General features: G+C 56.7%; 43 protein-coding genes, 11 long non-coding RNA genes, 12 other non-coding genes and 1 pseudogene across 96 annotated transcripts; 34 read left to right on the top strand and 33 right to left on the bottom strand.

The window, feature by feature from the left end:
• Positions 1–2,202: 2,202 nt before the first annotated feature.
• On the top strand, positions 2,203–44,988 carry MLLT6 (MLLT6, PHD finger containing). Of its 2 annotated transcripts, none has more exons than XM_064636858.1 (20): positions 2,203–2,374; positions 7,477–7,556; positions 11,953–12,007; positions 13,835–13,944; positions 14,456–14,559; positions 16,468–16,561; positions 18,143–18,247; positions 25,829–25,930; positions 30,860–31,034; positions 31,817–32,404; positions 33,684–33,868; positions 34,454–34,571; positions 39,462–39,528; positions 39,922–40,064; positions 40,326–40,514; positions 40,657–40,745; positions 41,127–41,485; positions 41,624–41,732; positions 43,370–43,729; positions 44,786–44,988. In XM_064636858.1, the coding sequence occupies exons 1-20, from the start codon at positions 2,266–2,268 to the stop codon at positions 44,828–44,830; spliced, it is 3,186 nt and encodes a 1,061-aa protein (XP_064492928.1). In that variant the 5' UTR covers positions 2,203–2,265; the 3' UTR covers positions 44,831–44,988. The 2 variants fall into 2 exon arrangements, with proteins under 2 accessions (XP_064492928.1, XP_064492926.1); XM_064636856.1 differs by having other exon boundaries at positions 2,204–2,374; positions 18,140–18,247.
• Positions 44,989–50,028: 5,040 nt separating this feature from the next.
• CISD3 (CDGSH iron sulfur domain 3) lies at positions 50,029–53,158 on the top strand. The gene is made up of 2 exons (XM_064636879.1): positions 50,029–50,365; positions 50,937–53,158. Exons 1-2 carry the CDS (start codon positions 50,183–50,185, stop codon positions 51,114–51,116), a joined length of 363 nt encoding a protein of 120 aa, XP_064492949.1. The 5' UTR covers positions 50,029–50,182; the 3' UTR covers positions 51,117–53,158.
• Positions 51,850–63,889, bottom strand: PCGF2 (polycomb group ring finger 2). Of its 2 annotated transcripts, none has more exons than XM_064636873.1 (10): positions 63,805–63,889; positions 60,233–60,372; positions 59,882–59,978; positions 57,429–57,484; positions 56,950–57,000; positions 56,765–56,873; positions 56,253–56,301; positions 55,999–56,097; positions 55,018–55,098; positions 51,850–54,044 (listed from the first exon to the last, which is right to left on the bottom strand). In XM_064636873.1, the coding sequence occupies exons 2-10, from the start codon at positions 60,342–60,344 to the stop codon at positions 53,727–53,729; spliced, it is 972 nt and encodes a 323-aa protein (XP_064492943.1). In that variant the 5' UTR covers positions 60,345–60,372; positions 63,805–63,889; the 3' UTR covers positions 51,850–53,726. The 2 variants fall into 2 exon arrangements, with proteins under 2 accessions (XP_064492943.1, XP_064492944.1); XM_064636874.1 differs by lacking the exon at positions 63,805–63,889 and adding an exon at positions 62,992–63,342.
• Positions 63,890–66,072: 2,183 nt separating this feature from the next.
• Positions 66,073–66,146, top strand: TRNAN-GUU (transfer RNA asparagine (anticodon GUU)). Its single transcript has one exon. It is a non-coding gene; the product is annotated as a tRNA-Asn (tRNA).
• A 1,827-nt stretch (positions 66,147–67,973) lies between these two features.
• PSMB3 (proteasome 20S subunit beta 3) lies at positions 67,974–70,754 on the top strand. Its single transcript, XM_064636877.1, has 6 exons — positions 67,974–68,179; positions 68,340–68,524; positions 68,906–69,013; positions 69,560–69,737; positions 69,981–70,075; positions 70,635–70,754. The coding sequence occupies exons 1-6, from the start codon at positions 68,177–68,179 to the stop codon at positions 70,681–70,683; spliced, it is 618 nt and encodes a 205-aa protein (XP_064492947.1). The 5' UTR covers positions 67,974–68,176; the 3' UTR covers positions 70,684–70,754.
• Positions 70,755–71,346: 592 nt separating this feature from the next.
• PIP4K2B (phosphatidylinositol-5-phosphate 4-kinase type 2 beta) lies at positions 71,347–93,868 on the bottom strand. Of its 2 annotated transcripts, XR_010425315.1 has the most exons (11): positions 93,674–93,868; positions 85,280–85,377; positions 83,948–84,044; positions 81,233–81,385; positions 80,286–80,432; positions 79,858–79,896; positions 77,968–78,081; positions 77,427–77,685; positions 77,072–77,175; positions 76,029–76,208; positions 71,347–75,604 (listed from the first exon to the last, which is right to left on the bottom strand). XR_010425315.1 is itself a non-coding variant. In XM_064636871.1 (10 exons), the coding sequence occupies exons 1-10, from the start codon at positions 93,851–93,853 to the stop codon at positions 76,128–76,130; spliced, it is 1,272 nt and encodes a 423-aa protein (XP_064492941.1). In that variant the 5' UTR covers positions 93,854–93,868; the 3' UTR covers positions 71,347–76,127. The 2 variants fall into 2 exon arrangements, 1 of the variants encoding a protein (XP_064492941.1); XM_064636871.1 differs by having other exon boundaries at positions 71,347–76,208.
• An 830-nt stretch (positions 93,869–94,698) lies between these two features.
• On the bottom strand, positions 94,699–101,904 carry CWC25 (CWC25 spliceosome associated protein homolog). Its single transcript, XM_064636872.1, has 10 exons — positions 101,799–101,904; positions 101,038–101,210; positions 100,161–100,397; positions 99,216–99,285; positions 98,838–98,965; positions 98,547–98,616; positions 97,708–97,892; positions 97,059–97,145; positions 96,297–96,458; positions 94,699–95,523 (listed from the first exon to the last, which is right to left on the bottom strand). The coding sequence occupies exons 1-10, from the start codon at positions 101,814–101,816 to the stop codon at positions 95,409–95,411; spliced, it is 1,245 nt and encodes a 414-aa protein (XP_064492942.1). The 5' UTR covers positions 101,817–101,904; the 3' UTR covers positions 94,699–95,408.
• On the top strand, positions 101,900–105,870 carry LOC135403153 (uncharacterized). The gene is made up of 3 exons (XR_010425316.1): positions 101,900–102,142; positions 103,023–103,171; positions 103,407–105,870. It is a non-coding gene; the product is annotated as an uncharacterized LOC135403153 (long non-coding RNA).
• Positions 103,245–103,316, bottom strand: TRNAC-GCA (transfer RNA cysteine (anticodon GCA)). The gene has a single exon. It is a non-coding gene; the product is annotated as a tRNA-Cys (tRNA).
• Positions 103,719–103,790, bottom strand: TRNAC-GCA (transfer RNA cysteine (anticodon GCA)). Its single transcript has one exon. It is a non-coding gene; the product is annotated as a tRNA-Cys (tRNA).
• Positions 104,201–104,272, bottom strand: TRNAC-GCA (transfer RNA cysteine (anticodon GCA)). The gene has a single exon. It is a non-coding gene; the product is annotated as a tRNA-Cys (tRNA).
• TRNAC-GCA (transfer RNA cysteine (anticodon GCA)) lies at positions 104,671–104,742 on the bottom strand. The gene has a single exon. It is a non-coding gene; the product is annotated as a tRNA-Cys (tRNA).
• On the bottom strand, positions 105,122–105,193 carry TRNAC-GCA (transfer RNA cysteine (anticodon GCA)). The gene has a single exon. It is a non-coding gene; the product is annotated as a tRNA-Cys (tRNA).
• On the bottom strand, positions 105,461–105,532 carry TRNAC-GCA (transfer RNA cysteine (anticodon GCA)). Its single transcript has one exon. It is a non-coding gene; the product is annotated as a tRNA-Cys (tRNA).
• Positions 105,871–107,733: 1,863 nt separating the features above from the next.
• RPL23 (ribosomal protein L23) lies at positions 107,734–110,364 on the bottom strand. Its single transcript, XM_064636878.1, has 5 exons — positions 110,266–110,364; positions 109,949–110,032; positions 109,184–109,312; positions 108,188–108,301; positions 107,734–107,867 (listed from the first exon to the last, which is right to left on the bottom strand). The coding sequence occupies exons 1-5, from the start codon at positions 110,276–110,278 to the stop codon at positions 107,785–107,787; spliced, it is 423 nt and encodes a 140-aa protein (XP_064492948.1). The 5' UTR covers positions 110,279–110,364; the 3' UTR covers positions 107,734–107,784.
• LOC135403190 (small nucleolar RNA SNORA21) lies at positions 108,987–109,117 on the bottom strand. The gene has a single exon (XR_010425326.1). It is a non-coding gene; the product is annotated as a small nucleolar RNA SNORA21 (small nucleolar RNA).
• A 1,188-nt stretch (positions 110,365–111,552) lies between the features above and the next one.
• On the bottom strand, positions 111,553–111,624 carry TRNAC-GCA (transfer RNA cysteine (anticodon GCA)). Its single transcript has one exon. It is a non-coding gene; the product is annotated as a tRNA-Cys (tRNA).
• A 210-nt stretch (positions 111,625–111,834) lies between these two features.
• On the bottom strand, positions 111,835–111,906 carry TRNAC-GCA (transfer RNA cysteine (anticodon GCA)). Its single transcript has one exon. It is a non-coding gene; the product is annotated as a tRNA-Cys (tRNA).
• A 315-nt stretch (positions 111,907–112,221) lies between these two features.
• LASP1 (LIM and SH3 protein 1) lies at positions 112,222–145,150 on the top strand. The gene is made up of 7 exons (XM_064636876.1): positions 112,222–112,389; positions 117,222–117,316; positions 130,726–130,810; positions 138,172–138,279; positions 141,217–141,373; positions 141,462–141,553; positions 142,517–145,150. The coding sequence occupies exons 1-7, from the start codon at positions 112,321–112,323 to the stop codon at positions 142,688–142,690; spliced, it is 780 nt and encodes a 259-aa protein (XP_064492946.1). The 5' UTR covers positions 112,222–112,320; the 3' UTR covers positions 142,691–145,150.
• Positions 145,151–150,231: 5,081 nt separating this feature from the next.
• Positions 150,232–162,704, bottom strand: FBXO47 (F-box protein 47). Of its 10 annotated transcripts, none has more exons than XM_064636861.1 (12): positions 162,618–162,704; positions 160,419–160,762; positions 158,550–158,753; positions 157,695–157,865; positions 155,783–155,859; positions 155,003–155,080; positions 154,210–154,318; positions 153,378–153,554; positions 152,429–152,575; positions 151,825–151,967; positions 151,337–151,496; positions 150,232–150,629 (listed from the first exon to the last, which is right to left on the bottom strand). In XM_064636861.1, exons 3-12 carry the CDS (start codon positions 158,725–158,727, stop codon positions 150,511–150,513), a joined length of 1,359 nt encoding a protein of 452 aa, XP_064492931.1. In that variant the 5' UTR covers positions 158,728–158,753; positions 160,419–160,762; positions 162,618–162,704; the 3' UTR covers positions 150,232–150,510. The 10 variants fall into 10 exon arrangements, with proteins under 10 accessions (XP_064492931.1, XP_064492935.1, XP_064492932.1 ...); XM_064636865.1 differs by having other exon boundaries at positions 160,419–160,542; positions 162,618–162,702; XM_064636862.1 differs by having other exon boundaries at positions 162,594–162,666.
• Positions 162,662–169,878, top strand: LOC135403155 (uncharacterized). 3 transcript variants are annotated; one of them, XR_010425319.1, is made up of 5 exons: positions 162,662–163,036; positions 163,139–163,297; positions 166,558–166,730; positions 168,839–168,971; positions 169,642–169,878. It is a non-coding gene; the product is annotated as an uncharacterized LOC135403155 (long non-coding RNA). The 3 variants fall into 3 exon arrangements; XR_010425320.1 differs by having other exon boundaries at positions 162,678–163,036; positions 166,640–166,730; XR_010425318.1 differs by lacking the exon at positions 166,558–166,730 and having other exon boundaries at positions 162,698–163,036.
• On the bottom strand, positions 168,920–169,648 carry LOC135403154 (uncharacterized). Its single transcript, XR_010425317.1, has 2 exons — positions 169,572–169,648; positions 168,920–169,445 (listed from the first exon to the last, which is right to left on the bottom strand). It is a non-coding gene; the product is annotated as an uncharacterized LOC135403154 (long non-coding RNA).
• Positions 169,879–171,808: 1,930 nt separating the features above from the next.
• On the bottom strand, positions 171,809–191,159 carry PLXDC1 (plexin domain containing 1). Its single transcript, XM_064636899.1, has 14 exons — positions 190,997–191,159; positions 189,470–189,609; positions 186,836–186,979; positions 186,518–186,587; positions 186,055–186,177; positions 185,593–185,711; positions 185,270–185,369; positions 183,687–183,782; positions 181,893–181,974; positions 179,661–179,718; positions 178,460–178,595; positions 175,419–175,454; positions 174,581–174,735; positions 171,809–172,530 (listed from the first exon to the last, which is right to left on the bottom strand). The coding sequence occupies exons 1-14, from the start codon at positions 191,049–191,051 to the stop codon at positions 172,411–172,413; spliced, it is 1,434 nt and encodes a 477-aa protein (XP_064492969.1). The 5' UTR covers positions 191,052–191,159; the 3' UTR covers positions 171,809–172,410.
• A 1,142-nt stretch (positions 191,160–192,301) lies between these two features.
• On the bottom strand, positions 192,302–192,373 carry TRNAC-GCA (transfer RNA cysteine (anticodon GCA)). Its single transcript has one exon. It is a non-coding gene; the product is annotated as a tRNA-Cys (tRNA).
• A 2,045-nt stretch (positions 192,374–194,418) lies between these two features.
• On the top strand, positions 194,419–197,153 carry LOC135403189 (dickkopf-related protein 3-like). The gene is made up of 4 exons (XM_064636937.1): positions 194,419–194,681; positions 195,839–196,016; positions 196,192–196,387; positions 196,551–197,153. The coding sequence occupies exons 1-4, from the start codon at positions 194,529–194,531 to the stop codon at positions 196,603–196,605; spliced, it is 582 nt and encodes a 193-aa protein (XP_064493007.1). The 5' UTR covers positions 194,419–194,528; the 3' UTR covers positions 196,606–197,153.
• Positions 195,378–195,467, top strand: TRNAI-UAU (transfer RNA isoleucine (anticodon UAU)). Its single transcript is given in 2 exon segments — positions 195,378–195,415; positions 195,432–195,467. It is a non-coding gene; the product is annotated as a tRNA-Ile (tRNA).
• On the bottom strand, positions 197,036–208,933 carry CACNB1 (calcium voltage-gated channel auxiliary subunit beta 1). The gene is made up of 14 exons (XM_064636926.1): positions 208,610–208,933; positions 207,245–207,331; positions 205,811–205,930; positions 205,247–205,369; positions 205,010–205,146; positions 204,836–204,912; positions 203,043–203,062; positions 202,794–202,874; positions 202,630–202,688; positions 201,891–202,000; positions 201,099–201,250; positions 200,879–200,974; positions 199,944–200,129; positions 197,036–198,806 (listed from the first exon to the last, which is right to left on the bottom strand). The coding sequence occupies exons 1-14, from the start codon at positions 208,694–208,696 to the stop codon at positions 198,486–198,488; spliced, it is 1,656 nt and encodes a 551-aa protein (XP_064492996.1). The 5' UTR covers positions 208,697–208,933; the 3' UTR covers positions 197,036–198,485.
• A 3,016-nt stretch (positions 208,934–211,949) lies between these two features.
• Positions 211,950–215,331, top strand: RPL19 (ribosomal protein L19). Its single transcript, XM_064636933.1, has 6 exons — positions 211,950–212,055; positions 212,457–212,563; positions 213,120–213,242; positions 213,912–214,032; positions 214,552–214,662; positions 215,143–215,331. The coding sequence occupies exons 1-6, from the start codon at positions 211,979–211,981 to the stop codon at positions 215,264–215,266; spliced, it is 663 nt and encodes a 220-aa protein (XP_064493003.1). The 5' UTR covers positions 211,950–211,978; the 3' UTR covers positions 215,267–215,331.
• A 912-nt stretch (positions 215,332–216,243) lies between these two features.
• On the top strand, positions 216,244–220,144 carry LOC135403187 (transcription factor CP2-like protein 1). The gene is made up of 15 exons (XM_064636934.1): positions 216,244–216,465; positions 216,559–216,710; positions 216,795–216,865; positions 217,340–217,445; positions 217,513–217,619; positions 217,708–217,860; positions 218,070–218,180; positions 218,267–218,364; positions 218,435–218,489; positions 218,573–218,666; positions 218,742–218,832; positions 218,922–218,998; positions 219,524–219,669; positions 219,755–219,806; positions 219,884–220,144. Exons 1-15 carry the CDS (start codon positions 216,383–216,385, stop codon positions 219,919–219,921), a joined length of 1,434 nt encoding a protein of 477 aa, XP_064493004.1. The 5' UTR covers positions 216,244–216,382; the 3' UTR covers positions 219,922–220,144.
• Positions 220,145–221,541: 1,397 nt separating this feature from the next.
• Positions 221,542–256,777, bottom strand: FBXL20 (F-box and leucine rich repeat protein 20). 5 transcript variants are annotated; one of them, XM_064636930.1, is made up of 15 exons: positions 256,632–256,777; positions 241,176–241,237; positions 237,038–237,092; positions 235,226–235,300; positions 233,491–233,585; positions 231,236–231,304; positions 230,803–230,898; positions 230,425–230,551; positions 230,142–230,216; positions 228,839–228,969; positions 227,492–227,552; positions 226,769–226,813; positions 225,702–225,758; positions 224,668–224,880; positions 221,542–223,960 (listed from the first exon to the last, which is right to left on the bottom strand). In XM_064636930.1, the coding sequence occupies exons 1-15, from the start codon at positions 256,650–256,652 to the stop codon at positions 223,853–223,855; spliced, it is 1,290 nt and encodes a 429-aa protein (XP_064493000.1). In that variant the 5' UTR covers positions 256,653–256,777; the 3' UTR covers positions 221,542–223,852. The 5 variants fall into 5 exon arrangements, with proteins under 5 accessions (XP_064493000.1, XP_064492999.1, XP_064493001.1 ...); XM_064636929.1 differs by lacking the exon at positions 256,632–256,777 and adding an exon at positions 254,834–255,061; XM_064636931.1 differs by lacking the exon at positions 256,632–256,777 and adding an exon at positions 252,670–252,798.
• Positions 256,778–256,989: 212 nt separating this feature from the next.
• MED1 (mediator complex subunit 1) lies at positions 256,990–271,307 on the bottom strand. 2 transcript variants are annotated; one of them, XM_064636921.1, is made up of 17 exons: positions 271,112–271,307; positions 270,386–270,492; positions 269,554–269,632; positions 268,940–268,994; positions 268,678–268,810; positions 267,924–267,952; positions 267,487–267,558; positions 267,242–267,316; positions 266,828–266,901; positions 266,512–266,601; positions 265,655–265,766; positions 265,275–265,399; positions 264,954–265,072; positions 263,942–264,143; positions 263,683–263,778; positions 263,474–263,579; positions 256,990–262,720 (listed from the first exon to the last, which is right to left on the bottom strand). In XM_064636921.1, the coding sequence occupies exons 1-17, from the start codon at positions 271,137–271,139 to the stop codon at positions 259,474–259,476; spliced, it is 4,749 nt and encodes a 1,582-aa protein (XP_064492991.1). In that variant the 5' UTR covers positions 271,140–271,307; the 3' UTR covers positions 256,990–259,473. The 2 variants fall into 2 exon arrangements, with proteins under 2 accessions (XP_064492991.1, XP_064492992.1); XM_064636922.1 differs by lacking the exon at positions 271,112–271,307 and adding an exon at positions 270,996–271,071.
• Positions 271,308–271,802: 495 nt separating this feature from the next.
• On the top strand, positions 271,803–299,089 carry CDK12 (cyclin dependent kinase 12). Of its 3 annotated transcripts, none has more exons than XM_064636924.1 (14): positions 271,803–273,265; positions 278,457–279,338; positions 282,593–282,769; positions 283,724–283,863; positions 284,440–284,610; positions 285,393–285,582; positions 286,065–286,121; positions 286,598–286,699; positions 288,094–288,171; positions 288,897–289,013; positions 289,687–289,818; positions 290,749–290,963; positions 293,088–293,531; positions 295,748–299,089. In XM_064636924.1, exons 1-14 carry the CDS (start codon positions 272,238–272,240, stop codon positions 296,401–296,403), a joined length of 4,389 nt encoding a protein of 1,462 aa, XP_064492994.1. In that variant the 5' UTR covers positions 271,803–272,237; the 3' UTR covers positions 296,404–299,089. The 3 variants fall into 3 exon arrangements, with proteins under 3 accessions (XP_064492994.1, XP_064492993.1, XP_064492995.1); XM_064636923.1 differs by having other exon boundaries at positions 295,721–299,089; XM_064636925.1 differs by lacking the exon at positions 295,748–299,089 and adding an exon at positions 294,232–294,733 and having other exon boundaries at positions 271,806–273,265.
• Positions 299,090–300,243: 1,154 nt separating this feature from the next.
• On the bottom strand, positions 300,244–308,751 carry LOC135403006 (uncharacterized). The gene is made up of 2 exons (XR_010425288.1): positions 308,554–308,751; positions 300,244–300,588 (listed from the first exon to the last, which is right to left on the bottom strand). It is a non-coding gene; the product is annotated as an uncharacterized LOC135403006 (long non-coding RNA).
• Positions 305,594–307,689, bottom strand: LOC135403005 (uncharacterized). Its single transcript, XM_064636614.1, has one exon. The coding sequence runs from the start codon at positions 307,530–307,532 to the stop codon at positions 305,877–305,879; it is 1,656 nt and encodes a 551-aa protein (XP_064492684.1). The 5' UTR covers positions 307,533–307,689; the 3' UTR covers positions 305,594–305,876.
• Positions 308,752–314,414: 5,663 nt separating the features above from the next.
• NEUROD2 (neuronal differentiation 2) lies at positions 314,415–318,683 on the bottom strand. The gene is made up of 2 exons (XM_064636196.1): positions 318,473–318,683; positions 314,415–317,359 (listed from the first exon to the last, which is right to left on the bottom strand). Exon 2 carries the CDS (start codon positions 317,352–317,354, stop codon positions 316,278–316,280), a length of 1,077 nt encoding a protein of 358 aa, XP_064492266.1. The 5' UTR covers positions 317,355–317,359; positions 318,473–318,683; the 3' UTR covers positions 314,415–316,277.
• Positions 318,684–319,783: 1,100 nt separating this feature from the next.
• Positions 319,784–324,751, top strand: LOC135402747 (uncharacterized). Its single transcript, XR_010425218.1, has 2 exons — positions 319,784–320,245; positions 324,247–324,751. It is a non-coding gene; the product is annotated as an uncharacterized LOC135402747 (long non-coding RNA).
• Positions 324,752–329,431: 4,680 nt separating this feature from the next.
• On the top strand, positions 329,432–334,235 carry PPP1R1B (protein phosphatase 1 regulatory inhibitor subunit 1B). The gene is made up of 8 exons (XM_064636935.1): positions 329,432–329,779; positions 330,769–330,829; positions 331,297–331,319; positions 331,863–331,938; positions 332,079–332,198; positions 332,868–332,933; positions 333,533–333,679; positions 333,761–334,235. The coding sequence occupies exons 1-8, from the start codon at positions 329,699–329,701 to the stop codon at positions 333,847–333,849; spliced, it is 663 nt and encodes a 220-aa protein (XP_064493005.1). The 5' UTR covers positions 329,432–329,698; the 3' UTR covers positions 333,850–334,235.
• An 818-nt stretch (positions 334,236–335,053) lies between these two features.
• On the top strand, positions 335,054–352,875 carry STARD3 (StAR related lipid transfer domain containing 3). 2 transcript variants are annotated; one of them, XM_064636824.1, is made up of 15 exons: positions 335,054–335,159; positions 338,906–339,161; positions 341,614–341,691; positions 341,896–341,973; positions 342,083–342,136; positions 342,237–342,354; positions 343,369–343,464; positions 344,617–344,672; positions 345,363–345,455; positions 346,632–346,694; positions 347,645–347,740; positions 348,229–348,308; positions 348,671–348,775; positions 349,898–349,991; positions 351,930–352,875. In XM_064636824.1, exons 2-15 carry the CDS (start codon positions 338,949–338,951, stop codon positions 352,032–352,034), a joined length of 1,329 nt encoding a protein of 442 aa, XP_064492894.1. In that variant the 5' UTR covers positions 335,054–335,159; positions 338,906–338,948; the 3' UTR covers positions 352,035–352,875. The 2 variants fall into 2 exon arrangements, with proteins under 2 accessions (XP_064492894.1, XP_064492895.1); XM_064636825.1 differs by lacking the exon at positions 335,054–335,159 and adding an exon at positions 336,056–336,075.
• Positions 352,876–353,672: 797 nt separating this feature from the next.
• On the top strand, positions 353,673–355,288 carry TCAP (titin-cap). The gene is made up of 2 exons (XM_064636826.1): positions 353,673–353,838; positions 354,613–355,288. Exons 1-2 carry the CDS (start codon positions 353,693–353,695, stop codon positions 354,866–354,868), a joined length of 402 nt encoding a protein of 133 aa, XP_064492896.1. The 5' UTR covers positions 353,673–353,692; the 3' UTR covers positions 354,869–355,288.
• Positions 355,289–355,437: 149 nt separating this feature from the next.
• PNMT (phenylethanolamine N-methyltransferase) lies at positions 355,438–358,781 on the top strand. Its single transcript, XM_064636644.1, has 3 exons — positions 355,438–356,665; positions 356,920–357,127; positions 358,241–358,781. The coding sequence occupies exons 1-3, from the start codon at positions 356,512–356,514 to the stop codon at positions 358,677–358,679; spliced, it is 801 nt and encodes a 266-aa protein (XP_064492714.1). The 5' UTR covers positions 355,438–356,511; the 3' UTR covers positions 358,680–358,781.
• A 597-nt stretch (positions 358,782–359,378) lies between these two features.
• On the bottom strand, positions 359,379–363,847 carry PGAP3 (post-GPI attachment to proteins phospholipase 3). The gene is made up of 8 exons (XM_064636732.1): positions 363,642–363,847; positions 362,812–362,909; positions 362,566–362,715; positions 361,816–361,878; positions 361,626–361,687; positions 361,033–361,169; positions 360,352–360,556; positions 359,379–359,948 (listed from the first exon to the last, which is right to left on the bottom strand). The coding sequence occupies exons 1-8, from the start codon at positions 363,823–363,825 to the stop codon at positions 359,885–359,887; spliced, it is 963 nt and encodes a 320-aa protein (XP_064492802.1). The 5' UTR covers positions 363,826–363,847; the 3' UTR covers positions 359,379–359,884.
• A 1,342-nt stretch (positions 363,848–365,189) lies between these two features.
• On the top strand, positions 365,190–375,374 carry ERBB2 (erb-b2 receptor tyrosine kinase 2). The gene is made up of 27 exons (XM_064636728.1): positions 365,190–365,392; positions 367,901–368,052; positions 368,144–368,330; positions 368,582–368,719; positions 368,817–368,885; positions 369,384–369,496; positions 369,573–369,714; positions 369,798–369,914; positions 370,161–370,287; positions 370,375–370,448; positions 370,529–370,619; positions 371,005–371,204; positions 371,314–371,446; positions 371,536–371,626; positions 371,715–371,875; positions 371,967–372,014; positions 372,115–372,253; positions 372,341–372,463; positions 372,542–372,640; positions 372,730–372,915; positions 372,994–373,149; positions 373,250–373,325; positions 373,411–373,557; positions 373,835–373,932; positions 374,019–374,189; positions 374,305–374,572; positions 374,669–375,374. The coding sequence occupies exons 1-27, from the start codon at positions 365,317–365,319 to the stop codon at positions 374,983–374,985; spliced, it is 3,699 nt and encodes a 1,232-aa protein (XP_064492798.1). The 5' UTR covers positions 365,190–365,316; the 3' UTR covers positions 374,986–375,374.
• Positions 375,375–375,687: 313 nt separating this feature from the next.
• MIEN1 (migration and invasion enhancer 1) lies at positions 375,688–378,035 on the bottom strand. The gene is made up of 4 exons (XM_064636733.1): positions 377,910–378,035; positions 377,297–377,394; positions 376,923–376,999; positions 375,688–376,592 (listed from the first exon to the last, which is right to left on the bottom strand). Exons 1-4 carry the CDS (start codon positions 377,996–377,998, stop codon positions 376,509–376,511), a joined length of 348 nt encoding a protein of 115 aa, XP_064492803.1. The 5' UTR covers positions 377,999–378,035; the 3' UTR covers positions 375,688–376,508.
• A 3,296-nt stretch (positions 378,036–381,331) lies between these two features.
• Positions 381,332–385,704, top strand: GRB7 (growth factor receptor bound protein 7). Of its 2 annotated transcripts, none has more exons than XM_064636729.1 (14): positions 381,332–381,658; positions 381,743–381,887; positions 382,315–382,471; positions 382,554–382,675; positions 382,761–382,835; positions 382,925–383,062; positions 383,136–383,246; positions 383,372–383,470; positions 383,855–383,935; positions 384,008–384,124; positions 384,207–384,267; positions 384,351–384,438; positions 384,773–384,866; positions 384,957–385,704. In XM_064636729.1, exons 1-14 carry the CDS (start codon positions 381,405–381,407, stop codon positions 385,101–385,103), a joined length of 1,689 nt encoding a protein of 562 aa, XP_064492799.1. In that variant the 5' UTR covers positions 381,332–381,404; the 3' UTR covers positions 385,104–385,704. The 2 variants fall into 2 exon arrangements, with proteins under 2 accessions (XP_064492799.1, XP_064492800.1); XM_064636730.1 differs by having other exon boundaries at positions 381,502–381,658; positions 382,758–382,835.
• Positions 385,705–385,992: 288 nt separating this feature from the next.
• On the top strand, positions 385,993–388,506 carry RDH8 (retinol dehydrogenase 8). Its single transcript, XM_064636731.1, has 6 exons — positions 385,993–386,112; positions 386,190–386,351; positions 386,873–387,052; positions 387,127–387,220; positions 387,305–387,488; positions 388,100–388,506. Exons 1-6 carry the CDS (start codon positions 385,995–385,997, stop codon positions 388,337–388,339), a joined length of 978 nt encoding a protein of 325 aa, XP_064492801.1. The 5' UTR covers positions 385,993–385,994; the 3' UTR covers positions 388,340–388,506.
• A 3,642-nt stretch (positions 388,507–392,148) lies between these two features.
• On the bottom strand, positions 392,149–427,768 carry IKZF3 (IKAROS family zinc finger 3). 5 transcript variants are annotated; one of them, XM_064636882.1, is made up of 11 exons: positions 427,511–427,768; positions 426,546–426,657; positions 425,448–425,559; positions 424,978–425,040; positions 419,619–419,672; positions 418,908–419,015; positions 405,633–405,893; positions 404,787–404,954; positions 403,132–403,248; positions 398,001–398,117; positions 392,149–394,661 (listed from the first exon to the last, which is right to left on the bottom strand). In XM_064636882.1, exons 5-11 carry the CDS (start codon positions 419,656–419,658, stop codon positions 393,964–393,966), a joined length of 1,509 nt encoding a protein of 502 aa, XP_064492952.1. In that variant the 5' UTR covers positions 419,659–419,672; positions 424,978–425,040; positions 425,448–425,559; positions 426,546–426,657; positions 427,511–427,768; the 3' UTR covers positions 392,149–393,963. The 5 variants fall into 5 exon arrangements, with proteins under 5 accessions (XP_064492952.1, XP_064492953.1, XP_064492951.1 ...); XM_064636883.1 differs by lacking the exon at positions 425,448–425,559; XM_064636881.1 differs by lacking the exons at positions 424,978–425,040; positions 425,448–425,559; positions 426,546–426,657; positions 427,511–427,768 and adding an exon at positions 424,204–424,224.
• Positions 427,769–427,856: 88 nt separating this feature from the next.
• Positions 427,857–434,365, top strand: ZPBP2 (zona pellucida binding protein 2). The gene is made up of 9 exons (XM_064636887.1): positions 427,857–427,981; positions 428,823–428,903; positions 429,387–429,512; positions 429,864–430,025; positions 430,579–430,797; positions 431,520–431,605; positions 432,170–432,347; positions 432,840–432,970; positions 433,450–434,365. Exons 1-8 carry the CDS (start codon positions 427,900–427,902, stop codon positions 432,938–432,940), a joined length of 1,035 nt encoding a protein of 344 aa, XP_064492957.1. The 5' UTR covers positions 427,857–427,899; the 3' UTR covers positions 432,941–432,970; positions 433,450–434,365.
• Positions 434,366–438,369: 4,004 nt separating this feature from the next.
• Positions 438,370–450,089, bottom strand: LRRC3C (leucine rich repeat containing 3C). Of its 2 annotated transcripts, none has more exons than XM_064636625.1 (2): positions 446,890–450,089; positions 438,370–440,996 (listed from the first exon to the last, which is right to left on the bottom strand). In XM_064636625.1, exon 2 carries the CDS (start codon positions 440,934–440,936, stop codon positions 440,142–440,144), a length of 795 nt encoding a protein of 264 aa, XP_064492695.1. In that variant the 5' UTR covers positions 440,937–440,996; positions 446,890–450,089; the 3' UTR covers positions 438,370–440,141. The 2 variants fall into 2 exon arrangements, with proteins under 2 accessions (XP_064492695.1, XP_064492696.1); XM_064636626.1 differs by lacking the exon at positions 446,890–450,089 and adding an exon at positions 442,736–442,809.
• LOC135402813 (basic salivary proline-rich protein 2-like) lies at positions 442,594–443,613 on the top strand. Its single transcript, XM_064636273.1, has one exon. It carries the CDS (start codon positions 442,594–442,596, stop codon positions 443,611–443,613), a length of 1,020 nt encoding a protein of 339 aa, XP_064492343.1.
• Positions 446,044–455,774, top strand: ORMDL3 (ORMDL sphingolipid biosynthesis regulator 3). Its single transcript, XM_064636627.1, has 4 exons — positions 446,044–446,164; positions 450,098–450,297; positions 451,468–451,619; positions 451,754–455,774. Exons 2-4 carry the CDS (start codon positions 450,124–450,126, stop codon positions 451,887–451,889), a joined length of 462 nt encoding a protein of 153 aa, XP_064492697.1. The 5' UTR covers positions 446,044–446,164; positions 450,098–450,123; the 3' UTR covers positions 451,890–455,774.
• A 7,306-nt stretch (positions 455,775–463,080) lies between these two features.
• LOC135403019 (uncharacterized) lies at positions 463,081–464,180 on the bottom strand. The gene is made up of 2 exons (XR_010425293.1): positions 464,052–464,180; positions 463,081–463,911 (listed from the first exon to the last, which is right to left on the bottom strand). It is a non-coding gene; the product is annotated as an uncharacterized LOC135403019 (long non-coding RNA).
• On the top strand, positions 463,716–467,867 carry LOC135403012 (gasdermin-A-like). Its single transcript, XM_064636621.1, has 9 exons — positions 463,716–463,935; positions 464,103–464,313; positions 464,578–464,743; positions 464,828–464,921; positions 465,345–465,383; positions 465,619–465,788; positions 465,977–466,127; positions 466,800–466,873; positions 467,010–467,867. The coding sequence occupies exons 1-9, from the start codon at positions 463,716–463,718 to the stop codon at positions 467,244–467,246; spliced, it is 1,362 nt and encodes a 453-aa protein (XP_064492691.1). The 3' UTR covers positions 467,247–467,867.
• Positions 467,868–467,879: 12 nt separating this feature from the next.
• Positions 467,880–470,662, bottom strand: LOC135403022 (uncharacterized). Its single transcript, XR_010425296.1, has 3 exons — positions 470,593–470,662; positions 468,053–468,137; positions 467,880–467,958 (listed from the first exon to the last, which is right to left on the bottom strand). It is a non-coding gene; the product is annotated as an uncharacterized LOC135403022 (long non-coding RNA).
• LOC135403010 (gasdermin-A2-like) lies at positions 470,136–486,965 on the top strand. Its single transcript, XM_064636619.1, has 9 exons — positions 470,136–470,476; positions 470,644–470,848; positions 471,113–471,278; positions 471,363–471,456; positions 484,498–484,536; positions 484,772–484,941; positions 485,131–485,281; positions 485,971–486,044; positions 486,181–486,965. Exons 1-9 carry the CDS (start codon positions 470,257–470,259, stop codon positions 486,496–486,498), a joined length of 1,437 nt encoding a protein of 478 aa, XP_064492689.1. The 5' UTR covers positions 470,136–470,256; the 3' UTR covers positions 486,499–486,965.
• On the top strand, positions 475,134–480,902 carry LOC135402780 (gasdermin-A-like). The gene is made up of 10 exons (XM_064636241.1): positions 475,134–475,247; positions 476,915–477,183; positions 477,381–477,570; positions 477,834–477,999; positions 478,084–478,177; positions 478,601–478,696; positions 478,880–479,049; positions 479,238–479,388; positions 480,061–480,134; positions 480,270–480,902. Exons 2-10 carry the CDS (start codon positions 476,964–476,966, stop codon positions 480,528–480,530), a joined length of 1,422 nt encoding a protein of 473 aa, XP_064492311.1. The 5' UTR covers positions 475,134–475,247; positions 476,915–476,963; the 3' UTR covers positions 480,531–480,902.
• A 30-nt stretch (positions 486,966–486,995) lies between the features above and the next one.
• LOC135403021 (uncharacterized) lies at positions 486,996–489,800 on the bottom strand. The gene is made up of 3 exons (XR_010425295.1): positions 489,731–489,800; positions 487,197–487,281; positions 486,996–487,098 (listed from the first exon to the last, which is right to left on the bottom strand). It is a non-coding gene; the product is annotated as an uncharacterized LOC135403021 (long non-coding RNA).
• LOC135403014 (gasdermin-A-like) lies at positions 487,804–493,557 on the top strand. The gene is made up of 11 exons (XM_064636623.1): positions 487,804–487,863; positions 487,940–488,066; positions 489,346–489,614; positions 489,782–489,986; positions 490,251–490,416; positions 490,501–490,594; positions 491,018–491,056; positions 491,292–491,461; positions 491,650–491,800; positions 492,477–492,550; positions 492,687–493,557. The coding sequence occupies exons 3-11, from the start codon at positions 489,395–489,397 to the stop codon at positions 492,921–492,923; spliced, it is 1,356 nt and encodes a 451-aa protein (XP_064492693.1). The 5' UTR covers positions 487,804–487,863; positions 487,940–488,066; positions 489,346–489,394; the 3' UTR covers positions 492,924–493,557.
• On the bottom strand, positions 493,553–499,956 carry LOC135403017 (uncharacterized). Of its 3 annotated transcripts, XR_010425290.1 has the most exons (5): positions 499,768–499,955; positions 499,351–499,637; positions 495,856–496,064; positions 493,767–493,851; positions 493,553–493,636 (listed from the first exon to the last, which is right to left on the bottom strand). It is a non-coding gene; the product is annotated as an uncharacterized LOC135403017 (long non-coding RNA). The 3 variants fall into 3 exon arrangements; XR_010425291.1 differs by lacking the exon at positions 493,553–493,636 and having other exon boundaries at positions 493,696–493,851; positions 499,758–499,956; XR_010425289.1 differs by lacking the exon at positions 493,553–493,636 and having other exon boundaries at positions 493,696–493,851.
• Positions 494,402–499,352, top strand: LOC135403013 (gasdermin-A-like). The gene is made up of 10 exons (XM_064636622.1): positions 494,402–494,608; positions 495,470–495,738; positions 495,907–496,117; positions 496,384–496,549; positions 496,634–496,727; positions 497,150–497,203; positions 497,447–497,604; positions 497,794–497,941; positions 498,505–498,578; positions 498,714–499,352. The coding sequence occupies exons 2-10, from the start codon at positions 495,519–495,521 to the stop codon at positions 498,948–498,950; spliced, it is 1,362 nt and encodes a 453-aa protein (XP_064492692.1). The 5' UTR covers positions 494,402–494,608; positions 495,470–495,518; the 3' UTR covers positions 498,951–499,352.
• A 1,341-nt stretch (positions 499,957–501,297) lies between the features above and the next one.
• Positions 501,298–505,481, top strand: LOC135403011 (gasdermin-A-like). Its single transcript, XM_064636620.1, has 9 exons — positions 501,298–501,517; positions 501,685–501,895; positions 502,159–502,324; positions 502,409–502,502; positions 502,925–502,963; positions 503,199–503,368; positions 503,557–503,707; positions 504,379–504,452; positions 504,589–505,481. The coding sequence occupies exons 1-9, from the start codon at positions 501,298–501,300 to the stop codon at positions 504,823–504,825; spliced, it is 1,362 nt and encodes a 453-aa protein (XP_064492690.1). The 3' UTR covers positions 504,826–505,481.
• On the bottom strand, positions 501,409–505,891 carry LOC135403020 (uncharacterized). Its single transcript, XR_010425294.1, has 3 exons — positions 505,648–505,891; positions 501,634–501,872; positions 501,409–501,493 (listed from the first exon to the last, which is right to left on the bottom strand). It is a non-coding gene; the product is annotated as an uncharacterized LOC135403020 (long non-coding RNA).
• A 1,363-nt stretch (positions 505,892–507,254) lies between these two features.
• On the top strand, positions 507,255–511,583 carry LOC135402812 (gasdermin-A-like; annotated as a pseudogene).
• A 2,004-nt stretch (positions 511,584–513,587) lies between these two features.
• LOC135403009 (gasdermin-A-like) lies at positions 513,588–517,612 on the top strand. The gene is made up of 9 exons (XM_064636618.1): positions 513,588–513,807; positions 513,984–514,194; positions 514,459–514,624; positions 514,709–514,808; positions 515,232–515,270; positions 515,506–515,675; positions 515,864–516,014; positions 516,578–516,651; positions 516,788–517,612. Exons 1-9 carry the CDS (start codon positions 513,588–513,590, stop codon positions 517,103–517,105), a joined length of 1,449 nt encoding a protein of 482 aa, XP_064492688.1. The 3' UTR covers positions 517,106–517,612.
• Positions 513,720–519,806, bottom strand: LOC135403018 (uncharacterized). Its single transcript, XR_010425292.1, has 4 exons — positions 519,700–519,806; positions 517,798–517,882; positions 513,933–514,141; positions 513,720–513,783 (listed from the first exon to the last, which is right to left on the bottom strand). It is a non-coding gene; the product is annotated as an uncharacterized LOC135403018 (long non-coding RNA).
• Positions 518,060–523,569, top strand: LOC135403008 (gasdermin-A-like). Its single transcript, XM_064636617.1, has 10 exons — positions 518,060–518,476; positions 519,314–519,582; positions 519,751–519,961; positions 520,225–520,390; positions 520,475–520,568; positions 520,992–521,096; positions 521,280–521,437; positions 521,626–521,776; positions 522,478–522,551; positions 522,689–523,569. Exons 2-10 carry the CDS (start codon positions 519,363–519,365, stop codon positions 522,974–522,976), a joined length of 1,467 nt encoding a protein of 488 aa, XP_064492687.1. The 5' UTR covers positions 518,060–518,476; positions 519,314–519,362; the 3' UTR covers positions 522,977–523,569.
• A 765-nt stretch (positions 523,570–524,334) lies between these two features.
• On the top strand, positions 524,335–528,986 carry PSMD3 (proteasome 26S subunit, non-ATPase 3). Its single transcript, XM_064636896.1, has 12 exons — positions 524,335–524,555; positions 525,285–525,475; positions 525,924–526,061; positions 526,242–526,378; positions 526,458–526,648; positions 526,819–526,922; positions 527,436–527,550; positions 527,754–527,873; positions 527,945–528,048; positions 528,160–528,315; positions 528,407–528,457; positions 528,538–528,986. Exons 1-12 carry the CDS (start codon positions 524,387–524,389, stop codon positions 528,613–528,615), a joined length of 1,554 nt encoding a protein of 517 aa, XP_064492966.1. The 5' UTR covers positions 524,335–524,386; the 3' UTR covers positions 528,616–528,986.
• Positions 528,987–531,293: 2,307 nt separating this feature from the next.
• Positions 531,294–532,945, top strand: CSF3 (colony stimulating factor 3). The gene is made up of 5 exons (XM_064636272.1): positions 531,294–531,309; positions 531,771–531,937; positions 532,200–532,307; positions 532,425–532,571; positions 532,775–532,945. Exons 1-5 carry the CDS (start codon positions 531,294–531,296, stop codon positions 532,943–532,945), a joined length of 609 nt encoding a protein of 202 aa, XP_064492342.1.
• Positions 532,946–535,427: the final 2,482 nt, after the last annotated feature.

The raw sequence follows: 535,427 nt of genomic DNA, 5'->3' as shown, positions 1-535,427 counted from the left end.
TCCTGCCTGGCCCAGCCTCTCCTCACCGCGGGGATTAGTTATGTAAATCGGGATTTAATCCCCCAAAGGCAAATTTGCAGTTCAAGTCCAAGTGTCTCCGTGGACCGTCAGGGCTGGGTGGATGTTCAGCACTTTGTCCCGGAGTTTAAGACAATTCCTAAACCACAAGGATCTCCTCCAGGTTACAAAGGCAACCAGCCAGATCTCTTCCCCCTCCCCACACCCCTTTTTTTTTTTATTTTTTTGCTTTTAAACAAGCTGGTAACACAATAGATAAAAGGCAAAAAAAGAGGGGGGAGAGGAGGGGAAACCCTCCCAGAAAAAAAGTGAGCTAAGGCTGAGTGAATTCCCAGCAATGTGGTGACCGTATTGTCCGCCCCTGTGGCTCTCAAAGGAGGGGGATAAAAGGAAGAACAGCGTCCCAGCAGGAGGGACTCGGGGAGCCGGCTGCCTTCCAGCCCCGGGATGTGACGCTTGAACAGGTGCCATCTAAAGGACGCTTAAACCGGTGATTGTGGGGCTGAGCGATGGGTTTCCTCTCCGAGGAGAGGGGGTTGTTTGAAAAGAAACTGTATTATGGGGCAGGCTGACCTTCCAAAGTCCACCTGTGGCAGGGGAGGCTGGGGTAGGAGGGGCTGGCCAGGCTAAAAGGGCTGACTCTGGGTTTGGTCTTGTTTAAACTGTTGTAAATCATAAAATCACAGAGCATCCCGAGTTGGAGGGGACCCACTAGAGCCATCAAAGTCCAGCTCCTGGCCCTGCAGAGGGTTAGGATTCCCAAGAACCCACGGGAACTGTTCCTGCTTTGGAATCTGAGCGCTCTCAGGCACGTGGGGTGGAGGGCAGAGGGAGCAGGGACGCTCCAGGGAATCTGTGTCCATCCCTCCTCAGCATCCGAGGTGCCAAGGGCTCATCCTCATCATCATGAGGATGGCAGCACCAGCAAAATTCCCCCCCTGCCGGGTCTTCCTCTGCCAGGAAGAGAAAGACATGAGGTGTGCACAGGAGGAGGACACTGGTGTGCACAGGAGGAGGACACTGGTGTGCACAGGAGGAGGACACTGGTGTGTACAGGAGGAGGACACTGGTGTGCACAAACCAGCAAACAATTGTTCCCTGCTACATTTCCCACCGTTTCTTTGCCCAGTCTGGCATCGGGCACTTCCTTTTTTTCCATGAGCACGGTGTGCTGGCTGGGGGAGGACACACAGGAGGGATGATGAGACCCCTGGGAGCTGCTCTGTGTGTTCTCAGGTAGATGATTTCAGGGAGAGCCTGAGCTGTAGGAACATGATTCACGGACTTTTGAGGCCTCTTTTCAAAGATTTGTCATTTTTGTGCTCCTTTTTTTGGGTTTCCCTCATTTCTCCATGAGTGTTCTGGATGACGTGTCCAAGACAAGGGTGATGCTGTGTGGACTTGGGAGGTGCAGGAGCAATCCCACACAGAGTTATTCCCTATATTTTAGGATGATTCCTTTTTACCGGTTTCCAGCTGATTTCTGACCCTCGTCCTGCTGGGGAAAAACCCCCTCCAAGGGGGGGACATTCCAAGATAACAAAACAGGTGCCAACGGGTTAAAAGCTCTTCCCGAAGGAGCTGGGGGAGCAGGACAGCCGGTGGCGCTCGCGGAGCCGCGATCCGTCAGCGCGGAATTGGCGAGATAATGGGATTTTGCGGAGCGGTCCCAGCTCATCCCTGCGGAGCGATCCACGTTCGCTCGGCTCGGGCGCGCATCCAGCGGTTTTGCACACACGGGTGTGCAAAGGGGGGGGGGGGTGGCGAATAAAAACACAAAACCCGCCGGCGGAAAGGAGGTGGAAAAAAAAAAAACAAACAACAAAACAATTAATGTCGCGCGGCCCCCCCTGGAAGCGACGCGCGGAGAGCAAACGCGCCCGCCCCAGCCGGAGTGCGATCCGTGAACCGCAAATTTTACCGGGGCGCGCGGGCGGCGCGGCCATGATTGAAGGCGGGGGGGGGGCCGTAAATGTCTGTGGTGGGGCCGCGGCGCGCCCGCCGCCCCCGCGACACCCCCCCCAGCCCCGGGACCCCCCTCGCCTGCACCCCCCCCACCCCGGGACCCCCCAGCCGGCCCCGGGCCGGGGGTCGCACCCCCCGAAAACCCCCCCCCGGCTCGGTGGAAGCAGGGAGGGGGCAGCGCGGAGGAGGAGGAGGAGGAGAAGAGGAGGAGGAGGGAGAACAGGAGGAGGAGGAGTGTGCGCGTAGAGGGAGGCGGGGGGGGAAGGAAACCCTCATGGAAGTATGAAGGAGATGGTGGGAGGCTGCTGTGTCTGTTCTGATGAGCGGGGCTGGGCGGAGAACCCGCTGGTGTACTGCGACGGGCACGGCTGCAATGTGGCGGTGCACCAAGGTAAGCGCCGGGCACCCACCCCATCCCCGCGCCCCCCAAAACCCACCGGGCACCGACACCCCCCTCCCCCTTCCCCCCAAAACACCGGGCACCCCGGGCAGGCCGGGGATGGAGGGGGGGCTGCGCGGGGGTGCGGGGGGGGGGGGGGCTTTGTTTTAAGCCCCATTGTTCCGAATAACGGTGTCGCCGCGGGGCCGGAGCCGCGCGGGAGCCGCGGGGGCAGCGCGGGGGGCTCGGGGGCAGCGGGGGAGCCCCCGAGGGGGGACACGCGCACCGCCGGGGTTTGGGGGGGTCGTTACCGGGCGGGGGGAGTTTCCCCGGGGCTCTTTCCCCCTGCCCGACCCCCCCCCCGGTGCCCCCGCGGAGGTTTTTTTTTGGGGGAGTGGGTGGGCAGCGCCGCAGATGTCCCCCCTCGGGTCCGGGGCCGTCGGGGGATGGCCCCGGGTAACCCCCGGGGGTGGCGGCGGGGCCCGGAGCTGCTCCTGCAAGGGCAGGGAGGGAGGGAGAGAGGAAGGCAGCCGTCCTCCTCCTCCTCCTCCTCGCAGCGCGACACGGGCTATTTTGCATTTTAAATGACTCCAGCACGCCCCTAACACACGGTATCGGGCCGGAAAGTTTGTCCTCGGGTGTCTGAACAAAAAAAATACGAATTAAAATAGGTATTTGCGTTCCGTTCCAAGCCGGCAGAAAGGCGCGGTGATTATCCTGCTTGGTTTGTTTGGAATAACACGAAGGTTTCTGGGCTCATCTGGCCTGTCTGTTTTCCCATCTATTATTATCCCATCCATCTACCAGCACATCTCCAGCCTCTTCCTGCACACTCTCCAGCCATTCCCGCTGCTCGCTCCTGGTTCTTCCGGCTGCCCGTGGGTCCTGCTCTGTCCCTGTCCCCGGGTCCTGCTCTGTCCCTGTCCCCGGGTCCTGCTCTGTCCCTGTCCCTGGGTCCTGCTCTGTCCCTGTCCCTGTGTCCTGCTCTGTCCCCGGGTCCTGCTCTGCCCCTTCCTTGGGTCCTGCTCTGTGCCTGTGTCCTGCTCTGTCCCTGTCCCTGTGTCCTGCTCTGTCCCCGGGTCCTGCTCTGCCCCTTCCTTGGATCCTGCTCTGTCCCTGTCCGTGGGTTCTGCTCTGCCCCTTCCCTGGATCCTTCTCTGTCCCTGGATCCTTCTCCGTCTCTGTCCCTCTCCCTGGGTCCTTCTCTGTCCCTTTTGTGGGTCCTGCTCTGTCCCTGTCCCTGGATCCTTCTCTGTCCCTGTCCCTGGATCCTTCTCTGTCCCTGTCCCTGTGTCCTGCTCTGCCCCTTCCCTGGACCCTTCTCTGTCCCTATCCCTGGATCCTTCTCTGTCCCTGTCCCTGTGTCCTGCTCTGTCCCTGTGTCCTGCTCTGTCCCCGGGTCCTGCTCTGCCCCTTCCCTGGATCCTTCTCTGTCCCTATGCCTGGACCCTTCTCTGTCCCTATCCCTGGATCCTTCCCTGTCCCTGGATCCTTCCCTGTCCCTGGATCCTTCTCTGTCCCTCTCCCTGGATCCTTCCCTGTCCCTGGATCCTTCCCTGTCCCTGGATCCTTCTCTGTCCCTCTCCCTGGATCCTTCCCTGTCCCTGGATCCTTCCCTGTCCCTGGATCCTTCTCTGTCCCTGTCCCTGGATCCTTCTCTGTCTCTGTCCCTGTCCCTGGATCCTTCTCTGTCCCTGTCCCTGGATCCTTCTCTGTCCCTCTCCCTGGATCCTTCTCTGTCCCTCTCCCTGGATCCTTCTCTGTCCCTTCCCTGGATCCTCCTCTGTCCCTCTCCCTGGATCCTTCTCTGTCCCTGTCCCTGGATCCTTCTCTGTCCCTGTCCCTGGGTCCTGCTCTTCCCTTCCCACTGTCAGTGCAGGGACCTTGGGCTTCCTTCTGCTCCCCCTGTTTTTGGTGTGTCCCTGCTCAGGGCTGCAGTCAGGAGTCACAACCAGGTGACTGAAGGGGAGGTAAACGAGGCAGTGAAGCTCACAGGGGGTTCTCTTCACCCAGAGGTGACTCTTGGGTGTCTGTTGTCATGGAATCCCAGGATGGTTTGGGCTGGGAGGGGCCTTAAAGCTCATCCAGTGCCATGGGCAGGGACACCTCCCACCAGCCCAGGTTGCTCCAAGCCCCATCCAACCTGGCCTTGGACACTTCCAGGGATCCAGGGACAGCCCCAGCTTCTCTGGGCAACCTGTGCCAGGGCCTCCCCACCCGTGAATTCCTTCCCAATATCTGCTCAAAATCTCCCCTCTTTCCATTAAAGTCCTGGGGGGCCTCCGAGTGACCCGGCAGGACAAGGGGCTCTCCAAAAGGACATTGATTTTCATTTTGCTGATGTAATTCTTCCCTTCTTCCCATAACTCATCAAACCCTGTGCTAGAGAACGGGTTTCTCTACCCCTCTTTTTTTTTTTGGAGAGGGAGATAAAGGGCTTTGGCATCCTTATGCCCATTCCCAAAAACATGAACACCTGTGTGTGCTGGCAGGAACAGTTCCCAAGGGTCAGGAACAGCTTCAAAGATGCAAGAACAGTTTCAAAGATGCAAGAACAGTTTCAGAGGGGCAGGAACAGTTTTAAATATCCAGAACAGTTCAGGGGAACGGGAAGAGTTGGAAATATCCAAGAGCAGTTCCCAAGGGTCAGGAACAGTTTCAAAGATGCAAGAACAGTTTCAGAGGGGCAGGAACAGTTTTAAATATCCAGAACAGTTTCAGGGGAGAGGGAAGAGTTGGAAATATCCAAGAACAGTTTTAGGGGAACGGGAAGAGTTGGAAATATCCAAGAAGAGTTTCAGAGGGGCAGGAATAGTCTCAGAGAGACTGTTTTGTGTAGCCAGTGCACAGTTTGTGCTGAGTTTGTGCGTGTAGGAAGCACAACAGTCTATTTAGGTCTGGTAAGAGTCTTTCAGGATGTAATAATTCATAAGAGTGGAGCAGCGTGTGATGGATGTTCTCAGCCCTCTTTCTGAGCCTGCTCAGCCCCTGGCAGTGGTGTGGTGTTTTTTTGGGAGGCTTTTATTTCTTAAATAGAAACAAACCACTGCAAGGAATCCTCTGGCTCGTGTGGTGTCATTCTGTGCCATCACACATGGGTTGGGTGTCTCTCTGTGCTGCCTGAATATCCACAAAAACCAGAGTTGCCTTTTGAAATGATTGTGCAGCTCAAGAAAGAACCCTGTAGGTTTTTTTTAAAAAAAAAACCCTGTAGCTACATATTAGGGCTTAGGTTCTTAAAGATATCAGCCCCGTTTCTGTGCTGGTGCTTAAAGGTCCTTCCAGGGAAAAAATTCAAGATGTGAAGATGGGAAATGGAGACTTGGATAAGGTAGTGAGAAACATTTTTAAATTGCATTTTCAACTCGTGTTCTGCATTTTCCTCCCCCCCTCCTTGTTTTCTTCCTCTCCGAAGCAGAATCTTTCCAGTTAAAAAAAAAAAAAAAAATTATAAAAAAGGCAGAACATGCAGAACATGAACCAAACCATCTGATGGGAAATGGAGGCTCTAACAGGACGGTTAAGAACACTTACAAATCGTATTTTTCAGCTCATGTTCTGCATTTTTTCCCCCTTGTTTTCTTCCTTGTTTTCTCCCCCCTTTGAAGCAGCGGGCACAGAAGCTCGTGCTGGCTCCAGCTGAGTGCTTGTTTTTTGGCCCTGAGCCACTGCTAAAGATGGACCCAAGCAGGCTCCTCTGGCAGGGCTTTCATGTCCTTTCCATCTCCCTGGGCCTTGGCAGCTCCTTCCATTTGACTCCAGGATTCCATTTGTTTTCCTCCCCCCGGGGCTGCTGTGGGATAATGGACTTTAGGGAGGTGGAGGGAACCTGCTGGGGCTGCCCCTGGGGCTCATCCCAGCACTGCCTCCAGCAGGGGAGTTGCAGATGCTTTGCCCAGCCCAGTTTCAAGTGTCTGGAAGGACTGGGATTCCCTTCCAACCACCAGCTTGGGCTTGAAGGAATAAGGAAGGGGTGATTTGTTCTTTGCTTGGAGGTGGAATAAAGGAGGGATAATTTGTTCCTCCCTCCCTGGGAGACTCCCTGAGAGGCACAGCTTCGATCCTTACGCTGCCTCTGTGGCTTTAAACCCACCTGTGTGGTGGCCAAAAGCCCTTTTAGGGTCAGAAACGCTTCTTTTGGGACTCACAACGACCATTCTTGGATGCTTGGAGGGGGAATATCACCAAGGAAGGTGGAAAGCCTTCAAGCAGCAGAGATGGGAGCTGGTTTTAAAGCTGCAGAGAGGGACCCTGAGGGCACCAGGAGTGATGTAGGAAGCCAGAGGGGCTGGATAAGGCTGGATAAACCCAGCAGTTCTGTTGGGATGTCACCTGGAGAGTTGTGTTCACACAGAACCTGTTCCCAGCAGGAGTTGTAGGAAACCTGAAGCTGGACTTGATGCTCCTTTTGGGTCCTTCCCAGCTCAGGTTATTCCATGATTCTGTGCATTCCCTGGTCCTGGAAGCTGCTGGAGGTGATGTGCAGGTGGAGGGTGTGCAGGGAAAATGGGAATTCTGGTTGGTGTCCCTCTGAATTCCCACTGGGATGATTCCCCTCGTGACTCTGAGATTTTTATCTTAGTCCTGATTGTGCTTTAGGTGCTTCCTGTCACCCGTGTCACCAGTTTAATGCTTGGATCACTGGAAATGGCACTTGAAAAGTTAAAAAGTAAAAAAATTACATTTGTGTTCACTGGGCCAGAGTTAAGCACAGCTCCTGATTCACTCCATTCCCACCTAGGCCAGATTTTCATGGGAGCTTTTCCTGCTGGACCGTGGGCTTATCTGAAAACTTGAATGAATGTGTCACTCTGGACCTCTTGGAAAAAGCTGAATGGAGCTGGAAACTGGAAATGGGAGTAAAATATGTGTTGCACACATAATTTTTGATTTTGTCACCTGTCTCTGAGCAGTGACAGCTCCCACAGACACGGAATCATGGGATGGTTTGGGTTGGAAGGGACCTCAAAGCTCGCCCAGTTCCACCATGAACAGGCCACCTTCCACTGGAGGAGGTTTCTCCAAGCCCTGCAAACTTTTATACACACCCAAGAAATGAAACAGTCGATTTAAAGATGGTCTAATGAAGTCTTTTTTTTACTTTTTTCCCCCAGCTTGTTATGGAATCGTCCAGGTCCCCACCGGCCCCTGGTTCTGTCGGAAATGTGAATCCCAGGAAAGAGCCGCCCGGGTGGTGAGTTCAGTCAAGCCTGGAGACCTCAATCTTCTAAAAAAAAAACCCTCGTGGCATTCTTCTCAAAGGGTTTTTTTTTTTCTGCTCAGCTCCTCGGGAAGTTTTGGGGAGGAGGGAAGTTGGCATCACCTGAGATCAGGTGCTGGCAGAGGGTGCTGGGTCGGCTTTCACACCTCACTCCCAGAACCGTGGGGTGGTTTGGGTTGGAGGGCACCTTAAAGCCCCTCCAGTGGGATCATCAGCAGGTGATGATCATCCCCCTGCAGCACAGAAAGTCTCCTGAGCTGTAAAACAGCAGAGAGAAAGACGACAGGAAGAGGGGCTGTTTCTGTCTCGGTGGCAGTTTGAGAGCAAAGAGCCCTTTTCCAAATGTTCCTCATTAATTCCGGCATTTCCCGGTGAGGCAGGAGGGTGGGAGCAATCAGGCCAGGCCTGGGCTGTGTGGCCAAGTTATTTGTGCAGTAAACAAGGCCGGGGGGTTTATGGCACAGCAGCTTCTCTGCCAGAGCTCCCCACGTGAGCCCTTATCAGATCCAGCGGCACCAACCAGCTGCTGAGGCTCTGGAACGGGGCACTCGTGCCAGGGATGCTGCTTTTCCTGCCCTAAATCAGGGCAGGGGTTGGCTTGGAGGGGACTTTCAAGCTCACCCAGAGGCAGGGATGCCACTCACTGCCCCAGGTTGCTCCGAGCCCCGTCCAAGCTGGCCTTGAACACTTCCAGGGCTGGGGCAGCCACAGCCACCAAAATCCGGGATAAATCCGGGAGAGCTTCTCCCCTTCCCTTCCTGGAAGGTGGGTTTGAGTTAAACTTTGGCTTCCCTTCAGCACAGTCAGCACAAGCAGGGTTTGCTGGTGGCAGTGCTGAGCTGGTTGAGCTGAGTTTGGGGTGCACACCTGGGAAGGGGATGGGGGTGACCTCGGGATCCCTCTCCGGATCCCTGGATCCGCCCGAGCCGGAGCTCCCAGCCCGCTCCAGCCCAGCTGGGCTCTGCCTGCTGCACTCCAAAAGTTTAATCTGGTTCACAGATGGGCGAAGAACTTGGCAGGGATGAGTGGATGGGGGAATTAGGGATCCACAGCCACGCTTCCCACACGGATTAACCCCTTCCTGGCTGCAGGCAGGGCCGGGCCCTCGGCCCTTTGCCCACTGTGAGCTGCTGCTTTTATGTGCTCTGCAGCAAAGATTAAATGTGTCTGTGAGTGCTTTTACATCCTGCAGGTACTTCCATGGCAGGAATTTGGGTCTCATGGGCCTCCTTGCCCCGTGCACAGGGAAGCTCTTCAGCTTTCCAGCTCGGTGTAAAGTCCTTGGACACACGAGTCCTCCTCACCTGTGCTCCTTGTGACTTCTTTTTTTCTCTCCCCATAACTTTATGCACCTCAAACTGCCTCCAAGGCATCAGGAAAACAACATCCCTGCGGGTGGCTCCTGATTTTAACCCCCCCTGGGTGGGTTAAATCTGTTGGGCAGCCCGTGGTGGGTGTCAGAGCTGCCCTTCAGCCCCGTGGTGTTCAGCCCTAAGAACTGAGCAGGGATAATCTTCCTCCCCGGGCAGGGCTGGGGGGGTGGTTTCCTATCTAAATCCCTCACCTTTTCAGCTCAGCACCAGCAGTCATAGCAACAGACAGGCAGATGGGGAAACACTTAAAAAGAACGGGGCTCTTTGATGTAGGAGTGAGGGGAATGACTCGGGTTGTGTGAGGTCTGTGAGTGGCTCTGCTGCTGGAAAAAGGAGCTCTGGGGCTGGGAAAGTTGGGGCTGTCCAGCCCTGGGAAGAGGAGGTTGTGTGGGGACCTCCCAGCACCTTCCAGTATCCAAAGGGAATCTGAACAGGGAGGTGTCTGAGGAAGCACCTGGAGAAGGAAACCAGGGAGGGACTTTGGTCAGGAACTGGAGTGACAGGACAAGGGGGAGTGGGATCAAACTGAAAGAGGGGAAATTTAGGTGAGATATATGGAAGAAACTCTTCCCTGGGAGGGTGGGGAGGCCCTGGCACAGGTTGCCCAGAGAAGCTGTGGCTGCCCCTGGATCCCTGGAAGTGTCCAAGGCCAGGTTGGATGAGGCTTGGAGCAACCTGGGCTGGTGGGAGGTGTCCCTGCCCATGGCAGGGGGTGGCCCTGGGTGGGCTTTAATGTCTCTCTCTGTGATTCTAAAACACATCTGGTTTGGGCTCTGTGCAGGGGGTGACCCTTCCCCTACCCTGGGGTTTCCCTGCTCCTCCCTACCTGGTTTCCTCCAGCTCTCCAAAGGCACCCTGGGCCTGCAGACACTGCCCTGAGGACTCTGAGGCAGAGACACTGCTCTTGGAGCACAAACCACACAAAACCAGCAGCAGGATGAGCTGATGTTTGTATTTCTTTCATAATGACTGTGTGGCCGACTCCTGTGAAAAACAACAGTGTTTTTCTTCGCACATCTGCCTTCATAGAAGGTTCTTAAGGCAGCTCTGGTCATAACAAATGCTAATTTCCTTGGCTAAATATTGATAGTTTTGCTTTCAGAATGAGATATGGAGGCAGGGAGGGTGTTGCAGTGCTTGGTGTGTGCTTTAAAACACAGTTTTGATTTCTGCACCGTTCATTTCCGTGTCTCATTCATATTCCCTTCAAAAGATGGGCTCCATCCCCTTTTTAGCCGCGGGAAGAGACCTCAGGAGCCCTAAACTTCCAGGCAGGGCTTTCACTTGGTAGATCCCAGACAAGCCCCGGGGGGATCAGGAGCTTTAAAACCTTCCCCGTCTCAACCTGCTTTAAATCAACCTTTAAATCAACCAACCCCCCCCCAGAGAGCTGCAATAAAACCCCCGTGCCCGTGCAGGTGGGGTAAGAGGCAGAGGTGCCCTAATCCCTGCTCCGGGTCCCTAAAGGATGCTGCGGGTGCCGGGAAGGGCTGCAAAGCCCAGCCCATCCACTTTGTAATCCAATCGCCTGGGAAGCCCCGGGAGCCGGGATGGCCGGAGGGCTCTCGTGTGAGGATCATGTGAAGGCTTTAGCTGTCGTTTCGAGGCAGGGCTATTAAAAGTCCTGTGTGGGGCCGATGGAGCTGTTAACCCCTCTTGTTACAATCAGAGCCGCGCTAATCGCGTGGTGGGAGAGCGGCTTTGATCTGAGGGCGGAGGGAGAGCGGAGGGGCCTTTTCAAGTGCAAATTTCTTATTACAGTGTCTCGGGTAACTCCCTTCTTGTTCTCTCTCGGCTCTGCCGGGCTTTCCATAGTAATTGGAGCCCGGACCTAACCAGAGGGAAACATCTCCTGTGGCCGTGTCTCTCCGACCTAAACTGCTGAGCTGCAGGGAAAGTGAGATGGATTTTGTCCCCTCCTCACTTATTTAACACTTGCACATCCCTGGAAGTGTCCAAGGCCAGGTTGGACAGGGCTTGGAGCATCCTGGGCTAGTGGAAGGTGTCCCTGCCCATGGCAGGGGGTGGGACTGGATGGGCTTTAAGGTCCCTTCCAGCCCAAACCACCCCACGATTCCATGACTCAGTAAACTGGTGGTTTTTGGCACATGGATCCCCTGCCCTGTCGCACTCACTGCACCAAAGCAACGACAGCAGAGAGCACCAGGTCCAACATCTCACTCTTGACACCAGACACCTCATTTCAAAACTTTCTGAGGAAGCACATTTTTCACAGAAAAGCAGTTTCTGTTTTGCTTTGGTGTTTCAGCAAGTCAGACCTTTCTGTCGGGGAAGGGAGAGGTTCAAACCCCCAGGTTTTTGGGCCTTTCTTGAAGTCAAAGAAGGCAGAAAGCACGTGGAGATTTTCCCTGAGTGATGCTGTGAGAAGACAGTGTCTGTTTTTGGAGGCAGCTCAGCCTGGGAGGAGCTCTCAGGGCTGGCAGTGTGTTCACCCAAGTGTGAAAAAACACCCCAAAATTACCCTCACGCCCTCCCCTCCACACCTCAGCCTTTTGGGGTTTTGGGGGGGGGGGTGTCACAGGGTACCCTCCCCCCAGTCCTTCAAAAATGCCATGATGGCCTCACCCACCTGTCATGGGACTGGAAAAAAACCACCACCAGAGAAAAGGAGAGGAGGAAGGAAGGAAAGAGGCAAAGATAGACGGTGGCTTCTTTTTATTTGCCTTCTGCTCTCTGAGTCACGACTTTCAGTTTTGCTCCCCGACCGCAGAGCCTCAAGCTCGTTCTAAAAAAGCCCCCGTGGAGTCAAGGTTCACTTTGGGCCTGGGCTGGGGCTTTAAATACCTCAGTCAGGGCGATATTGAGCTGTGTCAGGGCACCTCTTTGCACCCAAACCACGCTCAGCCCTTCTCCCTCTTCCCCTCTTGGAAAGCGGCCTCGTCGCTCCCGAGCGGGCTGGGAAGGAATCCTCTCTTTTCTGCCCCCCTCTGCCCCTCAGAGCTTGGGTTAATCTGTTGTTTCTGCTTCGTTTCAAGAGGTGTGAGCTGTGTCCCCACAAAGATGGAGCCCTGAAACGCACGGACAACGGGGGTGAGTAGCTGGGATGGCCCCGGGTGGAAAACCAGGGGAGGGAAGGCTGGAGGCTCCAGAGGGGTGAAACTCTGCCTTTTCCTTGTAAACTTCGCTTCCTGAAGCTTCTCCGTGGGGAGAAGACCTTTCCCTGGAAGGGGGGACCTGCCTGACCTCGGGCTGGCTCTGAAACACAGCCCTGAAATGTGTGATTTTGGGGGTTTGACCTCCCAGGAGTCGTTTCCCAATGGGTGGTGTGGGAGTTGTTGAGTTCTTTGCACAGTGATCCCCGAGTTCTCAGAGCCTCAGCACCGAGTCCCCATCCCAGGGTGCAGGAAAGGTGTTTTTCCCTGCAGGATTTCCCTGCTCATGGTTGGAGCTTCTCATCCTTAGGTACTGGGAAATCCTGTTCCAATGGTCAGAGCCTGTAGCTCTTGGTGCTCCTGACTGGGAATCAAACCTCATTGTTCCCAAAACCTTGTTTTTCAGGAAGGCCTCTGCACCTGCCTGCCATTTAAAGAGTGAAATTAGGCAAGGAGGTCTTTGTCCTGATAAATCCCATATTTGGAGACTGCTGAGTCCACAATATTTTGTGGAACCATCTTCTGGAGCTGGTTACAAATGCCAAGAGCCTTTAATGCAACACAAACATTGTGTTGGGGGATTGTTCTATAATATTTATAATAATGTAACATCTTCTTCCTGCTGTGTTATGACATGGTGTGGCCAGGTCTGTCACAGACAGGCCCAAGGGCTGTTACAGCCATGTCACTGTTCAGAGTTGTGCAGCCCAAGGACTGGCAGTGCTGGATGATCCCATAATCCTGGAGTTTGCTTCCCCCTGCCCAGGTGAATCCATCCTAAATCCTCCCAGTGCAGAACCCACACTGGTTTGGATCAGCCCCCCAAACACTCCTGCCCTTCAAACCCTCTCCTTCCTGCCCTGGCCAGGTGGAATTTCAACTTCCAAGTGTGATTTTGGTGGATTTAGATTCTGATCTAACCGGGCTTGCTGAAAAGCCACCTCCTCTCCCCGTTGATAAGAGCCCATAAAGGGAGCTTTGTTCCCAGGGGCACCTCCAACCTGTCCCTTCAGCACCAGTTACTGCCTGGATGCTTTCCCTGGGCTGGGTTTTGTCTGTCCAACCTGTCCCTTCAGCACCAGTTACTGCCTGGATGCTTTCCCTGGGCTGGGTTTTGTCTGTCCAACCTGTCCCTTCAGCATCAGTTACTGCCTGGATGCTTTCCCTGGGCTGGGTTTTGTCTGTCCAACCTGTCCCTTCAGCACCAGTTACTGCCTGGATGCTTTCCCTGGGCTGGGTTTTGTCTGTCCAACCTGTCCCTTCAGCACCAGTTACTGCCTGGATGCTTTCCCTGGGCTGGGTTTTGTCTGTCCAGCCTGTCCCTTCAGCATCATTTACTGCCTGGATGCTTTCCCTGGGCTGGGTTTTGTCTGTCCAACCTGTCCCTTCAGCATCAGTTACTGCCTGGATGCTTTCCCTGGGCTGGGTTTTGTCTGTCCAACCTGTCCCTTCAGCACCAGTTACTGCCTGGATGCTTTCCCTGGGCTGGGTTTTGGCCCTCCAGTCCTGAGGGGGTGCTTTTAAGAACCACCAGTGCTGCACTTGTCTTTTCCCCAAGAAATCTCTGCTTGCTCAGTTAATCTGCAGGTGGTATCTGTCTGTCAGGATCTGATTCCTAACCAAGTTCCAACAAGCACGTTTCAAATCCAACATCTCCCTTAGACCGGCTGCAATCCTACACTCCCTTTCCTCCTCTCCTGTTTGGGTTGGAGGCTCTTTTTGGGGTGCCCTGTGTGACCCTCTGGTGTCCCCTTTGCCCCCCCAGGCTGGGCCCACGTGGTGTGTGCCCTGTACATCCCAGAGGTGCAGTTTGCCAACGTGCTCACCATGGAGCCCATCGTCCTGCAGTACGTCCCCCACGACCGCTTCAACAAGGTGAGACCCTCCCTCCCCACCCTGGCTTTTTTGGGGGGCTCAGCTCGTCCCCCCACGGCTCCTGGCTGGGTTGGTTTAGTTCCCAGGAGCTCAGAGCCCTTTTGGAAACACCTGGCAAAGTGAATCCCTGTGTTTGCAGGTGACCTGTTGGTCCTCTGTGTCTCTCTTCCCCGAATCCCTGCGGCCCGAGGAGTCTCTTGGTGGAGCTGGGGGGTTGTGTGGTGGTTCCTCCACATTTTGATTGGACACAGTTGGGTTTTCTTGGGGGCAAAAAGAAGAGATTTTGTGTGTTTTACTGAGAAATAATGCAGAGCTCTCACAGCAGGGAGACAACCTGCCCTAGTGGAAGGTGTCCCTGCCCATGGCAGAGGACAGAGGTGACCCTGAAGGTCCCTCCTGACCCAAACCACGGTTCCATGAGATGTCTGGACGCAGAGTTATGAGTTCCTGGAGGCTTTGTCTCCTGTTAAACAGCACTTTTCCTATTTTTTTTTCCTTTTTTTTCCCCCAGACCTGCTACATCTGTGAGGAGCAGGGCAGGGAGAGCAAAGCTGCCTCTGGAGCCTGCATGGCCTGCAACCGGCACGGCTGCCGGCAGGCATTCCATGTCACCTGGTGAGTCCCCAAACATTCCATGTCACCTGGTGAGTCCCCAAACATTCCATGTCACCTGGTGAGTTCCCAAACATTCCATGTCACCTGGTGAGTCCCCTCAGGCATTCCATGTCACCTGGTGAGTCCCCAAACATTCCAGGTCACCTGGTGAGTCCCCAAACATTCCATGTCACCTGGTGAGTCCCCCCAAACATTCCATGTCACCTGGTGAGTCCCCAAACATTCCATGTCACCTGGTGAGTCCTCAGGCATTCCATGTCACCTGGTGAGTCCCCAAACATTCCATGTCACCTGGTGAGTCCTCAAACATTCCATGTCACCTGGTGAGTCCCCAAACATTCCATGTCACCTGGTGAGTTCCCAGCCCACATTCCATGTCACCTGGTGAGTTCCCAAGCATTCCATGTCACCTGGTGAGTCCCCCCAAACATTCCATGTCACCTGGTGAGTCCCCAAACATTCCATGTCACCTGGTGAGTCCCCAAACATTCCATGTCACCTGGTGAGTCCTCAAACATTCCATGTCACCTGGTGAGTCCCCAAACATTCCATGTCACCTGGTGAGTCCTCAAACATTCCATGTCACCTGGTGAGTCCCCAAACATTCCATGTCACCTGGTGAGTCCCCAAACATTCCATGTCACCTGGTGAGTTCCCAAACATTCCATGTCACCTGGTGAGTCCTCAGGCATTCCATGTCACCTGGTGAGTCCCCAAACATTCCATGTCACCTGGTGAGTTCCCAAACATTCCATGTCACCTGGTGAGTCCCCTCAAACATTCCATGTCACCTGGTGAGTCCCCAAACATTCCATGTCACCTGGTGAGTCCCCAGGCATTCCATGTCACCTGGTGAGTCCCCAAACATTCCATGTCACCTGGTGAGTCCCCAGCCCACATTCCATGTCACCTGGTGAGTTCCCAAACATTCCATGTCACCTGGTGAGTCCTCAGGCATTCCATGTCACCTGGTGAGTCCTCAGGCATTCCATGTCACCTGGTGAGTTCCCAAACATTCCATGTCACCTGGTGAGTCCTCAGGCATTCCATGTCACCTGGTGAGTTCCCAAACATTCCATGTCACCTGGTGAGTTCCCAAACATTCCATGTCACCTGGTGAGTCCCCAGGCATTCCATGTCACCTGGTGAGTCCCCAAACATTCCATGTCACCTGGTGAGTTCCCAGCCCACATTCCATGTCACCTGGTGAGTCCCCAAACATTCCATGTCACCTGGTGAGTCCCCTTGGGAACACCTCCTGCTTTGACTGCTCTGTCTGAGGCCACCCTCCCTGGGTGCTGTGGGGACTCAGGTTCCTCCCCTGGGGTCACTTTGGGCCAGAGGTTTCTCCTCCTTGCTCAGCTGGGGAGGGGAAGTTCTGAGGTTTCTCCAGGGAGCTTTCCCTGCTCAGAGCAAGGTTGGGGATTTCCCTCAGGCTCTGTGGGATCCAAGAAGGGAAGGGATGAGTCACGAGCCAGGAATGTTCCCTCCCCAGCAGAGCACGTGCAGGAGGATCCTGTCGTGTGATTTTAAAGATTTTAAAGGTGTGATTTGAAAGGTTGATACCCTCAAGTACCCTCAGAGCCTGAAAACAACATTCCCCATCAGCAGGACGGGGGGATTCCCTGCTTTACATGGATTCTTGGCTCCTGAGATGCCTTTGTTGGAATTATTACCCACCTCCCAGGCCTCCCCTCAGAAAAAAAACAAAACCTGCAAGAGAAACTGGGAGAAAAATATTGACAGTTTCAAAGATCTCTACATGAATTAGAACAGGCCCCACCCTGGCCAAGCAGAACAGGGAACTTCCAGCCCCTGCCCTGGGTATCCTGAATTATTCTTTGCCCTTTTTGGTGGTGTTGGCTGTCCCAGTTCTCTTTATCCTCCTGCTGACTGCCTGTGTTTCAGTGCACAGATGGCTGGGCTCCTGTGTGAAGAGGAAGTCCTAGAAGTCGACAATGTCAAATATTGTGGCTACTGCAAGTACCACTTCAATAAAATGGTGAGTTTTTCTTCCTCTCCGCGATGGAATTTCATTTTTTTTTTGTCACATAAAAGGCATTGGCTCCATCTTTTAGGTTGGGTCTGTGCTCAGAGCAGTGAGACATGCCAAGAAAACACAAGCAAGGCTGCAGCCAGCTTCCCCTTTCAGCCATTCACTCTGAGTTACTCCATAATTGAGATTAATTAGCAGTTTTGCCTTTCTGTAGCATCTTTAGAGGCGTTTTCCAAACTAGGGGTTGAATTATTTGAATTTTTCCCCTCAGTTTTGGCTTTCCTGACCTGCTCTGTGTCCCCAGGAAGCAGAGCAGCCAGGAGGTTTGATGCTCCAGGGCTTTGATGCTCCAGGGAATCAGAGGCATGGCTCAGGCACCCTCAGCATGAGGGCAACACAGAACAGCCAGAGCTTCTCCCTCAGGACAGAGCCAGCCCAGGAGGATGTGGAGTCACTCGGATTTTGAGGGATATTTAGGGCAGAGGATTTCTCCCATTAATTACAGCGTGAGAGGGAAGAGAGGAACCTTCTCCTGTTCTGCATGATGAGCAGACACCTTCTGTCCCCCCTCCAGCTGAAAGGAACCTTCCTCCTCTCCCTGCAGCTCCATCCCAGAGGCTCCTTTGCCACTGGCCTTTCCCACTTCCCTTCCTGCTTGTCAGCTCTGTCACATCCAGTGAGGGATGTCCCTCAAATCCACCTGGAGGGCACCTCTCCTGCCCCTGGGTACCCGTGTCTGGCCCCAGTGTGGCTCTGTGTCGGGTTTCCTGGTGGTCACACAGCCAGCAGGACCTGGGGGGGGTTCCTGGGGTTGGCAAACAGGGAGTCAGTCCTTCCTTCCCCAGGGATTCCTGGGCTTGGCAAACAGGGAGAGAGTCCTTCCTTCCCCAGGGATTCCTGGGGTTGGCAAACAGGGAGTGAGTCCTTCCTTCCCCAGGGATTCCTGGGGTTGGCAAACAGGGAGTCAGTCCTTCCTTCCCCAGGGATTCCTGGGGTTGGCAAACAGGGAGTCAGTCCTTCCTTCCCCAGGGATTCCTGGGGTTGGCAAACAGGGAGAGTCCTTCCTTCCCCAGGGATTCCTGGGGTTGGCAAACAGGGTCAGTCCTTCCTTCCCCAGGGATTCCTGGGGTTGGCAAACAGGGTCAGTCCTTCCTTCCCCAGGGATTCCTGGGGTTGGCAAACAGGGTCAGTCCTTCCTTCCCCAGGGATTCCTGGGGTTGGCAAACAGGGAGTGAGTCCTTCCTTCCCCAGGGATTCCAGCTCAGGACTGAGAGTTCAGGAATAACAACACTGCTGCTGCTACCACTGCCCTGGATAACAGGGTGGGTTCTTGGAAGCTGGGCCTTCCTTGGACAAGTGTCCTTGGGCCACCAGGAGCTGAGGATTGGGAGAGTTGGATCTCTGTGCTGTTTAGATCCGTGGAATCCCGGAGTCAGGAACCCGGCTGGGTTTGCCCCCGGCATGTGGGAGACAGACCATTTACTGTAACTTTGCTGATTGAAACAGTGAAACCTGGGCTCGATAACACTCTTTCCTCTCTCTTTTTTTCCCCCTCCACCTGCTGTCCTCGCCCACTTCCCTCAGAAGACCTCACGGCACTCTGGGAGCAGCTCCTTCATCGCCGGGAGGAGGAGTCGCTCCACGTCCCCCACCCAGGAGAAACACGTGTCCCACCACGACAGGCCAAAGAAGGTAAGATCCACGTGGGGTCTGCTGGTCCAGGGAGCCACAGCCACGAGGGGAACAAGGGGAAGAGTGGTTTGAAACACAGCAGCTCGAGAACCGGAGGTCATTGTCCTCAGATCCCCCAGTCTTAAGTTTTAAAGGACAAAAAAAATGCTGATTAGTGCCCAGCAGGTTAACTGCAGGCAAGAACAATAATTAGTGTAAACTAGGGAGTGTTTTGTTAGTCAGATTAACCAGCCACAGGGTTCTGGTCTACCTGTGAAAATTAAGTTTATCTCCATTAAACAATTATTCGGAGGAACACCGTGTGCCAGGTCTGACTGGGGTTTAACTCTGCTGGTTAAAGGTGTGCTCCTCAAAACTGCTGCAGGGTTACAGGGCACGTTAACAGCACACCAAGGTTCATAATTAACCAACTGGCTCACGTGACAAACGCTCATATTTCAAGGAAAAGCAGCAGGGAATGTGGAAGGCAGAGCCCCGGCAGGTTCTGACAAGGGGCTGTGCCAGAAGAGGCCAGAGGCTCCTGTGTGGTTGTTATTTATAACAACAAATAGCCCCAAAAGGCAGGACATGTGGGATGTTTTTTTGAGGGTTCAGGCTCTAAGGCAGGTGGCAGCAGAATAAAGGATCTTTCCTGCCCCTTGATGGGCACGAATTTTGCAATGTGAAAAACCCACCACACCGTGGATCTAACCCTCCCTCCCTTCAGCTCGAGGCCATTCCCTCTCGTCCTGTCACTCCATGCTGTTGTCCAGAGTTCCTTTAGCTGCTGGAAGGTGCTATAAGCTCTCCCCAGAGCTTTCTCTTTTACCAGACAACCTCTGGTTATGTTCCACTCCAGTCAAAAGCCACATTTCCCTTGCACAAACACAGCTGGTGATGTCCCTGCAAGTCCCAGCAGGAATCTTTTCATCCTGCCTCTTTGCTCCCTTTGGTTTGTTTTTGTCCTGTTGCACTGGGCATCCACAGCATGTAAATCATCTGGAGTGGGAGTGACAGTGACCCACATCCCAAAAGCAGCTCCCCAGCTCTCTGGTGGGTTCTGTGGTCTGGGCCTGATGGATCTCAGCCCAATCTCCAGAGGCCGAGGGCATCCAGGCTTTCCAAAGGCAGTGTGGCCATCACTTAATGTGACTGACACTGCCCAGCTGAGAGCCCATAAATCCTGTGGGCAGGAAAGACAGTTCTGCCTTTATTTACAGAGGTTATCCCACAACATCCAGCTTGAAAGGCTGCCCACCCCGGCCAGGAGGAGCTGGGAGAGCTGCCCAAGCCCTACCTGATGCTTGGGCAAACAAGGAAACCTCAATCCCAAAGAGTCAGGAAATATCCTGCCCACGAGGGCACGGGGAGTGTTTGCTCCTCTTGTGTGTTCAGCTGCTGGCAGAGGAGGAGGAGGGAGGGAGGGAGGGAGGAAGAGCATCTGTGCCAGGGTCAGGGAACGCTTGGCACAAGGTGCTGGGCTGTACTGGAACGTGCTATTTTTATCCAGGGAGGGAGGAGGGAGGGGGGAAAGGGCAGGATCAGGGTGATTGATGGGGGTTTGGAAGGCTCAGCTGGAATTATCACTGACAGAGCCAGGGCTGGGGCTGCTCCGGGGTTGCTGTGTTTGCACAGTCACGTGCCTGGCAGGTAGAGCGGGGGCTGCTCCCAGATTTGCTTGGAAAAGCAGGTCAGCGCCAGGGGGAGAGCGAAAACAGGAGGAATAGGGGGTTATTTATAGGCTCCCAGAGGCTCCTGCCACTATTGTTAGCTCTGGGTTCCTCCCAAAACGTGCGGGGACTCCGTCTGGTCTCGCTGCTGCCTCCCCGCTCCCCCTCCCGAGGCTTTGGAGGCAGCAGATCCCGTGGAGGCCCCTTCCAGGGCTGGGATTGCTTGGCACGAGTGCAAAACCAGCTCCTTCCACCCGGGGAGGGGGAGTGGGCACGGGCAGGGGCCGAGGGGGTGGGCAGGGTGAGGAAGGCGCTCGCAGCTTCCAGGGGGGTCCGGGGGGTTTGCAGGTCTGGGAGCAGTTTTTGGAGTGCAGGAAGGTCTGGGAGTGTGCAGGAGGAAGGTCTGGGAGTGTGGCAGTGTGGGGACAGACCTCTGGGAGGGTACCCAGAGCAGAGCCAGCCCTTCCCAGCCAGGCTGGGAGTACGTGACCAGCCGTGCATGATCTAATTGCACGTGTTCCCCTGGAACTGGGAGTGCTCCTGGAGCACAGCAGCTTTTCCTTGAGCCTGTCCAGCTGTGCAGCTGCCTGGGCACGTCCTGCTGGAGCTGGAGGCGATGCCAGGAGCCTGTCACTCCTGGGTGAGCAGAGCACAGTGGGTGCAGCCTCACCTGGGCTGCAGGTGCTTCGTTCGCTCAGACTTCACCGAGGAAAACTCGGAGTTAATGACTGAGGAGGGGCTCAGCAGTTGGGATTTGGGCTCCTAAGCCCTGCTGTAATTCCAGGGTTTGTGAAGAGTCTTGTTCTCAGCAGAACAAGGGACAATTGTGACATGGGACTGCACGTCAGCCTCACACCCCCCTCCTCTTGCAGCATTTCCCAAGCGTTTCCTTCTGTGCCGGCCTTAAAAATGGGAAAGCTGCAGCCTCTGGGTTTTCCTCAGGCCTTATTTTCTTTATTTCTTTGGGGCTGGTATTGCAGTGTGTGTGTGCTCTGTGGGAGCCTTTGCAGGATTGGTTTGTTTTAAAAAAAGAAGGACTTGAAAACAGAAGAGAAACAATAGCTAAATACCAGGGATGACGCACACGGGGCACGAATGGAGCACAGATGTTCTGTCACCTATTTTGTCTGCTTGAAAAAGTTGCCACAGGCCTTGAAAATGAAATTTGCCCCTCCAGGAGCAGGCAGGAGCACAGGCACTGCTGTGTTTTTTGGGCATGTCCCAATCCCAGTGTGTTTTTGGAGGGAGACACTTGTCTGGTGTTGTTCTTAGGGAACACCTGGAATCCCTAAGTAAAATCAATCAGCTTGTAATTGGGATAATGGAACACTGCAGGGAGATGAAAACTCCCTGTCCAGGAACACAGGAAGGAGGGAGGCACTTATGGAATCATGGAATGGTTTGGGTTGGAAGGGACCTTAAAGCCCACCCAGTGCCACCCCTGCCATGGGCAGGGACACCTCCCACTAGCCCAGGTTGCTCCAAACCCTGTCCAACCTGTCCTTGGGCACTTCCAGGGATCCAGGGGCAGCCACAGCTTCTCTGGGCAACCTGTGCTGAAATCTAACCCCAGTGGGTCTCCGAGGGGCTGGTGACAGAGGTCTGCCCTGGAATTCTGTGTCCACCCAGGCACAGAGGGCAAAGGGATGTTTTTCCCCAGTGGCTGCTTGCATGGGTTTGTTGGGAGCACACAGAGCCTGGGGAGGGCTGGCTGTGTGTCCTGCTGGAAAACTCTCACACACTTGGAGGGTGTTTTAAGGCAAAGCCACAAAGCCCTTGGCACGGCCCCGGGTACAGTGAGGTCACAGGGAGATCCCTCGTGTCCCTCTGTCCCGTGCTGCCTTCCTCCTCACTGCTGTTGCCGTGGCTGCAGCCGGGAGCCAGCCCTCCTCCTCCTCCTCCTCCTCCTCCTCCTCCTCCTCCTCCTCCTCCTCCTCCGGGTGTGGGAGTTCAGAGAGCCTGGGAAAGAGGGAGGGAGGGAGCAGAGCCCACTTGGCTCTTCCCAGCTCCCGGCTCTTCCCTCTCTCCTTCCCTCTGCCCAATCTCCTTTGAACGATCCAATTGCTGGTGTCCAGCAGATGAGAAGAGAAGGGGGGCTCTGGGAAGGGGAGCCGGAGGTGGAGGAGCTGCTCCCGGCCCCTTTTTGGCAGCGGGAGCTCCCGTTTGGTCCCTCCTGCTCCGGGGAGCTCCAAAGGGGGGTTTTGTGTCGCCGTCCCGCCCCCGATGCGGCCGCGCTCCCCCCGCCGCGGGGCTGCCCCGCTCCGTGCCCACATGCCAAGCCCCAGCTGCTCAATCCTGCACGGGGAGAGGTTGTTTTCCGTGAGGTTTGGTGCTGGGGGCAGGTTGCCGTTCCCTGCAGCCCGCAGCTCTTCCGCGGGGAACGCCGGGCGGCTGCAAGGTAGGGCTGGGCTGGCAAAGGTGGGATGGGGGTGGTGAGAGGTTTCCTCTTCTCTCCTTCCTCCTCCTCCTCCCCTGATTCCTCCTTCAGGCAGGCCTGGCTCTTGCCTGTGGTTTATGTTGAAGTTTCCTGGCACCTCTGTGCCAGGGAGACAAGGTGGGGACCAAAAGGGGACCCAAGTGCCGGTTCCCCCTCTCACCTTGCCCTCCCCTCTCGGCGGCTCCTGCAGGAAGCTTTTGGAGCTTTCTGGTTCCTGGAGGGAGAACCCACAGGTTTCAAAGCCCCTGGGCTGGGTGAGGGTCTGTCAGGTGTCCAGGAGGGATGAGCAGCCCAGCTCTCAGTGCCATGGCCATGACAGGCACCGTCACCTTCCCACCAGCGCCGTGGTCTGGGGGCAGCCCAACCCCACCCACGGGGTGACAGAATTGGCTGTCCTGCCTGTTTGAACACAGGCCACTGCATTTCTCCAGGAATACTGAAGAATTCACCGGATCCTGTTGCCTTTTGAGCACCCAGAGGTGTCAGAGATGAACTGGAGGGGGGCACACGAGCGTGCAAAGGCAGTGGGGCACCCAGGCTGGGCAAAGCTCAAGCCCAGAGAGCTCCTGGGTGCCCAGTCCTGTGGGTTCTGAGCAGAAATGGCAGGGAGAGCCTGGAGAGGACGTGTGTGGAAGGGGAGAGGTGCTTGGGAAGCCCGTGGAGGAGCAAGGTGTGTGTGGTGCTTCTGGTTCGGAGCAGCCCCCGGAGCAGAGCAGAGCAGAGCTTGGGCTCTGGGGGACAGATTTTCCCAAACAGTTTGAGTGCAGTTGCTCAGCACGTGCAGTCGAGGCCAGAGCTTCAAAAGGGCTCAATCCCCAACGTTTAGATCTTTTTTTTCTTTTTTTTTTTTTTTTTTAAAAACCTGATCATTTATCGGAGGGTCTGAACGGGAGCTGAGGCATCCCAGAAATCTGGGAGCTGAGGCATCCCAGAAATCTGGGAGCTGAGGCATCCCAGAAATCTGGTCCCTGTTGTGCAGGCAGGGTTCCTGCAGGACACAGACAGATGTACCCACCCCCATATAGAGCCAGCTCTGTGCTGGCAGCAAAGGGAGCTTTTCCAGGCCAGGATTTTGAAGCTGGAGGGTGTGAGTTTGGTGGTGAAATCGGGGGGGAAAAGGGGTTTATGCATCACTGTCGTGACAGGCAGGACATTCCTGCCTTCCCCCACACGTGTGTGGGTTCACTGTCCTCCCCCAGAGTGGTTTGGCTCTGCCTTGGCTCATCCTGCCCACGACATGTGGCATTAAATCACTCAGTGCCTCCTGCTCCCTCCTGTTGCAGCTTCCTCGTGGGAATCCCTTTGGGATTCAGGGGGCTGCAAACGAGAGGATGAGCTCTGTGGTGTTCAGAAAGTTTAAGGTCTGTGCAAGTTGCTTGGCAAGAGGTGCCCTGATGAGGTGTCTGGCTCCTGGTTTCCATTCCTGGCAGCACCTGGGAAAGGTGGTGAATGTGTGTCCACGTGATCCCTGACTTTCCCTCTGAATTTATGGATGGCTTTCTGTGAAATCCTCTCATCCTGCATGCCCTGTTTTCCCCATTTGTAAAATGAGATGGAGATATTAAAAACTATTACTGTGACAGGAACAGTGTGCACGTGGTCTGTGAGGAGCTGCTTAATGAGCTGGGCCACAGTTTTCCCATCTTCCTGTCCCAGAAAACCCAGGAGACTGGGAATTTATAGCACAAGAAGCCCCCAAGTATTTAAAACATTATGAGTTTTAGTAAAGATTTAATTTGAATTTGTCTTTCAGCAAGTTTAGTTGGCAGAAATCACATTTTCAAGCTTTCCTTCTTTCACTGCCAAGGCTGGAAATGTGTATTTAAAAAAGGAGGAGGGGGGGAGAAAATAGGGATTCTTATGAAATATTGTAGCTCTAGGAACAGAAGTTTTAACAGATATTCCAAATGCCAGGAGTTTTGTGATAAAATGATGGATATTGGCAGTGCTGTGAAGTTCTAGGCTGGGTTTGCCTCCCTTTTTTCACCAGTTCATCCCCGTGAAATCTTCCTTGGCATCGTGGCAGGATCATGGGCCTCCCTCCTGCTCAGAAATTCAGCCAGACCCACCCTGGGAGGTGCTGATTTCTGGAGCACTTTTGCTTCACTTCACACCTGCCTTCTCCAGCATCTTCCTCCTGCCCTGTCCCTCCTCCTGCCCCCTTTTTTCTGGTTTATTCTATTGATTCCTCAGCTAATTATTCCCCTCTCTCCTCTGCTCCCCCCAAAACACACAGTGCAGCTCAGATGTTTGCTGGAATTGCCTCTTTTCCCTGCCAGCATCCCAACTTTGGCATGTGCTGGCAGCTGCAGCCTCAGGGCTTTTCCTGCATGAGGGAGCAATCAGGAATCTTCCTGGAGAGCCAGGGAATTCTGATGTGGCTGTTCTGAACACACCTTCAGCCCAGGCTGGGCACTTCAGCCTCTAGGATGAACCACCCATGCCAGGGTAGTGTGTACAAAAATAGCATTTTTTTCCCCCCAGAAAAAGTCTGGGAGGTGGGAGGATGGATTTTTCCAAGCCCTGCATCTCGTGCAGGTGTTTATCCAGCAGCAGCTCTCCTGGTCCCCACACCAGTGACCCCACTGGGAAGTTTGGAACTGGGCACAGGAGTTCCTGCAGCTCCAGTGAAGAAAGTCTCTTTTTTCAGCTGGTATTTGTGGCGTGGAAAAGCTCCTGTGTCAGCTCAGTGTGGAGTGTGAAGATGAGGAAGGCAGGGAGGAAGCAGGAACGTGTGATGGAGCAAGTCCTGCCCATCCACCCTTCTCCACCACTCCCCAGGGGCATGGAGAGAAAACCAGGGGCAGGCAGGACTCTGCTTCTCCAGCCAGGGCTTTTTCCCTGGTTTGCAGTTTGAAGAATCCCACATTTCTGGCGTTTCAGGGAGAGGATAAAACGAGGATGAACAAACCAAACCCAGCAGTCTGTGTCGTGTCAGCGGGGCCAGACCCAGAGCAGCTGCTGGGAGGGAGGGGAGGGGGTCTCTGGGGGTCTCTGGGGTGGGCTCTGAGCTCCCCACCACCTGCTCTCTCTACCTGTGCACGTGCAGCACGTGCTGGGATCGAGGTCCTCCCGTTTTCTGGGCGGGGTGGATCTGGGAAACCCTGGAAAAGAGGCAAGAGAGGGAGGGCAAAGGGGCACAGGGTCCCTTTGGGGAAATGGCAAGAGCAAAGCTCAGGTTTCCAGAAATCAGCCAGAGCTTGTTAAGTCCTTCCCTATCATCTTACCATGAAGTGATTTGGGGCTTCTGTTGGTATTCTGCTCTCCAGATGTTGGCTGCAGCTGGGGCAGAGATAGTGGGGATGCTTCCAGCCAGAAGCTGGGATTGTGGGGGGAAGGGATCCCGGGCTCGTGTGGATGGGTGGAGAAGGAAAGAGGGATACGAATGTATGGTTGTAAATCCACCCCTACACCCCCTCCTTTCTTTTCCCTTACAACTGTTACTCTCAGCAGAGGGAAAGTTACCCTTCCAGTGCTCTCTGATTTCTTTTCCAGAGTCGGAAGGACAAAGAGAGACCTAAACAGAAGCACAAAAAGCGGCCGGAGTCTCCTCCCAGCAGCCTCCCCCCGGCCCCGGTGCCCGTCACCACCGACAAGGTACCACCCCTGGCACCCCTGGGATGGGAGTGTTTGGGGGGGGAGGATGGGGAGAACCACCCTGGCAGGGGCAGGGCAGGGCAGGGGAGCTCAGGAAGGGCTTTTGTCCGTTGGTGTTGGTTCCCGACCCCGTCACGTTCCCGCTCTCGACGCCCACCTTGGGAATTTTCCAGGCAGCTCTCCTGGTTTCTGTCAGCACTGACGACACAATCACGGAGTGAAACCCCCCAGGGATTGGGCTGGAAGTGCCAGCCTGGTTTGCAGCAGATGTGCAGACCTGAAGCTCTCACAGAATAGATGAGTACCCAAGGTTTGGCCTTTTCTGCTGCTCACGTTGTGAACAGCCCAGGCAGGTGGGGCAGCAAGGCAGGGCCTGGGGAGGGGTGTTACCCTTTGCTAGACTTACATTTTATATTTGTCCTGGTTTATTCTCCTAATTTCCCTTATTAGGGAAAAAAGGAGACAACCTCAGGAGCACACAAGCTCTTCCAAGTGCTTCCAAGAGGCAGCTTTTCCGTGGGAGCAGTGGGAGCTTGGGTTCTCAGCTCCTCCATTTCAGGAAAACTCAGACAGAGGGGCACAGTGTGGGGGCCTGTTCTGCTCCTGACGCGTAGAGAGAGTCCAGTTCCCTGCTGGGAAGGTGTCACCTGAGTGAGTTTGTCCTCTCCATGCCCGGGGGTGGCACAGTCAGGGTGTCAGGGTATCCCTGGGATTCCCTGCTGCTGACATGGGCTCACCCCCGGCTGTAAATCGGGACAGCCCTGGGATTTCTGTCACTCCTGACGGCCCCAAATCCTGGGGAGCAGCCCAGACACAGCAAGATGAAGGCCCTGCAGTTGTTCAGGGTCAGGGAACAAGTGGGGTCACTCCAGTCCTTGGACCTTTGGAGCTGAACTCGGGAGTGGGAATGGGAATTACTGCAGCTCCTTGGCAGGGCTCTTTGGTGTAAATGAGGAGGGCAAGGGCCAGGCTCCTGCTGGAACAAATAAACCTGTGCTTTTGGGGAAAGGGACACAAAGGAACGTCCCTTTGTGCACAGAAATGCTGCTTGGAAAGGCTTGGGTGTCCTTTCCGTGGCAGGACTGGCTGGTGGGCAGGAGAATTCCCAGGCTGGCAGTGTCTGGCTGTGTGGGAAGCACTGCAGGGACAGGCTGGGAGGTGAAAGCACAGGGGCTTGGGGTTAGGACTGGAGAGGATTTGTGTGAGGCCAAGGGGGGGATGTAGGTCAGAGCTGCCCTGGCAAGGCTGGGAGCAGCAGAAAGTTCCAGCAGAACAACCTCTGAGCTCTGCTCCTGCTTTCCCTGCTCCAGAGAGCCCCTGATTTCCCCGGGGGGGGTGAGGGCAGCTCAGCCCTGGCTGTTGGGAGCAGTGGATTCACCCGGTTAACGGAGCTGACAGGACCTGATGGCCTGAGAAGATTATTTTCAAGCTGAGCTGAAACCCAAAACCTGCCTCTTGGCCAGGGAGAGCAGTTGTCAGACAATCACCCACTGTCTCCTCCACAGTCCTGCCAGCCCTTTATAAACAGGGAGGGAAGGGTGTAATTCAGTTTTACAGGCAGCTTTCAACTCCCTGCAAGCTGAAATTGGGGAGATCCTGATTGCTGTGGCTGTGCTGGAGCTGACAAGGGTTTAGTGTTTCCCCAGGGATTTGTTATTAACCCTCAGAATGGAGAGTGTATTTTACTCTTTTGTGCATTTTTTTTTTTTTTTGTGCCTAGATCCCAAACTTTTGCTCAGACTCTGTTGCCAAAGGTGCTCACTCCAGATCGAATTTGATCCTAAATTTAAGAGCCTGTTACCACCCTGAACAGCCCCCTTGGAGGGGAGGGGGGTGTGTGTGAGGCTTTCTGGATTGTTCCACCAGTGCAACGTTGCACAGGAGAATAGAAAACCTTGAGGCACAGCAAGGTCCAGACTGACAGAGAGCAGGGTTAGGTGGGATATTGGGAAGAAATTCCTGCCTGTGAGGGTGGGGAGGCCCTGGCACAGGTTGCCCAGAGAAGCTGTGGCTGCCCCAGCCCTGGAAGTGTCCAAGGACAGGGCTTGGAGCAACCTGGGATGGTGGAAGGTGTCCCTGCCCATCCAACCCAACCCATCCCACGATTCTGTGGTGTTGTGGAAGAAGGTTGTGAGTGGCTCAGACACAGAGATGGTGCAGGTGGTGACAGGAATTCCTGCCCCTGACCCTGTGATCCAGCCTGGAAAGGCTGATCCTCCCAGCTGAGGGGCTGCTGCAGTTCCTCATCCACACCCTCCCTCCTTCCCCTCGCCAGCACTTTAATCCAGGGCAAAGCCTCTCCGTGTTTCCCACACATCCCCAGCCTCCCCCAGCCCTTCTGTGTTCCATCAGTGCCTCCCCGAGGAGCTGCTCCTGCCAATCCAGAGGCACAGGGATGCTCTGATTCCCCATAAATAGATTACCCAGGGAGGAGCTCGGGGGCTGCTCGGTGGCACAGGGTGGGGGGATGAGGGAGCAGGGACAGCCCCTGGGGACAGCAGGGATGGGGACAGTCCCTGGGGGATGGCAGGGATGGGGACAGTCCCTGGGGGATGGCAGGGATGGGGACAGCAGGGATGGGACAGCCCTTGGGGGACAGCAGGGATGGGGCAGGAGGTGTGTGCCCACCTCTGCTGGGCCCTCCAGGTGCCCCCATCCCACCTCTCCCAGTCAGAACCAGGAGTTTCCCCATCAGTCTGTCACCCCCCAGCCGGGGCAGCAGGTTTTTGGGGTGACGTTTTTCACGTGGCTGCTTTAAACAGACTTTTCCAAACGTGGCTCCTGCCTCCTCCTCTCACTTCCTCGGTGGTTCCCTGCATTTTTTCCTGCCCCCACACCCCTGTGCAGCACATGGAATGCTGGTGGTTCTGCACACACACAGATCACAGATTCCCACCCCCTGGAGAAAAGCTGATCCAGGGATTGAAGGCTCTGTTTGTGCTCAGGGATCCAGCCCTGAGCTGCAGAATCCCCTTCGTTAGGGGGCAGGACTGCAGCCCTCGTTACTGTAATTAATACTGGGGTGATGGCAGCAGCCCCCTCCCCTGCAGCCCAGGCTGTGTTGTGCTTGGCAGCCCACGTGTGTCTTCTGGAAGGTTCTGCAGCTCCACGGAGCTCGAGGCACAGGGAGGGGAAGGTTTGGTGTGGTTGCACTTTGTCCCGCAGTGGTTGGGCTCTTCCCCAAATTCAGGCTCTGCTGGGAAGGGCCCTTTGTGGGGAGGAGGGTTTGTGGTAGGACCCTGCAGACCCATTTGCTGTGACCTGCTTGGCAAACAATCTCTGGGATGGAGCTTGGCAGGAGGTGGGAAAATCCTGCCCCGAAGTGTCTGGGATCTCTCAGGGAGGTCTTTGGGGTCAGGTCAGCCCCACACCTCAGTGTGTCCACACCCCACCTTCAGCTCAGCCCCTCTTTACCCTCTTTTTTCTTTCCCTTAATTTTGCAATTAAGATTTATTTCCCAGCTCAGCTTTCCCCCTTCCCCCCTTGCATTCATCCCTCCCTTGCCCTCCCTGCGCTCCCTTCCTGACCCTCCGGGTTTGGAACAAGTCTCCTCGTGTGGTTTCCCCCCTCCTGCACCTTGTGCTGAGCTCCAAACCAGCGAATTTTGGGAAGGAGAACCATCCCATTCCCGTGACTCCAAGAGCAGCCTCAGGCCTTCCCACAGCCCCCAGACCCTGCTCCCCTTTCCCTTCCCCAGGCACATGTGGAAAGGCGGAAAGATTTTCATGCTCCCTCTGAGCTCATAAATCAAGGAGGTTTAATCTCCTACATCCAGGAGTCTGTGATGAGAAAATACAGATTCCCCCTCCTCCTCCTCCTCCTCCCCCCCCTCCCACCCCCCAATTTCCACCACTCCCTTCCTCCTGTCTTTCATATTCCCGGCACATCTGGTGCGTGTTATCCTGCCAGCTGTTGCATTGTGCAGAGTGATTAAACCATGTGGGAGGAACCAGAGGGATAGATTTTTATCTGGGCATTCATGAGTCTGCATTTACAAGCCCCTTTTTCCTCCAGCTCTCCCCAGGAAGAGGTCAGCTGGAGCCAGGGATGGCAGGAAGGGATTTGTGCTTCTCCGTTGCCTTCCCCGTAAGGAATGGGAAGGTGTTTTCACTGATGCCCAGGTGTTTTGGGCTGCAGCCATCACAGTAGAGCCATATTTATAATACTGATTGGTTGCAGTGACACGTAAAAGAAGTGATCTTTGAACACTTAGGCTTGGCTTGGAACTGATTTGAAGGGGAAGGTTTCATATCCCAGAGTGAGCACCCCAGGGAATCTGGTTTTCCGTCCGTCCCCCTCTCCCCCTGCTGAACTCCCACACTTCTCTCTCTCATCCCAAGCTCCTGGATTTCCCAGCATCTGGCCAGCCCCTTCATCCCCCTTGCTTCCCTGTCTCCTGCAGGCTTATCTGGGGTTTGGGGAGCATCTGTTGCTGCGTGGTCAGATGCTGCTCTGAGGGCGTCACCGGGGGAATAATTTACTGCCGGAGGTTTGGGAAGGCCTGGGCTGGCTCTGGGAAACTCCTGTGACAGCACAAGGATGAGCAAGTTCCCCCAGGTGGGATGACTGTGCTGAGAGCAGCACACCTGAGAGAGGAAGCTGAAATATGTGTTTGAATCCTGGCCAAATTCAGAGTTTACTCGGGCTGATGGGCGCGGGGAGTCTCCGCTGCCTGTGCCCTGATTGCAGTGCCCTCTTTAATTTCCTGCACTTCCACGGGATGAGGGTAATCCCTGGGGAGTATAAAGCCTGGTGCCACCAGGCAGCAAGAGAGGGAAATGTTGCCTTTCCCTCCTGAGTAACCTGACCTGGCCAGCCCTGTGTGGGCAGAGGGGGCAATTACTGCTCTGGGGGGAAATTGGGAAAACGAGCCCCCGCTGGGGCCACATCTGGCTCGAGTGAGTCCCCCCGTGTCTGTGCCTTGCCCAGGGCTCCACCAGCCACCATGAGGGGAGCAAGGAGACCTCAGAGGTCGGCAGGTCGGAGGTGAAAGGCAGGAAGTCCTCGAGCCATGGCAGCAGCCACAAGGGGAAGAAGACGGGAAGCGGGAAAAGCTCTGTTGGCTTCAGCTCGGCTTCATCCAGCGGGACCTTCCAGCCTGCAGGTGAGGGGGGAAGGAGGAGGGAGAGGAGAAGAAAGAGGGTGGGGATGAAGGAGAAGGAGGGGGAGAATGGTGGTGATGTTTTGTGCACAAAGAGACCTGTTCACCTGTTCAACCCTTGCCAGTGGCGACCTCTTTAACCCCGTGAAGGGAAAAGTCTGGTTGCTCCCAGCTCCGTGCACAGAGGGAAGAGGGGAGGCAGAGGAGTGCTCCAGCTCCCCTCCTGCACGGGCTCGTGAGGAAAACCAGCTCCAGATGTCGGAGTGGAGGGAGGAGGGAGGGGATTCTGTGCTCAGACAATCTGGGCAGCACCTGCCCTCTGCTCCGTAGGTGGTTCAGGCTGCAGTTGTGGTTGAGGAGCACAAGAGGAGAGCCCTGAGCCCACACCTGACAGCCAGGCTCCCCTGAGCCTTGAGGGAGAGCCCTGAGCCCACACCTGACAGCCAGGCTCCCCTGAGCCTTGAGGCAGAGCCCTGCAGGGCTCCCATCTGCTCCGACCTCGCTCGGTTCTTCTCGAGCTGTTGTCACGTCCCATCCCCTGGGATGCTCCTGGGGGATGCAGGGATGGGAGGGGGGATGCAGGGATGGGGGGAACAGACACTACAGGTGGGGATGAACCTGCTGCTGGTGCTTCCCAGGGAGCATCCAAGGGCTGTGGGGGGAGGTCACAGGGATGGCTCAGCTCGGGCACTTTACTGGGAGGAAGGACCTGTGCTGTGCCCCTGTGCTCCTGTGGCCTCGTGGGCTGAGTTCTGCCACCCCCTGCCTCCCCTGTGCCCCCCCAGGTACCTCCTGCAGCAGCTTGCAGTGCTCCCAGGACTTTGTGACCTTCCCCAAGCTCGAGCAGGACGACGAGAAGTACCGGAAACCTGTGTCTTCCTCGTCCTCCTCCCACTGCTCCCCGCTCTACGAGGGCCAGAAGGGCGACGTCTTCGAGCAGAAGGTGATTTTCTCCGGCTTTGGGTCCATCATGCGCTTCTCCACCTCGGCTGTGAGCCAGCAGAGAGCCCGGGACGCCTCCCCCGTGGACTACAAAGCCTCAAATCCCACCAGTGGCCCCTCGGTGGGGACCAGTGGGAGCAGCAGCAGCAGCAGCCACAAGCGGATGCCGTCGCTGAGCCTGGAGGAGGGAGAGGTGCTGAAGGAAAAGAAGCACAAGGGGAGCAAGAAGAACAAGCACGGGCCTGGCAGGCCAAAGGGGGGGAAAAGCAAAGAGATTTTGGGGGCCCAGCTGGCTGGGTCCACCTCCACATCCTCGTCACCCTTCTCCGGGGGCTCCCTCGTGAGCTCCAGCATCGGCAACTCCTCCCGCTCCTTCAGCCACACCGGGAACCTGCCCAGCCTCAGCATGGAGTCCCCGCTGCTGGGCTCAGGTATGCTCCCCCTGGGGCTCCAGGTGTGCACAGCTGCTTTTCCCAGCCTTTTCTCCTCACGTTTAGCTGCTGTCTGGACCTGCCTGCAGAGTCCAGTCCCCTGAATTCCGTAAACATCCACCTCTGGGCTCCCCCTGTTCCGTCCTGGCCCTTCAGCCTGGAATCTCCTCCGGGTCTGCTGGGGCTGGGGCTGGGGTGCAGGTCTGAGCTGGGGAGGGAGGATGCTCCAAACCCTTTTTGCTCAAGGGCTGCAAAGCCTCAGCCAGCCAGAGCTGAATTTCCAGCTCGATAAAGAGGGATATTCACAGGCCAAACCAGAACAACCACAGTCTGACCCCAAATTAGAGACTCTCCTCAGTGGTTCAAGTTTAACCCCTCTTTTAAAAGCAAAACCTCCCGTCCTGCTCTTACCACATCCACGTCCTTACAGCTGTTCCCAGCCTGAGCTGCCTTCCCCAGCCAGGCCAGGGTGAGGACAGGCAGGACAGGGGGCAGGAAGGGGTTAAGGCAGCAGCAGAGGAGGGGCTGAGGTTTGACACTGTTCTGGCAGCAGAACTTGTCATCGGTCTATTGTGGGTTGTTTGCAGATGCTCCAATTTAGGTCAGATTGCAGGGGGGGAGGTAGTTTTGTTGTGTTCCAGGAGCCCGGGGCCGTTTGTCTGGAGGGAAGGAGCTGCAGGAATCCAGGCAGCTTCCACAGCCCTAACCTTGGGCCAATTTTTTCTTTTTTTTTGCCTCTCCCTGGAACAAACAAAGGGATGTTTCAAAGAGGAGGAGGCTGCCAGGCCTCCGTGTTCCCCCTGTTCTTGCTCGTTGCCCTGTTCTGCTCGTTCTCTCCCATTCTTCTCTCGTGCAGAGCTCTTGGCAGGGCTCCCCCTGCTCTGGGCACTGCATTCCTGAGCCAGGGGAAGGCAGACGGGTCCCCTCCCTCGGCAGCAGCTCTCTCCTCTCTCCCTCTTCCCCGTTTTTGTCTCTGTGGGCACCGCAGAAGGGGGCAGGTGTGTGAACTCTTTGAGTCCATCCCACTTCTGCCACCGATTCGTGCCTTGGGTGAGTCTCCCAACGCTGTGCTTTGCCTGTTGGATTGCATCTGGATGCACTGGGGAAGGGGCAAGGCTGGAAAACTCGGAGATACACCTTTGGATAGAGGGGTTGTGGGCTGAGACCACCCTGGAATTGCACTGATGCCACTGAGCTCCAGCCCTGCTGAAAACCAGGCCCTGGAAGGGAGAGGAGGGAATCCCGTCTCTCTAACCCATCTCCCCCCTCCCCCTTGCAGGGATCTACACCAGTAACAAGGACCCCATTTCCCACGGGGGTGGGGTGCTCAGGGCTGTGTGCAGCACCCCCCTCTCCTCCAGCCTCCTGGCACACCAGGGCACCTCGTCCCTCCCGCAGCTCAACCGCTCCCCCTTCGCCAGCACCATCCCAGCCTCCTCCTCCTCCTCCGTGTCCACCACGCAGGTAAGGACAGCAGGACCTGCCCAGGGGCTGCTCTGGGAGAGGGTTGGGCAGAGCCAGGGCCACCTGTGGGCACGGGGGGAGCTGCTTTCCCCCGTGGGAGCAGCTGCTCTTCCTGCACTTTGGAGGTGTGGGGGTGTCACAGCCCGCACGACCTGTGTGGGTTTGGGAGGAATTGGAGCCTGAAAGGACAGGTGGTTCCCACTGACTGGGAACTTCCCACTGCTCTGGTAGCTGGGTCCTGCCAGCAGTGCCAGCCCTGCCTGCCCAGCAGCACAGGCACCCCGAGGGAGGGCTGGCAGGTCCTGGCTGGGTGGGCTGTGCCAGGACACGGAGCCTGGTTCTTGTCAGGAGCTCTCTGAGAGGTGTTTTACAGAGTTTTGCAGTGTTAACACGGCTCCTTCAGGCTCTGAGGCAGGGCTGGGAAGATCTCAGCTGTCTAGCGAGGCTGCCAGGGAGATATTTTTAACACCCTCTCAGGGTTGGAGTTGGGAAGAGATGGAATAACGAAGTTATTTTCCTCTTGTGCTTTCGAGAAGTCACTTCTCTGAGCCACATCTCCCCCCTCCCTGCTTGCTGTCCCTGCAGGTGTTCTCACTGGCAGGTTCAACATTCAGCCTCCCTTCCTCACATATCTTTGGAAGCCCCCTCACATCAGGGCTGTCCATCAACCCCCTCCTGAACCAGTCGGAAAGCAGCCGGGCAGGTACGTGAATCCCAAGGTATGTGAGCCCGGAATTCCCAGGGGGGGCTCCCTGGAAGAGTGGAGGCAACTCTGGTCGTCTCCAGCTGCCCTCCCTGCCTGCTCCCCCCCTCTGTGTGAGAGCCAGGGGCTGAGAGAGGGGCTCTCCCTGAGCAGGGGGTGCTTGTGTTCCCCTAAAACACATCTGGTGTGTCCCTGGCTGGTGTGTGTCTCCCTGGAAAAGTGTCAAGTCCTTTCCTGGACAATTTGTTGTCTTTTTTTCCCGCAGTGAAAGCCACGATGAGCTTTGCTTGCTCAAAATGCCTCGAAAGCTTTTCCTTGGGCTTTGTTTCCTTGGGCTTTGTTTCCTTGGGCTTCTCTTTCTCTCACGCTCCGAATTTTCATCTTCCTCTTCTGTTCCGAGTTACTTTCTTCCCTTCCCCTTTGGCTTTGTCCTGAATGCCACAAAACCCACTGGTTTTCCACTCCCAAACACCAACGTGCCAGCCCCGAATCACTTACAACTGCTCTTTTTTTTTTCCCACCGAGGCAAATTCATTTTCCTTGGAGAACTGCCTGGTTAACAAGCAGGAAAACTTGAAGCATCATAAGATTTCCCTACTTTCCTTCCCCCTCAGACAGAGCAGGGCTGATTTTTTTTTTTTTCTGGTTCGCACCAGTGGTTAAACAAAAGCACCCTCCTGATTTTCAGCTGTTTAGTTACTGGTGCAACAGCCTCCTGCTCCCCTAACCCAGAAATCTGGGAGCTCAGCTGTGCTGGATGCTGAATCCTGGGAGGTAAAAGCCTGTCTGGTGTCACGCTGAGTGACAAGCACTTGAAAACACAGCCCTCATTAGGGGTGGCTCAGAGTGCTCCAGATAATCCCACACCACTGTTCCCTCATTTGCCTTAACAAGGGGGCATGTGAAGCATGAATGGACACGTGTGTTTTTTCCTCCTGACCTGTGCAAGCCCCTGGAAGGTCCCTCTGTGTGTCCCTGGCAGTATTTTGTCTGTCTGTCCCTGAGCTGGGAGGGGACAGCACAGCTCAGCCCGTGGGAATCTGCAAGTTGGGAGTGATTCACCCACCTGGAATTAAGGGATGGAAAGAAGGGGGTGAAAGGAATTACCTTTCCCTCGACCCTGTGCTGTTGTTTTGGCAAGGTGCTGACAGGAGAGGGAAGGAATCACCTGTCAGGGATAATCCTGGAGTCCGGGTCCTGTTCCAGCCCCGGGGCTACTGATGAGTGAATCATGGAGGCAAAATCCAACATACAGAGTGCTCAAAGGAAAAAAACAGACCCCTGATCCTTAATTTCCTTTTCCAAGATTGCTTTTTTTTGTTGTTTGTTTGACAGGGATCTCAGAAGCTTCAGGATATTTTTTTTCCCCCCCAATTCCAGGCAGCCTTAAAGAACAGCTCCTGGGTTTTGTTTAAGGTCTGTCCATCACTATCTCCTGCTGGAATTGGTGGCCCAGAGGGCGTTAAGCCAAATTCACTTGTGTTTTTTTTTTTTCTCCGGGGGGGGGGGGATTAATTAACATGCATTAAACCTCCTGTGTGGGGGCCCTTTTCACTTAAAAGTGTGGTGATGCCTTTAATCCCAAATCGTTTAACAGGATGGTTGTGAAGTTCTCAGTAATCCCACCTTGTCTTTAATTCAGATTCCTGTTCCTGAGAGTGTCTGTGCAGACAGATCCCAGTGGAGACAGAGCTTTCACTGCAGCAATAGTTCAGCTTTTCCCCATTTCCATGTGCTGGAGGGAACTGGGGGAACAGAGGAGTTGTTTTCACTGCTGCAGGTTCAAACCACGCTGCCTTTGGCAGTACAGAGAGTCTGATTCTTATCTGAGCTACTGTCTAGTCCTTCCTCCCACGGTTTGTCCTGGTTCCTGCCGTGTTATGATGACAGACCAAACGTTTTTATCTCTTCTGGTTGTCTTCAAGCCTCTTTTCCATGCTGGCTGCCTCGGGAAGGGCTGTCTCTGGGTGATAACTCAGTCATCTCCTGTTCTGGACACATCAGGGTGGTGTTGGCCAGGAGATAATTGAATGTGGAGCCTGGTGCTGCTTCAGAAACCAGAATCATGTGTGTGCAGCCTCCCTGGGCTGCAGCAAACGACGTTACAGGGACGAGCAGGAAGTCAAACCTTCCCCGAATTTTTATTTGGTTGCAAGTTAAAATGGTTTGGGGGAAGCTGCACAGGGTGGGCTGGGGATGTTTGTATGGAATCATGGAGTGGTTTGGGTTGGAAGGGACCTTAAAGCTCATCCAGTGCCACCCCCTGCCATGGGCAGGGACACCTTCCACCAGCCCAGGTTGCTCCAAACCCCATCCAACCTGGCCTTGGACACTTCCAGGGATGGGGCAGCCACAGCTTCTCTGGGCAACCTGTGCCAGGGCCTCCCCACCCTTATATTAAAGAATTTCCTCCCAATATCCCATCTAAATCCCCCCTCCTTCAGCTTAAGGCCATTGCCCTTGTCCTGTCACTCCAGACCTGGATCCAAAGTCCCTCCCCAGCTCTCTTGGAGCCCCTTTAGGCACTGGAAGGTGCTCTCAGGTCTTATACTGGGAGACTCAGTGTCGAGTGGCAACTGCTGGTCACCTCCAGAAAGCCACAGCTCCTGCCCAGAGGGATGGCCCAGCTGTAATCAGTGTCCAGAGGGACATTCCCGTGGGGATGAAGGAGCGAGGATCCCACTCCTACCTGTCTGTGAGAGCTGCTGAGCAACAGCTGCGTTTGCTTGTTCCCAGCCGCAGCAAATCCCCCTCCCCGGGCATCCCCCTGTAAATCACAGCGTTCCCTGCAGGAGATTTCCGGGATTCTTGCACATGAGAAACTGTCTCGTGTTGTGTGAAGAAGAGGAGGGGCCCTGAGCCAGCTGGTGTGGGCTGTAGTCACAACATCTGACACTCCCAGAGCGAGGGGAGCGTGTGTTTATGGGCTGGCAGGCCCTGGGGATGGGAAGCAAATGGCAGATAAATGCAGTTCACTCCTGGATTACTCCTTGGATGGGAGAGATCCTGCATGTGTGCACAGTGGCTCTGTCCTCAGCTTCCTGGGGCAGAGGGGTGGCTGGGGGGGAGGATTCTGGATACTAAAGCATTTCCCCCCTCTTAACTGAGCACTGCCGAGGTCACAGCTCGAATCCTGGGGTCACTTCTGGGCCCCTCATGACAAGAAGGACATCGAGATGCTGGAGCGTGGCCAGGGAATGGCAGTGGAGCTGGGGAAGGGGCTGGAGCAGCAGGAGCAGCTGAGGGAGCTGGGGGGGCTCAGCCTGGAGAAAAGGAGGCTCAGGGGGGACCTTCTGGCTCTGCAACCCCCTGACAGGAGGGGGGAGCCGGGCAGGGTCGGGCTCTGCTCCCAGGGAACAAGGGACAGGAGGAGAGGGAACGGCCTCAGGCTGTGGCAGGGGAGGGGCAGGTTGGACAGGGAGGGGCAGGTTGGACATCAGAGGAAAATTTCATCATGGAAAGGTGGTCAGGCCCTGGCCCAGGCTGCCCAGGGCAGTGGTGGAGTCACCAGCCCTGGAAGTGCTCAGAAAACGTGTGGATGTGGCACTTGGGGACAGGGTTTGGTGGTGAACGTGTCAGTGCCGGGTTAATGTTTGGGCTCGATGACCTTGGAGGGCTTTTCCAACCTGAACGATTCCGTGAATCCGGTTAAGCTCCTTAGAAAGGAGCTGAGCACCTGGAAACTTTGGAGAACCCCAGCTGGGTTTCAGGAAAGGATCCTGGATCCTGGCTGATCTCGGAGGTCTTTTCCGACATAAACGACTCTGTCGTTCTATGAAGAATCACAGACTGATCCTCCAGGATTCCAGGGTCGATCCTGGAGGCGGGGGAGGGGGGTGGATCTGCAGTGGCACAGGGCAAAGCCGCGCAGGGCTGGGCACAGGATTTATCCACCCTCCATCCCCCAGCAGCTCCGGGAAAACCAGCTCAAGGAACGGTTTTCCAGCTCAAGAAAACCTCCTCCTCTCCCATCGCGGGGGCAGAGCGGGCCCGGGTGACCTCCCCGGGGTGACCCCCCCGTGCCGGGGGTGCCAGGCGGTGCCAGCGGCCCCTCCCCGGGGGAGGCGGGTCCGGCCCCGCGTTGCGCAGCGCGGGGCTGGCGCTGCCCGGGGCTGATCGGGGCTGATCGATCGGGGCCGCTCGGTGCGGTTCTGTCCGGGCTCGTTCGGGACTGATCGGTGCGGTTCTGCCCGGTGCTGCCTGGTCCTGCTCGGTGCTTCTCGGTGCTGCCCGGTGTCTCTCGGTGTCTCTCGGTCCTGCCAGTGTCTCTTGGTGCCGTTCGGTGTCTCTCCGTCGTGTCCGGTGTCTCGGTGCTGCCCGGTGTCTGTCGGTGCCGTTCAGTGTCTTTCGGTCGTGCCCAGTGTTTCGGTGCTGCCCGGTGTCTCTCGGTCCTGCCCGGTGTCTCGGCGTCTCCCGGTGTCTGTTGGTGCCTCCCGGTGTCTGTCGGTGTCTCTCGGTCCTGCCCGGTGTCTCGGCGTCTCCCGGTGTCTCTCGGTGTCTCTCGGTGCTACCCGATGTCTGTCGGTGTCTCTCGGTGCCGCTCGGTATCTGTCGGTGTCTCGGTGTCTCCCGGTGTCTCTCGGTCCTGCCCGGTCTCCCGGTGTCTGTCGGTGTCTCGGTGCTGCCCGGTGTCTGTCGGTGCCTCCCGGTGTCTGTCGGTGTCTCGGTGCTGCCCGGTGTCTGTCGGTGCCTCCCGGTGTCTGTCGGTGTCTCGGTGCTGCTCGGTGTCTGTCGGTGCTGCCCGGTGTCTGTCGGTGCTGCCCGGTGTCTGTCGGTGCCTCCCGGTGTCTGTCGGTGTGTCGGTGCTGCTCGGTGCTCCCATCTAGCGGGGACACCCCGGGCACCGCCCGCCGCTCAACACCGGCCCCTTCTGTCCCTCTCCCCGCGCAGAGCCGGACCTGGAGGATTGCAGCTTCGGCTGCCGAGGGACGTCGCCGCAGGAGAGTCTCTCTTCCATGTGAGTGTCCTTCAGGAGTCCTCCCCGCCCGCGGGAGCCCCGGGAAGCCGTGGGATGACACAGCAAGGAAAGGGAAAGAGGCTGGGGAGGAGGAGGCAGCTCCTTCCCTGCTCCTCGGGGCTGGGAAGGATGGGATGGGATATGATCGGATGGGATGCGATGCACTGGGATGGGATCGGATGGGATGGGAGGGGAGGGGATGGGGCTGCTTTGCTTTCCTAACACAAGCCAGGACTAACAGGAACGCGGGGCTCACCTGGAGTGGAGCAGAGGAGGCTGAGGCAGGGGAGGGGATGCAGCCACTCCCAGCATGAGGCACAGGAGCTGTGGGAGCAGGGAGTGGAGGAGGATGGAGCAGGGAAGCCTCTCTGACACCCCCCAACCCTCGCCCAGGTCCCCCATCAGCAGCCTGCCGACCCTGTTCGACCAGACCGTGTCCTGCAGCAGCAGTGGGCAACTGGAGAATGTTCCCCAGGCCACTCCCAACATCGAGCAGCTCCTGGAGAAGCAGGGCAACGGGGAAGCCGGAGTGAACAGTGAGTCACTGAGAGAGGAGAGGTCCTTGTGTGTGTTTGTGTGGGAGCCAGCTGGGATTTTGCCCACAGGCAGCGGAGCCGGGTGGGGGACAAAGCACCAGTGTGTGCCATGGGGGAGTAGCTGCCAGTGGGACTGGGGGTTGGGGCCAGTCTCCTCCCAGAGTGGGGTCTAACTGTGGATCCCGTGATCCCCTTCTCCTCTCTCCTCCATCCCCCTTCTCTCCCCTGCCCCCGTCCCCTGCCCCCTTCCTTCCCCTGCAGTTGTAGAAATGCTCAAGGCCCTGCACTCGCTGCAGAAGGAGAACCAGCGGCTGCAGGAGCAGATCATGACTCTGACGGCCAAGAAGGAGCGTTTGCAGCTCCTCAACGTCCAGCTCTCCGTCCCCTTCCCCGTGGTGACCAGCAGCAACGGCCCCGGCAGCCAGGCCCAGTACATCCTGCCTCCCAACGGTGAGGGGACAGGGGGACACCCCCCCTGTGCCCCGGGGTGGGCAGGGGGGTCACGGGAGGGGGGTCTGACCCGTTTACACGCTGTCCCTGGCTGTCAGGCTCCAGCCCTGACTCTGCATCCTCACTTCTTTCCCCCCTCCAGTCTGCAACAACGATTCCCTGAGCATCAGCAAGAGCCCCCCGTGCAAGAACAGCTTTGGGATTGAGAACTCCCTCTCCACTTCCTCTGAGGTAACACGGCCCCTGCACCCGCCAGGGAAGGGGCTCAGGGAGGGAGCAGTGCAGTCCCAGGACTCTGACTCGGTAGCCAGCTCCTAAAGCCTCGTAGCCCAGGCTCAGAATCAGGAATTCTTTCCCCGGCGTGCCCGTTCTTCATCTCAGTGCTGAGGTCTGAGTAGAGTGGCTGAGAGCGGGAGCGTGAGGTGAGAATGCTTCCAGGTTATCCTGGAGATCCAGCCAAAGCATGTCTGAGTTCTGGGACCCCTCTGACCTGCACTTGCACTCACAGCCCCCCCCTTCCCACCTCCAGCTCCCGCCCTCGGCGCCCTCGGAGCTGAGCCGACCTCTGGCAGCCGCCCCAGTCCGATGCTCTTGTGTCCGTTTCTCCCCCAGGACCCTCACTCAGGGTGTCCCAGCAGGAGCAGCTCCTCCCTGTCCTTCCACAGCACCCCTCCGCCCCTGCCCATGCTGCAGCAGAGTCCTGCCTCGCTACCCCTGCCCGGGGTGCAGCAGGTGAACGGCCTGGCCCGGGCGGCCGGCGGCGGGCTGGGGGGAGGCACCAGTGCCAGCCACAGCCTCTCCACGGTGCCCATGGTGGACGGCCTGATGGGGACCCTGGCAGGAGGCCAGCAGATGCCCATCAACGGGATCCTGGGGAACCTGAACGGAGCCCAGGCCGCCCAGCCCGCCAGCGCGCCGACGCAGGGGCCGGGCGGGCCCCCGGCCCTGCAGCTCTCCACCAGCCTGAGCAGGTGAGGACGGGGGGCTCGGGGGCACGGCCCTGCCCTCTCCAGCAGCAGTTTAGCTCCGGGAGGGAGGGAGGGACGAACCCTGTGCGTGCAGGAACCCAGAGGGGCCGCGCTGACGTTCCCTGCCCTGTTCCCTCGCAGCATTCCCAGCCTGAGTCCCCTGACGGAGCAGCAGCGGCACGTCCTGCACCAGCACGAGCAGCAGCTCCAGCAGCTCCAGCAGCTCCTGACTTCCCAGCCGCTTAATCCGGTGAGTGCTGAGCTGTCCAGCGGGAAAACCTCGCAGCAGAGGGCAAAACTTAGGGCTGCATCCTTCCCCCGAGTCCCCTGCCCACGGGGATGCCGAGCCGGGCGCCTTTTCCCGGCTCCCGGATGCTGTGGATGGACTGAGGGGCGAAGCTTTAGGCAGGAAGGTGCAGCACCTCCCCAGGAGGGGAGCTGGGGTTTGAACCGTTTTCTTTGTACGAAGGGAAAAAATTTAATCTGGGTTTCCCACGTCCTGAGGGGGGTGAGAAGGTGGGAACTTCTGAGCAGCCATAAAATCGGGGCAGGGGAGTAAAATGCGTCGAGCTCTTACCTCCTCCAGCCATCCTTGGGTGCAAATCGTGTCTGATCCTGCTGCTGGGGGGGCTGGGCTCTGGGCTCCCAGGTGTGCTGAGGCCCACGGGAGGTGAGGAGCACTCCTGAGGACACTGTTTGAGGTTAGAAGGAGGTAAACACCAAATTGCTCTAGTCCTGAGGCGGGTGAGCCGTGTCTGGGCACATTTACCCGGAGAACTGGAAATGCCAGCAGGACTCTGCAGGTGGCTGAGGATTTTGGGGTCAGGAAAAGGACCAGGCAGCTGCTCTGAGGCTCTTGGCTCTGTGCCTGCACCCTCGGGGGTCAAACAGCAGCCCTGTGGTGGGAAAGGCTGCGTGGAGAGGTGGCAGACCGGGTGTAAAACCACAATCAGTGCCATCAATGGAGCTGTGCTCTGCTCCTTTCTGTCTCCCTGGAACCTGGCCCGTTGCTCTGGATGGGTTTCTGGGTCAGGCTATTTATATCCCGGGAAAAGCAAGTTTCAGAGGGCCTGTCTGTGGAGCAGCTGATGTCACTGTGTCATCAGCTGCATCCCCGTGGGGGCACAGCAGTGTCAGCTCTCAGCCTGCTGCACTGGTCGATGGTTGCCATAGTGATTCCTGCAGTTTGCTGGATTTGAGAGCGTCCCTCTGGATGCAGGTGAGGTGTGACCCTCGTCCCCCACTCAGATCCTGGTCACCTGCACCCCCCCTGTGGGTCAGGGCTGAGCTGGGAATTGGGATGAGCCGGGGGAGGAAATTAGGAGCCAGTCTGGAAATTCAGGATAGTGAAGGCCACAGAATTAAAATCCCTGGGTTGATGGACTGGGAATTGCTGAGTGGATTTGTGTGCCTGCAGGTGTCTGGGTGAGGGTTCACTAATCCTGTGTGTCGGGAAACAGCGGGGTTGGAAAGGTCATAGGCACAGGCTGTTAATGAACACAAGGCAGACTGATCCTCTCTCTCCCTGTAGAGATGGGGTCAAGGGGACTTTCTCCCTGTCTCCAGTAGCATTGCCTGGGATGGAGTGTGTCATGGAATCACTGAGGTTGGAAAAGGCCTCCAAGATCGAGTCCAAACGTCAACCAAATCCCAACCGAATCCCACTTAACCATATCCTAGTGACACCTCTGCTTGCTTTTTGGACACTTCCAGGGATGGTCACTCCTCCACTTCCCTGGGCAGCCCTGTTCCAGTGCTTAACCCCTCTTCCAGCGAAGAAATTTTCCCTAATCCCCCCCCGAACCTCCCCTGGCACAGCTCAAGGTGCCACCTCCTCCCGAGCGCTCTGTCCCCGCCGTGACTCGTCTCCCTGCCCCTTGCCCGCAGGAGCAGCAGGCCCTGGTGTTCCAGATGATGCAGCAGATCCAGCAGAAGCGGGAGCTGCAGCGGCTGCAGATGAGCAGCTCGTCCCAGCTGTCCATGAGCTCCCTCCTGGCCGCCACCTCGGCCCCCGCCCTGATGACCTCGGCCCCCCAACCGCCCCCCAGCACCAGCTCCCTCCTGGCCTCCCTGTCCCCGCAGCAGCTCAACCCTGGCAATGCCCTCCTGGCCCCCCAGGCCACCCCACCGCTCAGCACTCCTGGGAACAGCCTCCTGGCCTCGGGAACGGGCCTCCCACCCGTCCTGACAGCACAGCCCAACCCCTTCCTCAACCTGCAGGCTGATGGCAACACCCCCAAAGGAACGGTGCGTATGCTGCTGGCACTCCCCTGACCCCCAGAGCCCTGGGCAGGCACACCTGTGCTCCAGGTTATTTGGGGGAGCCTGCAGGGAGCAGGGCTGGGATGCTCCTTGGCTTTGCTGCATCCCTGATCCCGCATCCAAGGGCTCCCAGGGGCCCTGGCAGGCCCAGGGGCTCCCAAGGGGTCCTTACCTGTGTGTGCAGACACAGGTGTCTGACCCACTGCAGCAGCCAGGCAAGGACAGGCTGTGGGTTTGGGTCCCTTCTCCCCAGGATTTGGATGGGATGAGGTGGCCCAGGCAGGAACAGGCTGTGGGTTTGGCTCCTTCTCCCCAGGATTTGGATGGGATGAGGTGCCCCAGGCAAGGACAGGCTGTGGGTTTGGCTCCCTCCTCCCCAGGATTTGGATGGATGAGGTGCCCCAGGCAAGGACAGGCTGTGGGTTTGGGTCCCTCCTCCCCAGGATTTGGATGGGATGAGGTGCCCCAGGCAGGGCCAGGCCGTGGGTTTGGCTCCCTTCTCCCCAGGATTTGGATGGGATGAGGTGCCCCAGGCAGGGACAGGCTGTGGGTTTGGCTCCTTCTCCCCAGGATTTGGATGGGATGAGGTGCCCCAGGCAGGGCTGGCCCCTTGTGAGGGAACATGAAGGTGGCTCCATGTTGACACCCAGGGGTTAGGAGGAGTCTTGCACCCCGGAGGAGAGGTGGAGAGGCTTCCAGCCTCTCTGTGAACAGCCCTGTGCCAGGACACCCGTGCCCAGGGGCTGGTGGGGCGACACTTCCACCTCCTCCATCCCTCCCCTCTACCTGTGCCTGTACCCGGGAGGTCCAGCCCTGGCTGGAGACATTTAGGAGCCACAGGCCAGGGCTGAGGGGCCAGTTGGGCCTGAACCAGGCAGAGGGAACCCTGGGGCTGCCGTGTCTCTTGGTTTTGGAGGAGCCTGAGAGGTGCCAGCGAGCAGGGCCGGGCGTGCAGCACATCAGGGCTCTCTGATTCCTGTCTCCTCTCATACCTGTCTCCTCTGCGTCTCTTTCTGTTTTGTGTTTTTTTTTTTTTTAAAGAACATGAATGAAAAGGGAGCTCCTCTTACCCAGGACAAGGGCTAAGCTCCCCCCCTGACCCCGAAAAAACCAGCAGCCAACTCCTCTGCCCAGGGGAACGTGGCTTTTCCACAGCCAACCTTGACACTGTTAGAGCAATGAGCACAAGGCTTCCGAGGAGCATTCCCTGAGCTGGGCCACGAGGAGCATTCCCTGCGCTGGGCCACGAGGAGCATTCCCTGCGCTGGGCCACGAGGAGCATTCCCTGTGCTGGGCCACGAGGAGCATTCCCTGTGCTGGGCCACGCCAAGAGGTGCTTTGGGGAAGACAGGACGTCTGTGGCCGAGCCCTGGTGTCGTGAGGAGTGAAGGTGGGGGGGGTTTCCCTGCCAACCCGCTCCGTGTGGAGATCCTGCCTATGTGTAACCCCCAGGATGAGCTTCCCGGGCATTCCTGGGGGTGGGAGCCCCCCCTGTGCCGAGCCTGAGGAAGCTGGCAGTGCCCACGGAGGCAGCACTGGATGGGACAGAACCTGGCAGTGCCCACGGAGGCAGCACTGGATGGGACAGCGCCGGGAAGGGGCGTGGTGGCCGTGCCCAGGTGGGGACGTTGGGAAGAATTCCTGGAGCTGGGATTTCTCACCCGCTGGGCTCTTCCCTGTGTAGCCCCAACAGCTCAGCTGGAGCCAAATCCAGCCTGGAAAGACACAAGTGGGAGTGATGGATGAGGAGTGGAGCTGGGGGCAGGGGGAAGGCCACCCGCTCCTTGGAAGGACATTGCCACTCCTGCCCTGCCAGCTGCTGTGGGGTCGGTGCTGCCCTCACCTGAAAAGCACATTCCTGCTCTGGGCTGCCTCTTCCCTTCCAGGATTCCCAGAGGAGAACAGTTCAGTGTGCAAAAGGGGCTGGAGCCGGGATTTATCCAACGCCAGAAGGTGCATTTGAGCCTGGAGGTGGATTCCTGGACCTGAGCTCGGAGATCAAAATGTGTTTGGGGAAGAGAGTCCCAAATCCCATCCCCGTTCTTCCCTACCCACCACAGATCATCCAGTCTGGCAAAAACCGTGTTCTTCCACTGGTCCTGGGCCCTTGGGAAAAGGGGATCTCCAAGGAATGGGACAGTGACCAGGATCCTGAGCCGGGACATCGGACCCTTCATCCTCCACCTTTTGACCTTAATTCTGTCTTGCAGCCCGGAACCTCAGCCAGGAATCGGCTTCCTCTGAGCTTGGATGGATGGAGGGATGGATGGAAGGATGGAGGGATGGATGGAGGGATGGATGGAGGGATGGAAGGATGGATGGATGGAGGGATGGATGGATGGAGGGATGGAAGGAGGGATGGATGGAGGGATGGATGGAGGGATGGAGGGATGGATGGATGGATGGATGGATGGATGGATGGATGGAAGGATGGATGGATGGATGGAGGGATGGATGGAGGGATGGATGGATGGATGGATGGAGGGAGGGATGGAGGGATGGATGGAGGGATGGAGGGATGGATGGAAGGATGGATGGATGGATGGATGGAGGGATGGATGGAAGGATGGGTGGATGGATGGATGGATGGATGGATGGATGGATGGATGGAGGGATGGATGGATGGATGGATGGAAGGATGGATGGATGGATGGATGGAAGGATGGGTGGATGGATGGATGGATGGATGGAAGGATGGATGGGTGGATAGATGGATGGATGGAAGGATGGATGGATGGATGGATGGATGGATGGAAGGATGGATGGAGGGATGGATGGATGGATGGAGGGATGGATGGATGGAGGGATGGATGGATGGAGGGATGGAAGGATGGATGGATGGATGGATGGGTGGATGGATGGATGGATGGAGGGATGGATGGATGGATGGAAGGATGGATGGAGGGATGGATGGATGGATGGAAGGATGGATGGACAGGTGGGGCAGCTCTGGGGAAGGGGAACCCCTACGTCAAACGTACCAATGCCCCTCCTTTTCCTCGTGCCCTGGGTAACTCCAGAGCTCCTGGGGGCAGGCAGGGACGGCTCCAGCTGGCAAAAAAAACTCCGAGGGTCTTAAAAACCAAGTTGTTGGACCTTAATGACATTTTTCAGCACATTCCCACTGCCTTTAAAACTAGTTTGCACTATTCAAATCTGTCAGCAGTGGGGCTGTGCTGATGTACTAGAAAAGCTTGTCCTAGGCAAAACTCATCTGCTAAATATCTTTCTTCCATTTTTATTTTATTTTATTTTTATTTTATTTTATGTTATTTTATTTGGTGGTTTGGAAGATTGTCACCATGATGGTCGAATTAAGGCTAAAAAAAAGGAGAGAGAGAAAACCTTTCTGCTCTCAGCCTGCAGTTCTGTGAACTGGGCAGAATGCTGCTGTCTGCCCAGAAATATATATATATATTATATATATATATATATATATAATTTTTTTATATATATATATAAAGAAAAGCTAATGTTTTAACAAGGTTAAGAAGCTATTGGGAAGGTGGAGATGGCAGCTAAAAGTGGAAAAAAAAGCAGGAAAAAAAAAAGCCTCCCTTCCTGGCAGGCTGGAGGCTCTCACTGGCACATCCCTGTCCCCAGACACCTCCCGAGGGCCAGGGTGAGCTGTGCCACCTCCCCCCACCTGCCACCTCCAAACTGGGACTGAGATCTTTCAGTCCAACCCAAGCATTTTGGCTCCCTGCCCCCCCCAAAATCGCTCTGGCACAATGGTGTCCTTGCACTTTTTAAGCTCCTTTTGATTTTTTTTCTCTTGTTTCCCCCCTCCCCCCCTCAGCTGTGTCGTTCCCCCAGAGGTGCCACCCAAAATCCCTGGCACAGGGACCCCCTGCTCAGTGCAGGAGCTGTTTTTTAAAGCTCCCCTGGCTCAGGTGAGCTGTAAAAACCTCAGGTCTCACCTGGCTGCCCCCTCCCACGTGAGGAATCTCAGCCTTGAAAGCAGCTGCTACAGAGAGCAAATATATTCAGCAAATTAGGGCTAAAATGCTACATTTCGGGGCTGCCCCCTCAGCCCTGAAGTGCCTGTTTTTGTGTGGTGGCTGCACACACACACAGAGCTGGGCCTGCCATCCCTCAGATCCTTGGGATTTGGGAGCAGACGTTCCTCAGCACTGGTTTGGGTGAGCAGGAGTGTCAGCCTGGGCTCTGCCACCTCCGTTTGCCCAAGGGGGAGGATTTTTATTTTATTTTTATTTTATTTTTATTTTATTTTTATTTTATTTTTATTTTATTTTATTACTCCGAGATCCCAAATTCCCGTTGCCATGTTGTTGCCCACGTGGTGCCCGTCACCTCCAGCCCAAGATAAAACCCCAGGGCCCTGAGGTCGTGCCCAGACTTGGTCAGATTCTTCCAAAATTCAGCCACATTCCACCCCCTGGAATCAGAAACGTGCCAGAACCAGGGAGAGAGGGATGGGAAGGAGGGAAGGCTGTTGGGATCAGCCCCTTGTGCAGCCAGTTGTGGGACAATGCACTGATCTCCCAAAACACCCAGAATCCCTGCTGGAATCCCCCCAAATTTGGGATTTATCCCACTGGGCAACAGCAGGAGACACACAGGGGGTCAGTGAGAGGCACTTATTGAGTGAGGAGGCTGAGAGGTGCTGGCTGGGGCTCTGCACCACTCCTGGGAGGATATTTGGGAACCCAGAGGTTGGAAATCAAGGAATTGGGTGGGTTTTTTTTAGGCAGGCTCACTGTTAAATCAGGGAGGGCTGAGCTGTGCAGCATCCCTGGCCCCCTGCTCAGTGGTGGCAGCAGTTGGAATATGATCCCCCCTGGATCTCCAGGGATTCCTGGGACAGGGTGGGATGAGGTGGGAGAAGGCGAGGGGGATAAGAGACATAAAGCACTTACACACATCTCTCCACCACCTTCCAAAGGCTCCCAATCCCTGGGAATTGTCACCTCAACCTGTCCCAGAGCCAAAAGTCAGATTGAGGGGAGAGGGGAGGGGAAAAGGGGGGCACTGCTGGAAGGTCGCCAGTTGTATCCCTGTGAAAAAAAAAAAAAGAAAAAAAAGAGGGAGAGAAGGAGAAAGGAAAAAGAAAAGCTAAAGATTATCTGTGTTTCAGTTGCACTGGGGTACGTTTCTTTACCCGTTTTGATGCTGATGTCTCATTTAGTATGTTGCATGTGTCTTTTTTTTTGGATTTGTTTTGGGGTTTTTTTAATTAAATAAAAGAGAAAAATGTGTATATTTTTGGCAATTTAAGGTAATGTAGCTAAGATATATTTTTTTCACGCTGCTTGACTGTTCTTTATTATAATAAATAATATTAATATTAATATCAAAGAGTTTTTAATGCAGAAAGGGGCAAATTTAAAGAAAATAGGGGCTGTGGGATGAATTCCCTGAAAGGTGATGGGTCCTGCTTTCCATAGGGAATGTGTGGCAGCATCGGGAGCAAGGGATGCTCTCGGGATGCAGGAGTGGGATCCCCGGGAGGGTTCACTTTGGGAATGAGAGGAGACCAGGGCGAGGGAGGAGCAATTGGTGGAAAGGTTTCCTCCCCAAAAAAACAGGGATAACCCACACTGAGGGCACAAAACCACTCGCTGACCTCACGAGCATCCAGCAGCTCCCCAGTCCTCCCCTCTCCCGAGGGTTTGTTCCTTGGAAGCACCAAAGCCAAGGGCTCCACGCCCCCCGTTCTCCCGGGGGAAGCTGAGGCACGGGGAGGGCTCGGGAACCGGGGATCCTGATCCTTCCCCGGGAAAGGGACCGGGATCAGGACCGGGGATCGGGACCGGGGATCGGGATCGGGGGCTGGGTTTGGGCACCGACACCGCGTAAAAGGATCGGGCACCGGGAGCGGGCACCGGGACCGCGCAGTGGGATCGGGCATCGTGACTGGGACCGGGAGCGGGAACCGGGAGCGGGAACCGGGATCAGCAGCGGAACCGGGATCGGGGCACCGGGATCGGGGAGTGGGATCAGACACTGGCACCGGGATCGGGGCACAGGGATCAGGGAGTGGGATCAGACACTGGCACCGGGATCGGGGCACCGGGACAGGAGCCGGGATCGGGTACCGGGACCGCGCAGCGGGAGGGACAGCGGGATTGGGCACCGGGAGCATCACCGGGAGCATCACCGGGAGCAGCACCGGGAGCATCACTGGGACCATCACTGGGACCAGCAGCAGCAGCATCACCTGCACCATCACCAGGACCATCACCGGGACCATCACCGGCAGCATCACCGGGACCATCACCGGCAGCAGCCGCGGATCCGCGCCCGGTGGAACGTTCCCGCACCGAGCCCGGCGCTCCCGCCGAGCCCGCCCGGCCCGAACCTTCCGGCGACGCGGGAGGAGGAGCCGCCGGGGGAGGTGACCGGGACCGGGGTGGGGTGAGCCCGGAAAGGGCACCGGGACCGGGGTGCGGTGAGCCCGGCAAGGTGACCGGCACCATGCTCCGGCTCGGCTCGGCCGCGCTCAGGGCTCTGCTGAGAGCGCTCCGGGGCCGGGCCCCCTTCTCCTCCCGCTCCGCGACCCCCCCGCAGCCCGCGATCGCCGCCAAGGAGCCCTTCCCGGTGGAGCTGAAGGCGGGCAAGAAGTACGCGTGGTGCTCGTGCGGGCACAGCAAGCGCCAGGTCGGGCCGGGGGCACCGGGGGGGCTCGGGGAAATCCGGAGGGTCCGGGTCATGGGGGGGCTCCGGAGGGTCCGGGTCATGGGGGGCTCCGGAGGGTCCGGGTCATGGGGGGCTCCGGAGGGTCTCGGTCATGGGAGGCTCCGGAGGGTCCGGGGGGCTCCGGGATGACGGCGGGCTCCGTGAGCGGGGGGGTCTGGAGGGGCCGGGGAGCTCCGGGGGGCTCCGGGCTATGGGGGGCTCCGGGGGGGCTCCGCGAGCTGGTGGTGGTCCAGGGACTCCAGGGGGGTCCGGGGGCTCTGCTCCCTCCACTTGGGATGTGCGGGGATGCCGATGGGGTCAGGGCAGGACTAACCCCACAGGGACCCCCCCCAGTCCCGGACTGGAGTTTTTTAGGGGGCACGAGGCGCTGTTCCCTCCCTGGCTTCTCCCGCCGCCCCCCCCAGTTCCCGAAGGATGCGCTGCCCGTGGGTGGGATGAGGGGGGTCGCGGCCCCCCCGTGTCTCACACACCCCGCGGGGAAGCAGCCGGGCGCCCCCAGACCCCCCTTTACCCCCTGCCCGTCTGCCCGCAGCCCTTCTGTGACGGCTCCCACGGGAAGGCGGCCCCGGGGATGTCCCCGCTGCGCTTCACCCCCCAGGAGGACGGGCCCGCCCGGCTCTGCGGCTGCAAACGCACCCAGAACCCCCCGTACTGCGACGGCACCCACAACGGGGAGGAGGTGCAGGGGGCCCCCCCGACCCCCCGGCCCTGACGTGGAGCCCACGGGAGCTCGGGAACACCGGGATGCACTCGGGACCACCGGGATGTGTGTCCCACTCGTGGGCACGGAGGGAGGGGGGAGATGCTGAGCCCCCACCCCGATTAAATCTGAATTACTGAGGAGCTGCAGCGAAGCAGCAGCAGCTGGGAAAGAAGGAATCCTGTGGACAGTGGGGTTTTTCAGGAGCGGTTTTGCGCTGCCAGAGCTGTGGGTGCCCGTCAGGATGCGGGATGGAGGGGCCTGTGGGGTTTGGGGTGGAGGGGCCTGTGGGGTTTGGGATGGAGGGACCTGTGGGGTTTGGGATGGAGGGACCCATGGGATTTCTTATGGAGGGACCTGTGTGATTTGGGATGGTCAGACCCATGGGGTTTGGGATGGAAGGACCCACAGGATTTGGGATGGAGGGACCTGTGTGATTTGGGATGGTCAGACCCGTGGGGTTTGGGATGGAGGGACCCACAGAATTTGGGATGGAGGGACACATGGGATGCAGGACAGAGGGACTTTTGGGATTGGGGATGGAGGGACCTGTGGAATTTGGGATGGAGTGGCTTGTGGGATGCAGGACAAAGAAACCTGTGTGATTTGGGACAGAGGGACCTGCAGGATGCAGGGCAGAGGGACCTGTGGGATTTGGGACAGAGAGACCTGTGGGATTTGGGACGGAAGGACCGGTGGGATTTGGGACGGAGGCACCAGGAGCTGCCCCTGTGCAGGCGGGAAGGACAGTCTGCAGCATTTATTACATTTACAAAGCTGTATCCATACAAATGTGTAACCAAGAACAATACCTGGACACCGGGCTATCTTACAGGACATTAAAACGCCGTACAGGATGCAAACACACAGAGCCATCGGGTTTGTACCACAGAGGGAAAACCAAGACCAGACCACCCCCTCCCCAGCCCCACACGAACCCCAGCCCGAGGCAGCCGCCTCCCACAGTCCAGCCTGGCCTATTTACAAGGAGAAAAGGGGGGTCAAAGTCGAGACAAACAGAGCCCCCCCAAAACCTGGAGCCCCCCGGCCCAGCCCCAGCCCAGGGAAGGGGACAAGAGACAAAAGTGGCCCCGTGGGGACCCTTCCCGGGGCCTCCCCAGCGCCTGGGGCTGTGCTATAGCCGAGTCCGTGCTGGGGGTGCAGCACTTCCCAAAAACAATAGTCCCAAATCAAGAGCTACAGTAACAACATCCCGTGTTTTCCCGAGCCTGGGAGTCGGGGCTGTCCCTACAATTCCACCTTCCTTTGGTTCTCACCGTGCCCTGGGGGCCGTCGGGCGCTGCAGGCACTTGCTATAATTGTTTTGTGTCCTTCATCCCCCTCCCCAGCAAGGACAGGAGAGGAACCCTTGGGATCTGCATCCCCCGGGGCTCGTGTGCTTTTTTTCTGTCCGTGTGGGAAGTTGGTCCCTCCCCTCGGGGCCGCTCCACTCCCGCCCTAAGCACGGCAGGACCTTCCCACACTCGCCCCTCACCGAAGCCTCCTGGCTAAAGGCACTGTAGTCTGCTTTTTTGTATTTTATTTTATTAAAAACCCAGTGTGAGGGCAGGAGGAGAGGGTGGGAAGGACGGTGGGGAGGGGGGGAGACCAAAAAATAAACGCTTTGAAATGAGTGCCCTGGGGGGTCCCCACACCCTCCTGGATTTGAAACCCCCAACCATTTGGATGCCCCCAAATTTCCTGGAGCTGTTGGCACCCCCAGGGAGGAGAAAATATCCCCAAAGGGTTGTCCTCCAACCCCCAGTGCCAGCAAGCTGCAAGCAGAGATAATTTTTAAGCTGGGAAATAAAACCCCAAAGAGAGAACTTACTGTGCAAGGAGGGGAAGTGTCTGTGCGAGGCTTTGCCTGCCCAGAGCCTGAAACACAGGGGGACTGTGTGTCCAGAGAACACAGGGGAAGCAAAGAAAGACCCAAACTCATGCGTGGCAAAGCTGGGGGTGGTGGGACACCTGGACCAGGGGGCAGCTGCGGGCACCAGGTGCGCCTGAAAACCCCCAAGTAAACACAAAAATGCAAAAAAATCCCCAAAAAACCCCCCAGCACAGCGAGGCTGAGGGGCAGTTTTTGGCTTCTGTGCTTGGCCCCTTACCTGTGCTTGGCCCTTACCTGTGCAGCCAGGAGTCCCCACTGAGTCCCCCGAGCGAGGAGAGAGGGAGGAGGAGGAGAGGGAAAACCGTTAGAGAGGAAACAGGGAATTGTGGCAGCACCTGCGTGGCTCCCAGCTCCGGCATGCAGCTCCCAGGAGGGGAAACCAAAGTCCACAAACCGAGAAATGACAAAAAAAAACCCCCAAAACCAACCAACAAACCAACCAACCAACCGCAAACAAACGAACCAACAAACAGAAAAAAAAAGAGAACATTTAAAAAATACCCACCCACATTCCTGTGTCTTGTTCTGCGTTTTTGTTTTTGTTTGTTTTTTTTTTTAAATTAATCTGCTCGGTCGATAGAAAATAAGTATGTATAATTATTTCTTTTTTTTTCTTTTTTTTTTTTTCTTCTCTCCCTATGTACAACATATATATTTATATAAGGTCTGTGTATAGAACAATCTACATAAGAAAAGCCGGGGCGGGGCAGTCCCTGCCGGGCGGGGTTTTAGGTCAAGGCCGAGCCCGCGCTGCCGTTCACAGTCGTTTTGCGGCACCGGGCGCCGGTGGGTGCCAGGGGGTGGCAGTTCGAGGTGCCGTTGAGGGTGGCGCCGGTGCCGGAGCTGGGCGAGCCGTGGGACGGGGTGCCCGGGCTGGGCAGGGAGGAGGAGGTGGCGGGCAGCGTGGCGGGGCTGTGAGCTTTGTCGCTGCCCGACTCGCACTCGGAGGCGCCGCTGGTGTTGGTGCCCTCGGAGGGGGCAGGGTGGGACAGCTTGAGCCGCTTGCAGGCGGGTTGGACGCGGTATTTCAGAGGCAAGGGGCCGTTCTGCGGGGAAGGAGGGGGGGGCAGAGGGGCACGGCTGGCACCCTGTGGTGCCCACAGTACCCCACGGTACCCCGCGGCACCCCATGGCATCCTATAGCAACCTATAGCACCCTGCAGTACCCCACCGTAACCCATGGTACCCTACAGCACTCCACAGCACCCCATGGCATCCTATAGCAACCTATAGCACCCCACGGTACCCCATGGCACCCCACAGCACCCTATAGCACCCCATGGCATCCTACAGCACCCTATAGCACCCCATGGCATCCTACAGCACCCTACAGCATCCCACGGTACCCCATGGCATCCTACAGCACCCTATAGCACCCTATAGCACCCCATGGCATCCTACAGCACCCTACAGCACCCCATAGCACCCCATGGCATCCTACAGCACCCTATAGCACCCTACAGCACCCCATGGCATCCTACAGCACCCTACAGCACCCTACAGCACCCCATGGCATCCTACAGCACCCTACAGCACCCTACAGCACCCCATGGCATCCTACAGCACCCTACAGCACCCTATAGCACCCCATGGCATCCTACAGCACCCTACAGCACCCCACGGCATCCTACAGCATCCCACCATAACCCATGGTACCCTACAGTACCCCACAGCACCCCATGGTACCCTATAGCACCCCATGGCACCCCACAGTACCAAACAGCAACCCAAAGCATCCCATGGCACCCCATGGTACCTCACAGCACCCACAGTACCCCATTGGACCCACAGCACCCCACAGCACCTCAGGGCACCCCATGGCACCCCACAGCACCACTCAGCATCCCATGGCACCCCATGGTACCCCACAGCAACCACAGTACCCCATTGGACCCACAGCACCCCACAGCACCCCACAGCACTCCCAGGCACTCCATGGCACCCCACAGCACCCCATGGCACCCCACAGCACCCCACAGCCCCCCATGGCAGCAGTGTGCCCACGGCAGCCCCGCTCACCCTCCTCCAGGGGTAGATGTAGGCGATGTCCATCAGGGTGTAATATTCCTTCAGGGGCTCATCCTCATACAGCACTTCCACCTGTCCAGGGGACACGGGGACACCGTCAGGGCCCCGGGGGGGGACAGAGGCACTGCCAACCCCACAGAGCCACCCGTGGGGGGTCAGGGGGTCGGGGTGGGGACAGAGGCACTGCCAACCCCGCAGAGCCACCCGTGGGGGGCCAGGGGGTCGGGGTGGGGACAGAGGCACTGCCAACCCCACAGAGCCACCCGTGGGGGGTCAGGGGGTCGCTGTCCCCGAGTGACTCCGACAGAGCCGGGGGCTCCCGGGGCTCCTGGTTCCATGGAACAGGCCTGAAAGGATGGATCCTGCCCCGGGGAAAGGATGGATCCAGCCCTGGGGAAAGGATGGATCCAACCACAGGGAAAGGATGGATCCAGCCCCAGGGAAAGGATGGATCCTGCCCCGGGGAAAGGATGGATCCAACCACAGGGAAAGGATGGATCCAACCACAGGGAAAGGGATGGATGCAGCCCCAGGGAAAGGATGGATCCTGCCCCAGGGAAAGGGATGGATCCAGCCCCAGGGAAAGGATGGATCCAACCACAGGGAAAGGATGGATCCAACCCCAGGGAAAGGATGGATCCTGCCCCAGGGAAAGGGATGGATCCAGCCCCAGGGAAAGGATGGATCCAACCACAGGGAAAGGATGGATCCAACCCCAGGGAAAGGATGGATCCTGCCCCAGGAAAAGGTTGGATGCAGCCCCAGGGACAGGCTGGCAGAGCAAAGCTGTCTGGGGGCAGCAGAACCCGGCACCTGCAGCCGGGGCTGCAACACGGGGAGGCCAAACCTGCCCCGGCCCCTCCGAGCCCACCAGGGCACAGTGAAATCCGGGCAATGAGCAGACCCCAGGCACCCCCCAGCACCCCCCAGGCACCCCCAGCACCCCCCAGGCACCCCCGGGGATCCCCTCACCTTGTACTTGCTGGGTACATCCATCTTGTTGCGGAGGAACTTGGCGAGGTGCATGACGGTCATGGCCGCGGGACAGCGCAGGAACCGCAGCCCGTTGCTCTGGGGCCGGGGGGAGACGTCGCTGAGGCCACCGGGCAGGTCGAGGAGGTGCCCTCGACCCTTTTGGGGTGCCCTCCTGTGCCCCCCCCGCACCCCAAAAGCCCCGGGGGCAGCCGGACACGGAGCTCCCCGTGTCGCAGTCCCACCACACTCACCTTCTCCTTCTCCAGGTCCCCGTTCTCGACGGTGCCTTTCTTCTCCTCTCTGGGGGGGAGGAAAGGAAACACAGGACAAAGTTTATGGAGGAATGAAGAGGTGGAGAGGAAGAAGAACCCCCCAGAAGGGCTGTCCATGGAGGAGACACCCAGTGACCTTCAGCCAGGCTGTGGCTTCACCCCCCCAACCACTTCCATGCCCATTTCCAATCCAGGCCCCTGCAACCACTGACTCCTCCCAAAACGCTGCTCCGGGTGCCAGTGGCATCCTCAGAGGCCACCACCAGCACCAGGAACACAGTAGCTCTCAGGAAAGAGCTTCCCTGCCTGCCTGGCATGGAAGGTGTCCCTGCCCATGGCAGGGGGGTGCAATGAGGGATCTTTAAGGTCCCCTCCACCCCAAACCATTCTGTGACTCCACGATCTCAGTGCCAGAGGGGGGAGAGAAGGTGGGAGTTTCTTCCCAAGCCCCAAACCCAGGCAGAGGTTTGGGAGGAGCCCAAAAGTGGTACCTGGAGCCCTCGTAGAACTCGATGGACAGGCTGACGATCTCGTCGTCCGTCAGGTTCCCCTTGTCCTGCTCGGACACCTCCCCTCGATCCTCGTTGGAGCCGTTGGGAACTGCGGGAGCAGAGGGAGGGAGGGGCTGAGCAGAGGGAGGGGAGGGACACGGCGGGGGTCGGGGGGAGACACTCACCCTCGGCCATGGGATACGCGGCGTAGAAATCGCGGCGCCTCTTCATCTCATCTGAGGGAGGAGGAGGAGGAGGGTGAGGGGGGAAAACACCTCTCCGAGGAGAGATGGGGGCAAAGAGTGGGGTGTGAGAGGAGCCCCCAGACTGCCCAGTGCCCCCCCCCGGGGAGCAGCGGCTTTAGCAGGATCAATCAACCCATAAACCCTCAGAGCCGCTGCTGTGACAAAGCCTTTCCGGCAGCTCAGCTGCTCCTCAGCCCCCCCACACCCGCAGACCCCACAATTTTCCCCCCCACAAGGACGGGGGGGCACTTGGAGAGCAAATCCAGGCTCCTGCTCCCAGCTTTGCATCCCGTGGGTCCCCTCAGGGCAGCCCCCGGAGCGTGGGATGAGCCCATCCCTGGCTGTGCACACACACATTGTTCCGCTGTCCCTGTTCCTGTCCCCCAAAAACCCCCAGTCCCCCCTGCCCGTGGCTGTACCTTTGAAAAGCCCCGGGACCAGTTTGTACACAATGTCCTGAAGGGTTTTGTCCGACCTGGGAGGGGGGAAATAGGAAAGGAGAGAGAAATCAGCGGGATTAGGGAGCAGTTTATTCCCAGGGTTACTGGAAGCTGCACCACGTGCTCCCTCCTTCCCCCATCTCCCTCCTGAAAAACGCCCATCCCAAAGCCCCAAATCCCCAGTTCCACATCCCAAAGCCCCAAATCCCCATCCCACAGCGATCCCACAACCCCCACCCTGACCACAAAGGGTTAACTCTGGGAAAAGAAAGAAAACCATCTCAAAAATCCCTGTAATTGCTGGGAATGATGACAGCAGGAGTCGGGGCCAGGAGCCGTTTCAGCAGTCAAAACAATCACAAAAAACACACACCGAGAATTTAAAAAAAAAAAAAATCAAATCTAAGATCAGCAAATGTTTCTGCAAGTTTATATTTGCATCCAATTTTATTTTTGGACTCCAAAGATTTATTTTGGAGCAGCAGCGCCAGGGCTCAGGCTTTGATTTCCCTCCGTGGGAAGGAAGGCAGGGCAGTGCCCACTGCCAGGGCTGTTCTATGGGAAAGTGGGTTCCCTAAAATGTGAATATCCCAAGGCAGGATCTCCCAAAGCACTTGAGGAACCAGGGAAGCTCCAGCCCCATCCTCAGGCGGGATTTTGCTGGAAGGCTGGAACCTGCAGGCGGGGGAACGTGGCACCATTTTAACACCTCAAAAGCAAAGCAGGAGCAGTGGGCCTGGTGAAAAGTCAATTATCCCCGCAATTATTTCCATTTCATAATAAGGCCTTTATTTGCAAGGCAAACAAACGACTGTGCCCCGAGTTATTTTTAGCCCAGCCACGTCTTTCATCCCGAATTCCTCGGTGACGTCACTCCTCTCACAAGGCCCCTGCTGTGACTTTATTTACAACAAATACCCCGAGAATTCACTTCATAACTCACAGCAAGCCGAGGTAACATCAGCCCTCAGCTGCTGAATTCCCAGCTCTGCCACCAGCCAGCCCCAACAAGCCCAGTGTGGTGGCACTGGGGTGGGCACGGGGGATGTGGCATCACACCCCGGTGTTGGCACCTGGTTTGGGAAGCAACGGGGCAGGGGTTTTCCTGTGGATCAGGCCCCCACGGGACCACCCCCCCCCTAAGTTCTCCCTGTGTTTTTCCCTACTCTGGGACCAAACAAAGTGTCCCCAGGGCACCCAGGGCCTGGGCACGTGGGCACGGCGCCGGTGGATCCGTCTGCATGTGCAGCCAGGGATGTGTTGGAGGAGCCGTGGGAGCCCGAGTGTAAATGTTTCATAGTGAACCAGAAAGGGAAAAAATGAAAAAAAATGAAAAAAAAAAAAAAAGAGGCAAAAAAAGTGTTACTACAGAAATGGATTTACAGGGAAGAGGCTAAAAAAACAAACCCAGGGGAAAGAAGGGCCCGGGTGATGCATCACAGCATCCCTGGTTTCTATGCCAACCACCTGCAATTCCACAACCCGGCCTGGATCTCCCCAGCTGGGGCTGTGACAGAGCCACAGGCACCTCACAGGGCCACTGTCACCTGTGCCCACCCTGGCACTGCCACCTCACACCATCACTGTCACCTGTGCCCACCCTGGCACTGCCACCTCACACCATCACTGTCACCTGTGCCCACCCTGGCACTGCCACCCCGGCACCCCCCGGGGCACCAACCCCACAGGGGACAGGGAAGGGAGGTGGAGAGCACAGGGGACTGTGGGGATGGATGGAGGGATGGATGGATGGATGGATGGTGGATGGATGGATGGATGAGGGAGGGATGGATGGATGGATGGATGGATGGATGGGTGGATGGATGGATGGATGGATGGATGGAAGGATGGATGGATGGATGGAAGGATGGATGGATGGATGGATGGGTGGATGGATGGATTGGTGGATGGATGGATGGATGGGTGGATGGATGGATGGATGGATGGATGGATGGATGGATGGATTGGTGGATGGATGGATGGATGGATGGATGGGTGGATGGATGGATGGATGGGTGGATGGGTGGATGGATGGGTGGATGGATGGGTGGATGGATGGATGGATGGGTGGATGGTGGGTGGATGGATGGATGGATGGTGGATGGATGGATGGTGGATGGGTGGGTGGATGGATGGATGGGTCTGGGATGGGTCTGGGTCAGGGCACCTGTCCCAGCCTCTTCCTGCTGCCACAGAGATGTCCCCAAGTCCTGTCCCCCCAATGCTGGTGTTTCCCACTGTCCCCATTCCCTTCCCACCCTGACAGCCCCCAAATCCCCGCTGGCACAGGGGTGGGATCGGGGCAGGGGGTCTGTGCTGTGAGGGGGGGCTGGGGCAGAGCCCCATTCCCCCCTCCAGGTGCTCAGGGCTGCACCCCAGAGCGGGCACAGGCTGCAGGGACACGGGGAGCCCCCCGAGCCCCCCGAGCTCACCTGATGCTGAGGAGGGGCCTGGTTTTGTGCACTTGGACATCACACATGGGGCAGTACTTGTTGGTCTCCAGGTAGCGAACGATGCAGGTTTTGCAGACTGTGGGGAGAGACTCGGTGTGAGCAGAGGGACGAGGGGGCAGAGCCTCTGTGCCAGCCTAGAGTGGCACCCCCAGGCCCCCACACCGGCTGGGGGACAGGACCCCTGCCCGCTGCAGCCCCCTCCACCACCCCACAGCCCCACACGGACGCAGGGCAGGTTTAGGCAGCACGGGAGGGGGTTGGTGTGGCACAACCAGCCTTTGGGGGGCTCAGGGCACCCCTGGGCACAGCGTGGGGGCCCGGGACACTCACAGGAGTGCAGACACTCCACGATGGTGGTGGCGTCGATGAAGTAGCCGCCGCACAGGGCGCACATCAGGTGGGGGTTCAGCTCGGTGATCTTTATCCTGGTGGTCCTGTGCATTTTGGAGCAGCACCACGGCGGGTCCTCCCTGCAGGGAAACCCCCCCTTAACGGCAGCTCTGTGCAAGGCTGGGACCTGCAGGGCTCACTTCGCCCTTCAGGGAGCAAATCCAGTGTCACCCTCAGCCCTGGGAGCACCGGGGCACCCTCAGCCCTGCACCCCTCCAGCCCTGGGGGTGCACAAGCAGCACCCAACACATCTCCCCCCGTGCAGCCCCTCCCTCCGAGCGCTGCCCAGCTCCCTCTGCCTCATGCTTGTGTCTCCCTGGGGTCCCCAAATGGGTCCCCAAGGTGCTGAGACACCTCTGAGTGGGGACAAATCCCCCCTGTCAGCCAGTCCCTCGCCCAGAGCTCCCATGTGTGCACACACAGACACACAGACAGACACACAGACACACAGACACACAGACACACAGACACACACAGACACACAGACACACACAGACACACAGGCACACAGACACACAGACACACAGACACACAGACACACAGACACACAGACACACAGACACGCACACACACAAAGTGTATTTTGGGTTTGGTCCATGGAAAAGGTGCTTCCAGCCACCATCCCACGGTTTCCATAGAAACCCCCCACCCCTGTTTTGGCCACCTGCCCCTGCCCAGAACCCCTGAGGGTGTGCCAGGCCAGGTGAGCCCAGGGGCACGGGCAGTGTCCCCCAGCAGGGGCTGAGGACACCGGGAATCGCTGCCTTCCCGCTCCAGCGCTTCCACGTTTACAATGGGAGACGGCGGAGCCCGAAATCGCTGCAGTTTTATTGTTTCCATGGCAACCCCGATACTTGGAGAGGAGCCAGAATATTATTACAACCATCCGAGGAGAGGGGGAGAGGGGAGAAGGATCCCTGGGATTGTGTAAATGAGCGTGGGCGCACCCACAGCCACCCCCGTGGGCACCCACCCCCCACCAAGAGGAGGCACACGTGTGTAACACAGGTACACACATGTGCACACATGTACACACATGCACACACACGTACACACCTGTATGCACATGTACACACCTGTACACACCTGTACACACATGCACACACACCTACACACCTGTACACACATGTACACATCTGTACACACATGTACACACCTGTACACACATGCACACACACGTACACACACCTACACACCTGTATGCACATGTACACACCTGTACACACCTGTACACACATGCACACACATGCACACACACATACACACCTGTATGCACATGTACACACCTGTACACACCTGTACACACATGCACACACATGCACACACACCTACACACCTGTACACACATGCACACATCTGTACACACATGTACACACCTGTACACACATGTACACATCTGTACACACCTGTACACACCTGTACACACATGTACACATCTGTACACACATGTACACACACGTACACACCTGTATGCACATGTACACACCTGTACACACATGTACACATCTGTACACACCTGTACACACCTGTACACACACGTACACACAGGCTACACTTACACACATGTATCCCCCCCTCCGACAGGTACACAGGTACACCTGCACCAGGGATGGGACACCACTGGGATTGGGATAGAGGTGCTGCAGGGATGGGGACACCACTGGGACTGGGATGGAGATGCTGCAGGGATGGAACACCATTGGGACTGGGATGAAGATGCTGCAGGGATGGAGATAACCACTGGGACTGGGATGGAGATGCTGCAGGGATGGGGACACCACTGGGATGCTGCAGGGATGGGACACCATTGGGACTGGGATGGAGATGCTGCAGGGATGGGACACCATCGGGATGGGGCCCTCGAGACACTCCTGTGACCAAGCCGAGCTCTGGGATCCCCTTCCAGAGGCAGGGGAGGGCCAGGGGCGCTGGTGGGTTTGGGAAGCCCCACTCCCCACCCCCTCAGGCTCAGCTCTCCCCCCTGGACAGCCCCCGGGTGTGTCCCTTGTTGCCCCCGGGCAGGTGCCCCCAAGTCCTCCACACCCCGCCAGTGATGTGGGGGACCACTGCCAGCCCCCTCCTCACATCTGGGGGTGCCCCAATCCCCTGTCCCCAGCCCCCCCCTGCCACGGGACCGGGCTGCCCACGCGGGGCCGCGGGACCCGCGGACGCATTTTGGGGGGGATTTTGCAGCTTTCGGCGCTCGCAGGCGCCAATGGCGGCCCCGGGGCTCGGCGGGAGGGGGGAGCCCGAGCCACCGGCGCAAACCGGTTCTAATAAACCCGGTGATAACCACGGCGATTTCCTGCCGCGGGGGCGAACAAAGCCCCGGCCCCCCCGCGCACCGGGACCCGCCGCAGCCCCCGGGGCCGCCCCGTCCCGCCGGCAGCGCCCGCACCCCCCGCCCCGCTCCCGAGCGGCTCCCGCGCCCCCGGCCCCGACCTCCGGGGTCTTTTGTCTCCGTGGGCGGTGGCGCGGCACGGTGCCCCCCCTCCCCTTCCCCAAACCCCCCTCCCGGCCACGGCACGCGTGGGGAAGGACGTTTCAAAGTCACCGGTAACTTAGACCCGAGCGGCCGCCCCCCCTCCCCGCGGGACCCTCCGGCGGCGGCGAGCGCGGGGGTCGGGAAATACACCGGGACGGCTCCCCCCCGGCACGGCCCGACCCCCCGCACGACCCCCGCGGGGCCCCCCACGCACCGCGGACACGACGAGACGGCCCCGGAGCGCGGCCCCCGCGCCCACCGACAGCGCCCGCCGGGACCCCCCGCCCGCTGCCGGCGGGATGCGGGACCCGCGCACCGGGGAGGCAAACACCGGGATGCGGGGATGGAAAGCCCCGCGGGGAGGGCACGGACACGCGTGTCCACACGCAGGGACACACACACACACACACACCAGGTCCCGGCGGTGGGACGTGTCCGCGGTGCGTGACACCCGGAGGGCAGGGACCCGCGACGGGCAGAGACCCGCGAGGGGCACGGGCAGGGGGTGGGCACCGACACGGGATGGACACGGGGTGGACACAGGGTGGACACGGGGTGGACACGGACACGCGTGACCCCGCGCTGTGCCCGGGGGGGGGGCGTTCACCGCCGGCAGCTCCCGCTGCGTTTCGGGGACACCAAACCCTCCCCCCCCCCGGGCTCGGGGCAGCCCCGGTGTCCCCGGGGCGTTCCCGGTGCCCCGCAGCCCCTTTGTGCTCGGGGCCGGCTGTGACAGCCCGGCCCGGCCCCTCCGCCCGCCCCGGGGGGGCTCCCGCCGCGCCCCCCCCGCTCCCCGCATCGCCCCGCGCGGGGCCCGGGGAAGGAGCGGGGCGGCCGCGGCCTCCCCCCGGGGCTGTCGGGGCTCCGCCGCCGCTGCCGGTGCCCCGGCGGAGGGGGGGTCCCGGTGCCCGGGCACAAAGGGGGGGAGCGGCCCGGTATCGGCCATCTTTGAGCGCGGGGCGAGGCGGGCGCGGGGGGGCCCCGCGGCGGGGCCGGGGGCGGGGGGGGCACCGGGCCCGGTCCGTACCTGGTGGCGGCGGCCCCGCGGCCGCCCCTCCGCTCCCGCCGCTCGTCGCGGCTCCGCTCGGTTCCGCGCTGCGGCCGCCGCGGCCCTTTTTTTATTTTTTTTTTTTTTTCCCTCTCGCTCCTTTTTTTTTTTTTTCCTCCCTTTTTTTTTTTTTTCCCTCCTTCCTCCTCCTTTTTTTTTTTATTTTTTTTTCTCCCTTCTTTTTTTTTTTTTTATTTTTTTCCCTCCTCCAGCTGCCGCCAGGCCCCGCCCGCCTCACGTGACCTCATTCCTTTGGGGGGTTGCGGAGGAGGGGAATGAGGGGCCGAGATTGGGGGGACCCCCCTCCCCAAAACCCCGCGTCCCCACCCCGCCCCGGTGGTCGCGGAGGGTCCCGCCGCTCCCTCCATGTTGTGCTCGGGGGGGAAATGAGAGCGCCCCAAAAACCGCTGGAATGGCCCCAAAATGCGAGTGGTGCCCGGCGGCAGCTCCGCTCCCCGTTAAAGGGTCCCTGTGTCCCCCCTTCTCCGCTCGGGTGATGCCTCGGGACCCCCCAGCCCCGGGGAATTCGGGGTCCCAAATAGGGCAATTCCCGCTCGGGAGGCGACGCGGGACATGCGGGATCTTCCCCGGGACTGTCGGTGCTCGGCAGGGAGGGGAAAGCAAAGGGAAAGGGGGGAAAAAGGAAGGGAAGAAAAATAGAGGGAATTTTGGGAAATGGAAAATGGGACGGAAAAAAAAAAAAGGAAAAAATATAGAGGGAAATTAGAGAAAGGAAGGGGGAAATGGAAAAGGGGAAGGAAAAAAGGGGGGAAACGGAAGAAAAATAGAGGGGAATTAGGGAATGGGAAAATGGAAAAGGAAGGAGGGAAAAAGAAAGGAAGAAAATAAAGGTAAATTAGAGAAAGGGGAAAATGGGAAAGGTGGGGAAAATTAGAGAAAGGGGAAAGGAAGGGAAAAAATACTGGGGAAAATTAGAGAAAGAGAAGGAAAAAATGAAAACGGGGAAGGAATGGAAGAAAAACAGGGGAATTAGAGAAAGAGAGGGAAAAAGGAAAAGGAAGGGAAAGAAGAAAAAAAAAGAATATGAGAAAAGGAAAGAAAAAAGGGGGTAAAAGTAAAGGACGTGGGAAAGGGGGGAAAGGCAGGAAAAGGGAAGGAGAGAGAATAAAAGAAAAAAAAAAAGGGAAAAGCGGGTAAGAACTAAAAGAGGGGGAAAGGGGCAGGGAGAGGAGCGGGCGGGGGTTGCCGCCCACGCGGCGGTACCGGTGGTACCGGTGGCACCGGTGGTACCGGTGTCACGCAGCGCCCACGCGCGTCCCCTCGGCCCCGCCCGGTGCCGGTGCCGGTGTCCCGGTGTCCTATTCCCGGTGCCCGGTATCCCGGTGCCTGTTGCCGGTGTCCCTGTGCCCAATGCGCCCGTTCCCAGCGCCAGTACCCGCACCGATGTCCCAGGGGCTCGGTGCCCCCTTTCCCGGTATCCCAGTTCCCGGTGCCCGCAGTCCCGGTATCCCGGTTCCCGGTGCCGGTGCCCTGCTTCCCACTATCCCCAGCCCCAGTTCCCCGCTTCCCGGTCCCCCCAGCCCCGGTGCCCCGGTTGCCAGTGTGGGTATCCCGATTCCCGGTACACCCAATCTCAGTATCCTGGTGCCTGAAGCCTCGGTATCCCAGCCCCGGTACCCCTATTCCCGGTTTCCCCGCCCCGGTATCCGGTTTCCCAGTACCCTCAGCCCCAGTACCCCTATTCCCAGTTTCCTCAGCCCCATTATCCCTGTTCCCAGTTTCCCCAGCCCCAGTACCCCTATTCCCGATTTCCCCAGCCCCGTTATCCCCGTTCCCGGTGCTTCCAGTCCCACTATCCCTATTCCCAATTTTCCCAGCCCCATTATCCCCGTTCCCGGTGCCTCCAGCCCCATTATCCCTATTCCCAATTTTCCCAGCCTCATTATCCCCGTTCCCGGTACCTCAGCCCCGTTATCCCCTTTCCCGGTGTTCCGGCCCCGGTACCCCTGTTCCCAGTTCCCCCATCCCCGATACCCCTATTCCCGGTTTCCCCATCCCCACTGCCCCTATTCCCGGTTCCCCCATCCCCGTTATCCCCGTTCCTGGTGTCCCGGCCCCGGTCCCCCTGTTCCCAGTTTCCCATCCCTGTTATCCCCGTTCCCGGTTTCCCCATCCCCGTTATCCCTATTCCCGGTGTCCCACCCCCGTTATCCCGGTTCCCGGTGTCCCGGCCCCGCTCTCTCGTCACCGGCCGAGTGCGGCGGGCGCGGCGGCGCTCGCAGCGCGGTCTCTGTGGCGCAATCGGTTAGCGCGTTCGGCTGTTAACCGAAAGGTTGGTGGTTCGAGCCCACCCAGGGACGGTGCCACCCTTTTACCTCCTTATTTTTTCCCCTCTCTCTTCTTTTCCCGGGATGGACTGAGCCAGGAGCAGGATGCGGCCCCGGTGCTGCCCGTGGGTTCCCGGCTCCCTCCGAGGCGCTGGATGAGAGTGAAGCAGCCCCTGCCGTGCACAAAATCGGCCCCTCTGCACCTCAGTGTCCCATAACGTGCAGGGACATTAAATCGGAGCAGAGGCTTAAAAGCCTCTTTCCATCCAGATTTTCCATGTTTCGCCTTAAAAATAAGCTGAAGTGGGTCAAAAATCTGCGTTTGCTGAGCTCCCCCCCCTTAAAAACTCTCGTAAAATCTATTTACGTTCCCTGCTTGCCCTGGTTTTATTTTCATAACAGAAATAACGATGTTTCTGGTTTAATTCAGGGCACAAAGCCATGCTGGGAAGATCCCTGTTATTCCCATCTGGCTCCGCTGCTCCGTCTCTCCCCAGTGCCCGGGATGTTCCCACCAGGCAGAATGTGGGCTCTGACTTCTGCCAGAAACATTTTACAGCGGAAAACATTTTAAAAATACACTTTAAAACGAACTTTAAAACAGCCACAGGCCGGGCTGTGCTTCCAGGACTTGGTCCCGGGATGGATGAACAGCCCCAGCCCGGGACAGAGGTTTCCATTGGAACCGGGGCTGTTTCCAAACACATGGATCTCTTTCCCTTTGGCACAACTTCACTCCCCAAAATGAAACATTTAATCCTGTTTCCTCCAGGACAGAGCCGGTGGGTGAGGAAGGGAATCCAATGCTCTGCAGAGAGAATTCCCCCCGGAATAAAGAACACTCTCCCAGCCTCGTGTCCTTCCCCTCCCCTGGATGATCCCTGACTCCACAGAGAGACTCTGGTGCTGGCCCTTTCCAAAGAGGTGTTTTCCCTCTGGGCAGCCCCGCTGGCCCTGCCCCAGAGGAAGAGTTTAGGGTTTGTCCCTGGCTCCCAAACGGTGGGGGTGCGAAGCCTGAAATCCAGCTGATATCCCGATATATCCAGCTGTGCCATGTTCTGACAGTGCCACATCCCTACCGGCTTATCCAGCTGTGCCATGGCCCTGTGAACCCGGAGCTGTGCCCCCCTGCTCCAGCTGTGCCACCATGGATCCAGCTGTTCCCCCTGCTCCAGCTGTGCCACCATGGATCCAGCTGTGCCACCATGGATCCAGCTGTTCCTCCATCACTCCAGCTGTTCCCCCATCACTCCAGCTGTTCCCCCTGATCCAGCTGTTCCCCCTGATCCAGCTGTTCCCCCTGATCCAGCTGTGCCACCATGGATCCAGCTGTGCCACCATGGATCCAGCTGTGCCCCCTTGATCCAGCTGTTCCCCTGATCCAGCTGTTCCCCCATCGCTCCAGCTGTGCCACTGTGGATCCAGCTGTGCCACTGTGGATCCAGCTGTGCCCCCTTGATCCAGCTGTGCCCCCCTGCTCCAGCTGTGGATCCAGCTGTTCCCCCATCGCTCCAGCTGTTCCCCCATCCAGCTGTTCCCCCTGATCCAGCTGTTCCCGATTCCGCTGCTCCCGATCCACGTTCCCCATCCCAGTGTTCCCGGTCCCTTCGTTCCCCCTCCCCCTGTTCCCGGTCCCTTCGTTCCCGTTCCCTCCGTTCCGGTCCCTCCATTCCCCCTTCCCATCATTCCCCTCTCGCTGTGACTCTTCACTTTTCCCCGCCCCTCCCTCCCGTTCCCCCTCAGCCAATCAGCTCCTCGCTTGTCCTCCCGTCCCGCCAATCGCGAGCGGCGCTTCGGCGCGAGGCCGCGGCGGCGGCCAATGGGGAGCGGCGGGGGGCGGGACCAACGGCGCGGCAGTACCCGAGGAGCGTCTGAGCCGGGCCTGAGCCGGATCTGAGGGGAGTCTGAGCCGGGCCTGAGCCGGATCTGAGGGGAGTCTGAGCCGGGCCTGAGCCGGGTCTGAGCGGGGTCTGAGCCGGGCCTGAGCCGGGCCTGAGCGGGATCTGAGCGGGGTCTGAGCGGGGTCTGAGCGAGCTCTGAGCGGGATCCGAGCTGCCGCAACCATGGTGAGGTCCGGGAGGTGCCCGCGGGTGCCCGGGGGAGGCAGGAGGGCGGGAGGCCGGGGGTCTCCCCCGAGTCGTTCCGTAGCCAAAGCCCACGAGGCCGAGCGGGGCCGGGCCCCGGGCCGGGGCGGCCCCGGCGGTACCGCTGAGCTCTCCCTTGCAGTCGATTATGTCCTATAACGGCGGGGCCGTCATGGCCATGAAGGGCAAGGGCTGCGTGGCCATCGCCGCCGACCGGCGCTTCGGGATCCAGGCGCAGACCGTCACCACCGACTTCCAGAAGATCTTCCCCATGGGAGAAAGGCTCTACATCGGGCTGGCAGGGCTGGCCACCGACGTGCAGACGGTGTAAGTGAGGCCCTCCCGGCCCCGTGTTCCCGTTTATTTGCAATAAATACCGAGGGGCAGCTTGTGCTGGGTGTAAGTATCTGTGTGTGTTCATAAGGAGGGGATAACGTACATAATTAATATAATGTAATGTAATGTAATGTAATATGTGCCAGCACTCCTGGTTTTGGTCTCCCTTCTGTGAGAGCTTTTTAAATAAATCCTGCATGTGATTTAAGGTCACATCACTACTAAAACTGAAGTTCAGACAGAAGAAGAGCTGTTTGTGCACCACCTGCCTCGGGTGCTGGTGTCTGTCAGCAGCAGAACAGCTCAGGCCTGGGTGAAGGGGAAAGGAAAACCAACCTGCCTTGCTTTAATCCCACTTCTCATCTCTTGCAGCGCCCAGAGGCTGAAGTTCAGGCTGAATCTCTACGAGCTGAAGGAGGGAAGGCAGATCAAGCCCCAGACTTTTATGAGCATGGTTTCCAACCTGCTCTACGAGAGACGGTAACTCCCAGGCAGATCCTCTGTCCCCTGTCAGGGAAGGCTGAGGTCCCTGGAGCTGGTTTTGGAGTTCCTGTGACAGCTGCTCGTGGTGTGGCCAGAGGAGGCTGGATAATTTAGTGATGCTTGTCCTGTTTGCCTTGCCAAAACCATTGCAGGGTGCTTCCAGTTTGCCCTGGAAGGTTCTCCCACCTAAAAGCAGCTGTGGGATGTTTTCCTTGTCTGGATATTTATGTGGGAGGTGGGATTGCATTGATGGGGAGACCTCAGGGCTGCCACGGCTTCCTCCCAAGGGGCAGCCCCAACCTCTGCTCTGTGAGCAGAGACAGCACCCAGGGAAGGGCTGGAGCTGTGTCAGGGAGGGCTAGGGTGGATCTCAGGGAAAGGTTCTTCCCCCAAAGGGTGGTTGGGCTGCCAGAGCTCCAGGAGCGTTTGGACAACGCTCTGAGGGACAGGCTGGGATTGGTGGGGTGTCCTGGGCAGGGCCAGGAGCTGGATGGATGGTCCTTGGGGGGTCCCTGCCGGCTCTGAGCCGTCTGTTCCCCCCAGGTTTGGCCCCTATTACACAGAGCCCGTGATTGCTGGGCTGGACCCCGTGACACACGAGCCCTTCATCTGCTCCCTGGACCTCATCGGCTGCCCCATGGTCACCGACGACTTCGTGGTCAGCGGCACCTGCTCCGAGCAGATGTACGGGATGTGCGAGTCCCTCTGGGAGCCAGACATGGTGAGCCAGGGCTGGGATCACCTGGGATTCATGGATTCACCCTCCTGGGTTCACTGGGCAGCCGGGACACGTGGGCTGCGTGGGAAGCTCCGTCCTGCGGCGCTTCCCGAAGGAGCTCGGGAGGGGAGGCCGTGGGTTAAACGGCCTGAGGGAAAAGTCTTGCAGGGTCTTGGATGAAAACTGGGGGTTTGGACCAAATCCCATGCAGCTTTTAGCCCAACTTCTGCTGCTTCTGTTCCCCAGGAGCCCGACCACCTCTTCGAGACGATCTCCCAGGCCATGCTGAACGCCGTGGACAGAGATGCCATATCTGGGATGGGGGTGGTGGTTCACATCATGTGAGTGCTGCTCCCTTCCCTGTGCAACAGGGGGAGAACTGAACAAGCTCTGCACCCAGTTCACTGCAGGGATTGGTTTCCAGGGTATCCCTAACCCTGCTCCCTTCCACCGGTGTCTTTAGAAATGCTTTGTTCCTTCTCAGTGTGTTTATTTGAGTGCCTGTTGCTTGAACTGCAGGAGAAGTGAAGCCTGGAGTCAGATTCTTGCTGCACAGGGATTCCCTGGCTGCATTCCCACTGGGATGTGGGAGAGCATGGTCCCTCACACACGGGTAGCAGTGGCCAAGAGGATGCTCTTTGCCTCAGCTGGGTGCAGTGTTAACTCCCAGCTCTGCAACTAAACTGGCTCCTGAAGCAGCTTATTTTCCTTCCCTGCAGCATTCCAAACCCGGGAGCTCCCCTGGGGGGGAGCAGGAGGGGGTTTGCTCAGTTGTCACAGCCACCTTGAGTTCAGGTGACCCAGCCTGCCTGTGCACCTGCAGCTTCCTAAGGGAGGGACAGGCTGCATGTGGGGACTAAACGTGGATTTATTAACAACCTTCTCTCTTTCCCCCTCTAGAGAGAAAGACAAGATCACCACGAGGACCCTGAAGGCTCGCATGGACTAGCCCAGCACAGCTGCTCCCGTGTCACACCCCTCCTGGGACTTTTTTAAAATAAACCTCTGGCTTGGAGTGAACTTGCCTTTGCTTGGTCTGAACACGAGGATCAAGTTCTCCTCCCCAAAGCCCTGAGGAGCAGCTCAGGTTTTAGGTGGGAGCAGAGTTTGCCTTTCCCTCTGAGCCACCTGCACTGATCCCCTCAGAGCACCTGGATGTGAAGGGCTGAGCTGCAGCTCGTGGAGTGGGACAAATCCATTTGTTCTGGGAGCCAGGACCTGGTAAAATCAGTTCTTACTGAAGCCCCCCCATTTTACAGGCACTGTAAAAAGGCTTCTCCAGTTGTGGTCCAAAGAATCATGGGATGGTTTGGGTTGGAAGGGACCTTAAAGCCCACCCAGTGCCACCCCCTGCCATGGGCAGGGACACCTTCCATGATCCCAGGTTGCTCCAAGCCCCATCCAACCTGGCCTTGGACACTTCCAGGGATCCGGGGGCAGCCCCAGCTTCTCTGGGCAACCTGTGCCAGGGCCTCCCCACCCTCCCAAGGAGGAATTCCTTCCCTCTGGCAGTTTAAAGCATCCCCCTGGTGCTGCCCCGTCTGGGACACCTCCCTGGCTGATGGCAGCTGAGCAGGACCCTGGCAAAGAGCACAGCAGGAAGGCACAGATGTACACAAAGTTTTAATTTTATTTTTCTCTGGTTGGAGACTCATCTTGTAACATGCATGCATTTCAAAACAGTAACAGTGTCTCAAACTGCTCCTAGCAAACAGACAAGCACAGAGGACTTAAAATTCCTATTTAAAAAACAGCAGTGAAAAAACCTAGAATGTTTTTTTTTTTTTTAGTTTTTTTTTTTTAGTTTTTAAACTTAATTTATTCACATTTGTTTTCTTTTCAGTTGCACTGATTAGCCCTGCCCAACCCTTGTGACCTGTGTGTAATCCACTCAACACGACTCCATCCAGCTGGTTTTTTTTTTTTGGGGGGGGGGGGAGGGTTGTGCAGCCAGAGAGCAGCACAACTTTTGGAGTGGTAAACACTGAAACCACCCCAAAATGACGACCAGCAGTTGGCTCTGAGCTTTTCCAAATCCAAAAGAGCAAGGAAAACAGGCAGTGGCTGATGGGGACAGTGAGAATGGCTCTGCAGAGGTGGGGGGGGAGTCCAGGGGTGCTGGGGCACGACCCGCGCTCTGACCTCGGCAAGGGTGGGAACACCCCGGGCTGGAAAACTTCCTGCAGCTCAGGGAGGCTTGGAAAAGACTGCATAGTAGTCACAGGACTGGGAGCATCCACCACCACGGCCCCCAACTACCACACACCCTCACTCCCCCCTCGGGGGGCTCAGATCCACTCCCCACCCGCTGCCCCCAGGGAAGGCAGCGCTCTGCAAAGCAGGGATTTCTCCCCCCCCCCCAAAAAAAAAGGAAGTAAGACTCAAGTGGTTTAGTTTTCTCGCTGATCATGCTAATCTGATTCCAAACCAGGATGCAGGAGCACAGCCTCCTTTTTTCAGGCATCCCCAGTCACCTCCTGCCCCCCCCCCCGGGAGTTCTCCCCGGGGATGAATTTCGTGATTTGTGGCTTTTCAGAATTAAACCCGGGTCAGGCAGAGAGAGCAGAGGGAAGGATCCCACTCTGCCACGAGGAGTGAACTCCTGCTGGTATTCCCACAGCAAATTCCAAACCCCCTTCCCAGCTCTGGCACCAAGGGTGGGGGCTCCTGGGACCCCTGGATCCCAGTGAAGGGTGACCCCACACGCTCCCCAGTGGGTTTTATTGCACTATTGGAGCAAAGCTGTGGCTCTGCCCTTCCCTCTCCCACTCCTGGTTACACTGGAGGAGCTGAACCGACAGGGAAGGTGGAAATTCAAACTTCAAAGCAGGTTTTAGTTGCTAAATTTTGACAGATCAGAAAGAGAGAGGGAGACCCTGTGGAGTGTGGATCCCGCAGCTCCCTGCCCAGCTCACCCTCCAGGCACTGCAGAGGTGCTGCACACACTGATTAAACTCCAGCTGACCAAACTGCACTGGTTTTGGGGTTTTTTTTTGTTGGAAAATCCTGCATTCTGATCCAAATCTGAGCAACCTGCCCACCTGCTGCAGGTCTGGCAGCCGAGGGGGGGGTCAGTCAAATGCACTTCAGTGTAAAGTGTTCTGCAGGGTACATGCTACAGACAGAAATATCTACATTCAGCAAACTAGAACTAAATCCACACCAGGAACAGACAACAAACTAGCACAAGCAGTTGTAAAACCAGAATTGAAAGGGCTGGGTTGTCCTTTTTTTTTTTTTTTTTTTTTTTTTAAATACTCGAGTTAAAAAAAAGTGACCTAAAACAAGATAAAAACAAAACAAAAAAAAACCAAAACAAAACCAAAACAACAACAGCAACAACAAAAAAAAAAAAAACAACAAACCAAACGAAAGAAAAAAGTCCCTTTTAAAAACAAATCAAATATTTGCAGCTTCACTTCTTATTCTGGTAATAAAAATACTGTCTAGAAACAAAAAAATTAGCATTTTTAACGTAATGCTACCTCTCAAAATGTAAACAATATACAAAATGCTTATGTTAAACAAAGTTACATACCTGGGTAATACATCATTAAGTGAGAAAATTGCATTTAATTACTTTAATACACACAATATGGCAACTTGACAGAAGTGGCAGAATTGGGGAAGTGCTAAAGTGAATAGAGTTTGTGGGGCTTCTCTGATCACTTGAGCCAGAAACAGCCAATTTAATCCTTGCAGGAGTTTGGAGTGGAATAAGAAAATACAGTTAACTGCTCTCCAGCCCTTTTTATCATGACTTCTGTAAAGACTGCCGCAGGAATTAACTGTATTTTAATTTTATTCCTGTTTAGGAAATCGGGTGAAGGAGATTTTTCCTCCCAGCTCCTTGATTTTCTTTGGGTTGTTTGTTTTGTGGGGGTCTGCAGTTCACCCACTCCCTTCTCTCTTCCCCCGCCCCCCCTTTTTTTTTTTTCCTCTTTTATATATATATATATTTTTAAACAGATGATTTAAAGATAAACAGTTCCAAAGATGGTTTCCCCCAAAAGGAGAAGGGCAAACTTACCAGGCCAAAGTTGCAGATATTCAATGCAGACTTTTTAAAAAACTGTCAGGAATAAAAAGTGATCGGTGTTTTAATTTCTAACTGGTAGTAAACTTAAGTGCTTATTGTTTAAGAGAGAAAGCAACCAATCTAATGCCCACAAAAGGAAGCTGATGGTGCCCTGAAGCCCTCCCTTTTTTTTTTAAATTTTTTTTTTAAAGGATTCTCAACAGCTGCACAATTTGGGTTGTGGCTTTTCCAGCGACACACCTTAAGACACGAGACCCTTTTTTCAGCCTCCCAGACAAGGGGTGTTCACACCCCCAGGACAGGGGAGGGACTCCAGGGGGGGGCACCAGGAATTTGTCCCCATGTCAAAGGGAATGACCAAAAAAAAAAATATTCATCCCCCCCTGTTACAAGCCCTAATTTTTGATTTCTTAAAGGACTCTATTTACAGTGCACTCTTGTTGGGTTTATAAATTTTTAGCCCCCCTCTTTTCTTTGTCCCATTTCCAAGCTGAGACCTGCGGGATTCACATCACGAAATGTGGGGATGGAACACGAAACTCCAAAAAAAAAAAAACCCCCAAAAAACCCCAAAACCCCAAGCCCACATTGAGAATCCAGCGTTAAAAGTCAGGGGGAATTAATTACCAGGATGTGATGAGCACCAAGTTATCTCTCGAAAGGACCAAAATTCCACACAGCAAAACTGTAGCACGTGTTACAGCACAGGACAGACATTCCAACCAAGCTTATTCCCGAAACAAAAGGCATATGTGAAAAAACAGTTCCAAGGCAGAGAAAAGCGACAAATGTTTCAAACTGCAAGAGGTTTTTTTTTTTTGTTCGAAAACGCTCAAATCCTGCTCGGAAAAAAAGGAAAATGAAACCCAAAAAAGAACCAAAAGGGGGGTCTCTGTAACTTGTGCAGCAGAGCTAACAAAACCCAAAGCGAGCCCGACAAGCTTGGCTGTGAAAAGGATTACAAGCATTCTGGAGACACAACAGGACGTTATTCAGTCACTCCAATCAGTTCCAAATCCTCGGGGGGGATGGAAAAATAATCTGGCGCAAAGTGTTCAAACGTTTCCACTCCTCCACTGTCGCTCTAGAGAGGGGTTTTTTGGAGCAGAGGGAGAGTAAAACCAACCACAGCTCAAGTCCTGAGTCCTCTTGAGCAGTGGAATTTGCTCCACAGTCACAGCTCCCAGCACTCCCCACTGGCAGCGAGTCCAGTTCCTTCGTGTGCAAGTCACATTGCCATTGGAAAAAAAAGAAACCAACTAAGCCAAGAACCTCTGTCAGGAAACAAATTCAAGTACCTGTTGCAGATGGGGTGGGTAAGGAAGACTGAACATTAGCTAGATTAACACTGGCAGGACTGTGATGGTCAGCTGTGGCCTAAGAGACACGGCAATTCCTGACCGAGGCGCGACAGGGAAACGTCCCAAGAGTCAAATGTTATCCCATATCTACAGGTACAAAATGCCTTTTCTTTTCTGGTTTTCTTTTAGGAAATCTTCAGAGCTGGCCAATTGAAAGCACAAGGGGTCCGAGCACATCATTAGCTGAGGTTGGTCAATGCCACTACTACTTCTCACACTTGGTGGGTTTTGTTTTAGGTTCTAGGAGTTACACCTTTTTTTTTAAGAGATCATCTTTGGTAGATGTTCCATTTCCCTCGTCCTTCTTGTAAATCAAGTGCAGTTACAAAAAAGTTTTTTTTTTTTTGTTACTTAAATTAACCAAAAAATATAAAGTGTCCCAGTCTGAATTTACCTAAAGTTCAGCGACTCCTCCTTATCAGAGTTATAGTTTCCGTCCTTGAAATGGTGAGCTATTTTCCTTCCAATTCCTACCAAGAGGGAAATAAAAGGGATTGTATGTCTTTCTGGTAAAGACAGTCCAATAAAATAAAAATAAAAAAAAAAAAAAGGAGTAGTTTGTGGAATCAGGCACTGCTTCACTCCCACTGAACATGATCTAGAGCCACCCCTTTATACAGTGCCACGTCACATCCCTCTGGGATCCTCTTGATCAGAGAGGAGAAAATGTCACTAGAAAGAGCAGTGCTGAAACAATGCACTTTGCTTGGTTTAAAAAGCCCTCAAATCTTAATGTCTGGGCACTTCTGTAACATAAAATCCCACTTTTCCTCCTGGGTCAAGTGGACTGTTGGAGGGTGCACCTAGAATGAGTTTTCTCTGAAGTCACGCAGTGCCACACACTCACCTGGCACACCCACACACACACCCCACACACACACCCCCCACACACACCCCACATGCTGCTACAGTGTCTGTTCGAGTGTCACAGGCTGCGTTCTCTGGGTGAAGGAGCCCCTCTGCTCTTCCTTCCTCGCTGAAGGCTGAAGACAACTATGCCAGGATATTGGAGATAAACTCGTTGAAGCGCTTCGAGTACTGCTCGGGGTTCACGGTGGAGATCTCTGCCCCGGCCTGCAAGGCAGAGACAGAGCAGTCAAACACCCTCCTCCAGGGGCCAGGAGGGATGGCAGGGAGGGATCATGGCAGCTCTGCTGGGAAAGACCCAGAACAGTGTGCAAGTTCTAGAGAGATCCCCAAGGAAACTGCTTTTAGCTCCAGCTGCGTCTTCAGACCACAGAGACAAAGCACTGCCTTTGTTTCCTCGTGGTTTACAGGAGATTTAGAAGGAGCATAAAGAAATCATAATGGCTGGAGCTGGGCCAGGGGAGGGTTAGGCTGGATATTAGGAAAATATCTTCTTTCCCCCGAGGGTGGTTGGCACTGACCAGGCTCCCCAGGGCAGTGGGCACGGCCCCAAGGCTGCCAGAGCTCCAGGAGTGTTTGGACAACGCTCTGAGGGACAGGGTGGGATTGCTGGGGTGTCCTGGGCAGGGCCATGATCCTGATGGGTCCCTTCCAACTCCTTCTATATAAACTCCACATGGTGGTGGTGGTGGGTTGATGGTTAGACTCGCCAACCTTAAAGCTCTTTTCCAACCTTAACGATTCCACAATTCCATGTCCTGCTATAACCTGGGCTTTTTTCAAGCCCTTCTGGGCAGCTCAGGATTGCTGCCAGTGAACAGGAGCAGCCCCCCTGCAGCCAGTGAATTCCTGCACCTCCCAAACTGGGATGTAAATACAAATCATCCCCAGCCAGCCAGAGGGAAAACCTTTGTGGGACAGTGACGAGGGGAGAGCTGCTCCTTCCTGTGCAGAATTTCCACACTGGGAGGAAAATCAGTGCCAGGAGACCCCCCCCCCACACACACAGAGGGCCATGCAGGCAGAGCAGAAGCCCCCCAAGGCCATGCCCCTGCCCCTGCCAGGCTTACCCCGTGTTTCACTGTTTTGGCAGCATGTGCAGCTTTCTTCTTCGCGTCGTAGGGCGTGAGGATGTCTATGATGGCCATGAAGTAAACTTCCTTCTTGGGGGCACCTGGCAAGGCAAGAGAGTCACTGGCACCCCCTGAGCAAAGCTCCCCTCCTCCACAGACACCCAGCAGAGCTGGCAGGGAGAGCAGAGCAGCTGGAGGCTGCAGGAGGGCAGGGAACACCAGCCCACCAGAAGCATCACTTCCACCCGTTCCAGCTCAGCACAGCGAAGGGGAGGGACAGTCCTGCCACTGCACCGAGCCCAGGGCACCTCCTGTGCCCACCACAGCTCCCCCACAGCCCCACAACACTCACTTTCGTGGCTTTTCATGGCGTAGACGTCGACGGAGGGGTCGAACTCGCCGGGCCCGAAGAAGCGGGGGTAGTTGAGGAGGTTTCCGGGGCTGTCCGGGGGGGTCCCGTAGGAGGAGATGGGGTTTCCCCCCAGCCCGTCGTTCTCACACTCCTCGTCCTCTGCCCGATCCTCCACCTCCATCTCCTCCTGCTCTGCCCGGTCCACGTCGTGGATCCCAACCAGCAAACTGTAATCCATGATCTTCAGCTGAGCTAGAAACTGGGGGAGAGAGAGGAGTGAGAACAGCAGCCACGTGGGACCAGAAACCCTCAGTCCTGCCCTGCCAGTGCCTCCCTAAGCAAGGGCTGTAGCGTGAGAGCTAAACCCTTTTCAGACTCCAGAGAATCTACACACGAGCTCCCAGGCCCACTGCCCTCAGCAGGAGCCTGACTGATCCAGGAGGGACTGGCTCTCCAGGCACTGCTGCACCCCTGGAGCCAGAGGCCCCAGTGAGGATCCAGCCATGGGAGGCAGAGGAAGAGCTGTCCCCCAGGAAACTACCTCCACGTCCCGCTTCAGCTTCTCAAGGAAGTTCTTTTTACTCTCTTCTCCAACATGCAGCTTCTGACCCTCATTCAAGAAGTCGTTGTCCTTGAACGTTGGGAGATCCTTGGCCTGCAACGAAAAGCCTGTGTCAAATTCTCCAGCCCTGGGGGAAGGGCTGGACCATGGATCCCTCAGAAATCAGAGAATCAGAGAATCAGCTGGGTTGGAAGGGACCTCAGAGATCAACAAGTCCAACCCTTGATCCAACCCTGCTGTGGTTCCCAGCCCATGGCACTGATGCCACATCCAGTCTCTTCTTAAAATCTCCAGGGATGGAGAATCCACCACTTCCCTGGGCAGCCCATTCCAATGTTTGAGTACTCTCTCTGGAAAGAGATTCTTTCTAATCTCCAACCTACCCCTCCCCTGGCACAGCTGCAGACCCAGCCCTCTTGTCTTGCTGATGGTTGCCTGGGAAAAGAGACCAACCCTCCCCTGGCTCCCCCCTCCTGTCAGGGAGTTGCAGAGAGTGAGGAGGTCTCCCCTGAGCCTCCTCTTCTCCAGGCTGAGCCCCCCCAGCTCCCTCAGCCTCTCCTCACAGCACTTGTGCTCCAGTCCCTTCCCCAGCCTCGTTGCTCTCCTCTGGACCTGCTCCAGCCCCTCCATGTCCTTCCTGAGCTGAGGGCCCAGAACTGGACACAGCACTCCAGGGGTGGCCTCACCAGCGCTGAGTCCAGGGGAATGTGTAGATTGAATGGACTCTGAGCTCTCTGGGGCTGCACCAGGGTCTTTTGGCTGTTTTTAAGGTGAAGTGGCTCATCCTGTCCACTAAAGATGAAAATGGCATCAGGCAGAGCACAACAATTATCAGTGAATGCAGAGAAACTCAAGGGAGACACAGAGCAACTGAGCTTTAAACACTGCTGGGAAGATGTGCTGCAGGCTGGGAGCTGGACAGCTGGGCTCCAGCCTGAGATGATCCAACCAGCTCCCAGAACTGAAAAGAAATTCATTCTGTTGGCTTCTGACTCAGGGGAAAGGGATGGAGGCTCAAAAAAAAAAAAAAGAGTAAAAAAAATCAAACCCACTGTTTTTTTGAGGAATCCACTCGCAGCAGGCCCTGAGGATTTCTCGGGGATGTGGAAGAACTTACAACTTCCTTGTGCAACTGGGAATTAAATGGTTTTGTTCTTACAGTGACACAGGAGTGTGTGAATGGTCTGAGACAAGCTGCATATGCAGAAATAGCCCCAGGCAGTAAGTTGGGGACACTTGGGCATGGTGACACCAGAGATTTCGGTGTAAAGGGTCATTCCCTGGCTTGTGCCAGAGATCCCATTTTAGGACAGGCTGGACTAAACCTGAAAATTCTACATTCCTGTGTAAAACATGCAGAACCACCAGAGTTACTGCTGAGATTTCCACAGGAATTTCAAGGCAGCATCACAGCTGAAGTTTTGCAGGGGCAGGATGCTCAGTCCTAAGTTCCCTGACTGGCACCAGAACCCAGACTTAGGACCATGCTGAGACATGGCAAGAGTTTGAGAGGAGCTGGGCTGGTTTATAAAAGCATCTATTGGAAAATCCAACTGCTGACCTGCCTCAGTTTGGCATTCAGGGAGTTCTAGGGAGAAATCCTTCCATAAAGACACCACTGCTCTAATGTGGGGTTTGGAACTGGTGGGATTGTCCCCCAGAAAGTTCCCCCCACTCCTGGCAGTGCCAGGGAAGCACCAGCACCTTCTCCCCCTGAGCAGTTACTGGGCACAGCCTGAAAGGTGGGACAGAAAGAGGGCCTGTTTTATATCCCCTGCTCAATAGCCCTTTGGAAAAGGGAAATCAGTTGGATCCCATCTGCTTCCGACCATCAGGAGGAAGGAAAGGCTGGCCAGGGTTGCTCCATACCTTCTCTTTATCACTTGCTTCCCTGGATACTGTTGAGCCCTGGTAAAAAAAAAAAAGATGAAGAAAATATCATTACCACACTGTGTGTCATATTCCCAACCAATTCACTGACAACATTTAATTTCTCCATGAAGAAAAAATCATGGAAGCATTTTTAAAATGAGTGCTCAACCCCCTTTCCACGATCTCCCTGGTTTAGTGTAGGTCACTTGGGATGGGGGAATGCACCAACATTTGAGCCCCAGGTGATGCTCCACCCAAAGCCCCCAAAACCTGATCCCTGGAGCAAAACCCAAAGCCCACAACCCTGCTGAGTGGGTGTTACAAAGCCCAGCTCCCAGCCCTCTGGAGGAGCTCCCAGCCCTCTGCAGGAGCTCCCAGCCCTCTGCAGGAGCTCCCAGCCCCATTGGAGCCCTCCAAAGCCTCACCTTCAGGTCATATTTCCTGTGCACAGTCAGCCTGTGGCTGAACACGTTCCTGGTGACCACCATGTAGGTCTCCACGCCGTCCACCGTGAGCCGGTACATGCCCAGGAACTGGGGCAGGAGGGTGTTCCCGTGGCACTCCACGATGAACTGCAGGACAGCAGGGGAGGGAAGGGGCAGAGAGGGACAGTTCTGTCACACAGACCCCACCTCTGACACCACACAAGCTCAGCAGGATGCTGAGAGTGACCCTCCAGTTCCAGCCCCTGACACCGATGGGAAAGGAAAGGAGGCCTGAAACGTCCCCCGGGGTCCCAAGAAAAGGAGTCAAGGCATGGTAAGAACCTTCCAGCCCTCAGCTGAGACAGGGCATCCCATTCCCTGAGCAACCTGATCCAAGGAGTGGCATCCCTGCCCGTGGCAGGGGGTTGGAACTGGATGATCTTTCGGGTCCCTTCCAAACAAACCCATTCTGGTACTCCCTGACTGTGTGTGTGCCCAGCCTGCTGTGACAGCCAGGTGTGCCCTGGCACTGCCCAACTTCTCATGGTTATCTCAGTGTACCTGACAGTAAAGAGCAGATGGGCTGGCACATAATGTGGACCAGGGCAGAACATTTCCAGCTGTCCCCCTTTGCCCCCCCTTCCCTGCTCCTCTCCAGTCCCTCTGGAAAGTCTAATGCAAAGGACTGAACTGGGAGCATGTTTACAGGTCTCAGGTACCAGCAATCCATAATTCATTGATGTCAGGAGCTGGGTGAGCTGTGAAGGGGCTCAGCAGCACGAGGAAACAGGCAGCTGGGCCACATCTGGCCCTCAGATCCCAAGGAACTCCGTTTTCTCCCACAAAACCTCTGCGGGAGCTCCGCCAGCTGCGAAGCCGAGCTCCGGCTCCCCGGCAGATCCCGGGGTGTTTGCAGCCCATCTCCCAGGGTTCCAGACTCACCGTACCTGGTGGTACTTCTTGAGGATGTTGTGCATCTCTGCCACGTCCTCGCTGGACACAGCCTTGATGACAAACCTCCTGTCGTAGGTGGTGAGGAAGCGGGCGCCGCAGCGGCCCTGGCTGTCGCTGTTCACGGGGGCACTGCGGGTCACCGAGTTCTGGGGGGGCAAGCACAGGGGCAGGGACTGGCAGGGGCTCTGCCACCTCCCTGGGGAAGGAAGGGCAGCCTTGGGAAGCCAGGTGGGACACGGGTGAGCGGGGCCAACTCCTGGAACAGACACTCCGGGTGTGTTCCGTCCCCGTGACCGTGTGCTGGGCACGCTTTTTAAAAACCTGGACGGTTTTAGGGCTCCCATCTGGGCCTTTTACCTGCTGACATGTTTTACTCCAACACCTGGCAGGTGTTTTTGAGGGCACTTTTTTTAGTAAAGACACAGAACACACAGAGCTCTTGGCATGTCCTCGTGGAAATGGAACAACAGTCGGGGTATCTCTGGGGTTTAAGGAAAGCCAGAACAAAACGACTGAAATGGCCTGTTGCCTTTCCCATGGCAAAGCAGCTTAAACTGGCCAAAGTGGGAATTCTTTGCAGGTCATCCTGCAGCCAAAAGCCACCCTCAGCCCCTGCTATTCTTGCCATGGGACGTAAAAGACAGGAGTATAAATAGCCTGGTTGTTCTTCCGACAACCAGCAGCATCTGTCTTCATATCCCTGTCTCCACCCTTAGCAACGAGACATTGCAGCTCCCCTTCAGACTTGCAGCACGACTGGAAAATCCCAGGAAAACTGCACAGCGAGGATCTGCCACGCTCCCCGAGCCACGACACGAGCTCTTTGCTCTGCTGCCTCTCCCCAGGCAGTGGGAGCCTCATCCCTCAGTCAGAGCCACTGCTCTTCACACCTGCCAAGCCCAGCAGGTCACCTGTCTCCTGCTGGTCCCCTCCATCACTTCCAAGCTCCACCTTCCATCTCCACCCTGCCCAGTCACCAGCGTTTGCTCAGGAGCCATTTTATCAACCAACAGCCTCCCAGCAGCATTTCCCTGCCACAGGTCCAAGCAGGGAGTGCAGAGCTGTGCTCTGAAGCACAGCAGTGCAAACACCTGGATAATTTAGCCAGATGTAGATCCAGCACCTCAGGGCTGGACAACGTGTTTCAGGATGGATTATTTTTTTAGGTGACAGTCACACTGCTCTCTCCTCTCCCCTGAGCTCTGGAGAGCTGGCAGCAGAGGGAGCCTGCTCAGCTGCAGGCACAGACAGAGCCTGCTGTGAAAAAGGGATTTACCGTGTCACGCTGCAAGTGAGCCGAGAGGTTTCCTTTCAGAATGAAGCATTTAAAGCTTCTAAAACTTTAATGAAGCGGGGGGGAAAAAACTCCACCGCTGCCAACGGCTTTAGAAAGCATCAGGAAAATAAAGGCAGAGGGAAAAATCCCCTTGTTTCTTGCTGACATTTGCAAGGGAGCCTGTGCTGCACAGTTTAATCAGGCCCTCACCTCAAAACCACAGAGCTTTTCTTCTGGAGCTGGGAAGCAGAAATCGTGACCACACAGAGCTTTACCAAACTCAGGGCCCTTCGGTTCCCTTCCTGTCCCTCCCACCTCTTCCACGCTTGGGGTGTTTAATATTTAGTGTTCTGGCTCCATTCCCACTCAAGCCATCACATTTTACCCACCTCAAACTTAGGTCGATTAATATTTTCTTTTTAAGAAGCCAAACTACCCCAGAGGTGGGAGGAACAATCCTTCAGGACAGCAGGGGAAGTGTGAACCATGAAGCAGGCACTGAGAAGCAACAGGAGCGTTGGGCACACTCGGGGAGGGTGTGACACAGACGGGTGTGACGGGGGCACACACACGGGACCAGAGGGAAGGGCTTTGGTGGGATCAGCAGGAACAGCCCTGCTCCCATCTCCTCTCCCCCCCAGGCAGTGCAGTGAAGAGCAGGAGGCTCAGAGCAGTCCCCCACGTGCCTCCCTGGCTGGTGGATCCCGGGGATATTCCAGCGGGTGCCCCGGGCCTGGCGCCGTGCCCGATCCGTCAGCGGCAGCGGGAGCCGAGGACACCGCTTGGATTCCCGGCCTGCCAAAGGCCACGCTGCCATCAAAGCCTCCCTCCCTCTGCACGGGCTGTCCCCTCCTTCCTGAGATCCCCAGGCAGCCTCCTGCTCATCCCCTGCTGTGAGTGGAAGGGTGGCCCTGCTGCAGCAGCAGCTGTGACATCTCTCTCTCTCTCTCTCTCTCTCTCCCCCTGGATTTAAGCCCCCAAAAAGTCTGTCCCCTCCAAGGCCTTAGGGGACGTGTCCCAGAGCAGCAGACACCCTGATGCACCCAACTCAACAACACACACACTTGTGTGTTGCTTTACAGATTCACCTGAATCTGTAAAGCAACACCAGACTCATTTTCCTTGCAGATGTTCCTCACTGGATCTTTGTTATCCTCCAGCTCCTGCTTTTCCACTGTGGCTCCTATTTCACGCCTAGGTTCAAACTCCCCAGAGCAGGGACCATCTTCTCCTTCTCCTCTTGCCCAGTGCTTGGCACAGCAAGCTCTCCTGCACTGCTGTGGGCCCTTGGGTTACGGTAAAACCACTCAAACCACGATTACAAACCCAGAGAAGCTGATGATAACAATGTTTGTGCCCTGGTTTCTCCAGCAGTTTGGTTATTCTGTCCTAGGGAAGGGTGTCAGGAGGGCAGGGAGGGCAGAGCTGGTACCTGGTAGTCCTGATCATCGATCCCAAATCTCTCCCGGAGGTTCCGGAACACCAGTGGACAATACTCCTTGAATTTAAAGCGACTTGGCAAGTTCTCCCTGGGGCAGAAAAGAGATTTGTGTGTAACAACCAAACCATCAGCTTGGTGAAATCAAACTCGATTTTTCTCCCGCTTCTCTGCCAACCCCCCAGGGATATCCCACCCCCTCCCACCTCCAAGGGTCCCCCTCTGCAGGTATTTCCCCTCACTAGGGATGTCTGGATGCCTGCAAAAGCCATCTCTCCAGGGGGATGGTTGCAGGATCCTGACTGACAGGCTGCCTGGGCGAGGATGCCTGTCCTGCAGAACAATCTCCTCTGTCACAAGCTCAGGATCATTTCTCTCTCTGCCCCTCGTGCTGTGCAGTCCCACAGCTGCCCCCTGCACGCTCTGTTACTGGGGAGGATGAAGAGCTGCAGGAGAAGGGGGGGGTGGGCTCTGATTTCAGATCCCATCAGATCACTCGTGTGTCAAAGGAAAGGTCAACGCGCCACAAACCCAGAGCACGGGGGAGAGGGGGGGAATCAGCTCCAGCCTGGCATGTTCCAGACTCAGCTTTGCTGCCAGGCTGCCCCCGAGCACAGGGCAGCAGGAACACACAGCATTCCCTGTCCCTGAGAGCTGCATCTGCTCCCTGCCCTGCCCTGATCCTGCCCAGAGAGGATGGTCCTGCTTGGACACGGTGGGAGATATTTTGGCAGCTCGCTGTCGGTGAGAATCCTCTGCACCAAAACGTGGGAAACTAAAATCCATGCAGGAGAAGAGGGAAGAGCAGATCCTGCACGTTGTAGGTGCCAGGGAAGACAAACTTTCCAATCACACTCCTACTCTCCAAAGCTGATCCCTGGGAAACTCAGTGAAAACAAAGGATTAATCAGGGAGTGCTGCAGCCCTGCACTCACACAGGCAAGGGTGGGGAACACGGCTCTGAGCACCAGCCACCACCAGGGCTCCAGAAAGGCTTCCAAAAACTGATCTTCTGGGAAAAGGAGATGGGAGTAACTCCACAGACACCCCATGGGCCAGGGGCACAGCACAGCCTGAGGGCTGTCAACAGTCTTATCCCTCAAAGGATAGAAACCAAGCCACACAAGAGCATCTCAGTGACAGGCTGACCCCTGCCACGTCCTGGTGAGGGGTCTGAAGAGGGCACAGGCTCAGGGCTTGTGTCCAGCCATGCCAGATCCTTTTGGAATTTTGGCTGGGAACAACTCAGAAGGCCTTCACCACCCCGGCTGCCCCAAAGCAAAGAGCTCTCATTAGGGACCAAGAGGTTGGGAAGCACCCACTTACTTGTTGAATAGATGATTGTCCACCTTAATCTTACTGTAGGCTTTGAAGTCATCGGGCATTAACATGACAGGGACGGGGACATTGCTGAGCTCGTTGATCTGAAAGAGAAGGGAAAAGGAGACTCAAACCTCTGTTGCACTGCCCTGCAGGGACTGTCAGTGGACTTACAGGGATGCCAAACACCCCAGAGGCTGGTTTGGGAGCACTGGAACCCATCAGACTGGAGCAACTGTGGTTAAAAGCCACAGCACCCTCTCATTCCATCACGTGCCGAGTCCTCACCTCCTTCCATCCTTTCACCTTCCACTGCCCATCCAAGACACAGCTGAGAACCCAGACAAACCTACAGACCGAGAAACAGCAGATTTTACGTTTTCACTAAGCCCCCTTTGCCTTTAATTAGGAAATGTTGCATCAGCCAGTTTCTTAACTAGTTCTCCCTGTTACAGATCACTGATGACCCAAGTCTTGGCTGTGGATGGACTCTGGGAGCTTTGGTGCAGCCCAGCACAGCTCCCCACGGATGCTGTTTCCATGCTTGCTGTCTCCTGTTGCTCTTATCCCACCTTCTCTGGAGGGATGAGTCACTCCACTAGATTGTTTTTGCTCCTTAGTCATGTGTGGCAGCCACAGGAACACAGGGAAGCAGAAGAATGAACGTTCAGCTACTATTGTACAGACAGGCTTGTGCTGCAGCAGCCAGCAGTGACAGCACTAATAATAATAATTAAAGAACAACAGAAATCCACCTCTGGGCTGTGTCTGGTTGCCCTGCCCCACACAAGCCCGTGCACTGACAAGGCTGTGCCAGAATTAAGAGCAGGTCAAGAGGCACCGTGTTTCTGAGGGCCCTGGTGTCATCCACTCCAGGGACTCCCCAGCACTCCCATCTCACTGAGCTGCTATAAACAGCCTGGATTTAGGAAGCGATTTCATTCCAACTCCGTTCCCATAACTACTGTGCCAAGCAGGTAATGCTGGAGAGAGAGGCAGACAACACTGGCAACAGCAGGGTTTGGCCACGAGTCAGGCCTGGGGTCTGTTCCCAACACCAAAATCTTCCGCAGGTCAAGTGACTTCCAGCCCGCTTGGAAAGCTGCTGGAAAACTTCCCTGCTGTCTGGGAACAGGGGCCAAGTCATCAGGCTGAGAGGGAAGGGACTCCAGCTCTGGGATTCCCCGTGCAACAGGACACACAGCACTGCCCAAACTGCTGCCACATCCCTGCCCGACCCCTCGAGGACCACGGGATCCGGAGACGTGCCGCGAGCCATTTCCATGAGGCCCCTGTTTATCACCCCCTCCTCCCCCATCACGAAAAACCAGACCAGATTTAACACACGTCAGACTGGAGAGAAAGACATATCCACAAAAAGAAGATGGCTATTTTCAGAGCCAGCCATCCCACACACCAGATATCAGCGGGAAGCAAACCGGCCACGGATCCGCTGGGAGCAGAAAAGGGGCTCTGCACAGCCCTGCCCTGTTCTTCCTTAGGGCAGCACTAAGCACTCCCATAAAACTCTGGGATGTATGGAAAACACTGCACAGGGGAATGAATAATGTCACCCCCTCCCAGCATCAGCAATCCCCCCGGAGCAGGGAGGGCAATGCCAAGGCTCAGTCCTGCACTGAGCTGCTCCCGGAGCCAGAGGCGAGGAACGGGAGGTTCCTCCAGGTGAGGAGGGATCTCCCAGCTCCCAGCCACTGCAGGGAGCTGCATCCCAGTCCCACGCAGCGACTTCCCCTCGGGGTGAGGAGAAAACAACTCATTCTGTACCAAGGCAGAGGCGCTGCCTCCAGCCACTAATTAGTGCTGTCTCCCAGGAGGGGAAGCCCGACGGGAGCAGCTCCTGCCACACGCCTGCTCCCAGCCCTCTTCCCGGCTGGGGAAGGCACAAACAAGCCGTTATCAGCTCCTTCCCGAGCGGAGGAAGGGTGCTGACGGCTGAGAGGGAACAGCGACTGTCTCCTCCCCGGCAGAGATTCCGACAAAAACGCTTCCCGCCGGCTCCGGGTGCCCTGGTTTCTGCCACGGCACAAACCTCAAAGCGAGCCTGGCACCTGTTGCCGCGCTGCTGACTGGCAGAAATGGTGCACAGGGATACCTTGTTTCCCTTCAGAGGTGCTCCCGCTCCTCCCGGGATACAACAGCCACAAAAATTCCCCCCCCACCAAACCGCAGAAGCTTTTCCTCCCTTCCAGCTGCGTAGGGATTTCTGGGGGCTTCGGGATTTCGGCTCCGGAGCAGACAGGGAGCAGGACAGGGTTTGTGCTGGGCACCAAAACCTGGATGAAGAGCTGGACTGGCCATTTCTGGTGCCAGCACTGGCCCTTTACTCCTGACACCAACCTGGAAGCAAACATGGGTTTGTTTAGTTTATTTTTGCTGTCGTGTTAGGTTTGTTTTTTTAAAAATTGTTTGTTTTTTAAACACTGTGTGCTGCCACAGTAACACCCATGCTTGACACTTCCCAAAGGGAGAGGAATGAGAAGCCCCCACACCCCACCCTGGAACGGGGACATCCCAAACCCTCCCTTCCCACAGCACAACCCTCAGCATCCAGTTCCCCTCCCTGAGGATTATCCAGCAGCAAGTGAACCACGAGGAGCCTAAAGGAGGGCCAGCACCCATCACCTCTCCGGAGGGATCCCTCTGCTCGGGCTTATCCCGGTGGAATCTGAGAGCAGCCTCCGGGAGCAACGTGACTAACGCCTGGCACATGTTTGCTCTCTCGCCTTCTCCCCGGGGAGGGGCGTGGAGAGCAGATTATATATAGCAGAGTGTGTGGCTCGGGGTATTTATGCTACACGAGGCAAGGTCACGGCAAGGAGCACAGCAGGGAGGGGCTCCGGGCAACCTCCGCTCCTGGCAAGTCTGTTCCCGAAAAAAGAGACAAGTCTCCTGGCTGGAGGAAGTTTGGCTGCCCCAGGATGTTTGGGGTGGGTACAGGGTGGGCAGTGAGGGCTCGGTTCTTTCTTGTGGAGGAGGCAGGTGCAGGGATCACATCACACCCCCGGGCTGTTTGGAGTGTCACCTCTGCAGGCACAGCTGTGTTCCCACACCCCTACAAAGGCTTCAGAGGTCCCCAAAGTGCAAAAAGAACGGGCAAGTTTGGAGCACAAAGCTCTTCAGCCCAGGGATCTGCCCCCACACCCAGCACAACGCCGGGTTTCTGTGAGGATTCCAGAGTTTTAGCCCTGATCTGCCCTTGGATCCACCTGAAAAACGAGCGCCTGGTTTTGCCCAGTCCTGTCATGCCCCGAGTTTTCCATCTCTAGAAGCACAGACCCCTGAGAGGGACCAGCCCAGGCTGAAGGCACCATTACAAGTGCATTTTGCCACCTGCACTTTGCAGCAAGACCTGAGGCCCCGGCCCTGCCCCTCCCAGGTCAGCTTTCCCAGCAGGAATGGCACATTCCCAGAGCCTCACAAAGGGCTCAGACACACCCCGGGCTCGGGGGCTCTCAGGGTTTAAAACCCAGACCCACTTTAGCCAAACCAACTGCCACCATGGAGCACTAAGACAGGGATGCTTTCCCGTTTGGTTCCACCAGATCCTGAGAACAAAGGAGCAATTCCCAAGGAATTCAGGCAGCCTCGTGTGCCCAGAGTCACTCCAGCAAGGAAAGGTGCAGATCAAAGGGACATAATCCCAGGGAAAGGCAGGCAGATGCCACCAAGGAGGGGAAACCTTCATCCCACCCTCCTCTTCAGCAGCCTGAGAGCAGCGAGCTCAGCCCTGCAGCTCCTCCAGCTCCCCCCAACTCCCTTCATCCTCAACCAGCACAATTCAGCTGTGCCTAAGCCACCCCTGGTCTCTCAAACACCTCCTCAAACACCTCCTCCCTCTCTCTCTCTCTCTCTCTTCAGCTTTTATTTCCTGGTCCCTGGAATTCCTGAGCCACACCAGTCAGGAGTTCAGGGTTGACAATTTGTGTTTGCCACCAAAAGCCAGCCCCCTTTTCCAACGAGAGGCACATCAATATTCCATGTCATTCAGGGACAGCTGCTGGGACGAACGGGCCAGGCGTAATTTTGTTTCAAAAACCTGACTGTAGCCTCAAAGTGGCAATTACCATTAGTAAATTGATGGGAAAATGCAATTTGTTTACTAACAAGATCCAGCTGATGGAGTGTGCAGAGCCTACTCTCCGGGATTCTTTAGGGCAGGAATTTGCCAGGGAAAATAAAGATACTTTGTTCCCCCCTCCAAGCCTTTCAAAGGCATCTCCAAGTACTTTGTGAGCATTAGTTAAACTTTATTATCCCTCTGGGGAAGGAGGTAAAAGACACATGGCAAAAATCACTTCAGCACGGAGACAAACCCACATCTGCAGCAGAACTTTGCTGCTGCTTAACACAGTAAAGGAACTGGGTGATGGTTTGAGGGAAAAAAGCCTGTTTTCCATGAATTAGAGCATGATTAATCAGTATCCATGCTAACAACCCCCCCTGCAACGCTAGGGAAAGCATGAATCTTGTAGTCAATAATTCCTGCCAGTGCTCTGGGGACACGGGAATGCTCTAAGAGAGGGGGAAAAAAAATCCAGCCCCTGGTGACAGCAAACCCACCCCTTCCCAAAGAAAGTGCTTGGAAGCCTGTGGAAAGGGGCCCTGGCTGTGTCACAGGCAGAGGAGTCAGTGCCACCTTCCTGTCACCCATCCTGTCAGCGCAGCTCCAGGGCCATGGAACCATCTCCCAGTCCAGGGGGGCAGAGCCATTGCTTCCCTTGGGCCTAAAAAAACCTGAGGAATGGGAAGGTTCAGTGACCCACCCATGGCCACACCAGCCAGTGGCAGAGCAGGGAAACGAGCCCCATTTTCCTGGCTGAACTAACCAGGAAAACCTTCCTTTCCCTCCGTGGCCAGCAAGGAAAAGGGCTCCTGGAATCCTGATTTAACTGGGATCACGTTCAGAGCCACGGCCTCGGTCATTACCAGGGCTGTCATGGCCATATGCTGCTCTCTCCAGAGGTCAATTAGAGCCAGGGCAGACAGTGGGGCTGGGAAGGACAGATCCAGGCTGTTCCCACTGTGCCAGGACCAATTTATGGGATTTGAGCATTTGATATGTGGCAGATGCTGCTCTGGCTACAATTAACATGGCAACACCAAGCCCAACGCTGCGGAGCAGGGAGGAGCGAGCTGCAAATCCCAGTTCTGCTGTTTCCCTGGAATACTAACGAGCTCTGCTCTGGCACCACTCCTAAAGGTCCTGGGAGATGGGCTGCTGCTCCAGCCAGGAATCTGGAGCCTCTGGAGCACAGGAGGCTGCCTCAGGCAAGGTCCACACGGCCAACAGATCTCCCCCTTTCCACAAAAATGGGATGTTTATGCCACCCCCTGTCCCTGCCAGCATCCAGAGCCACAGGGAGCCTTTCCAGCTGAACTGGCACCTTGAGGAGCATCATCACAGCCCGGCCAACTCGACTGTTCATTTATCCAACAGATCCAGGAGCCACTCCCCAAACTCCCTGGGATCCCAGTGCCTCCCATAACCAGCACCTCACCAGCGTTTCCATGGTTTCCAGAGCACCACCCAACACGGGGTTCACCCTGCTGGGTGGGAGATGGCTGCTCCCCTTCCAGAACCATGCCAGCCCTCCCATCCCGTGCACACAGACCCATCCAGGGCATGGATGGAGCAGCACACACACATCCAACCCCGGGGAGCTGCAGCTCCTCTCCCAGTGCCATGACGACGGCGAGCGAAGCTTCCCGGGAACCATCTCCACGTCTGCTGGGTTTAGTGTGCTACAGAACACTCAGAAGTCAAGGGGGAGCCTCTGTGGCTCCACTTCCCTCTCTCCCCTCCCCTCCCTGAATTTTTCTAGCCCAAAATGTACTTGTTTGACTAATACCACCCACGTTTGGCCCCACTAACACGGGCCACGGCCCCACCCTGATCCCGATCCAAACACTGGCCGGGGAGCACCAGGACAGCCAAGACCCAGCTCCTCATTCCAACACTCCAAACTGCTGTCCCAGAGACCAGTTGGTGTTCTTGGGGTGCTCCTGATCCTCTCCAGACCCAGCCCTGCCTGTGCTCACACCAGCTGCTCACGAGCCTGTTTAAAGGCAAGGCCGAGCCGCTGCCAGACTCGGATAATGGACCCACGGGAATTTCTCCAGTGGATTGCACAAAATGGTTGTTTGTTTGATTTGTCTGTGAAAAAGTTCATCTCAGAGGCAAGTCATTTTGACAGACTCTTGCTGGCACAGCCCCGGGGTTGTGCTGAGAGCTGTTTTCTCCTCCTCCCACTCCAAGGATCCCAAGGCAGAACTCCCGGGACACAGCCAAGAGACTCACCCACCCCTCCTTGTCCGGCTCTGCTCCGGGAGCCAAACGTCAAACAACCCCCCAGAAGACTCGTAACAAAGTTTAAAGGTATCCCTGAAATCATTTCCATGCAGTCCAAACCCATCTGAATTCCAATTCCCACATAACCAGGGCACCAGGATCATCTCCCAGACACAGCCCAGGATGAGCAGCTGCTCGTGGTGAGTCAGTGGAGCCACCTCAGCTCAGAGCTCTGTCACAGCAGCCCTTTTTGGGCACCCAAAGACTCACCCAAGCCCAGAGAACCGTGGCAGAGAGGTGGAGGGATTTACTGGGAAATCCTGGATGCCTGTCCAAGGGTGAGGAGGTCACAGCTGAACTTTTCTCACCCCCTTCCCAGCCCCTCAGGATACCAGTGGCTCCTTCTGGCAGCAATTTCTTCCTAATACACATCCCATATAATCTCATTACCAGCTTAGTGTCGCCTTGGTTCCTCCCTTTGCCCAAATATTTCACAGCCAAGTGCTCCCAAAGTTCCACTGTCCTGATCCAGGGCCTCAAATCCCTGCCAGGCTCTGACTACCCAGACAGCTACAACAAAAAAACCCACCCAAAACACAACCTCCCCCCCTCGAAAAAGGCTAATTTCCACCCAGCAACAACTGTCCCTAAGAGGCCAGGGATGGAACTCCAAAGAATCCCACCAATTTCCATTTCTTCAGGGCTTCTAATGGCACCACAGATCAAAGCCTGATTAAACTCATTATCCTGCTTCCTGGGCAAGGCTTTGAGCACTTGGAACATCCTTTGACTCCGTGCTGAACTACATTTGGAAGCTTTCACTCCAGCCAGGCAAGCCAGGAATGCAAGTCTGATCTTTTTTTGGTGTGTTATTTGTTTCTGAAAAAAAAAAAAAATTAAGCCCAAATCCCTTTCACTCTCTAGGAAACATCCACTAATCCACTGGAGAAATAGGTGTGTCTGAGCCCTAAAAGTGGATTAATTCAGGAAGGGATGAGGCTTCTGGATTCTCTGACCACCTAGAACAGCATCCAGCACCCACATCCAGCAATCAATCCTCCTCTCCAGCACGAATTTGTGCCTGACATCACAGAATATTCCAGAGAAAACATAAAGATGGTCTTAGGAATTGCCAAAGGAGGTGGATTAGAGCTGAGCCAGCACAGACATTCCCAAGGGACCCTCTCCCACCTCCCTCCTGAAACCAGCTCCCACAGGAACGGAGGCCAAGAGCACAGGCATGGCCTGAGTCCTGGAAGCTGAAGCCTGGAATCAAAAGGACACAAGGCTGGACAGATGGAGCCAAAAGGCCCTTTTTTGGGGATGGAGATAACACACACAATTACCCAAGTGAGGAGCAGGGGTGTCCCCTCCGGGCTGTGACATGAGGGGGTCCCTCACTGTGACAGCCACAGGGTGGGAAGGCAGGGGCTGGGACAGGGGAAAGGGCTGGGGGTGACAAATTATTGTCCTCAGGGTCCCCCCAGTGCCACAGAGGGGGGTGGGACAGGGCAACAGCACCCAAAACAGCATCGCCCCCCCTCCCCAGCCCTGGGAAAAGGGGTGGTGGGAAGAGGTGCTGGGAAAGGTGCCAGGGGTGGGTGTGTGGGGGCAAAGGGACGTGTCTGGGAGGGACCCCTGACCCCAAAGTGCCTGGGGAGGGGGATGCTCCGGGCAAGGAGCCCCAGGAGAAAGGGCACCACCGGGAACAGACCCCAGGGAGGGGCTGGATCAGGGATGGCACGGAAAGGGGGGGAAAGGCTGGGATTTAGGGGGAGAGAGGGTGTGGGGGGCAAAAGCTGCTGTGGGGAGGGAGGGGTGGGAAAAGGCCCAGGCTGAGGGGGAGAGGGGAAGGGTCTGAGCTGGGGGGGCTTGGGCACCTGCTGAGGGGCAGGGCCGGGTGTGAGGGGGACAAGGGGGATCGGGGAGATGGGGGGGGCGAAGGGGATAAGGGGCAAGGCCGGGTGTGAGGGGGCGAGGCCCCGTTCCCGGGGGTCAGTGCCGGGCCCGTTCCCGGCTCTGAGGGGGGAATGGGGGGAGTGTGTCTGTGTGTGTGTGCAGGGGGGGGTGCCCGCGCCGCCCGCTCTCACCGTGTGGTTCGCCCCCCACATGAGGACGCTGAGCAGCGGCTCCGAGGCCCGGAACAGCTTCACCTTCTGGCACACGAAGTGCTTCTTCTTGGTCTTGGTCTTGCTGGCGCTGAGGGCCGAGCCCAGCGCGGCCCCGCCGCCCCCCGCCGTCCCCGCGGCCCCCGCGCAGTTCGCGGCCATGGCGGACCCGACCGACCCCCTCCCCGCGCCCCCCTACCAGCGCCTCCGCATGGTTCCGCCCGGCCCGGCGCACACCCCCCCCGCGCCCCGGCCCGCAGTGGTACCGCCCGGCCGCGGCAGCCCCGGCCCGCTGAGCTCCCCCTGCGCCGTCCCCCCGCCCTCCCCCCCCCGCCGCCGCGGTGGTGCGGTCCTTGTGTGTCCTCCCTCCCCCCCCCCGCCCGCCCCCGCGGTTGGTTCGCTCCGCCGCGGCGGCAGAGCCCGCTCCGGCCCCGCGCTGAGGAGGCGCCAAGATGGCGGCGCGCGGAGGGGGCGGGCGGCGGGAGGTGCCATGGCCGCCCCCGCGGGCGGGAGGGGGGGACAAAGCCGCGGGTAATGGCGGCGAGGTGGCTGCGGATCGGCCCGCGGGTGGAACGCGGAGAACCGCGGCACGCGTTGGGCTGAGACGCGGGATAACGGAGAGCGACAACGGAAGGAAAGGGACGGAGATGGGGGGGGGAAAAGCATCCTTCCCTCCTCCTCTTCGCGGAGATGGTCTCGCCCAGCCGGTGTGAGGCGCCCGCCCAGGCCACGCCCCCGCTGCCAGCGGGCCAATCAGCGGCGAGGCGGCTGGAATTATGAATGGGCTGTTTCCCACGTCACGCGCCGCCGTTTAAAGGGCCAGAGCGCGGCCGGGGCCGCCCCGGGACCCCCCGGGACAGACCCCTCGTGGGGCCCACCCGCGACCCCTCCGGCACCGGGACGGTCCTGAGGGATGGATACACCCGAGAAGGGGCTCCCACAGCCTCCTACACCTTCCCCCCGCAGCGAATTCACCCCCCCACCCCACCCGAGAGCCACAAAGAAGCTTTAACAAATGACAGTGGAGTTTCTTAATTAAAAAGACAAAATAAATCTACACCGCTGTACATATACACATTACTTACAGTACAAAATCCCAGAGAAATGTCTGCTGTACCCAGCTACGCTCTGCTCATTTCCCTTCCCCTGGAAGCAGCTTCTTTTGGGTCAAATACCAGTGAAATCTGTGAGCAACCAAATAATGGCCACAGATACTCTGAGACTGGCCTAACATCACACCCTGCACACCTGAAATGGTGACAGGATGGACAGGGCTCGTGTGGTTTTATCAAATTCCACGAAATTAACTCACATGTCAATTGGTTCTGCTCTGATTTTTAAGGATTAATAAAAATAGCTGTTTAGCTCTGGCCTATAAAGAGCTCGGTAGTAGGAAGCAGTGACCACCTGGCACAATTTGGTAACAATATACAAAAGTGACACCAGCCAAGGTGGGGAGAGGGAAGGAAAAGCTCTGGTAGGACATTAAAAATGGAGCACAGAGGCTCACGAGTTCCCCAGCCAAGGTCCCACCCACTACAAAAGTATTCCCAGTGCCCCCAGTCCTGAGCACGCCCTGGGCTCAGCACAGAGATCCAGCACCTCTGGGAGCTGGGAAGTGTTCCTGGAGAGAGCAGTGAGGCTGTGCTGGAGGGCTCTCACCTCTGGGAACAAGAGTCCATTTAACTGCTGCACAGGAGCAGAGGGAGAACAAGCCTCATCTCTGCATAAAGTTCTTTTCCAAGGCAGCAGGAGTTCTCTGCAGGGAGTGGATGTTCCTCTTCACACGCTCCTCCAGGGTGGAGGTGGAGGCACTCTCCAGCTTTAAACGGCTGCAGGGAGTTGGAACAGAGGGGAAAAATCAGACTTTTTAAACTGGAAGAGAGGAGGTTTAGATTAGAGATTGGATACTGGGGAAAAATTCCTCCCTCTGAGGGTGGTGAGGGGCTGGAATGGAATTCCCAGAGAAGCTGTGGCTGCCCCTGGATCCCTGGAAGTGTCCAAGGCCAGGTTGGAGCAACCTGGAAGAGTGGAAGGTGTCCCTGCCAGTGGCACTGGATGGGCTTTAAGGTCCCTCCCAACCCAACCCAAACCATCTTGTGCTTCTGTGGTCTGCACTTAAGAACATGTTCTCCTCTGATTAATCTCTAGAGCCTGCAGAATAAAACTGCCATGGGATCTGTCTTGCACCCTCTGGAAGGTGTCACTCCAAATCCTTTTGCCTGCCATGGCTACAAGGGCTGAGTTACCACTAAGTGTGTTTAGGCACTTGCAGGCCTAAGAGTGTTTCAAGCACTTAAAACCAGAAAATTTCTAAATATCTGCATGTGAAACACCACCTGGAGATGGGTGGTTTTTTATTTCTACAGGTTGGCAAAACACAGCTGGTTGCTGTTTCCTGAGTCTGACTGTGTAGGCCATCCCAGAAATAAGCACCTTTTGGGCTAAGAGGAGAATTTGGGAACAGCAGATGTCACCAGTTCTACTGTAAAACACAGTGGAGATGGATCCTACACCATGATCTGCAGCATCCCAAAGCTTGAGGCCCTCACTCAGAAGCTGTGGTCTGGATTTCCCCCGAGTGAGAAGGAGGGAAAAGACTCACTGGAAGAACTTTCCATCCCTGGCGTCGAGTTTCTCCAGCTCCCGCTCCAGCTCCTCCTCCTTCCTGTGTTTCCTGAGGTTGTTTGCTCTCTCCTCTTCCCTCCACTTGGCATTTTCCATCATTTCCTGCCGTTTACGCTCCAGTTCCTCTGGAGAGAGTTTTCTGTTTGGGTAGAAACCACCACTGCTGTCAACAAAGAGCACACCGGGCCCCGTTCCCCTCGTTTTCCATCCCTTAAGACCATGGGACTGTTAAGGCTGGAAAAGACCTTTAAGGTCATCAAGTCCAACCACCAAAGATGACTTATAATGCTCCAAATTAGGGGTATTTAGCATGGTTTTCTCTCTGGTGGCCAACCAACAAAGCTTTTAAATATTCAGCCTCATACATCTAAATATTCAGCTTCACCACGGCCCAGCAAGAGCCTCTTTCCTCCCCCTTTTCAGCCTCCCTGTGTTTAACTGACCTGTAAGATGATGCTGTCGAGGTCCTTTTTGCCTGATGGCAGTGAAACAGAACCTCCTAATTAACAGCCCACGGGACAAAGACACCTCACATTCCTCCCTGCCTGGCAGGAGGGACCGGCGAGCACAGGGATGGGTTTTTGGGAAGGTGTCCAAGGTGTCACGTAACAGCCAAGCCCAGGAGCACCCACTGAGCCCTCGAGGACTCTGTGTCTGACTTTCTGGACACCTGATCTGCTCTGCTGTGGTTCAGACCTGGTTCACAGGCTGCACCCAGCTGGTTCTCAGCCTCCCTCACCTGGTGTAACCCGGGGGGTGCTGGCGCCGGTAGCTCTTTTTGGGGGAAGGGCTCCTGGCTCTCCCCTTCTCCTCCCGACTGCTGTGCCTGCAACCCAAAAAACGCCCCTGTTAGCACAGATCATCACATTTCTGAACATTCCCTGGCTTTATTAGCACATTCTGAAGCCAAGACATCCCCCACAGCTGCAGGGCTGTTACCTGTCCACCCTGCAAACAAATTCTAATGAATCTTAATTATACTTTTTATAAATTTACTTTTTTACTCAGTTCTAATTATTTCATCAGCAAACAGTGAATACTTGCTACCTGATTTTATATGAGTTTAAAAACCAAAATTCTACATCTTTTCTGTATCTATTCTAATTTATAAATTATGAATTCTAATTATAAATTATGAGTCTGAAGAGAACTGGTAGCCCAAATAAAGCAGAGTCACAAGCAATACCCAAAGGGTGTGATTAGAGAGGGTGTCCCAAATGAAGAGTGGGATTGTCCCCTCCAGCAGCTCCCTGGGTGCTCCTGGACAGCTCCTGCCCTTCCCACCTTTCCACCCAGCACTGAGCAACAATGTCAGGACACAAAAGTGGCAGGAGATGGAATTTTGATCCCAGGGAATTTCCCCCCCGAGCCAGGTCACCCCCACTCACTGTTTGCTGTGTTTGGAAGGAGATCCCGAGCCCCTGGAGCCGGATTGCTCCGAGTTCCTCCTGCTGGGATGTCTCTGGGGGGAGCGGGAGGAGCTCCTGGAGCGACCCCGGGGCCTGTGGGGAGCCCTGTCCTGGCCAGGCCCTGGGGAGCTGCGGGACCTGTGGCTCTGCTCTGAGTCTCTCACCTGCAATTCAGAAGGATCTTGGAGGAGAACAGTGGAAGGCCCCAGAGGAGACCTCAGGGAGGGGTGCACGTGTGGTTGGGGTTTATTTCTGTCCCTCCCCAGGTTCCTGTTCACCCCTTGCCTAAAAAAAATGTGTCTAAAAATGTTATTTCTGCCTGATGTTCAGAAGACTAAACAAGGCAGCCGAGCTGAGTGTTGGGAGAGACGAGGGAAGAAACTCCTCCCTGTGAGGGCGGGGAGGTGTTGGAATGGATTTCCCAGAGAAGCTGGGGCTGCCCCATCCCTGGAAGTGTCCAAGGCCAGGTTGGACAGGGCTTGGAGCTTGGGATAGTGGAAGGTGCCCCTGCCCTTGGCAGGGGGTTGGAATTAAATGATCTTTAAGGTCCTTTCCAACCCAAACCATCCCACGATTCCATGGGTAACACTCTGAGAAACTAAACAAACCTTAACTCAAATTCTCAGCAGACAAAAGTCCCACCAGGATCTGAATAATTTTAATTTCAAGGCTTAGATGGCTGCAAATTGAATCTAAAATTCATTAAATCGTGTTCCCCTCATAATCCTCTTCCACTTGGTGCAGCAGATTTGCAGCAAACTCCCAAAACTCTTTGGTTTTCCCTCACTCAGGGCACTGGGATTGGGACACACACATACCTGCAAACCATATCCTGGGACTTTGTAAGGAGCAGGTTTCCAGGAGGAATTGTCCATCCTCTTCTGAGACCTACAGAGAAAACAGAACAGTCCTTTTGGTGAAGATGAACTGCAAGAATATGGGGGTTTTTTTAACATTAAATTATTTTTTATGGCACCTTAACGATGCAAAACCAACGAAGTAACAACACAGGAACATTTAAGCCAATTAAAGACTCAAAGAGAGGACTTGAAAACCAAATAATTTAACGAGGGAACGAGGTATTCTTGCCACAAAACCTCAAAACTTACTTATTTTTGCTTCTCTCCTCCTCACTGCTGGAGCTGTCGCTGCTGGAGCTGCGCCGTCGGTGCTTCTTGTGCTTCTTCTTCTTCTCCTTCTTCTTCTTCTTCTCCTTTTTGTCCAAACTGTTCTGCAGCTGCAGAGCAAAACCCCATCTCCTTGTCAGTCATTATCACCATCCCCACCCCTCAGGGGGCTCAGAATCACAAGGGAAAATCAAAAGTTCTCTGGGGAAAAGCTCCTGGAACAAAACCCGAGGCACCCAACAGGGTCCTCTCTCAAAATTAAAGAGTTTTGGTCAGGAAAGAGCTCAGCAAAACTTGTGATTTCTGAGCCTCCCCCTGGGTCAGTGTGTTCTGTGCAAAGGAACCCTGAGAGGCACCTACCAAAGCTTTGATTTTCTTCATTTTCACGGGGTTGTTCAAAACTTCCCTCTTCTTCTCCTCCTCCCTCTTTCTAAAGCAGGAAAAATAAAAATATCAGTGTTTTCAAACACACAAAATATCACGTTTTCATGAGAAGTGCAAGCTCTAAGAACACATAAAGGATGAATCTGCCCTTTTCTCCTCCATTTAAGGTGCAAAAAGCAGGACAAACAAAGATTTGTTACCATCAACCTGCCTCAAATGCCAGTAAATGCCTGGTGCTTATTTTTAATACATTTGTATTTATATATTTCAATAAATGGGAAAATGTCTCTACACTGTTTATAGGGTAAAGACCTCTTTAAAAACATAAAGATATTTACAAAGTCAAAGACACAAAGTTAAAGAAAGATACAAATTTCAAGACATTTATAAAGTTAAAGACATTTATAAAGTTAAAGACATTTATAAAGACATTTATAAAGACATTTATAAAGACATTTATAAAGACATTTATAAAGTTAAAGACATTTATAAAGACATTTACAAACCAAATCAATTTAAAGATGTATAAAAATGTCTTTCCAGTGTTTAGAAGATAAATATATTTATAAAAATGTAAAGGCATTTATAAAAAATCTATGGGAGTTTATAAACTTGAAAGACATTTATAAAATCCCTAAATTTAAAGACACACACGAAAATGTCTTTTAAGATAAATATTAAGATAAATATGTTTTTAAGATAAATATGTCTTTTAAGATAAATGTTTATAAGATAAATACCTTCATAAAAATGTAAAGGCACTTATAAAAATTGACAGGCACGTCCAAAATTTTTGAATTTAAAGGCATTTCCAAGGTGTATGAATCCAAACACCCATATAAACGTGGCCCTGCAGTGTTTCTAAGCCCCACAGCCCAGCTCCCAGCCAGGACCCCCCTCCCTGGAGCTCCCTCCCAGCACCTGATCATGAACAGAGGGTCCTCCCGGATTTTGTTGGCCATGTCCAGCACGGAGTTGGCCCCAGACTTGGCAAAGATGGATCCTGGCAGCAGCCCAGTCTCACTGGAACACCCTGCCTCCTTGTCCTCGGCCTTCTCGAAGATGAACTTGTCCACAGGGCGCCCCATGAGATATTCCTCCCTGTTCACCATCCCCCCGGGGCCCTGGTACATCCACTCCAGCTTCTCTTCCCTTTTCCTGTTGGAAAAAAAAAAAAACAACCACCAATTTATTTTCCTCCTTGCAGTTCTGAAGGTAGAGTTTAAAGCTTAAAACGTAAGGTTTAAGGTGAATAGAAATGTTTTATTATTATTATTATTGTTATTGTTATTTCCCCAGCACAGAAAGGACATGGAGCTGCTGGAATGAGTCCAGAGGAGGCACCAAGATGATCAGAGGGAGGGAGCAGCTCCTATGAGGAAAGGCTGGGAGAAATGGGATTGTTCAGCCTGGAGAGGAGAAGGTTTAGGGATGACTTAACTGTGGCCTTTCAGTGCCTGGAGGAGCTTCAGGAAAGATGGAGAGGGAGTATTTACAAGGACTTGGAGTGGCAGGACAAGGGGGAAGGGATTCAAAGCGAAGCAAAGTTAGGTTTGGATGGGATATTGGGAAGGAATTCCCCCCTGAGAGGGTGGGGAGGTGGTGGAGTGGATTCTCCAGAGCAGCTGTGGCCGCCCCATCCCATCCCTGGGAGCGCCCAAGGCCAGGCTGGACGGGGCTTGCAGCAACCTGGGCTAGGGGAAGGTGTCCCTGCCCGTGGGGTGGGACTGGATGTGCTCCCAGGTCCCTCCCAGCCCCTCCCACTCATTCCCTGCTCCCCTGCTGCCCAGCCCCTGACCGCAGCGTGCCCATGTCCTCGGCGTAGCGCTGCATCTCCTCGCGCGCCCGCTCCTCCTGCAGCTCCCGCTGCAGCTCCTCGATCTTCCTCCTCTCGGCCTCATGCTTCTGCTCCGCCTTCCACACCTTCTCCACATTGCGCAGGGTCTGGGGGTGCCAGCTCTTCTTCAAGTTCTGGGGGCACGCGGGGACGGGGTTGGGATTGGCACCGAGGGCACAGGGGGATGGGCAGGGAGGCTGAGCCCAGGGAGCTCCAGGGCTGCCTTGGAGCCCCTCTCTGTTCCTCCACGACCCCTCTCAACCCCCATCTTAGTCCCCCATCAGACCCTTCTCAGCCCCCCTCTCCCTCAGACTCCTCTCAGCCCCCCCATGATCCCCCTTACACCCCTCGTCCTCCTCCAGCCCCTCATCCCGCCCCTCAGCCCCTCTGAGCCCCTTCACCCTCCCCCGGCCCCTCATCCCCCACTGGCCCCTCTCAACCCCCTCCAACTCCCCTCAGCTCCCCCTCCCAACCTCCTCAGCCTCTCCCCGATCCCCTCTCAGCCCCCCTCAACCCACTCTGGCCCCTCTAAGCGCCTCCTCCCTTCCCTCAGACCCCACTCAGCCCCCTCCGTTCTCCCTCAATCCCCCCCGACCGCTCTCACCCCCAACCCGCGACCCCCCTCAGCCCCGCCCGTTCCCCCCGTCCCTCTCAGACTCCCCCCATCCCCCGTAAGCCCTTCCCGTCCCCTCTCAGCCCGCTCTTCCCCCCCGGACCCTCACCAGGTCTCCCCCCCCCATCGCGGCCTCCGGGAGAGCGCGTCCCCCGCCGCTACCGGGACCGGAACTGCGTCATCACATCGCGCCGGCGTCCTCAGCGTCACTTCCGGCAGTCGGCAAGATGGCGGCGCTGGGACGGGCAGTGCGAGAGGAGGAGGGAAGGGAAGAACGGTTTGGGTTGGAAAGACCTTAAAGCCCATCCAGCCCCACTCCCAGGGACACCTTCCATAGCCCAGGTTGCTCCAGGCCCCGTCTAACCCGGCCTTGGGCACTTCCAGGGGATTAAGGCAAGATCCGTTTAAGTGAGGCTGGTAGGAGCAATCCCAGAGAAACGCCTGGGGATTAAAGTGAGTAATTCCAGTTGCACAGAAGCCACGGGACAGGTCTGGCAGGGAGCTGTAATTGCGTTAATGTGCAGACGGGAAGGTTTGTGCCTCCGGGTTCGGCAGGGCTTGGGATCTCCCGAGTCAGAGCCTGTGACCTCCTGGGTTAGAACCTGGGAATTCCCATCCCAGGGTGGGTTAGAACCGGGCCCGCCCTGTCCCTTCCCAGGTTAGAACCAGTGACCCCCAGTCTGGGTTAGAGCTGGGGACCCCTCTCCCAAGTTAGAATTAGAACCATTGACTCTCCCACTGTGCGTTAGAATCGGGGACGCCCATCCCAGCACAGATTAGAACTGGGGACCCCCACTCCCAGCCCAGTGACCCCCCCAGCCTGGGGTAGAGCTGCAGTCCCCTGTCCCCAGTTAGAGTCACAACCAGCCCGGCTTGGAACCAGTAACCTCCCAGTCTGCGTTGAACTGGGGACCCCCATCCCATCCCAGGTTAGAACTGGGGACCCCCCAGCCCCACTTAGAACCAGTGACTCCCCCCCTCTGTGTGGAACCGGTGCCCTCCCGGCCCAGCGCGGGTTCGAACCGGTGTCCCCGCTGTCCCCAACCCCCCGCGCTGCCCCTGCGCCACCTTTTCCCGCCTCGCCCCCTCCCGCCCCCCCCGGCCCCGCCCCGGGGGCGGCTCAGGGGCAGCGCCACCGCCCGCGGGACCCGGGGCCGCGGGTTCGAGCCCCGGGGGCACCCACACACCGACCTGTGTCATCCCAGCCTCGGCTGCCCCCGGGGAACGTCCCAGCACCGCTGGAAACGTGTCATCCACTGGTCAAATCAGGGGTAATTCACTGGTTAACCCGGGGGTAATTTACTGGTTAAATCAGGGGTAATTACTCCGACAGGAAGAACTGGAGCAGCAGCTGTGGAGCTGAGCCTGTGGAGTTGAGCTCTCCATGTCCTCCATGTGGACATGGAGAGCAGAGAGGAAAGGTCAAAACCTGCTCTCATGCTTGGCAAAACATCATCAAGTGATTCCCAAGGCCTCAGAGGGGTAAGGGGGTGTCTCTGTGGGCTGTGTGTGAGGAGGATGTGGGAGAAAAAAGAAGGGTGAGAAGGGACCAAAAAGGGGGCACCTGGAGTTGAACCAGGGACCTCTTGATCTGCAGTCAAATGCTCTACCACTGAGCTATACCCCCCTGACCCTGCACCTGCACAGGGGGATTTTAAAATGTTTATGGAGACAGACAAGTTTGGAGGGCCATGGTTTGCATTCCTTTACTCAACAGCCCCCTGTGCACCTTAAAGGACCTGCCACAGCCTGGACAGCCAGTTAAACAGCAGAAATTATGCCAAATATCATCAATTCTGTAAATGTGAGTACTACAGAGAATTAACAACAGACAGAAGTACAAACAAACTCAGCAGTTCCTCAGTGCACAACCCCTGCCCCTTCCCAACTGGGCCTCACTTCCTTCAATCCCAAAGCTCCCAACCAACATTCAGTGCACAGCACAAACTCCCACATCCAGCAAGAGCTCCCCACCTTCTTCCTGGGAAACATTTTGGCCAAAGGAAGAGAAAAAATGAAGGGAAAAGAGAGGGGGCACCTGGAGTTGAACCAGGGACCTCTTGATCTGCAGTCAAATGCTCTACCACTGAGCTATACCCCCCTGGGGCTGCACCTGAACAAAGGGATTTAAAAACATTTATGAAGAGAAACACATTTCTGTGTCCACTGCTTGGGCTCTTTTACTCAACAGCCCCCTGCACCCTGCCTGTCAAAGGCTGTACAGGGAGTTAAACAGGAGAAATGATGGGAAATATGGTCAGTTCTGGGAAATATTGTCAGTTTTGGTAAATATAGAGTTAGGAACAGAGAAAGGCACACACAAACAGTGAGTAGTTACTCACACAGGGCACAGCTCCTGGAGCTTCCCAGGAGTCAGGGCCTTGGAACCTTCAAAGATGGAGCTCAGAACCACATGGAGAGAACAGCACAAGCTGCCAGATTCAGGAAGGGGCTCTCCAGCTTCTTTCTGGGAAAGATTTTGGCAAAATAAAGGCTGAAGGAGAGGAAAAGAGGGGGCACCTGGAGTTGAACCAGGGACCTCTTGATCTGCAGTCAAATGCTCTACCACTGAGCTATACCCCCTTGGTGCAGAATGTGCACAGGGATATTTTAAAATGTTTATGGAGACAGACAAGTTTTGATATCTATGGTTTGTATTCCTTTATTTGACAGCCCCCTGTGCACCTTAAAGGACCTGCCACAGGCTCTACAGCCAGTTAAACAGAAGAAATGATGCCAAATATTATCAATTCTGCTAAATGGGAGTACTGCAGAGAATTAACAACAGACAAAACAAGCTCAGCAGTTCCTCAGTGCACAACCCCTGCCCCTTCCCAACAGGGCCTCATTTCCTTCAATCCCAAGGCTCCCAACCAACATTCAGTGCACAGCACAAACTCCCACATCCAACAAGAGCTCCCCACCTTCTCCCTGGGAAACATTTTGGCCAAAGGAAGAGAAAAAAATGAAGGGAAAAGAGAAGGGAGCACCTGGAGTTGAACCAGGGACCTCTTGATCTGCAGTCAAATGCTCTACCACTGAGCTATACCCCCCTTGGTGCAGGGTGTGCACAGGTAGATACAAAAAACATTTATTTGGAAAGAAACAAGTTTTTTCTGTCTGTGGGTCGGATTCTTTTTCTTGCAAGCTCCCTTTGTGTGCCTGCCAAAGGGAGTTAAATACCATAAATTGTGATAAATGTGATCACTGCAGAAAATGAAGAACAGAGGAAGGCCCAGACAGTGAGAAGTTGCTCACACAGGGCACAACCTCTGGAGTTTCCCCATAGTCAGAGCCACGATACCTTTGAAGCTGAAGCTCAGAACCAAGGTTGAGTGCACAGAACAAACTCCCAGATCCACCAAGAGCTCCCCAGCTTCCTCCTGGGAAAGATTTTGGCCAAAGGAAGAGAAAAAAATGAAGGGAAAAGAGAGGGGGCACCTGGAGTTGAACCAGGGACCTCTTGATCTGCAGTCAAATGCTCTACCACTGAGCTATACCCCCTGCTTCCAGCCAGCATTCCCAGCAGGAATCTCCCTGCTAATTGCCATCCCAGCAAAACTGCTAATTAATCCCAGGGCAGAAAAGCAGGTTCTCAAAGAAATACTCATCCCTCTCCTTGGGAACACTGTGCAGAGGCTCCTCTGCCCTGCTGGGGGTCACCTGCAGCCTGCAACCAGCACAAGAGCTCTGGGGGGGAAATGTGGGGATGGAGAGCTCCAAACCAAATCCTGGGGGATGAAAAGAAGGGGAAAAAAAAAATAAAAGGGGAGGGGGCACCCGGATTTGAACCGGGGACCTCTTGATCTGCAGTCAAATGCTCTGCCCCTGAGCTATACCCCCGTGAGGGAGGCAGGGCCAGGGAGGCTCCTTGTGGGCAGTGACACGGCCACATTCCAGGGCTGCTCCCACACCTCAGCCCTGCCACATTCCAGGGCTGCTCCCACACCTCAGCCCTGCCACATTCCAGGGCTGCTCCCACACCTCAGCCCTGCCACAGTCCAGGGCTGCTCCCACACCTCAGCCCTGCCACATTCCCAGGGCTGCTCCCACCCCTCAGCCCTGACACATCCCAGGGCTGCTCCCACACCTCAGCCCTGCCACAGTCCAGGGCTGCTCCCACACCTCAGCCCTGCCACATCCCAGGGCTGCTCCCACACCTCATCCCTGCCATGTTCCAGGGCTGCTCCCACGTTCCAGGGCTGCTCCCACATCCCAGGGCTGCTCCCACACCTCAGCCCTGCCAAGTCCCAGGGCTGCTCCCACATCCCGGGGCTGCTCCCACATCCCGGGGCTGCTCCCACATCCCGGGGCTGCTCCCACACCTCATCCCTGCCACATTCCAGGGCTGCTCCCACCCTGCTCCTCCTTCCACCCCAAACCCCAGCCTGGGGCTCTCACCACCCTCCCAGCCAGCCCTTGAGGGTCAAGCTAATGAATTCCCACTTAATTTCCTCTAAAACACAAGGAAAAATAATGTCCTTCCCCATAATACGTGGTGGCATTAAGAATGACAGGGCAACCCCCAATATATTGCCCAAGATCTTCCTAATTCAGATTTTTTTTTTTATTATCCTTGGAAACTGCACTTTTTTTACATTAGTTTCCTTTAACTTGTCCTGGTTTAAACCCAGCCAGCAGTCAAGCCCCATGCAGCTGCTCACTCACTCCCCCAACCAGCAGGATCCAGGACAGAATTGGAAGGGTAAAAAGCTGGAAAACTCATGGGTTGAAATATAGTTAGTTTTAGTTAAGCAGAGAAAGCAAAACAAGGAATTAATTCACTGCTTCCCACGGGCAGGCAGGACTTCAGCCACAAAAACATCCCCTCCCAAAAAAATTAAACCCAAAATGTTTTAATCCAAGAATCCAAGGCCATGGAAAGAAGAAAACCAGAAACGTGGCTGTTAAAGCATCAGGGGGGAACAAGTTTGTTCCTTAGGCTTGAGCAGGTCCCTGCATCTCCAGGGGGAGTGGCAAGGAACACTTTTTGGGCCACGGGATTTTGCAGGTTCGTGGTTAGGCCAGAGAGATGGTTAAAAAGAAAAAAAGAAAATCAAAAAATCAGTTAAAAAATTCCCAAACCAGTCAGTGCAAGGCCCTGTTGGTTTGTCCCATCATTCCCCTGGGTTTGTGCTTCCAAATCTGTGAGGCTTCACTCTGTTTCCCCACCCTCCCTGCACTGAAACCCCGGGAATGGCACCAGGAATTGCACAAAAACATCAGGAATCTCCAAGCAGAGGGAAAGAAAGGCACTGTGCTGAGGGAAAATGCCCTTAGTGCCAGGGCAGATGGAGGCAGGAATTGCAGCCAGACCTGGGAGCAGCCCCTGTTTCAGGGTGGGTTTTCCAGGGCACCAGGGCCCAAAACCAGGACAGTCACTGGTGAGCCCAGGGATGAGACATTTTCACCCAAACCACTCTTCCCTCTGCTCCAGAAACACCAGGAAAACCACAGCCTGTCTGTGGACATACCTCCCCACTCTGCTCCTGAAGCCTCTGGAGCTGATCCTGGAAGCTCAGCTCAGACCTTCCACGTGGAATTGGCATCGAGGGTTCAGCAGCTCCTGCTTCAGCCGCTCCCTCGGATGACAGGAGTGGCCTCCACGTGTCCTGAGGGACATTCCTCAGATCCCACTGCCCACCAGGACCTGCAGCTCATGGGGCAGCTGTTTCGGGCAGTATTTCTCCCCCACAGTATCTCTGAGTAGTTAAAATTATCCCTAAGCAGTTAAAATTGCCAATTCTGGAAGAAAATTCCAGAAACTCTACAGTTTTGAGAGCTCCTGCACAAAGGCAGGGCTCCCACAGACCCCTCCCAGCTCCTGTCTGTGCACACCCACTGGATCAATTCACTGCTGCTAAAATTTAAGCCATTCCAGGTGTTTTTCCAGCAGGGCAAGAACCTGCCCGAAAAACAGACTTAAGATATAAAAAGCCCCCAAATCCCGTTTTCCTGCTGAAACACACAAGGAGCTCCATAAAAATCCTTCCCAGCACCACCTCCCTTCTTCCAGCACCTTTGGCAAGAAACACAGCACGGAGTTGGGTACAAGGCCTTTTATTTGCTGCCTCTGCAGAGGCTCAGGGGGAGGCTCAGGCGATGCTCCCGGCGTTGGAGGCGATCCTGGGCCACAGATCCGCACATTCCTTGGCCACGGGGCCTGTGATTGCTGAGCCTGGAAAACAGGGATAACAGAGCATCAGTTCTGCCCTGGGAGGGGGGAATGGAATTCCCAGAGAAGCCGTGGCTGCCCCATCCCTGAAGTGTTCGAGGTTAGACAGGGAAGGAGTCCCTGGGGGTGGAAGGATGAGCTTTAAGGTCCCTTCCAACCCAAACCATTCTGGAATTCCACGATTAAAGGGCACAGATGGTCCAGGGCTGCATTTCCCACTCTCTGAGTGGAACCTGGGTCCTCTCCCTCAGGAAAGCTCGGCCCTGTGGCAATGCCCCCCTCCCCACATTCCCAGTGGGAACCCACACGATTCCAACCCTCACCTTTCATTTCTCCTTTGTTATTTACAATCACTCCTGCGTTGTCTTCGAAGTAGAGGAACACCCCGTCTTTCCTCCTGTAGGATTTCCGCTGCCGGATCACCACGGCCGGGTGCACTGGGAAGGGAAAGGAGCAGCTCAGGGTCACAGACCTTGGGATAAACACTCCAGGGGGATGTCCCTCAGGAGCTGCTCTGCTGCAGCATCAAACCCAAGGCACAAACTTGGGGTGTTCTTTAACTTTACATCTCACATTTGTGGTGTTCCACTAAGAAGAGGTTTGGTTTGTGGTCAACAGTCCCCTTAAAACTGAGCGTGTGACACTCAGAGCTGTGTCTACACCTGGATGATCCACTGTTTTCCCACCTTCCCACCTTTATTTCTAAATAAGCCATTAATTCACAAACAATATTCAGCAAAAACTCCTCTGGAGCGGGAGCAAACCTGTTCCCTGCCCATGGCAGGGGGTGGGACTGGATGGGCTTTGAGGTTCCTTCCCCCCCAAACCATTCCAGGATTCCATGATCCAACTTCACAGATCCATGCAAAATTGCTCCTCTTTTATAGATGGAGAAATGGACTCAGCAGAGGGTTTTGGGAAGGAATTCCTCCCTGTGAGGGTGGTGAGGGACTGGAATGGAACTCCCAGAGCAGCTGTGGCTGCCCCATCCCTGGAAGTGTCCAAGGCCAGGTTGAGCAACCTGGGCTAGTGGAAGATGTCCCTGCCCATGGCAGGGGTGGGAATGAACTGGATCATCTCCAAGGTTCCTTCCCACCCACCCTATTCCATGACCCCAAGCCCAGCTGTCCCACCACTGATTGAAATCAGCAGCACGAGCTGCCACTTCACCCAAAAGCGGCGCCTTTGCTCTGCCCTTCCACGACAACTCCCTGAGCCACGGCACAGACCCAACGAGTGCTTTTCAGAAGGGGGGGGGAGGAGGAGACACTCCGGGGCCTTTGTCCCCCGCTTTCCACGACAGGAACGGTGGGACTCACCCTTCTTCCTCAGCTCAGGCTTGCCCTTCTTCACCGTGGCCATCACCATGTCTCCCACGCCGGCCGCCGGCAGCCGGTTCAGCCGGCCCTTGATGCCCTTCACGGAGATGATGTACAGGTTCTTGGCCCCTGTGGAGAGCAGCACTCCCATTGTTCCAGAAAGGTGTTATCCCAGGACATCCAGCTTCACTGAAGGGACACCCACTGCTGTCTCCTCCCGCTGAGCCAAAGGCACAGCAAGGGCTTTTTGATGGAAAACCGGGCTTTGGGAATTCACTCAACACCTGGTCACCCTCTGCGTTACCCCGGGGGGCTCCTTCCTCCCCGATTTCAAGGGGATTCCTTCCCGCGGGGCTCCCCCAGTTCCAGGGGTGGTCCCTCGATTCCAGGGGGTGTCCTTCCCACCAGACTCTCCTGATTCCAGGGGGACTCCTTCCTGCAGGGCTCCCCCATTCCAGAGGGCTCCTTTTCCCGCTAGGTCCCCAGTGGGACTCCCCCGTCTCCACGAGGCTCATTCCCGAGGGTCTCTACCGGTTCCAGAGGGGCTCCTTCCTTCAGGGTCCCCCCGGTTCCAGGGAGTATGTCCCGGTTCTAGACGGGTTCCTTCCCACTGGCCCCCACCACAGTTCCAATGGGGTTCCCCCGGCTGGAGGGGGGCTCTTTCCTACTGGAACTGGCTCCCCCGGTTCCAGGGGGTCTCCCCGGCTCCCAGAGGTCCCTTTCCCGCTGCCGCCCCCTCGGTCCCAGCCCCAGCCCGCCGCTCACCCGTGTTGTCGGCGCAGTTGATCACAGCCCCCACCGGGAGACCCAGGGAGATGCGGAACTTGGCCCCGGACGAACCTCCGCGTCCTGCGGGTCGAGAAGAGCGTTAACCCGCGGGCAAGGCCCGATCAGGGCCCCGGGCAGCGGGGGCGGCCACACCGCCCGCGCCATCCGCGCCCAGCGCCTCTTGCCCGCGTCCCCTCTCCGCCGCAGCGGCCATGGGGACCCCGGAGCGGGCCGTCGGGACGCGGGAGGGCGCTGGCCGTGCCGGGATGGCGGCGGATGGAGCCGGATAGTGCCGGAGCCGGCCCGGGCCTCACCTCGCTTCGACATCTTGGCGCCGGAAGAGGCGGCACCAGTCACGTGACGCGCCCGCCCCGCCCCGGGGCTGAGGGAGGGGGGAACAGCGCCCCCTGCAGGCGGCGGGGAACGCCGCGCCCTCACACAACCCCGGCACCGGGAAAACCGGGATAAAACCGGGATAAAACAACCACGCCACAGAATCACAGTCAACCAGAGTAGAAAAGACCTCTGAGATGATCCAGTCCACCCTGTCACCCAATGAGGACTTGGCATTGACTGAACACGAGCCAGGGGTGCCCGGGTGGCCAAGGAGGCCAATGGATCCTGGCCTGGATCGGGAAGAGCGTGGCCCAGCAGGAGCAGGGAGGGGATTCTGCCCCTGTGCTGGGCACTGGTGAGGCCACACCTCGAGTGCTGTGCCCAGCTCTGAGCCCTCAATTCGGGAAGGACATGGAGGGGCTGGAGCACAAATCCTGTGAGGAGCAGCTGAGGGAGCTGGGGGGGCTCAGCCTGGAGAAAAGGAGGCTCAGGGGGGACCATCTCACTCTCTTACAACTCCCTGACAGGAGCAGGGAGCCAGGGAAGGATCAGGCTCTGCTCCCAGGGCACCAGCACTAGGACAAGAGGATCTTAAGTTCTGCCAGGAGAGGTTTAGGGTGGACATTGGGAAGAAGTTCTTCACAGAGAGAGTGACTGGGCACTGGAATGGGACACTGGGCATTGGAATGGGCTGCCCAGGGAGGTGGTGGGGTCACCAATCCCTGAGGGTGTTTAGGAAGAGCCTGGATGTGGCATCAGTGCCACGGTCTGGGTGATGAGGTGGGGTCACGGGTTGGACTGGGTGATCTCAAGGTCTTTTCCAACCTGGCTGATTCCATGATTCTGTGACCTCAAGGGATGGGTGACCCCACCACCTCCCTGGGCAGCCCATTCCAACGCCCGGTGTCCCATTCCAAAGCCTGATCGCTCTCTCTGTAAAGAAATTCTTCCTAAAATCCAACCTAAACCTCCCCTGGCGCAGCTTAAGCCTGCGTCCTCGTGTCCTATTGCCCGGGAGCAGAGCCTGATGCCCCCATGGCTCCCTGCTCCTGTTGTAGAGAGTTGTAGACAGTGAGAAGGTCCCCCCGAGCCTCCTTTTCTCCAGGCTGAGCCCCCCCAGCTCCCTCACGGACTTGTGCTCCCGACCCTTCTTTGCACCAGCACCTTAAATTAAAGAGCCCAGAACTGCACGCAGCGCTCGGGGCGCAATAATTCGGGGCGAGAACCGCCTGAAAAAGGGGAAAAATAATTAAAAACGGAAAACAAGGGGGCACCCGGATTTGAACCGGGGACCTCTTGATCTGCAGTCAAATGCTCTGCCACTGAGCTATACCCCCGCCTGCTCAAAATGGCCGCCGGGCGCTGCTTTCCCCTCACGTTCCACGCCCCGCGCGGCCTCCCCCCGTTCCACGCGCGGGCGCTCCGCCCGCGCGTGGAACGGGGGGAGGCCGCGCGGGGCGTGCGGGCTCGGGATCCTCCTGCCTCATCCCCCCCCCCCGGGAAATCCTCAAAAAAAATCGGGTGGTAAAATTAAAATTCGCAATTCCAGGGGGCACCCGGATTTGAACCGGGGACCTCTTGATCTGCAGTCAAATGCTCTACCACTGAGCTATACCCCCCTACGCTCCTCCCGTCCGCTAGGGGGTCCCTCTGCCCAGGGAAGGTGGGAAGTCCCCGGGTTCGAATCCCGCCTCGGCCCAAACATCGTTATTTCGCATTTTTCACCCCCTTTTTAGCCTTTTTTTTTTTTTTCCCGTGAATATTTAAGCTCGGCGGCGCCCGGCGCGTAAGAAGAGGGACGGTTCGCGTAAGAGGACGGGCCTGACGCGCGGGCGCCCCTCCCCCGCTCCCGGTCCCTCCCACTTCCCCCTCCTTTTTTTTTTTCCTCCCTCCACACCCCCCACCCCTTCCCGACTATTTAAAGTCGCGACATCGCGGGCGGCGGCTCAGAAAGAAGAAGAGGAGGAAGAAGGAGCAGCGGAGGAGGGTGGGAGCGAGTTTTTTTCCCTCCCCCTCCACGCGAGTTTTCAGCCATGAATCCCAATTGTGCGCGCTGCGGGAAGATCGTGTATCCCACGGAGAAGGTGAACTGCTTGGATAAGGTGAGTTTTGGGGGGGACAGGGGGTCGCACGTGGATGGATTCGGGAGGGTTTTTCCTATGGAGTTGCCTCTGGGTGGGATGGTTCCCTCCGCCCCAACCCCCATTCCCGGGGGGGTGTTTCCATAGGGTCGCATCCCTGTGGAATCTCGTTGTCCCGGGGGTCCCCACGCTCCTTCGAGGTCTCGGGGGGTTCCGGGGGGTGGCAATTCCTTGTGCTGCTCCAGGGGACGTGGTTCTCCGCCATCCCACATTCCCGGGGGGAATTCAACGCTGCCCCCTCTGGACTCCCTTTTCCAGGGATATTTCCACGCTGCCCCTTCAGGACCCCCTTTTCCAGGGAATATTTCTACAGTGCCTCTTCAGGACCCCCTTTTCCAGGGAATATTTCTACAGTGCCTCTTCAGGACCCCCTTTTCCAGGGAATATTTCTACAGTGCCTCTTCAGGACCCCCTTTTCCAGGGAATATTTCCACAGTGCCCCTTCAGGCCCCCCTTTTCCAGGGAATATTTCCACGCTGCCCCTTCAGGCCCCCCTTTTCCGGGGGTATTTCCACCGAGTCTTGGAGGTCACATCATTGTGGGACCCCATTGTCCCGGGGGGTCCCCCACGCTCTTTCCAGCCCTGGGGAGCACCAGGGAATGTGGTTCTTCCCCCCCCCCATCCTTTTCCCGGTGATATCCCCACGGGACCCCCGTTCCCGGCGGCGTTTCCACGCTGCCCACCCGAATCCCGGGGGGATCACGTCCCTCTGGGACCCCATTAATCCCGTGGGTCCCCCACACTCCTCCCAGCCCTGGGGGGCTGCTGGAGGTGGCACTTCTTGTGCTGGGCGACGTGGATGGAGCCCTTTTCCCAGGGTTCTCCAGTGGCATCCAGGACTTTCCCTTGTATATCAAATTGATATATTTACTGTAATATCTCTAATTAAAAGGCAGCACATCCCTGTGCCTGCGGAGGCCGAAGGAAAGCAACAGTTAATGCTTCCCTGGAGCTGGGAACATCATCTGGTTTCCATTATCCAGCTTTTTCCCCTTTTATTTTTTTTTTCCCCAAATCTTCCATCCCAATTGATACTTCCCTGTTCCAATCCCCGGGCTGCCTCCTTTAACATGGAGTATCCCTTTTTCTGGGTATTTTCCCATCAAAAGCCAAAGCTCTGGGCTGGAGGTGAGGAAGGTGGTGGTGGGTCTCCATTCCCTGTGCTGTTCCCAGGGGATTTACTTCCCAACTAACCCATCCTGGAGAGCTGAGCTGTTCTCCTCCTCCCCCTCCTCTCCCAGGCTTCTGGGACGACCAGTTTAGGGACTAAAAAAAGTAACTGGAAGAATGCTGGGCTCTCCAGCGACATTCCTGAGCTTTGCAGACCCTGGTGCTGACATTTTTAAGGGATGATGTTTCCTCCTGGGGCTGGGAATGGCTCGGAGCTGAACTGTCACCCCTGTGTCCTGGGTTTTGGGGGCAGTGAGTGGCTCAGCCTCCTGGAGCCTGGGCTGGCCTCCAGTAGCTGCAGGATGTTGGGATTGGGGATAATTGGAAGGGGGGTGGGGTTGTGGATCACTGGAAAGGGAAGGGGGTTATTGGGATTGTGGATATTCGGAAGGCAAGGGGGGATGATCCGTCACTTCCTCCTGCTCAGACACTGTCTGGGGTCTGTGCTCTGTCTGGGCTGGTGATTGTGTGTCCAGGAACACCCGGAGATGGTGGATTCCAGCTGTTGGGAAGCAGGCAGGAGCCTGCAGTCACCATCTTGTGCTTCTCGGGCTCTTTATCTGCTTCCTCTTCCTAAAAATCGTGGCACTCGTGGGCCAACACATCCCACCCAAACCGCTGCCCAGGGCTTCACCTCTCCTGGGGCTCCTGGCTGGGAGAACTGACCCACTTCCCAGAAAACCCTGGGATTGGCCGGGTGCTGCAGTGCCTCCCTCCCCGCTTTTCCTGCACCTGGAGCAAAGTCCAAAGGGCAGCCAGGGCGTGTTTGCAGAAGTTGTGAGGGGCTGCTGGGAGGGGAAAACGCGTCTGTGGTGCCTCTGCTGCGCTGCTGGGCTTGCTCTGCAACCCGGAAAGCCCCTTTCCCTCCTGGGATCCGTGGAAAACTCGCTGCTCTGTGGGGCTGCCAGGGAAGCAAAACCCACCTGCCCACAGCCCTGGTGCTGCCCCTCAGCTCTCAGCCCGTCCTGGGAGGGTTTGGGGCCGTGCTGCTGTCCCTGCCCCCACGGGAAGGTGCTGGGGAAGGTGCTGGGTGATGTCTCTGCTTCCGCAGGGGAAGTGACACCCCAGAGCTGCCCCGGGGCTGTGGCTGCTGAGCCCACGGAGGGCAGAGGAGTCACCCTGAGCTCTGCAGGGCCTAAAACCTCAGCCAGGTTGATCTGCAGCCCAGGGGGTCCCTCCTTGTGTTGTCCCCAAGCCCTGGAGCCTCCAGTGGTGCCTGTTCTGGGCGTGCAGTGATGCCTTGGCTTGCTCTGACCCAGGGGAGCTGTGGCTGCCCCATCCCTGGGAGTGTCCAAGGCCAGGTTGGACGGGGCTTGGAGCAACCTGGGCTGGTGGGAGGTGTCCCTGGGGGTGGAACTGGATTGTCTCCAAGGTCCCTTCCCACCCAAACCATCCCCTGGTTCTATAAATAGATCCCAACACCGTGGCCCTGAGCTCTGTCCCCAGACCTGCTCTGCTGGGAGGGGAGAAGTTGCCACTCCCAGAGCAGCCTTCCAGGGTGTCCAGGGTGTGCTTCCCATCCAGCCCACCCTGGTGGACCCGGGATCACCTCCAGACATGTACCTGGAATTGCCTCCAGGCCTTCAGAGCACTTCAGGCTGGGAATTGAAAAGGAATTGCAAAGCACAGGCGTTAATCCTCCTCTGAAAACCCACTTGAAGCCTGTCCTCTTTCTCTGCAGCCATGCTGGAGTGTTCCTGGAAGCCTAAATAACTCCTGTTCCCCTGTGTCCAGCCGTGTTCCAGCCCTCCTTTCAGTGCTGCCTTAGAGTCTGTGGGTCTGCCACCAAATCCATCACTGTGAGGCAGAGTTTGAGGGCAGCAAAGGTTTAAGGGTAGGGCAGATGGGCAGCTTGGGAAGAGCCCCAGGGCAGGAATGCCACTGCTGAGCAATTCCTAGTGGGAACTGAGGCAGGAATATCCTGGAATTGCTTGGCTGGGGGTAGACCCTGCCTGGGAGAATCATTCTGCCACGGTCAGGGGGCAGCTGGCTGTGCCAGACCCTCCTTGGCTCGTGGGAGCTGGGGGATTCCTGAAGGAAAAGGCTCTGGGATCACGTTGGCTGTCAGCTCATCCCTGTGGATTGACAGTGTTTTGTGCACAGCTATTGCTGGGAAGGGTTAATTACCCCCAGCAGAAAGGCTTTGACCCCCAACAACCCCAAAGAACTCGGGATTCGGCTGCTCTGTCTGTCCCTAAAGAGTTCCAAAGCTGGGATGGGGAGGGAAAGTCCCCCTGGCCAGGCTGTTTGGGAAGGGGGGGTGTGGAGCAAAGCCCCTCTGGCTGTGGGTGCTGGAGGAACTCGTGTAACCAGAGGGAAGGAACAAATATGTTGCTCAGAGCAACTGAAAGGAGGAAAATTGTCCTCCTGGGCTGAGTCACGTCTCCAGAGCCTGGCAGTGTTTGTGCTCGGGGTGTGGTGACACCAGGGCTTGGCTCCCTGCAGGAACAGGGCTTTGGGGTGGGGAAATGACTTCTCAAACGTCTGAGGGTGGAAATCACAGCCAGAACCCCCAGCTGGGTGCCCTGGGTTTGCTTTTTGAGTGCTCAGCGTGGGCCTGGCTCCCAGGTCTCCCTGTCATCTAATTGGTGGTTTGAGCTCCTAATTTGGGGGTTTTTTTGGCTGAGGTTTTTTTTTTTTTTCCCCTGATTTTGCAGGGTTTGGGTGCTGGAGCAGGGAGGGCAGCTTTAGGGCAGGACTGATTTTTTCCTGTGTGAGTAAAGGTGTTGCTCTGGGCTGTGCATTCCCCGTTTCCCTGCTCCAGCTCAGCCCCTGCCTGTGCAGGAGCTTCCTTTCCTGGGCTGGGCCCTGAGAATTTTTGACTCCAGACCCCTCAAATCCCGATGGAAACGCAGAGTCTGGGCACTGAGTGACTGGCAGGACACTGACCTTGGTGAATGACAAAATCAGAACCACTTTGGTTGGAAGGACCTCTAAGGTCGACCTTTAATTCCTTGGGAGCAGCTCTGAGCTGTTCTGATCGGGTTCCTTCCAGCCTGGAAACCCACTGGGGCCAACTCAGCACCAAGTGGAAATCTTTTATTGAGGAGCAGCCCTAAAAGGGTTTGACCACCTTCAAACAGCCCTTTAGGGTTTCCTGGGGGTCTCAGCCCGTGCTGTTGGACCACAGTCTGAATTCTGCCTTCAGCCTTGGATCTGTGTGAGCTCCCTGTGCCTGCTTCCCATGAGAACCTTTTCCTCCCTGCCCGTGTCTCCCTGGCTGCTGCAGCCTCACCTGACCTGCTCTTCTGGCTGGCACCTGGCAAAGCTCAGCAGAAAAACCCTAAAGCAGCAACTCTGGAGCCTCCAAACCGGGGCTGTTGCCTCTGGTGGAGTTGGAGCTTCCTCCATCCCGTGTTTGGCCGAGCCCATGGATTCCTGGAGCTGTGGAAGCTCGGATAGGATGCTCTGGGAGGCTCAGGGAGGTTCATTTTGCCCTCAGTCAGTCAGGATATCTCCCATCCCCCAGGTTTTTTGGGAGTCAGGGGTGGCACTGCTGATACCCCGGGAGCTGCTGGGTTGGGATTTTGTGATTCCAGCGGGACTTGGGCCTGCCTGGGGGGGGTCACTGGTGTTAATGGGGGGGTCACTGGTGTTAATGGTTGCCCTGTCTGTGTTTCAGTTCTGGCACAAAGCATGTTTCCACTGCGAGACCTGCAAGATGACCCTAAACATGAAGAACTACAAGGGCTACGAGAAGAAGCCGTATTGCAACGCGTGAGTCCCTGTCCTGGGGGGGCTGATCTGGGCTTTGCTGGACCCTCCTCCCTCTTAACCATCAGCCCCCACCCCGAAATGAGGGGTGGGGGGCACCCTGACCTGTCCTGGAACTCTTTTGGTGTTTGCTGGGAACGCAGGGAAAGCGCTGGATGAAGGGATCACACACCAGTTAATACTGGTTTTAAATCAGGGTCACACACCAGTTAATACTGGTTTTAAATCAGGGTCACACACCAGTTAATACTGGTTTTAAATCAGGGTCACACACCAGTTAATACTGGTTTTAAATCAGGGTCACACACCAGTTAATACTGGTACTAACCCAGGTTTTTCCAGGCCTAAATGCCAGCTGGTGGCTGCTCTCCAGGCCCAGTGTGGGTGGGCAATAGGGGAATAAAATTCCAATCCAGGCAGGCATTTCCCTGGAGCTGATCCCAACCTGTGCCCCCTTAAAAAAGGGGGAATCAAAAGGTGTTTTCTTCCCCCCCAGGTATCTGGGGGGAGGGGACAAGGGCCAGGGGGTCACCACAGCCTGTGCTCTGCTGGGCTGGGGGCCAGGGCAGTCACCTGGATTTACTGCTCCTCACCTGGGAGGGAAATAAATCTGGAAGGAAACAAAGCTTGAAGGCAAAATCCTTCTCTCCTGAGCAGGGAATGGAGGCAGGGCAGGGTAGAACGAGAGCAGCTGCCTGGTCCCTTTTTTGGTCCCTTTTTTGGTCTCTTTTTTGGTCCCTTTTTTGGTCCCTTTTTTGGTCCTTTCTATCAGTTTCTGAGCAGTGCCCCCCACTTTTGTTTTCTTACCAAGGAGGACCCTTTAATTCCTCACCCCTTTCTGGGCTGGGCCTGATGTGTCTCTTAATATCTCTGAAGCAGCTTTGGAATGTCATCTTTTGTAGCTGCTTCTTATCCATTGACAGTTCTTAGAAGGAAAATTAGATAATCTCCTCCTGGAATTAGCACTGGTCTGTTCACAGAGTGCTTAAAAACACTAATCCTGACAACATCCCTGCAGGATGGGTGTTGGAGCCATGGAATTCCAGGCTGGTTTGGGTTGAGAGGGGCCCTTAATGATCACCCAGTTCCACCCCCAGGGACACCTTCCACCAGACCAGGCTGCTCCAACCTGGCCTTGAACACTTCCAGGGATGGGGTATCCATGGAATAATCTGTGCCAGGGCCTCACCACCCTCACAGGGAAGGATTTACCCCTGATTATCCCAGCTAAACTTACTCTCCCTGTGTGTGGGACAGAGAAGTGGTGAGACCAGACCAAACCCTCCCGGTCCCGTGGCTTTTATGGGTGGTTGTTGCTGATGTTGCTGATGGTGACTGTGGCTTGTCCAAAGTCCACCACTCCTCCTGGACTGAGAGGAGACTTGGAGCATTCCAGCTGGGGCTGGGAATGGCTGTTTCCTGGGATCTCTCCCCCCTGAAGCACAGGGTGGTGATGGCGTGGGGAAGCAGCAAATGACTGTTAATTGGTTGTTTAGGGGGAACAGCTTTTGGGGTGAAACTGGGAACTTCTGGAGTCCCACAAGGGGGGGAAATGTGTGTCCTGAGGCAGGAGGAGCTGTTGGTTTTAGGGGATCTTTGGGCTGGGCAGGGATCTCAGCCCACCATGGGGGAGATGGAGACTGGCAGGGATGAGACCCCCGAGCTGTCCAGAGTGTCCTGATCCAAATCTTCCTTCCCTGGACCCCGGGAACCCTGCCCCCAGGACATGCCCATCCCGGGGCCTGGGGTCCTGTGCTTGTGCTCTCCCTGCAGGCTGCTGGAAGGGAAGTGGGATAATAATGGGAAATTCCTGACATTCCGAGGAGTCTGCGCAACCTCGACCCATCTCAGTTTCTCAGCCCCCTCTCTCAGGGCTCCCTTTGATGCTGCTGCTGCTTTAACCCCTTCACAGCCCCTGCCTGTCCTGCCCCTGCCCCCCAGGGCAGCTCTGGATGTTTGGAATTGTGCACAGAAACTTGAGTTGGATCCTTTGTTCTTCCCTCTGTGCCTGTCTTGGAGCAGAGGGAAGTGAGGAGCAGCTGGAAGCTGCTGGCACAGGAGGCTCTGCCAGCCCCAGTTCCAGGGGCTGGGGGGGAGTGAAGGGAAGCTCCAAGTTTGGATGTAGGGCTGGTTCCCTCTGGAGAGTGTCCTGGGGAATGAGAAACTCCAGGCAAGGTGAGAGTGCCTGGCAAAGGCCAGCCCAGGAGGAGCCCACCCTTCCCAAATGGAGTCGAGGGACAAAATCTTCTGTCCCCGGAGAAGGGGGTGGAAAAGCAACGTTTATCCTGGCAGGGAGAGAGGCTGCTTTTCTGAACATGCCTCAGCACAGGGTCTCCTCTGTTTGAGCCGTGGCCTCCTGCCAAATTCCTGAGTTTCTTTCTTCAAGAGAGCAGGAGGAAGAGGGCTGGGCTTCCTCCAGCTCTGACATTGCCCCAGCAATAAATCCCTGAGAAGCCTTTGGGGACAGGGGCTGGTTCCCTCTGCCCTCCCCGTGCCAGGGTGTGGGAATTGCCTGGTGGCAGCTGTGACTGTCTCCACCCTCCTCCCTGGGCTCCAGCTGGGCACTGGGGGGACTGGTTGCTCGCTGGGAGCAGCATCCAGGGCTGGGCTGGACTCTGTGAGCACTTTGAACTGGAACAGGAAGGGAAAATCCAGCTGAAGTCCGAGACTGGTTTAAATGAAAGGTGTGGGGAGAACCTGCATACAAGGGACAGGCAAGACCCGTGTTTGAGGGCCCAGCTGCTCCCAAATATACATTATATGTAGGTTTTAATATTTAGCTGGCTGTGCTGGGGGGGTGGCAGAGCTGTGCTGAGGCTGAGGGAGCGGGGAGGTCCCGGTGGAGGTGGTACCTGTGGCTCAGTGTGCAGCACAGATCCCGCCTGGAAAATCCTGTCTGGGAGTTCAAAGCTGAATATTCAGTCTGAGGAGGCTTCAGAGCCATCCCTGGGCAGTGATGCTGCTTGGAATGCTGAGGGAACACTGGGATGGGGGGAAGGAGCAGAATCCTGGGCAAGAGGCTCCTCCTCTGCCTCTCTTGGCTACAGGGGATCATCTGCTGCTCTCCCTTGAAGCCATCAAGACAAGAGCCAAGGCCAGGCTTTATCTCTGTGGGTTTGCCTGAATTCCTGCTGCTGAACAAGCAGTTCCCAGCTGGATGCATCCCTGTCCAAAGCCCTGGCTGGGCACACACATCGGGGTGGTGGATCAGAGGCTCTGCTGCTGCTCCCGGGGCTGGACTCTTTCTTTCCCTGGGTTTCTTTCCCTGCTGCTGCTGCAGAGGAGCTGCAGGAAGTTCCTGCCTGACTTGCAGCATTCCCAGGAGACCCAGCCTGGCCTGGCACATCCTCCTGTGGTGGGATGGTGCTGCCCACCCAGACCCCCTGCTCGGCTCCACCATCCCGGGCTGTCCCATCCCACCAACCCAGAGCCCCCCAGGACGTCTTGGTGCTGCTCCACCCCTAAAAACCCCTCACTAAAAACTGCATTTTTTTTTTTTTCCTCCTCGAAAAGGGGCTAAAGGTTGTGTGAGGCTGCCAGAAATATCCCCCGGGGGGGGGGGGTGTCGGCAGGTCCCCGCTCTCCATCTGCCGTGACTTCGGCTTTCCCTCCCGGAGCTGCTTTTTCCTGGTGGAGAAACCACACCCGGCACGGCCCCAAAACGTCCCGGGGGAGGGGGGGGCGGGGGATCGGGATGCGGGGCTGGAATTCCTCCCCTCTGAGTCAAGGAGAGCAGATCCCGCCCAGCTCACCTGGTGTTCCCCGGGCACGGCGGGAGCTGGGAAACCTTGAAAATCCCCGGGCATGACCCAAAAAAACCCTCCCTGGCGGATTCCTCGCCGTTAAAAATCGAGCGAGGGATCCGATGCCTCCGGGCTAATTCCCGGCTTGGAAAAAGTTAGTGAGCAGCTCTCCAAGGAGCCAAGTGATCGGCTCTTGGCATCGTTCCCTGCTCCATCTGGGAGCAGCTTTCCTCGCTAATAAAGTGATCCTCCAAAGGGGAGGGGGGGCAGGAAGGGAAAGAGGAACAACTGTGCTGCTGGGATGGAGTCCAGGTGTTTATCCCAGGCTTTATTTGTGCCCAGTTCCTGGATGGGAGGAGCTGCCTCTGTGCTGACTCTGCTTCTTCTGCACTTGGGGTGCAGGGAAGTTGCTGGAACCCCAGAATTCCTGGATTTTGGGGCTGTGGTGTTGTGGTGGGCTGATCCCGCTGCTCTGCTGCGTTTGGGGAAGGGCTCGCTGAGGAGGAGAGAGGATGTGGTGTGTGGGAAAGCACCTGAGTAATGCTGGGATTTGATGGCTGGAAGGCTGGGAACGTTGGTGAATCCTCTTTGGGGTGGAGCATCTGTTTCTGGAGGGCTTGGGAAGGGCTTAGTCCTGGGGCTGTCGGTGCTGCTGACACCGTTCCCCCTGGAAATCCCAACATTCCACAGGGCTCTCCACCCCATCCCTGGCTGTCACCTCTCCCTGGCTGGCTTCTCCTGCCAGGTGCTGGAATGAGATGAAAGCAGGGATTGCCCCAGTGAGCCCAAAGCAAAGCCTTTGTGGATGAAGCCTCTGGTGAGGTGGAAGGGGGGGAAATCCAGCGGGGATTCGTGCAGGGCTCTCCCCTCCCTCCCGGGCTCACCCTGCGCTGTGTTACTCCTTTCCAACAGCCCCAGGTGTTTTCCACACACCTGGAAGAAGTTTTCCAGCTGCTCCTGGGGTGAGGAAGAGGGGAATGTGTGCAAAGCTGAGGTGGGTTTCCCTCTCCCCGTGCCCTGAGAGCTCACAGTGCCCTCAGAGCCAGGAGCTGCCCGCTCTGACCTCGGCTCCAGATGGATGTTGACTTTCCTAAACTTGCTTATCCATGCCTGGAGCCAAAAAAACCTTGTGGAAAATCCCAAGCTCTGCCTGCTCTGTTCCCAGTGCTGGGAGGGCAGGACAGGGACTGCTCTGATTTGGGGGCTCAGGGATGGGAGGGGGAGCAGCCCTTTGCAGATGTGAGTCCTGAATTCCCACCCTGGCAATTCCTTCCTCCCCCATTCCCTTGAAACATTTCCATTATGGCTTGAAGCAGGTTTGTGGAAATAGGCTGGTTTTTTACTCAGGCAGCTGCTGGAAGAGGCTTTGGAGACGGGGATGGAATGGGATGGATCCTGCTGCACCCACGGAGAGCAAAACCCTGTTCCCACCGTGTCCTGTGCCAAAACAGCCACGTGGGAGCCTGTGGGGATGGGATTGGCTTCTCCTGCCTCCTCCAGCCCTGGCACCAGGACACTGGGTGGGCAGCAGGAGGGGTCTTTGAGAAATTCCATCCCACAAAGCTGTGCTGTGCTCTGAGTCAGGTTTTGAGGCGGGCTGGGAGCAGATGCTGGGAGCAGGCAGCAGCTGCACACGTGGAGGGCTGGACCAGCCATTTTGGCAGCTTTTCCCCCTGAAAATGCTGGGAGGAACCGGAGTCTTTTCCCTGAAAACACTGGGAGGAACTGGAGCCCTTCCCTGCAGCCCGTGGTGGGGTGTCTGCAGGCCTGACGTGGGGCTGCTCTCCTTGCTGACAGAAGGACAGTTTATTTTTTAAGCTCAGTCCCCGAGAACCAGCGACTCTTTGAAAGGCAGGATGTGAACTCTGGAGCCTCCTGGCAGAGCACAGCCAATTGCTTCCTTTGTTTAGCTCCCCTGTCCCACATCCCTGGCCCAGCTGCCCGGGTGGGTGACTGTCACCCCTCGGGATGGAGTGTTTGCATCCAGGGTTGAGGGATAAACCCGCCAAGAGCCCTTGGTTTAGAGCAGCCTGTGCTGGATATAAGCAACACTTGGAGCTCGAGAGGCCCTTCTAAACACTCAGTCATCCCACACGTGGTCCATGCAGTAAACTGGCCTTGCTGGAGGATCAGGGGGGGTTTGAGTTGTGCTGAAGCAGCAGAGTCTGGTCCTGTAGCTCCCAGACCCCATTAGTTGTCTCTGTAGAGCAGCTGGATGATGCCACGCTGCACCTAAAGGAGTTTTTGCCAGTGTTCCAGGAGAATTTAACCTCCTTTCCAGCTTGGGAGAAGCTCCAAAGGCAGAAGAAGCTCAAGTACTGCCACTTGGCTCCCGGAGATGGGAATTCTTAGGGGGAAACGCTGCTTTTGGGGCAGGACTGGGATGTGATGGGGTGCAAGTGCTCGGAGGTTCACGGTGATCTGGAAGTGGGATCGCTGGCAAACCCTTCCCACTGTTGCTGTGGGGCTGGGAAGGTGGGAGATGGGAATGATGGGGATGCTTCCCAGGCGTGGCGGCTTATGGATCACAGGGAAGGGGCTGTTCCCAGTCGGTGTGTGGGGAGGAGGGGCTGTGTTTGGGAGAGTCTCCCCCCTGATCCTCACCCTGGGAGGGGGGCAGGAATCTCTCGTGGCTCCCCAGATGGATCTCCCTGCTCCGTGGCTGCAGGATCCGCGGAGCAGACGGGGCCCTTCTCCTCCCGGGAGGCCCGAGCCGTTCACAGCCGGATAAACTTTCATCTGCCTCGGAATTGCCGAGCTCACCCGGCCCCTAATGCGGGAGCCAGACGGGATCTCTGGCCGGAGGAGACTCCGCTGACCTGATTTAGCAGCGCCACAAAAAAACCGCCTCGGCGGCTGCGGCGCCTCCGGCGCGGCCTCCTGGGGCCTCAGGGCCACACAGCTCCTCTTTCTGGGGCAGGATCTGGGGGGTTGAGGGTGGAAAGGGGCTGTTTGCTGGGAGGGGGTTGCAGACTGGAGGGGTCTGTGCTGAGCTGGGGAGGGGGAAGCTCAGGAGAGCGGGGGGTCCCTGCTGTCACTGTGCTCCTTCAGTGGCTGTTCTGTGGGAAATCATGGAATCATGGGATAGCCTGAGCTGGGAGGGACCCCCAAGGACCATCCAGCCCAACCTCTGGCCCTGCACAGACACCCCAACTATCCCACCCTGTCCCTGAGAGCGTTGTCCAAACCCTCCTGGAGCTCTGGCAGCCTTGGGGCCGTGCCCACTGCCCTGGGGAGCCTGGTCAGTGCCCACCACCCTCTGGGGGAAGAACCTTTCCCTGAAATCCACCCTAACCCTCCCTGACACAGCTCCAGCCCTCCCCTGGCTCCTGTCCCTGCTCACAGAGGTGATCAACGCCTGCCCTTCCACCTCCCCCTGAGAGAGCTCCAGACCCCTGAGGTCTCCTCTCACTCTCCCCCTCTCCAGGCTGGATCTGGAGGTGCTATTCCCAGGCTGTCTCTCCCGGTGGGTGCAGCCACCCGAGGTCCTGCAGAGCTGCAGATTCAGGGGGTGTTTTCCTGCCCCCCCTCCCCAAGCAGGGACATGCTGGGGGCACACAGAGCCCACCTCCATCACATGTCCCACTGCCCCACATCCCCCCGGGTCACTGGGATTAATGTGACAGTGGGGGGAGGGCTCCATGTGTTCTCTGGCTCTAATCAGGCAGGGGATGGCTGGATGTGGTGTCTGTGAGCAGACACCCCGAGGTGCCCGGGCCAATCCCCCCCGGCTGTCTGGCGGCTCTGCCTCCCAAGACACCGAGCTGTTCTCCATCTCTCCTTAAAATAATCCCTGTCTGGAGCAGCTGTGGGATGCTGGGGCTCCACGACACCCACCCTGGGGCTCTGCAGCCCCTCAGCTCCATCCCTTCCCACCCACAGCTCAGCTGCCACAGCGTCACCAAACCCGGTGTTCCCCAAAACCCACCGAAACCTGGATCCCATCCCGCCTCCCCCTCCTGCCTCCCCGTCCCCTCGGGCAGGGAAAACACCCCGGTGCTCCTGCCAGCTCGGGTCCTGCTGGAGCATCACCCCCCAAGCAGGAACCGGGGGGCCCCTCCCTCAGGCAGCACCCACGGGTGGCTTTTTTTTCCCCCCTGAATCCCGTTTATTCTTGGAAGTTTCCTGGTTTTGCCTGGAGAGCTCTTCCCCAGCAGCAGACTTTACACAAATGTCACAGCCCAGGCTGCGTGGGACTAATTATTTCCTCGCAGTTTGTCAGGAGGGGGGTGGGTTGAAGCAGCTTCCCCCCCCTTTATCTTCCTGGGCTGCTCATGCCTGGAGCCTGTGGAGTTTTCCTAAGGCTCTTTGGGGCTCCATCTTCCCTTAAGGTGCCTTTTGTTACCTGCAGCTTCCCGACCTGTTGCAGTAAATTGGGAATAAGTGAGTGTTTCTGCAGGAAAGGGGATGAAGGGCATTAGGGCAGGGGTGTTATAGGGGAGCACACCAACCCTGACCCCCTTCCTCCGTGGACTTTGAGCTCAGTGCTGGGACAGACACCCAAATTCCCGCTGCTCCCGCTTTGGGAAGCCTCTGGCTGGTGGGGATGCTGTTGTGGTGATTTTAGGGTGGCTTTGGTGTGTGCTGCTTGTGCTGCTTGGAGGTGGTTGAGCAACAACCCGCCCTCCCCCTCCTGCTTCCGCTGCCAGGACCTATTTCTGGTGATGCTGGGAGGGCTCTGAGGACCCCCCGGCTCTGCCCCTGCCTGGGTTTGGGTTGTGAGAAGGGGGGGAACCGGATCATGCTCCCCCCAAAGCACAGCCCCCGTTCCCACGCAGCCTCTCCTCCCCTCCCCTCCCAGGCAGTTCCCTCCCTGCCTCCTCATTAGGGTTTAATTTATTGCTGACTCTCCTGTGGCTGGTTCTCATGCAGAGGAGCTGGTTTGCCCCTCCCTGGTGCGTGGCAGGGATCGGGGGGGTGTCTGTTTGGACTGGCTGGGCAGGGGAACCCCCCCCCCTTCTCCCTTGGCCTTAAATTCCCTGAGGACTCAAACGCCTTCTCCTCCCGGGAGCCGGGGAGAAAAGCCGCGGGGAAAAGCGGTGCCCGATCCTGGGGGAAGATGCTGAATTTGTGCGGTTCCTCCCCCGCCTGGCGCAGACAGACAGATTCCTCCTGCCTCTTCCCCACGGGGGGCTCAAGGACTGGAGTCAAAGCTGCCTCCAATCCTTGGGAGATTTCCTCAGAATCCAACGGGAGCCTAATTCCAGCTTCATCCGCGGTGTCCGTCTGCCCTCCCTCTCCGGGCTGGGCCGGAGCAGGACGCGGCGCAGCCTTGCTGTCAGTCCGAATCAGGCTCTTGTTTGCCGGGTTATTTTTATTTTTCCCCCTCCTCCCGTGGCTTCCCGGTTTCCCTGAGCTCCACGGGGCTGGAGTCCTGCGTTCCCCAGCCCTCGCAGGGACTGGGGTTTCCCTCCTCCCCGCAGCCAGAGGTTGCTGCCGGAGGGGGGCTCGTCTCCTCCCAAGCGTTATTAGCATGCCCGGGGCATGGGATGCGGTTGCCATGGCAATGGGATGATTTCTGCTGGCAGCAGCGGTGATCCTGATCCGACGGGAGCTCCGGGCCGGGACTGGGGGCCGTGTGTTGCTCCTTGGATTTCCCGGGAGCTGTTAAAATGGGGAATGTCTGGAAAGGTTGCTGCAGAGCAGCAGGGAAAGAATCCTCTGGGTTTGTAAAGACCCCGGGGAGAGGTGATGGGGTGTCCTCACAGTGCTGGGGCAGAGCTCTGTCCCGCTTCCCATGGCTGGGCTGGGAATGGTCCGTTATCCCGTGCCTTCCCAACCTGCTCTGCACATGGAGAATTAGGGATCTGGGAGGGTACTTGAAGAATTAGGGATCTGGGAGGGTGTTTGGAGAATTAATTAGTGATCTGGGAGGGTGTTTGGTGTCTCACAGAGGCCCAGAATGGCTGGGGTTGGAAGGGACCTCAAAGGGACCCAGTTCCACCCCCTGCCACGGTCTGGGGACACCTTCCACGATCCAGGGACACTTTCCGTGTTCTGGGACACTCAGGGATTGAGTTGCTGGTGCTCAGAACGTGGCTTTGTTTGCTCTGACCTTGGTCTGAGTCAGGCTGGGACTTCCCAGCCACTCAGGGAAGGGCTCCAGGCTGGGAGCAGTGCTGGGGGCAGGAGGGGAGCCTGGTCTGTCCCCTCGTGCCCCCCCAGCCGAGGTACTGCTCTCAGTGGATTAGTGCTGCTGTTAATTAAGCCCTGGCTCTGCCAGCAGCTCCCTCAGGGCACCTGGACACGGAATCCTGGTGGGGTTTGCTCCTGGCTCTGCCCAGCAGGTACCACCATCCCATAGCCTGATCCTACGGAATCATTAAGGCTGGAAAAGCCCTCCGAGCTCACCCAGTCCAACCATGAACCAGCACTGCCCTGTCACCACTAAACCCTGTCCCCAGGTGCCACATCCACAGGTTTTCGAACACCTCCAGGGGTGGTGACTCCACCACTTCCCTGTTCCAGTGCCTGACCACCCCTTCCAAGAGGAACTTTTCCCTGATATCCAACCTAAACCTCCCCTGGTGCAGTGTCAGACCATTTCCCCTCATCCCCTGCACGGTGTCCTATGGCTCCTGGTGAGCTCAGGACCCTCACAGAAAATCACACTGTTGGAGTTTTAATGCAGGAATTTCTCTGCAGCAGCCACAGGCAGTGGCTCAGGGAAGTACCTGCCTTGACACTGGATCCCAGTGTGAATCCTGGAGGCACTGGGAAGGAGCCCGAGCACACAGTATTATACCCCCTCTAATCAGATTAAACAGAGATTAGGCTGAACCCTTCAAGCAGTTGGTGATCTGTTGTTTGGGTAAAACTGATTCTTGTCCTCCTCAGCCTTGCTGCTGGGCGTTTGAGGGGCGGGGAGGGTTCATTTGGGCTTCTTTGCTGTGGTTGTGGCTGCATCCTGCGAGTCCCCACGTGCTGGGGACAGAGGAGGGCTTGGGGGTCAAGGTCCGTCAGCAGAACGTTTCCCACCCTTCTGGCACCCTGGTATTGACTCCCAGGTCCCCAAAGCAGTGGGAGAGTCCAGCAGGACAAGCTGTGGAGCAGGGAGGTGTGTTTTTTGGGGAGCTGGTTGGGGTCTCACAGCCGAGCCCCGTCAGCTGCTCGTGGGCTGTCCCCAGATGGGCAGAACACTCCCCATCCCTTTGGCACCCTGGGATGGTGACAGTGGGACACTGGGAGTGCCCAGCGGGACAAGGTGTGGGATGAGGAGGTGGGGGTGTATTTTTGGGCTCCCCTGCAAGGCTGGGAGCGGGAGGGACCTGCAGTGAGGAGCTGAGCTGTCTTTTCCCCTTTGTGCAAACCACAGCTGCACTGGGTGGTTTCTGTGTGTGAGGTGGGTTCTCCTTCTGTCTCCAGCGAGGCTGAGGCAGCTATTTTTAATCTCGAGTTTCCTGCAGTGCTGCCTGGCCGAGGTATGTGCTGCTCTGGCAGGGCTGTGGTCGGGGATCTGCCGCTGTCCTGCCCCGCCAGCGCTGCCTCAGCTCCCTCATCCCCCAGCTCCCTCCTCCTGCCGGAGCACACAGCTCCCAGAGCAGAGCCCCAGGGCTTCCAAGAGCCACAGAGCCCCATTTCATGTGGGCTGGGGAGGGCTGGGAGCTGCAGGTGTCCCGGGCTTTGCTGCACAGCCCTCAGGGGACAACGTGGTTTGGGCTGCGGGGGCAGGAACGAGGGGGGATGGATGTAAAGGGACAGAGGGCAGGGTTAGATTGGGGGGTTGGGAAGGAATTCTTCCCTGTGAGGGTGAGGAGGGACTGGAATGCAATTCCCAGAGAAGCTGTGGCTGCCCCATCCCTGTCCAAGGCCAGGTTGGATGGGGCTTGGAGCAACCTGGTCTATGGAGGGTGTCCCCATGGCAGGGGGTGGAACCTTCCTCATCTTTAAGGTCCCTTCCAGCCCAAACCATTCTGGGATTCCCTGATGGAGATGTGGGAGCTGCACAGTTGGAGTTACAGCCCTGGGACAGGGATCAGGGTTGTGTCAGAGCCTTCAGATCCCCAAAAGCAAGTGAGGGCTCGCTGTCCTCTGCAAGGAGCTGCAGTTCTGCCCTGGGGCACTCAGCCCTGGTCACCTCTGAGAGCTGCTGCAGGGAGGGGACAAGGGGGTGGCCTGGCTTGGCAAGGGAATTCATCCAAGTCCCTGCATGGATTTGAAAGTGGAACAGCTCCCTGTGCTGCCCCAGTGCCACGTGTGCTCAGTGTGACCCGGGGCCGGGCTGGTGCCTCCCTTAGCCTCCTGCTCTCAGCAGGAACTTCCTGAAAGTCTCTGTGGAGGGGTTTGGAGGGAGCCCCGATGGTGAATCCTGCTTTGACACGTGTGGAAGAGAAATCTCTGCCCCTTCCCAAAGCAGTTCCCCCCTCCGTGCTCTCCGTGGGGTGTGTTGGGTTTCTCTGCCAGCCCAGGGGCACAGCGACTGTCTGCTCCAGGTCAGGTTCCCTCCCTGGGCTTTTCCTGGGAAGTGCTGTGCTCAGAGGGAGGGTTCTGCCTCCACAGCCAGGCTGGGAGTGTTGCTCTTGCAGGCTGTCCCCTCTGTCCAACGGGCAGAGCTCCGGACACGGCCCTGGGCAGGAGCATCCCCTGGGATGCAGGACAGGGCTGATCCCAGGGAAGGACCAGGCCCCGGGTGGTGAAGCTCCACACTGTTGGGACTGACTCAACCACTTCTTGGCAGCTGAGAGACCCCACAAATAACAGCCCCTGGGGGGTCTGGTTGGGCCCAGCTGAGTGTTGTCCCACTGTTATCCAGGGATTTGCCTCGTGCTCTTTTCCACGTCTCCTGGGGGTGGGAATGGCCACGAGAGGTTCATCCATCTGCTTGGAAAGGGCTGGGAGCAGCCTCCAGCTCGAGCACTGGATATTTGCTCTCTCCCAGGGCTCTCCCTGGGTTTCTCCCTGGGCTCCTCTCCCTGTTCCTGCCTGTTTTCCCAGGCAGGTTTTGCTGACGTGGTTCGGGATCAGGATCCTCTGCAGCACCAGGAAACCACAGCGTGAGGGTGGTGTGGCTGAAACTTCAGTCAGGGCAGCAACTAAACCCTCCCACCTCCCCCTGTGACCCTTCCCAGCTGAAACTGTGATGGGCCAAGTCACTGTGGACCAGAGTCAGCAGCTTTCCAGGGCTGGTGGCTCCCTGAGGGCTGGTTGAGGGATGCTGATGGTGTGTTAAGGCCTCTCCAGAAACCAGGCAGGAACAGACATGGAATGGATTTGTCCCTGGGGGGGAAAAAGGGCTCCTCTTGCCCTTTTTTTCTTTGATAAACCTGAAGTTAATATGTTGAGACTGGGAGAGAACCGAGTGGGAAGGCTGGGGAGGTGTCGGGCACGGGGAGAGATCCCACTGTCCGAAATCCCAGCTGAGAGTTCCCCACCATCCCAAATGGCAGCTGCCAGAGCCACGAGGGGATGTGTCCCCAGCTCTGGCTCCTCCACAGCGGGACCAAAGCACTGGAAGTGTTCAAACAAAACACATGGATGTGGCACCTGGGGAATGGTTGGACCCGACGGCCTTGGAGGGCTTTTCCAACCTTAATGGTTCCATAATTCCACGCTGTGGGACCTTGGGCCGTGTCGGAGCACCTGAGGTGATGGGGCTGGTGGTCCTGGGGTGGGAGGGAGAGGGCAGGGAGCAGGGGATCAGTGGGATTAATGATCTCCTTCCCTCCCCAGACACTACCCGAAGCAATCCTTCACCATGGTGGCAGACACCCCCGAGAACCTGCGCCTAAAGCAGCAGAGTGAGCTCCAGAGCCAGGTGAGCATTTCACAGCCAGGTGGGCCCTTCAGAGCTCCAGACTTTCATACTGTATGGAAAAAAAAAAAAACACAGTCTTTTTCCATTCTGTTTTTGTCTGGTAGTTCCATGTTTTGGAAGTTCTGTCTGTGTCTGGCTTTGGGAGGCTCCTGAATTAATGTCCCCAGTCACTCACCCAGTGGCAACGCTGTGTTTGTCACTTCTCTTTGTACCTTTGGAGTGCTGATCTCCTGCTCCCTCCTGCTGGAGCTGCATCCTTTTCCCTTCCAGGATAATTCACCAGCACAGGAGGACAACGGGGTTGACTCTGTTCTCCAGGGGCCTTAAGCCAGACCTTGGGATTTTGACCTGAGCTTGAGAGAGGGATTGGATATTTAACAGCAACGTGCAGAACTGTTCACCTCAACCTGGGGAAGAACTTCTTCCCACGGAGGTGGCAGAGGAATGTCATGGATGTCCCTCTCTGGAGACATCCCAAACCCACCCGGACACACTCCTGTGTCACCTGCCCTACCTGGGCAGGGGGGTTGGACTGGGTGGTCTCCAGAGGTCCCTTCCAACCCTGACAGCTCCGGGATAACTCTGGTTTGGGGTGCAGGTCCCTCCTCTCAGGTCTCACCCACCCCACCCGTGTTTGCTGCTCCCTTCGTTCCCGGCTGCTGGGACCTCCCAGAGGTGGGAATGTCCCTCTCCCAGCCCTTGCCTTTCCCCAGGTGCCATCCAGGTGAGGTGGCAGATCCTCCACCTGGACAGGCGCTGACTCTCCCGGGGGGGTATTTCAGGTAAACCCAAAATCTCGTAGGGCTTGAAAGCTCTGGCAGGCAGGAATAAACAGATGGAGGGATAAGGACTGGCACAGATAAGGATTTCTCTCTCTGGTGGGAAGAGCAGAGCCTGCTGGAGAGGGTGTTGTCCAGACGTGTCCTGTTTTATCCCCTGGAGGTGTCCCTGGATCAGCAGAGTCCCCAGCCCTGAGCAGGGTGTGGGCTGGGAGCTCCCAGTGACTGCTGGGGACTGTCCTTGGGTGGGCCACGGAGTGATCCCAGCTCTCCTTTTGCTCCAGAGCACTGAGAGCGGGACTGTGGGCGTCAGTTTTGCGGGAAAGCTGCTGGAAGGGCAGGGTTAGGGCTGGAATGGGCCTTTGGGTGGGTGACCCTGCCTGGGGGTCAGGGCAGCAGAGCTGGGGAAGGGGCTGGAGCAGCAGGAGCAGCTGAGGGAGCTGGGGGGGCTCAGCCTGGAAAAAAGGAGGCTCAGGGGGGACCTTCTGGCTCTGCAACCCCCTGACAGGAGGGGGGAGCCGGGGGGGGTCAGGCTCTGCTCCCAGGGAACAAGGGACAGGAGGAGAGGGAACGGCCTCAGGCTGTGCCAGGGGAGGGGCAGGTTGGATATTGGGGGAATTCCTTCACTGAAGGAATGGTCAAGCACTGGAAGAGGCTCCCCAGGATGGAATCACCATCCCTGCAGGTGTCCAAAAAAGCCTGTGGCTGTGGCACTTTGGGGCAGGGCTCAGTGGTGACACAGCAGCGCTGGGTTAATGGTTGGACTTGATCTCAGAGGGATTTTCCCACCTTAGTGATCCCAGGATTCTCTGGTGGGACTTTGCTCTGCTGAGGGGGCCGTGTTGGAGCATCTGAAGTGATGCCCTGAGCCCTTGTCACGAGCTGGGCTGTGACAGAAGTGCAGCCCTGTGCTCCCAGGGAAGCTGTGCCAGGAGAAAACACATCCAGAGGCAATTTGGGCTTGAGTCATCGATTCAGGAGAACACAGGATGTGGCAACTGCTCTGGGAGTCTCTTTAACTCCTTTTTTTACCTTTGAAAAGGGGCAGTAAGGCAGCCTGGGGTGCTGGCAGCAAGGCCTGGTGGCTCGGTGCTGTCCTGGGTGGGGGGAGCACAGCCCAGTGTTTTCCGCGGTGGTTTTGGGGTGAACGGTCATTTTTCTGGGATCAGCACACTGAAGGATGCCATGACCTTCCTCATTCTCTTCCCATCAGCCTGAGAGTGTCAGGAGCTGAGAAGCAGATTCCCTGGGAATGCATCCAGGAGGAGGGAGGAGCTCAGACCTCACCTGCAGCAGCCAGGGCTGGTCGTGCCCCTGGGGTTGTGAAACCTCGGCTCCTGTGAGGGCTCTTCCTCTCAGGGAGTTGCCCAACAGCTCTCCCTGCCTTGCCCGAGTGCAGCCTGGCTCAGGCTGAGAGCTGGAGCCCAGCCTGGGGCTGGGTTTGTGTCCGTGGAGTGGTGACAGGGACAAGGGGACACAATTTCCATGGTAACCAGCGAGATGCTGCTGCGCCGAGGAGGCTCCAGCGCCGGGGGCTCCGGGCTCTTCCTTAGCTGGTGGTTGTTAAAGGGCACCCAGGGGAGGGTCTGTGCTGTGCCTGGGCTCTCCTGAGCCTGGGTGGGACTTGCAGCTCCTCGGGGGGGTGGCTGGGACCAACCTGGCAGGGGGAGGGGGTGTCTTTTTTCCACCCTGCACCTCCAGTTGGTCAGCACAGCCCAAACCCCCACGGCACCCCGGGACAGGAGCAGCCATGCCCGGCCCCCGGGGGTCTCCTGGGCTTTGGGGGATGGAGCTGGGATAGCACAGGGCTGTAAGAGCCCTCTGCAGCCTTGGCTGCACGTCAGGAGAGGGGCTGAGGTGCAGGCAGGGTCTGCCAGGCACCAGCACCCACCTCCTCAGAGCTGGATTCACCCCAGGCTGAGCTGCAAAGTGGGATTTCCACGAGTGGAGGGGGGTGCTGGAGCTTTGGGTGTTGGCAGAGCCCCTGCAGAAGGGCTGGGGAGGGATGTAGGAGGGGAGGGATGCAGGAAAGGGGGGATGCAGGAGGCGGGTCGGTGGCAAAGCTGAACCAGGTGGAAGCTGCCAGGCTGGATCACTGGGAGCCCGGGGGAGGAGGGATCCTAAACACACTCCAGATAAGATCTTAATTCCTCTCTGCCTTTGTTCTGCCTACAAAGGGAGTCTCCCATTTTCCAAGCTCCAAACATTTGTGTTTCTTGCAGCGTTCCAGCTGGAACCCCTGCAGCTGCTCTGGGTTATTGACAGTCCCTTCACTAATTGCAGGAGCTGAGCAGAGCCCTGGGCATGGAATGGGTCACTCCAGCCCTGCCAGGGCAGGCAGGAGGCTTCAGAGTCCTGCAAATGAACTGGATGAACTGGGGCTGTTGGCTGAGACAGGGAAAGGCTCGTGGAAAAGGCTGGCTGGCTCTGCTGGCAGCCTGGCAGGAACCTCCTGCGCCAGTTTGCCACTTCCAGTGCCATCCAAAAAGCACATCCCAGCTCTGCCTGGGACAGGCAGGGTCTGCACATGCATCCAGGGGTAAAATTCCCTGTGGAGTAAGATCAGGGCTGTGTGAACTGTCACATCTTGCCTTCAGGCTTGTGTTTGTCAGCCAAACCCAGCCGTGGCCGAGCTGTTGGTCCTGTGTCCCTCTGGAGAATCCCTGGCTGGGCTTCCCTGCAGTGGGAAAAGGGGGTTTGCTGGGTCTGTGTCCTCTGCCAGGGGTTTCCAGCTGGGGGAGGGCAGTGAGAGGGATGCTCCCCAGAAGCTTTTCCCATTCCTCTGGAGCCAGGCTCCTGTGGGGCTGGAGAGTCGGGCTCCTCATGGACGACCCCGAGGGGGCTGATCCTACATTCCCTCCTCCAGAAACACCCCCCTGCTCTGCCCTGGGGTGGTTGGGAAAGGGGCTGGATCACGGGAGCATCGCTGGGAAAGGGGCTGTGGGTGCACAGGGATGGGGGAACAGGGACAGGGGGACAGGGACAGGGTGCTGGGCAGCTGCAGGGACAGGATATCAGGGATGGGGTGACAGGGATGGGGTGACAGGGAGGAGGTGCCCAGGGTGGGGTGCTGGGCAGCTGCAGGGATGGGACATCAGGGATGAGGTGACAGGGATGGGGTGTTGGGCACGTGCAGGGAGGGAGTGAGAGGAATGGGGTGACAGGGAGGAGGTGCCCAGGGTGGGGTGCTGGGCAGCTGCAGGGATGGGACATCAGGGATGAGGTGACAGGGATGGGGTGTTGGGCACGTGCAGGGAGGGAGTGACAGGAATGGGGTGACAGGGACAGGGTGCTGGGCACCTGCAGGGATGGGGTGACAGGAACAGGGTGCTGGGCAGCTGCAGGGACAGGATATAAGGGATGGGGTGACAGGGAGGGGATCCTGGGCAGCTGCAGGGATGGGGTGACAGGGATGGAATCCTGGGCACCTGCAGGGATGGGGTGACAAGGATGGGGTGCTGGACACATGCAGGGGCAGGATGGCAGGGCCAGGGTGCCCAGGGTGGGGTGCAGGGCGGGCTGCCAGGCCCCCACAGCAGTGTCCCAGCAGTGCCCCAGCAGTGCCCCAGCAGTGCCCCAGCAGTGCCCCAGCAGTGTCACGTCTCTCCGCTATTTGTGTCCCGCCGGGGAGGCGTCTCCCGTTCCGGTCACTGGAAGCTGCCGGCTGATTTGTCCTGTGTGGATAAACGTGTCCCCACAGTGACAGCTCCGGCGCCCGCGGGGCCGCTCCCGCAGCCCACGCGCGGCGGGCAAATTGCAGGTTCCCGGCCCCCGGGGCTCCTTTTCCGAGCCCCTCCGTGGGTGGGTTTGGGGCACAGCCCTTCCTGCCCCAGGGTGGAGGGGCCCGTGGGTGGGAAGCAGGTGCCTGGATCCCGTTCCTGCCGTGCTGGCACCTCCGGGAGCTCCGTTGTCACCTCGGTGTCGGTGACAGCGCGGACGTGGCGCAGGGAGGGTTGGATGTGCCTGGGGAGGGGTTGGATGTGCCCGAGCTGAAGGGCTGTGATGTGTGAAGGGCTGTTCTCCTGCTCCCTCTGGATAACACATGGATGCACATGTCATCATGAGTGCAGAGAGGGAACAGTTCCTCTGGGAAGATTCGTTGTGGATGCCATTTTATTCCTGTTCTGTGATGATCGTCACGGGGATGCAGCCAGGCATCCCCATCCTGCAGGGTTTTAGGGCTGAATCCCTGTATCCCAAAAACAGAGGGGGGAGTGGGATTTAGGAGGGTGAAAACACAGAACTGATCAGAGGAACTGCCTGGCAGTGGGATTGGCTCCTTGCTTGGTGATTCCTTATCTTTCCAGCCTGGATTTCTTACGGCTCATCAGCTCTGTGTGCGTGTGCAGGGGGTGGCTGTGGGATAAACCCTCTTCTTTTTGGGAAACAGAGACAAAACACAGCCCCTGTCCCTGGGCAAACTGGGGCTGGTGGTTCCAGAGCAGCTGCAGGGCTGAGTCACCCCCTCCTGACCCTGTCCCGGTGTGTCACAGGTTTTGTGTCACAGGTTTTGTGTCACAGGTTTTGTGTCACAGCTCAGTTAACCTTTAGTTCCTGGTTGTTCAAACCTCCCCAGCTGCTCTTTCCCTTCCCCCCCGGGGAAATTCGAGTTGTCCTTTACCCCGGACAGGTCAGAGGTTTTGTTCTTTCCCTCCTGCTGCTTCAAGCAGTGCGAGGTTTGTGCCCTGTGTTTGTGCTTTGGCATCCCGGGGGGGGGGGGTGGCAGTGCCCTGGGGTGGGTTCTGCAGGGCCATCCAGCTGTGGGTCATTAAGCTTTTGCTTTCTAATGACAAATCAGTGAGAAATGGGGCCTGACTCAGCTCATCCCATCTATCCAGGGGTTCTGTGGCCCTTGGTGGGGAAGGTGGAGGGGCTGGGAGATGCTCCCACAGCTTGATTCCTCCCGCTTCGCAGGGCGGGAAGAGGGAATGTTGTGTGTTGGAAAGTTCTGGGGTGTCTGTACCACTAATCCCGTCTGCCCATGGAGTCTGGCATCCCCCCAGCTCCAGGCAAAATCCAAACGGTGGGTGCTGTGCCCCCCAGGCCCCCCAAGGTCCTGGCAGGGCTGGATGGGGTGTGGGACACCCGGAGCTGGTCTGAGCCTGCAGCTTCTCTGCGACACAAAACCCACAGTGTCTCATTTTTTCCCTGGCAATCTCGTGTTTCCTGTGGCATTCTGGAGCAGAGAGGGGGCAGGACCTGCTCCATGGTCTGCCCTGGGCGCTCCAGCAGGGTTTGGATTCTGCTGGAGATGGGAGAGCCCGGGAGAGCCCGGCCGGCCACGGGGGTGTGTCTTGGCTCCTCCAAACGTTATAAAATCCTTGGCAGCCTTTCCTGAAAGGTGTTTCCGGGCCCAGCTGGACTGGGAGGCAGAGCTGGGAGGTCTGGAGGGGCAGGAGCACGTGAGGTCCTTGTCCATGGGGTGCCTGTGCCGGGTTCACGGGCTCGATCCCACCACGCATCCAGCTCTGCTTCCCGGATTTATCCCGGCGTGGGAGCAGTGTGGGGTCTGCAGAGTCCTTCCTCGTGGAGCCAGCCCAGCTCCAGGAGAGCTCCAGGAGGGCTGGGCATGGCTGTGTGTCCCTGCTGGTGGCGTGAGAGCCCCCGGTGACCTTTTCACTGCAGTGACAACGTGAGACCTGCAGAGCTCAGGGGGAGCTCCTGGGAGGTGAATCCCTGGGAAACAGGGCTCTGCATCCAGCCCCTTATGGCTCTTTCCTCCCCAGAAGGGGGGCCAGGTCCCCATGGGGGGTGGAGGGGGGCTCAGGGTGTCTCTCTGCACATCTGCTCCCCCCTGCTATGGAAATGGGGTGGGTTTGTGGCTGCTGGGCCCCGTTTCCTTCCCCCTTGGAGCTGTCACATCCCTGGTTGGGTTTCAGCCTCTGCAGAAGCTGCTTCTGCTTCTGGGTGACCTGGTGGGAGCAGAGTCCTGTGAGGAGCAGGGCCAGCAGCCCCCAGAGCTGAGGGCTGGGCAGCACATCTGGGCTGGGGCTCTCTGGGTAGAGCTGGGAATTCCAGCCTTAAAACTGTATTAAAAAGGAAAAAAAAAAAGCAAAGTAAAGCCACGGCTTTTGGGCTCCTGGCTGTGCTGGGAGGCAGTGCTGGTGTCAGGGACTGGCAGACAGACAGAAGGACAGCCTGTGCTTCACCAGCCTCCACCCTCCACACTCTGGTTTCATTCCAGGCCTTTTCCTTTGCAGAGGTGGCTGAACATCCCCTGGCTGGAATTGCCTCTGTGGGGCTGTGGGTCACTGGATCCCAAGGTCCAGCTGCTCCTGGCAGCCCACAGGGAACTGGGAGCAAACCCGAGTGACCCCAACCCCTGCTGAAAGGGGAACAAGCCCTGGGGGCTCAGGGGGAGTCGGTTTTGTGTTCCAGCTCTTGGAAAATCCCCGTTTTGCCATTCCTGGGTACCCTGGGGGGGATCTCCTGGGCGAGGCAAAGCCCCTGTGAGGTGCTGCTGCCTCTCCTGAAGCCCGTGGGTCACGGTGAGGGGCTGTGGGTGGATCCAGCTGCTGGATCCAGCCGTGCTCTCCACCCTTCCCCTCTGTTTGAACCCGGTTTTTCATTCTTTGTCCCCAGATTCGCTACAAGGAGGAGTTTGAGAAGAACAAGGGCAAAGGCTTCAGCGTGGTGGCCGACACCCCGGAGCTGCAGAGGATCAAAAAGACTCAGGATCAGATCAGCAACGTGAGTGGCTCCCCATCCCTGCTGTGCCCTTGCCGTGACCTTCCCGGGCCTGGGGGGGCTGGGGGGGCTCTGCTGTGCAGCCAGGAGGGGACCACACTGTGACAGCTGCTGAGGGACAGCCTGGCAGCCTGAAAGCCTGGCAGCTTTAGTTCTCCAGCCCGTTTTCCCGGGCATCCTGTGACCCTCCTGCGCCTCTCCCTGCTCCTCCGAGCTGCTGGATCCTGCAGCTGCATCCAGAGGGGTGTCCAAGATGCTCCAGGTTGACTGTGAAAAGCAGGAAGGGAGCAGCAGAACGTGGTGTTTTGGGGGGGGGGGGGAGCAGATGTGGCCCAGGGGCAGTTCCATCCCCCCCTGGTTGTCACCAGGACCCTCAGCATGGGCAGCACTTGGGATCCTGGAACACCCTGAGCTGGGAGGGACCCAAGGGATCATCCCTTCCAGCTCCTGGCCCTGCACAGGGCCCCGAGGGGGGCTCCGAGGGGGGCTCTGTCCCTCTCCTGCTCCCTCTGGCTTGTGTGGGGGGGGGGATGGCTGGGGGTGCTGGAGCATTGCCATGGTGATGGGGGAGGATGCACAGGCACAGTAAACAGGAGGATGCACAGGGGGATGCACAGGAGGATGCACAGGGGGATGGACGGGGGATGCACAGGGGGATGGACAGGGGGATGCACAGGGGGATGCACAGGGGGAGGCACAGGGGGATGCACAGGAGGATGCACAGGGGGATGGATGCACAGGGGGATGCACAGGGGGATGCACAGGAGGATGCACAGGAGGATGCACAGGAGGATGCACAGGAGGATGCACAGGGGGATGCACAGGAGGATGCACAGGGGGATGTAGAGGAGGATGCACAGGGGGATGCACAGGAGGATGGATGCACAGGGGGATGCACAAGGGGATGGACAGGGGGATGCACAGGGGGAGGCACAGGGGGATGTAGAGGAGGATGCACAGGGGGATGCACAGGAGGATGCACAGGGGGATGCACAGGGGGATGTACAGGGGGATGCACAGGAGGACACACGTCCAGCTGCAGCACCAGGAGCGGGGTGTGGCTGTCCCTGCCTCAAATCCCCCTGGGCTCCCTCTGTCCTCCCCCAGCAGAGCACAGGGAGACCATTAACCTTTGGCTGCTGGTGAAAGTCATGCCTGTTCCTCACCAAAGCTGTTGGGAAGCCCTGGGAAGGGAAAGGGCTGGATTCTCCCTGCCCACTCAGCCCTTTCCATGAGAAACCTCTCGGGGGGCTCCACGAGCTCGTGGTGTCTGAGCTCCTCTCCTGCCCCTGGCTCTGCACCCTGGGCTGCTCTGGCTTTTCCATCCATGAGAATCCCTGCCCTGGGGACAGAATCCCTCCGTGGGAGCTGCTGGGATGGCCAGGGAAGGGGTCTGGGCTCGCTGGAATGCAGGGAGAGGGGGGTCATTTAATGCCCCCTCACACACCCCCCCAAGAAGCCCCAGCAGGGCAGGAGGGGGATGTTTATTCCCTCTCCTTCTGCTCCCTTTTCCCAGTTCCTTGGCAAACGCTGCTCTCTCCTCAAGGAGTTGTGGGCTGTTGTTGACCCACCAAACCCCAGGACAGAGAGGCTGGGCAAGGCTTGGGAAAGGGACCTGGCTGGAAGGTTTTCCCTGGGGCAGCTTCTCCGTGGGCTCCGAGCTGGCAGGAGCCGAGCTCAGCTTCCCTGCCATGGAAGGGGCTGTGTTTGGGCAGAAGGAGTGGAGGTTTGGGGGCACTAAACCACCCAGCAGAGAGCTGGGCCCGGCCCTGGTCCCTCTGCTCAGCCCCCTCACCCTCTGCCAGCCACGGGCACAGTTGGCAGCAGCTTCCCCGGCGTCCCTGCCAGCCCGGGGTGGCCGTGACCCACTTACTGAAGGCACAGAGACAAACCCTGTCCCTGCAGGAGCCTGTCTGAGCCTCAGCACTGCCCTGCCAGGGCAGCAACAGGGGCAGGAAAGGGGGTCCCAGCACGGCCATGCCCCAAACTGCCCTCAGTGGAGGTGGGGAAACCCCCCTGGAAACGGAGCTGTGCCCGTCCTGGAGGCTCTCCCTGTTCCTGAGGCTGTTCCTGAGGCTGTTCCTGAGGCTGTCCCCAGCTTCCCCGGGGTCCCCACACCATCCAGAGGAGTGGGGTGCTCCCCTCCAGGCCTTTTTCCCCACCCCAGAAGGGTGGCTCTGCTCCAGGCTCCTGCTGTGGTGCCCTTCAGGAAATCACAGTTTAACCAGGAGATGAGCAGGCTCCAGGTGCTTCCCGGTGGGAATGCATTCATTAACACCAGGGGGGGGGAATTTTTACACTGGTGCCCCCGGGGCTGGGTTAACCCTTCCCTCCTGTGTCCCTGGCTGTGGGATGGGAGAGTTGCAGTTGGGGATTCCCAAAGGGGCTTTTGCTCCGTGTTCCTGTGGATTGGGAGCCTGGTCTTGCACCTCATCCTGAAAAATTTCCATATATCCCACCGGTAGGACACTGGAACCTCCTCCTTTCTGTGCCACAAACCTGAGCAAGTGTCCCTGTGCTCTGGGGGGGGAAGAAGCTCCCCTGGGACTGCCAGGGAGGGTGTGTGGGAGTGGCTGATGCTGAATCCTTGGTCTCAAAAAGGAATGAGCTGGGATGAGAAGAAGGCTCAAAGAATAATGGAATCATTCAGGCTGGAAAAACCCTCAAAGCTCATGGAGTCCAGCCATGAACCAGCACTGCCATGTCACCACTAAACCCTGTCCCCAAGCGCCACATCCACATGTTTTTAGCACTTCCAGGGCTGCTGACTCCTGTTCCAGTGCCTGCCCACCCTTCCCATGAAGAAATTTCCCCTGATATCTGATCTAAACCTCCCGTGGCCCAGTTTGAGGCCGTTTCCTCTCACCCTCATTGGGAGGAGCTGCTGCCAGGGCCAGCCTGGGTAAGCCCTGACCTCTCCCTCCCCTGCCACCCCTGCAGATCAAATACCACGAGGAGTTTGAGCGGAGCAGGATGGGCCCCAGCCCCAGCGAGGGCTCGGAGCCGGAGCGCAGGAATTCCCAGGAGAGCTCCGGTTACCGGAGACCCGCCGAGCAGCAGCACCAGCCGTCCCACCACGTCCAGCCCACCAACCCAGGTGAGGCCCGGGGCAGGGGGGCAGCCAGGGCTTTGTGAGGGGCTTTGCTGTGCCCCCCATGTCCCACTTCACACCCTTCCCCCCGCAGTGTACCAGCAGCAGCCGCCGTCCCAATCCTATGGATACAAGGAGCCGGCGGCTCCGGCCTCGACACAGCGCAGTGCCCCGTCTGCAGGGGGGGTGAGTACAGCCCAGAGCAGCCCCCCAGCACCAGCCCCCTGCTTCCCACCCCTGGGGGCGTTTGTTCTGAGTCACAGAGTCAGCTGGGTTGGAAAAGACCTCTGAGATCATCCAGTCCAGCCCGTGAGCCAACAGCACCCTGTCACCCAGACCATGGCACTGATGCTACATCCAGGCTCTGCTTAAACACCTCCAGGGACTGGTGACCCCACCACCTCCCTGGGCAGCCCATTCCAATGCCCAGTGTCCCATTCCAGTGCCCAGTCACTCTCTCTGTGAAGAACTTCTTCCCAATGTCCACCCTAAACCTCTCCTGGCAGAACTTAAGATCCTCTTGTCCTAGTGCTGGTGCCCTGGGAGCAGAGCCTGATCCCCCCCTGGGTCCCCCCTCCTGTCAGGGAGTTGTAGAGAGTGAGAAGGTCCCCCTGAGCCTCCTTTTCTCCAGGCTGAGCCCCCCCAGCTCCCTCAGCTGCTCCTCACAGGATTTGTGCTCCAGCCCCTCCATGTCCTTCCCGAACTGAGGGCCCAGAGCTGGGCACAGCACTCGAGGTGTGGCCTCACCAGTGCCCAGCACAGGGGCAGAATCCCCTCCCTGCTCCTGCTGGGCCACGCTCTTCCCGATCCAGGCCAGGATCCATTGGCCTCCTTGGCCACCCGGGCACCCCTGGCTCGTGTCCAGCTGCTGTCACCAGCACCCCCAGCTCCCTTTCTCTCCCCCCTGCAGGGGGGTTGTTGTGGCCAAAGCGCAGCCCCCGGCACTTGGCCTTGTTGAACCCCCCAGAGCTCTGCCTGCTGCCCACCCCTGCGCCGGGGGGAGCCCTTGGGAAGGGGCCGAGCACTTGGGTCTGCGCCAACATTCCCAGATAACCCCCGGGATCAGGATCGGGATCGGGCACACCCCTCGCCCCGGGGCAGGGCAGGGCACCAGAGCAGGGTCTGCCACCGCCCCCCGTGTCCCCACAGAAGCGTTTCCGCGCCGTCTACGACTACAACGCGGCGGACGAGGACGAGGTTTCCTTCCAGGACGGCGACACCATCATCAACGTGCAGCAGATCGACGACGGGTGGATGTACGGCACCGTGGAGCGCACGGGGGACACGGGCATGCTGCCCGCCAACTACGTGGAGGCCATCTGAGCCCTGGGGGGGGAGGAAAGGGGGTCCAGCCCAGCCCCCAGCCCGGGGCTGTCCCCCCCCGGTGTGTGTGTGTGAGCCCCTCTGCCCCAGCGCCCCTGCTCCGTGTGCTCCGGTGCCTCCGGACGGCCCGGCTCCCGTGTCCGTGTGTCCGCAGCCGCCTCCGGGTTCTCCCGCCCCTTCAGCTCCTCCCGTGGGGATGGAGGGACTGTGTGCAGGGGGGGCACGAGGGGCTGCAGCTCCCCTGCTCTCTGGGGCTCCCTCCTCTCCAGCCCCCCCGGGCGCTCCGGCCTTTCCCGGCCGGGGGGAGCAGCCGGAGTTGCTGCGATCCCAAAAAAGAGAGGGAGAGACCATGTTAGGACCAAATTCCCCCCACCCTGGCAGGGCTGGGCAGAGCTGCCCCTGCGGGTGAGCTGAGGGATGCTCATCCCCGGGGTGCCCCAGGGTGCCCTGGGCTGCAGGGATGGGCTGGAAGCCTCCTCCTGCCCCGGCTCTGGCCCATCCCACTGCTCCTCCCGGCCCCTCTGCGCAGTTCCCGTTCAATCTTTGCTCCCTTCAGTCCTCAAAACAGGAAAACATTCGCAGTTAGAATCTCAAACAAAGCCTTTGTCCTCGGGATCCCCAGAGGCTGCTCTGGGCAGCCCTGGGGGTGGCTCTGGGTGCTCCTGCCTTGGGCTCCAGCTGACCCATTCCACCTCCTTGATTTCCCCTGAGTGAAGGAGCAGCTTTGGGGTTGCTCCAGCTCCAGGGTTGGAGTTGGGCTGAGCCCCCCTGCAGCTCCAGCTCCCCCTGACTGGGGTCTGGGTGTCCCCTGGAAGCCTCTTCCTCGCAGCACTGGCTGCTCCCCAAATTCACCCCGAGCCTTCCTGCTTTTCTCTTGCTGCTGCCGCCGGGTTTTTGGGACCCTCCTGAGCCCCCCACCTGCTGGGAGGACGGTGTGGGGAGCCAGCAGGATCAGCCCCTATCCCTGTGCCTCCTCTGAGCCGGGTGTGAGGGATCCTCCCCCTCTGGCACCACGCTGGGACAGACCTGGGTGAGTGTCCCCCTCCAGCACCCTGCTCTGGAGTGACTGGGCACCCTGAGCCACCCAGCCATGGTGGCAGCTTTTGGGACCACCCCTGACTTGGAATCATGTCATGGACCAAAATCTCCGGGCACATCCCTGTCCCCTTCTCCTCTGGGCTCCCAAGGTGCCGGAGCAGGTCAGGGTCGGGATAACTGGAAGCCTGTGTGAGGAGGGAGGAGTGGGACACTCCTCTCCTGGGGCACAGGAGCAGGACGAGGGGACAGTGGTGTCCCCTTGCTGGGCTGCACCAGGACCCTTCCAGGGGGACAGCGCTGCCTTTGCTATTCCCAAAGGAAAAGAGGGAATACAGGGACCAAAGCAGTTGAGACATTCCCTGGCCCTGTTTGGGGCCGTGTCCCTGCCTCCTGCCTGCAGTCCCCTCCCTCAGAGCACAGGGGCTGCAGGGCTGGGATTGGGATGGTTGGGATGACTGGGATTGGGGGCTGCAGGGCTGGAGCGTGGATGGTGCTGGGATTGGGATGGTTGGGATGACTGGGATCAGCAAGGAGGGGGTCCCTGGCAGGGTGGAGGCCCCCTGGGAGGGCCTGAGCCAGGGAAAGGGACTCGTGGCTCCTTCCCCAGCTGGCTGCGATGGGATGTGGGTGTGCCAGGGATTTTTGGGCCCCCGGGAGGGGCTGTCCGGGATTTTGGTGCTAAAACAAGTGAGCACAAGAGCAGGGAGGGGGTGGCTGGGCAGGGGGGACCCACATCCCCCTGCCAATCCTCTTCTTAATCACGTTCTTGTCTGGGAATGGGGGGGGGGGGAGTATCAATGTGAATAAACCGTTTTTTAATGGACCAAATAACACAGGCAATTCCGTTTTGGGATACAGACCTTTTTTTAATGCTACCTTGAGACCATTGTCCCTAATCCTCCCCCCTGCCCTTCCCTGGCCCCTTCTCTCCCCCCCCCGCCGTGGGAAAACAAACCTCTTACTGCTTCATTTCTGCCTTTTTCTCTCAACTTATGCACTTTTTTGCCTTTTTTTCATAGCCGAAAAGCACCTAAACCTGTATTTAAAAAAAAAAATAAAAATAAATGAATAAATAAAATAGTAAAAAAAAAAAAAAAAAAAAAAGGAAAGAAAGAAAAGAAAGGAAAAAAAAAAATGAGAAAAGCTGAGTTGCTTCTCATCACGTGTAAAATAGCCCCTCGTCCATCCCCAGCTTCCCCGGTTGCGTCTCAGTGCTGAGCTTAGAACGTGTTTTCTTCGGGATCCGTCGCTTGATTGGGGTTTGTCCTCGTGTCCTCCTTCCCCGTGGGCTTGAGCACCCACCAGTAAAACGTGTGATTTGGCCTTTTTTTTTTTCTGTCCCAAACCATCGAGTGGAACAATCCAACCCCGTCCTCTTCCCGGTTTACTCGGATGAAAAAAAAAATAAAAGTATAATTTTTACCTGCTGATTGTGCTGCCTTTTGGCTGCGGTCGCTTTTCCTGCTTCCCTGGGGCACAAGGTGGGGATTTTGGGGACTTAGGGGAGGCTGCCAGATCTGGGTCATCGTCTGGCCTGGCTGCCCTGGGGGTGGGAAGCACTGGCATCCCTGGGGATCCACCTGGGATGCAGCTCCTTGGCTCGTCACTGCTGCCGCCTGGTTCCACGGAGCCCTGGGAATTCAGCCTCTCCAGGGGGGATTTTCAGCAGCTACAGTGTTTAGCAGTGAGGGAAAAAAAAAATCGGGAAGGTGTGTGGAGGAGGAGGAGGGTGTTATTTGGGAACAGCAGCAGCCAAAAATACAAGGGAAATAAAGCAGCTCCTCGTGTGTGGCCCCGAAGGCAGAGGATGGGGAGGCACTCCAGGAGCACCAGGCTGGAAGGTGAGTTTGGAGCAGTCCTGGTGTGCCTTTGCCATGGCCAATTTTCCTCCTTTCTCCATAGGATGGGCCCGTTCCCAGCTGCAAACGGGGGTCACCTCACGGCGAGCACCCCCGTGAACTGGGAAGTTCGGGAAGGAAGGAGCAGGGACTGAGCAACAACTCCCAGGCAGGGCTGACATCGGGCCCCCAGGGCTGAGCTGGGGCCGCCCGCCGGCGTTTATCCCTTTATTTCCCCGCTGGAAAGCGGCTCCATCAGCTCCGGCATCATCTCTCCATCCTGAGCGAGCCGGGCTGGGCTGGGAGGGGAGGGCGCAGCTGGATCCCAGAATCCCTGTCTGAGCCACCGCAGGGAGCCCGGCAGCCCCTTCCCAGCGCCTCCTCCCCGTCCCCGCGCCTCCTCCCTCACCATGCTGGACATTTTCATCCTGATGTTTTTCGCCATCATCGGCCTCGTGATCCTCTCCTACATCATTTACATGCTCTAGGGAGGCGCCGGGGGGGGGGGGAGATGCGGCTCAGCACCAGCCTGGCATCCAGGTGAGCTCCTTGTCCCAGTTCCTGGGGAGGAACGAGCTCGGGGAAGGGGGAGAGGGGTCGGGTTGGGGTTCATTCCGTTGCCTTCGGCTGCCCGGGCTGGAAGGAGGGCACGGGGAGGGGGGGATTTTATAAACCAGGCCACTCGTCCCCGGCCATTGTGCGGCCGCTGGTTTCTCCCTGCGGGATTCACCGGCCCCTTCCCACCTGGAAAAGCCGCTGGGAGCAGCGCGAGCTCGCGGGTTTTGTTCCCGAGAGGGAGAGGAGCGAAGCAGCGAGGAGGGATCCCGGCTGCGTCATCGCCGGGGAGGCAAAGGGGGGGTTCCCCGGCGCCAAGGGGGGGCTGGGGCTGCTCCCTGTGCTCCCACATCCCGCTGCCTCCCCCATCCCGGTGTCTCCCACAGCTCCAGGCCCAGCTCAGACCAGCCTGTCCTTTCTCTTCCGCAGCCTCTGCCCGGTCCGTGTCCCTCGGAGCCTTCTGGAAGGGCGTTAACCCCTGCGAGCCCAGCGCGGAGCACGGAGGGGCCGGGGGGGGGGGGAATGGGGAGGGGGCTGCGAGGAGACACCCCCCTGCCGGGATCTGGGTTGTCCCGGGGGGACAGGAAGGGTCCTGTCCCCCCCTTGGGATGAGCCTGTCTGAAGCTGGTCATCTGGGTTTCATTTCAGGAGAGCACTTCTATTTTTAATGAAAAATAAAGTGGGATGAAACGGAATAAAGAGGAATGGCACGGGAGAGGGGACGTGGCTGCTGGTGTGGAATGCTGGAAGGCACCCCCTGCATCCCCGGGGATGGGGGGCATGTGGCTCCCCGGGGCAAATCCAGCCTCTGTGGAGAGATCCACGAGCCCTGGGAATGGTGAGAGATTGGAAAACCGGGATGAGACACCTCCGTGTCCCCCAGCACGAGCAGCAGCCCCTGGGGAGGGGTCCCTGATCCAGTTGGGGGGGTCCCAACCAGGCTCTTCCCTGCCTGGATGGTGCCCAGGTGTCTGTGCCCACCCTCCCCCAGGTCCCTCTGTGGTTTTGGGGGAGCTCCTGGAGGTCCTGGTTAATCTCAGCGTAGAAAAAGGAACATTTTTAACACGATGGAAATTTCTGTGGGATGGAAAGAACATTTCAGGGCCTCGTTTCCCCCTTTTTTTTTGAGAGGCCTGGGGAGGTATTTGGGGGATTTTTCCTGTCCTTTGATGAAACCCTGCCTCAATCCCTGCCCTCACACAGCCACACACGTGCAATGAATCAAAGTTTCACCCTCCCAGAAGGCAAAGTTTTCTTATGCCTGCTGTCTCCCAGGGAGATATATATTTTTTAAGCCACAAACACCTGAAATATCCACAATGGGAAAAGCTACTCGTGTCCCTTTAGATGATCATGGAACCCCCACACAAGTGGGTGGGAGAGAACAGGACCCAGGGAGAGCAGGGGGCTGGAATCTGGTGTGACTTTAGGGAGACTGTGTTCCCAGAAAAAAAAACCAGGGATTTCAGAGCCTGGGAATGCTGGATGAGTACTTGACACTGCAATTTCCTGTCAGTGAAACTCCGGAGAGGAACCCAAAGCCGGGTGGTTTTGCTCCCGAAAAATCCCCCGTTGTTGCTCGGGGGCCACCCGGGGCGCTCCCTCCCCCCCCAGCCCCAAATACAGCCGGAAATCGGGAGCCTGGAATATTCCGGGAGGAATTTCTTCAGGCGTTAAGTCATGTTCTCAATAACCTCCCCCCTCCCGGGGCCGCGCCTGCTGCCAACATCTGCAGCGAGCAGAGGAGGAATGCGCGGAATGGGAGCTCAGCTGAGTGTGAAGGCAGGAACAACCCTTGTCTCTGACTCCGAGGGCTCCTCTCCCCTTACAAACCCTCCAGCAACGCGGAACGGGCCCTCCCCCCGCCCCACACCCGCCAGCTCCCGGCTGGAAGGTGCAGGGACCCGGCCCAGCAGCTGCGGGGTTGGGAAAGGGGCCGGGGCCGGGTTTGCAGAGGGACAAACGGCCCCAGCTCTGGGGCAGAGGGAGGTGCTGCTCCGGGGCTCGGGATGCAGCGAGGTCCGGCTTTTATCCACACCCCCCCCCCAGCAGCAGGTAAAATTTGGCAGCAGAAGGAAGAGCAGCGTTCTCTCAGTTCTCTCAGGGATCCCCGTCCCAGCCCCTCTGGTGCTGCCGAGGTTCCCCCCCGGGCCCCACTCGGGGAGAGCTGATCCAGGGGGATGCTGGAAAAGGAGGCTGCAAGGGGGGGGTGTCCTATTCCAAACTGGGAAACTTGGGGAAGTAAAACAGAACCCCAGGACAGGCTGAGTGGGAAGGGACCCACCAGGATCATCCAAGTCCTGCTCTCGACCCTGCAGGTCCCAAATATCAGTGGGAGGAGTTTGAGCTTCGATCCTTCGGGAGGGAGAGGGGACGTGGCTGCTGGTGTTGAATGCTGGAAGGCACCCCCTGCATCCCCGGGGATGGGGGGCACGTGGCTCCCTGGGGCAAATCCAGCCTCTGTGGAGAGATCCACGAGCCCTGGGAATGGTGAGAGATTGGAAAACCGGGATGAGACACCTGCGTGTTCCCCGGCACAAGCAGCAGCCCCCGGGGAGGGGCCCCTGATCCAGGTGAGGGGTGGTCCCAACCAGGCTCTTCCCTGCCCGGATGGTGCCTTTGGGAGGGAGAGCCGTTGTTTGACGGGAATGTTGCAAAACCCAACGCCAGACACTCTCCGGGCTCTTGTGCAGCCCCTAGCAATTAATAATGCCATCAATAATTCCCGGCGGGCAGCCGCAGCCAGCTGGCACGCCCGGAGGATCCGCTGCTCGTGCCGGCAGCGCTGGCATTTCATCCCTCCGCTGATCCCTCGGCTGCCAGGGAATCAAAGAGCTCCCTTTTCCCGTGTGGCTGCACTCGCACAAAGCCGGCCCTTGTGCCGGGCTGGAATTCACGGCCCCTTGTCCCCGACCCAGGGGCTGGCGGGGGGACGCGGCTCACGATGGGCCCGAGCTCTGCTCCATCCCGCTGCCTTCCATCTGCCGGGATTATTTATGGGGAGCGATTCCCGAGGATAAAGGGAGGCAGAGCCAAGGACCCGCAGGATTGAGCCCCGGCGGCTTCTTGGCTGCGTTTTCCCGCCGCTGTTCTCACTCCGGGTCTGTTTTCTCCTCGCGTTTCGGGCTCGTGGGGATCGGTCCGGACACGTTCGGTTCCTCCGAGCAGAAACGAGAGGCCGGAGTTTTTCTTTTCCCTCAGAAATCACGCGGAGCTGCAGCGCGTTCCCAAAAAATCACCTTCAGAGGGGAAAGGGGCGTTCCCAGGGTTTTCCGGCAGGGAAGGTTTCACCTCTGCCATCTGCCGGCACCTGCGAGGATCCCGCCTGGAATTGTGCACTCAACAAAGGCGGGAGAATTCCTAACAAACAACCAAAACTTCCAAGCGAATCATTCCGGCGGAATCAGGTGGGGGCAGCTGAGATAAATCGCTCCCTCTTCAGCTGTTCTGACGCTTCCAGAGCTGAACGCGGCTCCCCTTCCAGCCAAACCCTGGTCCCGAAGGGAGACTGAAACCTTCGGGAAGGGATTATCGGGGCGGAGAAAGCGGCTCTTTAATGACCTGAAGGAAACAGCCCCGTTGGAAACAGCCCCCGGACAGTAAGTGCTTTTTATTCCCATCACGTGCTTTTGTTTTGAAGGCAACAGAGCAGAAAATCCAACCCCTTTCTAAAGCAGGAAACATTTATACACTTAATGAACCAGTGACTTAATTTAATGTGCATTTAACGGGTGTCTTCAACTTGGCAAAGTCCTGTGGAGGCCAAAACACTTCAACAGTTGTTACCTGGGGCAAGGGGGAGGGATTTGAGAGTTCATTCTGCTTTATGAAAACCTGGCGGTTGAGGGGGAAAAAAAATGCCTTGCTTGGTCAAAGGACTTGAACTGCTTTCAGGAATCTGGCTGTGGCTGAGCATCCAAAGTCAGGGATAGTTCTGCCACAGAACCTCTGGGTCAGTGAGAGAGGCCCTGGCAAGCTGGAGAAATGTAGCTGTGCTCCTCTGACCCCATCCATCTCTTTCTCCTCGGGTTCCCGAGAGAAAACACATTTTAAAGAGCAACATGTTTTGGGTTCTGAACTAAGATAACATTCCTCAGTTGGTGTCTGAGAATGGAAACCATGTCATTTTTATTGTGTGTGCAGACATGCACAGTGGGAAAAGAATGAAGTTCGTGTTCCCAAGGGAGAGGCCTCAGGCTGCTTCCCTGGAGAAGCAGAGCTCAGGGAACCCCACGGTGGAGTCCCCAAAAGCTCCTGGAGCTCCTTCAGCTGGACTGACAGGGATGGTCCCAACTTCTGCCACTCCAGCTGGAATGGGAATCGAAGAAATAACTGGGCACTTCTTTGCAAATGTTCCAAACCAAACCCAGGAGCCAGAGTCTGCAGAGCTCAGGTGGTGTTGGGGCTGCTCCTCATGGCCAGGAACAGGATTTCCTTGTGGAAGTTTGCCTGGGCGTTCACCAGGTGGAACAAATTCAGGAAGGTGTTGTCCTCCTCATCGTGCCCCCCTGGCAGGGTAAAGGGAACCATGGAACATGGTCAGTGGAGCCAAACCAGTCAGTTAATCCCTCAGGGTGGGTGTCCCTTAGCAGAGTGAGGCAGCAGCTTCACCTCAGCTCTGTGCTGTGATTCATGATCCTGATGCCAGGACAGCTGGGAAGGGACACAGGAGACTCTCCCCAAAATTCCTTCCCCAGCCTGCCCAAAGGCAACAAGAACAACTGTGTGTTGGGACAAAAACCTGTCAGAGCTGAGCAGGAGGTTTGGGCACAGCCCAAGGGGACCTCAGGCCCAGGATGGGGTTTAAAACACTGTTGGTGGCACCACCCCTGGCACCAGGAATCCCTCAGCAGGAGAAACCTGTTAAAATGAAGGTTTCTGCCCAATTGTGGCACTTGATTGATTACTTGTGTTGCTCAGAGAAGCTGTGGCTGCCCCAGCCCTGGAAGTGTTCCAGGCCAGCTTGGAGCAACCTGGGCTAGTGGAAGGTGTCCCTCCCCATGGCAGGGGGTGGGACTGGAGGAGCTTTAAGGCCCTTCCAACCCAAACTGGTTGGGGATTCAATGCTTCTGTGGTTTTATGTCACCAAAACCCTTCAGGCTCTCCAGGATTACTCTGCCTGGTGAGGGAGGGAAGGGCAGAGAGTTCCTCCATGCCATGGTCAGCCCCAGCTCCTGATCCAAGAGCTGCTCCAGGCCCAGAGGGCGAGTCTTACCAGCCAGCACTGCCTGCAGCATGTCCATGAGCATGTGGGCAAAGGTGTTCTCCAGGCACTGCAGGAAGTTGTTTCTCTCCCAGGGAGTGCTGAAAACCCTGCAGACCTTCTGCATCATTTTCACCACCCAGTCCATGCAGTAAAGGTCCTTCTCACACACCTGAGGGACACGGGAAAGGTCAAATCTGAGCATTAAATGTTGATTCTGCAGCGGTTGTGCCACAGCCTGGAAAATTGGGGGGGTGTCAGGAGGGCACAGAGGTTGTTCTTCTGGGCATGAAGGGACCCCTCAGCCTTTTGCTGGTGGTATTTCCCCTCAAGGACGGGCTTGCCAGCTTCCAGGGATGTGCTGGACAAGGATCAGAAGGTGGGAGAGCACCCAGATTCTTGCTGGGCTTGCTCCTGGTGTGTGGGAGCAGAGGGGGAAACTTTTCAAGTCTGAGACAGCAAATTTGGGGGGTAGAGAGGCTCTGCTCAGCTGTACTCACCAAAGCCATGAAGACCATGAGCCTGGCCAGCTCCACAGCCCTGCCATTCACAGCCTTGCTGGCCATGAAGGTGAAGCAGATGTTGTTCCCACTGAGGAGGAGGAGCCGAGCGTTGTTCTCCATGAGCCATTCCTGGGGAACAACTTGGTGGTGGAAGAGAGAGAGAGGGGAGATTTTAGTCATCTTTGACCCAAAAGAGGAGCAGCAAAATCCCACAGGCAGTTCCTACCAGCTCCTCACTCTAATTGGTGATAAACTCCCCCCCAGCTGTCAGTGGAGCTGTTAACTGTGGCTTGGACAAACCCCGGGTTTTCAGCTTGGACAATTTTTCCTGAATGATTCGAGGCAAGGCTGGAGTTTTAAAGGTCTGTAGGGATTCTTAAATGATTTCCCCACAGGGAACAGGCAGCCTGAGTGTGACCCTGGGGTTCCCTCATCCCACCTCCTGCCTGCATTCCCGGGGTGAGGGCTTTTCCAGCCAGGCCAGAGCCACCACTGGGAGGGATTTCACAGCCTGTTTGCACCCAGGTGTCTGAAACACCCCCCGGGCTGGATTTGGAGGATACATAATCCTGTGGATTAATGACAGAGGCAAAAACCACACCTGACAGCTCATCCACGAGGCTGATAACATCATCTGCTGTCCACTCTCTGGCTTCTGTGTCATACAGCAGCTTAATTGCTTCAGCTAAACCCTTCAGACTGCTCTCATCTGTTGGTCCTTCTATCATTTTCTGCCACACCACGTGTCCTGAGGGAGACATTAATCACAACTGCCCCTAAGTGACATTTTTTTTTCCAACAAAGGGAGTTGCTGAACTGAGCAGGGGAATCCAGGCAACACAACTCAGGCTCTGTGACAGCCACCTTGTTGTCCCTCTGTCCCTTTTTAGCAGGGACAGTGGGAGTTGCAGCGTGAATCAGTTGTAAAGGGACCCAGGGTTAACAATTAAGGGAGGGAACACGTTTTCCCTCAGGGAAAGGGATGATGGTTTGAGGTGGGTTTGGGCTGCCTCTGCCCCAAGCAGGGGAGAAGAGGGGGACAGAGGTGTCATTTAATTCCTTCACTTGAATTTTAACTCAGAAATATATGTGTGTGTGTGTGTATGTATATATATATATATATATATAATTAATATATTTTATGTATGACAGTGATGTCTGGTTGAGCAGAACCTTTTTCCTTGGCAACACAATTGTTTCAATGGCTTCCCACTGCCAGAGGGAAGGGTTAGATGGGATATTGGGAAGAAATTCCTTCCCTGTGAGGGTGGGGAGGCCCTGGCACAGGTTGCCCAGAGAAGCTGTGGCTGCCCCATCCCTGGGAGTGTCCAAGGCCAGGTTGGAGCAACCTGGGATAGTGGAAGGTGTCCCTGGCCATGGCAGGGGGTGGGACTGGATGAGCTTTGAGGCCCCTTCCAACACAAACTATTCTTTGATTCTAATACACTTACATTTTATTCGCATAAAAAATTGGGTTTCAGCTGCATCCTGCAAGGGAATCTCCTTCTCAGGGCCCCAAACTCTGAACACTGAGCCCCCCAGCTCCTCACCATCCAGAGAGGACACGGGCCCAAAGATGATGTAGAGCAGCCGGGCCTGGTTCACGATGGGCCAGGGCTTCAAAATGCGGGTGAGCCAAAAGGCAAAGTCGCTCCTGTGGATCCAGTGGTTGAGCAGGACCCTCCTGCAGTACAGCCTGATCCTCAGCTCCAGCTTCCTGGCACTGCCTGGGGGAGAAGGGGGGGAGATGTGGCAAATCTGTGAAGCCTTGATCAATGCAAATGATCACTTTTTTAATAGGAAATCAAAGAGGGCAATAAATAGGGGCAGCAGGAGGAAGCTTGGCATGGCTGTGGTGGGTGAAGTGTTCCACAGAAATTCTCTGTTCTGTGCTGGGCAACGGGAGGGTTTCTGGAGAGGCCTGTGTGCCACCTCAGTGTTGGGGTTCAGAAATATTGAACCTCACTTTTTACTGCAGCATTTGATTCCCAAACTGGTTCCTTTCCCGTTGGTTTCACTGGTGGAGAGCGGGAAAGATTCGAATCCCTGCTTTTGCTGTCGATGTACAGACACACAACCTGTGCTTTGGGCTGGTGATGGAACAATTCAGGAAACCCCAAAGGCCTCTCAAGACAACTCTCCTCACTACAGGAGCACTTAGTTTTGGTTTTGGTGAAGAAAAAACTAGCTGTGCTCGTTGATGTGAAGGCCAAGAACCCACTTCAGGATGCCCTGAGAGCCAACAGAGGGTCAGGAACCGATTGGTGCCACAAGGCTGAGCTGAGCTAAACCCCTCTCAGTTCCAGGAATCAAGACCCATTTCCTGCTTTCCCTGTGCTGGCACATTTTGGTCCTTCAGGCCTCTTGGCTGCTCTGATTTACCTGCTCTGCTGCTGACAACTGTCTGCACTTTCCTGGCCAAACTGCTCAGCTCCCAGAGGAAGTTAAAGACCCGGTGGCACTCGAGTTCATCCCAGCCTGCTGTCAGGATCTGGAGGGGACAGAAGGAATGGGGTGAAAATAGTGGATTGAGCAGAGATTTAGATCCCAGTGCCAGTCCTCAGAGCAGAGAAACACAATCTGTGCTGCAGCTCCCCCTCCTCAGGTGCTGCACAGGTTGTGCTTCAGCCCAGTGACTCCCGGAATCAAAAGCTGCTCCAAGATTTTTGAACCTTGTGTGGGAATGTACACACAGGTATTTGCTCCAAAGACAAATGACCCCGCTCAAATAATCATCTGCTCTTCTTCAGATTTTAAATTTTAATATATATTTTTTTTTAAATTCATTTTAAGCTACCACAGGTGAACAGAACTGTTCTGGCCTGTGGTGTGTTGAGCCATTTCCTTCGAAACTAAAGCATCTCTGCTCCTGGATTGGGAATTCCTGCAATGAAATGCTGCCCTTCTCCCACGTCTCCTTAGACAATAAACTGCTAATCAAAATCCTGACTGGTTGGGACTGAAATCCAGGCCAAGGAATTCTCAAGAGTCAAATCAGCAGCTTTCACCACCAGAAAGGAAATTCAGAGAACTGTGTGAATAAATACCATCCCCCTACACCCCAAAACCAGCTTATGCTCTAAAAAATCTTGCAAAGCACAGATTGATTTAGAAAACTACCTTAATTTTCTTCTATGTTTGTGGTACTTGCCTTGTCTCCATAAGGATACTGTACCTGTAAAAACACCCCGTAGCACTTTAACCCCAGGCAGTGCAAAGGGCTGGCACAACCACTGAGCTTAAAACAGGAGACCTGCAAGTGCAAACACCAGGGATTTATCTTAACTGAATTTGTGACTGAAAATCCTCTGTGCTCCTCCTGTGCCTCAATACTGATCAGGGAGGTTCAGGAGGTTCCTTGTGGCAGAAGGAAACGAGTTATGGTTTAGCAACAAGCCAAAACTGTGCTCACAGGGGTGTGCAAAAGGTCTCTGGGAGGAGAAACCTCTGTTTTCAGGGGGTAAAATTTTTGTGAAGAGAATTCCCAGTGGTCCACAAACTGATGGAAAGGTGAGAACCACCGATGTTGGAATGTGAGGTGTGGGCAGAACAGCCTCGTGTGCAGCACACTGGCTTTTGCTGTTGTTGGTGTGAAGAGACTGATTTCAAACCAATACACTGATTTTTACATTAATACTGACCAGAGAGGTCCAGGAGATTCCTTGTGGTGGAAGGAAACGAGTTATGGTTTAGCAACAAGTCAAAACTGTGGTCACATGGGTGTGCAAAAGGCCTCTGGGAGGAGAAACCTTTGTTTTCAGGGAGTAAAATTCCCTGGCTTTTGCTGTTGTTAGCGCGAAGAGGCTGATTTCAAACCAACACACTGATTTTTGCAGGGGTGATAAACTCCAGCAAAGGGACTGCAAAATCCAGCAAGGGATTATCTTGCAGGGGTGGTGTTCTAAGGGCAAAGGAGAGTGAGAAACAGCAGTGGAGGGAAGGTGGAAGGACTTACTTCTGAGAGTACCTTGTGTACGTACTTCAGCCTGTCCCTGGTGGGCAGCAGCAACGTGCACCTCTTCAACAGCAGCCCTGGGACAGGGGGGGAAACAGGGGGTAAACTGTCACAGCAGCTTGTTTGTGGTGTTGTTTAAAGCCCCTGCTACTCCCAGTATTAAAACCACTGCACTGGGTTGGGAGTTACAGCTGCTCAAAGTGTTGGGAAGCAGCGTTGAGTTGTTGCCCCTCAGCCCCCAGGACCCTGTGGAACGCTGGATTTCCCCTCACAGCTCGGGAAGCTGAGCTTCCAAAGGTTGTTTTTCAGGAGAGCCACATGAAAAAAGCAAATATTCTGAGCTGTGTTGGTGTAGAACACTGCTAGGAGGGAAATCTGTTTTCCTGCCCAGGGTGTGTTTGGGATGGTGGAGCCTGGAGTGAGTTGTTGTGGGGAACAGCTGGTTGTGGAGCGGAATTTTTTCTGCACTCCTGGTGGAAACTGGGTGAACAGCTTCCACCAGGGTAAAAAATATATATATATTGGTTGTTAATTAGTCAAGGAATCCACAGAAAAGCATGTAGTTTTTTAGGGGGGGGAAGGATACTTTTCTCCTGAATTTTGCCTCCTGAAAATACACCATTTTTCCAAGGTTGGAAAGTGCTTCATGAATTTCCCGTGGTTCTGAGCTGGCCCCTTCCCTTCTTCAGAAGCAGTTCCTGCAGCACAGCCATCATTTATTCATCGGCCTCAGACGTGACCCAAAGCTCAGTCAAGTCGATTTTTTTCCCCTCCAAGGCCAGACTTTGGAGGGAATTCCCCAGGAGCAGCCGCTGGGATGACACAGCTGCACGTCAGGGTGTGAGGAGAAAACAGGCTCGAGCAAAAGGCACTTTTTTTTTTTTCCACTCCAGTTTTTCCTGCTGCAAAGCAAATATTGATTTTTGCACCTGACCTTAACAAAGCTGTTCCTGCTGGGACCCAGGTATGGCTGAGGATTTTATATTTTTAATATGTCAAGTTTCACTGCCAGAGCTGCTGCAGGGGTGGGTTCACACCTGCTTTTGAAGAAGGAGTTGCCATTTTGTGTGAGGTCACTACAAAGGCCAAACTAACTTTTTTTTTAAAAAAAATTATAAGTTTTCAGGCTTCCTTTTAAAAAGAAAGCCCTAAGATTGTTTTAAAAAGGCATTTTAAGATCCCCTGAAATCTCCATGGTTTGCTTGGAGGAGACTTCAGGTCTAAATGAGTTTAACAGCTTTCCTTTACCATGTATAATTTAACACCTTTAATGCCTTTGTTTAATGTCTTGAGTTCAAACCCTGTTTATAATTCTCCATCTAACCATGGCATCACTTGATTTCTCTGTCCAACACATTTCTGTATCAGACAGGGACCAGTAAATACGGATCAAATGCTGTTTTAATTTCATTTGCTCCTCTGACAGGACAGTGTGGAATGAATCAGGACCAGAGTGTTCTAAAAACCAGCAACAGTGTCACAAAGGGCAGCTGGTGCTGGTCCCTCCAGAATTAGGCTGTGGCTGCATTTCCCAGCCTGAGGAATGTGAGCTGCTCCAAAGGGATGCCCGGAGGAGGGGCTGAGCAGCCAAATTCCTTCGGCTGGCCGGGCCTGGGAGTCTCTTCCAGCGGCGGTGTCCAAACAAACTAAATCTGGAAACACCTCCAGCTGGGAGCTGCCCCTCTGCCGCCTCGCAGGGAGCCACAAACACACGGCAGGCAGGACAGACATCGGTTTTTTCCCGCAGCTAAGAGGCTTTGGAATGATTTCAGCAATCCCTCCCTCCAGCTCGTGGCGTTGCAGTGGGTTATTCGGCTCCGAGTTCAGAGGGAGCTGCACAAAAAGGGTTTGGGGGCCGCGTTTTATCGCTGCCTGAAGCAGAGGGAGGCTTTTCAGCGGGCTCTGCCCTCACCTAGGGATTTGTAGTGCTCCAGGATGGAGGCTCCCTCCCTCCTGCCGGGCAGCTCCAGGTTGTGGAAGTCCTGCAGGAGGAGCCGGCGGGTCCCTGCCGAGGTGGAGATGTAGTGAATCAGGTGCTGGCCGAGGCTTTTGGACACCATGCTCAGCGTGCTGATGTCCTTCACTGCAAAAGCAAAGCCCGGGACGCTCCTAAATCCTCAAATTCTGATCACGGGTCAAAAACTGCCCCCCCCCCTCTCCCCTTCAAAAACAAACCGAGGAGTGAGATGGATAACTAAAACACAAATTAATTGCTGTGGGTCTCCTCTGCCAGCAAGCTGTTGTAATTAGAGATGGAGACACCCAAGGAATATCTTTTTCTACACCTCGTGGGCAAAAGTCGCTTCAAATGCTTCATAATCGTAATTTAAATTTTGATTTATTTTTTTTTAAAAAGAAAGAATGACATGACAGCGTTTTGTTTTCAAAATGAAGGCTGAAACCTTATAATTCTTTTTTTTTTTTAAATAAGGTTTCAGCCTTCATTTTGAACACAAAACACCGAGATTGTTTTAAAAGGTGTTTTAAGACACCTCAGAACCTCCATGGGTTGCTTAGAGTGGGAGATGTTGGGTCTAAACAACTACAGCTTTTTCACAGGTTTTTTTCATAGGGAAAAGCTGAAAACTCAGAGAATGAGCCACATAAAATGACTTGAACCAGTTGAAAGCTAAAGGGTAAGCCACAAAAAAATGACTTTAACCAGCTAAAAGCTAGAATATTTAAAATAATAATGGCTTTATAAATGAAAAAAAAGCCATGGAAATTTTGAGATATTGGGGTCATACCCTTCTGATCAGGTTCTCACCTGAGAGATATTTCAGCACCATGTGGAAGATCTCTAAGGGCAGGGTTTGGAAGTGTCCCAGTGCTGACAGGGACTGGGAATCCGTGTCCAGGGTGTCCCAGCAGCCTCGGGAGCGGCGGCTCCGCCGGGGTTTGTGGCTGGGGATGGAATTGCAGCTGCTCCCTGCACTGCAGCTCATGGTCCTGCTGCTCCCATAAAGTTAACCTGGAGAGAGAAAAAAAAGATTAAAGTCTTATTTTTCAGAGGAGAAAACTACCCAAAAATCAGGCTGAGAGGAAATGACTCCGTTGGAGTGAAAATCTTGTGGGTGTGGAGGATAAATTGTTTGGATTTAGTGCAAGGGAAGCGACTTCATAAATGAGTTTTTTAGTGTGTAAATGATAAAATGTGTTCTAAGTGATCATTTGGTGTATTGAAAGGTATAAATAATTTTAAGGTCTGGGAGAATGGAGTATTCAGGGAGGAGGAGAAGATAAAAGCACAGGGACATATCGTGGAGTGGGACATGGAAAATGAGGAAAATGGTCCTAAAAAGGGAATTCCAGAGGAATTACACGTGATGGTACAAGCCACAGTAATTAACAACATTGTTTTAATTTGTTACACTAATTACTCAACAGGATGCTGAAGTTATAGGGCTGCTATTGAAATATCATGTTACTTGGTTCCTTTAAGGGATAATTACTTATATGTGTGCTTGTGTGTGACCACAAAAAAAAAAGACTGAAAGCAGCAAAGTGGTGCTTCAAACCTTTTTGTCCTGCAGCACTAAGCTGATACAGGGCCTAATTTAATGTAATGACTAAATGTGTGATAATAAAACTAAATTACACAGCATTGCTACGTGAAAAAACAAAAAATGCAGTGACTCAGCCTTTCCCAAAATCAGGAGGGGAAATGAAAATGAGCTTTAAACGATGGATAAATCGGATTATTTGATTTCCCTCCTGGGTTTTGGGTCTCTGGAACAGCTACACTTCCCACTGTCGGGCAACACTGGGAGCGAGGGACTCTCTGCCTCTGAAATTTTATTTTATAACTGAGATTTTTCACACTGTTCCTTGATTCCAGCAGCTGAGGCTTTTGGGGGAATTGCCAAGGAGTGCTGCAGCATAATTACACAGGAGCTGGCAGCAGGGGCTGGAACATCCCTGGAACCAGCCCAAAGCTGCAGGGCGACATCCCAGTCCCCCTGAGTGGGAAATTCTGGGGCAGAATAGACCTCATTGTTGGAGAGATTAAAAATTTACAAAATTACAGGCGACGAGCTCCAAACCACCCCTCCTGTTTATACAACAGACCCACGATATTCCAGGCAGGAAAAATTGCTACATCCACAATAGGAGCTCTGTTTGTGCTGGGAATGGGGCATTTTTATTAAAAGTGGGGCCGTGTGACTCCGGAGGGAGTTGGAATTGTGCATTTAAGGAAGTTTTACTTCGCTGGAAGCTGGTTTTGAATTTGGCTGAGGGGTATTTCACAAGGGCTCGGGGAGCAAACGGAGCTGCTGCTAAAATGAGTGTTTCTTTAGGATTTCACGAGAGAAAAATCGATTTAACACCTTTAAGAACGATTGAGAAACCGCTTGTGGGTAAAGTTATATGAAAAAAACGTTTATCTTCTGAAAGCAAAGAAAAAGTGAGGGATTTTATACACAGAAGGGTGGACTCAGGGTAATTTAAATTCCTTGAGTACAACATACAAAGCAGCTCATGTTTATAACAAGGCACCACTAAACTTGGCTAAATCTGGTGCATATTTCTCATCCGTGCTTTTAGAAATAAAGTTGCAATCCTATGATACTTTCTTTTCATCCCCCACTCTCCTTTCTGTGCTGTGGGGATTTATGGGATCTTTTTTTAAAAAAACTCTTACCTTGGGTCTGTGTTATGTGGAAGGAAACAATACTTTGCCACCAGTGAGGTTTTTTGGAAGTGTTTGTCCAATTCCAGCCTGTGTCTGTTCAATCTGATGGAAGTTAAACTGATTATCACTGTTTTAACGTAGAGCAGGGCTAGATAAAATTAATGTAAATCAAAATGGGTGCAAACAGCCAGTTTTAAAGCCTTTCCTGAAAGCTCCCACTCGCTTCCTCTCTTTGACTTGACGTGGTTTTCTTTATTTCTTAGGGAGTTCAGCCAGGGCTGGGCAATGGGCTGTGCATCTCCATCTGCTGCTGGGACACCGGTGTTTGGAGAACTGCTTAATCCACGCTGGAAATGGAGAGGCAAATGTTAAATATTTAACAAGCTCAACTCATAACATTAGCTAAGAAGGGTCATCCCATTTGCTGCTATAAACTAATTTGTTTACAGGGCAGAAAGCATCAACTTCCACCCCTGCTCCCCTTAAGCAGTCGCTAAACTCCTGCTAATGGATGCACTTTAGTGCTGATATTTCTCGGAGCCCTGTGTTAGCATTTGGCAAATATTTATTGCAGAAAGGGGTGTTTACTTTGGAGATTGCTTTGGGATGTTTCTGCTTCCCTTCCTCATCACTATGAGCATGAGCTCAGTCGCCTCCAATATTAAGCTCAGTTTTGATTTGGTTTTCCACGGTTTTCTCTTTGCCGTGTAAAAATAATAGAGAATAAAATAGAATAGAATAGAATAAAATAAAATAGAATAAAATAAAAATAAAATAGAATAGAATAAAATAAAATAATAAAATAAATAAAATAAAATAAAATAAAATAAATAAAATAAAATAAATAAAATAAAATAAAATAATAAAATAAAATAAAATAAAATAAAATAAAATAAAATAAATAAAATAAAATAAAATAAAATAAAATAAAATAAAATAAAATAATAACGACTTTAAAAGTGCAAGTTTAAGTGAGGGCTGACAGACCTCAGAGAACCGAGCACACCCATGGAATTACCTCAGTACTTGTTACCCCCCAAGCTACACTGAAAATTTACAAAAAACACACGGTTTTGTTTAGGATAAAGTCTCTGTGTCAGATTGGTGGTGAAAATCTGTTCCCCAAAGCACCTAAAATGTGAATAGAAAGCAGAGCTGAGGGGATTCTGGCCCTGCTGCTGGTGGTGGCTGGGTTGTGGTGTGAGGAGAAACACCAGAATCTGCTTCTTTTTCCCTCATTCCAGGCCGGATTTGCTCCCCAGGCCTCAATATTTTGTGGAAGGGGTAATATTTGGCCTTTTAGCTGCGTTTTTGGGTCAGATTGAGCCGGGGCTGTGACAGACCTTTAGGCCAAAGGATGGGCCAGGCTGTGCCCTCTGCCCACAGCCGGCCAAAATTCGGGGCCAGAGGGCTGAAATGGGGGACCTGCACCCCAAAACCTCCGTGGAGACACGGGAGGGGGTCTCGCAGCCGGTGGTACTCACGCAAAAACACTTTATCGGCCGTTTTTTACCTCAGGGAAACCCGCCCTCCACAAAGCCCCTCAGCCGGGCGGGCGCGGGGAGCTCTGAGGGGAACGCCGGGGGATGAGGGGGTGTGTGGGGAGCACCGAACCCCGTGTCCCCGTGGGGGGAAAAAAGAGCCCAGACCCCCATTTCTTAATTACTATCGTTAGTGAAAATCGAATTTTTAAAGCGTTATTTCAGTATCTGCTGGGGTTTAAAAGGGGGTCTGGGCGCAGCAGCGGCGGCAGGTGCGCACAGGCAGCGCAGCTGTGTTTGGGTACCTCACTCGGGAGCAGAAATGTTGGCAAACATTAGAAAAACCCAGCGTTTAAATTTCAGGACGTTGGTTGTCGGTTGGGCCGCAGGCACGTTGGAGGGGTGGAATCGCCACCAACAACAGCAGTGTGTCACTCCGGCAGTGTTTCCGCGGTGTTTTACTCCAGCGACGTTTCGTCAGTGTTATTATTAATAACTCCGCCCCGTTTTTACTCGAATTTAAGCGAATTTTGGGTCAGAACGACTTTCCCGCGCTTTCGCCCGCGGCGCGTTTCAGCGCGAGGGGGGGAGGGGGCGGAGCCCACGGGGTTTCCCGCCCTCGTTGTCTCCGCCCACCTCATGAATATTCAAATATGACCACGCCCCCTCCCGTAGCGTAAAGCGCGTCCCTCGTTACCAGGCGCCGCGTGGTCACGCCCACCTAATGAATAATTAATGAGGCGCTGGGAGCGCGGCTTTGGGGGGCGGCGGGATTTTGGGATGAGCTTTGGGATCCCTTCCAGAGCCTTCCGTGGTCCCGCGGCTCGGCCTGCGGAGCTGTTACAACGCCAAGTCGCGGCCTCTCGCGCGTTTCGCCCCGTGGAACGGTGTCGTTCCCTGTGGAATGGTGTCAACCCCCTTTGTGAGAGCTGCAAATCCCCAGCTCGCTACAGGCCGGTTTTAAAAATAACTGTTTCTCGTTATAAATTCTGCCCCCCCCCCGAAGTCGCTGGCTCTGAGTAACTATTTCTCTCGGGACAGCGACCGAACCTCCCGGGAGAGGTTTCCTCGCTGCTCCAAAGGCAGCTCCCATACGATGGCAGCAGAGGCCCGCAGCTGCTTTAAGGGAATTTTTGCCCGGTATTTTTATTTTTTTTTTTTCCCCCAGAAGACGCGTGTTTGTTTTGGTTTTGTTCCTGTTCTGATTTTTTTTTTTTTTTTATTTCTCTTTTTTTTTCTCAGGAACTCCATCAAAAGAAGAACTTTCCTCGGCAAAACCGAAGCAGAAAAAAACCTCAAAAAATCACCCTCATATGTAAGGATGTGGCATGGTCTGATTAATCACCAAGAGCTGGGTTGCCATGATGATGTAACCGTGACTGCAATATTTTGGCTGAAAAGGTAAATCAGGCAAATGTGCAAAAATCATGTGCTTTGGAGTTGAGCAGAATAAGCCAAGCAGAGCCTGCAGATGCCTCGTCCCTGTTTCTATTTCCACCCAGGACAGCAGGACCTGGCTGGATATCTCTCCAAGAAATAGCATCCTGCCTCCCTAAATCCTTCCCAAACGCTGCTGGGTGGAATCAGGGATCATTCTGTTCACCCCCCCCCCCCATCATTTTGCTGTTTGCACCTCTGTGTTGCACCACGAACAGAAAACAGATTCTCTCAGACCAGAAATAACCAGAAACAACCAGATCCCACTGGGGAAAAAAAAAAATATATAATTTGGGGGTGTATCTGGAGTATCCTGGGGCACCTTTTTGGAGCCTGAGAGTGGTTTAAGGACTTCCTGAGGCTGCATCCTGTGTTTAACAGGCAGAGCTGGACCTGCAGAAACACTGGAGTGATTGGGATAATTAATGGTAACGAGGGTGACACCGGGCTCGGGGATTTAATTGAGTCCAGGTAAAAGTATCACCCTGTGTTTGCTTTCAGTTGGCTGAGGGAGTCACTGATGGGGTTTATTTTTTCACCTGTAATCCAGTCAGTGTTTGTAAACTGGTTTGAGGTGACGGGATGAGGGGTAATAAGGGGAAAATTGAGTCGTCCCGAATTCCGTCCCAAATTCCCGGTGTTTCTGCTGGAGTGTTAACGGCTCATTCCCTGCATGGAGCAGCCCGGGAGGGTGGAAGGAGTGGGGTGGGACTTGGATGAGTTTTAAGGTCCCTTCCAGCCCAAACCACCCCGTGATTCCGTGAAGAAAAGCACCAAATGTGCTGGGAGTCAAAAGAAAACGAGGGAAAAATTGCCCCACTAGGACCAAAGAACAGCACCTAGCATGCTGTAAGCATGGGAAAATGGAAATAATAATAGTAATAATAATAATCTGCAGAAGAAAGACATAATTCCTCGAGTTTTGTGTCCCTTCACCTGCTGTCTTAGGCAGTAAAATTTCTTCTTCTTATCTCTTTAAATCAAATTTCCCCCCTTTTGCCAAATGTTTCCTCTCTCTCAAGTGTTATTAAGGAGCTGAGCTGCAGCCTTTCATTTTTTTTTCCTCTTGAAAAAAAGCAGTTTAAGGCTTGTTAGAAAATGATAAAAATATATGATTAATGGGATTGTTGACTCATCCAGCACAGGCTCTGCTGTGCCTGTGTGAGGATACACAGGGAATTAAGGCTCTGTTTCCTCTCATCCTGCCTAATGAATTCTCTGGATAAAAATCACCACGTCCTCCTTGGCTGGCATTTTTAAGGACTTCTGCCAGAGCAGGGCTGGTGGGTGGCAGAGGGATGAGAAGGGGCAGGGATGTGTGTATTCCCAGAATCCCAGCCCACAGGGGTTTGATCCTCTGAGGAGCTGATGAGAATTTGACACAAAGTCCCATCGTTTTATTGATGTTCTGCTGGTGGAGGAATTCCTCTGCAGCCGGAGGAATTAAAAAAAAAGTGGGGGAAAAGGGAAAAAAACCCCAGAGTTTCCAGATGGCCTCATTCCTCTCGGGATCATCGCTGGCTCTGTGGGGGCAGGAGTGGGTTTAATGTTGTTTTCTTGCCTCTCCCACCTCGTTTTGGACGGTGGTGGTGGCTGAGACAAACCAGCAGCGCTCTGTCCTTCCCCCCTGCCCCGCTTCCAAGGGTTTTAAAATGCTTGGAAGTGCATTAAAATGCTTGGAAGTGCATTAAAATGCTTGGAAGTGCATTAAATCCCGGAGCTGAGGGAAGGTGCCCTGGGGAGGGGGTGTGAGGCTTCCCCGGAACGCTGAGGCAGGAGGAGCTGAGGGACTCCTCCAAGGTCGTTTGGAAGATTCCAGAGGCAGAATCCCGAGTCCCAGCTCTTGCTTCCTGCCTTCAGGGGATGCTCCTAAACATTGGGATGGGGGGAATGCGAGAGTGAAAGAGGGAAGGCAGGGATGGGGTGGATGCAGAGGTGGAAGAAGGTGTGTCCTGGGTTTCTTGTTCATCCTTTACCTTCACGTCAAACTTGTTCCTCTGCAGTTGCCAAACCCTTCCTGAGGATCTGGCCTGGGTATTTTCCTGGCCTGCTCCTCCCATCTAAATATCCCATCTATTTTCCCTTATCTCCAGCTTTTCTCCATCTTCCCATCCTGCAGAAAAACAAGAGACCAGCCCCCCCCCCAAAAAAAAAAGCAGCTGATTGCTGAGGATTGCTGAGAATTCCTGAGCACCCCGTGAGCTCCCGTGGTCGGAGGAGGAGCCGAGGGAGCCTGGAGCTGGTGCTTTTCCCTTCTCCTGCTTTTTAAGATGCAAGGTTCAGCCCCAAACAGATGGGAGCCTGTCAGCACAACACAGGGATAATCACCAAAGAGCCATGGGAAGCTTGGGAAGCTGCTCTGCTTTGTCATCTGAGCAGTTCTGGGGGGCTGAGAACCCTGGGGGGGGGGCTGGTATCCCTTTGGAGGAACCCCAAGGAAAACCTTGGCTTGGTGGGGGCTGCAAATCCTCTCCAAAGCCACTTGTCCTGTCCAGGGAGGGAGAACGATCCAGCCTGGAAATCCCCTGGAAATGCGACAGCAAGGGATTCAATTAAATCTTAATTAACCTGACTGACGATCGCTTCGGGCTTCTGGTTGGGAATCACGGGATCAGGGAACTGCTAAAGTTGGGAAAGACCTTTGTGACCATCAGCTGAGCACCCCCAAAGTGTCCCAAAGTGCCACAGCCACAGGTTTTTTGGGCCCTTCCAGGGATGGGGGCTCCTCCCAACCCTTCCCAGGGAGGCAATCCCGTGTTCCTGATGCCAAATCTCATGGAATAGGCTGGTTTTTGAGGATCCAAACCCAAACTGGTGCCTCTGTTAGAGCTGTCAGACCCCTCCAGGCATCCCAATCCCAGAGCCTCATTTTTTTTATTTTTTTGGATTATCCCCACCTCCACCAGCTGGAAAACAGGGAAGGAAGGAGTTAAGAAACTCTCACCTCGGGGTCTGTTATTATTCCACGGGTCTGGAAAGTGGAGGAGTTAAAAAATCCCTCAGGAATCATGGAAATAACCCTCCAGGATGGCACCAGGGAGGTGCTTTCTGCAGCATGAAACCCACCATTATCCTTAAAAGAACAGCAAACCTGCTCTTTTCAAGTCCTCAAAAAAAGCAAATATAAAAGGCTTTTTTTTTTTTTCCCTTTTTTTCCCCCCCTCCCCACCTTTTATCCTGGAATTTTATCAGGGATGTGTTTTCTTTTTTTTTTTTTTTTGCAGGGGAAAAGGGGTTTTCTGTGTGTTCTGCTGGAGGTTTTGTCAGGGTTTTAAAAAAAGGTGACAAAATCAATTTTTATTCCAGTCGAGGAAGGGGGAACCAATGGAATTGGGCTCGGGAAAATTGCTGCCTGCCCTGACCTACTTGTTAAAAAGGAGAAAAAAAAAAATAAAAGGTAAGAAAAACAAGTGGAAAATGTTCACAATTGGCTTCTCAGGTTCTTCCTCAGCCCTTTTGTGAGGGGAAAATTGTGGGAGGAGATGGAGGTTGGTGCAGGATCCTCCCGTGGCAGCTGAATGAAGTGTGCAGGTGGTTCCTGCTCCCTTGGATCCAGCCTTTTTTTTTTTTGGGATTGTGCTGGTAATTATCCCCCGCCCTCTCATCTCTCACCTCTGCCTTTGGGGAGGGGGAAAAAAAAAAACAACACATCTTTTTGGGTGGATGAGGGGGTCAACACACAGGGAATTCCACCCCTTTCCCTGCCAGTATCTCCCAAAAATTCCTGATTTCTCCATGAGAAACAAACAAACAAAAAAACCCCTCAGCTTCTCCTTTCTAAGCGAGGCAATAAATCCATTTAACACCCGACCAGGGGAGGAACCAGGACCCAAATTCCTGCTCCCACTTTGTACCCAGAGCTTCCCAGCACTTGGAAAAACGCAGATCCAGAGCATCTATTTGAGGGGTTTTTTTTATTCCTCCACCCACGGGCCCTGCTGGAACAATCTGCTCCCTTCTTTGCTGTCACTGCCATTAATTATGGCTCAAAACGCTGCTTGGGACCCGAGGTTGCATTTGCAGAGCACAAATCCTTGTTTATTTGCATGGCTGAGGTATTTTTCCCCCTGTTTGTGGGCTGTTGTTTGGTTTGAGAACTGTTTGTTGGGAGCTATTTAATTTTTTTTCTTATGTGTGTATTATAAACTATTGCCTTATATATGTGTGTGTGGGTATAAATGGAACATATATCTATATATATATATTAAAAACCGGAATATATATATTAAAAATGGAATATATATATTAAAAATGGAATATATATATTAAAAAATGGAATTTATATAAAATGGAATTTATATAAAATGGAATATATATATATAATGGAATATATATATATAATGGAATATATATATAATGAAATATATATATATAATGGAATATATATATAATGAAATATATATATAATGGAATATATATATAATGAAATATATATATATAATGGAATATATATAATGGAATATATATAAATGGAATATAATATAATATATATATATAAATGGAATATACATATAAAAATGATCCCATTTTTATATATATATATAATATAATGGAATATATATATATAAATGAATATATATATATACTGGAATACATATATAAATGGAATATATAAATATATATGTGGAATATATATATATGTATAAATTGAGTATATGTAGAAATGGAATATATATAAATGTGGAAAATGGAATATATATGAAATGGACATTAAAAAATGGAACATATATAATAAACTGGAAAATAAAATTGAATAGGTATAAATGGAATATATATATATAAAAATGGAATATATATAAAAATGGAATATATATATAAATGGAATATATATTAAAATGGAATATATATATATATATAAAATGAAAAAAATATATAGTTTAATTATATATCTGCTAATACTCCACTCAGAGAAATGGAACAAGGCACCAGGACAGGAGAATTCTTTTATCATGATTAAATTAACTCCTGTTTGTATTGTGTTAACACAGTTTTTCCCAGCCTGGAAAAGGCTCCTGAGGAAGAGGGGGATGAACAGGCTGTGATGGGCTTGGGAAGGTGAAAGGGAAAAAATGGGAAGAAGTGGATATATTTTATATTTTCCTGATGGAAATAAATGGATACCTAAAGCAGCAAAGGAAGCCTGGGTGTGGAGGGGTCTCAGATAATGACTTTTAAAGTGCTTTCTGTATTTGAAATAATTGGGGGCTGGTGCAGAGATCAAACCTGAACACTGGGAGGAAGTGAAATGCTCCAAGGAAACTCCACTGGGCAAGATGAGAGGAAAAAAAAAAAGGAATCCTCCCAACAAGCCAAGCAGAATAAAGGAGAAGCAAATGATAGTCTTAATTCAGAGCTCAATTCCAGGAGCTGTGAGCCCTGGGAACTCCTCCTGCTAATGATGTGTCTGTGCTGAGACTGGGGGAAAAGTGCCTTAAAATAAAATAAATTAAAAAAAAATGGAAAAATAAAAAAAAAAAGAAGAAATCCCCATTTTTTTTTTTGTAGCATCAATTAAAAGACTCCGAGATGAAAAGAATTCCCACCCTGCTCCAGGGCTCCCGAGCACTAATCCTGCCAACCAAGCAGTCCAAAAGGAAGGAGGTTTTTATTTCATATCCAGACTCCTTATTCCATGCAGGTAAATCCATAGTAAATACATTGCAGTAAAAGACAGTTAAAGTGCCTTTAAAGTCCCTCAAAAAGAGTCCAAACTGTGCTGGAAATTCAAGTATGTGGAAAATAGGCCTTTAGTTATTAGGAGAATATTTTTTATTATTTTTTTTTTAAATGGTGGAGGGTGGAGGCGGGGGGTGTCAAGCCCCAGATTTTTGTGGGAGTGGAACCAAATCCCAGGTCTGGTGTCCTCCCAGCTGCTGAGAACAGTCCAAGGAGCAGAAAGGGATGGAATTGTCCCCCTGGGACAGGGACCTGCCCCAAGGACACGCTCAGCAGGGGCCAAAAACGAGGAGATTTTGGGGTTGCATCCCTTTTTTTTTACCCCTCTGAGCCCGGCTGGGGGTCCCCAACCCCTCTGTGGTGACACAACAGAAGGTCACAATACCCACAGACACCAAAAGGAGCCCGGAATCCACCGGGATCCAGAGGGAAAAACCTCAGGATGAGGGGCGAGAAAAGCAAAATCAAGCTGGTTCCACTGGAATCCAGAGGGAAAAACCTCAGGATGAGGGGCAAGAAAAGCAAAATCAAGCTGGTTCCACCGGAATCCAGAGGGAAAAACCTCGGGATGGGGGCGAGAAAAGCCAAATCAAGGTGGTTTTTTGGTGTCATCCCCACGTTCTTCGCTCCAGGAAGAGACTCCAAGGTCAACTCGGAGCCGGAGTTCAGGGACCAGGAAGGAGGGTTGGCCCTGATGGGTCTGACCTGGGGCATCCAAACTCTCCTCTTGGCAGCACTTGGGGGATGGAAAAGCCATTTTTCTCTTCCTTCCAGGCGCTGGCAACGTTCCCCATTTCCAGAGGTTTTTTTTTTACGGGCTTCTCTTCCGCTGCTGCGGGGAATATTCAGGACATCCTGGGGAATATTCAGGACATCCCGCTGCCCTGGAGGTGGAATTCCAGCACCCCCAGGGAAAAAGGCAGGGCAGAGCATTCCTGGTTTCCCTCCTCTGGATGCAGCATCCCCAGGAGATGCCAGTTGGGAGCCAAACCTTCAGCTCGGAGCCGACCGCGGGCAATAAATTTTCCATTTAGGAGCTCTCGGAGAGCTGATGGATTGGAGCTGTTAAAGCCCCAAAACCTGAGCAATTCCCCTGGAGAAGGAAAACCAAACACCTGGAGCACAGCTATGGTTTGGTTCTTTCCTTAAAGGAAAAAAAAAAAATCAAAATAATTTAAAAATAAAGAGCTTTTTTTCACCCCAGGCACTCAGGACTTGGCATCTCCCCGAAGTTCAGGTGTTCCACAGATCCCAGTTCAGCCATTCCTGGGTTATGGCACTTGGAAGGTGTTATTTTTCCACCTGAATCCTTCCTTAATCTTCATATTTCCTCCTGAATCCTCCCAGGATCCTTTTCTGTAGTGATTTATACAAATGCACACTACTTAGAAAGCCTGTTTTCCTCTAAATTCGCAGCATTTCAGAATTCTTGGATCCCTCCCAGCATTTCTAGGGCTTGCAGGGGAAGAGGAAGAACCAAAATCTTGCTGTTACCATTCCTGTTCAGAAAAACAGCAAAACCAAGGCCTAAAACTACTCCAATTAACAGTTTAAATGTAACTATTTGGAAAAACAAAACAAAAAAAAAGTTAAATCCAGAGAAAATTCTCTTTTGAAAGGAGATCAGATTTGGGGTAAAAACTGGGTGACAGAATCACTCTGAATTTTTTCCACTTTGGGGAAAGAAGGAGAAAAAATAAAAATAAAAAAATGATAATAATAAAAAAAATAAAATAAAAAAATAAAATAAAAAATAAAATAAAAAATAAAATTAAAAAAATAAAATAAAAATAAAACAAAAAACAACAACAACAAAAAAACCCACCAAAAAAAAAAACAACCAACAAATTTTTAGTTAAAAGCTTTATCTGGGAATTAAATTTATCTTGAAAATATCTAAAGAGAGACTGTCTGGGCCATAATAACATGGCTGAACCAGCCCCTGGGTCAGATCTGCACCAGACATGATTATCAGAATAAAGAGGAGCAGGAGAAAATTTAAAAAAAAAAAAGGGGGGGAGGGAAAAGCCCCCCAAAAAGAGGAGTGGGAAAGATACATCAACCAACACCTTTTTAGAGGAGGGGAAATAAAATTTTAACTGGGCCCGAGGTGTGGGTTCTCCCTTTCTTCACACCCCGTCTGTGGAGTTGGGCAGAGGAGGGGTTTTTTTGCAGGTTTAACCTCAAATTCCCAGGGTGCAGAGGGAGGAGAAAAACCCCAAGAGGTCCTGGTGGGGAAGCCCTTCCTTGGGGTCAGGTCCTGGAAGCCCCAGATCCACACCTGGGGCTGGTCACAGGCGAGGTAAAATAAAACAAAAATCAGGAAAAATAATTCCACTGACTCAAAAATATGATGTTGACAAGGTGATTTCTCATTTTCTGCACTGTCCAGGCACTCCTGATTTATCTGAAATGCCCATGGATGAGCTTGGATTTGCCCCAGGATTCAGCCTGTGTTTTCCAGTGCTCTCTCCCCATCCTCTCTTCCATCAGATCCACTCTGTTCCCACTGGATCGGTGCCCACGGGGACGTATTTTGAAGGAATCTCAGATTTTTTTTTCCCCTACTCTCCGTCTCCTTTAGGGGAAGGGTCATAATTAGCAATTTAGCAAACTAATTAGGTGCCAAAAAGCGCATCAAAGCCGTGGGCTCATGAAAATCCTGGAGGTGAATCCTCTGCAGGGTTTTTAGTCCTTAAAATAGTTCAGGTTCCCCTTTCTCCAGAGGAAGGTGTTGCTTTGGAGGCAGAGCTGGATCCAAGGTGGTGGAGGAGACCAGGACTTGAGGCTTCTGAGCCGTGAAGGCAAAATTAAATGTCAATTAAAGAAGGCAAAGGGGAGAAAGGGACAGAGCTGGGGGGTGAGGGGATGGGAGAGGAGCCCTGCAGAGCCAACCTGACCCCTCCTGGGCCACCACAACATCTGATCCCGCTTCCCAACTACTCCACGAGAGGGGAGAGGCACCAACACGACATTCCTGAGCATTCCAGAGCCACTGTGCCCCAAAAAGCTTCTCTTCGCTCCCCAAGAACCTGCTGCTCGAGGCACCCCCAGAACGAGATTTCCCCCCCCCATTTCTGCTGCTCTGGTGGAGGAGGGAAGAGGGAAAAAACAAATAAACAAACAAAAAGCCCAAAAAACCCCTCACCAAGGTCAAAAGTTGGCTGCACTTTGCCCCCCACCACACCCAGGGGGTGCCCAGGAGGATCCAGGCACATCCAGCCTCCTCCTTGAAAAAAAAAAAAAAAAAGAAATCTCCATTTCTTGGCTCCTTTTTTTTTCCCCTCTCTCTCCTTGCCGGTTCTCCTCCAGGAAGGGGACAGACTTTGCAGTGGGATAACGGGAGGTTCGGGATGCAGGATGCAGGTTCGGGATGCAGGAGGGGAGGGAGGGAGGATCGCTCAGCACTGCTCTGCTTCCACGAATCCCTCCTTTTCCTGGCTGGCTGCTTCCACCTCGGCGTAGGTGGCGTGGTGGGTGTGATTCCGGAATTTCATGGCGGGCCAGTGGTGCGGCCTCCGCTGGGGACAGAGAAAGGAGGGCACGTCAGGAGCCGGGACAGAGCCTCCCACCCCGACCCCGAGGGGAAAACGGGCCCTGGGACATGGACAGTGCTGTCCTGGGGAGAGTTTGAGGGTTTTGTGGGAAGAAAAAAAGAGCTTTAAGAGGTCTCTTAGTGCTTGGGTTTGTTGTAACGCGCTGAAGTCGCTGAGCTGCTAAAATGGGGAATGGGGAGGGAATGGAAGTGGAGGCTCCCATCAGCCTGAAAATCCAGGATGGTCTGTGCCTGGAGCAGCAGCTGAGGGTGCCCATGAGTGTTCCCTGCAACTGTGACCCCTCCCTGCCCCAAACAGGGCCAAGCACTGCCCCTTCCCAGCTGGGTGTGGATGGATCCCTCAAACATTCCCGGTGCCCGGTGCTGGGCTGGCAGGGGCCCCACGGATCCATCCCCTGCAGCCTCTCCCTGCAAACAGGACAGATGGGGGAGAAGCGCTCCGGGAACAAGCCGGGGAGGGATAAGGGAAGGCTGAGGGCTGAGTGTTGCTCATCCCTTGGCAGCAGCTCCCGTGCCAGGATCCAGCCCACTCCCGGCTGCCTCGGGCCCGGCTCCGGCAGCAGATGGGGATGGTTGGGCCCCCCGTCACCCCCAGAATTAAATTCCTGCCTCCAGAGCATTCCCACAGCCCTCCCACGGCAGCTGATGGCATCCATCCATCAGGGGCAGGCTGGCAATTTTAGGCAACAAAAATCCAGCGGGGCGATTCGGCGGAGCCTCTCCCCCCCCTGGGCCAGGCTGAGCTCGAGGAGCAGGTGGAAGAGCCCGACATTCCATGGGGGAAAACAGGGGAGAGAAATAAAACCGTGTGGGAAGGAGAGAGGCTGAGTTTAAACACCCAGCAGCCGGAGGTTGGGAGATCAGCCGTGACTGGAGGAGCACGGAAAGGAGCTTGGATGTGAAGCTCCCTGCTCCCCTCTCGGGAAGGCTGGGATTTGGGTGGATCTGGAAGGCTGGGATTTGGGTGGATCTGGAAGGCTGGGATTTGGGTGCATCTGGAAGGCTGGGATTTGGGTGGATCTGGAAGGCTGGGATTTGGGTGGGTCTGGAAGGCTGGGATTTGGGTGCATCTGGAAGGTTGGGATTTGGGTGGATCTGGAAGGCTGGGATTTGGGTGGATCTGGAAGGCTGGGATTTGGGTGGATCTGGAATGTTGGGATTTGTGTGGGTCTGGAAGGCTGGGATTTGGGTGGATCTGGAAGGTTGGGATTTGGGTGGATCTGGAAGGCTGGGATTTGGGTGGATCTGGAAGGCTGGGATTTGGGTGGGTCTGGAAGGCTGGGGTTTGGGTGGATCTGGAAGGCCGGGATTTGGGTGGGTCTGGAAGGCTGGGATTTGGGTGGATCTGGAAGGCTGGGATTTGTGTGGATCTGGAAGGCTGGGATTTGGGTGGATCTGGAAGGCTGGGATTTGGGTGGATCTGGAAGGCTGGGATTTGGGTGGATCTGGAAGGCTGGGATTTGGGTGGATCTGGAAGGCTGGGATTTGGGTGCATCTGGAATGTTGGGATTTGTGTGGATCTGGAAGGCTGGGATTTGGGTGGGTCTGGAAGGCTGGGATTTGGGCGGATCTGGAATGTTGGGATTTGTGTGCACCTGGAGGGCTGGGATTTGGGTGCATCTGGAATGTTGGGATTTGTGTGGATCTGGAAGGTTGGGGTTTGTGTGGATCTGGAAGGCTGGGGTTTGTGCGGATCTGGAATGTTGGGATCTGTGTGCATCTGGAAGGCTGGGATTTGTGTGGGTCTGGAAGGCTGGGATTTGGGTGGATCTGGAAGGCTGGGATTTGGGTGGATCTGGAAGGCTGGGATTTGGGTGGGTCTGGAAGGCTGGGATTTGGGTGGGTCTGGAAGGCTGGGATTTGGGTGGATCTGGAAGGCTGGGATTTGGGTGGGTCTGAAAGGCTGGGATTTGGGTGGATCTGGAAGGCTGGGATTTGGGTGGGTCTGGAAGGCTGGGATTTGGGTGGATGGCAAAGGGAGGGCAAAGCCTGCAGGGGTGAGGTGCTGCACTCACCTCGATGAAGAAGAGGGCGGCGTTGGAGGTGGGGTGGCTGCTGATGTAGATCCCAGCCAGGATGATCCCGGCCACGAGCAGCACGGCCAGGACGATCCCCACGATGGTGCCGGTGGGAATTGGGGCCGTCTTGGAAGGAAGGCTGCTCCCCATGCCTGGAAAACAGGATCCAGCTGGGGCTGGAGCAGTGCTGGCGCCTCAGCAACTGCCCAGAGCTGCAGAGGGTGGACGTGGCATCTGTTAACTGGGACATCACCGGGCATTTGGGAGCAAACTGGGAATAACGTGGATTCCAAAGGCTCCGTGGCCCAATCCCCAGCCCAGTTCAGGCAGTTGAACTTCCCTGAGCTCCTCCCAGAGAAAAGGGACACACAGGGCCTGACATCAGTGAACAGGGCTTGGATCCTTCCCAGTCTCTGGAATTAGGAAGAGCATTATGGCACAGTTCAGTTCCCTGGTGGACAGACTGGGGCTGACCAAGGATTCAGGGAGCAGAGAGGACACTTTATATTTGGATTTTATGCTGCTCTTTGGCCCAGCTGGGGAAACTCAGAGGGAAAAGGGCTTTGCGTCTATGAAAATATGGCAAATAAAGGGAATTACACGGAAGGAGAAAACTCCCTGTCTGAGTTTGCACAGCAGGACAAACGGCACCAGGGTAAAACAGATCATTGCAGACTCTCACTTTTCACCCTCTGGAATTGCATTAACCAGGGTGAGGACAACAGGAATGTTATCTTGATGATGTCCCAGGTTCCCCTGTCCCCCCTGCTGACCACTGGAATCCAGGGAAACCCGTGTTCCCTCGGAGCAGGCAGGGAGGGGGTGAAGGGCTTACCCTCTGCTCCTGCGAACTGATTGAGCTTCGTGTCGTCTGAAAGGAGAAAACAGGGCAGAAAAAAAAAGTAAAATCAGGGCCTTTCTCCGATATCCTGCACGTTTCCCACCTGCTTCCATCCCCCTGTGATGGGATCTCTGGATAGTTTCAAATCTCTGCTCGTGGAAGAGGGAGGAACACAGGAAACAACAGTGAAAGCAGGTGGGATAGGGATCATTTTCCTTCACTGAGGTGGCACCTGGAGCACAAATACCTGGGAAAAGGGGTCACTCAACATGCTCAGAGTGCAAGGTCTGAACCATAAGTGGATGCTGGATGTGGGTGCCCATGTTCAGGCCACAGCATTTGGGGCTCATACATCCCAAATAAATCAGTGGGATGTTACACTGGGGGTGTTTTCCATGGGGGCCCAAAATCCACTTCCATTCTTGGCCTCGCTGTGGAAGAACCAGGATATTTTGTACAGGGCTTTGTCTCTCCATGGTCTCCACATCCCCACCCTCACCAGGGTGAAATCCTGACCCAGAATTCCCACTGCTTGGCTTCCACATGTGCTGGAGGCAGTGCTGACACACGGCTGGTGAGTCAGACACAGCCACCAGCATCTCCAGGAGCAGATCCAGGGAAAAGGGCTGGCTGGGGAGGACATGGATCCAAGGAACTGGGCTGGCTGGGGAGGATGTGGATCCAAAGAACAGGGCTGGCTGGGAGGGACACAAATCCAGGGAACAGGGCTGGCTGGGAGGGACACAAATCCAGGGAACAGGGCTGGCTGGGGAGGATGTGGATCCAAGGAATAGGGTTGGCTGGGAGGGACACAGATCCAGGGAGAAGAGCTGGCTGGGGAGGATGTGTATCCAAGGAAAAGAGCTGCCTGGGAGGGACACAGATCCAGGGAGCTGGGCTGGATGGGGAGGACACAGATCCAGGGAGAAGAGCTGGTTGGGGAGGATGTGGATCCAAGGAAAAGGGCTGGTTGGGGAGGATGTGGATCCAAGGAAAAGGGCTGGTTGGGGAGGATGTGGATCCAGGGAGCTGGGCTGGCTGGGGAGGACACAGATCCAGGGAAAAGGGCTGGCTGGGGAGGACATGGATCCAAGGAAAAGGGCTGGCTGGGGAGGATGTGGATCCAAGGAAAAGGGCTGGCTGGGAGGGACACATATCCAGGGAACAGGGCTGGCTGGGGAGGATGTGGATCCAAGGAAAAGAGCTGGCTGGGGAGGATGTGGATCCAAGGAACTGGGCTGGCTGGGAGGGACACAGATCCAGGGAGAAGAGCTGGTTGGGGAGGATGTGGATCCAGGGAACTGGGCTGGCTGGGGAGGACACAGATCCAGGGAAAAGGGCTGGTTGGGGACGATGTGGATCCAAGGAAAAGAGCTGGCTGGGAGGGACACAGATCCAGGGAACAGGGCTGGCTGGGGAGGACAAGGCAAAGGGCTGGCTGGGGAGGATGTGGATCCAGGGAAAAGGGCCGGTTGGGGAGGATGTGGATCCAAGGAAAAGGGCCGGCTGGGGAGGATGTGGATCCAAGGAAAAGGGTTGGCAGGGGAGAATGTGGATCCAAGGAAAAGAGCTGGCTGGGAGGGACACAGATCCAGGGAGCTGGGCTGGTTGGGGAGGATGTGGATCCAAGGAAAAGGGCTGGCAGGGGAGGATGTGGATCCAAGGAAAAGGGCTGGTTGGGGAGGATGTGGATCCAAGGAAAAGAGCTGGCTGGGGAGGACACAGATCCAGGGAGGACGCTGAGGGCTGGGTCCCCCCGCTGTCGCTGGTTCCTTTGCTCTCTCCTCAGCCCCAGCCCTCCTCCCTGTTTGTTTCCTTCCAAGATCCCAAATTAACTTCACGCTCGACTGTGTCACAGAAAAAAAAGCCTCTTTTCCTTTTTTTTTTTTTTTTTCCAAGAACTGGCGGTGAGCTGGAAAACGCTCTCCCTGGTGGTGTTCCACCCCCCCTCCCCTCCCCTCCCTTTAATTGCTCCTTCCAAAGTCAGCCCTTGGCAGCTCCATTCCCCCACCCAGCTCCTTCCCGCGGCTGAAGGACAATCACTAATGTTCCTTTCTATTTATCCTAATTAGCAGGCGGCGTTAGGGACTATTAAGCAGGGAAATTGGAGTGATACCTGCCGGGAGGAGCCGAGGAGCCAGCCCCGTGTTAATGGGATTAGAGCACGGGGGTCTCCAGGGAAACCCGGGGCTTTATGTGGAGCTTTCCGAGGCTGGAACGAGCAGCATTCCCAAGGAGAGGGCAATCACCTGGATTAATTCCAGGCTGGGAGTCCTGGCAGCCCCTGAGCTAAACCCAAGCCCGTGAAAAGCCTGAGCCCCACTCTGCAGGATTAACCCCCCTGGGGGAGGCTGTGGGCACTGCCCACCACGGATTGGTTGCTGCTGACCTTCACAGATGGGTAAAAAAAGCTGGAACGACTCTAAAACTCTTCCCACTGGAGGGTTTCATCCCTCCCTGTGCCACATCCCCCCAGGTCTCACCCCTTGGCTGCCCTTCCTTCCCTTTTCCACCACCCCCTGCACTCACCCCTGCCCAAGGCCAGGCTGGACAGGGCTTGGAGCAACCTGGTCCAGTGGGACCATGGCAGAGGGTGGGGCTGGATGAGATTTAAGGTCCCTTCCAACCCAAACCATTCCATGATTCCATGATCTTACTTTGCAGATCCCGGGAATGTCGTTCCTCTTTCAGAGAGGGAGAAAGGGACTTGGAAAGGGACACTGGGAAGAGATTCCTCCCTGTGAGGGTGGTGAGGCCCTGGAATGGATTTCCCAGAGGATGCCCCATCCCTGGAAGTGTCCAAGGCCAGGCTGGACAGGGCTTGGAGCAACCTGGGCTAGTGGAAGGTGTCCCTGCCCATGGCAGGGGGTGGCACTGGATGGGCTTTAACGTCCCTTCCAACCCAAACCACTCCACGAGCCTCCTTCAAAACCCACGTTGTTCCTGGATTCCTTTGGACAGGAATTGGCTTTGTGAGGCCCTGGAGTGAAGGACCTTGGCAGGGACGTGCCCCAGGCATGGGATGTCCCCCCTACCTTCGGTGGTGAGGCTGTCGATGAAGAGCGAGGCCGTGGAGGAGGGGACACCCTCGCTCAGAGGGGACAAGGAGCTGTCAGGAGGGGCTGAGTAGTGGCTGCCTTCTGCCAGATCCTCACAGGTCTTTTCATCTGACTGGAAGGAAAAAAGGAGAACAGCTGTTTTTCCCCAGGAATGCCAGGGGAGGGCTGTGCTTCCAAGGCTTGGGGCTGCCGAGCCCCCTGAGGTTCAAACACTGCAGGGGAAACAGGTCCAGAGAAGAGGAGAAAAAGTTTGGGAAGCACTTAGGCAGGACAAAGGACAACGACTTGGCAAGGTCCTGGAGCCTGGACTTTGTGCATCACTGGGTGACCTCCTGCAGGTCCAGTTTCCCTCACTCAACCCTCTGGGTGACGGGGAACAAAGCTGAGTTTTCAGCAAGGAAAAAAAAATAAAAATCAAACCAACACCACACACACACACACACACACACACAAAAAAAAAAAAGCCCAAAGCAGAACCAGATGTTTCTCTTGAGCTGATCTCTGTGAGACAAAGGAAGGAGTTCATCCAACGAGGAGATAATTGTGCTCACAAGGACGAAAACAGGGCTCGTTCCTTCCTGCTCGGGAGTGAGTAAGAGTCATGCTCCGGGAGGAGGAGGAGGAAAAACACCCCAGAGTGCTCAAACTGCACTGGCTGGTGACTCCTGGAGCTTCTCAGCACCTTCAGGGAATATCCAGCACCCAGGAAAGGCACCAGCAAGGAAAAGCCTGGATTGGATGGAGCATCCTTTAACTATCCCAATCCAGGCATCCTCTGCTAAGGGGTCCTGCTGGAATGGGAAAGGGGTAGATAAAGGGATATTATCCAAAGGGAATAAAGGGTTATAAAGGGGTATCCAAAGGGAATAAAAGAACACCTAAAGGGGACAAAGGGATTTAAAGGGATATCTAAAGGCAATAAAGGGATATCTAAAAGGATATCTAAAGGGAATAAAGGCATGTCCAAAGGGATATCTCAAGGGATATCTAAAGGGAATAAAGGGATATTTAAAGGGAATAAAGAGATATCTAAAGGGATGCTCAGTCTGACCCAGAACACCACGGGTCAGGCAGAGCTGAGCATTCCCTCTTTGAGCTGGGACATGGCCATGGATTTCCCTGCAGAGCAGGATCATTCCCAGCCCAGGAGCTGGGCAGGGATTCCCCCCGGGCTCACCTGGCCACAGCCATAGGACAACCACTCCTCCCGGTACCGGTCAAAGCCACTGGAGCACCTGGGGAGGAAAAGTGGGATTGAAGGTGGCAGGAAATGCTGGTGGCACTGCTCGTGGTTTCTAAGGTGCCCAAGAGTCCCAAATCCTGCCCTGGTGGGCCCCATGGACGGACACAGGGACAAACAAGGATGGGCAGGATGATACCCAAGGTGACACCCAAGGACATGGGGGTTTCCAGCACAGCTGTGCTGGAAGAACCCAAACATTCCCCTTTCCCAGAGGAGGAGAAGGGTCAACACCACTTGTCCAAGGGAAAAGGAGAGGCAGAAAAATAGGAAAAAATATATGGCCTGAGTTTGAGTTTCCATCCCCCGGACTCTGTGCCAGGGCAAGGCCACGAGCTCCACGAGGCTCGTTGGGTTTTTTCCAGCAACATCTGCACAGGAAAAACACACTAAAGAAATTATAGATGACATCAGGCAAACCAGCAGCGAGAGAAATCCCCGCAGGAACAGGGAATGGAACAGCTCCCTGACCTTTGGAAAGCCTCGGGGGGGAGCAAAATCCGAACCAGGGGCTCAGGTCACACAAACACCAATTTACCCAACAACCACAGAAAGCTTCAGACCCTGCTGAGACCTTTGCTTCAAGCACAGTTCCTGTCACAACTGTGGGCTCAGGAGAGGCAAAAATACAGATTCCACTGCCCAAGCAGAGAGCTGAGAGGACTCTGGGATGGAATCACGGAGCTGGAGCCGGGATGGAGCTCCAGCCCTGGAACCACCCCCCCAGCTTCCTTGGGACGGATCAAGTTGGCTTTGCAAGACCAAGCTGGCTGAAAGCCAACAAAGACAGGGGTCTGTTTGCTCCAGCTTGCCAATCCCACTGTGTTTTTTTCCACGTGTGGTTCCCATTTGTAACCTGAACTCCTCGGGCTGAGCCGCGGTGACGGCGACAGGACGCGCCCGGGGTCACCAGGGCAGGGGGGACAGGAGCAAACACCACCAACCACTGGGATTTGGGAAGATGAAAAAGGGTGGCTTGAACCCTTACACTGCCAGAGGGCAGGGTTAGATGGGATACTGGGAAGGAATTCCTGGCTGTGAGGGCGGGGAGGCCCTGGCAAAGGTTGCCCAGAGAAGCTGTGGCTGCCCCATCCCTGGAATTGTCCAAGGACAGGTTGGAGCAACCTGGGATAGAGGAAGGTGTCCCTGCCCATGGCAGGGGGTGGGACTGGATGGGCTTTAAGGTCCCTTCCCACCCAAACCATTCCCTGACATGATACAATCAGATTTGCAAACACCGTAAATTTGGAACAGTTGGAATAACCAAGTGTTTGAACCCCTGGGGTTCAGCCCAAACCAGACCCAGACAAAGCCACTGTACCCCAGGCTCAGTTTTGCCCCCAAAGCAGGTGTGAGAACATCCCATCCTCTGCTCTGAAGCCACCACTGCCACTGACAAATGACATTCCCGTGGCTCGGGCCCACAGCAGGCAGGGAATCGATGCTGATTTATGGGTGGCCTTGCTGATGGCTCAGGATCTTTTCCTGTCCCCTGCTCACACCCTGCTGGAAGGAGGGGGGCAGGAGCCTGTGCCTTCCTGGGAGAGCAGGATTTCCACGTGAGGATCTGTGTTATTGGGTCCCCTCCCCTGCCACCAGCTCCAAATAAAGAGTTCAGCACAATCTCATTAAGCTCCCGTGCTCTGTGTGGAGCTGCTGGAGCTGGAGGAGAGCAGGGGGCAGGACCAGAAACTCCAGTCACCCCAAAAACAAGGCAGCAAGTGCCCCCCACCCTTGCTATGCCTCGTCCCTCCCAGCTGGGGGGTGATGAGCATTCCCAGCTCCAGGACCTGCCTGGAGCCTGTCCCAGCCTCCCTTCCCTGCACCTCTGTCTGATCCCAGCCCAAGTCAGGACAAGTTTTCCCCGTGTTTAAAGCTGACTGACAAAAATGTGAGTCCTGCTCCAGGTCTCAGCCTGTTCCTGGACCAAAAACCCCAGGAAATGTCTCCTTTCTGTGGCTTGTAACCGGAGATCAGGTCAGGGCTTAACCATGACTGGGAGCAGCAGGAGCAGCACCCAACCAACCCAAAAAATGGCAAAAAGAGGGGAAAATACTAAAAAAAACCCAGCACCACTGACCCAGCCACCAACCCTGGCCCTGTGCTCCCTGTCCCAGCTCTGGGAACATCAGCAAGGGAAGAGGAGGGAAGGAATCCCAGCCCAGGTACCTCTGCAGGACGTGACACCAGCTGCAGTTGAAGGTCAGCTCCGAGGTCACACACGTTTCACAGCTCTGGTGCTGGAGACAAGCTGGGAAAGAGAGAGGAGAGATGTTCCAGCCCAGTGCCAACATCTGTGAGGGCACAGGGGAGCAGATCCAAGAGCTGGTGGCTCGGGCAGGACTGGAGGAGCAGCCACTGAGGGTCCAACCCAACCTCTCTGCCATGGACCTGCAGGATGGGCTCCCAGTCCATCCATAAACCTCCTCCTGCGCTGTTTAGCTGGGAATTCAAACACCTGAGAGGCTTTTTGCCCTTTCTCATTGCACAGAGGGTGTTCCTCAGGAGGAAGGTCCAGCACAAACAGCTGAACCCCCCCCTCGTGCTGCGCCCACACGAAGTGGTTCTGCAAGAACACCAACATTTGGTGTCCCCCTGTCTAGGAAAGATGGTCAAGAGGGGCTTGGCTGCAAAGAAAGAGAAGGAAATCAGCAGTTTTAACAAGCCCCTCAATGGCAGAGCCGAGAGTGGCTCCAGTGCTGTGACATTCCCAGGGATGAAGGCCTCCACTCCTCATCCCCTCTCACATCCTGAGCTTTTCCCAAGCCATGTGGAGGCAGGGAGCAAACTCAGACCTCTAAAGCAAGGCAGTCCATCCCTTCTGCCCCGAACAAGGCCAAAAACTGAACCCCCAGAAGCAGCAGCAGAGTGGGGCTCTCTGTAGCTCCGTGGCTCCCGTGCAGACATTGCTCTCAGCTGCTGAGGGGGGGAAAAAAACAGGCAAAAAACAAACCAGCAAATCTTCAGGAGAAAAAAAAAAAAAAAACACACAAAAAACAAACCAACAGAGTCACTGCAGAATGGTTATTTATGTTCTGCCTGCAATAACCTGCCTGCTGTTAAAATTGTCATAAAATACCCCGGGGAGAGCGTTCGGTGCAGCCCCTCCGTGTCTCCATGGCAGATTTACCTCCCAGCCCGTATTTACCGGCTGCTGACGACTCTCCCTCGTGCCCGAGTGTCCTTGGATCCAGCCACTAAAAATGGGGCCTGTTTCCCAGCAGCTCTCAGAAATTTCAGCTCCGTGTGGAGGCGTTGAAAATGTCTCGTGTGCGGACCCGGCGCGAACCCGCCGGGGCTCGGCAGGATGAGCTGCAGCTCGTGGAGCACAGAGGAGGAATTTCGGGTGGGAATCGCTGGCAGTGCAGGGAGTGAGGGATTAAGGGGTGAGAGGTTGGTGAGCAAGGAGAGCAGGAGGAAAGGTGCTGGTGGAGCAGATCAGAGCACAGCGGCTCCATCCTGGCTGGCACGGCTGGACCACTGAGCAGAGGGAAGGTGGATTATCCCTGCAGATCCCTCCTTCATCAGCAATTCCTGTGCCAGCTCTGAGCTCTGCTGCCATCCCAGGCTCCCATCTCGGCTGTGGAGCGCACCAAGGTGGGGTTTCTGCTGGCTCAGGTTGGTTCTGAGGGGGTTGACCCACACAGGGCTGGATGTACGAGAGGTTCAGCGACAGCCGGGCACGGCGGGGACCCCAGGGCAGGGGCAAACTGTGCCCTGCTGGCTCCCTGCACAGCTCCAAGGACCCCAGGGCAGGGGCAAACTGTGCCCTGCTGGCTCCCTGCACAGCTCCAAGGACCCCAGGGCAGGGGCAAACTGTGCCCTGCTGGCTCCCTGCACAGCTCCAAGGATCCCACCTGCCAGGCCAGGGATGGCATCCCCCTCCCAGCACCCCCAAACCCGTCTGGAAGTCGGTGCTCCCCGGGTGAGATCCCGCAGGGAAGGGGCCGGGGCGGCACTCACTGGGCAGGGGGGTGAACTCCACGGCAGACAGGCTGCTGATCCTGCTGGTGTCCAGCTCCACACGGTGGTACTCGTAGATGGTCCGGCGCCGGGACTCTGCAAGGCCGAGCCTTGGGGTTAAGCCAGGCCTAAACCCCCCCCAGTGAAGGGATTTACGTGGGGGAGGCCGGGGGGGCTGCTGGGGAAAGGTAAAGGTGGCTCCAGGTCAGGGGCTGCAGGAGAAGGGACGGGGAGGGGCTGGGGGGGCAGGAGGGGTGGTAGGGCACAGATCCTGCCCCCCTGTTCTGCCAGGAGGAGCTCAGGGCTCGCTGTCCCCTCTCCCTGACCAGAGGCTGCGCTGGTGGACGTGCTCCAGCCCTGCCTTGCTCCAAACAAACACATTGTTCCTCACTGACTCACGGGCTGGAGCCTCCCGGGGCTCCCCCCAAAGCTCCCCCTTCCCCCCTGCCCCGTCCCCTTCCCTCTCTTTCCCCTTCATCCTGAGGTCTATCCTTGGATTCAGGCTTCTCCCAGATGGTGGCACCAGTCAAGATGCTCCTCTGGCATCAACCTCTGTGGACAATCCAACCTCTCCTCCCAGCACGGGCACGTGCTCCGCACTTGGAGCCCAGGAGATGAGCAGGACGAGCACCCTCCCCTCCTGCCCCTCCTTCTCCACCCTCCAACCCTCGTTTCTCCACCTCGTGAGGCTCTTTCATGCCCAGTTCTTGCACTTCTTCTCCCCTCACAGCCCAGGGCAGGGCTTGGGAAGGCCGTGGGGTGGAGGGAGCAGCCCGTGGAGGAGCAGCTGTGGGGCGGGAGGGGAGGAACCACCCAGGCTGGCCCCGGTTCCTGCACAAACTGCTGTGAACGGGTCATAAACCGGGGCCAGATGGCTCCAGGAACAACAGGGGAAAGCCACCACACCGGGAGGGAGGAGCAGGGCTGGGCTGCTCGTGACTGGAGAGGCTGGAAGAGCCTTTCTGGGGAGCTGAGCCCAGGCCTGCAGCTCCCGGCACGCGTGGAATGAGCGTGTGGACATGGATGGGGGTGTTCCCGTGTGCTGCTGACAGAGGTGCAGATCCCAGTCATGGAAACACGTGGAAGGACACCCAGAGCAGCAGCGGGGTGGCTGCAGACCCTCCAAACCCCCCATCCCTATGGGAATGGGGCACCCTGCACCCCCCAAGCCTCTTGTCCATCTGCAGCCCTGCTTGGAATCGGAGAAGAATTGAATTCTTCCCCTCGTCCTCATCAGCTGGGGAAGAGCTTGGCTGCTCATGGAGAGTCTGAACACACCAAGGCCCACCCAGAGCACGAGGCTGAGAGATGGTCCTGGCCACGGGGAGATGCACCAGGGGGATGCACTCCAAGAGGGATGCCCAGGGAACACGGGACATGAGGGACAGCCAAGCCCCACACACCTCCTCACACTCCCCTGCTCCCTGGGATTCCAAGCAGCTCATCCTCACGTCCTGAAGTGCCCAAAGGTGAGGATCCCTCCCCTCTCCCAGCTGCCAAGGCAGCCCTGTGGGATCCCTGTGGGATCCCTGTGGGATCAGCTCCCTCCCTGCCCCAGCAGCCCCTCGAGGGCAGCGACTCACCAGGCACGTCGGGAGAAGGGTTGAGGACCATGAAGGCGTCGGAGAGCCCGGCCTTCACGGGGTGCTGGGTGGCACTGATCTGCAGGACTGGCACCGGGATCTGCAGCCAGGGAGACAGCACAGGATGGATCCCAGCCCCGCCCCAGCTCCTGGTGCTGCTGCAGAGGCCTCCAGGAATGCCCATCCCCAGGGTGTGAACTACAACCCCAACCCCCCCCTCCTAAACCCACAGGGACCCCCGTGGGGACCCTCCTGCCCTGCCTTCCCCTGCAGGAGGAGGCACCTGATGCCCCCAGGTGTGCCAGGAGGGGAGGATCTCTCACCTCCTTGTACCCAAAGACGATCCTCCCGGTGCTGTGCAGGGCTGCCTGGAAGGTGAAGCTGCCCATGTCCTCCTTCCCCTGCAGGTACACCTTGTCCCACTGCACCACGAAAACCGTCCCTGGAGGGGGGGGGTTGTGACCAGAGCGGGTCAGGCCTCTCCTCATCCCACCAGCCTGACCCGTCCTCTTCTGCCCTCCAGGGCATCTCATCCCTCAACCTCCAGCACTTTGCTCCGAGCAGACCCCCCTGCCACCCATCCCAAACCCCCCTGGGGGGCCAAACACCCCTCCCAAACCCCCCTGGGGGCCGAACAGCCCCTGATGAGCCCTGCCCACACCCCCACCTTGGCCCAGAGAGCCGAGCTGTGCCCGGCTGGACGAGGCCAGAGCGGGGGCAGCCGGGGCAGGGGGTGCCCAGGGCAGGGGGTGCCCAGGGCAGGAGGTGCCCAGGGCAGGACTCACCGTTGTCCAGGTACTGGACAGTGGAGTTGCGGGAGTAGCTGGGGTTGAAGTTGGCCATGAGGGGGGCGATGTACTGGGTGGCCGTGAGCATGCGGTGGATCACGTCCCCCACGAAGATAAAACCTGAAGCGGGCAGAGGGTGAAGCAGCACAAACCACCCCCAGGACCCTCCCTCCCACCACCCTGCCCCGTTTTTACCCCCAGAGTCCCCTTCTGGATTTCCTCCAAGCTTGTGTGACCCCCCCCCCAAACTGCTGGAGGACCGGAGGCTCCGGCAGCACCCGAGTCCCCAAACAGCAGCAGCGGAGCAGGGGGAGATTTGGGGGTGCAGGGAGAAGGTCAGAAGGGCTGTATCCCCTTCTCCGAGCTCCCTGGGGCTGTGGGGTGAGGTCAGAGACAGCACCAGAGCCATGTCCATCCCCTCCCTGCAGGAATCCCATCCATCCCATCCATCCCGACTCACCGCCCGTCGCTATCGTGACCTGCCGCAGGAGGTGGCCGTAGAAGGGGAAGTCAAAGGAGAGGATGATCCTCTGCAGGAGGGAGGGGAGGTGAGGTGAGAACCACGCTCAGCCCTCGGGAAAACTCCCAAGGGAATGTGGGGGGGACTGATCCGTGCCCTGGATGGTGCTTGGAGGGTGGGAGAGGGGCGGGAGTGGGGTCCTATGGGTGCTCATCCCCTTCACCCCAATCACTTCCCACGTCCTGGGATGTGGAAGGGATTCTGCTGCCACCGGGACACCCCTGCTGGGAGAGGGGACACGGGGACAGGGCCGCTCACCGAGGCCTGGCGGTGAGTGTTGGAGAGGATCCCGTGGATCTTCACTTGGCTCCCGTTGGCCGCTGCCATGTCCACCCACAGCCCCTTCCTCTGGGCCTCCCCGGGGCCGAACACCCGCGACACGTAGTAGCTGTGGTTGTCCTCCTGCAGAGGAGGCACAGTGGGATCACCTGGATTGCCCTGTGGGGATGTGAGCCCCCGAGCAGTCTGGGCACAAAGCAGCGACATAAATCCAGCCTGGAAAACCCCGGGCGCAGCCAGCGGGGGATGCTGAGCAGCTGGAGAAGGTGCAGGGAATCCCACGGGATACCGGGCTGGGCAGAGCCAGGGGTGACTCACGAGAGAGAGCTCGGCACAGCACGGGCAACATTCCCGGGAAGAAAATATCCCGCCCCAGAGCCAGGGGCTGGGAGCTGCAGCTGAAGTGACCACGGCAAGAGGAGCAAACAACCGGGGCCGTGGAAGCCCAGAGGAAATGATGAACCTTGGAATGAGCAGCTCGGGGAAAGCGGCCGAGCCGCTGCTGCCAGCGGGGAGGGAGGAGGATGAGGATGAGGATGGGGGACACAGCAGGGGGAGAGGGACGAGGGATGTGCTCCAGGGAGCGTGGAACGGAGCCTCGCTCTGCCCGAGGGAGCAGATCCCCCCTGTTCTCACCCACAGCAACGAGAGGCACCCTGGGGGTCCCCCTAAAGGCACCAGCAGCACCCCCGGGCCCCCCAAGCCCCCTCTCCCAGGCAAACCAGAGCGTGGCCCAGGTGCCAGCTCTGCCACGAGTCACCTCAGACTGGCCAGGGACACAGAGCAGTGTCACCGGCCCCGCCGTGGCCTCTCCGGCGGGAACAGACGGAGGGACGGACACACAGCTGGGAGCCATCCCCTGTCAGGGGAGGCCGGTTCACACCGAGGTGGGGGGGAGGACGGGAAGTATCTTAATTTTCCCTGGGAAAGCGTCGCTCCAGCACTCCGTGCCAGCAGCTGGCACAATGCCAGGCTCGCCGCTCGGCCCCATCTGCTGCTCGGCCCCCTCCGACCCCCAAAACTCCCTCTGACCCCCCAAAGCCCCCTCTGACCCCCAGCATCGTCCCCCTCTGACCCCGGGACCTGCTCCCAGCCCCACTCCCTGCACATGACCCCGGGTGCCGGAGGCAGGGGAGGAGCCCTCAGCTGGAATAAAGTGCTGTCAGAAAAAAATCCTGTAACTTGTGGTTTTTTCCCGCTTCCCCAAAGCTCAGGGAGAGTCGTTGCACTCCTCAGCCTCTCCCAGTTCTTCCCCATGGGAATTACAGCCCCTGTTTGCTCCGAGGGGCTGACACGTCCCAGTCCCTATGGATGGGGAAACTGAGGCTGTGCTGGCACCTGCTGCATCCCGGCACACACCTCCCCATGGAAAACCCCCGGGATGCAGGGCCAGGCCGCTGCTGGGTGACGAAGGAGAAAACCTGCCGTGTCCTCGTGTCCCCCACTGTGCCTTCCCAAAGTGTTCCAAATAATCCAGGGGGGAACAAGCAGGGCTGGAGCACAGAGGATCCGGCTGCCACGCTCCTGACCTCATCGCTGACTCACCGGGATGTTCTAATCCGTCACCTTGATGGGGTTACAGCAGGAATTAGGAGAGGAGAGGTTTGGGGCACAGGGATAAATGGGGCAGAGCCTGGGGAGGGACGAGACCTCCGTTCTTTGGGACCAGCGCTGCCTCTCTGCACCCCTAACCTGGAATATCTTGGGAGGAGGGAGGGAAAACCCCTCCGGACCCTGCACTGGCACCTCCCGAGGTGGGATCCCACCTTCTGCAGGTGGGACAGGGTGAGATGCACCTGCGACCTCACCCACGGCCCCACTCCTGGAGCAGATCCCAAAGCCTCAGGAAACCACTGCCTTTTCCTCCCGGGAACCACAGGCACCGTCACACCCTCCCTGCAGCTCCCCGGCATCTCCAAATGCCCTGGTGGCCACCAGTGGTTTTGGGCTGGTTTGGGGTATTTTTAAACACTTCCACATCGGGATTTTCTCGGTTCCTGGCCCTTCTTCATCCCCGGTGGATGAGCTGGAGCTGGAGCAGAGTGGAAGCAGCCACGGCTGTTTGTCCCCTGCCTGCTGTGCCTCGGGGGCACCAGAAACACTGGGACAAGTCACCCTCCACCAAAACCCAGCCACTCACACATCCCCCCATTCCCAGAGCTCAGGAAACTCCTCTGGCTGCCGAGGGACACACGGCCCTGCCACAAATAACCGGGAGCTAATTGAGGGCGGGTAATTAGGCACAGCAGGGGAGGGAAGGTGTCCCAGGAGGTGACACTGCTGCTGCTCAACTCGTTAGTGGTGACACAGGGACAGAGACCCCCTCCTCCCACACAGCCCCCTCACTCCCTCTCGGCCCCAGTGAGGTTACTGGGGGACAGTGGCATTGTACTTGTGGCACCCACAAGCAAAGCATCCCGGGATTTCCAGCCCTGGGACCTGGCAGGGCAGGGGAGGCCGCAGGGCTGGGAGCAATCCCAGGGCACTGGGCTGTAATTATCCTCTGGGATGTGGGATCCAGCTCCCTGCCCAGCCCAGGAATAGCTCCCGTGGTTGGGAACAGCTCTCCTGGTCAGGCACTGGGCGGGGGGCAAAGGGGGGACCCCCACTCACCACGATCCGGGTCTCGTTGGCCGGCAGGGTGTCGATGGCCAGGCTGCCCCCGCCCAGGTCGTGGCTGATCCGGGTCCCCTCGGACGTATCCCGAGCTCTCCGTCGCCCTTCGCCCACCACCGGGCTCCCGGGGGGGCGTCCTGGGGGGGCACAGGGAGGGGTCAGGGGGCTGCCACGCCAGGAGGGCACCCCCAGAACCAGCCCTGTCCCCCAGCAACGCTCCTGGTTATGTGACACGAGTTTGGGGGGGTCTCAGCCTCAATCAGCAGCATCACCGCGAGGATGGACACGCAGGGCAGGGTCTCTCCGGAGGAGGGTGGGGACAGGTGACAGTGACCCCAGGCAGGGGAGGAGAGCGGGGATGGAGGGCAGTGAGGAGGCAGAACACCTCCAAATGGCAGCCCCTGCACACGCCAGCGTGACCCTGGGGAGGGGGAAGCTGCACGAGCGTGGCCATGTCCTCGATGTCCCCAAGCTCATCAGCCCCCTCCCCACGGCTGGGATGGGTTCCGGGTGCCAGGGAAGATCCCAAGCATCCACCCCCAAAAGAAACGTGTCCCTTGTCCCCTCCTGACACATCTCTCCAGCCCTGGGGAGGCAGCAGAGGCCGGAAACATGACTGAGGGCGGGGGGGGGGGGGGATAAAAAAGCCATTTGGGACCAAATCTGCGGAGAATCATGAGATTCCCGGCAGCCCGGCGGCGCGGGGGCGGTGGGGACAGCACGCACTCGCCCACGGGCAGGGACACGTCTGTCCCCAGCCAGGGGACAGCAAATCCCGCGGGGGGGCCGCGGGCAGCTCCCCTCGCCCTTGGGAGGGGGTTCCCACCTTCACCCCTGGGGAGATAATTGCTAATTGCTGCCTTAACGAGCTCCCGGACCCCTCCTGGGGCTGGATTCTGTTCCCAGAGCTCCGGCAGGGGAAACTGAGGCAGGGGGAGCGGGGCTGAGCTGGACGTGCCCCAGGGGGGGCTCTGGGGTTGGGGGTCACACTCGCCATCCCTGGGGGTACGGGGGGGCCCAGACGTCACCCCCGCTGGGAGGGTGCCCCAAGGAGCAGAGACCCACACGCACAAAACGGCTCCCCAAAATCTCAGCGGGTGGCTGCACCCACAGCCGGGACAGCAGCAGCCGTGCCACGGGGTGCCACGCGTGGGGGAATCCCGGGTGGGGGCACCCCACAGCCCCCCCTCTGCCCAAGGGGGCTGCCCTGCACAGGTGGGGGGGGTCCGGGCACCCCATCTTCGCCGTGGAGGTGCCGGGGCGGGGGGGGGGACACGGGGTGGGGAGCGGGACCCCCGCGGCAGGTCCCACGGCGCGGGTGGGTGCAGCGGGGCACAGCGTGACACGCACCTGCGCGCTTGGGGGGGCACGAACATCCCCCCAAAGCACAGCAGCAGGGGGGAAAAGACCCCCGGGACCCCCGGCGGGGCCGTGCACGGCGCTGCCCACCCGGGACCCCCCCCGCGCCCCCAGTGCCGGGATCCCTCCCGGAGCTCGCCCGCCGCCCCCCCCGGGCCCCCCTACCTGCGCCCAGCGCCCCGCGGAGCAGGAGGAGCAGGAGGAGACCCCCCCAGCGCATGGTGGGGGGCGGCGGCCCCGGCTGTGCTGGGGGTCGGGGGGCTCAGCGCCCCGCCATGGGCCGGGACCCCCGGGAGCCGCGCACCGAGCGGAGCCGGAGAGGAGCCGGGCGGGGCCGGGGGCGGGGCCGGGGGTGGGAATAGGGTTGGGAAGGGTTGGGATGGGAAGGGATGGGATGGGGATGGAGGCGCCAGCAGGACCCCTGTGCTCCCGGGGGGCTCGGGAATATCCCCCCATCCTGGGCTGGGCCGGCGCCCCCCACTCTGCAGCGACATCTCCGGGTGCTGACACCCCCCCACACACACTTTTTATGGGGGCTGAGGGGGGGCACAAACGGGGTTCGGGGTCCCCCACCCCGTCCCCACTGCGGGCACCCCGGGCTGCGAGGGGGGGGGGTTGCTCGGCTGAGCCCACCGGCCCCGCGGGGGAACGTGCCCCCCCCCCCAAACCACAGGACCATTGCAGCCCCCCTGTTTGGGGGTCCAGCGCCTCATCGCCCCCACCCCTCGCACCACACCCCCCCGAGTCTCCTCATCCACAGACCCGCAAGAGACGCGTCTCCGCAGCAGGAATGTTTGTGCCCTTCCCAGTCCTCCCGGATTTTCCCCTTGGAGCAGGAGCAGCAGATATTGGGGGCTTGGGGGAGCACAGGGTGGGAGGGCACAGGGTCAGGGGCACAAGGTGGGGGTCCCATTGGCACCGCAGAGCCTCGGGAGCCCCCCCGAGGAGCCCTCCTCCAGCCCCCCACTCTCCCTTTCTGCCAAACTGGCTTCTGGCCACCCCATGATTTGGGCAGCGTTTTGGGGGTCTCCGGCTGCACCCCAGCCCCTCAGCCCTGGTGCCGGGGGGGTGGCTCAGCCCTGGGTGCCGGGGCAGGAGGAGGGTGCAGCCCCCCAACCCCCCCGAAGGGATGTGCCTGTGCCCAGGGCCTGGGGAGCGCTCCTGACCCCCCAAAAAAAACCTCTGCACCCGTCCCATGGACAATCGGGTGGTGCGGGGGTCCTGCGGCCCTGCAGCTGCTCGGAACCGAGGAGGCAAAGTGGGGGGGGAGGGGGGGCAAAGCTTTTGTTGGGGGTCCCTGACAGCTGGATCCTCCTCGTGCAAGACAAAGCACCGTCCCCACGGGGGACACCCGCGGCTGGGGGCGCGGGGGGAGCAGGACGCGCACTCCCTTCGCTGCCGGGGGGTTGGGGGGTGAGTAAAAGGGGTAAGAAAAAAAGGGGGGGACACCCCCTGAGGGGGAGGAAAATGAGGGGGCACCCGGATTTGAACCGGGGACCTCTTGATCTGCAGTCAAATGCTCTACCACTGAGCTATACCCCCGATGGGGAGCGAATCGCGCCGGTGTCCATACGAGTGTTCCTACGGCTGGACACCCACCCACGGACACCTCCCACCCGCGCACACAACCCCAACGCACCCACACATCCGTGTCCCCCCCGTCTCACCCGCCCCACACACCCGCAGTGTCCCCGCACAGCGGGAGGGTCGTGGAGGGGAGCGGGTCCAGCCCCCCCAGATGTGCCCCCCGCTCTCACCCCGAGTGGTCGTGGAGGGGGGACACGGCACCGTCAATCCCTCCCCAGGCTTCCCCTGCAGAGAGCGGGACCCCCGGTGTTCACACAGCGAGCCCAGGCTGTGCGTTCCCCCGCAGGGTTTTGGGGGTGCGTGGGACCCCCACCCTCCCCAGACAGCCCAAGGCGGGGGTTTGGGGGAGCGGAGCCGCCGTGCGGGGTCCCCGTGGCGCTGGGGGGGATTATCCGGAGCCAGCGGGGGACGGATGGGGACAGCGGCCGTGATTGTGCCCGGCAGCGGGGTCAATATTTGCTCCCAAAGCCGCTGGGCAAACACGCGGGGCGAGGCAGGGGCGGATCCTGGTGGCCCGTCCCGGGCACTGGCTCGTCCTGGGACACCGGGAGAAAGGTTTGGGGTCACCCCAGTGCGAGCCCCCTGTCCCTGTGTCACCCCCCAGCCTCGCCATCCCCTTCTGCATGGCCGGGGAAACTGAGGCACGAAGGCAGCGGGAATCACACCAAACCCGAGGGAGGGGGGTCTCCACGTCCCTGGAGACCCCAGTGAGCCCCACTCCCAGCGACCGCCCAGCTCCCGTCCCGTCCTCGCTGCCCTCGGGGACAAACCCCTCCTGTAGTGATGCCACAGCCCCCCCCCCCGTGCCCCCGGGAACCGGGAATCACCCGGAGTGGACGGACCCAAAGTGTATTGGAGGTCCCGGCTGAGCCCCCCCGCGTGTTTGGGGACATGGAGGTGACACCGTCTGGGGGATGCGCTCGGGGGGGGCCGTGTCCCAGCGCCGGGCCGGGAGATAAGGGCGGGGTGGGCAAACACCACATTTGCAGGAGCGTTAGGGAAGGTGCGAATCCCGTCACCCCGGGATGGGGGGGGTGGAGGATGGGGATGCACCGCAGGGGACACACAAACATGGGTCAGATGCCAACCGTGTGCCCACCGCTGCCCGTCCTGGGGGTCCCAGCCTTTGTCCCCCGCTTTATCCTGTTGCCTTCCCCTCGCCCCCACTGCCGAGTGTCCCGACACCCCAGGAAATGGGGGATAAACCAGGGAACTGCGGGGGTACCCAAGGGGCTGGAGGGGGGCACAGGGCACCCCTAACTGTACATACCACCCCCCTGAGCTGTGGGGGGGGCACAGGGCACCCCAAACTGTACATACCACCCCCCTGAGCTGTGGGGGGGGCACAGGGCACCCCAAACTGTACATACCACCCCCCTGAGCTGTGGGGGGGGGGGCACAGGGCACCCCAAACTGTACATACCACCCCCCTGAGCTGTGGGGGGGGCACAGGGCACCCCAAACTGTACATACCACCCCCCTGAGCTGTGGGGGGGGGCACAGGGCACCCCAAACTGTACATACCACCCCCCTGAGCTGTGGGGGGGGCACAGGGCACCCCAAACTGTACATACCACCCCCATGAGCTGTGAGGGGGCACAAGGCACCCCAGCCTACACCCACTGTCACCCCAAGTTGTGGGGGGACTTGAGAGGCTGGTGGGGACCCCAGGCTGCTCCCACCACCTCCCCAAGTCGTGGGGGGATCTGAGGGGCTGGGAGGAGGACCCCAAGACATGGGGTTACCCGAGGGGCTGGGGGAGACACGGGACACCCCAGGCTGCACCCACCGCCTCCCTGAGCTATGGGGGCACACAGGGCACCCCAAACTGCACATACGACCCCCCTGAGCTATGGGGGCATCCCAGGCTGCACCCACGGCTGGCGCCGGAGCCAGACTGCTCCGGGGGGGGCTGTTTGCTCTGGGGCTGATGCCACCCCCCGAGGGGAAGGCTGGCAATTATGTAAATCCCTTAACCCCTGATTGCCTCCTCCCACCCCATTAGGTGGGCAAACAGTTTTAGCAGCGGGGGCCGAGATAGCCCGGGGCTACATAAACCCCTGGCCCCGGCCGAGCTGCCACCGCCGCCGCCAGCACCAGCACCAGCACCATGGTGACATCCCCGGCCATCCTCTGCCTCGTCGCCTGGCTCCTGCCCCCCGCCGCCGGGCACCTCTGGGCATGGATGTTCTCCCTGCCCCAGCACCCGCCGGATGCGGCCGCCCTGGGCAGAAACCCCGGCCCAGGGAGCGACATGGAGGAGGTGAGGGGTGCGGGACCCCCGGGGGAGGGGGGTCCTGGGGGGCAGGAGGGGGTGCAGGTACAGCAGGGTGGGAGACGGACAGGGTGGGCACAGGGGTGGGAGGTGGGGGTGGAAGCCGGGGTGGGAGCAGGGCTGAGAGGTGAGTTTGAAGCAGGGTGGGCACAGAATTTGCAGCCAGGGTGGGCACAGGGGCGCGAGGTGCATTTAAACCCAGAGCGGGCACAGGGGTGGGCGCAGAGGTGGGCGGGGGGCTCAGAGTAGCGTGGGCACAGGGATGGGAAACGGGTTTGAAACGGGGTGGGCACAGAGGTGCGAGGTGCATTTAAACCCGGAGCGGGCACAGGGGAGGGCGCAGAGGTGGGCACAGGGATGGGAAACGGGTTTGAAACGGGGTGGGCACAGGGGTGCGAGGTGCATTTAAACCCGGAGCGGGCACAGGGCAGGGCGCAGAATTCGCAGCCGGGGGTGGGAGATGGGTTGGAAGGCGGGGTGGGAGCAGGGTGGGCACAGAAGTTCCACCTGGCTCGGTGGTGACCCCACATCGCGCTCCCGGGGGGGGTCCGGGGGGTCCCTTTGGCCCGGGGGGGGGGCGGGGCGGGGCCGGCAGGGGGCGCAGTGCGGGAGGGGCGGGGCCGGCGGGGCGCGCGGGGAGGGGCGGGGCCGGAGGGCGCGCGGGGGGCGCGGGCGGCGCCGGGCGCTCCAGTGGCGCAATCGGTCAGCGCGCGGTACTTATAGGGCGGTACGCGAGCGATGCCGAGGTTGTGAGTTCGAGCCTCACCTGGAGCAGCACTTTTAGGGCCGCCCACACGCCCGCGTTTTTTTTCCCCAATTAAATAAAAAAAAAAACAAAACAAACCCTGGAGTTGCTGCGGGTGGAGGTTCCATTGGGGATGGGGCTGGTGCTCTCAGCCCCGGTCCCCCACAAAATCACTCCCATACACCCCCACACCCAACCGTGCCTGGCAAGGTGTGAACGGATGGGGTTTTGCCCCGTTTCTGGGCTGTCGTTCCCGTGGGCAACGGGAACGGGGTTGGAGATGGGATGAGGAGCGGGGTCGGGAAAGAGCTCAGGGATGGGGTGAGAGAAAGGGTCAGGAAAGGGCTCAGGGATGGGGTCTGGTCCTTCCTGACGCGCTGTGTCCTCCCCCCCCCCGCAGGTGACCCCGTGCAGCCCGAACGCCCCCTGTGCCCAGGGCCACTTCTGTGACGAGCACTTTGGGCTGTGCCTGCCCGCCCGCCCCGCGGGGCAATTCTGCCGCCGCGACCCCCACTGCGCCCACGGCCTCCTCTGCATGTTCGGCAAGTGCCAGCAGCCCGTGCCCCCCGGGCAGGAGGGTGAGTGGAGGGTCCGGGGTGGGGGGGCACAAGGGGACCACCCCCCCGGCGTCACCTCTGCGAGCCGCAGGACGCGATGCTGTGGGGTGGTGCTGCACCAGGGGGTGATGGGGGTCCCCAAACTGGGGTCAGGGTGGGAGTCCCCCTCCCCTAACCTGGTTTTCTGCCCTGCCAGGAGCCCGGTGCCAGCGGGACGAGGACTGTGGGGCGGGCGGCTGCTGTGCCCGGCAGCACGGGGAGTTCGTGTGCCAGCGGCGCCTGGTGCTGGCCCAGAGCTGCCACGTGCCCCCCGGGGGTCTCGCCTTCAGCATCAACCAAGTGTGCCCCTGCCAGGCCGGCCTGGTCTGCCGGCCAACCCCACCCGGGAGAGAGTGAGTACAGGGACCCCTGGGGCAGGGAGGGGGAGTGGGGGGCACCGAGGTGTGCCCTGGGTTTTGGGGGAGGGATTGGGGTGGCATTGATGTCCCTGTCCCACTGATGTCCCTGTCCCACTGATGTCCCTGTTCCCACTGACACCCCGTGTCCTCTCCCCAGGAAGGCGTTCGAGTACCAGCTGGAGAAGATGGAGTGGAGGTGCCGGCAGCCCTGAGCTCCAGCTCCATATTTATTCCCTGTAAATAGCGTGTCCATGGCGTGTCCAGACCCGGCCTAGTGCCGATAAACCCGGCCCAGCACCGCGCTGAGCCCGACGGCTGCCGGTGCCCTGGCAGAGGGGGGGGCCAGAGCCCCCCGACCCCCACATCGGGTCTGTGCCCCTTGCCCGGAGCTGGGCAGGTCCCAGCTCCATCCCAGCCTCACCCCCTCCCCAGGCAGGTCCCAGCTCCATCCCAGCCTCACCCCCTCCCCAGGCAGGTCCCAGCTCCATCCCACCCTCACCCCCTCCCTGGGCACCCCCAAGGCCCAACCAGGGGGACACGTGGGGGTCTCTGCAGAGCTGAGCTGAGCCCCGGTGGCTGCAGCCCCCCCCCCCCCCCGTGTCCCCCCACCCACCCCCAGACCCCACCAGGCTCAGCCGTGGGGACAGATCTCACCGAAATGTTTATTACAAAGAACCAAGCGAGCGGGGCGAGTCCCCCCTCCCCCCCAAACACACACACACACACACACAAACCAACGAGAATAAATAAATAAAATACACTTTGTCAGGTCTTTAAATTAAAACTTTGCGGAGTGACATAAATACGGGACGTCCCTCTGCCCGCGGGTGGGGGGGCCCCACTGCTCAGGTTGTGGCCACCACGAGGGCGAGCATTGGGGCAGGGGGGGCTCAAAGCACTTGGCAGGCAGTGACACCGAGTCCCCCCCCACCAAAAAAAAAAGGGGGGAAACTGAGGCACACGTGGGTGGGGGCGGCTTGGCAGCGGCAGAGCTGGGTGCCCCCGAGCCCCCTGCCCTGGGCTGGTGGTCTGGGTAAGGCAGTGACCCCGGGGACCCCCAGGATTGCCCCGGGGTGGGGGGCAGGGGGCTGCCCCATAAAGTGAGACAAGCCCAGCCCCACGGTGAGGGCTGGATGGGGGGTGTCCCCACTCCCACCCTGGTGTGGTCACCCCCGTGGATTTGGGGGGGGGGGGGCACAAAGGACGCCCCGGGGCAGGCGCAGGACAAGGCAGTGCCCCAGGGTATTGGGGGGGCCAAGGGGGGGACGGACAGAGGCTGACGGACGGACGGACAGACAGACATGGCTGGACAGGCACAGCGGGGGGGTTGGCACAGAGGGGTTTTGGGGGGGGGGGACAGGGGCCTGGCACTGCCCAGTGCACCCCAGAGGTCCCAGGGCAGCGGGACCCTCCGGGCACTGCAGGGCAGGCCAGGGCTGGGCAGCTGTTAGCACGGGTTAGACCCCAAAACTGGCTCAGATTTACCCTCCACCCCCCCAGTTCAGGCAGAGCCCCTCCAAGGCAAACACATGCAAACTGCCCCCACCCCTCCCCGGGCAGGCAGCACCCCGGGGGGGGCACAGCCGGGGGCAGCAGGAGCCCCCCAAAGCCCTGCACACACCACACACATGCACCCCCCCGGGGTGGGGGGCCGGGGGGCTGTGGGCAGGCACTGGCTGGGGTGGGGGACAGCTGGCAGGGACCCCCCCACTGCCACGGCCAGCCCGGGGGGCCAAGAGCACCATGGAGAAGCGGGGGGTACCCGGGGGGGGCAGCCAGCAGGCAGGGCTGGGGGGGAGCACAGCCCCCCACCCCACGCCCGGGGCAGGGGACGGGGACAGGTCGGGTCCCCTTTGGTCACTTGCTGTCCCTGCCAGGCAGGGGGGGCCCGAGGCACCGCGAGATGCTGGGGGGGCTGTGGCAGGGGGGCACAGGGAGACCCCCCCCTCACCAAAGAGTTGGGCAGGGGGACCCCCCAGGGCAAAGCAGGGGCTCCCCGTGGCACTGCTGGCCGGGCTCGGAGGGGGGGCACAAAGGCAACCGGGGAGGGTCTCCCACCCCCCAAAACCAGCACTGCCCGCACCCCCTCACCCTAACGGATGTAAACGTCCTGCCCCCAGCCCTCGCCCTCCCCCAGGCCCAGGGGCTCCTGGCCCTTGGCTCGGCCCCGCAGCCCCCGGCCCTCCTCGGCCCCGTCCCCGGGGGGCTCCTCCTCGACGGGGTCCATCTCGATGTCCATGCAGCAGGAATCCCCGGGCTCCGAGTCCCGGCTGCCCGCGGGCTCCGAGTCGAAGGTGTCCTGGCGGCACAGGCTGCGGGGGCCGGGGCGGGCGGGGGCCGGGGGGGCTCTGCCCTGCCCGCGGCCCCCCGGGCCCGGCCGGGGGTGACCCTGCTCCCCCTCCGGGAACGGACCCTGGGGGGGAGAAGCAACCACACCATGCGGGGATGGACGGGCAGGGGGTTAGTGGGGGGGTTACTGGCTGTGGGGAGGGGGGCACACGCTGCCCAGCACGGCCTGCCCGTGTCGCTCACTCGTGACACGAGGGCAGCAGGTCTCAGCCTGGGGGGGTCACTGGGGCAGGGAGAGGGGGACAGGGGAGAGGGGGAGCAGTGCAGGGGTGGGGAGGGTGCAGGGTGGGGGGATGGAGCACCAGCAGCGTCCGGCTCGCTGGGAGAATTAGCGACAGACGACACAGGACACTCGTCCCTCCTCTGCCTCCTGCTCTCGGGGGGGCTGCAGGACCCCCCAACACTGCCTTAGGCCCCCTGGGGGGGCTGCAGGACCCCCGGCTCAGCACCCTAATGGCTGTGGTGGGAAGGGGGTTGAGCCCCCCCTGCCCAGCTGGACCACACCAGGACACCCCCAAAGCCTCGACCCCACCATGGCCCCCCTGCAGAGGTGTGGGAATGGGGGGTCTGGCACCCCAACAGCCCATAAAAGGCATGGAGGGGGTCTCGAAGGGGGCAGATCCTGGGGGTTCCCAATCCCCAGGGTGGGCTTCAGGCCTCGGGAGGGTCCCCAGGAGACCCCAAATGTAGGGCTGGCACCAGTCCCAGGCAGGGAGAGATCCCCAGGGCTGATCCCAGGGATGGCCCAGATCCGGGAAAGGGAGCAGGTCCCTGGGGTGACCCCAGTCCCAGGGATGGCCCCAAACCCAAGGAGAAAACAGGTCCCCAGGGCGGGGAGATCCCAGGGACAGTCCTACTCCGGGGGGCTCCAGTACCCCTGGGGGGGGCCCAGGTGCCCAAACGGAGCAATCCCAGGGATAGTCCCACTCCGGGGGGGGGGCAAATCCCACAGGTTTCCTCAATCCCAGGGTGGAGAGCAGGTCCTCAGGGCAGGTGACCCAGGGCTGGCCCCACACCTGGGGGGGTGTGTGGCCGTGTTTCCCTGGATGTCCCCGATCCCAGGGGTACCCCGGGGGGGGAGGTTGTCCCCGCCGCCGCCTCCTCACAGCGCGTGCTCCTCCACTGGGGGTTTGGGGGGGCTGGGGGTGGCCTCTCGGCCCCAGAGGTTGAGGTTCCTGCGCAGGGACGTGAGCACCTGTACCTGGAGGTTGGAGACGGGCGCGGGGCTGGCGGCCAGCGCCGCCGAGGCCATGGTGCGGTTCAGCAGCGGGTTCGGGGGGTTGCTGCTGGGGGGGTGCGTGGCCTTCCAGTAGGCCTCCAGGTACTCGGCCAGGTGCTCACAGGCCTCCTCCAGCTGGTTCTCGTCCAGCACGATGTCGAACATCTCCTGTGGGAGGGATGGTGGGGCCGGGGTGGGGCGGGGAAGGGCAGCGGGACGGGGGGCAGAGCAGAGGGACAGAGGGACGGTGCGGGGCTGCTGGGGCAGGGTGGGGCTATAGGACAGGGTGGGGCTTATAGGACAGGGCAGGGCCTATAGGATGGGGTGGGGCTTATAGGACAGGGCGGGGCCTATAAGACAAGGAAGGCGCTATAGAACAAGGTGGGGCCTATAGGACAGGGTGGGGCCTATAGGATGGGGGGGCCTATAGGACAAGATGGAGCCTATAGGACAAGGTGGAGCCTACAGGACAAGGCAGACTCTATAGGACAGGGAAGGGCCTATAGGACAGGGCAGAGCCTATAGGACATGGTGGAACCTATAGGACAGGGTAGGGCTTATAGGACAAGGCAGGCCCTATAGGACAGGGCAGGCCCTATAGGACAGGGCAGGGCCTATAGGACAGGGTGAGGCCTATAGGACAGGGCAGAGCTAATGGAAAAGGGTGGACCCAGTGGAAAAGGGCAGGGCCATTGGAAAGGGGTGGGGCTTCTGGACCAAGGGTGGAGCCCTATGGATGAGGCAAAGCCCATGGGAAAGGGCAGAGCCTACAGAACAAGGTGGGAGCAGCGGGAGAGGGCGGGGCCTATGGGACAGGGCGGGGTCAGTGGGAGAGGGTGGGACCAACTGGTGACAGAGGTTGGGACAGGTGGGTGGGGTCAAGGTGGGCGTGGCCGCAGTGGGCGTGGCACACTCACAGGCGGGCACTGCGCCAGCTTGTCCGAGGCCACCATCTGCACGTTGAGATGCTTCGCCTGGGACTTGCCCCGGGACTTCACCAGGCGCTGCAGCACCTGGGGCACGAGGGGACAGCCCGGGGTGGCCTCAGGGACACTGCTGGACCCTGCCCGGCCCACCCAGCAGGGCAGGGAGGGGGCTGGCACTGCCCTCCGCCCGCCCCAGCACCCCCAGACCCACCTTGGGGGAGGTGATTTTGATGTAGACGATGATGGGGGCCAGGGAGGTCTTGGCCAGCTGGGCCGGGTGGTTGATGGTGTCGGCGTCCAGGGCCACCAACTGCAGCGTCCGGGCCAGCTCGAAGATCCGCTCAGTCTCACTCTGCACCTCGGCTGGGGGGGCACGGACAGAGGGGTCAGGGGACACGGGGGGACAACGGCTGGGAGAGACGGGATGGGGGGCACGAGGGGTCTGCACTGGGACTTGGCCACTCCAGTGTCACCCCAGCCACAGGAGGGAGGGTGGACTGGGCTCCGGGTGGGTGAGGAAGGGGCAAAACCCCCCCTGAACCTCACACACACATGGAGGGGGGGGATCAGTCGGGGCTGTGCCACCGGGGTGTCCCCAACCCCGCTCTGCCCAGGTGGCCGGACCCTGCTGTGTCCGAGTGGCAGGATGGGGATCCAAGGGGACACGTCCCCAGTGCCCCCCTGCCAGGGGTCCCGCGTTACATACCCAAGACATCTGTATCAGGAGCAGGGGAGGAAGGAAGCGGCACGGAGGGGAGGAACCCCAAAAGGAAAAGGAGAAACAGGAAAGAAAAAAAAACACAACAGAGAAGATAAAAGAGGAGGAGGGGGAGGAGGAGGAGGAGGAGGAGGAGGGGAGGGACTGAGTCACGCGGGGGGAGCGCGGGGTTGATCACCCCACACCCCCACACCCCGCGAGCACCCCGGGGTGGGCTGGGGGCTGATACAGATGGAGGCTTGGGGGGGGGTCCCGCTGCCCCGGGGGGGTCGGGGGGTGCCGTACCCAGGCTGGAGCGGGTGCTGGAGCGCTCGATGATGGTGTGTTTGCTGGGGTTGTTGAGCACGGAGCGCTTGGCCAGGGAGATGTCGGCCGTGACCCGCGTGATGGAGATCCTGGAGGCACGGGGAGGGGTGAGACCCCCCCCATACACACCCCCAACCCCTGGGGGGGCAAGGGGGACCCTCCTGCCACCCCCTTCCTGCCACCCCATGCTCAGGGCTGCTGGAGCTGCAGCATTCCCCATTAGGGTCCCCCTGTGACTTTAGGGGGCCCCACCTGTGGGATTAAGGGTCCTCCCACAGGGTTAGGGGTCCTCCACAGGATTAGGGGTCCCCCTGCAGTGTTTAGCGATTCCCCTGTGGGTTTATTAGGGTTCCCCTGTGGTTTTAGGGGAACCATCCATGGAATTAGGGCTCCCCACAATGGGATTAAGGGACTTTCATGGATTTAGGGGTCTCTCTACAAGGTTAAGCATCCCACCTTGGGTTTACGGCTCCCCACATGGGATTAGGGGTCCCATCCTGGATTTAGGGGTCTCCCCCTGAGATTAGGACTCTTCTCACGTGATTAAGGCTCTCCTCATGGGTTTTGGGGTTACAGGTCCTCCCATGGGTTTTGGGGTCCCTCTATGGGGTTACAGGTCCTCCCATGGGTTTCAGGGTCCCTCTATGGGTTAGGGGTCCTCTTGTGGATTTAGGGGTCCCTCTATGGGGTTAGGGGTCCCCCAGCCCCCCCATCTCACCTGCCATCGAAGCGATGCTTCAGGAAGTCGAACAGGGCTTTCTGCATCATGTCAGTGACCTTGGATAGGGGAGGAAAGGCAGGGAGGGAGGGACACCGTGGGGCCGGGATCCCCCTCCCCGTGCCCCCCGGGGTGCCCTCCCCGTACCCCCTGTGCTCACTCACCTCGTAGCCCTTCAGCGAGGGCCCCACGAGGATGATGGGGCGCATGGAGGGCACCACGTCGTAGGGGGGCACGTGCTCGGCCTGGGGACAGAGCGGGGGGTCAGCGGGGCCGGGGGGGGACGTGGGGGGCACGCTCAGCTTCACCCCTGCAGGGGCAGCTCTGGGAGGGTTCGAGGGGGCTGCAAGCGGGGGGCACCCCACCCTAACCCCACCCCCCCATCCCCTCCCGGGGGTCCTGACGCTACTCACCGACTTCTGCTTCTGCTTCGCTACGTCCCGAGGGGCCGCGGGGGCCGGGGGGGCGAGAGGAGACAAACAAGGCATGCGTGTTACCCGCGGGCACGGGGGGCACCGGGGGCGGGGGGGGCACGGGGACACGCGTGTCACCCGGGGGACACGTGTGTAACACCCCGGGGGTGCCCGAAGGACACGTGTGTGAGCCCCCAGGGGGTGTCCCAGGGACACGTGTGTGACCCAGAGGACACGTGTGTGACCCAGAGGACACATGTGTGACCCCAGGGGGTGACCCAGAGGACACGTATGTGACCCAGGGGACATGTGTGTGACCTGGGGACATGTGTGTGACTCGGGGGGTGCCCAAAGGACACGTGTGTGACCCCCTCAAGGGTTCTCCAAGGACACATGTGTGACCCCCCTGGGGGGCTCCATGGCCACATGTGTCACCCAGGAAGTGCCTCAAGGACACATGTGTGACCCAGAGGACACATGTGTGACCCAGAGGACACATGTGTGACCCCAGGGGGTGTCCCAGGGACACATGTGTGACCCAGAGGACACATGTGTGACCCCAGAGGGTGACCCAGAGGACACGTATGTGACCCAGAGGACACATGTGTGACCCCAGAGGGTGTCCCAGGGACACATGTGTTACCCCAGGGGGTGTCCCAGGGAACACACGTGTGTTACGCGTGAAGCATCTCCCGCTCAGGGTCAGATTTGGGGTTCCAGCGGGGGCTCTGCAGGGTGTGGGGGGTGGCCAGGACCCCTCCAGACGTCCCTGCAGACTCCCCCCGCCCCGGGTTGTGGTTGAGCCCGAACCCCTAAAGCTTGTGCCCAGTTTGGGGGGGAGGAACAGTCCATTCCCAGTTGTGGGGGGGGATGAGACAGCGGCCGTGCTGGCACACACCATGCACACACTGGGGGGGTCTGGGGGGGGGCACAGGCTGATCCATCCCATGGACCATGGGGGGAGGATCAGTCCTGGATGGATCCATCCCAAGGACCACCATGGAGGGAGGGTGGACAGCCACAGACTGCTCCATCCCATGGATCATGGGGGAATGTGGCCATGGATGGATTCAACCCACGGACTGTGGGGGGGTCACAGCCACGGGCTGATCCATCCCATGGCCCATGGGGGGGGTCACAGCCCCACACTGATCCCCCCCCTAGCCCCGGGTGCAGGGGGTCATGCCCATGCTGCAGTGCTGGGGGTGCTGGGGCAGTGGGTGCCCCCAGCCCTGTGGGGTGCCCCCAGCCCCATGGGGTGCCCCCCAGCCCCATGGGGTGCCCCCAGCCCTGTGGGGTGCCCCCAGCCCCGTGGGGTGCCCCCAGCCCCCCGGCAGGGTTAGGGCAGGCAGCGGGTGCAGCAGGCGAGGCGGGGGCCGGCGGGGGGGGCCCTTTTACCTTCCTAAAGAAGGGGATGCGCTTGTTGTGGGCGGGGGGGGGTGGTGACACTGCTCACGCTACTCTTAGGGGAGCGCTGGGTCTCCAAGGCCTCCTCCTCCTCTAACTCATCGGGGTCAAAGGTAAAGCTGGGCATGTCCAGGGCACCTGGGGACGGCCCGAGCCAGGGCCGGGACACGGCGGGGAGAGAAGAAGAGCGATGATGGCGATGGAAGAAGGGGAACGATGGAGATGGGGGGTGCTGGGAGGGGCGGTGGGGTGGTGGGAGAAGCAGGGGAGAGGGGTCTCTGGGGGAAGGGGGGTGTGCCCTGCCTGCACCCGGGGCGGAGGGGTGGGCTGTGGGTGAAGGGGAGGTGGGGGAAGGACCCCCCTGGGCTGAGGGGGGACACTCTTACCGCTGGCCGGGGGCGTGGGCCGGCGGGTCCCTGTCACCACGTCACCCAGGCTGGAGGTGGAGTTGTCCCCGGATTTGCTGGGGGGGAGAAGCACAGAGAGAAAGAGAGTGGGATGGGGGTGAGGGTGGGATGGAGGGGGGTTGTGGAGCGATGGGGGGTCGGGGCAAGCCCCACCTCGAGCTCAGGCGGCTCTGCCTCATCTTCTGCTCCTGCAGCAGCCTCATGTTCTCCAGCTTGACGGGGCTGGGGATGAAGCCCACCTCGCAGCCCTCCTTCACCAGCCGCCCGATCCACCAGTCGTTGTTGTACTTCTGCGCCGGGGACGGGGCAGGAGGGGAGAAAAAACACCTTAAAACCACCCCCCAACACCCACCCCGGGGCTGCCACCGGCCCCCCCAGCCCGCTGCCCACCTCCTTGATGTGCAGGAAGTCCTTGGGCTCGAAGCAGATGGCCATGCCCTGCACGGGCACGTCGTCGGTGGCCGAGGGGTTGTAGCCGACGTTGGTGCGGACGGCAAACGCCACCGGCTTCGTCTGCCCGAGGAGGAGAGGGGTCAGGGTGCCCCCCTGCCCGCCCCAAACCCCCGAGATCCCACCATGCTGCCCCCCCACAGGCCAGGCAGGTGATGGTGACAGCACCAGTGCCACCAGTGGGGACACAGGGCTGGCTCAGCTCCAGTGGGCTCCAGAGACCGGGCTGGGGACACCGTGGCCACAACCCCCCCACACCCCAGGGACAATGAGGGGCTCATTAGCTAATTGCTGAGAGGCAACGGGTGCGAGAACCCGGGTGCCCCAGGCTCCCAGTTCTGCCCAGCAGACCCCACTGCCCTCCCAGTGCCACTGCTCCGGGGGGATGGGATGCTGTAGGAATATGGGGGGTGTCCCTGTGCCTGGGAGGGCCCATCCTGCTGGGGCAGGGGGTCCAGGGGGGCTGGGAGGGTGGCAGGGGGGGCTCCTCTGCAGCTGTCCCACCTTGGCTTTCTCCAGCTGGGCCATGGCCTGGCGCTCGGCCTCCTTCCGCAGCGCTTCCCGGTCCTCCTCCAGCGACACATCCGAGTCCGAGGGGCGGCTGGTGTAGGACTCTGCCGAGCCCTGGGAGAGCAGGGAGAGGGGGCTCAGCCCACCTTGGCCTCCCCCAGAGCAGGGAGCCCACCCCCGAGCCCAGCCCTCCAGCCCTGTGACCCCCCCCACACCCTCCCGTGCCCACCCCCGTGGGGGTGAAGCCCCCACCCCCTGCCCGGGGCCACCCCACCCGCGGGGTCAGGGAAGGCCGAGGGACAGGGCAGCTGTTCCCACTGCTCTGACAGGGAACGTGACACCGACCTGCTCCCACCGGATCCCGGGGCCTCTCCGAGAGCTGGGAAGGCAACGGAGACCCCCCTGACCCCCCGGCTGCCCCCCAGCCCAGGACAGGCCAGCAGGGACACTGTTGCCCCCCCAAAAGAGGGTCCCGTGGCAATGGGGGCAGGGCACCGTGGGGAGACTCGGGGTCACCCCAGGACAAGGCTGGAGCTGGGGTGGGATTGGGGACCCCCTGCTCACACCCTGGGCCTGGAGCCTGGGGGGGAACACCCACGGGATCCCCCAGCCCCAGGGTGGTGGGTGCCACAGGGGATGACAAAGTCACCCACCACCCACCCCCCCAGCCCCTCTAAAATCCCCCCCCAGCCCCACCAAACCCCCCATCCCTGATTTATCCAAACCTTTCCGAACACCAGGGATTTGGGGGTCACTCAGCCCCTTCACACAGCCCCCAGCCACGGGACAACAGCCCCCCCAGGGACTTCCCCCCCCAAAACCCACGGGGCAGAGACCAGCTGCCCCCTCTCCTGCCCCGTGCAGGGGGGGCTTTGAGGGGGAGTCACCGGGATCCAGACACGACCCCCTCACCCCACAGAACCCCACCAGCTCCCGGGAGCAACCCCAGGGAGCAGCGAGGGCAAGGTGGGCACAGGAGGGTCCTGGGGGGGCTGTGGGGCCGGGGGGGGGTCGCTCACCGGGGCGGTGGGGTGGTCTTTGCCGGGGATCTCCATGGTGGCAGAGCCGGGGGCGAGCGGGGCGGGCGCAGGGCTGGGGCTCCGGGGGCTCAGGTTTCAGCCCCGGGTATATTTAGCCCAGTGCCAGGCTGGGGGGTGGGGTACGGGGCGGGGGGGGGGGCTGGGGAGGGCGGATTGAACGCTGTGCCCCTTCCCTGGCACCCCAAGAGGGGGCTGCAACAAGACCCCAAACGCTCCCGGTTTGGGGGACCCGCCGCAGGGCACTGAGGGGACGGGGGGGCACAGCCGGGTCTGGCCGAGCCACTGCAATGCCTGTACCCCCCAGGCCTGGCTCGGTGGGACCCCCCACTTTATTCCCCGGGGGGAAAAGGGCCCCTGGGCCCCCCAGGAGTGCCGTGCCCCCCCTCACCTGGCGGACGAAGCTGTTGGAGGTGGTGTCGGAGGAGGTGCTGCCGTCCGAGCGCTTGAAGCGGCTCTTGCGCCTGCTGTACTTGCCCTGGGGGGAACAGGGGGGCCACGAGGGCAGGCTGGACCCCCCCAAAACTCCCAAAACACCTCTGCTACCCCCCCCCCCAGCTCCAGCTGTCAGGGATGCCCAAACCCCCTCCTTGCAGGCAAACCCAGGGGGGCAAAGGAAGGGAAACTGAGGCAGGGGAGGGGACGGGGCTCCCCCACCCCAGGGACCCCCGTGGCGTTGTTGGGGGGCTGCACCTCCCACTCCATGGAGAGGGAGATGGGGGGGATCAAACTGCAGCCCCACAGTCAAACCAGAACCCAACCAGGGGGGTCGAGCTTTGGGGGGCACCTCAAACCCAACCACCCCCCACCAGCCCCCTGGTGCCCGAGTCCCCCTCTCCTGCCAGTGTGGGCACCATGTGCACCCCCACACCCACCCACACCCCCCACCCCAACGGGACCCCCCTGCTCCTTCCCGCTGGGATGGACTGGAGGAGATGGGGAGACCCCAGTGCCCACCCTGAGGCAGCTCCCGGGGGTGGGGGGGACCTTGGGTGGGGGTCAAGAAGGGGGACACGCTGGTGGGAGAGGGTTTGTCCCCCCCCAGTGTCCCCAAGGGACAGGTGGGCCCAGCTGCCCCCCAGCCCGGGGGTAGGGGGTCCCCACACTGGGTATTTTTAGGTCCAGGACCCCCCCACAGGGGGTGGACGTGGCTGGGGCTCAGGGAGGGAATTCCGGGGGGTCCTCTGTGCCTCCCCCCCCAAAAACTGTCACCCCAAGTGGTTGATGCTCCCCAAGAGAGGGGGGTCTGTCCCCATGGAATGGGAATGAGCTGCTCCAGCAGCCCCCAGTGCCCCCCACCCCACTGGAACCAGCGAGGGGCACATCCCTCCTCCCCCCAAATCCAAGGGGACAGGCTGAGGGGGTGGGGGGGCATCACCCCAACGGAGTTTTCCCAATTCCTACAACTTTCCCCGTGGGCACAACCCCCCCTCCCACCCCAAAACCCACCTCCCCATCCCGGTGGGCAAACCCGCGGGGACTGGGAAACTGGGAGGGGGGAGGGGGTGAATTTGGGGGCTCTCCCAGGGTTATGGGGGGGGACACCCTTTATTTTGGATGGTGTGTGGGGGGGAATCACTTCCATTACGGGGTGCAGGGATCAGGGAGGAGGGGGGTGAGCCCCATCCATCGCTCCCGAGGCGATGTGGGAATTCCACGGGATGCGCCCCCCCCCCCCTCGCCGTTCACCCTGGGGGTGTGGGTGGTGCTGCCACCCCCCCCCCCCCGCGACCCCCCGAATTCCCGGGGGTGTCACCTGGAGCGCGGCGTTGTCCAAGACGTCCATCTGGATGTCCTGCGAGGAGCTGTAAGGGGTCCGGGCCATGCCGCCTTCCCGCACCATGGAAGCGCCGGGCTCGGCGGGATTTTGGGATGGATGGGTGGGTGGATGGTGGGGAGGGGGGGGGAACCACACAGAGGAAGATGATGACGATGACGATGAAGCTCAGGCCTGGCCCCCGCGGTGACGGAGAGAGGGAGGAGGAGGACGAGGAAGAGAAGGAGGAGGAGGAGGAGGAGGAAGGAGGAGTGGGGATGGTGGCGGGGTGGGGGGGGGGACAGGGATGGCGGGCGGCCGCTCCCACCACATTCCCGGGGGGATGGGGGCTGCGGGAATGCGGCCTCTCCGCTCCATTCCCAGGGAGAGGACCCCCGATACAGCTCCTTCCCAAAAGGGGGGCGATGAAGATCCCTCTTCCCGAAAAGGGGGCGATGACGATCCCCCCTCCCCTAACCGGGGGGGGCACAGCAGTTCCCACCAGCCTTTAGATTTCCTGACTGGGGGGGGACCCCAAAGAGAGTCGTATCCCCCCCAGGCTGTGTGTGGTCGGGGGGGACACACGCAGGGGCAGCCCCCACCCCCAAATGTCAGTGCCTGGAGAGGGATGTGCCAGTCTGGGGATTCCAGGGCTCCCTCGGGACGAGGCTGCCCCTAAAATTCACCTTCTTCCCCCAAACCCTCCCCCGTGGGGAGCCCCCCTAGGGGTGCCCCTACCCACACACAGAGCCATGGGGTACCCTGGGGACCCCCCGTTGCCGTGGGGTCCCCACAAGGGCTGATGGACCCCCCGATGGACCCCCAGACCCCCTTGCCTTCTCCTGCAGCACGTGCCAGGCAGGACACAGCATCCCCCTGTCCCCCTTCCCCGGGACCCTGAGAACAATCCCCCCCTCCCCAGGGACCCCGGGATGGGGGAATGGACTCCCCCCTCCCCAGCAGGACCCAGCTGAGCCCCCCCCCCCCCCCATCTCCCCTGACGGTACCGGCTGTTGGAAAGTTAAACATTCCTTTGCCCCCCCCCAGCCCCCTCCAGAGGGGTTTTTCCTGCTCCTATCCCGGCTCCCGGGACAGCTGACACCACATTTTCCATCCTCAGCCCCCATCCATCACCAGCACCGTGAGGTGCTTCCATAGGGAAGGGGGGGGTTTGGAGGGGGAGGAGCTGCCCCAGGTCACACCAGTGATCCCGGGACACCATCCCAGAGCCCCCCCCGTGCCTGGAAAAGCTCCAGGTGTGGGAAAATCATTGCCCCCCAACCCCAAACCTACTTGTCTCCTGCTTTTCCCACCTCTCCCAGGCCTGGACCACGCAGAGCTGAAATCCCTGAAGGGTCTGGGGGCGTCCCAGGGGGTGTTTTGGGGGGCTGGGGGAGCCCTTCCAGCCGGGATCGTGCCCGGGGGCGGGTGCACCATTCCCTGGCACCGCGTGGGAGCACGAGGGAATTACGGCACCTCCTTCCCACTGCCGGAGCTGCTCCTGCTCCCCGGGGTGAGGGGGGGCTCCCCGGGCCCCCCCACTGCTCCCAGGACAAGCTTGGTGGGCATCCAGCCATGGATATGCCCGGGAAGCCAACGGAACGAGAAGAGGAGGGACGGCAAATCCCCTGGAACAGCACAAGCAGCAGCATCCCTACCTGAAACTCCTCAAACTCGGGGTCAGGGGCGTCTCCTCATCCCAGAATCCTTGGAAAGCACCAGGTGACACTTCCACAGGGACAACATCCCACACATTGACCCGTCCCCATCCCGGAGCTCCCCCGGGACACCGATCCCAGCGGAGAAACCCCCGGGCTGGCAATCCCAAGCCGAGCCCTCTCCCGCCTCAGGAGCCTCCAGATTGGGCTGTTTGTTTAAGGAAAATGATGAGTCAGTTTTTAAACAGCAAAAGCCTGTGTTTATCCGTGTTTTTCTCGGAAAATGAACCAAAAATCTGTCGGCAGAGGCTCCTCTCCTCACACCATATGTTGGGAGCGCGGCGGCCGCCAGATCCCGAGGGAATTGTCAGCATCCCGTCTCTGGAGGGTTAACGAGGTGATCTTGGGGTTTAACAAGGTGCTTTTTGGGGGGTTTTCACTCTCCAGCCACTCCCAGCTGGAAGGAAGGAGGAAAAACCGCTGCAAAAACGGCGGATTTGGGAATTGTTTCACATCAGGGCGGTGAAAAAAGCAGCATTTTTGCTGGATTGAAGATGGATTTAAGGCAGGAATTCAGCCCTGAAGACACCCCTGTGTTTTTAGGCCAGTCACAATCCATACATTAGCATCTCCCAAGCTTTCCCTTTTCCAGGAACATTTTAACAATCTGTTCCCAGGGAGGCTCCAGCTCTTTTCTGGATCACACCAAGAGCCACCAGGCCCCTTTCCAGCCTCACCACGGCATTTTTGGGGCAGGAAACATCATCCAGCCTGTCCCTGCCTCAGTTTTCCAGCTGCAAAGTGGTGCCATGGACACACCCAGACCTCGCTCATGTCCAACCACAGAAAACTGGGAAGGTGGAATGTTCTGTGCCAACTGTCACCTGCCCCATCAGGAGGTTATTTCCCAGGAAAACATGAATTCCCTTTTCCCAGCAGCGCCAGAATTGCTGGGAAAGAGGTGGAACTTGATCCTCAGCTGGGACAGTGCAGGATCTGAGATCCCAGCTGAGCCTTTGGGGTAAATTCTTGGGAAAGAAGGAAAGACAGGGATCCCATTCCCTGCTGGTGTTGAACTCATCTGTAAGGAACGTTTGCCTGGAGGGTGAGTGTGGGATGGGGGGGATCCCCTCAAGGGAGGGGCCAGGACAGGACCAGTCCTCCCAGTATGGGCCAGGCTGATCCCAAGACAGGGACCTTCTATAGCATGGGCTGGGCTGATCCCAGGACACATCCAGGACTCCCAGTATGGACCAGTCCAGGCACAGCACAGGGCCAAGACTTCCAGTATGGGCCCGGCCGGGCCCTGCACCCTCGGCCCTGCGTTTCTCGTGCCATCAGCGGCGCGGGCGCACCCCCTGACCCCACTCCAGTCCCTCCCAGTGCTCCCAGTCCCTCCCAGTGTTCCCAGTCCCGCCCAGTCCACCCAGTGCTCCCAGTCCCCTCCACGTGCCTCCCACGTCCCCCTACCGCGCATGCGCAGCCCCCGCCCGGCCCTTCCCGCCACGCGCACGCGTCGGACTGTACCACCCCTTCTCCTCTGAAGGGGGGGCCAAGATGGACCCACATCCCTCCCGCCCATCCCGCGTGGGTCTCCGCGCCACGCGTGTCCCTTCTATATGTAACCACGCATAATCTCACTGTGTATATCCCCTCACCTAGCTCTGGGTGGCTCCGAGGCCGCTGCAGATTGAGGGGGGGTGCCGGTGGTATGTGCCGCGGGCCGTGGGCGGGGCCAGCACCACCTGCCCCCCCCTCTCCCTCAGGCCCGGGCGCCGCAGCCATGAGGTGGGATCGGGGCCGGGGCAGCTCTGGGGGGGCTGCGGGGGCCCGGCGGGCACCGGGAACACCGGGGAGGGTGGTTTGAGTACCGGGGAGGGGTCCCGGCTCTGCCGCGGGGCTGTCCCGGGCGCTGCGAGGCGGCTGCGGCCTCCTGGGGCCTCGCGGGAAAATGGCGGAGGGGGCGCGATGGCGGCGGGGGCCGCGCTGAGGGGCCGGCAGGGGGTCATGAGGAGGGTCTGGGGGTGCGGGGAGCCCTGAGCGGGGAGGGCACGGCGGTCTCGAGCCCTGCGGGCCTTGGATGCGCCTCTTGGATCCCACGGGGCCTCAGGCAGGGCCCTGAAAGGGATGAGGGGGGGTCCCTGAGGGGGGTGCAGAGCCCCCCTGATCCCTGTCCCTCCCTCTCCCAGTATGCTCCGGCTCCAGAAGAGGTTGGCCTCCAGCGTCCTGCGCTGCGGGAAGAAGAAGGTGTGGCTGGATCCCAATGAGACCAACGAGATCGCCAACGCCAACTCCCGTGAGTGGGGCATGTCCTGGGCACTGAGGGGGAAATGTCCTGGGCACAGCCGAGGGGGGAAATGTCCTGGGCACTGGGGGGGAAATGTCCTGGGCACAGCCCCCCCGAGGGGCCCTGGGGGAAAGGGATCCACCAGCAGAGTGGGAAGAGGGCTTTTGGGAGGCTCAGTAACAGCAAGGTTGGTTTAGAACCATAAAACCATTGAGGCTGGAAAAAGCCTCCCAGGATTGTCAAGCCCAGCTTTTGCCTTAGGTGAAATTCTGGCTCGGGTAAAATTCTGCCATTTGAGGAGCTTTTTTTTCCCACCTCCAAGTGGGGTTTCCAGGGTTTTCTGAGCTCCCTGGTGGACTTATGAGGTGCCCTGTGAGATAATCAGTGAGGGAATTGGGAGATTCTCTGGGAGATTTGGCAGAGAGAACTGAGCAGCTCCGGCAGCGTGAGGGGCTCTGTGGGGAGACCCACCTTCCATGGCACTCCCAGCCTTCCCCCAGGGGGGACAGGGGGGGATCTGTGCTCACCTGAGGGCTCCAGAGGAGGTGTTGGCCGTGTTTTGCAGGGCAGCAGATCCGGAAGCTGATCAAGGATGGGCTGATCATCAGGAAGCCGGTGACCGTGCACTCCCGCGCCCGCTGCAGGAAGAACACGCTGGCCCGCAGGAAGGGCCGGCACATGGGCATCGGTGAGGGCTGCACCCCACACACAGCAGGGCACCAGGGACCCCCAGGGGCATCCCCTGCCCCTGGAGAGGCCCTGTGCCAGTCTGGGGATTCCAGAATTTTAGGCTACCCCTAAAATTCAGCTTCTCCCCCAAAGCCTCCCCAGTGTCCCTCCCAAGACCCCCAGTTTGGCTGTGACTGTTCAGTCCTTGATCCTGGGCGGTTCAATCACTTCCATCTAAATCCAAAGCTGTACTTTTTTGTCTTTCAAAAACCTCCCTGATCAGCTTAATTTAAAAATTAACATTGTATAGGAAAATGTGAATGTCAGTTCAACGTGGCTGACTCTGATTTCATTTGATGATTGCGGATATACATCCCCCACCAAACTAGAGTTTAAATATTTAAATGATGAAAGTAATATAATAAAATATAATGAAAGTGCCACACACAGGGACCCCCAGGGCCGAGGGACCCCTGGGAATGGGGTAAATCACCCACTTCCCGTGGTACCTGGTCCTGCTGCTCCCTCACGCTGGGGAATAAATATCCCAGTGGGTTTGGTCACAGAGATGGAAAACCCTTGGCTTGGGCACGGATGGTTTTTAACTTGAGCTGAAGAGGGGGGGGATTGAACGCTTTGGGAGGAGTTTGGGGTTTAACTGGCGGGTTTTGGGGCTCGCCCTGCCCAGGTAAGAGGAAGGGCACGGCCAACGCCCGCATGCCCGAGAAGGTCACCTGGATGCGGCGGATGCGGATCCTGCGGCGGCTGCTCCGGAGGTACCGCGAGTCCAAGAAGATTGACCGGCACATGTGAGTGTGGGCAGGGGGCTGGGGGGGCTCTGCAGGCCCAGGGGGGGAGGACATGGGGCTGGGGGGACTGGAGCTCACACCAGGGAACCTCCCAGAGCTGGGTGAGGCCCCCACAGGACACCCCAAGCAGCTCCTTTCCAGAGCCATCCCAGCACTGGGAATGGACAGACAGGCACAGTCTCCCCCCCTGAGCTCTGCACAACCTCCGGGCCCACCTGGAGGGGCTTAATAAAGGGAGGGGTCCCACCCACAGGAAATGGAGCTGAGACCCTCCCACCTCATCACACAGGTGATGGCACCACCTGGGCACGGGGCTGGAGAGGCCCCCATGTGTGACATTCCCTTGTCACATCCCAGCGTCACCCTGAGTGGGGGCAGCACCCACAGACACCCCCCCCAGTTTGCACCCCAGCCCCCCCCAGTTTACACCCCACACACCCAGACCCCCTTCCTGCCCCACCAGCTCCTTGGGAATGGAGTTAAACCCTCCCTGGGCTGGTGTCCTGTCCCACCCCGCAGGTACCACAGCCTGTACCTGAAGGTCAAGGGCAACGTGTTCAAGAACAAGCGGATCCTCATGGAGCACATCCACAAGCTGAAGGCGGACAAGGCCCGCAAGAAGCTCCTGGCGTGAGTGCTGCCCTGGGCAGGGGGGGTTTGTCAGGAGTGACCCCCCCCGTGGGTCATTCCAGCTGGATTCTGGCCCCGGGGGGAGGGATCGGTCCCGAACTGGGCAGGGCTGGCTGGAAGCAGAGAAATGTGGGATCGTGGTGGAGTTCTGTGTTTCACTGGGGGGGTTAATGCTCAGAGAGGGGGAAACTGGGAAATTCCTGAGCAGCTGCTGGAGTCGGTGAATGATTGACCGGGGGGAGGGGAGAGATCCCAAAATCCTGGGGGGGAAAGGCTGAATAACTTCACCCTGGGAATCAGTAAAGGCCGTGACCCCACACAGCCCCTGCTGGCTCCTCCCGGGCCAGAGCGAAGGGAAAACCCCGAAATCCTGGAGCAAGGCTGGTCTGGGCCAGCGGGAGGAGACGGGGGACAGGGGTCAGGGTGGTTTTGGGGCTGTCTGAGGTGCTCCTGGTGCACCCAGACCCCTCGATCCCGCAGGGACCAGGCGGAGGCGCGGCGCTCCAAGACCAAGGAGGCGCGGAAGCGGCGGGAGGAGCGGCTGCAGGCCAAGAAGGAGGAGATCATCAAGACCCTCTCCAAGGAGGAGGAGGCCAAGAAGTGACCGCAGGCTGTCCCTGCCAGGGAGTGTGTTCCAGCTTCCAGCACCCAATAAAAAACCATCCGGGACCCCTCCTGCTGAGTGTCCGTGTCTGGAGCAGGGAGGGATGGGATGGGATGGGATGGGGAGGAGCTGCTGCTGCTCCCCAGTTTGGGGCTGGATCTACCCCTTCCAGGCAGGATTATGGGGGGCTCAGGGAGCCAGGAGGTCCTTGGATCCATCCAAAATCCCCCCAAAGGCTCAGGGCAGAGCTGATGGCCAGGGGAAGGTTTTGGGGGTTCTGCACCCCCAGAGGGGAAAGGACCCAGGGCTGGGGGAGGGGACTTAAGGTGGAGCTCACACCAGGGAACCCCCCAAGAGGTGGGTCTGGTCCCCCCAAGACACCCCAAATTCCCCAAGCAGCTCCTTACCAGACCCATCCTGGCCCTGGGAATGGATGGATGGATGGATGGATGGATGGATGGATGGACAGATGGACACAGCCTCCCCCAAAGCTCTTCACCACCCCTGGGCCCACCTGGGGGGATTTATAACCTGGGGGGGTTATAGATGGAGCTGAGACCCTCCCAGCTCATCACACGGGTGGTGGGACCACCTGGGCACAGGGCTGGGGGGGAGAGGTCGAGTGTCCCCAAAGTGTCACCCCCTCATGTCACATCCCAGTGACACCCTGGGGGGGGAGAGCAGCCATAGAAACCCCCCCCCAAAATCTGCACCCCAGGGAGGGGCTGGTTCCCTTAATGCCTGGGGGGGGCTCAGTGAAACACCCTTTTTCTCCCCAAAATGAGCCAAATCTGGGGGAAATTAAAGGAATTAAAATGAGGGGGACACACACACACAGCAGGGGAGGGTGTCCTTGGCTGGGACAAAGGGACTCGGGGAGCCCCCCCCGTGTGTCCTCCCCTCCCTCTTTGACAACAAACACGGTGCCCCCTCCCCCCCCCCCCCCACTATTTACTGTCAACACCTCAAACTGGGCCCAACTGGGGCAAACTGGGCCCAACCCCGCTTACATCACCCCTCCCTGTGCCTATAAAGCCATGGGGGGGGGGCACCCGCCTGTCCCTCTCTGCTGCCACCCTGTTCCTTGGGTGTCCCCCCCTTGAGGCTCCCCCCAAAATGCTCTTCTGGCACGGCCAACCCGACCACTACTGGTCCAGCGCCGGGGACATGTACCCCCTCCCCCCTTCTGGGGTGCTCAGGTACCGCCCCCACCCCCCAAATCCGATGGTTTTAGGGGAAACCGAGGCACGGTTGGGTGCCCACCTTTTTGGGGGGGGTGTGTTTTCCCGCAGGGACCCCCCCGTCCTGCCCTACCTGAAGCAGGAGGAGCCCAACGGCATCTCCACGTCCCAGCCGGAATTCCCGGCGTTCCAGTACATCCTGTGCGCCCCCACCTCCCCCGCCGTGCGGCACCACGAGGAGACCCTCACCTACCTCAACCAGGGTGAGTCCGGGGGGGCTCTGGGGGAGGGACGCCCCTCTTCCCCGGGGGCTCAGCACCCACTTTTGCCCCCCCTCACCCCCCCAGGGCAGTCGTACGAGATCCGCATGGTGGGGACCCCCCGGGGGGACCCCGCGGAGGGACGGAGGATGGTCAAGGTGAGCCGGGGTGGGGACCCCCAGGACGGGGAGGGACGTGGGGAGGCTCGGGGCACAGCTCTGGGCTGCAGTCCCGGTTCAGCTGTGCCAGAGCCCCCGCCCAGACTCAGTTCTGTCCCAGTCCAGCCCCAACTCGGCCCCAGTTCTGTCCCAGTTCTACCCCACTCCAGCCCCATCTCAACCCCTGTTCATCACCAGCTCTGTCCCAGTCCAGCCCCATCCCAGCCCCAGTTCTTCCTCATTTCTGCCCCAGTCCGGCCCCACCTCAGCTCTGGTCCGGTCCCAGCTCAGTCCCATTCCGGCTCCAGTTCAGATCGGGTTCAGCTCCAGTTCAGCCCCATTTCAGCCCAGCTCAGCCCCAGTCCAGCACAGTCTCCTGTGGGGCCGTGTCCGTGGGCTCAGCCTGTGTCCGTGTGTCCGGCCGTGTCCGTGTGTCCGGCCGCGGGCTCAGCCCGTGGCCGCCGCTGTCCCCAGAGCGTGGTCCGGGTGTCCTTCCACGACCGGCGCCTGCAATACTCGGAGCAGCAGCAGCTCGAGGGCTGGCGGTGGAGCCGCCCCGGCGACCGAATCCTCGACATCGGTGGGTGCCGGGGCCGGGGGACCCCCGGGTTGGGGCTGCGGGGGCCGCGCTCACCCCCCTCCCGCAGACATCCCGCTCTCCGTCGGCGTCCTCGAGCCCCAAATCCACCCCACGCTGCTCAACACGGTGGAATTCCTGTGGGACCCCTCCAGGCGCACGTCCGTGTTCGTGCAGGTGGGAGCCAGGGGGGTTGGGGGGCTCTGAGGGACTGGGGGGGGTCCCAGAGGCCGCCGCCGACCCCGCTGTACCCCCCCCTCCTCAGGTTCACTGCATCAGCACCGAGTTCACGCTGCGCAAGAACGGGGGGGAGAAGGGGGTCCCCTTCCGCATCCAGATCGACACCTTCGGGGCGGGGGGCAAGGGGGACCCCCCCGAGCACCTGCACTCCGCCAGCTGCCTGGTCAAGGTGTTCAAGGTATCGGGGGGGGCACCAGTGACCCCAGTGTGACCAGTGACCCCCGTACTGGGAAATCCCGCCCTGAGCGCGGGGCAGCGCCCGCGGCAGAGCCGGGGGTGGGTGCGCGGGAGGGGGGGTGGGTGGGGGTTTGGGCACCCCAGAGGTCCGAGTGCCTCAGGGATCCGGGGTCCCGGGGGTCCCGGGGCCGCCCTCACCCCCCGGCACAGCCCAAGGGGGCCGATAGGAAGCTGAAGACGGACCGGGAAAAGGTGGAGAAGCAGCCGCCGCCGGAGCGGGAGAAATTCCAGCCGTCCTACGAGAGCACCGTGCTGGCCGAGGTGGGACCCGGCCCCGGCGCCCCCTCCCCGCGGGCCGGGGGTGCCCCCCCCGGGCCCCTCTGGCCATGACCCCCCTCCACCCTCAGTGCGCCCCGTGGCCGGACGCGCTGGGTGCCCCCCACAGCCCCCCGGGCACCCCGGGACTGCCGACCCCGCACCCCTTCAAGCTGCTGAGCCCCGAGAGGTGAGTGGGGCCCCTCGGGACCCCCCCCCGCACTGTTGGGGTCCCCGCTGAGGCCCGGCCCCTCCCGCAGGGGGTGTGTGTCGCCCGCCTGCGCTGCCGAGGGACCCGCCGAGAGTCCCGGCGAGGTGAGGGAGCCCCCCGAGAGCCCCCCGGGAGGGGCTGGGTGGGCTGAGGACGCGCCCCCTCTGAGCCCCCCCGTCCCCCGCAGGCGCTGAGTCCCTGCGCATCCCCCCTGGAGACGCAGCAGTGGCTCCTCCGGCGCCGCTTCTCCGCCTGCGCCCGCGTGTTCGCCAACTTCACGGGTGAGACCCCCGGCCGGGGTGGGGGGCAGAGCCCACCCCCTCCATCTGCCGCCCCCTGACCCCCCCCGTCCGCAGGCGCCGACCTGCTGAAGCTCTCCCGGAGGGACCTGATCCAGATCTGCGGGGCTCCCGACGGGATCCGCCTGTGCCACGCGCTGGCGGGCAGGTGGGCTCCTTTTGGGGACCCCCGGGGGGCTCCGGGAGGCCCGGCCGCGTCCCGAGCCCCCCCCGCCAGACCCTTCTCTGCCCCCTCAGGTGCCCGCGGCCCCGGCTGATCCTCTACGTGGCGCGGGAGCCCGGCGGGACCGAGGGTGTGGAGGACGGGGGGTCAGGTGTGTGGGGTGGGGGCTCGGGGGTGTGTGAGGGGGTTCAGGTGTGTGAGGTGGGGGCTCAGAGGTGTGTGAGGGGGCTCAGGGTTGTGGAGTGGGGGCTCGGGGGGTGTGTGAGGTGGGGGCTCGGGGGTGTGTGAGGGGGCTCGGGGGTGCGGGGTGGGGGCTCGGGGGTGCGGGGTGGGGGCTCGGGGGTGCGGGGTGGGGGCTCGGGGGTGTGTGTGAGGGGGCTCAGGGGTGTGGGGTGGGGGGGACTCAGGGGTGTGTGAGGGGGCTCAGGTGTGTGGGGTGGGGGCTCAGGGGTGTGTGAGGGGGGCTCAGGAGTGTGTGTGAGGGGGCTCAGGAGTGTGAGGGGGCTCAGGGGCGTGGGGTGGGGGCTCAGGGGTGTGTGAGGGGGCTCAGAGGTGTGGGGTGGGGGGGGACTCAGGGGGGTGTGAGGGGGCTCAGGTGCAGGGCAGAGCAGGGATGGAGGGTGGGCGCTCACAGCCCCGTCCCCATCCCATCCCATCCCATCCCGTCCCATCCCAGGGCTGTACCAGGAGCTGCACCTGGAGCAGCTGACGGTGGCCGAGCTCACCGGGAAGCTCGCGGAGCTCCTGGGGCTCCCCCCGGGCCAGATCCTGCGGGTCTCCCGGCAGGGACCCTCCGGCATCCACGTCCTCGTCAGCGACGCGGTGAGGACACGGGGACACTCAGGGGGGGACAGACACGGGCCGGGCCCCCCCCGGCCCCTCTCACGCCCCCCCCCGTGCCCCGCAGATGCTCAGGACCCTCCAGGACGAGACCAGTTTCGTGGTGTCGATCGCCAAAGGTACCGGGGGGGCCGCGGGCGGGGCCGGGCAGGGGGCGATCGGTGGCCCCGGCTGAACCCTGTCCCCCCCCGGCCAGCCCCCGGCCCCGAGGGCTTCCAGCTGCTGCTGCGGTAGGACCCGGCCCTGGAGCTGCGGGAGCCCGGGAAGGGACAAATCCCCCCGGATCGGAGCTGGAGCCGTGCCGGGATGGAGAGAGGAACCCCGGGATGGAGAGCAGAGCCCTGGAATGGGGAGAGGAGCCCGGCATGGAGAGTGACCTCATCCCTGTGGTGCCTGCGGGGGTCTGGCATCCCCCCACCTCAGCTACATATATTATATATCTATATCTACACCTTTACTTGCAGTTAATGCATTATTATATCCCCAGCGTCCAGGAAAGCACAGATCACACCATTAAAACAACATTTCCCAGCTCTCTGCACCACAGACCTGAGGGAGCACCAGGACAGGGCTCAGCTCCTGCACCCAGTCCCTCAGATTGAGCCCCCCCCGAGGAAAAATTGGGTTAAAAACCCCGACTGGGACAGAGCTGGAGTTGGGAAGGGAGGAGGGATTTGCACAGAGGAGGGAAAGAGGCTTCTCCTTGATTTTCTCCATTATTTTGCTCCCCCTAAGCTGCAGCACGAGGAGCCTCTGCCAGGATTTGGCACAGAGGGAGGGAGGACAGAAACCTTGAGATGGAAAATAAAGCTAAAGGGAATAACCCTCCCTACCAAAAAAAACCACCCCTCAACCACACAGTCCTTCACCAGAAGAGGCCAAAATGTTTTAAACCTCATTTTTCAGGACACTGTCACCAAGAACTTGTGAACAAGCCAAGAACTTTGTCACACTGACACCCCCCTCGTCCAAAAAAAAAAAAAACCAAACCCAAAATCGACCCAAACCCCACGACACCATGGGCCAGCCACAAGCAACACAAATAAAATAAAAATACAAAGGGAATTACAGGTTTAGAAAAGAGGAATTTGTCAAAGCCCTTGTTTGAAACCAGCCCTGTGAGAGCCCACCCTGTCCTCCCCCTCTGCGGGAGCGCTCACGGGATTGGGGTAAAAACTGTCTCAAAAGAGCAGAAAAGCCTCATTTTTGGTTGCACTGGGTCTGCTGGAGGATCTCCTCCTCCAGGAGGTCCGGGGCTGATTCCCTGGAGAAATCCCTTTGTCCCTGCCCCATCTGCACTCCGAGGGCACGGGGAGGCCCAGCGGGAGTCGGGAGCAGGGCAGGAGCTGGAAGGTAGGTCCAGGTCACAGGAAAACTCTGCTGGGAGGTGGGGACAGTCCAGCCCCGCCCCAGGACTGGGGACACAACCCGGGATGTTCCCAAGGGAGGGCAGGGAACAGCTCCGGGGAGGGACTCGAGGAGCTGCCCCAGCTGGGTTTGGCACCGGGGGGGGGGGGGATCCTCGTCCGGGCCTGGACCTTTAACACCTCAAAAATCACAGGATGGGGCAATTCCTCTAAATTTTGGGAGCAGACTCCCAGTGCCCAACAGCCTTCACAGCCACCTGAAGGGGGGCTGAGCCCCCCACCCCTCACCAGCCCCTCAGGAAGGATCCCAGGGTTGGAGCAACCTGGACCAGTGGAAGGTGTCCCTGGGGCTGTCCCTTCCCACCCAAAACATTCCATGACTCCATGCCAGGGGTTCACACACCTGGAGAACCCCCAAACTACCCCTACCCCCGGGTGCAGGAGGTGGATTTTCCTGCCCAAAGTTATCCCTCGGGTGAGACAGGGCTTGGAAAATGGTGTTTATTGGTACTTATAAATACAAACATCAGGAAGAGTCCATTTGAAGACGGATAATTGATTTAAAAGGACACTGTCAAGTAGTTTTGAGCTACCTTAATGCTGCCACCCTGGTTGGCAAACAGAAAAAGAGAATGCTTTGGGTTCTGTGTTCTTGAGTTTTCCCTGGAAAACTCTGCTCTGTTCCAAAGGAATCCAGTCATCCAACTACACCCCGCCTCCGAAATCCCACTTTTCGCTCTCCCCTGCCACAGTATGAGCTGAACAAAGTGGTTTGTTTTGCTTTTTTCCCCAGAGTTGTGCAAATCCTGTGATTGCTGGGTGATCACCATCCTCTGCCACACTGAAACCTGGAGAAAGTTCTGGAAATGAAGCCCCTCTCTCTCGAGGAGAGAGGGAGAATCCACAGCGCTAAAGGGGATTTGAATAAATATAAGGGATCAAAAGCATCTACAGGAAGGCATTGACAGTATCCTTTTAACCACAGCAGCCTGGAGTTCCTCCCAGCAGACCGTGAGCACAGACTGGGGGGACTGGGGGAGGTGGAGGGAGTGCAGCCCCCGGGGGCCCTCCTGTGCCTGGAGAGCCTGGGAAGCAGCTCGTTGTCCTTGGAGCAAACTCCTGGTGAAAAAACAACCCCCCCAGACCCTGGAGGAGCCATTCCTGGTGCTGCACCTGCTCTTCTCCCACCAAAGGAATTCCTCAGGACCGAGGGGAGGCCCCAGTTCCTCGGTGGTTCAGCCCCAGCCGGGCGGGAATATCCACGGACACGAGGGCTCCTTCCAGCCAGCGGGAATGACTGACACAGCTCAGCTCCCCCCGGAGCCTGATCCAGGCCCTGCCCCCTTAAACCCTTGGGATCTGCCCAGCAGTTCCACCCCGGGCACCTGGAATGCCCGGATCAGTCCGTGCTCTCTGTGCTCCCCTGGAGCACCTGCGCTGATTTTGCCTGAAACGCCCCCAAAACCAGCCCCCAACCCCCCCCCTTCCCTCCCTCCCCCCCCCGAGCTGGGCCTGGCTCATCCCAACCCCTTTCCATCCCTGTGGGTCCTCCTGGGGGTTCCACACTTACCTGTGGAAGGTGGGAAGGTGGGGAAAGCCCCCAGTGCTCCCTGGAGCCAGGGCGGCTCCCAGACCTGCTCCATCAGGGAATCCTTATTTCTTCATGAGGGCAACAAGCAAAGAGGTTCTACTTTGCTTTTCCTTGGGGATAAGATGAAGGGATGGAGGGAAAGGACAGGAGGAGGGAAGTTACAGTCGCTGGAACACAGACTAGAACTTTATCCCTGCATTGAGAATTATATATAAATATATATATATTATTCCCTGTATTGGGAATTATATCCTTGTCACTGGGATAAAACCTGAAATCAGAATAAATTTGGACACCCAATCCCTGCTCAAACAGGTCAAGAAATCCCATGAGAGCCCAGCCTGGGGTGCAGCTCGACCTGCTCCTTAAAAACCTTCCTGACAGGCTCGGGCTTCTCCTGGGAAAACAAAAATTTCCTTTTTAAAACTGAAATTAAGGATTCGTCACTTTGGGCTGGGAGATGTCAAAGAAATGACTGAATAAAAACCCGCTGAAAGGAAAAAAAAAAAAACCAAACCAAAAAAAAAGGAAAAAAGCAGGAGGTGGGGAAGGTCAAAAACTCTGACATCACAGATTCCAAGGTCTACCACAAGCACCTGGGAAAGCCTCCGAGCTGGACAGTGTGGATATGGGAGAGAGCACGGTCAGGGGGGAGCACAGGGGATCCCTGGCTCCCAGGGACATCCTGGGTTCCAAGTAAATCCTGGCTCCCAGGGGGATCCCGGCTCAGCAGCTGCTCCTTCACTCCCTCGTTGAAAAATGGACATGGAGCTTGTTGGGATTTTCAGGTTTGTTGGGGTTTTTTTCCCTCCTGGACAACGGCTGTGGGGGTCAAAGCGAGTCCCTCTCCTCTCCCTCAACCCCCACTTCCAAGGATTCCGCTTCCTATTCCAACCCCACCAGCAGCATCAGTCATTCCGGGTCGGAAGCCCTCCCGTCCTTCCCACAGGGGGGGGTTCAGCTGAGCAAGCCCAGCGGGGATGGGCCGGGATTCCCCCGATCCAAAGCTGTCCCAGCTGCGGCTCCCGCCGAGTCCCCGTTCCCGCCGGCACAGGGGGGATCCCGGGGGGCTCCGGGGGGCTCCCGGCCCCGCTCACGGGCCCTCGCAAACGACACCGGGATCGCCTCCCTCCAAGATACTGGTGTGTCCCCCGGAATGCCACGGGCGCAATTCCAGCCTCAGTTTGCCGGGATGAGCGTTCCAGCGTCATAGGATGATGCAGCATCTGCAGAAGCGCTGCCGGCTCCCGCCCACCGAGGGCGGGGGGGTCACCGGGGCGAAGTAGGCGTGGACCTTGATGTTGGGGAGGTGGGTCTGGAACGGCAAAGATGGGCAGGGAGAGGGGTCAGAGGGGGTGGAGCACACCTGGATCACCTGGGCCACGCCCCAAATCCAGGGGGGAGCACTGCGGGTTCACCTGCGGGATCCCCCCCCCAGGAGGGCTACAGGGAATGAGGAAGGAAGGAGGTTTTTCCCATCCCATTAATCCTCTGGCAGCTGTGGGGGACAGAACATCATCTCCATCCCTGGAGGTGTCCAAGGCCAGGCTGGAGCAACCTGGGGCAGCGGGAGATGTCCCTGCCCGTGAACCAGACGAGCTCCAAGGTCCCTTCCAACCCAAACCATTCCGTGATTTTATGACGTTACTTGACAGACCCACGTTCTCCCTGCAGATGAAATGTGACCAGGACTCTTCCTTTACAGAGGGAGACGTGGATTTGGGAGGGGATATTGAAGAGAAATTTTTCCCTGTGAGGGGCTGGAATGGAATTCCCAGAGAAGCTGTGGCTGCTCCATCCCTGCAAGTGTCCCGGGCCAGGCTGGAGCAACCTGGGATAGCGGGAGGTGTCCCTGGGGGGTGGAACTGGACGAGGTTTAAGGTCCTTCCCACCCAAACCACTCCATGATTCCATGACTCCAGCTGCACCAAGGATGCTCTCCCAGCCCAGGTGATGAGGGCTCCTCCCATGGATAACCCCCCTCCCAGTCCCGGCCGGAGCGGTGCCTCCCTTCCCGCTCACCCTGAGTCTCTTGATCCCTGCCCGGGTGATCTGCTGGCAGTCGTACAGCTCTATCCTCTCCAGGCTGTGGCAGCTCTTGAGGTGCTCCAGGGAGGCATCGGTGATGAGGGGACAGTTGTCCAGCTCGATCACCTCCAGCCGGTCGTGGGCGCAGGCGCCGTTCCCGAGGTGACGGATCCCGTCGTCCGTGATCAGCTCACAGTGGGATAAACTCTGAGCCCAAACACAGCGAGTTCGGGGGTCAGACACGGCTCCTGCCACCCCAAAATCCAGCCCTGACCTCCCTGGGGACATGGGGGAGGGTGGGCTGTGCTGGGTGGGGCTGGGCTGGTTTGCAGAGTGGATTTTAGGACTGGTCTGTGCTCCCTCCCGGCACCGGAGCCACTGGGCTCTGTGGGCTCTGTGCATCCAAGGGGAAAACTTCCAGTTGGAGTTGATAAAAACCCTTCCCTGTGAGGGTGGGGAGGCCCTGGCACAGGTTGCCCAGAGAAGCTGTGGCTGCCCCATCCCTGGAAGTGTGCAAGGCCAGGCTGGAGCAACCTGGGACAGTGGGAGGTGTCCCTGCCCATGAACTGGACGAGCTCCAAGGTCCCTTCCAACCCAAACCATCCCATGATTCTACGAATGGAAAAGGCAGCTCTGGAGGGATGAGACCCACAGGGTGGCACAGAAATCCCACAAACACCCCTGCAACGGGACAACCCACCTTTGGGACACCCGTGGCCTCACCCACTGTGGGAAGGGCCCTGGAATTGGGTCCAAGAACCAGCAGGAACACGATGGCACCACCTGGTGTGGGTTTTTTTTTGGAGGGGTGGAATTCAGCAGATTCCACTGGGAATTCTGCTCACAGGAGAACCCCGTGCCCCACAGCCCTTCTGTAGGATCAGTGGGAACAGCAGGGGAGGGACAAGAGGTTCCTCAGGGTCGGGTTCCCAGCAGAATCTTCCCAGCGGTTGCAACACGACTGTGAATCAGAGAGGGTTTAAGATCCCTCTGTTTCAAGTGCTGGAAGTCTCCCTTGGAATACTCACCAGGACTTGGAGCCGTGGACAGTGTATGGAAAGCTGGATTAGGGTGCTGTCTGTTATCTGGAAGAGAAGAGGAAAGGGCCCCTTAACTTTGGGTGTGGTGCACAACGACTTAATTTTTCCTCTCTATGAATAAAAAAAATGGCAGAATTTTCCCAAATCCCTGAGTTTTCCCCACAGCCACTCTCCTGAAGCCCTCAGGAACTCATCTCCTCATGGAATCAGCTCCTGCCCTTTGCAGGCAGAGGCACCACTGGGTTGTTTTTAAGTTCCCCAAGGAGCTGAGATCAGATCACAATTCCGAGAGGCAAAGGAGCTCCCGGGGGTTCAGGAAGGCTCAGGATCCCTCCCCCAGCCCGTGGATTGTTCCTGGTTTTCTGCAGGAAGAAGGAGACTCACACAATGGTTTCTAACCCCAAGGCCCCCCAGGGATCTGCCTGGGATGGGTTTGTGCCAGGCCAAGGCTCGGCCCTGCTTCCCTCGTTCCTTTTTTGGGATCCTTTTCCGTCCCTTCCCGTCTGGACGGGTGTCATTTCCTCCTGGCAGCTCCTGGCTTTGTGCCCTGGGAACACCAGGAAGGCAGAACCCCAGGCCAGGCTGTTCCCAGGGAGGAACCACAGCCCTGTTCCCTCCTTGGGCTGGATCCACTTCCAGTCTATCCTTGGGGCTGGAGGTTTTCCCACGGGATCTCGAGTCAATCCAACCCTTTTCCCTGTAAATGCTGCAGCCCAGTTTGATTCCAGCCCTCTACAGCCACTGTCCCAACCACCTGCCAGAGGAAAATCCCCTCATTTTTAGCAACATGTGAGTGTAAAGATCATTCCCTGGGATTCCACCCCACGTCAGAAATCCCACCTCACACATTCATGACGTGACCTGACATCCATTCCCAATAAATATTTATAATTTACAGCAGCAGCATTAAAATGAAATACAAAACAAAGATAAACCCAAAAATTTCCTTCTCTAAATCCAGCCAGTCTGACTGCTCAGGATTCTAAATTAGGTTCTAATCTGGAGACAATCTACTAATTTTTCACCAGCTGTGCCAAAAGGGAAACATCTCCTACCTGGACACACTCTTCCAGGTCCATTTTTTCAAGCTCATGGCAGTTCTGGGAATAAAGAGAAAACCAAACACCCAAACTCAGTGTAAAGTTCAGACTATAAATATAAATAGAAATAGAAATTAAATATAAATATAACCACCACAAAGACAGTTTTCTTTAAAAATTAGGAGGTTTTCTCCATGAAATATCAGGACTGGAAGGAAATTTTCCCTCTTCTTTAAGAACAGCACCAAGGACAGTGAAGGAAATTTTGCTCATTTAAAGGCACAGAGGGTTTTAATGGTAATTAAGGTAATTAAATTTAGGGTCATGAACCTCAAAACCCAAGCAGCAAAGTCTGTAACTCCCAAGTATTTAATGTTTCATGTGGTTTGGATGTAACCCCTCCCAGATCTGTGGGTCCATGCCAGACATCCCATAAACCCTTTTATAACCCAGATTCCATAAATCCTACTTTTTGCAACTTAAAGAGCCCATAAACCCCGATTTTTGCAATTTAGACTCCACAAACCCTATTTTTTTTGGTAACTTAGCTTCCACAAACCCTTATTTTTGTAACTTAAAGGCACCACGAACCCTAATTTTTGTGACTTAGATTCCACCCAAACGCCGAGAAAAGAAGTTTTCCCAAAATCTACTGGAGTTTTTTTGTTTGTTTTTTCTTTTTTTGTTATTTATCCTGGAAAGAGAAAGGAAGAGGGGAAGGAGGGGAGGAGCCCTTACCCTGGCCAGGGTGGTGAAGCCCACGTCGGTCAGCTGGGAACACCTCGCCACCTCCAATATTCTGCAGGGAAAGAGGTGACAGGAGCCATGGAAGGGGCCCAGAATCCCAGGAGAATCCCAGGAGAATCCCAGGAGAGGATCAGGAGGGATCCCTGGGGATCACCCAGTGCAACCCCCCCAGGCTGGGGGACACTGGTGGGGTTGGAATGTCCGGAGAGGGGGATCCATGCCCACCCTTGGGCAGGTTTTAACCACGAATCTGGTTTTTCCTCTGTTCATCCCATAAAAACACACCTGGATGAAGCTCAGGGATAAAAACTGCCCTTCCAGGAAGACCTTTGGAGGCTGAAAACAAATCTGATTCTTAACCAGGAATCTGCTTTTTAACCAGATTTTTAACCAGGTTTTAACAAGGAATCTGGTTTTTAACCAGGTTTTAACCAGGAATCTGGTTTTTAACCAGGTTTTAACCAGGAATCTGGTTTTTAACCAGGTTTTTAACCAGAAATCTGGTTTTTCTTCTGCTCATCCCATTAAAAAAAAAACACCTGGATGAAGCTCAGGGATAAAAAGTGTCCTTCCACAAAGACCTTCAGAGGCTGAAAACTAATCTGATTTTTAAGCAGGAAACTGGTTTTAACCAGATTTTTATCCAGGTTTTAACCAGGAATCTGGTTTTTAACCAGGTTTTAAACAGGAATCTGGTTTTCAACCACATTTTTAACCAGGTTTTAACCAAGAATCTGGTTTTTAACCAGGTTTTAACCAGGAATCTGGTTTTCAACCAGGTTTTAACCAGGCTTTAACCAGGAATCTGGTTTTCAACCAGATTTTTATCCAGGTTTTAACCAGGAATCTGGTTTTCAACCAGATTTTTATCCAGGTTTTAACCAGGAATCTGGTTTTCAACCAGATTTTTTTTAACCAGGTTTTAACCAGGAATCTGGTTTTCAACCAGATTTTTTTTTAACCAGGTTTTAACCAGGAATCTGGTTTTTCCTCTGCTCATCCCATTAAAAAAAACACCTGCATGAAGCTCAAGGATAAAAACTGCCCTTCCAGGAAGACCTTCAGAGTCCGAAAACGAATCCGATTTTTAACCAGGTTTTAACCAGGAATCTGGTTTTCAACCAGATTTTTTTTTAACCAGCTTTTAACCATGAATTTGGTTTTTCCTCTGCTCATCCATTAAAAAAACCACACGTGGATGAAACTCAGGGACAAAAACTGCCCTTCCAGGAAGGCTGAAAACGGCCCCGGTGGCACCCGAGCGCTCCCCCAGGACGTCCTGCTCCAAGTGGGGGTGGGAATTCCGGGGAATTCCGGGGAATTCCGGGGCACACCCACCTGAGGCGAGGGCAGTTCTGCCCCAGGGCGTTGAGGATGGCGTCGGTGATGTTGGAGCAGCCGGAGGCACACAGGGACTGCAGCTTGTGGCAGCCCCTGCAGATGGTGATCAGCCCGTCGTCCGTGATTTGCTGCGGGACGAACGTGACATTCCATGTGAGATTCCAGGGATTTCCCCTCCCACAGTTCCAGCCCCCCAGAGGAGTTCTGGCTCCCTCGACCCCAAAATGCACCGAGGGGTTTTGCTGGAGCAGCTGGGACAGGAGAAACCCCACTGGAGTGGCTTGGAAATGTTGGGGAAGTCGTTTTTCTGTGTGCAGGGAGGTGTCTGGGAGTGGGGCCAGGGGAGGGATGGGGAAGGGGCTGGGATTCCTGCCTTTGCTATTCCTGCTTGGAAAGACCATCCCTGGGCACAGGGGATCCATCCAGCCCCATTCCCAGACACAGGGGGTTTATCCAGCCCCATTCCCAGACACAGGGGATCCATCCAGCCCCATTCCCAGACACAGGGGGTTTATCCAGCCCCATTCCCAGACACAGGGGGTTTATCCAGCCCCCTTCCCAGACACAAGGATCCCATCCAGCCCCATTCCCAGACACAGGGGGTTTATCCAGGCCCATTCCCAGACACAGGGGGTTTATCCAGCCCCATTCCCAGACACAGGGATCCCTCTCCAGCCCCATTCCCAGACACAGGGATCCCATCCAGCCCCACTCCCAGACACAGGGGGTTTATCCAGCCCCATTCCCAGACACAAGGATTCCATCCAGCCCCATCCCTGGACACAGGGGGTTTATCCAGCCCCATTCCCAGACACAGGGGGTTTATCCAGCCCCATCCCTGGCCACAGGGCCCACTTCCTTGGAAAAGGAAGAGGCTGCCCAGCTGCTGTTCCAGACTAACTGTGCGATGGCACGTACAGAGAGCCCATTCCAATCTATTTTTTGGCAAAAATGCACATTTTTGGCACTGCAGAACTGGCTCAGGGCCCTTCTGTGCAGGAAAACTGCATTTTTGGGTTCAGTTCCACAAAGAGATGAGAGGAAAGGCCTGGCAGAGCCACTCTCCAGGACTGATGGAAAGAATTTTTCCAGCTCATCCTGCAAATGAATTGGGGAGGGCAGGGAAGGGAGGGACAACCCTGACACAGCAAAGGCTGCTCTGGGGCTCATTCAACCCTCCTGAATGGCACCAAAAAATCTGCTTTTCATCAACTGTTTGCTCCAACTGCACCGAGGACGGAGCACATTCCACAGGGTTCTGCTCAGGGATGGGCTTGGAATGTTGGGAAGCCTCACTTACCAAGCAGGTTTGGAGGTTTAAAGTCACCAGCTCGGGGCAATGTGCTCCAATGTACTTCAGGGCCTCATCCTCGAGCTGGGGGGGGGAAAGCACAGGCACTGAGACAACCTGGCACTGCTAAAACCCACCCACTGGAGCTGGGGGGGCAACAGAAGGGCTTTGGGGGCCTTTGGGCGCCGGAACTTTTTGGGATGTAAAAGAAATGCCCAGTGTTCCCTCCCCACCCCCTGAGGAGCAGCAGGAACATCCCAGCTGTGCTCATCCCCCTTTTCCAGAGCCATACCTGGGTGCAGCCCTTCAGGGACAGGGCTTTGAGCCCCCCACAGCCCCTGACCAGGGCCTGGATCCCGTCCTTGGTCACTTGGTCGCACCAGGAGATGATGAGCTGTTCCAGCAGCGGGCATCCCTCGCTTGGGGGAGAGAGAGGGGAAAACATGGGAATGCTGCTTTGTTTTGGGAGGCAATCCTGCTTTTTCCCCCCTGAAATGCCCATTCCTGGAAGCCCTGTGAGCGCAGACACTCCCACACCCCACATCCCCCCCGGGGGGGGACGGTTCCCAAACCTCGGCTCCGAGGGGGACGTTCCCCGGGTGGTCTTAGAGGTCTTTTCCAACCTTAATTCCAGGATTCTGCCGGCACAGCCGGTGCTGCTGGCTCCTACCTCAGTGCTTTCAGGGACAGGTTGGTTATGGAGGTGCAGGAGGCCAAGTCCAGGTGCCTGAGTTTGGAGCAGAACTTGCTGAGGCTCATGCAGGTGCTGGAAGAGAGACAGGGAGACAATTCCTGCCACGGATCCATCCCAGCTCCCACACATCCATGGAGGGGCACTCTGGGGGGAGCAGGGGGTGGGGACACTGGGATGAACTCCCAGAGAGGTTGTGGGAAGCGCTGGATGGGGCTTGGAGCAACCTGGGATTGTGGAATGTGTCCATCCCACGGCAAGGGGTGGGACTGGGTGGGCTTTAAGGTCCCTTCCAAGCCAACCCATTCCATGATTCCATGATCTCCCACACCCCCAAGCCTGGCTTTCCCTTAAAAAAGGGATGGAGAACAGGCCCTGGAGCAGCCAGGGCTGAGGGAAGAGCTCTACTCACGCGTCCGTGATCTTGGTGCAGCCATTGAGGTTCAGCACCTCGATGTTCCTGCAGTTCTGGGCAAAGGTCCTTTGGGAAAGGGAGGGAAAACACTGGGTTGGCCAGGGAACAGAATTCCAGGTGGGTTACAGCAGTTGTGGGAAATGGAACACAGCACATTAAGGTTTGGCAGAACGGTCTCGAGCGTTAAAGAAGAAATAAAGGAGGAATGAAGAAAAAATAAGGAAGAAAATCAATAAAGAAGAAAAATCGATAAAGGAGAAAATCAATGAAGAAGAAAATCAATAAAGAAAAAATCAATAAAGAAGAAAATAAGGAAGAAGATCAGTAAAGAAGAAAATCAATAAAGAAAAAAATCAATACAGAAAAAATCAATACAGAAAAAATCAATACAGAAAAAATCAATACAGAAAAAATCAATACAGGAAAAAATCAATACAGAAAAAATCAATACAGAAAAAATCAATACAGAAGAAAATCAGGAAGAAAATCAATAAAGAAGAAAATAAGGAAGAAAATCAGTCAAGAAGAAAACCAATAAAGAAGAAAATCAGGAAGAAAATCAATAATGAAGAAAATCAGTTAAGAAGAAAATCAGTTAAGAAGAAAATCAGTTAAGAAGAAAATCAGTAAGGAAGAAAATCAGTAAAGAAAATCAGTAAAGAAGAAAAATCAATAAAGAAGAAAATCGGGAAGAAAATCAATAAAGAAGAAAATCAGTAAAGAAGAAAATCAATAAAGAAGAAAATCAATAAAGAAGAAAATCAATAAAGAAGAAAATAAGGAAGAAAATCAGTAAAGAAAAAATCAGTAAAGAAGAAAATCAATAAAGGAAAAATCAATAAAGAAGAAAATAAGGAAGAAAACCAATAAAGAAGAAAATCAGGAGGAAAATCAATAAGGAAGAAAATCAATAAAGAAAAAATCAATAAAGAAGAAAATAAGGAACAAAATCAATAAAGAAAAAATCAATAAAGAAGAAAATAAGGAAGAAAATCAGTAAAGAAGAAAATCAATAAAGAAGAAAATAAGGAAGAAAATTAATAAAGAAAATTAATAAAGAAGAAAATCAATAAATAAGAAAATCAGTAAAAAGAAAACCAATAAAGAAGAAAACTGATAAAGAAGAAAATCAATAACGAAGAAAATCAATAAAGAAGAAGAAAATCAAGAAAATCAAGAAAAGAAAATAATCAGGAAACAGGAATCAAGAAAATCAAGAAAAAAATCAAGAGAATCAAGAAATAAGAAAAGAATGAAGAAAGGCAAGAAAATCGAGAAGAAAACAAGTAAAAGAAGGAAACCAAGAAAATATAAAAGAAAATAAGGAAATATAAAGGAAAAGCAAGAAAATATTAAAGAAAATCAAGAAAATGTAAAAAAAAATCAAGAAAATGTAAAAGAAAACCAAGAAAATATTAAAGAAAATCAAGAAAATGTAAAAAAAAAATCAAGAAAATGTAAAAGAAAATCAAGAAAATGTAAAAGAAAATCAAGAAAATGTAAAAGAAAATCAAGAAAATGTAAAAGAAAATCAAGAAACTGTAAAAGAAAATCAAGAAACTGTAAAAGAAAATCAAGAAACTGTAAAAGAAAATCAAGAAACTGTAAAAGAAAATCAAGAAACTGTAAAAGAAAATCAAGAAACTGTAAAAGAAAATCAAGAAACTGTAAAAGAAAATCAAGAAACTGTAAAAGAAAATCAAGAAAATAAAGAACAAAATCAAGAAAATAAAGGACAAAATCAAGAAAATAAAGAACAAAATTAAGAAAATAAGGAACAAACCCAAGAAAATAAAGAACAAAATTAAGAAAATAAAGAACAAAATCAAGAAAATAAAGAACAAAATTAAGAAAATAAAGAACAAACCCAAGAAAATAGAAGGAAATCCAGAAAACCAGTGATTTCTGCTGGCCCATCTCGTGCCCTGGGATTTCCCAGCCCCACTAAAGGCCTCAGCTGCCCCTCAGTGCCAATCCCTCCTGAGTTTGGAACAGCAGCTGACAGGATTTTAATGAGAACCGAGAAAAATTGAATTTTAACGAGACTTTTGAACCCGGGCTGGGGTTAAAAATGACCAATTAAAGCGGGAAATGAGCAACGTCTGTCCCTGCCCTCGAGGTTTCCCTCCCACACACACGGGCTGAGGGGCTGGGGCACGAAGTGGTGCTGGGTTATCCCCGTCCTGGGTGGATGGAGGGGCCAAATCCCCCTTCCCAGCCCCATTCCAAGCGGGAAGAAGGTGCAGCTCTACCTTAAGGCGTTGTCCCCCACTCCCAGGCAGCCCCTCAGGCTCAGCTTCCGCAGGAATCCCCCACATCTCTTGGAAATGTTCTCGACCACCCGGCCCTGGGGGAGACACAAAGGGCACCTCAGCATTCCCCCCAAAAAAACCCCCCAAACAGCTGCATTCAACATTTGGCAGGTTAACAACAAGTTTGTTACTTTAGGGTGCTGAGGAAATAAAAATGCCACGGGAAGGATCTAAGGGAAGGGGATTATTCAGCTTCTGAAGATGGAGAGACAAGGAGCAGTTCCCTGAAGCCCATCGGCCAAGGATGGGGGAATTCCAAGGAACTTCCCCCCAGTCTGGGGCTCCTGGACATCCACACAGACTCCCCAGGGAATGGGAGGGGAGCTGGGCAGCAGGATTTCCAAGGGATAAACCCAAACTTCCACTCAGGAGCAGAACCAGCCCAGGAGTTTGGCAGGAAAAAGGATTCAAACGCTTGTGGCTCGAGAGATCCAGAAAGAGGCTTTTTTAATTTCAAATCTGTGTTCACTGGAAGCCTCCAAAGAGCCCAGGATTTCCCTCTCTCCCTGGGAATGAAGGGCAAACCCTCTGGAGAATATCTGAGCAAACCAGAACCTCCCCCTGTGCTTTGGTTGTTCATCACAAACCAGGAGCATCCCTCAGCTCTCCCTGCACTAACTGGCATTTAAGAGCAACAGAAGATGAAGATGCTCCTCTAGGATCTCTTTTCCAGTCCCCAAAAAGCCCCCAAAACCAAGGATCAGGCTCAACACGACATAATCCCACAACCAAAGAGGGACACTGAGATCTCCAAGGGGAGTTTTGGGCCACAGGAGCAGCTCCACGAGCTCCACATCCCTGTAAAAAGGCTGGAGAAGCTGCAACATTCCCAGATTTTGCAATTCCTCTGGCAAGCCTGTGGATCCCGCTTGGATTAGGGGATCCAGACACGTATGTATCAATAATTTACACCAACTGCTGGATTTAACTCCCTCCAAGCAAAGCCAGAGCACATCAGGAAGCCCAGCAGGTTCTGGAGGTGAGGAACAACAAATCCCAGCGTTTTCTTTTAAAAGGGGTTGGGTTTTTTCAGGATTTTTTTTCTGTTTTAAACAGGATAAAACATTCTGAGGGTTGGTTTTTTTCTGCTGCCTTTTCCTGCTCAAGGCACTTTGCATTTTAAGACCATCCCTATGAGTGCAGAGCCCACATCCAACAGATCCAACAACGAGGCAGCTCCAAAGCTGCACCTTTTCAGGGACAACTTTTGACCTCGTCCCCCCCCCAAATCATCTTCACTGAAATTTCAATTTTTGATATTAAAGACAGACAGGGAAGGATTCAACAGACATTCAGCCTTTGTGGTCTCATCAGTGCTGTGCTGACTGGGAGGGGAAGGAGAAACAGCCTCAGTTCTGCTCCAAACAAGCAGCAGTTTTCCCCAAACCCACACTTTTTCTACTAATTTCTGTTTTCAGAACAGGCAAAACCACTTTCCTTCCATTAGCCCCTCTCAAGGCTTGATGCAGACACATAATTCTGTCCATTTTCAAAAGCTGAATGGGATTGCCAAGACTTTAAAAGGCTCCCTGAAGCTGAAGAGCTGAAATTAATGATCTCTATCTCCAGGGAAGGTAAAAAAGGGTTACTCTGGGAGTATGAATCCATTCTAGGCTGTAATTACAGTTTAACAAGGGGGGGGGAAAAAATGGGTTTGTATGTCACTTAATGATACCTCAATGTCCCTCTGGAAATCAAACAGGTCAATTCGCTGCCAGTTACTGCCATCCAGGGCCAGAACATTCCATGCCTTTATGGGGGGAAAAAATGGAAATGTGTGGTTAATATGATAAAAAAAAAGGTCAGTGGGGGACCCAGTGCCAGTTTTGTTCCTTGGAGGAACAACATTCTCAGTGTTCCAGGTGGAAAAGCCAGCGGGGGAATTCCAACAGGGAGAACTGGGCAGGTACCAGAAGCACTTGCTGGGACTACCCCAGGGAATAACTTGGAATTCCAGGTCCCCCAGGGAGGGAATTGGTGCCCCCAGGGCAGGGAGAGCTGTGGGCATCTTCACATTCCTGGCTGGAATTAAGGTGAGTCCCCCCCAGGGGACCCTCAACGCTCACAAGGGGCTTTAGTTTTGGTCCAAACCCCCCGAATCTCACGTGGTTCCTGCTCCAAAAGGAGGGGCAGGAGCCCAGGGCTGGTGATTCTGCCCTCAGTGAATCAGCAGGGAGCTGTGTGTAAAGTTTTAATTACCCAATCAAAGTAAACAACCAGATCTGGTAATAACCAGGAGCTCAGCGTTGGGAAATCAGGGATAAGTACAGGTGGATTTTCCATCCCATCCCATCCCATCCCATCCCATCCCATCCCATCCCTCACATGCCCTGAGCTCATCTCCCAGCCCAAAACACCAGCTCTTGGGCAACAATAAGTGCAGAGTCAGAGCAGGGGGCAGAACTGGGCATTAAGTGATTTTCTCTTTGTGGTTTGAATTGCTGATCTTTGTTTTAAGGTCCAGGGGAAAAGCGACGGCTCCGGTGGGAAATGCACCGGGGGCTGCACAATTCCACGGGCAGGGAACGTTCCAGAGCCTTCCTGCACCTCCTTGCAGATACCTCACATGCTGTGCCACGGGGTGAGTGATGCTGTTCCCTGTGCAAACAGGAGCAAGGGGCAGTCCAGGAGGGCACCTTGACATTGGCAGGATCCCGTTCCAGCCGGGACCGTCCTGCTGGAGCCGCGGATTTCACCTGGAAGGTCTTTCCCTCCCCAGACCTGTGTTATCCAGGTGGGAGCTGCAACACCCAGGCCTCACACAGGGCCAGTTTTAATGCAGTAAATAATGTTTAAGCATCATTTTTTTGATTACAACATGCTTTGACTGATGCACTGAGGAGTTTGTGCAGGGGTGACCCAGCCAGAACAGTGAACACTCCACTCCAACACCTCCCCTGGATGGACATCCCACCCTTCCTGTGGCAGTGCCTCCTCTGGCTGTTCCCAGAATGAACCTGGAAGCTCCAGATAATCTGACCTGCAGTTGGAAGAACTTTCCCAAGTGAATATTCCAAGCTGGATTTCACCAGCTGAAGCCCACGAAGGACAGAAACCACCCCAAACAAAACACTCTTTTTTCTTTTTTTCCATGCTTACTCCAACTACATCCAGGGAGGAAATAAACTTCCACTGGCTCTGCAGCACCCCCTGTGAATCAGAATTCCTGTATTTCCACCCAAACTGTTTCAGATCCCCAGCTTTGGGGTTTCCCCAGCTTTGGGACAAACCCAGGCTGAGGGGAAAGGTTTGGGCAAAAAGTCAACCCCCCTCATACCTGGGACACTGGAAAATGCTATTCCAGGCTGGAGTCCCCTTCACTGGGAATTTTCCAGTGTTAACAGGGGACACCAAATAACAGTTCAGTGGCACAAAGGTCCCTGGTACAACCCCCTGTGTGACTGGGAGGGGCTGGAGCAAGAGGACTTTGCCTCCCCAAATCCAACCCCCTGCTAAAACCCACCAGGAAGAGGAGGAAGGTTCTTACCCTGGAAACTTGAGCACAGCGACACAGAGTGACCACATCCAGGAAGGAGAAAATTCTGGAAGAGAAACGAGAGACACCTTATTGGTTTAACACAGGGGGAACGTGGAAAACAAAGGTGGTGGAGGGGGAAAAGCCCGGGGCAGCAAAACTCCTTTGTGATTAAGCTGAAAAGAAGTGCAGAGGCAGCAGCTCCCAAACGAAAGGGAAACACAGCAGCTCTGGAGCCCCAGGGAAATGGGAACCTCAAAGCTTGGAGCAGCTCCGGAGAGGAAATTTGGGGGTCGTGGCCCCACACGGAGCCCCAGAGCCCCAGGTCTGGCCAGCCCATGGAGCACACCTAGGAATCCTGGGATGGCTGGCTCTGACTCCACGTGGGAGCGAGTCCAAGGCACCAGCACCTCCAGCACCAGCTCCCAGGAGTTGGGCAGTGCCACCATTCCCAGCCCAGGGATCAAAGCGGGCGACGGGCCTGGTTTCGGTGCCCGGATTAGTCCCGGGTGTCACCCCGGTGATTAGAGGGATGGAGCGGTGGGGAAAGGCTGGGAGAGCTGGGATTGCTCAGCCTGGAGAAGGGAAGGCTCCAGGGTGACCTAATTGTGGCCTTCCAGTACCTGAAGGAGCCACAGGAAACACGGAGAGAGAGCATTTACAGGGGCCTGGAGCGGCAGGACAAGGGGGAATGTGTGGAGGCAGGAATGGCTTCCAAGTGAAAGTCAGGTTTAGGTGGGATATTGGGAAGGAATCCCTCCCTGTGAGGGTGGTGGGACACTGGCACAAGGTGCCCAGAAAAGTATTACTTGGATAATTTTTCCCAATTCTCCCTTAACAGACCCAAAGGCACCGAGCTGGGATATTTATTTTTCCATCCGGGAAGGATTCCTGTTCTGCTCCCAACTCTTTTACATTGGTCTTTTCTCTCCTCAGAGTTGACAGCGAGGAAATAATCCACAAAACCAACTTTATCACCAAGCAGTGACTGCAGCTGAAGGCAGGCTGAGCTTTCCCAACAGGAATTAAGGCTGGAATTGCAGCGGATTAAACTGTTTCACTGCAAAGTAACTCCCCCACGTGCAGCTGAACAGCTCAGCCCTGGCCAGTTTGGGTAAAACACACCCACTTAGAGCAATTTTCAGGTTTCACCCTCTTAATCCACTCAGGGTCTCTAGGACTCCTCACTTTCCCACTGTCCCTAACTGGATTAGGGTCAGGCCCCTGCTGAAATCCCTGGATGCTGAGGGCTCTGAGGTGAGCCAGCTTAGACCTTCAGCCTTCTAAAATTACCCACAGCAGCTCCTGCCAGTGAGTCACCATTCCAGGTGGATTCTGCTCCCATGGGCTGGGCAGGGGGAGAAGAAACCACAGCTCTGCTCCCACCTCCTCATCAGTTCCCAAGAACTCCAGCTCCTTGGGGATAAAGCAGGGTGGGGCTGGAATGCTGGATGGCAGAGGCAGTGCTGGGGGTGTGCTGGGAAGGGGGAGCAGGCAGAGCACGGATCAAAGCTGCTTAGGCCAGGAGAGAGCTGCAAACTGCTTGACCTGCTCATGAACCAGCCAGGAAAAGCCCAATTCCCACTGCCTGGTCCCTGCTCCTGCCAAGGTGGGGGTGTTTAACAGCCCCACATCACCCCGGGGGTGATCACTCCAGAGGCCACGGAAAATCCGGGCTGGGGCTTGGGGTTTGGCTCCCAGACCTCACGGAATAAAAGCACCTTTCCTGTGGCAGCGGGAATGGCAGCACAGGGAAACAGGGATGAGATGCCCCTCTGGGGACATGAGCACAGCTGGAGCTGACAGGGACCATGGATTCACCCCCTGGAGACACCAAACTGCCCAAAGAGGAGCTGGAGCAGCCAAGGAACCAGGGCAGAGCAGGGAATGCTGCTTTTTGGTGCTTTGGCTCATTTCTGTGTGTGGGAAGGGTGACACCTCCAAGGGTGTCACCTCCTGGCTCTCAGCTGGCAGGAGACAAAGCTGCAGCAGGAACAGCAGTGCCAGGACATGGATTTGGGATTGTCTGCTGAGGCTGTGGCTGCCCCATCCCTGGAAATGTCCAAGGTTGGAGCAACCTGGGATAGTGGGAGGTGTCCCTGCCCACAGCAGGGGGTGGCACTGGATGGGCTTTAAGGTTCCTCCCAACCCAAACCACTCCATGATTCCACAAACACTGCCAGACAACTGGAGAAGGATTTGTGGTCCGAAGGGAGGGAAGGTCCTGCACCACACAGGGAATTCCAGCAGGACATCAGAGCTCTCACGCTCTCGTGAGAATTCCCTGTGGGAATGTTTGTGCCTGTGGTGCCTGGGTGTCACTGGCCATCCCAGCCCAGCAAATGTCTGGGATCAGGGGGGAACCAGGGAGAAACCAGCAGTTGATAAATGTTTCGAGTTCATAAGTGATGGTTTGGAGAGCTGGAATTCACTGTCAACAGACTGCGAAAATTACTGAGTGTGGATTGACAGTGCGGCCTTTGAAAGGGAAACTTGGATGGGTTTCCCTGCAGGAATCTCCTGTAAATGGGTGTCAGTGTCTGCAGGACAAAGGCTGGTGTGTCTGGGCAGAGCTGCTGGGGAAGGGCCTGTTCCCTGCCCCATCTCAGATGGGTTCCGTGTCTCCCGTGTGTGGCTGAGGAGTGGAAGCTGCACTTGAGCAAAATAAAGAGCAGGAGGATGTGAAAGGGGAGAGCAGCAGCCTCTGCCACCCCAAAGGTGGTTCTGTGGGGCTGGGGTGTGGGAGGGGATGGTGCTCTAGGGCATCACCCCTTTCCCTGTCCCATGCTCAGCCCCATCTGGAATGGGGATGTCTGTCCTGCATTTCCAGAGGGCAGGACTCTGACAGAGCTTTGCCTCCTGCCAGCTGAGAGCCAGCAGGTGACACCCCTGGGGCTGAATGTCCCTCCACACAGGCAGGAATGACCCAAACCTCAACCCTTGGTCCCACTCGGGATCATTCCACTTCCACCTCCCAGAAACCTCACCCAGGCCCTGCTCCTTGGACCTGTGGACACACACCTGTCCTTCCCCTGAAATCCATGTGAAATCTCCATTCAATTCCATCCCTGGCCTTTTCCTCCCTGCCAGATTCCCCACATTCCCTGCCTCACACATCCACGCTCTTCCCAACCTGTCCCCGACCCGCCCGTGCCTTGTCACCTCCCCACCAGGACAAATCCTGCCTTTGTCTTATCTGCTCCCACCACAAGAACAATCCACTCTCAGAAAAACCCAGAAAGACAATTTTTTGTCACTCTCCAAATCCCCCTTTTTCTGCTGGACAGCCCCTTCCCTGTGTCCCAAGGCTCCAAACCCAAACCCCCACACTGTCAGCAGGGAGGGCTCCACCAGCCACACACTGGGTGAGGAACACCGGGATAAGAGAACCTGAATCAGGCTGGAAATAACACTCCAGAGGTGGCAGAGCAGTGAAAACTAAACATAGTGAGACCTTTTCCCTGTTCCCTCTGTTCCAGCAGCAGTTCCTGTCTCACACTCCTCTCCCCAGACTTTACAGCCACGGAGTGTTGACAGACCCCCAGTTTCCTGCAGTGTAAGAACTGCAGGTGTTAATAATAACTTTATTGGTGTTAATAATTTCAGCTCCCTCCTGCCTTTGCCTTCCCTGTTTCCAGCCCAACATCTGAGCTCAAGGCACTGACAAATCCAAATCCAACTGAGGGACAATCACCCCCTCACCCCCCTCCTGCTTCCCAGGGGGACTCTGTCCCACATGGGGCCAGAGCATCCCCCAGGGGTGATCCTAAAAGTCTTTTCCAACCTTAACAATCCACAAAGCCTGATCTGGCGGATCTTTTCCCAACAGGACCATCCTGCCAGCTGCTGAACATCTGGCTCCTGCTGAGCAGGAGCAGGACAAAGCCCACTGGAGTGCAACCCTGCTCTCCACACCAGCCCACGCTCACCACAACTCCTCACCAAGGACTCGTTCAGTCCTACAGTCCCTCCACCTACAGAACAGGCAAGGAGCGAATTAATTCAGCATTTTAACCCCCAAAACTTGATCACACTCAGCACAAACTGCTGCTGACGCAGACCTTGGACCTTGTGCTGCTTTTTGGGGAGTGACCCAGTCCAAGCTCAAGCAGAAAAGCCCCAAATCCCACCCCCAGGGGCAGGGACTCACCTCAGCAGCAGCTCCTTGGGCAGTTTTTTGTTGATCACGGCCTCATCGTTGTTTGAGAACATCTGCAAGCAAACACAGGTGCCACAGGTCAGCCACACTTCCAGGGAATACAGCCCAGGGAAGAAAGTGGCTGGTTAACAAGGCTGTTTCCAGACATCTGCTCCAGTAAGTTCTTAACAGGTAAATTTTGTGCTCCAGCTTTCAAACTGTGCCCGAACGTGGATCCAACCTATCACCTTCCCAGAGGGTGGATCCAACCCCATCACCTTCCAGACATCCTGTCCCTGAGCAAGGATCCAATGCCATGACCTCCCAGATATCCTGTCCCTGAGCAGGGATCCAATGCCATGACCTCCCAAATATCCTGTCCCTGAGCAGGGATCCAACCCCATCACCTTCCAGTTATCCTGTCCCTGAGCAGGGATCCAATGCCATGACCTCCCAAACATCCTGTCCCTGAGCATGGATATAATTCCATCACCTTCCAGGTATCCTGTCCCTGAGCAGGGATCCAACCCCATCACCTCCCAAATACCCCATCCCTGAGCAGGGATATAATCCCATCACCTTCCAAACATTCCGACTCTGAGCAGGGATCCACCTCCTTCATAACATCCTGTCTCTGAGCATGGATCCAATGCCACCACCTCATAAATACCCTGTACCTGAAGGTGGATCCATCCCCTTCCAATTATCCTGCTCCTGAGCATGGATCCAATGCCATCACCCACCAAAGCACCAGCTTTTGGTATCTCAGCTTGAAATCCAACGTGAAAATCCAACAGGAAGATCCAAAGTGCTGCCTTTTAAAACGCTCCCACCAGTGATTAAAAACTGGGAACTGGATAACACCATGGGCACCAGAGAACACCAAACCCAAGGCTTTTGGAGCCAAGCCCAAAAGCTGTGTTCCCAAACCACAGCCTGCCTTTGAATCATCCCAAGACGCCGGAGCAGGACACGAACTCTCCCACGTTCCTTCCCAAAATCTCACCCAGCACAAGTGTTGTCTCCCCCCCCACAGACACTTTTATCACCTCCCACCAGAGACATCACAAGTTGGCAGGTCCTGAACAGGAACCAGACAGGCAATTTGCTGCTAATTAAGAGTGGAGTTGTGCCATTCCCAGCTCCCAGAGCTCCGGGAGGGCAGTTCCCTCGGAGACAGGGGCATCTCCCGGAGTCACCACACCACCCAGCTCCTGGCAGGTGACCCTGGAGGGCCACAGCAGGAGGGACAGACATTCCCAAGGCTGGGAAAGCAGCACGTGCCCACTCTGGGGTGGGATCAGCTGGGAAATCCAGGAAAGCACAGAGAGCTCCAGTGAAGGAGAAAGGCAGAGGAATTATTCTCTTTCCACAGTTACACCAACAGATCCATCCCCTTTCCCACCACTGTCCAGGCCAGCACCCTCCTCCCTAAAAAAGAAAAGGGGGTAGGAGAAGTTAAAGGAGCAAATCAGAGCAGGAGGAGACTCCCAAAAAGGATCCAGAGCAGGAGAGAGCAGATTAAAACAGAGATTCCAAAGCAGCCACAGCCTCCCCTCCCTCCTGCCAGGGAACTCCACTGCTGCCCATCAAATCCCTGGGCAGGAAAATCCCACCTGGATCCCAGCACAAATCCCAGCCTCACAGTCCCTTCTGCAGGAGTTTCCCTTTGACCAGCACTAATCCAAAGGAATGTTTGTTTTTCTTTTTTGTCTGGCTAAAAATAGTCCTTGGACTTAAAACCTGATGGAGGGGGGTGGGTGGGTGGGCCCAGGCAGGATGTGCTCCATGGGAGAACCTCTGGAATTGCTGCTCTCCTGGGAGGCTGGGAAGTGCCAGGGGCATCACCAGACCTATTTTCTCAGAGCCTGGGGGCTCAGATGGCAGAGGCTGAGTGAAAACAGGCTGGAACTGGGATTTTGCTAAGTCATGGCAGCACGTACAGCTAAATATATCAGTGGACATGGTGACTCTCTGGCAAGTCCTCACAAAAATAAAACTGTTTAAAAAAAAATAAAAATGGAAGAGGCTGTTCTGGACTTCCAGGCTTTCCAAATGTTTCTAGGGATGAAAACCCAGAGCCCCAAGTTTGCTTTTCCTAACATCTCTTTCATCATTCCAGGTGGTGTCCAGTGGAATGAATTTGTTTGGTCAGGACACAGAAAAACGTTGTTTTTCTTGGATGTAGATCCAGCAGCATGTCTGAAACACAGAATGTGCCACCCAGGGCCAGGTTTGCTGGTGTGTGAAGTCAAACTGGATATTGGGAAGGAATTCTTCCCAGGGAGGGCAGTGAGGGGCTGGAATGGGAATTCCCAGAGAAGCTGTGGCTGCCCCATCCCTGGAAGTGTCCAAGGCCAGGTTGGAGCAACCTGGGCTAGTGGAAGGTGTCCCTGCCCATGGCAGGGGGTGGGACTGGAGGGGTTTAAAGTCCTTCCAACCCAAGGCAGCCTGGGATTCCATAAACCAAGCAGGTTTATGAGGATGTACAGCAGGGACCAGAAGGCAGAGCTGTCACAGCCTCTCCCCCAGCACAAGGTGTGACGGTCCCTGTGCTGTAACAACCCTCCCTCTGCCCTCCAGAACATTAAAAGCTTGGCTCTGCTCCCACAGCAGTCCCTACGTGCTCCCCGTGGGGCTAATTCCCACCTTTCCCTGCTGCCAGGGAGGACAAGGAGCTGCTGCTCAGGCCTGGCTGTGTCAGCCCTTCATTACAGGGCAGAGCCACCCCAAGTGGGTCAGTGGTGACACCGCCCAGCCCAGGTGACATCGGGTGACTCCTGTCCCTGCACAGGAACCGCCCCCAGCTGTGTCCCAGCTGCCATTCCAGGGGGATGGGAAACGGGAACAGCCCCTGCTGCCAGGGCTGAGGGAGGCACCTTGGCACAGAGCACTGTGCCATCCCTGCACCCCTCACTGGGCCTGGCACTGCCACGGGCCAGGCCCTGAAAGGCAGGGGATTATGGAGGCTTGGCTCTCTCCTGCAGGTCTGGCTCAGGGAATCATGGAATGGCTTGGAAAGGCTTTAAAGATAATCCAGTCCCACCCCCTGCCATGGGCAGGGACACCTTCCACCAGCCCAGGTTGCTCCAACCTGGCCTTGGACACTTCCAGGGATCCAGGGGCAGCCCCAGCTTCTCTGGGCAACCTGGGCCAGGGAGGAATTTCTGCCCAATATCCCACCCAACCCTGCCCTCTGGCATCCTAAAACCATTGCCCTGGTCCTGTCAGTGCAGCTCCTGCTGGGGCTGCAGCAGCCCCAGAACCAAAGCCCACCCAGGGACAGGGGGACACAGGCTCTGAACTCCAGCACTTCTCTCCCAGAGCAGCAAATTCAAAGCTCGGTGGAGAAAAGGGGATGAAGCTTATCCAGAGCTTCAGGGAATTAGTGGCTGCAAGGTTAGAGCAGGCACTGGGGTTGGCTGTGGTGCTGAGACGTAAAATGACCCACCTGGATGTTCATTCGAAGGAAAACCAACACAGATTTGGCACCTTGAGAGCCCAACACACACTGGCACAGCCCAGGGAGACACAGAGAGGGAAGGGGAGACAGTGACACCCATTTTCAGGACAAAACCCACCCAACCACCCGGCAGAGACACCCACAGAGGTGGGCAGGGGGGAAGGAAAGCCACAGGCCTTCCCCAAACACATTCTCTATTCATTTCTCTAGATTGTTAAAGTGCCAAACAAACAATGCAGAATTTAAAACCACAACCCATGGGATACCAGCAAATATTCTCATTTTAAAACATCCCAACTTGGGTGTAACAGTGCATGACAAACTTCTTACAGACCCAAAAGAACCAGGTAACCACGTGCTGAGGATGAAGCTGGAGCTGCTCTGAGGCCTAAAGCTCCCTGTCCTCGTGGGGCCCTTCCAGGATTCCACTGTCCCTGATCCCCAAGGAAAATGCTGGGCAGACCCTCCTCAGCTGCACCCAACCACAGGAGATGAAGCAATTCAAAGCCAGCCAGAGGACAGGCTGCAATTACTAATTATTAGAGAGCAAATAACGCGCTCCCTGGAAACTGGTTTGAAGCTGGGAAAGGTGGGAATCAACTGCTGCCCGCAGAAATCAGGGATCACAGACACAGCTGGAATATTCTGGGGTTTACCTGCCACCCAGGCTGTGTCAGACACACTTTGGAGATGAACCTTCAGAGCTCTAAAAGCAATGGAACATCCGTGGGAATTCACTCCGAGTTTAAACCCCGAGGAGCTGGAGATGCACTGGGAGGTTTTTCCAGCTGAACAGCTGCTGGCTCCCAGTCAGAATTCCAGCATTTCTGGTAGAATTTATATCAATTTTATCTGTTATGGTCCACATGGAGATGAACAAGTCCAGTGCAGCCACTGAGACAAGGCAAGACAGAGTAAACCTCACTCACAGCACCAACAGTAAAAAAAGCTGAGCATAAGCCAGGGAACAACAGGAAAAATATGGAATTCACTCAGTATTTCCCTTGGAAAAGCTCTCAGTGAAGCTTTGAAACTTCTTACAAACACTGTCAATATGAACTGACATCTTGCCTCCAGTTCTGCTCATTTGGGGGAAAAAAAACAAAACCCCACTGTTCCAGGGCTCAAACAACTGAGACAGGATTCCCTTCCCAGCACAGGATTTCGGGAAGCAGCAGCTGGAGCAGGCTGAGCTGCCTTCCTGGAGGCAAAGAAGACTCACACTGCAGAGATCAGTCACTGAAGTGCCAGTGAAATCCAGGGCTCTCCAGAGGATCCAAGGCACGGAGTTGTTCACAGCCCCAAGCAGCTCAGAGCGAGGGAATTTCCCTGGAGTTACACAGGGAATTTGTTTAAACCCCATCCAGTTCAATCCCAGTTAAGTCTCCAAGGAAATGGCTGGCTGGGAGCGAGGCAGTGCTGGGAGAGGCTCCATCCCTGGCTGTGGGGATGCTCTGCTGGGATAAGGAAGGGTGGGAATGCAGCCACTGCCCTCCTGCCCCGCTGCTCCCAACCCTGCCCGGGCAAAATCCTGACTAAGCAGGACAAACCCCGGCCAAAAAGGCTGATTACAGGCTTAATATCCCTAAAAATAGCTCCATGGGCCAATGGCTGGAGGGACACTGTCACATCCCTGCTCCCTCTGCTCTGCTGGGCTGGGAAAGCTGGAATTCCTGCCGGGAAGGGGGGGAGGGATGAGCTGCCCCAGCCCAGCCTGCACAGGGGGCAAAGTTAAATAAAGAGCCTGTCTGGGGGGATTTTTTTGGAATCAGGAATGATTCCAACCCCAGCAAAGCCCCACAGAAATGCAGGCTGTGAGGAAGCTCTTCCCGTTCCACACCCCTCGGACACGGTGGCACTGCCAGGGAGGGGAAACCCCTCAGGATGGGCAGATGGACACGGTCCCCACGCTGCTCTCAGGGAGGAAAACTCCAGAGCCAGGACGTGCAGGTGAGACACCAAAAACCCCCTGATTCCACAAATCCCACTCCAATGCAAGAACCACGTGGCCACACCCCATTTAACCCCAAACCCCCCTCCAGAACCCGCTGCCAGACCCCAAACGGGTGCTGTTTGTCCACCTGGTTCATTCTCCTGCTCCAGGCAGTTCTCCCCAAACCAACCCCCCCAAACCACCCTGGAAGCTCCCTGTGCTCCCTTCCAAGCCCAGTTCCAGCCCCCCCAGCCCCGAGTTACCCGCTGGGCTGCGGCTGGGGAGGACACACATCCGAGGAGCTGCCCCTGCACGGCCCTGCCAGGACCTGGAGCAGCCTGGGCACAGCTCAGGGAGGCAGCAGCTCCCAGATAATCAGCTTTGAGTGCCCAGGAGTTGTGGCTGGGGCTGAATGAACCACCCCCATCCCCAGGGACAGCTCAGGGCTGGGATCCCACGGACTGAGCACCCAAAAACCCCCTCTGTGCTCCCAAAGCTGCTCCAGCTCCTGCTTTTCCAGCGCCCATCCAAAACCTCAGCAACCCCACAGGTCGTGTCTGATGGCCCAGCACAGGTATCTGATTTAAAATGATGCTGCTTCCTCAGCCTCTCGAGGTTTTAAATAGAGATGGTTGCCCATAAAAACCACATCCCCCAGCAAGAAAGAAGAGTATAAATAAGACAAAGACTTCCTGACCTGCCAGGACACAGCCTACAACACCCACCACCACTATTTATTTTTACCTTTCTAGAAACTCCTTTCAGCAGGGCAGTGGTTTTACTACAAATACACTTGGAATGGATTAAAAAAAAACCCAGCAAACACAGAGACTGAGGCATGATTCAGTATTTTCAGGTTAAAGCCAAGACTTACCCAGCTCTCCAAGGCTCATCACGACCCAAATAAGCTGCTTTGACAAATTTCTTTTATTCTGCCCCTCCCCAGCACCTGCAGCTCTGTTGTTATTACTGGTAATATTATTATTACTGGTAATATTATTATTATTACTGGTAATAGTATTATGATTGGTAATAAGGTGTTTTTATTCACTACTGGGTTTTTATTCAGCTCTTATGTAAGTGGTGTTGGATTCACTGGGATGTTTATTTGGAGATGAAGCCCAGTGATGGTGCCTTAATAATAAAAACCCACCTGAGCTGAGCCGTGAGGGGCACTGGGGGAGTTTGCCAGGCAGGAAAACTGATGGATTCCCCAGGGATTCACCACCCCAGCCACACAAGGACTGGCCCCTCCTCACAGGCCCCAGCAGGGAGGATAAAACCCTCCCAGGGCCGACTTTCCCAACAGGGTGAGTCAAAGGAAGCTCCCAGCCAGGCAGCCCAGCGAAAACAGTAATTAGTGCTGTGCCCAGGCCCCAATTAATAATGGGGTCCAGGACAAGGGAGCTGTGCCCGTGGCTCTGAGTCCCCGCCCTGTTACACAAGTGGTGATCCCAGATGGGCACAGCCCAGCCCCTGGAGCCTGGCCCTGGGGACACTCAGGATCCCAAAACACCCCTGGCAGGGGCTGCTCTGCCCAGCAGCTCCCAGGGAAACCGCCCTGGCTCTCATTCTGTGGTCACCCAGAACCTGCCAGGAGAACCCTCACCGGAGTCGTACGTGGGATCAGGGAATGGTTTGGGTTGGAAGGGACCTTAAAGATGATCCAGTTCCAACCTTCCAACCCAGGGACACCTTCCACCAGCCCAGGTTGCTCCAAGCCTCATCCAGCCTGGCCTTGGACACTTCCAGGGATGGGGCAGCCACAGCTTCTCTGGGCAACCTGTGCCAGGGCCTGTGTCTGTGCCTGAATCCCAAGGCTTGGAAAGCTCAGGGGTTTGCCTCTTAATAAAGGGAACTTGCAGGAAAGATGGGGCAGGAGTATTTCCAAGAGCATGGAGAGGCAGGACAAGGAGTGGAGTCACTGAAAGACAGGAGGTTTAGGTGGGATGTGAGGAAGTTCTTCCCTGTGATGGTGGGGAGGCCCTGGTACAGGATGCCCAGAGAAGCTGTGGCTGCCCCTGGATCCCTGGAAGTGTCCAAGGCCAGGCTGGATGGGGCTTGGAGCAACCTGGGCTGGTGGAAGGTGTCCCTGCCCATGGCAGGGGTGGCACTGGGTGGGCTTTAAGGTCCCTTCCAACCCAACCCATCCCATGGAATCGCTGTTTCCCAGGGCCCACATTTCCCCCATTTCCCACCCCACACAAACAGCTCCTGGCACAGCAAGAACAGAATCCTATTTGGGGTAAAGATAACAATTAAAAAGCACAACACCAGCTCTGCCTCTGAGCTGAGGCCAAAAGCCATTTTCCTGCTGAACCCTCCCCCTGCCCCTGGGTCAAATCCCTCCTGCACAACCAACTGGACTTTTGCTCCCAAATCCCCCCGGGATCCCTCCCTGCTCTCCTGCAGGAGGGATCAGAGCCACGGGAGCAGCAGTGGGGGGGGGTGAAACACAATTTGTGCTTTACATCTCTCACTGTCTCAACATTCAAACAACCACCCTGAACACAGTCAAGGGACAGTTCATTATCCATCTGCCCTGGTTCCAAAAGCACTACATGGAATTTGGGATGGCACTGAAATGAAAGATAAATGGGGGTGTGGGGGGAGCAAACAAAAGTGTGGAAAATCCACCAGCCTGGACACCACTCCCCCCAAAAATCTGTATTTTTAATAGTGTTACTTGTTATTTATGAGCCACATCATTTGATAACAAAACTGTTTCAACTGTGCCACCTCAGGGGATTCCTGCACGACGCCAACAAGCTCCTCTTCCCATAAAAAAAGTGACATTCCGTGGTAAATGTAACACCACTTTGTGCAAAGTCTTCCCTTGCTCTGTTTGTGCCCCTCTGTTTACACAACCTTCATTCCTTGGAACAGCAAAGCTCCAGCCAGGACAGCAGGAAGCAGGGAAGAACCCTGGGAAAGGGAACAGACACAACCCCGAAAAGATCAGCTCTAAAGCCAAAAAAAAAAAAAACCCAAAAAATAAACCTGAAATACAGGGAGAGCATTTCAGGGGCAGATTCCAAAATGGGATTAGGGTCAGTGGGATTATTCAATTCAGCTTTCTGCACACAGACAGGATTAATTATTAGAAGGCAACTCGATTTTGGAGCATTTGACATTTCCCATTTTTCGCTTCGAGCCGAGCTCGTTTCGTGGCTCTAAAACCAAAAAAGGCCTGGGGACCACAGAGGGTCAGAATTCCCTCCCACTGAGGATCCTGAATCCAGGAGAGAAGCGCTGTGGAACCCCCTGGATCGGTGCATCCCTGGGGCTGACCAGGCTCACCCAGACTCTGGTTCCTCAGACACATCCCTGGAGTTCACAGGGGTTTTATTTTTAGGACAAACTGCCCCATAAACACACAGTTTGGAGCCAGGAGCAGCTCCTGCTAATTGGAGGGTCTGGAGGCTCCCAGAGGAAGCTGGAAAGGATGGAGCTTTTTGTGTGGTGGTGTTTTTAAGGATGTAGAGGAGACTACACATACAGCTCATAGTCTGGGGGGGGGGAGAAAAGGGATTGTAATGATTCAACCCTGGCTCAGGGGGACTCTGAGATCCTGCCTGGGGGGGCTTCAGGCTTGGAGCCTGTCCAGGACTTGTCCCAGGGTCACCCCAGCAGCAAACAGGTCACTATTCCACACAAATCTGTTCTATAAATCCACATAAAACCGCTCCTGACCAAGGGCTGGATCAGCCCTTTCAGCTGCCCAGGTCAGAGACCCCCGACCCCCTCCACCCAGCCCTGCAAACCAGAGGGCTCTGAGAATTCCCTGCCCCAAAAGGTGGCATTTGTTTGGGATAATGAGCCTGTGAGAGCAGGGAGTGAATGACAACAAGCCTAGAACACTCCATCTCCCTCCTGATGCCATCCCAGGGCAGGGGAGCAGGGACAAGCTGGGTTAAAGAAGTGATGGAAGTTCAGGCCTTTAGGAGCTCTCCAGGAGCACCAGGAGTCACTCCAAAGCTCCAGGAGGTGCCTCCCCTCCCTCCCTGCTCCAATCTGGCCGGACTTCACCGGGCAGGAAGTAGAGAAATCCCAAATATAAGCCAGGCTTGGGATGTGTCAGGGCATGTTCCACATTAAACCGACACCACAGAGAATTAGGAGTCGATCTGGGTAATGTTTTCCCTTTTTGTTTGCTTTGCTGCAGTAAGTGGTTATTTTCCCCGTGGTGGCCACACCTCCTGCAAAAGGGACTAATTCCAAATATGCTCCTGGAGCCGGGCATGGCTCATTCTCCCATTTACAGGAGAGAATTCCCACTCTTCCTGGAACCAGAAACCCACACTCAAGCCCGATTTCAGGAGCTCAGCCCATATTCCACACCATATTTTATTCCCAGGGTAGGAAATGGTTATATTATTAAACCCCCATCCCGACTGGATTTGGGAATTACCCACCAACAATGGCTCAGGAATCTGTTTACGTGGCCTCACAAAAGACAATAAACCAAGTGAAAACCCAACCCCACCTCCCCCTCAACCACTCACTTGGTATTTAAAGGCTGAATCAGACACAATATATTAGTCACAGCCCCAGATCAGGCTATTTTTACCCCAAGATAAGACTCCAAGGGCCCTGTTTCCCTCTCCTCAGCCAGGGGAACTACCCTGGGTATCCACAGGGAATGAGGAGGGAGAGGACTCTTCCCCCAGCCCTGTGCTGCCTTCATGACCTCACAATATTCCACATTTCTCAACAGCAGCTTCCATTCTCCCCAATTTCTGCCCAGTTGTCCTCCTGTCCCATGAAATTTGAGCTCCCACAGGACTTTTCCCTTCCAAGCAAAACCTTTACAAGCTGTTTTTTAGGAATTTCCACCCGTCCTGCCCCTCATGATAAATAAACCTATTTACAGGTGTGGACACACTCACGGTTCTGGAAGCTCTTCAGACCAGCAGAACCTCACTGGAAATCCGTGGATTTAAAGGAAAACAGCTCCAGACTCATCCTTCCCAGGTTATACAGGTGAGTGGGGTAGAGATAATCAAAGCCATGCCTTGGATTTGGAATCAGGGAATGCTTTGGGTGGGAAGGGACCTTAAAGCCCACCCAGTCCCACCCCCTGCCGTGGGCAGGGACACCTTCCACCAGCCCAGGTTGCTCCAAGCCCTGTCCAACCTGGCCTTGGACACTTCCAGGGATCCAGGGGCAGCCACAGCTTCTCTGGGCAAAACACAGCAACCAAACCAGCCAAAAACCAGGATAATGTTTAAAGGGACTTCTTGCAGCCCCAGATAAGGGGCTTTTTACAACACACCAACTCTTCCTGTACAAATATAGCCCTTAAAAATTAATTTAGGCCTCGATAACTCTCCGAGCATTTTGCTCATTTCCCAACTCGTTTTTTACCAGGAGAAGAAAACAACATTCCTGCAAAAAAAAAAACCAAAACCCCACCCAAAACAAGGCAAACAAAGCTCTTCCCCACTCCTTTTCCCCAATGAATTGGGTTAATCATGTCCTGCTACAACCCTGATGAAACCTCTCCCCAAACTGGAAGGAACTCCAGGACTGAGGAGGAAGGATAAGGAAGCAAAGCAGGTCGATGCTCCCCCCACAAAAGTCTGTTACCAACCTGGTTTCACTCTTTGCTCTGCCACCAGCCACTCTGCAGGAGTGAACAATAAAAGCTCTCAGGGGTAAAAAAAAAAAAAAAAAAAGAATAAATAAAAAAGTCTGTGCAGCCAAGAACAGCCCAGAACAGTAAAAACAATAACCCTGAACAACCCGGGGCTCACGTGCAGGCTCCTCTCCCGGAGTTCCCAGGGTTGTTCCAAAGCTTTCAGTCAGGGCTGGATGCTACAGAAATATTGTAACACTAAAAAAAAAACAACCTGTAACACTAAAAAAAAAAAAATAAAAAAAATATCCGGCCCAAACACAGACCCTGCTACGGGTTTGATAGAGGAAGAAAACAATTCCAGGTGCGGTATCACCACCCCACCCCCGGCACTTCCTGCACCTTTCTCAGCTCCAGGGCCGATCTCCCGCGGAATTCCACGCCAGACGCTCTCCGGATTCCCATAAACCAGCGTTTTCCCCGGCTCTCCATCCCGTCCCTCTCCACGGAGGGGGAGCAGCCGCATCTTTACCGTTCCAGGCTCTTTTCCTGCCGCCTTTCAGTCCCTCCCCGCGGGCCGGGCAGTCCGGAGGAGCGAGCAGGAGGGAATTCCATCTCCACGGGCCTCTCCCCGGCGCTTGGGAAGCAAATCCTGGTGCTGCCCTTCCTCCGCTGTCCCCTCCTCCTCCCCCGGGAAGACAGCTGGGACAACAATGCGGGCTGGAATCGCCCTGGCTCCGCGCTCCGCTTTGTGCCGCGGCCTTTTCAATAGATCCCATTGTTCCCCCTCCGCTCCTTCCGTCCCCTCCATCCCCCCCCCCCACACCCCTCTCTCCCTCTAATCAAATTTTTCCCGGCTACTGCCCAAAAAAAAGCCGCGCTGGGGCCACCGACACCCCCCGCCTGCCCCCCCTTCTTCCCTTCCCTTCCAAAGGCTGTGGTGTTTTCCAGGCGCAATTCCCACCTCTGCTGCTCCATCGTCAACTTCGTTGCCAGCAACACGTTGGCAGCGGCTGTGCCCCCTCCCCGGGGGGACCCCCAAAATGGGGCGGGGGGGCGGAGAAGTTTCACACCAACACCCCCCCAAACGTGGGGAGGGACCAGGTCTGAGACCCCCCCCGAGCATCCTGAGACCCCCCCGGTCTGCAGGGCTGGGCCAGAACACCCCCCAGCCCCGTTCTTAGAGGGGCCCCCCGAGGGAGTTTAGATCAGAAAGGGGAACGCAGAGACCCCCAAAACGGGGCGGGGGGAGGAGTTTCACACCAACACCCCCCCAAAAACAGGGGGGTCGCAGCCCTGAGCCACCCTTTGGGCACCCAAACACACCCCCAGAACACGACCCCCCAGCCCTATTCATACAGAGCCCCCCAGAAACATCACCCCCCCGAAATGGGGACCAACACCCCCCAAACCTTATCCTCACAGCCCTGAGCCCCCACATACACACAAACACACCCCCAGAAAACGATCCCCCCTCCCCATTCAAACAGGCCCCCGAATAAACATCCCCCCTCTCCAAAAATGGGGCCGTTTCACACCAACACCCTCCATGCCGGGGGGGGTCACAGCCGTGAGCCCCCCCACACTCAAACACACCCCAAGAACGCGACTCCCCCCCCTTCAAACAGGCCCCCCGACCCATTCGCAGAGCCCCTCCACAGCCCCCCAAAAACATCACCCCCCGAAACGGGGACCAAAAGCCCCCAAACCAGGGGGGGTCACAGCCCTGAGCCCCCCTTGGGCACCCAAACACGCCCCCAGAACACGACCCCCCCTCCCCGTTCAAACAGCCCCCCCATAAACATCCCCCCTCCCTAAAAATGGGGCCGTTTCACACCAACACCCCCCAAGTCGGGGGGGTCATAGCCCTGAGTCCCCCTTGGGCACCCAAACACACCCCCAGACAGGAACCCCCCCCCATTCAAACGGCCCCCCCGGCCGATTCACAGAGCCCCTCCACAGCCCCCCAAAAACACCACTCCCCAGAAATGGGGACCAACACCCCCTAAGTCGGGGGGGTCACAGCCCCGAGTCCCCCTTGGGCACCCAAACACACCCCCAGAAGAGGACCCCCCCTCCCCAATCAAACAGGTCCCCGAATAAAGATCTCCCCTCCCCAAAAATGGGGCCGTTTCACACCAACACCCCCTAAACCGGGGGGGTCACAGCCGTGAGCCCCCTCCACACCCCCAAAACACGACACCCCCCATTTAAACAGCCTCTCCCGGTCGATTCACAGAGCCCCTCCACAGCCCCCCAAAAACACCACTGCCCAGAAATGGGGACCAACACCCCCCAACCCGGGGGGGGTCACAGCCCTGAGCCCCCCTTGGGCACCCAAACACACCCCCAGAACACGACCCCCCAGCTCTATTCATACAGAGCCCCCCCACAGCCCCCCCAAAAACACCACTGCCCAGAAATGGGGACCAACACCCCCCAAGTCGGGGGGTCACAGCCCTGAGCCCCCCTCGGGTACCCAAACACACCCCCAGAACACGACCCCCCCTCCCCATTAAACCATCCCCCCCCGGCCCCCCCGGCCGTGCCCCCCCCAGGGCCGCGCTGTCCGGGCCGGGGGGCCGGGGGGGGCTCGGGGCGCTCGGGGGGGTCTCACAAACCCCCTCCCCGGTCCCCCCCCGCCCCCTCGGCCGGGCCGGGCCGGGGCTCCCCCCGCGGGGCCGGTCGGGCCTCACCTCAAAGCGGCTCTTGGTGACCCCGTTCATGTCCCTGCGCATGGCGGGGGGGAAGGGGGGTGAGGAGGGGCCGGGGGGGGTCCCGGGGGTGTCCCGGGGGGGGTCCCGGGGGGGTCCCGGCGGTCCGGCCTGGGCCCGGCGCCGCCGCCGCGTCCGCTCGGGCCTCAACTTCGACCCAAAACAAAAACACGGCGCACCCGGCAGCAACGGGAACCACCATTGGCCGCCTGAGAGCGGGGAGGGAGCGGGAGCGGCGGGGGGGCGGCACGGAGCGGGAATGGCAGCGGGAATGGGAGTGGGAATGGGAATGGGAATGGGGGGGAATAGGGAATTGGAGCGGGAATGGCAGGGGGAATGGGAATGGGAATGGGAATGGGGGGGAATGGGGAATGGGAATGGGGGGAATAGGGAATTGGAGCGGGAATGGGGGGGAATAGGGAATGGGAGCGGGAATGGGGGGGAATAGGGAATGGGAGCGGGAATGGGGGGGCAATGAGAGTGGGAATGGGAGTGGGAATGGGAATGGGAATGGGAGTGGGGAGGAATAGGGAATGGGAGTGGGAATGGGAATGGGAATAAGGAATGGGAATAGGGAATGGGAATAGGGAATGGGGGGCAATGAAAGCGGGAATGGGAGTGGGAATGGGGGGAATAGGGAATGGGAGGGAATAGGGAATGGGAATGGGGGGAATAGGGAATAGGAGCGGGAATAGGGAATGGGAGCAGGAATAGGGAATGGGAGCGGGAATGGGAATGGAGGGGAATGGGGGGAATAGGGAACGGGAATGGGGGGGATAGGGAACAGGAATGGGGGGAATAGGGAGCGGGAATAGGGGAATGGGAGTGGGGAGGGAATGGGGAATGGGAGCAGGGATGGGGGAAACGGGGAATGGGAATGGGGGGAAACGGGAAGTGGGAGAGGGAATGTGGGGGGGAAAGGGAATGGGGATGGGGGAAACGGGGAATGGGATGGAGGGGGCAGGGAATGGGAACGGGAGTGGGGGGTGAAAGAGGGGGAAATGGGAACGGGAATTGGAATGGGAATGGACAGAGGGGGGAAAGGGGTAATGGGAGTGGGACAGGGAATGGGAATGGCGGGGACAGGAAGGAATGGGAATGAGGGGTAAAAGAGGAAGGAATGGGAATGGGGGGTGAAAGAGGAGAGAATGGGAATAGGAATGGGAATGGGGAGGGAGAGGGAATAGGAATGGGGTAGAGAGGGACAAGGGAGGGGGAAGGGGACACACACACAGAGGTGCCCCGGGGGGAAGGAGGGTCGGGGGGAAGAACCGGGGGGGGGGGGGGCAAAGCGGGGGGAAGGGAAAGGAGGAGGTGGAGGGGGGACACACGGTGGGGAGAAGAGGGATTGGGGATGTCCTGGGAGGGAAAGGGAAGGGGGGAAGGGGAAGGGAGGACACACACACTGGGGAGAGGAAGAGCAGGGTGGGGGGATCCGGAGCTGCCCCGGGGGGGCCGAGGGGACGATGGGGGCGAGGAAGGAGGCGAGGGGGTGCCCCAGGTTGAGGGGAAAAGGGGAGGGTGGACGGGGGTCCGGGTGCCCCGCGGGAGGAGAGGGGGGCCGAGGGGAAGGAGAGAGGGATCCGGGCGGGCGGGGGGGTCCGGGATAGCGGCTGCCCCGAGGTGGGCGAGGGGACGGGGACCGAGACTGGGAGAGGGAAAAGGGAGGTGGTTCGGGCCCGGGGCTGCTCCGGGGGAATAGGCCGGGGGCCGGGGCTGTCCTGGGGGGGTCAGAAGGGAGGGGGCTCAGGGGACACCCCGGGGCTGCCCCCCCACCTACCCCGCAGGCCGCCGCCCCCATCGCGCCGCCGCCGGGGTCCTGCCGCCCCCTCCCCCGGCTGGGGAGGGGGAGGGCGGGCAGGGGCGCTGCCCCCTCCCCCCTTTTTCCCGGGGGGCTCCGGGACCCGCAGGATCGTCCCCCCGGTCCCGGGGGGGCTGCGGGGATCGGGGGGTCCCGGCTTGGGGGGGGGGGCGTCCCCCGCCCGTCCCTTCCGGGACCGCCGCGCTCCGCCAATCAGCGCCGCGCGTCGGCGTGACGTCACGATGATGTCATTCCCGCGGGAAAATCAAGCGTGGCGGGGATCGCCCCCCCCATTTCCCCGCCTCTCCCCCCCCCAAAAAAAAAACCCCACGAGAGCTCTTTGTACCAAAGGGGTTTATTTGCATGTAAATAAACGTGATCTCTGCAATATTTCAAAAAAAAGTCAAAATTCCACTTTCCGCCCCAAAAAGCTGCCGCGGGAGCCGGGATTATTTACAATTCCAGCGCTTTCTCCAGCTCAGGGGTTTATGTACAGCATGATCAGCGAGGAAAGAACCAGCTTCTTTTAATCTCCGTGTTGGCTTCACCACCTGAGATTAAAAGATTTGCCTCACTATTTTTTTTTTATTTTCACTTTATTTTAATCTTTCCAAAATACTGAAAGATGTAAAATCATCGAGAATAAGCAAAAATAGCTCAAAAATAAACCATTTCTCGGAGCCCAGAGAGCCTCTGTGCGGTCTCACACCTCAGTTATCTCACAGGACTTGTCATTGGAAGGGGACAGGGCACCAAAACGGGGGGAAAAGCTTTAAATTTGGGACCTGTGTCTCTGGCAGTGGCCAGAGGAGACGTTGTTCCCTCTGTTCCCACCTTCCACAGGGGGGGAATTTTGGATACTGAGCTTTGGTCTGGGTGAGGGGAAAGGAAACGTGTGCAGTTTGTTCCTCTAAAACACGTTTTCTGTGTTCATTTTGCTGCTGGACGGGATTTCCTTCCAATTTTTCGTGTGTTTCCAAGCAGGAAAACACGGCTCCTGGGGGATTCCCAGCCTGGATTCCACTTGAAAGCTCTTCTTTGGGAAGGCTGGTTGTGCCCTCATACAACTGGGAAGGGATCAAAGGGGGTTTTGTCATAAAAACGAGTTAAATAAACACGGGAGAGGGGCCAGGATCCCTCCGGAGGCCAAGCCGGTGTCATTCCCAGTGCAGGGGCTCCAGGTAAATTCCTCTGGCACTGTATTCCTTACATCCTCGTCGTGGCAGTCACATGATTCCAATGCTGATAAGGGGATTTGCTCCAGGTTGGGATTTGTTTCCCATTTTCCTATCATTCCAGCCCCTGGAGCGCTGGGGAGGGGGAGGCTGCAGTGCCCAGGACAAAGGATAAATATTGGATAATACAGGAAGGGAAAGTTCTCCAGAGCTGGGAGGGCTTGGGAGAACTCCAAGACTCCCACATTCTGGAATTCAGTTGGAGGCAGGAGGAAGAGGTGAAAAATCCCTACAATTAACGGGACAAAGACATTGGCCTTTCCAAAGAGCTGGAAAAGAAACAGCTTTCCTGGGGTATCCTCGGGGTGAGCCCAGGATGGGAAATCTCAGTGGTTTAAAGGGAACTCAAATCCTTGACACCTTTTCTTGCTGAGGCCCCAAAAAGGAAGCAGAACCTCGTTCCCACAGGGAAATCCTGGTCTCCAGGAACAGACAGCAAATTCCAGTGGGAGCAGGAGTCCGTGATCCCACTCAGTCCATGATCCCAAAGGAGATGTGTTTGCAGAACTCCTGATTTCCCACATTCCTCTCGAGTGAATCAGATGAAACTGCTTTTAAAAATAAAACCACTCCCCTGAGCCTCCTTTCCTTTCAGGGACCACAAGAGCAGCCAGGACCCAGAGGACGCCTGAGTCATGCTCCTCATTCCAGCCAAAAGAGCAAAATCCATCTTTTAAGGAAATCAGCACTTCTGCTGCAACTCTTCTCCCAGCTGAGCTGCTCAGGGACTGTTCTCCAGGCACTGCCAGTGCCAAGCAGGACACCAGACTAATCCCTGGGTGTGTGACCACAGTTCCCAGCTGAGGAGCACGAGGGGATTCCAGGGAAGCTCCCAGGGAAGCAGCGCTCGGATGGAGACAGGAGCCCCTTTCCAACTGAGATCTGCTGGAATTCCACCGTGCCAGGACGTCACCAACATCACCAGAGCTGCCCAAATTCCCTTTGGGGATAACAAGGAGCACAGGGCATTCCCATGTGGAGCTGAATAAATAGCTAAAAAAAAAGGGAAGTCAAACCCAAGGCAGAAACCCTTCAGTGCTGTGACCTGGGATAAAATCCTGATCTCCAGGAGGACGCAGAGCCCGCCCTGAGCTGGGCATTGGGTGAAGAAACGCCACGGAAATCAAATAAATTAAAACCCTCACAGTTTTCCTTCTTCCAAAGAATAAAACCCAACCCCTAAAACATTTCCTAAAATAACAGCTTTAAAACTTCCTACATCCAAAAGGAACTTCTCCTGAATGGGATGGGGGCAGAGGGACTGGGATGTCCCAGACCAGCCTATGTCTGTGTTGGCCCCAGTTTGGGGGCTGCTCCCACATTCCCACAATCAGCTTCACCCGCAGGACTCCACCAGTGGGATGATAATACTTGTAAGTTCAGGATGAGTGGAAGTGCCTGCAGGTGCTGGCACTCACACCTCCTGCTCAGACCCTGGCGATCTGAAAATCTTGGAAATACCTTGGAAATACTTTTTTTTCCCTCTCCAAACACACACTCGTGGTGGGTTTGGGATGGATCCTTCCTTCCTTCCTTCCTTCCTTCCTTCCCCCCCCAGGACCCTGCAGACAGCTCCTGTCAGAGAACTAATTGCCAATTAGAGCCACATCCATGAGATCATCATCCTCCTCCCCGATGAGGAACTCGGGGCTGGCCCGGGACGGCCTCTCGGCCGCCAGGATGGCGCTGCCGGCCATGGAGAGCGGCTGCTCCGCCGAGATCGGGGACTTGGACCAGCTCTCCGGCTTCATCCCGTGGGACTTCTTCTTGTCCCTGTCCTTGTCCCGGTCGCGCTCTCTGTCCCGGTCTTTGTCCTTCACTTTCTTCTTCTCCTTTTTGTGCTTCTTGTGCTTCTCGGCGCTGTACTCGGGCAGGGGCCGGATGCCGTCGTCGGAGCTGGGGCTGTTCTGGTAGGACTTCTCAGCGATGGAGGAGCCGGACTCGCTCTCGCTGTCGATGTTCTGGGGGGTGTAGGCCGGGGACTTGCTGTGGCTGGGGGAGCAGCGCTCGTGCTTCGGGGTGGACCCGCTGATCAGGGGGGATCCGTAGCTTTTGGACGAGGCCATCTGGGGCCTGAGCCCGTCCCCGCCGCCCTCCCCGGGTTTCTGCAGGGTGACTTTGGCCTTGATGCTGGGGGAGCCGCCGTCGTGTTTGCTGATGATGATTTTGGCCACCCCGGTGCTCCCGACGCTTTTGGAATCCGAGTTCTTCTTGGAGGAGTCGCCGGACCCTCCGGAAACAGAGACCTTGGATTTCTCCTTGTCGCTCTTCTCCCGTTTGCCCTGGAACTCCCCCCCGGACATGTTGTGTTTGGAGGACATGGCATGGCCTGAGGAATTGGAGCTGGGCCCCATCTGTCCGTCCATGGGGTCGTCCCCGCCGGGCCCACTGGTGACCACCCCGTGCTTCAGCTTGTCTATGACTGCAGTCAGGGAGGGCTTCTTGTTCCTGCTCGGAGACTTGCCCTTGGAACTTCCATGCTGGTTCTGGGAGGAGGACATGGAAGACCCGCTGGACGAAAAGGAAGAGGAAGATGCCGTGGAGGAATTTGACGAGGGAGGTGGTTTCTGCGACATGGACCCAGAGGATCCCATTCCTGAAGAGGATTTCATGCTCGAGCCTGACCCAGTCCCGGACATATGGGACCCACCAGAGCCTGAACTGATGGGGGACTTTGCTTTAGATGACGGGGGAGTGCCTGGGACGGGCTTCATGGGAGAGGCAAGTTTGTCAGACCCCCCCGAGGGCCGCGAGTGGGACGGGGAGATGTTGGGTTTGCTCATGGAAGGGTTCATGAGCGACGATGGCTTTCCTTGAGGTTTCATCTTGGTGCTGCCAGAGCCGGTGCTGAGGCCGTGCTTGGTGATGGGGGAGGATCCCGGCTTTCCCACCGACTGGGCCGAGCCCTTGGACTGACCCGACCCGGAGCCGCCCTGGCCCGAGTAGAGGCTGCTGCTCATCTTTGAGCCAGAAGACCCTTCTGATTTGCTTTTAATTTTGCCTGAGGTCGAAGAGGAGGAAGAAGAGGAGGAGGAGGAAGAATGGCTATGATGGCTTTTGCTGCTGGAGGAGGTGACAGAACCACTGCTCGTGTACTGACCGTGCGACGACGGTTTGCCAACAGTCACTGTTCCTTTGGGGATCTGGATGGTTATTTTTGGAATAGGGGGAGTGGCCACCCCAGGAGGAGTCTGAGATCTGCCCGAGCTCCCTGGAGATTTGGACCCACCTGTGCTGGCCGGCGGTGTGAAGGGCCTGTTTGATGAGCTGTGAGATGGAGATTTCCCATCTGTCTCCTGCTTCTTCCGCTTCGGAAGTTTCTCCTTACTTTTCCCATCGCTGGATGGGGTCCGGCTGCGCTTCCCTGGCTTCCCGTCTATCCCTGCCCCTGCCATGGCACTTCCAGACCCATTGCCCTCCTTTACCCGTTTCTGAGACTTCTCCTTTCCCAGATCCCCTGTGTTCAGCAAGGGGCTCTGACCTCCACTGTGGTGCTCCATGATGTCCGAGGAGCCCAGAGCTTTGCTGGCAGCTGCAATAATACTGAAATCCACCGTGTCCGATGGATTGCTCCCCTTAAATTTATTTTCCCCCCCGTCAGCCCCCAGGACCTGCACCCCTAAGTTAGTTAGAGCCTGGGATGCATAGCCCTTGAAATCATCAGTGTCTCCACTCTGACTGCTCTCATCAAAGTACTCCTCCCCAAAACCACTCTGGCTCTGACTGTTGAGCAAGTCGGGGTTGAAATCTACTCCGTCTGGGAAGAAATGGTTGGAGGAGTCGCTGTTGGGGCTCACAGCGGCGTCAGCGATCAGGTCTGCGGGGTCTGTGTAGGGGTTCTCACTGCTGTTGGCCTGAAACACATCGGGGTCAAAGAGGGCACTTTGTGAATGTCCTGAACTAGAGGAGTCTCGGACCGGAGTCCCCATGGGTGGGCAGTCCTCGGTGCTGGGGGGCAGCTTGGAGGCCTCCTCCGCTATGTCGGAGAGGATGTCGGTGACGTCGGGCCCGATGCTGTCGGAGCTGGACAGACGGACCATCCTCTGGATGCTGGGCTGGGCGTGGGGCAGCGCCTGGGGGTAGGTGGCGGGAGGAGTGCTGCACTGGCTGGGGGCTGGAGTAATGTGGGGGGTGTCCAGGGTGTCTGCGGTCATGTTCACGTCAAAAATGGGGTTCTGGGAGTCAACGTCCATGGAGAAGAGCTCCCTCTGGAAATCGTCCTCAGTCTGGTGCTTGGGCTTGTCGGCCGGCACGCGGGATTTTTTTTTCTTTTGCTTATTCCCCCCGGGGCCCATCTCCATCCTGGGGGAGCCAGAGGAAGAGTTCTGCCTTTCCAGGGGGCTGCTCCCATACAGGGTGGAGAAATCCTGAGGGGGATTCTCCTTAAGGAGGTTCATGAGCATGGGGTGGTTCTTGGTGTTGCTGGCTGGTGAGGATACTGGTGGTGGTGTGTGGTGGGGGGGGGTCGGACTTGAGCCAAGGGTTGACCCCACATTCCCTGTGATCTGCAACAAACTAGTGAGAATAGGGTTCTGAGACACTTTGCTGAAGTCCTCCCCATGGCCCACCGAGTCATGCCTCTCTTTCATGCTTATGCTCATGTTAAACAAAGTAGTGATGGGCCCCCCAGGAAAAGTGTTGGTTGGGGTGGTGGTCCCGCTCATTGGGTTGCTGCCTGTGGTCATGCCATACCCTGGGCTGCTGGCGGGGGGCAGGTTTTTCTTCACCATGTCTTCCACTGTCTCTGCAATGAGGGACAGGGCTGGGGTGTCAGCTTGAATGGTTTCTGCTTTCCTACGGATCGCCCTCATGGTCACGGGGATGGACATGCACCTGCAACACACAGCAAGGGGTCAGCAAAGGGCACTGCAGGGCTTTGCACCTTCACCAGCCACAAAACAACCACTGAGGGGCTTGCACAGGAGAGCAGCAGGTCCAGGGTTCCACAGCAGGTAAATGTCCTCCTGTTCTGCTTGGATTTACACTTATCCCACCACACTTACCCAGCCAGGAGACACCTGTGCCTTTATGCACCTCCTTGCAATCACAGAGAACCAATTAACTCCAACAATTAACAGCTGAGAGATCATCATCTTGTAGTTCAAAAGCACAGGATGCAATTGTACCATCATGGAATGGTTTGGCTTGGAAGGGACCTTAAAGCCCACCCAGTTCCACCCCCTGCAATGGGCAGGGTCACCTTCCAGTAGATCATTGATCAAAAATCAATGATACCACCACATTCTACTCAGGGAGGACAAATCTATAACGTGCTGGAAGCAAAACCAGCTCTTCTCACTCCAAAGGTGGCAGTTTAACAGCTGTCCTTGCCCTGGGAATGTCCTGCTCTGTTCTGAATGTGGCTGAGGTGGAGGAACCCCGATAAAAGCTCTGTGCAAACAACCAACTCAAAAATAACCAGCTCTGGGTCAATGCCTGGGATGGAATTTTCAGGAGTGCTCTGAGCTTTCCCCTCTTCCAACCACCCACCCACAGAACAGCTCCAAAAGTGCTGGATAAACATGAGGCAGAGCAGAGCTCATCTGTGGGACTGGGAGTGCGAGGAGGGACAGGATTCCAGCTTACCTTTGAACAACTTTGGCAATGAAATCATCTGTACAGATAAGGGCGTCGGACAGCCCCTTGTACAGCTTACAGTTCACGTGGGTGGAGTCCTGCACATCCATCACCACTGGAAGAGAGAGTTTGGGAGAGGTCAGAGCCCTGCACACAGGGCAAGGAGACCCTGCCAGCCTTCCCAAAAACCCCCTCCTGGTGTCACTGAGCCCACTTACCACACACCAGGGAGTCGTTCACGGGGTGCTGGAAGGAGACACTGAAACAGGAGTCGGAGAGAGGGCAAACCTCAAACTGCAGGATCCCGGGAGAATCTGAAAGACACGGGAACTGGTAACTGAGGGAACATGGGAGATGAACCAGGGGAAAAAAAAAAATAAGGCAAGCGGCTCAGATCTCATTTTTTATTCCTGCATCTGGGAAAAGTACCCAGGGTCTATGATCCCCACATCAGGTCCCACTGGCTGTGGCACCCACCTTCCTTGAGGACTGTCCTCTTGACGCAGCTGCCGATGAGGGTGTTGTAGGCCACCTGGTGCCTGATGAGGTTGAGGATGAGGGGAACCCTGCCCGGGTGCTGGAAGGCGATTTTACTGATCAGAGTGCCCTGGAGGCTCCTTCCATCCGGGAGAGGGGCGTCCTTGTTCAGGAAGTAACAGTGCTGCTGTCCTGGAAGAGCCTGACAAGACAGTTTGGGCTTTAGTCCAACTGGGTGGAAGGGGATAATGGACATTTAGAAGGACAGAGCAGCGTCCAGATCCCAGTGACACCAAACCACCCTTCTGGATGAAAGGGACAAACAATGAGAATGTTTTCCTTCCAATCTGAACGAGGAAAACATGATTTTGGCTCCTCAGAAGTGGAACTGCCCAACAGCATTCACTGTTCCCACTAAAACAGTTTCACATGGTATGGCAGCCCTTCCAAGGGGAGAATCCTCTGGAGTTGACAGGAGATAAATTTAAGGATCAGGATTTCTCCCAGGCTGATGCAATTCATTCAGCCACACACCACAGCCCGGACAAGAGGAAGGGACAGATCCTGGGAAGGCTCAGCCCCACACCTCTGCTCTCCTCTCTGCAGCTGCACCCCAACAGCAAAGCATTTCTCATCACCTAATTTTCCTAATTACCATGGTCATTATGGAATGGTTTGGGTTGGAAAGGACCTTAAAGATGATCCAGTTCCACACCCTGCCATGGGCAGGGACACCTTCCACCAGCCCAGGTTGCTCCAAGCCCCATCCAACCTGGCCTTGGACACTTCCAGGGATCCAGGGGCAGCCACAGCTTCTCTGGGCAACCTGTGCCAGGGCCTCCTGTCTGTACCCGAATCCTAATGCTTGGATAGCTCTGGTTAATAATGGATAGCTCGTTGTTAATAAATGCTGAACCAACTTCCTTTACCTTACTTGGAAGACACCTGAAGGAGCTGAACCCCCCCAAAGGCTGCCCCGAGCGTCCCAGGCTGGCTGTGACAGCACACTTACGGCGTAGAAGCGCATGTTGTGGTTCAAGGGCAGGGGATCAGCCTCCTTGGAGAGCTCAAACTGCGTGATCAGCTCGTACAGGGGAACAAACGTGGGCGGGGTGTCAAACAGCGGGATCCCTGAGGGCACAAGAGGGCACAGAATGACGGCAGGAGCCAGGAAAAGACGCCGGGAAGCCCGTCCGGGTTTTGCCGCGACCACCACGAAACCTCAAGCAAAAATCCCCTGGCCCACGTTAGAAATCGGCAGCACTTATGGACAGAAACCAGGGAAACATCCATAGAACCCCAGGGAATGTGTCTTGACAGGTCTGCAACCCACCTGTGCAGCTCTGGAGTTTCTGAATGAAAGCTCGAGACACCGGGATGGGACGTGGGAACTTCAGGAAGAAGCAGGCCGGTAAATCCACGCTGTTGGCACTGGTGATGGAGGAGAAGGACGGGGTCCTGGGACAGTGGGGGGATAACAGGTGGGATTAGGAGCAGGGCACGGCTCTGGCTTCTGCTGTGAACACCTGACATGGCATTTATGTTTGCTCAAAGATATATTAAAAATAAAGACGCTGCTCCAAAGCACGTCAGAGTCCTGAAATAGGTGTTTCTTGGCTTAGAGACAGCACATACATCATTTGTACAATGCAGCCACCTCCCCTCTCTGACTGCAGCTGAGGATGGAGTGTGGGACTCCTGTCCTGCCCTTACCCTTTGCTGTCCACGGGGTGGGAGCCCATGATCAGGGGAGCAATGGGAAGCTTGTGCATGGTCATGGTGCCCTCGACTGTCACGGCCACGTTCATACCCAGCGAGCGAGGAACTGCAGGGGAACAGGGAAAGAACCCAACTGTAACGTGAGCTGATGGGAAAAAACACCAATGCGAGTTTTATACGTTACATACTTCATGAGTTAAATAAACTCCCCATCCCTGGAAGAGCCCAAGGCCAGGATGGACAGAGCTTGGAGAAACCTGGCCTAGTGGAAGCTGGAATAGCAGGAGGTGGGACTGGATGGGCTCTAAGTTACTTCCAACCCAAAGCGTTCTGTGTGATTCTATGTTTCTATTCCAGTAATAGAAAAATAAATCATGGAATCATAGAACATCCTGAGTTGGAAGTGACCCATCAGGATCATTGAGTTCAACTCCTGGCCCTGCCCAGGACACCCCAAGGATCACATCCTGTGCCTGATTCACTCTGTAATACAGAAGTAAAGCTCAGTGACTGAAGGAGAACCAGTATAGAGCTGAGACACCAGAGAGCTGACGTACTGGCTGTGCAGTTTCAAAGGATTACTCTATTTTAAAATGAGATTCTGCCTAATGAAAAGGCTCTGTCTGCAGACTGTCACCCCATCAGGAGCCCAGTTCTACCTCCAGCACAGCCACAAAGTTCAAGACAATGGTGGCCTGGGCCAGCGTTTACACCCGGGCTCACTAAACCCGTGTCCTCAGTAAGCCAAGCTGTGACTTTCCCATATTCCAGGGTGACCCAGTCCAGATCTGTGCTTCCTCCTCCTCTCCCTCAGGCAGCAGGAGCCCACCCCACTTGCAGAGCTGACCTACCATTGTTCTCATGCAGGATCACGGGGGCTCCGGTGCCGTCCTCAAATAAATCGTAGGGGGACACGTAATATTTGAGGTTCATCAGCAGACCTGGGGGACAGGAGCTTCTGGTCAGGCATCCTGACAATCAACCTGCTCACTGCCGACCCCCAAGACCACACAGACACCCAACCACCTCGTCCCCCTTTGAGTTTGATTATTATTATTATTATTTTCTAGCTCTGCCATCAGCTCGTGTGAAACCAACACCTGCAAAAAGGGACCCTGAGCAAAGGAATTTTAATTAATTCCTTTTTTAAGTGTCAATCGCAGGTACCTCCACTCCTGGGGGTGAGATAACCAACACTGCCATGGAGAATCTTGTCGAGGGGGTTGGCATTGGTGGCTTGCCTGCAAGAGAGGAAATCAGTCTGTAACAAGCCAAAATCCACATGCTGAGTCCAAGATTTTAGCTCAAAACACACATTTCTGGGTCCCAGAGGGGCTGATTCTAAACTTTGCACTGTTACAGCCAGAACAAAAGCTGTTTTACTCTCTAGAGCATGGCTGGTTTATCCACCAAACCTACAGCAGTGAAAGATGGTCAGAAGTTTCCCAGTTTCTTGGGAATCTATCTGTTTACAAACTTATTACTTTGCCTTTGAGACTCTCAGTTGAATTCTGCAGTTAAAAAGGAGTTTCTCAGAGCCCTGAGCACGTATTTACACACATAAAACCCACCCATCCTTACCAGTACATCCCAGCCATCTTTTGGAGATCCAACTCCAGGGACTGCAGAGCCAAGTACATTTTAGTTTTAAGTTTGCTGAGGAAAAAGAAAAAAACAACAACAGAACAACATAAGAAAACTTGAACTGCTCAGTGCACACCTACAGCTTGAAAGTTTGTTTCCTTTTATATATGTAGATACAAATAAATGTAGTCTAGGCCTGTTTGATTTTTATGTGTGGGGATATAAATACATTCCAGACTCACTTCTCTCCTGGCAGCTTGTACAGGTTCACCAGCCCCCTCAGATGTTTAGAAAACTCATCAAAATTTTTCTCTCTGAAAGGAAAAAGGAGGGAAAGTTACCAAGTATTCAAATTTGTAACAGAGAAGGGGTTTTTACAGGAAGTGTTGTTAATACAAAGTCACTTCACAAGAGACTTTTGCTACATAAAAGCTACAAAATGTGTCCTTTAAATGATTCAGTGTTTAAGCCATGCTGTGGCTTTGGAGACACCTTTGCAGAGCAACCAGAATCACAGGGATCTGAAGCAAAGCCAGTAAACCCTCTGGAGAAGGGGAGAGACTTTGTGGGGAAGGAGCAGTTATGAAACACTTTGTGTTTCCAGACAGAAAATACCATCAGATCACCCCAGCAAAGAGAAACCTGTCAGAAAACACAACCAGCAAACCTTGTTACTCACCTCAGGTGCTGCACCAGTTCTGGACAGCTCTGGAAAGGAAAGAACAAGGATATCAGTGTGGGATGCAGTGATTTCAGGCTTTGTGCAGCACAGCAACTGGAAAATATCAGGAGAGTAAAATTCCTGAGCACCAGCTCTTCCTGTGGAACAGCCCAGGGCTCACAACCACACCTTGCTCTGGTTCTAGTTCTGCTCGTTAAGCCCCACTGGGACAAATTCAAGCAAGAATATTTCCTCTTAAATGACTTACCTGAAAAAAACTTTTCAAATTGTGAAGCCTTAAGTTGGAAACCTATGACTTTATGTAGATATTAAAGATGGCCTGTCATCAGAAGAGGCCAATTTAATACCAAGTTCAAACTCTCCTCCACGTGCAGAAGGGCAATAAAGCCATTTTCTTCCAGTTTCTTCCAGCATTCCCCCTTTTAGTACTTTCCATTCCATTAATTTCCCTTTCCTTTCCTCAGAAACACAGCGATAACTTCCACAAAATTCTCAGAATCACAGACAGAACTTCCTCAAATAACTTTTCCAGCTATTAATCCACATTAATATGTAATCAATCAGATTATCCCACAGGAGCAAACTACTCCATGGAGGGCTTTACTTCCCACTAGAACGAGCAGCAAAGGTGTAACTCCAGGTGTTGGGGAACATTCAACACAACCCATTTCCTCCGCTCGAACGAGATGGAGGTGAACAGCAATCCCAAAACCACAGAGGCATTCCCACCCTCTTTCCTGGGAATACCCACCACGGGGTTCTCTCCATGGTGGGCCACCTTGACATCACAGAGTAGCCCGGTGGGGTCCAGCTGCACTTCCACGTAGAACATGTCCGAGGTGATGTAGCACTCGGTGCCGTTGGCGCTCAGGTGGGACCCCAGGCTTGGCAGAGAAAACACAACAGAGGTTGCTGGGAGATGCACACCAACCCCCCGGGCCCAGCAGCAGCAGGAGGGGCTGGTGTGGGCAGGGAAGCAGGGAAGGTCTTGGCCGGGAGCTCAGGGGACCCACCCGCTCTGCCTGGCGATGGACTCCAGGCGGTCGGTCATGGCAGGCAGGGACGAGACTGGGGAGAGGACAGAAACAGGGCTCACTGCAATGAGCTGACACTCCCCAAGGGATAAATCAGCAATAAACCCAACCCCAACCAGCCAGTCCCTCCCCCAGGTCTGCTCACTCCTTCCCACGTGCAGCTACAGAGGATCTGTGCTCCAGTACAGGCAGAACCACCTGCACAGAGAGAGCAAAACCTTCCCAAACTGCACAGAGAGAAGGGAACTTCTGCTGCAAACAGAATCCAGGGATGGATTAAAAATTCCTTGTACCTTAAAGCTCATCCAGTCCCACCCCCTGCCATGGCCAGGGACACCTTCCACTAGCCCAGGTTGCTCCAAGCCCCATCCAGCCTGGCCTTGGACACTTCCAGGGCTGGGGCAGCCCCAGCTTCTCTGGGCAAAGAGAGGATTTTCCCAGTAAAGGCAGCACAGCCAACCCTGCCTGCTCCTGCCTGGCTCTGAGCTGGGTGTGCTGATGTTCACCTGAGCACCAGGAGATGTGCCAGCAGCGCCCTGGGTGTTTTTATGGAGCATTCCCACAGGATTTCACCCCCCAGAGGACACACCAACCTTTCAGGGCCTTCTGCAGTGTCTCCAAGCAGCTCACCAGGTGCTGGTGCCCCCCCGAGTTCAGCACAACTCGCTTTTCCTTGGTCACAAAGAAGAAGAAAAAAGGTCATTTTTGTGTATTCCTCAGGAATTATTGCAACTTTTGTGCAGCCAAGTGAGGTTTTTTGAGGTAACTAAAAGCAGGTTAGATTTCATCCCCAAATCATGTCCTCTTGGTTCCTGCAGGAGAACAGTACCTGCTTTGGGAGCAGGTAACAGAGGGAGGCCTGGAATTGATTTATTTGCTTTCTGGCAACTTGCTCAGCCAGAAGAACAGATTGTAGCAACTTTTAACAGGTCTAAACTCAGAGTTATAAGAGAGAGAGCAGAGAAATAAGGAGCCAGGCACACTTCTAGCACCTGGATATGTGCAAAGGGCTTTGCTGGAGCTCTCTCCTGCCTCCTGCTCCTCCTTCCCCACTCACTCCCAGAGACTAATATTTCAAACTAATAATACTTCAAACTAACTTTTGACTAAGCCAACACAGTGTTCAATATCACTGAACAGGGAGCAAACTGCTCTACAAAACAGTATCTTGAAACAGCAAATAAAAAACACAAGTTTGATCCTTTTCCTGGCACTGAGCTGAAAATTAACGTGTAATTAGCAAAGGCAAAGGCTCATCAAGCAGGGAGGGCTTGGACATTCCTCCCTCCCCTATGCCCTGCAAGGACTGACACCCCTCAACCCCAGTGACCCAGGAGGGAGTGAAAACCTTGGGGAAAAACAGAAACACCTTGAGGAGATCTGAGAAGCCACCACAAAAAGAAAGCAGAGCCTGGGAAGCCTCACCATGACCTGCCGGACCAGCTTCATGGTCTCTGTCCAGGGCCTGTTCTGGCTGTACTTGGCGTGGAGCCTCTCCAGGAGGGAGCTCATCTTGTTCAGCTTCTCCGCCTCTGGGGGACAGGAGCAGTCAGGGAAGAGCACGAGGCAATGCTGGAGGTTTTACAAAACACCTCCCACCTTTGGGCTAAAGAAATTTATCTGCTGCTGATTTACCCCAGACCTCAGGGCCCAGGTGGGTCTGGAGATGTTTCTGTGGATCGGTGGGATCCCTTCTCCAACTGGGTATTTCTGTGGGTATTTGACATATTTGTATGGATTGATGGAATCCCCTCTCAAATGGGGTATTTGCATGAGTATTTCATATATTTGTATACATTGACAGGATCCCCTTTCAAACGAGATATTTGTACGGGTATTTGGGATATTTGTATAAATGGAGGGGGTCGCCTCTCCAGGGGGATATTTGTATGAGCATTTGCGAGATTTGTACGGACTGGGGAGCTGCCCTCTCAAATAGGATATTTGTATGGCTGTGGGTGTGGGTTCACGGGGTACCCTCTCCTCCTCTTTCCTAAGCAGCCCAGCTCACAGAGAACCCCCAGACCGCTCACACCTTTGCGACCCTCGCTCTCCACGCCTTCCAGGGCGACACCTCAGCCCGTGGCTCCTCAGACCCGGCGCCTCGACCCCCGTCCCCTCACAGGGCGCTCCCGCGCCGCACTCACTCACCCTCGGCGCCGCCCGGCGCCGCCTTCATGTCGGGGTGTTGGTGCCGGTGTCGTGGCCGGTGCCGGTGCCGGTGTGGCGGCCGGGGGGCCCTGCGCTGGGGGCGGCGGCGGGGCCGGGCCGCCCTGGCCCTCCCTCACACGGCCGCGGCCGCCGCCGCCATTGCTGCTGCGCCCGCGGCTGCGCCCCCCGCCCCCGGAGCTCTCGCGAGACTTCCGGGGCGCGCGCGCATCGGCGGGCGTGGCTTCGCCGCCAGCCAAGGCCCCGCCCACCCCCTCACCCCTCACAGCCACCTCGCAGCGCGGCGGCGGCTTGCGGGAGCCTTTTAACGGCGCGTTAACCGCCCGTTAGCGGCCGGTGCGGCGGGGCGGGGCACGGCTCCACGCGGCGGCGCGCCAGCAGCCTCGGAGGGCGCGGCGGGAGAAGCGGCGGGAGAAGCGGGCGCGGGCGCCATGGCGCTTCGCGGCGGGCCGGCCGCCAGGGGGCGCCGCCCCACGCCCCAATAAAAGTTCGCTGAGGGTGGGAGCGTCATCCCGGCGGATCTCGCGAGAGGACGAGCGCGCTCGCGCACGGGCGGCGGCAGGAGGAGGAGGAGGAGGGACCGCGGGGAGAGGGAGGGAGGAGAGGGGGTGAGAGGGAGGCGCTCTCGCGAGAGTTGCGCGGGCTCTCGCGAGAGCCGCGGTGCCCCCCGGTCGGCGCCGCTCCGGGTCGGGCAGCGCGCGGGGGCCGGGCCGGGCCGGGGGCGGCTGCGCCGGGACCCGCCCTTCGCCCGGGGACCCTCGCCCGGGGATCCGACACCGCCGCCCGACACCGCGGGGGGGGGAGGGCAGCGCTCCGGGGGCCCCCCCGGCACCGCCTCCCCGCGCGCCGGGCCTGGGCCCCCGCGGATGAGGCGGTGAGGCCGCGGCCCTTCCCCCGCCCCCTCCCGGGGCCTCCCTTCCCCTCCCGGGTCCCCCCTCCCTCCCCGTCCCTCCCGCCTCCGCCGGGGCCTCGCGGCCCGCTCCCCATGTAGGAGGGAGGGCCGAGGCCCCGGGGCGGGCGCGGAGGGAGTTTGAGGGAGTTTGAAGCCCGGGGGGGGTTCCCAGGAGTTCCCCTCGGCCGTTCCCGAGCGCAGCGGGGCAAGGAAGGAATGCCCAACCCGGAGAGACATGGGGGCAAGAAGGACGGCGGCGGCGGGGCCTCGCAGGCGGGCAGCTCCAACAGCAGGGAGAGGCACCGCGCGGGCTCCAGGCACAAGAGGCACAAATCCAGGCACTCCAAGGAGTCCCCGCTGGCGGCCCAGGAGGCAGCGGCGCCCCTGGGAGCCGTGATCAAGCCGCTGGTGGAGTACGACGACATCAGCTCGGACTCGGACACCTTCTCGGACGACGTGGCCCTGAGGCCGGACAGGAGGGACAGCGAGGACAGGAGGGAGCGCGGCGAGAGGGCGCAGAAGCACCGGCACCACCAGCACAAGCGGCTGCGGGAGCTGATGAAGAGCAAGCAGGCGGAGAAGGACAGGAAGCTGGAGAAGGGCCTGGAAGCCTCCAGCAGGTCCGCCAAGGAGAGGGTCTCGGGATCCTCCAAGAGGCTCCCGGAGAGCGACGAGCACCCCAAGGCTCCCTCCTCCAGGGGCGGCAACAAGGAGTCGCGCTCGGCCAAGGCGCACAAGGAGAAGTCCAGGAAGGAGCGGGAGCTCAAGTCCAGCCACAAGGAGCGCGGCAAGAGCCACCGCAAAAGGGACGCCCCCAAGAGCTACAAAACCCTCGACAGCCCCAAGCGCAAGTCGCGGAGCCCCCACAGGAAGTGGTCGGACAGCCCCAAGCTGGACGACAGCCCCTCGGGAGCCTCCTACGTGCAGGAGTACGAGCTGAGCCCGCCGCGCTCGCACACGTCCAGCACCTACGAGCCCTACAGGAAGAGCCCCGGCGGCTCCTCTCGCCGGCAGTCGCTCAGCCCGCCCTACAAGGAGCCCATGGGCTACCAGTCCAACGCCCGCTCGCCCAGCCCCTACAGCCGGCGGCAGCGCTCCGTGAGCCCCTACGCCCGCCGGCGCTCGTCCAGCTACGAGAGGGGCAGCGGCTCCTACAGCGGGAGGTCCCCGAGCCCCTACGGGCGCCGCCGCTCCAGCAGCCCCTTCGCCTCCAAGCGCTCCGTGAGCAGGAGCCCCATCGCCAGGTGCGTGTGATTCCCCCCTCCCGGCGGGTGGGAGAGGGCTGGGATGGGGATGGGAATGCCGAGGGTTAGCCTGTGAAGGGAATTACGGGAGAGGTGGGGCAGGAGGTTTTAGAAGGGGATGGAGCGATGGGATGAGCGGGAATGGGTTGGTATGGGAACAGTGGGGGTTTAGGTGGGATATTAGGAGAAAATTCCAGGGCCTCGTGTGTGTGTCTGAATCCCAGCGCTTGGAAAGCTCAGGTTTTGCCTCTTAAGAAGTTCAAGTGAAGAGAACTTGCAGGAAAGGTGGGGAAAGATTATTTCCAAGAACATGCAGTGGCAGGACAAGGGGGAGTGGACTCACATTGAAAGAGAGGAGGTTTAGGCTGGATATAGGAAGGAATTCCTCCCTGGGAGGGTGAGGAGGCCCTGGCCCAGGTTGCCCAGAGAAGCTGTGGCTGCCCCTGGATCCCTGGAAGTGTCCAAGGCCAGGCTGGACGGGGCTTGGAGCAACCTGGGCTGGTGGAAGGTGTCCCTGCCCATGGCAGGGGGTGGCACTGGATGGTTTTCAAGATCCTCTCCAACCCAAACCATTCCATGACTGGGATGGTTCCTCTTCCTCCCCACTGGTGCTGAGTTTGGCCATGGAGTGGTGTGTGTGGAGCTGCTGTGGTTGGGGTGCTGGCAATTCCCTTGGAATGGTGTCCACGCTTTGGGAAACGCCTCCGAGCGTGGCAGGAGGCAGCGTCCATGTTGGCTCTGGGCAGGGAGGCTGGATGAGCTCTGGGATTAAGTTACACCCACCTCTGGAGTGGCCTCTGGGCTCCGGAGCGGGATCTAAGGCGCTTTACCTGGTGGGAAGCTCAGCGGGGGGGAGCCTTTCACCCCTTTCTGGAAGCCTTTATCTGTTTACTCCATGTGGGAACCTGATCCCACTTCTCAGGAGGGCTCATTTTGGGTGGATTTTGCTCTTTCTGAACTGATTTGTCTTGTCTTTCCCCTTGGATCAGAGTTGGCCACGTGCAAACTCCATCTCTCAGCCTGAACTTTCTTTTCTCAGTTTCTTCCTTCCCTTCTGAAATCTGGGCATTCTGGAAGGGCGAGGAGCCAACCAGCTGGATTTTGGGTTAACTCTCATTTTTCCTTCCTCTTTTCTTTACTCCATAACTTTGCTGCAGAAGGAAACAATCACTTCAAGGTAGTTCTGTGTGTTTTATTTCAGATGTTCATTAATCATCCTGTTACATGGCCAACATTGATCCTTTTTTTTAATTTTTTTTTCCCCAGCTTTGGCCCGTGTTCAGTGAGTTTCCAGTTGTCACCATGGATGCTGTGGAGCTTTGGCTGGAGCTCCATGGCAATTCAGATGTGACCTGGAATGTAATGGCCATAGGAATGCTCAGCCCCTTGGTTGCTGCGCTGCATCCTCCAGATCAGCACTTCCCAAAGGCTCTTGGAATTTGGTCTTTGTCACTCAAACTTCCCTTCAAGAACGCTGCCTTCCATGGTGGACTTGCCTTTGTCCCTGCTGGGAGGCCTCTGTTGGTTTTACCCCCTGGAAGCTGTTATGTAAAATCTCTTTATTCCAGGCTGCTGCTCCCCTGCCCTGTTTTCTCTGTGTGCACCTGGGAGGCCCTCAGGGATAGGCCTGGAGGGTTTTCCCCTCCTTCCCCTCAATCCTTTTGGCTGCTCTTACACGTTATGTACTGATATTTGGAAGAGGAGGGCTGCAGTGGCAGGATGTGGCTATAAATTGATGTAATTGTGTGTTGTGGCACTTGAGAAGTGTCAGTTCAGCCCTAAGCAGGGAGAAACCCTTGGGAAGTGCAGTGGTATCCCAAGAGGTGTGTTTTCCCCTCAGGTTACTCCACTTCCCAGGAGAACCTGGAGCTGGTTGGTTGCTCCTGAGTTCTGAAATGGTTACGTTTTCCTGATTTTAAGGGAGCAACTTTGTGCTGCTTCCCTGAACTGACAGACCCACTTTTTAAGGACATCTTTGACTCAGTGGTGGACCCCAAACCAAAACAGGTTGCAAAGGTTATTCACTGTTTACACTCACCTTGTACTGAGGCAGCTGACTTAGGGCAGTGACTCTGTCATCCCTTCTCTTGGTTCCTGTGGAGGGGCTGGAATATTTTTGGGAGAGAAAACCTTTTTTTAACTGGCACACTCGGGCCCTGAACACCTGACTGTGGCTTACGTTCTTCAGGCTTTTCTGGGACACTCAGTTATTTCCACTGAGTGACAATATGAGGGTTTTTTGGTGCATTCTGCATTTCCTTTCATCTCCACGTCCAAAACACGGTGTTGGGGGACTGAATCCGTGTGCTGATTGGAGAAAATCCAGAGGGGCTGCACTTCCAGCAGCTGTGGAAAACAACTCTCTCTTCCCATCAAGCGGGAAACAAGGAGGATTTGGTCAGCAGGGAAAATAACAGATGTGCTTTGCCATTCTGTGTAGAAACTGTTGTTGTTGCAGCTAAAACAGGGAGATGGAATTCCAGAGTCCTCCAGCTTGCTGGAGGTGGGATGTGCTGGGTCCTCAGCTTAGTACTGAGTGTGAGTGAGCACATCCTGGGGTTTGGGGTTCTTGCCCGTGGTGAAAGGTCTTTGGGCATTCAAAAAATGAAGAAACAGAGCTTGTTTCCTGAGAAATTCCAGCAGTTGGGCTTCCCAGGTACCACTTCCCACTTTATTCTTGACTTCTGTTGTGGTTTGGAGCAGGTGAAACGTTTTGGTGCCTGCAGGTGTTCCTGGGAAGGTTGTTAGTGGGTGATGTGGGGCTTTGCCACCTGATTGCAGGTTCCCTCTGTAACACCCCTTAACCAGGGCCCTGCTCAGCATGAGGAGTCTGGAAGGTTCCAGCATTCCTGTCTCCAAAGGCCATTCCAGTCTTCTGCTTGTGTGAGTTAAATGAATCTCATAATGGTTTTTATTTGGATTTTTAGGTGAGGCATCACCCTCAGCTCTCTGTGAACTCTCAGTCCTCATGGTTGGTATCTTCCCTTTCTGGTTGCCAGTTCTAGAGGGACAACGAGGTGGTTTTTAATCCCAGGGCATTTTTATCCAGAAGATCTGCATTTGACACTGACTTGCCCCTTATCCATCCTGGATAGCCTTGGCAAAGCAAATAAGGTTGGAGTCCTCATTAATACACATTAAAGGGGTAAAAGTACTAATAAGTGGCTGCAGGCAAAGCCACAAAAAATCGTTCCAGAGGATGGAAAAGGTTCTCTTCCAAAAGCAAAACCTCCCTGTGCACCTTGTGTACCTTGTTGCATCTGTTTTGAGATACCCAGTGGTGAAAGGCCCCTCAGCAGGTGCTGTGGGTGTTGGGTGTTGGTGCTTTTGGGGCTGCTGATGGTCCAGTGATGGGAGGTGAGGCTTGTTGGAGTGGTGTGGAGCTGGGAAAGCAAGAAGGCTTCTGGATGTGGGGCCTTTTTCAGGTCTGACAAAGCAGCTGTAAACACCAGCCTGGAAAATGGGCTTGGAAATAACAGAGCTCTTTGTGTGATCAGGGTAGGTGATTGTTGTTAGTGAAGAGAAAACCTGGGCTGGTGGAAGGTGTCCTTCCTGGGACTGGATGGGCCTGAAGGTCCCTTCCAACCCATTCCATGGATTGGAGTAACTCCTGGGGGTTAATGGTGAGGGAGGGTGGGAAACAAGGAGCAGGGAATGGAGTCTTGCAGCACCTTAAACAGCCCATCCTGGAAGGATTGCAGGAGGGAATGCCAACCCCAAACTGTGGTCCCAGAGGGTTCATTAGGAATGTTTTCCTCAGCCCCAGATGTCTTGGAGCGTGGTGAAAAGGTAACTCTGCTCTCCCAGCTCCTGGTGGCAGGTGAGCTGTGTCCCAGATCATCAGTTCCCTAAAAAACCTTGGAAAAAGAGACGATCCTGAGGCGGAGCTCCTGGTGTGCTGAAGAGGCAAAACAGCTGAGTGGCTTTAGATCCTGCTTTTTCCTCCTTGTGGTTGTATGTTCATTTTGTGAGTTTAAAGGTGAGGACCTGCCTGCAGCCCTGGGGTTGTAGCAGTGAGAGAGAGGAATGCTGATCCTTGGAGCAGGGAGGGAAGGGGGTTCTGGTGAACCTCCCCCAGTCCCAGCTGCCCATCCTGGCAGGTGTTTGTGGTGACGAGCCAGGAGCTCTGTGTTACCTCAGCTCTCCAGTTTATTTTGCCAATATTGATTGTCTCGGGGTGATATTAATTTGTGTGGCCCTACAAAGAGTTCAGACCTCGTTGTTAGTTGTGTTCTGAGCGTGGTTACAGGCGATCCAGGGCTGCCTGCCTGTGTTTGGACCTGTTTGGGATGAGGTGTGTGTTTTATAGCTATTCTGGGACTGTGTTCTGAGAGAATTCCATGTTTTCCAAATATGCCCTGAGTAATCACGGAGTGTTGTGTCTATCACGGTATTTATAGGGTCTGCTCTCAGAATGTTTGGTTTTCCCCTGCCATTAAACCTTCTGTCTCAACATCCAATCCTAGTTCCTGCTGGAGTGGAGGAAGCGGTTCTGGTTTATCAGGAATTTTGACGTGGACTCTGGAAGTTCTAGTTTCCACTTCCATTTTATTTTTTTCATCCAGTTTCCCCATCAGTCTCCCCTGAGCTGGTGGTGGCTGCTCCCTCCTGAGCAGGTTCAGCCTGATGGTGTGAGGTGTTCCCCACCTTGCTTCACTCACAGCACAGGTTTTCTGTGATTGTTCCTTCATAAACACATGACTTAGAGCCCATTTGTTGTAGAGGAAGACCAAGACCTCAGAAAAATTGCTGGTTTATTTTTTCATTTCTCCCAAATCACACTGTGCAGTAAAAGAACCAGGGGGGGAAATGAGCTCGAAGTGTGTGATTTCCTGAGACAGATTTGCTCTTGTTTTATCCACTGTTTCCTTTAAAGTGGTACCTGATTCCTGTGAAAGATTCCCAGACTGCCAGCTCATCCTCTGGACTGAGGTCTCCTGTTGGCTCCATGATCTCCTCTTTTCCTTGGGGATTGTCCAGCCTTGGTCCTTGGTTTCTGTGTTACCGGTGAGGGTTGTCCTGGCCCAGGAAGGTGTGAAACTGCTCCTGATTGACTCAATAAACCCCTTTCAGCAGCTTTAATCTCTCCTGACAGGTGTTGAGGACCCTCTGACCTGCCCAAGCCCGGGTTCAGTTGTTGGTGAGTAGCTCAGAGTTTGACAGAAGCTTCCTTTCGCGTCTCTCTCCCCAGGAAGTCGGTGAAGTCCCGGAGCCGCAGCCCTGGATACTCAAGACACTCATCTCACAGCAAAAAGCAGAGGTCTGGGTCCCGCAGCCGCCATTCCAGCATCTCCCCCACGAGGCTCCCGCTGAACTCCAGCCTGGGAGCAGAGCTCAGCAGGAAGAAGAAGGAGCGAGCGGCCGCGGCAGCAGCTGCGGCCAAGGTGGACGGGAAGGAGGCGAAGGGCTCCCCGGTGTTCCTGGCCAGGAAGGAGAACAGCCTGGCCGAGCTGAAGGAGGCCGGGCCGGAGTCTAAAAAGGCCACCAAAATTGTTAAGCTGGAGAAGGCCCCGCCAGACCCCGAGTCAGTGAACTTACTGCACACCAACGCCGAGCCCAAGGGCCCCGCGGAGCCGGCGAGGGCCCGGCCGGAGGAGAACGCGGAGCGCAAACATCCCGCGCCGGCTCGGGACTCCAAACCCTCGGGAACAAAGGACTCGAAGCCCGGAGCGGCGGCGGAGGACCTGGTATCTCCAAAGGAGACAGACACAGCGGAGAAGGAGATCCCACCCCCCCTGCCCTCAATCAAGTCCCCCCCTCCACCCCTGCCCACCACCACCCCTCCACCTCCGACTCCGCCGCTGCCGCCTTTGCCTCCGTCTCCCGCCGTCCCGCCTTTGCCTCCAGCCCAAGTGACTCCTGTCCAGGCCCCTCCTCCAGCCCCAACATCTTTGCCATCCTCCTCCCACCCAAGGACGTCTACTTTATCCTCTCAGGTGAACTCCCAGTCCTCTGTGCAGGTGGCTGCAAAAACCCAAGTGTCTGTGACGGCTGCTATCCCACACCTGAAAACTTCCACCTTGCCTCCGCTTCCGCTGCCCCCTATTTTAGTTGGGGAAGATGACTTGGATAGGTAAGGTCACAGCAGAGCACCCCCTTTGCATTGAAATAACGAGGGGTTTGAGGGGAGTTTGGCAGCTGGGAGCTTCCCCTGCAGGGTACAACTGTCGCTGGGATAGCTGTGTTATCCCAGGGCCACTCCAGGTGTTGGCCCTGGCAGGTTTCTGTGGAGAGTTTGGTGATCCCACGCAGGTAGTTACCTCTTATCCCTGTGGGAAACAGGAGTTTGGCTGCTGCTTAGTAAAGGTTTCCCCTCTTTGGTCATGTTTACTGCAGGAATGGAACGTGGCTCTGGGATTTTGCACCTCTTTGTGTTGCAGCTGTTTGCACAGACTCACTTTTTAAAATTGCTGGGTTTTTTGTTTAATTCCTCCAAAACTTGTACTTAAGGAACAGGGAAGAGCTTAACACTTCCAATCCAGGGACACAAACCAGAGCTTTTTCTGTTCCCAGTTCACCAACCATGCAGGTCATGCCCATGGGTAAAACCAGCACTGGTTGAACTTAAGCATTGTCTTAATTATTGAGTCATTAATACAGTCCTTTATTGCTTGAGAAGTAGGTATTGTTTAAAAATGAGTGAAACTACACCTACTTCAACTTGATTTCCTGTCATTCCTGATCAAAACATGCAGACTTGGCTCTGTCCTGGAACTGGAGCTCTGGCTGGGCTGGGGGTGGTCATGGCTTCTGTGATGGACTCGTCTGGAAAACCTCGTTGTGGGGCTTTTATTTTTGGTGGGAGGAAAAGGGGAAAGGAGCAGAATAACCAAAATGGAGATGGAAAAGAAGAAACCCAGATATTTATATTTTCTTTCTCTCCCTTCTAGCTGTTGGTGTGTTGTAGTGCTGTTAACTCCAGGTCATAAGTGATATATATTTATTCTTTTTCCTACTTGACTCGCTTAGCCTGTAGTTCCCTAAAAACTTCTGTGTATTCCCAGCTTGGTTTTGGGCAGTCAGCTTCTGACTCGATACAAAATCACCCTGTGGTGAAGTGAACTCCTTGTGTTCCATATTCTGATTATTGAATTGATTTTCGTGGGTTATCCTGGCATTGATGCCAACCAGGGAAATGTTCTCTCTGCCACCAACCTAAACATGAGGCTCCCATGTGGTTGTTGCCCTCCCTGAGCTGTGTGATGTTGTTCAGCAACTGAGTTTAAATGTCTCTGTGATCAGCAAGAGCTTTGAGCAGATTTTCCCAACCCAAATGCCAGTCAGAGCAAATCCTGCTGCTCCATTCCCTCATTTCCAAACCCAGAAGTTGTCCTGCAAATCTCTATTGTGGTTGTTTTTTTTTTTTCAGCCCCTTACACCCAGAGCTCTTTTTTACCCCCCAGGTGTGGCTTAGTTTTGTTTTATCCCTGACCTCAGGGCTGGGGGTGATGAGGGGGACGGAGCAAAGCTCAGTAAGTGGCTTTATGTGACTTTTTCCCAATTAAAGGGTGGGAAATCCTGCTCATTTTGCTGAGTCTGGTGGCAGTTCCATATGGCCCCAGCTGGGCAGAATCTCCCCCTTAACCAACTGCCTTCCTATTTACGGGCAAAACTTTCTGAGCTGGACTTTTTGTTGTCCTTGCTGAGCCTGGGGAATGTTCCAGCCCCGAGCACAGAGTTGGAAAAGGGCTTGGAAGTGTCCAAGCACAAAAAGCACCTCGTTCAATTAGAGGCTCTTTAACCTCTCCAGACTTAGAACCTCCTGCAATGCTTTCAGACCTCACAGCAAACCCTGGGGATTCACCAGGAGAGCAGGAAAAGCTGTTTAGGAGGAAGTGGCACAAACTCTGTGTGGGTTTGGTGTCGTGCTCCAAAGGGGCAGAGCTGGTGTGGCTTCCTGGGAACATCTGGCTGAGTGATCACAGCACCAGCCTGGTTACAAGCACAGATCCAGTGCTGCCTTTTTAGGGTTGGCATCCCTGCTGTTTTAGGGGAGAAAGGAGCTCCAAGGAGTCTTTGTTGGCCTGTCTGTGCTCACCCTTTCTAATTCCTGTGCTCGGGCAGCTCCGAAGGGTCTGTTTGGTTTCCTGGCTCTCAGAGATGTTCTGGGGCAACTGAACTTCCAGTGACCCAGTGCTGGCCTGCAAGTAGGAAACTGAGCACGGATAATGGCAAAAGAATGGGAATTTTTTGGGAGAAGGGGCCTCTTGAAAGGCCAGGCACTGCAGGTTGACCCTGTGGACACACCTTCACCCACCAAGGTCTTGGAGAGAAGTGGCTTTTGAGGGGTGTCTGGAAAAAGGCTGAGCCTTTGAGACGTGGTTTGGTGGTGAATATGACAGTGTTGATGGTTTGACTTGATCTTAGAGGGCTTTTCCAGTTAAACAATTCCATTATTTTTTATATAGATATTTAAATACTGTTATTCTGCTCCTCAGGAGTTTGCAGTCAATGGGAGCTGAGTTTTAGCCTGTCCAGCTCTCCCACTTCAGGTGTTTCTTGTCTTCCTCCTTCCTTAACTTGGTTTCACAAGAGATTGTCATGCAGATTAGGCAGAGTCTAATAAAATAATTGGGAAAATGACCTACTTCCATCAGTTCATCTGTGCTGAAGTGTCAGAGCTGATGGTGCTGACAAACACCAAACCTGCTCCTGCCCTAAAAACACGCCTGGGAAGGTTGTTTGGATCTCTTCATCTTTTTATGGTGAAGCAGAGGATTCCTGACTGTTCAAACCCAGGAATTCTCCTTGCTGAGGACACGAGAGACAAAGTGGGTTCTTTCTGCTCACGTGACTCTTTCCAGTCTGAACCAAACTTCTGATGCCACTGGGAACTGGATTTAAAAAAAATCAACTCTTGGTGTCTCAGCAGCATTCAGGAGTTAAAGCCACATTTCAGTCCCTGGTATGAAGTTAAAAGTTGCTCATGGAGAGAGGTCTAGCTCTGGGTCTGTATTTCTGGCAGGCCTTACCAAGTCATGCATTTAATTTCGTGATGATAAGTGAAGTAAATAGGGGAAGTAAAGCTCAGAAAGTGGGTTCTGACTGATGCTCTGAGCTGTCTTATGGGAAGCTCCAAGTGATTACTGATTTGTGCAGATGGAGCAAGTCCCAGTGCAGAGCTGTGTGTTTATTTAATGCCATGTTCAACTCTCACACTTTTCTCTCCTGTTGCACGGGCACTCGAAATTTTAAAGCTGTTTTATTTTATACTTGGCCCGTGCTAATTCTGACACTTCTGGTTGTCAACCAGAGCTGTTGTCCTGCAGCAGCTTTTTCCCTGTGTCGAGTCTGACTCCTGTGTTGTATTAACTTTCCGGAGTTTAGTCCAAAGGAGATTCTTCCTCCGAAACCTGTGAAGAAGGACAGAGAGCAGAGACCACGCCACTTACTCACGGACCTCCCGCTCCCCCCGGAGCTCCCCGGGGGGGACCCATCTCCTCCCGACTCCCCAGAACCAAAGGCAGCCACACCACCTCAGCAACCCTTCAAAAAGAGACCAAAGTAAGCCTGGCTTTGTTTTTTTTTGGTTGGTTTTTTTTTTGTGTTTTTTTTCCCTCTTTATTGAGGGAAGTGAAATGGGGAGGAGACAAGTTCCTATTTCTGTGTTTTCTTGTATAAACACCATTTCCTGTGGGTTGTTTCATATGTGGACCCTCATTTATTTGAGGATTAGTGGCAGAAGTTGCTGGAGTGTGCCATGTTCAATCTCCAGCCACATCTACCCCAAAAGCTCTTTAATCTTTAATTCAGCTGTGCCCACAGCCCTGAGAAACCTCCTTGTGAGCACCCCTGTGTAAAGCTCGTGGTGCCTTTAGAAGTTGGTCATTCCAGATAGGAGATGTCCATGTTTTCTTGATGCATTTCATGATTGAAGTGTTGATGATGGAACTGCCCTGGCACAGGTTGCCCAGAGAAGCTGTGGCTGCCCCTGGATCCCTGGAAGTGTCCAAGGCCAGGTTGGACAGGGCTTGGAGCAACCTGGGATACTGGAAGGTGTCCCTGCCCATGGCAGGGGATGGGACTGGCTGGGCTTTTAAAGACCCTTTCCAATCCAAACCATTCCACAATTCCACGATTCCATGTTCCAGGCACAGAGAACTTCCCCTGATAACAGAGTTCAAGCAGTTGTTGAGGCAGCAAACTCTCTTAGTGTTCTGTACAGAGCATTACACTGCCTTAGAAATAAAAATCAAATATCCAGCATCTTGTGAAATAGCCCAAACATTAATTTCTGTCCTACTGTAGCATAATAATGCTCTCCAGGATAATATTCCTGCACAGCAGTGCCTGGAGTAGTTGGGATTTTACAGCAGAATTCACCGAACTGTCCCAAACATTCAAATCCTTGGGAGTGCAAGGCCAGCATTGCTGAGCTTTGCCTTTGGGGTTTGGGGGTCAGTTCAGCAGTCAGGCAGGTGACACTGGGGTGTCTCACAGGCCTGTTCCCTCTCCCAGAATCTGTTGTCCTCGGTATGGGGAGAGGAGACAGACGGAAAGCGACTGGGGGAAGCGCTGTGTGGACAAGTTTGACATCATTGGGATTATCGGAGAGGGGACCTATGGGCAGGTCTACAAAGCCAAGGACAAGGACACAGGTAAGGCTGGAGAGTGGCTCCAGGTGAATTCCACCTTTGGAAGCCCCTGTTGCTGTGGGTGTGCTCAACAGCCGTGGTGTGGCTGGTTGGTGACCGATACCTGTAGAACTAGAAATGGCTCCTGGAATAGGCACTTCCAGAGGGCTGGAAGAACAGGAGCTCTGAAATCCTGAGTTAGTGCCCAGCTTCCCACTCTGCCTGTGAGATCCTGTGCCCTGGGTGTGTGGTTTGACCCCTGGTCAGGTGGTTGTGGCAACCACAGGTGCCAATTAAACCTCTGCCTTTTAGGTGGGCCCGTGTCAGACTTGATTGTAGCAGAGAATAGTGGGAAATTCCAGGGTAAATGTGTGTTCCCCTGTGTGAGTTCCTGCTGGAGCAGCTTAGGAGGAGCACAGGTGTCACCAGTCCAAGCGTGATAACTCCTGGCAGAGCAATTTAACTGAATTTAGGGGGGTAACTAAAGCTGCCTCCACCGCCCTTGGTGGGTGTTGGTGCTCGTGGCTCCTTCCAGCTTCCCTGGAGCCCTGGGGAGGGCTGGTGAGGAGGGCAGGGTGTGACCCAGGTGTGCCTTGGCAGGTGAGCTGGTGGCCCTGAAGAAGGTGCGCCTGGACAACGAGAAGGAGGGATTTCCCATCACGGCCATCCGGGAGATCAAGATCCTGCGGCAGCTCATCCACCGCAGCGTCGTCAACATGAAGGAGATCGTCACGGACAAACAAGATGCACTGGATTTCAAGAAGGACAAAGGTACCTGGTTGCTCCAGGTGGGGGTTTTCCAGCAGCCACAGACGTGGTGCAACCCATTGGTTTAGTGCAAAACTCAAAATCTGAGCTCTGGAGTGGCTTTGGTTTGGGTTTTTTTTTTGTTTTTTTGTGTTCCTCCTTTATAAGCAGTTCCAGGGAGTTTGGCAGCTGGGCTCGGCCTTTCCTCAAAGGATAGATCCCAGTTACAGTGAGTTGTTGCACTAGAGGGATGACTTCATTCCTGCAGAGTCACAGATGAACAGGCTTTAACAAAAAAAGGCCTTTACAGGGTCACTTCTAACACTGATTAGTGGCAACAAACTTTATCAATAGTGTGAGAAGTCTTGTGTCCTCCATCACCGTGGAAGGAGGGTGTTTTATAATCCCACTGGCTCTTGTCTGGGACCTTTTCTTCCATGAGAGAGAAGGGAGCAACACAAACATGAGTTCAAACCATGCATAGCAGGTATCTCCTCAACAAACTCTCCTGAAGGGAAATAACCAAAGCAGGTGGGTAAATGTGGCCAGGATTTCAGAGGAATTTATTTGGAGTGCACATTTAATTTCAGATGTCAGCTTGGAGGGGCTACTTAGTTGTTTTGGGGTTGTTTTTTAACCCCTTAGGGAGGGAAAAAAAAGTCATGTAGGACCTTTAAGCCCTAAACATCCCAAGACTGGTAAAGACAAAAGTGCACAGAAAAGACTGTTTCAACAACTGAATCTACTTTTGTTCCTCCTTTTTTTGTGTCTCTGTTCTTCAATCATTTCTTTGTTTCTTATCCCAGGTGCCTTTTACCTTGTGTTTGAGTACATGGACCATGACCTAATGGGGCTGCTAGAATCTGGCTTGGTACATTTCTCAGAGGACCATATCAAGTCTTTCATGAAACAGTTAATGGAGGGTCTGGACTATTGTCACAAAAAGAACTTCCTTCATCGAGACATTAAGTGCTCCAACATCTTACTGAACAACAGGTAACCTGGGGGTGGATCCACCTCTCTCCAAGCTCTTCCCTGTGCTCTCCCTGAGAGGACACATCGTCCTCACCTTGGCTGTGCTCGGGGGCAGGAGGTGTGGGATAATCCTGTCCATAGTTCCAACCCCATGGCTGGATATCCACCTCAAGAATTCCTCTAGGATATTGGCCCAGTGGGAAGGGTTTGTGGTAGAGATGACACTGAATTATTGCTTCTTTTTTTTTTTTTTTTACATTTCTTTGAAGCATTAAATCTGATCTGGGAAACTCAGCCTGGCATATCCAGCAGTGGTTCCTGCAGACGTGGCTCTGGGAGGCCCTTCTGCTCCATGGGGGGTTTCCTTACCCTTGGACTGGGGTTTAACCAGGAGCAAGGCTCTGATCCTGCTGGGTCCCTTCCAGCTCAGTGGGTTCTGTGATTTATCTGCTTGACTCCTGCTGGGATTCAAACCAGGGCCTGGTTTTTTTTGTCTCTTCCAGTGGGCAAATCAAACTCGCAGATTTTGGACTCGCCCGACTCTACAGCTCGGAGGAGAGGTGAGGAGGGGACAGGGTGGGCACAGCTGGGTGGGCTCCTTTCCCCTGAACATCCACGGGATCCCTGCGCTTGGAAGTCCTGAGAAATGATTCCCAGTGTATCATCCAGCTCCAGCTGTTGGACAGACACGCTCCTGGCAGCCATTAATAACTTCTCATTGTAAAACCAGATGATGAGGAGCCAAAACATCTTCTCTGTTTGCCTTGGAGCTTGTTTGGCTCCCAGATCAGCCACTACTCAGTGATGGCAGCACATTCAGCCTCCTGAGGGGCAGGAATTCAGTCTTGGGTACCTCCAACTGGAGTCCTGAGCCCTGTAAAACCCGTGGTACCTCCTCTTCCCTTAACTCAGGGAAGTGGAGGCACCTGCAGTGCCCCTGCTGCTGCTGAACTCTGCAGCTGGGCAGTGAAAACAAACGGGTTTGAAGGGTTTTGTGGCTCCTGCCATCAGTTTCTGTTTGTGCTTTGCCTTCCAGCCGGCCCTACACCAACAAAGTGATCACCCTGTGGTACCGACCCCCGGAGCTGCTGCTGGGGGAGGAGCGTTACACCCCTGCCATCGACGTGTGGAGCTGTGGGTGAGTGACCTCGGGAGCATTTCCCGTGGAATCTGAGCTCGTTCCTGCAGCTGGATCTGTCCCAGCCATGCACAGGGTTCTGAGAAAAAAAAAGTTTTTTAAAAATACCGTTTTAAATGTAAAATGTTTTATATTCACATTAAAAATACTTAAACTAGATTTAAATTTATTATTAATAATAATACTAAAATTTAAGTGTATACTACTATTATTAATGGAATATGTTTGTATTTAAAATACTATATTTAAATTATATATTAAATTATATATTATATGAGTATATATTATATTATATAATTATATATTATTTATATAAATTATCTATAATATATTATATTAAATTATCTATTATATGTATATTTTATATGTATATATGTGTATATATGTATATATATAATATAATATATGTATATATGATATAATATATATTATATAAAAATATATATATTATATATAATATATATTTATAAAATATACATTTTTATATATAATATATATGTATATTATATATTTTATATATTTATATATTATATATTTTTTTATATAATATTTTTTTTATATAATATATTTTTTTATATAATATATTTTTTTATATAATATATTTTTTTATATAATATATTTTTTTATATTATATATTTTTTTATATAATATATATTTATATATTATATATTTTATATATGTTATATATATATATATAATTTTTGGAGGGGGGCTGGATTGCCCAAAATAGGAACACTTCCCATTGGGATATTCACAGCTGAACTTCAGCAGAGCTTAGAACACAAACAGAGGGTTGTGAAAGCCAGCAATTAATCCTGATTCCTGCTGGGAATTCTGGCAGGGAGGTCCAGTTGCTGCTCAGTGTCCTGTGCCATGAGAGGGGTTGTCCCTGTCCCAGCAGCCAGAGGTCTGTGTCCCCCTCAGCTGCTCCTGGCACTGATTCCTGGTGGCTTGAGGGATGTCGAGGCCTGAAGGAGTCAGAGCTGTGCCCTCCCTCCTCCTCCTCTTTCCCAGCTGTGTGGCCACACAAGTCCATGTCCCAGGACACCCAGGTTGGGGCAGCTGAGGATGGTTTGGGGCAGCACAGTGAGGTCTGAAAGCTGAACCTGGAGGAAACGAGATCCCTGGTTCTTCTTCCTTGTCACATGGACACACCCCCCTTTCCCTGCAAAGAGTTAACACGTCAAGGGCTTCCTGCATTAAGCAGCCCCTTGCAGGGAGGTGATTCCCCAGGAGCCCAGCACGGGGGTTCTGTACACACAGGTCAGTCTGTCAGTGCTCAACTACAAGCCCTGATGCAAATCACCCTCCTCGGGCAAAGCAGAAACCCGGCGCTGTTCAAACGCTCCTCCCAAGGGTTTGCTGTCGTGACCTCTTGCTTTTCCTCTTTCCAGCTGTATCCTCGGGGAACTGTTTACAAAGAAGCCTATTTTTCAAGCCAATCTGGAACTGGCTCAGCTTGAATTAATCAGGTAAAGCGTTGCACATGCATGTCTATGAGAGGAGGCACTGCAGGAGCTGCTCGTGCACACAGGCCGTGTGTTAGAGGAGCCCTTGTTCTCTCCCCCTGCCTGCAAAATAGGGCCAGAAATGCCTGGAACTGCAAGTGGGAATAGTCAGGTGTCCACACCCCCATCAGGTGTGTGTGGCTTTTCATTTATGTGCCCACTGTGAGCTGAGTACAAAAATCATGAACCTAAATTACATCTCATGCTGAAAATTAGAATCACAGACTGGTTTGTGTTGGGAGGGGCCTTAAATCTCATCCAGTCCCACCCCCTGCCACAGGCAGGGACATCTTCCACTAGCCCAGGTTGCTCCAAGCCCCATCCAGCCTGGCCTTGGACACTTCCAGGGATCCAGGGGCAGCCACAGCTTCTCTGGGCAACCTGTGCCAGGGCCTCCCCACCTGTTAGTAAAGATAATAAAAGTTAGTAAATCTTTAAAATTTAAAGTAAGAAATTTTAAAAATGTTAACATTTACAGTAAGAAAAAGAAAAATTCACTGTGTGGGTGGTTTATGAGCTCAAGCTCAGCATTCCCCTCTTCCTGATACCTCCTTCCTTTAACACCCCACCGAGGTGTGCCCAGCCCTTGGTCATTGCTGCAGTGAGTTGCTTGGGAAGGAGCTTTTCTCTGGGGTTGGGGGCTCTTCCCCTGTGTGCCACCTGCCTGACCCTGCTCTCCTGCCTCCCAGCCGGCTCTGTGGGAGCCCCTGCCCAGCTGTGTGGCCAGATGTGATCAAGCTGCCCTACTTCAACACTATGAAGCCCAAGAAGCAATACCGCCGGCGCCTGCGCGAGGAGTTCTCCTTGTGAGTGGCCTGGGGGGCCTGGGGGGGGTCATGGCCTCTGTGACTCCCCTCTTCTCCTCTGGATGTGGTTTGTGGAGCTTCTTTCCCCCTGGGGAAGGCTGGGATGGGGTCACTGTGCCCTCCCTCAGCACCTGATGTGGCTCAGGTGCCTTCGGAGGGATTCCCTTGGGAGCACCCTTGGCAGTGGGGTATTCTCATGGTCTGACTTCAGGGAAATGTTCTCTGGGGGAGAGTCTAATTGTGGGATAACCCTGTGGGATTTGTAACCCAGTTGCTTTTCATAAATGGCAAAAATTAAAGTGAAAATATCGTGGAATATCCTGAGCTGGAAGGGACCCTCAAGGATCATCCAATCCAGCTCCTGGTCCTGCCCAGGACACCCCAACAATCCCCCCACGTCCCCAGAGCATTGTCCAAACACTCCCTGAGCTCTGGCAGCCTTGGGGCCGTGCCCACTGCCCTGGGGAGCCTGGTCAGTGCCCAACCACCCTCTGGGGGAAGAACCTTTCCCTGAGATCCAACCTGACCCTCCCTGACACAGCCCCAGCTGCTGCATCACGAGGAATAAACTTTGGCTGTGTGGATTCCTCTCAGGCCTGAGGGGTCTCTCTCTGGAAGTGGCTTCTCCACGTGTTCCCCCTTGACTCCTCTGTGTTTCCCACTCTCTCCCCAGCATTCCCTCGTCTGCTCTGGACCTGCTGGACCACATGCTGACTCTGGACCCTGGCAAACGCTGCACAGCAGAGCAGGCCCTGCACAGTGACTTCCTGAAGGACGTTGACCTCAGCAAAATGGCACCTCCAGAGTAAGTCCCAGCTGCCACAGCCGTGGGCTCTCTGCTGGAGGGGAGGAGACCCTCCCTGCTGGAGGGATTTTTTTCAGTCAAAATTATGATTTCTGGGCTCTTTTCTCTACTCTGCCCTGGCATTTTGTCTTGTGGTTGAGCAAGTCACTCTTCCTGTGCTGTTAGATTTCTGCCTGATAACAGGCTGGTTTTATGAAGCCCAGTTTAATGCTTGTGAGATGCTCTAAAACTCTGTTGGAAGTTGTGCAAGAGTGGGTTGTAGCACATCCCTGTCTCTGTGCTATGGAGAACCAGTCAGGCCTCATTAAGGCTGTGTGTTAATTGAGTGGAAGAGTTGAACAGTGTCACACTGTAGCAATTTCCTCCCACTCCAGTCAAGCAGATGATAAAACTCTGGCAGATCTGTGTGCAAGTACAGCCACAAAATTCCTGTTTCCTTCAGAGTTCCTCAAGGCAGGGCCTTCCTTAAATCCCCCAGACCCTCAGAGCTTGGTGGACTTGCCCTCACTGGGGTTTGTGTGAGATCCCAGGCCACTCAGGGATGAGATCCCAGTGCAAATTATTTCCCTGTAATTAGGCTGCCTTTCCTGTTTCCAGGACTTGCCCCTTGTTGGTTTGGCTGCAGTCAGGGGAACGTCATGGAATGGGTTGGGTTGGGAGGGAGCTTTAAGTCCATGGGCAGGGCCACCTTCCACTAGGCCAGGTCCAACCCTGCCCAGCCTGGCCTTGAGCAGGGCCAAGGACAGGAGTTCAAGTGTTCAAACCAGGTCCAACCTGGCCTTGGACACTCCCAGGGGCGGGGCAGCCGCAGCTTCACTGGAAGCACATCCCCTGCGCTTCTCTTAGGGCTCTAACAACCTTTCCCTGTGGGTTTTGGGGATTCCCCTGGTTTCCCAGGGGTGTTTCTCACTGCCCAGTGTTGCCTTGCAGCCTCCCCCACTGGCAGGATTGCCACGAGCTGTGGAGCAAGAAGCGCCGGCGGCAGCGGCAGAGCGGGGTGGCCGTGGAGGAGCCTCCGGTGGCAAAAGTTTCTCGGAAAGAAACTACCTCTGTTACAAGCACAGACACTGTGAAAAACAACAGCAGTCCTGTGCCCCCCCAGCCTGCCCAGCTCAAAGCAGAGCCTGGGGCTGCAGATGCAGTAGGTCAGTGCCCACTTTGCTCTGGAAAAGGCTCCCGGTGTGTTCCCTCCCTGGGTGTGGGAGGTTTGTGTCTGGTTTTCGAGCCTGTCTGGTTCTTTCACCTCTGTTTCTGCAGAAAGGGCATTCCAGACTCTCCCTGTCCTCGTTTCTTTTATTCCCTTTTTTTTTTTTTTCTCCCCTCTCTCTGCTGTGGAGGCACAGAGGGTTCTGTCTGGTCTTCAGAAGTCACTGATGAGCCGAGTGTGAATTTGTTCTGAGCTGTGTTATTAGTTCTAAAAGAGGCTGAATGATGAAAGGAGTCACTGAGTCACTTAAGCCAGGGAGGGAACAGATCATAGGCTGGAAGGTGCAGCCACATCCAGGAGCTGAAGTTTGATCTTGTTGATCAAGTTATATAAAGATTAGGTGTGGGGTATATGCAAAAATGTACATTATCACACTTAATTGCAGAAAAGGTCGTCAAGACTTGCAGGACCAGAACTTGTGCACTGTGACCAACCCGTGACCAACCTTCCTGTGCCTAGAAAATAGTTGGAGGGGAAGGTATTTTGATTCCTGGGAATGTGGAGTTACACAAAGCTGCCCTGATTGTTCTGTGGAAGCCTTATAAAAACCCAGATATGGGGGCTAAAGCTTCCTTTGTGTCCAGTGCTGTGCTGACAAGTAATGAGGAAGACAGTTCTTGCTCCAGGGAATGCACAATCCATGTGTTCAGTGAAACATGGCAGATGGACAAAAGGTGGTGCTTGGATTAACAAACAGCTGGGAAAAGAGTGTCACGTTCCTCGTCCCCCACCAGCAAGAGGAGCTCCAGTTTAAGCTTCTAAAACCAAACCTTGGCATCATTATTCCCAAAAAGTTCCAACATCAGTGTCAGTGTGAAGGGGCACCCTTGTCACTTGTCACTCCAGTGGGCTGCAGAGGGAGGTGGTGCCACTCCAGGGATGTATTTTAGGATAACCTGGATCCTTGCAGGCCAGGACAGAACCCTGTGATCCCAGGCCAGGAATTGCCTTCTGCTTGACCTAATTCCTTCTGCTGTGTCACTGAACACACCCTTCCTGCATCCCAGACTGCAGCTTGGCTCCATCCTGGGAAACCTGCTTCCCAGGGCAGGAGGGGGTGACTGATCCATGGGGACATGGGGAGGGGCTGAGCTGCTGTGATTGCCCTGATGTGGGTTTGGGGCTTCCATCCTCATCAACGTGGTATCCTTGGGATGCCCTGGCTTCCCAAACCCAGGAATGGGGAGGTTTGGCTCAGCTGAGCTGGGTTTTGGCAGCAGCCCCGTGTGCAGTGGTGTTTGGGAGGTTGGAGGGGCAGTGAGGCAGCAGCAGCTCTGTGGGTGCAGTGTGTGCCCAGCACCACGGGGTGCTGCTGCCGTGCCGTGGGAATCCCAGCAGGATATCCTGAAACCCTCCTCCTGGAGCCTCCCTGCCTTGCCCCAGACTGGGGATGTGGAGAAAGGGGTGTTCAGTGCCACGGGGATGTAGAGAAGGGATGTTCCTGGCTGTGGGACACAGAGAAGGGGTGTTCAGTGCTGTGGGGTGTGGGGAAGGAGGATTCCTTGCTGTGGGATGCAGATCATGGCTGTGGAACGTGGGGAATGGCTGTGGGGTGTGGGGAAGGAGGATTCCTTGCTGTGAGATGCAGATCTTGGCTGTGGGACGTGGGGAAGGACTGTGGGATGTGTGGAAGGAGGATTCCTTGCTGTGGGATGTGGATCATGGCTGTGGGATGTATGGAAGGAGGATTCCTTGCTGTGGGATGTGGATCATGGCTGTGGGATGTATGGAAGGAGGATTCCTTGCTGTGGGATGTGGATCATGGCTGTGGGACATGGAGAAGGGCTGCTCACTGCTGTGGGACAGGGGGAAAGGGGTGTTAGTGCTGTGGGATGTGTGGAAGGAGGATTCCTTGCTGTGGGATGTGGATCATGGCTGTGGGATGTATGGAAGGAGGATTCCTTGCTGTAGGATGTGAATCATGGCTGTGGGACGTGGAGAAGGGCTGCTCACTGCTGTGGGACGTGGGGAAGGGGTGTCCATTTCCACAAGCAGTGCCAGGACCCCAAAGCCCCCCCGGCAGTGACGCTCCCCTCTCGTCCCCTCCCGGGGTGTCCCGCAGGCCTCGGGGACATCACGCAGCAGCTGAACCAGAGCGAGCTGGCCGTGCTCCTGAACCTGCTGCAGAGCCAGACCGACCTGAGCGTGCCGCAGATGGCCCAGCTCCTGAACGTGCACTCGAACCCCGAGATGCAGCAGCAGCTGGAGGCCCTCAACCAGTCCATCACGGCGCTGACCGAGGCCACGGCGCAGCACCACGAGCCCCCGGCGGCGCCGCCAGAGGAAGCCATAGAGGAGCCCCCTCCGGAGGTGCCGGAGGAGCAGCAGACTCCGGACGCAGCCAGCGCTCAGGGAGACATGCAGAACGTGCTGGCGGTTCTGCTGAGTCAGCTCATGAAGAGCCAGGAGCCCGGGATCCCAGCCCTGGAGGAGAGCAACGGGGAGAAGAGCAGCGAGCAGCGGGCGCCCCGGAAAACCCCGACGAGGCACCCGGAGGAGAGCTCAGGTAAATAAATAAAACCTCACGTGTTTGAGGAGTTGGAGCGTCCCAGGGAGCGGGATAGGTCTGGTTTCCAGGAGGAATGAGAGCTTGGAGCGTTGGGGGAGGGAAGAGGGAAGGGGATGGGTAGAATGTGCTCAGACCTCAGGTTTCAAAGTGCCCCCCTCCCTGCGGTGAGTGCTGGGCTGCTCAGGAGGTTTGAACTGCAAACATTCACTCTAAAATCCTTTAGTGCTCCACTGTGAATGGGTCAGTGAAGATTAATTAAAGGTTTGGGGGTTTGCCCAAAAATGAAAGGGAAGTCTGGAGGGTCGGTTCTTCTCAACCCACCCCCAGCCAGCAGTTGGCACATCCAGGGAGGGGGTTTTTTTTGCACAGGAATCTCTGTGGGTTTTCCCATCTTATTGATCTCCCCAAGTGTTTTTCACCGTGCCCTTCCTGCCCTCTCGAGAATAAAAACAAATAAATAAACACGCAGAGATGATTTTTAAAGGAACTGAAAAGCTGGTGAGTGCTGAAGGGAGAGGGATAAGTGGCAGTTGTGAGATAAAACCAGGTCAGTTTTGAAGCCCCGAAATCCAGCTTCTCATAGTGAGAGAGTTTAAGAGCAGCAGTTGTGTCGGTGAAGTCTCGGATTTCCTTGCCAAAGGTGAGTGTAAATGATTCTCCATGTCTCTTGTTTCTGTTGATTTTCTGAATTTATTAGCCACAGCCTGTGACGACCTCACCCAGTTGTAGAAGCGCCTCCTGGGTTTGTCTCAGACTCTCCGGGGAGCCTGTTTTGGCCCGATCCCACCTCCTGCAATGTAGCTGAACGTGCTGTGTTCTCGTGCCTTCAACACCCGCCCACCACGAGCCAGTTGTGATCGTGCTTTTTATTTTTTTTTTTATTATTTTTTTTTTTTCTGTTGTTGTTGCCCTAGTCCTGGAAGATAACTAGGTTACTGTAGAGCAGATGGAATTCCATGCCGTTGTTCTCTGTTGATAACTCTTTTGGAATGAATTGCTGTCCCCAAATCAGCTTGGCTTTACAAATTTACCTGAAGATTGTTTGTTGGTTTTTTTTTTTTCTTTTGTTTTGTTTTTGTTTTTTTTTTTCTCCTGGATTTCAATACAATCTAGTTTTCAAAGTGGACTGATGGATACGGGTGGAGGGGTGGTCCTGGAAGACTACTGGTTTTCACAATAAAGTTTGACCTTTTTAATAACCAGTTTTGCCAGTGATTTGAGGATGTGATTCCAACAAGGTGTCTGTGGCCTCTGTAATTCCTTCACCTGTGGGTGAGGGGCAGGAGGCAGCTCAGGTGTGTTGCTCCAGAGAGGAGTCAGGGCTGGTTTTGGGAGCGGAGCAGGTCGTGTTCCTTGGGGAGCCACATCCTCCCCTCTGTGGTGTCACCTGTGGTGTCACTCACACGTGTGGCACTGCCTCAGGGGAGAGTCAGGGCTGTGCTCCCCTCTCCCACCTCCCAGACAGGCCCATTTGTGCTCCCTCTGCCTCAGGGGCTGTGCCAGAGCAGTGAGAGCTGGGGGGGACCGGGGCCTGATGGAGCTTTGTTCTTGCCAGGAGGGGCTTGAAACAAGTCCTGATTGGAAACAAATCCTGATTTTTGGGGGGAAATAAGGGAGAGAGGGGCAGGGGGGAGGAAGAAGCAAAAGGTTTTTCTTATGCTCAGGCCACTCTGTGCAAATATTTGGGGGGTGAGATTGTTTTGGATCTCTTGTGTTGGAAAGGTTGGGAAGCAGGGCTGGGGCTGGTGGGAGGGGGCAGGAACGGGTGTCCTGCTCCCCGTGGGATGCTGTGGGAGCAGTGAGGAGCTGGACTCTGTGTGGTTGGGCTTGGCTTTGTGTCTGTCTAATCCAACACATCCTGGCCACGCTCCGGAGCCGGGCGGCTCCTCGTCCCTCCGGCTTTGGGGAGCGCGGGGCTGGCGTGTGGCTCCTCGTGTGGCTCCACATCCACCTTTTTATCCAGGAGCGGGAATTCCCTCCCCGGTGCCCCAGGTGTTTTAGGACAGCTGTTGCTGTGGGGCCTTTTGGGTGACAATGTTAATGAACACATTGCCCTGATCTCCCACCCAGGAGCCTTAAAACTCTCCCTCCGCCTCTTCCCGGCAGGGATCAGTTTGGTTTGCTTGTGAAATGTCTTTGTGTGTGTGTGTTTGAAACGGTGTTTAAAAGGAGTCACCCTTCCACAGCGTGTCCTCCTGGCATTGTCCCTCCAGAGAAGAGACCCCCCGAGCCCCCCGGACCGCCGCCGCCTCCTCCCGTGCCCGAAGGGGATCTCTCCGGAGCAGCCCAGGAGTTGAATCCGGCCGTGACGGCTGCGCTGCTCCAGCTCCTTTCCCAGCAGGACACGGAGCTGCCCGGCCACGCCACGCAGGAGCCCCCGGCCCCGAGGGACTACGGCCGCTCCCACCCCTCCAGGACTTACAGCGCCGACGGCTCCGAGGGGGGATTCGGTGCCGAGGAGCCGAACTCGGGCCAGACGCTTCTAGAACCTTCTGCCCAGCCCCTGGGGAAAAGCAGGACCTTCTTGGGCTCCGTGAGCCACCTCGGGGAGACCAGCAACTACCAGGGCACGGGATCGGTGCAGTTCCCAGGGGACCAGGACCTGCGTTTCGCCAGAGTCCCCGTCGGCCTCCACTCGCTCGGGCAATCCTTCGGCAAATCCGAGGGGAGCAACAACACGCTGGGACACCCCGAGGCCAAAATCCAGAGCTACGGCGAGTTGGGGCCGGGAACGGCCGGTTCCAGCGGGGCAGGGACAGGTCCCAGCTGGGGAGCCCCCACCCAGGCACCGTCTTCCTACGGGAAGGCGTTCCGAGGGCCTGGCAGAGTGCCTCCGAGGGGGGGCCGGGGCCGGGGGGTTCCCTACTGAGCATTCCCGGGCCCCCCTCCCTCCTTGCCTCTCCTCCTTCAGCCACAGGACTCGGTTTCCTTTGGTTCTTTGGCCAGAGCAAGGTCTTGTCCACATTTCAGCTGCTGCAGAGCCCCCCCCGTGCATCCCTCCCTCCTCCCTTCCCTCGGGATGTGCCGCAGGGTCCCGCCGGGGCCGGACCCTCCCGCGCTGGGTTAGTGACAAAAACAGTCCCAGGCTGAGCCAGGGGAGGGGGGGGATTGATGGAAAAATAGGAATGAGAGGAAGAAGGAACTGAAATAAAAAAAAGAAAAGCTGTTTCCCCGTGGTCAGGGAGGGCTGGGGGGAGGCTGCTTCCCAAAGCGATTATTTTTTTGTTTGTTTGTTTATTTTCCCAATTTCCTTAACAAAAAAAAAAAAAAGGAAAAAAACAAATTGAAAGGGGAATATTTTGATGCAGAGGCACCTGGAGGGGTTATCCCAGCGGTGGGGGCCCTGGATGTGACAGTGGTTGTGCTCAATTTATCCAATGTTGTTTTCTTTCCATAAGGCCTCTGGTTTTCCCTCTGCTCCGGGGCCAGATCCTGCCCCCTGTGACAGCAGCCTTAGTACACTGATTTTTTTGGGAAGGATCTCTGAGGGTTGGATCCCTCCTGCTGTAACTTTGCAGTGGGAATTGTCTTATTTTTCCTGGTTTTTTTATTATTTTTTTTTTAAGAGCCGAGGTGAACACCTCCCTGAAAAAAAATGGGGATTTCTGTCACTTGTAACTTCCAGAACACTGAAAGAATTAAAAAAAGGAGACAAAAATCTTAACTCCTGGTGGGATTTGCCACCAGATGGGAGTGATTTGCCCCCGGAATCCTGGGCTGGTGCTGCCCACCCTGCCAAGGTTGGTCACGTCTCAGCCCTGTGAGGTTTTTTCCAGGTGTTCCTGTATCATTTCTATCAGCATATTTCTATTTTTGTTGTTGTCAAGGAAGTATTTACGATGAGTTTTTCTCCTCCAGCGGGCCCTTGCGCTGTTCATTTCAATGAGACTTAAAAAAGAGATGAATAAAACAAAGGTACCTATTTATCAGCTTTTTTTTTTTGTTTCTGAGTAGGCCTTTCCTATGGAAAACATTGAATTTTAGAGCCAACAGTTCTGGAGTGTTAAAGGAGGAGGGGGGGAACCTGGGGGGGGCCTTGCTACTAACAGGATTTAATTTCTTTTTATACAGAGAGAGAGAAATTTAAATAAATGCACCTCAGTAGGTGATGCTTCTCCACCTGGGGGAATCCTGCCTTACCCAGCTCTGCCGTGGGAGGAAGGAGGGGAGAGAAAAGTCAATAGAAATGGATATATTTTGGTTTTATTTGCCTGGGCTGAGGAGCTGAGTTGCTGAATCCCCACTGTCAATCTGTGGGGATTTTTTTGGTGGCTTTTTTTGTTTGGTTTTTTTTTTTTAATTGTTAGTTCACCCTGATGTGCAGAGAGGAAAAAAGAGAAGTTCTGTGAGACACACAGTGCACTGAACCCACCAGGCACCTCTCAAGGGGGGGAATTTCCCTGTTTTCCCCTTCCCTGGCTCCTGCCAGCTCTTGGTGCTGTGGAGCTGCTGCTGCTTTTGTTCTTCCTTCCCAATCCCATCCAATTTGGAAGGAAAAGTCGTGTTCCTGTGCCCGAGCCCTCTTGGGGAGTGGAGGCCTATTTATTGTCTTTCCAAATTGGCACATTCCCAGGAAAAGCTGCTGGGAATGAGCCCCCTCCTCGGTGCCAGTGTCATCCTGGCCTTGGGGTCCCAGTTTAGGGCTCACTGGTCCCAGTTTGGGGCTCACTGGTCCCAGTTCTGGGTGTTTGTGTCAGTTTGGGGTGGTTGGTCCCAGGTCAGGGTGGTCTCTCCCAGCTGGGAGAGCTGTGTCCCCCCTCCCCATGGGGCCACTGCCACTGCTCCCTGTTCCAGCAGGGGCTGGGAAGGGGCTGGGGGGGCTCCTTTTCCCTGTCCCACCCCCAGCCAGGGACAGACATTCCAGGTGTCTGTTCCCTGCATTTGCCCTCTGTCCCCAGGGGGCTCTGGGCTCCTGCAGGAGCTGGTTCCACCATTCCCTTCTCCAAACCCCCTCAACCCCCCAGGAGGACACACAATTCCAGCTCCACTGGCTCTTCCTAACTGGTCCCAGCACGAGCCTTTCACTCCCTGCCAGGGCCATGGGAGCAGGGGAGGCTGGGGGTGTCCAGCCTGGCCAGGTCATGGGGGCTGTGGGGCCACTCCTGTCCCCCACCACCTCTTTTCCTTTTATTTTTCCCCTCTATTTTTAATTTTTACCTTTTTTTTTCTGTTTTTCTCCAAACGCTCTGCACAAAGAAGACAAAAGGATTTTCTGGTTTTGGAGGGGGATTTTTTTGCATTTAAAAGGATTTAAGCCTCAGTGCAGGTTACAGAAATGGGGGGAGGGGGGTGGCAGCTCCCTCCTCCTTCCCCCCATCCCGGTTTTGGGGTCAATCCGACATCTCTCCCACTGTAGCAATTCCCAGCAGAGAAGCCTCTGGTCACACTCTGACTGTACCTCTCCCGAGTTTCCTTTGGAGACCGAGCGCGCCTTTTTTCGGTTGTACCTTTGTCTCTGTACAGATATTTTGTAATATATTAAAATCTTTTTTCTTTTCAGTTTATAAAAACGGAGAAGTGGAGATTGGAAAAATTAAATATTTCCTGTTACTGTATCTCTCCTTGGTTGCCTTTTGCTTCCCCCCTGTAGCCTTTGGAGTCGCACGGTAACTGTTTTCCTTGGGAAAAAAAAAAAAAACAACACGCCTTTTCTTCCTTGTTCCTGCCCTCCTGGGGAGGGTGGTGGGATTTGGCATTGCCAGCTCCTGTCAGCCCCCAAATTCCACTCTGCTAATTAAGATCCAAGCCCTCGTTAGCCCCGGGGTCTCATCCCACTCAGAGGGGTGTTGTGGGTGATGCCCGAGCTGGAGCAGGGGATGGTTTGGTTCAGGTGGGAGTAAAGAAGGAGGAAACCTGGAGCTGAGGGGAAGGTGGGAGAGGGAAGGATTGAGGTTAAGGTTTGCCTCCCAGCCTTCTCCCAGCTCCTGGCAGCCCCTTGGGCAGTGGAGAGGAGCCAGGGGTGCCCGGAGGGGATGGATTCTGCTCCATCCCTGAGCCATGAGGGCACACACATGGAGCTGTGGCCTAGTCCTCCATCCCTCCCTCCACAGCAATCCCTCCCTGCTCTTTCTCTGTGCTGGTCCCAGCCCCAGCCTGGCTCCCGGAGGGGGTTTTGCCCCAGTCCTCCTGCCCTGGACAGGAATTTGGGATGGCAGGAGCCCCGTGGGCAGGCGCTGCTCTGTGTCCCCAGCATCGGCTCCTTCCCGCTCGGCTGAGGGCGGGTGGTGGGAGGGCAGAGAGAGCTCAGGGGGTGCAGGGGGTGCTGAGGGCTCGGTCCATCCCCCTATTCCCCCCCGTGCCTCCCTCCCCAGCCGAGCCCGGCCCTCGCCCCGCGTTCCAGCCCCGGCTTTCTCGCTCTCCTTTCGCCTGGTTTAACATCCCCGCGCTGACACGTCTTAAAATATATCCCTGTGCAGATGGTGGGGGGGTGGCGGCGCCGGGTGCTTCCCTGCGCTGGGGGAGCGGCAGCCAGAGCCCCCCAGCACCCAGCCGGCCTCCCCTGATTTATGGAGCGGGGCAGCTGGGCCCCGTGCACTCGGATGGATCCCTAATCCAGCCTCCCGGCCCCTGCCCGCGGCTCCCGGGCTGCTCCGGCGTGGCAGAAGGGACACGGGGCCATCCCGGGCTCCCTCCCATCCCACCTTCCCGCAGACAAAGCCCCGCGCGGCCGCGGCTCCTGCGGCATCCCGATCCAAGGGTGCCCAGGCCGTTTTATCCCGTTTAATTTATTTTGGCATTGAAGTTCCCCGGCAGCAGCTGCCGTGCCAAATGGCCGGGGGGGGCTGCGCGGAGCCGGCGCCGTAAATCTCCGCCGTTCGGCTCTTCCCGCTTGGATCCTGCTCGCTGGAGCCGCGGCGGCTCCATCCCGACATTCCCGGCTGCTCCAGCGCCGCGAAACTGTGGGATCTGACACAGCCCTCATTCCTCCACCACCCCGCTCTCCTCCCGGGCCCGGCGCTGGGGTTTGTGGCGGTGGCTCCATCCAGCTCCACGTGTTCCCACGGGCAGCGGCTCCCGGAGCATCCCGGGGCTCCAGGCGTCACCCTCGGAGCTCCTGGAATGCTGCTGGAGTCAGGAAGGGGCCTTCCCGTGGAGCAGATCTACCGTGGGACGTCCAGATCCCATCGGAATCTCCGCCCGGAGCAGGCGCCGCACCTCGTGGATGGGTGTGTTGGCACACACACACACACACACACACACACACACGCACGCACGCACACGTGTGTTCGTGGGGCACATGCACACATGTACAGGGGGTACACACACACACGGGGCACGTGCACACGTGTGCTCATGGCGTGCACACACACAGAGGGCACATGCACACGTGTGTTCGTGGGGCGTGCACACACAGAGCATGTGCACACGTGTGTTCATGGCGTGCACACACACACAGGGCAGATGCACATGCGTGTTCGTGGGGCGCACACATTTGGGGCATGTGCACACACGTGTTCATGACATGCACACACACACACACACCTGGGGCACGTCCACACACATGTACAGGGGGTACACACACTCCTGGAGCACACGCACATGCGTGTTCATGGCATGCACACACTTGGGGCATGTGCACACGCGTGTTCACGGGGTGCACACACACACACACCTGGGACATGTCTACACATGTTGTAGGGGGTGCACACACACACCTGGAGCACATGCACATGTGTGTTCATGGCATGCACACACTTGGGGCACATGCACACGGGTGTTCATGGGGTGCACACACACACACACCTGGGGACGTGCACACGCGTGTTCACGCGTGGCCGGGTGTGACAGTCACCAGGTGTCGCTCTCGGCACGGCCACCACCTCCCCCCGTGTCCCCGTCCCCTCCTCCTCCTCCTCCTCCTCCTCCTCCTCCCCGGCTATATTTGTCCTTCCAGCTGCTCCGGCTGTCGGCATTAAAGGTTTTTCATCCAATTTAGACGTTTCCTTCCAAAAATCCGTTCACACCTTTCCTTGGCATTTGGAAGGGGAGGAAAGAATAAAAGGATTGGAAAGGATAAAGCCGCCCAAAAAAAAAGGACAAAAAACATAAAAAAACCCACAGAACCCACGGAGGTGTTGGAGGCCACGGAGGGAGGATGGAGGAGGGTGTTGGGGCTGGGTCTGGGGGGGAAGGAGGGGGGTGTGAGCCCCCCGTGTGTCACCCATCCCATGGGATCCAGCGTTTTCCGCCCCATGGGATTGGGATACTGTGCTTTGGTGGGGTTTTGGATGGTGGCACAGGGGTTTGGTGGGCATGGACGGGGTGAGGGGTCCCTGGGCAGGGCCTGACGGTGCCCAGAGGGGGTGGCAGGGGGTGACACGACCCCTTGTGCCACGGGGCCACCTGGGCCTGTCCCCACCGCACCGGCAGCTTGATTAAAACGGCGTCTGGGGTGGGCACAGCTGGTGCCTCCTGCCAGCCCCCGGAGCAGGAAGGCGCCCGCCATTAACGGCTCCAATTAACGGGAATGTGGAGCCGCCGCGGCCCGGGGGGTTCCCTGGCCCCCCAGTGCCCCCCAGTGTCCCCCAGTGCCACCTCCCAGCCACGCTGCAGCCAGGCTGGCGTTGCCCACCCCATGTCACCACGCCGAGGGTGGCCGTGCCAGCGCTCCCGTGACACTCCACCGAGCCGGGGAGCCTCGATTTTGGGGCCATTCCCCTCCTGGCCATCGTGCCCACGGCCACTGCATCCCTCCGGCCGTGCCCAGCCCGTGGGAGGGGGCACGGGGGGGTGACCCCCACCCCAGCGCCCCAGGGATGGCAGCACACGGGGACAAGGCACTGCCGCGCCCGCGGTGGCAGAGGGGACAGGACCTGGCACCGCACCCCGAGCGGGCACACGGCCCTCCCCGCTGCCACCGGCACAGCTGAGCCAAGGCACGGGGAGGGGGCGTGGGGGGGGCTGTGCCTGCACACGCTTTCACCTGCCATTTAATTGGATGTATTTTTAATTAATGGCGCCTCTGGGACCAACATGAGACAACATGATCTCTGAATAGGGGCAGGGGAGGCATTGCGGCCGCGGGAGGATTGGGCCGCCGGGTGCCCTTACGCGCCAAACGCTGCCATCAATCACCCCCTACTTTTCGGCTCTGGACTCTTGGCTGGGGCTCAAGGCGGGCGCCGGGGCCGCCCCCGCTGCCGCCTGGCACTCGTGTGACGAGCGGCACGTCCTCAGCCGCGGCCGGCGCTGGTGGTAGCGGGGGGGAAAAGCCGCTCGGTGCCACGTTCACCAGCAAATCCCGCCCCAAACCTGCTCCTGGGGGGACCCCCGGGTCGGGGTGGGGGGCACCTGCGGGGCTCCCAACCCTCTGCCCGCCCCATGAGTTGCTCCCCGTGCCCCCACCCTCGCTTTGTTCCCCCGCCTGGCTCTGGGGAGGGGGGGGCACAGCTGGTGCTGGCGTGTCCCCCCTCACACCTTCTGGCACAGCCCTGGGGAGGGGCTGGGCCGGGCGGTGGTGCCGGGGCAGCTGCCCACCCCTGCGAGGGCCGGGGGGGCTCGCCCGTGGCAGGTGCCGCGGCGCAATGTAGGGCAGCATTAATATTTAGTGGTGCTGGGGGGGCCGCGCCGGGAGGGGGGGGGGTGGTGGCAGCGGCACAGCTGCCTCCTGCGCTGGAATGCGGGCGGCAGCCGGCAGGAACGGCGGCCACCGCTGCCACCACACCCCCTGGGCCACCACGGCCACCACACCCCCTGGGCCACCAACACCCCCTGGGCCACCACGGCCATCACACCCCCTGGGCCACCACAGCCACCACACCCCCTGGGCCACCACGGCCATCACACCCCCTGGACCACCAGACCCCCATGACCCCCTGCACCTCCTGCCCACCCAGAGAAACCAGGGGCACACATTGTGTGGGGGGCACAGCCCTGGGCACCCGCTCCCAGCTCTGGGCACAGGGAAGGTGTGGGATGTGGCAGTGGCCAGGCCCCAGCCCCTCGAAGGCACTGGCCACATGTGTGTGGGGGGGTAGAAAGATCCTGGTGGTCCCAGGCTGGTCATGTCGTGGCACTGGGTTGTCTCCCCAGTGCTGTGGCCACCGGCTGCGATGCCACTGTGGTGTCGGGGTGATGGGGACAGCTGGTGGCACGTGCTGGCCTTGGCGTTTTCCAGGGCCCTGTGGTGTCACCAGAGCCCGGCCCTTTGCCTCCAGGGACAGCGGCCACGGCTGAGGGGTCACACCCTTCTGTTCCAGCATCCCGGGGATGCTCCACCGGGAGCAGACGGGGCCTGTGCCACCGGCCCTCCTCCCTGGCGAACGGTGGTGGGACGTGTGCCCGGTGGGTGGACCCTCACCACGAGCAGCCCCTCGCCCCGGCCGGCCCCTGCCCCTACCCCTGCCCCTGCCCCTGCCCGGGCGGTGCGGGCGCGGTGCGGGCGGTTGATTAGCGTGATTCCGGCATTGTGATGCAGAGGCGGTCGGGGCACCAGCTGCTCCTGCCCGGGTGTTTATTGTTACCTAGAGACGCCCCTGGCTCCCGCCCAGCTCCCCCCAGCCCCGCACGATGCAAAATTTATAGCGCGGCGGGTCCCGCGTTAACTCTCTGCCTCCCGGGCGGGGGGCGGCGGGGAGAGGCTGCGGGAGCCCCCCCGGGGTGGGCACGGGCAAGGGGGATCATCCGGGACGGGAAAGGTGATGCCACGATGCCGTGTCAGGTGGTGCCAGGCTGCACCGTGCCGTGCCATATCACACCATGCCGCCGTGCCGTGCCGTGCCAGGCCGTGCCACCGGCGCCCCAGGCCTGCAGCACAGCATTCCCGGCGGAGTCTGTATCCATGGCACAGCTAATCCTCGGGCCGGGCCCGGTGCCAGCCTGTCCCCGGTGCTCTCCTGCTGCCAGCCCGGCTGCCGGAGAGGACGCGGCCCCGGCTGCCCCTGCCCAGGCCTGGGGGTCCCTGGGGGCTCAGTGCCAGCCTGGCCACCCCAGCCCTGCCTGAACCACCGGGCAGGGGGACAGGAGGGTCCCCACGTGTGCCAGGGTGTCACCAGGTGGGCAGAGGGGGCAAGGCCGGGCGAGGTGCCGGGTGCTGAGGGGCAGGGCGAGCTCTCACCATGGGCATCCACCCGGTGCCACGTGTCCCCCTCCTTCCTCCTGCCGTGGTGTGGCACAGCTTGGCACGGAACGGCACGGAATGGCTCACCATGGAGTGGCACAGCACACGAGGTGCCGCCTGCCCCCGCCTGACCCTGCCCACGGCCCCTCCCTCCGTGTCCCCGGGCAGCCCTGGTGACACCGGTGCCACTGCCAGGGTGGTGTCCCTGTCACCCCCCCCCCGGCCCCAACCAGGCACCGCCGCACCGGGGGCACCAGAGCCGGGACCCCGCCGTGTCCCCCCCTCCCACAGCCCCCGCTCCCCCCCCCCGCCGCTCCCTCCACCTCTCAGCAAGTTTTTTATGTGATTACAGGCACTGCATGGTAATTAGTGCTAAACTCATTTGCACAACTACAGTTAATTGGCTACAACAATTAATTAATGTGTTGGAAATTTGGCACTGGAAAAAAAAAAAAAAAAGAAAAGGGAAAAAAAAGTTTGTCATCAGAGGGGAAAAAGGAGGAGATGGGGGGGATGCACCCACCTGCAGCCCTGCTTCTTCCCCGAAGTTTCCCCTCCAGCACTGCAATTCCTGCCCTGCCACGCGCTTTGTTTTCCCTGTTTTCCTTCCTTTTCAGTTCCCTCCTTTTTTTTTTTTTTACCTTTTCCGTTTTTCCCCCTTTTTCCCTCCTTCCTTTCTCCCCTTTTCCCCCTTTTTATTTTTTTTATTTTTTTTTGCAACTTAAGCAAACTCATTTCCCCGATAAAATACAGCATGACTAATGACTGAAGCATGTAAAAATCATTGGGAAAATGTCCTTGGAAGACGAATGCATTTTCAGCAGAATAATTAACTTAATTAACAAATTCACATGCATATTCATCAGGCTATTAATGTCTTCTCAGCTCAGCTTGACGAACATTGCGGTAATAACCATCTCATTTGCATATTGCATTCTACCGCTACCCAAAAAAAAAAAAAAAAAGAAGGGGGAAAAAATAAAAAAAAAAAAAGGGAGAAGGGAAAGGAAAGGAAGGGAAGGGAAGGGAAGGGGTGGGTGTGCGGGCGGGGGGTGGGTGGGGTGTGTGTCCCGGGGAGGGTCCGCGCCTCGTGTGCGGGGGTCCGCGTGCCGGTGCGGGGCGGCGGGAGGAGCGGGGCCGCGCCGGCTGCCGGTACCCGCCGCTCCCGGCCCCGGCATCTGCGGCAGGCGGCGCGGAGCGGGCGCGGAGGGGGAGAAGGACCCGTAGCAGCTGTCGGCCTAATTCGGCAACCGTGCTGCTCGTGGGCGGCTTAGAAAAACAGATTAGGCGCCTGCGACAGGCACTGATTCCTGACATACGCTCGGGGTCTGCGTCTTCATCGGCGGGGAGGGGGGGGGAGGGAGGGTACGGGGGAGGATGGGGGTGATGGGGGTGAGGGGTGTGATGGGATGAAGGGGATGGCTGGGGTGATGGGGGTGAAGGGTATGATGGGATGAAGGGGATGGCTGGGGTGGTGGGGAGGATGGGGGTGAAGGGGATGGTAGGAGTGATGGGAAGGATGGGAAGGATGGGATGAAGGGAATGGTTGGGGCGATGGGGGTGAGGGGCATGATGGGATGAAGGGAATGGCTGGGGTGGTGGGGATGATGAAGATGAAGGGGATGATTGGGATGAAGGAAATGGCCGGGGGGTGGGGAAGAAGGGGGTGAGGTGAATGATGGGAGTGATGGGAAGGATGGGATGAAGGGAATGGCTGGGGGGGTGGGGATGGGGATGAAGGGAATGGTTGGGAGGGTGGGGGTGATGGGGATAAAGGGGATGATGGGGGAAGGGGATGAAGGGGGTGATGGGATGAAGGGAACAATTGAGGCGATGGGCAGGATGGGGATAAAAGGGGTGATGGGGGTGAAGGGGGTGATAGGGATGATGGAGAGAATGGGGATCAAGGGGTTGGTGAGGATGACAGGGGTGAGGGGGATGAAGGGGATGATGAGGGAGATGGGATGAAGGGGATGATGGGAGTGATGGGATGAAGGGATGAAGGGGGTGATGGGAGTGAAGGAGGTGATGGGGAGGATGAGGATGAAGGGGGTGGTGAGGGATGAAGGGGGTGATGGAGGCCATGGGGACGGTGGGGGTGAAAGGGTTGATGGGAAGGATGAGGGTGATGGGAATGAAGGGGATGATGGGGATGAAGAAGATCGTGGGGGTAACGGGGATGAAGGGGACGATGAGGATGATGGGGATGATGGGGATGATGGGGATGAAGGAGATGAAGGGGGTGATGGGGTTGATGGGGACCCCTGCCCCCTCCCCCAGCTCCTCCCACCCCCGTCACACTCTGCTTGGCTCCACACACACACATGTGAACACACACATGTGTGAACATGGACATACACACATGAACATGGACATACACACATGAACATGGACACACACACGTGAACATGGACACACACGTGAACATGGACACACACACATGAACATGAACACACATATGAACATGGACACACACACGTGAACATGGACACACACACGTGAACATGGACACACACATGAACATGGACACACACACGTGAACATGGACACACACATGAACATGGACACACACATGAACATGGACACACACGTGAACATGGACACACACGTGAACATGGACACACACACACACAGAGCACACACAGCACACGAGTGTGCAAACACGGCAGGTGAGCACACTCTGAGGGATGGATGGATGGATGGATGGACGGATGGGTGGACAAACGGATGGAAGGATGAATGGAAGGATGGCCAGACACACGGACAGGTGGATGGACAGACAGGTGACACGCAGGAGCGGGACAGAGAGAACGGTGACCGGGTGGGCAAGTGGGTGTCTGGACAGACTGACACACGGAGCTGGACAGACAGACAGATGTGACACCTTTCCTCGACCAGGAACCGTCAGAAGGACCCGGGTGGGGGGTCTCTGTCCCCATGACCCTCCTCGAGGGGGTGACACCCCAGGCCTGGGGAGGGACACGAGGCCGTGACCCCACAACCGGGCCGTGCCCTCAGGACAGGGCTGGGACGATGTCGGGGGGTCTCTGGGACACTCAACATTCCCCCTCATCACTGGGGGGCCACCAGAGACCCCCGGGATGGGCACAGACCGCAGCCAACCCCCCCAGCACTCGTGCTGCCAGTCAATCCCGCGCCAATCCCAATCCCAGCCCTCCCTGGCTCTGGCCCCGCCCACCCTGGGGATATAAAGCCGCCTGCCCGGGCCGGGCCTGGGGGTCCCCCGGGGGTCCTGGGAGCATCCCGAGTCCCTCTGGGGTCCTTGTGGTCCCTCCGGGTCTCTCCCTGTGCATCCCCACATAGCAGTGGGTAAAAGGGGTGAGGGTCCAACCCCCTTGTCCTGGAGATGGGGGGGTGTCCCCAGCACCTTCGGCTGTGCCCGGGGGTCCCCACACACAGAGGGTGGCACATCCCTGTGCCCACAAAGCCCTGTGGTGTCACCGGGCTCCTGGGGTGTGGCAGTGGCACAGGGTGGGTCACCAACACCCCCTGGGGAGGGGGAACACCCGCGCTGGGGACACCCAGGGTTGGGAACACCCGGGTTGGGGACACCCAGGGTTGGGAACACCCAGGGTTGGGAACACCCAGGGTTGGGGACACCCGGGTTGGGGACACCCGGGTTGGGGACACCCAGGGTTGGGGACACTGAGGTTGGGGACACCCAGGGTTGGGGACACCCAGGGTTGGGGACACCCAGGGTTTGCTCAGGGCTGTGAGGTGCCACCATCCCCCCACTCCCCGACCTGTCTGTCCCCGTGACCACGCTGTGGGAACATCCCCTGGAGAAATGGGGGGAGAAATGGGGGGGAAATGGAGAAACAACAGGGAAACAACGGGGAAACAATGGGGAAACTGAGGCACAGGTCACCTGGGGCCGCCACGGGGCAGGGAACAAAACCACCCCCCATTCGAGCCCCCAGGACCCCTGGATGCTCCTACCTGGAGAAAAATCCCCCTGTGGAAGAGGGGGGGGGGGGTCCGGGCACCCCGGGGGGGCCGCGGGGGCGAAGGTCGGGTGAAGGGCACGGTCGGCGGCGCGCGGAGGGGCGGGGGAGGCTGCGGGCGCCTCGTGCCAGCTGTACCCGGAGAAAGGCAAATAATTCAGCGGCACCAACCGGAGAGGAAAACCAGCCCCGCGGAGCCACGTGCCAAAATACCAGCAGTAAAGTAGTTAAATGGATCCAGCGCGGGAGCAGGAGCTGCGAGAGGCGCTTGGGCCCCCATCCAAAGGAGTTAATGTCCCACAGTATGATCGATTAGTTGTCAGACGTGATTTCAAACCAATACAAGATGAATGGCATCATTTTCCTTCCCTCGGTTTCGTTGGAATTAAGAAGCCATTAGCTAACACAAATTTTTGGCAACTTTAATAAAAAAAAAGAAAAAAAGAGAGAGGGGGCAAAAAAAAAAACAAAACAAAAAAAACCCAAAAAGGCTCCGGTGGGTATTTTGTAACAAACGCTCCCTGAGGGAATGGGGAGGGTGGGAATATCACCCGGGTGGGGCTGGTGGTGACTGTGGCCGTGCCAGTGGTGTTGCCAGTGCCGTGCCCGCTGTTGGAGAGGCCAACAGAGGGTTTGCTCCGGTGGGAAGCAAACCCTGCCCGGCCCGTGGTGCTGGCAGCGGTGCCACCCGTGTGATGAGTTGGGGGGGGTCTCTGTGGTGGCTTGGGGGGGGGGTGCGGTGGCAGCGCCAGGCAGGGGCGGCCACGCGGGGACTAGTCAAGGACAAACGGCTCACAAGCTGCTCCTGCCCGTGTGCCCGCAGGCGCGGGGCCGCCGTGCCAGCCCAGCCGTGGCCATTACGGCTCCGTGCGCCAGCTGCGGCCGCACGATCCCCCCGTCCCCGGGGACAGCAGGGGGGGCTCGGGCACCGTGCCACCCCCCACCCTCCCCCCCCCCGGACACCCGGGCACAGCCATGGCCGCGGCCGCGCCCCGGGGGCAACGGGGTCAGGAGGGGTGAGGAGGAGTGTGAATCCAGTGGCTGGGGGCAAGGAGCTCCCACAGGGACCCCAACCCTCAGGGGTCACATATCCACGACCCCCAGGGACCCCCAGAGGGACCCCCATCCCTGTCAGTGGTGCCACGAAAGGACGACCTGGAGGGCAGAGCTGGGCCAGGGCTCCCCCCGTCCCACCCAGCCCCCGGCTTTCGCTGCCGGATCGCCGGGTTTTAGGCACCGAACGGGGTTGAATTAGGATTATTATCACAGCTGCTCTAAATGTAATTAGTTTTGCTGGGGACCTGTTTGCTTTGCCGGGATTACGGCGCAATCCCGCCGCCCTGCCCGGCGCGGGGAAGGCTTTAATCACCCTGATAACGCCGGCGCCGGGTTAATGCGATGATTCCAAAGGTGTGTTTTCCAATTACATTTAACAGAAAGATTTATAGTCGGGTAAAATTTAATTAGGAGCACGAGGGAGGGCTGGGACCTCCGTGACTGCCGGGCCCAGGCCCTGCTGCTGCCACCGTGCCCACCCTGTCTGTCCTGCCGGCTCCTGATGGACCCATCGGCCCCATTCCTGGGTGCAGGTGGATGGAAGGGGATCCTGGCTGTGCCAGCACGATGTGAAGCCACCCACGTGCTGTCCCCAACCCCTTCTGTGTTCCCTCCAGCCCTGTGGCCCCAGGGAAGGTGTTTTCGGGGTGTTGGGTCCCTCCATCCCAGAGGCATCGCCTGGTGCTGCCGTCTCGTCTCGGGGACATCGGGATGGGCTCGAAGCAGATGGATCCAGCTGCCAGCAGCACCAGGAACTGGCTGCCAGGGGGAGCAGGGCCCGGGCCCGGGGGCCGTGGGAGGGGCCGGGTGCTCCCGCTGCCCGGCACAGACTCCGGCGAGCCAGAGCTGCCAAGAGAAATGGGCAGATTATGGGATGAACGCAGGCCAAGGCAGGGCTGGGATGCAGCCGCCGTAAATCAGCTTTTAAGTAGCAACAAAATGGACATTTCCCATATGAAATGAGCCACCGGCTGCCACAGAGACGGGGGAGAGGGACCTCGGCCCAGGGGGCACCGGGACAGGGTGGGCCCCCCAGCCTGGGGCTTGGGAGGGAAGGAAAAGGAAGGGAAGGGAAGGGAAGGGAAGGGAAGGGAAGGGAAGGGAAGGGAAGGGAAGGGAAGGGAAGGGAAGGGAAGGGAAGGGAAGGGAAGGGAAGGGAAGGGAAGGGAAGGGAAGGGAAGGGAAGGGAAGGGAAGGGAAGGGAAGGGAAGGGAAGGGAAGGGAAGGGAAGGGAAGGGAAGGGAAGGGAAGGGAAAGGAAAGGAAAGGAAAGGAAAGGAAGGGAAAGGAAAGGAAGGGAAAGGAAGGGAAAGGAAGGGAAAGGAAGGGAAAAGGGAAAGGAAGGGAAAGGAAGGGAAAAGGGAAAGGAAGGGAAAGGAAGGGAAAGGAATGGAATGGGAAAGGAAGGGAAGGAATGGAAAGGAATGGAATGGGAAAGGAAAGGGAAGGGAAGAGGGCTGGGGTGCCATGGGGTGCTCAGGTGGGCACCACCTGCTCTCCAGTGTTCCCAGCCAGAGCCAGCCTGGTGTCTGCTGGATCCAACCTCCCCCTCTGCCCCTGCTTGTGCTTTGCCTGTTTTCTCCCCCTGGGCCCCAGGAGGGGGTTCTCTCCTTCCCACAAAACTTTGGGCTGCAGCCCCCGGGTGGCTCAGCAGAGCCCCAGCCATCCAGGTGCCCCTGGATGTACCACCTGCCCCCCATTGCTCTCCCCCCTTCCAGCCCACCCGTGCAGCCCCCCTAGTGCTGCCCGTGCCCAGCCAGGGTGCAGGACCCTCTACTCACCCCCTGGCATCTCCCACCGCCCCCCACACACTCCGTGTGGGGAGGGGGGCCGGGGTTCGGTGGGGCAGGGGGTAAATGGGGGAGAAAGAACAACCCCAGCGAGGCCTGGGGGGGCCGGGTTGTGGCCACCCCACGGGGCACAGGGCTGCGGCTGGCGGGGGCACGATGGGGACACACACAGGTGGGGACACTGCCCTGCCGGGCCAAGGCCCCCCTGGCCCCGCAGCCCCCGGGGCCGGGCCGGGGGCCCCGGGCGGAGCTGCCGGCGGTGCCGCATTCCGGAGAAGCCGCCTCCGCCGGCGGCCGGTGCCAGCAGGCGCTGGCAGGTTCGGAGCTTCGCAGCGATTCCAGGCACAGATGTCCTTGTTTTAACTCCTCTGCGATGGAGCCTGGCAGACCGGGCGGGGGAGGGGGCGGCTCGGCAGCCCCCGGGGCGGCGGGGACCGCTGCCAGCCCGGCCCGCCCCGGCCGCGGCTCGGGGGACCGCGGGGACCCCCCGATCCCCCACGGAGGGCGGCGTCCCGGCCTCCCCATCGCACAAAACAGGGGGCAGCCCCCCCACATCCCTCTCGACCCCCCACATCCTCCCCGACCCCCGGGGCAGCTCCCGGCCCCCGGAGCGGGGCCGCCTCCGCAGCGCGGCGAGCGCCGGGCGCCGGGAGCCTCCGGTTTTTTATGGTATCTGCAATTTTGGCAGAAATCTGTCTTTAATTTAGCTGTCCATATAAAAATCCGCACTGTATAATAATGAACAGATGCCATGAAATTTAAACTGAAGCAATGACTCCTCCTCCCCCCCCCCACGGCTGGCACTCGCCGGTGGCAGCGGCGACCCGGAGCTGGCGCTCGCCCCGCGCCCCCGCCGCGCTCCGCCGGGCCGGGAGAGGGGCCGGGCCGGGGGCACCGGGGCACCGGGGGCGATGGAGGGGGGGACACCTCCACCCCCATCTCATCCTGCCTTGAAATAGGGAGGCTGAGACCGCCAGAGCCGCCACCGCGGGGTCCCCTCGGTGCTGGCCCCACTCCGTCCCCCCGGCCAAGCTGTGCAGGGTCCTGGTAGCTCCCCAAAAAGCCCCAACCCTCAAAAAACACTCTCAGAACCCGGCGGGGCGGCGGCTCCCGACCTCCCGCGTCCCTCCCCGGGAGCTGCCGGGCACCGGGGCTGCCGGGCGGAACGGCTGGGCACCGGAGCCGGGCACTGGAGCCTTGTACCGGGGCTGGATACCGGAGCCGGGTAGCGGGACCGGGCACCGGAACCTTGTACCGGGACCGGGCACCGGAGCTTTGCAACGAAACCGTTCACCGGGACCGTGCACCAAAATCTTCCCCCGGAGCTTTGAAGCTGAGCTGTTCTCCGGAGCTCTGCCCCGGGGCCGCGCACCGAGCGCGGGGCCGCATTGCGGGGCCGGGCCGGGCCGGAGCAGCCGAGCGGGTTCCCGCACCTTCGGCAGGGCCGGGCGGGCACCGTGGAAACAAAAATCCCGGGAATCGAACGCAGCCCGCAGCCCCGCCAGCGGGGCCGGCACCCCCTGGCACAGCCGGCCCCGGGAGCAGATGTCGGCGGCCCCCCCGCAGCCCCCGGCCCCCCGCGACCCCCTCCTTTGCTCCGCCGGGGCATCCGCCCTTCGCCGCCGCGGCCCCGGTGCCGCCGGTTGCGGGTGACGGCAGAAGGGCCGCACATCGACCCCCCCCGACCCCACCGAGCCCTCTCCCGACCCCGCCGAGCCCCCGACAGGGCCCCCCGAGGCTTTTTCTCCGGAGAAACGAGTCCCGGGAGGATGCCCGGGCTGGAGCCGTCGGAAGAGGCTCTGCTGCTCTGCGGAGAGCGGCGAGCGCCGGGGCCCGACCGGGGGTCGGGGGGTTCGGGGGGCTCGGAGGCATCTCCAGCGGCTCGTAGGACCTCGGCGGATCGGCTCCCGGCCCGGTCCCTACTCCTTGTCACCGCCGTCTCCGGGGCCGGGCCCGGCCCGTCGGGGCCGCGCTGGAGCCATTCCCCGTTGGCAGCCCCGGCGCGTCCCGGCCCGACCCCAAACCGGCCCGGTTTATCCCCAAAAACCGCGAGGCTGCGGGGCGCGGGCACCGTCACCTCTCCCGGGAGGGAACCGGCGGCCCCATCCCCGCAACCTCGACGCCTCCCGCGGGGAACCGACCCCCGCCACCCCCGCGGCCGTGGGCAGCGGCACCGGTCGGAGCCCGGTGCCCGACCCTGCCCGGAGCCCGCGGCCGTCGGGTGGCGACGAGCCCCGGTGGCGTGGACGGTGAATTCACCGGTGCCCGTTAAGCAGCCCCGGCGCCCGTTCAGCACCGCGGCGGCGGACAGCTCCGCACCGGGCACCGCGCTGCCGGGGCTCCAGCGGGCACCGGCACTGGCAGCGGGTACCGGGAACGGCACCAGGCACCTGGCACCGGCATCGCACCGGTGCTTCCAGTGCTCCAACGGGCACCGGCTCCGAGAACCGGCACGGGCACCGGCACTGGCACGGGCTCCTGGCCGGAGCTCCCGGGGTTCCAACAGGCACCAGCATCGGCACTGGCACCGGCACCGGGGCCGGGCACCGCGCCGAGGCTCCGTCGGGAACCGGCACCGGGAATCGGTACAAGCAGCGGGCACCGCGCCTGGAGCCGGCCGGGGCCGCGGGGTCGCCACCGAGGAGCCCGGCCTTGGCCACCGCCACCGCGCGCCCTCGCCGCGGCCACCGGCCCCGCGGCCCGGTGCCAGCCCCGGGCACCGCGCTCCGAGCTCCCGCTCCCGGGGGACCGGAGCGGTGTCACCGCCGGCGGACCGAGCCGGGCCTCCGCTCCGGATCCCGGTGCCCCTATTGGCGAGGGGGGGACACCGCCTCCGCGGTCCCGGGGGGGACACCCGTGGGGCAGAGCCGCGTTATATCAGCGCCGCCGCCCGCGGGCCGCGCACTCGGGCGGCGGGAGCGGCGGCGGCACCGCCGGGGGGGGCTCGGCCCGGTGCCCCCCAATGCCCCCGGTGCCTCCGGGGCGGAAGGAAAGCGGCGAAGGCGGCGGAGTCAACATTGAATATTTATTAATCGCCGTCGAAGGACGCTCGGTAATTACAACCTCGCCGCGATCGCACCGGCGGCGGCTCGTCACGGCCGACGAGTCCTGGCGGGGCCGGGACCGGGCGACGAACGTCCAGCGGGGCCGGGGGGGGGCAGCCCCGGCAGGGAGGGGGGGCCGGTGCATGCAGTACGGCCGGGCCCCCCGGCCCCGCGCCCCCGCGCTCCGCCGCCGCCGAGCAGTGTCCGGGCGGCGGGGACGGGGACCGGGAACCGGGACCGGGGAGCGGGAGCGGCGCCCGGCGCGGGGGGGTCTTGCATATCGTTGGCCATAAATATTTATTAATCGAAATGAAACGGAACGGAAACACGAAAGCACTTCTGGTGTCGGGCAGCGGGTCCCCTTTGCTACAACGGTTTGTGGGTTTTTGTTTCTTTTTCCCTTTTTTTTTTTTCCCCGTTTTCTTTTTTTTTTTCCCCAAAACTTTTTTCTTTCCTTTTTTTTTTTTTTCCATTTTTTTTTTCCATTTTTTTTTTTCGTTTTCAAAACGTTTGTCAGAAAGCATCCTCCTCTCCTCCTCCCTGGTCTCTAAAAATGCTGGTTTCTCGAAGGTGGTTGCGGGCAGGTTCCGACAACAAAAAGATCCAAAAAAAAAGAGAAAACCCAACCAAAAAAAAAAAAAAAAAAAAAAAAAAGCGTTATCGGCTTCCCGGCGTCTCCCGGCCGAAGGAATGCGGCAAACCGGGATGGAGACCCCCGGGCCGGGCGCCGCGGGGGGGGGGCGCAGCCCCACCAGCCCCCCCGGAGCCCCGCTTGCATAGCTCGGGCTGCGCTTCCCGGCTCCGCCAGCTCGGGAAAACCGGGGCGGCTCCACGGGGGTGGGGGGGTGTCTTTTTTTTTTTTTTTAATTATTATCGTTATTTTTTCTTTTTTTTTTCTTTTTTTTTTTTTTTTTTTTCCGTTTCAAGTTTTTTAAAACAGGTAAAAAACGTCCTGACACACGCGCTGCGAGGAGCTCCCGGGGCGGGGAGCGGGGCCGGGGCCCCCCCAAAGCAAAGTGCATCTCGGAGCGTCCGCCGGGCCTGGCCTCTTGCATAGATAGAAATTGGGGTTCGTTCCTCCCTGCGCCTCTTTATTGCTTCGGAAAGTTTCACTCCGCGCCGCAGCGCGGGCTCCTCTCGCTCCCACGGGCCGGGGCAGCGGGTGTCCAATGCCGGGGGGGTGCGGGGGGGGTCGGGGTCAGGGCGGGGGAGGGGAGAAACGGCCCAAAATTTGGGGGGGGGGGGGTGGGAGGGAGAAAAAAAAAATTTAAAAAATAAATATATAAAATTAAATTAAAACGAATTCAAAGGGAAACGAAGCGGCTCGACCCAGAGGATCGCGCTGGGCACCGGGGGGGCTCCGACGGGCTGGATGGGGGGGATCGGCCAGTGCGGGACATCTCCCCCGGGAAAAATAATAATAATATTAATAATAATAATAATAGTAATAATAATGTAATTGTAATAATGGCTGTAGTCGTTATAATTGTTGTGGCAGTTATTATAATAATCGCGGTGATAATAGCGGTAATAAAATAACTAAATAAATTACATTAAATAACAAAGAACAATAAATAACAAAATTTAAAAATAACGAAATAAATACTAATAAAAAATTTAAGGAAAAGGGGAAATCCTCCCAAAAAAGCACTTTGTCCCCACGGGGCGCGGGGACCCGCCGCCGGGGCCGGGTCCCCATATTGCACCAAAGCCCACGGCGGAGCCCCGGGGGCCGGTCCGCGGGGCCGCCGCGGGTGGGGGGGGTGTGGAGGGGGGTCTCCCCCTCCCTCCCCGCCACCTCGGGGATGGGGAGGGGTGTCGGGGAGGGGGTCAGTTGTGGAAGAAGGCGTTGAGCTCCTCGTACATGGGGCCCCGCTCGTGCGGGAGGTGCATGTCGTAGGGGAAGATGTTCTCGGAGTGGACCCCCCCGCGCATCCCCGCCGACCCGAAGACCAGGTTATGGGCGGCGGGGCGGGAGCCGGGCAGCGCCGAGTAGTGCATAGAGTAGTGGTAGCTTTTCTCGTGGTCGGGGGATGAAGAGTCCTGCTTGAGGGAGAAGTTGCCGTTGATGCAGAGCGGGGGGCTGAGCCCCCCGTCGTACTCCGAGCTGTTGTAGTCGGGGGAGGTGTTGCCGTAGAGGCTCTCGTAGGCGGAGGCGCAGTAGCCGTGTGTCCTCAGCCCGTGCGGCCCGGGGCCGGCGGCGGGCGGGCAGGGCGCCGCGGCCAGCCGCGAGCAGGGGTAGGGGTAGGGGTGCACGGCGAAGGAGGCGGCGTTGGGGCCGTGGAACCGACCCCCCTCCTGCCCCTGCTCCGTCAGGAAGTTGCGGGAGTTGAGCTGGAGGCAGCCGGCCACCAGGTTGGTGGTGGGCTGGGATAGCCCCTTGCACAGAGTCTGCACGTAGGAGACCAGGTCGGGCCGCTTGCCCGAGCGCAGGATCTCGGAGAGAGCCCAGATGTAGTTCTTGGCCAAGCGGAGGGTCTCGATTTTGGAGAGTTTTTGGGTTTTGGAGTAGCAGGGAACCACCTTGCGCAGGTTGTCCAGGGCCGCGTTCAGGTCGTGCATCCGGTTCCTCTCCCGGGCGTTCGCCTTCTGCCGCCGCAGCTTCGACCGCTCCAGCCGCGCCTTCGTCATCTTCCTCTTCTTGGGGCCGCGCTTCTTGGGCCGCTCGCCCTCCGCCTCCTCCAGGCCTTCCTCCTCCTCCTCCTCCTCCTCCTCGTCCCCTCCTAGCTCCCCTTCCTCCTTGCTCTCCCCCAGCGAGCCCTCGGGCGGCTCCTCGGGGAGGGCGCAGCCCTTCCCCGCCCGCTCCTCCTTCTCGCTCCGGGCATCCTCCTCGCACTCCTCGGCCCAACCGGGGAATTTCGGGACTTCGGGGACCAGGCTGGGCTCGCTGAAAAGTCGCGTCAACATGGTGGCTGCAGCGGGGGGCAAAGAGCCAGGCGTTACCGGCGGCCCCGCCGCCCGCCCACCCCCCCCCGCCCCGCTCCCACCCGCCGGCACCGGCGAAAACGAATTGGGCGCGGGGCCGCCCGCCGCCGCCCCCCACCCGGGCCGCCCGACCCCGGGGGCACCGGGGCTCTCTCGGGGCGCGGCGATGCCGCCCCTCCCGACCTCCCCCCAACCCCACCGCCGGGGTCCCCGCGGCCACCGCCCGCGCCCCGCTCCCGCTCCTCCGCACCCACCCTCCCGCGCCCCCCGCCCCTGGCCCGCCCGGTGACCCCCTCCCCGGTGCCCCGAGGGCTGGGCCCGGTGTCGCCGGTCCTTCTTTGACGCCTCCAACTTTTCCCCGCCGCGGGCGCGGATCGACCCCGGCCGCGGCTCCGCCACCGCCGTCCCGTGGCCGGGGGGTCGAGGCGCAGCCGCCCCCCCTCCCCGTACCCCCCATACCCCTCGTACCCCCTCCGGCCCGGTCAACCCCGCCCGGCGCCCCCCCATCCCCGCCCCGGGGCTCCCCGCGGCCGCCGGAGCGGGGCCCGTAAAATGCGGCGGCACCAACCGGGGGGCGGCGGGGGCGGCCGGGCCCCCCCGGGGGAGCGCGGGGGGCGCGGGCGGCGGCGCTGCCGGGGGCGCCCCCGGGGCCGGTGGGCGCGGCGGGGCCGGGGCGGGGGGCACCGCCCGGGGCGGGGGCCGGGGGAGCCGCGGGGGAGCGGGGGGGCGGCTCCGCCGGGTCGGGCCCCCCCGGGGCGGTGGCGCGGAGGCTCCGCGCTGATTTCGTTGATGCCGCCCGGCCGCCGCTGCCCGCTCCGTCCCACCGGGACCGCGGAGCCCCGGGCGCGCCCAGGCTGGGGGGGGCGCCGGGGGGGGGCGAAACCCCAACAACCCCCCCTTGGGGAGGCTCCGGCGGGGGGGAAAAATCCCATCAGCGGGGCCGGCGGGGAACGGGAGAACCGAGGGCCGGGGGAGAACGAAAGATGGGGGGAAAAAAGGGCGAGACGTGGCGGAGAAACAAAATCAACATGGAAGTTGCCTTTTCTCCATTCAAGTTTCCTCCGCTGCCCTCCCAACCCTCCACTTCTTACATAACTCACCTTCGGGCGGACCGCAGGAATTCTTATTTCATTGTTCCCAGCATCTTCTGGGAGCGGGACGCGGCTCCTTGAGGTGCTCCAGCCTCCTGCAGTCCTCTATCCAAAAGGAGGCGAGAGTGGCATCTCTACCCAGCAAAGGGGGTACCAGCTCTGCTGCCAGTGCCATATGGTTGGCACGTCATGCGCGAGAGCTATCACATGAGAGCTAATGATTGACATGCGCTTGCATTCAGGGAGATTTGTCTCTCTGGGGAAGGAGGACTCGCCATCTGTCACTCTGTACTCTAAAAAAAAAAAAAAAAAAAAAAAAAGAAGGGGGAAAAAAGAAAAAAAACCCTCTTCCAAATCTCCAGCTCTGCCTGCACGGCACAAAATGGGACCCGGGCGAGAGGCAGGCGATGGCGGGGCCGGCAGGAACAATGGAGCCGGAGGGAAAACCGGCCATCCCGGCTGGGCCGAGCGCGGCGGGGACCCCGGCGGGCGCTGGGGCGAGGGGGGAGATGCCACGGGGTCCCTCGCTGGGAGCTGGCATCTGCGGCTCGCCGCAAAATGCCGCGGCGGCTCGAGCGGGTCCGTCCCCACCCTCAGCCGGCAGCCGGGCGGCGATGGCGGTGCCGGCGAGGGCCTGGCGCGGGCTGGGGGCTGTGGCCGGGCACCGTGGCGGTGGTGGCGGTGCCCGGTGTGGCCACAGCGGGGTGGGCAGGGGGCTGCGGGTGTGGCGTGGGCAGGGGCGGTGGCTGCGGGGCCGTGTGTCCCTGCACGGGTGGCACATGGCCCCTCCGGCACCCCTGTGGCCACACGGCCACGCCAACCTCCCTCCGTGCCCACGGCACAGCCCCACACAGCCCTTGGCACGCGGCCGTGCACACACACACACACACACACGCCTGCACACACGTGTCCTCCCCAACACACACGGGCTCCAAGCCCCCTGCGGGTGCCAGTGCCATGGTGCTGGTGGCTGAGGCCCAGTAGTGCCACAGCACAGCCGGCCAGGCCTTTGTCTGCTGGGTGACTCCTCACTGGTGCCTGCTCTGTCACCCTCCGGCCTCCAAATCTGCCCCCGCCATGGTGTCTGTGTGCCCGGAAACCACTGCTGCCCTTTCTGTTGGGTCAGGGAGCCCAGACGGGCACACGGTGTCCCCAGGAGCCACATCCCATCACCCAGTGCCCTGCTCCTGGCTGTGCCCATTGAGGCCGGTGCTGCATCCTGGATCCCTCTGTCCCCACGAGCCTGAGGGGCCGGGGCCTGCCTGGCTCGAGGGCTGCAGGCCCGGGGTGAGGTGCCACACACGTGCCATCCACGGCACGGCAGGAACACGGTGACAGCGGTGGCCACGTCTGTGCCCACACGCAGACAAAGGGCTGGCCGTGCCCGGCTGCCAGGGCTGTGCCAGCGGCGCCGACGGTGCCCACTCCCCCGGTGCAGGTGCCGGGGCTGGCACGTGACAGAGGGGCCTCCGCTGCCGGTGAGCGTCCCCCCCGCCGCCGAACCCCCCGACTGTCACTCACGGCTGTGGCCGAGCAGATGGCACCTGGGCTGGGGCCGGCCCGCGGGGAGGCAGGGCCCACCCCAGCCCTGCCGGTGCCGGTGCCACGCCGGGCACCGATTCCCGGGCATCCTCCCTGCACGCCACGTCCCTTTCCCGCAGCACCGCTCAGCTCCCTCTGTTGCTGCCATCTCCATTTTGCCAGCGGGTGCCTGGCGGGCATCGCCGCGCTCCGGGAGCCCACCCTCTCCTGATGCCCGTGGCACACTGGTGCCAGCTCTGGGTAAGTCCCTCGGTCCCCAGGCCAGGGGGTGGCCACACCCCGGGCGTCGGGGCAGCGAGGCCGGCGATGTCCTGGTTCCTGGCACGGGGCTCACAGCACGTGGGGGATCTGTGGGGGCACCGGGGCTGCCTGAGGCCGAGGAGATGCCACGGGGGGAGTGTCCAGGTTGGCCCGAGAAGGGACAGGGACGGGGACAGGGACATTCACAAGCCCCCGGCCCGGTGTATCCGTTCCAGCCTAATTAGCAGCCGGCGAGCGCCGGGGTGGGCGCCGGCGTGAGGCTCATCAGCATGCGCAGCGCTGGGAGGGAGAAGAAAGTGGAGACATGAAACGGGGAGAGGAGATGAAAGAGGAGCAGGGAGATGAAAACCCAAACCGCTGCCTCGCGGTGCCGCGGGCCCTCGGCCGGACTGTGCCGGGACACGGCCCACGGTGAGGGCAGGAGAGGGAACCCGGTGCTGTCCCCGTGCTGTCCCCTCCACCACAACCACTGATGGCACAAGGCAGAGGGGGCAGGGCCAGCCCTGCCCGGGTCCCTGGGTGACTTTGGAGTGGGGGTTTCATCCGGGGAGGTGAGCAGGGTCCCGATGTCACAGCGCAGGGGCTGGATGAGCAGGATCCATCCCATGGGAATTGGGGCTGCCGTGCACAGCAGGGGCAGGTGAGGTCAAGGTGAACCCAGGACCAGGCACAGCTCAGGGAGCTGGGTGGGAGCAGGGGTAGAGCTGGGTGCTGCCTTTTTGGGTGCAGCGGATTGGGAAATTGGGTCCAGTGACCCCTGGGCTCTGCTGCCCATCCCACTGCTGGTCCCTGTGTGCCAGGGCCAGCTGTCCCAGCACTGCCACCTCCACCTCTGGCCACCCCATCCAGGTCCCTGGTGCCCAGCAGGAAAGGGCACAAAGCTCTTTCCTCCTCCAAAATCCATCCTCCATGTCCCTTCCCTCCCTCCGGCAGGAAGGCCATGGATGCACGTGGGGCCCCTGCCTGCGGCAGCCACGGCTCCATCCCAGAGGTAGCGGCCAGGGGACACGTGCCATCCTGGGGGCACGGCCAGGGCACGGCAGCGGGTCATCCCTGGCAGAGCCAGGGGTGGGAGTCGGGTGCTGGGTGGTGCCGGGACCCGGCTGGGAGCCAGCTGGGCCCGCGGCGGTTCCAGGGGCTCCGCGTGGGGCGAGTTTTCCGGGGCTCAGCCGGCTGCCGCATCCCCAGCGTGGGGCCGGCGTGTGGCACCGCCTCGGCGAGGCCACGTTGTCCCTCCCCGGTGTGGGACAGGGCCCATCCCGGCTGCCCCCCTGGCTGGCAGGGTCGCTGTGCCCCCTCGGGCCGGTCCGTGCGGGGCCCGGGCGGGCGGATGCGGCTCCGGCGCGTCCCCGGTGCGGTGCGGGGGGAGGCGGGGGCCGTGCCAGATGGAGCCGGCTCGGCGCTGCAATATTTCTGGGAGGTGAAGGATGGGGAGAGATGGATGCGCTAACGCGCGGCGGAGCCACCGCCGGGAATGTCACCGAGGGGAGGAGAGCGGCGGGAGCAGGAGCTGAGCCCGTCCCTGTCCCCATCCCTGTCCCCGGCCCCGGCCCTGTCCCTGCTGCCTCCAGGTCGGGTCCCTTGAGCAGCTCCTCCCTCCTGGGACCCGTCCCTGGGCATCTTCCCACATCACGGGGTGAGTGACAGTCACCCAGAGCTGTGGGTGGGGGGCTTGTGGGGATGGGGAGGGGGGTGGGTGCCCTGCCTGTCCCCATGTCCCTAAAGGTCCCTGCAGGGGTGACCGTGGGGTCATGGGTGGGTTGGGGAGCCTGGCAAGAGGAAGCTGATGGAGGAGGGAAACGAAGGATGGAGGGAGAAAAGGGGGGGCCCTGACTCAGCTCGGATTGGGAGGGGTTTAGTGAACCCCCCCTTCTTTAGCCAGAGGAGGATGGGGCGATGCTGTGCCAGCCCTGGGGTTGTGGTCCTGGGCTGATCCTGCCCTGGGGCATCCAACCCCACTGTCTGTGTCCCCTCCCTGCTCCCCCCACTGTCACACAAGGGCCGGGAACATGCCAAGTGCTTTTTAAGCCACATGTTGTTAATTAGGCAAACGGTGCCCTGGGAATTGTCCAGTGGGAAACTGCCGGAGCCCTGTGGGGCTGGGGATGGAGAGCCCTGGGGTGGGGGCATAGGTGGCCCCAGGGGACTTGTCTCCCCCCCCACTCTGTGCTTCTTTGTCACCCAGGGGTCACTGGGTTTGTCCCTGCTTGGGTCAGATGCTCTTTGGGGACACTGGGGGGGCTGGGACAGGGGACCCCAGCCCCTGATCCAGGGCTGGAGGGAGCTGCCTTTGTGCTGCTGGTGAGGGAACAAGGCCACTCTGGTGATGTCACAGAGGTATATGACGTCACACCTGGACTGTGACGTCAGTGTGACATCACAGTCACCCCCAGGAGGCCGGCTGTGGCCACAGCAGCCCTGCCATGGCCACCCTGGTGGGTCGGGGGGGACACACCAGTGGTGCCACCGGCGCGGGCACGGCTCAAGGAGCACTGCTGGCAGAGGCCCCCGGCCCCCCCACGGCAGATGGCAGCGCCTGGGCCAGTTTCAGGGGGCTGGGGAGGTGTGAGGGGTAGGGGGGGGACACAGTGTGTGGGGGTGGCAGGGCCTGCCCTCAGCTGTGTCCCCCTCCAGCACCCCCCGCCCTGCTCGTCTGTGCCCCAAAACCAGGGGACAGGCGGCTGGTGGCCCTCCCAGAAATGCACTGAGTGCATCAGGCCTCAGCCAGGCGGGTGGGCACGGTGAGGAGGCACCGGCATGGCACCAGGGACAAAGGCAAAGGGCTGCACTTGGATCTGTGGGTACCAGGCCCCGTCCTGGGGGGTCTCGGGTCCCCATCCCTTGGGAGCGGGTCCAGCTGGGGGCTGCCATCACAGGTCTCGGCTGCTCCCACCAGCCCCCGGGGACTGGGGACCCCCAGCGTGGGGCACCCTGGGCTGCTCGCCCCCATCCTGGGGTGCTCCGATCCCTGGGGACACCAGGGACCCTCATCCCACCCCCCATGTGCCTTCGGGGACCCCCGCCCTGAGGAGCAGCACCCCCACCCCAACACCGAGGTGGGGGGGGCCCGGCGGGGAGCGGATTTCGGGGAGATGGGGGGGTCTCCATGGCGACAGAGCGCGATGACGACAGTCGCCATGGCGAGGCTGCGTGGCCCGGCCCGTTGCCATGGCGATGCGCCTGGCACAGCGAGTCGCCATGGAGATGGCCGAGGGATGGAGCGGTCCCCATGGCGTGGGGACTGGGGCTGGGATGGGATGGGGGAAAGGGGGTGTCCCGGGGGCCGAGCACCCCCCCAGCACACACAGACGGGGGGCCTGGCGCCCGCCGGTGCCGCCGCGTGCCCGGTGCCGCCCGCGTGCCCGGTGCCGCCGCCCGGGATCATTTTCACGAGGCTTTTCCACTCCAGTTCACACTCCCATCTGACAGGCCCAACTTCTCATTTTCAGAGTAATCACTCCACTGCACTAATTGCACATGCAAATATGCAAATTCGTATTAATTAATTACTATACTAATTAGTTCTGTGGTATTTGCGAGTAATAAATCATTCGGAGGGAGCGGGAAGCTGGAGACCTGGCCCATTTACACTTCGCATAAAAATTTAATAGGCGCTCCGGCTGATCCGGGACAGCCGCGGCAACGCGCTTAAAGGCACAGAGCTGGCCTGGCACGGCCTGGGGGGCACCGGCCCCCCCTTGCCCGCTGAGGGGAACGGGGCGTGGGGAGCGCGTAGGGAGAAGGGGAAATGGGGGACAAAGCGCCGGGGAGGAGGGATGGGGGTGGTTTGGGGGCACAGGGATGGGCGCGATGGATGTGGTGGTGTCGGTGGTGTCCTTGTGGGGAGGGGGGTGGGGGGTCCCCACTGTGGCAGTGCGGTGTGGGGGGGTCTTCCTTTGCCCCCCTCCTGGCGCCTGAGGGTGGGGGTGCATGGGGGGTCACCCTGTTTGGTGGCTGCTCTGGCTCTGACCCTGGCACAGCGACCACGCCGGCACTGCCACCACACCAGCACTGTGACCACGCTGGCACTGTGACCACACTGGCACTGTGACCATGGCGGCACCATGGCCATGATGGCACCACAGGGACCATGACCACACCAGCAGTGACCACGATGTCACCGTGACCAGATGCCACCACACGCCAACACGGTGATCGCCCTGGCATCGCCACCACGCTGGCACCACAACCACACCGGCACGGTGACCACACTGCCACGGTGACCACGCCGGTGCTGCCACCACACCATCACCGTGGCCGTGGCAGCACCACCACCACCAGCACCACGACGCCGGCACGGCGCTCGTGCCAGCCCGGCGCAGCCGCTCCCCGCTGCCACCTTGGGGGATTTTGCGAGCCTTTAATTGTCGTAAGCACAGATTAATTAAGCAGCGATAAACACAAACCCATGCATTATTGATGAATAAGGGTGAGTTCAGGTTGGTGCGATCGGTGTAATTAAATATAAACCTCAAGCTGCCCATTGTTAACGAACAAATTACATTACTATTGCGACACGTGTCGGGCGCCGCGGCCGGGAAGGGGCTCCTGCCCCAGATCCACGACCCCCCGGCCTCCGGAGAGGGGTGGGGGGCAGGAGTGGGGACCCCCCAGTGCCAGGGGCAGGCCCTTCTCCAGCGCATCCATCCTGGATCCATGAGCAGTGAGGGTGGTGCTCCACAGGGCCGGGGACACGTCACCAGATCCATGGGGATGGCGGGAGAGACAGGGGGGCCCTGCTTGGCCCTGCTGGGGTGGGACACACACGGGTCACACATGTGCACACTCCTGGATGCTCACACATGGATGCACACACGTGGACATCCCTGGCATACCACATGTGTATATGCACATACACACACATACACTCCTGTGCACACACGGGGATGCCCACACGTGCACAGCCCTGGCACACACACACACACGCACACACACACACACACATTCAAACAGATGCACACACGAGCACATCCTGGCACATACATGCACACACACGTACACACACACACACCTCCCTGCACCCAGCCCTCCCACCTCCCCATCACCAAACACCCCCCGCAGCAGGGCAGCCCCCACCCCCAGGTCCCCGTGTCCCCACATCCCCCCCCCACCCCGCATGACCAGAGACCCCCCCATGGGCACCATCCCAGCCCCTACATCCCCCCAGGGCCCCCCTGTACCAGGCACCGTGGTCGTGCCCCCCCAGGCTCTCATGGTGAATCCCCGGGGACCCCAGGGACACCCCCACGGGGACAAGTGACAATGACCCCGGGGGGGCTGTGGGAGAGCATCAAGCCCGGCTGTGCCCCCCCCCAGTCCCCCTCGCCCGGCACGGGTTGGGGGTGCCAGCTGGAAGCTATTTATTAACCAGTCATGGTTAAATTGGTTTATAAATTAACAGATGTTTTAACTTTATTCTTTCTTCTGGGAATGGAGGCAGCAAACTGGTCTGTGCTGGCGGCCTGGCCACCCCGGGGGGGTCAGAGATGGGCTGGGGGGAGCAGGGCTAAGAGCCCCCCCGCAGACCACCCTGGCAGGGCGCCATGGGAGCACCAGGATGGGTTTCGGGGTCTCCCGGGGTCTCACCTCCGCAGGGAAGAGGGCGGGGGGGGGCTTTGGGGTGTGGAGGGCACGTGTTACAGGTGGGTAAACTGAGGCACAGCCAGCGTGGTGTCCCCCAGGCAGAGGAGACCCCCAGGCTGCACCCCTTCCCTCCTGGGACCCTCTGGAATTGTCCCCCCCATACCCATCCCAATATTCCCCCCCAAAATTTCCCCCTCCAAGGTTTCCCCCTTTCAGCCAGGCCGACCCTAAACCATCCCAGCCCCTGCCCAGGTGGGTCCCCACCCCAGGGCTGTTGCCCCAGGACCCCCCAGTGCCCCCAGCCCCCCATCCCACCCCCTGCTGTGGGTGTGGGGCCTGGCGTGGGCCAGTGGCCGGTGACTGGTGGTTGCCAAGCAGGACATCTCCAGCCGTGCCTCTGCTCCGGCCACCCCCTGCCAAAGCCCTTGAGCCAGTGCCCAGCCCAGGTGGCCGTGCCAGCCCTGGGTGGCCGTGCCAGCCCGGCCATGCCAGCGTCGGGAGTGACATCTGTCACCGTGGGCACACGGGGCTGGTGAGGGCATGGGGGGCACCGGGCACAGCTCTGGGGGAGGCAGGGAGGGCACAGCCCCCCGACCACCCTGTTGGGCTGCAGGGATGGGACCCCCCCTCATCCTGCCAGCTGTGGGGTCACAACCCTCTGTCCCACCAGGAACACGGGCACGCAGCCCCTCCTCATGCCAGGGTGGGAGCCCTTGCGTTTTTCCATGGATAGGGGGTCGCAGCCCCCTCGTCGTGGTGGGTTATGGGGGTGCAGCCCCCCCCAGTCCTGCCAGTGCTGCCCAGCTTCCCCACTGCACCCCCCAGTGCTGCCCAGTGCCCCTGCCTGGGGCAGGGGGTGCCCCCTCTCCAGCCCCCCCCCGTGGAGCCCCATTTGGGGAGGGTCCCCCCGCAGGCCCCCCTTCTCCTCTGCAGCCCCCCCAGGCCGGTCTCATGGGGGGTTCCCGGCAGGGAAGGGGTTAAGCCCCCCGCGCCCCCCCCCTCGGGTTCCCACGCGTGCTCTGCTTCCCACGCGTGTTCCCACTCCCGGCTCCTCCCCTGCGCCCCGGGGGGAGCACCGGCCCCCACCCGCCGCCCCCGCTGCAGCTCCGGGGTGGGGGGGGACGCCCACCGTGGGTCTTGGGGTGCGGAGGGTCTTGGGGGGCTCACCCCGGGGGGAGCTGGAGGGGGGACACACAGGGACTGAGTGGGGACACCCCCGCAGGGCCGGGCAGGGGATCTGGAGGGGGGTACAGGCGTGGGGGGCACTGGGGGGGTCCTGGAGCCCCCCGACAGCCCCTGCCCCGACAGAGCCCCGCCCACCTTCTGGCCGCGCCCCCTCACAGACAGGCCCCGCCCCCCGACACTCACCCTTGGACCGGGCGATCGTCCCCAGGATGCCCTGTCCCCGCAGGGCCCTGTCCCCACGGCACCCCGTCCCCACCCTGTCCCCATGACGTCCTGTCCCCACAACCCTCCGTCCCTGGTGCACCCCATGACCGCGTCGCTCTGTCCTGTCCCCAGCGTGCCCTGTGTCCGCGATGCTCCATCGACAGGGCACCCTGTCCCCACTGCCCCACTGATTCCCTGTCCCCGCAGTGCTCCCTCCCTGGTGTGTCCCATCACCGCGACGCTCCGTCCCCAGCTCTGTCCCCGTCTTGTCCCCATCCCCACGGGGGTGTCCTCCATCCCCACAGCACCCTGACCCCACGGCACCCCGTCCCCATGACGCCCCATCCCCGCAGCCCCCTGTCCTGGTGTCACCCCGACCCCACAATTCCCCATCCCCACAGCCCTCTGGCCCCGTGTCCCCCTGTCCCCACGACGCCCCCTCCCGTCGCCCCCTGTCCCTGTGCCACCGCGCCATGTCCGTCCCCGTGGCTGTGGCTCCTCTCCGGTGCCCGCTGGCGGGGGGGTGAGAGCTTCTTCCCTCAACCTGCTGCTATTTTTACTCTTCTCAGAGGGAGGATTCGCTGCTGCACAGAGCTGCAGCCCCCGCAGCTCCACGGCACGGGCACGGGGACTGGCACGGCACGGGCACGGGCACGGGCATGGCGCGGGTGCCCACGGTCCCCTTACGAGGCCGTCCCAGCGAAGAGCAGGGCCACCATGTGTGCCACACGTGTGCCTGGAAGGTGCCCACCCCCCCGCCGTGTTCCGGGCCCGGTGTGGCCCCCCCCGTGCCACGCTGCAGGTGCCACCCGCGGGTGCTCCGAGCGTGGGCGCGGGCGCGGGCGGCGCGTGCCGATCCCGGGGGGCTGCGGGTGCCGGCGCTGCCGCAGCGCGGGGAGGGGAGGGGAGGGGTCCCGGCCACCCCCTCACACGGCGTCCTCGTGGGTGGGAGAAGCGGGAACAGGCAGCGGGATGGAGCCCGGGAACCTGTTGCCATAACGACCCGGGTCCCGGGATGGGGGTGATGCTCAGAGCCTGGCACGGGGGGCGCCTGGCACGGGGCCAGCTTGGGCAGGGGGTAACCGAGGGACTCCCTTCCCTTGTCCCCAGGTCTTGGCCTCCGTGGGGACACTGGGCTGTGCTGGTGCTGGGCCCGGGGATGTCCCCAGGTGGGCACTGCGCTTGTGCCACAGGCACAAGTTTGTCACCCAGAGAGCTGAGTTTTATCACCCAGAGCTGGGCTTTGTCACGCAGAGCTGAGATTTCTCACCCGGAGCCAAGATTTGTCCCCCAGAGCCACGATTTGTCCCCCAGAGCCGAGCTTTGCCAGGCAGAGCCGAGCTTTGCCGTGTTTTGCCGAGCTGTGCCGCGTGGTGCCGGGCGGGCGGGAGGCTGGTCCATGGCTCGGTGCCACTCGGGTAAATATTTTGCTGGAGCGGTGGCTGCTGGCCCGGGGCCACCCGCAGCCGTTGGAGCACCGGGAGATCCGGGGGACGGAGCCAGTTCCCAGCTCCCCCTTCCTCATTCCTGCTCAGGGGCGGCTTCCACGGCCACTGCCCCAGGACGTCCCGGGAGGGGACGAGCCACCTCTCTGGCTCCTGGTGACCCTGCTGTCCCCCTGCACAGGGACCCCCCTGGTTGTGCCCCCTCAGCGGGGTCCAGAGAGATGCCTTTGACGCCCCAGGCCCCCCCTGTATGGAATGTGCAGCACCAGTGCCCTGGGGGGCTGAGCCCCCACTTCCCCGGGGGGAAAAAAATTGTCTTTTCATGGGATTTTCTGTGGGGAAAATCACTGAGGGCCAGGGAAGAGCCGGGGCAGGTGGGCACAGCCTGGGTGAGGGCACAGCCCCCCACCTCCGGCATCACAGGGGCTGCAGCTGAGGGTGGGGGGGACCCCCAGCATGCAGGTGATGGGATGTTTTGGGGGTCCCATGTCCCCGCGGGTGTCCCCTGGCCATATCCCCGGAGTGGTGTCCCTGTCCCGTGCAGCACAGAGCAGCCCGGGAGGAGATTTTCCCACTGCCCACCCAAGGGTGGGAGCGGCCGGACCCCCACCCCCTGCCCACCCCCGCCCGGGGGGAGACCGAGGCACAAGGGACATGGAGACACCCGTCCCTGTCCCATCCCAACCCGCCACCGCAGCCGGGGGTCCCCCACGGCAGGGAAGGGGTTAAGGACCCCCCACGGGTTGGCTGAACCCCCTGAGGGGCTCCCCAAGGGCTCATTACCGCGGCCTCAGCCCCCCTGCCCGGGGAGGGGGGGATGAATAATTCAGCGCCTGGTAGGAAGACGTGTCCTCCCTCCCTCTCCTTCCTCCTCCTCCTCCTCCTCCTCACCGGCTCTGCCTTCCCCACCTCCCGCCACTCTCATTCCTCGCCGTACCGAGCCCCGGGCGCCACCGAACTCCGCTCGGTACCGGCGGCAGAGACCCCCCGGCTCCGGTGACTCCCGGCCAAGGCCATGGACCCCAAGGAGCGCAAGAAGATCCAGTTCTCCGTGCCGGCCCCCCCCAGCCAGCTGGACCCCCGCGCCGTCGAGATGGTGAGGGGGGAAAGAGGGGTGCGGGGACCCCCGGAGTGACCGGGGGGGATGAGGGGGAGACACTGGAGAGCCCCGGGGGGGCTGGAGCGGGGTGGGAAGGGACGGGGACAACGGGATGGGATGGGGACAGAGGGGACAGGAGGAAGCGGATGGGACAAGGGGGATTGGAGGGGACAAGAGAGACGGGATGGGACAAGGGGGGTCGGAGGGGACGGGAGGGGACGAGGGGGATTGGAGGGGATAGGACAGGGGACAGAAGGGACAGGAGGCACGGGATGGGACGGGGAGAGCAGGGCAAGGGGGATCGGAGGGGACAGAGGGGACGTGAGGGGTGTGTTGGGGCAGATGGGATGGGACAAGGGGGAGGTGGGAGGGGACAGAGGGGAGGGAGAGGATGGAACCGGGGAGGAGGACAAGGGGGATCGGAGGGGACAGGAGGGAGGGGATGGTACCGGCAGAGCAGGACAAGGGGGATCAGGGAGGGCAGGGCGCGGGACGGGGGGGACAAAGGGGACGGGACTGGATGGGGGACACAGGATGGGACAAGGAGAGAGCTCCAAGGTCCCCGTGGGAGCCGCGGTCCCGCGGAGGGAGAGTTGTAGAGGGCAGGAACAGGGCAGGAACAGGGACAGAGAGGGAACAGGAGGGAAGGGATTCGATGGAGGGGACAGGATGAGGACGGGGACGGGACGGAGGGGACAGGACACGCTGGGGGACAGTGAAGCCACCCCCACTGGTTGTGCCTGATCCGAGGGGACGTTCCCAGCACACGCCGGACCCGGAGCCCTCCCGGAGGGGCCCGGCAGGAGCTGGGGCTCTCGTGGGGCTGGGAGGGACCGGGGACAGCGTGGGGGCCCCGGGGCGGGTGGGTCCGTGTCCCCGCTCCCACACACACCCTCACAGACGTGCAGACACGTGTGTCCGGGGTGCAGGGCAGGGGACAGGGGACCCGGGGCGTCCCCAGCCCGTGACACCCCGCTGTGCCCCAGATCCGCCGGAGGAGGCCCACGCCGGCCATGCTCTTCCAGCTCTCCGAACACTCCTCCCCAGGTGAGAGGGACGCGGGTGGGACACGGGGCAGGGCTGGGACACGGGGCAGGGGATGTCTGATCGAGGGACGGGAGGTGGTGGCAGGGGTGGGACACGGTGACCTGCATGTTATGGGATGTCTGGGATGGGACGTGGTGGCAGGGATGGGATGCGGTGTCCCCTGTGGAACGGGATGTCATGGATGGGACATGGTGGCATGGAGGGGACACGGTGTCCTGCACGTTATGGGATGTCTGGGGTGGGACATGGAGGCAGAGAGGGGACGTGGTGGTGGGTGGGATGCGGTGTCCCCTGTGGAATGGGATGTCTGGGATGGGACATGGTGGTGGGGAGGGGACGGGGTGCCACATACGGAATGGGGTGGCAGGGAGGGGATGCTGTGGCAGGATAACCCATGGAGCAGGGGCTCGGGGGTGCCAGCAGCCCCCCTCACACTCACCCCTCTCTCCCTGGCACCGCCAACCCAGAGGACGAGAACCTGCCCTACCAGGTGAGTGGGCACCAGGACCCCCTCCCTAACACAGCCCCGTCCCCCTGTCCCGTGTCCCCCGGGGGTTATCGGGGCCCAGCCCTGGCGCCTGGTGCTTATCGGCTCCCTCCCGGGACGGGCACACGGTGCCAGCGCTGGGGACGGGGACACAGAACGGGGACACAGAACGGGGACACAGGACGGGGACACAGGACAGGGACACGGAGCCGAGCCAGGCTGTGGGGTTTGGCCACAGTGCAAACGGCCCTGTGGCCATCAGGGGGTCCCCAGTGCCGTGTCCCCATGGAGGGGCCCCCACTGTGGGGTCCCCAATGCCATGTCCCTATGGCTGGGCCCCAAACCCAGGGTCTCCATGGCAGGGTCCCCACAACGGGGGTCCCCAACACCACATCCCCATGGGGGGGGCTGTGTCTGCCTTGGGGTCCCATTGTGAGACCCCCCCATCTCAGCACCCACCTGGCTGGGGGGGCCCTGGTTCCCTCTGGCTCCTCTGGTGTGAGGGGGACACCAGGACCCCCCGTTCCAGAGCCGCTCCCCCCACAGCGCTCCTCGGGCGAGGGCTGCCTGCTCAAACCAAAGAGGACCAACCCGTGTGCCTACACCCCACCCTCGCTCAAAGGTACCACCCGGGGGGACACTGGAGCACTGGGGGGGGGACACTGGAGCACTGGGGGGAACAGGGGGGTCGGGGTCCCTCTGGGGGGGAGACCCCAGTGCTCCCAGTGCCCCCAGTGCCCGGTGACACCGGCGTGTCCCCAGCCGTGCAGCGCATCGTGCAGTCCCACCTGGAGGAGAGCGGCCTGGGAGGGGGGGACAGCTCCGACGGGGAGCCCGATGACGGGGAGCACGGCTGCGACCCCGACAGCGGCCTCGAGTCTGGTGAGGGGGGCACGGGGACGGGGCTGAGGGAGACTGGGGCATGGGGGGGGACGTGGGGATGGGGGTCCTGGAGCCCAGGGGACATGGGGATGGGCATGCCAGACCCCAGGGGATGCAGGGACAGGGATGCCAGAGCTTGGGGGACATAGGGACAGTGATCCTGGAGCCCAGGGGATGTGGGGATGTGGGGATGAGGCTGCTGGAACCCACGGCATGTGGGGACACAGAGACTGGGGTGCCAAAGCCCAAGGGACACGGGGACAGGGGGATGGGGGTACCAGAGCCCAGGGGATGTTGGGCTGTGGGGTCGGGGCTTCTGGAGCCCAGGGAACACGGGGACAGGATTTCTGGAGCCCGGGGGGCACGTGGAGATGGGGACAGGGCTGCTGGAGCAGGGACCGGGACCACCATCCCCTGTAGCCCTCGGGGCAGGGGAGGTGCCCAGGGGGGCGGGGAGGACACAGACTGGCTGCTGCCGGTGCTGCCCATCCCTGCTGCCCGTCCCTGCGTCCCTGCTGCCCACTCACCCGCCGGGCCGTGTCCCTGTCCCCCGCGGGGCCGGGTGACGCCAGCGGGACCCCCGGCCGCGGGCTGACGCGGCACCGGCGGTGCCCCCGGTGCCGGCCGTGCCTCCCCCTGCCCCGGTCTCATCCACCCCCGCCCGGGCAGCCCCGGGGAGCCAGGGCAGAGAGAGGAGCTACTTCCCCGCGGGGCTCAAGGCGCACAAGCGGAAAGGTAACGGGATGGGGACGGAGAGGGGATGGGGATGGAGGAGGGATGGGGTTGGTGGGGGGACAGGGGTGGTGGGAGGATGGGAGTGGTGGAGGGATGGGGATGGTGGGAGGACAAAGGTGGGAATGGTGAGGGGATGGGGATGGTGGGGGGACAGGGATGGTGGAAGGATGGGGGTGATGGGGGGACAGGTATGGAGATGGCAGGAAGATGAGGACAGTGGCAGGGACAGGGATGGCAGAGTGACAGGGATGGCAAGGGGGTGGCAGGAGGACGGGCACGGTGGAGGGATAGGGATGGTGGGGGGCCAGGGGTGGCAAGAGGATGGGGACAGGGGTGGTGGAGGGGTGGGTGTGGCAGGGGGGGCAAGGAGATGGGGATGGTGGGAGGATTGGGATGGGGATGGTGGGGTCACAGGGACCACAAAGGTCCGTGCCCACCCACCCACCCACCCAACTGCTGCATCCCCTCACCCGGGGGTGCCGGGGGGGCACCGGGACTGGGGGCTCCGTCCCCCCCGTGCTGCAGCGGGGCCACCCCGCATCGGGTGCCGCCGGGGCCACCATCCCGGCCACCAGGGCCACCGTCCTGTCCCCCCACAGGCGGGCAGAAGGTTTCCTTCGCCGGCGGCATCGACGAGCGCGAGGAGGACCTGAAGGCGCTGACGGTGTCCGAGATCCCCGAGGACCCCGAGGGCGACGAGGGTGACGAGGAGGAGCTGGGGCAGGAGCAGGACGGTGGCACTGGGGGTACGTGGGGTGTGTCCCCCCCATGCCCCCGGTGTCCCCGGTGCCGCCACGTCCCCGGTGACCCCCCCTGTCTGTCCCCAGAGCGGCGACACGTGGGCTTCTCCGAGGTGCCCCCACGCCCCATCGGCACCGAGCGCCACTCGCCCACCTTCCCGCTGGGCACCAGTTAGCCGGCACCGGGACACCGGGACCCGGCCCCCCCCGCCAGCAAACACCCCCCAAATCCGGCCTCAGCAGCTTCGCCTGTGCCCCCCCGGCCGCCCCCCTGCCCGCTGCCTGCGCTTCGTCTGCCGTGTGCCGCGCCGTGCCGTGCCATGCCGGGACAAACTGGGCCGTACTGGGCCAAACTGGGCCATGCCGGGCCATGCCAGGCCCCTCCCCACCCCCTCCCCATTGGGCCTCGTGCCACCCCCAACCCCAGCTGCCAGGGCAGGGGCTGGGGAGGGACCCCCCGGGTGCTGGAGGGGTCTGGGCCCCCCCAACCCCCCCGGGTTGTGCCCCCCCGGGTCCCCCCTCGAGCAGAGCCCCCCGCCCGCAATAAAGGCTGTACAGAGGATGGAGAGTGACTGGGGGGATGATGGGGGGCTCTGACCCACGAGTGGGGGGGTCCTGACCCCCATGATTTGGGGGCTTCTGAGCCCTTTGTTTGGGGGCTCCTGAGCCTGTTTGGGGAGTCTTGACCTCTGTGTTTGGGGTTTTCTGACCCCCTTGTGTTTGGGGGGTCCTGACCCCTGTGTTTGGGGGACTCTGATCCCCATGTGGGGGGCTCCTGACCCCCGGTGGGGGGGTGGTTCTGACCCCTGTTTATAGGGGGTCCTGACCCCTGTGTTTGGGTGGTCTCGACCCCCATATGGGGGTGGTGACAGCTCAGGGGTGTGGGGCAGGGGATGGGGGTGTTCTGGGGGCCGGAGAAGGGGGATATGGGGCAGGACCAAGTCCATGTCCAAGGTGTCCATGGACATCTCTCTCCCCCCCCCAATGTGCAGAATGGTCCTTCCCAGCCCCACTGATCCACCTCGCCTTTGGGAATGGTCTCTCCCAGGCCCATGGATTCTGCCTCCCACAGTGCTGAATGGTCTCTCCCTCCCTCACCCCACAGACATCCTCCCCCCCCACAGACATCCTCCCCCCCCCCCCCAGACATCCTCCCCCCCATAGCGAATGGTCTTTCCTTCACCCCTCGGATCCCCCTCCCACTTTGGGAATGGAATCTCCCAGCCCCACTGACCCCCTCATGGTGAATGGTCTCTTCCAGCCCCATAGATTCCCCCTCCATGTACAATGGTCTCTCCCAGCTTCACAGACCCCCCCGCAATGATATCAATGGTCTCTCCCAGCCCCAGTGCCCCCCCCGGTGTGAATGGTCCCCCCCGCCCCCCCCGCGGCCGGCGATGGTCGGTGCCGCCGTTTCCCTTCCGGGGTCGGAGGTGACGGCGGGGCCGGAAGCGGCTCCCGGCGGGACCGGACCCGGCACCGGGAGGTACCGGAGGGATCGGGGGGGCTTTGGGAAGGTCCGGGGGAGCTTTGGGGGGCCTGGGGGCACCTCGGCGGGGCTCAGACATGGGCCCGGCCCCTGTGCGAGGGCCCCGGTGCTGCCGCGGGCCCGGGAGCGCGGCCGCCGGTGGGGACGGGACGGGGCTGTCCCGGGGGAGTCCCGGGGTAGGGACGGGCCCGTTAAACACTCTGACCACCCCCACCCTCCCCCACTCCCGGTTCATTGGCGGGACCGGGAGCCCCGCGAGCGGCTGCGAACCGGGAATGGCGAGGGGGAGGAGGGGGGGTCCCGGTACCGGGGAGGGGCTGTCGGGGGGCACCGGGGCTGGTGGGGGGATCTCAGGGGGCTCCTGGTGGAGCAGAGAGGCTCTGGGGGGCTCCTTGTAGGACTGAGAGGTTCCTTGGGGGGGTAGAAGGGCTTTTGGGGGGGGTTAATTGTAGGACAGAGGGGCTTTTGGGGGGGCCCATCGGGGGCTCACTGTAGGTCAGAGGGGCTCTGGGGGGTCCCACAGGCTCTTGGGGGTCCCAGCCCTGCCCTCTCCTCAATCCCACGGCAAACTCCGAGCTCTGGGACACCCCACAGTGATCCCGGGGGGGCTGCGGGGTGGAGGGTCCCGGCTGTGATCCCAAACACTTCCCACTGCTCCGGGGGGGTCTCGGAAGAGCCCCCGGGCTCCGTCCCCTCCTGGGGGCACGGGGAAGGCCCCAGGGACCTCCTTTGCCGGCTCCCGGTGCTGACTCGGGGCAGGGGAGGGGCTGCAGAGGGGCTTTTGGGGTGTTCCCGGGCTGCACATCCCGGGAGAGGTGACAGGAGGGGTTGTCACGGGAACAGGGAGGCGAGGGAGGAAGGAGAAGTGGAGTCACGAGATGGGAAGAAAAAAAACCTCCTGACTTGGAGACAGGTCATTAACATGCAAATGGGGCTAATGAGGAGCTGGAGAGGGGGAGGGGGTGACACCACGGGGAGGGGGTGACAGGGGGCTTTGAGGGGCTGTGGCAGGGACAGGAGGTGCCCGAGGATGGTTTGGTGCCCAGAGTCCTGCTGGCACTGTCCTGGTGGTGTTTTGGGGTGGTGGCACCGGGCTGAGGGTGTTTTGGGGTGGTGGCACCAGGCTGGGGGTGTTTTGGGGTGGTGACACTGAGCTAGGGGTGTTTTGGGGTGGTGGCACCGGGCTGGGGGTGTTTTGGGGTGGTGACACTGGGCTGGGGGTGTTTTGGGGTGGTGGCACCGGGCTGGGGGTGTTTTGGGGTGGTGGCACCGGGCTGGGGGTGTTTCCCTGCCTGCTGGTGCTGGATATTGGATCAGGATCCCAACCCTCCACCTCTCTTCCATGCTCACTTCCCACTGGGATTCCCTGCCCATATGGAATCACCCCTGGTCCCTGCAGCCCCTGTCGCCTCCTGATCCCTGAACCAGGAGGTTTCACCAGCAAAAATCCTCCCTCAGAGTCCAAAAATCCCCTTTTTTTGAGGCAGAGAAGCTCTGGGGGGTCCCTGCAGTGTCCCCCCTGTGTGCCCCTTGCTGGAGCAGGATCATGGAGTCATTTAGGCTGGAAAAGCCCTCCAAGGCCACCAAGTCCAACCCTTAATTGTCACCACTAACCCACATCCCCACGTGCCGCATCCACAGCTTTTTTTGGTGAACATTCCAGGGATGGGGACTCCACCATTCCCTGGGCAGCCCCTTCCAGTGCCTGACCACCTTTTCCATGAAGGAATTCCTCCCTCTGGTCCCGTCCTCACTCCCTGGGAGCAGAGCCCGACCTTCGGCTGACCCCCCCCCCCCATTCCCGGCTGCGGGAGCGAGCGGGATGCGGAGGATGCTGGAATGCATAATACAGCACCAGGGAGCTCAATAATTCATCTGCCACCCAGGAACAGCCGCCTTGCTCCGCTCCCTCTCATCCAGGCCCTGCTCTCAACCTTCCAACATTCCTGCCCCACGGTGCTGTGGTGTTCCCTCGGGAATCCGTGGTGCCTGGACGGTTTGGGATGGCGAGGGGGGGGATGTATGTTCCAAACCAAGCTTAAACCTCCTTGGGAAGGCTGGGATTAATGATGGATGAGCTGCACCAGGGCTGCCGTGTCCCCATATCCCTGTGTCCTGTCATGTCCTCGTGTCCCCATGTCCTGCTGTGTCCCAACACCCCGCCCTGGCCCCTCGGCATCCCGGGATTGGGTCCCTGGAGCCTCCCAGGGTGATTTTAAAGTGGGAGGAGGGGGCTGCCTAAGTGCAAAGTGCTGTAGGAGGGGGGGAGGGGGCGGCTGCGGCCCCGGCGTGAGGTGATTTATTATTTATCCCCCCCAGATGTCCTTAACTTTTGTCACTTTGAGCCGGGCCCGGCGCCTGGAGCGGCTGATCCGAAGTGACAGGGCTTCCAGCTCCTTTGGAAGCGCCTCCGAGACAGGGACCAGCAGGGACTTGACAGGAGTCCAGCTTTGTTCCCTTCCCGGCCCTGCTGCTCCCCGGGGATGGGATGCAGGGGCCGCTGGCTCAGGGATCCAGATGAGCCCCAGATCGCCCCAAATCAGGCCGTGCTCGGTGCTCCAGTGTCCAGGGGGCTTCGCCTGCCCCCATGGATTCCCCTTCCCAAAGGCCTGGGCACAGCCCTGTGTTGTTTTTCCCTGGTTGTTGCAGTTGGGGTCTGTCGTGGATGAATCCCAGCAGGCACGGAACTGCCCCAGAGCTCACAGCACAAACAGAATGGGAGGGGGTTCTTTTGGGAGGCAAAACATCCCAGAGCAGGAGGGTTTGGGAGGGAGGGAGGCTGTGGGGGTGACTGGGAGGTGGCACTGACAGATCCCTGGTCCGACCTGTTCTGGCATCCTCGTTCCGTGTTTGTCTCCCGTGCCCGTGTCACGCTCCAGCTCCACAGGGCCCTCCTTGTGCTCCTCTGACGGAGAGGAAACATCTCAGTACAATGCTTGGCACAGCTGCAGGAAAACAGGCTCAGAATTCCAGCACCTCGCTCGTGCCGGGGCCGCGTGTGCCCGGCACCGCCAGCCCTGGGCTGGGACACGGAGCAGCCCCTTCCCTGCTGCCTCCCTGCTGCTCTGCCTGGCCCAGCTGGGCACCAGACCCACCATCCCACCCCTGGGGGGAGCAGGGTCCTGTCCTGGCTGTGCAGGTTGAGATCTGTGCCCTCGGCTCCTGAGGCTTTGCCTTCCCTGCACAGGGAAGCGTGAGGTGATCCTGGGCACTGCTCCTGAAACATCCTGAGGCCCCTTTCCCTGCTTCCACGACATCTTTGTGTGGGGTTTGGGGCCCCTTTTGCCTCCTGTCACGACCTTTCCGTGGGATTTGCAGCCCCTTTTCCTGCTACCACGGTATCTCCATGAGGTTTGGGGTCCCTTTTCCTTCCGTCACACCGTCTCCATGGGGTTTGCAGCCCCTTTTTCTGCTTCCATGGCATCTCCATGGGGTTTGTGGCCCCTTTTCCTTCTGCCATGGCACCTCTGTGAGGTTTGGGGCTCCTTTTTCTGCTGTCACAGCATTAAAGCCCATCCAGTCCCACCCCCTGCCATGGGCTGGGACACCTTCCACTATCCCAGGTTGCTCCAACCTGGCCTTGGACACTTCCAGGGATGGAGCAGCCCCAGCTTCTCTGGGCAACCAGGGCCTCCCCACCTTCACAGGGAGGAATTCCTTCCCAGTATCTGATGTTCATGGGATTATTTGCCTCTGGGGGGTGGCAGGAGGGGTGTCTGAGTGTCCCCGGTGTCCCCCCGCAGGTGACGCTGCCGCGGCCGACGTTCCCGGTGCCGATCCCGGAGGATGAACAAGCCCACGGACCTGCAGCACGACCTGGAACGCAGCCTGCCGGCCATCGCCTCCATCAGCTCCTCCCTCTCCCAGAGCCAGGGCTTCTCCCCCTACTTCTTGTCCCCGGAGAAGAGGAAGGTCATCTCGGATGTGAGGAGGACCTTCTGCCTCTTCGTCACCTTCGACCTGCTCTTCATCTCCCTGCTCTGGATCATCGAGCTCAATGTGAGTTGGAGGAAACAAAACCCGGGAATCTTTGCCCTGTTTAGGCTCCCTCAGTTGATTGCTCTGTCCCAGCACTCCTGGGACCAATCTTTGTTTGCTCTTCCCAGCGCTGGCTGTTCCTGAGTGTAAACTAAAGTCCAGCTCGTTTCCTGCCCCGGGCTCTGTGGGGGCTGTCCAGGGTCGTTAACACAGTCCCTGTGACGCTGTGTTGTGTTCTAAGGAGATCCAGGGCTCCTGGAATCACCAGGTTGAGCCAAATTTCCCTGCTGCTCCCCTGGCCTTCAGCAAAGCTGCTCCCTGGGCTCACTGCTGTCGTGTTCTCAGAGCAGGGGAGGATCCTTGAGGGGCTTTGATCCCAAAATACTGCTGCTAATCTCAGCTTTGGAAAGCTGGAGGTGCTGTTCCACCTCCCAAGGGACTGTAACACGAGGGGCTTGGTCCCCTCTGACTGTCACAAGCTGCTGCCTTTGCTCTGTGTTGCAACCACCGGGAAAATCCAGTTTATTTACCCCAGTCCCACCGGGCCCAGGTCCCTCCCTGGGCTGTGTTTTGTTTTTATTTTCCCTGGATCAGTCCTGACTGGTTTCAGGCACTCCATGTCCTTCCCTGGAAGAGATGATCTGATAGACCCCGGGCTCTGGCCTTGGTTATCAGCACTGGATCCTGCTCACTTTTACAGCCCTTATCTCTGCCCTTCTTATCACTGTGTGTCTGCACTTAACAGATTGTCCTGGCAGCAGCTCCTCACCCTGCCCTGGGAGCCCCAGGAGACCCCTGCCCTTCATCCCCTTAGGAAAAACCATCTCCCAGCCAGCATTCCAGCGATGCCAGTAGTGTCCAGCACGCCCAGTTTGGACCCCGGCCTCCTGCTCCTGTCCCAGTTCTCCCAGGGGGAGGTGCTGCCTCCAAACCAGCAATTCCAGCCCCGGGGAGATAATCCTGGCTCGGTCACCAGGGTGATGCCGAGCGTGGGTCGTTCAGGTAGCCATTAATGAGTGACTAACTGCTGATATTTGGGCCCCGAGCCGAAATGCTGCATATTTAAAGCTATTAGAGCAGCTTATTTGCCTGGTTATGAAGAGCAACGATTTGGTATCATGACTAATGGGCCTTTTTTTTTTCCCTTTTTGTTATCCCAACGGTTTCCTCGGCTCAGAGATAAGCTGAGCAAATTGCCCCTCGTTAAGAGCAAACTGTAATTCTGCAGAGACAAAGAGATGCCTCGGGTCGTTTGTCTGCCTTGTCCACAGCCTGTGTTTGAGCTGAAAACAGCCCCCAAAAGCCAACACCCAGAGCTTTGCCTGTGTCTTCATCCCTCCTGGAGCATCCCGTGGTGTGGGAAGAGGCTCTTGGTGGCAAAGCTGGCACAAGTCCCGTGGCCACAGACCAGCTGGAGGAACAGCCCAGCACTGCTTTGCCCCCTCTCCTTGCCCCCCTCTCCCTGGATTTTAAGCCCCAGCCCTTGCCCAGAGGGATCCCTTCCCAATGGCTCCTCTCCTGACCTTGGAGGGTGCCAGGACACCTCCTGCCAAGGGCTGGCCCGAGATCCAGCACCTCGTTCCTCGCAGCCCATCCAAGAGCTCCTCACATCCAGCCCCTCCCAGCCAGCTGGGCCCAGCTCGGACCAACAGCCTGAAGGTGCAGCACTTGTCCCATCTCCTCACAAACAGCCATCCCAGCTCCCAGGATTTGTGGTGCCAGGGCTGTCAGACCCGGGATTATCTCGGGGTGAGGTGGGAATGCTCCTCTCTGAGCCTTTTCCGTGAATCCCAGAGAGTGGTTTTGCCTCTTCCAGGTTCCCTCAGTGCCCCTGGCTGGGCATCCTCCTCTCCTCCCCCTTCCCTTTGCCAGCACGTTTGAACCTGCTGGTTCCCTCCTTCCATCACGTTTCCTGGAGTGCTGCTGTGAGCTGTGGGAAGCTGTGGCTGGGAAGGAAGGAGAGGGGACCCCTCAGTGCTTGGCAGGAGGAGGATCCTTAAACCCCCCTCCAGGTCCCGGGTGACCCCGAGAGCCCTGGCAGGGAGATGTTCTGATGGCTCAGTGCGTTACTGAAGGTGCTGCAGAAGCATTTTCCTGTGGTTTTCCACTTTTTCCACGTCTCCTCCCGTTCCTCTGAAGTCTGTCACTTGGAAGCAGTGGGAGGTGCCCACCCAGGGCCTTCAGGATCTGGTGGCTCTGGCTGTGCTGAGCCAGAGGAGCGGATTTGGGTGTTGGAAAGCAGCACATGGAGGTGTTTAATGTCCCTGCCTGCCCAACCCACACTCCTCAGCCTGAATCCCGGGGGGAAATGTGCCGTGGGATCCTCCCTGCTCCTGTGCTGGGCAGCATTTGTATTCCAGGTGCCTTCCTTGCCCTGGCCATAACCCCAGGCACTGCTTGGCCGGGCTCCTTCTCCTGGGAGTTCCTTATCAGTGCACTCAGCAGCTTCCTGCTTCCCTGTCTCTCCCCTCAGACCAAGGATGGCATCCAGAAGAACCTGAAGGATGAAATCATCGATTACAAGTTCAAGAGCTCTTTCTTTGACATATTTGTGAGTATCTCAGCCTCCTGCAGGGCTCGGGGAGGGGGGGACAGGGAGGGTCTGGGGTGTCCCCACAACCCAAGCCTTGATTCCCAGCCGGTCACAGCCTCGACCCCGCCTGTCCCTCGAGAGCTGGCACCTGTCCCTGCCCCCCCAGCAGCTGGCACTGGGGCAGGGGCAGTGACTGGTGTCTCTGGGGGGGTGTTGGTGCAGCTCCTGGCCCTGTTCCGGTTCGTGGTGCTGCTCCTGGGCTACGCCGTCATCCGCCTGCGCCACTGGTGGGTCATCGCGGTAAGAGCCACTTTGGCCTCTCCTGGTTTCATTTTCCCTCTTCCCCTGGGCTTCACGGGGATCTGAGGCGCTTATTTGTTTATCTGAGCCACGTCAATTCACGTTCCAGGTCACCACACTGGTCTCCAGTGCCTTCCTGATTGTGAAGGTCATCCTCTCCGAGGTTGGTTTCCCTGCGCTCCCTTCGTGCTTCCTTGATGCTTGTTGGTTTGGTTTTTTTTTTAATCCCATTTGGGTAATTCCCTGTGTTTTCCTCAATGCAGCTTCTGACCAAAGGGGCTTTTGGCTACTTGCTTCCCATCGTCTCGTTTGTCATTGCCTGGCTGGAGACCTGGTTCCTGGATTTTAAAGTCCTCACTCAGGAAGCAGAAGAGGAGCGATGTGAGTACCTCGCTCCTCCCTGGTAGGGGTTGGATGAAAGCACCAGGCCTGGGGTTGCTGCTGCTTTGACAGCACCTTTTATCTGACATTTCTGGAGAAGGCATCTCCAGGCTGGCTGGGATGGGAAGTGCCTGACTCAGTTCTGCTAATGGTGTACGAGTCCCTTCAGGGGAAGAAAATACCAGATTATAAAAAGCATCTTTTAATTGAGGGGAGAAAAATGTGCCAGATTCCCCAGTGTCTGGATCCTCTGCATGGGAGAAAGTGTTTGGAAGCAGTGAGGCAAATGCCAGGCAGAGTGTTGGACTCCATGTCCCTGATCCCTGTGCTTGGATCTGTCTGGAGACCTTTCCAGGGGGATTGCTGCAGTTATGGGGCACGGTGTGAGTTATGGGGTGTGACATTCCACAGCCTGTGGTCTCTGAGGTCACCCTGAGCACAAACTGAGCCTGACCTAATGCTTTCCACGTCACCCTGTAACCCCCAGGGTCCTTCCAGGAAGCGGGTGCTCATCCTGGACTGGAATAGCTGCCCATTCCTGCAGCAGCACAAGGATTTGTCCCTCTTCCAGGCCTCACTGGCTGGGAAGTGGCACTGAACGAGGGGGCATTTGTCAGGCAGGGCTGGATCAGAAATGCTGTGACTGACTGGAAAGCACCAGAGGATGTTTGGGTCTTGCAAGGAGGCTTTAAGATGAAAAATGATCAAGTGTTTAATGCCTCTATTGGATTAGGCTCAGGTTCCAAATTGCTTCCAGGGGAAGCTCTTATTTAATTAGATGCTTAATCGCCTTTGGATTATTTGACAGGCAGAAGAGCCCATTGATCTCCGGGCAGATAAAACGTCTCAGACAAAAGATGAGGCAACAGGAGCTGCAAAGCTCATGGGCTGGCTGGTGTCAGTGGGAAAACTCAGGGGAAAATGTGGGAAACGAGTGGCTGGGAGGGTGTTTGGGCAGGGCTGGGACCCCTGGGTGGGGATGCCAGTGTGTAATCCCTGTGCTCCCATTCCCAGGGTACCTGGCAGCCCAGGCTGCGGCCTCACGGCCCCTGCTCTACCCCCGGGCCCTCTCTGAGGGGCAGTTCTACTCCCCCCCTGAGTCCTTTGCAGGTAAGAAGTGCTGTTCTCCTCCCCTTGAGCCCTTCCCTCCCTTCCCAGCTCATCCTCACGACATTCCTCACCTCCACATCCCTTCCCTGAGCCTCCAAGAACTGACACTGCCAAACAGGGACCCCTCTCCTCACCCTCCACACTGTCCCCGTGCCACCTTTTTGTCGGAGCCACCCTGGGCCCCACGTGCCAGGATGCAGCTCCCTGGGAAACCAGAGCCTTGTGTGGGCTTGGGATTAAATCCTCTGAGCTGTGTGCTTGGAAAAGGCTGCCTGGGGATGAGGGCACGGGGGTGGGTGGGCACAGGCAGGGGAGGAACAGGGCTGGCAGCACTTCCCTGCCCTGGGAAACTTCCCTGGTACACCAACTGTGCTGGTACTGGAGCAGGGAGATGTCACCTGGAGCTGTTATCCCAGTGTAGGTGACACTCAGGATGAGCTCAGCCTTCCAGAGCTGTTATCCCAGTGTAGGTGACACCCAGGATGAGCTCAGCCTTCCAGAGCTGTTATCCCAGTGTAGGTGACACCTGAGATGAGCTCAGCCTTCCAGAGCTGTTATCCTGGTGTAGGTGACACCCAGGATGAGCTCAGCCTTCCAGAGCTGTTATCCCGGTGTAGGTGACACCCAGGATGAGCTCAGCCTTCCAGAGCTGTTATCCCAGTGTAGGTGACACCCAGGATGAGCTCAGCCTTCCAGAGCTGTTATCCTGGTGTAGGTGACACCTGAGATGAGCTCAGCCTTCCAGAGCTGTTATCCTGGTGTAGGTGACACCTGAGATGAGCTCAGCCTTCCAGAGCTGTTATCCTGGTGTAGGTGACACCTGAGATGAGCTCAGCCTTCCAGAGCTGTTATCCTGGTGTAGGTGACACCCAGGATGAGCTCAGCCTTCCAGAGCTGTTATCCTGGTGTAGGTGACACCTGAGATGAGCTCAGCCTTCCAGAGCTGTTATCCCAGTGTAGGTGACACCCAGGATGAGCTCAGCCTTCCAGAGCTGAGCAGGTGTTCAGGGACACAGGGCTGGAGTCATCCTCACTGACAGCCCTTCCCGTTGGATACAGGACAGGGATCAGACACTGCCCCCAGGAGAAGGTCAGAGGGTTGTACCAGTGGGACTTTCGTTAACTGTGAATTAATTGGGTGTTTCCCTGCAGGGTCAGACAATGAGTCGGATGAGGAAGGCACAGGGAGAAAGCCCTTGACAGCTCAGGTAAACTGAGGCAGCACAGCCCGAGGCTGGGACTGTCCCTGTCCCTCTCCAGGCTGATGTGGGGCTGTGGGAATCTCCCCCGTCCTACTGTCCCCCATTCCACACCCTCTGCTCTGGGGATGTGTGGCTGAGCCCCTCGTGGCCACCACAGGAAGGGTCCCCTGAGCCCCCCAGCTTCACCCCACTCCCCCAGGGCTGTGTCTTCTTCCCTGCAGCATCCCACAGGGATGTGTCCTGGCTCTGCTCCTGCCTGTCCTCCTTCCATCCCTGCTTTTTTGGTCGCATTCCAGCACGGGCATCACCTCCCTGTCCCCATGACTTGCGGGGTGGCCCTTCACCTCCCCAAAACCTGGCTGGGCACGGGCTTTGTGGCCTTTTCCAATGGTCCTGCTGCCGTTCAGCCCCCGTTGTGGCTGCTCCAGGAAGGAAGCTGCACATCCCAGAGCCCTTTGCCTGCTGGAAGCCCTCACGCTGAGGCAGGAGCCGCAGCTGGTGTGTGGATCCGAGCCAGGGCGGGGAGCGTGACTTGGAGCTCCAAAATGAGGCCTCTGTGACCCAAATTAAGAGATTTCTGATCCCCTTTTCCCTGTGCCAGCCTGGAGAGTCGGGGAAGGGGGGGGGGAGCAGCCTTACACACCCCCCTCAGGCCTCCTGCATGCCCAGCTAATGAAACCCTCCCTGCTTTCCCAGGAAAAGGAGTATGTCCGGCAAGGCAAGGAGGCCATGGAGGTCGTGGACCAAATCCTCGCCCAGGAGGAGAACTGGAAGTTCGAGAAAAACAATGCAAGTGTGGTGTGGTGTCCCCCCCTCCCAGAGCTGGCAGAGGGCACGGATGGCTTAACAAAAACCGGGACAAACGAGGCTTTGGAAGCCTCCTTGCGCCATGAAAAATTAACAAGCGTTACAATTACCTGATTGAATTAGGAATCTCTTCCAGTTCAGTTAAATGCAAAATCTCCTCTTATTTAATTAGACGTTTAATTGCCTTGCAGTTTGACGGGAGCAGGAGCCCAGCCCTCCTCCCTCTGGCCAGTGGTGGGTGGGCAGGGTTGGAGGGCTCACCTTTGGGGTGAGCACTGGAATGCTGCTCCCATGGCTCCAGCTCAGCTCTTACTCCATGGAAAGGTGCCTTGGAGCCTGCTGGGCGGACCCAAACTGGGGTCTTGGCCCACGTGGCAGCAGGAAGTGTGGGGTACAAACTGCTCTTCCCACCCCCAAATCCACTGGTGTCCCCCCTTCCCCAGCACAGGGACCTGGAGTGTAAATCTGGGATGTGTCTTTGCCCACCCCAGAGTTTTCTGGGGTGTCCAGAGCTCTGAAGGGTGGGGAGAAAGAGGAGGTGTCTCTGCCCCCCAAACCCAACCAGGGTTTTTTTTTCCCGAGGTGGAAACACGACTGGGGAGGTGCGAGCCCTGCAAAGTGCTGTCTCATCTGGTGTTTCAAATTCCCCTGTCAAGTGATCCTTTGTCTGATGCCAAACTAGCTGGGCAGATTGTTTTCTTTTTCCAAAGGGGGATGGATTTAAATAGACTAATCAGAGTTTAACACAGGGCTAACGATGAAAGGTTTTCCTGTGCCCATGCCCAGCCCCTCGGGGGGGGCTCAGCTCCGACATCGGTGGCACCGGCAGTGCTGGCACTGACCCCCCTCTCCTGCCCCAGTGCTGCAAAGAGAGTTTGACCTTGACGTGGGGTTTGCAGGCTGGCACGGGGCGGATTCTTTTTCTGTCTCACCCCTGCTGCCTCTCTGGATGTTGTTTTGTTGATGGAAATTTGGGCATGGCCAGCTGAAACGTGCTTGGGGCGGTTTCTGTGCCCGCTGTGGGGGACAGGGGGACACTGGAGGGGAGAAGGGGAATCCCTCGGGGTGGCAGGAACCTCAGGGTTTTGCCTGGCTTCACCCCAGATAGGAGCAATTCCTTTTGCTTACACAAATACAACTCTCTTATCTCTTGCACAGGACTTTGGTGATGTTGTTTACACTTTTGAAATCCCTTTCCACGGCAAGACCTTTATTCTAAAGGTAAGAACCTCCCTGGATCGATTCCTCAGCCAGTCTGGCACGGGCAAAGGGCCACAGCTCAGCTTTCAGGACAGGTCAGGGCTGCAGAACACGCTCCCTGTGCTTGAGGCAGATGAACTGCACTGGGGAATCTCTCCAGGAAAACCCCTTGGCCGGCAGACAAACTCCCCAGCAAACATCCCGGGCCCCGGACTCTGCCGGGAGAATTGGGAGCAGGTGACTGCAAGACTCGCTTCCAACCCCAGCATCTCGGGCTAATCTGACCAAGGAGGCTAATTGGAACTAATTGCCAGCAAGACCAGGGTTGAGCAGGCGTCTGCTGCTGCCTGGCACCGGGAAGAGCCGCTCGGAAGTGCCTTGCTCCGTGCCCTCTCCCAAGCTGGAGAGCCTTGGCTGGGAACCACGCTCTAATGAAGCGGCGGCGCTGCCGTGGCTTCTCTTTGTTCCAGTGCATATGTTGCCTTGCTGGCAGGAGCTGCCAGTGGAGCAGCTCTTGTGTGTGTTCACCAGGAAAAGCTGGATGGTCCCACTTTTACTGCATTAACCGTTTGCCTCCAAAGATCCCCGGTCCCGTGGGGATGTGCGTGGGGGGGGAATGGATGGTGGGCGTGGTGGAGCTTGGAATGACTTGGAGAGTCTAAAATGCGGCTTCCCAAAGCAATGGTGCATGGGGAGCTGCTGGGAATTGGGGTGGGAGAGGAGGCAAACAGACAGATCCTTGCCCTCACACCAGCACAGAGCTCAGTGCTCCCAAACCCTGTGGGTTTGTGCCCCCCAGTCCCCTGGGAGCACTGGGACAGGGGTGACACCCGTGGCTTTGGCTGCACGCAAGCCAGGCCGCTCTCCAATATGATCCCCCTTGTCCTTTGTGTCCTGCCCTGTGTTCCTTAAAAATAATCTTCCCCAAGGGGAGCAGAGGGCCTGGCTGACTGCTCTGGCTGTGTCCTCAGGCTTTCCTGCAGTGCTCTCCCGAGCTGGTTTACCAGGAGGTGATTCTCCAGCCGGAGAAGATGATCCTGTGGAACAGAACAGTGGCAGCGTGCCAGGTGAGCGTGCTGGACAAAGATGGCTTAATCACAGGAGCTCCTTGGAGCGGAGAGCTGGAGCTTCCCAGCCCAGCACAGGCTGCTGGCAGTGCCCAGGCCGTGCTGGAGCCGAGCTGGGTCCCAGTCGCTGAGGCGTTAAATCTCCGCCGCTCATCCCAGCGCCGCGCGGCAGCCGCTGCCTGAGCCCAGCCAAGAGCCCGTGAGGTGGGCAGGGAGAGGGGCCAAGGCTGAGCTGAGCCTGCCTGTGCTCGCTGGAGCGTCTGGGCGTTGTGCTGGGGAGCTGGAGGTGACACCTGTGCCCCCCAAAAAACTCGGGAGGCAAACCCGTCACACACCAGCAGCAAACTCACCCCCCTCCGCTGCCGGAGACCCTGTGGGTGCTCTGATCCCAGTGCTAGTTTCGGGGGAGGGTCTGTATCCCCCAGCTCTTGGCACTTGGAGGCACAGCCTGAGCGAATCTCTCTTGTTTTTATTTATCCCCTCCCCAGATCTTGCAGCGGATCGAGGACAACACGATTGTCTCGTACGACGTGGCGGCCGGAGCTGCCGGAGGGGTGGTTTCCCCAAGGTCAGTTCATCCCACTCTGTTCATGCTGAGCCCCCAAAACACCCCCCAAACCACGGGGAGAGCCCTCTGAGGGCACTGGGAATGCTCTGGGCTGGCTGGGAGCTCCGGTGTCACTGCTGTGTGACCCTCCCAAGGGCGAGCAGCCCCTGAAATTTTCCTCCAGACATTCCTGGCAGGATTCTCAGAGCTCCAAACGTCAGGCGGCCGCTCGGTCGGGCTCCCACATATCAGTGCTGGCTGTGCTTTGTCCCTGTGTTGACACAGCCCTGCCACAGCCTTTCCCAGCAGTCAGGGGAGCGGGATCTGTTCCCTCCACATGCCATGTGTGTGTGCTGAGCAGGCAGTGCCCTTTCTTTGCTCAGGGATTTCGTGAACGTGCGTCGGATCGAGAGGAGAAGGGACAGGTACGTTTCCTCAGGGATATCGACCACGCACAGCCTGAAGCCTCCTCTCTCCAAGTACGTCAGGTAAGAGCCAGGGGCTCTTTTTCTCAGCTGGGATCACTCACTTCAAACGAAGCTTTAGGGCAAAGAGCCACTTAGCTGCAAACCCTGCTGCCTTTCCTGGCAGGGCTTGCAGGAAGCCGAGCTATTTGTGGAGCCAAACCTCGCTTCCCTTGCTCGTCTCCCTTTGTTCAAGAAACTCTCTGTGCTGTCAGTGTTGCTGGGGCGTTTCCCAGCTCAGGGGAGTGGAGGTGCCCAACCAGCAGCAGCACCAGCCCCGTCCCAGTCAGCATCCTGTTTGTGCAGCAGGAATTTCGGAGGGGCAATAAGCACCTGGATGCACTCCCAGCCTCTCACATGCCTCGTGCTCCTCGTAAACTGAGTTTAAGACATGGAGAGAAGGTCCCGTGGGTGAAAGAAGGATGGAGCAGCTCCCAAAATCTCAGCAGGGCTTTGGCCTCTCTCGTTCAGAAGGGCCAGGCTGGTGCTGGGTCCTGGCAGGGTCGGGCTCAGCAGACAAGGACTCCTTGTTCCTGCCGGGGCCCAGCTGTGCTGCCGCGCTCCCACGTCGTTTTTCCCAATAATCTGGTTAAAGTAATTGCCATTTTATCTCAGAGCTGCCTCACTCCATTTAAGAGCAGGGGACTTCGAGGCCTGGAAAAATCCTTGAACAAATATACCCAGCAAAAACTGTGTGTTCTGGGGAGGGAAGGGAAACCTGTGTCTGGGCTGTGTGTGTGTGCACAGCTCCCGTTTCGGGGATGGATCAGATGGTGCCAGCAAGGATCTGGGGGCTGGAGTGACAGGATCCTTGTCCTGAGCCTGTCCTGAGCACACAGGGCTTCCCTGGGACCTCTTAGTTGTACCTGGCTGGGAAACCTTCCCGTGGGGAAGAGCTGGCACAGTCCAGAGGCAGAGCTGCTGCTCTGGCACCACTGCTGCCAAGGCACCTGTGGGAAGCCTGCCCTGCCGTGCTGGCTCGTGCACCTGGAGCCAAGGAACACCTTCCTGGGCTCTCCACATCTGCTCCTGCCCCACCGGGCCCCAGCCCTGGCTGCCGGGCGGGACCCGCACGGAGCATCCCAGAGCAGTGCAGGATTCCAGCCAGCCCTGGCTCTGGCTGATCCTCTTGGCTCTGCTCCACAGGGGTGAGAATGGACCCGGAGGATTCATCGTCCTCAAGTGTCCCAGCAACCCCAGGGTCTGCACCTTCATCTGGATTCTCAACACGGATCTGAAGGTAAAGCCGGTTCCTGGTCCCCAGTGCAGCTCTCCCGGGGGCTCCGGCATCCCAGGGCCCTGCTCCTGGATCCCAGCAGCCATGGGAGTGGTTCCTTATCAAGCACTGCCCTGAAGGGACTCAGGTGGAGGTTGAACTACCCCAAAATCCCCCTCATTGCCCCAGTGGGGAGATGGGGAAGCTCTTCCTTACCTGAGAGATTTCATTTAGGGGTTTCACCTCTGAGTGCAGGACTGGGGTAAGGGAGGTTTTTATCCAGTTTGGGAACAAAAAACTGCTGGCCACGGGAGTTGTGCCTGGCTACTCCCAGGAACGCTCCAAAGGGGCAATTCCCAGCTCCAACACCCCCCGATACAACCACGGCCACCCCGTATCCACCCGGGGGGAATGAGGTTTCCCAGGTCCGGAGCTCTTTGTGGAGCTGTTGCCAGTGGCCTTGCCGGTGTCCCGGACAAAAGGGTGGCCCGGGAGAGCCCGGGATGGGGCGGGAGTGGGAGCAGGAGCGGAGCCGGGCCCGTTCCTGCCCCTGCGGGAGGTTGACGTGGTAACGGCGCTGCCGCAGCGGCACAAAGGCTCCATTCATCGCTGTGCTGCAGCAGCCCCAGCCCTCCCCTCCCTCCCCTCCCACGGCCCTCTCCCCTCCCCTCCCCCAGAGGCTCCTGCCTGCCTTGCCAAAGGCTTTGGGAAGTGCTCTGGAGCGGGGCAGTGCCCTCCCACCCCGTTGTGCCAGGGATGTGTTTTCTCCTTCATGGATCTGGCTCCGATGCCTGTAAGGGCTTTGAGGGGGGTAAACAAACCCCTGTGATGGGGCTCGGAAAGAGAAGAGGTTCCTTGTGCTTCCCGGGCCGGAGCCGCCTCCGCGGTGGGAGGAATTCCGGAGCGGCCGAGCTATAAATAACCCCCAACTGCTCCCAGCGCCTTCCCGAGGGGCTCTGCCAGTGCCCAGACCCCCTCCGGAGCTGCTCGCTGCTTCCTTTGGCCCTGGAGGGGTATTTATAGCCCGTGGCTCATCCCTTCCTGCTCCGGGAGGGGGGAGGATTCCAGGATTCCGCACGTGTGTGTGTTTGGGTCCGTGTGGGGAGGTGACTGAAATGGCCCCTGGAACAGCGGCCTCGCACTCTCCTGCCCTTTTATCGGAGAGGAAACCCTCTCCAGGGAAAAATCTGTGCTGGAACCCCCCAATCTGAGGGCAGGGGGGTGTCCTGTGCCCACCTGACCCCCAGGATAGTTGCCCACTCATCCCTCCCTGCTCGGGACCCCCGGAGCAGCTCCCGGCCCTGCCTGGGCTCCCTCCCCCCGCAGGGACTGGGATTATTATTTTTTTCCTGGATCTCCCATCACGGAGCTGAGGCTGAGGCGGGTGGGGGTGAGTCGTGCAGGGCTTTTTTAGGGAAATCAAACCACGTTGCAGATCCTCCCCCGGATCGGAGCTCCGCGAGAGCCGCAGCTCCGCACTGTGGTGCTCCTGGAGCATCCCTGGAGCATCCCTGGAGCCCCCATCCCAAACCTCACAGAGGGCTCCTGCATCCCTGGAGCCCCTCCGGAGCCCCCAGCCCCAAATCTTGCTCGTGGCTCTGTGTCCCTGTCCCTGGAACCCCCTGGGATGGGACGGGACGGGATGGGATGGGATGGGGGCAGACCCCAACCCCAAATCCTGCTCATGGCTTCACGTCTCTGGAACTTCTTGGATTGAAACAGGAGCAACCCCTCGGCCCAAAACCCTCACTTGTGTCCCTGGAGCACCCCTTGGGGTGGGAAGGGGACCAGCCCCCAGCCCCAAACCTCACCCATGGCTCCTGCATCCCAGGAACTCCCCGGGTTGGGATGAGGGCAGCTCCCATTCCCAAACTTGTGCTCGTGATTCTGTGTCCCTGGAAGGCCCTGGGGTGGGATGGGGCCAGTCCCCAGCCCTGTGCCAGCCCCGTTGTGTCCCTGCAGGGTCGGCTGCCGCGGTACCTGATCCACCAGAGCCTGGCTGCCACCATGTTCGAGTTCGCCTTCCACCTGCGCCAGCGCATGGCCGAGCTCTGCTCCAAGCCCTGAGGACATTCCACAGCCCTCTCTGCTCCAGAGGGGGGGGACAGGACCCTACACCCCCTCCCCAGGGAGAGGACCCCCTGCTGCCAGCGCTGGGCTGACCCCAGGCAGGGGGCTCAGCTCCTCCTGCCCCCTCGTTGGGGCCCTGGAACCACTGACTGTTATGTGCCAAACCCCTGCCCTGCCCTTCTCTGGGGCTGGGCTGACCCCCCCTGCCCCACACAGGGCAGGTGTGACCCCCCCCTGCCCCACACAGGGGGTGGGGGCTCAGCTGTGACCCCCAAATTCCTGTCCTTGCGCCCCAATTCCATGAGGAAGAGGGGACGGGAGTGGAGGCTGTGACGGGGTGAGGGCACAGCCGAGCCCCATGCCAGCTCTGACGTCGGGGTTTAGGCACAGCCTGTGCCCCCCCACACCCCCTGTGCCCCCCGGGGCTGTGCCCCAAACCCCGGGGCACAGCTGGGACTGCACAAACCCCCTCCATGGGGCCGGGTGAGCCCTTCCCCCTTCCCGATCCCGCAGCTCCCGGCGCGGGATTTGCCTTAAGCAGAGACTTTGATCCTTTTTGGGGGTGTGGGGGGGGGGTTGGGGGTTGGGGGGGCGCGGGGGCGACTGCGGTTTCTCTACCTGTGAGCTCCGTGTGCTGCTCTAAAAACAGCAGCAGCAGCAGCAGCAGCAGCGCGGGGCCCCCCCCGCACGCGGGGGCTGCACGAAGGGAGGGGGGGGGCACCCAGAGCAACACCCCCCCCTGGGGCTCTCTGCACCCCCCCCTTCCCCATGGCCTGGGGATCTGCCCCTGAATCCCCCAAGTCTGTGAGGGGGGAATTAAAGCCTTGCACTGTTTGCAGCTCCTCGTGCCCCTCGTGCCCTTTGTCACCCGCGGGGATCGAAGCCCAGGAATGGGGTCACCCCAAAACCCTCCCCCCGCCCCGGGCACAAAGGGTGGGGTCTCCAGGCTCCTTTGGCCGTGGGTGGGTGGTGGCAGTGGCTGTGGGTGTCCCTGCTCCTGGGTGTCACTGTCCCCCACCCCGTGGTGGCACCGGCAGCTCCATGGACAAGGAGTCTCCACCTCTACACCGGGTGCCCCCCGTGCCCCCCAACCCTCGGTGCTTCCCTGGGGTGGGACCCCCACAGCTGAGGGGTGGCTGGGGGTGGCTGGAGCCCCACGTCCCCCCCTTGTCACCAGCCCCGTGCCTGTGAGCCCAGGGCCGCTGGCACCTGGCAGGCACCCATCTGTTGGCCCTATAAACAGCCTGGGGGAGGCCCTATAAACAGCCTGTTTGGGGGGCCCTGCAGCCAGAACCCCCCTTGTCCTGAGGGAGGGTCCCCAATGTCCCTCTGGTGGCACAGGGTGGCAGTGGCACCGCATTGGCAGTGGCACCCCACGTTCATCGACCCCCTCCGGGGTCCCGGGGGCAGGGAAAGGCCGGACGTGCCCTGGGCAGGGGCCAGGGGGGGTCCTGCCGGTGCCATCACGTTGCTGGCAGTGGGGGGGGTACACGCCCGTGGGTGGCACACGCAGGGGTGACACGTGTCAGCAGTGCCACCCCCCCAAAACCCCCTCCTTGGCACCGTCCCGTGCCCGCCGTGCCAGAGACACCTCCCAAAATAGCCCGAGCGGGGCCATAAAAGCGGGGCGGGCGCGGGGGGGGGGCACTGGCACCATGGTGGGCCCCGGCGTGGTGGGGGGCTGCGGCGGGGGGCTCTCAGCCCGCCTGGGCTGCTCCGTCAGCGAGCGGGACGTGGGCAGGGGAGAGACCTTCAGTGCCGAGTGGCTGGACCTGGAGCTCAGCACCCGGCCCGAGGAGCGGTGAGGGGCACGGCCAGGGGGGCACAGGGGGGCACGGGGGTGCTGGGGGCGAGGGACACCAAGGGCCAGGGGGGTTTTCATGGGGTGCTGGGGTTGTGGGAGGCTCCAAGGATCCCGGAATGTGGGGTTTCCGTGGTGTCCTGGGGTTGTGGGGGGCTCCAAGTGTCCCAAACTAGGGGTTCCGTGGGGTCTCGGGGTTGTTGGCGGCTCTAGGGGTCGTGATGGGGGGCTTTGGGGGCTTCCAGTGGGCCCCAAAATATGGGGTTTCCGTGGGGTCTGGGGACTGTGGGGGGCTCCATGGAGTTCCACAGGGTCTTGAGGTTGTGGGCGGCTCCAGGGGTCCTGATGGGGCTTCGAGGGGCTCCAAGGGTCTCAAACTATGGGGTTTCCATGGGTTCTTGGGGCTGTGGGAGACTCTGGGGGTCCCAAAGTGGGATATTTCCGTAGGGTTTGGGGGCTATAGGGGGGTCCAAGGACCCTGATGGGGCCATGGGGCGGTGCAGGACATGGGGGTATCCTGGGGTCACTGCAGGATGGGAGGGGAGAAGGGGGTCTCCAGGAGTCCTGGTGGGATGGAGTGGGACATGGGGGTCTCTGGGGGTCCCCACGGGATGGGATGGGATGGAACACAGGAGTCTCCAGGGGGGTGGTGCAGGACATGGAGGGGGTCTCCTGGTGGGATGGGGTAACCCCTAACAGGCAAAAGCAGGACGGGGGAGTTCCCACGGGGCTCTGGGGTCCCTGTGCTGACCCTCACAAATGCCCCGTGCCCAGGTGGTGCCGGCGGGAGGTGGACACGGCGCGCCGGGAGTCGCTGGAGCAGCGCGGGGCCGTGCGGGTGCTGCAGCAGCGCTCGCCCTGGGGGCTGCTCCGGGTGGGGGTCCTGGGGCAACCCCTGGCCCAGCACCTCCTGCCCTACGCCCGAACCTTCCCCGTACCCCTCTTCGCCCCCCCAGACCTCCGCGGAGCCAAGGGGGGGCTCCCCCGGACCCTCTCCCGCTCCCTCTCCCACGAGGCCCAGCGGGGCTGAGCGGGGATGGGGGACGGGGGGTGGGGTCGGGGGGGCACGAGGCTGATTTTGGGGGGCTGGGGGGACCCAGAGACCTGGATCTGCTCAGCCACCCCGAAGAGGCAGCGCAGGAGGGAGGGGGCAGGTGGGGGTGGGCTCCCCTTCGCCTGGGAGCCCACCCCGCTGAGGGCGCGGTGGGGGCCGGTCGGGACGGGGTCCCTGCGGGTCGGGGGCCTCCCGCGCTTCGGGGGGCTCCCAGCAGCACCGGCGTGACTCAGTTTCCCTGGCAAAGAGACGGGAACGTGAAGATGAGGAGCGCTGAGACCTGCCCGGGGCCGAGGGGGGGCCCTGGGGGGCCTGCGGGGGGCGGGGTGGGTGGGTGGGTGGGTGGGCTGGGTTTGTACAAACGGTGGTCTTTGTACGGCAATAAAAGGCTCACGCAGGAGGTGTCTTTGGGGGGGGGGAGTTTGGGGGGGGTGAGGCTTAGGGGGAGGGACCTGCTGTGGGATGGGGGGCACTGAGGCACAGCAGCTGCAGGGACACGGGTGTCCTGCAGGGTTTGGGGGGGCGGATTTGGGAGGGGGGGCCCCTTGTGCTTATATAACCCCCCTTGTCACCCGCCCTGGTGCCAGGATCCAGGATGGCCCCCGTGCCCAGATTAGCTGTTCCCGTCCGGATCCCACTGTCCCTGGGCCCCTGCCAGGCCCTGTGCCCTCCCTGAGCCCAGCCTGGCTCCATCCCGGCCCCGATCCCGGCCCTTCCTCCCAGGAGCTGCCTGTCCCTTCCCCTTCACCCACCTACAGCTCCGGCACAGGCAGGATTTGGGGGCTTCAAACCCCCCCCCAGACCCACAAGTGGGTCTCACCCTGCTCCTTGTCCCAGAGCACTGGGAGCACTGGGAGCACTGGGAGCACTGGGATCTGGCAGAGATGGCACAGCTCCTGCCAGGGCTGGGCTGGGGTCCAGCACACTCATCTCACTGGTGATGGTGAGCTCAGATAGGCCCCATCCCAATCCCTTCCCATCCCAAGCCCCACTTCATTCCAATCCCTTTTCCATCTCCATCACCCCTTTTCCATCCCTATCATCCCTTTTCCATCCCCATCCCTTTCCAATCCCTTCCTATCCCCATTACAATCCCTATTCCATTTCCCCCACTCCAATCCCCATCCCATTCCAAACCCTTCCCACCCTCATCCCCATCCCATTCCATCCCAATCCCTCCATGTTCCCATCCCCATCCCACACCATTCCCATCCCCTTCCCAATCCTCGTCACGTTTCTCCCCCCATCCCAAACCCTTTCCATCCTTATCCCCAACGCAATTCCTCCCCATTCCCATCCCGTGGGACACTCATGAGCATTCCCAGCCCTGGGGCAGTGCAGGGCTGGTCACAGTGTCCCAGACGCAGGGACTGGGACAGGATTCCTGGATCCCTCAGCCCGGGAAGGGCAGCAGAGCGTTATCAGCTCCGGGATGGCTCCGGGGCTCCGGCGCTAACCCAGTTATCGGGGATGGATGGACGGCTGGGAGCCGGGATGGATGATGGATGGAGGGACGGGGGGCTGGATGGATGGGGCCGTCACTGCTCCCCGCCGCCCCCCCCGGGCCCGGACAGGGATAAAAGGCGATTCCCGGGCGCGGGAGCCGCAGCCCCCCCGCCATGAGCAGCCTGGCCGAGCTCCGCGAGGGCTACGAGCGCTTCGACCCCCGCGCGTACCTGCGCAACAACTACCTCCCCCCCCGCGCCGACTTCTCCTCCGAGGAGTTCGTGGTGCCCTGGAAGCTGCGATGCCTCGCCGACACCTTCGCCAGCGGTGAGAGGGGGCTCGGGGACCCCCCCAAAGCCCCGCAGCGGGGTAGGGAAACCGAGGCACGGGGCAGGGAAACCGAGGCACGGGGCAGGGAAACTGAGGCACGGGGCAGGGAAACCGAGGCACGGGGCACCCTCGGTGCCCGCCGCGCCCACATCCCACGCTGGGGGCAGCTCCTATCGCCCGCCCGGGTTTTCCCGGTCCCCGGGGTGGGTGTGGGACCCTCCTCCTCCATGTCGTGTCCCCCCCCCGCCCAGGTGAGATCCGGGGCCAGACCCTGATCGATGTGGGCTCGGGCCCCACCATCTACCAACTGCTGAGCGCCTGCGACCACTTCGAGGAGATCGTGGCCACCGACTACCTGGCGGTGAACAGGGAGGAGCTGGGCCGGTGGGTGCGGGGGGACCCCGGAGCCTTCGACTGGAGCCCCTTCATCCAGCACGTCTGCAAGATCGAGGGCCGCGGGTAGGGGGCCGTGGGGGGTGAGGGTGGGGGGTGGGAGAGGTTGTAGGGGGGTGAAAGGGGACAGGGGTGGTGCTGGGGTGGCCCCTGCGGGATTATGTGCCCGAGGCCCCCCAGGATCACAGCCCCACATCCCTGTAGATGCTGGGGTGATCCCTGAGGGATTCTATCCCCAAATCCCATGAGATCGCGGTCCCGTGCTCCTGCAGATGCTGGGATGATCCCTGAGGGATTCTATCCCCAAATCCCATGGGATCACAGCCCCGTGCTCCTGCAGATGCTGGGATGATCCCTAAGGAATCATGTCCCCAAATCCCAGGAGATCACGGCCCCCCCCCGACCCCTGTGAATGCTGGGGTGATCCCTGCAAGATCCCTGCCCCACATATCCATGGGATTCTGTCTCCACTATCCTGTGTGTTCCTGATCAATCCCCACCCAATCCCCTCCCATCACTTGGCTGCCAGGTTGATCCCCAGGGGATCCTGTCCCTGTGTCCCTGCGGGTGCTGGGTCCACCCCTGCAAGGCCCTGTTCCCAGGTCCCTGGGGGTTCTGGATTGATCCTACCCCCACATCCTTCCACGATCCCACTCCCACATCCCTGCAGGATCCTGTCCCCGCATTCCTGTGGGTTCTGAGTCGACCACATCCCCACATCCCTGTGTGTTGGATTGATCCCATCCCCACATCCCTGTGGGTTCTGGGTTCATCCCATTCCCACATCCCTGTGTGTGCTGGGTTCACTCCCTTCCCACATCCCGGCAGGATCCCATCCCCACATCCCTGTGGGTTCTGGACTGATCCCATCCCCACATCCCGGTGGGTGCTGGGTTCATTCCCTTCCCACATCCCTGCAGGATCCCATCCCCATATCCTGGTGGGTTCAGGGTTGATTCCATCCCCACATCCCAGTGGGTTCTGGGTCGATCCCATCCCCACATCCCTGTGGGTTCTGGACTGATCCCATCCCTACATCCCTGTGCGTGCCGGGTTCATCCCATCCCCACATCCCAGTGGGTTCTGGGTCGATCCACATCCCTGTGCCCCCCCATTAATCCCCCACACACACACCCCTCCCCACTCCCCCCTTCCCGCCGTTCCTCCCCCACCCCTCAGGGAGCCGTGGCAGGACAAGGAGCGCCGGCTGCGGGATCGCCTCCGCCGGATCCTGCCCATCGACGTGCACCGCCCGGACCCGCTGGGGGCCCCCCTGGACCCTCCGGCCGACGCTCTGCTCTCGGCCTTCTGCCTGGAGGCCGTGAGCCCCGACCGCGCCGCCTTCGCGCGGGCGCTGCTGCACGTGGGGTCCCTGCTGCGCCCGGGGGGCCACGCGCTGCTCCTGGGGGCCCTGGGCGAGTCCTTCTACCTGGCGGGGCCGGCGCGGCTGCCCGTGGTGCCGCTGGCCTTGGCCGACGTGCGGGCGGCGCTGGCGGGCGCGGGGCTGGCGCTGCGGGAGCTGCGCAGCTACGAGATGCCCCCGGCGCTGCGCACCGGCGTGGACGACGTGCACGGGGTGTTCTTCGCCCACGCCCAGAAACCCCCCCAGGGGCACTGAGAGGAGCAGGGGGAAACTCGACCCCGGGACCCCCCGGCGGTTGCGTTCGGGGGCGTGGGGAACCCCCCCTGGACCCGGAATAAAGGTTGAGGTTGTGGCAGAGACGGAGCCGGTGAAGGGTGTGGGGAGAGGGTGGTGTGTGGGGAGGGGGCACACAGAGATCCTGGGTGGGGCAGGGACCCCAGGGTGAAGGGCAGAGGGGAGGGTGTGATGAGAGAATCGGGGCACGGTGAGGATGAGGTGGGAAGGGGGTGCATGGCACGGCAGGGGGTTTGGGGCACACCACAAAGGGATTTTGGGGCACACTCACAGGGATGGTTTGGGGCACACGAAGGGCAAAGGCAGGTATGGGGGTGGGTGGGGGGTTCACAGTGTGGGGGGGATATGGGGCACACCCCACAAGGGGTTTTGGGGCACACAGAGGGCAGGAGCAGAGTCAGAAATGGGGGGCAGGGCAGGGAAGGTATGGGGTGGGCAGGGGGTGCATGGCAGGGGGGTTTGGGGTACAACAAGGGATGCTGGGGCACAAAGAGGGGGGATATGGGGCATACGGGGTAGATCTGGGGTGCCTCGTGGGGTGACAGCAAAGGGGAGGGGGGCACACAGTGAGGGGGCAGACAGAGGGTGCAGGGGGGCAGCACTGGGGGTACAGGGTGCCCCTGGGGCAGGGAGGGGGCACAGGGGGGCAATAACCCAGCACAGGCTGAACTCAGCTTTATTCACATCCCACAGCACACCCAGGCAAGGGGGGTGGGGGGGGTACATACCCCGGGGGGGCACAGCCCCTCTGGGCCGGGGGGGCACCCCCAGCCCCAAGGCACCCACACATCACCCCCCACCCCTGCCAGAGCCACCCAGCAGGGCCCAGCAAGGCCCCCAAAGTGCACAGACACCCCCCCACAGTCACCCACGTGTCCCCCTCCCCACCATGACCACTGTCACCTCATGGCTCAGCCCCGGGGGGGCCCGGGGGTGGGGGCTCAGCTGCCCCTTGCCCCCTGTGCACCAGCACTGGAGGTCCCCAGCCCCCCAGGGAGGGGTGAGGGGGGGCACAGGGTTTTGGGGGGGGTGAAGAACAAACCTCAGAAGGTAACTGGGGGGAGGAGGAGGCCGTGGCGGGGGGAGCCGGGGGGTCACTTGGCACAGGGCAGGGCAGGACCCTGGGGGGGGCACGAGGGGCTTCTCCTCTCCCCCCTTCAGCAGCTCTAGTCCACTTTGAGGAGGTCGGAGTTGGCCTTCAGGAGGTAGAGGCTGTCGTCCATCAGGAAACTGGGGGACAAACGGGGGGCTGTGGGGGGGGTTCTGGGGTCCACAGCCCCCCCAGCTGCCTGTGCCAGGTGGGAAGGGGGGGATTGGAGGAGCCCTGAACCCCTCACTGAGCACAGACACACCCTGGGGCTCAGGGGGTGCACCAATGGGGTCCCTCCCAACACCCCACTGCAAACTCAGGGGGGCCCAAATTTCAAGAGGGGACCACTGAGCACCCCGCAGACCAAAGGGCACCCCAATTTCAAGAGGGGGACCCCACAGCCCCAGCACCTCAACTTTAAAGATGAGACTCCCACCACCCCAGGGGAGCCACAAGTCCCCCCCAAAAACCCCGCGTTGAAGCATCGGGACCCTCGGGATGCCCCTTCCCCCCGATTTTAAGCGGGGAGGGGGCGTCACGGACCTGTAGAAGAGCACGTTGAGGGGGATGGTCCCGATGTGCCAGAGCGCGTGGGCGTCCAGCACCCAGAGCAGGGGCGGGAAGTCCAGGAGCTCCAGCAGCGCCAGCGCCTGGAGCAGCAGCACCGCGGCCGCGCATTTCCACACGTGCGGGAGGCGCCGGCCGTGCCCCAGGCACCAGCGCAGCCACCAGCCCACCGTCAGCATTCCTGGGAAAACGGGGCGGGGAGAGGGTCAGGGGGGGACCCAAGCACGGGCAGCATTCCTGGGAAAATAGGACACTTAGGGACAGGGTGGGACCTACCCCCCCAATCAGCATTCCTGGGAAAATGGAGGGGGAGGGAAAGGGTCAGGGGGGTGACCCAACCACGGGCAGCATTCCTGGGAAAATAAGGCACTCAGGGACAGGCTGGAACCCACCCCCCCAGTCAGCATTCCTGGGAAAACTGGGGGGATTCGGGAACAGGGGGAGCACCCATCCCTGTGTCACCATCCCTGGGTCACCATCCCTGGGTCACCATCCCTGTGTCACCATCCCTGGGAAAACAGGGGGGGCTCAGGGACAGGGAGGCACCGAGTGACCCCCAACACAGCCCCAGCATGGCCCAGTGGCTCCCAGTACAGCCCAGCACCCCCCAGCCCAGCCCCAGTGCCCCCCAGTGCCCCCCAGTGCCCCCCAGCTCACCCAGGGCCGCGTTGGCCGCCAGGTTGTAGCCGTAGTCGAAGCGCACGAGGCTCAGGTAGGAGATGTGGCAGGTGAGGAAGAGGAGGAGGAAGGCCCTGAAGATGCTGATTAAGGCTGGGCGCTGCAGCCCCAGCGTCCTGGGGGGACAGGGGGCGGGGGGGTGGCCCAGTGAGCCCCCAGAATGGCTCAGGGACCCCCCCAGTATGGCCCAGTGACACTCAAACTGGCCCAACAGAGCCCAGCACCTCCCCCAGCAAAGTCCAGTGGCTCCCCAGTGTGGCCCAGTGACCCCACTACACAGCCCACACCTCCCAGCACGGACCAAGGATGGCCCAACAGCCACCAGCAAGACCCACCAGTGCCCACCAGTACAGCCCAAGTGACCACTAACACAGCCCCAGCATGGCCCAGTGACCCCCAGTACAGAACTGGCATGGCCCAGTGACCACACAGCATGGCCCAGTGACCCCCTAGAATGGCCCAGTGGCTCCCAGTACAGCCCAGCACTCGCCAGCACAGCTGCAGTTGGACCCAGTGACCCCCAGTCCAGTCCCAGTGCCTCCCAGTCCAGTCCCAGTGCCCCCAGTGCCCACCTGACACAGCACAGGTACACCGAGTGCAGGACGGCGGCCGAAGCGCAGAAATAATCCAGTTTCTGTGGGATTTGGGATGGATGAGCCCAACTGGCAGCAGGGGTGGGGTGGCAGGGGTCTGACACCCCCAAGGGGGGGGAACAGGGACCCCCCCAGGGTGTGGGGACACCCCGGGGTGTCACCCCCTCACCTCCGTCAGCGCCGTGTCCCGCGTGTGGAAAACCGTGGACCAGAACCAGGCGTTTAAGGAGACCTGGGAAAGGGGGAAAGGTGGGATTGGGGGGGGAAGGATGAGGGTCAGAACCCCCCCCACACCCCCCAGGTCAGGACCCCCTGAGTTTGGGGAGCAAGGGCCCTGAGAATGGGGTGGGAGTGATGGAGCAGCTGGAGCTGGTGGGATCAGCTGGTTATGGAAAAGAGCTGGGGAAAGGGGGGGGAAATGGGATGTGGAAAGGGGGGGACAAGAGGGAAAGGGAAGGGGGGGAAAAAGGAAGAAAGGGGAGAAAGGGAAAGGGGAAAAAGGGAAAATGTTAAAAAGGAAAAGGGGAAAACGGAAAAGGAGAAACGGTAAAAGGGGAAATGGGGAAAAAGGGAAAGGGGGAAAGGGGAAAAAGGGGAAAAGAGGGGGAAAGAAGGGGAAAAGGAAGGAAATAAAGGAAGGGAAGAAGGAAGAGAAGGGAAAGGGGGAGAAAAGTGAGGGAAAGGAGAGAAAAGGAAGGGAAAGAAAGAGAAAAGGAAGGGAAAGAAAGAGAAAAGGAAGGGAAAGGAGAGAAAAGGAAGGGAAAGGAGAGAAAAGGAAGGGAAAGGAGAGAAAAGGAAGGGAAAGGAGAGAAAAGGAAGGGAAAGGGGGGGGAAAGGAAGGGAAAGGAGGGCAGAGGGAGGGAGGGGAGGTCAGAGGGAGGGCCGCGGGTGCAGGGGGCGGCGGGCAGGCGGGTCTCACCCCGGCGAAGGCGGTGCAGGTCCCGTAGGGCGCGGCGGGGGGCACGGCCGCGCGGTAGCGCCGCAGCATCACCAGGCTGGCCAGGCCGTTCAGGAAGGAGGCGAGGGCGGAGGCGGGCTCCTGGAAACACAGGAACCTCCAGAACGGCCACTGCGGGGGCACAGCGGGGTCAGCGGCGCCCGGGGGACCCCCCCACGTCCACCCCCATCCCCCCCGCGGGGGCCGGGACCCCCTGCCCGCGCTCACCTTGCCGTGGAACTGCGGCACCCGGTGCCCCCCGCGCTGGTAGAGCCGCACCGTGAGCCACATGCACTCGTACTGACAGTCGTCCCGGCACGTCCAGCCTGGGGGCACGGCGACGCTGAGCCTCCAGCGCCTCCCAGTGCCCACCAGTATGCACCAGTATGCACCGGCAGGCGGCACTGGGGGCGCCACGGGAGGGGTAGCGCGGGGGGTTCGCCCTGTGGCACTGGGGACCCCCCCCAGCGCTGTGCTGGGGGCGGGGAGGGCACCCGGCCGTCCCCATGGGGACCAGCATCACGGCCCAGCAGCTCCCAGTGTGGCCCAATGGCCCCCCCAGTAGGGCCCAGTGGCCCCCCAGTATGGCCCAGTGGCCCCACTACACGGCTCAGCACCTCCAAGTATGGACTGAGAACAGCCCAATAGCCACCAGTCTGGCCCAGCAGTGCCCCCCAGTATAGTCCGAGTGACCCCTAACACAGCCCAGTGGCCCCCAGTATAGAACCGCCGTGGTCCAGTGACCCCCCAGCATGGCCCAGTGCCTCCCCAGCATGGCCCAGTGCCTCCCAGTCCAGCCCCAGTATGGCCCAGCAGCCTCTAGCCAGGCTTCAGGACACCCCAGTGCTCCCCAGTTTAACCCGTGCCACCCAGTCCAGACCCATTCCCCCCCAGTGCTCCCCAGTTTCATCCCAGTCCCTCCCCAGTGCTCCCCAGTTTGACTCCAGTCCCTCCCCGCGGGGGCGTGGCCTGGAAGGGCGGGCGTGGCTTCTACACTGCCCCGCCCCGAGGGGCGTGTCCCTCTGCCGCTCCAGCCAATGGGCGCGCGGGGGCCGTACCTGTCAGGCCCATGTAGAGCGGCTGGCGGTCCCGGAAGTGCCGCAGGGCGGCCCCCGAGCAGTTCTGCCGCTCGCAGCGGCTCAGGCACTCCCGGTACAGCGGCTCCCGGTCCCCCTGCGAGCCGCGGGCCGGGCCCGCCGCCGCCGCCAGCAGCAGCAGCAGCAGCGCGGGCCGCGCCGCCATCGCCGCCCGGCCCGGCCGCTTCCGGGTCCGCCCCGGACACGGCGGGCGCGGGGCATTGTGGGATAGGCCGCCCCCGTGCGGCCGTGGAGGATCACGGGATATGTCCCCCCATGGGGGTCCCGGGGGGGTTCGGGGACCCCCCGATGGGTGCGGGGACACCGCCGTGTCCTGGGCGGCTCCAGCACTGGCCGGAGTCGTGCGGGCAGCACGGCGGGGGGCGTCGAATGGCTGATGCCCCGTTCCTGTCCCCACGGAGCCATCACCCCGTGGCAGAGGGGACCCCCGACCCCCAACACCGAGCGTCGACCCCCCTTCGCCGGGGGGGTCCTCCCTCGGTGGCTCCTTTGGGGGCACGGCGTGGGGTGGCCCGTGGGGACACGGGGAGGTCACACCCCAGCACCCCGCCCTGGTGAGGTGCCCCTCTGTGCCTGGCCAGGGGGTCCCCAGGTGAGGGGTCCCTGTGGAGGACGGGGATGCTCCTGGGGGACCCCGTGTCCTGATCCTCCCCCTTCCCGCGTGTGCCCAGGGCAGCAGGTGGAGGTGGGACGGGGGAGGGACAGGGAACAGCTCTGGGGACACCTCACTGGGGACCCGTCAGGTGCTGCTGGGCTGTCCCTGCACCCCAGAACTGTCCCAGTCATTCAGGACTGTCCCCCTGTTCCCCCCCCCAAGGCTGTCCCTGCATCCCAGAACTGTCCCCATCATTCAGGAGTGTCCCCCAGGGCTGTCCCTGCACCCAGGAGTGTCTCTGTACCCCCCGGGACTGTCCCCCTGTCCCTGTACCCCAGGATCGTCCCTGACTGACCCTGTACCTCATGACTGACCCCCCACACCCCCAGCACAGTCCCTGCACCCCAGAACTCTCCCTGTCCCCCCAAGACTGTCCCTGAACTCCAGGACTGTGCCCCTGTCCTTGTCCCTCCAGGACAGTCCCCCGACCCCCCAGGACCACTCCTGGGTGCCAGGCCTGTCCCCACCCCACCCCCTGGGACTGTCCCCGACCCCGACCCCAGACCCAGGAGTGGCATCACTGTCCCCCCTCCCCTGCACCCGTCACAGCCGCAGCGGGGCAGGTGAGGGGACAGGATGTGGGGGGGTCCCCCCCATTCCGGCGACCCCCCTTTCTGAGGGGTCACAGCAGGACCCCGGGACAGGGGACCACGGGGGGCGGGGGGTCCCCGGTGCTCCAAGGGATAGGAGGGGATAACGGGGGTCGCGGGTGTTCCCGGGGGATGGACGGCGGGGGATCCGGGCTGGGGGTCCCCCGTTGCTCCGGGGGGATGGAGCGCGGGGAGTGTCGCGGTCCGGGGGGGGCGCCGGGAGCGCGCGGGGGCGGCGGGAGCGCGCGGCGCGCCCTCGCCCCGGGGCCGGGACCGGGGCTCGGGACCGCGAGGCGGAGCCCGGGAGCGGCGGGAGGCGGCGGCTCCGGCCCCGCAAACTTTCCCGGAGCGGCGGCGGCGGGGCCATGGGCCGCGGCCCGCGCTGAGCACCATGATCAGGGCCGGGGGCTGCCTCGGCGCGGGGCTCCTGCTGCTCGCCGCCCTCTGCCCCCCCGCCCCCGCCGAAGGTGGGTCCCACCGGGGGACACCGGGAGGGCACCGGGGACTGGGGGCGCGCCGGGCCCGCGGGAGCGACCCCCGCGCAGGGAACTTTGCGCGAAGTTTTGCACCGGGACCCACCGGGACCGTGGGGGGGCAAACCGGGAGGGGGGGCGGGGGGGGCACGGGGGGCGTGACCGGGAGGGCACCAAGGGGGACGGCGGGGGTGGGACCGAGGGGGGAACTGCGGGGCGACCGAGGGGCACCGTGGGGAAACCGAGGGGGCAAGGGGGGTGGGACCGGGCAGCGGCGGGAGGGGATCGGGGGGGACACCGCGGGGTCCGGTGTGCCCGGGGGCTGCTGGGTTGGAAGGGACGGGACCGCCCCCTCTCCCGTCCCCTCTTGGTCCCCACTCGGTGCCCCGTCGGTCCCCCCCGTTCTCCCCGCCGCGGGCAGCGCGTCCCCGGTGTCCCCGCGCCGCGATCGCCCGCCGGGACTGGGGGCCGGACTGGTCCATACTGGGGGGCACTGGGCCGGAGGGGGCTGCCCTGCCCTTCCCAGGGCTCCGGTACCGCCGGGGGAAGCGGGGACGGGGGGACACCAACTTTGCGGGGGTTCCCTGCCCGGCGGCCCCGGGAGGTTTCGGGGTGCGGGGCAGGCGCGGTGCCCCACGGAGCGGGTGGGTGGGTGGGTGGGTGCGTCGTCCCCGTCGCTCCCATCCACATTCTCGACGTGCCGCACCCAGCCCAGCCCCGGGGGAGCGGGGAGCCCGGACGGAGCCCCGACACCCCCCGGGCACTGGGACGGGGCTGGCAGGGACGGGGCCAGTGGGGGACGGGGCTGGTGGCCCCAAAGTGGGCACCGGCAGCCCCAAAAGTTGAACCCCGCTGCCTCCGTGCAGCCCCGTGTTGGGGAGGGGGGGGCAGCTCCGTGCTGGGGGGCAGCTCCAGCACCAGGGCTTTGGGAAGTGAATGCTCTGTGGGGCTGAGCCGGTGTGGGGTGGTGGGGCAGGGACGTGGGGGCACAGTGGGTGCTCTCCACCCCTGGCACCCCGCGGCTCGCCCTGTTCAGAGGGTCTGTGCCAGGGGAGCTCCCAGCTGGGGACACACCAGTGCCCCCCATCGCTGGGGCCGGATCAGTGCCCAGCAGCCCCAGCTCGGGGCAGCCCCACGGGCACGTGGCCCGGAGGCTTTGCTGGACACCTGCGGGCATCCAGGGCCCTCGGCGGTGGCACTGCCCACCGGGACAGGATGGATCCCTCACTGCCCTTCCCAGGGAACTGGGGGAGCTGGCAGGGCCGAATCCCAAGGCACAGAGCTGGGATCCCAGCAGGATTTGGCCCTGCCACTCACCCGTCCCACCTGCCCTTCGCCCCGGGGGAGCCCCTGGCATCCTGTGCCCGCACCACGGGCAGACCTTGAGCTTTGGCCTCCCGCCACAACGGCACGTTCCCTGCCAGGGAACCAGCTGGTGGGGGGAGAGCTGCACCCCAAGTTCAGGGGGCTTCCCCCTCCCTGGCCGTGTTGTCCCTGGCTCAGACGCCTTGGAGAAGGCGGGTACCAGCCGGGTCCTGCGGCCACGAGGCCACTGCAGCAGCTGCTGCCACCAGGGACTGTCACTCAGCCGTGGGGCACCAGCAGCAGCCAGGGACGGGGACACCGGACCCCTGGCTGACCCCCTGTGCCTCCGTGCCCCCTGTGCTGGGAGGGGAGGGCAGCGGGGCTGGTGGCACTGGGGCCAGCCCTGGGGTGGTGGCAGGGTCAGTTCTGGGGTTGGTGGCAGGGTCGGTGTCGGAGCAGAGTTGGGGTCTGGCGGGGGGCTCTCCCAGGTGAGGTGTTGGGGTGCCGGGGGCCGCGGGCACGCCGGGGCTGGGCCGTGCCCGCCAGCCCTGCGTCACCACTGCTCCCCAAACACGCCCGACCTGAAAAGGCGGTTCCTGCCGGGAGCGGGCGGCCGGGGCCCTGTGCCACCCGCGCCCGTGACTCACCCGCCCGGGGCCTGGCACCCAGGGCGGGCTCCCGCGCCCCCCGCCCTGCCCCGGTGCCACGGGGACGGTGGCCCTGCCGGCAGCCCCCCCACAGTGCCCCCCACAATGGGCCCGACTGGGCTCGCAGCCGTCACCGCTCAACAATCGGGTCTTGTCTCGGCGTGGCCCCCCCGCCCGCGTGGGCAGAACATTCCTGCCCGCGGCCCCCGGCTCGGCACCTCGGGGATGGGGGTCCCAAAACCCAGCCCCCCGCAGCCCCCGGCGCCCACCGCGGGCACGGGGCGACGCGGGGACCCCGCTGTCCCTCGAGCGGGGCCGGTGCCAGAGCGGGAGAAGCTTCGCCGCGTGCCGGGGTGGGAGCCCGGGGGGAGCCACGATCCAGGAAGCCCATCGGAAGCTGTTGGGAGCAGCCCCGGAGATAAACGGCGGCCGCCGGATCCGCGGCGCTTCCTGCGGGGGCCGGGGCTCGGGGTCCCGCGGGGGCGGGGAGGGGTCGGGCTCGGAAGAGTCGGGCTCGGGGTCCTGCTGAGCTCCCGCTGTCCCCCGCCAGTCTGCACCGGCACCGACATGAAGCTGCTGCGACCCTCCAGCCCCGAGAGCCACTACGAGACCCTGCGGCACCTCTACCAGGGCTGCCAGGTGGTCCAGGGCAACCTGGAGCTCACCTACCTGCCCCCCGACGCCGACACCGCCTTCCTCAAGGTGCGCAGAGGGAAAACACCGCGAGGAGGGCGGGGGAAGGGGGGAAGGATGGTGGTCTGAGCAGCCCCTCACCCGTGTCCCCGCACCCCAGGACATCAAGGAGGTGCAGGGGTACGTACTGATCGCGGAGAACCAGGTGAGGGGGCTGGAGCTGCAGAGCCTGCGCATCATCCGCGGGACGCAGCTCTTCCAGGACCGCTACGCCCTGGCCGTGGTGGGCAACGCCGGCCCCGCCGGCACCCCGGGGCTGCTCCAGCTTGGCATGAGGCACCTCACAGGTGGGGACCCCCCCCCGGGGCGGGCACGGGGGGCTCGGGGGTGTGGGGTGCTGCTCCTGGCGCGGGGAGCTGCAGGGTCCTGCCTGGGGATGGGATGTCCTGTGGGGTGGCAGGTCCTCATCCAGGACTGGGTGTCCCCATCCAGGATTGGGTGCTCCCATGGAGAGTGCCTAAGTCTGGGACTCCCCATGGGGCTGCAGGACCCCCCCTGTCCCCACGCTGACCCCCCTGCACCTTTCCTCCCCCCCCAGAGATCCTGAAGGGAGGGGTGCACATCGAGAGGAACCCCCAGCTGTGCTTCCAGGAGACCATCCTGTGGAGCGACATCCTGCACCGGCACAACGAGTTCCGGGGCGAGATCCACGTGGAGAGCACCCGCAGCCGCAGCTGTGAGAGCCCCCACGGGTGGGGGGGAGGGGGCTGTGGGACCCAGGGAGGGGGTCTGGGGGCTTCCAGCCCCCTCCACTCACGATTCCCCCCTTGCAGGTCCCGACTGCCGGGCGCTGTGCTCCGAGGGGCACTGCTGGGGCGAGAGCCCACGGGACTGCCAGACCTGTGAGTGCAGAGCCCACAGTGGCTCTGACCCCCCCAGGGACCCCCAAAGCCCCACGGGCTCCTCCAAAATCTCTGGGAATCTCCTTCCCTCCACATATCCCTGCTCCACAGACCCTTACTTCCCACCTAAATCTTGCCCTCAGTAGACTCCCTGGTCCTTCTGCTTGCAATCCCAAATCCCTGTCCCACTGACCCCTACTTGCCACCTAAGTCCTGGCCCCAGAGACCTTCTTTGCCCCCCCCCCCCCCAATCCCTGCCCCATAAACCCCTAGAATTCCTGCCCAGGGTGGCTCAGCTTACGCCCCAAATCCCTGTCCCATTGACCTTTACTTGGCACCCAAATCCCTGCCCTGGGGGATTCCCACTTGACCTCCCAAATCCCCACCACAGGAACCCCTCCCCTCCAGCCCTTCATCCTGGGGACCCCCACGTGGCCCAGGGGAGGGGGTAACCATGGGGGTCCCCTTGCCCAGCGTGTCCCTGTGTGCCCCTAACAGTGACCAACAGCATCTGCCACGGCTGCCCCCGCTGCAAGGGCACGAAGCCCACGGACTGTTGCCACGAGCAATGCGCCGCCGGCTGCACCGGCCCCAAGCACTCCGACTGCCTGGTGAGCAGGGGAGGGGGGCTCTGGGGGTCCAGGGGGGTGCAGGGGTCTCACACTGACCGTTCTCCCCCCCTCCCAGGCGTGCCTGAACTTCAACAGGAGCGGGATCTGCGAGCTGCACTGCCCCCCCCTCGTCATCTACAACTCGGACACCTTCGAGTCGATGCCCAACCCCGACGGGCGCTACACCTTCGGTGCCAGCTGTGTCACCCAGTGTCCCTGTGAGTGACACTCACAGGGAAGGGGGGGCCAGGGGGAGCCGGCACGGCCCTGACACCCCCCTTCTGCCCCCCCCCACCCCCAGACAACTACCTTGCCACGGAGGTGGGGTCCTGCACCCTCGTGTGCCCCCAGAACAGCCAGGAGGTCACGGTCAACAACGTCCAGAAGTGTGAGAAGTGCAGCAAACCCTGCCCGGAGGGTGAGCAGGGACGCCCGAGGGCTGGGGGGGCTCTGGGGACCCCAGGGGTGCCAGTGGGAACCCACCAGGGACCTGTGGGGGCTTTGGGGACCCCAGAGGTGCAGGTGAACAGCCCCCCGGTGAAGCTCTGGGGACCCCAGGGGTGTGTGGGGTGGCTCCGTGGCTGGCAGGACTGGAGCAGTGAGTATTCTGGGGGGATGGGGGTCCTGGCAGAGCCCCCCAGCCCTGCTGTGCCCCCCCCACCAGTGTGCTACGGGCTGGGAGTGGATTTCCTCAAGGGTGTCCGTGCCGTGAACGCCTCCAACATCCAGCACTTCTCCGGCTGCGCCAAGATTTTCGGGAGCTTGGCCTTCCTGCCCGAGACCTTCGCCGGGTAAGCACCTCATCACCTCATCCCCCCTCCCTGAGCTCACTGGAACCCCTGCCAGGACCTCCTCAACCTCCCTCCCATCCCTGCCAGGGACCCCAGCACCAACACACCACCCCTGGACCCCAAACTCCTGCGGATCTTCGAGAGCCTCGAGGAGCTGACGGGTGAGAACTGGGGGAGTGGGGGGTTGGGGAGGGGTCAGATCTGGGGGGGACACGGGGTGGTGACACCCAGCTCCCCTCAGGCTTCCTCTACATCGCTGCCTGGCCGCCTGAGATGGAGGACCTGGGAGTCTTCCAAAACCTGCGGGTCATCCGGGGCCGTGTCCTGCACAAGTGAGGGGGGACGGGGACACGGGGGGACATGGGGGGGCATGAGGGGACACATGGGGGGGGACACAGGGGGATGCAAGGACATGGGGGGATGTGAGGGGATATGGGGGGGACACGGGGACACACAGGACAGACACATAGTGGGGACATGGAGGGGGGCACATGGGGGATACAGGGAGAACACGGTGGGACACATAAGGGGACTGAGGGGACATGGAGAGCACACATGGGAGGACATGGGGGGACATGATGGGACACACGGGGGGACATGGGGACACACGAGGGGACATGGGCAACACACATGGGGACACAGGGTGACATGGGGTGACACGGGGTGACACAGGGTGACACGGGGGGCCGCGTGTCTGACCCGTGGGTGTCTCGGCAGCGGCGCCTACTCGCTGACGCTGCGGGACCTGGCGGTGCAGGCGCTGGGGCTGCGGGCCCTGCAGGAGATCAGCAGTGGGATGGTGCTCGTCCACCACAACCCCCAGCTCTGCTTCCTCCAGAAGGTGCCCTGGGACAGCATCTTCCGCAACCCCCGCCAGCGCCTCTTCCAGACGCACAACAAGCCCCCCGAGCAGTGTGGTAAGCGGTGCCCGGGGGGGTGGGGGGAGAGGATGGAAACCCCCCCCATCTCTGATGGACCCCCCCGGTGCTGATGGACCCCCTGGTGCTGATGGTGCCCCCCCTGCAGAGAGCGAGGGGCTGGTTTGCTTCCACCTCTGTGCCCACGGGCACTGCTGGGGCCCCGGCCCTACCCAGTGCGTGGCCTGCGAGCGGTTCCTGCGCGGCCAGGAGTGCGTGGCCTCCTGCAACCTCCTGGATGGGTGAGTGGAGACCCTCGGGAATGGCAAACAGAGCCCTCCCCCCCCCAAGACCAGGTCCAGGACCTCATCCCTGTGCCTTCTCCCCGCAGAGCCGTCCGGGAACACGCCAACGGGACTCGGTGCCTGCCGTGCCACCCCGAGTGCCAGCCCCAGAACGGCACCGAGACCTGCTTCGGATCGGTGAGGGGAGGGAAAACACACAGCCAGGGGTGGGACAGGGGGTGTTCCCCGACCCCTGGGTGCCTCAAATCCCCCCAAATTCCCGCAGGATGCAGACCAGTGCGTGGCCTGTGCCCACTACAAGGACGCCCAGCAGTGCGTGCGGCGCTGCCCCAGCGGGGTCAAGGCCGACGCCTCCTTCGTGCCCGTCTGGAAATACCCGGACGAGGACGGGGTGTGCCAGCTCTGCCCCACCAACTGCACCCACTCGTGAGTCGGGGGGTCCCTGGCTGGGGGTGGGGGGGTCACAGCTCTCAGCAGGGGGGTGCTGACAGCGAGGTGCCACACGCTGTGTCCCCAGGTGCACCATCCGGGATGAGGACGGGTGTCCCGTGGACCAGAAGCCGAGGTAGGAGCATGGATGAGCTGTCCCACCCTGACCCCTGCCCCTCGGGGTGCTGGGGGTCCCCCATCACCCCATCCCACCCCCAATCCCCCCTGTCCCCCAGCCAGGTGACGTCCATCATCGCCGGCGTGGTGGGGGCTCTGCTGGTCATCGTCCTGCTCCTCATCACCGTCATCTGCGTCAAGCGCCGGCGGCAGCAGGAGCGCAAGCACACCATGAGGCGCCTGCTGCAGGAGACCGAGGTGGGACTCCCCGGGGGGCAGTGGGGGATCCCCCCAGCACCCAGGGGGGGCCAGGAGCCAGCCCCCCTCACCCCTTGTGCCCCACAGCTGGTGGAGCCGCTGACACCCAGCGGGGCCCTCCCCAACCAAGCCCAGATGCGGATCCTCAAGGAGACCGAGCTCAAGAAAGTGAAAGTTTTGGGTTCTGGTGCTTTTGGCACCGTCTACAAGGTGAGGGCTGGGGGGCACCGGGGTGGGGTGGGACCCTCCCCGTTCCACACCCCCCTCACCTGTGTGTCCCCCCCTCAGGGCATCTGGATCCCCGATGGGGAGAGCGTAAAGATCCCGGTGGCCATCAAGGTCTTGCGGGAGAACACGTCGCCCAAAGCCAACAAGGAGATCCTGGACGTGAGTGTGACAGCGGTGCCGGGGGGAAGGGGGGCCAGGAGCGGCCCCCTGCTCACCCTGACCCCCACCCTGACCCCCCCTGCCCACAGGAGGCCTATGTGATGGCGGGGGTGGGCAGCCCCTACGTGTCCCGGCTGCTGGGCATCTGCCTGACCTCCACGGTGCAGCTGGTGACGCAGCTGATGCCCTACGGCTGCCTCCTGGACTATGTGAGGGAGAACAAGGACCACATCGGCTCCCAGGACCTGCTCAACTGGTGTGTGCAGATCGCCAAGGTAGGATGGGGGCTCTGGGGGGACCAGGGGGGTGGTCCTGGGGCGGGCCGGGGACAGCCAGACATGTGCCACCCGCAGGGGATGAGCTACCTGGAGGAGGTGAGGCTGGTGCACCGGGACTTGGCCGCTCGCAACGTCCTCGTCAAGAGCCCCAACCACGTCAAGATCACGGACTTCGGGCTGGCGCGGCTGCTCGACATCGACGAGACCGAGTACCACGCTGATGGGGGCAAGGTGGGGGCACAGGGACGGCGTGAGGGCACCGCGGTGCCCCCTCGGTGCCAGCCAGCCCCCCGCCCCAGCCCTGTTCACCTCCCCCTCCTCCCTCTGCCAGGTCCCCATCAAGTGGATGGCGCTGGAGTCCATCCTCCGCCGGCGCTTCACGCACCAGAGCGACGTCTGGAGCTACGGTACCTTGGGGTGTCCCACCCCCGGGGGGTGCAGGGGGAGTCCCCAGGGCGCTGCTCACCCCCACCCCGCCCCTGCCCCCTCCAGGTGTCACCGTGTGGGAGCTGATGACGTTTGGGGCGAAGCCGTACGACGGGATCCCCGCGCGGGAGATCCCGGACCTGCTGGAGAAGGGGGAGCGGCTCCCGCAGCCGCCCATCTGCACCATCGACGTCTACATGATCATGGTGAAATGTACGGGCAGGGGACACCATGGGGACACCATGGGGACACCTGATCATGGTGAAATGTATGGGGAGGGGACACGGGGACACCATGGGGACACATGATCATGGTGAAATGTGCAGGCAGGGGACATGGGGACACCATGGGGACACATGGTCATGGTGAAATGTGCAGGCAGGGGATGCAGGGAGGGGACATGGGGGCAGCATGGGGACACATGATCACAGGGAGGGGACAGGGACACGGGGGCCCTGAAGGTGCATCCTGACGGTGCCCTGCTCTCCAGGCTGGATGATCGACTCCGAGTGCCGGCCCAAGTTCCGGGAGCTGGTCACTGAGTTCTCCCGCATGGCCCGGGACCCCCAGCGCTTCGTGGTCATCCAGGTTTGTGGGTCCCTGGGGGTCCCCAGGGGTCCTGTCACCCCTGCCAGTGCCCTGAGGTGGACACTGACCGGTGTGTCCCCCTCCAGAACGACCTGGTGGGGCTGCCAGGCTCCATGGACAGCACCTTCTACCGGGCGCTGCTGGAGGAGGAGGACATGGATGACCTGGTGGATGCCGAGGAGTACCTGGTGCCTCACCATGGCTTCTTCAGCGCCGACACCTCCACCACCTACCGCAGCCGCATCTCCTCCATGCGGGTATGGGGGTGGGCTGGGGGCAGGGAGGGACCCCCCGCTCCTGGTACAGCCATGGGGTGACCCCATGGGACCAGGACAGTCCTCGGGGTGACTCCGTGTCCTGTCCCACTCCCAGAGCACGGCAGAGTCTCCGGCCAAGGTGGAGGAGGGCGAGGGCTTGTCCTCCTTCCCCTTCCCCGCCCAGGGCCTGGTGGAGGGGCCGGAGAGCCCTGTGCCCGAGGTGCCAGAGGGGGATGGGGGGGTCAAGGCAGCCCTGCAGAGCCCCCCGGGGCGGGAGCCCGGCCCCCTGCCCCGGTACAGCGAGGATCCCACTGGGCTGGCGGCCGAGGACAGCGAGGACCCCGAGGGCTTCACCGCCGCGGCCCCCCACAGCACCATGCCAGGTAGGGAGGGCACGGTGGGACCCTCGGGTGGGTGGGGGGTGTCTCTGCCTGTCCCATCCCCCTCAGGGGGTCCCTGACGTGTCTCTCACCCCGCAGAGTATGTGAACCAGGCCGGGGAGCGTCCCCCCCGCGCACCCCCGTCCCCGCCGGACAAGCCCAAGGGGCACCAGGGCAAGAACGGGCTCATCAAGGACCCCAAGCTCCCGTTCCCGGGGCCCTTCAGCCACGCCGTGGAGAACCCCGAGTACCTGGCACCGCCCCCCGGGCCCTTCAGCCAGGCCTTCGACAACCCCTACTACTGGAACCAGGACCCCCCCAAGGGCGGGGGGCCCGAGGGTGGTCCCAGCACAACGCCCACGGCCGAGAACCCCGAGTACCTGGGCCTGGCCGGGCCCGACGCCGCCGCCGTGTGAGAGACCCCCCCCAACTTCGCCGAGGCAGCTCAGGGAGGGACGAGCCACAGCCATGGGGCTGGGCACTGTCCCCTCTGCCCCCCGGGGGTGGCCACGGCCGCGCAGGGCTGGGAGAGCCCAGGACGCTGAGGGACAGCAAGGTGTGGGGACAGAGGGGTCCCCTGCCGTGACCCCCATGCTGGGGGGTGCCCGGATGGTGCCCGGGGAAGGACAGACTGGCACCGTCACCCCACCCACTGCAGGGCTGTCCCCGTGTCTGTGCCACCACCGGGGACACACGGACTTGCACTGAGAGCAGCTGAGGATGCCGGGCGTGTCCCGGCTCCCCCGGGATCCTTTGGAAGCCCCGGGATGTATATTTGAGGATTGTACATTGGTTGTTTTTTCTACTCCCCTTGTCTGTGTGGTTCCCTCCTCTCCGTCGGACCCAGCCCTGTCTCCCGAGGACCAGAATGTCCCTTGCCTTCCCTTTCTCTCTACTCTCCTTGTCTGTCTGATTCCCACTTTTCCATCAGATTCAGCTCCATCTCCTAAGAACCAGCATGTTCCTTTTCCTTTCCCTTCCCCTCCCACCACTTGCCTGAAGGGTAAAATTCCTCATCCCACTGATCCTGAGCAGGACACAGGACCTGTGTCCCAACCCCATTCCCAGGGGACCCAGAGGAGCCACATCCTCCATCCTTTATTCCACACGCTCCATCCTTTATTCCACATCCTCCATCCTTTATTCCACACGCTCCATCCTTTATTCCACATCCTCCATCCTTTACTCCGCCCCGACCGTTGGGTTTATACACAGTATAGAATAAATAGGGGGCCCCCCGCCCCGAGGCCAAGGGCAGGGTCATTCCAGGCAGGAAGCAGGAGCCTGGGAATGGGGAGGGGAGAGGGACAAACACACCCGTGGCTGGGCTGGGGCTGCCACGGCCGGGAGGGCCCCCTTGCCCCTGTTAAACAGTGACAGAGCTGTTTAATCCTTAACCAACCCCAGGAAAGGCCCAGCCAGTGGATTTCCCTCTGGAATTCACCTCCTGGGAGCTGCAGAGACCCCACCCCAACACCCATCCTGACCCCCCCACTCACGGGAGGCCCCAAATTCCAAAGGGTTCAGGGGGAGAGCCCCCCCCGCCCTGCTGGGGAGGCTGCAGGAAAGGGGGTGCACTGGGGGGGCTGTGGGGGTTGGGGGACCCCCTGTGCCCCCCAGGGAGATGCAGCTGACAGAGGGGAGGGGAGGGGAAGGCAAAGGCAGGTGGGGGGACCCCCCAGGCCATCACCCCATGGCAGGGATGGGACAGAATGGCCCCCCAGTGCCACAATGGGGGTCCCCAGGAGGCTCCCAAATTCCCCCAATGTCCCTGGACCCCCCCACACACATGCAGGAATTTATCAAAGGCAGCGAGGGGTGACAGGGGGGCCCCGACATCCCTGGTCCTCCTTGATGTCCCCTGTGCCCCCCTGGGGTCACAGGAATTTAACCCAGGCAGCGAGGGGCGGCGTGGGGGGACCCCGATGTCCCCAGGGGGCTACAGGATGGTGCAGGGGGGGCGGCTGTTGGTGATTTTCTCCAGGGGTTCCCCATTCCTGGCCCTCCGGATGGCCTCGATCAGCTGGGGAGACACAGGCAGGGTCACACTGGGGGGTTGCAGGAGGGCTGGGGGCACTGAGACACCCACATGGGGGTCACACAGGGACAAATCCAGGCCATGGCGAGGCAGGAGCTGCAGGAATTGCCCCTCTCCCCCCTCCCACTGTATCCCAGCGGGATCTGGCAGGGTGGCAGGAAGGGGAACGACTCCTGCTGGGATCGTGAGGGGGACCAAACAGGGACCCCCCTGGGAGATCCCCATCATGGGGGGGCTCAGCACAAACCAAACCACCCTGGCCCACCCTGGCTGACCCCAGGACCCCCAGGATGGGACCCCCAGAGCAACACTCACGTCCTTCTCGTAGGGAAACCCCCCGTTCTCCAGCTTGGAGAAGACGAGCTGCCCGTTGATCTCGATCTCGAAGGCACCTGAGGGCACACAGGGGTCCCAGCCCTGAGCTGTGCCCCCCCCAAACACCCCCACACTGTGCCCCTCACATCGCCACCAGCACCCAGGGCACCCCCAGAGCCTTCTGCAGACCCCCAGACCCCAAACTCTGCACCCAAAACGACCTCAGGGAGGGGCAGCAACCACAGCACAACTCCCCCCGAGACTCACTATGGAGTTTAACCCACCTCAGCCCCCCTCAGCCCCCCATGAGGGCAGGTGTGACCCCCCACTGCGGTGCCCCCCAGGAGCCCCCCGGGGGCGCTGTGGGGCCTCACCGGTGCCCCCCAGGCGGGACTCGATCTCGATGTCCGGGTACTCCTCCCGCACGGCACTCGCCAGCTCCTGGTACGTGGGCTCGAACCCACAGGGCTCGCTGGAAGTAGGGGGGAGTGGGTGAGGGGGGGTCCGAGGCACAACCTCCCTGTAACCCCCTGCTCCACCCTCCAGCCCCCCAAATCCCCCTCCTCAGCCTCAAATCCCCCTATAACTCCCTCCTCAGCCCCCCCACTTCTCTCACCTTGTAGAGCCCCCCAACCACCCAAATCCTCCCCCTAAGACCCCAAACCCCCCTCTTTAGCCCCCAAGCTCCCCTACAACCCCCTCCTCAGCCCAAATCCCCTATAATCCCTCTCCGCCCCCCAAGCCCTCTATAACCCCCAACCGCCCAAATTCCTCCCCTAGTCCCCCAAACTCCCGCATGCCTCCCTCCTTAGCCCCTCCTTCATCTCCCAGGCCCCTCCGTACCTTCACCCCCCCCAGTCCTCACCCCAGTTTTCCGCCCTTCGCCCCAATACCCACTGCCCCTCCCGGGCCCCCCACACCCCCGGGGGCCGGGGGATCCCCTGGGTGCCCGCGGTTCCCGCTGCCCCGGGCGGTGCCGACTCTCACCAATACTCCACGACGATGCGAACCCGCCGTTCAGCGCCAGCGCCGGCCCCAACCCCACTCCCGGTCTCGTCCCCGTCCCCGCCGCTCATGGCCCCGCTCCCGCCGCGCCGCCGCTTCCGGGTTGCCGTCACGTGACGCGGCACCTTCCGGCCGCTCTGCGCCGCCGCCCCGCCTCGTCTTGTCTGCTCCGAGACCTCCGGAGGACCTGGCGTGACCCCGGTGACCCCCCGGGGAGGGGCCAAAAATGACCCTCAGTGATCCCCCACGGGGGACCCAAAGTGACCCCAGTGACCCCCCAGGAGGACTAAAAATGACCCGCAGTGACCCCCCAGTGTCACCTACACCCACCCCAGAGGGACCAAAAACGATCCCCAGTGACCTCCCCTGGGGGACCCAAAGTGATCCTTGGGGGACCCAGACAGGGACCTGAAATGACCCCCCCAGGAGCTCTCTGGTCCCACGGGGATCCCCAGCACTCTGTGGAACCCCACACTCCCCCCAATACTCCCATGGGAGTCCAATAGGGCCTTGTGCCCCCACCAGACCCTGGGGAGTCACCGATGGACCTGCAGGACCCCCACAGGGCCCTCAGCATCCCCCTGGGGACCCCCCAAATCTTCTCACAGCCCCCCTTCCATGGGGGGTCCCCACATCCCTCCTGCCACCTGCATGAGACCCCCACTAAAACCCCCCACCCCATGGAGTCCCTCTGACCTTTGCTGACACCGTGGGACCCCCCACTCTTTGTGGGGTCCTTCCAGCCCCCCACACTGGGGGGTCCCAGGGGAGCCCTGACCCAAACCCCACACCCTGGGGCTGGAGACCCCCATGGGGATGGGCGGGGGCCCGCGGGACCCGCACCCCCAAAACATCTCGGAGGTCCCTGTGTTCCCCCCAGGAGCCCTGTGCCCCTCCCAGCTTTGGCTGCTCCAGGGGTCACCCCAGTGCATTGTGGGAAACTCCCCATCCCCACCGCGGGGGGGTCGTGGCGGGTGGGTTTGGGGGGTCCAGCCCCCCGGGGTCGGCACGGGGCCGGGCTGGGCACCCCCCCCCCCCCCCGGGTGCGTTGGGGGCCGGGACCGGGCAGAGCCCCGGGGCGCGGTGATGTCAGGCGGGGGCGGGGGCAGGCGCAGGTAGATAAACCCGGGGAGAACAGGAATCCCCGGTCCGGCGGGAGGGTGGCGGGACGCGGCGGGCGCCTGCAGGTAGGAGCGGGGCCGTGCCGGGGGCTCTTTGGGTCGGGGGGGCCGCTGCTCATCCCAGGGGGTCAGCCCCATCCCGCCGGGAACGACCCCAAACCCCTCGTTGGGTCCCTGCCCCTTCCCTCCCTCCCGCCTTCCTCCCGGCTCTTCCTCCTTCTCTGCCACCCCGGTGGCTTCCCCGCCGCCTCTGTGCCCCTGGGAGCCCCGTCCCCCCACCTGGGCACCCACTGGGACCCCCACCCACAGCTGGGGGGCTTGAGACCCTGTCCCCTTATTCTGGTGGCCCTGGGACCCCCTCCCTTAGCCCTGGTGGCCCTGGGATTCTATCCCTTATCCTGGTGGCTCTGGGAATCTGTCCCCTAATCCCGGTGGCCCTGGAACTCTGACCCCTAATCCTGGGGGCCCTGGAACCCTTCCTGTAGCCCTGGTGGCCCCCAGACCCCACCCCACAGCCTCGACATCCACCTGCCCCCCAGTCCTGCTCGCCCTGGGTTGTCCCTTCCTGGTGGTGGCCCTGGTCCCCCTGCTCCATCATCCTGGTGGCCCTGTGGCCCAGCCCAGTGGTCCTGACCCCCTCCAGTCCCCCACCCCATAACCCCGGTGGGCACTGTCCCCTTCCCCCATAGCCCCAAGGCCCTGGGTCCCCCCGTTTGTCCCAGACCCCAGGGACACCCTGTGCGTCCCCCTGCCATGGTCATCACCCTGTCAGAGCCCCATCAGGGCCACCAGGGCAAGGCTGGCCCTGGGGTGACCTGAGGCCACGGGGATGGGCTGGGTTGGTGGCAGGGCTGTGTCCCCATCCCAGGGCCCCTCGGGGTCCCCATCTGTCACATCCCCCTGTGTCCCTGCGCCGTGTCCCACCATGGGCACCGTCACCCCACATTACCCCTGGCTGTCCCCGTGTCCCCCCGGGGTCTGGCCAGGCAGGGGGACCCCAGCAGAGCCAGGGCAGGGAGTGGGGATGGAGCGGAGGGTGCTGGTGGGACACCGGGATGGGGACGGGGACATTGTGGGGACAGGGATGGGATGGGATGGCACCGGTCCTGCCCGGCCATGGACTTGGCCCTGAGAGCTGGCAGGAGGCGGGGATGGGCACGGGGAGGGGACAGAATGGGCTGGGCAGAGGCAGAGGGTGGATCATTAACCCGAGTCCCCGCGGCCTCCCGGGACGTCCCCACCGGGGCCGCAGCCACCGAGTGCCACCGAGTGCCACCGAGTGCCACCGAGTGCCACCGAGTGCCACCGGCACGGCCGCAGGTGCCACGTGTGTGTTACGCGTGTGTTACGTGTGTGTTACGTGTGCCACGTGCTGGTCACTCCAGGGCCGGACCCGGAGCGTGTCCGAGCCCCCCCAGCGCCGTGGCACCGGCACCAGCGGGACTGGGGGGTGTTCCGGGGTTCCCCCGACGTGGGGGGCTGGCGGCAGTTCCCACGGCGGGCGCCGGCTCCCTCGCCCCCGGATGCCAGGGCGGTGAGGTGGAGCTGGGAGCGGCCGCCAGAACTGGTTTGGCCGGACCCGAGGAGGTGTCTGGGCTGAGCCGCCGCCGCGCTCCCGTTTCCTGCTCCCCACGGCGCCGGCACGGCTCGGCCTGGCAAAGCCCGGCCTGGCAAAGCCCGGCCTGGCAAAGCTCAGCCTGGCACAGCTCAGCCCAGCAAATCTCAGCCTGGCACAGCTCAGCCTGGCACAGCTCAGCTGGTGTCTCCCGGTGCCCACAGACCCTCAGTGCTGACCTTGGGGCACTGTGAGGGTCCCTTGAGGGATGTGGGGGATTCTCAGCTGACTCGTGGTGGGTTGTGCTCAGCACCAGTGTCACACCTCTGTCCCCAGCACCAGGACAGGTCTGGGGGGACAGGGACACCCCAACCCTTGGCAGCCACCTGGGGCTCAGCCAGCCCCCCCTTGGGTGGGGGTCCTGTTTGTCTGGGCATCGTTAAAACACCCCCTGGGTGGGTGTCAGGGGTGGGATCCCCTCAGCAGCATCACGGCACTGGTGGCGCGTGGCCCATGTGGAGCCTGGCACAGCGTCCCATGGGGGCTGTCCACACCTGGCCATAGACCCCCAAACCTGGCCATGGATCCCCAAGCCTGGCCATGGATCCCAAACCCGGCCATGGATCCCCCAAACCTGGCCATGGATCCCAGACCCGGCCATGGATCCCAGACCCGGCCATGGATCCCCCAGACCCGGCCATGGATCCCCCAGACCCGGCCATGGACCCCCAGACCCGGCCATGGATCCCCCAGACCTGGCCATGGACACCCAGACCTGGCCATGGATCCCCAAACCTGGCCATGGATCTCAGACCTGGCCATGGATCCCCAAACCTGGCCATGGATCCCCAAACCTGTCCCTGGAGCCCTGGGCAGTGCTGGACCCGCTCTCTCCCCACAGATAATGCCATGGAGGGGGGGGCTCAGCAGAGCAGCCTCCGGGAGCCCCCCGGGCCGGGCGGGGCGGAGCAGGAGGCGCTCCCCAGCGAGTGGGACGGGGGTGAGGGGCCGCCTGAGGTCAAGCGCTCCCAGCCCCTCTTCATCCACGGCAACAGGTGGGTGGGGGTCTGGAGGGGGCTCGGGGGGCGCGGGGGGGGCACGGGGGGTGTCACAGAGCTCAGCCCCCCCCGTGCCCGCAGCCGGACCCCGCCCCAGCAGGAGCCGCGCGCGTCGTCGCTGCCCAGCATTCCCAACCCCTTCCCGGAGCTCTGCAGCCCCTCCAACTCGCCCATCCTCAGCAGCCCCGCCCTGGGGCAGGGACCCCCCCGCGAGGGCACCTCCCACGTGAGTCTGGGAAGGGGGGGCTGGGGAGAGGGGGGGCTCAGCCCTGGGACAGGGACCCTCCCCTCTGTAAGTTGAGGGGCTGGGGAGGGGGTTTCTTGGTCCTGGGACAGGGACCCCCGCTGCGAATCTCCCTCCCACAGAAGCCAGGGGGGTTGGGAAGAGGGGTGTCCTGGGACTCCCCTCCACCCCTGTGAAGGCACCTTCCACATGAATCCGGGGAGATGGGGGGGCTCAGCTCTGGGGACAGGGACCCCCTGACATGAGGGCACCTCCCACGTGAATCAGGGGTCTCATCCCTGGGGCAAGGACCACCCCCCACACGAGTTCAGGGAACAGGGGACCAGGCAGGCTGGGGGGGGTCTCGCCTTTGGTTCTGCGGGTTCCCCTCCCGCGGGGGGGGGCCCTGACGGCCCCGGTGGTGCCGCAGGTTGTGAAGGTGTTCGGCGAGGACGGCGCCTGCCGGTCCCTGGAGGCCTCGGCGGGCACCACGGCCCGGCAGCTCTGCGAGACCCTGGTGCGCAGGACGCGGGCGATCCACGACCACAGCTGGGCCCTGGTGGAGCTGCACCCTCACCTGGCCCTGGGTGAGCTCTGAGGAAGGGGGGGGCACTCGGGGGATGGGGGGGCACGGCCAGGGCTCCCCGCTGACCCCCCGTGCCCCCCCAGAGCGGTGCCTGGAGGACCACGAGGCCGTGGTGGAGGTGCAGAGCTCCTGGGCCGCCGGCGCCGAGAGCCGCTTCGTGTTCCGCAAGAACTTCGCCAAGTACGAGCTCTTCAAGAGCAACGTGGTACGTGGGCCTGAAGGGACGGGGGTGACCCCCACCCCAGCACCCCACGGGGCTCTGCTGACATCTCCCCCCGTGCCCCCAGCAGTCGCTGTTCCCCGAGGTGATGGTGTCCAGCTGCCTGGAGGCCAACAAGAGCATGGCACACTCCGAGCTCATCCAGGTACAGGGCGCTGAGGGACTGAGGTGCCCCGGGGGTTCTGCCGTGCCCTGGGGACCCCGCTGTGCCCCTCAGCCCCCGTGTCCCCCCAGAACTTCCTCAACTCCGGGAGCTGCCCAGAGGTCCAGGGGTTCCTGCAGCTGCGGGAGCCCGGGCGCAAGGTCTGGAAGCGCTTCCACTTCTCCCTGCGCCGCTCGGGGCTCTACTACTCCACCAAGGGCACCTCCAAGGTGAGGGCACGGGGGTCTTTGGGTGGGGGGAGCACGGCCAGGGGCTGCAGCCTGATGCCCCCCACCCCCCCAGGACCCCCGGCACCTCCAGTACTTCGCTGACCTCACCGAGTCCAACATCTACTACGTGACCCAGGGCAAGAAGCTCTACGGGACCCCCACCGAGTTCGGCTTCTGCATCAAGGTGGGGATGTCCCTGCATGGCTGGGGGGTCCTTCCCTGTGCCTCCCCCTGTCAGGGGGGCTCTGTGCCCCCCCTCCCCCAGGGTCACTCGGGGCTGCCCCGTGACGGCTCTGGCCTCTCCCCCAGCCCCACAAGGTGCGGGGCGGCGTGAAGGGCCTGAAGCTGCTCTGCAGTGAGGACGAGCAGAGCCGGAGCTGCTGGATGGCGGCGTTTCGGCTCTTCAAGGTGAGCCCCGGCGGGGTGGGACCGGCCCTGTGCCAGAGGGAGACCGGGGGGATGCTGGGGGAGAGGCTGGAAAGATGCCAGAGGGATGCTGGGGGATTTCTTGAGGGTTACTGGGGGAATACTGAGGTGATGCTGGGAAGATGCTGCGGGATGCTGGAGGGGATATGGAGGGATTCTAGAGGGATGCTGGGGGGTTGCTGGGGGCTCATTCCCATCCCGGTGCTGGAAGAGATTCAGGGTGGGTGTCCCTGTCCCCATGTGGGGTGGACACAGAGGTCCCCATCCTCACACTGGGTGGCTGTGGAGGTCCCTGTCCCCACCCCCACCCCGCAGTGGGACAGAGGCCCCACAGGCCCCCCCAGCTGACAGGACCATCCCCCCCAGTACGGGATGCAGCTCTACCGCAACTACCAGCAAGCGCAGGCGCGGCTGAGCCAACCCCCCTGGATCGGCCCCACGCCCCTGGTGAGTGCCCCCCACACCCCCCGCAGGCCCCGGCCCGTGGGGACCCCCCGGTGACCCCCCATTCCCACGCAGAGAAGCGTCTCTGACAACGCCCTGGTGGCCATGGACTTCTCGGGGTGCACGGGCCGGGTGATCGAGAACCCCAGCGAGGTGCTGACGGCGGCCCTGGAGGAGGCACAGGCCTGGAGGGTGAGTTGGGGTGCAGGGGGGGGGCGAGGGGAGGGACCCCCTGAGCCCACCCTAACGCCCACCCCTTGCTCTGCATGGCCAGAAGAAGACGACGCACCGGTACAGCCTGCCCGCCGCCTGCCACAGCTCCCCGCTCAGCGCCGGTGAGATGGGGGGGCTGCCCCTGGGGGGGTTCCCTGCCCCTGGTGGGGGGTCCCCCCCGAGCCTGATGCCCCTGTCCCCACAGCCATCCACCGCACCCAGCCCTGGTTCCACGGGCGCATCTCCCGCGAGGACACCCAGCAGCTCATCGGCCGCCAGGGCCTGGTGGATGGGTACGGGACCCTGGGAGGGGAGGGAGGGGTCCCCGGGGCTTGGGGAGTGACATGGGACAGCAGAGGGGCATGGGAGCCCAAGGGTTACAGGCTCTGGGGCCCACAGGGGGATGCAGGATGCCTGTAGGGGTGGGGGAGACTTGCTGGGGGAGTGGGGGATCGCAGGGAGGGTGGGACTCCCCACGGGTTTGGGAGCCGGGGGTTTGGGGTTCCCAGGGTTCCCAGGGGGTACTGGGCCCCCAGAGTTTGTGGAGGGTATGTGGGACCCCATGGGTGACACAGAGGGGACAGAAGGGCCCAGGGCCAGCAGTGACCCCTCTCTTGGTCCTCGCAGCGTCTTCCTGGTGCGGGAGAGCCAACGGAACCCCAAGGGCTTCGTGCTGTCCCTGTGCCACCTGCAGCGCATCAAACACTACCTCATCCTGCCCGTGAGTGGGGGGCTCCAGGGGGGCTGGGGGAGGACAGGGGGGCACGGGGGGGACCGAGCTGTGGGGTCCTGACCCACCACCCCCTGGCAGAGCGAGGAGGAGGGTCGGCTCTACTTCACCATGGACGACGGGCAGACGCGCTTCGCCGACCTCATCCAGCTCGTGGAGTTCCACCAGATCAACCGGGGCATCCTGCCCTGCAAACTGCGCCACTACTGCACCTGCGTGGCCCTCTGAGCCCCGGGGCACCGCATGCCCTGGCACAGCCTGGCACTGCTGGCACGGCTTGGCACAGCCTCGCTGCCGATATGGCACGGCTTGGCACAGCCCAGCACCGCCGGCATGGAATGGATCGGCACAGCCTGGCACCACTGGGATGGTTTGGCACAGCCTGGCACTGCCGGTATGGCACGGCTTGGCACAGAGCAGCACCACCAGCATTGTTTGGCACAGCTGGGCACCACTGACACGGCACGGCTCGGCACAGCCCAGCACTGCTGGTATGGCAGAGCTCAGCACAGCCCAGCACAGCCCAGCACCACCAGGATGGTTTGGCACAGCCTGGCACCACTGACATGGCACAGCTCGGCTCGCCAGGACCCCTCACACTCAAGCACTTTGTCCTCCCCCCTCCGCAGCAGCAGCAGCCCCGAGTGTCCCCGTGGGGGCCTGGCACTCCTCGCCTCCACACCAGGGGCGTTTTGGGGTCCCCAGGAATGGGGTCCTGGGGTGGGGGGGCAAGGGGGGCACCCACCACCGCGTCCCCCACGTCCCCACAAGGCCAGTTGAAAACTGGGACGTGTTTTATACCAGTGACAATAAAGGTTATTTTTGCAGAGCTCCTGCCTCGTCCTCTCCAAAGGCAGAGCTGGGGGGTCCCCACAGCCCCCCGCTGCCAGTGGCACACGGCTGGCAGCGTCCCCGTGTCCTGCCGTGTCCCCACAGTGCCCCAGGTCCCGCACAAAGGCCCCTCTGTGTGCCCGGGGCACCACGTGTGGCTCAGCCACGCGGCCGCCCGCAAATCCCCGGGGAGCGGGAGGCGGATTATCCAGGGGAGGATTAAGGGCCCGGATTTGGGGAGGGGGGGGCCAGGGCCGGGGCAGCTGCTATAAAGGCGGGGGGGCTGGGATGTGGGCCACAGGCCGTGCCATGGCTCCCAAGACGGTGCTGATCACCGGCTGCTCCTCGGGCATCGGGCTGGCCCTGGCCGTGCGGCTGGCGCGGGACAAGCAGCGCCGCTTCCAAGGTGAGCGGGGCAGAGGAGGGACCCCCCGGCCCCCGGGGGGACCCCGCGCAGGGCTGAGCCGCCCGTGCCCCCCCCAGTGATCGCCACCATGAGGAACGTGGGCCGGAGCGCGGCGCTGGCGGCGGCGGCGGGGCCGGCGCTGGGCCGGACGCTGGAGATCAAACAGCTGGACGTGTGCGACGAGGGCTCCATCCGCGCCTGCCTCGACAGCATCCCCGGGCGCCACGTGGATGTCCTGGGTGAGCCCTGGCACCCCCCTCCCGCCCTGGCCGTGGGGAGCCCGGGGCTGGGAACCTCTGTGACAGGGACACCCCGCAGTGGGGACACCCCTGTGCTGGGGGCTGTCCCTGACAAGCGTGTCCCAGGCTGGGGACATTTTGTGCCCCCAGTGCTGGGGGGGCATGACAGGGACATCTCATGCATCAGAGACCCTTTGACCCCATGAACCAGGCACTCTCTGTGCCAGGGACATTCCATGTACCAGGGAGCCTCCAAACCCAGGAAATCCCATGTTGGGGACCCTCTGAGCACAGGGGACCCTCTGTGCCAGGGACCTGACCACACACACCAGGGACCCCCTGCAACAGGGACCCCCCGTGCTGGGGACACCCTGTGCACCAGGGACCCTTCACTGCCAGGACATCCCACACTGGGGACCCTCTGAGCGCTGCGGACCCTCCAAGCGCTGGGGACCCTCCATTCCTTGGGTGTGGGATCCCCCCACCTGGGGTCTGCCCCCACTGATGCCCCCTGCCCTCAGTCAGCAACGCCGGGGTGGGCATGGTGGGCCCGCTGGAGAGCCAGAGCCTGGCGGCCATGCAGAGCCTCATGGACACCAACTTCTTCGGCCTCGTCCGCCTCGTCAAGGAGGTGCTGCCGGACATGAAGCGGCGCCGTGGAGGCCACATCGTGGTCATCAGCAGCATCATGGGCCTGCAGGGTACGGGGACACAGGGCACCCTGGGGGGGCCAGCCCTGCCCTCAGCCCTGACCGGGACCCCCCAACCCACCCAGGCATCGTCTTCAACGACATCTACTCGGCCTCCAAGTTCGCGGTGGAGGGTTTCTGCGAGAGCCTGGTGGTGCAGGCCCTGCGCTTCAACGTGGCGTGAGTGTGGGACTGGGGGAGTCTGCAGCCCCCTGGGACGGGAGTTTGGGGGGGCCCAGTGCCCAGCAACCCCTCCCCGGGCAGGATCAGCCTGGTGGAGCCGGGGCCCGTGGTGACGGAGTTCGAGACGAAGCTGTACGAGGAGGCCGAACGCGCCGACTACTCCCGGACGGACCCCGAGACGGCCAAAATCTTCACTGACCTCTACCTGAGGAACTCCAGGGACGTGTTCGCCAGCCTGGGCCAGACCCCCGAGGACATCGCTGAGGTGATGGGTGGGAGGGGGCTGGGCTGGGCTGGGCAGAGAAGTGTTAATTAGCCCAAATGAGGAACAGCAAAGGCCAGTCGGCATCTGGGCAGATCCTGTCTGGACAGCTCCATCCTGATGGGGCTGAGCCTGGCTGGGAGTGGGAATGGGAGTGGTGAGGAATGGGGATGGGGATAGGGATGAGGGTGGGGATGGGCTGAGGTGGGATGGGATGGGAATGGGGGTGGGATGGATGGGGATAGGATGGGAGGGAACGGAGGATGTAGATGGGATAGAAATGCAATGGGGATGGGAAGGGATGGAGATGGGGTAGGATGGGATGGGAATGGGGTGGGATGGGATAGAGATAGGGATAGAATGGGAAGGGGATGGGGGTAGGATTGGAATGGGGTGAGGTGAGATGGGATCAAAATAGGGATAGGATGGGATGGGCTTGGGGATGGGGTGTGAATGGGAAGAAGAAGGGATAGGAATGGAGATGGAGATGCAGAGGAATGGGATGCAGACAGGGCTAAAGGGATGGAGGCGGAATGGTGGTGGTGGCAGAAATGGGCTGGGGCTGAGGAGGGGCTGGGGGGACGGGGAGGGGACAGTGCCGTGCCCCCGTGCAGCACACCCTGCGGGTGATCGAGGCGGCCCGGCCGCCGTTCCGGCACCAGACGAACGTGGCGTACACGCCCATGGCCGCGCTCAAACACGCCGACCCCAGCGGCGCCCTGGTCACCGACGCCTTCTACAAGCTGGTGTTCAAGTACGACGCGGTGCTGCGCTTCGGGCTCCGCGCCATCCGCCTGCTCCGCTGGAAGTCACGGAAGGTCAAGGCGGGCGTGCGGCTCCTGGGCTTCAAATAGCCCCCTAGAACAGCCCCGGGCAGCGCCCACCCCACCCCCGGGAGGGCGGCTCGGGGGCGGGGGGCGAGGGGCCGGGACCCCGCGCGGGGTTTCTGTCCCGCCCCCGGCCCGAAATAGCGCCCGCGGCCGCCGCCGCATTAAACCTGAAGTGGGAGCGGTGTTTGTAACCAGCGCCGGGTGAGCAACGCCGAGCGGCTTCCTCCGGGAGAGCGGCGGCCGTGACGGGGCTGGGAAGAGCCTCCCCCTCTCTAGGGCACCCGGCCCCCTGCACCCGAGGGCGTGTAGCCCCCAGGGGATCTGCTCCGGCCACCCCTCGGCTGCCAGAGGCGGTGTCCTCCTTCCCGAGTCCTCCTTCCCCCGGACAGTGCTGCGGGGTCGGGAATGTCCCACGGGGGGGTCCTGAGTCACCCCCCTCCAGCACTGAGCCCCACGGCCCTGGGGCAGCACAAGGGGTGCAGGAGGTGGCAGGGGGGGAGCAGGGTGAGAGGGGAGTTCAGAAGGGGCACGGGGGGGTGCAGAGGGAACCGGGGCGAAGTGGAGATGGGGTGCATGGCAAAGGCTGGGAACAGGGAACCCCAGCCCCCCACGCTGCCCCCGGGGGGCTCCCCTCCAGCTCAGGGGGGCGATGGCAGGGTTGGTGTGCCCCGGGTGGTGGTGCGTGGGCGCCTGGCGTGACAGCCCCGGGAGGAGAGCACAGGGGGAAACCGCAGGAGGCCCGGCACGAACCAAATCTGCGGGGCCGCTGCTCACAAACCTGCCCGGCCCCTCCCCCGGCGCAGCCCCCCGGGGCCCTGCCGGGACCCCCGGCCCCACCTGCGAGGGCTGGGTGGCGGCTGCAGCTCCGTGTGCCTCGCACGTGGCCTCTCCGGGGCCCCGCCGGCTCCAGGGACCTCGGGGACAGGATGGGGGCGGGGGTGTGGGGGGGGAGAGGAAATATTTTTGCATTAATCCCCCCTTCTCGCACGAGTTAATGGCAAAGCGGCGGTGGGACCGCGGCCCCGGGGCCATGGCAGCACCTGTGGGACGTGCAGGAGTGACATCAAAGCGGTGACAGAGTCGCTGCCTCTCCCCCCGCTGCGGTTTCTGCAGATTTGACTAACTTTCTCCACGCCGGGGGGCAGGACGGGGGAGGGGGGGGGAAGGGATGGGGGGCTGTGCCCGGTGCCGGGGAGCAACAAGGGGGGGGCCCCTGGCTGCGGCTCAGCCTCCCAGGCACAGAGTCACAGCTGTGGGAAACGGGGCTGAGGGAGGACAGGACCCTCCCCCTCCCCAGACCCCCCCAGTGCCCAGGGAAGCAGCAATGGGGCTGGTACTGGGGGCACTGGGGGGAGCAGGATGAGCCGCAGCTCTCCTTGAGGTCTGGGGGGAGCAGCCTGTGATGGCCTCAGCCCCAACCACAGCCCCCCTCACGGGGGTCCCGGGCAGAGCGAGGACGGAACAGGGAGCTGCTGGTGGTGGGGGTATCCCCAATCTGTGGGGGGCACCTGGGTCGTGCCTGAGGCTGAGGAGCATCACCTCCCGCCTGGAGCACCCGCCGTGGTCGTGGAGCAGCGGTCCGAGCCCAGGACCACCCTCCATCCCCATCCCACCACCGCCGCAGCCCCGCGGGTGCCGCGCTGGAGCGGCCGGAGCCGGGCGGGTCGGAAGCAGATTCTTCTGAAAAACAATTGTCTGCTGGGACTTTCCTGCCCCCGGGGTGTGACAGTCGCCAGCCGCTCCCCGTGTCCCCGATTCCCCGAGGATTTCGCTGCCAGGTGCCGGCTCGCTGCCATGCAAATGTGGCGCCAGATATAACCCGGCCGGAGGGGACGGAGGGGACGGCTCGGGAGCTCCCCGGGGGCTTCACTTCTCTCCCGGCGCAGCGAGGGGGGCACCAGGCGTGACACGAACCCGCTGCCCCCGCCGTGGTGCCCCGGTGACAGTCGTGGCCCTGCCCTTGTGTTGCTCCCGCGTGTCCCGGCGGGACCCCCGGGGCTGCAGAGAATCCCCCGTGGCGGTGCCAGCGCTGGGGACACTTCCAAGGCTGTCACTCAGCACAGAGGTGGCTCTGCTGGCTCCGTGCCCCCCCGGATTTGGGAACCCGGCCCACGCGGAGGGTGGGAAAACGCCGGCGGGGCCCGTGACTCAGGGCACGGCTGGGGACGGGGACACGGGGGAGGTGCCGCCGCTGACTCAGACCTCCCTCGCCCGCTGTCCCCTCCCGGCTCCGCCGGGGTTTGGGAGCTCGGCCGCTCCCCGCGGGGGAGCAGGAGCCGGCCGGGATGCTCCAAGGATGCGGCGCAGCACCCGGAAGAGTTTTATGGGATTTTTTTGGGCGTTAGGAAGCGTGTTTCGACACGACGGCGGGGGAAACCAGTTCCTCCGTGCTCTGTCACGATTACAGCTATCAGCAGATAAGGATCGCTCTGTCACAACACCAACTGAAGGTTTCTGTAAGCCTTGAAAGGGGGTTGGTTCCAGGCAGCAGAGGGATGAGGGAGTTTGGATCAGGGAAAAGCCGGGATGGGAAGACGCCGTGAGACTGAGCCCCCGGGGGCTGTCGGGGCTGGCACTGTCGCACCCAGCGCTGACACAGCGAGGGGAAAAGACCCCTCGGCGCTTTGGTTGCCACCCCTGGCTGGGAAGGAAGTGGAGGAAAAAGAAAAAAAAGAATCCTCCGACTTTCTTTTGGGTTGTGTTTTTTTTTCGTTTCTGTTTCTCAAGCGCGTCCAGCCCTTGCGGCAGAAGGTGTCGGGGGGGAATGAAACAAGGGCGAGCAACGTCAGCCTGGTAAGGCGGGTGTTAAGAGGGCTGCGGGTGGTGTGAGCCTCCACCCTCCCGCCGCCGGGATGTTTCCATCGCTCTCCCGCACGGTGGGTGCAGCTCCCGGCATCCCACGGAACCCCTGAGCCCACCCCGCGGTCCGGGCGTGGGGCTGAGCTGCCCACACCCCACGGCTCTTGGGTTTTATCGTTCCCCTATTAACCACAGCCGAGTCCAACACCATTTCCCAGCAGCTGGAGGAACAGCAGCGTTAGTTTACACCTCCGAGTGTATCAGTTACTCCACTGAGTAACTGGTTGTGCCGAGCACAGGCCCCACCGTGGCTCAGCCGGGGGATGCACCACAGCCACAGTCCCATCACACCCGCCTGGTTCACAGGTCCCAGCTCCAGCCCTCGTGCTCCAGACCCACTCCCTGGATCCCATTCCCACTCCTCAGCCTGCTCGTGCCCGTCACTTCCCAGCTCTGCTTTAGCACACAGGGGTTTACTGAAATTTTTAAAAACTTCAGCAAAACTTTAAGCACCAGAAACTCGTTTCTTGGTGCTGAAAGCTCCTTCCCTGGGGCCTCTCCTGCCTCTGCTGCGGTGCAGTTCATCAGGGAACGAAGAACCAAGCAAGGTGGACACACCACAGGCCAGAGAATGCCCCAAACCCAAATCTGTTCTGGACCAAAATAACAAACCAGGAGCAGAATAGCTCAGGCTCTCAACCAACAGCAGTGGTTTTCCCCTCTGTTTTCCCAGATGAGGTGGTGTCCAAAGCTCCTCTGAGCTCAGAGATCCACCCAGGACTGAGGCAGCCCCTCGATGTCCAGGCACAGCCCGGTGGGGTTCCCACCTCCCAGGCCAAAGGCTCCAGGACAGTGCTGTAAGATGGGGGTGAAGGGAAAATTCAAGTGTGTTCTTTAGTGAATCCTACAAAAGTGGTTTAAAGGGGGCTCCGTTACTCAATCCACTTATGGAAAATCGGATTTTTGGATGGCTTCAGGTGTGCAGGTTCCTTGAAGAACCTGCCTTTGCCTGCCCTCAAGTCAGCACATTGTCATTATTTAGGTATTTTATTCATTTATTGACAATTCTTTGGTGTTGAAAACTAAGCCATTGAAAAGCAAGCTTGTGACAAAATTAGAAGTTGATAAAGACAACCACAATGTCCTAAAAATGTCGGACTTAGATTCCCCAAACTATCACAGAAATGTCAGGGCAGCAATAGAACTGTTTCTCTTTGTCCTCTGGGAATTCTTTCCCTCCCTTTCCCTCTCTTTTCCAGGCCCAAAGGCTTGACCCTTGGGGTGGATTGTTGGTGGAACTTGGGGGGAGTGTTTGTCACACCACGACACGAGTGTTCATCGGGGAAGAGCCAAACCTGCCTCAGATGGGAAACTGGGAAAGATCCTAAACGTGCTTTACAGCTCCACACACAACAGCAAAACAGTTCTCCTGAGCCCCAGAGATAGCAGGATCCTGGATTAGCTCTTCCACAGCACTCTGGACACTCTGTAGGCTGAGTTATCCCCCTCCAGACCTACCCTTAGTGGGAAAAATGAATGGAGTCTTTTTTTTTTTTTGTACCTTAAAATTCTTCGGGAGGAAATACTTGAGCCAAAAGAGGCAGAGGGAATGGAATTGGTATTTCTTGACCCTGAACTCTCCAGCCTTCCCTCAGGGAAGCAGCTGGATTACCAGGGATAACACAAAAGCAACGCAGCTCTCAAACCACACAAGGGATGGAGAAAGTCCATCAGAACACTCCTAACTAGGGGGTACAAAAATACTTCACAAAGAATAAACCCTCGCTCAGCAAAGCCGTTCCCAAATCCCCCTCCAGCACAGAGACACCGACAGGGCTGTGGAGCAGGGAGGAGTTCCAAGGAATTGTTTTAAAAACCAGCTTCAAAGGGAGGCACCTGCTCAGGGTGTGGAGCAGCATCTCCTGCCAAGGGATGTCCTGGTGCAGCTCCCACACACCTGCAGGTCCCACCCGATCCCGCTCCCATCCCAGCACTGTCCACAGGGACATGGAATGGCACAGCCACGTGTCCTGCTGCTGGAGCACAGCAGGAGCAAGGCAGAGGCACAACACCCAGCACAGCTTCATCCTTGTTCATGGCACCCATCAGAAAGGAGGAGTTTCCAGCAATGAAAATCGGGATTTCCCCCAGCCTACATGGATGAGCCAACCAGTGACCTCACTGGGTATCCCAAAAATGCTTCTTGTTAAAAAATCCCAACCCCAAATAGGTCTCATTTCTTATTTTGCTCTTGCTGGGTGGGAGTGACTTTATAGAAACAGAACAAAAGGGGTAAGAAAAATGAAAGTGTGGTGGGGCCACACACTCACCAGGGCTTAGGGGAAAAGCTTGAAGGAGGAATTAAAAATCCCTCCCTTCTCCTGCCCTTGCTTTCCTTGTTTTGGTGATGAGCCACTGGAAGACCATATGAGAATTATAACTAAGAAAAGCTCCAACACACCTCTGACCAAACACCTGAGCAAGCAGGGGAGCTGCCAAGAAACCCTTTTGTGCTGAGTTAAAGCAAACCCTATAAAAACAAACACACGCTAAAAATTCAAAACATCGCAAATGGCTCTGAAGTTTCACAAAAATAAAGTTCATATCAAAACCAGTCTCTGCCCCGGGTGTTTCCCACAGTCCTGCTCACCACAGCAGCCAGGCAGAGATGCTACAGAACACTGAATTATCGGGAAAGAATTTACAGAGGTGTCACCTCCCCGTGACACGCTTCAAACTGGCCTAGAAAAATACTCGGGAAATTTCGTTATACTAATTAAAAACCCAACCGACCGAGCCTCCCCTGGGACGGGAAAACACGGCCCCTGCCCCTCGGAGAGCCGGTCCCTTCACTTGAGCACGACCCTGTGCTCCCCCCGGGCGATGTGCGAGGAGAACTCGTAGCGGTCGTGGCTCCGGTAGCCGCAGACGTTGCACTCGAAGGGGTCTCGGAAGCCGTGGCAGCCCATGTGGATGGTGAACATGACGTAATCCAGGAAGAGCACGCGGCAGTGGTCGCAGCGGAACACCCCGATGGGCTCCCCGTCCTTGTTGAGCACCTTGAAGGCGTCGCGCGGGCACAGGGCGGGCGGCTTGAGGATGTCGTAGGGCCTGGGGAAATCCTTCAGGGCCGGGAGGCCGTTGCGGGCCGGGGCGGGGATGCCCTGGCCCTGGGGGAAGGAGGCGTTGGGCCGCTCCTCGTGGTTGCTGTCAGTGTCCGTGGAGTCGTGGCCGCTGTTGTTGGGGGAGAGGCCCCTGTCGGACGACAGGCTCTTGTCCCTGAGGTGGCCGTGGCCGGGCTCGGGCGCGGCGCCGTTGGGCACGTCGGCGCGGGGCAGCGGCAGCGGGTACAGGCTGCTGATCACCGGCACCATCTCGGCCGTGGGCGCCGGCGGGGTCTGCACCAGCGGGCGCAGGGCCTCGGCCCCCAGGTAGGTGATGGCGTTGTTGATGGCCTGGTCCATCATGCGCCCGTGCATCAGCTCGCTCTCCTTCTCGTACAGGAAACCCGCGCTGTAGCCGACGTCGAAGCTCGGCCGCTTCTCGCCTGCGAGGGAGCAGAGCTCAGGGTTACCTGGGCGGGTAAAGGAGGATTTAAACCCCACAATGCCTCTTCTAAAGGGCAGAAGCCACTGGGAAGTCAAGGGGCATGAAATGTTCTCTGCTGAAAGAGGCTGTTTGTAAATACAAGTAGCTTTCTGGTGGGTTTTTTTGTGTGCGGGGTTGTTCTTTTTTAAAGTTCAGGCTTGGAAGCAGACCAGTCTAAGAAAGGAGGCTTTGAGGGTACTTTCTGATAGACTCATCTGTGATATGTCCTTGGACACTGAAGTCAGTTTTCCCCACTGTCCTCTGACAGCTACAGGTTCCTCTGCACCACACCTGGGTTCTTGGACCTCTACACAGGCTTTCAGGTAATCTAACACTGGCAGATATATATATAGGTGTCAAAAATCACACTTAGGGTCACTTGATAAAGGGTTAGTAAAAGAAAACTGTTTTCCTCTGGGTGTGCTGGGTCTCTGGAAGCTCTGGACTGGACAGAAGGGAAGGGCAGTTCACCTGAAATCCTGCTCACACCTTTTGGCAGCACCACGCGACTGGTGCAAGGAGGAAATAAAACTGCACCCAAAAAGCACTAAACTAATTTTTGGAGTGAATGTCTAGAAATAAGCAACTGAATTCTGTGGTTACTCAAACCATAAAATTGTTCTTAGCTTAAAAAAAAGCCAAACAAAAAACCAAAAGAAAGGAGCAGATGAAAGGTTTCATGTGCAAGGGACTGGCAAACGTCGGATCCACGAATCTCTCAGTTACGGTAACTCGAGTGGTGCAGATGTTTATCAGTCACCTGTCAACACCATGACTCAATGTGTATGAAACTCGTGGGGTTTCACTGCACAGGCAGAAAACCAGGAGCTCACGTTTCTCTTCTAAAACACTCCCAAAAAGGTTAGTGAACCACAAGAGTGTAACTGCTTCCAGCCCTCAGCGCCGCTCGCCGTCCAGCTTCGCGTGGAAGGAAGCAAAGCGCTGCAGCGCGTTTGGGTGACTCACAAAACCAGCTGCAGGCACGAGAAAAGATGTGAATAAATTTGAAATTTAAAACCAAAAAAGGCAACAAAAAGCAAAAATAGACAGGAATTCCCTAAACATTTTGGGGTTAAATAAGGTGAAGTCAAAAGGTAACGCACAAAAACACGACGTGTGAGCACAGAATCGTGGAATATCCTGAGTTGGAAGGGATTCACAAGGATCATTGAGTCCAGCTCCTGAATGATCATTAGGGTCTCACAGTGCTCTGTGATTCCACTGTGCTGGTGGATTTTAAGGTCCCCCCCGGGTACCCCTCCAGTAGAAGACTCTGAAGAGGGGCCTGGTGCAGAGGTGAAGGGTCAAGTGCAGGCTCTGCTGGTCCCTGTCCTTGTGTGGGGCTTGTACTGGTGCACCCGAGGCAGCTACTGGGGATGGAGATGTGAAAAATAAAGTGGGCAAGACTCCTGGTGCTTGTCTGAATCTCTGCAGAGCCCTCCAACTATAATAAAGGGTTTTCTTCTTCCCATCAATGGACTTCATTCAGAGAACGGGCCAAACAAAGATGCCTTGTTAGTACACATCCCTGTCCCTGCTTCCTGACAAAATGAAACATCAGCACTCTTTCCCAGATTTCCCAAGGAATTCCCATGCTGGCCTGGCAGATCCGGGCTCTGACAAGGACAGGTCAGAGAGGCACAAGAGTCAGGCCAAGGTCGGACAGCCTGCTCCTGAAAACATCCTTCCCAGGGATAAAAGGGACAAGGGGGGAGTTTTTTCACATGTCACTCAACAAGAACAAGCACAGAAGGTCGAGAAAAACAGCGAGTTTCAGAAATGGGTTGTTTTGTGCCTTTGGGTTCTGCAGCTTCTCCACAAAGTCACCTGTGTGTGCAGTGCCAGTTGGTGCCAGTCAGCACCAGTACAAATCCCACAGGGTCTGTGCCACACAGTAACTCACGGGCTGGCAAAGCAAACCCAAACCCCACTAGTTCTGAACTTAAGCCACACAGCACTGGGGTGCATCCTGCTGTAGATGTGTTTGATAAAATACCTACAGATCAAACTGGTGCCAGTTGTACACCAATAGAGCTGGAAAAAAGCTAAAAAAAAAAAAAAAAGGAAGCTAAAGAATTACAAAGCCATTTGCATTAGCATTCCTTTTTGAATCACAGCACATGGCCGAGCCCCACAGTCCCAGTTTCAGTTCTGAGCACCAAAGGCACTCAGGTGGTGTGGCTGTGCAACAAGGTGACCTTCAGAAAGCCACACTGAGACTAAATAAATAAATAAAAGAGCTCACTTCTTGTAGATGAAAGCCCAGTGCTACCCCACAAACCCACTAAGAGCTACGTTACCTTCAAAAATGGAGTTGGTTTCCTGGGTGGATGGACCCAGGAGTGCACACACCTTTCCCTGGGGTGGGCCCAGGAGCACACCTTTACCAGGACAGGTGCTCTGAACACCCCCTGCCAGGTGGGTGTGGCTGCAGCAGCCCAGGGAGCCCCCCCTGCACTCCCACTCAGGGGAACACCACGGAAGGTGAACCTTATACTGAGCCAAAACAGCAGCACTTGGCACCGTAAATAACCATACAAACAGCACAAATAAGGCTTCAGCAGCACCAGGATTATACAGCTGCTGACTCAGGGCTTTCCTCAGGACACAGACTGGTGTTTTATTCTCTTTAAAGGCGAGTTGATGAAATCAGACTGGCCAAGAGGATCTGGCGTGCTCTGGAACACAGAACCTGCCCAACGAGTATTTAAGATCCCCGACATGCATAACTCTGATCACGTACAATTAAATGCAAAGAAAATGCTATGGAAACATCTGGTTGCTTAAATTACCACAAGAAAGGATCTGATATTTTTTAATCATAGTCAAATTTAGGAGGATGACTAACAGAAATCCAATACTTTTCTGTCTTTAGGCCTTATTGCACACAGGAATCCTGCAGGAAGCTTCAGCTCCTGCTGGGAAAACATTACCCTTCCTATTCTTTGCCTGTTCTAGATCCCAGCAGAGAACATTTCAAAGGCAGAGATATGGAAACAGCATGTGAAACAGCATTTATAAATATAAATATATTTATAAACCAACTACATAAATAAACACAAAGCACAACAGCAGCTTCCACCCAGTTTAAACAGCCAACAGAGTAAATTCTTTATATTTTAATCAACCCCCTACGACAAATCACTAAAACCCCATCAGAACAACCCAGTTTACTTTATTCTTTTGCACTAAGTGCTAAGACTGAGCAGGGTATTTAAAAGAAGCAGAGACATTGTCCCCGAGGTTACCGACTCGCACGTATTGAGCTGCTGAGGATGAAAAGGGGTTTTGTTCTTACCAATAAATTTCTGAGGCATTGAGCTTTTCCTCTTTGCCACGTTGCTCGCTAGCCTGTCCAGCACAAGGGCTCTTTCACTCCCCATCTCTGCCTTGATGTGCCTCGCCTCCACGCTGGCTGCGTTGGAAAACGTGCAAAGGAAGGGGAAAAAAAAGAAAAGGAGAGGAAAAAAAAAAAACACAACACGTAGGTGAAAAGAAGAAAAAAAAAAAGATATAAAAAGATAAAATAAAGGAAGAGCTGACTGGTTTAATCTCCGATTTGCCACAGTGACTGGAGGAAACAGTTTGGAGATCTGATGCAAAGTTGGTTTTTTTTTGCTTTTTCTGCCGTTCCTGCTCTTTGGGCACCAGCTGTGGTCAGTGGGAGCCGGCACAGCCCCGAGCTCGCTCGGGGGAGCACAGACCATGCAAACCAGCACCGGTGAGAGCGAGAGGAAGTGAATGAACTGGCTGGAAGGTTGGTTAAATTGCAGATGGAGACAGGAGCTCTGCAAGCTTTTCTTTTTTATTCTGAGTAAGGCTGGGTGACACCTGCACACTCACACAGTGCTCCAGGCTGAGGAGAAGACCATCAGGCCTCTTGCTGCACTTTTCAGATATCAGTCATAGTTGTCTTAACGAATCACTAAGAAACTCATATGAAATATGCCAGTGTTCCATTAAAATCAAAACAATAGAACCTTTCAAAATTCACTCCTAATTCCTTGTTTTTCCAGGTGTTAGTGTCACTTCATTTTTCTCCCTAAATGCTACAGCTGAAACTAACTATGAGGGTTTTCTCCCTGATGTTTTAAAGCTCACTAACCTCCAGAATGTCCAATTTTAGGAAAAGTGTCTGTGCCCTGCGATCACTCCCTGGGACTGGGCCACTTAAGGCTCTTCCCTTTTTCCAGAGCTCTTCCCAGCCATGCTAAGCAGTGCCCAGCACTGCACAGGGGCTGTGCTTGCTCTCAGCTCCTGGAGGCTGCACAGGCCTTGAGCTGGAGAGCTGCCACCTCATTTCACTACTACCACACTAATACTGATCGTAACTGCTGCAGCTTCCCCCCAGCCCTGCTCACACCTCAGCAACACGGCTCTGCAGGGGTACTTTTATATTAAAAACTATATTATATTAAAGAGCAAACTCATTGCTGAGAGTTCCGGGGTCAGGGGTCACCGTGGTGACAACTGGACACATCTTAGGAGAGCGCCTGTGTCTGCAGGAGTTGGGATCTACAAAAGGAGGACAAGGAGGGGCGATTTGCTTTCCCAAAGTAGTACAAAAGGTTGGATCTCACTGTGAAAGAGTCCTGGTTGCTGTGCACATACACTGACATACCTGAATACAGAATCACAGGGTGGTTTGGGTTGGAATGAAGGGACCTTAAAGCTCATCCAGTCTCACCCCCTGCCATGGGCAGGGACACCTTCCACTAGCCCAGGTTGCTCCAAGCCCATCCAACCTGGCCTTGGACACTTCCGGGGATGGGGCAGCCACAGCTTCTCTGGGCAACCTATGCCAGGGCCTCACCACCCTCACAGCCAAGAATTTCTGCCCAATATCCCTTCTACCCCTACCCTCTGCCAGTGTGAAACCATTCCCCCTTGTCCCATCACTCTCTACCTACATAAAAAGCCCCTCTCCCTCCTTTTTTTATAAGCCCCTTAAGGCACTGGAAGGCCACGATGAGGCCTCCCTGAATATATGAAGCATAACCTAAGCAAGAGAGAAGCACTGCCAGAGGAGGGTGATAGGAACACTTTGGTTTCACTTCAGTCCTGCTAAATGCAGATTTATTAATTATTAGACTTAAATTGCTGTTTGCCAAGTACAGCAAGTGCTGAAAGTGCAGCTTCATCCTTCCCAGCTCTGAGCAGCCTTTCCCTGTTTGCTGGTGCTCCTGCTATCACACCAGTTTCAGTCAGCACAAACCATGACTCACCAAACCTCAGCCAGAACTATTTGTTCATGTTTGTTCAGCACCTTGAAAACGTAAAGTGTATCAGAGGTACAAACACCAGCTACAAGTCTGAGTCAGGAAGGATGGGATACCAGGGCCCAGCTCAGCTCTGCCACAGTCCTGTAACCCCGTGACAGACCAGCCCCATGCAGGGCATGAAGTGCCTTAAAGGGAATAACACACTGCTCTGCTGCTCTGGTTTTTATCCTATATTACTCCAGTATGTTTGGAGACTCATGTAAATATATTCATCCCCGCTGCCACTTTTCAGCCTGGGTGCCCCTCTCCTGCTTAGCCAGCACTGGGGCTGAGGGTGGTCTCCCCCTGGGGTGCCTCAGTGGTGCTCCCAGCACTGCTCCAGCCTCAGTGTGTCAGGTGTGATCCTGACTTTATAAAGCACTTCCAGAAGACAATTGTCCTGCCAATGTGATTTATCCATTAGGGATGACTGTTTATGTTGTCTTGTGATCACTGGGTGAGGAGCCACCTCTCCAAACAGTGCTGGCCATCACAGAGTGGTTTGGATTGGGAGGGAGCTTAAAGCCCATCCAGTCCCACCCCCTGCCACAGGTAGGGACACCTCCCACTCCCCCAGGTTGCTCCAAGCCCCATCCAAGCTGCCCTTGGACACTTCCAGGGGTAGGATCTCCCTGTCTGGGCCGCTGTGTCCCCCTGTAGCTGTGGAGAGAGCAGCTGCTGTCCCAGCCCTGAGCACACCCCACATCCCCCTGCACTGAGCTGTTTCCATAGTGTGGTTTCTGCCACACCACCAGTGTGAGCAGAATTTTTAGAATGTGCAGATATGGTGAGCAAAGCCCTCAAGTACAGAGCAGAGCTGAAATTAGAGGCATTGCTTCCTGTAGCATCTCTGTGTGGTCACTCAAGAATGGAGAGTGGAGCAGAGCTGGGTGGCTGTGCAACGAGAACAATGTGAGCAGAGATGGTTATCAGGGACAACACTCCAACAATATTGTTATGTAAAGCTTTTCTTTTGGAAATATTTCCGCATTTGGAATGTGTAAACCTGGTGCTAAAAAAGGAACTGGAATGGTTGCTGTGGTCCCGATGCCTTTAAATATTTAAACTAGTTATGGATGGTGGCATGGAGAGCATATTTGTGGTTAAAGATGGTTCCATGTGAGAATCACAGAATGGTTTGAGTTGGAGGGAACCTTACAGATTCAGTAACTCCAAACCCCTATGGGCAGGGACACCTCCCACTAGACCAGGTTGAGAAGCTTGCAAGGGTTTCAGAAAAGCACCAGAATTGAAGGTGATGTGGAGCAGTAGGAAAAGGGTCAGAAATGGAAAGAGGATGTTTACTAAACACAAGTGCAAAATGCTACACTTAAGGAAAAAAATAAAATGTACTAAATGACCTCCTGAGGGCCTTTCCAGTCTTTCCTCTCCCTGGTTCTGCCACCCAACATCCTGCTGGTACCAGGAAACTGGATGGAAATGCCCCAGGAGTTCCCATTTTTCATAAAACTTCCTACTCCCCTAAAAACACTGCAGTATTTGTAAGAGTCTGAAGGTCTCCAAGGCAGAGGGAGCAGCCACCTCCTGTAACAGTGGGAATTTGCATTCCCTGTGACCAGTCAGGGCTCCCTGCCCACTGCAGCAAGGGCTGCACCACGGGCTGGGATAAGGAGTGAAATGTCTCTGTTCTGAAATGCATCTGAACCCTGAGAATCACTGAGAGCAGTGGGAGGGCTCAGGTTTCCATTTTCACGGGTGGACCCCCCGGGTGATTGCACAGGGGAGTGTGTACTGTAACACAAACCACAGCTACCATGTGTAAAAGGTTCTCATGAAAACCAGAACTCGCTGATGTGCTGATAATAACCAGTTACTTTTACTAAAGCTCTGAAAAAACGTCATGTGCTGATGAGAGAGCCCTCCAAAAACTATAAAACTCTAAAAAACCCTCACAGAACTCTTTGCTAAGTCATGTTCTTTGGGAGGTTTCACGTGTGCCTGAAACACCAACCTGCTCACCCTGCACAGGGTAAGGACTCCTGTGCTCACAGTTTTCATCACACTGCTTTTCAGGCCTGGCCTGTGATGATTGTCCTTACTGTTGCTGATAAGAGTTATTTGGAAGAAATTCCTCCCTGTGATGGTGGGGAGGCCCTGGCACAGGTTGCCCAGAGAAGCTGGGGCTGCCCCTGGATCCCTGGAAGTGTCCAAGGCCAGGTTGGATGGGGCTTGGAGCAACCTGGGCTGGTGGAAGGTGTCCCTGCCCATGGCAGGGGGTGAGACTGGATGAGCTTTAATGTCCCTCCCACCCAAGCCATCCTATGATTCCATGATTCCACTCTTTGGTTGGGTTTTTAAGACTGCATAACAAAGGAACAGGAACCTGAATTCTGAAATTCTGCTCAGATCAGTCATAGAACCCTTTGAAAAGGTCACAACCACTCCCTGACTCTGAATGGGGAAAGAAATTCTTCCCTGACTTATTGGTGTTTGGTGGGACTTAAATCACACAGTTCATTTTAGGATTTGAATGGTTTGGGTGAAGCAGGGACAAAGATTGTGGTGGTTATTTTCCACCAAAGTGTTTTGGAACTGCAGCACTGAGACTGAAAAAGGGAATATAAGAAAAAACAAGTTTTGATATATTTTGCCTTCATCCTTTTGCAAAGGCAGCTCTATGCTCAAAGCAGTCCCTTACCTCTCACTCCCTCCTAAGCTGATCTGTCACAGATTTTTGGGATGCCAACCCATTTCCATGCCCTGGATCCAGGCCACTAAAACTTCTGCAAATTCTAACAGATTCTGACTAATAGTCCTTATTCAAAAGAAGAGGAACCACCAAACAGACTGAGACATGAAAACTGTTGTCAACAACTCATCCCATAAAATGAGCCACATAATGGCATTAATGCAGGAATAATTTAACTCACTGTATCACCTACAGAAATGCTGGGTACAAGGTACCTTAGATGTTTTATTCAAAGTAACTGTGAAATAAAAAAGGGATTAAAATAAAAGCACTCTTTAACTACCTGCCTGAGGGCTGCGTTGAACCAGCCCCTTTATAACATTACAGCCCCTCGGGTTACTGAAAACAAGTGGAGGAAAAGCTGTTCTCAGGCTGTGGGTTAACAGCTCACCAGACACCCTTTTTTAAGCCCTGTAATGCACCAAACCCCCAAAACCACGGGGCTGTGATAAACTCACCAGCCTCACACATGCCAGCGTTCTGCAGGTAAGTCCGGCACCGCTCCTTGTGCTCCTCCAGCGAGCTCCTCTGCTTGTAGCTCCTGCCACAAAACTCACATTTGTATGGCTTCTCCACTGGGAAAAAAAATAAATAACAACTTCATTAAAATAACTACAAGAGACCATTAAAACACCCTCTCCTGACGTTCAGCACGTGGTTACCAACAGCCTACGTTCAGCTCATGGAGAATGCTCGAAATTCCTGCTGAGTTTAATCATCACAAATTTAGGGTGAAACCACCAGATACACGGAGTTCCTCCTCATACCCTAAGCTCTGAGAAGAGGACCATACTCTAAGAAGAGGATTTAAATAAGAACACTGTTCCCAGGGCCCTGGAACTGCTTTCCTTGGAGTAGCTTCCCTAGGGAAGGCTGACAGTACTGCTGCCAAACCAGGACTGCCACAGCCCTGAGTGCCTGACCTGGGTCCTGCCTGTACAGAATTCTTCAAGGATTTCATTAAATTGATTTCGTTTCCAAAGGCATTTGTTGTAGAGGGAATGATGTTCCTAATTCATTTAAACTAAAGCAAACCTGTTTGAAACTCAAGATCCCCACGCGGCCTCTCCTGGTGCCTCATACACAAGGACTGGAAGTGCTTCCTAAATTATCTCAGTACTGGTTTGGGAACAGACATCCTCTAAAATTAGATAGTAGGAAAAATTCTTCCCTGTGAGGGTGGTGAGGCCCTGACACAGGTTGCCCAGAGCAGCTGTGGCTGCTCCATCCCTGGGAGTGTCCAAGGCCAGGTTTTAGCATTGTGCTGGTGGGGGACAGTCACCACCACTCTGCTGGTCTTGATTAAATCAGAATCTCATTTATCCGTGGCAGATAAGCTCATTTTTGACTTTGATTCTTTGTGAGGTTGAACTTTTTTTCTGTGCAGTGCAGAGATAACATCTGTCATTTAAAATCAATTTTTTTTTCTGGGCCCTTGTAGAACACAGGATATACACAAATCCAAGGGCAAGCACAACCTGGCTCCTGCAGAACTGGGGGAACTAAGACCAATTTTTACCTGGCTAGTTATTCAAGTCACCTCAGCTCTGTGCCTCCATTTCCCCATCTGTAAAATGGACAGAACACCCTACCAGGCTGGAGAAGAACCATCTGTGAGCATGTTAAGAGATTCAGATGAAAGGCACTAGACCACAGAGAGGTGTCAAGTGGCAATAGAGTCATTCTGTCCAGGATTGTGCTCCTGGAGTTTTCCTCCAGGGATGGGATGGGAGGAAATCCCAGCAAAGCACTTCTCACACTCTCCTCGAGTTCAGAGCTTGCTGGCAAAGCCAGCTCTGCTCATCTGAAAATGAGCTGGCAAGCTGGTGATGGGTCAAAGGCTGGACTCGATGACCTGGGATTGGACTCTTCTGACCTGACTGATTCTGTGAAAATCCCACGGAGGTGTTTGTGCAAGGAGGTCTGTGGGCTGTGCCACGTGTTCCCCCGCACTGAGAGCAGAGCCTGAGTGTGTCCCACGAGCACAGGGAGTGCTCCCTGCTCCGTGGGGGCTCTCGAGCAGGCTGAGCAAACCTCGCTGACTGTCTCTTGCACCCCGAGTGTCCCAGTGACACACACCTGAAGCACGTGAGGTGCCTGTGAAGTCACTTACCAGAATGTGTCCTTAAGTGACCCGTAAGCGCATCCCTCCTCTGGCAGGCATAACTGCACAGGTGGCACTTAAAAGGTTTTTCCCCTGTGTGTAGTTTAATGTGGCGGAGGAGGTTTCCCTTCTGAGTAAAGGAAGCTCCGCACTGATTACACTGGAATGGCCGTTCACCTTAAAATGACATACAGAAAAGGACATTTAATGGTTACGTGGGTATCAGGTCGCCCTCTGCCTTTTTGGAAGAGGAAAGAATGAGATACTGGATCGACTTCTTTCTATAGAAACACAAAGAGTGGGATTTCAGTGGGAGGGAGGTGCAGCTCTGGTGTCAGAGCTGCTCGTAGCATATGTACGACTATGGAAAGCACTGCACAGTTCTGCCATGGAAAGAAGTGCTCTGGAGGAGGCTGATTCCAACAAGCCAGCAATTTTTAGAAGAAAAAAAAAAAAAAAGCCTTATCTTACTGCAGGTTGAAACTTAAGATGCTCATTGGTTTGTTGCCCAAGTATAGCACAGAGAGAAGTACATACACAGGCTGGAAATGGCAGCACAAAACCAAACTAACTCGTGCTTTGTGCCCGAAATACTGACATCACATAGTGCCTTTCATCCAAAATTCTTAAAATGCCTCACGAAAATGCTTTTAATAACATTCAATCCTGATGAGAAGAAGGGTGGGCAAAGTGAGGCACAGAACAGTGGGTAACTTGCTAGAGATCACACGTGGCGTCGAGGACAGAACAAGGGAAGCCTGATTTTGGGATCCTTTTTTAAAATGAGTAGTCTGGATTAAAAATCATTCTCCTGTCAGTACCCAGCTCTTACAAGAACAACATAGGGATATTTACCAGTGTGGCTACGCTTATGAACCATCAAGACATTGAGGCTAATGCAGGCTAATCCACAGATATCACAAGTCATCTTCCCACTAGCTGGCCTGACGTGCTCATAGGAACCCGAGTGTCTCTCCAGTTTAATGCTCTCATACTCGTTATATTCTCTGGGGTAGGTGTAAGGCAGTTCAGATTCCTCTGGGTTTTCCATAGGCTCGGAATTTAAAGCACTCTCCTCTCTCTCACTGTATTCACCCTTCACTTTAATCACATCATCTGCAGGTAAAAGAAAGCACAGGAGTGAAAAGATGCTCATCTTGTGCACAGCGAAGTACCTTAGGAAAAAAAAGAACAAAAAATTATATAAAATGACATTATCCATTTCCTAAAACTGTTACTGAAACCCCAAAGATGAAGAAATTAAACTGGTCATGGACACTTAGTGAGATAACCCTTAAAAACATTGACCTGCCTGATGGATAATTTCTTTTTACGGATTATGAAAGCATAATACAGTACAAACTTCTCCTGAAATTACAGGGAACTAGTCAGGATTCAAAAGAAAACACTTGTTCACATCACTCACAATTATTATTTCTATAGAAATCAGCATCTCAGTCTGCTCCTGTGAACTGGAAATACAGAAAGACACAAATTAAAAAGGATAATTACATCTTGTAACTTTTATCTTCCTGGGGAATCTCTGGTGCTTGGAACACTCCTACGAGATATGTCTGAGCAGTGTAAGACTCCCAGTGCTCTCATGGCATAGATTCTCCTCAGTTAAACCTAATCAATAATCTCAATTTTCCCTTGCAAATCACAATTTTTATCCACAGCTCTCAGATGAGTGAGGAGCAGTCGACAATCCCGATTTACTGTGTGAGTAAAACTAGCAGAGGCAGGGGAAGGATTTCCTGATAAATAAATGTATCCAAGAAAAATCAAAAGATTTGTCCAAAGTCGCACTGCCAGGGTGTGGCAAAGAACCCGAAGCCTCCTGAAGATCAGCATTCATGGCCTTCAAACAGGTCCCTGGGCCTGTCTCCAGTCTGGAGGAATCCAGAGGCATTGCCTAAATGAATGCAGCTCCATGACAAAGGCGGATGTAGCAAGTAGCTAATGATTTACTAACAACGTGAAAACATAAGCAAATGGGTCACACTGTATAAACAGCTGGTGATTCCCAGCTTGTGGTGCTGCATTTCCTCTCCACTGTTAACTCCAGCACTTCCACTAAAACCCTCAGTGATTGCCAGGATGGCTTTTTTTCTGCTTAAAGCTGGCTGAGAAATTTGGGGCTGTTCAGCCTGGAGAAGAGAAGGTTGTGTGGAGACCTCACAGCACCTTCCAGTGTCTGGAGGGGCCACAAGGGAGCTGGAGAGGGACTCTGCATCAGGAACTGGGGTGACAGGACAAGGGGGAATGGCTTCACACTGAAAGATGGGAAATTTAGGTTGGATATAGGGAAGAAATTCCTCCTCATGCAGGTGGTGAGACCCTGGCACAGGTTGCCCAGAGAAGCTGGGGCTGCCCCTGGATCCCTGGAAGTGTCCAAGGCCAGGTTGGACGGGGCTTGGAGCAACCTGGGCTAGTGGAAGGTGTCCCTGCCCATGGCAGGGGGTGGGACTGGGTGGGCTTTAAGGTCTCTCCCTTCCCAAAGTGTTCCATGATTTTCTGACAGAGACAGACCACGGCTGAAACTCCAGTTGGGCCTCAAGCTCCCCAGTGAAGACAAGCCCCACGAGATGCACCACGTGCCTTCCTGTTTGAGAGTCTTGTTCTCTGGCCACCTGCTCCTCCCTGCAGCCCAGGGTTAGACAGTTCAATCTGGCACTGAACCACTCGTCCTTTCTCCCAAGTACAGAACACAAACTGCTGAATATGTATTAGCTCTGGTTCTGAGTAATAAACCACATCAAATACCAAGAACAAACAATGGGTGGCAGCGAAAATGAGGTGGCGACATAAAAGCAGAGCTGAAAAAGAAAGATCTGGCAACCCCAACTTCCATGAAATCAAAATTTTCAACTATATTTTAGCGAGAAGATCGCTCCTCTGTCCTAAATTATTCACTAAGCCCAGCCAAACTGTCTGAGTTGAGGCAGAGGGAAAAGGTGGGTGATGATTCCTTCATCCCACACAAGATTCTGTGGTAGTGTGGAAAACTCCAAGATCCCTCTTGTGCTCTCTCTGGATGAGGATATCCACAGAAGGATGGGGTTTCTCCCATATTGTGTGTTTTTATCCCTCTGTCCTAGACAATGCTTAGAGGTTGGTGTTGGGACTGGCTGCCCTGGTCCCTGATGAGCTCACACGGGTTTGGGTGTTTGCTCAGAGGGTCACAGAGAGCTCCAAATTCACCCAAAATGAGCTGGTTTTCTCCACAGATTCTTCAGCACCAGCTCTGCTTCACATCCCATGAATTCCTGCTTCCTCTGCAGGTGCCTTCTGCTGCCAACTTCATGTCTGAGGCTGCGAGGGCGATCCTGCTATCAAGATTCCTTCAAAATTAGTTTATACATCCATTTCCATCACTCCAAGGAAAAATGATTGCCAGTTGCTGACAGCAGCTTTCAGCACAGTTTCTTTTCCAGAAAAAAAAAAAAAAAAAAGTGCTTTTTTGATGGGCTGGTTGGTTGTTTTTTTTCCCTCTCAAAGGGAGGCAGTTCCAAAATAATTTGCTACATCCTGCCCGAAGCAGTAAAAGGAAGTACCCGGTGCAGCTGCACCTTGTTGGTACTTTCAGACACAATTTCAATTCCCACTTTCTACCCAACGTCTCACCTTTCGCCCGCGGCGCACGCGGCTCTCTGGCCGTGAAGGCCACGCCGTGACCTCCAGTAGAGGCTTCTGCACCATTTCCTGCTGTTTCCCACCACGGTTCCTGGCTCAGCTCAGAGCTGTGCCAGCGTTGGTGTGGTGGTTTGGGACCCCCCTGGTATGTCCTGGCTGGGCAAACCATCCCATGCGGAAAATAATCACCTCTGACGTTTCCATGCTGCACCTCAGGTTGGTGTTTCCTTGTACTAAGGGAGAAAGGTGCCCCTGAGCTCTCACCGAGGGTTTTCCACCCCTACATCCCCCCCAAAAAATGTCACCATCGCTCCGGCTGTCCACGACATCCCACCAGAGCTTGAGCGCTTTCATACAGACATTGGAAGCCCCTCAACAGAAAAATTCACTTTCTGATGGCTGAGAACAGCAGAAGCCACAAGGGAAGAGGCTGTTTTCAAGCAAATCTATGTTAGGAGGGTTGGAATTTTTCACCTGTTGTGGTTTAGAGGCTGCTGTGCCTCCCTGAGAGCCACACAGGAGACAGCTTTGGTGAAAAACAGTCTGAGGAAAAAATGGCTCAGTGTAAGTCAGACTAAAATTAACCAAGTGGTCTCAGAGTCTGGAAGCATCAAATTCCTTTTTCAGCCCTGACTTTTGCTCTGCCCTGGCACACACAGCGAGATCAGGAGATTGGCAGCTCTGTGGAAGGTTTGTATCCGTCACTTAAAAATCATATCAACCTATTTTAATCAGAGCAGGGAGTTTCCAGGCTGGTCCACCTTAATCAAGAGGAAGGTGAACGTGACTTCATGCAGAAAAGGGAAATTTAACTGAGGAAAAAGACAATTATCCCTAAAAGCACTAACCAAGTTCCCACAGTGGAAATAAAGAAGTGCTGTCATCTCTTCTATCAGGAAAGTAAAGAGGTTGTAAGAGAAACAACCCACCCGTGGTGTCCAAGCCAAGGAACTATTTTTCTTGAGGCAGTTCATGGAGTTAATATACACTGAGAAAAAAAAAAACCTGCAGCTTTTACACAACAAAGTACTGGTGTGATGCGTTAAGGCTGATGCACATGGTTTCATTTCCTGGGGAGATGATTACAAGATGAAAGACATACTCCAGAGTAATATTTTTGTTTCACCTGAAACACTGTAAAAACAATGGGTTCTGGAAAAAATCCAAAATAAAGCTGCGGTGGCAACTTCAGACTGAGTCACCACCCAAACAGTGCTTGTGTGTGCTCTGTAAAATCAGAGAATCACCGAGGGTTTGGCTTGGAAGGACATTAAAGCTCTTCTAGTCCCACCCCCTGCCATGGGCAGGGACACCTTCCACCAGCCCAGGTTGCTCCAAGCCCCGTCCAACCTGGCCTTGGACACTTCCAGGGCTGGTGCAGCCACAGCTTCTCTGGGTAACCTGTGCCAGGGCCTCCCCACCCTCACAGGAAGGAATTTCTTCCCTGTATCCAACCTAAATTTCCTGTCTTTCAGTGTGAAGCCATTCCCCCTTGTCCTGTCACCCTGGTTTCTGATAAACAGTCCCTCTCTGGCTTCCTTGTGGGCCCTTCAGATCCTGGAAGGTGCTGTGAGGTCTCCACACAACCTTCTCTTCTCCAGGCTGAAAATGCAGGAATAAAAAAGTCAAGAGCAACAAATAATTAGAACAAGGTGGAGGATTTCTTAATCTTAGCTGTTGTCTCTAGGAAGAGGTTTCAGAAGGGAAATCCCCCAATTCCTCCATTTAACCCAAGACTTTGGCATCAAATACAGAGAAGAGAAGGTAAGTTTTGTCCCGTTGTTAAGCAAAGTTTACCAGGAGCTTTAGGAAAAGCACAAGGAATAAAACCCAGAAGCCATTAAAGACAACGCAGGAAAGGGTGATGTAGCTCAAGTGTTTTACAAGGAGTGGGGTCATAATCGTGAAATCCTCAGCACATGCAAAAAGTCAACTGGGTAACAAAGAAACTTAATCATCTTAATGTGGCATTTTAATGATGCTGCTGATTTGCTGTGCCAATTCAGAGATAATGAGCCCCTAATGCTACAGATGTTCAGCCAGACTAAAGGAAAAAAAAAAAAAAAAAAAGGAAAAAGAAAAGCTTTTCTTGTCTGCCATTTCCTAACTATCCAATTAAACAAATTGTGAAAGCATATAAATAGTTTACCAGGTTTTGACAGCTGTTAATGGGATTCAGATGCCGGGGAACAAGAAGGGAGTCAATACGGTGCATATTGGAGGGTTCTTGTGACTACCTGGGTTTGACAGGTATTAACTGATGATTCATCTCCACAAAAGCCCACAGACACACACCAGGGCTGCTCCCCTCCCAGGAGGAGAGATCCCTGTACCTGAGACAGAGCAGACAAGTGCTGAGGCTGAAAGAGCCAGCAGAGTTTCCAAATTCAAGGCAGAATCCCCAGGGTTTGTGACAAACACCTCAGGGACAGAATCAACACACTGGGGGGGAAGACATGTCAGGAATTCAAAACTCCCACATTCCTTAGTGAATAAAGAGAGGAGTACATCCCATAGAATTATAAACTGGGGAGGGGGGGAAGTAACCAAAAATTCAATGCTATATCTAAGTTTCTTTCCTTAAACAACAAGAAGCAAACAATTCCATGTGTGTATTGAAAATCTGGAGACTGTAAGAACTGGGGAATTATAAAATGTGAAGTGAAACAGTAGCAACCTGAGGGTTTTAATTAATTGAGGCAACACAGTCAGAGATAAGGCAACTTTTCTCCGTGTTTTTCTTCTACCCCACTGCAGATATCCATCTGGGGAAAGGAAAGGAGCTCAAGCCTTTTTGGCCCACCCTGGCTTTGTTTCTCCTCTGACTCCAGCACTCTGCTCCCTTTTTCCCAACAGCTTTTATGAGATCATTGTTTGCCAACAAAGGAAGGAGCAATCACCTCTCAGCAGTATCAACTTCCAGCCAGACAGCAGAGACAACAACCCCAACGAGGATGTGGTGACAATAAACACCCTGGCAGGGTGTGAACGCTGGACCTGTCCCACTCCTCGGGTCTCTTTTTGTGTCACTACAGGCCAAAGCAGCAACAAAAATCCCAAATTTTGCATTTATGACTTGGACATATTGGCTTTGAGTTTGTGCCTCTTAGTATTTTCTTAGCCCTGTTGGTTCAATACCCATTTTTGCACGAAACACAAGTATTTATTTTGCTTAGATGCTGCATAAAGCAGAGGTGAGTGGTAATTCCTGAATGACCCCGTGCAGAAGGCACCCAGTGGAAATTTCACTTCTAAAAAACAGGAGAGAAACTTCCATCATTCCCCTTTGTGGAGTGAGGGCTCGGTGGTAACGAACCTCCTTGGTTTTACTGCGACTCGAAACAAAAATAGGAACAGACTGAATGGAAATGCAGCCCCGAGAATTGGAAAGAAAATAAGAAAAAAAAAAAATAATCAGCCAGGCGTCATTTTCCAGGCGCTCAGATGTGTATTTTCTACTTCATTAATACCAGCATCTCTCCATCATTAAAGCACAGTGTAATTTATCTGGTTGTACAATTAATTGCAAAATAACCCCCACCAAACAACACACGTCGTTTCCAAGCTCGTGTGAGTCAGAAAACTTGAATTATGCAACTGATTCTTACAGCATCTTATTTAATATGAGGATTTTTCTTATCAAGGTGACTATTCCTGTGTAAATCTATAATTTTGCACCCTTTTATTGCCAATTTCTTAATGCTCTAGTGGTTTTCCGGGGTTTTCATTCTAAAGGTTTCCAAAATGCGTCACAGTTGTACAAACAAAAATAGGGATAAAGGAGAAATGGTGCCCAAAGCTGAGCATTCCCAAAGTTGGAGCTGAACAGGACAAACTGCACAGCCACTAGGGCGTGGTTTAGGGAAAAAAAGGGAATTTAACACATTTAAATGCACTACAAACAGAATTTGGGGGAGCAGAGTGGGATTCCCTGGGACAACGGGAATGGAAAACTTACGGTTAGTGCTATGCTGAAATTACCAGGGGATTTTATTTTTTCTCTTTAATGTTTCAAAGTGTGACTAATTTGCTGGTTTTCCTCAATTTTCTACGCCCCCAGTGCTGGATGGGAGCACAGAGGGAATGTCATCCCACATCCCTGCAGGTCCCAGGTTTTTTCCAGCGCTTGTCCCGGGTGAAATTTGTTTTATTTATGACACCTGTTAACGTTACCCTTTCAGATATGAACACCTTCAAAGCCTCCCTCTTAAAAAACAGCACAGAAAGAGATGAAACTGTGTGAGTTCTTCCCTTCCCTTACCGTTAAGATAAGATTGGCCAGAGAAAACAGTGCTAAAATTACAATTCCTGAAGTCCAGCAGGGCTGATACAATCACAACCGTTAAATCAGACTCCAATGAGACAGTTAATCAGAGAACATCTGGACCCAACAGTCAGACTGAGAGAGGCCACATGTTAAATTCAGATAATCGCTGGTATTACTTATATCAAGGGACCAATCACTAATGTGACCACTCAGGCACGGTCGACTCTGGTCAACTGAGCTTCAAATGAACTTCAAACCTGAGAAATTCAAAGCGTGGTTTCGTTTAACCTCTGTAAATTCACCTCCCAAAAGCCTTCCTGACAACGTGATATATTCTTGTAAGAAAAACGTCGTATGGAGAGAAAATGTAACAGTGTGAAGAACACTGAAATCTGTGATAAGTGTCCAAGGAATTTTACCACTTACAGGCTGAAGGCAGGAGCTTGGTTCAGATGTTCTCAAAATCCTTGAAAGTGCACTGATTTGATTCAACTATAAAAAAATTCTAGTAGTAAATAATCTCGACTTGAATTTTAGACTAAACCTGCGTTCTCTCCTAACTGAGGTTCTCGTGATTAAATACTCGCAGTTTACTTTTAGCCTTGTCTTTCAGGGATGCACCCACTCTGTGTTCCCTTAGTGACACTGAGCCTACAGCTCCTCCAGCCTAAAGGATCCCGGGATTCTGTGACTTGGACCTGTACAAAAACTCAGTGAGGATTTGGCAGCTCAGGATTATGCCCAGGAGCACCTGCAGCTCCCAGAGCAGCTCCTGGAGGTGGAGCTCCTGCACCAGGAGAGGAGCGTGGCTGGAACGCTGGGCAGGTGATGCAGCCACGGGAATACAGGGAATGGAGCCCTGAATTAAACTTCCCAACGCTCCTGCAGAGCAGGAGAAGGAACTGAAGCAGGAACAAGAACTGGAGTTCTGGAATGCAGCGTGGTGGGAGATGGCACCGAGGAATCGCAGGGAAAACAGGCATAGAGCACACTTTTCAGGGAAAAGTCAGCAGCAAGACACAAGATCCCTCAATTCCAACAACTCAGGGAACTATTTGTGGCATTTTAGCGAAGTTCTGACTCCTGTGGATTTATTTCTGCTTCCTGATACCTTTCCAGTAGGACAGAGTAAACCTGTCCCTTAAAATCATATTTTGTGCCAAATGAAGAGCCTGGTTTGGGGGCAAAACATGACTCACCTCCACTAACTGATTTCCTTTCCACTGACCTGTATTTCTAAAAATGGATCATTTTCTACAACAACATGTGATTCGACTTCCCAGGGCCGTTTTCTTCATCTTCACTTATTTCCTGCTGGGGAGGTGGGGAGGGACCACACAACTCACCTACCTTGGACTAGATTTTACTTAGATGTCAAAGGAATAAATATTTCTTTCACTTGTAATTTCAGGGAATTATTTTGTACGAATCCAAGATACACACAGAACAAGTGAAGAAAAATGAAGTTATAAAAGTTATGGAAAGGAGCCCATCATCTATGGAATGACACTGAGCATCCAATCCTCCTTCCAGCCCTTGCCCTGCCTGAGAGCTTCCACTGCTAGTCGGGATATCTCAAAAGCAAATTCTATTTTCTAATCACTATAATGGGTTAGTCAGACTAAGAAATAGCTGCACTTTCTGATTGTGTCCGTGCAATGAGGGTGTCCAGGTGTCTGTGTGAGCCCTGGGGGCTCAGGATAGGCCAGGCTGTATCAATCATTTCCAGGCTGTGGTGACACCACCACCCCACTGATGTCACCGAGCGTGCTGGGCAGCATTCCTGCCACTGACAGTGCAGTCGGAAGAGCTCAAACACAGTCAAAAGGATCGTTTGGCGATAAGGAAAACACACCTTTCAGCCCAGGCAGAGCCCCCAGAGCAGTGGCCTGACCCGTTCGGCACAGGCTCCCTGCTGGTTTAACACCACAGAAATCCCCTCGCAGCCAACTTCTGCTGATGTTGTGAGATAACCCCGAGTCCCATGAGCGCCGGGGCTCGGGCTGGGCTTGGGAGATGTAATACTGTGATAAAAAACGGCACTTCCTTTCCAGGCAGATAAGTGCGTGTGCTTGCAGCACCGCTGGAGCCCTCTGCCACCTCTCCTGCCTCATCCAGCCTTTCAACCGCCCCCCTCCCACACCTCAGAGCAGCACCAATTAACATCCATAAACCGCAAACGCGCCTTTTATCTCTTCTTGGTTCGCAACCATGAAAGCTCTCTGACATTCATAACACCCCAAAAGTTGTCTGCCTCAACAGCTGAGGGAGTTAAGACATAATTAAACATTCGTGCTCGACTGGGACTCCCAGAGGAAAGAGCGTGGCCTTTTTTTAATTTAATTTTTAAATTAAAGACGTGTCAACTTTGGCCACCAAAGGTAACAGTGTTGGGGGCACATAGGGAAACAGGGGAAATCAAGTGCTTCCCCCCCCTCTGCCTCATTGCTTGTCTCTTTTCAGAGCAGACACAGGAAGCACCATGGGAACGGTGTATTTTTATGGTTGCAGGCGAGCGTACACCATGTGCACCACAGCGTGCAGCTTCCAGTCCCTTGAGGCAAGAACAGGGGGTTTTGTTTCTTTTTTTTTTTTCCCCCTTCTTCCCCATCAAGCTTTTAATTACCGTTTTACTGTAGCCTTCTGCCTAATTGTTTGCCTGATACTCAGCCATCATCATCCTGGAAGCCCTTTGAACTGGGGGGTGGAATAGGACAGGTTGAGTGTTTTCCTGGAATGGTTTCTCACCTGGGTCAGGTACCTCACAGGCATCTCACCTGGGATAATGAACATCATCAGCTGGTGTTTGCACGTGCTCAGAGAAGTACAAATACGGAACTCTTTGCTGAAAAAGTCCATTTTTTTTCATGCTAAATGAGCACCAGTGATGTTGTTTCGGCCCTATACATTAATTTAGTGCTTTTATGAACTCTCTGTAGGTTTTTAAAACGATCCCAGCACCACTTTCAGCATAAAAGGCTCCACCAAACGAAGTCAGACAACAGCTAGACTTGAGCAGGCTCCAATCTCTCCTCAAAGCCTCAGAATAAATCCCCACAACTTACTCACAGTGTCACCCATGAATAATGCAAGAGTCACAAAAACGTGCAGCCCAAGAAACTGGAAGATTCCTACTCGGTACTGACGAGACACGGAAAACCCAGACATGGTTGTGCTGGAGAAAAACATGTTACAGACACAGGAGGCAGTGGAAAGCAGGTCATCAGAGGCCTGATCTCTCTCCATGAGTCAGTGGCCTCACATTCCCATGATGGCCTTGAGCAGATGGAACAAAGCCCGGGGGCTGGGATGGTGTGGGGGTTCAGGAGGGAAGGAGGAGAGGGATGTGTGTCCCAGGCTGTCATCAGCCAGGACCTGGGAAGGTGCTGGAGTGGAGTCACTCACTCCCAGGAGTGATTAACCACATAAACATTTCTCATTATTTCTCTTTAGATCTGGTGTGTAAGGAGGAGATCAGTGAGCACCTCAATGTGCCAAATAGCTTTTTTTTTGTTTTTTCTAAACCAGACAGACTTTTCAGGTGTGGGCAGGACATAATCCTTTTCCCAAAAGCCAGCACTGATACCAGTGATGTTTCTAGTCTGTGGAGAACACTATATATTTGTTTTTACCAGGGTTAGTGATTCCCAAAAGATAACCCTCCCACCAGGGCAGCACTGTCAGAATGTGGTTTCATTTATAGAAGTCAGACAGTAGTTACTCACCCATGAGGACTGCTCAGGACTAACAGAGCTGCTACTGTTTTACAGAGGGCACAGCATTAAAGCTGAGATTATTTGTGAATTCTAGTCTCCAACAGCAACTGAACTGGTATCGTTGGGAGGAAATTTTAATGCACCTACTGCTGCTTGCAGGGCCCAGAGTACCAGCACAAGGTGCTTAAATATTTAAGATTTATTGTGCTTCCGGTATCAGAATGACTGTAGAGAACAGCGTGTGAAGCACTGAAGCAAACACAATGTACATTTTGTCTTGTGCCATTTTACACTGAGATGCTGTAGGTACCTTTTTAGTGCATTTGAACCAGCCTCCTCCCTGCAATCATGGCTTTACTCCTTGAGAATCCAGGGATAGGGCACTATGGGACTGGAGGTTTATACTCTCTTTATAATGAATGAGCTCTAAGGGTAAGGGAGGCTGGTGGAGGGGAATGATGTTTTATTGATATTTATAGCATTGTCTTTGAGATGTAAATTTTCTGTATTTGCATTCCAGAGCAAATTGTAAAGAGACTTTTAGAGATCAGCAACAACATAAAAAATGAATGGTGTGTAAGAGCAGCACTGATACAAACACCCTCTCACAAGTGTCTGGGTTGTCCCTGACTTAAATGTATGGAAAATGGGGTGAGAAATGGTGCAGAAGGCACAGGGCAGCCAAGGAACAGGAAAAGGACTCTCTTCATGCCATGACACTGCCTACAAGTGGTAGGGACATGGCTCCTGGAACTGGAAGGTGGGGAGAAGCTACAGCAATTCCTCTCAGATGGTCAGTACTGAGGGATTTGGGAAAGAACCCCTGTCCTGGCTCCCTGCACCCACAGCTCAGCAAGCAGGAGAAGTGAAGGGCTGGGGCACTGGGAAAGCAGAGGGAGAAGTGAGTTAGTGTGAGTGGAAACAGTGCAAGGGATGGACAAACAGCTGGAACGTGGCTGTGAATATTTTATGTGCTGGGGGATCTGGGAGATCAGCTGCCTTGGATGTGGGAAGGGCTCAAGTCTTCCATATTCTACAGATAAAAGCATCAAACTTCTCTCTTTAGTGTAAGTGGAGCAGAACTCACCTGCCCAAGGCAGGTTCTACATCACAGAGATCTCTGCTGAGCTACTCTGCACTGCCTACAGTCAGCTGCTCTGGGGACACGAGGCTTTTCACCCTAATTTGGTCTGAAAACTCTGTGATGCCTCCATCAAGTGTCCAGAAAGGGCAGACACAGTACAGTCCCAGACACACCAGTACAGTCCCAGACACACCAGTACAGCCCCAGACACACCAGTACAGCCCCAGACACGAGTGCTGTAGATTACCTGAGTGAGATGAATGTCACCTCCTCATGGACTCTTCAGCTCGTGCATCACTCCCTCGAGTGTTTTACGTTGGTTTGTAATTTGTTAATCAATAGAAAAAGCTTAGTTCTTTAATAATGCAGAAGTTTAACCTCTGCCAGAGTATCACATTTATGTTAGAAGGAACAACCAAAGCCACTTGTGCAACCAAAGCACACAACTCTTTAGTGATTTACTTGCTTCACGTGATACATAAACTCTACCTCAAACTCCCCCCCCAAGCCACAGTTTGTCTGCACTGCCATGGACCCGGGGCACGGAATGGCACCGTGGGACTGGTCACACCATGTCTGCCCTCCCCAGGACATGTCCTGCATCCTCTACCAGCACATTCCTCAGAGATTGAGGCCTGGCAAAGATGAACATGCTCAGCTCACTGGCAGCACTGGTTGTTATTGCTGTGATTTCAGTTCAGGAGCTTCTACAGCACAGAAGACACTCCAAGTCTCTTCCTCTACATCTGTGTCATACCAACATTTAAACCCCCAGACTCTGAGGGCTGTAAGAATGCCAAGTCCAGGAGCTGCTTCTACTGTCTTTTATCTATAAATGAGGAGGCCCTGCTGGTTTTTGAAGACAGTACATATTGTTTTACTGTTTTATTCATCCCTGTGTGTTCCCTCAGAACTGCAGGAAGGGTTTACTGTTCAAATTCAATAATAAACATGGTAAACTCACCAGCCTCCTCTTCATCAACAGTTTACAGCACAGCTTTAAATTTAACAGGGTTGGGCTATCCTGTGAATGAGCTAACTTGTTCTTTCTTTAAAAAAAAAAGATAAATCACCAAATTGCTTTTCAGGTATGAAAGTATTTAACAGCATTAATAAAAACTGCAGCCCTACAACAGGATTTGTCCATGCTCTTAGGAATTTGTGTGTTCCACACACATTAAAGGCTCACCAGATGCACTTGCCTTTTTATCTTCCCATCCATATTTCATAGATCCTGTAAAACTGACCTTGGTAAAATGCACGTGAGGTTCCCTGATGGAGAAGAGTTGCTCCTCCTCAGAGCATGTTGAAATGCTCCAAATGAGTTGTATTGTTATTCCTTTTACAGACATGATCTCACAGCATAATCAGATGAATAGAAAGACAAAACATAACTATTATTTTTCAGAATTCCAACACCACTTTACCTCCTGCTTCTTCATTAGACTGATTGTGTTCCTTCATGTCTTCCACATTATCCATGCTTTCCATTTCCTGGGATTTGTTCAGATTACAGTCTGTCAAATCCTCTTGTTCTAGTGAAAAAAAAAACCAACAAGAAAACAATAACTACTTATGCTCCAAGAATATTTCCAGGTGATTCCCTCAAAGCACCTGCACCCTCCCAGTGCTGCTGACAGTGCCCACGATGTTATTCCTATGGATGCATTACTTGCAGTCTGGGGGAATGATTTTGTTCCCAAAGTCCCACACAAACTCTCACACCTTGAGCTCATTTTCAGCTCACTTTCAGAGGGTTGAATCTTGGTTAGCAAGAAAGTGAAACACTTCTCCAGCTCACTCAGGAGCTTTGTTTTCATATTTTCAGAAATGCAGTCAACCAAGAGAATCACATTATTCTTGCTTCCCTAATCAAAACTTCCAGCTTTCCCCTGAAAACATTTTCTTTCCTTCTATACAGTATTTTTTTCCACTTTACTGTCATTTTACAATGTTATATTGAACTTCCACAGTTTTATTTCAAGTATAGAATTTACTTTTTTGTCTTAAGTGCCCATCTTTGTATTTGTGACTGTGTTATTCAGCGTCCTGGGAACCTGAACAAGTGGGAATTCTTATATTTTTCCCCATAAAATTGCCAAGAGAGGGTGGAAGAAAATAACTGAACAGCACAGTACCTGCAGCCACGGGCTGTTCCTGAGGGTTACTGAGGTCCATCCCGGGCTGTGAATCTGCAAAAGACAGAAAATAAGCTTTAGGTGTCTAACATTTAGGATAGTTTGTGACACGGTGTAATCTTTTAAATTACTATTTTCTTGGCTGAAAGCAAAATTGAAAAAGCAGGATTTCAAATAAATAAATACCAAATTAGTGTTTTGTTTCACTGTTCAACATCTTTATATCCTGAGCACTGGCCTGTGCCCAGAAAAGGGATTAAGTATGATTTTTCTAACTTCAAAAAGTTACAGAGCAGAGTAACTTATGCTTTCGATTTCCTCCTTGCTCACTCTGTGAGCACAGCACAGCAGTGGTAACTCTGTAGGAAGGGAATTTCTCCAAAGCACAAAGATGCTTCACATTCCTTTCCCAAAACAAAGGGAAACCCCTGTTATCTCCACAAGATCTACTCGGTTTTCGTGGGAATGCAAGCCTAATTCCCGTGGAGAAATTCCGATAGGGATCAAATGCCAGGCATTTTAAAAATACCTCAGAGGACTACCCGTGTGGCCTGGTTTCCCAGGGCTCAGCAGGGCTCTGGAGCCAGCACAGGCTGCAGGTATTCCCATCTCCCACCCCAGTGCCCTAATTTAGGCCGGGGAGTTGAACAGGAGCTGTCCTGTAACATCTCCACTCAAGGCCTCACTGCCTCGAGATTTCGTCGGTATGAGCTTGATTTTCTTAACAGACTCACAGCTACCTGCTTCCTGCCTCCTTTCTTTCCTCTAGCTGTGCCTCCTCTTTATCTTTGACACGCTAGAAAATCTTCTGTCATCTTTGTACCCATCAAACAATAGCTCCTGGGACTGGGAAAATTCCTTCCTGGCAGTTACATAACAGAACCACCCAGGCAGTGGGCATGAGGTGTTAACCACGGGTGACATTTACCCCACCATTATCTGTCTTTGCCTCCTCTGCTTATGGAACATTTCTGTGGTCTCTGCAACGTCAGAATATAAAGCTCTGGCAGCTCTACAGCCAAGCAGCCTGGTATCAGATGAGGCTCTCCAAAAACTGCCTGAGTGGAGGGTGGGCTGATGCATGCAACACAGTGAAGGCTTTCCGCTGAATTAAATGACCGAGAGATCAAATATTTACCAAACATGTGTTTTTAAACAAATAAAAAGGATCAAGGGACTCCATAGTTACAGCCCTTAATTTCTCTGATTCATTCCCTCACGGCAGGAAGAGCGAGGTGCAAAGAAGAAAACGGACCAATTTATACAACAAATAACGATGAGGAAACATCACTAAATTCCGGGCACAGGAACAAACTTCTCTCTACTATTGATTTTCACTTTACACTGCAATAATAGCCCAGAGAAGCTGGGGCTGCCCCAGCCCTGGAAGTGTCCAAGGCCAGGTTGGATGTGGCTTGGAGCAACCTGGGCTAGTGGAAGGTGTCCCTGCCCATGCCAGGGAGTGGAACAGAATGAGCTTTAAGGTCCCTCTCAAACCAAACCGTACCATGATTCTGTGAATATAAACACTTAAATTACATAGACTCTTGTAATTGCACACATAATTAAGCTTTGGGCAAGACAATGAAATCCCCATTATTCTGCAGCACTTGATTTCAGTTTTAATTGCATTCAGAAAGACTGGGCAGCTGCCCCATTTCAGTGCTGAGGGTCAAAGCCCCAGGATGGAGCCCCAAGGCGCTGGTGTGACTTGGAGCCTCGGCAGCAATTCTGCCTTCTCCTGGTCTCCTGGGAGGTCTTGGAAGGAAGAACTGGAACCCCCACCTGGATGCTGCAACTCCAATAATTCTGCACATATTCCTGGATAGCTTTATCTTTTCAGGAACCATTGGATTCCCTGGATATTCCCTGCAGTTACAGGGTGACTTGCTAGAGAACGGCGCTGCCTGAGCCCAGCAAGAGCTGGGTAGGACCTGCTCACCCTCCTCGGGCCCCCATCTCCTCCAGGGATTTATTCCTACTTTGTTGGGCACAACAGGTTCTTGCCCAAGATGGGCAGGACAACCCCTCAGAAGAGATAAGAACAACGACACACCATAGAATGTTTCTCATCTTGGTTGAGAAACGTCCCGGTCTTTGTCTCTCTTTCAAGCCTCCAACCTCCCCTCACCAGCACTCGGTTTCTTTACAATACCAACCTCCAGCAGCTCCTTACAGCCTTACTGGTCCCTTAATATTTAACCTCAGGTCCCTTTCCCGAGTGTTTTAAGCCAGAGAGGAAGGCCTAGAAGATTCCTGATCCTGTCCCAATCAGACTGTTTTTCCACCCAAGGTTCAGAAAAGCACGAGGCAGGAAATCACTCACAGAGCTCGCTCGTCTTCCCAAGCTTCAAAGAGCTCCTCTGGCTGGGGTGCATGGGAAGGGGACGCCCGTCCCTCTGTGCTGCAGCCGAGGCACAAAGTTCTTCACAAAGCAGAAGTAAAATTCGTGTGCTTTCGAAACCAATCCTTGGCCATCCTGTGTTCTACACCAATGGCCACAGGGAGCCAAAATATTCAAATGGCTTGCTAAAAAAAGAGCCATGGCGTTTTAATGTGTAACACTGATCGTGCTTTCTCCTGGTGTCTGACCAGAACAGCCTACCTGAATTTTAACTGCCCTAAAATGGGTATTTTTCAAATCAACGGTAACATGAACACCCTTCTAATCCTCAATACAGCTGTAGCCAACAGAGGTATGTCTGGAGTTATTATAATTTTACCTGTTTGTCCCCAGAGTGAAACCAGAAATCTGCCTTTTTCCTGCCAGCTGCAGTTTTCAACCCAACAGCACAGGGAAGAGGACAGGCTTTTAAGTCCCATCTGCCCTTAGTCCTTCCATCACAGCACGTGGAGCAAACACAGCCAGTTTCCTTGTCTTTGCAGCATTTTAAGAGGCACAAACAAGCCATAAATAAAACACTACTTACACCACTCAGCCTCTTTCACCCCAATGTGTTTTTCACCTCCAACCTGCATTGGGCCATTAAGGAGAGAAATTCCAGCTGATTTCCCCACTGAATATCCTTGTCCAGCATCCACATTCTCCATGGCTTTCTGAAGAAGGCACCTGGACCAAACAAACTCGTTGTGGGGTCTCTAATACTTTGCTGCTCTTAAGCACCATGCAGTGTGTGAAGTGACACTCACACTGTAGCATGTGACCTTCTAAACCCAGCAGAATAATTCAGTGATTCAACAGAGAATATCCCAAACTATAGAATATCCTGAGTTGGAAGAGACACATTAGGATCATCAAAGTCCAACCCTTGATCCAACAGGTTGATCCCAGCCCAGCACCTGGAGCTGACAGCAGGGCAGTTCTTTTGATAGTCACAAAACCAAACCAGTCACGGAGAGAGAGAACCAAGTTAACGACGAATTTTGGCTCCAACATCTACTCTGGCCAGGGCCCATCTCCCATTCCATGCCCATACTGAGCCTCCTCACACTGGGCATGGAAAATCCAGGAGAGCAGGGTTACCCCTCTGTCCTCAGAGGCAGATTCCCTGCGGATCCCAGAGGAACCGAGATTTTACCAAGACCCACAGAAACACTCTTGGCAGTTACTGTATCCAGGGATAACACTGCCCTATCCAGGGAGAGCACCTACTTCACCCCCACTGTAACAACCTCAGGCACATCAACGAATCCTCACCCTCCTCACGCACAGAACCAAAACCTGAAGGATTATTTCCAGGTTCACTTGGACACACGAGAAATAAGAAAGCCAAAAAAGAGACTTCTTAGATAACCTCAGTTGTAGTGAGACATTATTTTCTAATCGTAGACTATTCCCACCTACTTCACAAGTTTTCTCTCCCAAAAAGACAGTGATCCTGACTCCACCAAGAAAACAAGGCTCCATTTTTAAGTGCTAAGTTGCCCCCAAATCCATTCTTTCAAAACATTAGTTACTCTTTCAAGCAGCGATAGTCTCAATTCAGCCAGATTCAATGAGTGATTATTTACATACAGTTAGAAAGCCTTTAGCAAAGGAAAAAGCATTTTTAAATAGGTAACTGCAGCTAACTTCGAATAAGCAAACTCCTCAAGTCATTGAGACAGAGCAGAATCTAAACTCTAGCCCTTGAAGCACTGAGTTGCAGTAAGAATCTCCACCTCTGAAATAAGAAACCAAGTGATGCTTTGCAAGGCTTCTTTGCCAGGTTTGTTAAAAACACAAGAAATGTTGATTTCCTTCAAAAGGGAATCATTCTGCACCCCAAGCTTAACTCCCAGCTTGGTTTTGCCGGCTCTGAACATTAAGGGCACATTCTACAAGTGAAAAGAAACCAACACACCCTTGAATTCGTTAAAACACCAGAATAGGACCAGCAGATAAAGCGGGCCCTAAACCCTGGCTTTACTACACGCGCCGTGATGTCTCTGAAATTAAACAGAGAGGGGTCAAGCAGCCCCGCTCGTTTCCTGCTCAGTCACTACACGCGATTCCATTTCTCCTCCAGAGCCCGCGATCCGCTCGCAGCAAGCGCCGAAGAAGCGGCTGGAGGTCCCCGGGGCGGTGGAGCCGCTGCGGGGCCCCGGGGTCCGGGAGGGAAGAGCAGGGGGGGTCGATTCTCACCTTCCATGCTCCGGCCGCGGGTCCCGGCTCCACCTGCCCGCCCGGGCTCGGCACTGCCGGCGGGGAGCACCGGCCTCGCCTCCCGCCCCGCTCCGTGACATCCGGCCCGGGCTCGGCGGGCGGAGAGCGGCGCCGGGCGGCGGGGACGGCACCGAGCGGCACCGGGACACCGGCCCTGGGGCTGCTGCCGCCGCCGGGCTCCAGCCCCTCGGGGTGCGGGGGGCTGAGGGCGCGGCGCCTGTTTTGGGGGGCTGGGGGAGCCCCCAGACACTTCGGCAGGGCAAAGAGCATCAGAGCCCGCAGAGCCTGCCCCGCGTGCCCTCAGACATCTCAGGCTGTGTGGCAAAGTTAAATGACTGAGAGTGAATAAAACCTGGGTTCAGTCGGCTGTTTTTCTTAACAGAACAGCGTTGTTATTTAGCAGAGAATCGAAGTACAAAGATCTTTAATAAAATAAAGCAAACACGAATTTCGAGGTCCTCGGGAATTGTTAAATGATGATTTTTGTGCATCTAGCACAAAATCCTGGAAGAGGCTCACTGCACACTGGGCCTGGAGAGGGCTTTGAGGGCCCTGACCTGGTGCAGGATGTCCCTGCTGTGGCAGAGGGTGGCACCAGGTGACATTTACAGGTCCCTTCCAACCTAAACCCAGTTAATGCAGTGGCAAATGAAATTGGGATCCAAGCTTGGATGTAAATCCAAAGGCAGAGAGTGTGAATTACCACAGCTCAGGTGTGGGATAACAGCATGGAAACATGATTCTCCTACTCACTTCCTGTGTGCTGCCATCGACTCCCTCTTTAACTGTTGCTTTTCCATCACTTGCAAAATGATTCTAGAAATAAAATGCGAAAAAAAAAAAGTTATGTGGGATAATGAAGTCCAATTCTCTGCTATTCCAGACCATCTCTGTGTCCCCCTTCCAGAACCATTTGGGAAGGAAGTAGGAAGGTTTCCTGCTCCTGTGAGCTCTGAGGAAGCCCTGGGACTGCCATGTGACAATCAAAAACCTCTGGTTTCCACCCCAGGATTATGCATGGCCATTTTCTCTTGCTGCTAGATTTGTTCTCCAATTTAAATCTTTATTTTCCATCACTATTACCATCAGATAATCACTTGTGTCTTCTCTCTCTTTTTGTTTTAAGGACAGAAATCAAATGAGCCTGGTTTTGTCAGCCTGTAAAAATGCCACTGTGCTGACTGTGCCCCTCCTTTGTGTGATCCCTGCTTTGGATCACTCACCTTAAAGATCAGAGACAGAACCTGTGCTCTGCAGCCCAGGTAGCTCCTTTCCAGAGCCCTGCACAGGTCCTTCACCTGACTTTGTACTCCTGGAAGTTTCTTTACATATTTCCTAGGATAAAATATTCACCTTTTTAGTGTCTACTCACACCATGATTGAGTTTATGTCAGATTTTTTTCCTCTTCTATCGTTTTCTACTGATAGAGCTTCTATTAACAAAAAAACCCAGTAATCCAGGGTTTAAGCACAAATACCTGAATTCACATTTTGTCCTATTAAATCCTCCCCCTAACACTCCCTGTTCCTAAAAATAACCAACCTTTTCCCCCCCTGAGCTTACAAGTCTATAATGACAATTTATCAATCTGTGACTTAGACATATTATAGATTTGAAAATAAATGAGTCATTTGGCTGAAGACACAGGCTCAGAGTTTATAAAGATTCAAAACTGAAGCCAAAGCTTTATAGCAAAGATATTATTTTATAATAATTAACAAGCTGGACCTGCACAGGACGTGAAATGAGTTATAAACATCCTTAGGAACTGAGGCTGTTCAGGCTGAAAAATGACTCGTTTAGAGCAGACACGTTAAAAACTGAATCATTTTGCCCTCCCGGCACCAGAGTGAAATGTTCACTTTGAGTAAAACTGAGAACATTCAGCACATGGGAACGCAGGATCATCTGAGGTGGTCCCAGTTCTGTCCCGCTCAGCAGCTCAACAACATTAAAAATGAAAACCCTGACATAGTTCTTACACCTTAACCAACCACTCGAGTTAATTTCTTGGTCTAAGGAAGAAGAAATACTGAGTAAAACAGTTTACCATCAATAACTTGACACCTTCTTTTCCAAATTTTTTTCTATTTTTGGCAATTTTTTCTTTATTAAAGGAAACTCGTAACTTACGTGCCTTTTTTACATGGAAGCATTGAGTTAAACTTTCACAGCCCTCTACAAAAATAACTCTCATTCCTGCGTTGGTTGGTTCCATATTTGCTATGCAAATACTATGACATCACTTTTGGACACTAGTATGGCCTGGGGTGATAAATATGATCAAGTTAATTATGATAAACATAATTTAGCTATTTACCAGAAGCCTGGCCACCGTTCCTGGTCTGGAGCATCTCAGGATGTGAGGTGTGGTCAAATGCAAGGACCCTCCTCTCCCTCTCAGTTTCCTGAGTGTTTTTGTATCACTTGCACTAGAAACAAAATATTTACACATTTAAGACTTTCAAAGTAAGTTTTCCAAAATATGTAACTGACTTGAAAGTTACTCGCAGTAATATTGTGGCATTTGGCTTTATTTTCCAGCCAACAGGACCTGCCTGGCACTTCCTGGAAGTCACAGCAAGTGGCAGAACCTTGGAAACCAAGAAGGGTTTGGGTTGGAAGGGACTTTAAAGCCCATCCAGTGCCACCCCCTGCCATGGGCAGGGACACCTTCCACCAGCCCAGGTTGCTCCAAGCCCATCCAACCTGGCCTTGGACACTTCCAGGGATGGGCAACCTGTGCCAGGGCCTCCCCAGCCCCCCCAGGGAGGAATTTTTTCCAAATATCTAATCTAAATATCCCCTTTTTAGTTTAAAGCCAGTCCCCTTGTCCTATGACTCCAAGCCCTTGTCACAAATCCCTCCACAGCTCACTCGGAGCCCTTTCAGGTACTGAAAGGGATGTTTTTTGGTTTTAAGCTGAAAAATATGTGTCCCATAATGACTCACTCCAGAAACCTGCAGCTGGAGAACACCCAGTGCTTTCAGCCCCTCCGGAGGTGAAGCCACAGGATGTGCCCAGCTCTTACTTTCAGTCTTTCTCACAACCAAGTGACAGAATCACAGAATCCCAGACTGGTTTGGGTTGGAAGGGGCCCTAAAGATGATCCAGGTTCCACCCCTCGCCATGGGTAGGGACACCTTCCATAGCCCTGGGCAGGTTCAGCACTGACGCAGCCACGGCAGAGCCCATTCCCTCCTCCTCCTCCCCCTATACTTCCCTCTCCTTGTCCCACAGCTGGAAAAACCACTTTAGACTCAAAAGCAAAGCCCAGTACGCACTTTGCGAGCGATGTGGGGCCGAGGAGTGACAAGGGGGCAGGGTGGGGGTGTGAGGGGGTGTGGGCCGGGGAGGGCCTTCCTTCGCAACGGCCTGAAAGCGAGAGAAAAAAAAACCCAACAAAATCCTGCTTAAAAAGCACTGGCGCGGGGCGGGTGAGGAAGGAGGATGTTTTAAACACAGTTTAAAAAGCACGGGGTGTGGGCGAGGGGCGGGAGGGGTCAGAGACAGGAGCGAAGGACAAACCCCCCCCCCCTCAAGCCCTTCCCGTCCTCAGCCCTGAGGGGAGGAAAAGGGCGGGAAGCGGCGGGCGCGCGCGGGGATGGAGGCGGAGGGGGCCGTTAGCGCCCCCTCGCGCCCGCGGCGGCCGTTTGTGAGGGGCGGCGGGAGGATGGCGGGGGGCGGCGGGCGGACCCGCTGCCCCCCGGGCGCTCTCCTGGGCATGGCGGCCGTGCTGGCGGCGGTGGGATGGGGTGCGAGGGGTGGGGGTGCCGGGGAAGCGGGCACGGTGTGGCTCGGGGCTCTGCTGTGTGCGTGGGTGTGGGGGGGGGGGTCACCATAGAGCCTTCCCTCAGAGTGGGCGATGAAGCCCCTTTAGAGGGGACGGGGTGGGTTCCAGCGACACCACATCGGTGGGTCCCCCTCTGCTGTGGAGTGAACAAGTGTCCCCACAGAACCTTCCCTCATAGTAGGCGATGAAGCCCCTTGAGAAGGGACAAGGAGATGGAGCCCCTTTAGAGGGGACTGACACCCCACTGCCCCCAGACCCAGCCCTGGGACACAGCAGTCAGGCAGGGCCATCCCAATGTGCCCATGGCCTGGAAAAAAAACCAAAACAAACAAAACAACAAACCAAACAACAAATTCTAGCAATTTTCACCCCTCCTGGGGGCTCTCGTCACAGGAACCCTTGTGCCCAACACCTGTCTGGTGTTTCCCAAAAGGCAAAGACTTACAGGTTCCTGAAGCCTCAGCATCTTCCACGGTCACCCCGTGACTGTTCTGTGTTTCCTCAGGGTCACCCTGAGGAGCCTTCACTTTATAGTCAGGTTTTATAACTATTTTAGTGGCTTTTCGTAAAGGGGAAGGCTCAGCTGGTCTGGAACCTGGTACAGCCAGGTCTGCAAGCTGGGCACTAAACCACCAAAAAACTGGCAAGTCAAAAACACAAGGTCCTGTTTGTCGCTAAGAAAAAAGTATAGGGCAAAAGGAAAAGTAAGACAAAAGAGACAGAATCCCCACCAGGGTGAAAAAAGTGATTAGCAATCAGACATTTAGATTGATCTCTCCTATTCCAATTCCTTTTCCCTACAGTGAGAGCGGAACCGAAGGAAGAGCAACTTTCTGTTGACTTAATTGGAAAGAATGAAGTTTATGGTGACACCAGGCATGAAGGTAAACTCGTCTTTTTTCATATACATATTTAGTTTTTACTGGAATTTGGAGTTTTAATCACAGGGATCGTTACGTAGCACCAGTGGAAGTGACACAACCTCATATGCACAGTAACAAGGGAAAGGGGATGGGGATGGAAATACATTTGTCCCACAGTGCTGCTAGAAGCATAGGTGAAAATTGAACATCTAAATGAAAATTTAACATCTAAATTAGCATATTTCTCAAAAATTTGGTGCTTTTTGTGCCCCTGGACCACAGTCTGTGTGTGGGACATGAGTGTCTCCTCTGCACAGTCAGCACCAGCCACACTGTGGACAGTTCCAGGATATTAATTAAGAACAAATGGAGATTAAAGATTAATCTTACACTTTCCAAGTCCAAATGGGGAAAATAAGGTTTAAAGACATTTTTTAAATTAGTGTTTTGGTGATTTTGTTCAATATCAGCGTTTCACACCATTTACCTGATTCTGTATTGCAGTGAACGTGTACGTTAAGGTGTTCACAAACAGCCCCTTTCTGGTCTGTATGGATTTGGCCCTTTCCCAAGAAAAAATAATAGATCCCAAGTACTCGTGGATTGGTCCAGATGGAAGACATTTAGAAGGTTAGTCCCTTTGTTCAGACTGAAAAAAAAAAATTAAAAAAATCATGTATTATCCTTGTTTCTATTCACACCACCCTGCAACAGGAGGTGGGTCCAAGTACTCCCTTGGCCCTTTGCCAGATTTCTCCACAAGCTCTGACATTAAATTCTGTTTCTCTGCTCCCTCTAAAGATTACAAATGCTTGAGATTAAAAAAAAAAACTTGCAGTAAATCCTAAAAGTCATAAATTTTATATCATTTCAGGCTAACACGAATCGGTGTCATTATGTACAAGAACAAGATCTCAGCTTCAAATGTTCTAAATGCATCAGAAAGTGAACTTTCCCAGTAATCTAATATTTCTGTTTTAGGGCAAAAGTATGCAAATATGACAGAGACAGGGAAGCTGATGGTGATGGGATTCAGGGAGTCGATGTCTGGCACCTACACTTGCACTCTGTCCCACAAAATCATTGAAACCACAACACAAGAAGAAACAGAAATCGTTCAAGCCTATAAATTCATGGTTTATGGTAAGTTCCCTTGGTAAGTTCCTATGGTAAGTCAGGAGTAAGCACATGGCCTTGTGCTGGTGCATTTGTGAAGTGCATGTTTATTATAAGGCTTGATTAAAAAACCAAAACAAAACAAACAAAAACAAAACAAAACACACACACACACACACACAAAAAATTAGTTAAAATTTTATCCCAGAACAGAAAATAAAATTTTTATCCTTATGCCCACACACACCCTCTCTCAATTTTGGAAAAAGTTTAAAATCACTGCTACCAAGAATACATGGCAATAAAATAGCCTCTACTCTTAATAAGAACAGAATTAACTACAAGAATTCCAGGGTTATCCAAGATCTGGAAAGGAAGGTCGTGTCCCCCCTGGGAGGGATCACCAAACTGATGTGGAACCACCCCTCTGCCCCCCTGCTCGAGCTGCACTCCAGCCTCCTTCCACCACGTGTAACCCCTGCTGGCCACCATCACCTCCCCACCCTCAGCACAACAACCCAAAACCTCTGGGGGAACACTGATCACCCCCCGAGCTCACCCCCCAAACGTCTCCTCCCAGCCTACAGGGAAGCAGACCATGCCTACCAGGTGTTTGTTCGCTTCACCACCACGCGCTGCCAGCTGAGAAACAACGGCTTGTTCTTCGAGACGCTGGAGAAGATCCTGAACAGCACCATCGCCCACCTGACCTGTCACATCACACAGTCCTCCTACAAGTGCCACTCCATCAGGACACCGAAGCACGGCCTCCAGCACGAGCTCTTTGTTAATTTTCAAGGTAACTGGATCTCGCTGCTTGTTTGGGAGGGATCCTTTGCTTTCGTAAACAACCCGCGGGTACTACAAACAACATCTGAAAGGCGGCAGTCAGGAACACCTCTCAAAAGTTATTTCCTCTCTGGGTTTGGTTTGTTTGTTTGTTTTCTTTTTTTCTTTGGAGCGCCTGTATTTTTTTCCGTTACCCACAGATGGAGCTAAAACGCAGTTTTTATGTTAAATTTGTAGGGTTTTACTCCCAGACTTAGCAAGAAAAGCTATTTCCGAGGTGTGCAGCTGGAGAAGATTGTTGGAAGGAGGCAGCCCATAAGATGCCGTGCTTTTTTCACTAAAGTTACTGTCAAGTGGTCGTATTTGATTTTCATTATTTGATTTTTTAGTAAATCTGGGACAATTAGGAAGCTGCACGGAGTTAAAGCAAGAGCCTCACAGCTCCCTCTTGGCAATAACAGAGGTGGTTTAAGTCAAGAAACTTTCATAAGAGACTGGAGACCCAAAGATTTTAAGTTTACATAAAAATTCAGCCCTTTCTGGAACCTGAGGGTGCTATATGAGAACTTAGTTCCATTTTCTCAGCTCAGCATATTCCCCCCACCACTAGTTTTATATTTGTTGACCTCTGACTCTTCCTGGAACAAAGCAAGGAACTGGGTAGAAACCACCAGGATCTAATCTAGCTTTTTTCCCTTTTTACATGTGTTTTTTTCCCCCCTCCATCCACAGTTGATCCTTTTGCACCAGGATGGGAAGAAGTTTGCCACAAGCTTCCTTACGACTGTGAAGATGTGACAAACAGGAGAGCCCAGCAGGTTCTGTGTCAGTCACCTCGTGTCTTCTCTGCCTCTCTAACACCCCCCTCTGCCTCAGCTCCTGCAGATGTGACTGGTGGTAACCCAGCTTCGCCCAGATTTCATGGGATTAGGATTGTAAATGACAATTCATGGGTTTCAAATTATTCAGTTCAGGGTGGAAAATGGGTTTAAAAGTCAAATTGATACAAATTGTTAAAGAATTAGTTTGGGGAAAAAAAAACCCAAACCTCATTATTTCCTTTGTATTTACTCCTAATAAAGAGCTACAGACTTTATGATTTATAATATATTGAATATCCAGTTCTCTAAACTCAAATTGCATTTCATTGACCAAATAATAAATTAAAAGTAAGTCTACCGTAGCCAACTTCCAAAATCTGTTCTCTCTGGCTTGTAAATATTAAATCCTGGGATCAGCTCACATCCTGGGGCTGATTCCAGGCCTCTGGAAGCCAAGGAAGGCTCCCAGTTAGGGTGAGAAGTCAGTGTGTGGGAATCAGGACTGAATCAACACCAGACAATGGGCTGTGGTTTCACTCTCCCAATGTTCCCAAATTTTAGGCAGCAGAGCGGATTGGGAAGTTCTTCCACCAGCTGAGGTACATCCTGGAGCACGAGGCCGAGGCTGTCCCTACAATCCAGTACGTGGAGAACAGCTTCTCCATGACTCCCATCGACAGCTGCCGGCCAGGTTTCGGGAAGAACCACCACACCCACCAGAACTGCGCCAGCTGCTGCGGTAAACACCAAACACCGCAGGTTAAAATAGCTCATCCACTGAAACAGAGCTCATCAGTGCTGGTCACAGAGCCCCGGGGAGGAGCTGGGAAATATTGGGGTCAAAAGCAAGGATATTTCTGTTCATCCTTTGGGAAGACACTCACATTATAGATTCAGGGTAACGATAGGGACAGGAAACGAGCTCACAGGTGTAACTGCATTTACCAGCAAAGGAGAAGAAGTGAAGTGGAGTTTTCCCCTCTCCAGGTCACTGGTGAGTGACTATCCTCAGGATCCAGAGCACATAGGAAACAATCTCCTTCCTGGAGTAGAAAACTCCCTGCTGTTTTCTAAAGTTCTTTTGCAGCACCTGCTGCAGGTTAAGTTGAGGGGGGATTTAGCCAGAGGCTCAGGGAGTTCACACAGAGCCTTAGGAAGGCTCGTGGGGGTGTCTGACAGCCCCTCAAGGTGGGGGGGAGCTGCTGGAACCCCGACTGTGTTCTCTCTACAGTGGTTTGTGGTCCTGGAACTTACAGCCCCAACAACGAGGTGACGTGTCGGACCTGTGAGAGGCCTCGGGTCAGGACGTACGGAGCAAAATCCTGCCAGTAAACTGACAAGCTGGAAAACCAAAGAGCAGCTGTGAGAGAATCCTTGGTGTTGTGGTGTTCTTCTCCTTTTAGCTGCCAGTTCTGGAACCCTCCATTCCTTTCGGGGGGGTAAAAAAAAAAAGCATCCTTTTTCATGCACTCCCAGATTTTCTTATGTTCTGGGACCCCTTGGACTGGAAAAACGCTGCATAAAGCACGGCATTCATGCAAGGAAAAGCAATTAAATGGGGAAGGAGAGGAAGTTTGTCACGTGGCTTAGTGCAGAGGCTGTTTCCTGATGGTGACACCAGACACGCCGCAGCTTTGTGCTGCTCAGAGAACACAAAGGAGCTACAAAGGATTCCGGGCGGGATGGCAGGTGGCTGTGGTGCAGTTATGTGCCAGGCTGGCATATGCCAAAATCTGCCTGAGCAGCTTTTAGCAGATATTAAGAGAAGTGTTTAATCTTTGAGATTTAAAAAGCATTAAGCTTCCTCTCATGTTTCTTTCTCTGTTTCTGAAATATTCCAGGCAGGACACCAAAGTGGAAAGAGAAATAGAGTCTCTGAGAGAAGAGAGAGGGTGAGTAACAAGTTACAAGAGGATTAAGGACCAGGTTATGGTTCTCTCCTTGTCCACTGCTCCTCAGAAAGAAGAGAGAACATCCCAGATGGAAGCAGAGTCTGCAGAGCCTCTTCCACCTCCTCCTGCTGCAGCAAAGCCTCGCAGGGCCCAGCTGGCCCCAGGTGCTGCAGGAGCAGATGATCCTCTCACACCAGCTGTGAATTCCTGACGAGTTCACCGGATGACACAAATTGCCAAAGCACTGAGCTAATGGGAACGTTTTCTTCCCAGCAAAGCCTCCCCCTGATCCTCTGTGGAAGGTCAGCAGCTGGATCTGCAGCGATCCATCACCCTGCGAGTAACGATGACCTGACCAACATCAGGAGCTCCACAAGTAACTCCAGCTGCTCCCCAGCCTGGGCCTTGGAGCCCACTGGAGCGTCTGAGCCTCCCATGGCAGAGCTCCCAGAACTTGGGCTTTTAGAGCTCTTTTTTAAGCTGTTCCCTGTGGGAGTTTCTACCTTCCAGACTCACTTTGTCGAGGGACACCAGAGAACTCTCACCTTCCACCCACAGAGCCGTGGAAATCCATGCCCAGCTTCCCAGTACAGAGCCATTCTTTCCTTTTTTTTTTTTTTCCCACAAAGTAGGACTAAGTCAAGCAAAGGAAACACCTCCCACTCAACACCCCCAACTTCTTACGGCATCTCGAAATTCCTTGGTGGGTACTCATCCAAAAACGGCCCCGATTCAACCCAGTTTCACTTATCCACTGTGACAGGGACACAGCAGGAGACAGCACGGGCACAGACCCCGCTCCGAGCTTCTCAGAGTCATTACTTATTAAATGCTGAGGAATAAAGTGAGCTGTTTTGAGCACTTACACTGCCCTGGGGCTGATTATCCTCGCTGCCAACTGGCCACCGTGCCTGGCTCAGGCTGGCACAGATGAAGCAGCCACTGCTGCCCCAGACTCTTGGCCTGTTTCTGCACAGAGGAAATGCCCCACACATCAGTTATGAGGGAAAAAGCAGCAAGTAGGTACCGAGAGCCAGGGAGAGTCACAGGCCCTGGCACAGGTTGCCCAGAGAAGCTGTGGCTGCCCCGTCCCTGCAAGTGTCCAAGGCCAGGCTGGACAGGGCTTGGATAGTGGAAGGTGTCCCTATCCATGGCAGGGGGTGTGACTGGATGGGTCCCTTTTTAAGGTCCCTTCCCACCCAAATCATTCCGTGATTGGGTAGAAAAATAGGTCAAATGTTTCAGTATCATGTTGCAGAGGAGTTTGTGCCAATAATTCTGTGGAGGCTCATGAAAAAGTGACAGGAAGTGGCTTCCCTCTGACCTCCCCTGGAGGAGATTCCCCTGCTTCCAGCTGGAGCTCTGTGCCTGGAACAGCAGCTGGACTTTTTATTGCTGACACCAGCCCTCACACCTCATCCCCTTCCCTGTCACACCTCAGGATTTACAAATCACTGAGCAGCTCTCACCTCACCTTAACTGTTCCCATCCCTCTCTACCTCCCACAGCTACAACAGCTCACGAGGAATTACGAGCTCCTTCCTCACTGCTCTAAATCCTCCTCAAATCCTCTTCTGCCCTGGCTTCACGGGAGGGATCATGGAAACCTGGGCTATCCCTGATGCTCTTGGGGAGCTGAGGAAACCCCAGCGGGGTTCAGCCCTTTGAACCCCACCTTGAACCTGCCCCAGCCCCACAGCTCCGACCTCCCTCTGTGCCAAGGGCCATCCCAACACCTCGGGAGTGCTGAGAAACCCTCACAAACAACAGATTTAGAACCTCAAACTTCCCATCCCCTTCTCCACACAGACCTCCGGGATCTCAGCATGCACCGACAGCACAGAGAGCTTTGAAACATCCACAAATCACGAAAATAACAGGGATAATCTGCCAGCTGGAAGCTGCAGCCCATTGTTTTCCCATCAGAGCTGCCTGGAACGACCCACTTGAGAAACACTTAAGGAACACGTGTTCAAGGACTCACTGCAGAGCTGGAGTGGTGATGGGCCATGTCCGGGTGACAGTGACAACTCGGCTCCAGTGGGAAGGGTGCCTTGTAACTCCCTGCAGCAGCTTGATTATCCTCCAATCCAGATTTCCTTCTAAATTTAAGCCAAGTTGGGAGGCCACAGAGCTGCCCAGGACACAGCTCATGGCCCCTGTTCAGCAGGTTTTAAGGAGGGGCTGTGGGGAGGAGCCAGACCAGGTGCCCTGGGATTGGCACATCCCAGGAACTCATCACACCTGGGATGGGCGTGGTGCAGCCCCGGCTAATCCATCCCCCTGGGATTCCCCCAAGGACTCGTCCAGAAGTCCCTCTGGTGGAAAAATGCCTTGAAACAAGCCTGGCTGAGAGTTGAGGGTGTCCCTTCTGTCCCCAAGAGCCCTGAGATGACACTGCAGGTGCCACAGCCCCACGTTGTTTCCACAGGAGGATGGGCACGAGCCCAGCCCGTGGATGCTGCCAGCCCTGTGTCTCTCGAGGCAGGAAAAACACCTGGAAAGATGACATTTCCCTCTGACAGGGAAAACTTTGAGGATCCCAAAATGTTATTAACAGGCCCAACCTCGCCTTAAAGGAGCAGCTGTTTGGAAATGATCCCTGGGCTCAGCAATGCCTGGCTTGGATGAGGGACGAGAGGGAAATCCCCGGGGATCCAGAGGGGAGCGTGCGAGCGGCTGAACCGCCGAGCTCTGAACCACAGGCACAGGAAGTGCTGCTGTGATTTTTAGCTCTGCTTCACTTTCCTACCCACTGAAATCAAATTTCCTCCTGCCCAAGCCCAGTGACCACATGTCCTGCCCAGCAGCTTTCCTAGAACCATTGGCACTGTGGGATTAGGGAGTGCTCTGCAAGCAGTGAACGGGAATGATTTGTTATTGGCAGCAATGTGGCTGGAAATGGGTGTTTGTGGAGGGAAAATAAAGAAATAAAGTCCCCGAGTGAAAGGCCGGTGATGAAGTGTAGCCCGGCTCTAATCCCAGTGTAAACACTGCCATCGCTCCTAATTATTGATAAACATTTTTCTAATTGTGGAAATTAAACAATTAGACATCCTTCCTTCCCTCTTGGAAATCTAATCAGCCCAAAGTTCAGGATGCAGCCTGGAGCTGCCGCTGCAAAACACGCTGCACTCACAGGCTGGGAAAAAGCAGGCTTCTCCCAAAACCTTCTCCCAAAAACCTTCTCCCAAAACCCTTCTCCCAAAATGCCCCCCAAAGCTCCCCCAGCCCTGGCCCCGCTGTTGGGAGGACAGATCCATGGGCAAGGTGTCAGATATCCTGGAGGCTTCCCAGGAGCACTGCTCTATCCCTGCATTCCCAGGGATTTCAGGGCCAGGCAGGCAAAGAGCCGTCCCCGCCAGGAGGATTCAGGTCGTAGCTCTTGCCCCAGTGACACATTTCCCTCCATCCTGGAGAGGAGAGCAGGGGACGGACAGGCAGAGCTCCTTGGAAGTTAATAACGGAGCTTTACCGGCACGGGAACGCCGAGGAAGGAGGTCACGCTGCTAATGCTCCTGCTGCTGATCCCTGCGGATAAATCCGCATCAGGAACGAGTTACCCGAGAGGGGGATTAAGGGGATGATTCTAATTCCTCGCTGAAGGAGAAGTGTTTTTAACGCTGAGCCCCTCACAGCCACCGACGCCGAGCACTGGCTCCCGCTCCCGGCAGGATCTGACCCACGGGACCTTTCTGTTGGAAAGAGGGGATGAGAAAAATCCCTCCTCAGGATTTGAGCCTCCATCAGGCTGCAGTCCCACACCCCCGCCACCCCAAGATCCCCCAACACCCGGGCTCAGCCACAGGCACCTGAAAATATCCATCTAATCCCAGTTTTCAGTTCTTCCTCATTCCTTGCCACACATGATTAAATATCCAATAGTACTGACAGCCTAAATCCAACACAATTCCATCCGTCCCAGACCAAGCTACTTTCCCAAAGCTTACTGCAGACTTTTACGAGGTTTCTTATACATTTTATCCCCCGTACACCCACATGGACCAGCAGCTGTTCCACAACCAGCCAGACTCCTGGAATGCATCTCCTTTCCCCCGTGCTCGTTAGCGTGGGCTGTAACGAGCCCCATGGTTTCCATCCGAGTAATTCCACAGGCAGGATCTGGGAATTATCAGGCACCAGAGCAGGGCTGGCCCTGGAGCACTTGGTGTCATCCAGTCCCATGGGGGGACACCGGCAGCACTCCAGGGGGATGAGGTGGCAGCCGGGGCCACGTGTCCTGAGCGTCCCCCAACCCTTCCCAGCTGCTCCCGGAGCCGCAGGAGGAGGATCCCCAGGGAGGGACCGGAGCAGGGGACAGGAGCCATCTGCTCCAGAGCCCGGGGTCTGCGTCTGGAGACAGCGAGTGACAAACAGGGTTAATGTCCCGTGAGCGGGAGCTGTCACTCTGTGTTAGGGCCTGGCTTCCACCTTCCACAGCGCAACATTCCAGCGGGGATCACACGGGGAGAGGCACCGGCAAACCGGGACGGGACCACGACCAGAGAGGCCACTCTGGTGGGACTGTGGTGTCAGGAAGGGCCTATCCCTCCTGGCTGTCATGGTCCTGCCCCCAGGCTCTGCTCCGGTGGGACGGGAGGGCAGGGAGCGGAGCAGGGCCCTGGGAAACAACCCCCCGGGGTCCTGGGTGACGCAGGGACCGACCGGCGCCGTGCCAGCGACCTGAGCCGAGCACGGGGTGTTCATTATTGAAGGCTGGGGCAGAGTTACCACGGGCACCAGGTGTCCTGTTTCTGCCAACACCAGCCCGGGAGGACATCGGCTGTCACAGGAACCTCCGTCCTCCCTGTGTGGCTTCACCGGGGCCCAGTGACCCACAGACACAAACACACACCCGCAGGCGCCGTGCCCGCTCCAAAGGAACAGCCAATTTATTGTCGTATAAAGTGAGAACGTAAAAGGTCCCTTAAACCAAACACGGATGGGTCAGGCGGTCCCGGTGGCCCCCCCACTGCCCGGGGGGAGCAGCCCAGGGGGGCCTCGGGGGGTCCCCCCAGCCCCTCTTGTCCGCAGCCGGTTGTAGAGGGGGAAGGAGCTGCCGTGGGGCTGCAGGGATGCCCGGATGGGAGCTGGGGCCGAGGCGTTTGTGCGTTGCAGAGCTCCTGGTCTGCGCTGGAATTAGGCACTTGTGGAAGGGTGCGGGCGCTGCTCCCGACCGGCTCCATCCCACAGCTCCCCATGGCACTGGGAGGACGGGCAGGGGCCGGGGCTGGAGCCCTGCCTGTGCCAAAACACACTGCCCGCACCAGGGGCTGAGGCTGGGCCAGGTCTGGCCCGGTACAGAGGAGGTTCAAGCAGCTTTGGTTGGTGCTCTTGGTGAATTAAGGCAATTTATCTTCAGTTGGTTTAAAAAAAGGCCAAAACCAGCAAAAACCAGCTCTCCCAGGGGCCAGACATGTGGGTGGAAGAGTCTGGGTCTACTCCGGCTTTGCTCTGAGTCACCACTTGGACCCTGCACACCTAAAGGTGGGCACTGACCCCCTCCTGTGCCAGCCCTGTGCCCAGCCTTGCCTCCACCACTGCCACAGGGAACCTGCAGCCCAATACTGGAAGTGCCCAGAAGGGACTCTGGAGCATTTTTAGGGGAGATTCAGGCTCCTGCCAGTGGTGTGGGAGTGGGGAGAGGGCGGAGGAGCCGCAGCGGCTCCTTCCATCCCATTTCCCATCACAGTGACTGGTCGGCAGCTTGTGAGGTGGGAGCTCCCCTCCGGCAGCCGAGGGGAGCAGGGGGTGAGGGTGCTGCAAACACCCACCCCCGTGGTCCCTGGGGAGCACTGAGGGGAAACTGCTCCCCCTGACATCCCAGCAGGGCTGTACCTACTGCCTGGACCCCTCAGTTCCCCTCCATCAGCACCCACACCCCTTGGTGGCCCCAGAGGGCTCTGCCCTGGGGAGCTCATTCCCCATTTGGTTCTTATTCCCCACATTCCAAAGGGGAAGGCTCTGGGTTCGCCCACCAGTGCCCCCTTCTCTGGGTGGGGACCCCCACGCCCCTTGCCCCACCTGGCCTGGGGTGCTGGGAAGGGAGCAGGGAGCAGCAGGGGCCGAAATGGGAGATGGGGTGGCACAACCCACACAAGAGCTGGAGCTGGAGCTGCCTCTGGCCTCTCCCAGCCAGGGTGTCCCCAGTTCCTGTCCCATCCTTTGGTCCCACTGGCTGCAGTCACAGCCCGTGACCCCCCAGGGTCGGTGACCCAGCAGGGCACTGCCCTCACAGCCCTCCTGCTCCTTCCCACTGCCCTCCCAGCAGGGAGCCAGGCCCAGGCCAGCCTGTGAGGGATGGAAACACCGATTCCGTTAATGCCCCAAGGGATCTCTGCGAAGGAAATACAAAAGTTTTACATGAGGTCCAAACGTCCAGGTCGGTTGGAGCAACAGCCACGTGCCAGGGAGATGCTCCGGGTCCTCCATAACATGGGAGGATACTGTGGATGCTCCGTGCTCACGGCTGATATCCACCCCTGGCCACAGCCACCAGAGCCAGGGACCCGCTGCCAGGAGGAGAACGGGGCAAATCCACGAGTATCTCTGTGCGACGCCGGTGGCTGTGACAGCTCCTGCTGCCACGAGCGGCTGTTCCCCGGCCCTGTGCGTCCCCGTGTCCCGCAGGATGCCGGTGCTCACACCACAGTGCTGATGGTGGACGACTCCTCCGAGCGCCGCTGTTTGCTGGGCAGCGACTTGAGGTACTCCAGGTGCCTCCGGGCGTCCTCCTGGTTCTGCCGCACGTAGTACACCAGGTAGGAGATCACCATGGCGAACCAGCCGAACATGGTGACCAGCATGGCGATGTCCGTGGTCTTCTTGTACACGTTGCAGAAGTCCGTGTCGGCGATGACCTGCAGGAAGGCTTTGCCCACGTGCTCCTCCTGCGCCGAGGAGTCGCAGACGATGCCGCCCGAGGAGCCGGCCACCAGCTCCACGGTGCGGATCAGCTCCTGCAGCCGGCAGTCACACAGCCACGGGTTGTTGGACAGGTTCACCTTGGCCTTCAGGTTGCTGAAGGCGTCTTTGCTGACCGACACCAGCCTGTTGGAAGACAAGTCCAGGGAGTGCAGGTGCTCTGCCAGGCCTCGGAAAGCCCCGCTCTCCACGCTGGCGATGGCGTTGTGGGACAGGTCCAGCTCCAGCAGGAGCGGCAGGTCCCGGAAGGCGTCGCGGGGCAGGAAGGGGATGCGGTTGGAGTCCAGGTAGAGCTTGTTGGTGTCGTTGGGGATGTCTCTGGGGATCTCGGTCAGCCGAGCGTTGCTGCAGCGGAAGGTCTTCAGCCCCTCCTCCTCCGAGGGGTAGCAGCCCTTGGGGAAGGCGGTGGCCGGGCGGAGGCAGCAGCCCAGGAGGAGGAGGAGGAGGAGGAGGCTGTGCAGGAGCAGCCCCATGGTGACCGGGCGGAGGAGGACCAGCTCTGCCACAGGCATCGTGCCCTGCTGCCTTTGCCTTCCTCACACCCCCGGGGGCTTCAGCTGGACTCGGCACATCTGAGAGGGGATAGCAAGGGGACAGCGTCAGGCCAGGGGGGTCAGGGGCAGAACCGTCACTGTGCTGGCTGTGGGTACTGCACCTGACCCTGGCCAGGGGACAGGGATGGGGATGGGGACCGGGACAGCCGTCACGGCTCACACATCCCCCCATCCCCGGCCAGCACCTCGCTCGGGGCTCCTGCGAGGCAGGATCAGGTCCCAGGGCCTGAGCACGTCTCCCGCGCCGGCAGCTGGGCTGTAACAACCGGAGACGCTCGGGCTGAGCCAGAGGCGGGGGTGAGATCCCGCCCTGCCAAGGTCACGGCGCTGCGATCGCTGCTCGCAGGAGGCCGATCCATCCTGCGGCGGCCGGAGGACGCACCAGTGCGAGCCCTGGCTCCGGGCGAGCGGCCGCTGCCGGCAGCCCCCGGGGAATGCCATGGAAAACATGTGCGGGCAGCGGCTCAGCAGGTTCCCGCTCCCGGCTCCGTTCCCCGGCAGCGCCCGGGGCACGGGAGGACGCGCGCCGGGTTCTCTCCTTTCGAGGTGACTGTCACGGGTGGGTGCTGGGTGCTCCTGTCCCCTGCCCGCTGCTGCCCCGGCCGTGGGGTCGTGCTGCCCACACCACCCCGTAACCCTGGGCCCCACGCAGCCCTTGATTCTGGAGGGGAAAAACGTCAGCAGGAAAGAAACAAAAACAGAAAAAGGAAATTCACTGGAGCTGAGCGTGCAGTGAGTTCCCAGGGTAGTGGCAGCAGATAAGGGCCGTGTCCGAGGGCTCCGAGCGCTGCCCGGCTCTCCCAGCCCTGGCTCCCACCACGTCCAGGGGCCCCAGCCCGTCCCTGCGCCGGCCGCAGCGCTGGAGCCCCGGAGGGAGGATCCAGGTGCTCTCCCACCATCCCACAATCAAAGACACCGCCCGTGGCACCCGGTCAGGCAGCTCAGTGCTGCTGGTCACCAGGCACATCCTGGGCAAAGCTGCTGCAGGTCCCACCTCCCCCCACTCCCCGGAGCATCCCAACGCCGGCAAACCCGTCTCGGGGTGTTGACTGGGGGTCCCCGGTGCAGGGTAGAGGCGCCCACCCGAGGGTGGCCCCCAAAGCACAGCACCTCGAGCTCTGGGCACTGTCACCCAGCCCGGCCGCGCCAAAACACCCCAAGGTCACACCTGTGCAGAGCCGACCCCTGCTCTGCTGGAGCCCCGGGACCCGCGGGGGTCCTGAGCGGGCACCAGCGCTCAGAGCACCCCAGGGGCACCGGGACCCCACAGCCTCCCACTGCACCAGCCCCCCAGGTCTGCCAGAGGTATCCCGGGACAAACGCAGCCCCCTGAGACTCCCCTCCCGCTGCCCGGGAACCGCCGGACTGAGCCGGGATCTGATGCCTCGGGATGGAGCTGCTTCATCCACGGGACGGGGACACCCCGCGGGTGGGATGCGGACCGGGCACTGCAGCGAGGACGAGCGCTGCCAGCCCCTTACCCATCGCAGGGTCCCCAGCCCGCAGCAGGGTGCGGGAGTCCCCAGCCCGACCCCGGTGATCGCCGCCAGCCCCGGGGAGGGCGGTTGAGGTACCGGGGGCGGTGCGGGCGCCAGGACCCGCCGTGCGCCCGGGGATGCCCGGGGATCCCCCCGGCCCGGGGGCGTCGCGGGCGAGGGAAGCCCCGGTGCTTCCCCGGGGGAAGCTCCGCTCGGCGCGGCGCTGCCGCCCCCCCCCCGCCGCCTCTCGCCCCGCCGGGGGTCCCGGTGCGGACTCACCTGCCTGTGCAGCCCCGGTGGCGGAGCGGCCCCGCGCCCCGGGCCGGAGCGGCCGCGCCCCGCGCAGCGCGGCGGGCCCGGAGCCGGCGGCGGCGGCGGGGCCGGTGGGCGGGATCCTCCGCCCGGGCCTCCCCGGGGCTCCCCGCCCCCGGCCCGCCCCGCCGGGGGGGCCGTGCAGCGCCGAGCACCCCCGGCCCCGCGCCCGGAGCCATCACAGCTCCTCGCCCCGAGGGAGAGGAGCTGCCCCGGGTCCTCAGACCGGGAGGGGCGGGGGACACACCAGGAGACCCAGCGAGGAGCTGCCGGGACCCCCGAGCCCGGGGCAGCCGGTGTCAGAGGCTCTGGGGGTGCTTCACGCCCCCCGCCCTGCCGCGTCCCCCCAAACCTCAGTGGGAGACCCCTCGACCCCGACCGGCCCCCCCCCCGAGCGCTCCGCGCCCCCAGCGCTGCCCTCGCTTCCCCCCTGGACCTTCCCGCCCCCTCCCCAGCTCCTCGGAGGGAGCAAGACCCCCCCCAGTCCCACCCCGACGGGGTCACCGTGCCCCCCCGCCCGGCACCGGCATCGCTTACTCGGGGAAACCCGACCTGCGGCGGCGGCACCGGGGGGGGCGGGAGCCGGGGGGGGGCCGGAGCGAGTCCCCAGCCCAGCCCTGGACTGCCCGGGCCGAGGGTCGCTGGGCTGGGCCGGGGCTCGGGGTCCCGCCGCCCCGGGGCACCGGCGGGGCCTGCTCAGGACCATGGAGAGCGGCCGCCGTTACCGGGCCCCGGGGCCGCCGGCCGGGACGCGGCTGCCCCGGCCCCGAGCACTGACGTTCTCCCGCTGCTCCGGGAGTATAAACCAGTTAGGAGGCGCCTGGCCTGGATCTCGGCTCAATTAGGGGAAGGGAACCTGACGGCAGCCAGACACGGCCGCGGGCAGATGGTCCCCGGAGCCCCCTGCGCTCCGCCGGGGCCATCGCGGGGGCTGCGACCCTGGAAGCGATCAAAAAACGTGTGGATGTGGCACCTGAGGACACGGGTTAGTGGTGAAGGTGACAGTGCCGGGTTAGGGGTTGGAGTCGATGATCTTGGAGGTCGTTTTGATGATTCCATGACCCGAGCCAAACCCAATGCCGGAGCGGTGCTGGGCTCGCCGGGCAGGGCTGTCCCGGGACACGGCCGGACCCCGCAGGCAGCAGCCGGCAGCCATGGTCGGTGCTCTCCAGCACTCCACTGGCATCTCCCCATTCCACTGGGGAGCAGAGCAGCCCCGTGCTGCCCATCACCGTTCCCAGTGCCACCAGGAGCCGTGCACAGAGTAGGAGCCGTGCTGGGATGTGGCAGTGCAGTGCCAGCTCCAGTGCCACAGACATGAGACGAGGGGACAGGCAGGGGCTCGGGGGGCTTGAGCTGGAACCCCAAGAAGGGATGGGTGACTCCAGCTGCAGGTCAGACACGGGAGCAGGAGCAGCTCCAAAGGGGTCCCACATGGAGGACATGACACCCACCAGCCCAAACCCTGCAGTGCAGCACGATCCACGCGGACCCTTCCCACCGCAGGATGGCTAAAAATAGCCAGAACCGGCTCCTCGCTGCCACCACGGAGCTAAATATAACCAGCATCGACCGGGCAGTGGGACCGGCAGCCGGGAGAGCGGGAGCTGAGCACGGCCCGGCACCGGGAGCGAGCGAGCGAGGCCTGGGAATCCACACAGGAACAGCCCCCCGAGCACGGGGGGAACGCGGGCGCAGCTGCCGGTGAGCAGGTTGGGGCCGCATCCCCCGGGAACCCCCCGCCCCCAGTGCCGGCGTTCCCTGGGCAGTGGATGCGGTGTGGGGAGCCCGGGGAGCGGGTCCCCCCCGCGTTCGCACCAGCAACGGCGGCTGCTGCATCACGGAGAGGGATGAATATTTATGGGCGTTTAAAAATAGCTGCTGCATTGTGCTTCCCCCTCACGTGTGGAGCCAGCGGGGTGCGGGGAAGCTGCTAAATTAGATGTCACCGCGCAGGGAGCTGCTCAGTCAGGCAGGAGCGGGATAAAAATAGAGCCTGCTGTGCGTGCGTGGATCTCCTGCAAAGCAGGGCCGGATCCCGTGGGATCCCCCGCCTCCGCACACCGGCATCCCCACACCGTGCCCTGCCACGAGGACACCCCGGAGGAGCCGGGCAGGGACAGGGCTCCTCAGGGTGGCAGCCACACCACCCGTCAGTGGCCCTTCATCTGCTTTACCCATGAGTGTGTGTGTCCCTCCAGGCCCAAAGGCCTCTGCAAGCAGACACTGCCAAGGCCTGGCTCGGGGAAGTGACCCCTTGCCCTGCCAGCAGAGCAGTGCCAGCGTGTGATGCCCGGCAGTCCCGGCCCTGGCAGCTGGCAGGGTCTCCATGCCCTCGCCGTGCCGAGAGCTGGATGTGCAGCTGGAGCCAAGGCCAGAGGGACATAGATGGGGTCAGGACGTGCAGCTCAGCCTGGGACCCCCCAGAGAGTCCCAGGGGCACCTGGGGACCCCTGATCTCACTGGGAACCCACCCAGGCCAACACCAAACCCACTGTGCCAAGTGGCTGGGGGGATTGAAGTGTCTGTGCCAGGCCGGGGGCACTGGCTCTGAGTGGCACCGGCAGAGCCACATGTGCAGGGTAGGCAGCCACCACTGCCAGGGCTCAGCTTGGGGGTTCAGCCCGGGACCCCAGCGCAGCTCCGGGCAGGGGGTTTGCAGCCCACAGTGGCCACGGCGCTGGCAGAGCCGGCGGGCACACACGGAGCCCTGCACAGATGGCTGCGGCCCCCGGGGGCCGTGCCAGCCCCACGCGACAAGCTCTGATGGTTGTGCAAACAAAAGCGTGGCCAGATGGTCTCCCCCCTGCACTCCAGCGCTGGAATCCTGCGCTCGCTCCCAGCCTCGACCTTGGCTGGGTGTCCCGCAGCGCTGCCGGCCTGCACAGCACTGCTGCCGGGATTTTCATGGAGTCATGGAATCAGAGTGGTTTGGGTGGGAAGCGACCTTAAAAAAAAACCATTTGCACCTCTGGCCATGGGCAGGGACACCTTCCACTAGCCCAGGTTGCTCCAAGCCCCATCCAACCTGGCCTTGGACACTCCCAGGGATGGGGCAGCCATAGCTGCTCCAGCGTGGCTGGGGGAAGCTGCTCCAGTGTCCCCCCACCCTCCGTTTGAAGGTGGCGGGGGGAGTGTTCGCCCACCCTCCCCGGGCACCCAGCCGGGTTTGGGGCTCCACGAGCGGTGCAGCCGCTCCAGCCGCTTTCCCGGCGCCGCTTTCCCGGCGGTTCCCGCGGCGGCCCCGCCTCTGCCGGCGCTGCCGGACTACAGCTCCCGGCGTGCCGGGCGGGGCGGGCCGAGGGGCCGCCGGGAGCGCACCGGGAGCGCAGCGGGAGAGCGGCGGAGCGAGCGCCGGTCCCGCCGAGCCGAGCCGGGCCGGGCCGTGCGGGAGCGGTGAGTGCGGGCCGGGGACGGGCCGGGGGGCTCAGCCCTCCCTGCGGGCCGCGGGGGCCGAGCCCCGCGGCGGGGCCGGGGGAAATGCCTCGCTTGGGCCCGGCCCGAGAGGAAAACACCCCAAAAGAGAGAAGCGGGTGCTGGGAGGGAGCTGGGACGCGGCGGGGTGGGAGTGGGGGGTCCCCAGGGCGGGGGTCGCGCTGTGCCCAGCCCGGCCGGGAGCGGGTCCTGCCACAGCCCCCCGGGGCACCGGCCCGGCCCGGGGAATCGGGGAGGGAAGAGGAGTCCGGACCCGGAGGAGCCCAGCCTCGGCCTTCCCTGCGGGTCTAAGATTTCCCGTTAAATCCAGGAGAACAGGCTGAGATGGGCAGAGCCCCCGCCCCCGGTCGGGGTGGCTCATCCCTGTCCGCGTCCCCGTGTCCCCCCCCGGGCTCTGCCAGCCCCGGGACCCCCAGGAGGGACTGGGCAGCGCTGGGGCTCAGACGAGTCCAACGCGGCTCCGGGGAGTTTTGTTCCCAGTCCCACCCAGCAGCCGCCTCCCAGCACAGCCCAGTTCACCAGTGCCCTCCGCTCAAACTCCGATGCCATCAGCAAAGAAGGGTTTAAGGGATTTGTTTGGGAGATGGGGATTGCTGTTGCTGCCAGAGATCGGGATCTGATCCGTGGGATCATCACCACCAGCAGCCTGGGAACACTGGGGAGATCAAGACCTGAGCCCTCTTTACCTCTCCAGCCCGGGTGAAGGTCCTGCAGTGGAGTGCTGGGATCGGAGCACGATCCTGCAATCCCTGGGGAAGAGTGACAGCCCTGCCAAGTTATAGGATCGCTTATTTAGAGTGGAAAGGGCCTTTAAGGTCATCAAGTCCAAGTGTTAAGCAAGGGGATGGGAACACACGGTGATCACACTCCTCTGGGGGCAAAGGTGGGGAAGAAGCTGCACCTGGACAGGGAGCAGGACACGGGAAAGATGGAGCAGAGGGAGGGCTCGGCTCTGGCATCACGCTGTGCCCTTTGCCACTGGCCACAGCTCTGACTTTTCCCCTCCTTGGATGGCCAGTGTCCAATGTCAGCACAGCCTCGACCTTCACCCTCTGTCTGGTGCAACAGTCAGGCTTTTCTGTCCCAAAAAAGAGTGGGAGAGCAGAGCCTGGCAGCAGCTGCTCCAGGAAGGAGGGGCTGGAGTCCCTCCCATGGGGGGCTGTGCCTTGTTTTCCTGCAGGTGAACAAATCCTGCTGTGGAAACAGAAAGCAAACATGGGATGAGGGTGGGGGTAGGGAGCTCTGGACAATGCCCTCAGCCCTCAGCCAGGCTTGTGCAATCCGAAATTTGGCAGAACTGGGGCAAGGGCTGCACAGCCCAGGGCAGAGCTGGAAAGATCTGCAGGTGAAATGTTTAAGGTGGGGAAGGGCAGAGTTTGGAGACACAGAATTACCCTCATGGAGCACTGAATGTTTGGCATCTCCTTACCTCCTGCAAGAATGAGTTAACCTCTCCTGTGTTCCAGCATTCGACCCCTGTATTCCTTAATTTTACAAGGAAGGGAAACTGAGGCAGGAGGAGAGGAATTGCTTCACGTACAGCTTCCAAGTTGGGCCCTTCCCACCCCACTGTGAGTCTGCAGCCGCCCTCGTTTGCAGAAGGGACCAAGTCCAATTTGGTCCTTAGTTTTTGGAAGTTAGACTATTGGTTGGAAATTCCACGGCACAGGCCACGTGCACCTCTGGCTGCAGGAGCTTCTGTGGCCTCGGATAAAGGCATCGCTTCAGGAGAGGCTCCTGGAGAGGCCTCCGGGGCAACCAGAGAGGAATCTGAGGTTTTTAACCGTTGATGAAACTAGATTTTAAGGCCTCCATTGAGAGCACAGATCCCTTTGCATGGGCAGTCTCTTCCAGCATCCCTCCTCCCGCACATCCATGTCACTCTGAGCCCCAGAGTGGTTCCTCCTGCTGCACAGCTGGAATCCCACAGGCACAGCTGGAATCCCACAGGCACAGCTCTTTGTGGAGAGTCGGACTGTTCCTCACGCCTCTTTCCAGCCTCCTCCAGACTAAACAAACCCGTTTCCTTCCAGCTGTCCTTGCAGGTCATGTTTTTCCTACACCTCTGCTCATTCTCTCTGCTCTCCCTGGATGCTCTCCAGCTCCTCCCAGGACTGGACAGTGTTCTGCCAACATCCAGGAGAACTGTTTCCCGTGTCTGGCACTCAGCACTCCTGTTTACATGTTCCACAGGGTGTTTTGCTTTTTGTTGTTGTTGTAACAATCTGACTCTTTTTGACTCATTTCTGCTTCACCACAACCCCCAGTTTTCCTTCTGAGAGCCCTTGGGAATTCCAGCAGGTTCAGGCTGGAGCTGTTCCCCCTGCCAGGGGTGAAGTGCTGAGCTCTGGCTCCCAGTCTTGCTTCCAGACCACACTTTGGGCTGTTGTCAGGAATATCCTCAGGCCAGTGATCCAGGAGATGGGCAACAAGGAAAGGAGCACCCTGCAGAGCTGCAGCCTCTTCCCTAGAAACAAAATCCTTCCCCAGGTATGAGCCCCCTGACAGAGGGAGGTGAGGATCTGCAGCAACGGCTGCCTGTGCAGTTGGAGGAGGTTTGGAAATTACATGGAGCATCCCAGGAGCTGTGGAGGGGAGGCTGGCTCTGAGCCCCAGCCCTGGGCAGGAGCGGGGCCTGCGCCAGCTCCTGAGACAAGCCAGGCCTGGTGCTCCAGGAGGGAGCAGGGAACAGCTGGCAGTGAGGAGAGTGTGATGTTGGAGCTGGCTCGGGCTCGCCCCTGGAGAGCTGGAGGGAACAGCAACACGGCTTCCAGCTGTGGGAACCAACAGCAGAGCCACGAGGCCAGACGGCAGGAAACGGCCCTCGCCGTGGGGTCCCGGATCCAAGGAGGACAGACCCCATCATCCCATCAAACTCCACTTCCATGGGACACAGAGATGATTTTACACAAGAATTTCCCTGATCTCGGTGTGAATACTTTCAGCTTTATAGTGGGTTTAGTTTGTGCTGTTCCCTGTAATCCCTGGAAACCAGAGCTGTCCTGCTCCCAACTGGCCTGGGAGCTGATGAATACCTGCTGCCACTGGCACTGTCAGCCCACTCAATACCTTCACTGTCTGTGGGACACCACTCAGGACTTGCTCCAAGAGGGTGACACTCTTATGCTTCCTCTCCTTCCTGGCATTGTCCAGAAAACCATCTCTGTGCTCCTCCTACATGGCAGCTGTTCTTTCCAGGTAGGGGAAGAGCCACCTCCTCCACAGCTCTTCCTCCTGAAATATCCTCCCAAGGCACTTTGCCCTGTTATCTCTCCCTTTTTACATTCCTCAAGAAGAACCTCATTCCTTCCCTGGGGGGAAATTGTTTTGTTCCTCTTTCTTCCCTCTCTGTAAGTCTTAAATCCAAAGGCAAAACAAGTGAGCCAGAGCAGGAGACCAGCAAACCTCCGGAGCTGTGCAGAACCCTGTTAATTTAGTTAAATTAATTAGGAGATCTGTTGATACAGAGCCTTTCCTCAGCAGATACTGCGTTCTCTCCCCAAGTTTAAGGCCTGCTGGCTCCATAAACACGCAGGAAGCTTCCCATGCCACGTGTTTCCATGATTAACACCGTGACGAGGATTTAAAAGTGCTTAAAAGTATTGGTTTGAGTCTTGTCAGGCAAACGTGGGATTGAACCTCAACACCTTGGCTCCAGGAAAACATCTCAAATCACAAGTAGCTTCTGCCACAGACAGGCTTCCCACACATTATTCCCAAATCTGAACCACTCCCGGATTCGGCGACGTCAGCTCTGGGAACGGCAGTAGCGAGGGGCAGAGGAGTGAGCTGCCTTGGGATTTTTATAGCACGCGGCAGATTTGGGGGTTTGCCTGACAACCAGCCACTGCTGAGCGCTTCGGGCCCGAGCTCTGACCTGGGTGTGTGTTGCAGGGGCTCCCGCGGGACACGAGGGCAGGATGAACGTGGGGACGGCGCACAGCGAGGTGAACCCCAACACCCGCGTCATGAACAGCCGCGGCATCTGGCTGTCCTACGTGCTGGGCATCGGGCTGCTGCACGTCGTGCTGCTCAGCATCCCCTTCTTCAGCGTCCCCGTGGTCTGGACCCTCACCAACATCATCCACAACCTGGTAAGGGGGGGCGGCGCGGCCCAGGGCACGGGGAGCCTCTGGGGGAGCCTCTGAGCAACCCGCTGAGATCCCTCTTGGAACGGGTCCTTTGTGTTTCCAAAGGTGCCGGGGGAGTTGCTCAACCTGCAACCCTCGGCCTGCCCTGGTGCCTCTGGGTCATGGGTTTAAATCCAGCCCAGGTACAGGTGAGGCAGCAACACCTGGTGAGGCTGCTCCGAGGGGATTCATTTGCCTCCAGGGCAAGTCCTTCTTTGTGTCCCCAGAGGAGTTTGGGACAGGCCCCAGACACTGCCAAGGTCTCCCTTGGGGTTGTAAAACTTGAATTGGCCTCGTCAGAGTTAAGGAAACAAGATTAAATCCCGGATGTTTTTCTGCTTAAAGTAAAAGGTTAGTCCAGGAACTGATTCCCTTCTCTAATGATCAGGTCCCCAGACAGGTTCTCACAGGCACAGGGGACAAAACTCTTCACAGATGCAGCAATTGATTCTGTATCCTTAATTTTAAATAACATCTCTGCCTAGGAATATTCCAGGGACAAAAATGACACGGACTGGGAACCGTCATGCTAAAGTTATTCCTAGTGGGGGATAAAACCAACCCCAGACTGCCAAACTGGAGCTGCTCTGGTGATAAAACCTCCACAAACCCCCAAACTGGAGCTGCTCAGCACTCGGCTCACAAGCAGCCGGCTCCTCATCCCCCTCCTCTGGCAGCTTTAGGTCCTGGGAAAAAAAAAAAAAAGGAGTTTAAGTGCCAGGAGTGTCTGTCCTGAGGAGCTGTGATGTAGCCAGACACTGTTTGTCTGTGGCTTGTGTTCCCCTGGTAATCGGGGGGTGACAGACCCTCTCCCAGCATGTTTTCCGGAGGTTTGTGCCGCGCCGCGGCGGGCGGGTGCTAATCTCCCGATCCCAGAGATCCCAGGGCTGTAATCTTGTCACCACCTCCTTGGCTCACACCCAGGAGTCCAGCGAGAGGCCTCACGTGGAGCAGCCGAGCTGCCCCGGCCTTTCCCGACTCTCCTTCCCCTGCTTCCGTGGCCGCTCCCGGTTTTCCAGCAGCGCCACGTCCCTCTAGTGGAACGGCGCGGGGCTGCAAGCTCCCGAACGCGCTCCCCCGGCTGGGATTTTGGGATGCGGGGCCCCCGCGAGCCTCACGCTGTGTGTCCCGCAGAGCATGTACATCTTCCTGCACACCGTGAAGGGAACCCCCTTCGAGACCCCGGACCAGGGCAAGGCCCGGCTGCTCACGCACTGGGAGCAGATGGATTACGGGGTCCAGTTCACCGCCTCCCGCAAGTTCCTCACCATCATGCCCATCGTCCTGTGAGTATTCCCAGCTGGCCCAGCTGCCTCGTGTCCCAGTACCCACCAGTGTTCTGTCCTGGGACACAGGCACACGGAATGCCACAGCTCAGTTTGCTTCTCTCTCTCTCTTTGTTTCCACCCTTCTTTTCCAGGTATTTTCTAACCAGCTTTTACACCAAGTACGACCGGATACACTTCATCATCAACACCATCTCCCTCATGAGCGTCCTGATCCCCAAACTGCCTCAGTTCCATGGAGTCCGGATCTTTGGGATCAACAAGTACTGAGTGGCGTGGCTGGAGCGGACGGCGGAGGAGCAGGGAAAGGGGGAATTCCTCCTCCCCAGCCCTGTTTCCTCCCCCCACGCAGACTGGGATGTGATTTCGGAGTGGCTGTTCAAAGGCAGATCCCAACAGACACATTCCGCATGCTGGATCCTCGTGCCCAATAAATCCAAACCAGCTCCAGAGTAGAGTTTAGTGCGGAGCAGGACACGCGACACCGGATTTCTCTTATCCCAGTGTCACCAGTAGATGCAAAACCACCGAGACTTGGAGGTACACCGAGGATGAATTCTGGGAAGAGTCTCATCTGTCCCAGGCATGGAATGACAAGGACAGGGGTGAGGGGAAAAGCTTTTAGTGCTGGTACTATTGCTGTGGTAAATGCACTTTAAAATACCTTTCCCTTCCTGAAGCCGGGTGCTTTGAGCAGTACATGGGGGAAATCCAAAGGGATACAGCCAGACTTTCCCAGGACTGGATTGTTTTGGGGTCTGAGTTCCAGTTTTAGGCAGATCTGAACGACAGATTTTTATTCTGCAGTCTTTGACACCGCTGAGAAGGGAAGTTCTTTTCCTAAAAACAGCACAGGAAGGAACAACCTGCAGTTTGACAAAGCTTCCACTTTCCTACAGCACCATCCATGTGGTCCAGGGAAAAGGTGGATAGATCCCAAATCATGCTTGTTATTTTCAGTTTATACCCAAATCTGTCCAGGTAACTCTTCTCCCCACCCCACTGCTGGTTTTTAAGCACAGGAGGGCTTGGGGGGCATTTGGATCAAGGGCTGGGGGTGGATGATTTAATGATTGACAACAAATGCCACCGAGCTCCTTGGGACACGGACATGGACATGGAGGGGTGTGGGAGAGGCTCACACTGGACAGGTACAGGCCCAACGAGGTGGAAGCCTGATTGCTCTAATCAAGCACACAGCCATCCTTGACTTTCATTGGAATTTTTCTCCTCAGTCCAGCTCCTTGGTTAAGTCCGTGTGACTGGGATTTGCCAATTCTCCAGTTATCCATGGACTCGAGGGAAGTGAGGGTTGGATTTCTGGCTTTCCTGGAAGTCTGTCCCTCAGCTCCACACCCCAGGGCTGCGTGAGGAGCAGCAGCAGCAGCAGATGAATTGACCAGCAGAGGGATTCAGTGGGTCACTGATAAGAGATTATTTCACAGAGGAACAAAATCCAGCCTTTGCCCTCAAATTACCAGCTCAAACAGGTTCAGGTTTCCTGGCTGAGGCAGCTTTTTCCTGTTCAAAATAATCCATATTTTCTTTTGGGTTATGTTCCAGGTGGAATGTTTTCCCTCACGCTTCCCCTGAAACCCCATGAAAACCTGTATTTCTGTTGTCTTAATGCTTATATTGTCTCATCTTTCTGACAATGGGATAAAACCTTTTAAATTTGCTATTTTTGTTCCTGCAGTAGCAATTCCAGCTTTAGAGGCCACAGTGGAGAGCGTTGAGTTGTTGGATGGTCTGAGCATAGGACATGGATTGAGGAATTTCAGGTTTGCACCTAAAATCTGTTACTCTGTGCATAATTTTAGGGAAGCTGCTTCACTTCTCTCTCTCAGACTTCCTATGGGACTGCTATGGGGCAGGGAAAACATTCAGTGTACCTCAGAGGGCTGCTGGAATGCAGGGAGAATCACTCCCTCATATGTTTGAAAAGTGGAAATATAAGTGAAGAGGATGTTTTCAAGAAGGTAGAAAGAGAAAAGAGTCTGGTTGGAGACCCCAGGCGTTGACAGACGTGCAATTTCCCTGATGGGGAGGTTAAACCTTAAATGTAACCCCCAGGACATAAGGACTGCTGCTTTAGTTAAGGTACTCTCTACCCTAATCGGCTCTTTAAGCTACTAGACAATGATAATTGTTATCAAAATAGAGATATTTCATCAATCAGCTTGGAAATGGCACAGGAATGAGCAGTATCCCTGCGGGAATGGCTGCTCCAGGGAGCAGGTCCTGGCAGGGTGGCTGAGGATGTACCCAAAATACTGTGTGGTGCTGAACAGACCCGAGTGTCTGCCCAGGCACAGCTTCCATCTCCAGAGGGAAGAAAATGAATTGTTTTGGTAGAAAAAAAAGGGGAGAAACAGCACTTTTTTTGGCGACAGAAAGAGTCTCTAGGTGCTTACAGACACGACTCCTCACAGGCAGACATATGCTGGGTAGTTCTAAGCATATGCACATCACAGAGTGAAGGCAGGTTTGATAATTTTAGAATAATTATAAATAGAAGGGATCAGCTTTTCTTGATGAGATAGAGCAATTCCCACAGCCTCCCTGAAGGCACTACAACAGCTGAGAGTCTGAGCACTTGTGCTGGTCACTGACACTAAGGACATCTGACTCTGTTTTGTTAAATTAAATATAACTGTGAACCAGAATTGGATTATAAACTGCTCAAACAAGCAGGTTTTAAAGCCTGAAGTCCAAAATTTATAATTAAGGCTTTGCCTAACAGCAGAAGTAAACTTTTCTGACTTCTCTCTTTCACACAAATGATTAAAAACAGCCTACCTAGGAGTTATGTGACAGTGACACTCTTTGCAACACAGGCATAATTTTTCCATGGAATAACTGCAGTTAACTTGGACTCAGTTAGTCCAGTCAAGGGAAACATAAGTGGAAACAGGAGGAATATGGAAAGAGGCGAGTTGAAGAAAGATTTCTTATTATATTAAGTGTCTACATACTATTAATAAGTATTTGAACAATTACAAACCTGGCAGAATCTTCCTTAAGATCCCAGCTTAAGGGTAGGTGTCAGGGTTAATCAAAAATAGAAAAGCAATAAGTTAATTGTAATTAAACCACCATTGTTAGGGGTACCTGAGAGAGTCTGAAGTGAAAGGACAGCATGGGCAGGCTGAGGAGTTGTCAGACGTGTCCTTAGAGGTGACAGATCAGGGATGAAGCCACATTTTAGGTGAAGAACCCAAACATGAGCAGAACTCCTTTTAAAGTGGAGTTTTCCCCAGGTACCTGCGTGGAGGAGATAAGTGACCACTGCTGATTTTAAATGGGATTCTGATCACATTTAAGTGGGATTCTGATCTGATAGATTTTCGTATGAAACTTGTCCTGCATCATAAGCAGGACAAATCTTACCTGGAGAGATCAAGGCGGGCTCCACCCTGTGATGGAGGAACAATTCCTGGTGAGCAGGTACTTCAACAGCTTTTCTTTTTGGTTCTGCAATGAAAGAGAAAAGCTTTTGAAAGCCTGGGACCCTTCTCAGGAACTGGCAGCAGCCTTGCACTGGGCAAAGCCTCCTAAGCCACTGTCAGCACCACGCACGTATCCACAGGGTACAGCGGTCCCTGCTCCAGGACAGTGGGAAAACCAGCAGGTCCTCCCAGCCTGATGCTCCTGAATTAGGGATCCTGTCTTGGGATTCATTTAACAGAGCTACCAGGGTGGCAAACAGTGCAAACCTTCGCAGGAAAAAGCCTTTAAAATAAACAAGATTTAGGGCTACTTCATTCCCGAGTACTTTTATTTTTGAATTTTGGGTTGTTTTTAGAAGCTCGGTACTGGCCCTCGAGGAGGGGACAGCAGTGGGTTAACACATTAATATTCCTCATTGTAACTTATGTTGCTTTATCATTGCCTATAATAGCTCTTAAGCATGCGAGTGTTGGTGTATCTGTATCCTCCCTGGATCAGTTTAATGAGCTGAATTAATTGGGAGGTTTTTTTAAAGGAATGTTCTGTACAAAGTTTTAGGGTTTTTTTTTCCCAGTAGCCCTTCTTTTTGCTGTGGATACAGGAGTCTCAAGTAGAGAACTTTCTAAAATAAAGTGTGAATATTTTTATTACTCCTTTGTACAGTGTTCTAAGAGAGACTAATAAAGTTAAGTATTCAGGTAAAAACTTGTGTTTTGAGTTTTGGAATTTTCACATGGATGGGTTTTGCTGTTAAACAGGAATGGCAAATGAATCATGGAATGGTTTGGGTTGGAAGGGACCTCAAAGATCATCCAGTTCCACCCCCTGCCATGGGCAGGGACACCTTCCACTAGCCCAGGTTGCTCCAAGCCCCATCCAACCTGCCCTTGGACAGTTCCATGGATGGAGTTACAACTTCTATACCTGTAGAAGTTTGAGTTACACACAGCCCCTTTAAGAGACCCTGCTCAATCACTCAGACCTTTCAGAGGAAGAGTTATAAAATGGCCATTGTGTGAAAACAAAACATTAGTGAGGAGGAAATTCCTCCAGGGATCTCACATCTGGGAGTGACTTGGGATAAGCTGCAGTGACCAGCAAGGAATCCTCTTGCACAGACTGGGTCTAACTGTGCTTCTGCCCCAGGGGTTGCTTCAGGGACCCCCCCCTCTTAGCAAGGTAAGGGAAATCAGTTTAATCTCTGGGTGTGTGCTGCTTTCAGCTTCCTGTGCTAACTCACAGCTCTCTCATATAGCAAATGCTTCCGGCCCTCTGAGCAGAAGGGAAGCCAGAGATCTCCTCCCCAGTCCTGCTGCTCTGCAGGGCTCACATCCCCTCAGCAGACCCAGGCTCCCGATCCACAGGAGGCATCCACCAAACAGGCAAGTGCCTTATTCCAGAGCTTGGGCTGGGGCAGAGCCTTGGGGGAAGCTGCCTGCTAAGTGCTCTTCTTTAGCTTTTCTCCCTTCTTGAAGACTTCCAAGGCAATGAGCCCTGCAAGTGCTACTAAAATTGGGCACACAAGCCTATCTGTATTGGCAATGGATTTAACCTCAGGGAGAGTGGGGTTAGATGGGGCATTGGGAGGAGATTCCACCTTGGGAGCCAGGTGAGGCCCTGGCACAGGTTGCCCAGAGGAGCTGGGGCTGCCCCAGCCCTGCAAGTGTCCAAGGCCAGGTTGGACGGGGCTTGGAGCAACCTGGGCTGGTGGAAGGTGTCCCTGCCTGTGATAAACAAAGTCTCGAGTTTCTATAAGTTTCGAATAATAGTTTATTATATGGTAAAAGCAAGCAGCCGGCTGGGTGACAGAAATGAGACCAGTTTCCCAAACCTACTACAGGGTACATTTAGTATTTATCTTAGCTACTTCATGCATATTAATTATATCATATACATATACATTCTACAGGTTTTTGCTAAGTATTTAATATATGGGTTTTCTTACAGCTAAAGCTAAAAGGGTTATCTCTACAACCAGTCATAATTCATGCATTCTTGGACGAACAGGCGTCTAAAGATTTAAAGTTCTACTATATTTTATCCTTAGGATAGTAAGGAGGTTTTAGGCCTCTTGACCTTGTGAGGGTCTGTTTTATTTCTTTATGGGGGTGTAATTAAGTTTTACAATCCGTTTGTTTTATTTTGATGTAATCACCCATTTGTTCCACGAATCACAATTATTTATATATCACAATTCCCTCCCCTTTTTTATTATTAACTTATTGATTCGTGACTTTTTGATTTTTATAACATTAACTTTGTATATTTTGTCTTATTTATTGTATACAGTAATAGAGTCAAAAGTTTAAAAAATGTCTTTAAGTTTCCATTTGTCGGTTTATGTCTTAATTTTATTTTAAATTTTCTGTTGGTGATGTTGTCTACGCAGATCTTGGCGTTTTCTTTACTTTGGTGTAATGTATTTAAGGAAGTTGCTTTTTTAATTTTGATTGCAGTTCGTGTAATTAGCATCACTTGATATAGATTTTTCACTGTGGCTCCAGGGATTCACCTGTAAAAGATCTTACATATATAATCTCTAGGTACAACATTATGAATTGGCCTCTCGAGGTTATAAGCTTGTTTCGAGGATTAGCTCTTTAACATTTCTAAGTTGTTTTTATAAATGTACAATATAATTTTTAATAGTACTTTTATCATGTTTCTGGCTACATTAGTTTGACAAGGATACGCCTCAGGTCAACCTGAAAAAGTGTCAGTGAGAACAAGTAAATATCTATACCCTCCTTTTTCTGGGTAGTTCTAAAAATCGATTTGCCATTTCTGTCTTGGATAATTATTTTTTCTATTTGTCTTAGTTGAATTTTGTTATGCGTCTCCTGTCTCACAATGGTATAGAGATTTCGTGTTACTATATTTTGGCTTAGATATCTGTATAGAGCTTCTGCTCCTAATGTGTTCTCTTACGTTCTGTTAAGTGTTCATGAAATAGAAGAGGATATTACTAACTTACCCTGTGATGTCTTGACCCATTTGTTTTTCTTCTATTTTTCCTCTTAAATTCTTGATTAACTTTCAGTCTTCTTTAGAGTATCTAGGCTCTGTCTTTGACTACTGAATTTGAATTTTACTGTCAGGGATCAAATACTGGATTTTGCTTTCTTCTGCTTTTACTGCCCTTTTTACTTCCGATCATTCATGGCATTTCTTCTTTCAAGGCCAGTAACACCCTTTTTGGTAAGCCTTTCGATACATAATAGCAACTTTTCTGGCAACTGAAGTGTTATAATCTGGTTATTTTCCGAGTTAAGGTATTGACAAGGAGGGCTCTTGCCTTTATTACTTCATTTATCGTGGTTATTGCATATCTAGCTTTACGTCCTCTTTTGTAGATGAAATTTTTCTGTGAACCAGAAGTCTTTAGCATCTTTCAGGGGTTCTTCTTTCAAGTCTGGTCGGCTTGAGTACGTTGCTCTTATTGTCTCTAAGCAGTCACGTGCAACTGTATTTTTGGTGGCTTCTTGAAGAAAAAGCTGGATTGATTATTTTGGTCAATCAGTGTGGCTTGGTACTTTAGAAAGCGCTGAGGTGAAAGCCAATGATTTAAATCAAGGGCTGGAGCCCTCATTAGTTTTGTTTTAGCTTATGAAAAGCTTTGTCAGTTTTTTTACTCCAAGTGAGTGTGTTGGACTCACCTTTATGAGCTCACACAGGGGCTCCACCAGAAGTCCATAGCTGTAGATCTACAAACGACATTATTTGGTCCCTCGGAGCAATGTTTGGAGCTCTTCCTTCTCTGGTGGCCAAGGAGTCCGGCAGACAGCTTCTTTCTTTGCTGTTTTTAGGGTTCGTTGTCCTGCAGCGACCTTGCAATTGAGGTAGGAGACTTGTTGCACAGCTCTTAGTACTCAACCAATCTGAGAAAGTTTAGCATGTGAACAGTTCATTCAGTACATATTATTTTGGATTTTCTTTGTCCTGCAAGGATTTTCTCATTCAAAAGCGAACAGTGATTAACTTTGCAGGGCTCCAGGCCAGGCAGAAGAAAGCCTCCTTTAGATCCAGGACAGTAAACTATTTTAGCTCTGGTGTCAATTTAGTCAGCCGTGTACATGGATCTGCAACTATGAGGTGCAAGCTCCCAGCCATCTCATTTATTGCTCTAAGATCTTGCACTATTTTATACTTCCCATGAGGTTCCTTTACTGGTAAGATGGGAATATTATATTTTGATTTATATATTTTTTAATAACTCATGTTTAATAAACTTTTCTATATTGTGTTGAATCCTTTCCTGATTCTCTATTTTAGGGGATATTGTTTAATCTTTATTGGCTGTGCCCCTAATTTAACTTTTACTTCAATTGACAATGTTATTTTTGCTCTTCTTGAAGTTTTCGAAGCTCATACTTTGATCCGTTACTACTTCATGTATGCTGCTTGAACTTTGAGTCTCTATTAGGGCAAGATTTAAAATCTCAATCAATTGCTCCTTTTTACTTTGAATTTTATTTTGTTCTGTTCAAATTTAATTTCAGCTCTCAATGGCTCTAGTAAGTCTCTTCCCAGTAAACAAACTGGTGAGTTTGGCATGTATAAGAATCTGTGGATTTCAAATTACTTTCCTAATTTGTATTTTAAAGGTTTCAAGAAATGAGCTTTTTCTGTTTGACCCATGGCTCCCCTTATCAATACAAAACTTACAGCAGTGGGTACTAAAGTTTGATTAATACTTAAAATACAGCTCTTGTATTGATTAGAATTATGCTTCCTGATTTTTGTTCTTTTAGCCTTTTTGTATTGGGGATCTTGGGGCTATTTACAGCCTTTTAGGATTCAGCACAGCCCTTCAGGATTCGGTCTAGGCCCCCTTTCCCCCACCCCCGGGTACAAAGGAGTTAATAAATTCTCTCCCTGCTCCCTTTCCCCAGGATAGCTGTAGTAATCAGGAAGTATAAAAGGTTGTTAAACTGCCAGGACAGAATATTTACAAATCAGAAGATAACAAAAGACGAATATAATAGTCATGGTATTATCTAGTGTTCTGACAGTATTATTCAAAATTGCACTTCAATTCTGTATATGCATCACTTTTTGGAGATTGGTATTTGTTCATTTTCGCACAAAAATCTTTTTCATCCATACCACCTCCAGTCCGAGTTTTGGTGTCTTTGCTTGGTTACCAGGTCTGTCTGCTGAAATGAACTTTTTATAAAGACTTAATTTCCAATATTATTGCTAACCCATATCAAGAGTAAAGCAGTGGTTCCCCTTCTTATTTCACTATAGCCCTCCCTTTTCTCATGTTAGCTTGTTTAATGGGTGAGGATCTCTAAAAGTGCCAAACTTGAGACACAGGTAAGCAAATTAATCCATTTTATCACTTGCAAACACATATCAGCTCCTCTAAAATCAAATTTTTAACAGTAAAAACCTCACAACGCTTTCTTCTACTACATTGACAAACACAACCACAGACTCACTACAGCAGGGTTTCCAACACAGCATAAATCAATCACTTTCTCTCCTCCTCTCTCCTTATCACTGTTCAAAATCTTCTCCAAATTTAATTGCAAATATGGGTGAAGACATTCAACTGTATACATATACATACTTTTAGGACCTGGTGTTTGTTGTTCTAAAGGACAAAATATATTACAGAAATAACTTTCCTCTTCTCAAGTCACCAAAATTAAAGTTATAGACTCTCTTGTCCTGCTCCTGCAGGACACCTCGTCAGTTTTCCTCCTTCCCCCCCTCCTCCCGCTCGGGGAAGACAGAGAAGCAGCAGCCAAGAGCCGAAGCTGACAGTTCACTCCGCGGTGTCTCCGGGGTGTGTGTCGGGAGGGGACGCCGACTCTGCGATGGCACACAGTGCCCCCAGCTCGTGTGCCAGGGCAGGGGAGGTGACTCAGCACGGGCAGGCCGCCGGCAGCCGGGCTGAGGAAGGATCTGGCGTTGGTGAGCTCGGGGGGTCCCGGCAGTGTGAGCCCGCTCCTTACAGAGATCACAGGGTTTGGGGCACTGCTCGGACGGTTGCTGGGCTGATCCCAGCGTGTTTTACGTGGGTTGGTAGTGCAAAAGGGAAGGTCTAGTCATTCTCTCCAGTATTTGAAATAAACTGCTAAATTTAAACTTGTTTTTTTGAGAGGTATTGTGAATTTTTTTTTTTTTTCTTCTTTGTTTTAATCACTTTGATTGTAGTTTTACTGGCTTTATAATTTTGGGGAACTTTGGTTATATCTTTTCGATTAGATTCAGTCTTTACTATAAATTTATATTTTTCACCTTGAGGTTTCAATTCAGTTTTGTCAAGAGCTGGTTACAGTGTGTTATTCTTGCAAAATAGAGCTCTTGACACTTTTAATCTCATTTATTTTATTCAAATAGTTTCAAGTCCCTCTGTCTTTTCAGACAATTTCTTTTTAGATGACCTTTTCTTTTACAATAAAAACATTTTACTGCCTGGACTCTTGAAACAATTTGTTGGGGTCTGCTTATATATATATTTTTGGGCTTCTCTCAGTAAGTCTTTGAGCTCCCCTTTCTCCCATCCATCTAATTTCTTTAGTTCTCTTTTAATATCACTCCAGGCATAATTTATAAAGTGAACTTTCAACAATATTAGGCCAGCTGGTGTATCAGGACTAATGCCTAAATATTGCTGTAAATTTTTCTTTAGTCTTTCTAACCAGGTAATAGGGGTTTTATTTTTTTCTTGCTGATCTTTAAATGCCTTTTTGACATTTTTCTCATGGGGAACAGCCTTTCTGGTTCTTTGGGTCAAGGAAGTACAGTACTCAGTCAGGGCTGAGTTACATTCCCAATCGAGTCCTAAGAATTTGTTTAATTGTTCAGCTACTCCCAAGAGGTCTTCCATCAGTTTCCCTACTTCTTTTGTTGTTTTTAAACTTTTGTCTTCTTCACCAGAGCTTTCCTGATCTACTAAAAAGGTTCTGACGTTTCTTAGGGCTGTCTGTTTTTTTCTTTGGGCTTTAGTTCTTTTGGGACTTTCATACCCTTGATTTAACAGGGCTGTGAGGTTTACAGCTGAGGGGAGTTGTGGAGAGGGAGGGGGAGTATTTCTTGGGGCTGTGGGAACTACAACCGAGGGAGTTTGTAAACAATAAGAAGGGTTATAGGGGAGAGGTAAGTTACCTAGTAGTTCCCATTTCACTTCTTTTGATCTCTTTTCTATTGGCCTTTCTTGGGTTAACTTACTAATATTCTCAATATCTTCCCAATTTGATATCATTACCCCCAGAGGACTGGTAGGGGTAATATCCAGCAATGCCTGCTTGGGCAATGCCTGCTTGCTCCCTTTTCTCTTGGGGCTGCCTTTCTTACTGAATCCTTGCCCCATACTTTTCCGAGGTCCCTTCTAGAATCTCTCCACCGACTCTCTGGGATCCCTTCTAAACTCTCCCCACTGACACAAAGGTCTCTCCTTAAGACTTTCCACCGACCCCAGAGGTGCAATCAGCAATTCTCTCGCTTCGCCCGGTCACTGGCTGTTCCGTTCGCACGGGGACAGAAGCGCAGTTCAAGGGGCTGCCGCAGTCCCTTGGCAGCAAAGCTGCGTCTCATCCACTCATCCACCCCGACCTCTTACCCGCCCAACCAGGGAATACTCACAGTCCGTTGTTCTTCCCTGGGTCTTCGTGCACGAGAATTATGGGCCCTTTTTGCTGCAGCAATCCGGGAGCAATCCTTGCTTTTACCATATAACCATAGAACGTGTTACTCCAGTCCTGTGGAAAATTAGACCCGAAATAGGCCGCTGAATTCAGCGGGGGCCCCCCTGTTTCGAGTACTAATTAACCCAGCAGGGATCGGAGAACATCACGTCGGGAAAGTCACCAATTGTGATAAACAAAGTCTCGAGTTTCTATAAGTTTCGAATAATAGTTTATTATATGGTAAAAGCAAGCAGCCGGCTGGGTGACAGAAATGAGACCAGTTTCCCAAATCTGCACACCCCTACTACAGGGTACATTTAGTATTTATCTTAGCTACTTCATGCATATTAATTATATCATATACATATACATTCTACAGGTTTTTGCTAAGTATTTAATATATGGGTTTTCTTACAGCTAAAGCTAAAAGGGTTATCTCTACAACCAGTCATAATTCATGCATTCTTGGACGAACAGGCGTCTAAAGATTTAAAGTTCTACTATATTTTATCCTTAGGATAGTAAGGAGGTTTTAGGCCTCTTGACCTTGTGAGGGTCTGTTTTATTTCTTTATGGGGGTGTAATTAAGTTTTACAATCCGTTTGTTTTATTTTGATGTAATCACCCATTTGTTCCACGAATCACAATTATTTATATATCACACTGCCCATGGCAGGGGATGGAACTGGATGGGCTTTAAGGTCTCTTCCAACCCAAACCAGTCTGGCATTCCCTGGTTTTCCCTCCCCCAACACACCAGAAAAGTGAAACTGAAACTTTTTTTTGGTGAAAAACAAGCTGCCTCAGGAAACAGGGCTTTGTTTCTGGCTCTCAGACACCAGCTCTCCCCTGCAGAGCACCAGCCTAAGCCCAAGGGGCTGGCCTGGGGTGATTGCTTGATATTTCCTGCTCTTATTTCAAATAATTTGGCTTAACTTGCCTTGCCTCTTTCCCAAGGCACAAATCCACTTGGCTTGGCTGCAAAACTTCATCCACACACAGCAGAATGTTTAAAAAAGTCACCAGATACGTTGTAAGTCAAATGGATCCAGACGGACGATTGGCACCTGTCGAGAACAGCGGACAACAGGAGCGCTTCAGACCCTTCTGTCTTCTGACACAAAAAAGAAAACAAAATACCATATTCCGCTCAGATCCCTACTACGAGTACACAGAGTTCAAACTGGACAGTGTGCTGCTGCCTGGAAAAGATGGGAAAAGCACAGGTAAGCCCAGATATATCAATGTGAAGTTCACAAATTCCATAGATAATGTTTGGGGGTCACTGGGGTCATGGCTGAACTGTCCCATGTTCCAGCTTTCCTGTGGGTGAAATACTTACAGTGCTGAGTCTGTGCCATCCTGCTGAAGCAAATGCATGGAATCATTTCAGAATCCCTCCTTCCCTCGGGAGATGGTCCAGATTCCAGCCAATTTGGTCTCACAAAGGTCACCGTTGACAAAGTCAAGGGGGATATCAGCGTTAGCATTAATGGTGCAAGTGTGGAGCTGAAAGGAGGTGGCTCCTTGTCCCAGGCATTTTCCATCAAGCTGCAGAAGAAGGCCATACCAATGGACTTACTGGAGTCAGTGAGAAAAAATAGGTAAGGCAGGACAAAGGCAGCACACACGCTCTGGCCATCCCCACCCAACCCATGCTGGGTCACACAATGGGAGTTCAACAGCAAAAAAACCAAGACTGAGACCTTAGACAATGAATTCCCCCTAACTAGGCCTGGCTGGGTGGGGCTTGGAGCCAGAACATCCCCTCTGAGCCTCCTTTTCCCCAGGTTGAGCCCTCCCAGCTCTCTCAGCTGCTCCTCAAATGACTTGTGCTCCAGCCTGTTCCCATCCTTTTTCTCTTTTAGAAAAATCAACATGGGTCACTCCTTCATCCAACAGCTCCAGAGGACAGGCGCTGATTTGTTCTTGGTTTATGAAACCCTGGAAGCCTCAGAGGAGACTGTCTATAAGGAAGACACCAAGGCAGAGTTGAGCTTCTTAGCCAAGATTTTCGCCAAGTTCTTTGGAGAGGTTTGGTTTCTCCCCGGGCTCAGGTGTCACTCCTTCCCCAACACCTGCACCCAGGGGCTCTAACAGGGTGTTTTCCTCCACCAGGGCTCCACAGAGCACATAGAAAGTGCAGTCATACCCAAGGGCTGCACCCTGGCCTTCAGGGCCATCCAGATGAAAATTAGCAAAGGAGAATGGGGTAAGTAACTTCCAGAAATTACCAACTCCTCCATTCAGGAAACAGGGCAGAAGAGGAAGAACATCTTCTCAAGTATCACTCAGCCCCACAGCCACCCTCAGCTCGTTTACAAGGACATGGAGGCAGTAGGAGGGACAGAAACCACCTGGGGAAGGTTGTCCAACCCATGGAAGGTCAAGGAGCTGTGTGGGAAAGGAGCAGTTTGGGGAGGGGTTGGTAGGGAAGGGCAAGAGGGACACTGGAACTCTCAGCTCTACATCTGGGGAGCTGCAGAGCTCCTGGTGATAAATGGCACAGGCAGCAGAGTTTGGATTGGTCCTTTTTCCTGTTTAGAAGAAAAGAGCCAGGGAGAAAACAGGGTGGGTGACCTTCAGTGGGAAGGCTGGGGAACACATTGTAAATGTCCTTTTTATCCTGTTGCAGAACTGTCTTATTTTAAAGAACGTCCAACTTCAGTGAAAGGTAAGCAAATTTTTTTTCTGCTACCACTTGCACAGTTTTTACCTGGTTTGGGTAAGATGGAATCTCCCAGGATAAAATAAACCACCAAGACTGATGTGTTCCCCAGGACATGACAACTGCCCAAATTCCATCTTGCTTCCAAAACATTCACACCAGGGTTTCACACTCTCAGTTTAGGGCTGCCACTGAACGCCCAGTTCAGTAGTGACATCTTTGCACTCTTTCTGGTTTTCAGGTATCTGCTTTTTAGAGATCCCAACACCAAAATTAGGCGCAGTGGACAGAGAAGTTAAACAATACTGTGGCATTTTCTCCGAGTTGCCTTCTGTCCTGCGGGTCATGTTCTTAAACACCATCACAGCTGTGATGAGAGACAGGAACCTCTTTCAAGAGCTCAGCCAGAAGGTAAGTAAAGCTTCTCTCAGTGCCAGGATTTACAAACACACAGACATCCACCATCACACCTCTTGCCTCACAAGGCACCTGTGCCACAACAGTCCCTCCAAAATTCCCACACTCAGCACACCTCTCTGCTCTGCACTAGCAGAAGCCTCTGCCCTCAAATCCTCACTTTTCTTTTCCTTGTTCCCCAGATGGAAGGAGTTCTTGAGAAAACTGATGGTTATGAGCTGAAAACTGAAAGCCCAGACTTAAAAGACCTGTTGAGCACCTTGAAGAATTCTCCAAGAGATCGTCGTCTTCAGCTGGCAAAGGGAATAACCTACACCCTCGATGCTTTGGCTGGTGAGGCTTTGGGTCTTTGATAGGGGGGAAATAAAGGCAGGGCTGACTCCCAGGCTGGCCAGGCCCTCCTGCTCCTCTTCCTCCCCAAGTGGAATCTGCATCTAAATCCCATGCAGGGCAGAGCAGAGAGCCCCCCATGATACCCCTCCAGGCTTCTCTGCTCCCTCCAAGTGCATTCACAGCTTCCTCCCAAGGGGCTGCTCCAACCTCTGCTCTGTGACCTGTGACAGGACCCAGGGAAGGGCTGGAGCTGTGCCAGGGCAGGGTCAGGTTGGATCTCAGGGAAAGGTTCTTCCCCCAGAGGGTGGTTGGGCACTGAACAGGCTCCCCAGGGCAGTGGGCACAGCACCAAGGCTGCCAGAGCTCCAGGAGGGTTTGGACAACACTCTCAGGGACAGAGTGGGATTGCTGGGGTGTCCTGGGCAGGGCCAGGAATCAGACTCCATGATCCTTGGGAGTCCCTCCCAACTCAAGAGATTCTGATTCTGTAACAGACACATCCCTCTCACAGCACAAATCATTTGGAATAAAACATGTAAAGAGCTTTGGAACAAACAGGCATTTCCTACAAGAAATGATCACCCTTCTCATCCTGCTCACCCTGCCCATCCCACCAGCTCTCTCAAACACCTGGCTGGCAGCTTTCTGATCAGAGCTGGTTTCATTCTGCAGAGCTACTGGACAATCAGCTGCTGCTGCTGCTGGAATCCTTGGAAAGGAAGATTGTGTCCCAACAGCTGCAGCTGGTGAGTACCCACATCACACTTGGCTCCTTTGAAGGGGAAATGGGGGTATTTTAATTAAAGCACTGTGTCCATGATGACATCACAATTTCACAACTTGCTAAAACACTGATTTGCCTTTTCTGTGGTTGCTCTGAAGGTTGGAAAACTCCTGGAGCACGAGCTGAAGAAGGTGGATATGCCGTTCCGTGTGGATGCCAGCCTGCTCTCCTTCCCACGGAAGGAGGATCAGACCTTAACCATGGCCCTGGTGGAGCTGAGCAGAGTGAAGCTCCGGGAAGATGGATCAGCTGAGCCCATGGAATGGCCCTTTGAGGTCGTGGCCGCCCTGTACGTGGCCCTGTACGTCCTCAGCCTCCTCAGTGGCCCCAAGTAGGCACCTGGCCCTGCCCAGGGAACCCCTCCCCAAGCTGCTGGGAAACCTCTGCCCACCAGCCACTTCTCTCCCCCAATTTCATCCTTGTTAATGCTCAAGGCTGCTTTGGCTGGGAAAAGCAAAATTAAGGCAGGAAACCTCATTATGGATGCAAAAGGCTGGATATCAAAGTGGATTTCTCTGGCTGTCCCCCATTGAAAGCAGAGGGACAACTGGAAAATCCATGAGCCCAAATAATCACAGGCCTGGCAGCTGTGCCTCGTGTGCTTCCCTAAAAATGCTGCTGCTTCTGCAATCAATTAATGGGAAAGGGAAAGGCAAGGGAAAAGGAATTCAAAGGGAAAGGAAGGGAAATGCAAAGGGAAAAGGGGGAAAAATGCAACGGAAACAAAAGCCAAAGGAAAAGACCTGCAGTGATCCACTTACCCCAGTCCCCCCTGGGGGTCCTGGGGGGCTCCATGAGCTGCTGGTGGCACAAAGGTGGGGGGATCCCAGGGCTTTCACCCACCCTTCCCTGCTCCCAGCACTGCCATGGCCCACAGGCTGCTCCAGGGACACGGGGCAGTGCTTCAGGTACAATTTAAATACTCTCATTATTGCTTTATAAATAAAGAGGAGCTTCTTGCTGAGTAACCCGGTGTTCTGGAAGGTAACTTCTTTCTTCCCGTGTGTTTTCAGTCCCACAGCACATCCCACAACCCTGGGGGTGAGGCTGTCACAGAAATAAGGCCACGTAGCCAATTCCTAATGCACCTCTACTCCATACAAAGAGATAGGAAGGCAAATAATTACTGACCAACACCAACCTTCTCCCATGCCCTGGCAGAACGGCCTCCCTAGAGCAGATGTTCCTGGCTCGGCAGGGATCAGTGTCAGTCCACGCGACTCAGGCTGCAAAAGAGGGCACAGACTGAGGCAAAAACTGCAGGGCACAGCTTAAAGGGCACTTATTTTCCACCCAAGTCTGCAAAATACAATTGATGATTCCACAGCCCCTACCAGTCATTGATATCACACTTGGCTCTTTACTTCTTTTTACTTCTTTACCTGAACTCCTGCTCCAAGAAATCCTGCACTGCAGGGAAAGGCAGGAAGAGATCACAAAGCATCACAGCCCAAACATGCTGAAAACACAAACATGGTGTAACATCTGCAGGCCCAGCTCCACTCAGGGTCCTGGAGGGGTGGGTGGGTTTCATCTGCTCCATCTGTAGAAGTTCCACTGACTCACAGTCTCTCTTAAAGTTTCCAACAATCTGACTCTGCCCAATCACCAAAGCCTTTCAGTGGCAGAGTTAAGCAATAGTTGTGTGAAGGCTGAACAAGGTGAAGATGACAGGAAGTCTCTCACATCTGAGAGTGACTCGGGATAAGCTGGAGTGACCAGCCAGGAATCCTCCTGCACAGACTGGGTCTAAGGACTGGGTCAAACGGTGCTTCTGCCACAGGGGTTGCTTCAGGGAGACCCCCCCTTAGCAAGGTAAGGGAAATCACTTTGGTTAAAAGTCTTTGGGCTTGTGCCCCTTCCAGCTTCCTCTGCCAACTCCCTCATTTAGGAAAAGCTTCCAGCCCTCTGAGCAGAAAGGAAGCCAGAGATCTCCTCCCCAGTCCTGCTGCTCTGCAGGGCTCACATACCCTCAGAGCCCCAGACTCCGGATCCACAGGAGGCATCCACCAAACAGGCAAGTGCCTTATTCCAGAGCTTGGGCTGGGGCAGAGCCTTGGGGGAAGCTGCCTGCTAAGTGCTCTTCTTTAGCTTTTCTCCCTTCTTGAAGACTTCCAAGACAATGAGTCCTGAAAGTGCTACTATGTCCTGGTTAGAACAGCTGGGCCCAGTTCATCACTGTATGGGTGGTACCCAAAACTGTGTATTCTATAGCCTTCCATGTCATTTCCCAGAAACTGTTATCAATAGACCATCTACACCATCTGCCCAGAGCACCCCTGACTCCTCAGGCTATAAACTGGGTGTTAAGAGGCCTGCGAGATAAGAGGATGCTCAGGCCCTCACACCCATTGTGGAACTCCCCGCCCTGAGGGAGGTACTGGGCATTCCTGCCTGAACTGGAGGATATATAATCTTGGGGTCTTGGGACATTTTTAACCCCTCCTGGGATCCAGAGGAAGACTGCAGGCCACCGCTCTCAACCAGACTGCAACCACCACTCTCGACCGGACCGCAATCACCACCCTTGACCAGACTGCACCAGCACTCTCACCAACAGGTTTTTCCCCTCTCCTTTTACTTCAGACTCAGGGGGCCCAACGAACACCACTCTGTTCATGCCCCAGGGTGCTGGGTTATACATCTGGGTTTTGTGGGTTAAAACCAATTGCTTGTCTGTATAATCGTACTTATTGTATTATTTTATTAAATTGGTATTCAGACTTATAATCTCTCTTTTGAGTTGGGTTCATTTCCCCTGCTGGTTTACCTTTAAACCAGCACATACTAAAATTGAGCACAGGAGCCTATTTGTCTTGGCAATGGATTTAACCTGAGAGACAGTAGGGTTAGATGGGATATTGGGAAGAAATTCCTCCCGGGGAGCCAGGTGAGGCCCTGGCACAGGTTGCCCAGAGAAGCTGGGGCTGCCCCAGCCCTGCAAGTGTCCAAGGGCAGGTTGGACGGGGCTTGGAGCAACCTGGGCTAGTGTAAAGTGTCCTTGTCCATGGCAGGGGTTGGAACTGGATGGGTTTTAAGGTCTCTTCCAACCCAAACCAGTCTGGCATTCCCTGGCTTTCCCTCCCCCAACACACCAGAAAAGTGAAACTGAAACTTCTTTTTTTGTGAAAAATAAGCTGCCTCAGGAAACAGGGCTTTGTTTCTGGCTCTCAGACACCAGCTCTCCCCTGCAGAGCACCAGCCCAAGCCCAGGGGGCTGGCCTGGGCTGATTGCTTGATATTTCCTGCTCTTGTTTCAAATAATTTGGCTAAACTTGCCTTGCCTCTTTCCCAAGGCACAAATCCACTTGGCTTGGCTGCAAAACTTCATCCACACACAGCAGAATGTTTAAAAAAGTCACCAGATACATTGTAAGTCAAATGGATCCAAACAAAGAATTGGCACCTGTCGAGAGCAGCGCAGACCAGGAGTACTTCAGACCCCCCTATCTTCTGATACAAAAAAGAAAACAAAATAACGTATTCCGCTCAGATCCCTACTACCAGTGCACAGAGTTCAAACTGGACAGTGTGCTGCTGCCTGGAGAAGATGGGAAAAGCACAGGTAAGCCCAGATATATCAATGTGAAGTTCACCAATTCCGTAGATAATGTTTTGGGGTCACTGGGGTCATGGCTGAACTGTCCCACGTTCCAGCTTTCCTGTGGGTGAAATACTTACAGTGCTGAGTCTGTGCCATCCTGCTGAAGCAAATGCATGGAATCATTTCAGAGTCCCTCCTTCCCTCGGGAGATGGTTCCAGCCAGTTCGATCTCTCAGATATCAATATTGACCAAATCAAGGGAGATATCAGCGTTAGCGTTAATGGTGCAAGTGTGGAGCTGAAAGGAAGTGGCTCCTCGTCCCAGGCATTTTCCATCAAGCTGCAGAAGAAGGCCATACCAATGGACTTACTGGAGGCAGTGAGAAAAAATAGGTAAGGCAGGACAAAGGCAGCACACACGCTCTGGCCATCCCCACCCAACCCATGCTGGGTCACACAATGGGGGTTCAACAGAAAAAAAAACAAGATCGAGACCTTAGACAATGAATTCCCCCTAACCAGGCCAGGCTGGGTGGGGCTTGGAGCCAGAACATCCCCTCTGAGCCTCCTTTTCCCCAGGTTGAGCCCCCCCAGCTCTCTCAGCTGCTCCTCAAATCACTTGTGCTCCAGCCTGTTCCCATCCTTTTTCTCTTTTAGAAAAATCAACATGGATCACTCCTTCATCCAACAGCTCCAGAGGACAGGCGCTGATTTGTTCTTGGTTTATGAAATCCTGGAAGCCTCGGAGAAGGCCGTCTATAAGGAAGACACCAAGGCAGAGTTGAGCTTCTTAGCCAAGATTTTCGCCAAGTTCTTTGGAGAGGTTTGGTTTCTCTCTGTGCTCAGGTGTCACTCCTTCCCCAACATCTGCACCCAGGTGCTCTAACAGGGTGTTTTCCTCCACCAGGCCTCCACAGAGCACATAGAAAGCATAGTCATACCCAAGGGCTGCACCCTGGCCTTCAGGGCCATCCAGATGAACATTAGCAAAGGAGAATGGGGTAAGTAATTTCCAGAAATTACCAACTCCTCCATTCAGGAAACAGTGCAGAAGAGGAAGAACATTTTCTCAAGTGTCACTCAGCCCCACAGCCACCCTCAGCTCGTTTGCAAGGACATGGAGGCAGTGGGAGGGACAGAAACCACCTGGGAAAGGTTGTCCAACCCATGGAAGGTCAAGGAGCTCTGTGGGAAAGGAGCAGTTTGGGGAGGGGTTGGTAGGGAAGGGCAAGAGGGACACTGGAACTCTCAGCTCTACATCTGGGGAGCTGCAGAGCTCCTGGTGATAAATGGCACAGGCAGCAGAGTTTGGATTGGTCCTTTTTCCTGTTTAGAAGAAAAGAGCCAGGGAGAAAACAGGGTGGGTGACCTTCAGTGGGAAGGCTGGGGACCACATTTTAAATGTCCTTTTTATCCTGTTGCAGAACTGTCTTATTTTAAAGAAGATCCAACTTCAGTGAAAGGTAAGCAAAGTGTTTTTCTGCTACCACTTGCACAGTTTTTACCTGGTTTGAGTAAGATGGAATCTCCCAGGATAAAACAAACCACCAAGACTGTTGTGTTCCCCAAGACATGACAACGGCACAAATTCCATCTTGCTTCCAAAACATTCACACCAGGGTTTCACACTCTCAGTTTAGGGCTGCCACTGAACTCCCAGTTCAGTAGTGACATCTTTGGACTCTTTCTGGTTTTCAGGTATCTGCTTTTTAGAGATCCCAACACCAAAATTAGGCGCAGTGGACAGAGAAGTTAAACAACACTATCGGATTTTCTCCGAGTTGCCTTTTGACCTGCGGGTCATGTTCTTAAACACCATCACAGCTGTGATGAGAGACAGGAAACTCTTTCAAGAGCTCAGCCAGAAGGTAAGTAAAGCTTCTCTCAATGCCAGGATTTACAAACACACAGACATCCACCATCACACCTCTTGCCCCACAAGGCACCTGTGCCACAACAGTCCCTCCAAAATTCCCACACTCAGCACATCTCTCTGCTCTGCACTAGCAGAAGCCTCTGCCCTCAAATCCTCACTTTTCTTTTCCTTGTTCCCCAGATGGAAGGAGTTCTTGAGAAAACTGATGGTTATGAGCTGAAAACTGAAAGCCCAGACTTAAAAGACCTGTTGAGCACCTTAAAGAATTCTCCAGGAGATCGTCGTCTTCAGCTGGCAAAGGGAATAACCTACACCCTCGATGCTTTGGCTGGTGAGGCTTTGGGTCTTTAATAGGGGGGAAATAAAGGCAGGGCTGACTCCCAGGCTGGCCAGGCCCTCCTGCTCCTCTTCCTCCCCAAGTGGAATCTGCATCTAAATCCCATGCAGGGCAGAGCAGAGAGCCCCCCATGATACCCCTCCAGGCTTCTCTGCTCCCTCCAAGTGCATTCACAGCTTCCTCCCAAGGGGCTGCTCCAACCTCTGCTCTGTGACCTGTGACAGGACCCAGGGAAGGGCTGGAGCTGTGCCAGGGCAGGGTCAGGTTGGATCTCAGGGAAAGGTTCTTCCCCCAGAGGCTGGTTGGGCACTGAACAGGCTCCCCAGGGCAGTGGGCACAGCACCAAGGCTGCCAGAGCTCCAGGAGGGTTTGGACAACACTCTCAGGGACAGAGTGGGATTGCTGGGGTGTCCTGGGCAGGGCCAGGAATCAGACTCCATGATCCTTGGGAGTCCCTCCCAACTCAAGAGATTCTGATTCTGTAACAGACACATCCCTCTCACAGCACAAATCATTTGGAATAAAACATGTAAAGAGCTTTGGAACAAACAGGCATTTCCTACAAGAAATGATCACCCTTCTCATCCTGCTCACCCTGCCCATCCCACCAGCTCTCTCAAACACCTGGCTGGCAGCTTTCTGATCAGAGCTGGTTTCATTCTGCAGAGCTACTGGACAATCAGCTGCTGCTGCTGCTGGAATCCTTGGAAAGGAAGATTGTGTCCCAACAGCTGCAGCTGGTGAGTACCCACATCACACTTGGCTCCTTTGAAGGGGTAACAGGGGTATTTTAATTAAAGCACTGTGTCCACGATGACATCACAATTTGACAACTTGCTAAAACACTGATTTGCCTTTTTTGTGGTTGCTCTGAAGGTTGGAAAACTCCTGGAGCACGAGCTGAAGAAGGTGGATATGCCTTTCCGTGTGAGTGCCAGCCTGCTCTCCTTCCCACGGAAGGAGGATCAGACCTTAACCATGGCCCTGGTGGAGCTGAGCAGAGTGAAGCTCCGGGAAGATGGATCAGCTGAGCCCATGGAACAGCCCTATGAGGTCGTGGCCGCCCTGTACGTGGCCCTGTACGCCCTCAACCTCCTCAGTGGCCCCAAGTAGGCACCTGGCCCTGCCCAGGGAACCCCTCCCCAAGCTGCTGGGAAACCTCTGCCCACCAGCCACTTCTCTCCCCCAATTTCATCCTTGTTAATGCTCAAGGCTGCTTTGGCTGAGAAAAGCAAACTTAAGGCAGGAAACCTCATTATGGATCCAAAAGGCTGGATATCCAAGGTGATTTCCCTGGCTGTCCCCCATTGAAATCAGAGGGACAACTGGAAAATCCATGAGCCCAAATAATCACAGGCCTGGCAGCTGTGCCTCGTGTGCTTCCCTAAAAATGCTGCTGCTTCTGCAATCAATTAATGGGAAAGGGAAAGGCAAGGGAAAAGGAATTCAAAGGGAAAGGAAGGGAAATGCAAAGGGAAAAGGGGGAAAAATGCAATGGAAACAAAAGCCAAAGGAAAAGACCTGCAGTGATCCACTTACCCCGGTCCCCCCTGGGGATCCTGGGGGGCTCCATGAGCTGCTGGTGGCACAAAGGTGGGGGGATCCCAGGGCTTTCACCCACCCTTCCCTGCTCCCAGCACTGCCATCGCCCACAGGCTGCTCCAGGGACATGGGGCAGTGCTTCAGGTACAATTTAAATACTCTCATTATCGCTTTATAAATAAAGAGGAGCTTCTTGCTGAGCAGTCCGGTGTTCTGGAAGGCAACTTCTTTCTTCCCGTGTGTTTTCGGTCCCACAGCACATCCCACAACCCTGGGGGTGAGGCTGTCACAGAAATAAGGCCACGTAGCCAATTCCTAATGCACCCCTACTCCATGGATACAATGAGATAGGAAGGCAAATAATTACTGACCAACACCAACCTTCTCCCATGCCCTGGCAGAACGGCCTCCCTAGAGCAGATGTTCCTGGCTCGGCAGGGATCAGTGTCAGTCCACGCGACTCAGGCTGCAAAAGAGGGCACAGACTGAGGCAAGAACTGCAGGGCACAGCTTAAAGGGCACTTATTTTCCACCCAAGTCTGCAAAATATGATTGATGATTCCACAGCCACTAGCAGTCACTGATATCACACTTGGCTCTTTACTTCTTTTCTGCCACCTGTACTCCTGTCCCAAGAAATCCTGCACTGCAGGGAAAGGCAGGAAGAGATCACAAAGCATCACAGCCCAAACATGCTGAAAACACAAACATGGTGTAGCACCTGCAGGCCCAGCTCCACTCAGGGTCCTGGAGGGGTGGGTGGGTTTCATCTGTTCCAACTGTAAAAATTCCAATGACTCACAGTCTCCATAAAAGTTTCCAACAATCTGACTCTGCCCAATCACCGCAGACTTTCCATGGCAGAGTTAAGCAATAGTTGTGTGAAGGATGAACAAGTTGAAGGGGACAGGAAATCACTCACATTTGGGAGTGACTGGGGATAAGCTGGAGTGACCAGCCAGGGATCCTCCTGCACAGACTGGGTCTAAAGGTGCTTCTGCCCCAGGGGTTGCTTCAGGGAGACCCCCCTTAGCAAGGTAAGGGAAATCACTTTGGGTTAAAATTCTTTGGGTCTGTGCTCCTTCCAGCTTCCTGTGCCAACACCCTCGTTTAGCAAATGCTTCTGCCCTCTGAGCAGAAGGGAAGCCAGAGATCTCCTCCCCAGTCCTGCTGCTCTGCAGGGCTCACATCCCCTCAGCAGACCCAGGCTCCCCATCCACAGGAGGCATCCACCAAACAGGCAAGTGCCTTATTCCAGAGCTTGGGCTGGGGCAGAGCCTTGGGGGAAGCTGCCTGCTAAGTGCTCTTCTTTAGCTTTTCTCCCTTCTTGAAGACTTCCAAGGCAATGAGCCCTGCAAGTGCTACTAAAATTGGGCACACAAGCCTAAGTGTCTTGGCAATGGATTTAACCTGAGAGACAGTGGGGTTAGATGGGTCATTGGGAAGAGATTCCTCCCTGGGAGCCAGGTGAGGCCCTGGCACAGGTTGCCCAGAGGAGCTGGGGCTGCCCCAGCCCTGCAAGTGTCCAAGGCCAGGTTGGACGGGACTTGGAGCAACCTGGGCTAGTGGAAGGTGTCCCTGCCCATGGCAGGGGATGGGACTGGATGGGCTTTAAGGTCTCTTCCAACCCAAACCAGTCTGGCATTCCCTGGCTTTCCCTCCCCCAACACACCAGAAAAGCGTGAAACTTTTTTTTTGGTGAAAAACAAGCTGCCTCAGGAAAGAGGGCTTTGTTTCTGGCTCTCAAACACCAGCTCTGCCCTACACAGCACCAGACCACACCCAAGGGGCTGGCCTGGGCTGATTGCTTTATATCTCCTCGAAGATTTGCCCCCAAAATCTGCACCCTCAGAGCCTGCGAGCTGTGCTCTGTCTGCACCATGACTGGGCTTCATCAGCTGTGGTGGTTTGGGCTAGGCCTTCCTTGGTGACCAGTTTGTAACCAAGGAAGGGTCCAGATTTACCCAGTATTCCCTACGATTTTTACGTAAGCCAGATTATAAGAAGAAAGGAGGAGAGGCCTTCGTCCTCTTTCCTTCCGGCGGCTTGGAGGTGCAGGTTCCCTGCTGTTGAGTCTGCCGTGTTGGGGAGCGAGGCCTGGTTGGGCCTTGTCGGCCTTGGGAGACAGAGGTTGCCGGCGATCGTTCCGGAGCGACTCTCGATTGTCCCAGGAGAGTAGTGAGATATTCCTTTGCTAACTCTTTTAGTTGTTAGATATCGTGTCACTAATCGGGATATATATATATATATATATATATATACTATTTTTAGTTCTGTTCCCTTTTTCCTTCCCCTTCCCTTTCCCTTTTGAAATTGTATATTTTAATTATATATATAAGTATAAATATATTTATATATATCACTTTGGTTGTCTCTCTCTCGCTTCGGGTTTTTCTTAGTTTTTCTCCCTCTTCTCCCTGAGGTTTTTTGGGGGGGGGGGGGGGGACTTCTGGTGGTAAGGTTTGGAGACTTGGCAGGGAGCCAGCTTCAAACCATATCATCAGCAAAGGGGGACGAGTCCAAACAACCCACAGCTCCTGCTCCTTCCTCTCCAAACACTCCCTAAAACAACCCTCTGAATGTTGGCTCCTTAGATAATGTGGTGTATTCAGGTCATTATTTTGAAAACTTCCTAATAATTGAACTAACATTTGGTTACTTCTTTCAAGTAATTTGGCTTAACTTGCCTTGCCTCTTTCCCAAGGCACAAATCCACCTGGCTGGGCTGCAAAACTTCATCCACACACAGCAGAATGTTTAAAAAAGTCACCAGATACGTTTCAAGTCAAATGGATCCAGATGGAGGATTGGTCCCTGTCGAGAGCATCGCAGACCACGAGCACTTCAGACCCTTCTGTCTTCTGATAGGAAAAAGAAAACAAAATACCATATTCCACTCACGTCCCTACTACCAGTGCACAGGGTTTAGTCTGAACGATGTGCTGCTGCCTGGAGAAGATGGGGAAAGCACAGGTAAAGCCCAAATATATCAACCTGATATATTCAGGTTCACAAATTCCATAGATAATGTTTTGGGGTCACTGGGGTCATGGCTGAACTGTCCCACGTTCCAGCTTTCCTGTGGGTGAAATACTTACAGTGCTGAGTCTGTGCCATCCTGCTGTAGCAAATGCATGGAATCATTTCAGAGTCCCTCCTTCCCTTGGGAGATGGTCCACATTCCAGCCAATTCACTCTCTCAAAGGTCACTGCTGACCAAGTCAATGGGGATATCAACGTTAGAGTTGACGATGCAAGTGTGGAGCTGAAAGGAGGTGGCTCCTTGTCTCAGGAGTTTTCCATCAAGCTGCAGAAGAAGGCCATAGAAATGAACTCACTGGAGACAATGAGAAAGAAAAGGTAAGGCAGGACAAAGGCAGCACACACGCTCTGGCCATCCCCACCCAACCCATCCCGGGTCACACAGTGGGTGTTCAACAGCAAAAAAACAAGACTGAGACCTTAGACAATGAATTCCCCCTAACTAGGCCAGGCTGGGTGGGGCTTGGAGCCAGAACATCCCCTCTGAGCCTCCTTTTCCCCAGGTTGAGCCCCCCCAGCTCTCTCAGCTGCTCCTCAAATCACTTGTGCTCCAGCCTGTTCCCATCCTTTTTCTCTTTTAGAAAAATCAACATGGATCACTCCTTCATCCAACAGCTCCTGAGCACAGAGCTCAAATTATACGTGGTTTACAAAACCCTGGAAGCCTCGGAGGAGACCATCTACAAGGAGTCCAGCAAGGCACAGGGAGGCTTCCTAGCCATGATTTACGCCAAGTTCTTTGCAAAGGTTTGGTTTCTCTCCGGGCTCAGGTGTCGCTCCTTCCCCAACACCTGCACCCAGGTGCTCTAACAGGGTGTTTTCCTCCACCAGGGCACCACAGAGAACAGACAAAGCATAGTCATTCCCAAGGGCTGCACCCTGGCCTTCATGGCCATCCAGATGAGCATTAACAAAGGAGAATGGAGTAAGTAACTTCCAGAAATTACCAACTCCTCCAGTCGGGAAACAGGGCAGAAGAGGAAGAACATTTTCTCAAGTGTCACTCAGCCTCACAGCCACCCTCAGCTCATTTGCAAGGACATGGAGGCAGTGGGAGGGACAGAAACCACCTGGGGAAGGTTGTCCAACCCATGGAAGGTCAAGGAGCTGTGTGGGAAAGGAGCAGTTTGGGGAGGGGTTGGTAGGGAAGGGCAAGAGGGACACTGAAACTCTCAGCTCTCCATTTGGGGAGCTGCAGAGCTCCTGGTGATAAATGGCACAGGCAGCAGAGTTTGGATTGGTCCTTTTTCCTGTTTAGAAGAAAAGAGCCAGGGAGAAAACAGGGTGGGTGACCTTCAGTGGGAAGGCTGGGGAACACATTGTAAATGTCCTTTTTATCCTGTTGCAGGACTGGGTTTTATCACAGACTTGCTTGATGGAGGTAGATTTCACAAACATGATGTTCAGCACAGTATTTTTCTGCTTCAACGTGTAAAACGTGCAGGTAAGGTGGAATCTCCCAGGATAAAACAAACCATCAGACTGTTGTGTTCCCCAAGACACGACAACTGCCCAAATTCCATCTTGCTTCCACAATATTCATACCAGTGTTTCACACTCTCAGTTTAGGGCTGCCACTGAACTCCTAGTTCAGTAGTGACATCTTTGCACTCTTTCTGGTTTTCAGCTTCCGGGTTATCAGAGTTCCGAAAAAAAGAATTATTCACAGTGGACAGAGAAGTTAATAAATACTGTGGCATTTTCTCTGGGTTGCCTTCTGACCTGCGGGTCATGTTCTTAAAAACCATCACAGCTGTGATGAGAGACAGGAACCTCTTTCAAGAGCTCAGCCAGAAGGTAAGTAAAGCTTCTCCCAGTTCCAGGATTTACAAACACACAGACATCCACCATCACACCTCTTGCCCCACAAGGCACCTGTGCCACAACAGTCCCTCCAAAATTCCCACACTCAGCACATCTCTCTGCTCTGCATTAGCAGCAGCCTCTGCCCTCAAATCCTCACTTTTCTTTTCCTTGTTCCCCAGATGGAAGAAGTTCTAGAGAAAACTGATGGTTATGAGCTGAAAACTGAAAGCCCAGACTTAAAAGACCTGTTGAGCACCTTGGAGAATTCTCCAGGAGATCGTCGTCTTCTGTTGGCAAAGGGAATAACCTACACCCTCGATGCTTTGGCTGGTGAGGCTTTGGGTCTTTAATAGTAGGGAAGTAAAGGCAGGGCTGACTCCCAGGCTGGCCAGGCCCTCCTGCTCCTCTTCCTCCCCAAGTGGAATCTGCATCTAAATCCCTTGCAGGGCAGAGCAAAGAGCCCCCCACGATACCCCTCCAGGCTTCTCTGCTCCCTCCAAGTGCATTCACAGCTTCCTCCCAAGGGGCTGCTCCAACCTCTGCTCTGTGACCTGTGACAGGACCCAGGGAAGGGCTGGAGCTGTGCCAGAGCAGGGTTTAGGTTGGATCTCAGGGAAAGGTTCTTCCCCCAGAGGCTGGTTGGGCACTGAACAGGCTCCCCAGGGCAGTGGGCACAGCACCAAGGATGCCAGAGCTCCAGGAGTGTTTGGACAACACTCTCAGGGACAGGGTGGGATTGCTGGGGTGTCCTGGGCAGGGCCAGGAATCAGACTCGATGATCCTTGGAATCCCTCCCAACTCACGAGATTCCGATTCTGTAACAGACACATCCCTCTCACAGCACAAATCATTTGGAATAAAACATGCAAAGAGCTTTGGAACAAACAGGCATTTCCTACAAGAAATGATCACCCTTCTCATCCTGCTCACCCTGCCCATCCCACCAGCTCTCTCAAACACCTGGCTGGCAGCTTTCTGATCAGAGCTGGTTTCATTCTGCAGAGCTACTGGACAATCAGCTGCTGCTGCTGCTGGAATCCTTGGAAAGGAAGATTGTGTCCCAACAGCTGCAGCTGGTGAGTACCCACATCACACTTGGCTCCTTTGAAGGGGTAACAGGGGTATTTTAATTCAAGCACTGTGTCCATGATGACATCACAATTTGACACTTGTTAAAACACTGATTTGCCTTTTTTGTGGTTGCAATGAAGGTTGGAAAACTCCTGGATCACGATCTGAAGAAGGTGGATATGCCATTCCGTGTGGATGCCAGCCTGCTCTCCTTCCCACAGCAGGAGGATCAGACCTTAACCATGGCCCTGGTGGAGCTGAGCAGAGTGAAGCTCCAGAAATATGGATCAGCTGAGCCCATGGAAAAGCCCTATGAGGTCGTGGCTGCCCTGTACGTGGCCCTGTACGCCCTCAGCCTCCTCAGTGGGGACCTGCCCCTGTCCAGGCAACCCTTCCCCTAACTGTGGAAAAATCTCTACCCATGAGCCACTTCTCTCCCCCAGTTTCATCCTTGTTAATGCTCAAGGCTGCTTTGGCTGCAAAAAGCAAACTTAAGGCAGGAAACCACATTATGGATGCAAAAGGCTGGATATCAAAGTGGATGTCTCTGGCTGTCCCCCATTGAAAGCAGACGGACAACCAGAAAATCCACGAGCCCAAATAATCACAGGCCTGGCAGCTGTGCCTCGTGTGCTTCCCTAAAAACGCTGCTGCTTCTGCAACCAATGAATGGGAAAAGGAAAGGCAAGGGAATGGGAAAGGGAAAAGGAATGCAAAGGGAAAGGAAGGGAAATGCAAAGGGAAAGGGGAAAAAAATGCAATGGAAACAAAAGCCAAAGACCTGCAGGGGGACCACTTCCCCTGGTCCCCCCTGGGGGTCCTGAGGGGCTCCATGAACTGCTGGTGGCACAAAGGTGGGGGGATCCCAGGGCTTTCACCCACCCTTCCCTGCTCCCAGCACTGCCATCGCCCACAGGCTGCTCCAGGGACATGGGGCAGTGCTTCAGATACAATTTAAATACTCTCATTATCACTTTATAAGTAAAGAGGAGCTTCTTGCTGAGCAGCCCAGTGTTCTGGAAGGCAACTTCTTTCTTTCTGTGTGTTTTCGGTCCCACAGCACATCCCACAACCCTGGGGGTGAGGCTGTCACAGAAATAAGGCCACGTAGCCAATTCCTAATGCACCCCTACTCCATGGATACAAAGAGATAGGAAGGCAAATAATTACTGACCAACACCAACCTTCTCCCATGCCCTGGCAGAACGGCCTCCCTAGAGCAGATGTTCCTGGCTCGGCAGGGATCAGTGTCAGTCCACGCGACTCAGGCTGCAAAAGAGGGCACAGACTGAGGCAAGAACTGCAGGGCACAGGTTAAAGGGCACTTATTTTCCACCCAAGTCTGCAAAATATGATTGATGATTCCACAGCCACTAGCAGTCACTGATATCACACTTGGCTCTTTACTTCTTTTACTTCTTTACCTGAACTCCTGTCCCAAGAAATCCTGCACTGCAGGGAAAGGCAGGAAGAGATCACAAAGCAGCACAGCCCAAACATGCTGAAAACACAAACATGGTGTAACATCTGCAGGCCCAGCTCCCCTCAGGGTCCTGGAGGGGTGGGTGGGTTTCATCTGCTCCATCTGTAGAAGTTCCACTGACTCACTCTCTCTTAAAGTTTCCAACAACCTGATTCTGCCCAATCACCAAGCCATTCAGTGGCAGAGTTAAGCAATAGTTGTGCAAAGGCTGAACAATGGTGAAGGGGACAGGAAGTCGCTCACATCTGAGAGTGACTGGGGATAAGCTGCAGTGACCAGCCTGGGATCCTCCTGCACAGACTGGGTCTAAGGACTGGGTCTAACGGTGCTTCTGCCCCAGGGGTTGCTTCAGGGAGACCCCCCTTAGCAAGGTAAGGGAAATCACTTTGGGTTAAAACTCTTTGGGTCTGTGCTCCTTCCAGCTTCCTGTGCCAACTCCCTCATTTAGCAATCACTTCCGGCCCTCTGAGCAGAAGGGAAGCCAGAGATCTCCTCCCCAGTCCTGCTGCTCTGCAGGGCTCACATCCCCTCAGCAGACCCAGGCTCCCCATCCACAGGAGGCATCCACCAAACAGGCAAGTGCCTTATTCCAGAGCTTGGGCTGGGGCAGAGCCTTGGGGGAAGCTGCCTGCTAAGTGCTCTTCTTTAGCTTTTCTCCCTTCTTGAAGACTTCCAAAGCAATGAGCCCTGCAAGTGCTACTAAAATTGGGCACACGAGCCTATCTGTCTTGGCAATGGATTTAACCTGAGAGACAGTGGGGTTAGAAGGGGCATTGGGAAGAAATTCCTCCCTGGGAGCCAGGTGAGGCCCTGGCACAGGTTGCCCAGAGAAGCTGGGGCTGCCCCAGCCCTGCAAGTGTCCAAGGCCAGGTTGGACGGGGCTTGGAGCAACCTGGGCTAGTGGAAGGTGTCCCTGCCCATGGCAGGGGGAGGCACTGGATGGGCTTTAAGGTCTCTTCCAACCCAAACCAGTCTGGCATTCCCTGGCTTTCCCTCCCCCAACACACCAGAAAAGTGAAACTGAAACTTTTTTTTGGTGAAAAACAAGCTGCCTCAGGAAACAGGGCTTTGTTTCTGGCTCTCAAACACCAGCTCTCCCCTGCAGAGCACCAGCCCAAGCCCAGAGGGCTGGCCTGGGGTGATTGCTTGATATTTCCTGCTCTTATTTCAAATAATTTGGCTTAATTTGCCTTGCCTCTTTCCTAAGGCACAACTCCACTTGTCTTGGCTGCAAAACTTCATCCACACACAGCAGAATGTTTAAAAAAGTCACCAGATATGTTGTAAGTCAAATGGATACAAAGAAAAAATTGGCACCTGTCGAGGACAGCGCAGACGAGGAGCGCTTCAGACCCTTGTGTCTTCTGACAAAAAAAAGAAAACAAAATACAATATTCCGCTCAGATCCCTACTACGAGTGCACACACTTCACACTGGACAGTGTGCTGCTGCCTGGAAAAGATGGGAAAAGTACAGGTATAGCCCAAATATATCAATGTGAAGTTCACTAATTCCACAGATAATGTTTGGGGTCACTGGGGTCATGGCTGAACTGTCCCACGTTCCAGCTTTCCTGTGGGTGAAATACTTACAGTGCTGAGTCTGTGCCATCCTGCTGAAGCAAATGCATGGAATCATTTCAGAGTCCCTCCTTCCCTTGGGAGATGGTCCACATTCCAGCCAATTCACTCTCTCAAAGGTCACTGCTGACCAAGTCAAGGCAGATATCAGCGTTAGCGTTGATCCTGCAAGTGTGGAGCTGAAGGGAAGTGGCTCTTTGTCCCAGGAGTTTTCCATCAAGCTGCAGAAGAAGGCCATATCAATGGACTCAGTGGAGACAATGATAGAAAATAGGTAAGGCAGGACAAAGGCAGCACACACGCTCTGGCCATCCCCACCCAACCCATACTGGGTCACACAATGGGGGTTCAACAGAAAAAAAAACAAGATTGAGACCTTAGACAATGAATTCCCCCTAACTAGGCCTGGCTGGGTGGGGCTTGGAGCCAGAACATCCCCTCTGAGCCTCCTTTTCCCCAGGTTGAGCCCCCCCAGCTCTCTCAGCTGCTCCTCAAATCACTTGTGCTCCAGCCTGTTCCCATCCTTTTTCTCTTTTAGAAAAATCAACATGGGTCACTCCTTCATCCAACAGCTCCTGAGCACAGAGCTCGATTTATACATGGTTTATGAAACCCTGGAAGCCTCGGAGGAGACCGTCTACAAGGAATCCAGCAAGGCACAGGGAGGCTTCCTAGCCACGATTTACGCCAAGTTCTCTGCACAGGTTTGGTTTCTCTCCGGGCTCAGCTGTCGCTCCTTCCCCAACACCTGCACCCAGGTGCTCTAACAGGGTGTTCTCCTCCACCAGGCCTCCACAGAGAACAGACAAAGCTTAGTCATACGCAAGGGCTGCACCCTGGCCTTCAGGGCCATCAAGATGGACATTAAAAAAGGAGAATGGAGTAAGTAACTTCCAGAAATTACCAACTCCTCCATTTGCGAAACAGGGCAGAAGAGGAAGAACATTTTCTCAAGTATCACTCAGCCCCACAGCCACCCTCAGCTCGTTTGCAAGGACATGGAGGCAGTGGGAGGGACAGAAACCACCTGGGGAAGGTTGTCCAACCCATGGAAGGTCAAGGAGCTGTGTGGGAAAGGAGCAGTTTGGGGAGAGGTTGGTAGGGAAAGGCAAGGGGGACACTGGAACTCTCAGCTCTCCATTTGGGGAGCTGCAGAGCTCCTGGTGATAAATGGCACAGACAGCAGAGTTTGGATTGGTCCTTTTTCCTGTTTAGAAGAAAAGAGCCAGGGAGAAAACAGGGTGGGTGACCTTCAGTGGGAAGGCTGGGGGACACGTTGTAAATGTCCTTTTTATCCTGTTGCAGAACTGTCTTATTTTAAAGAAGATCCAACTCCAGTGACAGGTAAGCAAAGTGTTTTTCTGCTACCACTTGCACAGTTTTTACCTGGTTTGAGTAAGATGGAATCTCCCAGGATAAAACAAACCACCAAGACTGTTGTGTTCCCCAAGACATGACAAGCGCCCAAATTCCATCTTGCTTCCAAAATATTCACACCAGGGTTTCACACTCTCAGTTTAGGGCTGCCACTGAACTCCCAGTTCAGTAGTGACATCTTTGCACTCTTTCTGGTTTTCAGGTATCTCCTTTTTAGAGATCCCAACACCAAAATTAGGTGCAGTGGACAGAGAAGTTAAACAATACTGTGGCATTTTCTCTGAGTTGCCTTCTGACCTGCGGGTCACAATCTTAAACACCATCACAGCTGTGATGAGAGACAGGAACCTCTTTCAAGAGCTCAGCCAGAAGGTAAGTAAAGCTTCTCCCAGTGCCAGGATATACAAACACACAGACATCCACCATCACACCTCTTGCCCCACAAGGCACCTGTGCCACAACAGTCCCTCCAAAATTCCCACACTCAGCACATCTCTCTGCTCTGCACTAGCAGCAGCCTCTGCCCTCAAATCCTCACTTTTCTTTTCCTTGTCCCCTCAGATGGAAGGAGTTCTTGAGAAAACTGATGGTTATGAGCTGAAAACTGAAAGCCCAGACTTAAAAGACCTGTTGAGCACCTTGGAGAATTCTCCAGGAGATCGTTGTCTTCAGCTGGCAAAGGGAATAACCTACACCCTCGATGCTTTGGCTGGTGAGGCTTTGGGTCTTTAATAGTAGGGAAATAAAGGCAGGGCTGACTCCCAGGCTGGCCAGGCCCTCCTGCTCCTCTTCCTCCCCAAGTGGAATCTTGGGGGAGGAAGTGCATCTAAATCCCATGCAGGGCAGAGCAGAGAACCCCCCATGATACCCCTCCAGGCTTCTCTGCTCCCTCCAAGTGCATTCACAGCTTCCTCCCAAGGGGCTGCTCCAATCTCTACTCTGTGACCTGTGACAGGACCCAGGGAAGGGCTGGAGCTGAGCCAGAGCAGGGTTAGGTTGGATCTCAGGGAAAGGTTCTTCCCCCAGAGGGTGGTTGGCACTGAACAGGCTCCCCAGGGCAGTGGGCACGGCCCCAAGGCTGCCAGAGCTCCAGGAGTGTTTGGACAACACTCTCAGGGACAGGGTGGGATTGCTGGGATGTCCTGGGCAGGGCCAGGAATCAGACTCGATGATCCTTGGAGTCCCTCCCAACTCACGAGATTCCATGATTCTGTGAGAAACAGACACATCCCTCTCACAGCACAAATCATTTGGAATAAAACATCCAAAGAGCTTTGGAACAAACAGGCATTTCCTACAAGAAATGATCACTCTTCTCATCCTGCTCACCCTGCCCATCCCACCAGCTCTCTCAAACACCTGGCTGGCAGCTTTCTGATCAGAGCTGGTTTCATTCTGCAGAGCTACTGGACAATCAGCTGGCGCTGCTGCTGGAATCCTTGGAAAGGAAGATTGTGTCCCAACAGCTGCAGCTGGTGAGTACCCACATCACACTTGGCTCCTTTGAAGGGGTAACAGGGGTATTTTAATTCAAGCACTGTGTCCATGATGACATCACAATTTGACAAATTGTTAAAACACTGATTTGCCTTTTTTGTGGTTGCTCTGAAGGTTGGAAAACTCCTGGAGCACAATCTGAAGACGGTGGCTACGCCTTTCCATGTGGATGCCAGCCTGCTCTCCTTCCCACAGCAGGAGGATCAGAGCTTAACCATGGCCCTGGTGGAGATGAGCAGAGTGAAGCTCCAGGAAGATGGATTAGCTGAGCCCATGGAACAGCCTGATGAGGTCGTGGCCGCCCTGTACGTGGCCCTGTACGCCCTCAACCTCCTCAGTGGGGACCTGCCCCTGCCCAGGGATCCCCTCTCCGAGATGCTGGAAAACCTCTGCAAACCAGCCACTTCTCTCCCCCAGTTTCATCCTTGTTAATGCTCAAGGCTGCTTTGGCTGCAAAAAGCAAACTTAGGGCAGGAAAACTCATTATGGATGCAAAAGGCTGGATATCCAAGGTGATTTCCCTGGCTGTCCCCCATTGAAAGCAGAGGGACAACCAGAAAATCCACGAGCCCAAATAATCACAGGCCTGGCAGCTGTGCCTCATGTTATCCTGCTTCCCTAAAAACGCTGCTGCTTCTGCAATCAATTAATGGGAAAGGGAAGGGCAAGGGATTGCCAAGGGAAAAGGGGGAAAAATGCAATGGAAACAAAAGCCAAAGGAAAAGACCTGCAGGGGGACCACTTACCCTGGTCCCCCCTGGGGGTCCTGGAGGGCTCCAGGAGCTGCTGGTGGCACAAAGGTGGGGGGATCCCAGGGCTTTCACCCACCCTTCCCTGCTCCCAGCACTGCCATTGCCCACAGGCTGCTCCAGGGACACGGGGCAGTGCTTCAGATACAATTTAAATACTCTCATTATCGCTTTATAAATAAAGAGGAGCTTCTTGCTGAGCAACCCTGTGTTCTGGAAGGCAGCTTCTTTCTTCCCGTGTGTTTTCGGTCCCACAGCACATCCCACAACCCTGGGGGTGAGGCTGTCACAGAAATAAGGGCACGTAGCCAAGTCCTAATGCACCCCTACTCCATGGATACAATGAGATAGGAAGGCAAATAATTACTGACCAACACCAACCTTCTCCCATGCCCTGGCAGAACGGCCTCCCTAGAGCAGATGTTCCTGGCTCGGCAGGGATCAGTGTCAGTCCACGCGACTCAGGCTGCAAAAGAGGGCACAGACTGAGGCAAGAACTGCAGGGCACAGCTTAAAGGGCACTTATTTTCCACCCAAGTCTGCAAAATATGATTGATGATTCCAGAGCTGCTACCAGTCATTGATATCACACTTGGCTCTTTACTTCTTTTCTGCCACCTGAACTCCTGCCCCAAGAAATCCTGCACTGCAGGGAAAGGCAGGAAGAGATCACAAAGCAGCACAGCCCAAACATGGTGAAAACACAGACACAGTGTAACATCTGCAGGCCCAGCTCCACTCAGGGTTCTGGAGGGGTTGGTTGGGTTTCATCTGCTCCATCTGTAGAAGTTCCAGTGACTCAGTCTCTGTAACAGATTCCAACAATCTGACTCTGCCCAATCACCAAACCTTTCAGTGGCAGAGTTAAGCAATAGTTGTGTGAAGGATGAACAAGGTGAAGGGGACAGGAAATCACTCACATTTGGGAGTGACTCGGGATAAGCTGGAGTGACCAGCCAGGGATCCTCCTGCACAGACTGGGTCTAAGGACTGGGTCTAACTGTGCTTCTGCCCCAGGAGTTGCTTCAGGGAGACCCCCCTTAGCAAGGTAAGGGAAATTACTTTGGTTAAAACTCTTTGGGTCTGTGCTCCTTCCAGCTTCCTGTGCCAACTCCCTCACTTAGGAAAAGCTTCCAGCCCTCTGAGCAGAAAGGAAGCCAGAGATCTCCTCCCCAGTCCTGCTGCTCTGCAGGGCTCACATCCCCTCAGCAGACCCAGGCTCCCCATCCACAGGAGGCATCCACCAAACAGGCAAGTGCCTTATTGCAGAGCTTGGGCTGGGGCAGAGGCTTGGGGGAAGCTGCCTGCTAAGTGCTCTTCTTTAGCTTTTCTCCCTTCTTGAAGACTTCCAAGACAATGAGTCCTGCAAGTGCTACTATGTCCTGGTTAGAACAGCTGGGCCCAGTTCATCACTGTATGGGTGCTACCCAAAACTGTGTATTCTATAGCCTTCCATGTCATTTCCCAGAAACTGTTATCAATAGACCATCTACACCATCTGCCCAGAGCACCCCTGACTCCTCAGGCTATAAACTGGGTGTTAAGAGGCCTGTGAGATAAGAGGATGCTCAGGCCCTCACACCCATTGTGGAACTCCCCGCCCTGAGGGAGGTACTGGGCATTCCTGCCTGAACTGGAGGATATATAATCTTGGGGTCTTGGGACATTTTTAACCCCTCCTGGGATCCAGAGGAAGACTGCAGGCCACCGCTCTCAACCAGACTGCAACCACCACTCTCGACCGGACTGCAATCACCACCCTTGACCAGACTGCACCAGCACTCTCACCAACAGGTTTTTCCCCTCTCCTTTTACTTCAGACTCAGGGGGCCCAACGAACACCACTCTGTTCATGCCCCAGGGTGCTGGGTTATACATCTGGGTTTTGTGGGTTAAAACCAATTGCTTGTCTGTATAATCGTACTTATTGTATTATTTTATTAAATTGGTATTCAGACTTATAATCTCTCTTTTGAGTTGGGTTCATTTCCCCTGCTGGTTTACCTTTAAACCAGCACATACTAAAATTGAGCACAGGAGCCTATTTGTCTTGGCAATGGATTTAACCTGAGAGACAGTGGGGTTAGATGGGATATTGGGAAGAAATTCCTCCCTGGGAGCCAGGTGAGGCCCTGGCACAGGTTGCCCAGAGAAGCTGGGGCTGCCCCAGCCCTGCAAGTGTCCAAGGGCAGGTTGGACGGGGCTTGGAGCAACCTGGGCTAGTGTAAAGTGTCCTTGTCCATGGCAGGGGTTGGAACTGGATGGGTTTTAAGGTCTCTTCCAACCCAAACCAGTCTGGCATTCCCTGGCTTTCCCTCCCCCAACACACCAGAAAAGTGAAACTGAAACTTCTTTTTTTGTGAAAAATAAGCTGCCTCAGGAAACAGGGCTTTGTTTCTGGCTCTCAAACACCAGCTCTCCCCTGCAGAGCACCAGCCCAAGCCCAGGGGGCTGGCCTGGGGTGATTGCTTGATATTTCCTGCTCTTGTTTCAAATAATTTGGCTAAACTTGCCTTGCCTCTTTCCCAAGGCACAAATCCACTTGGCTTGGCTGCAAAACTTCATCCACACACAGCAGAATGTTTAAAAAAGTCACCAGATACATTGTAAGTCAAATGGATCCAAACAAAGAATTGGCACCTGTCGAGAGCAGCGCAGACCAGGAGTACTTCAGACCCCCCTATCTTCTGATACAAAAAAGAAAACAAAATAACGTATTCCGCTCAGATCCCTACTACCAGTGCACAGAGTTCAAACTGGACAGTGTGCTGCTGCCTGGAGAAGATGGGAAAAGCACAGGTAAGCCCAGATATATCAATGTGAAGTTCACCAATTCCGTAGATAATGTTTTGGGGTCACTGGGGTCATGGCTGAACTGTCCCACGTTCCAGCTTTCCTGTGGGTGAAATACTTACAGTGCTGAGTCTGTGCCATCCTGCTGAAGCAAATGCATGGAATCATTTCAGAGTCCCTCCTTCCCTCGGGAGATGGTTCCAGCCAGTTCGATCTCTCAGATATCAATATTGACCAAATCAAGGGAGATATCAGCGTTAGCGTTAATGGTGCAAGTGTGGAGCTGAAAGGAAGTGGCTCCTTGTCCCAGGCATTTTCCATCAAGCTGCAGAAGAAGGCCATACCAATGGACTTACTGGAGGCAGTGAGAAAAAATAGGTAAGGCAGGACAAAGGCAGCACACACGCTCTGGCCATCCCCACCCAACCCATGCCGGGTCACACAATGGGGGTTCAACAGAAAAAAAAACAAGATCGAGACCTTAGACAATGAATTCCCCCTAACTAGGCCTGGCTGGGTGGGGCTTGGAGCCAGAACATCCCCTCTGAGCCTCCTTTTCCCCAGGTTGAGCCCCCCCAGCTCTCTCAGCTGCTCCTCAAATCACTTGTGCTCCAGCCTGTTCCCATCCTTTTTCTCTTTTAGAAAAATCAACATGGATCACTCCTTCATCCAACAGCTCCAGAGGACAGGCGCCGATTTGTTCTTGGTTTATGAAATCCTGGAAGCCTCAGAGGAGACCGTCTATAAGGAAGACACCAAGGCAGAGTTGAGCTTCTTAGCCAAGATTTTCGCCAAGTTCTTTGGAGAGGTTTGGTTTCTCTCTGTGCTCAGGTGTCACTCCTTCCCCAACACCTGCACCCAGGTGCTCTAACAGGGTGTTTTCCTCCACCAGGGCTCCACAGAGCACATAGAAAGCATAGTCATACCCAAGGGCTGCACCCTGGCCTTCAGGGCCATCCAGATGAACATTAGCAAAGGAGAATGGGGTAAGTAACTACCAGAAATTACCAACTCCTCCATTCAGGAAACAGTGCAGAAGAGGAAGAACATTTTCTCAAGTATCACTCAGCCCCACAGCCACCCTCAGCTCGTTTGCAAGGACATGGAGGCAGTGGGAGGGACAGAAACCACCTGGGAAAGGTTGTCCAACCCATGGAAGGTCAAGGAGCTGTGTGGGAAAGGAGCAGTTTGGGGAGGGGTTGGTAGGGAAAGGCAAGGGGGACACTGGAACTCTCAGCTCTACATCTGGGGAGCTGCAGAGCTCCTGGTGATAAATGGCACAGGCAGCAGAGTTTGGATTGGTCCTTTTTCCTGTTTAGAAGAAAAGAGCCAGGGAGAAAACAGGGTGGGTGACCTTCAGTGGGAAGGCTGGGGAACACATTGTAAATGTCCTTTTTATCCTGTTGCAGAACTGTCTTATTTTAAAGAAGATCCAACTTCAGTGAAAGGTAAGCAAAGTGTTTTTCTGCTACCACTTGCACAGTTTTTACCTGGTTTGGGTAAGATGGAATCTCCCAGGATAAAACAAACCACCAAGACTGTTGTGTTCCCCAGGACATGACAACGGCACAAATTCCATCTTGCTTCCAAAACATTCACACCAGGGTTTCACACTCTCAGTTTAGGGCTGCCACTGAACTCCCAGTTCAGTAGTGACATCTTTGCACTCTTTCTGGTTTTCAGGTATCTCCTTTTTAGAGATCCCAACACCAAAATTAGGTGCAGTGGACAGAGAAGTTAAACAATACTGTGGCATTTTCTCTGAGTTGCCTTCTGGCCTGCGGGTCATGTTCTTAAACACCATCACAGCTGTGATGAGAGACAGGAACCTCTTTCAAGAGCTCAGCCAGAAGGTAAGTAAAGCTTCTCTCAATGCCAGGATTTACAAACACACAGACATCCACCATCACACCTCTTGCCCCACAAGGCACCTGTGCCACAACAGTCCCTCCAAAATTCCCACACTCAGCACATCTCTCTGCTCTGCACTAGCAGCAGCCTCTGCCCTCAAATCCTCACTTTTCTTTTCCTTGTTCCCCAGATGGAAGGAGTTCTTGAGAAAACTGATGGTTATGAGCTGAAAACTGAAAGCCCAGACTTAAAAGACCTGTTGAGCACCTTAAAGAATTCTCCAAGAGATCGTTGTCTTCAGCTGGCAAAGGGAATAACCTACACCCTCGATGCTTTGGCTGGTGAGGCTTTGGGTCTTTAATAGGGGGGAAATAAAGGCAGGGCTGACTCCCAGGCTGGCCAGGCCCTCCTGCTCCTCTTCCTCCCCAAGTGGAATCGGCATCTAAATCCCATGCAGGGCAGAGCAGAGAGCCCCCCATGATACCCCTCCAGGCTTCTCTGCTCCCTCCAAGTGCATTCACAGCTTCCTCCCAAGGGGCTGCTCCAACCTCTGCTCTGTGACCTGTGACAGGACCCAGGGAAGGGCTGGAGCTGTGCCAGGGCAGGGTCAGGTTGGATCTCAGGGGAAGGTTCTTCCCCCAGAGAGTGGTTGGCACTGAACAGGCTCCCCAGGGCAGTGGGCACAGCACCAAGGCTGCCAGAGCTCCAGGAGTGTTTGGACAACACTCTCAGGGACAGGGTGGGATTGCTGGGGTGTCCTGGGCAGGGCCAGGAATCAGACTCCATGATCCTTGGAATCCCTCCCAACTCAGGAGATTCCATGATTCTGTGAGAAACAGACACATCCCTCTCACAGCACAAATCATCTGGAATAAAACATGTAAAGAGCTTTGGAACAAACAGGCATTTCCTACAAGAAATGATCACCCTTCTCATCCTGCTCACCCTGCCCATCCCACCAGCTCTCTCAAACACCTGGCTGGCAGCTTTCTGATCAGAGCTGGTTTCATTCTGCAGAGCTACTGGACAATCAGCTGCTGCTGCTGCTGGAATCCTTGGAAAGGAAGATTGTGTCCCAACAGCTGCAGCTGGTGAGTACCCACATCACACTTGGCTCCTTTGAAGGGGTAACAGGGGTATTTTAATTAAAGCACTGTGTCCATGATGACATCACAATTTCACAACTTGCTAAAACACTGATTTGCCTTTTCTGTGGTTACTCTGAAGGTTGGAAAACTCCTGGAGCACGAGCTGAAGAAGGTGGATATGCCGTTCCGTGTGGACACCAGCCTGCTCTCCTTCCCACAGCAGGAGGATCAGACCTTAACCATGGCCCTGGTGGAGCTGAGCAGAGTGAAGCTCCGGGAAGATGGATCAGCTGAGCCCATGGAATGGCCCTTTGAGGTCGTGGCCGCCCTGTACGTGGCCCTGTACGTCCTCAGCCTCCTCAGTGGCCCCAAGTAGGCACCTGGCCCTGCCCAGGGAACCCCTCCCCAAGCTGCTGGGAAACCTCTGCCCACCAGCCACTTCTCTCCCCCAGTGTCATCTTTGTTAATGCTCAAGGCTGCTTTGGCTGCAAAAAGCAAACTTAAGGCAGGAAAGCTCATTATGGATGCAAAAGGCTGGATATCAAAGTGGATTTCTCTGGCTGTCCCCCATTGAAAGCAGAGGGACAACCAGAAAATCCACGAGCCCAAATAATCACAGGCCTGGCAGCTGTGCCTCGTGTGCTTCCCTAAAAACGCTGCTGCTTCTGCAATCCATGAATGGGAAAAGGAAAGGCAAGGGAAAAGGAATGCAAAGGGAAAGGCAAGGGAAATGCAAAGGGAAAGGGGAAAAAAATGCAATGGAAACAAAAGCCAAAGGAAAAGACCTGCAGTGGTCCACTTACCCTGGTCCCCCCTGGGGGTCCTGAGGGGCTCCATGAGCTGCTGGTGGCACAAAGGTGGGGGGATCCCAGGGCTTTCACCCACCCTTCCCTGCTCCCAGCACTGCCATCACCCACAGGCTGCTCCAGGGACATGGGGCAGTGCTTCAGATACAATTTAAATACTCTCATTATCGCTTTATAAATAAAGAGGAGCTTCTTGCTGAGCAACCCGGTGTTCTGGAAGGCAAGTTCTTTCTTCCCGTGTGTTTTCGGTCCCACAGCACATCCCACAACCCTGGGGGTGAGGCTGTCACAGAAATAAGGGCACTTATTTCTATTTCTATTACTATTTAGAAATAAGTAGCCAATTCCTAATGCACCCCTACTCCATGGATACAAAGAGATAGGAAGGCAAATAATTACTGACCAACACCAACCTTCTCCCATGCCCTGGCAGAACGGCCTCCCTAGAGCAGATGTTCCTGGCTCGGCAGGGATCAGTGTCAGTCCACGCGACTCAGGCTGCAAAAGAGGGCACAGACTGAGGCAAGAACTGCAGGGCACAGCTTAAAGGGCACTTATTTTCCACCCAAGTCTGCAAAATACGATTGATGATTCCAAAGCCACTACCAGTCACTGATATCACACTTGGCTCTTTACTTCTTTTCTGCCACCTGAACTCCAGCCCCAAGAAATCCTGCCCTGCAGGGAAAGGCAGGAAGAGATCACAAACCATCCCAGCCCAAATATGGTGAAAACACAAACATGGTGTAACATCTGCAGGCCCAGCTCCACTCAGGGTCCTGGAGGGGTGGGTGGGTTTCATCTGCTCCATCTGTAGAAGTTCCAGTGACCCACAGTCTCTTTAACAGATTCCAATCCTCTGACTCTGCCCAATGATTTGAGATTTTCAGCGAAAGGATTAAGTTATGGCCATTGTGTGGAAGGAGAACACTGGTGAGAAGAACAGGAAATTCCTCCAGTGACCTTCGAACCGGGAACAACACTGGATAAGCTGAAGTGAACTGGGTCTAAAGGTGCTTCTGCCCCAGGGGTTGCTTCAAGGAGCCACCTGTTAGCAAGGTAAGGGAAATCATTTTATTCTTTGGGTTTGTGCTCCTTCCAGCTTCCTGTGCCAACTCCCTCATTTAACAAAGGTTTCCAGCCCTCTGAGCAGAAGGGAAGCCAGAGATCTCCTCCCCAGTCCTGCTGCTCTGCAGGGCTCACATCCCCTCAGCAGACCCAGGCTCCCCATCCACAGGAGGCATCCACCAAACAGGCAAGTGCCTTATTGCAGAGCTTGGGCTGGGGCAGAGGCTTGGGGGAAGCTGCCTGCTAAGTGCTCTTCTTTAGCTTTTCTCCCTTCTTGAAGACTTCCAAGGCAATGAGCCCTGCAAGTGCTACTAAAATTGGGCACACGAGCCTAAGTGTCTTGGCAATGGATTTAACCTGAGGGAGAGTGGGGTTAGATGGGGCATTGGGAAGAAATTCCTCCCTGGGAGCCAGGTGAGGCCCTGGTACAGATTGCCCAGAGAAGCTGGGGCTGCCCCAGCCCTGCAAGTGTCCAAGGCCAGGTTGGACGGGGCTTGGAGCAACCTGGGCTAGTGGAAGGTGTCCCTGCCCATGGCAGGGGGAGGGACTGGATGGGCTTTAAGGTCTCTTCCAACCCAAACCAGTCTGGCATTCCCTGGCTTTCCCTCCCCCAACACACCAGAAAAGTGAAACTGAAACTTCTTTTTTTGTGAAAAACAAGCTGCCTCAGGAAACAGGGCTTTGTTTCTGGCTCTCAGACACCAGCTCTCCCCTGCACAGCACCAGACCACACCCAAGGGGCTGGCCTGGGCTGATTGCTTTATATCTCCGGGGAGATTTGCCCCCAAAATCTGCACCCTCAGAGCCTGCGAGCTGTGCTCTGTCTGCACCATGACTGGGCTTCATCAGCAAGGGGGACGAGTCCAAACAACCCACAGCTCCTGCTCCTTCCTCTCAAAACACTCCCTAAAACAACCCTCTGAAAGTTGGCTCCTTAAAAAATGTGTTGTATTTAGGTCATGATTTTGAAAACTTCCTAATAATTGAACTAACATTTGGTTACTTATTTCAGGTAATTTGGCTTAACTTGCCTTGCCTCTTTCCCAAGGCACAAATCCACCTGGCTGGGCTGCAAAACTTCATCCACACACAGCAGAATGTTTAAAAAAGTCACCAAATACATTGTAAGTCAAATGGATCCAAAAGAAGAATTGGTCCCAGTTGACAGCATCGTAGACCATGAGCACTTCAGACCCCTCTGTCTTCTGACGAAAAAAAGAAAACGAAAAACCATATTCCACTCACGTCCCTTCTACGAGTGCACAAGGTTTAGTCTCAACAGTGTGCTGCTGCCTGGAGAAGATGGGGATAGCACAGGTAAAGCCCAAATGTATCAACCTGAAGTTCACAAATTCCATAGCTAATGTTTTGGGGTCACTGGGGTCATGGCTGAACTGTCCCACGTTCCAGCTTTCCTGTGGGTGAAATACTTACAGTGCTGAGTCTGTGCCATCCTGCTGAAGCAAATGCATGGAATCATTTCAGAGTCCCTCCTTCCCTCGGGAGATGGTCCAGATTACAACAGATTCACTCTCATAACTATCAGTGCTGACAAAGTCAAGAGCGATATCAGCGTTAGTGCTGAAGCTGCAAGTGTGGAGGTGAACAGACGTGGCTCCTTGTCGCAGGCATTTTCCATCAAGCTGCAGAAGAAGGCCATATCAATGGACTTACTGGAGGCAGTGAGAAAGAAAAGGTAAGGCAGGACAAAGGCAGCACACACACTCTGGCCATCCCCACCCAACCCATGCTGGGTCACGCAGTGGGTGTTCGACAGCAAAAAAAGACCAAGACTGAGACCTTAGACAATGAATTCCCCCTAACTGGGCCAGGTTGGGTGGGGCTTGGAGCCAGAACATCCCCTCTGAGCCTCCTTTTCCCCAGGCTGAGCCCCCCCAGCTCTCTCAGCCACTCCTCAAATCACTTGTGCTTCAGCCCGTTCTCATCCTTTTTCTCTTTTAGAAAAATCAACATGGATCACTCCTTCATCCAAGACCTCAAGAGGAATGATATCGATTTGTTCTTGGTTTATGAAACCCTGGAAGCCTCGGAGGAGACCATCTACAGGGAGTCCAGCAAGGCACAGGGAGGCTTCCTAGCCACGATTTACGCCAAGTTCTCTGCACAGGTTTGGTTTCTCCCTGGGCTCAGGTGTCGCTCCTTCCCCTACACCTGCACCCAGGTGCTCTAACAGGGTGTTTTCCTCCACCAGGGCAGGAGAGAGAACACACAAAGCATAGCCATGCCCAAGGGCTGCACCCTGGCCTTCAGGGCCATCCAGATGAAAATTAGCAAAGGAGAATGGGGTAAGTAACTTCCAGAAATTACCAACTCCTCCATTCAGGAAACAGGGCAGAAGAGGAAGAACATTTTCTCAAGTGTCACTCAGCCCCACAGCCACCCTCAGCTCGTTTGCAAGGACATGGAGGCAGTGGGAGGGACAGAAACCACCTGGGGAAGGTTGTCCAACCCATGGAAGGTCAAGGAGCTGTGTGGGAAAGGAGCAGTTTGGGGAGGGGTTGGTAGGGAAGGCAGGAGGGACACTGGAACTCTCAGCTCTCCATTTGGGGAGCTGCAGAGCTCCTGGTGATAAATGGCACAGACAGCAGAGTTTGGATTGGTCCCTTTTCCTGTTTAGAAGAAAAGAGTCAGGGAGAAAACAGGGTGAGTGACCTTCAGTGGGAAGGCTGGGGAACACATTGTAAATGTCCTTTTTATCCTGTTGCAGCACTGTCTCATTTTAAAGAAGAAGGTTCTGGCTCAGCTTCAGTTTTACTGGCTGGTAAGGAAAGTATTTTTCTGCTTCCACTTGCACAACTTTTACCTGGTTTGAGTAAGATGGAATCTCCCAGGATAAAACAAACCACCAAGAGTGATGTGTTTGCCTGTTCCCCGAGACGTGACACTTGTCCAATTTCCATCCTGCTTCCAAAATATTCACACCAGTGTTTCACACTCTCAGTTTAGGGCTGCCACTGAACTCCCAGTTCAGTAGTGACATCTTTGCACTCTTTCTGGTTTTCAGGTTTCTCATTTTCTAGACCACCAGACATAGTGGACACAGAAGTTAAACAATACTATGAGACTTTCTCCAAGTTGCCTTCTGACCAACGGGCCATATTCTTAAACACCATCACAGCTGTGATGAGAGACAGGAACCTCTTTCAAGAGCTCAGCCAGAAGGTAAGTAAAGCTTCTCTCAATGCCAGGATTTACAAACACACAGACATCCACCATCACACCTCTTGCCTCACAAGGCACCTCTGCCACAACAGTCCCTCCAAAATTCCCACACTCAGCACATCTCTCTGCTCTGCACTAGCAGAAGCCTCTGCCCTCAAATCCTCACTTTTCTTTCCCTTGTCTCCACAGATGGAAGCAGTTCTTGAGAAAACTGATGGTTTTAAGCTGAAAACTGAAAGCCCAGACTTAAAAAACCTGTTGAGCACCTTGGAGAATTCTCCACGAAATCGTCTGCTGCTGGCAGAGGGAATAACCTACACCCTCGATGCTTTGGCTGGTGAGACTTTGGGTCTTTAATAGGGGGGAAATAAAGGCAGGGCTGACTCCCAGGCTGGCCAGGCCCTCCTGCTCCTCTTCCTCCCCAAGTGGAATCTCCATCTAAATCCCATGCAGGGCAGAGCAGAGAACCCCCCATGATACCCCTCCAGGGTCAGGTTGGATCTCAGGGAAAGGTTCTTCCCCCAGAGAGTGGTTGGCACTGAACAGGCTCCCCAGGGCAGTGGGCACGGCCCCAAGGCTGCCAGAACTCAAGGAGCATTTCGACAATGCTCCCAGGGACAGGTTGGGATTGTTGGGGTGTCCTGGACAGGGCCAGGAATCAGACTCCATGATCCTTGGAATCCCTCCCAACTCAGGAGATTCCATGATTCTGTGAGAAACAGACACATCCCTCTCACAGCACAAATCATCTGGAATAAAACATGTAAAGAGCTTTGGAACAAACAGGCATTTCCTACAAGAAATGATCACCCTTCTCATCCTACTCACCCTGCCCATCCCACCAGCTCTCTCAAACACCTGGCTGGCAGCTTTTTGATCAGAGCTGGTTTCATTCTGCAGAGCTACTGGACAATCAGCTGGCGCTGCTGCTGGAATCCTTGGAAAGGAAGATTGTGTCCCAACAGCTGCAGCTGGTGAGTACCCACATCACACTTGGCTCCTTTGAAGGGGTAACAGGGGTATTTTAATTCAAGCACTGTGTCCATGATGACATCACAATTTCACAACTTGCTAAAACACTGATTTGCCTTTTTTGTTGTTGCTCTAAGGTTGAAAAGCTCGTGAAACACAAGCAGATGAAGCAGAATAAGCCTTTCCGTGTGAGTGCCAGCCTGCTCTCCTTCCCACGGCGGGAGGATCAGACCTTAACCATGGCCCTGGTGGAGCTGAGCAGGGTGAAGCTCCGGGAAGATGGATCAGCTGTGCCCATAGAATGGCCCTTCGAGCTCGTGGCCGCCCTGTACGTGGCCCTGTACGCCCTCAACCTCCTCAGTGGGCCCAAGTAGGCACCTGGTCCGGTCCAGGGAACCCCTCCCCAAGCTGTTGGGAAACCTCTGCCCACCAGCCACTTCTCTCCCCCAATTTCATCCTTGTTAATGCTCAAGGCTGCTTTAGCTGCAAAAAGCAAAATTAAGGCAGGAAAACTCATTATGGATGCAAAAGGCTGGATATCAAAGTGGATTTCTCTGGCTGTCCCCCATTGAAAGCAGAGGGACAACCAGAAAATCCACGAGCCCAAATAATCACAGGCCTGGCAGCTGTGCCTTGTGTGCTTCCCTAAAAATGCTGCTGCTTCTGCAATCAATGAATGGGAAAGGGAAGGGCAAGGGATTGCCAAGGGAAAAGAGGCAAAAAATGCAATGGAAACAAAAGCCAAAGGAAAAGACCTGCAGGGGGACCACTTACCCTGGTCCCCCCTGGGGGTCCTGGGGGGCTCCAGGAGCTGCTGGTGGCACAAAGGTGGGGGGATCCCAGGGCTTTCACTCACCCTTCCCTGCTCCCAGCACTGCCATTGCCCACAGGCTGCTCCAGGGACATGGGGCAGTGCTTCAGATACAATTTAAATACTCTCATTATCGCTTTATAAATAAAGAGGAGCTTCTTTGCTGAGCAACCCGGTGTTCTGGAAGGCAGCTTCTTTCTTCCCGTGTGTTTTCGGTCCCACAGCACATCCCACAACCCTGGGGGTGAGGCTGTCACAGAAATAAGGGCACTTATTTCTATTTCTATTACTATTTAGAAATAAGTAGCCAATTCCTAATGCACCCCTACTCCATGGATACAAAGAGACAGGAAGGCAAATAATTACTGACCAACACCAACCTTCTCCCATGCCCTGGCAGAACGGCCTCCCTAGAGCAGATATTCCTGGCTCGGCAGGGATCAGTGTCAGTCCACGCGACTCAGGCTGCAAAAGAGGGCACAGACTGAGGCAAGAACTGCAGGGCACAGCTTAAAGGGCACTTATTTTCCACCCAAGTCTGCAAAATATGATTGATGATTCCACAGCTGCTACCAGTCACTGATATCACACTTGGCTCTTTACTTCTTTTCTGCCACCTGAACTCCTGTCCCAAGAAATCTTGCACTGCAGGGAAAGGCAGGAAGAGATCACAAAGCATCACAGCCCAAACATGCTGAAAACACAAACATGGTGTAGCACCTGCAGGCCCAGCTCCACTCAGGGTCCTGGAGGGGTGGGTGGGTTTCATCTGTTCCAACTGTAAAAATTCCAATGACTCACAGTCTCCATAAAAGTTTCCAACAATCTGACTCTGCCCAATCACCACAGACTTTCCATGGCAGAGTTAAGCAATAGTTGTGTGAAGGCTGAACAAGTTGAAGAGGACAGGAAATCACTCACATTTGGGGAGTGACTCAGGATAAGAGGGAGTGACCAGCCAGGGATCCTCCTGCACAGACTGGCTCTAATGGTGCTTCTGCCCCAGGGCTTGCTTCAGGGAGACCCCCCTTAGCAAGGTAAGGGAAATCACTTTGGGTAAAATTCTTTGGGTCTGTGCTCCTTCCAGCTTCCTTTGCCAACTCCCTCGTTTAGCAAACGCTTCCGGCCCTCTGAGCAGAAGGGAAGCCAGAGATCTCCTCCCCAGTCCTGCTGCTCTGCAGGGCTCACATCCCCTCAGAGCCCCCAGGCTCCCAATTCCAGGAGGCATCCACCAAACAGGCAAGTGCCTTATTGCAGAGCTTGGGCTGGGGCAGAGCCTTGGGGGAAGCTGCCTGCTAAGTGCTCTTCTTTAGCTTTTCTCCCTTCTTGAAGACTTCCAAGGCAATGAGCCCTGCAAGTGCTACTAAAATTGGGCACACGAGCCTCTTCGTCTTGGCAATGGATTTAACCTGAGGGACAGTGGGGTTAGATGGGGCATTTGGAAGAAATTCCTCCCTGAGAGCCCTGGTACAGGTTGCCCAGAGAAGCTGGGGCTGCCCCAGCCCTGCAAGTGTCCAAGGGCAGGTTGGACGGGGCTTGGAGCAACCTGGGCTAGTGGAAGGTGTCCCTGCCCATGGCAGGGGATGGGACTGGATGGGCTTTAAGGTCTCTTCCAACCCAAACCAGTCTGGCATTCCCTGGCTTTCCCTCCCCCAACACATCAGAAAAGTGAAACTGAAACTTTTTTTTGGTGAAAAACAAGCTGCCTCAGGAAACAGGGCTTTGTTTCTGGCTCTCAAACACCAGCTCTCCCCTGCAGAGCACCAGCCCAAGCCCAGGGGGCTGGCCTGGGCTGATTGCTTGATATTTCCTGCTCTTATTTCAAATAATTTGGCTTAACTTGCCTTGCCTCTTTCCCAAGGCACAAATCCACTTGGCTTGGCTGCAAAACTTCATCCACACAGAGCAGAATGTTTAAAAAAGTCACCAGATACATTGTAAGTCAAATGGATCCAGACGGACGATTGGCACCTGTCGAGAACAGCGGACAACAGGATCGCTTCAGACCCTTGTGTCTTCTGACACAAAAAAGAAAACAAAATACCATATTCCGCTCAGATCCCTACTATGAGTACACAGAGTTCAAACTGGACAGTGTGCTGCTGCCTGGAAAAGATGGGAAAAGCACAGGTAAGCCCAGATATATCAATGTGAAGTTCACAAATTCCATAGACAATGGTTTGGGGTCACTGGGGTCATGGCTGAACTGTCCCACGTTCCAGCTTTCCTGTGGGTGAAATACTTACAGTGCTGAGTCTGTGCCATCCTGCTGTAGCAAATGCATGGAATCATTTCAGAGTCCCTCCTTCCCTCGGAAGATGGTCCAGATTCCAGCCAATTTGGTCTCACAAAGGTCACTGTTGACAAAGTCAAGGGGGACCTCAGCATTAGCGTTGATGGTGCAAGTGTGGAGCTGAAAGGAGGTGGCTCCTTGTCCCAGGCATTTTCCATCAAGATGAAAAAGAAGGCCATACCAATGGACTTACTGGAGTCAGTGAGAAAAAATAGGTAAGGCAGGACAAAGGCAGCACACACACTCTGGCCATCCCCACCCAACCCATGCCAGGTCACACAATGGGGGTTCAACAGCAAAAAAACCAAGACTGAGACCTTAGACAATGAATTCCCCCTAACTAGGCCTGGCTGGGTGGGGCTTGGAGCCAGAACATCCCCTCTGAGCCTCCTTTCCCCAGGTTGAGCCCCCCCAGCTCTCTCAGCTGCTCCTCAAATCACTTGTGCTCCAGCCTGTTCCCATCCTTTTTCTCTTTTAGAAAAATCAACATGGATCACTCCTTCATCCAACAGCTCCAGAGGACAGGCGCTGATTTGTTCTTGGTTTATGAAATCCTGGAAGCCTCAGAGGAGACTGTCTATAAGGAAGACACCAAGGCAGAGTTGAGCTTCTTAGCCAAGATTTTCGCCAAGTTCTTTGGAGAGGTTTGGTTTCTCTCTGTGCTCAGGTGTCACTCCTTCCCCAACATCTGCACCCAGGGGCTCTAACACGGTGTTTTCCTCCACCAGGGCTCCACAGAGCACATAGAAAGTGCAGTCATACCCAAGGGCTGCACCCTGGCCTTCAGGGCCATCCAGATGAAAATTAGCAAAGGAGAATGGGGTAAGTAACTTCCAGAAATTACCATCTCCTCCATTCAGGAAACAGGGCAGAAGAGGAAGAACATCTTCTCAAGTGTCACTCAGCCCCACAGCCACCCTCAGCTCGTTTGCAAGGAGATGGAGGCAGTGGGAGGGACAGAAACCACCTGGGAAAGGTTGTCCAACCCATGGAAGGTCAAGGAGCTCTGTGGGAAAGGAGCAGTTTGGGGAGGGGTTGGTAGGGAAGGCAAGAGGGACACTGGAACTCTCAGCTCTCCATTTGGGGAGCTGCAGAGCTCCTGGTGATAAATGGCACAGGCAGCAGAGTTTGGATTGGTCCTTTTTCCTGTTTAGAAGAAAAGAGCCAGGGAGAAAACAGGGTGGGTGACCTTCAGTGGGAAGGCTGGGGAACACGTTGTAAATGTCCTTTTTATCCTGTTGCAGAACTGTCTTATTTTAAAGAACGTCCAACTCCAGTGACAGGTAAGCAAATTTTTTTTCTGCTACCACTTGCACAGTTTTTACCTGGTTTGGGTAAGATGGAATCTCCCAGGATAAAACAAACCACCAAGACTGATGTGTTCCCCAGGACATGACAACTGCCCAAATTCCATCTTGCTTCCAAAATATTCACACCAGGGTTTCACACTCTCAGTTTAGGCCTGCCACTGAACTCACAGTTCAGTAGTAACATCTTTGCACTCTTTCTGGTTTTCAGGTATCTCCTTTTTAGAGATCCCAACACCAAAATTAGGCGCAGTGGACAGAGAAGTTAAACAATACTGTGGCATTTTCTCTGAGTTGCCTTCTGGCCTGCGGGTCATGTTCTTAAACACCATCACAGCTGTGATGAGAGACAGGAACCTCTTTCAAGAGCTCAGCCAGAAGGTAAGTAAAGCTTCTCCCAGTGCCAGGATTTACAAACACACAGACATCCACCATCACACCTCTTGCCCCACAAGGCACCTGTGCCACAACAGTCCCTCCAAAATTCCCACACTCAGCACATCTCTCTGCTCTGCACTAGCAGCAGCCTCTGCCCTCAAATCCTCACTTTTCTTTTCCTTGTTGCCCAGATGGAAGGAGTTCTTGAGAAAACTGATGGTTATGAGCTGAAAATTAAAAGCCCAGACTTAAAAGACCTGTTGAGCACCTTGGAGAATTCTCCAAGAGATCGTCGTCTTCAGCTGGCAAAGGGAATAACCTACACCCTCGATGCTTTGGCTGGTGAGGCTTTGGGTCTTTAATAGGGGGGAAATAAAGGCAGGGCTGACTCCCAGGCTGGCCAGGCCCTCCTGCTCCTCTTCCTCCCCAAGTGGAATCTGCATCTAAATCCCATGCAGGGCAGAGCAGAGAGCCCCCCATGATACCCCTCCAGGCTTCTCTGCTCCCTCCAAGTGCATTCACAGCTTCCTCCCAAGGGGCTGCTCCAACCTCTGCTCTGTGACCTGTGACAGGACCCAGGGAAGGGCTGGAGCTGTGCCAGGGCAGGGTCAGGTTGGATCACAGGGGAAGGTTCTTCCCCCAGAGAGTGGTTGGCACTGAACAGGCTCCCCAGGGCAGTGGGCACAGCCCCAAGGCTGCCAGAGCTCCAGGAGTGTTTGGACAACACTCTGAGGGACAGGGTGGGATTGCTGGGGTGTCCTGGGCAGGGCCAGGAATCAGGCTCCATGATTCGTGGGAGTCCCTTCCAACTCAAGAGATTCCAATTCTGTAACAGACACATCCCTCTCACAGCACAAATCATTTGGAATAAAACATGTAAAGAGCTTTGGAACAAACAGGCATTTCCTACAAGAAATGATCACCCTTCTCATCCTGCTCACCCTGCCCATCCCACCAGCTCTCTCAAACACCTGGCTGGCAGCTTTCTGATCAGAGCTGGTTTCATTCTGCAGAGCTACTGGACAATCAGCTGCTGCTGCTGCTGGAATCCTTGGAAAGGAAGATTGTGTCCCAACAGCTGCAGCTGGTGAGTACCCACATCACACTTGGCTCCTTTGAAGGGGAAATGGGGGTATTTTAATTAAAGCACTGTGTCCATGATGACATCACAATTTCACAACTTGCTAAAACACTGATTTGCCTTTTCTGTGGTTGCTCTGAAGGTTGGAAAACTCCTGGAGCACGAGCTGAAGAAGGTGGATATGCCGTTCCGTGTGGATGCCAGCCTGCTCTCCTTCCCACGGAAGGAGGATCAGACCTTAACCATGACCCTGGTGGAGCTGAGCAGAGTGAAGCTCCGGGAAGATGGATCAGCTGAGCCCATGGAATGGCCCTTTGAGGTCGTGGCCGCCCTGTACGTGGCCCTGTACGCCCTCAACCTCCTCAGTGGCCCCAAGTAGGCACCTGGCCCTGCCCAGGGAACCCCTCCCCAAGCTGCTGGGAAACCTCTGCCCACCAGCCACTTCTCTCCCCCAATTTCATCCTTGTTAATGCTCAAGGCTGCTTTGGCTGGGAAAAGCAAAATTAAGGCAGGAAACCTCATTATGGATCCAAAAGGCTGGATATCAAAGTGGATTTCTCTGGCTGTCCCCCATTGAAAGCAGAGGGACAACCAGAAAATCCACGAGCCCAAATAATCACAGGCCTGGCAGCTGTGCCTCGTGTGCTTCCCTAAAAATGCTGCTGCTTCTGCAACCAATGAATGGGAAAGGGAATGCCAAGGGAATGGGAAAGGGAAAAGGAATGCAAAGGGAAAGGAAGGGAAATGCAAAGGGAAAAGGGGGAAAAATGCAATGGAAACAAAAGCCAAAGGAAAAGACCTGCAGGGGGACCACTTACCTTTGTCCCCCTGGGGGTCCTGAGGGGCTCCATGAACTGCTGGTGGCACAAAGGTGGGGGGATCCCAGGGCTTTCACCCACCCTTCCCTGCTCCCAGCATTGCCATGGCCCACAGGCTGCTCCAGGGACACGGGGCAGTGCTTCAGATACAATTTAAATACTCTCATTATCGCTTTATAAATAAAGAGGAGCTTCTTGCTGAGCAACCCGGTGTTCTGGAAGGCAACTTCTTTCTTTCTGTGTGTTTTCGGTCCCACAGCACATCCCACAACCCTGGGGGTGAGGCTGTCACAGAAATAAGGCCACGTAGCCATGTCCTAATGCACCCCTACTCCATGGATACAATGAGATAGGAAGGCAAATAATTACTGACCAACACCAACCTTCTCCCATGCCCTGGCAGAACGGCCTCCCTAGAGCAGATGTTCCTGGCTCGGCAGGGATCAGTGTCAGTCCACGCGACTCAGGCTGCAAAAGAGGGCACAGACTGAGGCAAGAACTGCAGGGCACAGCTTAAAGGGCACTTATTTTCCACCCAAGTCTGCAAAATATGATTGATGATTCCAGAGCTGCTACCAGTCACTGATATCACACTTGGCTCTTTACTTCTTTTTACTTCTTTACCTGAACTCCAGCCCCAAGAAATCCTGCCCTGCAGGGAAAGGCAGGAAGAGATCACAAAGCATCACAGCCCAAACATGCTGAAAACACAAACATGGTGTAACATCTGCAGGCCCAGCTCCACTCAGGGTCCTGGAGGGGTGGGTGGGTTTCATCTGCTCCATCTGTAGAAGTTCCACTGACTCACAGTCTCTCTTAAAGTTTCCAACAATCTGACTCTGCCCAATCACCAAAGCCTTTCAGTGGCAGAGTTAAGCAATAGTTGTGTAAAAACTGAACAATGGTGAAGAGGACAGGAAGTCGCTCACATCTGAGAGTGACTCGGGATAAGCTGGAGTGACCAGCCAGGGATCCTCCTGCACAGACTGGGTCTAAGGACTGGGTCTAACTGTGCTTCTGCCCCAGGGCTTGCTTCAGGGAGACACCTGTTAGCAAGGTAAGGGAAATCACTTTGGTTAAAAGTCTTTGGGTTTGTGCTCCTTCCAGCTTCCTTTGCCAACACCCTCGTTTAGCAAACGCTTCCGGCCCTCTGAGCAGAAGGGAAGCCAGAGATCTCCTCCCCAGTCCTGCTGCTCTGCAGGGCTCACATCCCCTCAGCAGACCCAGGCTCCCAGTCCACAGGAGGCATCCACCAAACAGGCAAGTGCCTTATTCCAGAGCTTGGGCTGGGGCAGAGCCTTGGGGGAAGCTGCCTGCTAAGTGCTCTTCTTTAGCTTTTCTCCCTTCTTGAAGACTTCCAAGGCAATGAGCCCTGCAAGTGCTACTAAAATTGGGCACACAAGCCTATTTGTCTTGGCAATGGATTTAACCTGAGGGAGAGTGGGGTTAGATGGGGCATTGGGAAGAAATTCCTCCCTGGGAGCCAGGGGAGGCCCTGGCACAGATTGCCCAGAGGAGCTGGGGCTGCCCCAGCCCTGCAAGTGTCCAAGGGCAGGTTGGACAGGGCTTGGAGCAACCTGGGCTAGTGGAAGGTGTCCCTGCCCATGGCAGGGGGAGGCACTGGATGGGTTTTAAGGTCTCTTCCAACCCAAACCAGTCTGGCATTCCCTGGCTTTCCCTCCCCCAACACACCAGAAAAGCGTGAAACTTTTTTTTGGTGAAAAACAAGCTGCCTCAGGAAACAGGGCTTTGTTTCTGGCTCTCAAACACCAGCTCTCCCCTGCAGAGCACCACACCACACCCAAGGGGCTGGCCTGGGCTGATTGCTTTATACCTCCGGGAAGATTTGCCCCCAAAATCTGCACCCTCAGAGCCTGCGAGCTGTGCTCTGTCTGCACCATGACTGGGCTTCATCAGCAAGGGGGACGAGTCCAAACAACCCACAGCTCCTGCTCCTTCCTCTCCAAACACTCCCTAAAACAACCCTCTGAATGTTGGCTCCTTAGATAATGTGGTGTATTTAGGTCATTATTTCAAAAACTTCCTAATAATTGAACTAACATTTGGTTACAACGTCCTGATCTTACTTCAAATAATTTGGCTTAATTTGCCTTGCCACTTTCCCAAGGCACAAATCCACCTGGCTGGGCTGCAAAACTTCATCCACACACAGCAGAATGTTTAAAAAAGTCACCAGATACATCGTAAATCAAGGGTATTCAAGCAAACAATCGGTCCCTGTCGAGAGCATCGCAGACCACGAGCACTTCAGGCCCTTCTGTCTTCTGATACAAAAAAGAAAACAAAACAGCATATTCCGCTCACATCCCTACTACCAGTGCACAGGGTTCAGACTGGACAGTGTGCTGCTACCTGGAGAAGATGGGGAAAGCACAGGTAAAGCCCAAATATATCAACCTGACATATTCAAGTTCACAAATTCCATAATGTTTTGGGGTCACTGGGGTCATGGCTGAACTGTCCCATGTTCCAGCTTTCCTACGTGTGAAATACTTACAGTGCTGAGTCTGTGCCATCCTGCTGTAGCAAATGCATGGAATCATTTCAGAGTCCCTCCTTCCCTTGGGAGATGGTCCAGATTCCAGCCAATTCGCTCTCTCAAAGGTCACTGCTGACCAAGTCGATGGGTCTCTCAGCCTTAGTGTTGACCCTGCAAGTGTGGAGCTGAAGGGAAGTGGCTCCTTGTCCCAGGAGTTTTCCATCAAGCTGCAGAAGAAGGCCATATCAATGGACTCACTGGAGGCAGTGAGAAAAAATAGGTAAGGCAGGACAAAGGCAGCACACACGCTCTGGCCATCCCCACCCAACCCATACTGGGTCACACAATGGGGGTTTAACAGCAAAAAAGCTAAAACTGAAACCTTAGACAATGAATTCCCCCTAACTAGGCCAGGCTGGGTGGGGCTTGGAGCCAGAACATCCCCTCTGAGCCTCCTTTTCCCCAGGTTGAGCCCCTCCAGCTCTCTCAGCTGCTCCTCAAATCACTTGTGCTCCAGCCTGTTCCCATCCTTTTTCTCTTTTAGAAAAATCAACATGGGTCACTCCTTCATCCAACAGCTCCTGAGCACAGAGCTCGATTTATACATGGTTTATGAAACCCTGGAAGCCTCGGAGGAGACCGTCTACAAGGAATCCAGCAAGGCAGAGGGAGGCTTCCTAGCCATGATTTACGCCAAGTTCTTTGCAAAGGTTTGGTTTCTCTCCGGGCTCAGGTGTCGCTCCTTCCCCAACACCTGCACCCAGGTGCTCTAACAGGGTGTTTTCCTTCACCAGGCCTCCACAGAGAACAGACAAAGCATAGTCATACCCAAGGGCTGCACCCTGGCCTTCAGGGCCAGGGCCATCCAGATGAACATTAGCAATGGAGAATGGGGTAAGTAACTTCCAGAAATTACCAACTCCTCCATTCAGGAAACAGGGCAGAAGAGGAAGAACATTTTCTCAAGTATCACTCAGCCCCACAGCCACCCTCAGCTCGTTTGCAAGGACATGGAGGCAGTGGGAGGGACAGAAACCACCTGGGGAAGGTTGTCCAACCCATGGAAGGTCAAGGAGCTGTGTGGGAAAGGAGCAGTTTGGGGAGGGGTTTGTAGGGAAAGGCAAGAGGGACACTGGAACTCTCAGCTCTACATCTGGGGAGCTGCAGAGCTCCTGGTGATAAATGGCACAGGCAGCAGAGTTTGGATTGGTCCTTTTTCCTGTTTAGAAGAAAAGAGTCAGGGAGAAAACAGGGTGGGTGACCTTCAGTGGGAAAGCTGGGAAACACATTGTAAATGTCCTTTTTATCCTGTTGTAGGACTGTCTTATTTTAAAGAACGTCTAACTTCAAAGGCAGGTAAGCAAAGTGTTTTTCTGCTACCACTTGCACAGTTTTTACCTGGTTTGGGTAAGATGGAATCTCCCAGGATAAAACAAACCACCAAGACTGTTGTGTTCCCCAGGACATGACAACTGCCCAAATTCCATCTTGCTTCCAAAACATTCACACCAGGGTTTCACACTCTCAGTTTAGGGCTGCCACTGAACTCCCAGTTCAGTAGTGACATCTTTGCATCCTTTCTGGTTTTCAGGTTACCGATTGTTATATTTCCCAACACCAAAATTAGTCACAGTGGACAGAGAAGTTAAACAATAGTGTTGCATTTTCTCTGAGTTGCCTTCTGGCCTGCGGGTCATGTTCTTAAACACCATCACAGCTGTGATGAGAGACAGGAACCTCTTTCAAGAGCTCAGCCAGAAGGTAAGTAAAGCTTCTCTCAATGCCGGGATTTACAAACACACAGACATCCACCATCACACCTCTTGCCCCACAAGGCACCTGTGCCACAACAGTCCCTCCAAAATTCCCACACTCAGCACATCTCTCTGCTCTGCACTAGCAGCAGCCTCTGCCCTCAAATCCTCACTTTTCTTTTCCTTGTTCCCCAGATGGAAGGAGTTCTTGAGAAAACTGATGGTTATGAGCTGAAAACTGAAAGCCCAGACTTAAAAGACCTGTTGAGCACCTTGGAGAATTCTCCAAGAGATCGTTGTCTTCAGCTGGCAAAGGGAATAACCTACACCCTCGATGCTTTGGCTGGTGAGGCTTTGGGTCTTTGATAGGGGGGAAATAAAGGCAGGGCTGACTCCCAGGCTGGCCAGGCCCTCCTGCTCCTCTTCCTCCCCAAGTGGAATCTGCATCTAAATCCCATGCAGGGCAGAGCAGAGAGCCCCCCATGATACCCCTCCAGGCTTCTCTGCTCCCTCCAAGTGCATTCACAGCTTCCTCCCAAGGGGCTGCTCCAACCTCTGCTCTGTGACCTGTGACAGGACCCGGGGAAGGGCTGGAGCTGTGCCAGGGCAGGGTCAGGTTGGATCTCAGGGAAAGGTTCTTCCCCCAGAGGGTGGTGGGCACTGAACAGCCTCCCCAGGGCAGTGGGCACGGCCCCAAGGCTGCCAGAGCTCCAGGAGGGTTTGGACAACACTCTCAGGGACAGGGTGGGATTGTTGGGGTGTCCTGGGCAGGGCCAGGAATCAGACTCCATGATCCTTGGAATCCCTCCCAACTCACAAGATTCCATGAATCTGTGAGCAACAGACACATCCCTCTCACAGCACAAATCATTTGGAATAAAACATGTAAAGAGCTTTGGAACAAACAGGCATTTCCTACAAGAAATGATCACCCTTCTCATCCTGCTCACCCTGCCCATCCCACCAGCTCTCTCAAACACCTGGCTGGCAGCTTTCTGATCAGAGCTGGTTTCATTCTGCAGAGCTACTGGACAATCAGCTGCTGCTGCTGCTGGAATCCTTGGAAAGGAAGATTGTGTCCCAACAGCTGCAGCTGGTGAGTACCCACATCACACTTGGCTCCTTTGAAGGGGTAACAGGGGTATTTTAATTCAAGCACTGTGTCCATGATGAGATCACAATTTCACAACTTGCTATAACACTGATTTGCCTTTTTTGTTGATGCTCTGAAGGTTGGAAAACTCCTGGAGCACGAGCTGGAGGACGAGAATGAGTCTTTCCGTGTGGATGCCAGCCTGCTCTCCTTCCCACAGCAGGAGGATCAGAGCTTAACCATGGCCCTGGTGGAGCTGAGCAGAGTGAAGCTCCAGGAAGATGGATTAGCTGAGCCCATGGAAAAGCCCTATGAGGTCGTGGCCGCCCTGTACGTGGCCCTGTACGCCCTCAACCTCTTCACTGGAGACCTGGCCCTGCCCAGGGAACCCCTCCCCGAGACGCTGGGAAACCTCTGCCCACTGGCCACTTCTCTTTCCCAGTTTCATCCTTGTTAATGCTCAAGGCTGCTTTGGCTGGGAAAAGCAAAATTAAGGCAGGAAAGCTCATTATGGATCCAAAAGGCTGGATATCAAAGTGGATGTCTCTGGCTGTCCCCCATTGAAAGCACAGGGACAACCAGAAAATCCACGAGCCCAAATAATCACAGGCCTGGCAGCTGTGCCTCGTGTGCTTCCCTAAAAACGCTGCTGCTTCTGCAACCAATGAATGGGAAAGGGAAGGGCAAGGGATTGCCAAGGGAAAAGAGGCAAAAAATGCAATGGAAACAAAAGCCAAAGGAAAAGACCTGCAGTGACCCACTTACCCTGGTCCCCTCTGGGGGTCCTGAGGGGCTCCATGAGCTGCTGGTGGCACAAAGGTGGGGGGATCCCAGGGCTTTCACCCACCCTTCCCTGCTCCCAGCACTGCCATGGCCCACAGGCTGCTCCAGGGACACGGGGCAGTGCTTCAGATACAATTTAAATACTCTCATTATCGCTTTATAAATAAAGAGGAGCTTCTTGCTGAGCAACCCGGTGTTCTGGAAGGCAACTTCTTTCTTCCCGTGTGTTTTCGGTCCCACAGCACATCCCACAACCCTGGGGGTGAGGCTGTCGCAGAAATAAGGGCACTTATTTCTATTTCTATTACTATTTAGAAATAAGTAGCCAATTCCTAATGCACCCCTACTCCATGGATACAAAGAGACAGGAAGGCAAATAATTACTGACCAACACCAACCTTCTCCCATGCCCTGGCAGAACGGCCTCCCTAGAGCAGATATTCCTGGCTCTGCAGGGATCAGTGTCAGTCCACGCGACTCAGGCTGCAAAAGAGGGCACAGACTGAGGCAAGAACTGCAGGGCACAGCTTAAAGGGCACTTATTTTCCACCCAAGTCTGCAAAATACGATTGATGATTCCACAGCCACTACCAGTCACTGATATCACACTTGGCTCTTTACTTCTTTTTACTTCTTTACCTGAACTCCAGCCCCAAGAAATCCTGCCCTGCAGGGAAAGGCAGGAAGAGATCACAAAGCATCACAGCCCAAACATGCTGAAAACACAAACATGGTGTAACATCTGCAGGCCCAGCTCCACTCAGGGTCCTGGAGGGGTGGGTGGGTTTCATCTGCTCCATCTGTAGAAGTTCCACTGACTCACAGTCTCTCTTAAAGTTTCCAACAATCTGACTCTGCCCAATCACCAAAGCCTTTCAGTGGCAGAGTTAAGCAATAGTTGTGTAAAAACTGAACAATGGTGAAGAGGACAGGAAGTCGCTCACATCTGAGAGTGACTTGGGATAAGCTGCAGTGACCAGCCTGGGATCCTCCTGCACAGACTGGGTCTAAGGACTGGGTCTAACTGTGCTTCTGCCCCAGGGCTTGCTTCAGGGAGACACCTGTTAGCAAGGTAAGGGAAATCACTTTGGTTAAAAGTCTTTGGGTTTGTGCTGCTTCCAGCTTCCTTTGCCAACACCCTCGTTTAGCAAACGCTTCCGGCCCTCTGAGCAGAAGGGAAGCCAGAGATCTCCTCCCCAGTCCTGCTGCTCTGCAGGGCTCACATCCCCTCAGCAGACCCAGGCTCCCAGTACACAGGAGGCATCCACCAAACAGGCAAGTGCCTTATTGCAGAGCTTGGGCTGGGGCAGAGGCTTGGGGGAAGCTGCCTGCTAAGTGCTCTTCTTTAGCTTTTCTCCCTTCTTGAAGACTTCCAAGGCAATGAGCCCTGCAAGTGCTACTAAAATTGGGCACACAAGCCTATCTGTCTTGGCAATGGATTTAACCTGAGAGACAGTGGGGTTAGATGGGGCATTGGGAAGAAATTCCTCCCTGGGAGCCAGGTGAGGCCCTGGTACAGATTGCCCAGAGGAGCTGGGGCTGCCCCAGCCCTGCAAGTGTCCAAGGCCAGGTTGGACGGGGCTTGGAGCAACCTGGGCTAGTGGAAGGTGACCCTGCCCATGGCAGGGGGAGGCACTGGATGGGCTTTAAGGTCTCTTCCAACCCAAACCAGTCTGGCATTCCCTGGCTTTCCCTCCCCCAACACACCAGAAAAGCGTGAAACTTTTTTTTGGTGAAATACAAGCTGCCTCAGGAAACAGGGCTTTGTTTCTGGCTCTCAAACACCAGCTCTGCCCTGCAGAGCACCAGACCACACCCAAGGGGCTGGCCTGGGCTGATTGCTTTATACCTCCGGGAAGATTTGCCCCCAGAATCTGCACCCTCAGAGCCTGCGAGCTGTGCTCTGTCTGCACCATGACTGGGGTTCATCAGCAAAGGGGGACGAGTCCAAACAACCCACAGCTCCTGCTCCTTCCTCTCCAAACACTCCCTAAAACAACCCTCTGAATGTTGGCTCCTTAGAAAATGTGGTGTATTTAGGTCATTATTTCAAAAACTTCCTAAAAATTAAACTAACATTTGGTTACAACGTCCTGATCTTACTTCAAATAATTTGGCTTAATTTGCCTTGCCACTTTCCCAAGGCACAAATCCACCTGGCTGGGCTGCAAAACTTCATCCACACACAGCAGAATGTTTAAAAAAGTCACCAGATACATCGTAAATCAAGGGTATTCAAGCAAACAATCGGTCCCTGTCGAGAGCATCGCAGACCACGAGCACTTCAGGCCCTTCTGTCTTCTGATACAAAAAAGAAAACAAAACAGCATATTCCGCTCACATCCCTACTACCAGTGCACAGGGTTCAGACTGGACAGTGTGCTGCTGCCTGGAGAAGATGGGAAAAGCACAGGTAAAGCCCAAATATATCAACCTGACATATTCAAGTTCACAAATTCCATAGATAATGTTTTGGGGTCACTGGGGTCATGGCTGAACTGTCCCATGTTCCAGCTTTCCTGTATGTGAAATACTTACAGTGCTGAGTCTGTGCCATCCTGCTGAAGCAAATGCATGGAATCATTTCAGAGTCCCTCCTTCCCTCGGAAGATGGTCCAGATTCCAGCCAATTCGCTCTCTCAAAGGTCACTGCTGACCAAGTCGATGGGTCTCTCAGCCTTAGTGTTGATCCTGCAAGTGTGGAGCTGAAAGGAAGTGGCTCCTTGTCCCAGGAGTTTTCCATCAAGCTGCAGAAGAAGGCCATATCAATGGACTCACTGGAGAAAGTGAGAAAAAATAGGTAAGGCAGGACAAAGGCAGCACACACGCTCTGGCCATCCCCACCCAACCCATACTGGGTCACACAATGGGGGTTCAACAGCAAAAAAGCTAAAACTGAGACCTTAGACAATGAATTCCCCCTAACTAGGCCTGGCTGGGTGGGGCTTGGAGCCAGAACATCCCCTCTGAGCCTCCTTTTCCCCAGGTTGAGCCCCCCCAGCTCTCTCAGCTGCTCCTCAAATCACTTGTGCTCCAGCCTGTTCCCATCCTTTTTCTCTTTTAGAAAAATCAACATGGGTCACTCCTTCATCCAACAGCTCCTGAGCACAGAGCTCGATTTATACATGGTTTATGAAACCCTGGAAGCCTCGGAGGAGACCGTCTACAGGGAGTCCAGCAAGGCACAGGGAGGCTTCCTAGCCATGATTTACGCCAAGTTCTCTGCACAGGTTTGGTTTCTCTCCGGGCTCAGGTGTTGCTCCTTCCCCAACACCTGCACCCAGGTGCTCTAACAGGGTGTTTTCATCCACCAGGGCTCCACAGAGCACATAGAAAGCATAGTCATACCCAAGGGCTGCACCCTGGCCTTCAGGGCCAGGGCCATCCAGATGAACATTAGCAATGGAGAATGGGGTAAGTAACTTCCAGAAATTACCAACTCCTCCATTCAGGAAACAGGGCAGAAGAGGAAGAACATCTTCTCAAGTGTCACTCAGCCCCACAGCCACCCTCAGCTCGTTTGCAAGGACATGGAGGCAGTGGGAGGGACAGAAACCACCTGGGGAAGGTTGTCCAACCCATGGAAGGTCAAGGAGCTGTGTGGGAAAGGAGCAGTTTGGGGAGGGGTTGGTAGGGAAGGGCAAGAGGGACACTGGAACTCTCAGCTCTACATCTGGGGAGCTGCAGAGCTCCTGGTGATAAATGGCACAGGCAGCAGAGTTTGGATTGGTCCTTTTTCCTGTTTAGAAGAAAAGAGTCAGGGAGAAAACAGGGTGGGTGACCTTCAGTGGGAAGGCTGGGGAACACATTGTAAATGTCCTTTTTATCCTGTTGCAGAACTGTCTTATTTTAAAGACCGTCTAACTTCAAAGGCAGGTAAGCAAAGTGTTTTTCTGCTACCACTTGCACAGTTTTTACCTGGTTTGGGTAAGATGGAATCTCCCAGGATAAAACAAACCACCAAGACTGTTGTGTTCCCCAGGACATGACAACGGCACAAATTCCATCTTGCTTCCAAAACATTCACACCAGGGTTTCACACTCTCAGTTTAGGGCTGCCCCTGAACTCCCAGTTCAGTAGTGACATCTTTGCACTCTTTCTGGTTTTCAGGTTACCGATTGTTATATTTCCCAACACCAAAATTAGTCACAGTGGACAGAGAAGTTAAACAATACTGTTGCATTTTCTCTGAGTTGCCTTCTGGCCTGCGGGTCATGTTCTTAAACACCATCACAGCTGTGATGAGAGACAGGAACCTCTTTCAAGAGCTCAGCCAGAAGGTAAGTAAAGCTTCTCCCAGTGCCAGGATTTACAAACACACAGACATCCACCATCACACCTCTTGCCCCACAAGGCACCTGTGCCACAACAGTCCCTCCAAAATTCCCACACTCAGCACATCTCTCTGCTCTGCACTAGCAGCAGCCTCTGCCCTCAAATCCTCACTTTTCTTTCCCTTGTTGCCCAGATGGAAGAAGTTCTAGAGAAAACTGATGGTTATGAGCTGAAAACTGAAAGCCCAGACTTCAAAGACCTGTTGAGCACCTTGGAGAATTCTCCAAGAGATCGTTGTCTTCAGCTGGCAAAGGGAATAACCTACACCCTCGATGCTTTGGCTGGTGAGGCTTTGGGTCTTTAATAGGGGGGAAATAAAGGCAGGGCTGACTCCCAGGCTGGCCAGGCCCTCCTGCTCCTCTTCCTCCCCAAGTGGAATCTGCATCTAAATCCCATGCAGGGCAGAGCAGAGAACCCCCCATGATACCCCTCCAGGGTTAGGTTGGATCTCAGGGAAAGGTTCTTCCCCCAGAGGGTGGTGGGCACTGAACAGCCTCCCCAGGGCAGTGGGCACAGCACCAAGGCTGCCAGAGCTCCAGGAGGGTTTGGACAACACTCTCAGGGACAGGGTGGGATTGTTGGGGTGTCCTGGGCAGGGCCAGGAATCAGACTCCATGATCCTTGGAATCCCTCCCAACTCACAAGATTCCATGAATCTGTGAGCAACAGACACATCCCTCTCACAGCACAAATCATTTGGAATAAAACATGCAAAGAGCTTTGGAACAAACAGGCATTTCCTACAAGAAATGATCACCCTTCTCATCCTGCTCACCCTGCCCATCCCACCAGCTCTCTCAAACACCTGGCTGGCAGCTTTCTGATCAGAGCTGGTTTCATTCTGCAGAGCTACTGGACAATCAGCTGCTGCTGCTGCTGGAATCCTTGGAAAGGAAGATTGTGTCCCAACAGCTGCAGCTGGTGAGTACCCACATCACACTTGGCTCCTTTGAAGGGGTAACAGGGGTATTTTAATTCAAGCACTGTGTCCATGATGACATCACAATTTCACAACTTGCTATAACACTGATTTGCCTTTTTTGTTGATGCTCTGAAGGTTGGAAAACTCCTGGAGCACGAGCTGGAGGACGAGAATGAGTCTTTCCGTGTGGATGCCAGCCTGCTCTCCTTCCCACAGCAGGAGGATCAGAGCTTAACCATGGCCCTGGTGGAGCTGAGCAGAGTGAAGCTCCAGGAAGATGGATCAGCTGAGCCCATGGAAAAGCCCTATGAGGTCGTGGCCGCCCTGTACGTGGCCCTGTACACCCTCAACCTCTTCACTGGAGACCTGGCCCTGCCCAGGGAACCCCTCCCCAAGCTGCTGGGAAACCTCTGCCCACCAGCCACTTCTCTCCCCCAGTTTCATCCTTGTTAATGCTCAAGGCTGCTTTAGCTGAGAAAAGCAAAATTAAGGCAGGAAAGCTCATTATGGATGCAAAAGGCTGGATATCAAAGTGGATGTCTCTGGCTGTCCCCCATTGAAAGCACAGGGACAACCAGAAAATCCACGAGCCCAAATAATCACAGGCCTGGCAGCTGTGCCTCGTGTGCTTCCCTAAAAACGCTGCTGCTTCTGCAATGAATTAATGGGAAAGGGAAGGGCATGGGAATGCCAAGGGAAAAGAGGCAAAAAATGCAATGGAAACAAAAGCCAAAGGAAAAGACCTGCAGTGACCCACTTACCCTGGTCCCCCCTGAGGGTCCTGGGGGGCTCCAGGAGCTGCTGGTGGCACAAAGGTGGGGGGATCCCAGGGCTTTCACCCACCCTTCCCTGCTCCCAGCACTGCCATGGCCCACAGGCTGCTCCAGGGACACGGGGCAGTGCTTCAGGTACAATTTAAATACTCTCATTATGGCTTTATAAATAAAGAGGAGCTTCTTGCTGAGCAGTCCGGTGTTCTGGAAGGTAACTTCTTTCTTCCCGTGTGTTTTCAGTCCCACAGCACATCCCACAACCCTGGGGGTGAGGCTGTCACAGAAATAAGGGCACGTAGCCAAGTCCTAATGCACCCCTACTCCATGGATACAATGAGATAGGAAGGCAAATAATTACTGACCAACACCAACCTTCTCCCATGCCCTGGCAGAACGGCCTCCCTAGAGCAGATGTTCCTGGCTCGGCAGGGATCAGTGTCAGTCCACGCGACTCAGGCTGCAAAAGAGGGCACAGACTGAGGCAAGAACTGCAGGGCACAGCTTAAAGGGCACTTATTTTCCACCCAAGTCTGCAAAATACAATTGATGATTCCACAGCCCCTACCAGTCATTGATATCACACTTGGCTCTTTAATTCTTTTTACTTCTTTACCTGAACTCCTGCTCCAAGAAATCCTGCACTGCAGGGAAAGGCAGGAAGAGATCACAAAGCATCACAGCCCAAACATGCTGAAAACACAGACATGGTGTAACATGTACAGGCCCAGCTCCACTCAGGGCCCTGGAGGGGTGCATGGGTTTCATCTGCTCCATCTGTAGAAGTTCCAGTGACTCAGTCTCTGTAACAGATTCCAACAATCTGATTCTACCCAATCACCAAAGCCTTTCAGTGGCAGAGTTAAGCAATAGTTGTGTGAATGCTGAACAAATTGAAGAGAACAGGAAGTCTCTCACATTTGGGAGTGACTTGGGATAAGCTGCAGTGACCAGCCTGGGATCCTCCTGCACAGACTGGGTCTAAGGACTGGGTCTAACGGTGCTTCTGCCACAGGGGTTGCTTCAGGGAGACACCCCCTCTCCCATTAGCAAGGTAAGGGAAATCATTTTGGGTTAAAACTCTTTGGGTTTGTGCTGCTTCCAGCTTCCTGTGCCAACACCCTCGTTTAGCAAACGCTTCCAGCCCTCTGAGCAGAAGGGAAGCCAGAGATCTCCTCCCCAGTCCTGCTGCTCTGCAGGGCTCACATCCCCTCAGCAGACCCAGGCTCCCAATCCACAGGAGGCATCCACCAAACAGGCAAGTGCCTTATTCCAGAGCTTGGGCTGGGGCAGAGCCTTGGGGGAAGCTGCCTGCTAAGTGCTCTTCTTTAGCTTTTCTCCCTTCTTGAAGACTTCCAAGGCAATGAGCCCTGCAAGTGCTACTAAAATTGGGCACACAAGCCTAAGTGTCTTGGCAATGGATTTAACCTGAGGGACAGTGGGGTTAGATGGGGCATTGGGAAGAAATTCCTCCCTGGGAGCCAGGGGAGGCCCTGGCACAGATTGCCCAGAGGAGCTGGGGCTGCCCCAGCCCTGCAAGTGTCCAAGGGCAGGTTGGACGGGGCTTGGAGCAACCTGGGCTAGTGGAAGGTGTCCCTGCCCATGGCAGGGGGAGGCACTGGATGGGCTTTAAGGTCTCTTCCAACCCAAACCAGTCTGGCATTCCCTGGCTTTCCCTCCCCCAACACACCAGAAAAGTGAAACTGAAACTTTTTTTTGGTGAAATACAAGCTGCCTCAGGAAACAGGGCTTTGTTACTGGCTCTCAGACACCAGCTCTCCCCTGCAGAGCACCAGCCCAAACTCAAGGGGGCTGGCCTGGGGTGATTGCTTGATATTTCCTGCTCTTATTTCAAGTAATTTGGCTTAATTTACCTTGCCTCTTTCCCAAGGCACAAATCCACTTGGCTTGGCTGCAAAATTTAATCCACACAGAGCAGAATGTTTAAAAAAGTCACCAGATACATTGCAAATCAAGTGGATCCAAACCAAGAATGGCTCCCTGTGGAGAGCATCGCAGACCACGAGCACTTCAGACCCTTCTGTCTTCTGATAAAAACAATAAAACAAAATACCATATTCCACTCACGTTACTACTGCCAGTGCACAAGGTTTAGACTGGACGATGTGCTGCTGCCTGAAGAAGATGGGAAAAGCACAGGTAAAGCCCAAATATATCAATGTGAAGTTCACCAATTCCATAGACAATGTTTTGGGGTCACTGGGGTCATGGCTGAACTGTCCCACGTTCCAGCTTTCCTGTGGGTGAAATACTTACAGTGCTGAGTCTGTGCCATCCTGCTGAAGCAAATGCATGGAATCATTTCAGAGTCCCTCCTTCCCTCGGGAGATGGTCCAGATTCCAGCCAATTTGGTCTCACAAAGGTCACTGCTGACAAAGTCAAGGCGGATATCAGCGTTGGCGTTGATCCTGCAAGTGTGGAGCTGAAGGGAAGTGGCTCCTTGTCCCAGGAGTTTTCCATCAAGATGCAGAAGAAGGCCATAGAAATGAACTCAGTGGAGACAATGATAAAAAATAGGTAAGGCAGGACAAAGGCAGCACACACACTCTGGCCATCCCCACCCAACCCATACTGGGTCACACAATGGGTGTTCAACAGAAAAAAAAACAAGATTGAGACCTTAGACAATGAATTCCCCCTAACTAGGCCTGGCTGGGTGGGGCTTGGAGCCAGAACATCCCCTCTGAGCCTCCTTTCCCCAGGTTGAGCCCCCCCAGCTCTCTCAGCTGCTCCTCAAATCACTTGTGCTCCAGCCTGTTCCCATCCTTTTTCTCTTTTAGAAAAATCAACATGGGTCACTCCTTCATCCAACAGCTCCTGAGCACAGAGTTCGATTTATACATGGTTTATGAAACCCTGGAAGCCTCGGAGGAGACCGTCTACAGGGAGTCCAGCAAGGCACAGGGAGGCTTCCTAGCCATGATTTACGCCAAGTTCTTTGGAGAGGTTTGGTTTCTCCCCGGGCTCAGGTGTCGCTCCTTCCCCAACACCTGCACCCAGGGGCTCTAACAGGGTGTTTTCCTCCACCAGGCCTCCACAGAGAACATGGAAAGCATAGTCATACCCAAGGGCTGCACCCTGGCCTTCAGGGCCATCCAGATTAACATTAACAAAGGAGAAAGGGGTAAGTAACTTCCAGAAATTACCATCTCCTCCATTCAGGAAACAGGGCAGAAGAGGAAGAACATCTTCTCAAGTGTCACTCAGCCCCACAGCCACCCTCAGCTCGTTTGCAAGGACATGGAGGCAGTGGGAGGGACAGAAACCACCTGGGGAAGGTTGTCCAACCCATGGAAGGTCAAGGAGCTGTGTGGGAAAGGAGCAGTTTGGGGAGGGGTTGGTAGGGAAAGGCAAGGGGGACACTGGAACTCTCAGCTCTCCATTTGGGGAGCTGCAGAGCTCCTGGTGATAAATGGCACAGGCAGCAGAGTTTGGATTGGTCCTTTTTCATGTATAGCAGAAAAGAGCCAGGGAGAAAACAGGGTGGGTGACCTTCAGTGGGAAGGCTGGGGAACACATTGTAAATGTCCTTTTTATCCTGTTGTAGGACTGTGTATTCCCAGATACTCGTTTGCTGCAGGTGGACGTGGCAAAGACGATGTTCAGCCAATTATTTTTCTGCCTGCACGTGTAGGACTTTTACTTCATTTGGGTAAGATGGAATCTCCTAGGATAAAACAAACCATCAGACTGTTGTGTTCCCCAAGACATAACAACTGCCCAAATTCCATCTTGCTCCCAAAATATTCACACCAGGGTTTCACACTCTCAGTTTAGGGCTGCCCCTGAACTCCCAGTTCAGTAGTGACATCTTTGGAATCTTTCTGGTTTTCAGGTATCTCAAATTTTAGTCCAGCAGCCGCAGTGGACACAGAAGTTAAACAATACTGTGGCATTTTCTCTGAGTTGCCTCCTGACCTGCAGACCACGCTCTTAAACACCATCAGAGCTGTGATGAAAGACAGGAACCTCTTTCAGGAGCTCAGCCAGAAGGTAAGTAAAGCTTCTCCCAGGGCCAGGATTTACAAACACACAGACATCCACCATCACACCTCTTGCCTCACAAGACACCTGTGCCACAACAGTCCCTCCAAAATTCCCACACTCAGCACATCTCTCTGCTCTGCACTAGCAGCAGCCTCTGCCCTCAAATCCTCACTTTTCTTTTCCTTGTTCCCCAGATGGAAGGAGTTCTTGAGAAAACTGATGGTTATGAGCTGAAAACTGAAAGCCCAGACTTAAAAGACCTGTTGAGCACCTTGGAGAATTCTCCAAGAGATCGTCGTCTTCGGCTGGCAAAGGGAATAACCTACACCCTCGATGCTTTGGCTGGTGAGGCTTTGGGTCTTTGATAGGGGGGAAATAAAGGCAGGGCTGACTCCCAGGCTGGCCAGGCCCTCCTGCTCCTCTTCCTCCCCAAGTGGAATCTGCATCTAAATCCCATGCAGGGCAGAGCAGAGAGCCCCCCATGATACCCCTCCAGGCTTCTCTGCTCCCTCCAAGTGCATTCACAGCTTCCTCCCAAGGGGCTGCTCCAACCTCTGCTCTGTGACCTGTGACAGGACCCAGGGAAGGGCTGGAGCTGTGCCAGGGCAGGGTCAGGTTGGATCTCAGGGAAAGGTTCTTCCCCCAGAGGCTGGTTGGGCACTGAACAGGCTCCCCAGGGCAGTGGGCACGGCCCCAAGGCTGCCAGAGCTCCAGGAGTGTTTGGACAACACTCTCAGGGACAGGGTGGGATTGCTGGGGTGTCCTGGGCAGGGCCAGGAATCAGAATCCATGATTCTTGGGAGTCCCTTCTAACTCAAGAGATTCCACGAATCTGTGAGAAACAGACACATCCCTCTCACAGCACAAATCATTTGGAATAAAACATGCAAAGAGCTTTGGAACAAACAGGCAATGTTTGTTCCTATAAGAAATTGTTTCCTACAAGAAATGATCACCCTTCTCATCTTGCTCACCCTGCCCATCCCACCAGCTCTCTCAAACACCTGGCTGGCAGCTTTCTGATCAGAGCTGGTTTCATTCTGCAGAGCTACTGGACAATCAGCTGGCGCTGCTGCTGGAATCCTTGGAAAGGAAGATTGTGTCCCAACAGCTGCAGCTGGTGAGTACCCACATCACACTTGGCTTGTTTGAAGGGGTAACGGGGGGTATTTTAATTAAAGCACCGTGTCCATGATGACATCACAATTTCACAACTTGCTAAAACACTGATTTGCCTTTTCTGTGGTTGCTCTGAAGGTTGGAAAACTCCTGGAGCACAATCTGAGGACGGTGGCTACACCTTTCCATGTGGATGCCAGCCTGCTCTCCTTCCCACAGCAGGAGGATGATCAGACCTTAACCATGGCCCTGGTGGAGATGAGCAGAGTGAAGCTCCAGAAAGATGGATTAGCTGAGCCCATGGAAAAGCCCTATGAGGTCGTGGCCGCCCTGTACGTGGCCCTGTACGCCCTCAACCTCTTCAATGGGGACCTGCCCCTGTCCAGGCAATCCTTCCCCACAGTGTGGGAAATTCTATACCCATGAGCCACTTCTCTCCCCCAGTTTCATCCTTGTTAATGCTCAAGGCTGCTTTGGCTGGGAAAAGCAAACTTAAGGCAGGAAAACTCATTATGGATCCAGAAGGCTGGATATCAAAGTGGATGTCTCTGGCTGTCCCCCATTGAAAGCAGAGGGACAACCAGAAAATCCACAAGCCCAAATAATCACAGGCCTGGCAGCTGTGCCTCATGTTATCCTGCTTCCCTAAAAACGCTGCTGCTTCTGCAACCAATGAATGGGAAAGGGAAAGGCAAGGGAATGGGAAAGGGAAAAGGAATGCAAAGGGAAAGGAAGGGAAATGCAAAGGGAAAAGGGGGGAAAATGCAATGGAAACAAAAGCCAAAGGAAAAGACCTGCAGGGGGACCACTTACCTTTGTCCCCCTGGGGGTCCTGAGGGGCTCCATGAGCTGCTGGTGGCACAAAGGTGGGGGGATCCCAGGGCTTTCACCCACCCTTCCCTGCTCCCAGCACTGCCATCGCCCACAGGCTGCTCCAGGGACATGGGGCAGTGCTTCAGATACAATTTAAATACTCTCATTATCGCTTTATAAATAAAGAGGAGCTTCTTGCTGAGCAACCCGGTGTTCTGGAAGGCAACTTCTTTCTTCCCGTGTGTTTTCGGTCCCACAGTACATCCCACAACCCTGGGGGTGAGGCTGTCGCAGAAATAAGGGCACGTAGCTCTCTCGTTCCCAGTCCCAGCCTGGCTCCTCACGGGACCCCTCACAGGATTCCCGGTCCCAGTCCCTCACAGGACCCCTCACGGGATCCCCAGTCCCGGCCCCTCATGGGCTCCCTCACAGGATTCCTGGTCCCGGCTCCGCACAGGACCCCTCACGGGTCTCCTGGTCCCGGTCCCAGCCCCTCACGGGATCCCCGGTCCCAGCCCCTCACAGGATCCCCGGTCCCAGCCCCTCACGGGACCCCTCACGGGACCCCACGGAACCCCTCACAGGATCGCCGGTCCCGGTCCCTCACAGGACCCCTAATGGAACCCCTCACAGAATCACCGGTCCCGGCCCCTCACAGGACCCCTAATGGAACCCCTCACAGGATCACCGGTCCCGGCCCCTCACAGGACCCCTGACAGAACTCCCGGTCCCGGACCCTCATAGGACCCCTCACGGGAATCCCGCTCCGGGTCCCGGCCCCTCACGGGACCTCGCGCTTCTGCCCAGCGCGGACGCGCGCGCGCCTGCGCCCCCAAGCGGGCGGACACAGCCGAGCGCCGGGCGGAAATACCCGAAAGCCTTACGGAAATTGCCGAGCAAGCTCGGCGGGACTCCCCGAGCGGCGGCGGAAAGGCCCGAGCGGGCGGCGGGAGGAGCCGATCGGGGTCGGGCGCTCGGCGCTCGGCCGGCCGCGCCTGGCGGCCCGTTGTGCAGTGTCACGCCATGAAGCAGGACGGGCCCCGCCGCCGCGGCGACAAGGCCAAGGCACCCCCCGAGGGACCCCCGCCCGCGCCCCCCGACGTCGAGATGCACGAGGAGGCGGCCCCGGCGGCCCCCGAGGCGGCGGGCGAGCGGCAGCCGCAGAGGGAGCTGGACGCCATCACGCTGGAGGGTGAGGGGGGGGAGGTCGCTGTGATGGGGGGTCTGAGAGGGGACTGGGGGGTCGTGAGGGAGAGAGGGAGCAGGGACAGCTTGGTGGGACATCTGGGAGGGGTCCTGGGAGAGAGGGCGTTGGGAGGAGGGGGTTGGGGGGCTACGGGAGCCCTGGAGGAGTTTTGGGGGGAGTCTCAGTGGAGGGGGGCTGGAAAGGATGTTGGGGCAGGGGAATGGGGGGATCGGTGTGGAGAGTGGAGTTGGGGGGCGGCCCTGAGGGAAAGGGAGCTGGGAGGTGGGTTTTGGGGGGGTCATTTTGGGGAGGGGGAGTCTTGGAGTACCATGTGGGAAAGGGAGGTGGGTTGGGGGGGGGCGTCACTGTGAGGAAAAGGAGATGGAGGTGTGTTTTTGGGGAGGGTCACTGTGTGCAAAGGGGCTTGGGGGGGCTCTGTGAAGGAAAGGGATAGGGAGAGGTATTTTGTGGAGATCCCTGGGAGGACGGGCTGTGAGGGACAGGGGAGCTGCTGGCCTGCTGTGGTGGGACCCCGCGGGGGTGCAGAGAGGGGCTGGAGCTCCTGGGGAGGAGGGAGAAGGCTCTGGGGGGGTCTCCCCAGCCCCCTACTCCGAGCAGGGATGGGTCAGGTCACCGGGGACACCGAAGCCCCAGGACAGCAGGACAGGGGAGACCCAGCCCTGGGGTGCCCTGGCAGAGGATTTGGGGTGAGGGGTGTCCGTGTGCCCCCCGCAGACATCAAGGAGCACGTGAAGCAGCTGGAGAAGGCGGTGTCGGGGAAGGAGCCGCGCTACGTCCTGCGGGCCCTGCGGGCTCTGCCCTCCACCTCCCGCCGCCTCAACCCCAACGTGCTGCACAAGGCCATCCACGGCTTCTTCACCTCCAACTGCACCCTCAGGGACTTCCTGCTCGGGTTCCTGGAGGAGGTACAGGACACCTGCCCCCAGCGCAGGTCCCAGCTCGGGGGTTCCAGCACGGGAAGGATGGGGAGCTGTTGGAGTGAGGAGGCACCAAAATGATCAGAGGGATGGGGCACCTCTGCTCTGAGGAAAGACCGAGAGAACTGGGATAATTCAGCTTGGAGAAGACAAGGTTTAGGGATGACTTAACTGTGGCCTCCCAATACCTGAAGGAGCCGACAGGAAAGATGGGGAGAAACTATTTACAAGGGTCTGCAGTGACAGGACAAGGGGGAATGGCTTCACACTGACGGCTGGGGGGCACTGGGGGCACAGCCCAGCTGCTCAGGAGCATGTGTGAGCAGGGACAGGACACTGCAGCCCTGGGCAGGGATGGGACTGTCATAAGAGTAGCCTGGGCTGGCTCCTGTCACATCCTGACAGGGATCAGGATGTGTCCCCTCTGTTCCCTCAGTCCATGGACACGGAAGCTGAGCTGCAGTTCCGCCCACGGACAGGGAAAGCAGCCTCAGCCCCTCTCCTGCCAGAGGTGGAGACCTACCTGCAGCTGCTGCTCGTCATCTACCTGATGAACAGCAAGAGGTACCCTGAGGTGAGACCCCCAAGCTGATCCCACTGTCCTCCTGCTCCTCAGGAGCCTCAGGGACCACCTGGCTCTGCCCCACGCTGTGCCCTCATGCCAGGGGTATTGGGAGGCCACTTCACAGCCCGGGTGGTCTCTGCCCCTCTCAGGATCAATCCCCCTGCTCTGACCTCCCTTCCCCTCCCGCAGGCTCAGAAAGTGTCCGATGATCTGATGCAGAAGATCAGCTCCCAGAACCGCCGGGCCCTGGACCTGGTGGTGGCCAAGTGCTACTATTACCACTCCCGGATCTACGAGTTCCTGAACAAGCTCGACGTGGTCCGGAGGTGGGATGGGCCCTGCGGGTGGGCTGTCCCCGAGCTCGGTCCCCCCGTTTGCTCCCTGACTCCCTGTGCCACCCCACAGCTTCCTGCACGCGCGGCTCCGCACGGCCACGCTGCGCCACGACGCCGACGGCCAGGCCACGCTGCTCAACCTGCTCCTGAGGAATTACCTCCACTACAACCTCTACGACCAGGCCGAGAAGCTCGTCTCCAAGTCCGTGTTCCCCGAGCAGGCCAACAACAACGAGTGGGCTCGGTACCTGTACTACACAGGTGAGCGTGTCCCACCCAGGGGAGCCGCCCCCGCCTCCCGGCTCTGCTTCCCTGGAAACCCCTTTGAGCAGCTGGAGATGGGGCTTCCAGGCAGGATTTGGAGCCCCGTGCGCGCGGGTCGGGTTGGATTCACTTGGGTGGCTTTCCCCACCCGCCCCGTGTGGGCGCAGGGCGGATCAAGGCCATCCAGCTGGAATACTCGGAGGCACGGCGGACCATGACCAACGCCCTGCGCAAGGCGCCGCAGCACACGGCCGTGGGCTTCAAACAGACGGTGAGGGGGGACGGCGTGGCACCCCCCGGGGCTGGGGGTGGGGCTGGGACCCCTCAGGTTTGGGATCTCCCAGGGAGTCAGCCCCTGCAGAGGTGATGGGTGCAGGATCTCCCAGGTTTGGGACCTCCCAGGAACAGATCCAGGACTTGCTGGGATGTCAGGCCTTATGGAGTCAGGTCTGGGACCACCCCAGGTTGGGACCTTCCAGGGTCAGATCCAGGACCCCCCAGAGTTGGGCTCTGGAGCCTCCCAGGTTTGGGACCTCCTGGGGTTAGGACTTCCCAGTGTATCAAGCCCCATGGGGACAGCTTTGGGACTGCCCGGGGTGTTGGGCCCTGCAGGGAAAATTAGTGTGGGACCTCCCAGGTTTGGAACTTCCCAGGGACAGATCTGGGACCTCCTGGGCCCCTCAGGGATGGGAATGGTTTCAGGACTTCCTGGAGTTGGGCCCCACAGGGACAGGGATGGTTTCAGGCCCCGCAGGGACTCACCCAGGGTCTCGTTCTGCCCCAGGTGCACAAGCTGCTCATCGTGGTGGAGCTGCTGCTCGGGGAAATCCCAGACAGGCTGCAGTTCCGGCAGCCCTCGCTCAAGCGCTCGCTCATGCCCTACTTCCTGCTGACCCAGGGTATGGCCTTCTGTCCCTCCCTGTCCCATAGAGCCATGGAATACCCTGAGTGGGAAGGCACCCAAGGGGCGTTCTCTTCTCTCCCCTTGATGGGTCTCAGATGCAGATGCCACTTGGGAAGGAGGAGGAGGAGGAAGGGAGTCACCCCTGCCTTGCATTCCCTGTCCTTTCTCCCTCCCCCATTCCCACCTTCTCCCCTCCAGCTGTCAGGACAGGGAACCTGGCCAAGTTCAACCAAGTCCTTGACCAGTTTGGGGACAAGTTCCAGGCAGATGGCACCTACACCCTCATCATCCGGCTGAGGCACAACGTCATCAAGACAGGTAGGGGGGTGTTTGGGGCCCCCCCAGGCGATACCATGGTCCCAGGGGGCTGCATCCCGCTGTCCCCGCAGGTGTCCGGATGATCAGCCTCTCCTACTCCCGCATCTCCCTGGCCGACATCGCCCAGAAGCTGCAGCTGGACAGCCCGGAGGACGCCGAGTTCATCGTCGCCAAGGTATCAGCACGGGGGGTCCCGGGGTGCCCACAGCCCCCCGCTCTGCCCTGTCTCCCTGTGCACCACATCCCGAGCCCTGGGGGACACGCCGTGCCCTGCCCCTGCCCACAGGCCATCCGGGACGGCGTGATCGAGGCCAGCATCAACCACGAGAAGGGCTACGTCCAGTCCAAGGAGATGATCGACATCTATTCGACCCGGGAGCCCCAGCTGGCCTTCCACCAGCGCATCTCCTTCTGCCTCGACATCCACAACATGTCCGTGAAGGTGAGCACGGCCTGGCCCCACTGCCCTGGGGACAGCGGGACACAGCCCCAGGCTGGCTCAGCTCAGAGCTCCTCCTCCTCCCTTTCTCCAGGCCATGAGGTTCCCACCCAAATCGTACAACAAGGACTTGGAATCTGCAGAGGTGAGGTCTCACCCGGGTCCCTGCGGCCACGGGAAGGACGTGGCTCCTGTCCCCACCTGCCACCAACCTCTGCCTTCCAGGAGCGCCGGGAGCGTGAGCAGCAGGACCTGGAGTTCGCCAAGGAGATGGCAGAGGACGACGACGACGGTTTTCCGTGACCCTGGGCCCTGGCTGTGTTTTTTATTTGTCCCTCGGGCAGATGGTGGCTGAGCAGGGCACCCCCAGCCCCCCTTTTATAAATCCCTGCATGTCTGTACTGTGGGAGGGGACACAGGGGGTTCCCTGGGCCCACAGCCCCCGACCCCCTGCACCCACGGCGGGACCCCCTCCCCAATAAACATCCCTGGAAGGATCCCTGTGGTGATGTCGGAGCCGGTGCCGGGGGGGCTGCGGGGGGAGCGGGGCTGGAGCGGGCAGGGGGCAGGAGCGGGGGCTCCGCCAGGGCCCCCCCATCTCCCCCGACAGCAACGGGGTCAAACTTTGTTAAACTTCAATTACGAATTTTAAAATAAAAGACGGAAAAACACCAGCCTGGGCGGCTCCTGCCGTGGGTTTGTTGGGGTGGGGAGGGGGCACGGGGCTGGAGACCTCTGTGGGGAAAGGCACAGGGCCAGGCTGGGCCCCCCTTGTGCCCCACAACCCCAGCCCCGGGGGGTGATGGTGACAGGGGATGTGTAGCCACCCCAGGTGGATCCTGCCGGTATCTGGGATCAGTCCTCTGGGAAAATCCAGGAATTCCCCAGCACGCCCATGCCGGGACAGGGGCCAGGGCTGAGGGTCAAGTGTGAGGCTGCCCCGGCCCATCCCTGCTCCAGGGGCCCCTGGGGGAGACCAGGGAAGGCGAGAGCCCAGCCGAGGGGGACAACCAGGGCTGGCTCTGGGGACTCAGGGACACCCCAGGAGCGCTGACGTGTTGGCAGAGGGAAGGGGACGAGGATTCCCAGCTTGGGCCACGTGAAGAGGAAGGGTGGCCACGAGGCTGAAACAGCGGGGCGAGTGCCCAGGACAGTCCCCAGGGCCGGGCTGGGCTGCTCAAGGCCCATGTGGGGGATTGTGCTGCCCCAGCTCCACCCCCCACCCCCCAACACCCACAGAGTTTCGAGTCCGAAACCACTTCCTTCCTTGGAAAGCTGACGGGGGCTTTGGGCCCCACCAGGCGCTGATTCAACCACCCCCCCTCCACAATTCCTGAAAGCACCAACCTGCTGAGAGGGCAGATCCGCTCTGGGGTGATCCTGTGGGCCCTCGGGGTCCCTGCGGTCCAGGGGCACCACACTGGGTCCCTCCATGGCCACCAGCTTCCCCTGACTCCTGGGAGGGCACAGGCAAAGCTGGGAGGGACTGTTGCTTCCCAAAATCCCACAAACAGTCCCCACTGCCACGGTCCTCTCACACAGTCCGAGGGCAGAACACTTGGTGCTCACAGGTTCTGAGGGGAGGTCAGCCTTAGGTTCCAGAGGGAACAGCTGGCTCTGCTTTGTGCCCACGGGTTGGCTGCAGCTGATGGGGGTTCGTTTCCCAGCTGGAGGTGGGAGCAGCTCTCGGGGCTGGTGCTGTGGCTGTGCCCCACAAACTGCACCCCACGAAGTGTAGCCCATGGGCTGTACCCCACTGGATGTGTGGCCCATCCCCACACCCACCAAGGTCTGCAACATGCAGGAATGGGGTTCCCTGTCCCCATCCCTGTCCCCACAGCCCCCAGGAGGACAGAGATGGGACCCTCCCAGGGGTCAGGGGCACGGAGTGAGTCCCCCCAGCTCAGCACTGCCCCAGGGTCACCCTGCCTAGGGCTGGGGGGGGGGCAGTAGGTGCCTCCCTGCCCCATCCAGCCCGTGCCGGACAGGAGCCGATCCAGCTGGCGCCGGCCCAAGGGATCATCCTGGAAGGACTTGCGGGAACCGGCACGAGCCAGAATTCCCACGTCAGCGTGGCAGGGCCGGGAAGAGCCATCCCAGACCTGGGGCTGTCCTGGAAGCCTCTTCCCTGAAGGGCAGGGCGTGTTGGCCCCTTGCAGGGGGAGGGGGGTCAGCCTGATGCAGCTGCTGCACATGGGGGACACTGTGCACAACCTGGCCCCACAATGCCCAGCACGGCAGGATGTGACCCCAGGGTGCTGCACTGGGCAGCCATAGCCCTGGGGAGGTGCCTGGACAGGGTCACATCTTGGCCACCGCTGGCTGGTGCCACCACAGTGAAGGGCACAGAGTCAGAATCACAGGACATTCTGAGGTGGAAGGGACCCACAGGGGCCATCGAGTCCCACTCTCCAGTCACATCACCAGCACCCACCCTGGCGCTGGGGTGAGGAGCTGGGGCAGCTGGGGGGCTGATTCCCACATGGAACAGGGATGGGCATGATCCTGGAGTGACACCGGCAGCGGGAAGCCACCGTCCCCTTGCCTGGTCACCTGTGAATGACCCTGAAGCAACCTTGTGAGTGACCCTCTGAGTGACCTCACTGCACTGGGCTCTGGCCAGCACAGTGGGAGCCCTGGGAGCAGGTTAATGAGTCACCAATGCCCCACCAGCCCCGTCCTGGCACCCACCTCAGTGCCAGGGCTGAGCTGGGCACCCACAGCCACACCGAGGGGCAGCGCTGCCCACTCGCCCCGGGAAAGCCCCGCGGTGGGGGCCCGGCCGAGCGCCCGGTTCCCGAGATCTGAAAGCTGTGATTAAGGCAATGAAGCAATCGGGGCGGTTGCAACGTCGGTGAGAATCCCCGGGCCCTGCACTATAAATGCCCTGATCGATGAGCAGAGCTGGGCGGGACAGAGGGAGGCCGGGCTGGGCTGGGCTGGGCTGCTCTGAACTGAGGAGAAGACACCGAGCACCCACCATGTGCTCCCTCACCCGTGAGTACCTGGCACCAGCTGCAGGCCCCACTGCTCCCACTGCTCCCACTTCCCCCACACCTCCTGCTGCTCCCACTGCTCCCACTGCTCCCATTGCACCCACAGCCCCCATTGCTCCCACAGCCCCCACATCTCTCACTGCTCCTGTTGCTCCCATTGTACCCACTTCACTCACTGCCCCCACTGCACCTACAGTGCCCAATTCCCCCAGAGCACCCATAAATCCACCCTTCCTGTAACACCTGCTGCACCCACACACCCAGAGCCCCCCAGCACTGCCCCATGGCCTGTGGGATGCAGGGAGTGCCCGTCCCTCTTCCCATTCAGGAGTCTCTGCCCCTTTCCCAGCCCGCGCTGGTGCCCCCATCTCTTCTGGGGGGGTTCTGGTTGCTGACCCCACCCTGGGCACAGGGTCGGGGTCCCCGGGGTGTCGGGTGGGCTCTGAGCTGTTGTCCCCGCAGGTGGGCTGGCGCTGCTGGGCGCACTGCTGTGGGCACCGTGGTGGGCACTGCACGGGGCACCGCTGCCCGAGCTCTCCGGGGACCAGGACTTCCAGCTCTTCCTGCAGAGGAACCTCGAGTTCACCCGCAAGGTCCGCGGGGATGTGGCCGCGCTGCAGCGCATGGTGGTGAGTCCCACAGAGGGGGGACGGTGGAACCTCCGGGGTCACAGACAAGGCTCTGCAGGGCTGGGAGCCTGTGGGGTCCACCGGGGACATGTAGGGACCCTCCTGGGCACACACCAGCCAGGGCAGCCAACACTGGTGGCAGGTCCACTCCATCCCCTCCCTCCTTCTGGCTGGGCTGTGGGGGGTCCCACACCCCAGGAATGGGATGTCAGGGGGTGTCGGGGTCCTCTGGCCATCCTGACACCATCCCCCTCGCCTGCAGTGTGACACCTTCCAGCTGTGCAAGGAGGAAGAGCTGCTGCTGGTGCGGCAGGACCTGGACATCGCGCAGGTGCCGCTGGAGCAGTGCCACAGCCGCTCCTTCCAGGCGGTGAGTGCAGCCCACCCCTGCCAGGACCTGGCAGGTCTCAGCCCCGCTGGCTCTGCCACAGCTCAGGGCACCCCAGAGCCCCCCATGGTCCCACTGACCGTGCTGTGCCCACCACAGGAGACCTGTTTCAACCAGATCCGCGCTGGGCTCCGCGTCTACCACGGCTCCCTGGCTGCTGTGAGGGACCTGCTGCCCGGCCATGCCGGGCTGGTGGAGACCCTGCAGCTGGACACGGCCAACCTGTCCTCCAACATCCAGCAGCAGGTGAGGGGGATGGGGGCTTGGGGGGATTGGGTGGGCATGGCAGGGGCTGAATCCCCAGGGATGGGTGGGCATGGTGGGCACCGTATCCCCAGGAAGGGCACAGGGAGGGCCCAGCAGGGACACTCTGCATCCCCGGGATGCCTCCGAGCTCCCAGGGTATCTCTGAGCCCGGAGCTGATTCCGCTGCCTCTGCCCGGCTGCAGATGGAGGACCTGGGCCTGGCCACAGTGACGTACCCCACGGAGAACCCGGACCCCCTGCCCACCTTCTCCTCCCACTTCCACCACCAAGTCGGTGGTTTCTTCATCCTGGCCAACTTCCAGCGGTTCCTGGAGACGGCGTACCGGGCTCTGCGGCACCTCGCCCGCCTCTGACCCCTGTTCGTGGATGTCCCGCCCGAGGGACATCCCAGGAGCGCCCCGTTTTCTGCTTATTTAATATTTATGGCTATTTAATATTTATCTGGCCGGGGATGCTCCCGGTCCAGGGGGGTCCCCGTGGTGGATCCGTGCACGGGTATCTGTGCAGCATCACCCTTGTTTAATATTTAAACACAAGCGTATCTCTGCTACGAGGTTCGGGAGCTGGGCCGAGCCCCCGTGGCTGCCGCGGCACCGCCTGTGCCTCAGTTTCCCCACAGTTTGTGCTGCAGGGTCCCACCTGCAGCATCCCATGGGAAACCTCCTTCATCCGAGGATGAGGATGCTCCAGAGCAGCATCTCCCTGCCTGGGCTGCAGCCTACAGGGCCACATCTGATGGGTGTTATTTCCAGTAATTAATATTTATTAGCCATTAGGGAGGGAGGGGAGGATGGAAATGTCGGGGGGATGCAACCCACCCAGAACGAGGCTTTTCTGGGGAGCACCAGCACTTGGGGGGGGCTGTCTCTGGTCTGTCCCCCTTCCCTGCTAAATTCGGGGTATTTATTGCAGTTTAACTTATTAGTGCCCATCCCTGGCCGGGAGGAGCTGCTTGGCCGTGGTCCCATCCCCTGAGCCTGACGCAGCCCCGGTCCCGTGGCCGTGTGGGAGCTGCGGGCGCGGGGGCGGCGGGTTTTGTACTCTATTTATTGCTGCAATTGGGTCAGCCCCGAGGAACACACGCTACTTTTTTTTTTTTATTATTTGTGATAAAAATGGAAATAAACTCTATTTTTGCTCTGTCCTGCTGTCTCCTGCTTGCTTGGGGGAGAAGTGGAGTGACCAGACATGGGGACACGGGGACAGAGAACAGGGGACCAGAGAATGGGGCACTTGGGGCTGGGCTGTGGCTGCCAGTGTCGGCTCAGTGGTGCACAGTGCCACTGGAAACCAAGCCCCCTGGTGCCCCCACACCATGGCCCGAGCCCCTTGAGGGCCGGGAGGCACCCATGGGGCATCTGCTTCCTCCCACCCCCGGCAGCATCACTTGGGCAAGAGCTGATTCCTAGAAAGCTCCGGAAGCCACCCGCGCTGGGAGGACCCACCCACCCCTCTGCTGCTGCTGCCACAGGGGGAATCTGCTCCAGAGCTGCCTCAGGATGTGCCCAGAGCCCTCCCAGAGCGACCACAGTGGGACGAGGCTTCGAGCAGTGAGGAAGGCAGGGTGCCTGTGGCAGGGTGGATGGACAAACGGATGTGGCAATGTCAGGAGACCCCTGGGCATCTCCCTGTCCCAGAAAGCCCCTGCAGCCACCCCCAGCCTCGCCCAGCCTGGGCTGTCCCTGCACTCCTCAGCTCCACCAGATCCCTTTCCTCCCACCGGGCCCACGCTCAGGTCCTGTGACCACCAGCATCCCTCGCCACGCTCATCCCAGCCCCACAGGGACAGAGCCCAGGGCCAGGGGGGGCCAGTGGGAGGAGTTCCTGCCTCCCCCCGACTTCCCAGCCCTGGGAAGGGGCTGGCACAAGGCCAGAGCCCGATGGCTGGGCTCTCATTGTCAGGGGGAAGCCCTCACTCCCAGGCGTTTGGCCACACACACCCCCATGGGCAGCAGCTCCCTCCTTCCTCTCCCACCTCGCGGGTGCTTACAGAAAAACCCCCTTTCCCCGCTCCAGCCCCTTCCTGGAAGGGGAAGCGCCAGTGCCAATGCCAGGCACGGTGCTGTCGAGGCAAATATTGACAGAGCCGGGAAGGCCACGAGCGCCGGGTGCTGCTCTTTGCTCTGGGCTAACGGTAAAGAGCCGCCCCTGGGCGAGCAGCGGTGCCCAGGCAGGTCGGTGCCAGCTCAGCGTGGCACTCACACGGGTGTCAGGCCTGGTGAGGCCATCCCAGCCCATCCTAGTGCGTGCCACAGCTCTGTTAGCTGTCCCACCCACCCCCACGGCCGCTCTGCACCTGCCCTGGACCAGGGATGAACCCATGGAAGCAGTGGGAAAGCATCTCCCTCCCTGAAGGTCAAGGAGCAGCCAGCACCCACAGCTACCCCCAGTGCATTGGGATCTCTCCCTCCAGCAAAGCCTGGGAGCAGCCAGGAGTGAGCTGGGAACTCCACCAGTGCCGAGGGGGCAGAGGCACAGCCCGGTCCCAGAGCTGAGGTGCCCAGAGGGAAGGGCTGGTGCCTACTGGCCCTGCTTCCCCCTCAATGAGTGAAGGGGCAGAGGTACAGCCACCCCGGCACTGCCACCCCCTCAGGGTTGGGAGTTGGTGACACTCCAGGAGGATTCACTGCCAGAGCAGCTGACGGGGTGTGGGGACAGTCCTGGGGGAGTCTGTCCCAGCACGGGGCCGGCGCGGTGCCGGTGAGGCCGCGGTTACTCACCGGCCACCAGTGCTGCACGCACCTCGGCCTGAACTCACACTCATGGGGAGGAATTCCAGCAAGAACTCACACTCATGGGGAGGAATTCTGGCAAGAACTCACACTCACGGGGAGG

This window comes from Pseudopipra pipra, chromosome 26 (assembly GCF_036250125.1).
Source record: "Pseudopipra pipra isolate bDixPip1 chromosome 26, bDixPip1.hap1, whole genome shotgun sequence".
NCBI classification, from domain to species: domain Eukaryota; kingdom Metazoa; phylum Chordata; class Aves; order Passeriformes; family Pipridae; genus Pseudopipra; species Pseudopipra pipra.
This window is presented reverse-complemented; position numbering and strand designations above follow the sequence as displayed.

Excerpts from the sequence above, each read along its gene's own strand:
- LOC135402780 (XM_064636241.1), top strand. The coding sequence starts at position 476,964 with ATGTTTAAAAAAGTCACCAGATACGTTTCAAGTCAAATGGATCCAGAT. Across the intron at positions 477,571-477,833 it reads GAGACAATGAGAAAGAAAAG|AAAAATCAACATGGATCACT; the intron begins GTAAGGCAGGAC and ends TTTCTCTTTTAG. Across the intron at positions 478,697-478,879 it reads TCAACGTGTAAAACGTGCAG|CTTCCGGGTTATCAGAGTTC; the intron begins GTAAGGTGGAAT and ends TCTGGTTTTCAG.
- LASP1 (XM_064636876.1), top strand. The coding sequence starts at position 112,321 with ATGAATCCCAATTGTGCGCGCTGCGGGAAGATCGTGTATCCCACGGAG. Across the intron at positions 117,317-130,725 it reads AAGAAGCCGTATTGCAACGC|ACACTACCCGAAGCAATCCT; the intron begins GTGAGTCCCTGT and ends TTCCCTCCCCAG. Across the intron at positions 141,374-141,461 it reads CGTCCAGCCCACCAACCCAG|TGTACCAGCAGCAGCCGCCG; the intron begins GTGAGGCCCGGG and ends TTCCCCCCGCAG.
- MIEN1 (XM_064636733.1), bottom strand. The coding sequence starts at position 377,998 with ATGAGCGGCGGGGACGGGGACGAGACCGGGAGTGGGGTTGGGGCCGGC. Across the intron at positions 377,395-377,909 it reads CGCATCGTCGTGGAGTATTG|CGAGCCCTGTGGGTTCGAGC; the intron begins GTGAGAGTCGGC and ends CCCTACTTCCAG. Across the intron at positions 377,000-377,296 it reads GTCCCGCCTGGGGGGCACCG|GTGCCTTCGAGATCGAGATC; the intron begins GTGAGGCCCCAC and ends GTGTGCCCTCAG.
- LOC135402813 (XM_064636273.1), top strand. The coding sequence starts at position 442,594 with ATGCCCGGGGATCCCCCCGGCCCGGGGGCGTCGCGGGCGAGGGAAGCC.
- CWC25 (XM_064636872.1), bottom strand. Across the intron at positions 99,286-100,160 it reads GACCCTCTGTTCATGATCAG|AAAGAGGGAGGAGGAGAAGA; the intron begins GTGCTGGGAGGG and ends TTCCTGCTTTAG. Across the intron at positions 97,893-98,546 it reads TCCCAGGATATGGTTTGCAG|GTGAGAGACTCAGAGCAGAG; the intron begins GTATGTGTGTGT and ends TCTGAATTGCAG.
- PNMT (XM_064636644.1), top strand. The coding sequence starts at position 356,512 with ATGAGCAGCCTGGCCGAGCTCCGCGAGGGCTACGAGCGCTTCGACCCC. Across the intron at positions 356,666-356,919 it reads CGCCGACACCTTCGCCAGCG|GTGAGATCCGGGGCCAGACC; the intron begins GTGAGAGGGGGC and ends CCCCCCGCCCAG. Across the intron at positions 357,128-358,240 it reads TGCAAGATCGAGGGCCGCGG|GGAGCCGTGGCAGGACAAGG; the intron begins GTAGGGGGCCGT and ends CCCACCCCTCAG.
- ZPBP2 (XM_064636887.1), top strand. The coding sequence starts at position 427,900 with ATGGCGGGGGGCGGCGGGCGGACCCGCTGCCCCCCGGGCGCTCTCCTG. Across the intron at positions 429,513-429,863 it reads AGATGGAAGACATTTAGAAG|GGCAAAAGTATGCAAATATG; the intron begins GTTAGTCCCTTT and ends TTTCTGTTTTAG. Across the intron at positions 431,606-432,169 it reads CAAACAGGAGAGCCCAGCAG|GCAGCAGAGCGGATTGGGAA; the intron begins GTTCTGTGTCAG and ends CCCAAATTTTAG.
- ERBB2 (XM_064636728.1), top strand. The coding sequence starts at position 365,317 with ATGATCAGGGCCGGGGGCTGCCTCGGCGCGGGGCTCCTGCTGCTCGCC. Across the intron at positions 368,886-369,383 it reads CCCACGGGACTGCCAGACCT|TGACCAACAGCATCTGCCAC; the intron begins GTGAGTGCAGAG and ends TGCCCCTAACAG. Across the intron at positions 370,620-371,004 it reads CGGGGCCGTGTCCTGCACAA|CGGCGCCTACTCGCTGACGC; the intron begins GTGAGGGGGGAC and ends GTGTCTCGGCAG.
- LOC135403010 (XM_064636619.1), top strand. The coding sequence starts at position 470,257 with ATGTTTAAAAAAGTCACCAGATACATTGTAAGTCAAATGGATCCAAAC. Across the intron at positions 471,457-484,497 it reads CATTAGCAAAGGAGAATGGG|AACTGTCTTATTTTAAAGAA; the intron begins GTAAGTAATTTC and ends ATCCTGTTGCAG. Across the intron at positions 486,045-486,180 it reads TGTCCCAACAGCTGCAGCTG|GTTGGAAAACTCCTGGAGCA; the intron begins GTGAGTACCCAC and ends GTTGCTCTGAAG.
- LOC135403008 (XM_064636617.1), top strand. The coding sequence starts at position 519,363 with ATGTTTAAAAAAGTCACCAGATACATTGCAAATCAAGTGGATCCAAAC. Across the intron at positions 519,962-520,224 it reads GAGACAATGATAAAAAATAG|AAAAATCAACATGGGTCACT; the intron begins GTAAGGCAGGAC and ends TTTCTCTTTTAG. Across the intron at positions 521,438-521,625 it reads TTCAGGAGCTCAGCCAGAAG|ATGGAAGGAGTTCTTGAGAA; the intron begins GTAAGTAAAGCT and ends CTTGTTCCCCAG.
- STARD3 (XM_064636824.1), top strand. The coding sequence starts at position 338,949 with ATGAACAAGCCCACGGACCTGCAGCACGACCTGGAACGCAGCCTGCCG. Across the intron at positions 339,162-341,613 it reads TCTGGATCATCGAGCTCAAT|ACCAAGGATGGCATCCAGAA; the intron begins GTGAGTTGGAGG and ends CTCTCCCCTCAG. Across the intron at positions 348,776-349,897 it reads CCTCTCTCCAAGTACGTCAG|GGGTGAGAATGGACCCGGAG; the intron begins GTAAGAGCCAGG and ends TCTGCTCCACAG.
- PLXDC1 (XM_064636899.1), bottom strand. The coding sequence starts at position 191,051 with ATGCGCTGGGGGGGTCTCCTCCTGCTCCTCCTGCTCCGCGGGGCGCTG. Across the intron at positions 185,712-186,054 it reads TGTCCAGTACCTGGACAACG|GGACGGTTTTCGTGGTGCAG; the intron begins GTGAGTCCTGCC and ends CCCCCCCTCCAG. Across the intron at positions 172,531-174,580 it reads CCGCCCTCTTCTTCATCGAG|CGGAGGCCGCACCACTGGCC; the intron begins GTGAGTGCAGCA and ends CTCTGTCCCCAG.
- LOC135403009 (XM_064636618.1), top strand. The coding sequence starts at position 513,588 with ATGTTTAAAAAAGTCACCAGATACATCGTAAATCAAGGGTATTCAAGC. Across the intron at positions 514,809-515,231 it reads CATTAGCAATGGAGAATGGG|AACTGTCTTATTTTAAAGAC; the intron begins GTAAGTAACTTC and ends ATCCTGTTGCAG. Across the intron at positions 515,271-515,505 it reads CCGTCTAACTTCAAAGGCAG|GTTACCGATTGTTATATTTC; the intron begins GTAAGCAAAGTG and ends TCTGGTTTTCAG.
- LOC135403012 (XM_064636621.1), top strand. The coding sequence starts at position 463,716 with ATGTTTAAAAAAGTCACCAGATACGTTGTAAGTCAAATGGATCCAGAC. Across the intron at positions 464,314-464,577 it reads GAGTCAGTGAGAAAAAATAG|AAAAATCAACATGGGTCACT; the intron begins GTAAGGCAGGAC and ends TTTCTCTTTTAG. Across the intron at positions 465,789-465,976 it reads TTCAAGAGCTCAGCCAGAAG|ATGGAAGGAGTTCTTGAGAA; the intron begins GTAAGTAAAGCT and ends CTTGTTCCCCAG.
- PIP4K2B (XM_064636871.1), bottom strand. The coding sequence starts at position 93,853 with ATGGCCGCGAACTGCGCGGGGGCCGCGGGGACGGCGGGGGGCGGCGGG. Across the intron at positions 85,378-93,673 it reads TGTGGGGGGCGAACCACACG|ATCAACGAGCTCAGCAATGT; the intron begins GTGAGAGCGGGC and ends CTTCTCTTTCAG. Across the intron at positions 79,897-80,285 it reads ACAGGAAATATGACCTGAAG|GGCTCAACAGTATCCAGGGA; the intron begins GTGAGGCTTTGG and ends TTTTTTTACCAG.
- CISD3 (XM_064636879.1), top strand. The coding sequence starts at position 50,183 with ATGCTCCGGCTCGGCTCGGCCGCGCTCAGGGCTCTGCTGAGAGCGCTC. Across the intron at positions 50,366-50,936 it reads GCGGGCACAGCAAGCGCCAG|CCCTTCTGTGACGGCTCCCA; the intron begins GTCGGGCCGGGG and ends GTCTGCCCGCAG.
- TCAP (XM_064636826.1), top strand. The coding sequence starts at position 353,693 with ATGGTGGGCCCCGGCGTGGTGGGGGGCTGCGGCGGGGGGCTCTCAGCC. Across the intron at positions 353,839-354,612 it reads AGCACCCGGCCCGAGGAGCG|GTGGTGCCGGCGGGAGGTGG; the intron begins GTGAGGGGCACG and ends CCCCGTGCCCAG.
- CDK12 (XM_064636923.1), top strand. The coding sequence starts at position 272,238 with ATGCCCAACCCGGAGAGACATGGGGGCAAGAAGGACGGCGGCGGCGGG. Across the intron at positions 282,770-283,723 it reads CCCTTCAAAAAGAGACCAAA|AATCTGTTGTCCTCGGTATG; the intron begins GTAAGCCTGGCT and ends TCCCTCTCCCAG. Across the intron at positions 290,964-293,087 it reads TGGGGCTGCAGATGCAGTAG|GCCTCGGGGACATCACGCAG; the intron begins GTCAGTGCCCAC and ends GGTGTCCCGCAG.
- RPL23 (XM_064636878.1), bottom strand. Across the intron at positions 109,313-109,948 it reads CAACTGCGCCGACAACACGG|GGGCCAAGAACCTGTACATC; the intron begins GTGAGCGGCGGG and ends TGCTCTCCACAG. Across the intron at positions 107,868-108,187 it reads TAACAAAGGAGAAATGAAAG|GCTCAGCAATCACAGGCCCC; the intron begins GTGAGGGTTGGA and ends CCTGTTTTCCAG.
- FBXO47 (XM_064636861.1), bottom strand. The coding sequence starts at position 158,727 with ATGAGCTGCAGTGCAGGGAGCAGCTGCAATTCCATCCCCAGCCACAAA. Across the intron at positions 157,866-158,549 it reads GGTGCTGAAATATCTCTCAG|TGAAGGACATCAGCACGCTG; the intron begins GTGAGAACCTGA and ends TTGCTTTTGCAG. Across the intron at positions 153,555-154,209 it reads AGTTGTCAGCAGCAGAGCAG|GCAGTGCCAGGAAGCTGGAG; the intron begins GTAAATCAGAGC and ends CTTCTCCCCCAG.
- PPP1R1B (XM_064636935.1), top strand. The coding sequence starts at position 329,699 with ATGGACCCCAAGGAGCGCAAGAAGATCCAGTTCTCCGTGCCGGCCCCC. Across the intron at positions 330,830-331,296 it reads CTCCGAACACTCCTCCCCAG|AGGACGAGAACCTGCCCTAC; the intron begins GTGAGAGGGACG and ends CCGCCAACCCAG. Across the intron at positions 332,934-333,532 it reads CAAGGCGCACAAGCGGAAAG|GCGGGCAGAAGGTTTCCTTC; the intron begins GTAACGGGATGG and ends GTCCCCCCACAG.
- GRB7 (XM_064636729.1), top strand. The coding sequence starts at position 381,405 with ATGGATCTCAGACCTGGCCATGGATCCCCAAACCTGGCCATGGATCCC. Across the intron at positions 382,676-382,760 it reads AGCTCTTCAAGAGCAACGTG|TCGCTGTTCCCCGAGGTGAT; the intron begins GTACGTGGGCCT and ends TGCCCCCAGCAG. Across the intron at positions 384,125-384,206 it reads AGGAGGCACAGGCCTGGAGG|AAGAAGACGACGCACCGGTA; the intron begins GTGAGTTGGGGT and ends CTGCATGGCCAG.
- RPL19 (XM_064636933.1), top strand. The coding sequence starts at position 211,979 with ATGTGCCGCGGGCCGTGGGCGGGGCCAGCACCACCTGCCCCCCCCTCT. Across the intron at positions 213,243-213,911 it reads GGGCCGGCACATGGGCATCG|GTAAGAGGAAGGGCACGGCC; the intron begins GTGAGGGCTGCA and ends CGCCCTGCCCAG. Across the intron at positions 214,033-214,551 it reads AAGAAGATTGACCGGCACAT|GTACCACAGCCTGTACCTGA; the intron begins GTGAGTGTGGGC and ends CCCACCCCGCAG.
- LOC135403011 (XM_064636620.1), top strand. The coding sequence starts at position 501,298 with ATGTTTAAAAAAGTCACCAGATACATTGTAAGTCAAATGGATCCAGAC. Across the intron at positions 501,896-502,158 it reads GAGTCAGTGAGAAAAAATAG|AAAAATCAACATGGATCACT; the intron begins GTAAGGCAGGAC and ends TTTCTCTTTTAG. Across the intron at positions 503,369-503,556 it reads TTCAAGAGCTCAGCCAGAAG|ATGGAAGGAGTTCTTGAGAA; the intron begins GTAAGTAAAGCT and ends CTTGTTGCCCAG.
- LRRC3C (XM_064636625.1), bottom strand. The coding sequence starts at position 440,936 with ATGCCTGTGGCAGAGCTGGTCCTCCTCCGCCCGGTCACCATGGGGCTG.
- CACNB1 (XM_064636926.1), bottom strand. The coding sequence starts at position 208,696 with ATGGTGCGGGAAGGCGGCATGGCCCGGACCCCTTACAGCTCCTCGCAG. Across the intron at positions 205,370-205,810 it reads CCCAGCTGGAGAAAGCCAAG|ACGAAGCCGGTGGCGTTTGC; the intron begins GTGGGACAGCTG and ends CTCCTCGGGCAG. Across the intron at positions 198,807-199,943 it reads CGCCCGTCTCCAACCTCCAG|GGTCCGTTCCCGGAGGGGGA; the intron begins GTACAGGTGCTC and ends TCTCCCCCCCAG.
- LOC135403187 (XM_064636934.1), top strand. The coding sequence starts at position 216,383 with ATGCTCTTCTGGCACGGCCAACCCGACCACTACTGGTCCAGCGCCGGG. Across the intron at positions 217,446-217,512 it reads CGACCGAATCCTCGACATCG|ACATCCCGCTCTCCGTCGGC; the intron begins GTGGGTGCCGGG and ends CCCCTCCCGCAG. Across the intron at positions 218,999-219,523 it reads TGTGGAGGACGGGGGGTCAG|GGCTGTACCAGGAGCTGCAC; the intron begins GTGTGTGGGGTG and ends GTCCCATCCCAG.
- PSMD3 (XM_064636896.1), top strand. The coding sequence starts at position 524,387 with ATGAAGCAGGACGGGCCCCGCCGCCGCGGCGACAAGGCCAAGGCACCC. Across the intron at positions 524,556-525,284 it reads GGACGCCATCACGCTGGAGG|ACATCAAGGAGCACGTGAAG; the intron begins GTGAGGGGGGGG and ends TGCCCCCCGCAG. Across the intron at positions 528,049-528,159 it reads CCGAGTTCATCGTCGCCAAG|GCCATCCGGGACGGCGTGAT; the intron begins GTATCAGCACGG and ends CCCTGCCCACAG.
- PCGF2 (XM_064636873.1), bottom strand. The coding sequence starts at position 60,344 with ATGCACAGGACCACCAGGATAAAGATCACCGAGCTGAACCCCCACCTG. Across the intron at positions 56,874-56,949 it reads CGCGTATCCCATGGCCGAGG|TTCCCAACGGCTCCAACGAG; the intron begins GTGAGTGTCTCC and ends CTGCTCCCGCAG. Across the intron at positions 56,302-56,764 it reads GAGTTCTACGAGGGCTCCAG|AGAGGAGAAGAAAGGCACCG; the intron begins GTACCACTTTTG and ends CCTCCCCCCCAG.
- PSMB3 (XM_064636877.1), top strand. Across the intron at positions 68,525-68,905 it reads GCCACCGACGTGCAGACGGT|CGCCCAGAGGCTGAAGTTCA; the intron begins GTAAGTGAGGCC and ends CATCTCTTGCAG. Across the intron at positions 70,076-70,634 it reads GGGGTGGTGGTTCACATCAT|AGAGAAAGACAAGATCACCA; the intron begins GTGAGTGCTGCT and ends TTCCCCCTCTAG.
- RDH8 (XM_064636731.1), top strand. The coding sequence starts at position 385,995 with ATGTGGGCCACAGGCCGTGCCATGGCTCCCAAGACGGTGCTGATCACC. Across the intron at positions 386,352-386,872 it reads GCGCCACGTGGATGTCCTGG|TCAGCAACGCCGGGGTGGGC; the intron begins GTGAGCCCTGGC and ends CCCTGCCCTCAG. Across the intron at positions 387,221-387,304 it reads GCCCTGCGCTTCAACGTGGC|GATCAGCCTGGTGGAGCCGG; the intron begins GTGAGTGTGGGA and ends CTCCCCGGGCAG.
- ORMDL3 (XM_064636627.1), top strand. The coding sequence starts at position 450,124 with ATGAACGTGGGGACGGCGCACAGCGAGGTGAACCCCAACACCCGCGTC. Across the intron at positions 450,298-451,467 it reads CCAACATCATCCACAACCTG|AGCATGTACATCTTCCTGCA; the intron begins GTAAGGGGGGGC and ends TGTGTCCCGCAG. Across the intron at positions 451,620-451,753 it reads ACCATCATGCCCATCGTCCT|GTATTTTCTAACCAGCTTTT; the intron begins GTGAGTATTCCC and ends CTTCTTTTCCAG.
- LOC135403189 (XM_064636937.1), top strand. The coding sequence starts at position 194,529 with ATGGTGACATCCCCGGCCATCCTCTGCCTCGTCGCCTGGCTCCTGCCC. Across the intron at positions 196,017-196,191 it reads CGTGCCCCCCGGGCAGGAGG|GAGCCCGGTGCCAGCGGGAC; the intron begins GTGAGTGGAGGG and ends CTGCCCTGCCAG. Across the intron at positions 196,388-196,550 it reads CCAACCCCACCCGGGAGAGA|GAAGGCGTTCGAGTACCAGC; the intron begins GTGAGTACAGGG and ends TCCTCTCCCCAG.
- MLLT6 (XM_064636856.1), top strand. The coding sequence starts at position 2,266 with ATGAAGGAGATGGTGGGAGGCTGCTGTGTCTGTTCTGATGAGCGGGGC. Across the intron at positions 7,557-11,952 it reads AGGAAAGAGCCGCCCGGGTG|AGGTGTGAGCTGTGTCCCCA; the intron begins GTGAGTTCAGTC and ends CTTCGTTTCAAG. Across the intron at positions 16,562-18,139 it reads AGTACCACTTCAATAAAATG|AAGACCTCACGGCACTCTGG; the intron begins GTGAGTTTTTCT and ends CACTTCCCTCAG.
- IKZF3 (XM_064636881.1), bottom strand. Across the intron at positions 405,894-418,907 it reads GTCTAATGAAGAAGCAGGAG|ATGATGTGATTAAAGTGAAG; the intron begins GTAAAGTGGTGT and ends TTTTACCTGCAG. Across the intron at positions 403,249-404,786 it reads TCACTTAAGGACACATTCTG|TGGAGAAGCCATACAAATGT; the intron begins GTAAGTGACTTC and ends TTTTTTTCCCAG.
- FBXL20 (XM_064636928.1), bottom strand. The coding sequence starts at position 252,629 with ATGGAGAGCCGGGGAAAACGCTGGTTTATGGGAATCCGGAGAGCGTCT. Across the intron at positions 233,586-235,225 it reads ATTTCCAGAGGGACATTGAG|GGCCGGGTGGTCGAGAACAT; the intron begins GTATCATTAAGT and ends TGTCTCCCCCAG. Across the intron at positions 228,970-230,141 it reads TAAACCTCCAAACCTGCTTG|CAAATCACGGACGACGGGCT; the intron begins GTAAGTGAGGCT and ends TTCGTCCCGCAG.
- LOC135403013 (XM_064636622.1), top strand. The coding sequence starts at position 495,519 with ATGTTTAAAAAAGTCACCAAATACATTGTAAGTCAAATGGATCCAAAA. Across the intron at positions 495,739-495,906 it reads AGAAGATGGGGATAGCACAG|AGTCCCTCCTTCCCTCGGGA; the intron begins GTAAAGCCCAAA and ends GAATCATTTCAG. Across the intron at positions 498,579-498,713 it reads TGTCCCAACAGCTGCAGCTG|GTTGAAAAGCTCGTGAAACA; the intron begins GTGAGTACCCAC and ends TGTTGCTCTAAG.
- CSF3 (XM_064636272.1), top strand. Across the intron at positions 531,938-532,199 it reads CCGCGCTGCAGCGCATGGTG|TGTGACACCTTCCAGCTGTG; the intron begins GTGAGTCCCACA and ends CCTCGCCTGCAG. Across the intron at positions 532,572-532,774 it reads CCTCCAACATCCAGCAGCAG|ATGGAGGACCTGGGCCTGGC; the intron begins GTGAGGGGGATG and ends GCCCGGCTGCAG.
- MED1 (XM_064636921.1), bottom strand. The coding sequence starts at position 271,139 with ATGAAGGCGGCGCCGGGCGGCGCCGAGG. Across the intron at positions 265,767-266,511 it reads GATCCTGCATGAGAACAATG|TTCCTCGCTCGCTGGGTATG; the intron begins GTAGGTCAGCTC and ends GTTCCCCTGCAG. Across the intron at positions 265,400-265,654 it reads CACCCCGTGGACAGCAAAGG|GACCCCGTCCTTCTCCTCCA; the intron begins GTAAGGGCAGGA and ends CCACTGTCCCAG.
- NEUROD2 (XM_064636196.1), bottom strand. The coding sequence starts at position 317,354 with ATGTTGACGCGACTTTTCAGCGAGCCCAGCCTGGTCCCCGAAGTCCCG.
- PGAP3 (XM_064636732.1), bottom strand. The coding sequence starts at position 363,825 with ATGGCGGCGCGGCCCGCGCTGCTGCTGCTGCTGCTGGCGGCGGCGGCG. Across the intron at positions 361,688-361,815 it reads GGGACACGGCGCTGACGGAG|AAACTGGATTATTTCTGCGC; the intron begins GTGAGGGGGTGA and ends CAAATCCCACAG. Across the intron at positions 360,557-361,032 it reads GGCGGCCAACGCGGCCCTGG|GAATGCTGACGGTGGGCTGG; the intron begins GTGAGCTGGGGG and ends CCGTTTTCCCAG.
- LOC135403005 (XM_064636614.1), bottom strand. The coding sequence starts at position 307,532 with ATGGGGACAGAGACCCCCCACCCGGGTCCTTCTGACGGTTCCTGGTCG.
- LOC135403014 (XM_064636623.1), top strand. The coding sequence starts at position 489,395 with ATGTTTAAAAAAGTCACCAGATACATTGTAAGTCAAATGGATCCAAAC. Across the intron at positions 490,595-491,017 it reads CATTAGCAAAGGAGAATGGG|AACTGTCTTATTTTAAAGAA; the intron begins GTAAGTAACTAC and ends ATCCTGTTGCAG. Across the intron at positions 492,551-492,686 it reads TGTCCCAACAGCTGCAGCTG|GTTGGAAAACTCCTGGAGCA; the intron begins GTGAGTACCCAC and ends GTTACTCTGAAG.